Raw genomic sequence first — 576716 nt, 5'->3', positions numbered from 1 at the left:
GTGGAGACTAGGCGTAATGAATGTGAATCTACGTTCATTGACATTGCAAATTTCCCCTCCACGCGAGCTTCCTGTTTTTCTACACAAGTCAATAAGTCATGCAATGTCTCTGACTCAGAAACCGAGACTGTTCCTATTTAATTACTGGCTCCTGCTAGGAAACTCATTAGACGCCCTCTTACCGAAGAAAAAGAGGACGAAAGAGAGACAAAACCATGATGATCAAAATGCATTCCAATTTGGCATTCCGAAATACGGAAATTCTGAGAAAAAGAATTAATAAATAAATGACCGGTCAAGGACACGGAAGAGCCTCCAGGGCTTCAACTCTAAACGTATGCCGTTTGCAAATTGGCCAATTTTCGCATTTCTTTTCGCCGGATAGCGCGCCCCTTTCGCTGCTCGCCTCTGATTAATCGTGGCAATTTATCACGTCCTCGGTTTAACGCACGAAAGCAGATTGCTAGCGGGATCCTTCGGGGGCAAGCAGGAGAAAAGTCAAAAATCTTCGCGTCATTCGATAAGCTCAACCCGCGAGCCAAGCGAGTAAACTTCTTTTCCTTAAAACGAGGCGTTGAAATAAGGCGGCGACAATATTAATTACTGACTACTGCTTGACCCGAGACACTGAGTTGCCAAATAAACAGTTTTACGAATGAACCGACAGCTGTGAGGTCGAAGTTTCTGCGGATCCCCTTAAAAAGAGACGCCTGGTCACTAAGAGGATACGACTATTCTGACGTGGTGGAGCTGCTTTTGCCTAGTCGTTGAAATGAAGGCGGACAGCCACCGAGAGCGAAAAATCGTGATTCCAAGTTTTTTTAAAAAAAAACACAGCTTAAGTCTGCCTTCGTTTGAAGCACTGCGGCCAAACATGCACAACCTCTACGCATTGAAATAATTACCCCCCTAAACTGCGCACGAGACTATATTTGAATCCGATAATGCTTTCATAGAACATCCCTATCGAGTTTGTACAAACATATCGCACATGTTGTCGAGGATCGAGACAATTGTTGACAATGTTTCTAATTTACTGGCTTAAAGACAGTAGTTCCGTGGTATTAAACATCTGGTCCCTCGGGATGAGAAGTCGGCTCCACTCACTTCGAGGACAATTTCTACAGAAGTTGGGGTTTTTGCTCTCTTAACGGATGGGTAATATGTGTGTCAAGATGACAGTTTTATGCAGAGTTAAAATAGACACAGTTACATACAGATAGGGTTACATACAGTATTCGGGCCACTTCTTATAGTGTTAAAATAGATAGGTTGCAAAAAAAAAAAAATCTACATGCGGAATTTTTAAGGAGAACGGTAGCGCTAGAGCATGTATCGATGGCCAAAGTGCGAAACTACGTATCTCCGTTTGCAACGTTGTACGTTTCTTGTCACAGGGCCGGATTTACCTACTTGCCGCCCATGGGCCGCCTGTATTTTGCCGCCTCCTCTCATTTGTTTTGAAGCTTCAATAAAATCCATCAAGTGGACGTGCCGGACGGAGAGCGGAAAAATTATGGAAGAACAAACATACATGTGGTTTAATAATTTTAACTTCCGCCGACCGCTGCTCTGGCCGTACTGTGTTTGACGCAATGCGTGAAGTATTCGTGCAGTCTTGTAGGCGCTGTGCGTTTCTCGCCGACCGCTGCTCTGGCCGCACTGTGTTTGACGCAATGCGTGAAGTATTCATGCAGTCTTGTAGGCGCTAAGATGTATTACACGCTGACCGCCGCGCCGAGGGCTTCTCCTTTCTCTTTTGGTCTTGGTTTCTCTCTTAACTCGTCTAATTAAAGGTACTGCCTCTTGTATCACCGAAAGACGGCAAAATTAGAAATTACTATACTCTCAGGAAATGAGAGATTTTGTCGCCTTTTCTCGTTTTTAAATTTTTCTTATACCTACATTTAAAAAATTGCAAAATTTGCCGCCGTGGGCCAGGGCCCATGTGACCACCCCTAAATCCGGCCCTGTCTTGTCATACTTTGTTTTTCTATTCGAAAACAAGCAAACCTAATTTCTTGAAAACTTTCTTGATTATTCTTCTTTACTAACAGAATGTTCCGTAGAAATTACAAGTTATATAGTTGACTTGTTTCTCTTCGAAAAAATAAAATAGGAGCAGAGATTTTAAAACACCACATTGGAGTTACGTGGTTATGCTCTCTAGGCATCGATAGTTATGTGACTTGTCAATGCTGACTAAAACGACTCAGAATGTCACTCCGCGCTCTTGTTAGATTCGCTGTATAATTAGTTTGATTTACATTAAACTGCGCAAAAAAATAAGTAGCCACTCAGAAAACTGAAGGAAAACTGTTTAGCTCCGGAAGACACACGATCGTCATGGTAATACACAAGATTGCACTTACTTAATTAGACATTTTCCTGATATCTTAAAGCATAAGGAAAAAATAGAAAGAAAAGAGAGAGAACTAGAGAACAAATATATTGGAAGACGGAACTCATAAGTTTAAGATGCGATTCTGAGTACATTAAGGACTAGTCCTGGACCATTCCAGACCTCCTTTAGAATAATCCTTTTAAATAGAATAAGGAAAACTGAATCTATACAGTAATCTGAGCCCTTTTCATTAAGAGTACCTACTTACCTACCTATGATAGTGCAGCCGGTAATACAGTATTTTAAACTCTGAAGTAAGTATGATCTGGGGTGATCATGGCCCAGAGTGTTAGGGTGCTGCAGCGCCCCAGAAATTTGGCTCAAGGGGCCCAAGCAGAATTCATTTGAGGGCTCCCTAGCTTCAAAAACCCACCTAAAGGAGGACTATAGGTCGGGTATAGAGGGGGCCCCGCCCGAGAGGAGGGGCCCCCAAGAAATTTTGAACCACACCGACACCAGTAAGCGCACAAGCACGACCAGTGACCAGTGGCGTGCTTTGCGATGTATCGATTGATCTGACATTAAATCTATGGTAAAGGATCGATTATCAGGGTGCGTTCGCAGCGAACACCTTAGTGATCGATTCTTTACCATAGCTTCAAATGGAGGAATATCGGTAATCGATCATTCATGCCTCACCACTGACCGATACTGAGTACGATTCTGTGTCAGCCTAAAGGAAGACGCTATTTTTCTTTGCATTTTCACTTGCTTAGTTGCAAAATCGATAAAACAAAAGGGAAAGGATAAAAGATCCAAAGAAAGAATGCACGGACGCTATTAGGGGAAGGAGGCCGCAGTGGCTTTTGCCCCTCTAAGTTTTGCAGAATGTTATTTTGGTCATTTCATTAAATTAAATATAAGTAAAGAAACAAAATCCATCACAGACAACGTTTTGGAAAAAGAATTGCCTCGCCAATGCGGCAACGCTTGAACATAAATAATATCATCCAAATACGGCGTCTAACGCTTCGTATTAAGATATTCCGCTCGGCTATAACTCACGATTTAATGCGCTTTCTGGGTTTCGCGAAAAACACGAACATGTCACTGGTCAATTCTAAAACTCAAGCTTAGATACGAGAGGTCCTCTCAAGTTTAGCGGTGGGTAACGGCACTTTCAATACTTTATAAGGATACTTACATTCTTCATAGGTACTTACTTCATACTTTCGTAGGGAGTTGAAGACAGGTAGAGACTCTTCAAGAGGGTCTCATAGCCTACACTGAAAAAAAAATCCGGCCGTGAAAGCCGTATTTACGCGCTATATAGACATACCCCACGATTTCGGGGCTCAGAGACCGAAAGTTTCGGACGCAGCACCAGGAGCAATCGAAGCTTCGGCTCTTCCACCCGGAACTTTCGGCCTCTGAGCCCGGAACGGACGGTATATGTCTGCACAGTCCGTAACTTTTTTATCAGTGTAGTTGGGGAAGGAAGAAACTTCTAGACTCCACCATTCAACCTTTGAAATTACATTCATGTTAGGCTGTTAGGAAAAATCTTACTGGGGCAAACCTGCTGATGCTCAGTATATTTATCGAGGCATAGAGCATATACAATTTCTGCTTGTTCGAGACTCATCCCAACCCAGAAACTGTGTCTGAATTGTCGCTAAAAAGGCGGCAACATGTCACGGTGTTCGAAGGTCAACTCTCCACCAGGAAAGTCTCGGGGCTGCTCTAAAGACTTAACTAACTTTAAAGGCATTTTGTTGGTTCCAGAGATAATGCCTGAATAATCTCCCCTGGTAAAATTCTCGTGTTTTCCACGAAATTCAAATGGTCTGCAGTGATAATGAATTTTGGCCATGTGCGACGGTTCCAATCTTGGAAGAGGGAAATGAAGACATACTACCCACCACGTAATTCTCCACAAGTTCAACTAATTAGACTCGTCACAAAAAATATTCTCAGAGCTCAGAAACGTCGGTTGTTGGACGTCATCTGACTTTCACAACTTGATGAATCACAGGTCAATCCCTGCTCCTCCCCTCCCGTCGTTATGATGTAGGATCCCATGATTGAAGGCTAATTTTGTAAATAAACAACATAAGTACCGTAAGGTTTCAATCGCGCTTGGGATTTTTTTCACATCAGTGCGCAAACGATGCTGAGGCAAGGACTCATATTTGTAATCATACTTGAACCCTCCATCTCATTAGAACACTCGGACTTCAGTGTCCCACCGTCATTCTTCTGCTTGTTGCGGGCCATTTAATTGGGGATCCAGGCCAAGAGTAAACATCTCTCGCCTCAAACGCCTCGGTGACCCTAGTATTGTCATATTGTGGGAGAGAAGAATAATGTTTCCATATACTTCCGATCCGACCTGAATCTTGAGAGTTGCTAATTGATGAGGAATATTACGATCCTCGTACGACAAAAACTGGTGTTTTTCGCTCGAGGCGACAACAGCGCTCTCTCGCGGCCCGCCCGGAGAGCGGAGCAAGTCGCCCTCGCGCTGGGATGGGACCATCAGCGCCAATTTGAGGTGAGTGACCGCCGCACTGGATCTGCCAGAGTAAATCAATACATGTCTTGATTATTCATTGTCAGCGTTTTAACATTTTTTTCGGGCAGAAAGAAAAATTGCGAGCCTCGCAGCGTGTGAGTGGCCGATCGAGTCCTGGTAAACCTCTCGAGGAACTAGGTGAACTTGATTGGGGTGATCCGCCGGGCTAAGGAAAAACGCCGTAAGAACATTCAAGAGTTGCCAAATTTCTCCGGATAAAACAAGCATTTTTTAGGACATTTACGCTCGTTTTTCCTTGAAATATTCAGTTATTTTAGATTAAATTGCGTAAAAAATTGTCGGAAATTTTTGGAGGAAAATGTTCATAATTTTCTCGGTAAATTCAGTTGTTATCGAAGGAGTTTTGGCAACGTCTGATGGCTTATACGACGTTCTTCCTAAGCACGGCATTGATGGAGGAGGACGGACGGTTTGGATATCAAATTCAGGGCACAAGGATTTGACTTTAAAGTACCACGGGCTAAAATCTACCGCCGGATATTCCGGATGATGGGCGATTTGTGGGAATATACCTACTATCGCCAGAAAATCACGTAACCTTTTGTTGCGATAGTATTAACTTATTAACAACACGTCATATAAACCATGCATTAATCGCACGTTTATAAAAGTTTGATTGAAATGTTTCAATTGGTCATGGAAGAGAAATCTACGCTTATTTTTTAGGGTGGCCCTCCTGGAAAGAGCTTGATGCAAAAACGGCTTTTTTCGCCCCCCCTCTGGAAGTTCTTCAGACTTTGTCTATTGATTACTCATACTTGAGCGCTTCAATTCCCAAATTTTCAGACCCCCAAAAAATTTTGGGGGGGAGCTACGGGGGGTGGAAGTCAAAACCTGTGAACCTCGATATCTCTTGAACAAAGAAAGATATCGAGGTCCGGTTTGGACGAAAAATCGTCTAAAATTGCATACTTTGAGATTCTAAAGGTCAAAATCCCGATATCACATTTTTAAGTTAACATATGTGCTTTTTTCCAGTTTTTAGGTCTAGAAAATTTCTTTTAAACGAAAAATTTACAAAGATCTCAATTTTTTATTTGAACCAAAACCAGTTTTTTATATTGTTCGTCTTTTTTCGCATCCAACGAGTGGTCGTGTAAGCTGGGGAACCAAACAGTTCCGGAGTTATGATCGATTGAAGTTTCCGCTCAACGCGCGCCGACCGATTTTCGCGCGCAAAAAAGTCGGATTTGACTGTTCTTAGATCAGATTGACTGTTCAAACTGAGCAAAATGCTTTATTAGGGACTCTCGAGGGTAGCTGAGTTCAGAAATTACAGATACTTCCAGAAAATTCACGTTTTTAAAATTGCAGCTTCGGACAGGACCACTGAGCGGCCGGTCGGCGCTCAGTGGGCCTCTAAAATAGCGCTGCGGAGCTGTAATTTTAAAAACGTAAATTATTTGGAAGTATCTGTAATTTCTGAACTCAGCTACCCTCAAGAGTCCCTAATAAAGCATTTTGCTCAGTTTGAACATTCAATCTGATCTAAGAACAGTCAAATCCGACTTTTTTGCGCGCGAAAATCGGTCGGCGCGCGTTGAGCGGAAACTTTAATCGATCATAACTCCGAAACCGTTCGGTTCCCCAGCTTACACGACCACTCGTTGGATGCGGAAAAAGACGAACAATTTAAAAAACTGGTTTTGGTTCAAATAAAAAATTGAAATCTTTGTAAATTTTTCGTTTAAAAGAAATTTTCTAGACCTAAAAACTGGAAAAAAGCACATATGTTAACTTAAAAATGTGATATCGGGATTTTGACCTTTAGAATCTCAAAGTATGCAATTTTAGACGATTTTTCGTCCAAACCGGACCTCGATATCTTTCTTTGTTCAAGAGATATCGAGGTTCACAGGTTTTGACTTCCACCCCCCGTAGCTCCCCCCCAAAATTTTTTGGGGGTCTGAAAATTTGGGAATTGAATCGCTCAAGTATGAGTAATCAATAGACAAAGTCTGAAGAACTTCCAGAGGGGGGGGCGAAAAAAGCCGTTTTTGCATCAAGCTCTTTTAGTTCTATTTTTGTCGGAATGGAAAAGACTGCACTTTCTGGTTCATCCGTCAAGGCGCCTATCTGCACAAGGAAACTAATAACACTAAGGGTTATTAAAAAGAGCTAGAAATATCGGTTCTTTATTACAAATTTAGACCAAAAAAACACAACCCTTTGTCAAAAATGATGCTCTTAGGTGCTTTAACAGCCTTTAAACCGCTCCCATTTTGACTAAATTTTGCAATGTGCATGGAACTGCCAATACTGGATCATTTTGAAAACAACACATGTAATAAATTCCCGTAAGTTTTCTATGCGGATAGTACTTTTAAGGATGAGCCAGAAAAAGTTGTTTTTTAGGGTAAAAGTCCAAAACGTTCTAAACTGTGCACTCCTCCTATTTTATAAATGTCCCTTCACCGCTACAAAATTTTGCAGGATCCAAAAATATGTTCTCGCGATTAAAAATACGAAAATAAATCTAATCAGATTTAAATTCGATTGAAGCACAGCAGAAGTGCGTAAGAAATTTCAGATTTTGCTAAGTTTATTTACAAAATATATTGTTGCTGTCCACATTTCGTCGCGAAAACAGTTGTTGCCATTGGCACCTAAGTGTAAAAATACGTTCATATCATCTGGTACACACCCAACGTTCGAGGCTTACTTCCAAACTGGGTCGTGAATGTATGTGGGTCCTATAAGCATGAAGAAAGGCGAACTGAGGTCAAGGGAAAATTGGTTTCACTCTCCACTTCGGTGGATGAAAGTCGCAGCCATGGGCGGAACTATAGGAACAAAAGTTCCTATAGTTCGTGGGGGTGGGCAGAAGGGCACCTCATCAAAGGGATCCGGGGGACACTAAAAACGCTCCTCTGAAAAGGCTCTGCGGGACTCTTCCATAGCTCCAAAGAAGGGTTAGGGGGACTTTCCTATCATTAGAGGGGGGTCAGTGGGGCTTCCGTCGGAAAATATTGGAAAATTGAGTCATCTCAGGAACAATTTTGGGCTGTTCCTACCAAAAAAGTTGATCCAATTATTACTAGGGAAGAAGCATGTCACGCCCTTGCGAAACGAAATCCATCGTATCTCTTGGGAAAGACAGCGCAAATTTCTGGAGGGGGGGGGGGGGGCAGCCCCTATTTTTGCCCATACTTGCAGCGCTCTCGCAAATAAGTAGATACAGGTAGAAAATGCGTCGTACTATCAACTATCAAAGGTTTCTGTTTCAGAAGAATAGATCACTTTGAGCGATTACTGCCGTGTTAAAGAAAAACACCGCATGAACATTCGAATGTTGCCAAATTTTCTCTTAGACAATATGTATTTTAAAAGAAAGTTATAGGTATTTTTCTTTGGAATTTCAGCCACTTTCGATGAAATTACGTGCAAAATTCTGACAAATCGGAAGAAAGATATTCACAAACTTTCCCGAAAGTTCGTGACTTTCCATAGAAAATTTGGTAGCATCTGAAGGCGCATGCGGTGTTCCTCCTTAGCATAGCAAATTATAAGAAGGTATTTACGATTCTCGTCGACGGCCCAATAGGTACTTGTAGAAAATGTAGAAAGAGATTTTTCTACAAAATTGAAACAGGTTTGCCCTGCGCTCACGAAAATCATTACACATCTGAGTGCCTCTGTTTTTGTCGACGCGCGACAGTCATTTTATCTATTTTCATGATACTTTAAACATAATTTTGAAATGAACATTTTAAAAATTAGGGAGGTTATTTTTACCATTCCCTGCTAAAAGTCGTTAAAAATGGTCCCTTCAAAAAGTGATTGCACGCAACTTTACTAATATCCTCTTGCAGCTGATCCTTCATTTAAGTACCTTCCTATATGCGTTTGTTGATGAAAAGGGATTCTCATCAAATCACAAGGAAATTGATTAAAATTTTTACAACACATTTTGCGACCATTAGGTAAATTGTATACCGTCCATAAACCGCCCGGTAAATTTTGCAACGTTGTAAGCTCCTATGGCTCCGACTTCTTCAAATTACAGATCATTCAGAACATTGATAGATGCCCGGATTTGTTGCTTTTTTGGCCACCCAGGGGGCCGTTAATATACCTAATCGTCGCTCATCGCAGACACGGCAGCAAAGCCAAAGCAACTTAATTGACGGAAGATCCATTCGCGGCAAAATTTGAGGGGCGATAGTATTTATACTTTCCACGCGACATTTTAAAGGCCAAATACTTGACTGCCTTCGAAAATGACGCACAAAACTGTGACAAATTATATGTCTCTTCGAACGCCTGCGTGTAAAATAAAAATCGCGAGTTATGTGTCTTGAAACAGGGAGCAAGTCAAAAGTATGGATGCCGAGGAACGCTAACTGACGAGTTTTGTTTCCTCTGAATTTTTTTCCTTTCTCAGAAAATGAAGGGTCGGGTAGAGTACTGTGATAGTTATGGGAACTAAAATTTTCCGAGAAAGTCCATTTCTAGTGCATTGGGATTTAGAATATTCTTGAGAGCGTTACCCAATATTGCTCCTGAAAGTAGGTCCACAGTTGGGGTGTGTGTGTGGGCCTCTCTATCAAAATTCCCCAAGAAAGTGGGTTGTGACCTACTTTTTTTACTATTATCATTATAACTTATAAATACACACGGGAAAAAAATCGCACGAAAAAATATATTTTTACATACAGTAATTCCTGGAAATTGCGAAGTTTTCATCACCTCAATCCGTGGGTGGCTAATAATCCAAAGACTGATTATAAAAAAAATGTGTGACTTAATAATGCACTAGGAAAAAAAACACATTGGATCTAGAGTCCAGGCTCTTAAAAACATCGACGAGAAAAAGTACTCTTGATTCAATCAGAATCTAGCTTAAATCAAGAACCAAGCCTCTTAATTTAAGCGGATCTCGTTTTGATTCAAGCAAAAATCCGATTGAATCAAGAGTATTTTTTCTTGTCAATGTTTTCAAGAGTCTGGACTCAAGCTACAATGTGTTTTTTTTCCCCAGTGTGTTGTATTTTCAAAAGGAAAATACATGGAAACATGATGAATCCAATTCATTCTTCCAATTTTATTTTATTTATATTAGGTCCCAATTTTATTACTTGCAACTCTTGAACTCTAGCTATCTACAACTATTTCTTAAATTTTTGATGCTTCACGTTTAAACTCGTAAAAATTGTAGGTTATTCTCAAAGCTGCGCTATGCTGTAGCTAGATAGAATTGATTTTCCTCTCATTTATTTTCCTCCCGTCGTCGTGGCTACTGAGAGTTCCTTTTGTTGTTTTTTTTTCAATAATAAAAAAAAATAGACAATTGTTTATTAGAAATTATCACGGAAAACGTAATTAAAATAGAATGATCATTTTATTACTATGCATTATTCACGAAAGGAAACGGAGCAAGACATCAAGCGTCATTACTTCGACCGATTGATAAAACGACAACGCGACGCAACGATGATGATAACGCCTTCATGCAACTTTACCTGCTCCATGGATGTCAAAGTTGCATACAGCAAAACTGAAGGCGCTCCAGCTACTCTAGACCTTTCACGCATCGAACTCCGAGATGTGACAGACGGCACCGATGAGGCCCGTCACAAGTGTTAGCCAGTTGGTCAGTTGTTAAATCTATATTTAATCTTTGCTCTTCTATGAAATCGGTGAGACTTTACTGACAGAAATCAATAGTAGGTGCATTGATATCTATGTGCTAAATGGTCACATTGATTGATCTTGTTCTCACCATCTGCATATAAAAGTCATTTTAAAACAGTTAGCTACTACTGCGAGCGTGACAGATTAACGGTTTGTAACCAAAACAGGTATAATTATTTGCTGGCGTGTTATAATTAATAACGAGAACGGAATATTTGCGTAATGGCATGAAAAAACTTCAATTCAGCAAGCAAGGAGGGTTTTTTTTCTTCAAAACTTAGCTCACTTGAAGCGTTTTTTGAAGTTCCAAAATTGCTTAGAATATTTGAGTAGTTAATTTGCTGAAAATTGCAAGCTTTCAGGAACAATTGATTTTCTCAATCGGTTTCGGTTTCTAAAAGAAAGAGAAACGACTAAATCTTCAGATGTGGTTTAAGCCTCTGAAAAAGCTCGACACATAATTTTGATTTCCTGAGGTTCCGAAATCCGCATATCGACTTAAACTTAAATAAGCGTTTTCGGCGATTAGGAAGGTCCCGTAAGGTATGAACGCGTGCGACTGAAAGTCTGAAAATTCGTTTAAATGCACAACATTTAGCAAAATTTCACATGGTTAGCACAGTTTTTCCCAAAAATTGTACGAATTCTATACTTCAATGTAGCCACATCCGCAAGTGTAGGTAATTAGTCGTGTTCATTGCGAATCGCGTTTCCCACCAATCGAGGTTACATAGGTAAATAACAAATATGTGCTACTAAAGATCTAAAAATATCTGGTGTGGTTCAGAATGAGCAGATTCTAAGATAATAAGGTCTCCATGCGTCAAGCAACTAGCATTTGTCGGTGCGTCTACGTTTCTTCCCTTGCGTTAAAGTCTCTGAAGTGATTCCCTTGGCGATCCCTCGTGTGGTTCAGAATGATCAAATTTGTAAGGTGCCTTAGGACCTAAACCTTAAGACCGCCATTCAGCGGCGTCTAACGCAAGACAGTAGATCGAGCCAATCATTTTGTCGTCTATCGGTGATAAGAGACAGCTCCTTCAATAAATCGAGTTAAGTGAGAAACCAAACCCACAATTTGGCCTGGGGCAGCGCGACGCAGAGAGCAATGATGACGAGGACTTGAGACGGAAAGGAGAAGCCCTCGGCGCGGTGGTCGCATGTAAAACATATTAGCGCCTACAGGACTGCATGAATACTTCACGCATTGCGTCAAACACAGTGCGGTCAGCAGTGATCGGCGTGAAATGCATAGCGCCTATAAGACTGCGTTAATACTTCACGCATTGCGTCAAACACAGTGCGGTCAGCTCGGCGCGGCGCGGCGGTGGAAGTTAAAATTGAGGAGCACATTACACAAATTTACACAATTGAGGGGCACATACGCGTATATGCCCTTTTTCCGGAAATGGCAGAAACGGATTCCTCACATCTTAATGTACCAATGTCCCGAGTTTCAGCTTCATTGACCGATTTTTGGAGCTAAGAGACCAAGTTTTGTGAGGCTAAGTCAGGCGTATTTCATTTATTTGCCCCTGGGTACGGTCGCCGCGACGCGATATTGAGGAGGTAGCGCGCAGGGCGCAGGCAGGCAGGCAGGTGATGGGTACTCGGTACTGATATAATTAAGGATCCCACACTACAGATGCATCGCACTGATTCTACTAATGAATGCAATATCATCGGGTTGCAGTGATTGTCTACGCGTTGCACCGGTCACACGTGAAATTTTGTAATTATTAATCATTCAATTTTTATTGGTCTCTTGTGGGTTTGAATTTTTCGACTTTTTCGCGTGTTTTTCTGTCTTTTTTACTAACGATGATCGAAAATGATCAACCCGCACGATCGCGATCGAATTTATGATTTATATTTGTTTAGAAACTATCGTTGAAGTCTTGAAAATCTAGCTTTGAAAGCCAAAACCTACAACCACCGGTCCATTTCCGGAAAAAGGGCACATAACGGAAAATTTTAAAAAAATTCCTCCCACAACACGGAAAGAAGTGTAAGTTTCCTCAATTGTATTTAGCAAATGGGTGGTTTTTATACGAGGATTAAAAATTAACAGTTGGTACTGAATATAACAAAATAATATGAACTATACAAAACGATAATCCGGGTATCGGAACTTGGCTGTTTTGAAAACGCCTTCAAATGCGCCGTGATACCTCACGCATTCCGGGGAGTTCAAATAGTTGTATCATTGCGCCGTAAGAATGTGACGGAAGATTACAATTCAAAAAGCCTTCATGCACGCTGGCCTTATAGATTTCTGTTCACATTTTTGCGGTGGTGAATGCATAGCTGGATTGCGCTCCAGCTAGAATTGTATGTAGCAAATGGGTGGTTTTCATACGAGGATTAAAAATTAACAAGTGGTACGGAATATAACAAAATAATATGAACTATACAAAACGATAATCCGGGTATCGGAACTTGGCTGTTTTGAAAACGCCTTCAAATGCGCCGTGATACCTCACGCATTCTGGAGAGTTCAAATAGTTGTATTATTGCGCCGTAAGAATGTGACGGAAGATTACAATTCAAAAAGCCTTCATGCACGCTGGCCTTATAGATTTCTGTTCGCATTTTTGCGGTGGTGAATGCATAGCTGGATTGCGCTCCAGCTAGAATTGTATGTAGCAAATGGGTGGTTTTCATACGAGGATTAAAAATTAACAAGTGGTACGGAATATAACAAAATAATATGAACTATACAAAACGATAATCCGGGTATCGGAACTTGGCTGTTTTGAAAACGCCTTCAAATGCGCCGTGATACCTCACGCATTCTGGAGAGTTCAAATAGTTGTATTATTGCGCCGTAAGAATGTGACGGAAGATTAGAATTGAAATAGCCTTCAGGCACGCTGGCCATTTCGATTTCCTTTGACACTTTTGCAGTCGTGAATGCATAGCTGAATTGCGCTCCAGCTAGAATTATTGTATTTAGCAAGTGGGTGGTTTTTATACGAGAATTAACAAAAAACATGTGGTTAGAAATGAAAACAAAATAATATGAACTATGCAAAACGATAATCCGGGTATCGGAACTTGGCTGTTTTTGAAAACGCCTCCAAATGCGGCGTGATACCTTACGCATTCTGGAGAGTTCAAATAGTTGTATTATTGCGCCGTAAGAATGTGACGGAAGATTAGAATTGAAATAGCCCCATGCACGCTGGGTCTTCGATTTCCTTCGACATTTTTGCAGTGGTGAATGCATAGCTGAATTGCGCTCCAGCTAGAATTATTAAACCACATTTATGTTTGGCCATTTATGTGCCTTTTATGTTCTTTCATAATTTTTCTGTTAATTTCTTATTTTTAGAAGGCCTTGTCCACACAGAGATAGGTTTACAGAACTTAATTTTTGCTAGTAGTGTTGACAAGGCTTTCGCAAAAAATGTGTCCAACACGAGTAACCCGTCTTATGCACCCCTCCCCCTCCGGCACGTTCACTTGATGGTTTTCATTGATGTCTCAAAACGAATGAGAAGGGGCGGCAAAATACAGGCGGCCCATGAGCGGCAAGTAGGTACACCCAGCCCTGCTTTGCGGGCTCTTGATTTCGGATCCGCTTTTGTTCGTTCGCAAGTTCCTAATCATACTTCATTTTTCCTTTTTTTACGAAAGCACACAAATTGACTCGATTGAAACATTAAAATAACATTTTTCATCATGGCTCGAAAAAAAATCAGCAGATTTTAAAGTGTTCATATTGGTTTATGCACTTAAAATTGAAAAAGAAAAACTTGCAACGTCGCAAATTGAGGTATGGATGATTTTTAGCTCGCCGGCGGTGATGAGGAAATATGTCACTGCGCACGCGCTAGAGTGTAATTTCACCGGAAATTGTGACCCCCTGCCATCAAGCCGAAGCGACACTCTTGAAGGCGCTCTGAGCAACTATTCCGCCACAGAAGTATTGCACGGTATCAGACAAAAATGAAGGCGCACGAACGCATGCAAATTGACAAGTATCATTTATCGCGTGTAGAGAGTAGAATGCCACTAATCCTACCATATGCGGCTCCTGCTAGATCGATTTTTGTGAAACTTGATAACAGGGGGTATTTTTTTACTTAAAAGTCGCATTTTCGTCAAAGTTTCAAAATTCAAAAATCCAAGATGGCGGAAGTGGCCCAAAGTGATACCCTGGCGCCTTTGTTATCATTCAACTTTACAATGGATATTTCTATTATTTTTCTGTTCTAATGCTTTTCAGAAAACTTTTTGAAAACTGGAACTGATAAAATGGCTACTAGCCCCCATTAGAATATTTGAAGAACTAAAAAGGCTGAAAGGTGTACAACAGCCAGAGAAACTTTATAGAATTTGGTAGAGGTATCTTACGAATCTTGGAGGTAGAACATTCCATGTTTGATACCTACACTGCATCTTAAAATACTCTCAAGACCATGCGTCTATTATTCTTTAAAGCAAGCAAAAGTATCATTATTACTTTCCTTCATTGAGACTCTAATTTACTTTTGGAAGTCTTGTCTTCATCCAAAGGAACTGATATGAAAAAATAAGATAATCGAATAACAAAAACAATGTATTTTATTACAGAAAAGGTGCAAAATAAAACAACTTCTCTCTGCAAGCAAAACATGGTAATTAACTTTTGACTTATTCACATACAGGTATAAAAATGATATTGAAAATTATAAACGGTCCTTTAAAACTAATCTTACACTTACAAAAGTAAAAAAAGAAAGAAAGAAAAAAAATCAAAACACAAATGAAAACAGAAGAAATCGTTCTGTTGGTAGATCAGAATGGGTTGACCCATGTACTTAGTACGATTATCCATCACTAGAGTCATCTGAGTCACTGAGGTCACATAAATATTCGTAAAACGCCTTGGCCGCATCGAGTTGGTCCTTCTTTGTTAATAATACTTCATACACTTGCTTCAGGTTGTTTATTAAAAATCTGTCATTGCTTGCAATAATAGAGGAAAAAAATTCTGATTCTGAAAGCAAAAAATAGAGTTATGTACTACTTAATTGAACCCACTTGAATTGTCAAGTAAAAACATGAACATCACAATTGACATGATCCCCCAAGCCACTTTTGTCGAATAATTTTATCATTTAATTTGCACGAATATATGAACGCCATATAGGAATTGATATACATACAAGCATAATTTCACCTCTATTGTTCCCTTCTGTTGAGAGGTCTAACAACTGAAAAAACCTCTAACATTCATTTGCTGTGTTCTTAATTTCGGCTCAAAGTGTTTCAGAGGGACTTCATTTGAGAGGTACACGGTTAGAATTTGTACTAATTTATGAGACTTTTTTGGAAAAGAACGGCGACATGATTTTACAAATCCTCAAATCATTAAAAAAAAATCCTGTGTCCTAAAACATATTCTTACCATTTGAGTGTAAGCATTGTGCACTTACAAGAGGGTTCTTAAGGAGCTCCATCCAGGATATTAAAAATGTGCGCAACAACTCTGGAATGTTGAAATGAACGCTCCAGCTACTAATCTAACATCATCGCCATGATGCCTTTGCAGCTGGAAAGTTCATGTCTCCATTCCATAGTTGTGCAAATGTTTAACATTCCAAATGCATTCAGCAATTTTGAGCTTCCGGTACTTTTTTCACATATTGCTGGAACTGATCATTAAATGTTGAAACAAGTAAATTCACAAGGCAAATAAATAAATTTGCATCATATATTTGAATGAGTGCACTGAATCTACCATCAACATTCGGAGACTTACCTAAAAGATAAGATACTGGAAGAAGAGAAACTATGTTCTTGACTGACTTAGACTTTAAGCTCATTAAATAATCACAAATCTCTTGTTTCGGTTCATAGTCCTGAAAGTATACTGCAAAACAGTCCCAGTGTGGAGGGAGGATCTCGACCTTAATGGTAAAAGAAAATCAAATCATTTGATAGTTGTAGTAAAATGTCTGAGCATTGATAAGCAAATATTGATGGTGAGACTGCAAAAATGGGTATCTTGGTTTCCTACATTGCAAACTTCCTGCCAAACTTCATTTTCTGAACAGAAAACTTCTAGACATCATTTATCTTCGTGAAGAATGTTCACATGTTCATGTTCGTAAAAATTTCAAGCCATGATGTGATTTTGGTCTCTTTTTAAAAATAAAATAAGAGCAGGAATTCTGAAACACCACAACCAGGATACACGTTTCTACAGTTCCCCCATCCATACGTATGAAGAAATCACAGGCATCACTGAAATTAGACAGCTAGTAAAACGCATAATTGGACAATAAGATTTTGAAGGCTTCCAGAATGAGTGTTCTTGACTCTTAGTACTTAATTTTCTTATCTACTAGTATCATGGAACCTCGATTTTTTGGTGACAGATCTTAAACAGGGAGGAAGATTGTGAGTGGTGCATATCTCTCACTGTAAAAAAAAGTCTCCAGCCCACCTGGTTGGAGACAGTTGGAATGACAAACTGCTTTATGACCAAAATCACTCTGATCACAGTGCGGTTGAATGAGGTGAACAATCAACTGCTAATCGGTTCGAAATGTCGATGGACACTCCACCCCAGAAAAATTTCAAATTTAGGTTGTCAAGAATAAATTCTCATGTAGCTCCTTGTGACATTGCAATGATAATGTGAATAATTTTTTGAGACCTATCATTTAGATTCAGAAACTCTGCTCAAGGGGTAGGACCACAGTGAGATCAGGGGGCATAACGTCCTAATTTCATTCATTAAAAATATAGTCATTCATTGATTATGTTTGACAAAAATTTTGTTTCTTCTCCCCTTCGCCCTTTCTCCCATTCCTTTTTGCGAAGCACATACCTATTAGAGGGGGATTCCTTCGACTGAGCATTTCAGAGACGTAAAGAGAACAACCTCTATGAAAGTAAGGATTAAACAAATGAAGATTTAAAGAATTAAAAGAAAACAAAACAAATTGTAAAAACTCACTTTGGAAAAAATACTGCTCAGTAAATAAAAGATCCCGACATCAAACTGAGTCCATAACCGCATGCCAATAACTAATAATGATTCACCGACTTGCATTGTAGATAATCGTTCCAGTACGAGAGGAATAGCGCATTCCTTGCAAACGGAGTAATTTTTTTCATCTTTATAGCAGTCAGCAATATCAAGAGTCGATGAAATTGGCATGCTTGAGATTAAAGATGAAAAATACCTGAAAAAAAAGGGGGGAAATTATATTACACATCAACTGTTTCATCAATATTAAGAGAGAATGTGATTAACACTGGAGCAAGGAATAAATTTGTCATTCCTGGACCGTTTGAATTTTACTTTTCCTGGGGCTTTCCAAATCTAATGGTACACATTCATACCTACATTGAAATGTAATTTCCAACCTCTTCGCTGTATTCATCATTTTTTAAGAATGTGAAAGTTAAGGAAAAAACAAGGAACACAGAGTTTTAATTTTCACTTTGACTACAAGCACATTACTTTTTTTAGCACTAGTTTTATGCTCTTAAAAGCAACCATCGGAAGGTTGGTTTCAGTATCAGCCAAGGCCACAAAAGTGACTTCGAGCTGACAGGTGAAACTGAAGATAAGAGTCTGAAGATCAAAGGTTGTAGTAAGACTGGGGGATCAAGTTTTTCTAATTTTTTTCTAAGATCTGTTGTTTTCAGAAAAACTTCAGTTATTGAAAACTCGAACTAGAGATAAATATGAGAAAATAAAAAAATCTTGAAAAGACAATACTTATTTTGATACATTTATTTTCATAAGTACTTACTTCAATCTTTCTTCTTGATTTGAGCTCCGAGGAGTAACAAAGTTTTTCAATTTGATTTTATGCTTAAGAATGTTTCCAGTGCAAAATTTAGAACTACCGAGTTCTTTGATAGGTAACCCATTGGTTATTACCAAGTCTTCCGAAGGTACAGGAAAAACCTAGAATTAGAATTGACAAAATTAAAAAGAATCAGAGAAGGGCATTTACTTTGAATGAAATTGGAAAATTTGAGATAGTTTTTCAAAAGAATTGAAAAATTTGAGATTTGAGAGATAGTCTAAAAATCTTGAATGAATTATTTTAAAAAAATTAGTTTTTCAACAAAATTTATCCTTCAGCACAAATGTAAAAAAAATAAATTAAAATTAATCATAGTTGTACACAAGATTGGCTCCAAAGCATAAATAGGCTACAGGTGCTAAGGAATTTTTGACAAAGAATGAGAGATAAAAAGAAAACGGTTTAATATAAATTTTGAGAATGATATAAAATCAAAAGTATCTAAAGTTTGGAAATAACAGGCAATGGGAGCAGACAAGAATTGCTCTGAATATCTTCCACTTTCAGAAAATTCTTAGCTCATGCAAAACTTTTAGCTAAAATCTTTTAAATCTGTATTGAAAAAATGAATAATTCAACTTAGTTTCAAGATATCAAGATGAAACAAATTTGTGTAAAATTTATCGATTTTGTTCATCAGAGAATAATTGAAAATAAAAATTTTAAAAACAACTTACTTGAGGCAACTTTTTTCTCTTTGATTGATAGCAAGAGTTACAACTGAATTTTGAGTTTGAAGTAAAATTGAAATTTTTGGAGTACCTACTATGGAAGTTCAAGTCAAGAAAATTATAACGCTCAGTATTGTTGTACTGAATTTGTAGGCAAATATACTTACTCGAATACTGATTGGATCAAAAGAAACTTTTGAATATCTCTTCAGGCAGTCATTGAGATCGTCGAGGCAGCATTTGAGAGATTTTTCATTTCTGACCTCCCAGTCATTAAAGGTGCAATTTTCTCTTCTTTTAACAGATGATAATGTGCTCATGGTGACCTGAAACCAACATTAATACTGAATTAACTGTTTAATGGTCTTAATTCTAAAGTCTAGTGATAAAATGAGATGGACTTGTACATCCACTGATGATTCATCAGTACACCAAATTAAATTTTTTAAGTATGTGTGTAAACCAAAATAAATTGTGTATGTATCTTGACTGTGTTCAAACAATATCGTTTGAAATGAATCTTTTTTTTTCTATCTTTATAAATGAAATCGTCTTTTTGTAATTAGAACCATGCGGCCATCATGTTTTAAACCATGGAACCATGTTAAGATGTGATCATGTAAGATGTAGATATTTAAGATGTAGTAACCATGGATTTAAGATGTTTCAAACCATGGGTTGTCGACTCATATGACATCATAAGCTTCAGGCCAAAAGTTTCATTTATAACATGCTTTCGCCATGTAACGATTAATTTCCAACGCAGTTTCCAACTGCGAAACACCAACTTCATAGTTGATGCCTAATTACAATAAAATAGATACTCACGCTAGTAGCGGCAGGTGCTATTCTTTTAAAAGTTGGACTTATATTAAATCTGCTGGTAAACTCGACAGCAACTGCATTTTTGGCTTCCAACAGGCTATCAGCTTTTTTCTTGTTCATTCCTGTTTCGTAGTTTGTCAAGTTTTCATCGATGACTGAAATCTGGAACACAAGTCTTCTAGTAATGAGAGACAAATACAAAGGTCTGATGATAGTATGGAAAAGAAAAACTTCTTCAAGAATTTCAGCAGAATGTTTTATACCTCCGCAGTGTTGTTAAAAAAATACAAGCAAAAGCTGAGAGACGATTGCAAATCTCAATGTTAAAATAAACTTCATCAATCACTACTTTTACAATAAACCATACTTTTACACAGACCTTGATGTAATTTCATCTAATTATACAAATTTGCTGCATGTTGACATATTTACGAGTCCTGCTCCGCAAATACTACACATAATGTTTTATTCTCATCCATGAAAAACATGGATGTACATTCATAAATTTTTCTCAGAAAGTAACCAGAGAGTTATAGAGTTAAAAGCAGCAACATAAAATTTAGACAAAAAAAATGAATAAAAATTGAAAACGGAAATGATATCACTCACTTGCATATCAGCAAAAAAATGAGCACAGCTCACGCATTCTTGCAAAAACTTTTCAGGAATCTCAGATAATGGGAACATTACTTTCTTACTTTTCTTCATATCTGCAATGAAGAAATAAAAAAATAAATAATAAGATGAACAATTTGATTCACAAGAAATCTAGCAATACATGGAATGAATTGTCATGAGAATGCTTTTATATAGACGCATATGTCAATTTAACTTTTAGATGATCAAAAGTTATAAATGCAGAAGATGGAAAGGAAACTTAACAGAAAGATCAATAACTACAGGTTGATGAGCAATACTGCATTTGCTCTATTCTTCCAGTGCAGAAAGTTCTTAACCTTCCCATTTGACAAACACCTTCTTCCCAAAATTTTTGGTGCTGTGACCTTTTTACTATCCCTTATCCACAACTTGCCGCAATTTTGCAAAAAACATGCAAACTTCTCTGCGATTCTACATTGGTTTTAGCAAGCCCTGATCCTTTAAGTAGGGATGTCAATATATCTGCGTTTCAACCCTCAAACAAAAGATTAAACTGCTCACATGACTCCACCTCTCAGTTGCCACTTTTTGAGTCACAGACTATAGAACATTGCCAAACAGTAAGATAAAGCTAGACTGACCTAAAAGCACACCTTTTAGAAGAAGATTAAGGACATACTTCCAAATTGCTGGTGTTTGCAAGTTTGAATGAAAATTATTATTTAAAAAAATACATAAGTACCTAGTTTGGATAAAAAAAACCCGAAGAAAAATCTAAAAATTATTGATCACATTTCATTCTTCAGGATCTGATTTTGTGTGCTAGACTTGCTGCCCACAACAAATACTTAGCATCTTCCCTGACTTGCCCCCACGCAACACGAACGTTTTATAATTTTTAAGATAAAGAAAAAAACCCTATCTGTCTGGTGCCCAGTATGCAAATCTAATCCACCAAAACCGTTTTTACATATATGATCGGCTAGAGGTACCAGTACCGATGATCATGTGTGATGGCATCACTCACAATTAAAAAATAGAGGCAAAAGCAAGTAGGTAATGGCAAGAAAAAAACATTGACATCAAAATAAACTGACTGACACATACTATAGCAAGATAAAAGTTGCGGTAGCCACGGTTCAATATACTGATGTCCTTTGTATCCACAACAAACAACATACACCTCTGAATTTCCGCCTTTACTTGAGATTGGTTTGCAAACGTGAAGAGATTCAAAACTGCACCTCAGTAAGTAGAGAGCACACACTGATTCACATTCAAACAGAGTGAACATTTTGATCACCAGACTGCCGCCTGAAAAGAAAAAATCAACCAAACTTTTCAAATCCTAAAATTTTATACACATAAAGAAAATTCTCTCTACCCTCCTAATGTATGGGTATAAAAATTGGTCTGCATGTATGACCGGATCTGTGAAAAGGGGCGCTATTTTGCGGAAGAAACAATTCCTTAACGATTGCAAATATACAAAGAAAGAATATCTGCAAATTTTGGTGCAAGTTGTCAAACTTGGTCACAGGGTCACATTAGAAACTCAAACATTAAAGAGAATATGAGTCCCAAAGTTGAAGCAAAAATTCTTACATTGTAGAAAAACACAATTTCGGCTTCAGCTTTGGAAAAACATTGAGAAAAATGTTCTCCTGGAAGATAAGGTCCTCTTTCACAGATCAGCCGGGTGATTATCAAAAGATTAAAGTAGTCAGATTAACATCGAAATACGATATATTGCATGGTCAAGATAGGGCTATTTCTAGTCTTGTCATGCCAACGTAGTTTCAATGACCTCGCCACCGGTCACATATTGAGAAAATGTTATTTACCATGTAAAGTAACGTCTGATTTAGTTTTCCTGTCCTTACAGTACTATTTTAAAAATGCAGGCAATTATATCAAACTTGAAAAAATTTATTAGCATCATACCTGGTGATAAAACTTGCATCGCTAAAATGATTTCAGCACAGATGAGAGGCGAGATATGCAGCTCTTGTTCTTTGGGATCATTCTGACAATCAATTCCACCATCTGCAGTGATCTGCAAATTGAAAATTTCTCTTAATAGAATCCATTGAAGCCATCTCCTACGAGTATCTTCAGAGGCTTTTACCATTTAATACGTAATTTTAATATGTAATATTAAATATAACTCAGAAAAGAGGTGCTCATTTGAACCGAGGGCACTCTTTTGGTAACACAAAGCTGTGTGAACTCTGCATAAATTCATTAGCTTTTCACTCTGCAACTGAGGAGATTTTTTTCAAAATTTGATGGTGTACAGCAATTTTAATTGGACAATTTTTATTACAAGCCTGTCTTTGCTATGACAAAATTTCTGGGCACCACAAAAATTAACAGACTGATATGTGCCAATCTTAATTCAAGATTACTGAAACCGGCAATGCAACAGCCATTAGCAATTCAGATGATCATTTTAATTGACCTTGGATCAAACATTCAAAGAGTACGTGCTTCAGAGAGGAACCAATTGAGCCAGCATAGTAAAAATTAATGAATTACAGGAACTGGTGACTATTCTAGGAATGAGGAGGGAATTAGCACTCATAATGTAATACGTTATAAGGAAGATTGTTAATAAAACAGAGTTACTGAAAATGTGATGGATTAAACATTTTTTATTTTATAACCCCCACAATATCTCTGTAACGCTTGAAAGTTTCTGTCAATTGACCTGTTCTTCAATGAAATGTGAGTTTTCTTACACATTCTAAATTTTTATTCTTCTTCCGCTTGGCTACCCACACCTTCAATCTACATGATTAAAATATTAAACTCTAGTGATACTAACCAATAGAATAGGATTCTCAGTTTTCTTTTTGAAATCTTCAATAATACTTGCAGCATTTGTTTTACTTAGGATATCACCTGAGTAATCAATGCCAAAACACCAGTTCTCCAGGGCATGTTTCACAAGTCTGTCATCTGAGACCATGGAGAATAATGAATTTCCCTCATAGTACGGATTTAGTGAATTAGCCAACCAATTCCACTGAAACACAGAAAATATGTTGAGCAAAAATAAATTGAAATGAAGTATTTTTGGCGTCGATGTTTAATGACTAGGGGGCTATTCCATTAAATTTTTCATACAATGGTGACTACTATTTGGCAACTGTGGTGACCTAATTTAAAAAATTGGTTTTGTACCTGATGATAAAATTTTAGCGTACTTAATACGGCTTAATTACTTATAGGTCAATTAATACAGACGAGAATAACTCCTGATCAGAATAAATAAGTAAATAGGATACTTCTTCCTCCTTCATCGGTACTTAAAGTGTATAAGCATAAAGCAACCATGTGATACAGCTATTATCCTTCATTTTTTTGGAGGAAGAACAAGGAACTATTTATTTTCTTCATCATTTTAGGCTGCTATGTCATTATATAAATCTTAGAATCGCCAAGACAAAAAATCGTGGATTGTCAGAAGAGCACAGATATGATACAGTTTTCTTTTTTTTTTTCTTGAGAACACGTTTGTGACACTCCCATCAATTAAGAAATAATTATTTGAATTACATTTTAGGGTGAAAGTAGCCAAGAACAAGTTTTAATCTTACAATCAGTGAGTTAATAAAAATAAAACAAGAAGCAATAGAGTTTTTGCCGAGATGCTTAAAAGACACCTCAACTATTTCTCTCCCTTTGGAGAACAATTTGGCATTTAACACGAGGTGTTACCATCAGAATTTTCAAGCCTCACAAGCAATTCAGTAAGTGTGGGGGTTTAAAATTGTAAGAATACAGCAACTGCAGTGAATAGTTATGGTTTAAAATACAGAATGAAACTTCAAAGCCATGAAGATTTACCTTAATGTTGTGATTCGATTGCAGATAGTGATTCAAAGCTGAAATGAATCCACCAGGAGCCTCACAAAGGTGCACTGAGCCTAGTCTACCCCCTTCAACAGCTTTGTCAGGAATGAGAGGATATGATGACAGCAACTCATAAAATTTCATCCAGGCCTAGAAGGACATAAATTGACAGACTTGAGCAGAAACATAACATGAGCAGAATTGATAAAAAATTACAAAAATTTGATGGAAAGAATCATGAACTGACATTTAATTCCTGAGATTATTATTTTATTTTTTCGCAAGTTCTTATTACTATTAAACGTTCTTTATTACTATTATACTTAGCGATGATGAAATTGCAAAGAAACGTGACACACTAAATTTTCAACATGGAGATATATGTACTCAGCATTTCTTAAGAACGTCCCTGATATTTAATTCATTGTGTTGAGAAAATTCTGTGACAATTTCAAGCCATAATGTTCGTTTGGTCTCCTTTTAAAAATAATATAAGAGTGGAGATTTGAAACACCTCAATAGAGATACACATTTTTGCAATTTCACCATCCTTATTTATATTTATTCACTTCACATAGATTACATTCACTTTGAATCATTGATTACATTACTTTGGATCTCTCCAAAGTATGATACTTCTTGACAGATCAGAGGGCCGAATGTGACCTGACTGTCGTATGAAGTTTAATACCTGCAGTGGGGCCTACCTTGTGGTAGAAACAAGGAAATAATTTGGTCCGATCAGACTGAACAGTCCATCATAAAAGCCTTGAAGAATTATCATGTAAATTTTGCACTTCTTCATGGCATATCCCCAAAACAAGGTCCAAGTAGTTTACCCTCCAACCTCCTCTACGCTTAACAATTTTCCGATAAAAAGATAATTTTTTTTTAAAATCGTAGGACATTTTGAGCTCCAGACACCAAGTCCCTCCTCATCCACTTTGGGAAATTCCTGCTTCCCTTTACCTACTTCCAAGACAAGATAAATTGAGTAGCAATGATGCAATATGGGCTTCTTGGTATTACTTGCTGTGAACTTCACTGATCTTTCAAAGATAGAATAAAACTTACTTGACTTAAAAATTCAGGTTGATATTCTTTCTGTACAGTGTAGAAAATTCTTTGTGCAGGATTGCAGAGCTCTGTATGTTGATGCCAACTTTTCAGAAAAACATTGTTCAGCTTACTTCTTACATTATTGAAAGCATCTTTTTTCTTCTGTAGGACTGGCACCTGATGAAATAAAATAAATTTATTATGAAAAGAGGATATAGGTACAAAAAAGGTGAGGGACACAGGAAAAACAAAAATTGAAACACAGTTGACACAAATCAAGAGAAATTCCACATACAGCATGCTATTGGATAAAAGCCCAAATTTTACAATTTGGATTGTACGAAAATGATTCACCACATGAGAAGAAATTAAAAATCGAAAGTAAAATAGAAGTAGAAATTTGATTAGGAAGGTTTTTCTTCGATACAAATTACCTTCAATGAAATTCATTGGACTCATTTCTTTTCTGACTGAGTTATAGCCGATCTAAATTTGGTTCAAACATTCTTATTTGAATAATGGCATGCCAAAATTTCTTCCAATAAACAAATTTAATTTGAAGGGAAATACTTTAAAAGAAAAAGTGTTTTTATTTTCTTTTAATGGATGTTTACTATTAGGTTTAAAAATGAATGATTTAGATACTTACTAGGGGCTCATTGGGCTGCTTCGCAGCCCCTTATTTTTCCTGTACACTTTTCACTTTCACATGTTTTTTTTTTTTTATTTATTTTCATTTAATTTTCTGTTTTGTCTTTGAATCGGGTCTAATTATTTCTTTGAGAGAATAAATATAACAAATGTTTTCAAAAAATGTAATTTTATTTAGTAAACTTTAAACTAAAATTCTGTTTTAATCTTCATACAAAATTATTTTTCAAATATTTTAAAAAATATTTCAATATTTTCAATATTTTTCAATATTTTTATTTATCAATATTTTATTTTCAATATTTTCAATATTTCAATATTTTACAAAATCTTACACCATTAACTAATCCACCACCCAAATTCATATAATTAAAATTAGTAAAAATTATTATTATTTTAACAAAATCATAACTGAAAAGTTCAATTTTTAAATTAAAAAAAATAAATCAGAAGAAAAAGGATGAAATGAAAATGGAAATTAATAATAAACATATTTATACACATTGAAAAGAAACAGCGTGAAAAGTTCTGATCGAAAATGAGAAAAAAAAAACTTGGAGGTTATTGCCTTAATGAGGAAAAATTGGCAATAGGAAAAAGATGGAACCAATCATGAAAAACCGTAAAAAAAAAAAAAAAAAAAAAAACGCGGGAAAAGAAAAATGTAAGTTGATGGCAGTTGAGTGTTGGAAGTAACCTCACTTAATGATGATTGTTGAATGAAAACAGCTGATAAAAAGACAGCAAACAGTAAAGTAAGATGCGTAGCAACAAAACTTTTCCGAAAAACAAAAAACAAAAAACCCCCACTTCCCCTCATCCAATTTATGAGTTTTTAGGGATTTAAAAATCGGGGACGAACCCCAGAAAATAATTTATAGTTTTCCCGAAGCATTGAGAACAACACCTTTCAAATGAACCAACGCCCCTCGCAATTAGTACAGTGGTTGATTCACAATTTCATTCTATTTTTCAAATTAAATATTAAGATTCTTACTTCCCATCTCTCCTCAGTAAATATGACTTGAGGATTGGGCAACTGATGAGAACTGGCGGAAAAAGAAAACTTCTTGTTGAATCCTTTTTCAATTTCAATCAACGATTTTGGACTGTAGATAAAAGCCATTTTTCGAGAGTGAGGAAACCTGTAAACAATAAATCAAATAATGAAACTGAGCAGAAAATTATGCAGATATGAAAAAGGATAGATTTCACCATTGAACTTCAAAAAACCAGCTAAAAATAGTGTACTTAATGTTTTCAAAATGCAACGTGACTGATACACTCCCTCATGATATTCTTTTTGTAGGTTCATGGGCAAGTTATGTCCTCAGCAGTTTCATTGGTATAGCAAACGTTGACCGTACACTCTATGGCTGCTCAGGACATAATTACTATGTTCACTATTGTTCCTAGCTAACTTTCAAAAATTAAATCAGTACTTACTTTTGAAAAAAGCGGAAGTCCAATTTTTCAAACTGGTTTTTCAGAATGTTTGACTCTCTTCTAAGTAACGTGACATTTGCATCCCTGGGTGTCTTGTCACTGTTTTTTCAAATAATATGGTGAGGAAAAGCAGAGAGTTGAAAAAAGCAAAAAAAAAAGCGATGTTGAGAAATGGACTTCCGCCTTTTTTGGAAAGTATCAATTCAATTATGAAAATTCTTCCCTGAAAATACAGTCCAGATCACATTTGGCACTTTAAGGGGGTTTTCCTAGATAGCTATAATCATGAACCTTCCAGTTCTTTATAAAGTTACATTGCGTGATTTTATTGGTAGCCTTGAAGTTCAATTTTACTCGATAGAGACTGGCACTCCATCTTTCTTTACTGATGTTTAAGTGAAACCTACAGTTAAAAGAAAATGAGAAACTAGGAGAAGTAGAAGGACCTAAAGGCTGAAGAGAAAAAAGGGTACTTAGTAGAACGAAAAGTAAACTATAAAATAAACAGTGGCTGAAGATTAAAGGAAACCCAGATGATGGCACTAGGGATGCCCGGTGAAGCTAATTTCAGATCGCGAAAAAAGGTTGAATCTGCCGACTACCATTAGATGCTGAGCTGGATCCTGGATCCAACTTTTACAATCCCTGAAATTACTCTCAAATTGGTTTTTTCGAATTCCTAAAGATGGTCAGTTGGGTTCACTGACTTAAGTTTTGAATGCAGACATGTACTTAAGGAGAACTCCCAAAAAGCTCCACGAAACCAGTTTCTCAGCATGTGCTCTAAGCATCCTGCCTTACTTTCGTTGATTATCAAGTCTTGGCACAATGAGCTGGACACAATGGCATAATTCCTTTAAATGAAATATGAAATTGGAATATGTCCTTAACGAATAGTGCAGAGTAACAAATCGCTTACCTAAACCCTTTTGAAGACACTGAGCCCTCCACAAATCATCCACTGCAGTAGGTACAGGACTAGAATCCCGGAGATTTAGGAAGAGATAACTGTGGAATTTTACAGTGTTAAAAGTTTCAAAGTTATGAAGATAACTGCATCAATGAACGATAATAATCAAACGATAAGTTCACTAATAAATGATAATGTTATCAAAAACCCTTCCGAATTGTTGTGTTTGTTTACGGTCGGCACACGCTACTATAAGCGCAGTTGCCTGTTGCTGTTTCGTATATTCGCTTCCTTGTGACGTAAAATTACTTTAATTTTTAATTACTGGACCCCATTAATTAAATAATTTTTTTTCTTCAATTCTGATTGATTTTTATAGCTCCATAGATAGAATAATCTATGATTGCTGACCATTGCCACTCGCCAGCTACAACGAGGCAACCTTGCATTTACTTTGAGGTTATATCAGTCAAAATTAATTAATGAAGCATGTGCATGTTGATGTGAAATGTGAATGTTGATGATGTGAAATGTGAATTGTGATGTGATTTAGTGAGATCTCAGTTTGTCGGCTTGTGACTAGAGAGATCCAGTGAAGTGGAGTATTGTTGTTCAAATATGTTTCAGCCGTCTTCTGTTGTGATTTTTACAAGCTAAGACTCATTTCTTTCTGAGACGCTTCCAACCACTGCAAACCACAAACTGCCTGTTTTCTCAGGAAATTATCCAACTTCAACATCGTATCGACTACCTTTTCCCAAATAGTAATTACATGAAGATAAAATGTTGTCTGATCAACCACAACTACCTTTTCCTGTGCATGGTAAGAATTCTGAACTGACTTGAATCAGTGGGAACAAAAACACACCAACTCGGTAGCTCAGAAGTGCTCAATTTTCATGTAGGTCATTGAAGTTAAGGGTCATTCCATTGTAACGGGTGTGACAACAATTTACCTTTAAACAAGAATTTGAACTCTTTCTTGGGGTTCAATTAAAAAATGATCTACAGTAGCAGAAAGAACTTTTTTTATAGATCATTTTAGTTTATCAGAAATTGTTTTTACATTGTCCCATTCCTCAGAAAAAAATTAAAAGGCTGCGTAACGGGTGTGACCGATTTTGGAAGTGAGTTTTTCCTCAGTGAGTGTAAAGTGGAAACTCAGCGAATTTTATGAATGTAAAAATCTGATTAAATTATATGATGAAACCAAGGGTTTTTACTTCAACTGCCGATGATCCGTTTTCAATTATCTTTTTTTCTTTCCTTGAAAAATGGGAAAGTTTGCGTAACGGGTGTGACGTAACGGGTGTGACAGATTGTCTCTCTGAGGTCCATCATTTCTGAGAGAGTTTAAAAGTTAAAAAACTTACTTTTTTTCTCGTACTCTTATTGTAGGCAATCCTAAGCAGTAAATCAATCAGCAATTTGACGCATTTTAATGTAGAACATGCCAAAACTACATTTTTCTACAAGGTGGCCCAGACCTACCGTTTGCGTTACGGGTGTGACGCAATGGGTGTGACAGATTGTCTCTCTGAGGTCCATCATTTCTGAGAGAGTTTAAAAGTTAAAAAACTTACTTTTCTTCTCATACTCTTAATGTAGGCAATCCTAAGCAGTAAATTAATCAGCAATTTGACGCATTTCAATGTAGAACATGCCAAAACTACATTTTTCTACAGGGTGGCCCAGAGCTACCGTCCCAGGGCTTTTCTTCGGGTAACCCCGGATTCCCCTTTCGTCCCCGCGGTCCTGGACCTCGCATGACCCAAATTAACAAAAAAAAAACCCCTGGTACGGTAGGTCTGGGCCTATAGTAAAGTGAAAATATTTCAATCAAATCGGAGAGAGTTCAACGAGTTCTTTTTGAAGTCCTTTTGAGATAAGGTGTATTCACTTTAAATACTGAAATATGGCAAAAAAGTTGGTTATCTCTCTCTTATTAGATGTATACATAACATCTAATTGTGCATATGAGTGTATTTCTTGTGATAACCATAGAAAAAATGGTTAGAAAAGAGGCAACATCTGCATAATTGAAGTCTCTTCTCATTGGTCACACCCGTAACGTGTCACACCCGTTACGCATTTTTACCTATCAATTGTTGAAATAAAAATTTTGAAAAAATACTCTAAAGCTGTAATTGACTTGAAGACGTACGGAAAAAATTAGCATCTCAAAATGACATGAATTAAAATAGTTACATTAAAAAACCCATGTTTTGCGTAACGGGTGTGACAGTCAGTACACTAAGTTTTAAAAGTTACATATAATATACAGTAATTATTTTTAAAAATTGAAACTTTGCAGGAGCACATTGAATCAGTTTCTTGACAACTGCAAACATAAACTGAAACTTGGTTTTGACGGGAACACCAGAAAACATTGCTACCAAACTGTCACTCTTTTTACAGTAGGATGAAGCTAAGCAACGGGTTTACAAAACACGTAAAAATTGCGAGAAAAAAAACAAAACGGAGGTAAACCCCATATATTTCCAAAAACTAGGAGTATTAAGGAGTCCAAAAATAAATATCGTTGGGTCATTTGGAGGGGGGGAAAAAAATACCCCCCGGACTACCTAGGCGTGGAATGACCCTTAACGCATCTGTACCAACTCGGACCTTCAAAATGTCTTTAAGTACTTGTCTTTTGGCACCAAAAATCTTATTCCCCGATTAACTTCCTCGCCTGCTGCGCAGTTTTTTGTGTGTCTTAATTATATTGTCATTTTTTAGAGTTGGTGTGTTCTGTGTTTTCGTCCTCACTGATTCCATTGACAATTTTCCATTAGGTACCCGGAGCTTAGGCACATCAAAGTCACTTTATTTTGAAGACAGATTGATTCAATTAATAGAGTCTCTGGCTGGAGGCCACAAAAACTGTATATTAGGAAACTCTAGATGACAGGCGAGATGTCATGAGACAGAATTGTTTTCTTGTTTTTTCTTTTCTTTTTTTTTTTTTTGATGCTGAAAAGGAGCTAGAGTATCATAATATCTTAACATATTTAGTATTGCAGTGAGCAAAAATACAAATTTTCAGAAGATATGTTGAAAAAATTATGATTGTGCATCGACAATATTTTTGATGAATTTTTAAGGTTTTTTCTTCTTTTTTCTCAGATGAACTACTGGCGAAGGAATATTACGCATCATTCTTCTTGTAAATACCTTAAACATCTCAGAATTTGAGTATTACCTCTCTATTCTATGTTATAGAAGTTTCCACTGTGAGGTAAATAATGACAATACCTCTTGAAAAACTGGATGCAGTTCTTCAAAACACTCTCATAAAAGGTAAGTAATTACTTTAGCAAGTATTCAGCCCATCTTTTTTTTTCCTTTTTTGCTTTGAAAATTAAAAGATTTAAAAGTTTGAACTAGGTATGTTTGTGTAAGAAAAAAACACTATCTAGGAAATGTGACTAACATTACGTATGAGAAAAAAGAACTGAAAGTATGTTCCTATTAAATTTTGTACTAAATTTTAAAATTACTTGAATTAAACATTGTCTTCCCCCTCCGAAGAAATTAAGTGTAAAATAATATTTCATGAATTTGGAACTGATGAATGCTGAGCTCAAAATAACATTGGTATGTACTTAGTAAAGTCAAGCTTCTTGCCTACTACTATTATTGACTAGGAGAACTTCAAGCTACCGCCTCACGAACTCTTTGAATGAATCCATTTTTCCAATGTGCCCTGGAAACACCCCCAAAAAATTCCAAAAAGTCTGGTTTTGAGCACGCGTCATAAGTGCGCACCGAACACCCAGTGTGCGCCGGGAGAGCTGAATGCTGGCTGAGCCGAAGGAGCGCTACTTCCCCTTACCCAGCCCTTCCGGTGCACAGTGGGTGTTCGGCGCGCACTGTCGACATGTGCTCAAAACCGTAATTTTCGGGGGGTGTTTCCAGGGTGCATTGGAAAAAAAAAAAAAACATGGTCCCAATGAATTCATCCAAAGAGTTTGTACAAATTTTTTCAGCCCAATCGGAAGCAGCAGCTTGGAAAGTTCCCCTTGTGTGTTCATTGCCCATACAGCAGTACTTTTGGTGTCGAAAATTAAACAAGACACTTTTTGGAACATCCAAATTCACTGAAGAATTTTTAGGTTACCTTCTCTTCAATTTTTTTTAGCTTTTCTGGTAAAGCAAGAAATAACCCAACCCTCAATTCAAAATAAATTTCTCTCAAAAAATTTTTTGACTGAAATTTGGCTTCGTCTGAAAGGATATTTTACCGAAATTACATCAAATTATAAGTCAAAGCACAGTGCTGTGACTACATGCCTTTAATTTTAGTAATTAATTATAAAATTTCAACAAACTTCACAGATATGCCCTCAAACTGGAGATATCTCTGGTGGTTACATCAGCTAATCATTTTAAAAAAATATAAACTTGCAGCCACTCATTTAATTCTTCTTTTATTCCATAGCTAATCTAACCTCAGCTCATAAAATAATTCAGCTGAGTGAATCCAGTATACGACAAGAGGGAAACATAACAAAGGAAGATGCAAAATTAATCCTAGAACTAGCAGCTGAAACACTCTTACCTCAGGAAAACTTATCAGGTTGGCTCTAAAAAAATTGTCTCAAGTCATTTAAGCAGTTAGTGCCTGATTTTTATTAATAATCGATAATACAATAGTTTTAGAACTCAAGCAACTCCTGCCTGCAGTTTAATAGATACTTTTAGACCAGCGCCTAGCAGATTTTTGAGCGGACAATCTCACCTTAGTTTTTATTACCTGTCAACTGTAAGTATTTGGCTGTGCACATCATGTCGAAAGTAAAGCACAAGTAAAGGTTTTTTAGATGGCAATCTTCATATTTTTGTCCCAATCAATGAATATTATTAAAGTGGATGGAATAGTATTTAATCTTAATCCTAATGAACAATCGACTTTTTATCATACTACACATTGAAACTAATCATTCATTTTCTTGTTTTCCGTTTACCAGCCGTGCGAATGCGACTGAAGCAGAATACAACTTTATCCACCGGCTGTGATCAAATAGACTTAATTTTGAATGGAGGAATTCCTCTGCAAGGTATCACAGAACTCTCAGGAGAAAGCAGTTGCGGAAAAACTCAGCTATGCTTGCAATTGTGCCTTACTGTACAGTATCCCACATCAGTTGGTGGACTCAATAAAGGTGAAATGTGCAATTAATGAACCATCCTTTAATTTCAGCTCATTAATAACAATATTCTCAAAGCATGTTCAGCATGAAAGAAATAACATGTAGCTAGTTTTGCTATTGGGGCAAAAGCTTTGTTATTCTGTAATGAGTTGCATGAGATTGTGTATAGTGCTGGAAAAATAATCATCGGCTCACTGGCCTGGATTGAGGTGTAAAAAATGTGCTCTTCAAATTAAAGTGTTCTCTCTTGATATCCTTGTGGGCAGATATTTACTGTATTTGAATAAATTGTATATTCAAATACAACAAACAGGGGCAGTTAGACATGACAGTTAATAGGCCCTAAGCGGTGGTTAGCCAAAGTGACACCATGAATCTGCATTATATGCAGTAACTAGGGGGCCATGTCCCCTGGCTGCTATGTGACCCAACCCCCAGAGGGCGTTTCGTGCTCTCTTAGGCCTGCTTAGACAAAAGAATAACCAAAAATAATGAAAAGATTTTCATACCCAACTCTCATTTGTCCAATCTCCCTCTGGCCAGGAGTGATTGGACCGTAAGAATCGAATCAGAAGATCGGTATATATTTCAAATTTCATGCAGAGACCGAAACCAAATGAAACGAACAGAACAGAGCGTTTTGTCCCTTTTGGACAGTCTGTAGCAAAGAGGCATACCTTAGATTCATTTACCTTACTCTACTAACAGACCATAATTCAATATTTCCCGCTTAGTTCAATTTTCCGCTAAATTTGAAATTCCTGCCTTTTTTCATTGGCGGGAATTTCAAATGCCCCCCTCTCTAAGCTCCCTGGTCTACTCTTATACATGTAAAAAAAGCCTGAGTCCTATTTCAAAAATCTGATTATAGCAGGCTCATCTAGAGACTATCACCTGTTGATAACTGCAACAGTCATGAAAATCGGCCGTTTAGAACGCTCAAACGAACTGTGACAAAAGTTAAAAATTTACGTTATATAAATGGGAGAATTCACAACTTGAGAGACCAATGAGATTGGCACTTGAAGACATGCTACGTAGTCAGACTCATTTTCTGCGAAGCATAACCTCTAGACTTTCTACTTCTACTTTTGGAGAGCTGAAATCTAAAACTAATCTGCAAGTACCTCCCTCATTTGTGGTAATCATTATTAAAGCAAATTTTATTGATATAATTATTATTACGATATTTCTGATTGGTCAAAATTTGCCGGAATAAATGGCATCTGCCTGTAACATCCACATTTACGGGACTTTTTAGCTATCCCTCCCAACTTTGATGGTTCAAGAATGTCTTTATGTCTAGTAATACCACCCTGAACAATATTCTAACGCTTTTCGTGTTCTATATTTGTTTTTCAGGAGCAGTATTCATAAGTACAGAAGACAGTTTTCCATCAAAAAGACTGCAGCAATTAATTCAGAACTTCCCATTAGAATTTTCCAAATCTGTCGTGAGTCAATTAGAAGAAAATCATAATTTCGGCTCAAAAATATTTATTGAGCACATAGGAGATACAGTAAGGCATCTTGCATCTGCTATAACCTTGCTTTTTTCAGAGTTATTGGCTTTCGAAGAATGTCGATTTGAGAGACAATGCTTTCATTTATTATTATAGCATTTCTTTAATTTTTAATTTTGCAATAAGTTGTTTACCCTTCAAAACTTTTATGCTGTAATCTTTTAGGTAATTTATTTGACCTCATAGTTAATTTGAGTTAATTCCATAAAGACAGCTGAGTGGCTGCAAGAAATATTTGTGCCACAATTAATTAAATTAACAAGTACAAACGGACTGCATATATAAAAGATTGTTGCATAGCCTCTAGTATATCACAGCCTTAATTATGCAAGGAATTGCTTTTTCTCTTTGTTTCTATTGAACTGCATTCGTATCTTCCTTTAGTTTTCGTTGCTCTCCTGCTCTCTATTTTCTCTCCTTGAATCTTTTCAGGATGGTCTCAAAAGGTGCCTGTATGGTCAGTTACCACGGCTATTATCAACTCAAGATATTGGCTTACTCATTATTGACAGCATTGCAGGTGTGTTTCGAGCAGATTACGATTTAAAAGATGGCCTAAGACGAGCTAGAGATATGAGATCTGTTGCAAGTCAGCTACAAAAAATCGCTCATGACCATTCTATTGTTATTCTTTGTGTAAATCAGGTAAATAAAATTTCTGTGACAGTTATATTCATTTTTCTCTCAAATTGTTCAAATTCTCTGCAGATTTAACTCAGGGCATTGCATTGTACACAGGTTATTTGGACTTCAATTTGCTATTAGGAACTACAATTTTTGGCTCAATTTAAAAGCAACATACGAATCATTAGTTTCCAAGCAGATAGTTGTTTTTATGTATTAGCCAGAAATTGTAGTTCCTTATCGCAAAATGTCGTTCATTTCTCTTTGGATGGATCTAACCAGAGTCAGTCCAACCACATCAGATGCCTCATAGAAGTCAACCCATGCTTTATTTTCTCATCCAAAAGCCAAGCATTATTTTGACTCGAAATTTTTTGAGTACATTCTTTAAAACCAATGAAAAATTCATCAAAACTTTCAAGGATTTATGTAGGTTAAATTCCTATTAAAAAAGTAAAACCTAATTGGTAATTGAATGGCATCAAATGCAGTTTGGCAGATTCTTGCTAAATCTGTCCATTTCTAAAACAATGAAGTTTAAAGTCTTAATGCTCAAACAATGTCACACAAGAATGTTCAAGTGTAATTTCTTAGCCCTCATGTGGGTGATCAATTAATCAATTTCGTCTATTTTTGTGTCTAACACACAACCCTCTCTGTGAGATGAGTGAAGTACCACGGAATGGGCATCTCATTACCCCTAGTAATGGAGTATTTATAAACACATCATGGCGATTTCTTCGGTCAGGAACCATCTTTCTTTGGACCATCCTCAAATCACATGCAGTACTTTTCCTGATCTTCCAATCACCTTACCCTTGCAATAATTCATAATGCGACTGGAAACCATTTCTTCAAAGTTATGTATGTTTGTGTGCTTGAACAAAATCTCAAATTTTTGATTGATTTTCATCCCAGATTTGGCCACAAAACCTTTAGGTAATTGCCTCTATAACACATTTTTCAGCGCTGTGCAAAGTGCATTACATAATTCCTTTCTTGTACAACCTCTCCACCTTGAACATAGAGATACCTTTTTCCATGATTTGCCTATTGTAGAGTCTGTAATTTCAAGTTCTTTGTTAGTCATAGATCATAAATATGTCAACCATACTTTGCCTTAAACAAAACAGCAAGAACAAAGAAACTAACATTTTTCAAAACATTCTCCCATTTATTGAATTCTTGTTGAATGATTTCTCAGACTTCATATGGATGTGTGTCTGGCACTGTACTTATTTTCAAGGTTTTGCAGCGACAGGAATTGCAGTAAAACCTTGCAGATGGTCATAGTGTCTAAAATGTGTCAATACTAATACTTAAAAATATAAAAACAAGTGCAGTTGTAAATGCTTTCAAAAATTTTCACGTTTTTTTTTTTCAGTTAACAATAACGGTGCAGTGTTTTAAAAGTCTATTTTTAACTCTTATCCGTACCGCAAGCTGAATTAATAGCCAAATAAATACATATCTATTAAAAAAATGTAAAAGCAGACGCACAGACTGCACAAGATACATTAAACGAACATGATCTATCATTGAATTAAAATAGATCTGTCATTAAATTAAAATATATCTATGATCCATCTGTTTGTTTGTGTTTAGGTAACTGCATCTTTAAAACAGAGTGGCTTGTCTTCTAAACCAATTCCAGCATTGGGTCTAGTCTGGGCAAATCTAGTCACGACAAGAATATTTATGTCTCGAAGTACAATTGGAAACTTTAGAACTCTAGAAGTCCTGTTCGCTCCACATCTACCTAAAAAATCCTGTCAGTTCACAATTGGTAATGCTGGCATCAGCTGTTTAGATTAGTATCATTATCATGTTTGGGTCACCTCATGTAAATCAGACCGAAAATTGGCTCATTTTGACTTTATCTCTTAGAATAGGGTGAAGTTTGGTACTAAGTCGCTATTTAACGTCTCGGCGATATGACACCACTAGGCTCATCTTCGCTCGGCTGGACCCTGCTGCCGCTCCATGTCCAGAAGCCACCTGGACTGTCACTGGCTTAGTGCAAAGTTTAGGGACTTCTGGAACAGAGCTGGCTATGCAACGGTCCAGCCGTCTCCGTGGCAGCAGATCCTCGAAACGCTGAACAGCCGAAACTCCGGCAGAATATGCCCGACCCACGGCTGGCCAGTGCAGGTTGGAATTCTGAGAAAACGGAGAGGGTCCTGGCTACCCATGAGTCAAGCCCACTCTTACGGCATCACCGAGCCCCCTGGAAATTTTGCTCTCTTTACCCAAATTCTGTTATAGAATCTTTGTTTTTGTGTCTTTATACCTCTATTCAATTTGATTTTTTTTTTTTACAAAATTGATCAATTTTATTTTTAGCGCTTGTTAAGAATCATACACCAAATGTATTTTCCCGTCTAGAATAATTTTTCAGCTCAGCAGAAAGATTACTAGAATTATCAGTAAGGTGTAACGTTACTTTTTGTATTTCATTTTTTTTATATACATATTTATAACTTTTTTACTTTTTCATTTGGTTAATGTTCTTGTTTTTTCAAAAGTCTATTTTGTTTAAAAAAATGAAATAAAGTAAAATTAATGAATCAAATTCAGTTAAAAAATACAAGTCTATTGTCTTTTGAATTGATCACAAAGCATACCGTATTTCAAGTTCAGACTTTTTTCAATAATGGAGAAGGGTTTGTATGAATCTAAATAATGAAGTCAAGAAAGTAGATATTTATAGCCAATTCAAAATTTATTCAAAGAATATCAGAGTGGTCCAGTTTCTTTCTAAAAAAATGCTCTGTTTCTCATCATCCATTTCTCAAGGGTTTCAGGGAATCAATCAGATCATAAATGAAGATGCTGAAACAAATGCAAGTCAGACGAATCTAAGTGTTTTTTTATCAAAAATATTTTCAATTTCAACGGTCATGAGGGTTTTACATAGGCTGTCCAAAAGTTATCTAGACTGCTACTTTAACTTCAAAATTATTAAAGCTCTAAACCTGATATAGGTATCATTAGAAAGATCTAGTAAATGTCTATCAATTAAGACTAAGATCAGTATATTTGAAAAAAATTCAACCAAATCAAATGAAATTTTGCAAGAATTTCCGTCTTTCATTCCAAAAAACTCACTTAAAATTGCAAGGAAACATTTTAATTAGTTTTAGTGTTTATAAAAATGAAGCATAATTAAAAACTTTTAAATGTTGCAACTGAGACACACCTTTTCGGCACTTAGCCATCAATATGCGCGTACATTGAAATAGAATCGAAATAATGTCTGCTTTATGGAATCACTGAAAAAGCAATGAGTCATAAAAATTCGAACTTAATTTATTATTCAATAGGCTGATTAGTCCTGAGAGGCACTATAATTTATATTTGAAGAAATAATTTTAGTTATCTGTAACGATCCCAGCTGCCAATTAATAGAGTCAGTTTTTAAAAAATGCATTAAGGTACTCACTTTGTCTCAAAAACCAGCTCTCGAATATCATCTATTTTCTTCTCCCTCTGTATTTTACTCTGATCCATGAGTCCTTTCAAGTGTCGCAATTTCTCTTTCATTTTTCCTTTGTTTTGTCTTGGAGTTTTTTCTACTTTTCCAATGTTTCTTCGTAGAGGACTTAGAAGATGGTATTCAGCCTTTGGTACCTCGGCCTCAGATGTGCAGGCATTGGAGTTATTATTTACATATGTTTGATTAGCCTGCAATAGCTCTTGATTGAATTTTGTCCTAGATGTGTCGTTTAAAAGAAAGTTTTGATTATTTAAAAGCTCTCTTTTTTTGTTCGGTAGAGAATAAGAGGAACGCTCAAACAGACACTCATCTTCACATAAATCATTGAAAGTACGAAATATTTTCTCTGTTGTCTTTCCTGTTTGTTTTTGCTGAGGGAAAGCTCTCACTGAATTTGTTAAGTTTTGTTTACCAACAATTGAAACTGGCGTGAGTCGTGGCAAGTTTTTTCTGGATGAATATGGTTTTTCAGCTGTTTCCATATTATTCACCTGTACATGTTCCTTCATGTTTTCTTTCACATTACTATTTAGAGATGACTGATCTATGATTGAATGTTCTTCAGAATTTGTGTCTCTTGTCTGATTACAGCCTTTGTAATTTTCTTCGTCCAACTGGAAACCATTCTTATCAAGCAGATTTGTTTCTTGATCAGTCAAGCAAAATGACTTCTGATTGCCCCTTAGTGTGCTTCCAGATGCTTGATCTAAATTTGCATTAATAAATTTCTCCTTATCAGCATTAGGAGATTTCGACTTTGATGCTTCAAAAGAAAGATTGCTTTCTTCAACTTGTAAAAATAAATCAGCTTCATTGTTATGCTGGAACTCAGAAATGTAATTATGTGTTTTGAAACAGTTTTCCGTTGTATGTTTATCCATAGCTCTGAGACTTGTTTCTTCAAGATAATCATTGGAATTCAAGTATCCTGCTTTACATGATATTTTGTCACTCATCGAAAAATCTTTTTCCGAGTTTTTAACCATTTCATTTCCTCTTTGGAATAAAGTCTCTGTCTTATGCATATGAAAATCGGCGAAGGTGTCTTTTTGGTTCTCCGTATCAATATTTCGTTGCATATTTTCAACTGTAACTCTTTTATCTCTGGGATTGTTTTCTCCTTTTTGAAAGAAACAGTTAAAATTCTGATCTGGAACAGTGGAATTACACGTGATTGGCTCTATTATGATGGTTCCGTCAGAATCATATCCTAATTCGCTGTTGTTCTCAACTGAAACAGCAGTTGCTTTCTCGCTTCTACTTACTGCCTCTGATTCCTCTGTAATATCAATTACCCCGTTAATTTCATCTTTCTTTGATTGGTTGCATGTCTTTGGTTTGTAATTTTCCTGCTGGAAAAAGTGTCCTGGCTGTAGTTTTTTATGTTTATTCTGTTGTGTCTTTTCTTTTGAGTGTTTTGAGTGCTGCTTCTTTGCCACTGATCTCTTAGGTTTCGGCTTTTGTGGAGACCAAATTATTGTCTCTTGTGATGACCCAATTTTTTCTTGTGCCAGAATCTCATCCCGTCCTTTCGCTAATACCTCTTCGTTCATATATTTATCTATAGCTTTTGAAACTATTTCATCCAAGTCATCATCAGAGCTGAGTTCATCTGATGATTTATTTCCATCTGTCTTTGTTGTTTTATCAAAATGTAAATTTCCTTTTCGGTCACGAGTATTTTGCATATCGTCACCCCCTTTCTCCTGATTTACGTTCTTGAGTTCCCCCTTATCCAGGTCTAGTCCTCCAAGCATTGTATCACGACAAAGTTCCTCATTTTTATCGATAGCACTAAAATACTCCTCATTTTTAAATGTCTGTAAGTGATCATCGTCATAGGTTTTTTCAGTAAAGGAGGTTTCAACAAAATCGATCGCTTTTGTTTTCACCATATCTACGCAAGCTTTTCTGGAAAGATTATCAGGTTCTTCAACTGATTCAATTTTCTTATCACTTTGCTCTTGAAACTCCGAGTCTGCCGTAGCTTTTAGATTATTATTGTCTTCGCTGAGCACCTTTTGATCAGTAATTGGTATTAAATCAAATGCTTGATTGCTTATTATTTCTCTCTGACTTTCTCTCATAATTTCTCTGGATTTTTCTTTGTCTTGTAGAGTCAATGGACATTCAATGTTTCCTCCAAAACAATTCAGTGCTTCGTGTTGGTCTCTGCTCTCTGACTGATTTCTGTCGCCTGCATTGCAAACATCCACATGAGTACTTTTCAATGAACTTTCATCGACATACGGGTTTTCAGAATCTTTAAGTTTTGGACTGGTAGGGCAGCAGCTGATTTTCTCTGACACTTGTACATTTTTCAGCTCAATTTTGTTGGTAAATGCTTGACCACTTTGTAAAATTTTTGGATTGTCTGTTTCTTTTGAAGTACCAGTTACTTCCTGATCGAAACTTTTAACAAGTAAGCTCACAGGGGCATTTTTTAGAGGGGGATTCCAAGCTTTCATGCGTCGGAAGGTTTTCTGAGCATAAATGGCAAATTTTTTGTGTGGTTCTTCTGTTGGTTTTGTTTTTTTCAGAGTTTCCTGTGTGTGTGCCCGGGCAGTTATGCCTGTACCTAATTTTCCTGTGAAAAGAAGAGGCAATTTCTTTTAGAAATTTTGTTCATAAAAATGATTAGAGTGAAACTCAATCCAGCACTCATAAGTTATTGTTTATTAGAAGAAAATGTTCTTACCTACCATTAAAAGTTATCTATATCGGAACTTACAACAAAATCATATGAACAATTTCATACCCACTCATGGTGCAACTTTGCACCGTGCAATGTTTACACGTTCACACACAGACATGGATAATACCTAGAAGCAAGTAGTGTGGTGTAAGATATCCATAACAGATCTCACTTGATCGTTCACAATGGAATAGGTAGCTTGTATGATAACAATATTTTAAAAATGCACATCATTAAGTTCTCTTAAAGTGATTACTTCTGAGATTGCTCATCCAAGTAGATTGATTACCATAAGTACCTATTATTTGCACTTCCAAGTTATTGTAGTTTCATTAAAAGTAGCATGAAAAAAATTGCAATAAAGTTACGATAGGTACATCGATGGCCAAAGTGCTAAACTATGTATCACTGTTTGCGATGTTGCAACTTCTTATTATATTATGGTCACTTCTGTGGAGACCTTGTCAACTCAATATTTTTGAAACCTCCTTGAATTTTTCTCTCTGCTGTCAGCAGAAAAAAATACCTTCGACACCTCCTCATTTTCCTCTCTGTCAGAAGAAATAAATTCTTTATAAAGAAGCTATAAAATTGGCTTGTTTCTCTTGAAAAAAAACTAAATTGGAACGGAAATTTCGAAACACAGCAATGGAGATACGTGGTTTCGCTCCTCAGCCATCGATATTACCTATCATGATTTCTAGTCGTGATTGCATGTTGCCTATCCTCTCAATTCAAGGCACTGCAATTATCTTAACTTTTTAAGATAAAGGTTCAATTTCTGAAGAGGCTTTATGCTACCTGTCTTTTTGGATGTGGGGGTGGAAATATTCTCCAGCAGTCACGGTGACTAATTGGACGGATCTCCACTAAAAAATTTAATTTTATTGTTACCCTGCGCATTGAAATAGATTGAGATTTCATTGCATAATTTTCTTCGAAAAATGCCATTTCTGGGCAGAGTAAGTAATGAAATTCTTTCATAGATACCCGCAGTATGTAATGAAAACCTATTTCATTTTTTCCCTGGTTTTTTTTAAATTTGAATAATCTTAAAAAAATAGATAGCATTGTTTCATTTTATGAACCAAACGATATTCATGATTTTAACTTCTAGATTGCAGAATGCAACAATGGACCAGTTGCACGCATCAGAGTATGAGTTTTTCATAGACTGTATTTCTACCATCTACCATCAGAAGAAAATTGAATCTTCTACGCCCGATTGAAATGGAGGTACCTATACTAAAGTCGCCCTTTCGAAAACACAATGATGCTATCCATCATGCTGAAGTGCATGCCAAGATTTTTAGTACAGTGGTCTCTTTTATCAGTGACAAGTAAAGAGAGTTAGAGTTTGTCTCAAGGATTTAGGTTTCAATGCTGCTGTAAGCACATGAATCCTCAAATGTCCATATCAGTTAAATAAGTACGTAATTCTTACTTTTTTTGCTCATTGATATTTTAGGCTTGGTAGTCGAAGTTTTTCCTTGTTGTATAGGTTCAGTAAACGGCATTGCTCCTGTAAATACTAAGTTCGGAGAGAAATAGTCAATCGCACTATTTATGACGATGAGAAAGTTTATTTTATGAAAAAAAATATCACTTTGGCTATAAAGCTACCGACTGATAAAAGAGCGCAATTTTAAAAAAGGTGCCGAAGTTTCGAAAATTCACACCCAGTTTTCCCTTGCCGGAACGATGGAACGATTGAAAAAAGTGAAAAGCGGACTACGGTGTTTATGTTTTTCTCTCTCGGATTTCTTCTTCCTCTCCTTCCTCAAGTGGAGCGAGAATGGAGAATTTAGGTAAACGTAAAGTTTCTATGAAAATAATTTTCATTTCTTTCTGATATAGTGTGTTTATGTAAATCATCCCTCTGAAATATTTTTAAAGTTTGCCCTAATCGTTCAAGTGGTGATCTATGGTGTGTTTTTCTCGTGTTCCCCATAGATAGCAGTTTTATCAGTGTTTTCCTCGCGCGTTGTTCCGAGTGTTTTGATAGTATGTTATAACTTGATGTCTCTCTTAATGAAATCGTCTCTCAACGAGGATAAGTTTTAAATGAAAATCGTTTCTAGAGGTCATCTACTTATGCAGCAAGTCTCACGCATAATGACACGTTTTGACCGTTTCTCTACACTCAGAATTTCTCTTTAGTATCTTCTTCAGGTTATGTAGCCCTCATTTGCACTTCATTCTCAGTGCATCAATTATGGTGTATTTTACCGTAAAAAATGAAAGTTGTGTTCACGTTCAACACAATCTCCAAAGTTGTCATCATTCTATGCTGTTGCATAATATTCACACTCCAGTCTGGCCCTTGCGATAAGACTCGTAAAGTTCTAACGGATAGCAGGGGTTCCATTTCTGATGGACCTCCCGGCACCAATTACACGCAAGATTCTCATTGTGAATGGCTAATTAAAGGTAAGTTTTGACTTATTCATAATTAATCTATAGTAGAAACTGGTTTGGACAGTGTTCCTTCAGCCGGTATAGTGTCACTAGAACTGCAACCCAGCCATATCGAAATTGATTTTGAAAAGCACCTATCGAAGACTTGAATGCATCCAGTATCATATCAGTCATTTGATCATGAGTGTGAGCCTTTGAGATGCCAACTGTCACACATTCAAGTCTCATTCGTTCAAGAACTAGGACATACAGGCAAGAGAGATTCCGGCTGTATAGCATGAACGAAATTTTCTGCGTGTAACTACAGTGGCAAAGTTCCAATGCATTCTATGAAAAACGCAGTGTTTGCTTAGGAGCAAATGGAGCTGAACAATACTGTTTTTATAATTCCATCAAAATCACAAATTCACATCAGAGATAGCATGACCATGCAGCATAATTCGACCATGAATCTTACAGAAAAATATTAGTAAAGTAAAGTGGTTTCTTTCATGTAAATTCGTACTTCTCTAGCTTAGTCCAACTAAATCAACAAAAAAAATCTTCAGGCTTGAATGTAAGAATTATAATTTTTTAGTTTCAAGCCTCAAATTTACCCGTCACGATTAAAACCAGTATGGCAAATCTCCACTACATCGTAATTCACATGCATATTCAAGAGGATGAGAATCTAAAATTTAGGTAGCTACAGGAATCCTTATGTTTGGCAAAGGAAATAGATCAACTGGAAATGGGACTGTCTGTACAAATATGAGGAAACGCTAAAGTACGAGTGAACAAGATGTAATATACTTGCGATGACGTTCTGGAATGGTTTCAATCCTTTCGTCAATCAGGGAACAAAAAATCAAAACCTCAGTTATTGATTAGTTTTTCATTTTACAATTTTTTTTCACTGTTTATTTCCTCGTTGAAAAGAGGGTTGAAACCATCTTGAAATGTCGTGGGCATTTTGATGTGTATCATTATCCTTGTGATCTCAGTTTATGTATTGGTGTGAAGAATTTCAACAATGACAATTAAAATTCTGTGAAAAATTGCTGTGATATTACTGTCATAATAGGATTTGTCTCTTTCACTGATTTGATTTTTGATTTTTATATTTTTGTTCATAGCCAAAGATCCTCAACAGTTCATCACCCTCACATTTTTATCCATGAGCACTGAGTGTTCCTATGATTACATTTACATATATGATGGAGACTCATTCAATTCAACCCTTCTTGGAAGTTTTAGCGGAAAAAATGAGCCAGAAAAAATCACTGCCTCCTCTGGTTATGTAAGTTATTTTTCTGCTCAAATTGTAGACTGTTCCCTAAGCAAGCAACATATATTGACAGTGAAAGTACCAGACCATTTATCTCATTTGCTGTGTTTAAGAATCTCAACATTACTCCTGAGACAACTCAATTAAAGGTAGAGGCGGATTTGATACTGAAAGAATGAGACAAAGTTCCTAAGTCAATAGGTCAATTCAAATGTCTAATAGATTGAAGCTTCTCTCTCTTCGAGCCAAAAATATTTCCTTTTTTCATTAACCTTGAATTCACACACGCAAATATTTTTTTTTAACTATGCAAGAAATAGTAAAATGGAAGAAATGTAAGTTTCAGCACTTCTCGAGTATTAAGTAAATTTTGTAATGTTCAACAGAACACCCTTTATTTTGTGTGCAGTCTACCAATTAACATTACATACTCTCTTCAAATTCGAAGGCTTTTTCTTTTAGAATACGGTTGCTTCATTTGTTGAATACCTATTCATTTTTTTAAGATTTCATTTGTTGGAACTTAATTGTAATGAATTCTTCTTTAACATACCTATGACTTTGATTTCAGATGCTGATCCTTCTGTATAGCGACACAAATTACATGTTGGATGGTTTCACTGCAGAATATATAGTGACTGATTGTCCAAACAATTGCTCTGAGCATGGGAGCTGCCTCCATCATTCTTGCTTCTGTGATTCAAAGTGGACAGGCCCTGATTGTAGCAAGGAAGCTTGTCCAGATAGTTGCGGTAAAGTCTATGGGCATGGAGAGTGTCGCGGCGGACAGTGTCACTGTAATGAAGGTTTCACTGGAATGTCCTGTAGTCTCCACCATCTAAATCCAGTAGAAAATAGGTGAGTCATTTCTTGTGATCATTTTCCACCTCTTTACCATCCCTTTGAAATCTTTTCAGATGAAAGATAAAACTTAACTTTTGTTAATAATGTTTCGAAATGCGGTGGAAGACTATACGCATGCGGTGAGTACAGTCTGTTCACTCTCGCAAATGACATTTTTGGCGTTTTGACTTTTCTTCCTCTTTAATAGTGCCTCCTCAATTCCATTATTTTATTCATTCTCTCATATTTTTTAGGTGGCACAAATTAAGTGATCATGGTTTAAAACCGAGGGCATATCACTCAGCAGTGTATGTCAGTGAAACTGACAGTTTGTACATCTTTGGCGGTTTCAATCTCAATAAAATTTTGGGTGATCTCATGATTTTTCGCCTGGCGAATAATCGATGGGAAGATGAAAATGGCAATGTGATAGGTATGTATCCTATGGTTTCACCTTTTTCTTTGAAACACATAACATTTGTTAAATTGTTTACACCTGTGATGTTTTCATAAATATGTATGGAGATAAAATGGACTGATTACATTGAGGCTTGAACAGTTCCATCTGTTATATCTTAAAAAAAAGGAAACTGTGTTAGCAGCCTTATTTATTACTCCAGTTCAAAGTCAAAGCAAGATCATGGAGCAAAATGTTTAATTATCCTTTAAATAAAATGAAAAACAAATTAATCAGCCAAAATACACATAATAAAAGAAAGATATTCTTCTTTTAATTAAAAATGAAAATCCTCTCCGTTCAAATTTTCAAACCTCTTAGTATTTGGCATTTGATAGTCACTTTTGAATTGACACCATTAATATTAAATCACTGCTCATGAAGATATGGAGATGTGATAGATGAAGATTCAATCACCAATCTCATTTTTGTAGTGTGGCTGAAAACTTGACTTCATGATCTTGTGATAATTTTGGACTGAAATATTTAATCATCAGAGCTTTCAGCATGGTTTAAGGTTGTCCTGTTTTCCTTTGGAATGTATCAAAATTTGACTGGAGGTCTCAAAATTTTCCACATGCATGAGGCTTTACATCCTGTTACGTACCAGCCGTAACATTCACTCTCAATCTGTCAACTAAACACACCTGAATGTCAAGCATTATTTTATTTATTTTAACGTCTTCAATCGTGATTTTCCTAAGTTTGACAGATCTCTAGATAGACAAGGATGTTCACTGTAAGAATCCTCTCAATTTTTGCCCAAATGTATTAAATTTTCTCTTTCTCTCTCGCTTTGAGCATGTAGGTAATACTTTTCATCTGTAACTCTAATTTATGATAATTAATTTTTCCATCTTATCTGAAATTTTTTTTTCCCCCCTAGAAAATGTATCTCCAAAATCACCAACCCTAGATCCTCAAGAATTAACTGCTGTTTTTTCAAAGTACGGACAAGGCAGTGTAAAAAATGGTTTTGGTCTTCACCCTGAGGCCTTTGCACTGAAATTTCTAGCAACATTCAATGATTCCAATACTTTGAACGCGCTTTATTCTAGTGTAAGTATTTTCTGAAGCTTGACTATGAACCTTTGTTGTGTCTATAATTTTAAAGGAACCTTTTCAAGTCCTAAAATAAGTGCCCAAATTCAAAGCACCCTGCAGAATTTGCGGTAAACATCAAGGTTCTGTGAGTACAATAAAATATCGTAAGGATCAGTAAAAAACAGTTACAATCATAGTTGAGTCTTATAATTAGGGCTGTGCGAGCCTGGTTTTTTGGATTCGAGCCGAGTTCGAGTATTTTTTCACTAAGTCGAGCCGAGTTCGAGCTTTTTCGAGCTTTGAAAATGACCCTCGAGCCGAGTCGAGCTCGAGTCGAGTTCGAGTAATTTCGAGTTTTAAAACGTGATTTAATCTATTTTCTACAACAAATAATTTCAAACAAGACTCATAATATGATATTAATAATTATTGGCGATGACACACTAGGAAGGATTTACACTAAACTTACAAAATGTTCGGCAGTAACGCGTTAAAATAACTTCCCGCGGTTTAATTTTGAAAAGAGGACAAAACTTGGCAAGAAGCGGCGTGGCGCGGCGTACATGAAAGGAACTTCGGGCGGCACAAGTAAAGGCTTTAGAGCCCATTTATGCACGCAATTCGTGTCGCCGGCGGCAGTTGTCGCCGCGACGTTTTTTGGAATCGCGCGATTCCTATTTTTGTAGCCGCAGCACCTTTTTTCTGCCGCCGCGACACCGTTTTTCTGGAGCGCAAAAGGTCCAAAACACGTGCTCACTTTCAGTTTTCCAAGCGGCGGTCGCCGCCGCAGGTTGAAATTTGTCGCGCGCATAAATGCGCTCATATGACTCCGTGTAGTTACAAACCGCGCGCGCGGCAGGAAATCGCCGGGCGGTAGCGTGTTGGCGCTGCGGATGGTAGAAATTTGCCGACGAGACTCTGATGTTATTCAATCGTAAAATGATGGCAAAACTAACAATAGTTTAAGTATGATTGAAATGTTTGGAAGTTGGACTCTTTCGGCGTTTCCGGCTCAAAAAAACTCGAAATACTCGAAAAAACTCGTGTTGTTGACACTCGAGCCGAGTTCGAGTACTCGCTCGAACCTAACCTAACTTTCGAGCCGAGTCGAGTACTCGATACTCGGCTCGACTCGACTCGAAATTCGAGTACTCGCACAGCCCTACTTATAATTACATTCTTCATGATGGTCTTTTGTTATGATTTATCAAAAAAACTATTCAAAGCAATATGCTGAAGTATTACAAATGTCTTATCAATACTCTGATCAAAGTAAAGGAGATTTAAACTTGTGTGCTGAAGATTGAATGTAACAGAGTTTCTGTATTCATTAAAACGTGAGACAGGCATTTTAGTTTTTAGTTTTTTTTTTTTTTTTTTTAAATTTTCAATTTTTATCTGTTCTATAGACGCAAAGGAGTGTAATAGCTAGAGTGAACCAAACATCAGATCACTCTGGTATCCCAGTTTTGAAACCATCTCCAAGATATGCCCATGCTGCGGCAAGGTAATGCGATGTCTACCCTTTCTGAACCATAACTTAATTAGTGTTCCTCTTACATACTCTCGGCGAATTTTCATTGATATTATTCTAGTATAAAGCCCGTGCATATTTTCACTGTGTTTTGGCATCCAAATTAGAAGACCCTAGCATGTGCCTAAAAGTTTTGCTAGAAAGAGATTTTCGTTCAATCATGATGAAAATTCACCCTCCAATTTTTGATGAAAAAACTTCTCAGTATTTATCAAAAGCTGTTTAATTCATTTTTGAGTTTCCAAATAGCAACCTAATTGGTGCACTTTAATACAATAATGTTGAATTCCGAACATTTAAAATAATTTTTTTTCTTGTCGTAATACATGTATGTTTATTGATCTTAATCACTATCATAAAACTGTCTAACAAATCAAAATACTCTTGAATAGATATGATAAAAGAAACTGAAGTTGGACAACAAGACCAAAGTTAAAGATTTTCCAAGTGTACAATGTTTTTTTTTTTTTATTTTTCCAGGTACCCTGGAGGTTTTGTTCTTTTCGGAGGTAAATTGAAGTCAGGCTCTGTCTCAAATGAGCTGTGGTTTTATGAAGTATCCGAAGGAAAGTGGTCACACAGAGCTCAAAATTCTTCGTTTCAGCCACCAGGTTTAGCAAGGCATACTTTAACATTAGGTCCTGACAATAACTTATATGTTGTTGGAGGATCCATGCTCCACGGCTATTTTTCGTCTGCTGTTTATCGTATCAAGCTCTCTTCAGGTAAGATAGCGATTAGAAGTTGTGATCTAAAATTTTAAAAATAGCTCATAGATAAAGGGCATATGTTGTGAAAATTCCAATCAGCAAGTTTTGGAAGTATATGTAGGAATTTTTGCCATCCTGAGCAAAATCGTCACAACTGTATTTTACATTGATTAATGAATTTAGAACAAAAACAAAGGTACACAGGCAGCCTAAAACGGAATTAGTAGAAGCAAAACAAGGAGCCAGTGGAAACAAGGCTAAAATACATAAAAATACACGGGACGTTTCGGTGTCTCACAACCTCATTATCAACCACTGCGTTGCGGTTGAAAATGGTATCATGAGACACTGAAACGTCCCGTGTATTTTTATGTATTTTAATGAATTTACAGATATACCTTTTAAATCTACCAAAAAAATAAACCATACTGATACGGACAGCGTCTGTCAGGCATGCTTCTATGTTTGGCCTTGGTGCCATATTTTTACTGAATTTTCCCTGGACTATGATTTGCAGCTTTTTAGCTTTTACTCCTGTTTTAATTTCTTTCATTTTCCTGGCTGAAATAGGATCTGTTAGAACCCTACAACATGTGGCCCTTTGAAAAGAGTATAGAAACTCAAATTAACCTTCTTTTTTTTCTTTTTTTATCGCATTCTTTTGGCTGTTCTTACTCTTTCATTGGATAATGTGAACAAGAAATTTCATTAATGTATTTTAACTTTTTTCAGTTGGCGGAGATGAGCAGTGGGAAGAAATTAAACCTCGAGGTGGAAAAGAATTAGACTACCGGGTTACTGGTCATTCAACCATTTATCATGCACGATCTCAGTCATTAATCATCTATGGTGGCATTGTGACTTATGCCGCTCGATTCAGCAAATTAAGCGACAGAATATATTTGTTCAATTTACTATCTCGCCATTGGACAGAAGTAAAATATCCAAGACTGGAGCTCAAGGATTCTTATGTGCCCAGAGAAAGAGCGTTTCATACTGCGTCTTTAATTGGAAACTACATGGTGATATTTGGCGGTTACACTCATCGACATAATAGAGAAGAAATCTGCTATGACAACTCTTTGTACTTGTATCATCTGGGGTGTCACACTTGGGTCAGTCATGATATTTTTGGAAATCCAGACAGAGATGCCCGCTATCCAAAATCGCAAGGTGTTTTCTCTCACGGAGCTGATGTGAAAAATGGTAACACACTTTTCATAGTCGGTGGTTATCATGGGAATGTCAACTCGGATCTCCTAGCTTTTGTGTTTCCTAATACACTGACTATTCGCTCTCCTGAACACCACAATCCTGAGCATTTGTGCGCTAGGTAATTACTATACATATCTTCTCATTCAATAGATTCCTCCTGCTTTTAATTCCTAAATGAATCTTGGCAGTGAATTTTGAAAGAATTTCTCAAATGAAAGCTCAAGTATTTCATATAATCTACAAAATTCTAGCCATGTCATTAGCTTTTACCACTACCATTGTCTATTAGAGGCAAATTATTTTTATGATTTTTCCCAGATTAATCTAATGATTTACTTTAATTTATAATTCGTTTAATTTTTTAGTGTAGTTCAAAGTTAAACTATTTTGCTAATTTTATAATTTAAAATTGGGCTTCCAATTAATTTTTTCAGACATCACACTCTATCGGAATGCACTGCTGACCCAGAATGTGGATGGTGCTCAGCAGATGAGATTTGCTACGGTCGCACAATTGGAATCAACTGCACAACGAATCTTCAAACGACTCGATGTCCAGGAGTTTGCGCTGGTCTGACAGACTGTTATAGCTGTCTGATTCATGGAGCACCTGCCTCAAGTCAGCCATCCTCAGTTGCCCACAACCTGCAGTTAGACTCGTGCATTTGGTGTGTTCAAAATGCCAAATGTCATCATAGGAATGATAATTTTGGTATCTGTGGTCTACAAGAAGATACACCTTCCCAAATAGCTGGTTGGTGGGGCTCTAAAGGGACAGAAGTTTCCAATCCGAAGATGTGTGCAGGCCTAGATAAACGGCCAGGTTTTACGTTCTTGAAATATCACCACCCTGCCAACTATTCCCAGCCGGACATGGTGATGATCATTAACTCAACTGCAGTTGATATTAGTCAGGTGAGAAATGTCAAGGACTTAGTTTTCGAATCAACTAGAGCAGAAATATGTTGCCATCATGTTTTGAGTAATTATTTTTATGGATGTTGTCGCATAACCTACAGTACAGTTCCTCAAGTAGAAGTACTTATTTTCCGCTTTTTTACTATTCATTTTTATTTCTAATTGTAATTTTCAATACTGCCTGAAACCATGGCGCATTTTGCAAAATTTGAATTATGAAGCAGACTTTATTTGATTCGATCAGGGCAGCCAAAAAATACTCTAAAAAATGTATTGCCGTTTATACTCTGAATAATTATTTCCACGTATCAATGGTCAAAGTGAGTATCTGCATTGCAATGTTTTAAAATTTCCACTCCTTTTTTTTTCCAAGAGATAAGTACAAGCCAACTTTTTGGCTCAAAAATCACTCGGAGTATTCTGATAACAGACAAGAAAAATGAAAAAAAAAAAAAAAAATTCACAAAAATACGTCGACTAATTTTCCAAAGAAAAAATAATGTGTGACAGGAAGTCTGCAATGTTGCAAGCCAAGATACAAGGTTTCGCACTTTGGCCATCGTTATCATTATTATAACCTCTCTGACCCCTTAAATTTTCATTTTTTGTCCCTGTTTGTCATCATTCTATGAGGCCGATTTCTATGATTTTCTATGATGAGCCTGCTCTATTCAGATTTTGGAAACTTAACTCACAGGAACCCGCAAAGTGGCCCTTAAAAAGCATGAGGCATTCTCTAGAGGTTAAGCCCTGTAGTGGCCAGAGGGCGAAGCCTTTTAGTAGTATAATACAAATCCTACAACATTCAGCACGATGTCAAAAATGGTCTCAGATATTTTTTTGTTCTTCATTCATTTTTTTTTACATTTTTTTAGGGAAACCAAATGACTAGGACAGAGCTCTCTCTTGGTGGAGAAATGGTAACTCGCCTTCAAGGATTCCTGAAACTCCCCACCACCTGGAACAGTGCCCATGAACATGTAAAATTGTGCGTTTCACACGCATCTGCAACACTGAAAGTTATTCAACTCAACACAGAACAGGTGTGTCTCAACTGTGATTCAGTGAACCAACAGAAATTAACAAATAAAATATTAAAAGATGCTCCTCGTTTGGCAACATCTTGTACAGCAAGACCTCCAATTATCAGATCGCGATTTAACGGATTCGGCCTCCGGTCCCGTGAAATCCGATAAATCAAGGTCTTACTGTAGTTGCAGAAGTGACCGCTATTGTTGCTCCTCTGACGAAAAGGTGTATCTTGATTTCTGCTTGAGTCCCAGAAAGCATGGATTTCAGTCCATAGTTTTAGTCATTAAAAGGCAAGTCAAATTTGAAAAAAAGTTCAACATTTTTCTGAACCGGACTCAGCGAGTGGTCCTTGTACAAAGCGTGTTCTCCTAAAGAACACTACTTGAAAGAAAAATTGAAATTGTCTTAGATTGAAGTCAAACCCAATTTTTAGTCCTCTAAATTCAGAAATAATCAGCCTCTCTTAATCTCATCAGACGTGTTAATGGTCGTTGATTTTCACATAATGTTTATTGTTGAATTTGATTTCCAGGAAATTTTTGAGCATTTATTGGGAGAAATTCCAAACTGCAATGAAGTCAGATGGTTTGCAGATGCCACTGTAGGTCCGTTTCTCATTGACCTTCAATCACATAATACAGTCGCAGGTCCTTATCTCAGTGATTCAAGAATGGAACTGTTACACAACAAATCACATGACTCACCAAAGGTAATAGCTATTATCCTGCTAGCTGGACAAATGTTTAAGAGTTGCACTTCTATGGATGTGAATTTCATATTATGCCTCGTTGTATCACATGTCTGGCACATGTTATTTTTCATTTACAGTATGACCTCGAATTATCGGAGTCTGCAATTTAACGGATCGATCCTCCGATCCCTTCAGGGGGACCCACTAGCGCGATTTAACGGATTCAGCCTCCGGTCTGGTGAAATCCGATGAATCGAGGTCTTACTGTATTTATCTAGGTCACAAAAGACCTGTCATTTTAAAGTATTAATTCAATCATTCAACTGATTTGGCAGGCTTGCATTGATCTACAAAAAAAAAAAAAATAAAAAATAAAAGAAAGAAAGAAAAAAAATAAAATAATAAATTTACACATAGTGATTCTCATTTGATTTTTGCCCATTATTTCTGTATAAGCTTTTGCCTCTTAGTTTAAATTGAAAGTAGATGATTCAACCTTGTGCTAACGAAAAGTTGAACTTCGGTTTTCTTTCAGGTTTTTACTTTTGAATATCTCGCTCCGTATGAAAAAGGAACCTGCAATGAGTATTCCAACTGTATGCTTTGTTTGAGTGATGCTCTTTGCGCCTGGTGCCCTCACAACAATAAATGCTATGCCAGGAGTACAAATGAAACGTTGGAGTGTGTAAACGAAAATGGAGATTGGCATCACTTCACCTTATTGCCTTCAATGTGTAACAACTGTAGCAACTACATTGATTGCGAGTCGTGCACAAACACTGATCTGTGTGAGTGGTGGTCCGACGATGCCCGGTGTGACCGGAGAGGAAGGTGAGTACAATAAAATTGTCTCTTAGCTTATCTCATGAGGAGTATTGAAAATCGGGTCAAAGAAATACTGGTAAACAATTTGATAACCCTTTCAACACAAAGTTAAGATTCGTCATGCTTGCCCCTTAACCAGATTAGGAAAAAAAATGGCACCTTGCAAGTTTTTTAAGCCCCTTTCCAATGCAGCAAAATGCTAGCATTCTTTTGAAATTAAGCCAGAGTTATAGTTCACATCTTTACTGACAGATAACGCAGATTAAAAGTCTCATTCCATCAATATAGTGGAGCCCCAGAGTCGGCAAGGGTACGAAAAGAGTCAACCTGTCTGTCATTCACAGTGTGCGGAACAGAGGGGATGAGTAAACTTGCCCATGGTGTAATAAAGGTTAAAAGATACTTCCACCTTATTCATTGCAGGTATACCATCACTAAATGCTCGGAAATCCCTATCTCCAGGCTGTACATGCACCTTTTTTGATCCAGCTAGAAAATGTTTATTTTATGCATCATCACCAGACCAAGCAAAAGGTGTAGTGGGCAATAATTCCCCAAAAAATTAGAATTAGGGATATAATTTTATTTCTTATTCATTACATAATATCATTAAATTTCAGACTGTTTGGCGCTGTAATTGCGGCCACTGAATGCCCACCTGCTTGTCATACAAGGAAGAACTGTACTCAATGTCTAACTGGGGGCCGATGTGTCTGGTGCCAAGCTACACAGGTTTGTCATTTGAAGTCCCTTTACAACGAATTATTGATTGATCATTTCAAAGTTCAGAGACTTTTTTGATAGTCTTTGGACCATGTTTCTTAAGTTATAAGGCAGTTCATGCTGACAACATTTTAGTGGAACATTCCAGCACTTATCCTCTCCAATCTTGTTTGATAACAGCGTGTGTCCCTGAACAACCCTCCCATGTCAGTATTCGATGTAACTTTTTTTTTTTTTTTTTTTTTTCTTTAATACTTCTCTAATTTATTACTTTCTGATGTTCCTTCTTACTATTACTGTCATCTTTTTTCCTTTAGGACAAATAAAATTCCCTTTGCAATAAATAAAACTTCCCTTAAAATGATTATGACTCAATCCCTTTGTAAATAAGCTCTGGACTTTATTGCATGTGATTGCTTTTAATTTAAATCTTTAATATTTTCATTTCAGGAGTGTTTCCTCTTTTCACTTTACACATCAGAATATCAGTTTGGACTGTGCCGAGAATGGAAAGATCGAGGTTATCATGGGGCTGTATCTTCAACTTCTATTTCTGGAAATGCATCGATTCATATACCACAGTGTGATGCTTGCTCTCAGTATACCAACTGTTCAACTTGTCTTCGCACTTTGGGATGTGGGTGGTGTTATGACTATGATAATCCAATCCAAGGTGTCTGCATACCGGGTGATTTTAGCCGGCCTCATATACGTAAGTCTTTTTCTTAGATTTCTAAGCAGAAAACTGAGCTTTATAACTTACATTCTGCATCCTTAGTTTATATTCGGAGGTAACTTGAAGCAATTCACCTGTCTGGGCAGGTTTTTTTCTTTGTTTTCCCCTTTTAAGAGACTTTTTGACTACGTCACTCGCAAAAATTTAAATAAATTTAATTTTGAAAATCTGAAAGCCATACGTTGTTGGCTGGTCAGCAGTTAGACATTTCTATGTCAGCTAATTATGATTATTTTTTACTGGAATTTAAGGATTTATTCTCTATTTTGAATTTACCTAGGTTTCTTTTTTTTAAGCAGTACATATTTAAGAAAACTTGATTGTATCCTCAGAGACAAACAAAAAATTTTGTTGCAATCATTTCTGTACAAAAATGAATCAAAATTGAAGAAAAATATTTCTATTTTATTTTTAAAACTTCTGCCGTAGAAATGTAGTCCATTTTAATTGAGCCTTTTTAATCAATTTACTCTTTCCCATCAACGGTGTAAAAATTGGCGTCTCCAAGTTAACTACATAATTTGATTTTTCCACCCTCTCCATATTTTATGAAAATCCGATCTGTTCTGTAAAGATTATTTTTTTTCTTGCAACGTGACTCTGAAGTATCATTGTCATTTTCTGTCAGATTTTCCAGGAACAAAATTGTTCAAAATAATTCTAATTGGTTTAATTATCTTGATTTTCAGAATCATGTGCAGTTGTGGTAAGTGCTGCTCACAATGTGACAGTCTTAGAAGATGAGGCGCGTTGGGCATATGCGACATGTCCTGATGTTGACGAGTGTGCAATTGGTCTTCACGATTGCCATGAAGAAGCAAAATGCACCAACACACATGGCTCTTACACCTGTCAGTGTCGGCGAGGCTTTATTGGTGACGGAAAAACATCTTGCACTAAAACGTAAGTTTTGCCCTAACTACTGCAATGATAATATTCGTATTAGGGCATTGCGCATCATATTCATTTATTTTGTTGATAAAATCCTACAATTTATCAACTCTTAATAATTCAACTGATTTTAGACTGCAGGCACTCTAAAGAAGTACTCTGGCGCAAAGAGAATCCTTTCTACCAAAATTTTGCATACAAGTTTTGCAGTCACTATATCAATCATATTATCAGTGAAATGTGAGTAGGCTAATAACTTACTCCTACCATTGGATTGGTGTCAGTTTCCATCACATTTTGGCACTCTTTTTTTTAAATCCAAGGCAGACTGACCCGGCATTCCTGGGTAAGATAGGAGCACAGAGCTATAGAGACAGTGTTTGGAACTGACAGGCGCCAATTGCGTCTAAGAAATCGGTCATAGCGCCTAAAAAATGAAGGCTCTGTGCCAACGTGGCCCTAAAAATTGCCCTCCCCCCCCCCCCCTCCCAAAAAAGAAAATCCTAATTTTTCTGTTCGGCGATTTTTTTTAAAGTTCGACGCACAACACCGGATTCTGACTTTTCACTAAGTGCGTCATAATATATAGGCAAAAAGTCAATTTGGCCTCTAAAAAATCTTCAATGGCCCCTAAAAATCAAGCATGATGAGTTGGTTCCTGAAACTTGACGGTGAGTTTCAAACACTGTATTGAGATGAGGTCTAAGGGTTCATGATTGTCCAGAAGTGACTTTGCAGATGTGCTTCAACGCAGCATGTGAAATTACATTGCAGAAATACGGGAATTTTGTTCATGTGAGAAACTTCGCCAAGTGAGTACAGAGCTCTAATCTCTATGGGTTATCACTTAGCAGGAGTTGACCATGACTACCTGTGCTTCAACATGAAGTCTTGTTTCTTGTGATTCTCTCCATTTCCAGTTACTATGACTCTCTTACTTTTTACAGGTGTTACAATAAATGCATCAATGGTTATTGCTCTGGTGCCCCAGCTTTTGTTTGCCAGTGTGATCTGGGATGGACTGGGCCAGACTGTGGTACCAATTGCGGTTGTAACAACCATTCAACATGCACGCGGGGAGTTGGTATTTGCGATGAATGCCATGACTGGACCACTGGACAATTTTGCCAACTCTGCAAGTCAGTACCAATTTTTGCATGCTACTTGTAAAAACTGTTTAATTTGACCTCTTACAATTCCGAGTAAAAATTTCATACAGCTATTTAGACAACTTAAAGATTCACTTAAAAGAGCCAAGAAAACATGTAGAAGAAATCAATATTATATTCCTATAAAGCCCATAAAGATGTGTTATAGAGAACCTAAGTGAAAGAACTGCCTCTAGAATTGACATTAATTCATTATTGTTTTTCTCTAGAGCTGGGAGTTATGGGAACGCAACAACTCTGGAAGGATGTCGAGGGTGTAACTGTAATGGGCATGGCGATACATCTCTTGGTGTTTGTGACTCTACCAGTGGAGCTTGTTTCTGTCAAGACAACACTGAAGGTGAAAATTGTGATAGGTGTAAAAAAGGATACTATGGAAATCCCAAGTAAGTCTTTTTCTTCAATATTTTCATTCTCATCATCTACCACCAATCTAAAATTTTAACAATTTAGACTTACCTTCATTTGAATCATTAGATCTCAGAGACATTGTAAATTTATTATTTTTTCCAGAAAATAATCTTTATTTCATTTGTTAAATCATTGCCTTGTCTTTAAATCCTTGCAAGAAATGAATTATCATGCTGCAGTGATTCAGAGGAAATGAGTATAGCAACAACATGACTGGTTTTTATCATGGAGCGTTAGTAGCTTTATTTCTCTCACAATTTTTTCTGCGATAGAAATATTTATTTATTATTATTTATTTAGACGATAAGGTGCCTTATAGCCATCAGATGCTTTATAGCCTAATAAATCTGATATAATACCACTACTTCTACAACTGAATAAGAATAAATGAAAAAAGAACAATAAATAAGAAAAAACAAAATCACTGTCAATGGTCTCAAGGGTATTTTTGTCTCTGTCTTTGTACCTCCTTTCCCTAGCCTTTCAGAAAATGGATCTTACTTTTCTAATTTTAATAATTCATGCGCATTTGTATTTCGCAAAATATAGGCGCGGAGGAACATGCTTTTATCAGTGTATGGCAAGAGGAATGTTAAGTGGGAAAGGCCCTCAAGGTCTCGGAAGTAGATTAGCTGAAATGACAGCCTGGGAAAGTCGTCAAGGACTACCCTCACGAGAATGCTTGTGGATTATCAGCCCTAACAATTCTGCTAATCAGCCGTAAGTATCTTCATTTCTTCTTCTAGTTTTCCTTGGCTGCCTTCATGTTTAAATACTGTTGGTTTTTTCCAACATGTGCTAAAATTTAGTTAAAAACTGAATGTCTTATTAAAGAGGGGGAAAATTCAGTACCATCATGTGTTTAATAAGTTATAACATTACATTGTAAGTTTGGTGATGTTTTTGTAGTACCACAAATAACAAACAAAAATGACCTGTAAAAATGAAAACGCCAATTCAGCCATGTTTTCAGCTATTTCAGTCTCTTGAATTTTGGAATGAATTTCACAAAGGGTAGTTGTCAAAAAAAACAAAGAATTATCTTCTCCTTATTTTCAACAAGGAGAAGTAAAAAAAAAAACACAGATTTTTTTTTTACGCTCAATTCACCCAATATTTAATAATGAAAAACATTGAAGATATTGATCCATTGACTTTTTATATCAGAAAAAAAAATTAAAGAGATGAAAAAAAAATCCTGAAATCTGGTTAAAAAGACAAAATTGCCATTTTTTAGCATTGAGCTCAATGTTTAAAATTCACTTAACATGTGTGTTTGACTGAATTTTTCAACAATGATCAATAAATATTGGTGTTTTGGATCGTTAAATATTATGTTAATTACGAAACTAATATAAATATTTTAACATTATTTATTTTCAGAAATAAATTATTTTTAAAGCTAACAAAGATGCTGCAAGAAGAATGTTGTAGCACCTTTTTTAAAATGTAACTGTAAGACCACATTTATAACAGTGTCACATTTTTGTTATGATATTATTCCCTCGTTTGTTCTCTAGGGCGATTATACAGCTCACGATTGACCCTGATATCACTGTGAGCTGTGGAGAAAATAGTGTCTACATTTACGATGGTATTCCTGATTTTGCATCCACTACAGGCATTCATCAGAGGTCTGATACTCTCGGGGTGTTCTGCACGCAGGATATTAAGTATCCTGTTATTGTTGAAGCTAAATCAGGTTTGTAGTAGCGTTTTTGATGCCTAAAGAAGTAAAATGTATTTTGCCGTGCAACAGCTGCCAGTGCTTTTGCGGCTGCTCCAAGAATATTTTAAATTTGGATGGCAAAATTTTTCTCTTAATCCTCATTATTAGTAATTGAGGTAACGCCAGTGCTAACTTTTTTTGGGCTCAAAGTCAACGTCTCATGACTTGTTCAATGGTAGATTCACAGTTAGCTTGTCTGTGACTGAGAAACATACCAAGCACTTGCTGTTGGCCAGCTAATCACGTACAACTGACCAAGGGCAACAACTAAGTCTGCTGTTGATTACATGTATGTAATCAGTGAGAGGAAGAACAAGTTAAGTGAACGAGAATTTAATGATATATATAATTCTTTACCTATTTGTGGCCATTAATAGAAAAGAAACTGCTGGAGGCAAAATTTTCAGTACAGTGCAAGCTTGCCACATTTAAGTCCTTCAATTCAAAAATTTTGCAAGTACAAAGGAAAATCAGATCTCTTTGGAGAAATCAATTGTCTTGAATAGAAACCCTGTATCCATCTTTCCTCATTAATTTACAATTATTCACCCTGATTAGAAGGTAAATTGACTTTGTAATTCAAAATGACGCAACCACAATGCTTTGTAATTTGATATCAGGATCGCTCTCCATAATATAAACCGGACGATGCAACTGCTTTATAATTCAAAGTAGTTGCAGTGGCTTCTTTTTATTCTGTGTACAGAAGACGCTTATTCTGCTCCATGCCTATTGCTTACTTATTGCTTTAAAGATAACCCCTATTTTTTATATCAATAGGAAACATGACAGTCCATTACAAGCGGGGTGATGGAATCGAAGGGTTCAATGCAACTTACACAGTCCTCAGCTGTCCTGATAATTGTCCGAACAACCGTGAATGTCGACATGGTCAGTGTTTATGCCCTCAAGGAATGACCGGACCTCTCTGCTCCAATAGTATGTGTCCGAACAATTGTAGTGCTCACTTGAAGCAAGGCGTTTGTGATACTGTAAGTATCGACATTTTTCTCAATACAGTTAGATCATCGCAAACTTTAAATAATGCTTAAAAGAGGATTGTAACATTGGTACTGCAAACTATCCGGCTGGGTAATTTACATAACCTGCAAAAATTATTCAAGGCCAGATAATCCATCAAACTAGTTTTGTAGTTGTGGAAAATCTTTTCAAACTCTAAAAAATTAAAATATGTAACTCATTTTTTTTTATATTGAACTCTCCTTAAAAACGTATTGTATTATGCAAGGAATTTTAATGAGGGAATATACATGAAAGTGTCTTAGTTCTTACCCTATCCATAAGTCTACATATTGTAAGGTAATATTAGACTAGCCTATTCGCTTATCCTTGTTCTTCAGCAAGCTTATCAAAATGCCAACCCCCATATTAGCTCTAGCAACAGATTACAAGTTGCTCTCATTTGAAAACAATTTAAATCATAAACTGTTCCATTAAAAACATTCAATTCAATAATTTAAATCATTCATTTTTGTTGTAATAAAATGTTTGTCAAGTAGCTATGTCAACCAAAAGGAACTACCCATTGTAATTGTTTCGCAATTTTCGTAGTACCCTAATTGCCTCCACACAAACAGGAGGGAAATACTTAATACATACAGCTCAGTCAATTTGACTGAGAATAAAACATTTAATATCTGTCAGTAGTTTATAACTCCTATGTACCTCATTTGTTAATCTTCAATTTTCTTAGGTTTATGGAAGATGCATTTGCTCTCCGAATTTTGGTGGGACTGATTGTGGGAGTCCTATCACCAGCTCTCAACTAACATTCACAGAACTATTCAGCTCGGAACATATTGTAGATAGTCTTGAACATTGGCGAAAAATGTTACCAAGATTCGGTCATTCATTAGTAACTTCTCGGGGTCAGCTTTGGTTATTTGGAGGCCTTTCTTTATCCCATGGACCTCTCAATGATATTCGGATGTTTGACACTAGAAATAATACTTGGATGCAGGTAAATCAACTAAAAATTTATCTTTTTCCTCGATTTATTCTCCGAATTTTTATTTTTCTACTATTTCAAAGAAAATGTGTCGAGTTGACCAGCTGGAATTCACTAAACTTCGTACACTAGATAACAATTTACTCTTTTGAATAAAATAAGAACCTCAGGAAATAATACTATCTTCTTTTTAAGAGTGTCTTTAAATAAATTTGGAAGTTTGTTTAGAAATTGGTTGCACTTGGTCTTTGATAAGTTGATGGTCTTTTTTGGTGAATTTATACCTAGTTCATTACCATCAAATGATTTATTAATATTCCTACTTTATACGATGATTCCTCCTTTTGAAAAAGATTATTTTACAAAGCAAAAAATTCTTTTTCGATCCACCTTAAATTCTTTATTTTGCAGAAAAGACTACATAACACAATGCCAGAATTTTTTACACATTGCATTGAAAAGAGCACTGTGTAAATTGAGTTTTCATTCAAGCTGCTACTTATTAGTTGCTGATGATGAGCCTCTGTTGGTGACTCAAAACATGTCTGTATGCACTAGATTGATTCCTATGAGTTACAGCGCAAGCAACAACAATTACAATTTACTAATGGTAATTTTTCATGCAACCGTTGTGAAAAAAAAATTTCCAACGTCCATTCACAATTTTCCTACCTATAACACCAAACAATATTTTAAAGGGGAAGAAAATATCCGCTAATTTTTACAAAATTCAAATAGTCAAAGGACAAAGCATTCTATCCCCCTGTGCTGCTCTTCTGCTCAATCCCTGTATTTTTTCCGTTCTATGTAATACGTAATTGAATAACCATCTGTATCTATTTTGATTAGGTCACCATTGATAGCACAAATGATGCCAACATGCCCCAAGGGCGTTATTTTCATGCGGCAGCAATCGTGCAATCTCAAAGAGAGATTTATGTGTACGGAGGGCTAACTCAAAAAGAAAGCAGGCAGAATCGCACTCTCGGAGATTTCTGGAAATTTGACCTGAAAAACCAGCGTTGGACAATTGAGGTTAGTTGTCAGCTCAGAAACTGCCAGCATCAAAGCCATTCTCTGTATTTGATGCGAATCTACTTTTATTTCATGTTCCCAATACGTCTTTTTTGTAAATTTTCTCTTTATTTGGGGAGAGATAAGAGAGAAAAATTTTATTGTATAATAAACATCTTGCTTAATCAATCTGTTATTATAACAAAGAAATCATTTTTGACAGCAAACTTTTCTTTAGATACTTGACTCTCTTCATTCATCCAATTAAAATAAATGAAGTTGAAAAGTCTCAGCAGGAGACCAAAGAAATCTCAATCTTTTCTTCTCTAGCTTCATTTTCTTATATATCAGAATATATTTAAGGTTCAATTGTTCTTAATTTGTTTTCATTGTAAATCTTTGTCTTTTCAGCCGGAGAAAGATAACTTTTCACCACCTCCTCTTGCTGGGCACACCTTAACTTTGTACAAAGATGGAGAAACCGAATCTTTAATAATCATAGGCGGCTATTCTGCTAAATCTGGTTTTCTGCGGTCTGTTTGGGAATATAGTTTGTCAGAAAATCGATGGCAACGCTTGAATACAACTGGCATTCGATCTCCAGGTATGGAACGATTGTTATCTTTTATGATAAGAACACCTGAAAATCTAAAATTTTATCTGCCAAATTTAATGAAATATTTTGAGTTCAAAATTCTAGCTGTTGTGTCTCAGGTGATATTTTTGTTCAAGTAGGTAGCTTATCTATATTTTTCTTTACTTTTTGATGAAGAACGTTCTACCAGAGTATTGAATAATTTTAGTGATTTTATGAATTTAATTTATGATTAAGCTAAGAAAAATGAAACAAAATATGTATATTTAAGACCAAAACAGTAATTTGAATATGGCACGTTGAGTTAATTTACCAACAGTGTAATTGCAAAAAGGCTTACCCCTCTATTTGCAACATTGCAGACCTCCTGACATGATTTATTTTCTAAATGAAAAAATAATTAATGTCATGACTGGAAAATTTCCTTCATCTCTTTTCTTTGACTGAAAGTACTCTGTGAAAATTTCGAACAACAATAGTTCTTCATTTTCTTTTGATAAAATAAAATAAGAGCGGAGGTTTTGAAATATTGCAAACTACTCAAATTAGACACTAGTTTCTACGATTCCTCCCTGTTATTTCTCTGATTCTAAAAATTCATAATTCTGATTAAATACTACTCATATGGTCATCTGATGAATAAATGTATCACCGGACCATAGAAAGTTGGAATTAAGGTGATGGGCAGATAGATGAGAGGAGGAAAATCCTAATGAATCAAAATTTACTCTCGTTTTTCACCTGAAATTTATTTTTTTGTTTGTCCATAGCTGTTTACGGCCATAGCACAGTTTTCCACTCACCAACATCCAGCTTGTATGTATTCGGAGGGTATTTGTATGATGTAAACAAAACAATAGTTTCTGACAAAATGTTCGTCTTTTATCGACCCACCAACTCATGGTCTGTCCTACCCACCTTTGAAGAATACCCTCTCAAGTCTCATTTGGTAAGTTTCTCATAAAATTTGCTTATTTTCCAAAGGCAAAAATTACTGACTCGCACACTCATTGATTGGCATACTATTAAATGCAGTAATTGTCTGCTTAAGGGGTCCCCATTTTTATCTATTTTTTTTTAAAAGAAAAAAATTATTTTCCTTTCTTTTTTTTATGTACCGAAAAATGCATGACCCAAATAGAAGATGCTTTCCCCTAACCAAGCAATATCTGCCTTTCAGATGCTGCTCTAATCACTACAAGAGGTATTGAATGTCATTGAGAGGTTTTGTAGTCAACCTTTAGATTATGTACTTTGGTACAGATCATGTAATTAGGCACTTGCCATTGTTAACCGCATATAAATCGTTCATGGTCATTTATGTCGAGAAAATTCTATTTGTCCTTGTCATCCAAAGCACTGGCGCCTTGTTATGCTTATTGCTGGTTGAATTTGAAGTCACTATGAATCTCGGCCATAAGTTTCTATCCAGCAGAGATCTAAGCATCCAAATCATTCAACTCATTAGTTGATTTGTTCAGTTTTGTAGTCCCGGGTGTAACAGAGCCAATATTATGTTGGGTATGTGGGAATGTAATTGCCAGTTTTTAATTATTTACAACTCTTCTTTTCTTTATTATAGCCTGGACCAAGATTCTTACATGCAGCGGTCACAACAGATGAATATATGCTGGTCTTTGGAGGTCGTCTTGGTCCATATCAAACATCAGATTCACTTTTGGCTTACTCTTATGCTTGTAACCAGTGGATTCGACTCCTATCTAAGGGTAAGTAAAATTTTATTTTTTAAATAATTTATTATTACCACCTTAACCAACATTAAAGGTACCTTGTATCAGAAGAGGAAGGAATACGTGTGTGAAACGAAACTCTTTTTATTTGCCTGACATATAGGTTGATTTCAATGCTTAATTTTGCCTGCATTGATAGGGGTTTTTTGCAAGCGGAAAGCATAATTGTATTGCCTATAATCCTGCCATGTCAAAATTCCAATGCTATTAATAGTATCAATTTATTTTTTTCTTTTTCGAAAAATTGTTGTTGTAGCTAAAATCCTTCAGTGAGTGAGATCCATCATTCCTCATGAAAGATCAAGAAAAGGTCTTTGAAAAATAAATAAATAAAAGTTTTATCTGACCATAATAACCATCTCTCTGCAAATGATACATTTTTGGATGATCATTTTAAAAGCAAATGAATAGTCTTCATTATCAAAATTGATTAATTTTGAGGAGTTTTTAGGGCTTTTAGTCCTCTAAAAATGAAGTATCTAATTGATTATTAACATGTGCGGCTCATTTTGTTAGTATGTTTATTTTCACGTATGAATTGTTCAAACTTTTCAGATGTTGAAATAATTGGCGCAATCCCTAGAAACACTTATGCACCAGCCATGACTAGAGATGTAGAGTCAGGAGTGATTTACATAATGGATGGCTTCAGTGGGACAGTCAGAAGCACAGTCACTAGAATTACTTTACCAGCGGATCTTTGTCAGCTGTGGAAAAACAAGGAAAAGTGCAGGTTAGTCTTGATGTTTTTGTGTGAATCATACTTTTTCCTTTACGTCCCAAAGCTTTTCATTGGAAGTTATTAATTTATAAACCTACTGAGTTGTAGATGAATTGAATTGTTTTTTAAAATATAAATAATTTTGAGCCTTAATGCCTTTTATCTTATTTCAGATTGTTTCTGGGCTGCTCGTATTGTGCAATTGTTAGCACAGACATCAACTATTGTTACTCAAATATGGGAGTGACAGTGGACCCTTGTCAAAATCATAATGGAACTCTAACCACTAGTAATGGGGTAGTCTGTAATGCAGAATGGTTAACACATCGCACTTGTGCTCAGTACACGACTTGTTCCCAATGTTTGGCTCAGTGGCCTCATGAAAAACGGGTAAGTGTCTTTTAATCACATCCACTGTGAACTAGAAAAAAGGAGAAGTGCAAAATTTGCTAGAAATCATTAAATCAATTATTATGTAAATAAAGCTAACATATCCGCAGTGTATCTGGCATGGAACTTCGTTGAGTGAAGATGTTAGCTTGAAGTTTTTTAAGTTCAGCATAAATTCAAAGTAGTCCTAGAGCAACATACTTGTTCGTTTTCGATTAATCAAAAAATTGACTTTTAGCTAGGTTACGAATTTTGCGGTAAAATCTGATCCAGTTTCCTATGATTGTAATGTACCTCCTCTGTTTCTTAAAATCCAATTCTTTCTTCAATTTACAGCAAGTTTGCAAGTGGTGCTCTAACTGTGGTGGAAAAGGTCATTGTGTAGATGATTCTAGTCTGTGTGAAAAAGACAGTAAGTGTCGCCAAAGAGCGATCTCCAACCCAACTTTTTGTCCTGAGAATTCTTGTGCTGCCTCTGATTGCGATGACTGTATGTCTCTCGGAAATTGTCTTTGGACAAGGTATGTATGTTGAATTAAAATGACTCATTGTCTTCGATTTTTTTATTGCTTTAGTGAATGCAATACCCAATTGTCCACCCAATAAGTCTGATGAAATCATTATGTAATTTCCCAAGGCAAGTCAAAAATTGTAAAAAAATGCAAGATAGAGACAAAATAAACAAGCAAGATAAAAAAAGCAGATTTTTACCTGTGAAATTAAATTGTTTTTTATTCAAAGTTGTGTGATGGAGGATTTTTAGATTTGATCAAAAAAGGTTAAAACACCAATAAACATTGACTGCATTACCATTGATATTTGAGAAAAAAAAACTCTTCAAAATTCTTTCACCTATATTTTTTGTAGCTTTAGTAGCTAAAAAAACAATTACAGGAAGAGAATTGTTTCATGAATAAGTTAAATATATATTTTGAATGTTGATAATTTTATGCCTGGTACCTAATACATTTAGAATTTGTTTGTAAAATATTTAAAATTCGCCGATCTATGTTATCAAATGCAGTGCATGACGGATAATGGTTACTTTCGTTTTCAGACAAATTCTGCTAACAATGGATTCTGGTTCAAAATTATCTGCTGAACCTGTTTTTGACTGGAACTGTGCCAATCAAGATCTCACAGAACGATCTAGTATAAAAATCAAGTCCGGTGGTCAATGCCCTGCAAAATGCTCTGATCACAAATCATGTGATGAATGCTTAAGCTCTCAGGTTTGTAAAAGTCTTCTACCTCGTCGGATAAATTAGGATGGTGGTCACTGTTTTGTCAGAAAAAAGTAAATGGAGATGTGAATTTAATTTTGAATGGATGGGGATTCTGCTGTAATCTTTCTGAAATGCGTTAACTCTCTTTTCTTGATTTCATGATAAAAGCACATACCTTGATGGTAAAATCCAAACCATTGTGGAATGTAAAGTTTATCCACTCATTTTGTAATGCTCTTTTAACAGGCTTTTCACTTCCCCTCATAATGTCCCTTCAATGCAGTCATTAAAGAGAATAAATTCTAACGTATAATTGATTTTTCTCACAATTAGGGAGGAGAAGGAGGATGGCATGAATGTCGCTGGTCAACAGGTCTAAATGAATGTATCTCTCCAACCGTTCAACAAATGTACTGCACTGGGGGAACGTGCGGCCTTGTTCTTAGCGGAGGCAAAAGCGAACATTGCCCTCAAGCTTGCGCAAGTTACACGCAGTGTGCCACCTGTTTACGCCATGCGCACTGTGGTTGGTGCTCTCTCCACCGAGATAACACCACTGGACAGGTGATGACCGACTAACTGAATCTCAACAATAATCCTTATTGCTGCTACCTTATTTGATTCTTAAATTTTTTTCAGTGTGGTAAAATCGTCGCACATGTTGTGGAACCAAATAATGAAGCCTCCTATTTAAGACCAGCTTGCACAAATGCACAACATTGATCAGGCTAAATTTAAAAAAATCTCTTATTGTTATCACAGAGCAATGTAAATAATCGCACACAGGCCTGTAAGTCAGACCTCAAAATTGTTTCCTGACAAATCGTGAAGCCAAAAAAATGTCCGTTGCACAGGTGTAGGAATAGCCCCAGAACGGCTGATCTTTTGAATGGTAGCCGGTAGGGATCTAAAATTTATGGTAATTTTCTTGATCATTAGAAACTGATTTTGTGGGGTTAAAATTTTTAACTCCTCTTAAGAATCGTGTGGAACATAGGTTGACCTAAAAATCACTTTTGTTTATTTAAGCTGTCGTAAATGGTTTCTCAGCATACAGTTTTTTGACATGCCAAACTTCTCTGTCCATTTACAAACGTATGAAAAAAGGAATGTGGAAATGCAATTGAATTCACAGTTTGAAAGGTGAGTAATGCAGAAAATAATAACATTAAGCAGTTCTTGAATGAAGTAAGATTTGAACTTAATGAACACCTTTTTGTCTGCGAAGCTACTGTCCTATACTAATGTTGCATTCCATGATTCTCATTTTGACAAAATGAACAAAAATTCTACTGGGCAGCATAATATTAACAGAATAAAATCGAAAAATTGTGGCCTTTTTGCTTAGTAACAAAATATTAATCATGTATTATTGAGTATTTTTGTGTCTGTTTCTGTTGTCATTAATCAAGTTGACTCTTTCTCTCTCTGATTTTATTCTGCATTTCCTAAATTTCAGGGTGTTTGCACTGATGGGTCTTTGACCAGCCCTGCCTCTGGTCCGGAAAAATCTACTTGTGACCTACTGTACTATCAACAAGTTGAGCCAAAAACAAGTTCAGCCATTAGCGAAAAGGACGTCTTCTCTTGGCACTATGTCAGCTGCCCTCCTGAAAATGAATGCCTGAACAATCATCACACTTGCGATAACGTTAGTGAGGAGTGTGTGGATCAAGAACGTGGATTTCATTGCATTTGTGGCCATGGATACAAGTCTAACGGAGTTGAGTGCGTTCCTGTATGCAGTCAAGGTTGCGTTCGAGGTGTCTGCGTCAAGCCGAACCAATGTCAATGTGATTTTGGATACGTCGGTGCAAACTGCAGCATTCAGTGCCAATGTAACGGTCATTCAAATTGTGCAGGTCCGGATCAGTTGAACAAATGCTTGGAGTGCCATAATAACACTGTCGGTCCTCAGTGTGAGAAGTGCAAATCATATTTTGTCGGTGACCCAACCAATAATGGAGAGTGTGTGCCATGTGTTGATTATTGCAATGGCCACACTCATGTATGTATAAATGATAGTATCACCTCCTTTCCATTTGGTCCTGACGGCCTTGAGGCTCTCCTAGCAGAGGGTCCTACAATGCACGCAAGGTGTGTTGAATGTGCCAACAATACAACTGGTGCCAAATGTGACACTTGTGTGGAAGGATTTTTCCGAGAAACAGATGATCTGCGGGAGCCGTGCAGGCCTTGTGAGTGCCATGGCCATGGTAGTATTTGTGATCCTGTCACTGGTGAGAAGTGCAATTGCCAAAATAATACGGAGTCAGATCCAAGTTGTCAGGCTAACCCAAGATCCAACATGAAGTGTTGGCAGTTGCAGTGTTCCAAATGCCGAGAAAGCTTCATGGGTACTCCGACTAATGGTCACCAGTGCTACAAACAAATGAGTGTCGATCTCAAATTCTGCCTTGACACCAAATTAATAGAAGACTGCAAGATGAAGCCAAAACCTCTGTACCCTGGACATTCTGTAAGTGGACCTCAGTTTTAAGTTACATAGCGTTGGTGTAAGTTGGCAATCACATAACTCGGTTTGCGACGTCGCAGACTTCCTATCATACTTTATTTTTTAAACGGAAAACTACTCAACGACAATTCTTTAGAACTGCCATGATTTTTCTTCTCTGTGCAAAGAAAATTCTGCAGAAACTTCAAGGAATCATGTCAATTCGTTCTCCTTTAAAAAAATAACATAGAGGCGGAGATTTTCAGACACAGCAAACGAGATATGTGATTGCAGACCTATGCCATCGATATTTATTCAAACTTTCTTCACAGATCATTTTCTACTTCATGAAATTTGCCAAGAGGAAATTTTTTTACCCTTCTTTCATCAGGAATTTACAAGTTATCATAAGCCAAATTTCTCAAAGGCAGTCTTGTTTCACAAGTTCAAAAATTTTTTTAGCTGTAAGAAGCTTTCCTAAACCTTTTTGAAGTGTTTCAACAATTTATGCCTGAAAAAAAATGTTTTGCGGAGTACTGAGATCAGAAAATGTCGAAAAATTAATGCTTTTTAGCCCACCAGTATTTATGAACTTTATAAGTCCGGGTTGAAAAAGTAATTAAGTCTCAATTGATTGAGCCTAATTTATTCTTTTTGCCCATGATTCCACCAAGAATTATGTGTAACGAAGAAAAGAGAATCAAAAAATTAAAAAACTCAAACTAAAAAAGTAAATTCAAGTAAATGCCTCGAGTTAGACTTTCTTAATTTTCGGATTCTCTTTTCTTTTTTATTCAACCAGCTCACAGTTTGTTACCCTGCTTCTTCTGCTAGTTTCGCCTTTATTTCTGTTTTTTCTCTTGATTTCATAAGAATTGATTGAATTGATTCTTGATAAGAATTGAAAGTGAATTTTACTAAAATTCACCAATTCACTTCCAGTTATTTCTCTCTATCTATGTTTGAATTGAATTATTCTTGGCCAATATACTGAATCATCAAGTATCATTCATTTTCTTTGTTTAGGTATTCTTTGTTGTACAGCCAAGATTTATGAACGTGGATATCCGACTTACCGTTGATGTAACTCAGGGAAGTGTTGATCTGTACTTGTCTCCTCGAGATGACACTTTCATCGTAGATATTAACGCTACCTCAGGAGCACACTCCATATTATTTGATCCTAGGTAAAGTCCTATAACTTCTATTTGCATTATATATGATATCTATTAATTTTCCTTCTTGCAATCTCTATCAAGTCCAAGATTTTTTTTCATTTTCAGTATTTTGCTCTTTCCTATTTGACTAAGTAATTCCAAGTTCTATAAACATTGTGTAATGGACAGTTGCCTTTCTTATTTGATTTTCATTCTTATAACGTTCTTCCAATAAACTACCTACTTAAAATTTTACCTCACTCTAATTGCCAATTACGAGGTTCACCTTTGCTGAGAGAGCGCAAGAAAACAAGGGAGAAAGACAACCTCCATCTATCAAGTGAAGATTTGGTTTTGTGTAAAATATCCTCAGAGCTTTGTAGATGTTCTACACAGAAGCACGTTTCAGCACCTTTCACTGGTAGAGCGGATAGGCACATGTAGTTAAATCTTAAAATTTTTTTTAACCATACTAATATTTAAAATGTCAATGCCCAATTTTGCATTTTTAAGTATTTTAAAGTTACTTAATTCTAATGATGTTTGTCAGTGAATATTCGAAAAATAATAGTGTGACAGGAAAATATATTAGCACAATTGTTTTTATACTTATCACTTTGAAAAAAAAAACTCTTTTTCCATGCTGCAAAACCTACATTGCTTATTATTTTCTAGAAAAATCCCTCCAAAACTACAGTACAGCTCATAATCTTTTTTGTTCTTCGTTAATTTCAGGTTTCAGCGTCGTGGAGAAGATAAAGATTTTATTGAGTCCGACAGCTCAAACTTGACAAATGGAAATTGGTACCCAAATCAACCCTACAGCATGCTAGAAAGGTCAGCCGATAGTCTGGCAACTTTCATAACTTTGAATCAACGCAACACATTCCTGATCCTGAAGAATCTTAGTGACAGATTGGTCCTGACTTTACCTCATGACAGACACGATCTTGGCTCAACAAGATTCTATCTGGCTCTCGTTGCTACAGGACCTCCCTACCAAGCTGCTTACGGAACAGTTTTCTTCCGACAAGACCAGCTACATATTGATCTGTTTGTATTTTTCTCAGTCTTTTTTTCTTGCTTCTTTTTGTTCCTGGCTGGATGTGTTGTTGGCTGGAAAGCTAAGCAGGCTGCAGATTTACGTAGAGCGCGCCGACGACATGTTGTGGAAATGTTACACATGGCTAAAAGACCGTTTGCTTCAGTTAACCTGTTGCTACAGTCAAGTAGGCATTCCCCCAATCATAGAAGAAGATCACGCTACAGGCATCCTGGAGGCCCAGTGGCTATCGAGCCTACTGAAGATGGACTTGCCGCAGTCAGTACTATCTTCATTCGTCTTCCGGGTGGTAAAAATGCCCCTGTGAGATTAGCCTTAGCATCCTCTTTAATTTTTCTACCTCGCCAAAATCCTGTTAATAGTAGGCCTTTCTTGAGAAGAGGGACTAGTCATTTGTAGTTATCAATGCTATTTTTGTTCCAGTTCTCAGTGACAAGGGTCTCCTAACAGTCTAAAAAATTAGAATTAATAAGAAAATATCAATGGTGGAACTACCAAGACAACAATCTGTATCGCAGAAATTCGAAATTCCCCCTAATTTTTTTAAACATAAAAAAAGAACATTGCTGGACTCAGGCATTAATCATCCTTGAACATCCTTGGTAGGGTAAGAAAAAACAACACTATAACTATGTTGTCCCATAACAATGATCAGTTATCCTTCAAAAAAGTAAATGAACAGTTAGAGATGAGCATATGAAGTGCAGAATAACCCTGGAGGGATGATTCAATATAAATTCAATAGTTTTCAAGAGATGCTGCTAATTCGTAACTGAGACAGACCAAGGCTAATTCCAACACCTCCAAAAAGTCTTGCCTTTGTCAGTGAGGTTTACCCCATACACTTCCTCAGTCAGTTGCTTACTTAATTTCAGTATCATTCTCCTCTTTTTTAGCACCTTGATTGGCCTATCCTTGCTAAAAGTTAAGGTTTCATACCCTTTTTCCCCCTAAAAAGAAGGAAGCAATCCTCACAGAACTAGTTTACCCCAAAATTAAGTTAATCTTCTTCAGCGCTTAACTAAGGCTTTATTAAAGAAATATTATTTTACCCCATAATTTGAAGTTTTATCCATAACCGAGGATGTTCTAGACTTTTGGCAATGAAATTGAATTTTGCTGTAAAATCTCTTTGTAAAAAGAAGAGAAGGAGAAAAATAATCCTTTTAAATACGCGAAGCCACAATTGTTGGCAGAGGTCAGCCTTTGTAATATTTACAACATTATCGTAAAATATTAAGTGAGATGCATCGATGAGCTCTCGGTCCTCAACCTTGGGTGGATCTTCAGTAGCAAAAATAAACATTAAGATATTTCCACAATACTCGTTCATCGGTTTTACGTTTTTTAAGCAAGAAACTAAACTTGCATGTAACAACACGTTTGACCTGTCTTCTACCAAAAAATCCTCTGTGAGAACTGCAAATAACAACCAAAATAAGCTAGACACTTACTATCACCTTTCCATTTGTCATGTGAATAGCGAATCTATAGATCAGGTAATGTTGGCGTTCATTTAAGGTTTTCCAGAGGGATACTTTGAAAAAATACAGCCAAGACGTGCCTCTTCTATGGCCTCACTTTTTTCTGAATATTAAAGGAAAATTATAATTGACGTATGTATTTTATATCTCAATGGTTGTTTATGTCTGCTGGAGATTCACCCTTATGCCATCTTGAGCTTCACTTAATTTGTCTACATAATACGTATGACATTTGTAGTTCCTGTGTTGTGTACCCTTCATTTCAGAATATCAAAATCTCTCCGAAGCCATTTTAGCATCACCCAAAATGTAATTATATACCTAGATTAAAAGGGATTCAAGGTTAATTATTATTTTACGTAGTGGCTTCAGTCATGACTCATTATTCATAAGACTTAAACTCTTTTTTCATTAATGAATGCATGAATGAAAAGCAGTGCACCTGCTTGAAGTTTGTTCCATTAAAAGTGTTGATAATTCATTTTTATTCCTAAAGCAAAAAAAAAAGACTTATCAAAACATTTTTCCTTCTTCTAATCGCTGGCATTTACAGCTTGACAATAAAAGAGATCAAGGAGTTGGATTTTGAATCGGCAAATTTTTGTTCTATTTTTCACTTAGGTTTGTTCATTGTTGAAAAAAAGAAAATCATACCAGATCAAAATAAAAAAGTGGATTTTGGTTATGGCAAAATATGCATGTTTGCTCCAAATCAGAACCCTCAACTGAAAATCGTCAAAAAGAAGGTTTAACTATTATGTATGTTCATTAATTCTGCTTTTAAAGCATGTACAAAAAGACAAAAATGTCATTTTCTTACATTTGTATCCCTCTGTAGTTCATCAGAGGAGGACTGAGCCCTTGAAGGCATGCAATGGAGTCCAAATCAAATTCTGTTCCAGAAAACGAAAAATTAATTTCTGTTTCAGTTTAAATATTTTGCATTTTCAGATCCAACACCTTAGAGTTTGATTTTTACACTCATTCAGTTCCAAAACATAATGAGCTGTAACTTAGTGCAGAAACGTTTTATGTAGAATTTTTTTTAATTTTGTTCCTCTTTTTTTTATGTTGATGAGTATGATATTCCCAGATCTAGGAATTTATTGAATCTTTAATTTTTGCTTGATTTTACTCATTCTTCTTTTTCATGTTTCTTCTTGGAAATATTATCATTACTAATCTCAGAATGAGCCGTCCGTCGCTGGATTATTTTGTATCCATGAGCTAGAGGTTAATCTTTGACTTGTGTAGCTCGTCTTCTTCCTGTGATCACAGGTAGTGCAGCGGTAAAAAATGTAGCAGAGAGGGCTGAGTTACACTGTTAATATCCTGTAATTGTTTTCTCAAAACTTATCTTCTTTGTCGAAAAATTTTGTGAAATTTTAAGTTCAAAAAGTGAAGAGAGGAGATAGCCTCTGAAGCTTCTCACACATTGCAAATGTTTGATGCATCACCTTTCAAAAGAAGTACTCTGATATTAGTTAAAATGGACTCAATAAAAATACTAGAAGTAAATATTAGGTAATCTGTTTTCCTTTTGAGGTGCAACTTGTTTAATTTTGGAAGGGGATGTGCGAGATTGTCAATAGTTGAAGGAAAAAATGTTTTGTTCTCTTGTGATACATTTAATATTTTTATTGATGTAAATAGCTAGAATTTTTGTTTTCATGTTTTTGTTTTTATCATAGATGTTTTATTAAAATTTGTTATGAATATTTCTGTGTATTTTGTATATAAATTTTAAAATATTTTCTTTAAGATCTGAACCTGATTTTTGTCAGTCTGCTATTCATCATATGAAAGTGCAGCTAATCAATGTTTTTGTAAGGAACTGTAAAAACTTACATAGATCATAATTGTAATATGGCCTCCAAATGGTTTCGTAATATTTCTGTTGTCCATTTTTGAAGTGAGAAAGATGTCAGTGGAAATAGAAATGTCCAACCTAAAGTAGCAACCAAGAGTTTTTGCCCCTGCGCTTGGATTCTTTAATCCCGAGGTGTATCATATTTTTCCTTTCAATGAAACCTGGATACCTTTTTATATTTTTTATAGCCATCTAAAGCCATAATAAATTGATGAAGATTGATGAGAGTTGTAAATGAGACAAATTAGCTGGCGGTATCGTACCATTTTCCTTTTCATTCATTTCAGCTTCTCTGATCTTTCATAAACTCATATCATACTCAAACTATTTAAGAACTGAACTTGTAATCCTAAGTCCATCATTATTGATGAAACTTGGTAGGTTGCCTTTTTGAATTTTCAGTGGATGTCTTATTTATAAAAATTCCCAAGCATTCAAATAGGTACGCACTGAGGTTGGGAATCTAGTAGGAAAGTGCACCAATAGATTGGACTTGTACCTATTGTTGTTTGATGATTGTACCATTTTTGCTCGATTTTCCGGCTTTTACTCTGAATCTTATCACTGGTTCACCTAAGGGTTATGATTATTTCTGTGAAGTATCTTTTTTGCCTGTTACCAATAGTTACAAACAGATGAATAAAATCAAGATCATAACCATAACTTAGAGAGAAAAGAATCGTTATAAAATTTTTTTAGGAACATGAAGTTAGGTCTCCTGATCTCTTTTCCCTGATTATTGCTTTCTTCAGCAATATTCTTAGCTGTGTCTAATTCAAGGATCTAGATACTAATTTTTAAAAATTGAGAAGAATTCGCTCTGCATCGGGTTGAACATGTGCATGGTTATTTATTTTTTATCTTAAATTCATAAATATGTATATTTGATCCTTTGGCTCTGAGCTACAATTATCAGCATTGCTAAAGTATATTGAACAATTTTGATTCGATAGTTGCTGTTATCAAATTTGAGCTTTAATCAATATTTAGAGCATTAAAGCAGTTCAGTCATTTGGATGAATATTCAAACAAAAACTTGTTTGCTTAAAATTCTGGAGCATGTCTCTGCAAATCTAACAAACTCATCGTTAATTTTACTTTACTTACTCTTTACTTACTGACACTTATTAAATCCATCTAATTGATCAAACTTGATGAGAACTTAAAACACAACTTCATAGGCATAAGCATTAAATTTTAAACTTATTTTTGGCTGTACTTTTGTACTCAAAACTTTACCTTGCCCATAAAAAAAAGTAAGAAAAGTTCATAACCAACTGCTGCCTCAGTTGAAAAAATATTATTTACTTTAGTTACCATTACCCACATACTCTTTGAGTTGATCAATTATAATCGACGCAATTCTGTTTTTAAATTTCTTTATTCAGTGAAGGTAGTGCTAATGAGGCATCCACCAGGCTCTTCAAATAAACCACGAACACCGACACTATGTCTTTAAATAAAGCTGAGCTTTTTGTTTGTAAAGATATTTTGCTGTTTAAGATTTTAACCTCTGTTCAAACCACTTTTGCAAATGATTTAGTTACAAATTTATTGCGAATACATATGATGTTTATTTTCCTTTAGTAAATCAATTTTGGGTGCGCCAGATCAAGCTTTAAATGTAGAATCCTGAATATAGCAAAATTGACAAAGTCATTCCAGTGGCCAATTTTGACAGCTAATACCTTTAACAGGAACATTGCCCTGAAAATATGACATCATCCTGTGCACTGATAATGAGGCACTATGTTATTCCTACCGCCTCAGTTCTGTCAATTGGTGATGCTTTTTTGTGTCTTGTTAACATCAATAAGAGATGTTTGGTTAGCATTTTATCAGGGTGCACCAATCAACTTACGTGACTTTTTGTCTTCCCAATGATTTGTAATAATACTATTGGGCTATATAAATCGTTGGGAAGACAAGCCACACAAGTAAATATAAGAGAGGTACAACTAGGTCCCGCAGTGGACAACAAAGCCGGTTGTGCTTTTCAAAGGGCAGTTTTTCTGTCAACACCAAAATACAAACTTGGAGCCTGGATAGATCTTATATTTAATGTAAATTTGCCGCAAGATTCAAAGATTTGAAACTTGATTTTGCGATACTTTCTGCTGTTGCATATTTTGTAAAGAAGAGAAATACAAGATTTTTGGTGGCATGCCCAATGATAAGTATCAACACTTTTTTACTGCATTTATTTGCCATTATTCCTATTATTTTGTTGCCATTGACTCCTCTGACCGAAAGTTTAGTGCTTTGTCACTGTTTTCAGTCTTTTTTTTTTGTTGTTAGCAAATCGTTTTTCTTCCCTAATTTGGAAGAGCAAAATGTATAAGATTTCACTTTATTTAAATTCGATCTAATTCCTAAAAAAAAGAATTATTTTTACCCTATGCTGTTATTTTGCTAAAGCTGTTTTTGTGCTGTGACAGGCACAGCATTGCCAGGTTATAAAATAAAATGTGGATATTTTAAATGGGGGAAAATAAACTGATTTATTTTTCATCTTTATCTGGCAATAATGGTTTGGCATAACAGCAGGTAAAATCTGTTCATTGAGAGCAAAAAGTCCAAGCCAACTATTAGAAAAAAATATTTTTTGAGTTGGAGTGCAGCTGCAGCTTTGCTCAGAATTGCTTATTATTTGATGATACATCTCATTAATCGACCTTACCATTTACTGTTACACAGTCCATCTTATTTATTTAAATCTCTTTTTTCCCCCTTTTTTTTTAAATGGTGATAGAGTCTTATTGCTTCAATTGTAAATTTCTTTTGACTCAGAGTTTACATAAATTTATTTATTTATTTATGTACAAAAAATAATTAAACTCAAATTCTCATTCAACAAGAACTATTTTTATTTTTCTGATTAAATATTCCATTCGGTACCTTTGTTCCTTTATCCTGTAATAAGGTGATCAAAAGCAAAATGACTCGATCCTCCTCGGATCGATGATATCAATCCTAAATATAAAAATATTCCTGGAATAATGATGGTTTCTTCAGAATACTTTATCCAACAAAACAATTGACAGCTACCTACAATGAATTCTGAATGAGAAAATTTAAGACAATTTCTTGGGAGTTGACTGGGTGACGTTCAATTTTGAGGGCTTGGATCAACACTTAGACTAGGAACTAACATAAGTAATCGTTGGGTATCCTGACTGAGTTCTTCTTGCCAATAAAATGAAACGGAAAAATTGTGTCTGGGTTTATAGCTACTCAAGGAGTGTCAGTGCTTTTAGAGAATGATACAATAAATTTCTTTAAAAATGTATTGCTTACCTATATTTCAAGCTAACAACTGACAAAATCATATTTAATAAAAGACTCAAAAATTCAGGTAATCAAAGAAAAAAAAAATATTTGGTAGAGAGAGTAAACAAGAGAAGACATCCCAGACATCTTCCTTAAATTATGTAAATTTCCAGTTAAGATACACACATATTTGGACGAAAGGGTGAGAAGAAATGCGTATGAAACAGCAATACAGATGAAAAAATCTCATTTTACAATGGAGGTATAGTATTCTTCCTCTAAATCATATAAATCAGCAGCCATATCGTCCCTGAGATTCATTAATTTCTGATCACACTCATTTTGCTTATTACGGAATAGTTTTGAATTTTGAGTAATTGCATCATTCACAGATGGGAAATCGTTTAAAATTAGGTACTGCTTGATATCTGAAACAAGCTTCATTAATGATTCGCCTGCTCGGACGATGTTTGCAGCGCGCACATGCATCTCAAAGGTGTCTTGTTCGCACTGTGCCATTCTAGAAAGTTGAGTTTCATGTTCACCTTTAGCCAGTCTGATTATTTCTGAAACAATTACAAACAGTTGGATTTTATTGTGCGTACTAAAAAGAGAAACAGTAAAGTATGGAAAAGAGTGTGCTCGTTACCCTGAGATGAATTTCGGAACCTCCTAGTTGCCAGCCGAGTGCAATTGCCACAAAACTGAGAAAGATTGATCATTAGGTACTGCAAGTAAGAGGTCACTCATAGTGGATACAGATTTATTTTGGATTTATTTCACGAGAAAGTTATACGGTTAAAAATTGGCAGAAAAGGATAGCATTTGACTCAAGGCAGCAGTTCTCCCATGAAATAATGTGCTTTAACTGCTGTTCTGTCTGAAATGAAGACAATTTCAGCTTACCAAATTCTTTCTTATAGATATCATTTTTATGTCAATAAGACTAATTTTGCTGTTTTCGTGGTATCAGTCAGTTTGTGCTGCATTGAACGAATTTTGAAGCTCTCTTCAGTAACACGACTCTGTTTCTGATCCACTCTCTTTGGTGGTGTGATGGTTCTTGCATAAAATAAGAATAAGCCACCACTCATGATTCTGTTATTCTAACTGGTGAATTAAATGCTTGAAACACAATCTGGCCTGGTGATTCCATCGCTGCCAGTTTGAACAATCAAAGAATCGGTGCTGAGACCAGTGGAAAAAATTCTGGGAGAGAGGTAAACTGATTCCTCCCACAGAAAGGAAGGACTGCTTTGAGTGTACTACCGGGTTCCTCGTTCTGGAAGTCCATTTAGTGGCAACCACCGCTATGAACATAAAAGAGGGGGAGACCAGTGTAAGTGCAGTATTCCCCTGTTTGATCAGTCACATTTGGACGTATTTCTGTTGAACGGAACTAAGCACCAAATTGAGTTCTGTTTAAGGATTTAAGAATCCCGGGTGGCACGGTCTGTCAAACGGAACTAAGCGCCATGGAAAAATATTGCGATTATAGGACAGAACGAACATCGCATTCTGCAACACCCGCCAATCCAAGCCCCCCTCTCTTCTTTCAGGCTATTTCAAAGGCTGTCCATTCCAGAGCGGATACACACCCGCCCAATACAGGACATCAGTGGCTTTGAAAGGACTTCTAGGTGTGGCGCTAAGGTAACCACCATGTGAGGAATCACACTACCAAGGACCAGGTCTCAGTGAGAAAAACTGGAAAAGTCTGTGGAGAGGCACACCACAGTCCAAAGGGACATGCAAAACCTAAGGCACAAGTTGATCCAAAACCGAGTGAAAAGAGTAGAGGAAAAACTTGGATTTAGAAAATTGTTCTGAGAAGGGCACCTGCTGGCACTAAATTGCAATTTTGATGATAATTGAGACACATTCTTCTACTTTGGCACCGTAAGTGGCACATACAGTGCGTAAGTAAATCTTCCCGCAATAGATGCAACTCAGCAATCCTTAGGGCAACTTAAAGTCTCTCGCTTTCATAAAGATAGACTATAGTCCATTTCACAAAACCTGAGACTTTTTATTCGGCATTAAAATCCATAAATGGCAACCCGTCAGTCCAGCCGCGATGACCGGACCGCTCGCTGAACAACCTCTATTGTACAGCAAAGAGAGGTCCAAAGCCCGTTCATTGTCAGGGTGGAAACAATGGACACCCTTCATCTCTCCACTAATAGCCCTAGTACCCAGACCAAAATTTTTATGCCGTTGAAAAATTCATCTTTTAGCATGAAAATTGAGTTCTATTGCGAAATTAAGATAAAAACGCACTAAAATTCCGATCAATAATCTTAATTTTTTTACCGCTGATATATGGCATTTTGCGGTCATACGCAATAAATGGCATTTCGCAGCAGATCGCAGTCATATGCAAGTGCCGTATATCAGTTCAAAATTAAGATAATTGGACAGAGTTTTAGAGCATTTTCATCATAATTTTGAGCTAGAACTAAATTTTCGCGCTAAAAGATGAATATTTCAACGGCAAAAAAATTTTGGTCCGGGTAATTGGGCTGTTGGAGGAAGGATGAAGGATACCCTTTGTTTCATCCTGATAATGAGCGGGTTGCAGACCTCTCTTTGCTGCACAATAGAGGTAGTCCAGCGAGCGGTCCAGTCATCGCAGTAGGGACTGATGCTTTGCCATTTACAGATTTTAATGCTGAATAAAAAGTCTTAAGTTTCATGAAATGAACTACAGCACAAAGTACCAATGAGGAGAAAATAAATTATATACCTTCGAAGTTCTCTACCATCGTTTTCACGTCATCCTTGAGTCTGGTTGTGTAAGATTTCAGCAGGGTAATCATTGTTACGCGGTAAAATTTAGCATCTGCAAAATACGGGGTGGAGTGATCTGCGACTTTTCACAATGAATTTATGATGAATTTGAGGATCAGCGTGAAAAATTCATGCTGAAAGCACAATAACGATTCAAAAATTTAAACTACACCGGAACCGAAACTTTGGTTCCTCTTCGATTGTTTTGTTTACGTTGTTTGAGGTTAGGTTTTTACATGGGTTAAAAAGTGCATACAGGGTGTTCCCAAAGTAAGTCCAGCCGCCCCCCCCCCCCCCTCCATCTAACTTTTGAACGGTTCGAGATAGAAAAATGAAACTTTGGGAATGTTCCTATCTCAGAACACGTATTACAGGAGAGAACGTAGGATGGGGGGGGGGGGGGGGCAGGAGGGCCTGGCCCTCCCCAGAATTGGAAATAGTATCATCTGCCCCCCCCCCCCCCCCCAGAAATTCTGGATGGTGCAAAAACACCTCCTTCGACGGTAAGTCTCTGTCGCCGTGGCCCGTGAGAGGATGCGTATAAATAGAATAACCTGTTGAATGCAACAATTTCAAAGTATTTTAACCTTAAAATGCATAAAACTGGGTGATGTTTAGGCAGAAATTGATAGTCAAAGTCATAATGAATCCATTGATGTATATTACTCCTGGATAAAATTCATATAGGAATTTAATTTCTGACTTATACCAAGTGTGAACCAACCGGCATTTTTTTACACGGTGGCTTATGGAGAAATCAACGACTGCTTGTGTTTTTTCGACTTTTTTTAATTCCATCGGTATTAATTTGTGCAAATTTTGCTTGAAATAGATATTCAAAGCCATAATGAATCCATTAATGTATGTTACTCCGAGATAATATTCATATATGGACTCAATTTCAGACTTATTACCGGCCTACTTATTTTAGCTGGTTCAGTGTGTGTCTAGCCGACGAACGGAGCCGAGTCGGGACTGTCGGGAGTGGGGAGCGCTGAGCGCGAGTCTCTGCGTATGCGTCATCGCTAGTCGCCGCACACTAGTCTCCGGAGAACTGGACAAAACAGCCTCGAAAAGTGACTTCATCGGCGATCCAGTACTTTGCGACTCTATGTACTCTTGTCGTGTACAGATCCATCGAGGAAGATCATAGCGCCACAAGTGCCTCAAGATGCGCTCTAATAGAGTTAAAATTTCAAAAATTTACCGGGGGAGGCCCCCCGGCACGCTCACTGAGGTGTGGGGTATTCCATACCCCCCAGAACCCCCGGTGGTGGAGGACCAGGCCCCCCTTGCAAAGGGCCTGGCTACGCCTATGGAGAGAACACGTGAAAATAAATATTTTGTGAGAAATACAAGTGGAAAAATGAATGCTGAGGACAAGCCAGTCCTCAAACCAATGCCACGAGGTAGCCTTATTAGTCCTCACTCAAAAAAAAAAAAAAAAACACGGTTGCCATTTTTTGTGTCAGAGCGACGTGCGATATATCACATCAATTCGTTCCATAATTTCAGCTACTTATCATTTTTTTTCAAATTCTGAGATCGCACTTCTGTTGTCATGAAGCAAAATAATTCATGTAGGTACCATTTGACAAAGAAGTTCAACGTATTAAATGCAGGATCTTTTCAAAGGAAATATATTGCATTCGAGTGCAGTTTCGATATCAGTAGGTATCGAATACGATATTTTTCCTCTAAAAAAACCCTGCCTTGACTATATTGAATTTCTTTGTCAAATGGTACATGAATTCTTTGGTCTCATGACTTCAGAAGTGCGATCTCAAAATACGAAAAAAACGATAAGTAGCTAAAATTATGGAACGAATTGATGCGATAAATCGCACGTCGCTCTGACACAAAAAATGGCAACCGTCGAATCACCTTAATTTCTGAAGCATGAAACTGCTGTATTTCCAAACATGCGAATCAAGGTTTTAATTTTCATGAAATATTGCAACCCTGTCTGTATTCACGTTGAAGCATGTTTCTCACCCGCTCCTCTCTCTCCTCTCTTTCCTCCCCGTCCGCAATCCCCCCTCTGGTTCCTTCCTGGCGTCGGCCAATTTCGGTCAGTGCGTCAGTGTTTGTTCGTTTCTGGTCGCGTGCGTGATGCCTACGGATCAACCCTCGAGGCACCATGCTTCAACCTCGGTCACTTCCTCTCATTCGTTACTTCGTTTCTTAAGTGTTTAACATAATATCCGACTTTCAAGTCTCGCGAACGAACTTTCGGTGTGCGTTAACTTTCATTGGATATTGTGTCGCGTTTCGTGGAGAGTAAACAGCCGCTGAGATACTTGTTTCGGGTTTCTTCCCTTTCCGCGCAATTTCGTGAATTTGTTCATTCGTTTTGTGTCGTTGGAATTCAATGCTGCTTTCGAGAGTTTCGTCTGTGTTCTCGCCGTGATATAAGTGTTTAGTGTTCATGTGTTATATCGTACAGTGCATGAATGATTCGCGAGTTAATTGTCGCGATAAGTTGATTCGGTCGGGTTTTGTAGCTGACTTCAATCATGGTAGTCTCCAGCATGTTGGAAAACTTGGCCTCCGCTTTCAACTCTACTTTCAACTTTCCTTCTGAGATCTCTGGTTTGATAGACTCTGGAATCGAGGTTTGAGATACTGTATCTATTTCTGATTTAAATTCTGCCCATTCATGATGTGATTACCTTCTCTATGATGTACTTTCAACGTGTTTGAACGACCAATTTGAAAAATGGCGCATTCCATGTCCACCAAACCAATTTTCTCAAGAGAGACCTTCTCTTACTGTTCAGTTTTGGCGTATGCAAGTAATGCATCGAGATATAAAACGGAAATATTCTTCATCAAATCTTGAGTTTACCCCTTGATCGTCGCAAGAGCTGCTAAAATAAAGTCAGTTTGTATGCTGTAGGAAAGATTTCTAAAATACCTAATTAAGCTGTGCCCTTTTTCAAATTGATCGCTTTTTTCCAGGATTTTTTAGTCTCAACGTTTTATCACTGATAAATTTCCTCTTCTCAACTATTCTTCTCTTCCTGATGTGTGCCTTTTGTCCACTTTTTGATCGAAAATTCATTTTACGCAGTCGTGAGGCAGCCGAAGCACTAGTCATCATTCAAGGTCTCAAAATTGACTCATAGGCACTATGCAAATGCGGCAATGTTATGGGGTATTTTCTTGCTCTACTTCTGTGCAATTTATTGACTTATCATTCTTGGTGTGAGGAAAATTGTACGAAAAATGTTTAAGTAATTTTCATTGATCGGTGCCTAGTTCAAAAATTCCCCCCCCTTCTTTTCTCAGAAGAGGTTTTCTGTCTGAAGAAACTAGTTTTCTCCAGGTCCCTGCAAAATAATTTATTTTTCCAAGGCATAGTTCGAGGTGAAATTCGAAAATTAAAACGTGTCATTCATTTCCAATGATGAAAGTTGCATGTAAATTGTATCAAGTTAATTGTCTTTTGGAACATCCCGCATTTCCAAAATCACCGTTCGTCAAAAAAAAATTTCAGGGAAGCACATTTACCTGTGGCAATACCTCTCACTAAAGTAACGAAGAAAGAATATTCGTCAGTTTTCTCGTTGGTACTTTGAAAAACCATCATCGGATATTTTTGAGCATCGCAAACCCTCTCTTTTCGTATTGTCCAAAGTAAGGTTCCCGCCAGATTCGAATGATATTGTGAGCGGTATCAAAATGTTTTCGATTGATCTGCCGACGTGGACACGAAGGAAACGGCAAGGGATCCGAATTTGTGGCGACTCGGCGTGCGAGACACCCCACCGGATGTCTGACAGTCTGCTGGCGGTCTAGTAGGTAGATAAGGAACCTTTTTCTCGGGATTCAGGCCCAAGCGAGCGATTTCAGCTCATTTCATTCCGATTGTCTCACTCATGTTTTTCGACACTTGGGTTTTTCCCTTTGATAGTCTACCGAATCGCTTCATTATCAATCCATCTCTCAGGTACGCCGTCACCCTTTCCTGTCCAAACGTTTCCTCGAAAAGTGTCTAGGAACTTTTCACTACTCTTGCCTAGGAGCGTTCTTTCTCTCCCCCCCCCCCCCCCCCTGCCGCCGCTCGTCACTCTTTCCGCTCTCTTTAATACGTCTGAAATTAGTGATCCTCCTAGAATCGGCGCAGCTCCCCCCCCCCCCCCCCCCCTCACGTCGCCGAATGATAGATTGGCGACTTCGGATTCAGCTCTCCGGCTGTATGATGAAGTACTACCTACTGAGAGAGTGTCCTTGTTTTAAATATGAGTTTCCGAGATTGGCAGTTTTGAGTACAGTTCCGACTACAAGAAATAAATACCACCTATTGTGAGTTTTTTTTTTTTTTTTTTTTTTTTTTTTTTTTTTTTAATGTTGTTTAGGCTTTATATCTGGGGGATACTGCTGCCTTGGAAGGGATCTGAAGTTGGAAAGAAATTTAGGTTTTAATTAAAGCTGGGATGAAAGGGTAAAGGTAGGCATCATAATAGGTCTAGGGATTTATGTTAGTATTCTGTAGGAGATAAAGGGATAGTAATGAGGTTTTATGAGATGATATAGATTGTCCTGTATTGGGTTTTTTTTTATGGTTAGATGAAGGCCTGGTTATTTTCACGTTCACAGAGGCTCAACTGGAATGACTTATGAAAACACATATCCAGATTCCAGGAAATAGGAGGAGAGAGAAGATGAGAATAGATTTGAGAAAGGGATAGGTTTACAGTTGGATTTTGTTGTGCGAGAGGAAGATTGCTATTTTTTGTAGACTATGGGTTCAGGGTTTTGTAATATTTATAATGAGGGTTGCGGGGAATTTAATGTGGTGGGAGAGTTGATATCTGAGGTTGGTTTTATTTTTGCGGCATTCTAGGAGAATGTGTTCAATTGTTCCAATTTCATTACATTGAGAGTATACTTGTTATAAGTGAATATGAGATTTCGTCATGTCAGGAGAGAACTCTTCGGTGCTGTATACCTATTTGTTAGCAACTATTATAGCTATTCAGTTAATTGATCTCAATCGTTGGGGGGGGGGGGGGGGTGTCTGTCTGGCTCAGCGTTTCATAATTTTGTATGAGGGTCGGCTCAGTATCTGATTTAGTTTCTGGTGATGGTGTCGAGAATCCGCAAATTCAGCGTGTGGAGTCATTTTCCATCGATTTTCATTCAGAAAAAGTGCAACGTTGCCCCTCGGCACCTTGATGTAGAACAACGGCCACTTTTAGATGCCTCTCGTGTGGTCGCAGGGATTCTGGATCTTCGAAGCTTTCGAGTTTCCGAGCGCACGTACTGGCTTTCCACAGAAGTTCCTGCCAATTTCAAAATTGGAGGACCTTTTCCTTCTCGTTTGCCTAGATTTTTTACTTTAGGCCCTTAAAAATCGTCCCTTTGTCCGCATTTTTATGCACCCCATGGATTTATCTCGGGTCAGGTATCTTCAATTAGCGCGGAATCCTCGATGGATTGCAGAGATGTAGGCCGTTCTTCACGCACCTTTTTTTCTTCTCATCCTGATCCTCTGCTTTCTGCTCCCCTCCCCATTTTGCTTTTCTCCTCAAACCCTTGATTTGCCCCCCCCCCCCCAACCGCTCCTATTGTCCGGTTGGTCTCTGTAACTTCCTTTGCATTTCTAACCTCCCTCTAATCAATGTTTTCTCCTCTTTTCTATTTTATTCTTCTTTTTTCATTTCTTCCTCTATTTTATCTTTTGCTTATTTTTCTCCTCTTCTATTTTCTCCTTTTCTTCATTTTTCTCTTTTTCTTCTTTTCCCCCTTGTTCTTCTTTTTCCCGTTTTTCTTCATTTTTCTTTTTTCCCCTTGTTCCTCATTTTTCTCTTCTTCTCCTTGTTCTTCTTTTCCCCCTTGTTCTTCTTTTTCCCCTTGTTCTTCTTTTTCTCTTGTTCTTCTTTTACCTTGTTCATCTTTCTTCTCTTGTTCTTCTCTTTTACCTTGTTCTTCTTTTCTCTCTTCTCTTCTTTTTTCTCTTTTTCTCTTTTTCTTCTCTTTTCTCTTTCTTCTCTTTTCTCTTTCCTCTCTTTCTTTGCTTTTCTCTGTTTTCTCTATGTTTGTGTTGCATGGTGCATGTTGGTGTTGCATGTTGCATGTCGCATGTTGGTGTTGCTGTTAGTGTTGCATGTTGTTGTTGCATGTTGGTGGTGGTGGTGGGAACCGAGCCGAAGGTGCGTCTCCACAGTTCATCCGATTATCGGACGGATGGTCCGCCAAGCAGTCCGCCGGGCGCTTTGTCATCCGACAGAGCGCCTGGGGGGTTGTTTGACGTATACCCTACATCTGACAGTCGGACGAACTGCGTAGACGCACCTTCGACTCCAAGGCCCTCGTTACACGGACGAACAGCGAGCAGACCTCCATCCAAGTGGAAGTCACCAACGTTCATCGATGCTTATCGATGAACATTGATGAGCTCCACTTGGACGGGGATCGGTTTGCGATTTTGTCCCCGCAACGAGGGCCTCGGGTGGCCATGCGTATGGTGATGGGGGTGCAGTAGCCCGGGAGTTTCGGTAGGCACCGTCCATCGGGGCTCAGCGCCAGCAGGTCTGGGCGGATCTGCCGATGGGATCCTCGCCGGAGCTGCACGAGCGGCGGTCGTCGTTGCACGCCTCGGCCGAGAGAGGCAAGTCGCGATGAAAACAACTCGGGTTCCCGGGAACCCGGGTTCAGCGGAACCATTTCGAGGCCTTACAAGATTCACCTCAAGGCCTTACACGCAGGTCCGCCACAAGGGGGGGGGGGGGAGGGATACTGGGTCCTTGGTACCGCGGCCCGGGCCCTGGAGGCAGGACCGGATTTACCTATAGGGCACTGGGGCACTTGCCCATAGCGGCAAATTTTGAGGGGCGGCAAATTTTGGCCCTGGATTAATTGAAAGTTAAAGCGAGAAAAAAAGAAAAAATGGAGACAGAGACGGAGCGAAGTGAAAAGATGAGCGGCAAAATGTATGAAGGAAGGGAGTTGACGCTTGACGGGAGCGGCAAAGCTGCCGCCCCTTAGGTCCGGCCTTGAGCGCTAGGATGATCGTTCGTTGGAGTGATACTAAACAACACGGCAATTTTAAACATCGAGGCAGACTTGATAATCAATTTAGACGTTGATGCTCTCGTTGACAGTTTTGCTAAACTGAAAACCCGGAGAAAAACTTTTTAACCTGATCTTCCGAAAATACATTGCAACTAATACATTGAGCTACACTAGCTTCAACTTTGTCTCCACTTTTTATTTTTGTCTCATCCATCCATTCCATTTTATATATTCGCGGCGCATTTTGAAGCAGCTACGCGCACGCGCCCAGGCGGCGCACGAGGGGGGGGGGGGGGGGGGCAAGATGAGATGGCGTGGGAAGTTGGGAGTGCGGAGAGGGTAGGGGGAGGAGGGGATACTGTTGACAATATAGTGGCGAAATATTGCAGACCCAGGGGCGGCAAAATGTAGCTTGCCCGGGGGCTGCAAAAAGCTAAATCCGGCCCTGCCAAAAATGCGTCCAAATAGATTACAAAATTCAAAAATTTCCCAGGAGAGGCCCCTCGGATCCCCTTCACCCACGGGGGAGGGGGGCGGGCCCGGGCCTTAGAATCGGTACCAGGGCCCGAGATGGGCGAGATTTGGCGGGCCTGCTTAAACGATTCACCTCAAGGCCTGATACCCAGGCACCCACTATGACGATTTAGCCGTACACCTAGTTGTAAGAAAGATGTATAAAATAGTCATACTTTTATGACTACTCAGTTCTAAACTGTGTCAGGAGATGAAATGTGACAGGGCAACTCTACAGAACGTTGCAGCTAGTGCATCATTTTACTTAGTTATCATTTCAATTAATTCACTTTGAAATATTTGTCTAGATCCCTATCTTGTACTTAAGTTTATTTTGTTTTGACATGAACTGAGCATAAAATCTAATATATTTCTTGTTTATTTGCCTAAAAAATTTTCAAGTGGAAGATTGAAAGCATTCTTTCATTAGAAATGATCCGTTGAAGTTTGTGATACCTTTGCCGCATTATATGTATCCTCGTCGTTGACTGTTCTAGAGTACACATATTCATATCCATAATAGTAACGCAACACTTTTTCAGAGCTTGAAAAATCTGCAATTGAATACTGCTATTCTGCTTACCGTGCTTAATGGACTTAAATCTATTGCTGGTCAGGCATCAATGCTTAATTTGAATTTTAAGCTTTGTAATTTCCGGATGATCCTTAAAACCTTCTTGACTTAAAATCTCTTGTGCATCACCCTAAGAGGAATGCACAAAATGACATAGCCCAAAAATATCATCTCGGCAGAATGAAAGCATTGGGAAAAACAAGGCTATTATACATAATTAAAAAAACACTGGAAAAGTAGGTTTTTGAGCCGCTAGCGGCTTATTTTTAGCTGCTCAGAAAACTTTAATAATCGTTTGGTGACCCGATCTCAGCTTCTCGTAAAGCGATTCCCAAAATTTCTAGATAGCCAGATAGCATTCCTAGATGTCAAGTTGGTCTCATGATTAGGCTATCAAGACAGATCTGTAATGATTATTTGTTTAAGTTTGCATTAATGCCAGTATATCAAATCGGATCATAAATTATTAGGCAATGACTCGTTTCGAATGCCTTAAACTATATGCCGTTGTGAAACTACCCCCGTGACATCAACTTTGAAAATGGGTTTTTTTTTAATCAGATAGGAGAAGGTAATCCGAAGATAAAGTATCCAATGTTTCAGGATTCATAGTAGTATATGTATATTTGGATTTTTATGTAAAGATTTGTGACCGTCCGCAAGTAATGGCAAGGATGCATTTTCTTCTTCAGTTTACCCACGCCGTATCATGCGATCCAAAATTTTACGATCGCACCCCTTCTCCCCCCCCCCCATTATTAAAAAACTAACCATTCTCGGTAATTTTCACTTACTTAAAACTCAACTGCAGCAAGTTTCATCATAAGTAATTAGGTCCCCCCCCCCCATATAATTTCTTAGAAACAACGCATTTTTAGTCAGTCAGTTAATTTTATTAGAGACATTCAGCAAGTCAGGCGATTAATTTCTTCACAAAAAAATGGAGGGTGAGTGCATTATATCAAAAAGTTAGGCTCTTAACTTAATGGGATCAAATGAATGCCTTCTTTTTAAGACTATTAATATTATATGTAAATAGAGAGAAGTAAATTAGTTAGATTTCAATACAACACATTTCAAATGACAGTAGCCTCTAATTCGGAGTGTGCGAAAACTCCATCTTAGTGACAAGTTTTTTTTATTTTTTACCCCGTCATGGGGCTTTGGTCTTATTGCATCTGCACAAGCAACCGAAGTAGCGAGTTGAGAGTGAGAAATGCTCCCTCGGCTAATTTTTGAATAATCCCAATCACTGTGCGGTCGCGGTCGGCGTGAAACGCACATTATTAGCGCCTACAAGACTGCACGAATACTTCTCGCATTACGCGTACACAACGGCGCCCGCTTTAACCGATGCCGCTTCGTCATTTCTCGGTGTCAGATCTTCCGCCTGCGTGTTAAACAGGCGTGTCAAACCTAAATAACAAACGTGTTAAATCGAACCAGAGTTATGGCGATTTTAATTTTTTAGCTCAGAAAATTTAGCGTAGTTCTGATGAAAATGTTCTATTCTGTTATGTTCAGGAAATATACAATTTCGGAAGTACGATTGAACTTATGCCCTTCCGTAGCGCGAAAAGTAAACTTTTCTAATACCTAACTTATTTTTCAGTACATCTTTGAGAAGATTCCGCCAAAAGATTAAAATCCGATTTTTCGACCCTTATTTCGACTAATATCGATTAATTGGAAATGCCCCCGTGGATTTTTTTACCCTTGGATGGTCACATATCCGTTTATTGTTAACTTAAAACTCAGATGGGACCAATCAGATAGGATCCAAATGAACTTTAGCAGAAAATAAATGACTTTGCTGAAAGAGTCGGTTCCGTATATTTGAAAGAATAAAATGGAAGCATTCGGATTATGTTGATTGCAGCATGCCACTTACAAAAAAAGAATCTATTCTCCTTTCACGTTTTTATTTTCAATCCAAATCGCGGACGAACACACGGATATAAATTTCGCAATCTTCCTCTCGAAAGATTGAATGTAAAAATATTTTTCAATGGTAACTGATTTTTAATGAATCTTTAAGGGATTGATATCTTAAACATCATGGGGTAACCCCTTACTTTGTCGCTCATTTTTTCGGAAATCAGAGATTTTCTTATGTCTGTCCGGAGTCATTCCGAGAGTGTGCGTAGATTTATGTGCCACACGTAGCTCAAATGTTCGTCAGGATCCTTTCTCAAGTAGTAGCTTCACTAACGCAATTGATTACGTTTTCAAGTGAAGAATCCTCATATATCCGAAGACATATTTTGCAAAAGAAAAGAACAATCTTCATTTACTTGTTCTCGTTACTTACACTTATTGTTACTTACGTAATACACATGAAAATGATTAGCTTACCTTATTCGCAATAAAGTTTTGAATTTCATTTCGATCTGTTAGAGCCAAAAATAAATAGATGCTTAATTCGTAAAATACGTATACTATTCATATGTGGAACTAGGCATTTTTCGTGGGAGAGATACTTAATCTAGGAAGGGCTAGGAGTGCACAGGAAGACATCCCACTAAGGAGCTGTGTAATTGTACGTCAAGGTCTCCCCCAGCTTGTAAGAGGGGTTGATGGGATGCCCCCTATTAAGGCTTGGGGATTGAGATGCCCCAGGAGCCACTTTAAATCTTAAATCAATCAAAATACAGTTTCAATCGTGACAAAAATGTCATGCACTTATTTCGCAAATCCCTCGCATTTTTCAAGAGCGCGTAGTAGAACTCTGAGAGGTCCTAGGTCCCCGACTCCTCTAGTCCCACCCTAGTTTTATACATTTTGTTGACTTTACTGACTTTCGAAATCACCCACGATGTTTTAAGTACAGTTTTTTTTAAATGGAAACTACCTAGAGTGTCTCTTTGAAATGATCTGTGAATATCCGTGAAAGAGCGAAGGAAATTCACAGAAACCTTAAATGGAAAAAATGTTTATTAATTTCTTCAAAAAAAGGAAGGAAGGAAAAGAGTAAAACTTGAGTTGAAACTTCGATTGAATTTCTTCATCGATTCGTTTAGTTTTTTCAGCCCAATTTTCTAACTTTATTGCAAGGATCCTTGGTTGCAATCATTAACGGCTGTTGAATTACGAAAAGTGGGCAGTGGTAGTGAAACACAACTTCGTGTTTATTTCCGTTCAAACTTTTTTGACTCTGGGATATGATTCGTATACTTACTGATAAAAACGAGCCGTATGTTGTTCGTTGGTAGGAGGCGAGCTCGTGGGTCGAAAATTAAACGGCGGTACACTTTGGTCCATCAGTATTTGAACCGGCCTATTTCAGGTGTTTTTTTTTGCAAGATGAAATGAGTTGAGCCGGTCCAAAATGACCCTATATATCGACCAGTCCACCGGAATTTTTCTCGGTTTTCTTGTCTGCCTCTTTACTGCCGTCGTCAATAATACCTTTTGATTGAATTTATTTTATAAATTAGGGACTGAATTGAACACTCCAAAAAAGGCTAGTGCGTTAATTTTTTCTTACTTTTTCTCTTAGTTACTCTAGAAAAAAAAAAAAAAAAAAAAAAACAAAACAAGAAAAAATCAACTGTTATTACGTTCTCCTCGTAACTTCCGTGTTTAAGAACTTAGGGATTGCTCTCACAGCCTGGCCGAAATCACCGCACTGTGTGCGGGTAGAGACGAAACGGGCAGTGAGGGCAATAGTTGAACGGGTTGTTTGAAGAAAGCGTACCCGTCGAATTTTCAGCAATTTCAGTTTTCGACGGAATACTATCCGTTAAAGTTGGACACATTTTACTACCGAGCGCTTCTACCAAAATTTCTCTCTAAGGTTTTTTTTAAAACTTTTGAATATCTGCTTTAACGGAAGAAGGGCTTAAGTTCCGAGCCAATTCTCCCAGCGCTAGGTACTTCTTAAAGATCAAAACCACTCGAGTAAAGGCACACGCTATATGATTATTAACTTTGTCATCAAACATGCATGCTCCTTAATACTTGATATTTTTATGGTGCTGCTAAAAATGGCAGCACTGAGCGGTTTTATGGAAGAAGGACGTATCCACCAAAATTTTAGATGTTTTAATATTTACCCAATCTCTTCGAACCTGCTCGTGTGACCGTGGTCTTATTACAGATGACATTTAGAACATTGATGCATTTTTTTAGGCAGACATAGCACAATTGATGAAAGAAATAAAGTTTTTACATGTTTTCCCGAAACTTGACTTTTGATGGTTAAGCACGTTCCTCTTCTAATAACCCGTTCAATCCACGCATCGTCCACGGAAAATAACCTGGTTGTGAGTCTTCGACTGTCTGGTAATTTCCATCTCCGAAGAAATCTAGTGGCCAGCACCAGACTTCTGGGAGTGTTAACCGTGCGCTTAGATATAATGGTTGTGTGGTTACCGAGATCAGGAATCTGGTACTGGTCAGTGGATTTTCTGGGCAGGATATAATACATGCATTAAATACATAGCCATAAGTAAGCTAATACCCACCACCCACCACTCTACAGACCTTTTCATCTGTTTGTAAGAACTTAGGAATTGCACTCACAGCCTGGCCGAAATCGCCGCACTGCGTGCGGGCAGAGACGAAACAGGCAGTGAGTGCAATAATTAGGTAGTTTGGTTAGGTGGATTGGTTTTCCTACACATCGCGCTACGACTATACTTACTGTATGGATTGCCTACCCGTCAGGGGCTGTCGGCAGAACTTCATGGTAGGTCCCGCCTCCGTCCCTTGCACTCAGCCGTGCTAAGGAAGAATATCGTATGAACAATCGAGAGTTGCCAAATTTCCTTCGATAAAATGCATATTTTTGAGGAAAGCTATATGAATAGTTTTCCTTGAAGTTTTCAGGAACTTCAGGTGAAATTGCGAACAAAATTATCTGAAAAATTGGAAGGTAAATATCCATAAGTTTACCAGGAGAATCGTATTTTATCAAAGGAAATTTAGCAACGCCTGAAGGTCCATACGGCGTTCTTCCTTAGCACGGCAGCATTACTAAGATGTTTTTTTCCAGTTTTCGTTTGCATCTTTTTTGGCGCTGTAAGGCCTCGTCATGCAAACGAACTGTATTTACTCGGGATTTTCATTAATAATAGACCTTATCCCCCTGAATTTTTGCCCAATATTCACCTTCGCCAAGGGGATAACTATTACTGCCTAACCGTCAGGGGCTGTCGGCGGAAAAGTATCTTCATCCCATGCTCTTAAACACCGATTTGTATAAAATATTTTTACGCCCTAATTTTTGATGACTATGATGATTGATAAGGTAACCTGTTGACAAAGACGAATAGAAACCTATAAATAATTCTGATAACAGTTTAATCTACTGATGCGAGCTGAAGCTTTAGTGATATCAGTAGAATTTCTTCACTCGTTTTTGGCCAATTCATAATATAATAAAAGACGACAGATGCCGTATGCCTTGGCCCCCAAAGGGCGGAAATTTCACGGGGATGTTGTATAAATGTTTCATTAAATTTCAAAAAAACTTGGGAAGATTTGGAAAAATTTGCTTTGATTTACACATATTCAACTTCAGTGCTATACAACGATAAGAATGATGTTCGAAATTCACGTTCGTTGTTGAATACTTGCTTTTCCTAACCAGCATATTTCAGGACACAAATTTTTCAGTGTTGTCAACTTGCCTTTCTTATCCTTAATTATCTACAGCTCTAGTTTGGCCATCCACTTTGACATTGTGACGATTATTAGAAATTAATACCTTCTCATTAATAAATAGTCGCTTAACTTTGTTATAAATCTCCTACAAAGCATTTATGCACCTTATAAAAGCATCATTTTTCATCTGCGACGTGTTGCTGGAATTTTTCAAAGACACGCTTGTTTTTCTAACACGCTTCTTTTGTTTTCGCCTGTTTAGAAACATGTTCGATTTTGATTTTGCGGTTCCCCGTTTTTTGTTGAATTTTGACTTTAACTTCATATGGTTAAGCGAGCATGCGAACTTGAACCGAGTTTAATTAACAAGTTAGCCTAGGTTGTGCGGTTTGCATACTCATACTCCCAAAAAATGTTGAATATTTCACGGCGTTGTAAAACTAGGTAAATGAAATATTTCCATGAAAGAGGTTGTTCCAAAAACGCCGATTTTGGCCCCCCCTGGATTCGGCCCAAAATTTGCTCAGATGTTGTACTAAGTGTCCCCGACGCTTGGGCAAAATTTCAGCCCCCTCGGATAATTAGGGGGGAGGGGGCAGGGGGGCAAAGTTGCAATTTTTTCAAAACTTTAAAAATCGATATCTCGCGAACGGTTTGAGTGTAAGTGTTGCGGTTTGCGCTAAAAAACGTTAAAAAATATTCTCTACACGAATATTGATGCTGTTTGCATGGTTGCGTAATTTATCGTAGTCATAAATCGATTTTTTCGATTTTGAAGGTTCGACTTTTTTTCGTTTTTCGTCTCTCCTCTCCAGGCGATCGTTGCTACGTGAATGAAAACCGGTTGAGGCGATTCTCCATGAAATTCTGCATCTGCTACACTTTGTTTGACCTTGGGGAAACGATTCGTTCGTGAGTTATAGCGATTTTTCTGCGCGTTACCGGTTACGCGCGGGCGGCATATCGGCGGCGCTCCATCCCGCACGGGCGAGGCAGAGGTTGTTTCACCGCTAGGGCCTTATATTCATGCTGTAGGCTGTAATTATCGATATTTTCTCCTCCCCCCACCCTTCCCCTCCAATAAATATTGTTTTAATACTTCGTTATACAGGGTGTCCCAGACCATCCGTAACAGGTCTTTTTCTCGGTTGGTTTAGGTAGTACGAAGTGGGGGACCGCGGGGTTATATAGGGAATTGACCCCAAGGAATCCGAATTTCACGGTCCCGAAACCCCCTATGCCCCCGCTTGGGAGGTAGGTGCCCCCCTTGGGGTCATGATCCCAAAAGTCGGGAGACATTGTGCCTCCCCCTTTTACGCCCCGAGGGTGGCTAGGGGGGCCTCGGGACCATAAAAATCGGATTCCCTGGGGTCGATTACCTGGGAAATCATCTTTTTCCGGAGGGTCTACGTCAATTTGCGCCCAAAAATGATCTCTTCAAAACGGGGACGATCGGCCTCCTCGATAATTTCCCTTTGGTCAAAAATTGACGTAGACTCTCCGGAAAAAGATGATTTCCCAGGTAATCGACCCCAGGGAATCCGATTTTTATGGTCCCGAGGCCCCCCTAGCCACCCTCGGGGCGTAAAAGGGGGAGGCACAATGTCTCCCGACTTTTGGGATCATGACCCCAAGGGGGGCACCTACCTCCCAAGCGGGGGCATAGGGGGTTTCGGGACCGTGAAATTCGGATTCCTTGGGGTCAATTCCCTATATAACCCCGCGGTCCCCCACTTCGTACTACCTAAACCAACCGAGAAAAAGACCTGTTACGGATGGTCTGGGACACCCTGTATAACGAAGTATTAAAACAATATTTATTGGAGGGGAAGGGTGGGGGGAGGAGAAAATATCGATAATTACAGCCTACAGCATGAATATAAGGCCCTAGCGGTGAAACAACCTCTGCCTCGCCCGTGCGGGATGGAGCGCCGCCGATATGCCGCCCGCGCGTAACCGGTAACGCGCAGAAAAATCGCTATAACTCACGAACGAATCGTTTCCCCAAGGTCAAACAAAGTGTAGCAGATGCAGAATTTCATGGAGAATCGCCTCAACCGGTTTTCATTCACGTAGCAACGATCGCCTGGAGAGGAGAGACGAAAAACGAAAAAAAGTCGAACCTCCAAAATCGAAAAAATCGATTTATGACTACGATAAATTACGCAACCATGCAAACAGCATCAATATTCGTGTAGAGAATATTTTTTAACGTTTTTTAGCGCAAACCGCAACACTTACACTCAAACCGTTCGCGAGATATCGATTTTTAAAGTTTTGAAAAAATTGCAACTTTGCCCCCCTGCCCCCTCCCCCCTAATTATCCGAGGGGGCTGAAATTTTGCCCAAGCGTCGGGGACACTTAGTACAACATCTGAGCAAAGTTTGGGCCGAATCCAGGGGGGGGCCAAAATCGGCGTTTTTGGAACAACCTCTTTCAAATATTTCCAATCATTCTTTCCCCTGTATTAAACTGCCTATGACCGCAGGGGCTGTCTGCGGCTTTTTCCCAAGTACTGCCATCGTGATCATGAATCCCATTTTCTCGCCTGCACCGATTTACGATTTTCTCTCAAGTTACCGAGTTTGATCCACACGGACCTCTCCAACGTAAACTCTAGATGAAACTCTTGAGTCGTCCCAACGTAGTTTTGAACGGTCGCAGTTGCAGCTCTTCCAAGCGCAAGCGGCCGAGCACGCGCACCATACACAGCGCCTTCAACATGATAGATATACTTCAAACGGAACACCGTCATGCACAAATTGCCTATACTGAGCCTGCGCACGTGTAAAACTGCACACCGTCCACCCGCGATCTACGGATCGGATAATTGAGCACATGCTGCCCGCCTGCAGTCAATGGAAATAATTTTTCATAGTATCCAATTCCTTCAAATTATTGATGATCGTTCGGCTCAAATCCCGAATAATTGAGCAGAACCTCAGAATGCACGCCTCTTACCATGCCATTCAATAATAGTAAGGTTGATCACAGATTGATCTCTTTTACAACGTGATAGCACGATAGAAAGAATGTGAAGTTGTTGCAACGGTCCAACGTTTGTTACCAGGTCAAACCCGATAATCATCGCCCGATAGGGTCGTTACTCCAACAAGACGAAAATCACTCCAGTTATGAAGATCGCAAGAGGAGATTCTCATATCCAGAAATGAATAAGGCGTGGCAAACACTGGAACATTGTGAAGCCTATCAAAAGTCAATTTCAACAGTCATCATTTTGAGGTCAATGATGAGTCCATCATAATATTGCAACATTAACCAGTACATGACGAAAAAGGCCGTATTCTCTTCTCGCGGGTGAATTGAATACACTATCGAGAAAGGCATACTCAGTCTTGAGCGGAGCCGCAACGAAGCATTCTAAGAAGTCAGACTGGAAGTATATCTGCAACATCGCAGGCGCCCTACACAATGCATGCCAGTTTCGGTGTGTTGGTGCAGATTACTCAAACTGCAATATTAGCATTTTCAAATTGTCTCGATATTTGACGACCGGAAGTTACCATTGCCCGGAAGCTGCTGTCTCACAATGAAAATGTCTTCAGATCAATCAACTTGCCATGTATGAATTTTTCACCGCTCTAGAGTCTGGGAACAACTGTGCCAGTAGTCACTCTGATAGGAGGTATGATGCTTTTGACGATTGTGAATGTGTCATTCGCGAGTGAGAACTCATCTGCAACGCATTGGTCCGAGTTGAAATCGGGTTTGATGTACACTGCGTAGGGGCTGCAGTTCTCACACAAAGATTTTTCTCTTTTTTTCTTCTTTTTTTTCTGCTGGTTTAATGGCTTCATGTCAAGCACCTTCAGCCAACTTTAGACAATGTTTAGTGTCCGTCGACATCGTGGGATCTCCATGCTCCAGGCATTTCCAATTGTCAGGAATTAGGGCCGAGGAGAATCTGTTTCAGCAGATCTAATTTTTCTCTTCATTGGTCGAGAACTCGCTCGGAGCTCGCTGGAAATGTTGGCAAGGAGTTTTCACAACACGGCCACACTATTGCTGCAGACTCTGTAACTTATTTTTGATGGACTATGGACCAATAGGTCTCGGGTTCGAGTCCAGTTTTTTTTTTTTTTTTTTTTTGTATTTTTGGCTCATTTTCAAGGAACTGACGAGTGGAGCTGCAGAAACAGACTCCACTCGGCCTTAATCCCTGAAAATTTTTTTTGTGGCGTTTTTAGCACATTTTCAAGGAACTGACGAGTGGAGCTGCAGAAACAGACTCCACTCGGCCTTAATCCCTGAAAATTTTTTTTGGTGGCATTTTTGGCACATTTTCAAGGAACTGACGAGTGGAGCTGCAGAAACAGACTCCACTCGGCCTTAATCCCTGAAAAATTTTTTTTGTGGCATTTTTGGCACATTTTCAAGGAACTGACGAGTGGAGCTGCAGAAACAGACTCCACTCGGCCTTAATCCCTGAGAATTTTTTTTGTGGCATTTTTGGCACATTTTCAAGGAACTGACGAGTGGAGCTGCAGAAACAGACTCCACTCGGCCTTAATCCCTGAAACATTTTTTTAAATGGCATTTTTGGCACATTTTCAAGGAACTGACGAGTGGATCTGCAGAAAAAGACTCCACTCGGCCTTAATCCCTGAAAATTTGAAAGCCTGGAGTATGGATGTGTACTAACCCGAGCCCGATGTTCATTCAAGATTGCAGAGTTCTCAAATGGATCAAAAACCTCAAATAACTTCAAAGAAAAAAGTTCGATGGATGTTTCCTGCAAAAGGAACCAAGCAGCCTTACAGCCTGATTCTCAATTGCCGATTTCGAGGATGCCACTAAGATGAAGAAACGATTTCTTGTGCCGACGCAAAAGACGCTGACACCACCGGACACACGACAAACTTATTTTACCAATCAGATCGCCGAGCTCTGTGTAAGCTGACGGGACGGAATATTCTCACCGTTTATAGTTTCAATAATTACCTAACGGAAGCAGATACATTGGAAGTAATAAGAATTTTCATCGTGGAATTGCTAGCTACCCTTGAGAGTGCACCGTGCAGGCTCAGCTCTCGATGTTACGTCCCTGCGAACGATGAATATATCCGCTGCGTATGGAGGAGCCTGTCGTGGCTTGTGGATTAGAGTTATTGCCCGCAATCATTGACTGGAAAAATGGAACTAAGACTGTCACTTAGTGCGTTAACAGAACAAAACGACAACCATTGGATAAGATCATTCCGGAAATTTTCTCCTCGAAGGAAGAAAGAAGACGAAGACCATGAATATGAAGGATCGTGCAACGTGAACCTGAACAGTGTGTGGATCGGAAATATTGTGGCAACTTGTGGACGAAAGGTAGTAACGGTGGCGTAGATTCTGGGGTTTGATGGCAGAATTTTTTATTCGCAACACAAGTGAATATGAAAAAAATAAAAATGAAAAAAAAAAACGAAAACAATCAATATGAAAAAAAAATTAAAATAAAAAAAACGAAAAAATCAAAATGAAAAAAAAAAAAAATGAGAAGAAGAAGAAAGAAAAAATGAGAGAAAGAAAACAAAAGAAAAAAATAAAACAGATTAAGTGTCTGCTTGATTTTATGTTTAGTTGTAAATGTATGTAGCTCGGAGCCAAAGGGTCGTACCTACGCATCTTGAATTTAAGGGCTTCTTTGCTTATATTCCCCTCTCATCTTGTAATTTACTCTCCATTTTAAATTCATCGTCCATCTTATTCAAGTATGTTAACCAAGTTTTTCACTTGCTAACTTGCAAGTTTGATTCAGCATTCGGTAAATGCCGTTATTTTAACCCTCCGAATACCATTAGTTACGACCCTTTGGCTCTGAATATTGAAATAATGTATCTCAGTCAAAACGCTCGCTGTGAGGCTTTATTTGCCTGTCTTTGTATTTTTTGAGCGTTAATTTTTCACGGAAACTCATGGAGAAAATAGCTCCTAGTTCTCACAGTGCTGGGACACTAGCCTTTTTTGGTAACAGTTATGATCTCATCGTCAGCTTCGGTAACAATGATACTTTATTTCCAGGGGTGGGCAGGCAGGCGGGAAAATCGAGAAAAATCTCGGTGAACCGGTCGATATCTAGCATCAAATCGGATCGCGGTTGACTTCCTCATACGGCAAAAAAACAACTAAACTAGGCCGGTTCAAGCATTGATGGGCGGGGGGATAACCAGGGGAATACTCCTGGTCATTTTTTCGGTCCTATTTCACCCTTGTTTTTTACTGGGACCGAAAAAATGACTACTGCACAGAGGCGCAACTGTGCCGAAGACTTGAATTCAAGGTTTGATCTGAAAATGGAATTAAAAATCATAAGAAATAAGATTCCATTCAGTTTATGTGACGCTCAAACTATACTCACGTTCTAATGTGAACACAGCGCGTGTTGTGTTTCTGTTCCTCACAACTGCACCCCAGATTTTTCAACAGCCGTTTACCCGCTACCCTATATGAACAACCGTGTAGAATCCATTAATATATGAACAACCTAGAATCCATTTATAAATAGTATGATCATTATTTCATCATTATTACTACAAGCTTTGCGAGACCCGTCGTGTCAATTTTATATTACGTGATGAAGTTGTGAGGCCTCCCATTTGAACAATGTAAATGTCCATTTTTTGTCACAGATTGTTTCAAAGATCCGCCGAGCTGGTTTTCATGATTTTTGCGGTTATCAATAGGAGATATACTACTCGAGATGAGCCCGCTCTATCTATGTAGATTAACTCACGGGAGCTCGCAAATCGTTCCCTATGGGTTGGGCCGCACGGTGGACTGGGGGCATACCCTTTTAATAACAAATTAATAAGTCATATTTTTCAATTTGTTTAAAAATTTCTTTTCGTTCCCCTAAAACAACATTTTTTTATGTATTGTTTACCTCTGGGTATTTTAGCATCAAATCAAGAATGGGCACTTCTTTTTTTGGTCAAACGAATTTTCAAAGAATCTTCACAGAGTTAGCAGTTCATTTCGCGCCTTCGGCAAAGTTTGGATCCTAACGAGCATTTTGAGTGCAACATCCCAATAACATTTCATTTACGGTGTAATTACATAATCGGAGAAACAAGGAGAGTGACTTCAGGATAGTTCTTTATCCTCCCGTATTTTTTCCTGTTCAAGTAGTAAGAAACGAATTGTCTTGTGAAGAAGTGTTAACTTGGTGGGATATCCCTTCAAGTTTTGCACCTGCGAAACTCTGAAGCGAATGCAATAAGTAGTATAGATATGAGGATATGGGGCCAAATTTGACCTTTAAGTCGGGAGCTACGTGACCCCGGTGTGAGATCACTGGTTGCGGGTTGCCTACCTATCGTTTCGCCACTTGACCTTTAAGACGGGACCTATGTCACGTGACCCGGGTGTGACGTCACTAGCGACTGTTGCGGGTTGCCTACCTATCGTTACCAGTGTTGTAAAATTGTGCAGAAAAATGTTGATTATTTTAGGATGATTTTGCAACCATGGTGTGACGTCACTAGCGACTGTTGCGGGTTGCCTACCTATCGTTACCAGTGTTGTAAAATTGTGCAGAAAAATGTTGATTTTTCAACCATGGTGTGACGTCACTAGCAACTGTTGCGGGTTGCCTACCCATCACCCGCGTTATCAGTCTGATCAGGAAAATCGTGATTAATTGAGGGGTATTGTTGAAAAATTTTACGGGGAAATCTGGATTATTTTAGGATGTCTGATTTTACAACCACGGTGTGAGGACACTAGCGACTGGTTATCTGTTACGGGTTGTTAGTAAAATCGGGACAGGAGGGGCGTGGGTTACTTGAGAGTTGTGACAACCACTGGTTAATTGATGCGGCTTGCCTACCTATCAGGGCCGAGGGGTAATCTTACTCGTTACCAGTGTTGTAAAATCGTGCTGAAAAATCGGAGTAAATTAACGGTGTTGGTTGGGTGATGGGTGTTTTAGCGGATCATATGTCAACAATGTTTTCATGCTATGACGTCACTAACGTTGTGAAATTGAGCGGGGAAATTTGAATTAGTTACGGGTGATGGGTGTTTTAGTGTATAAAATGACAGCCATCTTTTCATGCTGTGACGACACCAACCAACGTTGAGCGGGAAAATTTGAATTAATGACGGGTGTTGCTACGGAACATGGTAACAATGTTGTAAAATTGAGCGGGAAAATATGATTTAACCGGAGTCGGGTATGGATTAGTGTACGGTGTATGGCATCCGTGTTTACTGTTGCGGGTTGCCTAAACGTGAAGGGGGCTACCATTAGCTTTTTTAAACCACAACCGTTTAATCCTTATGGGCTACCTACCCACCTGAGCGAAGCATGATATGTTAGAGTCAACAATTTGCCTGAGAATTAGGCGGGAAATTTGAAGGAGCAGACGTTGCAAAAAATCTGCAAAAACCTATCTTCACAGGGTTTTTCATGTGCCATGAGTCCTTTACCGTGACGATATCTGCTCTATTAGCAATCATACACAGTACAACCATTCGGGTAAATACGTTTGACCAATGACCTGCATCATTTTACGTGACGTCATGCGAAGCATCCATTATGTGTCGTCACCCCACCCAGCTAGCGACCTTACCGCTCTACTAGGAATTATACACAGGAGGAGGACCGAGGTTCTCCCATAAATTCGTAGCGGGTTGCCTATCCATCCGGGGGAATACGATTGAGTGTCATCACTCTAAGCATCCATTCTATGACGTCACCCTGTTGTATACCACAGTATCAACGTTGTATGATCGTAAAAAACTTATACCACGCTATACGTGAGATGATAGAAAATTCGGGTTTAAGTATCGATAGCGGAGACTAGAGGGGCTAAGGAGTCGAACTCTAGGTGCGACAAGTATAATGCTCTCATCGCGGAGATGTGGATTCGAAGTTGACAATTATTTTGAATACCGCGGTGATGTGCGTATGTCTGCGGTTCGATTGTTGATTCGTTATCGAAAGACCTTGTTCGATAAAAAGCATTGCCGAGATAGGGATTCATCGATCGAGTTCTGTCGATAACGATTCAACAATCGACCCGGTCGCGCGACTGCGCGAGCCATATTCAAGGTCGGCCAGTTCTCGCTACTCGTTTTCCTGTTAGAGTGTCATTCGGAAACCACACATGTTCCACACAAACTACTCATTCACTTAGCTCCTTTCACCATACATATAACTGATGAAAAATCACGAATGACTCTGGAAAGTATCACTACTTATACGGGGTTTTCGCGGTAACTCTCATTCGATAATCTCCAAATATCCGTTCCCAGTGATGCCATCCTTCGACAAGTTTCAACTTGTCTCGATCAACTTCCCTATAATATATTTCTGATTCCCACGGTTTGGCAATAGCCGAGGACCTGCGGTCCGCTCATTTAAACGCGTGGTGCTGGTGCGGGTGTGAAAGCCATCAATAATTTTCGATTATTTAAACGGTGATGTTTCTAGTCAGTTGTCGACCATCATCCTCATCTAAATCGATATGATCCGTTTTGAATTTGGAAAATGAGTCATTTTTCCTTTCTTTTTGAGACAAGTGAAACACTGATGGGGTATGAACCACGACGGGATGTGCAAATTCTCGTTCCCTGATTGCTCCCGCCCGGGGAACACCGGTAGACAAATGATGTTTCAGTATCATGAGCCTTGGCTGCATTGGCTAGAGGAATCGATGGAGCTCGGATGAGGGGGAGAAAAAAAACAAGAAGAGATTCGTTTATCACATACAGCAGCAGATTTATTGATATAAAAAGGAACATGAGTATTGTATATTTGCCACACACACTTTCATACTGTGCTATGAACCGTCGAGATCATGATGGGTCAAATTGAAACCGTGCTTTATACTCATCACTTTCCTAACGATTAAATGACGACACTGGTTTTTCAATTCGCAAAGAGCATAGGGGAAAACCATCATCGGAAAAGTCTTAACATCAAACGAGCCAGGGTCTAAAGCGCTCACAAAATTTGAAATTGAAGCGTTGTCCAAATACTGACATTTTCTTAATACTAAATCACAAGTTTCGGAAAAAAGTTTTTGAAATTTTTGCTGATTGTCAACAGCTTTGATCACTACTGCGCTAATCGATGGAGCGAGTTTCTTCAATTCTTTCCACGCCTTCTCTTGAAGCGCTATTTCTCTCGGACACTTACGATGAGATGAATTTTTCTGACCGAGTACAAGACTTTTCCGTCCCAGAATCCTGGCAAACTTCAAAAATCTTGATACGGTCCCGAGATAGCGCGTCTCCCCAAAGTCGCTGTCCCCCTCAAAATACGCATCGATGTCCTTGTCCCAGCGTGTAAGCTCTCTCCACTCGCTCGGCTTAAGGGCGACCATGTTTTGAACTGTAGCGTAATTGTAAAATTTGATGATCGGAGTAAACTGTTCATTACAACTATAACCGATCACTATCTGCTGTTCACCGTTCGGGGTCAGGAAAAAAGATGAGTTTCCCATCGTTTTCGATACGATAGGGCCTCTGCACACACCACGACCGGGTTTTATCGGAGACATGCTCGAAATTTGATAACAAATCACTTCGAGCGAGCCGAGCTGACAGCAAAAGCGGACCACACCGACGAAAAAACGAACAGAAAATGGTCGCTGGTGTGTAACAATCCACGGTAAGAAGACATCGTGATCCAGGAGGAGGAGGAGGAAGAGAAGGAGGAGGGGTCTGCAACACGCATTTAAAACGTATCAGATCGAGTATCCACTCAAATGAAGGCGCCCTCGTCCCGAGTCGCTGACATTCAAAGCCTCAGTGTCAAGGTATGATAATGGAGTATCCCATTTGAACCTATGATAAAGAATCGATTATGCACATGGTGCTCGTTACGATCGATATTTTTCAAAGGTTTAAACGGGATAGCAATCGATACATCGCAAAGCATGCTACGACACTGGAAACCGTATGTATGTATAACCCGCTTTCACGATGCACTAAGGCGCTCTGCGACGCCCACTCTCCACAGCAATCTGTCATGGAAGAGATCCTCCGGGAGCTGGCATCTCTCCATCTCATGCCCTCTACCCACCGTTTGGCTGGACGCCCTCTCCGTCGCCTACCTGTCAATCGATACATCGCAAAGCCCACCACACACTACTGCAAAGTCCATAGCCGTCTTCATCCCGCAAACAGTGCCATCCAGCAACACCAGATTGCCTATTCGTTCAAATCAAGGCGGTATCATCCCGAGGATAGCTCCGGGCAGGCTTTCACGTTATAAAACCACACTTTTCAGTCCGGGAGAGGGTACCCAACGAGCTAGCTATCACCTCTATTTCGTCCATTCCATACCCTCAAATATGGCGTCACTAGTGAGGTGAGGTGTAATAATCGACTATCGATTATTGCGGTGTTCGATCTCGTGTCATATCAATCGATACATCGCAAAGGGAACCAACGCAAACGGCAACAGATTGCCTATGAAGCTGAGATAAAGAATCGATTATTGGGGTGTTCGATACATTGCAAAGGGAACCAACGCAAACGGTATCAGATTGCCTATGAAGCTGTGATAAAGAATCGATTATTGCGGTGTTCGATCTCGTGTCATATCAATCGATACATCGCAAAGGGAACCAACGCAAACGGTATCAGATTGCCTATGAAGCTGTGATAAAGAATCGATTATTGCGGTGTTCGATCTCGTGTCATATCAATCGATACATCGCAAAGGGAACCAGTCTCATAACGCAATCGGCATCAGATTGCCTATGAAGCTGTGATAAAGAATCGATTATTGCGGTGTTCGATCCCGTCTCATAGGCTTGAATATCATAGCAATCGATACATCGCAAAGGGAACCAGACTTCTAACGCAATCGGTATCAGATTGCCTATTCACTCAAATGAAGGCTGTCTCGTCTCGAGGACACGCCGTAACAGTTTGATCCAATCTCCCGTAGCAGGGGGATTCCCCTCTCCCTATCCTTCCCTATCCTCTCGGTGGAAGGGTTCGCACATGGTCCACGAAAGCAGACATACAAATGGGTGAAAATCGAAGCAAAATCGATCGACTTCGAGTGGGTGAGATGTCATATTCTGCACATTCAAATCGAAGAAAAGTGATGGAAATCGTTACTGATCGAACAACCGATTCGTGATGAGACAACACAAACAACGAGAAAAGAGCAGGCGCTCAAGCATATGATGATGATGTAAATTGCTCATAGTCGATACCAATCGAAGCTATATCGATAGGAATCGGTGAAAAATCTATGAGCCTCTCCACTAATCGGAGGCAAGAGAGCGAAGTTCTTCGCTTAAAATACACAATCAAGCTTGGTTCCCAGCATTCACCATCATCTCATCATCTACCTTCGCGTTGTCAGAACTCAATGAGCATTAGTGAAAATCGATACCGCCCACCAAGCAATCGATTGAATTCGATCCTGGTAAGCTGCTACCAAGAATCGATTTCCATCTTTCTCACCTCTCGCTGCGAGATCCGTGCATGGTTCACGAAGACAGCATCGAGATAAATGCATGAGTATCACCGTAAATCTAGTCCTAATCGATTGAAATCGATAGAAAATCGATAAAACGCTCCCGCAATTCGGGGTGAGAGAGCTATATTATTCGCATGCAAATCGAGTTTATTCGATGAAAAATAATGTGAATCAATACCGATCGAGCAAACATCTATCATGTTCATCGTTAAGACCGGGGTGATCGCACGATTGAACGTTCGATTCTATCGATAGGAGCCGATCAGATGGGGTCAGATCATTCGATTCGCTGACCCGATCACGAAGCGCCCGATCAGTCTTTCCCCTTCGTCTTGAGCGAAGCTCAAACGAAGGGGAAAGACGGGTGATCGGGCGCTTCGTGATCGGGTCAGCGAATCGAATGATCTGACCCCATCTGATCGGCTCCTATCGATAGAATCGAACGTTCAATCGTGCGATCACCCCGGTCTTAACGATGAACATGATAGATGTTTGCTCGATCGGTATTGATTCACATTATTTTTCATCGAATAAACTCGATTTGCATGCGAATAATATAGCTCTCTCACCCCGAATTGCGGGAGCGTTTTATCGATTTTCTATCGATTTCAATCGATTAGGACTAGATTTACGGTGATACTCATGCATTTATCTCGATGCTGTCTTCGTGAACCATGCACGGATCTCGCAGCGAGAGGTGAGAAAGATGGAAATCGATTCTTGGTAGCAGCTTACCAGGATCGAATTCAATCGATTGCTTGGGTGGGCGGTATCGATTTTCACTAATGCTCATTGAGTTCTGACAACGCGAAGGTAGATGATGAGATGATGGTGAATGCTGGCAACCAAGCTTGATTGTGTATTTTAAGCGAAGAACTTCGCTCTCTTGCCTCCGATTAGTGGAGAGGCTCATAGATTTTTCACCGATTCCTATCGATATAGCTTCGATTGGTATCGACTATGAGCAATTTTCATCATCATATGCTTGAGCGCCTGCTCTTTTCTCGTTGTTTGTGTTGTCTCATCACGAATCGGTTGTTCGATCAGTAACGATTTCCATCACTTTTCTTCGATTTGAATGTGCAGAATATGACATCTCACCCACTCGAAGTCGATCGATTTTGCTTCGATTTTCACCCATTTGTATGTCTGCTTTCGTGGACCATGTGCGAACCCTTCCACCGAGAGGATAGGGAGAGGATAGGGAGAGGGGAATCCCCCTGCTACAGGAGATTGGATCAAACTGTTACGGCGTGTCCTCGAGACGAGACAGCCTTCATTTGAGTGAATAGGCAATCTGATACCGATTGCGTTAGAAGTCTGGTTCCCTTTGCGATGTATCGATTGCTATGATATTCAAGCCTATGAGACGGGATCGAACACCGCAATAATCGATTCTTTATCACAGCTTCATAGGCAATCTGATGCCGATTGCGTTATGAGACTGGTTCCCTTTGCGATGTATCGATTGATATGACACGAGATCGAACACCGCAATAATCGATTCTTTATCACAGCTTCATAGGCAATCTGATACCGTTTGCGTTGGTTCCCTTTGCGATGTATCGATTGATATGACACGAGATCGAACACCGCAATAATCGATTCTTTATCACAGCTTCATAGGCAATCTGATACCGTTTGCGTTGGTTCCCTTTGCAATGTATCGAACACCCCAATAATCGATTCTTTATCTCAGCTTCATAGGCAATCTGTTGCCGTTTGCGTTGGTTCCCTTTGCGATGTATCGATTGATATGACACGAGATCGAACACCGCAATAATCGATAGTCGATTATTACACCTCACCTCACTAGTGACGCCATATTTGAGGGTATGGAATGGACGAAATAGAGGTGATAGCTAGCTCGTTGGGTACCCTCTCCCGGACTGAAACGTGTGGTTTTATAACGTGAAAGCCTTGCCCGGAGCTATCCTCGGGATGATACCGCCTTGATTTGAACGAATAGGCAATCTGGTGTTGCTGGATGGCACTGTTTGCGGGATGAAGACGGCTATGGACTTTGCAGTAGTGTGTGGTGGGCTTTGCGATGTATCGATTGACAGGTAGGCGACGGAGAGGGCGTCCAGCCAAACGGTGGGTAGAGGGCATGAGATGGAGAGATGCCAGCTCCCGGAGGATCTCTTCCATGACAGATTGCTGTGGAGAGTGGGTGTCGCAGAGCGCCTTAGTGCATCGTGAAAGCGGGTTATACATACATACGGTTTCCAGTGTCGTAGCATGCTTTGCAATGTATCGATTGCTATGCCGTTTAAACCTTTGAAAAATATCGATCGTAACGAGCACCATGTGCATAATCGATTCTTTATCATAGGTTCAAATGGGATACTCCATTATCATACCTTGACACTGAGGCTTTGAATGTCAGCGACTCGGGACGAGGGCGCCTTCATTTGAGTGGATAGTCGATCTGATACGTTTTAAATGCGTGTTGCAGACCCCTCCTCCTTCTCTTCCTCCTCCTCCTCCTGGATCACGATGTCTTCTTACCGTGGATTGTTACACACCAGCGACCATTTTCTGTTCGTTTTTTCGTCGGTGTGGTCCGCTTTTGCTGTCAGCTCGGCTCGCTCGAAGTGATTTGTTATCAAATTTCGAGCATGTCTCCGATAAAACCCGGTCGTGGTGTGTGCAGAGGCCCTATCGTATCGAAAACGATGGGAAACTCATCTTTTTTCCTGACCCCGAACGGTGAACAGCAGATAGTGATCGGTTATAGTTGTAATGAACAGTTTACTCCGATCATCAAATTTTACAATTACGCTACAGTTCAAAACATGGTCGCCCTTAAGCCGAGCGAGTGGAGAGAGCTTACACGCTGGGACAAGGACATCGATGCGTATTTTGAGGGGGACAGCGACTTTGGGGAGACGCGCTATCTCGGGACCGTATCAAGATTTTTGAAGTTTGCCAGGATTCTGGGACGGAAAAGTCTTGTACTCGGTCAGAAAAATTCATCTCATCGTAAGTGTCCGAGAGAAATAGCGCTTCAAGAGAAGGCGTGGAAAGAATTGAAGAAACTCGCTCCATCGATTAGCGCAGTAGTGATCAAAGCTGTTGACAATCAGCAAAAATTTCAAAAACTTTTTTCCGAAACTTGTGATTTAGTATTAAGAAAATGTCAGTATTTGGACAACGCTTCAATTTCAAATTTTGTGAGCGCTTTAGACCCTGGCTCGTTTGATGTTAAGACTTTTCCGATGATGGTTTTCCCCTATGCTCTTTGCGAATTGAAAAACCAGTGTCGTCATTTAATCGTTAGGAAAGTGATGAGTATAAAGCACGGTTTCAATTTGACCCATCATGATCTCGACGGTTCATAGCACAGTATGAAAGTGTGTGTGGCAAATATACAATACTCATGTTCCTTTTTATATCAATAAATCTGCTGCTGTATGTGATAAACGAATCTCTTCTTGTTTTTTTTCTCCCCCTCATCCGAGCTCCATCGATTCCTCTAGCCAATGCAGCCAAGGCTCATGATACTGAAACATCATTTGTCTACCGGTGTTCCCGGGCGGGAGCAATCAGGGAACGAGAATTTGCACATCCCGTCGTGGTTCATACCCCATCAGTGTTTCACTTGTCTCAAAAAGAAAGGAAAAATGACTCATTTTCCAAATTCAAAACGGATCATATCGATTTAGATGAGGATGATGGTCGACAACTGACTAGAAACATCACCGTTTAAATAATCGAAAATTATTGATGGCTTTCACACCCGCACCAGCACCACGCGTTTAAATGAGCGGGACCGCAGGTCCTCGGCTATTGCCAAACCGTGGGAATCAGAAATATATTATAGGGAAGTTGATCGAGACAAGTTGAAACTTGTCGAAGGATGGCATCACTGGGAACGGATATTTGGAGATTATCGAATGAGAGTTACCGCGAAAACCCCGTATAAGTAGTGATACTTTCCAGAGTCATTCGTGATTTTTCATCAGTTATATGTATGGTGAAAGGAGCTAAGTGAATGAGTAGTTTGTGTGGAACATGTGTGGTTTCCGAATGACACTCTAACAGGAAAACGAGTAGCGAGAACTGGCCGACCTTGAATATGGGCTCGCGCAGTCGCGCGACCGGGTCGATTGTTGAATCGTTATCGACAGAACTCGATCGATGAATCCCTATCTCGACAATGCTTTTTATCGAACAAGGTCTTTCGATAACGAATCAACAATCGAACCGCAGACATACGCACATCACCGCGGTATTCAAAATAATTGTCAACTTCGAATCCACATCTCCGCGATGAGAGCATTATACTTGTCGCACCTAGAGTTCGACTCCTTAGCCCCTCTAGTCTCCGCTATCGATACTTAAACCCGAATTTTCTATCATCTCACGTATAGCGTGGTATAAGTTTTTTACGATCATACAACGTTGATACTGTGGTATACAACAGGGTGACGTCATAGAATGGATGCTTAGAGTGATGACACTCAATCGTATTCCCCCGGATGGATAGGCAACCCGCTACGAATTTATGGGAGAACCTCGGTCCTCCTCCTGTGTATAATTCCTAGTAGAGCGGGTAAGGTCGCTAGCTGGGTGGGGTGACGACACATAATGGATGCTTCGCATGACGTCACGTAAAATGATGCAGGTCATTGGTCAAACGTATTTACCCGAATGGTTGTACTGTGTATGATTGCTAATAGAGCAGATATCGTCACGGTAAAGGACTCATGGCACATGAAAAACCCTGTGAAGATAGGTTTTTGCAGATTTTTTGCAACGTCTGCTCCTTCAAATTTCCCGCCTAATTCTCAGGCAAATTGTTGACTCTAACATATCATGCTTCGCTCAGGTGGGTAGGTAGCCCATAAGGATTAAACGGTTGTGGTTTAAAAAAGCTAATGGTAGCCCCTTCACGTTTAGGCAACCCGCAACAGTAAACACGGATGCCATACACCGTACACTAATCCATACCCGACTCGGGTTAAATCATATTTTCCCGCTCAATTTTACAACATTGTTACCATGTTCCGTAGCAACACCGTCATTAATTCAAATTTTCCCGCTCAACGTTGGTTGGTGTCGTCACAGCATGAAAAGATGGCTGTCATTTTATACACTAAAACACCCATCACCCGTAACTAATTCAAATTTCCCCGCTCAATTTCACAACGTTAGTGACGTCATAGCATGAAAACATTGTTGACATATGATCCGCTAAAACACCCATCACCCAACCAACACCGTTAATTTACTCCGATTTTTCTGCACGATTTTACAACACTGGTAACGAGTAAGATTACCCCTCGGCCCTGATAGGTAGGCAAGCCGCATCAATTAACCAGTGGTTGTCACAACTCTCAAGTAACCCACGCCCCTCCTGTCCCGATTTTACTAACAACCCGTAACAGATAACCAGTCGCTAGTGTCCTCACACCGTGGTTGTAAAATCAGACATCCTAAAATAATCCAGATTTCCCCGTAAAATTTTTCAACAATACCCCTCAATTAATCACGATTTTCCTGATCAGACTGATAACGCGGGTGATGGGTAGGCAACCCGCAACAGTTGCTAGTGACGTCACACCATGGTTGAAAAATCAACATTTTTCTGCACAATTTTACAACACTGGTAACGATAGGTAGGCAACCCGCAACAGTCGCTAGTGACGTCACACCATGGTTGCAAAATCATCCTAAAATAATCAACATTTTTCTGCACAATTTTACAACACTGGTAACGATAGGTAGGCAACCCGCAACAGTCGCTAGTGACGTCACACCCGGGTCACGTGACATAGGTCCCGTCTTAAAGGTCAAGTGGCGAAACGATAGGTAGGCAACCCGCAACCAGTGATCTCACACCGGGGTCACGTAGCTCCCGACTTAAAGGTCAAATTTGGCCCCATATCCTCATATCTATACTACTGCAATAGGAAAAATCGTAAAATCTACGCACTTATTGGATGATGCTATCCTCCGTGCTTCAAAAACGCTAAATGTCCGCAATAATCTGAGACGTAAGTAAATCTGTTCAAAGTTGTTTACGTCGCAACCGCGGTGTTAGGTATCTGTTTTATCAGCTCGAATATTCTAACTCCCTGAAACGTTTAAAAGTCCCCCAATCTCCCCCCAAAGATGTGTTGTTTTGAAGTATCTCTATTTTTTTTAAAAAAAATAATGCAATGTGATGTCTTGCGGGAATAGGTACTTATAGTCCCCGTGATTCAGTCCGGGTTTCTTTCGGGTGGCAATTTTAGATTGAGTGAACAAGGCGTAGGGAATAATATCGTTTGCTGGACATTCTCACTTTTCTGGCAAATCCGAATGCTTCCGTTTTATTGTGTCCAATCGTATACATTGAACCATACTGTAGATCATATAATTTGAATGGCTGCGATGAACCCAATGTCACAACCACACCACTGAAACTTTTTGACTCCCTTAATTTAAAAATCTGAATTTTTGTATATGCACCCATCTTTCATATTCTTTGCAAAGCCGTCAATAGCCTAAGATGCTAAATGCCTCTAAGTAAATTAACTAACTAACCAATTATATAGTGAAATAATTGCATTCATGTCTACCCTATAATTAAATTTTTGCTTTTTTGAATTTTCAACTGTAATTTGAGGCCCCGGTTTTAAGAGCGGTTTAGGGAACTGAGATTTAAGAAGCCAAATAACGCCAAATGCCCACCTGTAGATCAAATCAATTAAATGCAAAATATTTATAGAGATCTTGTTTATGTTGACCTTTCATGACGAAAATGCCGTACGTCATCGGTCATGCTCTTCCTCCTTATTGTTTCCCTGCAGGTATTCACAATGGAAACCAGAGCAATTTAGTATTTCACACTTTCCGTGCGGTTTCTCTTAGGTGAGATGTATCGTCGGCAAAAAAAAAAAAATGAAAGAAAAGTTACTTTGCAGTCGAAGTTTTCACTCATTTTGAAAATGCGAAGCAAACAGAGAAAGCAGTAATCAAAGCAGATGTCGCAAGCATTTAGCAATCGCCGACCAAGGGCAACCAACTTGTGTTGATAATTTTTTTTTTTTTCAATGCAGAAATAAGGAAACTATATAAAAAGTACGGATAATTATACGTGGAATTCAAACAATAATTTCTTTCTCCTTTTATGGGCCAACTAGCAAACTTTCGAGTGCTATACTGAGAACTTCGACTTCAGTTACGTTTGATTCGGATAGGCAACTAAACCAACTGCCTGGTAAAGGGAGAGTATCGCCGGAATTTGAAGGCGCCCTAAGCCGAGGTCGTGCTCTCAAAGTTCTTTGACATTGAAACCTTCACTATGCCGATGCAAGCTATTGCTCAACGAGCCAACACCCAGCTGCTTGCCAATTCTTGGCGATTCCTAACTGCCAGCGACACCCGTAGATTTGAACAGCTCTGAAAATGTATGAATCCGGTTTTAATCATGTCTTCTTCTTCAGCGACAAAAAAAAAAAACGCTGCAATGATCATTCGGTTTTTTAATCCGGACTACTTATTCGACTGCAGGCTTGCGTCAATCCTTTAGTGCTCCTACAATAATGAAATTTTTACACAATTTCTTTGCCATGCTACACTTGAGGATGATTAACAATTGAACAATCAAGCAATGAATAATATTAAATTAAATCTAACTAGTTATTAACTAAAAAGACTTACAAAACAATTATCACTCTTGACTGAAATTATAGTCTATTTTTCATCAATTCACACGCTACAACCACATATTTTTTTACCATCCTTTCCTCATCCGTCCTTCGCAATGTACCCATAATTATTTAAAGTTTAACGTCGATTTCACTGGAATCTCAACGGTGGGTGCCTGGGTTTTTAATCAGGCTTGAAGAGGTGAAAATTTAAAGAATAGTCGCGTTTTAGGGCGCGGCTCAGTGCTGCGCTCTAGAGGAAACGCGGCCAAGAGCCTGAGGGCCGTGTACATTGTCGTTCCTGTTAAAAAACTATATATATTACGAATTTATTAATTACAGAACTCCGTCTAAAATCTCCTTTTAGGTATCTCTATGTAAACCAAGAGTGGGAACCCCCCCCCCCCCCCCCGGGAAGGAGCCACTTTAGGAACGACTATTAAAGACGGCCCTCGAGGTGAATCTTTCAAGGAGGCCTCGTGGGTTCCGCTGCAGGAGCGACTTGCATCTCTCGGCCGCGGCGTTCAATGACGACCGAAACCGCCGTCAGTTCCGGTAAAAGTGCCTCCACACGGTCCGTCTGACGGTCGGGCAGACGGCCCGCCAGACGGTCCATCGGACATTCCGTCATCAAAGGCATTCCAACGAACTAACTTCACTTTCAGCCTGAGTATTTCAACTATGGAACGTCATCTGTGTCAATAATATTGTCCTGGGGGTGTGAAGAAGGGTCACGAAGCGGAGGCAAATCCAAGTTGCGGGGGGGTGCGCCTCCCCGCTCGCCCGGAAAAAACGCTCAATGCATCACAAAGCGGCGCTGCTTGAAAGAAATCTCCCACGCAGCACCGCCGAAAAAGAATCCTTCCGATTGGCGATGTATGATATGTGGCAGAGGCGGACTAGCTCAATTTTTTTTTTTTTGGGGGGGGGGGCATCGGAAGATGATTGGGGGTCTGCCCTGTCAAGTAAGGGCATGTTCTAAAGGGCCCTAAGAGGCTCTGCAATTATTTCTTTCCGCCTCGAAAAATCCCCCCCCTGAACTTTTTCTATACTCATCAGGGACGGACTGGCAAATAATCTTCGCCCAGCCCCAAAAATAGTTTGAGGCCCATGGCCCATCTTCATGAGAGGGTTAATGTGCCTAATGAGCCCCCAAAAGTTTGTTCAAAAGGGCCCCTGTGACGCACATTTGACCTAAGTTTAAGGGGGAGATCATCCCACAAGCCAGCAGCACCGCCGCAAAAGAATCCTTCCGATTGGCGACGTATGATATGCGGCAGGGGCGGACTAGCTCCATTTTTTTTTGGGGGGGGGGGGAGCATCGGAAGATGATTGGAGGTCTGCCCTGTCAAGTAAGGGCATGTTCAAGGGGGCCCTAAGAGGATCTGCAATTATTTCTTTCCGCCTCGAAAAATCCCCCCCCTGAACTTTTTCTATATTCATCAGGGACGGACTGGCAAAAAAATCTTCGCCCAGCCTCAAAAATAGTTTGGGGCCCATGGCCCATCTTCATAAGAGGGTTAATGTGCCTAATGAGCCCCCAAAAGTTTGTCCAAAGGGGCCCCTGTGACGCACATTAGACCTATGTTTAAGGGGGTGATCCCTTAAGCCAGCCGCCCCAGATACTAGAAAGACCCCTCTTCGAGCCCCTAGGAATATACGATTTTCATGTAAAAACCATAAACTGCATTGACACGGATGTAGTTCCATAGTTGAAGTTCCTGCAAGAGGGTGAAAGTGAAGTTACTCCGGAAGAATGCCATTCGACAGAATGTCTGAAGGACCGTCCGGCGAGCCGTCAGCCCGGCTGTCGGACGTCGGACCGTTGGACGCACGAGTAGGGGCCATCCGCAGACCTGCCTCGACTGCTGGCCGGACTCCCGCTGGACAGTAGCCCCTGAAACCCTTGGGCTGATTCATACCGCATTGGTATATTCATCAATGCGGTTTTCACCTGAGCATGGTTACCCGCCACGGAAAAAAAGAGTTTGGGTCTGCAACACGAGAGGGGCGGTAAAAAGGCGTTGCTTCACCATCCCTGTGTCTTGTGACTGCTGGACAGGGCTTTTGCCGGCCTTGGCGCGGCAGTTACGAGAGACAGGGAGGGTGTAATAACGTCATTTTACCTATACCTTGTGTCTCAGACGCAAACTTCTTTTTTTCGGTGGCAGGTTCCTTTTTCCTTCCTTCCCATCCTTCCCTTCCTTCCCATCCCTCACATCCTTCCCTTCCTTCCCATCCTTCCCATCCCTCACATCCTTCCCTTTCTTCCCATCCCTCCCATCCTCCCCTTCCTCCGCCTCCTTCCCTCCTTTTCTGTTGCATGTTGGTGTTGCATCTTCCTGTTGTATGTTGCTGTTGCGTGTTGCATGGTATGTATGTTGGTGTTGCATGGTTCATGTTGCATGGTTCTTCTGTTTCTTTCATCTTCCTCTTTTCCTTTTATTTTCTTTTTTCCCTTCTTTTTTTTCTTTTCCTTTTCTTCTTCTTTTTCTTTTATTTTCTTCTTCTTTTTCATTTTCTTCTTTTTCTGTTGCATGTTGGTGTTGCATGTTGCATGGTGCATGTCGCATGGTGTTGCATGTTTCTTCTTTTTCTTCAATTTTCTTTCTCCTCTTTCATTTTCCTCTATTTCGTTTATTTTCTTCATTTTTCTTTTATTTCTTTTATTTTCTTCTTTTCCTTTAAGTTCCTTCTTTTTTTCCCTTCAATTTCCTTCTTTTTTTGTATTCTCCTCTTCTCTTTTCTCCCTTTTTTCCCCTCTGTTTTTCTTTTTATTTTTTTCTCCTATTTCCCCTCTTTTTTCCCCGCTTTTCCCCCTCTTTTTCCCTTCTTCTTTGCCTCTATTTTCTATCTGTTTTCATCTATTTACCCTCTTTTTGCCCGTGCTTTTTATACCCCCCTAACTCCCCCCTAACCCTAACCCTAACTCTCCCTAACTCTTTTTTCTCGTTTTAATCGAGCGGTACTCAGTAGGATGCCCCATAATTGTCAAGCGGACTACAGAATGAGACGAAAAATCCTTGTATTAAGTATTCCTTAGATTTAAAAGTTGTGATGTTGCCATCCATAAGTATTCATAGTCCTCGCGTTCTATGGGAGATGATCGATGTCCAATCTGTTGATTTTTATTTGAGAAGGTAGGTATAAGAAGCTATCGAGATGTAGAGTAATTTTAACTGAGACTGTAATTTATTAAAAATTGAGATCTGTCTGTCAGCTTGCAGGTAATGAGTTGAGTCCACATTGAGTTTTTTAATCCTTGTATTGAGTATTCCTTAGATGTAAAAGTTGTGATGTTGCCATCCATAATTATTCATAGTCCTCGCGTTCTATGGGAGATGATCGATGTCCAATTTGTTGATTTTTATTTGAGAAGGTATAAGAAGCTACCGAGATATAGAGTAATTTTAACTGAGACTGTATAATTTATTAAAAATTGAGATGTGTCTGTCAGCTTGCAGGTAATGAGTTGATTCCACGTTGACTTTTTTAATTTGCCGATGATGAGAGGATTCGGAGAGGAATTTACTTTTTTTAGGACTAAACTGTACTGACGTTTAGGGACTGAATAGTGCGTTTTCTCAATCCAACCAAGTGTTCATCAGCATGCACTATTGCACATCAACCTATGAGTTGAGTTCAAAATAATTTCCACAATTTTTTTTCTTTTGATAAAATGAGAGCGGAATGATGCAACGGTAGCAAGTATTTTTTACTAAAGTCACTTAAACGTGTATCGTGTTTGTATGTAGGTAGGTATATCAGCAGCGACGAATGTTCTTCGCAAATCTATGAGATGAGTCAAAAGTTCCCTGCAAATACATGAGATGAGTCAAAAGTTCCCTGCAAATACATGAGATGAGTCAAAAGTTCCCTGCAAATACATGAGATGAGTCAAAAGTTCCCTGCAAATATATGAGATGAGTCAAAAGTTCCCTGCAAATATATGAGATGAGTCAAAAATGCCCTGCAAATATATGAGATGAGTCAAAAGTTCCCTGCAAATATATGAGACGAGTCAAAAGTTCTCTGCAAATATATGAGATGAGTCAAAAGTTCCCTGCAAATATATGAGATGAGTCGAAAGTATTTTTACAAGCAGCTTTCTTTGCCTACTATTGAATTTTAAGGAGTACTTGTTACCTCAGCATGAATATGAATTCTGATTCACTATGTAAATTATCATATGAGCATGCCAATTTGTCAGTCAAAGGAAGGGGATGTTTACAATTTTTGTGTTATGTGAGGGAAATTTGATGAGATTATAGGTGCATGTAACGAACTACATATTGACGAAATTCGCGATTCTCTGTCAAAACACTTTCACATCTAAATTACGGGTACAATGAAACTTACTCTTTTGATATTTTTTTCTTAGATGAGCGGAATTTGAGGAGAATTGAAGTTCATAATTGTGAGAAGAAAATTTTATAGTTTACGAGGTGGAATATTTATGAGTTGAGTTGGAAGAGCTTTTACTTCATTAGGTTTTCATAATTTAGTGGCACAGTTTTGGGCTCTGTTCCGTCATCAAGTTTATTTAGTAGAAGAAGTACAACCATTTACTTAAACATGAAGTTTCATGAAATTGGCATAAACACAGAAAAAGTAAAATCTCAATTTTGGAAATTTGACGGAAAAAAATTATAAGCCAACAAAGTTTTTTATGGAATTCTCGGATAATTGTTGCGAGTTGCATACACGCAATCCAATTTCAAATTGGAGAGGCATTGTCAGTTGCTGAAAAAATCGCTCTCCAGCAATAGTGTGAGAAATCTGCGTAAATTTTTCCTAACAGCCGCTTTCACAGCGGTTCAACCATAGTTCAACCTCCAGTCAAATTTAATCAAATTTTGATGCTCCACAACATCTTTTGGATTCCAAACGTCCAGATTTAATAGAGATAAAATTGATCGAAAAACATAGCATGTGCGGTGAGACTATTGAACCTCTAGCGGATATTTTCTCGAATCACTTTCAGGAAGTGAAATGACAGTAAACAAGCCCAAGCTCTGTGTTTGTATGATTTGATGAAATGAGCGCGAAACTGAGAAAGCCTTCATTTTCATTAAAATGAATGGTTTCTGGAATGAATCCAGTCGACTTTTTAAACTATTTATCATTACAGCTACGCCATTTTTTATTTTATTTTAGTGCTGTGTATGACCTAAATATTTTGAAAACTAGTATTTATAATATGGGCAGAATTTAAATCAGTGCAGATGCAAATGTGTCTTTAACCAATATTTAATGTTATTGTAAATCTTTTAATGGCCAAGTTTTTCAGTGAAGTCTCAGTGACATAGTGTTGTGAGTGCTTTCAGCTTGGCGTCGTGCAATTGGATAACCTGCTGCTGGTATGTACCGAAAAACTCTACTTTTTCTTTTATCTCCCTTATTTGTGATCTAATTTTTATCTGCTTGTGAATGAATTGATTGTCGCAGCTGAAACGAACTCTGTATTGTCGTTATAGCAGCAATTGATGTGTATCAGTACAAAAACACGTAACTAATGTCATGTTGGCTCATAAAATTGCGTCTATCGTGAATTCCGAAATAAAAAGGATGTTTTTCGATTTAAATCTAAATCTTTTAAAGTAATTTTAAAATACTTAACTCGTGCGGAAATTCGTCGCTTGGCTGACAAAAGGGCGTAATTACAATTTAAGATGAGCCCTGGAAAGCATTACGTTAAATGGACGAAAGGGCTCATCGCGTATTGCAGTGATGCCCTTATGTCAAGGCGACGAATTGATGCTTGCGATGCAACGCAACGGCGAGCGTTTCACGGGTGAAAGAGGAGCCTTCATTCGTGCGAGATACCTCAACATATGCAAGATATTTCTCGTTGCATCCATCAACGGGGGAATTTGGGAATAGATCATCAATGATTATTCAAGAGTGACGGGGAAAAAAAGGGAATTGACCTTTGAACAGGGCAAGGATGGGCTGTTAGAACGTTTCTTTAATTTGTTTGTGCCTTCGGCATTACAATATTAATGAGGAATTACGTATTATGATATCGCGCAATTTTCGCGATGTTCAGATGAATTTCGCTTGATTCATTACTTTTTGACAGGTGGAAATAAAGTGAGCAACTGTTCGAACTACGGAGTAGGTATGCGGTGACCTGCAAAAATTGCAGGAAAATCTTAGGTTTGGGCTTTCTCAAAACTGACGTTTCTGAACATCTTGCTCGCGTCAATTAAAGAATCGCGTATATTCCGCAATCCGCAATGTTGAGGTGAAAATTGTGTGATATTTAGTGATCTTCATGAACCACTGGAAAATTCCCTCTCAGACCGCGCGAAATGTATAGGTAATTTTAAATGATTTTATGATTTTATCGAAACGCTGGAATAATCGCGTTTATTTCCGGCGATGTTGCGGTGATTATCGTGTAAAATCTCATTTATGTTTATAATATCTTAGCAAAAATCGCGCATTTCCCGCGATACTGACTACTGAGATGGGCAGCGTTTGATTCTTCAGGAGTTACCGAATCCATTGGAAATGCCGCGATTTTGAGATGAAACTCGCGTAATGTATCGATTCTTCACACGTGGAAATCAGGCGAGCAACTATTCGAACTCCGTAGTATGTAGGTATGTGGTATCACGCGAAATTGAAGGAAAAATCTAGGTTATCTTCTTTCTCGGATTACTGACTCTCGTGAAGATTTTGCTCCCATTGATATCCAAATCGCGCATTCTTCGCTGTATCAATTAAAAATTTTGGGATCTTGTGTGATCTATCTGAAACGCTTGAAATAGGCGTGTGTGTCGCGATATTGCTCTCCTATACTCTGGAGTAGGTACGTGGTATCACGCGAAATTGAAGGAAAATTTTAGGTTATCGCCATCCTGAATTACGGATGTTAACGAACATAGATCTAAAAATTGCGTATTTTCCACAATATCGAGGTGAAAATTGTGAGTTCTTAATGTTCTTACTCAATATTGAAAATTTGAGTTTATGCCGCTAATTTGAGATAGGACCGATTATTTTTTAATGATTTCACAAAATTCCTGGAAATTTCGCGCAGTTATCGCAATATTTCGAGGATTACACTATTTATACATATACTATTTTACATTATATTATTTTAACCTATTTTTTGCATTATCTCCAGAAAAATCACGCATTTCCCACGGCTTCGAAATTGAAAGCACGGAAAAGCTTAGGATATAGTGCATATACGCGTAATTCCTCATGGTTTGTTCGAAATCGCAAGAACAATCGTGAATTTCCGGCGATATCGAGATGAGAAATGAGTATTCGTTTAGAATTTCATGCATCCGCTGGAAAAATCACGCATATTAAGCGATGATGAGATGAACTGGACTTAAATTCTTCTGATTTCATGAATCTGCCGGAAATAACGCGTACACCTCGCGATTTTGAGATGAAACTTGCGCGATTTCCCTCTCCTTCACACGCGGAAACGATGCGAGCAACTATTCGAACTCCGGAGTAGGTATGTGGTATCACACGAAATTGAAGGAGAATCATAGCGCTTCTATCTGAAGTTATTGACGCTTATGAATGTAATGCTCGCATCGATATAAAAATCTCGCATTTACGGCGATATCGCGAGATGAAAAGTGGGTTATCGTGTAGGATTTCGTGCGTCTGCTGAAAAACTCACATATTCAGCGATAATGAGATGAACTGGACTTAAATTCTTCTGATTTAGTGAATCCGTCGGAAACAACGCGTACACCTCGCGATTTTGAGATGAAACTCGCGCGATTTCCCTCTCTTACACGTGGAAGCGATGCGAGCAACTATTCGAACTCCGGAGTAGGTATGTGGTATCACACGGTTTTGAAGGAGAATCATAGCGCTTCTATCTCAAGTCATTGTTGGTTATGAATGTGATGCTCGCATCGATATAAAAATCTCGCATTTACGGCGATATCGAGATGGAAAGTGGGTAATCGTGTAGGATTTCGTGCGTCTGCTGAAGTAATCACGCATATTCAGCGATAATGAGATGAAGTGGACTTAAATTCTTCTGATTTAGTGAATCTGTCGGAAACAACGCGTACACCTCGCGATTTTGAGATGAAACTCGCGCGATTTCCCTCTCCTTCACACGCGGAAACGATGCGAGCAACTATTCGAACTCCGGAGTAGGTATGTGGTATCACACGGTTTTGAAGGAGAATCATAGCGCTTCTATCTCAATTCAATGACGCTTATGAATGTGTGGCTCGCATCGATATAAAAATCTCGCATTTACGGCGATATCGAGATGAAAAGCGGGTAATCGTGTAGGATTTCGTGCGTCTGCTGAAGAAATCACGCATATTCAGCGATAATGAGATGAAGTGGACTTAAATTCTACTGATTTAGTGAATCCGTCGGAAACAACGCGTACACCTCGCGATTTTGAGATGAAACTCGCGCGATTTCCCTCTCCTTCACACGCGGAAACGATGCGAGCAACTATTCGAACTCCGGAGTAGGTATGTGGTATCACACGAAATTGAAGGAGAATCATTGCGCTTCTATCTCAAGTCATTGTCGCTTATGAATGTGATGCTCGCATCGATATAATAATCTCGCATTTACGGCGATATCGAGATGAAAAGCGGGTAATCGTGTAGGATTTAATGCGTCTGCTGAAAAAATCATATCACGCATGTTCAGCGATAATGAGATGAAGTGGACTTAAATTCGTCTTTTTTAGTGAATCCGTCGGAAATAACGCGTACACCTCTCGATTTTGAGATGAAACTTGCGCGATTTCCCTCTCCTTCACACGCGGAAACGATGCGAGCGACTATTCGAACTCCGGAGTAGGTGTGTGGTATCACACGAAATTGAAGGAGAATCATAGCGCTTCTATCTGAAGTTATTGACGCTTATGAATGTGATGCTCGCATCGATGTAGAAATCTCGCATTTACGGCGATATCGAGATGAAAAGCGGGTAATCGTGTAGGATTTAATGCGTCTTCTGAAAAAATCACGCATATTCAGCGATAATGAGATGAACTGGACTTAAATTCTTCTGATTTAGTGAATCTGTCGGAAATAACGCGTACACCTCGCGATTTTGAGATGAAACTCCTTCGATTTCCCTCCTTACCGCTTACCGCCTTACCTTGCTCGGCAATATGTGGCTGAGTGTGAGCTTAAATACGCAACTTCGAACCCGTTTTTCTTGGTATGATATAATTTCTAAAAACATGGGTAAATTACTATGTATCAAGTATCATTTCTACTTTTAAAAAATGCAATAATTAAAAATTAATGAAAGTGAACAAGCGCATCGTGTGTTGGTGTCATTTAATGCACCTCATCAGTGAATATTCTACCTCATTTCTTCTATGTGCCTAACGTATAGTAATAATAATATAGTAATCGTTCCATCTTCTGTTTCAGGATTGACAGTTAGGAGCCTCTCATAAGGTACGTAGATTTAATTTTCTAGATTGACACAATCTCTGTTTACTCAACCGTACAATTTTCCATGTCAAATTTTAAATGGATTAATTTCACGAGGACCAATTGGATCTGAAATAATTGTCGTTTAAAATCTTTTCTCGCTATCATCATGAAAACAGGTTGTGAACTCTGAAGTAACTGATTATCAAACTCTCGGCTGTTAGTTATTTCTTTTTCTAAAACTAGGACATCCATGCACACAAACTTATTTGTCGCACTATGATGCCGATGCCCACTGGCACTGTATAGGACTCCGTACCGCCGGCTGATTATTGAAATTGATGAACAAAGATGACATAGACAAACGGGTGGTTGCGATGGACTAGTGAGATAGATAATAGACTAACTAACCTAACCCACGAGAGACCCTCTTTAGTCCATCATTTTCTCCCTGCCCATTTCATTGTCTATCAATTTCAATGATCAGCCCAGCCCGCTGGATCTAACACCAGCAAATGAATGGAGGATTTCCCTGAGCCTGAAGAAGGTACTTTTGACGTTTTGCTTTTGCGAAAAACAGCAAAAAGTAGCGGGCGCCGATAGAAAGTAGCCTTAATAGCAAAATCGTGGAGAGATAGAAGAAGTAGGAGAAAAATGAGGAAGAGAGAGGATGAAGATATTTTATAAAAATATGATATAACGAGGAGTAGAAAAATAATCAATAAAATATAATAAACTAAGATAAAATTATATAAAATCTGACGAATTGAAATAAAAGTAGTAGGCTACGTCCCCTGATAGCTTCGCGGTGCAGCCCCCGAATTCGGGTTTCAGGCGTTAAGCATTACAACGTTACATAATCCGTCGATTTTATAATACAGGTAGAGAAACTAAGTTTAATAGAATTTGAACAAGCAAACTTGTAAGTGCGGATTTAAAATTGATGTTTTCCGCCTTTTACTAAACAACGTCTCATCATAACTAGTGCAATAAAACAAGATACAAGGCTAGGTTTTGGTTTTCCACGCGGGACGCCGTTCTGTGGTAAAAAGTTCCGCGTTTAGCCACCGCAGCAGCACCAGCACGAGCTGCATGCGCAGAGGAGCAAGCGGTTGCCGCTCCGATGCATTTGTCGAATTCTCTTCAGTTGGCGATTTGCTTTGGTGCCGTAGGGACCGTTGCACGTGCCGCCAGGTTCCAGGGTTAGCTTGCTTATCGTGTATTGAGGTTGTTACGGTTTCGTTTCAGAAAAATCTTTGGATATTCGTGTCTCTGTGAATCACTCATTTAACTTTTTAGCAGTGTCTCTTCTCTGAAAGTTAAAACGGTCAAACCTCGCGAGGAAATAGTGCTTCTGCTTTCCTTGGAAAGTCTAGTTTACTTACTTATTTACCTTCTCGATTCGGCTTTTATATTGTGTTAATATTTACCCCCAAGTGTGTGATTGTGTCTCTGGTTTGATATTGTCAACTTTTCTGAAGTGTGTTTTGCATTCTCCCGGACAACTGTGGTCCTTCGTTCTTTTCTCGCGTGTTTTGTTGACTGTATTTTAAATCAATTCTAAGTGTCCTGTGGAAGTGTCAACGATTCTTGTTGTCCTGCCGCACGTTTATCATTGGAATAAGTCTACTTTGGAGAACGATTCATCAATCTGAAGGTACATACCTTATTAACTTCCTATGCTTTAACACTGTGCTTAAGCATTGCGTTCTTGAAGACGCCCAAAACCGTAGTCAAGTTATTCGACCCGAGACAAACTCGAAATGAAAAGTATGTATCGAAACGAAATAAAGCGAGACTTAGAGGCACGGAACATTGAAAGTCTTAGAGAATCATCCGTTGGCTATCAGTTTCGCTATCGTAAAGATGTTATCCAAGTTCAGAATTTTCAGGGATATTAAATTGGATCATGGGATAGTTTGTCAGAGATTAAAAGAGGTTCAAATTGCATCGTTGTTCGTTAAGTTTATGTAGATTTATCTGAACTGTTTTGCCCAATGTTATTAAATGAGCATTAAAGTAGATACCGCACATCTTCCTTAAGAGTCTTCCTAAAACTACCCAAAGTTTACGTCTTGCTCTTAAATATTTTGAATCCTAGTATATCTACTCTGCCAGTTATACCCGAAACAAGAAGGATTTCCTATCTAATTCCCACACCAAAAAAAGTGCGCTGCATCCACCATCCTAAGCTCATTTTACAAGTTCATCTAAAGCTCATTGTTAGTATCACCTCCCTGTCTTTTCAGTAGATCTGCCGCATTATTTCATCCAATTTTATGTCCAGCCATGAAAAATTAGTTTTTAACTCAAAACTAAATACTCTTCTTTATGTGCATTTGATCAATCTTCCAAGCTGCCTCTCTTTTTTGTTGGTCACATCAAGTATAAAAACAGGATATGTCGTGTAAAACACAGGGGTTTTTTCTTCTTCTGCTTGTGTATGTGAGGGCGTGTGTGTGTAGATCTTAGTATGATCACCTTTGTTTTCCGGATCTCTTCTCTCGACAATTGTAAGTAAATGAAGGAGGTTGGAGTAGGAGACAAGTAGATTGAAGGAATGTCCCTTCGATTTAGGTACTCGTTTAATCTCAAACTATTGGTAAAAAAGAGGGGGGGGGGGTATGAATGAAATTGAAAACAATTGGATTTTAATCATCATCGCTAGTACCTATATGTATATGCCTGCTTCTTATTCCATCGATCTATTCCGTAAAAAAAATCGCGTATTGAATAATTTCATCCAAAGGAACTATCAAGCGCGAGAATCCTTTGGATACAGTGACCGTTGATTAAATGCATTCGTAAATATATCCTTATAAACGCTTTAGATACCCCACAATCAGAACATGGGTGAAAGACGTTTTTGTCGCCGCGCCGCACAATGAACCGAATCAATGGGAGAGGTCGGACATTCATTTTTTTTACTAATACTATACAAATTTAGATGTTTATTTCGTCAAAGTTAAGGGGTGATTCTTTTGGAAAATTCACCGAGAAAACCAATGGGACCATTTTTAAGACCTCAAAATTTTGTAAAATCGGAGTTATGAGCTTTTAATGTTTCAAAATTTTGTCCGACCTCTCCCGTTGACTCGATCCACCGTGCGCCGGAAGCCGATTTCGCTTAATTTCGAACAAATGTTCTCGCATGGCTGTATGAACTCGCAGTGCCAGGGAGCAACGATTTCCTGCGCAGGAAGATACGGAGAGAAATTGCAGGGCGTGTTGCTGGCGTTCTCCTTTGGGTCCTTCCTGTGCGCGGCGCGTGTACCTCGGTGACTCACTGCCGGCAATAAATAACAAGCCCGGCTTCTCGTCGGGTGTTTGAACTCGCCAGGGACAGACACGAGGAGCCGGACGAAAAAAGTCGATGCTTGACGAAATCTGACGTTAACATCACCCAACCCATGCCAACGCTCCTGCGGACTTGGCCTCGTATCGCGGCGAAATCTCGAAAACACAACGTGGTTTGCTGCCGTGCTAAGGAAGAACGTCGCATAAGCCATCAGGCATTGCCAAATTTCCCTCGGCAACGTTCATATCGCGGCGAAATCTCGAAAAAACAACGTGGTTTGCTGCCGGGCTAAGTAAGAAAGTCGCTTGAGCCATTGGGCATTGCCAAATTTCTTTCGACAAATCACGAATTTTCACGAAAGTTTGTGAATATTTTTCCTCCGATTTTCCACAGGATTACGTGAATCATTGATCTATAAAGTCTGAAAAGTGCAAGGAAAAATATTCATGAATTTCTTTTGAAGTGAATATTTTCACGGAAGAAATTTGGCAACATTCGAGTGTTTTTACGACGTTTTTACTTAGCACGACAGTTTGGGCCTGAGACGACGTTTTGCGCGGGGCGCCCGTCACCGCGGACGCAGATGTTACAAGATTCGTTTATAAAACGCGGTTATTTATGGTGACGCAAATCGAGATATTTAAGTTGTATGGCAACAACCACTTCGCTACGTTGTCACATTGTACGAGGAAATCCGAATAATACTTGGCGTTGTTAGAGATGTGAATATTAGGGAGGAATCTTGTTCCCGGGGCTTTTTTCGGACTCACCTCTTCTAAAATGCACAGGAAGCTCATAAGATCCTGGGTTTACGCTGGATACTCATCCTGTCGTGTCGCTGGCTTCTTTGTCGGTGGAAGCGCTCAGTGCGTGCTCAACAACCAACAAGAAAGGTAATTTAAAAAGGTTGAGTGGTGGAGTCCCGAAAGTACAAGTTGCCACCTATTGCCGGGTAGCAAGGGAAGAGCCTCTTTTTACTTACTTGTCCTTTGAAAAAAAACAAGCTCTTATTTATGCTGGGGACAGTGTGACGATTGGTGCATACAAAATTTCCTCTCTTAGTAATAACTTTGCTACTTAAGATCCTCAGTCCTCTGGTCCTCTCTAGAGGCTAAATGGAGGCCCTCTAGAGCTCTACGGCTGTACCTGTGCTCTCAGAGCTCTATCTAGGTAACGGTAATAACTTTTCCCTTCGAGGAATTAACATTTCAACGTATTTGCGCTAAAAGAACGCAAATACTATGTACACAGATCTCTATCAATATGGAGGCGTTGTTGAGATTTCTTTGCGCAAAACTAATCGCAAATCTAATAAGTTACCCTATCTATCTGCATGTATACGAAAACCTCTGTTAGGCTCATCCCACGGCGCAAGATTAGGAGGATCCATTCTGGGTTTAAATTTTCAAACATGTAGGTGCGCCTTGCTTTGAAGCGATTCGTCGTTTGAATAAATGAATAAAATTACCGATTTGAAAAAAAAAATGGATGCGCTATACGTTTGAAAACGAGTCGCGAAGAGAAACATGATGACAAGATATTCGGAGAGCACCTTCGCAGAAAAACATAACCCTCGCCTAATCGTCTCGAATAATCGGAACCCCAAATAATGGTGACTCCATCCCAATTTTGTCGTTTCCCCGAGTAAGAACGTTACTTACCTCATGTTCAAAGTTGCGACATTTTTACCAGGACAATGTTGAACTTTTCCCACTGAAATTCTCACAATTTTTTCCCGAAGATCAGACACAAAAGTAAGAAAAGTTTAGGATGGTAGTGCCACTGCCAGATTCATATTTTTGAAAAAATTGCATTAGGTGCGTACGCTTTGCAAAGCCTTGTCTCCACGAGAAGTTTTCATGGGATTTGTTTAGTTGCGTACGCTTTGCAAGGCCTTGTCTCCATGAGACGTTTTCGTGGGATTAGTTTAGTTGCGCACGCTTTGCAAGGCCTCGTCTCCACGAGACGTTTTCATGGGATTTGTCCCAAGTTCTAATCTAATCAAAAAAAAAAAAAAAAAAAAAAAAAAAAAAAAAAAAAAAAAAACATTTTTAGACCTTTCCGGTTGAAATTTTTCGGGCGAGCTCTCGGTCTATAAGTTGGAGGTGAATTTCGTTGCTTTGTCCACGAAACGGCGGCTTGTTTCCCACTACGATATAGTTTGACGCGCATTTCACTCTCTCGGCCTGGCAACGTCGGTGGCGAGTCCCAGTTGGCGCTCCAGCCCATTTCTGAATGGCAATAAAAAACGGACCCGCGGAGACCCGCACGCGCGGGCCGCGAAACATAAACAGCGGCGGCGGCGACGCGTCCGTGGCCGGGGTCGGCGAGCCCGGGGTTCGGGGCCGGCCGGGGGAGCAGGCTGCCTGGCTGGAGGAGGCGCGAAGTTGCCCGAGCCCGCCAGACGAGACGGGCTTTGACGGAATTCCGCGGATTCCGGGCTCGGCATGGTCGCCTCCCAACGTCAAAACAGGACCCGCTCGATTAAGTCATCATATTAAGACGACACAACCTTACGTGAGAGCATCCTCTAATGCGTCCTGCGTTAAATCATTTTACGCTCGAATTTAAATACAGCCCTCGACATGGGTGGAACCATGCCGTGCTAAGTAAAAACGCTGTATATGCATTCAAATGTTGCCAAATTTCTCTCTCGAAAATAGTTATTTTTGAAGAAAGTCATGAATACTTTCCCTTGAGTTTTGCCAGACTTTTTAGATCAAATTACAAACAAAATCCTCTGATAAATCGGAGGAAAAATATTCTCCAATTTTCCTGTAAATTTGTGATTTGTCGAAGAAACTTTGGCAACGCCTGATGGTACATACGGCGTTCTGCCTTAGCATTGCAGCAGAGGCCGTACGTAGTCATAGCCCTTTCTTAAACAGGCCCCTTTGTTAGGATGCACCGTACCAGACCAGGTATATATCTCTTTTGCGATGTCCAAAAATCTTCGCTTCAATTTAATTTATTGAATGAAAACGAATCAATATCATACCTTTTAGTCCTCACAGCGTTTTCTTCGCATAGAGAGGAAGAATCTCGGAAGTTTCTAAGAATTGACGTCGAGTTGTTTTCAAGTAGTCTCGTTAATGTGGTTTCGATTGTGCTTGTGGGAGATTCAAAAGCCCTCAAGATAGCATCGGATAAAAGACACTTTTTGGAGACTGCGAGTAAAATGAAGCAGTCTAACTTCGAAAATGTGTCCTTGAAAGGATTATGCAATGATTTACAATTACTTTAAAATTCAAAATGCGAAAGAAAACAAACCGAAAGTTTTGGATTTAATATAATGTAGGTACGTTTGCACCTACCTCAGTTAAAGACCTTTCCGACCAAACAGCATGTACCCATGTCAACATTGCTAAGATTGTGCATACTCTCAACTGTTTACTTGGTAGAGAGCTGTAATCTCTGTTTCGGAATTTTTCTGAAATTTTCTTTCTAATATTCTAAATATTTAGGCAGAGAAATGTATAATGTGGGTGATTTCGGATACAAACTTGTAAAAAAAGGAAGAGTCGTACAATCCTAGCGACGATGCCACGGGTATACATATGATGAGTGGTCAAAAATGTCCTCATTTGTCAAAATCGTAGTCATAGAATTCAGAGAAAAAATGGTGGTGTCCATGCAAATGAATGCATTGAATAAACTGCATTGTGACTTGATGAGTTTAAACATTAAAATAATCTAGAATCTAAGCATTGCGGTCGGATATTTTTCTCGCGTGTTCCCCCTGACTTTACCGGATCACGAAAGAAGTTATGTATCTTCGTCAACTGCATTGCCGCGACGCGCGCATCAAGGCTTGGGGGAGATAACGAAGCTTTTGATAACTTTTGCACTATTCGGTTCAAAGTAAAAGCTCGGCGAAGTCCATTGCCAAGCGCATGTGATGCAAAAGTCAAAGTTTCAAAACTTTCTGCGAGTGGACGTGTTTCCGTTATAATGTTGATGTGTTTAGGGACATGATCGTGTGGTGGGGGACTCTTGCACTGCCGTGCTAAGGAAAAACGCTGTATGATCCTTCAGACGTTGCCAAATTTACTTTGAAAAATCACGAATTTTTGGAAATGTCTGTAAACATTTTTCTCCCAATTTTTTTAGAGAATTTAGTTCGTTATTTGATCTTAATTGTCCGAAAATTTCAAGGAAATATATTCCTTATTTTCTTTAAGAATAAATATCTTCGGAGAAGAAATTCGGCAACATTCGAATGATCATACGGCGTATTTCCTTAGTGCGGCAGTGTAGACCTTGCGCTCCGGTTCATACCATAAAAGAGACAGATACTGTATTTTTTTGCGATAAGTGTTACAGAAATTCTTAGTCGCAAAACGCCAAAACTCTGAATTTTTTGTGTATGTTCCTTATAATCTTGGGCAAATTCACAAAAAGTTTAAGGGCGTTAAGTAGTTACGTTTTCTCTGTAAAAAATTAAAGTTGAGAGAAAATTCGGCAACGTTCATCGTCGTCAGGTTGATTCCGGTTAAATCGTGGCAACGCAGCAGTGGCGATTCTTGAAAGTTGACAGCAATGTTTTTCATCCATTTAAATCCATAAAAATATATCGATTTTGGTGATTCAAGCTGCCGTCTCAAGAATCGATTATTTTACATTCATTCAAATGGAAGGAAAACAGTGTTGCCAACCTTCAAGATTTGCCTTTAAATGCAGGAATAATGTCTGCTTACCAAGTTTAATTAGGAGGGAGGTATTGAAGTCTGTGACGTGTCCGTGTATGTTTTCATCGTTAAGATTTTACTGTACATACAGTTATTCCTGGGTATGTCTGTAGAATCGTTTCTATGAAAGCGCCTCCGTTCAACCGTTTCTAATTTTATAGAGATCGTCTCATTTTTCCCGCGAGCTGAAATAATTTTTCAGTCGGTGTTGCATTGTTTTGACCCAATTTCAGCGGCGGTTTTAGTCTTCCGAGTGGATGAAGTTGGAGCGCGGCCGATTGAAATCCATCGGTGGCGGTAATTACGGGTTCTTTTTCTTTTTAAGTTGTTAGCGAGGTTTTACTGCAGCGCGGCGCTAGAGCGCAATCAAGAATCCCCCCTTGTTGCCAAGTGGAACGGGCACGAAACAGCGTCAAATAAATAAACCCAACTAGATGTCTACTAGGTAGATGCAGCACTGAGGTTTGAATATTCGTGTAATCTGGGACGGCGGTAATAACTGACGAGCTCCTTCGTGTAATTAGTTATGCAATTTGAGCCATTCGAAGGTAGAAACTATTTTATCGGTCTTGGAAATTATTCGGCGTACCGTTTCTTTATTCTTTAAGAGACGAACTCAATGCAGGCAGCGCTAGAGGGTACGATCGATATTTTGCTTCAGCTATCAAAATCTTCAGCAGTCAAAAAATTGATGTGACTAAATCCAAATTTTAGTTTTTGAAGCACACCGGTGTAACTGAAATTGGCTTATTTAATTTTCTCAAATGAATAACGAGTTGAAACTGCTTTAATTGTATCAGCTGTTCGGACTAAGAGATAACACAACTCCCCCGATCGAGCCAACTTGCGTTTTGAGCAAGCTTTCCTCCAGGATTTCTCAATTTACTGCGTAACCAAAAATTGCTTTTTTAAGACGGATTTTAAAATTCTCGGGCATCTTTACAAATTGTAAGGCAATTTAGGAATTTCCATGTTTACAGTCTTGGAAAGTACAGCATCCTCTTCTTTAGACACTCGGAAATCGTTGAGGAATCAGGGTTCTTCGCTGCCTCGCTAAGGAAAAATGCCGTATGCGCATTCGAGAGTTGCCAAATTGCCCCAAATAAAACATGTATTTTTGAGAAAAGTCTTGCGTATTTTTCCCTCAAAGTTTCAGACGTTTTAGATAAAATCGCGAACAAAATTGTCTGAAAAAATCAAATATAAATATTCACAATTTTCCTAGTAAACTAAGTTTTCTTGGAAGGAAGTATGGCAACGTCTAAGGGCTTATGTCACGTTGTTCCTTAGCACGGCAGTTCGGGTTAGAGTCCCTTTATATCTAGAGTTAAAACAACTCGATTATCAGCTGACTGGCAGCCGGCCTTGGCTGGCAAACGAGTGCACCCAAACGAACGATATTGAGGGATAAGGATAAGGAATCCTGCGAGACGTCTGTCATCCAAAAACAACATCAACAAAATTGATCAATTTCAAAGAAAATGAGATTGGTTTATGAATAATTGCTTAATCTATTTTCATTTCGGACCGATGGTAATAACAATTTAATCTTGATAAACCACAATTAGGTGATATTTTCATTATTTTTGTCCACATTCAAGTTACCGCCGTCTTGGTGCACTCGTTTGTGACTCCATGAGCAAGAACCAATCAGAATTGGATTTTTTTTTTTTGGCCACTCTCAGCCCTACCAAAAGTGAGTTGTCGTAACTCTGGGTATAACGGGACTGTAGTTCGGGTGGGTGAGGAGATGTAGCTTTTGATTTGACAACGGCTGGGCGCGACCGGGAGTCGAGACGGGAGCCGCACAATACATAATTCGGTCGGCAACAATCCCGCCACTCATTAGCGGGATCGGAACGATTGCAGTAGCCGTGTGATGAAGTGAGTCATGCTGCGCCTTGCCGCGCCGCGCGCCGGCCCGTGCCGTAATGGCTGCGGCTAAGCTCGCAAAGTTGGGAAGTGTTGAGGCAAGAGACGAAAAGACGAACGCCGTTGGAGAGAGAAAGAAATAAAACGAAGAGATGAATCGTGTGTTCGCGACTCTGTGAGTCATGACCCTGTTAAATGGGCTGCATTGACTCGCCGTCGCCGCCGATTCGGCGTTGGAGAACCCTCGACGTTGCCGCCGGTCCTCATTCTCGTGTTGTGGCAATACTGCTTTTCGTTCTTTATTCTAATGCATGTAGAATTCATCGATTTTTATTGTAGGAGACTGCCTCCACCGGTGTTAATAGGTCCTCAGCAAATGGCTAACATTTCTTATGCAACAGATCTTACTTAACGCCTTGATGCAACTATTCGTGCTCAATGGATGTCTCTGTTGCATACGCACAAGGATGAAGGAGCTACGTCTCTTCCGAAGAAGGCTTGTGCGTAACGCGCCTGTACGAGTTATTGTCGAGAGTTTCTTTTTCTATCGGGAAGAAATAACTCAGAACGAACTACTGTGAACTTTTGAATAACTTTCGACGGAAAGGTATCTCTTTGGACGGTTGGACACTCCTTTCTCATATATATAGGGAGATTGCGGACATGTCAGTAATTTGGAGCTTAGGTCATGGAGCCTTAGGGCCTAAAAGGGCAGCCAACCCTCTACCATAAAAAATGTCGCTGCCAATCTTTAGATCCCAATATCATACCAAGATTGTCAAGTAGGTCAATGAATAAGCGCTCTTCCGCAAAAACGACTAGAATTTAACTAACCAACTAGAATTCCAAAACTAAGTCCAATGGGTGCTTGACAAACGACGGGTCGTAACAGTAATTGAAATGAATCACTCCAGATAATTTGAATCCATAAGTTGGCTGCCCCCTTGGGCCCGAAGAGTACCTTGACCTAACTTCAAGATTACCAACACGTCCGTACTCTCTGTATATAGGCACTCTATTTTCAACATCTTCTAAAACGAATTTTTTTTAGTGTTCCGAACCTCTTTGGGAAGTTCTGTCCCGGTTTGTGTCATCAATCATCAACACCAGTGGACACCGTTGTTACCAGATTCGACCAATCAGATTCGTTGGTTTTCGATAGGTCGAACCTTTTTAAGAACCACCTCGCGAGGTGGTACCAAAATCATGCACCAACGTTGCGATTCGTTAGTCACTGAATCGGTAGTTCCGAGCTCAAATAGACAGCTCGGACGTTCGGGCACAAAAGTAGTACCGAACCCCTAAATAAAATTCGCTTCTAGGGAGGTCCTCGTGTTCATCAACTTCAGCCCTATCATCTCAAACCATCATTCCCTCCGCCTCTAATACCTTGCTCTACACTGACTACAAGAGACGACACGTGCTGCGCATTACAGTAAAAACGCGAGGCTTTCCATTAAGGCAAAGCAAGAATTCCTGAATTGCGCGGCGATGGTGGAGCAGTGGACAACACTGACATGGCCTCGGACTCATGTCAGACGCGTCGGCCTGTACCCGTGCCCTAACTGCCCCGTGGCCCCCGGCCCATCCTCCGGTTTCGCAATCGCCACCGCGTTTGCATCCTCGTGCACGCTCCACGCGCGGAAATTGCCGTCTCCCCGGAACGCGACGCGTCCGCCACTGCACTACCACCACCGCCGCCGCCCCAAGCCCCGTCATAAGTTCCATTGATGAGACGGACGCGATCGCGATGATGCAGCGAGTGGCAGCCTCCTCCGCTTCTCGCCCAGCCTCAGTGGCCGACGCCTACTGGACCGAGTGAACGTGAAAAATCGGACAAAATTCGAAAACTTACAAAGCTTATGGTTTCAGAAGTACGAAACAAAATAGTTTAAGCGTGGCTCCATTGGTTTTTTCGTGAAATTCCTCTCCTCTGATACACCCCCTGATATTTAAATTATGACGTCATTAACATCAAAATTCGTAATTTTTGCCAAAAATTTTATGTCCTACCTCTCGAATAGCTCGATCCACTACTGTGCGGCGCAAGCGTGCCGCTCCTGCCAGTCAACGCCCGCGACAAGCATCGTCTGCTGTCAGCTCGCTCTTGAATGTTGAGTCACGCAAACGGTAATACCGCGCTATCGAGCAAGCTGAGATTATTTGGACTTCATTTTTGAAATTAGGAACTACAATTTCGGGTTATTTTATGAAGCACATACGAGTGCAAGGAACTCATGGTTCTTTTTAAACTGATCGTGAGCCAGACATTTTATTAGTTTCTAATCGCAAGGTGTAGTTCATTTTAACTTCGCGAATTACCTACACAGTCAAAAACCTCCTTGTCATGGTTACTTTCGGTTACTTTTTTTTTCAACCAAAATCTTCACGTTAGGTACTTCAGATCAACCCAAAGGATTTGTGTGATCGACCAAATTTTTGGTGAAATCGATCGAAACTGTAGGTTACTCTGAGTCTGGAACATCGGGGCATGAAAAAAGTGTCCTGCTGATGTAATGTGCTATTGTTCCTCCCGAAACGAAGCCGACTGGAAGGTGGGCCGACTTGCGAGTGGCTAGCGCGATGCGATAGCCAATGCTATTTAGATTCGATTCTGGCAGCTCCCGTTTGGTTTTTGACAAGGCTCCAAATTGTTAAAACCCAAAGATTTAGTGAACGTAACTCAATCCCTCAATGTGTTAGTAAGAAAAACTAAACAAAATATTAACCGCGCATTTAGGTTACATTCAGTTCTACTTCCCATATTATAGCACAAAATGCCCGTTAATTTTGGCCGTATCTACAATCCATTCAAGCGACATTTCGGAAAGGACAGAGAAATTATGCAAAGTCGGCAAATTTTACTCCACCTTGAATTGTCAGCAACTTTTGCCGTTGATCCTAGAATTTGCTTTTGTTTTGTCGAAGTCTTTGCACGCATTGCTAGTTTTTACCAGGTTCGACGATAAAAAAAGAGAGCAAACCGAAGAATTTGTACTGAGAAGGCGGCTCTCTAAAATTCATCGGTAGGTAGTGAACCAGTGGGAGTCGTACCGAAGATGATATTCAATTTCAAGGGGCTGCTCGGCAACCATGCAGCGATTTGAGTGACTCATGGCTAGAATTACGTGATTGATTTCAAATGACAATTTATTTTTTGCTATTGAATGCTTTCGTCTCAATTTTATTGAGATTGTTTATTTTTAGTGGTCGTATGAGGGAACTGAAGAACCGTCCTTGGACAAGAAACTGACGAACATGCGTGTCCTTTTGCTATAGTCATGTCCGGAAGCATGTCTTCCGATTCCGATTATCAACTGTTTTAATGTCGTCATCGGGGGAGTTATAAGTACTAGATAAAGCAGGAGTTTAGCAATGCACCATTGTAGTTACAAAAAGGAAGATGAATGGAGAACATTTTGCAACTGGGATCTTGTATTTCTGGCTTATCTGAGAAGCTAACGTTTGTACCATTAGATTCTCCATGTAGATAGGTGCTGTCATGGGCGAACCAAAAATAGTAACTCCTTATTGCAAAATATATTCCAATTATAATCTATCTTCAAGCTAAATACATCGTGAAACAGGCACCAAGTTGCATCACAGGGTGTTTAGAATCAGGATTTTCCCGATTTTCCAGATTCCATCAGGATTTGAGGTCAATCAGGATTTAATCCCGATTTCATCAGGATTTGAGAAGAAATCGGTCTTAAAATCAGGATTTGAAAAAAGTCGGCCGTCCGATCGGATTTTTTTATCGAGCTATTTTTCTATGAAGTTAAAGTTTCTCCGCCAAAAATCAGGATTTAGCAGTCAAAAATCAAGATTTCATCAGGACTTCTCCATATGAAACAAAAACTGACACCCTGTCAAAGTTACTCTTTTTGACGATCCCCCCTATCTTCGATATTCCATCGATCTTTTTTGCTCTCTCTAGCTCCCTATAGCTTCAGAGACCGAAGAATAAGTTGGGCTTGGAGCCCTCTCAATAGGTTCTATCACTACGTGAAAAGTAAATGTCACATTGTCTAGGAAAAAATCGCTAAATAAAAGGTTACTCAACTTTGTCAGTTATTAGTTTCTGTTTGTACCCTCTCATAACTTGATTCATGCTGGAATGCCGTTTCGAATTGAGGAATTAATTTGGTTTTTCCATAAACCATGAATCAGCCAACGGGAGTCATTGACTATATCACTGTTTTTTCCTGAGTTCGAGAAATCGCGATATAACATCGGTGTATTCATCTGAAAGTAGTCTTCATCATTCCATTATCTCTTCCGTTTCCAATAAATATTTTCCTCGACCACGCATGATTTTTCACTCGGGAACACCACCCACGGCCTCACGCATACTACCGTACTTTTCTTTCCAATTTGTTAGTTGCTCTAAGCTTATTTGAACAGGCCACAGACTCCTCTCGGATTCACAGATTTGCTCTTGACCTTGACGTTGAATACCCGCGTCCACATTACATAATACACTCCAGCTTTTGGCATCCACTTATTTTGCCACCATATTTGCTTAATGAGCGATGCCCAGCCGTTATGAATTGGCAAAAGAGCACCTCTCACAACTCGTGTGCGAAAGCCAAGACATCCAGCACTAAAAGCAGGCGTCTTGTTTGTTGGCTCTTATTATATACTTGATTTACTGTTTAAAGTTATTTCTAGCGTCATGTACCATTTACGTTTAGAGGTTGCTCATTTAGTACCGGAGCGGTGGCTCTCAGTGACATGAGCTTGGAAGTTGGCGACATTGTTTTCCTCCATTTAAACCCATTATAAATAATCGATTTAGAAGAAGGTAGCCTGTTTTTAAAAATGGTGATTGTTTTGCATTTATCCAAATGAAACGAACCCAGTTATCCCCTAGAAAATTCGGCTCTTCTATACGGAGAAAAAAACTTCGTGCATGGGACCCGAAGTTGAGGTCATATGGATCTCTGAAGTTTTCTGATCACGCATCCGAAAACTTGAGGTGGAGCTGCCGAATTTCGGGTCAGGCATCGAGGCACTTCGATATGTACCGGAGTACTTGTGACTGTACTTGTACTGTGTGGCCCGAACCCTTCGGTATATATCGAAGTACTTTAGATGTCTGACCCGAACTTCGGCAGCTGTACCTCAAGTTTTTAGATACGTGATTCGAAAACTTCTGAGATCCATATGACCTCAAATTCTGGTCCCACGCACGAAGTTTTTTTCTCCGTGTATTGTTGTCCGAACCGAAAATCTCTTTACAACCTGTTCCTTATTTAAGCGGCTTAGAGGACAAAGCGTATAAGTGCAGTTTTTGAACAAATAGAGATGTTAATGATTTCGAGTAAAAGTTGTGTTTACCCGTACTCTGTGAGAAATTCGCTCTTAAATTCCAATTTTTGAGCACCAAAAAGTCAGTTCGAACTTTCTTTCCGCCTAAGGATCCACACATATTCGAAACTTCAAAGATGTATTTCTCGAAACAGCAAAAACTGCACTCATGCGCCTTGTCCTCCAAGCCCCTCATTCAGTGTCTTAAAGGCAAATATATAAGCGACGAGCCTCACAGATGCTAATTCTTATTGCAATTTTAACCCGCGTATGCAAGCAGAAGGCGAAAGCCAAGACAGCTCCCACTCAAGGAATGTTATCCATGCCATGCATTTTTCCTCCTGAGTGATTCTGGAACGCAGGAATTTCAATAAGTAGCTTCCTTTTAAAGCAGGAGTCTGATTAATCGCCATAGTAAGCATGCTTTTATGAGAAAATCACCCATTCACTTAACTGCAATTTGTTAAATTTCTCACTTCTCGTCACTTCTCGCGGGACGAATGGTTAGCTCTATAAGTAGTAATAATAGAAGAAACTTGGAGCCGAAACTTAGCCGCTCACCGTTTTTATGTTAATCCGATTCAAGGAGGACAATTATCGGGTATTGTTGCCGATGCGGCCTGATCCACTTTCATTCAGATCCACCCAGTGTTCGACAGCAGCCAACCAGCCGCAGTCTACCGTCTAAATGCGATAAAATGGCAGCTAGGCATGACCATGGCCACTTGGGCAGTTCTTCTCCTCGCATTAGCATCTAAAATTAGCCTCAATTCGCCACCATCCGAGGCTATTATCATAACCCTTTTAACAATGGTGGCGTTTAAAAATATCGCAGTTTGAACGAGTGTTTTCTGTTTTTCTGTCTCAATTTTTTCGAGCCTGAAATCGGTGTAAAATCGTGTCCAAATAATAAGATGGTCTAAGATGAAAGGCGGCAGCGAAAAAAGATCCCTGTTGTTGCAAAGACGGCAGTGTTCTCGGAGGCGAGGAGAAAAGAAGACCCTCTTGCCCATGACTCCGGGGACTCAGGTAAACTGATCTTTACTGATTCGACAGGCGCTGTTGTCTAATTGTGCCGCGAAATTTGGGACTCTCCAAGTAGGACTGCTCTGGGCGAAAGCTCACAGTTAGAGCTCTCTACATGAAGACTTCCCGCTTTAGAGGGGGTAGTGTTACCCTTTTCAAAAGCTGTTCCTGACTAAACATCGGGAGCTAGAGCCGGCTTCTGATTCCCTTTTTAAGCAATCAGAACCAGGCGCCAATGAAATCGTGACCGGATTTTTAAGATTCACTTGCATCCTTTCCACGATCATCCGGATTGAATCATGGAAATTCTAATTGAGGTGCTGGGTGTAGAAAGGACACTTCTCGGTTGCGATGTTTCAGAATGCCCACTGCTAAATCATATTTTACAAACAAAACCATCGGATGAAATTTCAAGTTTTTAGCGTTGTAAAATTATAAAGAATTTTTAGTAACAGTTTAAACGAATCGCATACCTTTGTTGAACCCTGGAATTAATCATAATCTTGACAACGTCGCTTTATGGCGACTCATACTGCGAGTCTTATTTCAATGTTGATAAGCACCTGCGTATAGCAGCCCCTTCCCCTTGTTAGTTAGTTCGCCAACACATCTCCTCGTCGGACCACGTTCTCTGTTTTCTTTCAATAAAATATGTAATTCATATTCCAATAATGACTACTCCGAAATATACCCAAAACACCTATCCTCATTAGGTTATGGGCCCAGGATTACGCGGAACGCGACGCGGTATTGTCGTCCTGTGGATTAATGTGTTTTGTGGTTCCTGTGGAATAATGTGACTCGATGCTCGGAAAAGGGCAGAAACTGAAAACTACTTTCATCATGTTGTGCACCGAATAATATAAACTAAAACCCCGTTCTTTGTGTCTAAAATTAAAAAAAATTAAAACCATCTTGTGAAGGGATGAAATAAAAATTAAAAATTAAAACCCAATGTGTGAAAAATAAAATTAAAATTAAAAATTAAAACCCAATGTGTGAAAAATAAAATTAAAATTAAAAATTAAAACCCAATGTGTGAAAAATAAAATTAAAATTAAAACATTTAAAAATTTTGTGAAGAACTGAAGTGACGGTAGTTAATTCTGAACTTTGTGAAACCAGAAGTTCAGGAAAATTAAAATAACTTTGAATTTTATACAATTCGGAACTTTTTGAACTTTTGAAAGATAAGAAAAATTAAAATCATTCTGAACTTTGTGAAATCTGAAAGACTAAAGTAAAAATTAAAAATGGATAACATCAAGCGCGATGAACTTAGAGACATTGAAAAACTGAAAGATACCAGCAATTTTCAATTTTGGAAATTCCAAGTTACAATTGTTTTGAAAGCTGGAAATGCGTACGAAATACTGACGGGACAAAGTGTGAAACCTGCAGCGGATGGAGAAGATGGAAAGAAGGACCAAAAACAACTCAAGGAATGGCAGAAAGGAGACGCTCTTGCACAAAAAGTGATCGTCCAAACGGTGGAGAGAAGCGTGATGATTCATCTCATGAACTGTGACAGCGCAAAAGCAATGTGGGATGTACTTTTGAAACTCTACGAACGAGATGACACCGAACAAAGATGCCAACTTCTGGAGGAATTTTTCAACGCTAAATATCAGAAAGGTACTTCCATCATGAGCCATGTGAGTACTCTGGAAAATCTCTACACAAGACTGAATGCTATTAAGGGAAATGTGTCTGAGCAAATGTTAATAACTAAAATTATAACAACCCTACCTAGTCATTACAGCTATTTTTCTGCAGCTTGGGAAGCCACAGCTACTGAGAGTAAAACTTTGGTAACTTTAAAATCACGACTTATGGCTGAGGAAAATCGTCACAAAAGCCAAAAGGCTGAACCTGAAGGCTTAGCTTTCAGAGCACAAGTGCAGAGATGTTACAATTGTAATCGAGTAGGGCACCGTTTGAAAGAATGTAGGGATAAAATTGTCTGTAATCTATGTAACAAACCGAATCATGTTGCCAAATTTTGTAGAAATAAAAATGGCAGTGCGCGTGATAAAACTGATGACAAAAATAAAGGGTCTTATCCTCCTTGTGGATTTTGTAAGAAGACTAATCATCTAGAGGCACAATGTTTTTTTAGAGATAAGAATGAAAGTGATGAGAAAAATAAGAGAAATAAGAATGGTAAACCTGTGCTTATGGCAAACAATTTGTACGATGGTGACGTCAAAACATGGGTCATTGACTCAGGTGCTACGTCACATATCTGTCGTTCTAGAGAATATTTCACTGAATTTGTTAAGTGTAATCACAAAATTGGTGTTGCCAAAGAGGGCGAATTTTTGATCGCCAGAGGAATAGGAGTGATTCATTTTGATCGATTTATTTTACGTGATGTGTATTATATCCCTGAAGCGTCTAGAAATCTAATTTCCATAAGTGTAATAACCAGCAGGATGGTCAGGTATTCTTTGATAAAAATGAAGTAACAATTAAAAAAGATGGTAAGTTTGTATTTAAAGGTACTCAGGATGAATCAGGTCTCTTTATTGCAAATGCAGAGGTTTGTAAACCAAGTGAGATTAAAGATGAGGATATGAAAGGTAACGCTTTCCTCACTAGCCCTGCATTAGATTGGCACGCAAAAATGGGGCATTTGGGTAAAAATAACATGTTAAAACTGGTAAAAATGGCCGAAGGCATTAATTTAACTGAAAAAGACATTCTGAGCATGTGTGACAGAGAAGATAATTGTGATGTTTGTTTGCGAGCAAAACTAACTCGAACCCGATTCGGAAAGGAAAGAGAAAGAGCAAAACGGAAATTAGAAATAATACATACAGACTTGTGTGGCCCTATTGAGCCTGATACATGGGACAATAAGCGTTATATTGCAACTTTTACTGATGGATTTTCAGGATTTCTGATGGTCTCTCTGCTGACATACAAGAATGAACTTTTTGAGAACTTAAGAGACTACGTAACACAAGCTGAGACAAAATTTAATCTAAAAGTAAGTAAAATAAGATGTGACCGTGGTGGAGAATATATGAGTGCAGATTTAAAAGACTGGTGCCGAGAAAAGGGAATAATTTTGGACTATAGCCCCCGGCAACTCCCCAATTGAACTCGACAGCAGAGAGAACAAACAGAGTGCTCCTGGAACGTGCTAGAGCACTCATTTTTGAAGGGAATGTTGATAAGAAATTATGGGGTGAGGCAGTTTACACTGCAACACACCTTCTAAACCGTAGCCCTAAGTCTTGGTTAAATTGTACACCATATGAAAAATGGTATGATAAAACTCCAAATCTTAAGTATCTGCAAATATTTGGTTCTATGGCTTACGCCAAAAATTTAAAACATTTGAAAAAGCTCGACGAAAGGTGTCAAAAGTATACTCTAGTTGGTTACGCAAGTAATGCATATAGACTTTGGGACGCAAAAGACGAAAAAATAATATTATCAAGAGACGTTGCATTTATAAAACCAAGTAACAATAAACTTTTGGATGCAGAAAATGTGTGTGATCCATTTGAGGATCTGTTTAAAAGAGAGGAGAGTGAATCAGAAAAATCAGACGAGAATCTCAGTGAGAATGAGGTGGAAATGCATCAAGATGAGACAGAGGAAGAGATTCATCAAAATAATGCAAACGAGACGGAGGGAGAGCCTCTTCAAAACATTCAAAATGAGACAGAGGAAGAAAATCTTCAAAAAGAACAAAACGAAGTCGCAACGCGTGCTGGACGTGTTACAAAACAAACTCAATTCTATGGAGATCCAGTACCGAGTAGTTGTATCCTTTTGACATTTTCCGACGCAGTAACTGGACCAGATGGTCGCAAATGGAAAACTGCTATCGAAGACGAAATAAATTCGTTGGCAGAAAACGAAGTCTACAAATTAGTGGACGAAAAAGAAGCAAAAGGGGCAAAAGTACTGTCTAATAGATGGGTATTTAGAATTAAAGACAATGGTCAATACAAAGCTCGTTTATGCGTTCGGGGAAATGAGCAAAAAGAAGACGACTTCGACTATGAAGAAATTTTTAGTCCCGTAACGAACGAAAGTTCAATAAAAATTATGTTTGCTTTAGCTCTCCAATACAATTATAAAATACTGAAATTTGATGTAAAATGTGCTTTCTTGTATGGAAATTTAGAGGAGAATGTTTTCATGAAAATACCCGAAGGTTATACTAAGTGTAAGAATAAAATTTTCAAACTTCTGAAAGCACTTTATGGGCTCAAACAGTCGCCTTTACAATGGTTTAAAAGATTGACTGACTTTCTTGTGAAATGTGGATTAAAACAGCTGAAATCTGATAGGTGCGTTTTCAGAAATACCAAGGGCACACTTTGGCTCGCCATTCATGTTGACGATGGTCTGGTTGTGTATAAAAATGTTGATGAGAAAAATCATTTAGTAAAAGCCATGCAGAGAGAATTTAAGCTTACATTGGAGGAGAACCCTACGTGTTACTTAAACATAAAAATTGAGGCCAAGGGCGATACATTAAAATTGTCACAGGAAGCTTATGCGAACTCAATCATAAATTCCTTTAACATGAGTGACTGTAAACCTGTTTCAACGCCGATGGAGCCCGGTCAGATGATAGAGAGAACCGGAAACTCCGCCGACGATTTCCCATACAGGCAAGCCGTTGGAAGTTTGCTTTATCTCAGTAACAAGACGCGTCCTGACATTTCTTTTGCTGTCAGCTACGCAAGTCGTCACATGGAGAAGCCTGAGAAAAATGATATTGATATCATAAAACGAATACTGAGATACTTAAGGGGCACCACTGGGGATGGTGTCATGTTTGAACGGTCAACCGAATCTGAGTTAACTTTATCAGCATTCTGCGACGCCAGCTACGCTGATGATTTAATCACCCGGCGAAGCACCTCGGGATATATGGTACTTTTGAACGACAACCCAGTCAGCTGGGCATCCCGAAGGCAACCAATAGTTGCCACGTCAACCACAGAGAGTGAGTATATTGCGTTGGCGGATACTTTGAAAAATCTATTGTTTTTAAAATCCTTCATAGAAGAATTAACGGACAAACAAGTTCGATGTATCTTGAAAGAAGATAACCAAGGGACTATAAGAGTTGTAAAAAAGGGTCAATTTAATAGACGATCCAAGCACATAGATGTGCGTTACCATTACGTGCATGAGAAATTTTCGGAGGGTTTTTTCAAAATTCAATACTGTCCATCGAGCGAACAACTTGCCGATATGCTCACCAAACCCCTCCCGAAACTAAAATTCACATCACTCAGAGATAGGGTTGTGAAATAATTTCTGAAATAATTCTATTTACTATGCTTTTCATTATTTCCTTTTTTTTTCAGTGTCTTTTTCAAATACTCTCTGAAATCTTAACATAATTCTATGTTTTCTTTTCTATGTTTACATAACACTATTAAAAATTTATTTACTTGTAATAATATTAAGTTTCTTTTTGTAACGATGAGGAGTAGAGTTCTTCCGTAAGAAGGACACATAGGTTTTGATGTATCCCCCATACTATAATAAGCGTTTTTATTAGAGAAATGTCAAGATTAAGGGGGAGTGTTGAACCCTGGAATTAATCATAATCTTGACAACGTCGCTTTATGGCGACTCATACTGCGAGTCTTATTTCAATGTTGATAAGCACCTGCGTATAGCAGCCCCTTCCCCTTGTTAGTTAGTTCGCCAACACATCTCCTCGTCGGACCACGTTCTCTGTTTTCTTTCAATAAAATATGTAATTCATATTCCAATAATGACTACTCCGAAATATACCCAAAACACCTATCCTCATTAACCTTCGCCTCAATGATAGTGGATGGAGAGGAGGATAGCAGCGATTTTAAGCCACCCTAATCAAGAAATGTTCCTTCCAGCGCTTTAATTGTCGACGAGAAAAAACGTATGCGTAGTAATTTTGGCATCATGTCTAAAGCAAATGAACGGACGATTTTGATAGTTCCAGTTTGAAATATCGACTTTCCAGCTCAACTCACTGCCAACTTTTAAGGTTGGATGAAAGGTTATCTGAAACAAGCTCGAATGTATCTTGATAATCGTTCCAGCTTTTAATTTTAAATTCGATGTTGCTTTGTAGGAAGCTCCTCATACGACGACTGAGTTTGTTCGAAATTTTTGCCACGCACGCGGAGTTTTCAGTAAATTTTGTCTTTCACAAAACCAAGCTGGCAGAATATCACGGCAAGCACTAAATTCTCTCGTAAAATTTGTGAAATAACTCCGGAAATTCTTCCAAAGTGACGATCTTATCCGATTTCCACGTTTTTTCAAGTGAATTTTTCTTCAAGTAAAAATTCAGGTACATTCTGCAGAAAGTGATCTACACAAGTATCAGTTTATCAAAACTTTAATAGTAAATCTAACCATAATCTTGAGTTTCTATCTCAATGTTAGGATACCAGTCTTAGCCTCCTGTGTATGGATTTTATGAAATAAAAAAACCCATATTTTTTTCTCCTCCGAAATGAGCTTTTTACTCAATTTGACAGCAATGCGACCATGAAGAGTCTATGCTGCTCTCGTGAAGATACTTCCAGCCGCAGTGTGGGTGTATAGTATGACTACACGGGCATCTGAGCTCACTTCTTGTGAATGGGGAAGGTGAAAGGACCGAAGAAGTGAAGCGGTCGTAGGCGGAGGGAGCCGAAGGTTGACCACCACACGTGTTGTCAAATCAGCTCTTTAATTGGGGAAACACAGACGAAGCTCTCTCAAAAGTAGCGTGGCCTATACTGCCGTGCTAAGGAAGAACGCCGTGTGCGCCTCCAGGCGTTACCAAGTTTCCTTTGACGAGATAGGAATTTATTGGTAAAGTTATGAATATTTTTCCTCTAATTTTTTAGATAATATAATTGGCAATTTAATCTATAATATCTGAAAATTTCAAGGACAAGTCTGCATAACTACCCTCTAAAATAAACAGTTTATCGGTGGAAATTTGGCAACTCTAAAATGTTTGTACAGCTTTTTTCCCTAGCATGGCAGTATAGGATTTACTCAGGAAAAGTATGGAAAGCATAGGCGGATCCAAGGGGGGCGTAGGGGTCGCACGCTCCCTCCGTTCGCCCGCAAAAAAGAAGGAATAAAGATAGAAGGAAGGGATGTGGGAAAGAAGAAGAAATAATGCTTCGATTTGTAATTATTCATGACGAAATTGACTCGAACTGCACATTTAATGCTTTAAAATTTCGGAAGTTTTCGAAGGGAAGGAAGAAAAAAGAAGGAAGAAAGATAGAAGGAAGGCATGGAGGAAAGAGGAAGAAATAATGTTTAGATTTGGTAATTAATTATGACGAAATTGACTCGAACTGCACATTTAGTGCTTTAAAATTTCGGAAATTTTCGAAGGGAAGGAAGTAAAAAGAAGGAAGAAAGATAGAAGGAAGGCATGGAGGAAAGAAGAAGAAATAATGATTAGATTTGGTAATTATTTATGACGAAATCGACTCGAACTGCACATTTAATGCTTTAAAATTTCGGAAATTTTCGAAGGGAAGGAAGTAAAAAGAAGGAAGAAAGATAGAAGGAAGGCATGGAGGAAAGAAGAAGAAATAATGATTAGATTTGGTAATTATTTATGACGAAATCGACTCGAACTGCACATTTAATGCTTTAAAATTTCGGAAATTTTCAAAGGGAAGCCCCCCGGACACCCCCCTCCCTCCAATTTTTGAGCCAAATATCCTACATATTTTATCCATTTATTTCGATGCAGGATTCATTATTTCGTCAGAGATGATGCTATGTACGGAATGCACTTGTTCGGTTATTTTGCCGAAACACACACACACACACACGTCACGTCTCGTCACACACCGACAAGGAGCCTCCCTGAAAACTGAAAGCATGAGATCAACGAGACGTAAAGGCATCTCCTTTCATCTCCTCCCCCCGTCCCTCCCTCCCTTCGCGTCTTTCCCTTCCCGCAAGATCCTTCTGGCGTCTGCAAGTGTGTGGTGTCTTTAAAAGTGGCGTGCCGTACTTACCAGGCACCATTTCTGCTAATGAGTTTTAGCCATTAACTGCAGCTTTCCTATGAAGGCATCCATCTTTTAAACCCATCCTCGCCGCCTAATGCGGCATGCGGTAGTCTTCTCTCCCAGTTTTGATGCTCCATGAGCAGCCTCCCATTAGTTTCAAGGTCTCTTCCCTGATGTCGTCTCAACTTTGATTTTTCCCTCCTCTCTCTCGAGTCGTAATTATGTTGGAATACACGGATACACTAGTCTCAGTATGGTTTATTTATTCATTTATGTAGCACCAGTTTACATTCAACAGGAAAAAATTCCGTGTAGCATCTCAGCTTTAATGTGAAAATCCGCTTCTCACATGGTATTTAAAAGCGGACCAAGTAATGAATGTGGTGTAAAATGTTTCTTAATGTCTTCATGAGCTGTCACGGTGCTCGGTTTCATTTTTGTAGGAGCACCCTCTGACATATTGCACTTCGGAGAATTTGCATGAAGCTATTTTATAGCCTATATGAAAGTGCTAAGTTCACGGTATTTTTTACAGTTTTTTTATGTAGAACATACAAGGATCATGTTTTTAAATTCGAGAAATGGAGGGGTATCGATAAGGGCCGTTTCTGGGTCCGCAACGTTAGCTGAATATCTCCAACTCTACGATTTTGTGCTCTTTTAAGGCCTGTATTTTACGGAATGCATCAAGATTTGATCATTATTGGTCTCTTTTTGGGCCCAAGACTGGCCCAAACATGGGTTTGAAGGAAAATGCTAATTTTCCCGCGTTTAACTGCGAAATCCGCATTTTACGCCAAAATCAGAATTCGACCTTAGGCCAGTATTAAGAGTGGCGGATCCAGCAAATTGGCAATATTATCTTTTCTCCATTTAAACGCATGGAAATTTATCGATTCTTGGAGGGGCTGCAGGTGCTCCGACAGCAATCGATTATTTTGCATAGGTTTAAATGGAGGAAATCCTGTGTTGCCAAATCACTAGATCATCCGCCTCTGAATAATAGCTTCACATAGAGACCAAAAATAACCTAATCATGATGCATCCCAATAATACAGACCTTAAACGAGAAACAAATCGCCGAGTTGAGAAAATGCTGGAGGTGCCCAAAAAGGCCCTTTTCGATACCCCTCCTTTGCCGCCCTTTGATGCAGATTGTCTACAAGTCGGAAATAGTACGGATTTTTTAAGAGCGGTCCGAATGTACTGAAAAAGTGCGGAAAGGTCCGGAATTTTTTGTCATTTTTGTCGCGATTTGACCGAGACATTCAAATTGTTGAAATTTTTCGAATTTCGTCGATTGGAGGTACTGAAAAAGTACTGAATTTTTCTAGTGAGGAGGTACTTAATCCCTTGGGAATGTACTGAAAAGCACTGTTAAAGTACTGATTTTTAGCCAGCCTGTTTGATGTCATATTATGACGGTTCTATGGAACGCCGTTTGTACGAAAACCTATTTTCAGGGGGAGAAGTGATTTTTCTTGGGGGAAGAGCAATTTTCGTCGGGAGAGAAACACTTTTTCAGGGGTGGAGAAACTTTTTTAGGGGTGGAGACACTTTTTCTATGGGTGGAGAAGGAATTTCAAGGAGGCGTGAGAATTCTGTGCTCCACTCTCCCGATGAAAATCTTTCCGTCCCTGATCGTGAATATATCGAATATCTGGAGGAGAAATGAAAAAAATAAAAATTCTTCCCTCCGCCGTGCGTTCGATATCGCGACTCCTCGGTGCGGAGAAGGATCTTGCTGCGCCGCGACTGCTTTCGATATATCGATTGAGCGCGGCGGAGAAACGTTTCTACGCGTGGATCCACTTTTTTTCGCGGCGATCCACTTTTTCGCGGGGAGGAGCCGATCGCGACTGCTCGGCGCACAATGGTCCACAGACTGGATTTAACGGATCTTTATTCGAAAATGCAATGCACCGTTTTGAAAGTTGAAGGAGCTAATCATTTTAGGGTCGCGGATTTTATTGTACATCTTAGTGAGTGAAACAAAATATTACTTAACATCCTGACCGAGAAACTTGACTTTAATTGTGATTTCTGACCCTTCTAAGACTCAAGATTTTTTTCTCCTATTACGACAATAAAGAACATGTATAAACAATTGTTTTTTTAAAAAAAAGTCTCCGGTCGTGATCAGGTGATTTGAATGAATTTTTAGGCGCTGAATTCGAATATGACCTCCGTTTTTGTGCATCGCCCTTCAATCTTGGGCAGAAAATGGGCATTTTGGTGTTTTTGTGACTGCTGACCCCTGCAGCATGTAGGTAAAATTTTTCTCATGTACGAAATTATACTACTCTGATATGTTTTGAGCAGCTGAGTCCGAAAATGACCTTCGTTTTTTCCTTTCATCTTTCACTTTTCCGAAATAGCGACTTTTGCCCGGGAAAATTAGGAAATTTGACGTCTTCTTGTGATGCCTGCAATTCATTTTGGTACATTTTCCTGGACCCACGGTAGAGTTGTTCTTATGTATTTGAAGCTGCTAAATCCGAATATGACCTCGGTTTTTTTTTTTATCACTCTCCAGCACTCCGATAACGCTAAATTTTCCGAGCCTCCCTTGTAAAACCCTTTGCGACCCCAAAGTCTATTAAAAATATATTGTAAAAATGTTTTCGATGTGTGATACATCGATTCTTATGTATTTTGACTTGATGACCTTTGATTTCCACCATCACACCTGTTTTTCCCGGCAAAGTCGATTTTCCTCGGAGAACCAGCTTTTTTAGTACTGTTGCGACGATTTTCCTGTTCTGAGGAGTTTTAGACATTTTCCGAGATCCTCTTTAGGTCTGCTCTGATGTCTTTAGAGCCATCGAACCCGAGATTGACCTCTACTTGCCTCTGACAAAGCCTCGCTATCCTTGGACCTTTATTCCTAAAAGGGTCAGAAATCACAAATAAAGTCAAGTTTCTCGGTCAGGATGTTAAGTAATATTTTGTTTCACTCACTAAGATGTACAATAAAATCCGCGACCCTAAAATGATTAGCTCCTTCAACTTTCAAAACGGTGCATTGCATTTTCGAATAAAGATCCGTTAAATCCAGTCTGTGGACCATTGTGCGCCGAGCAGTCGCGATCGGCTCCTCCCCGCGAAAAAGTGGATCGCCGCGAAAAAAAGTGGATCCACGCGTAGAAACGTTTCTCCGCCGCGCTCAATCGATATATCGAAAGCAGTCGCGGCGCAGCAAGATCCTTCTCCGCACCGAGGAGTCGCGATATCGAACGCACGGCGGAGGGAAGAATTTTTATTTTTTTCATTTCTCCTCCAGATATTCGATATATTCACGATCAGGGACGGAAAGATTTTCATCGGGAGAGTGGAGCACAGAATTCTCACGCCTCCTTGAAATTCCTTCTCCACCCATAGAAAAAGTGTCTCCACCCCTAAAAAAGTTTCTCCACCCCTGAAAAAGTGTTTCTCTCCCGACGAAAATTGCTCTTCCCCCAAGAAAAATCACTTCTCCCCCTGAAAATAGGTTTTCGTACAAACGGCGTTCCATACGGTTCTTCCCATCCAAGCGCACGACTTTCTACAGATTAGTCTATTCCGCCATAACTTCCTGTTTAATCGTTCAATCGAGATTCTCTCATAGGCACGCGTGCCTTTTTCCGTGCGAGCTTTCGGGTATTCCGTCGCGGGCGGCACATGGTGGCGGAAGAGTTGGGACACGGAGAAGAAGTGACTTCACATCTTCCTCGAGGGCCCGTCATCGCCGCGGCTAATATCTCGACTTGTCCGTGTCATGCTCATGCGGTCGCGTCGGGCGTCCCTTTGTTGCCATCCATTGTTCCCCGGCCGGTCGCCACCCACCCCCGCCAACATCTCGAATTCCACGAATGAGTGACTGGTTATTTTGACGCGGCTCTTCCACTGGAGTGCATCGTGCCTTGTTTCGCGCCCTCCGAAGAGCCCCTATAAGTCGATACCACGTTGCCGGTTCGTGCAAAAACATGGGGTTTAGTTTTTTCCAAACCGGGATTTATCAGGGAATGAAAGTTTACCGGGAAAATCAGGGAATCTGTTCCAGAAACCGGGAATCTCTTCTTTAACCACAACAATCGTATTCGATGGTGGTTCGATGTATCGTTTGGCTCAAAACAATAGAAAATAACCTCAAACAAAAATTTTAGGATTTAATTTGGTAAAGCTGAAAATGAGAAAATTGTAACAATTTCACTTTTCATTGCCATTTGATGCTCGAAAGAATAAAAATTCGATCACAAAAGACCCATTACCTCAGATTTCTAAATTGACTTTTGAGGCTATGTTTACATCATATTGAACCAATCGATATCGATTCAATCTGACCTGTTTGATAAATCGAATACGATCCATTACATTTTCGTCCTTGTGTATATTATGGAGCGTGTAGTGAAAAGTTATACTGAATATGTACTCACGTTACAACCGTAACTTTGGAAAGGCAACCGCCGAAAACGGTATGTTTTTTTTTAAAAAAATGAGCTTTCAATTCGTTTATCCTTCAGGTCCTTCAAACTAAAGTAGCACTCATTTTCTTGTATCGAGGAAACGAGAAGAAATCGAAAAATTAGGATCGCTATAATTTCTCAATGGCCTTATTTGGCCCGTATTTTAATCTTTTAGGGGCCATGACCGATTTTTAGGCTTGTAGGCTTATAGCACTGACTTGTGTTCAGTCTAGGATGTTCAGAAGCGTCACGTTTGTTCAATGGTGTCCAATTGAGGGTCTCGCTCCGTGTGCGGATCCAGACTCTGGTTAATGGACGATCAGTCCGGAGTTTTTTCACGTCGGTGTTAATTTCTTCGATTCTCTGTTGATATTTTTTTTTCTTTTTCGCAAAGATTAACTGACCTCAATTTCTTGAGATAATTGAGCGGTCCAGGAAGTCAGTGACAGCGTCAGTTTCGTGGGCGTGATGATTTCTGCCGACCTTCAAGCCTGGAATTCCAACAGTCATCGCGAGTTAAGCGACGCCAACGCCCTGTAATCGTTGTAAGATGTTTGCAGTAAAACTGACACTACATACATCGGTTATTCTCATTGAATCTCCATTTACTCACAGGGTGACTGTGTCATCAGACAGAATTTCAGTTTAAGCACGTTTCAGTGGCATGATGCATATTTCCTCTCCGAGAGCTCGAATTCCTTCACGCTATCAGCGTAACGGATTTTTTGCAATATTTGTCTCGTTTGTTTTTTTTTCCGATGTCACTACTTCTCTGGGGGTTAAATTTATTATTGGCCTTTTCTTAAGATTATCTTCGTTTCAACGAGTTAGTTTTCCCTGTTGTTTGCCTCGTAAGCATCAAATTGAATTCTAAATTTCGTTGCCTCGTTGTTAGAAACCATTTTTGCTATGTTTTATCTTATCAAGTATTTAATGATCGTGTACTATTCTGAGAATGGAGTAACCAATAGTGATGTTTCTTGGGGACCGTTCATAAAATACGTAGCGGTCGAGAAGGACGTCACGTTATCTTGTCTCTACATGTTTCAGGATTAGGGGCCTACGATACAAAAGCGTTACGTATTCTACGGATGTAATTGTAGAGCATGTTCACGAGGAAATTGGATTGAATGAGGGAAGAATTTTATACCCCCAAATTGTGGTTTCTAGTTATGACAATTCTATTAACGTGATTACTTTGAATAATCTTTTATTATTGTCCCACTAACGTTTCTGTTTGTTTTGTTTCAGGTGAGGATTTTACATCGTGATCATTTCTGCATTGTTTTGTGAGTAACCATCGCGAATAAATTATTTGCCATCCATCTAGTGTGCACGTACGCAAATATTCCTCGAATATTTATTTATTCATTATGCGAAAATGCATGTACTCCTAATATCATATCAATATTCTGTTGGCTGTGTAAACCTAATGCATGCTTATTACCAAAAACTTCGAATGATAAAACTGGACGAGCCTAGGTTAAGAAAAACAGTAGATTTTTAGTCAGTTAGATCACTTTTTTATCCTATCTTACGTCACATTCAGACAAGAAAATTTTGAATATTGTCTTGCTGGATAGCTGCCCTCTTCCCTCTTCGTTTCCTAAATAAATCTTGAAGTTGAACTTTACCTGTCCGAGAAAATCTTTCAACCGCATGTGTCACATCGAAAGGTCGTGAAAAAAGGGACATGGATTTGAAAGTTGCACGAAAAAAAGAGGATTTTTGGATATGATACGGGCATTTCAAAGTTATTATGGCAGCACCCCAATAAATCGGGTCACTAACCCAAATTTTGCGGTACCCCCACAATTTATTGAAAATGCCCTTACCATCTACTAAATTGGGGTAGTACCACAATTTCAGGGCATAATTCCAAGCAATTCTTTTCCGTGTGTACTGGAACAGGTATCCCGTAAACTGCGTAGAAAATTTTGGAAATTTTTTACATATGTGTACATAAACGTTGAAAATATATTTTTCAAAAGTTGTATACATTTTTGCTCATACTTTAATTGTTGGAACGTAGGCGAACTTTCAAAAGATTCCCTCAAAACTTGGAAGACAAAATGTGCCTCACTGGAAAAAAAAAAAAACACTTTGGATCTAGAGTCCAGACTCTTAAAAACATCAACAAGAAAAAATTCTCTCGATTCAATCGGATTTTTGCTTGAATCAAGAACCAAGCCTCTTAATTTGAGCGGATTTCCTTTTGATTTAAGCAAAAATCTGATTCAATCAAGAGTATTTTATCTAGCAATGTTTTCAAGAGTCATGGACTCCAGATCCAAAGTGTTTTTTTTTTCCAGTGCTGCAGTATCGTAAGACTCATTGCCCGCATTTTCAGTCATTTCAATTTTTTCGTGAAGCTCTACCACACTCACAATCGGAATCCATTGGCAGTATGCCTGACTGTTAACGAGCTTCCAAGTCGACGGAATGGAGCTGCAAGACAAACGGCCGTAATTGAAGGAGCGAACGGAAGTCAGAGGTCACACGACTCGTTGGAAGCCCGGGCCAGCCGGAAAGATCCCGAACCAAACCCCCAACCGAAAAGAACCGCATAACCCCACATCGAAACCCTACGGAGGTACGCGGGTTCGGCCGGGCACGTCGACGAAATCGTCTCAACTGAATCGCGGCAAATTAAGAGCGGCGTTGCAGCATCCATTTCCTCTAATTCGGCGACCGGATTTATTTCTGGTCGCACTCGCTCCTCAACCTTCTCCGGCGATGCTTAAGCCGGCTCCGAGCCTTTTCGCGAGAGGCTCTTAATTAGGTTAGTTTATTTGTCGACCGGGTTCCAGGCGCGGCTACTTAAATTTATAAATGATCCGCCACAGCGCTACCGTCTCTCCGCAGAGCCGGCACCGAGCGGCGGGGGCCTGTTCCCGCCAGCCCCACCCCCGTTTTACCCCCGTGCCCCATTCTTTCGAGCGGGTCAATAAAGCTTGTCTACGCTTTCGCTATTTATTTGATCCGATCCTATTTACCTCGCGAAAAGAAAACTTGTTTGTCGAGCAATTCGAGCATTCGCACCATACCGATGAAAAATTTCGTCAAATTTTTCAGCGGGTGAGCTTCTTCGGGGTTTTTTTTTTTTTTTTCATCCCTCGCCTGTGTACTTTGTACACTCTTCGTCTTGTCGGATTTGAACCGCTTGGTTTGGACGCGGAAAAATGTGCGCTAATAGGTTCGGGTTTAGGTGTACACAACTTGAATGAATTTCAGCCCTTTCGAATCAGGAAAACTTTGTCACCGGCAAAATTGATGCATTTTATCCTCCTGTAACACTGCAAAATTTTAGTTTGCTCTTTAGATCGATTCTAGCGTGTTTCAAATTTTGGCTGGTCGTTACCCCAATTTCCTAATTTCAATTTGTCAAAATGTTAGAGATTCAGTTTTTTTCATCGTGGTTGATTTTCCCGGCACTCTGTTTAAATTTCTAATGTGACATTTCCGATGTATCGAAAATTGTTGCACGACTTATCTGTAAATAATGATTGAATAATATTGTTTGCTTTCTGGGCGTTGCCATACAAGTCTCAGCAGTTTTAAGGAAATTCGAGTTGTTTTTCAAAGAAACTAAGTTCCTGGGGGATTCTTTATTTTTAAAAACTCTTCTTCGAAGTCTGCAGATTATTTTGTGAATTATTGTGCGGATAGAAAACCAGAAATGGTAGTTGAACAGATCTTAAATGTATCTGAAGAGATTACTTGCAACTTGCAGTTAGGTAGGTACTTAACATTCAATGCAGTTACCTCAAGGTCGAATTTTAGTGGATTTAGTCCAATTGCTTCAGATTTTTTCTATGACACTCGGAATGTTGACTAAATTTTGTGGAAAGTGAAAGGTCACAATTATTGGCGTAGCTAAAATTCAAAAATTGCATTTTTTTAATTCTTTTTTGGCCGATTTCGGGAAAACGGGTTTTTTTTAATTCTCTCCTCGTAATAAGAATACGGAAAGAATACGGAAAAAGTATTGGGAGTTATCCACTAAAATTGTGGTATTTCCCCAATTTGTTGGATGAAATTGACATTTCCAATTAATTGTGGCAGTACTAGAACTTAAGTTGGGGCAGTAACGCTACATTTAGGTTAACCTAATTCATTGAGGTCCTACAGCAGTTAATTGAAAATGTCCATCATCCTTCAACCCTGTGCTCTTTTTTTCGTGGAGCATTTCAATTAACAGAGAGCTCATATTGAATCTGCTACTTACTTAGTACTCCCGCAAGGAAGAAAATCGAGGCAACGTTATTACGGTGATCGTGAACATGAAAGGAAACGACAACCTGTTTATTCACGGTAAATGAGATGATCGACCAAAGGCGTTAGGTCTGAAAAAGAAGGAAGTCAAGCCGGAGAAAAAATGAAATATCATCAAGACCACTGCCACTTTCGTTTTATACTAACTTGTGCTCAAAGGGTTTTAACGCTACAAGCCGGATTTCTTTTGAGCGGGAGAACCCTTGATGGGACGCTGGAATAAACGAGGGAGAGAAAGTTCAAGCTGAAATACGGTGCAGCTAAAAATAAATCTCCCGGCACCGAGAACTGGGGCAGGTAAAGGCGCCGAAACAGAATGAATTTGTCCACGTGTCGGAGGGAACCCGGGGGCTCAAAACCTCAATATATCTCAGCCTTTTTGCCCCGAAAGAAAATCATCCTGTTTCCCCCTTTCTCTCATCCCCAATCTCATCTAAAGGTGGCTTGTATTAGAAGAAACCTTAGAAAATTATGAACTTTAAGGAAAAAGCTATATGCTTTTAGATGAAAAGTATGTAACAGTCAAAAATTTTACTGAACAAGCTCATTAAGAAAGTAGACATTTCCATTTTCAGAGTCTCAAAACTCAAGTTTTCTCACCGAGCCCAGGGTGTATCTCCAAATGGGCATGTCTTCTTTTAGAAATATAACTTATTTTTACCCCTGGTTTTTATTTGATAGAGCAAAGGGTTAAAGGACCGTTATTTGTCCTGACTGAAAACAATCTCATTTTCACTTATCTTACTTTTATCCTCTCTTTCATCTAAAGGAAATCGAAGGCTGTAAGGAGGCAAAAAGTAAATAATTTTGTTCTCACAAAACATATTCAAAGAAATTTATTGCCGAGTCAATATTAACGCAAAGATCGTATGTGTCCTAAGAAAATGTCCCCGCAGATTCGCAGTATAATTATTTTCCCAGTGAGAAGTTAAGTCGCATAAAAGTGACATTTCCATTCTCTAACAGTTCCTGTTGTTGACATTTCTTTGAAATCCCTCGGTTCAGCAAACCTAACCTAATCCGTAAAAACTCGCCTTGCAAAGTGCTTGCCCCGACTTTTATCATTATCGTCGAGCGAATTTTAGGCTTACACAGTTGCCCATCAATCGTCAGTAGGTTGAAAGCAGATTTGACCTCTAAACTTAATCCCAATTTTATTGTGTACATATTAAGGGTGCAGCGGTTAAATACCGGGAAAACTGGGAAATGTCAGGGAATTTCAAAAAGTCAGGGATAACAGGGAAATGTCAGGGAAAGTGACGAAAATGTTAGGTAAAAATCGTCAAATCACCTTTATTTGGTTTCCAGAATGGGTTTGACGTTTCGGACAACATATTTTGCCTAAAAACTATTTCTCATTATGTCTTCCTAACCATCTGGCATATCTGTTATAGTCACTGAATTTTATCAAAATGTGTCAGGGAAATCAGAGAAGTGTCAGGGAATTTCATGTTCCAGATTCGGTGGCAACCCTTTATATATTTTCTCCGAATGCGTGGAAATGAGTGCTAAAGTCTGACGAAAAGCAGAAAAAATAAAGTACCCAAACTCTCAAACTTTCCGTGTACGAAGATTGGAATAGCTCAATGCGAATGGGAGAATGGGAAGTCGACGAGGAAATGGGCCTGTGTGAATAAAAACGAACGTAGATTTAGCGGTCGGCTCCGTAATCAGCCTCGTATCGTCGCGTCGAGTTGTTTTATTTCGTCTTGCCTGGCCCCTGGCAAGTTGGGGTTCACCAGGTCATCTATGATTTGAGCTTTGCCAGTGCACAGCGTAGATAACGGCTCTACTACGTTGCCACTGAATTTTTATAAGCGCCACGCGCTACTCATTCTCAGTCGATTCTTCTCCACTTTCTAGAATATCTTGAACACCCTCAAAGTCACCGTAGTTTCAAGATTTAAGATTATTTATTCAAGAAATGTACATATCGTGCACACGGTAGATGTACATAGTAGATGTACAATGTACATAGTAGATGTACAATGTGCATAGTAGAATGTACATTGAAAATATATGCAACCTATCCACCCACTGTGGGTAAATCTTGTGCCAGGTGGGGTCTGCCGTAGACTTACATTTCTACCTGTGACGGATAATAATTTTCATGACACTTATACTTAACTCCAAAAAGAAATATAAAAGTTAGAGGAAGAGAGAGAAAGAGAAAAACTTAGAGAAAAAAATGGAGAACGTTTTCTACCCCTTTCCAACCCCTATTAGGTCCTCTAGTTGACATTGGGGAAGCAAGTGACTTGATTTAAAAATAAATATTCCTCAATATACTAAAGTTATTTGAACTACTGAAGAGGAGGCAATTATCGTTTTCAGATCAATTTGAATAAAACATGAGGGCTCTTATGGTGAATGCTGCTTATATTCTAAAGCAGGAACGTGCTTGACCTAAGTGATTTTAGTTTTAACTTAAAAGATATTCGTTATAACGGCAAATTCGAGAGTATTACAGCTTGTATCAAGCCACTTTTTTCCAGCGGATAGCATCCTGTTTAAAGTTGCGCAAGAGAGCTTTCTCAAGTACTATATGTAACATCGTAGAGAGGGGGGATTTGGGTCTGCGTTTCAGGGGAGAGAGCACAATAACGGGAGCAGTTTTGAAAAGAAGTTTGTCAAACTGATTCTGGATTAGTAAACAGGTTGCTCAACCCGTCTCTTATCATAAAATATTGGTAAGCTCCGGAGATAACTCCAACTTGCGAAGCCCGCAGTTATCGATGTTTGGTCTGCCTTGCACCATTGCTTCAGCCCTCTATTTCTCTTAGAGTAAAAGTTACAACCTAGAACGATTATCACGACCTAGTAATGACGGTTTGGCTCTATTTTACATTACAACCTAGGAAGCAATTCCTATCTTTGCTGAACAATAACTATTGATTGATGCGTTGAAATATCTATTCAGCCATTACTATTTACAGGTTTGACAACTTTCTTGGTAACCATTAGTCATCAAGGGACAAATATAAGAGGCGCTATCGAACAAAACGCGTTGTAGTCCTAAAAGTAACTTTAGTCCCATTAAGTTTTTGTTACAAGATCAAATTACGAAGAAACTGAGGGGTCCCTCTTCCTGTCTTCTCATCTGTTTGAGGTGCAATTTCAAGTGGTGGATGACCCTTCAGTTTGCTTGTAATTTGATCACGTAACAAAAACTTTGCTTGGGGCTAATAGGGACCCCTCCAATATTTTGCCCCGGGCAACTCATCGCAGTGTCGAGAATTCTTCATGGATCTCTGGAAAATAATACCACCCCCTCAACTGCATCCAAGTCCTGGAAGAAATTCCAGATCCTTTTTATGTTTATGAAAATAACTGTTTGGTGGTCACGATTTTTATTCTTTAAGCCACGCGTCTGATTTAGAAACATGTCATCTTCAAAAATTCAAACTACTTACTCTAATGGATGGATTTATCTCAACGAGACATTTCTGTCATCATGTCACCCGACTTATCCAGCAAAGACATATTTATAGTCAGTTTTTCCCTGTCTGCATTTCTTGAATTTTTATCAATGTTCTCAAGGGAGTTAAGCGTTTGTACATTCTCGGTACCTATACCCAAGTTCTTGCTTGATCTTAGTAGTGTCGCCTAAAATAAGCGATTTTATTGCAGGAAAATTGATGATATGAAGTTCTGAGAATCTATTTGACTTTTTCGCGCAGACGTTATTTGTTTTTTCATTTACTTATCACTTTGAGCTAGGAGTAATTAAAATTTTATCCGCATGAAATAAGCTAATATGCGCGTAATGTAGCGAAGCACAGATAAATTGCTCATTAGAAATAAACGTAATAATGAAAGAAAAAAATACTTTTTTTAAATGAACGACAACGCTGTCATGCTTGCTCCTCGAAACCTGTTATTTTTCGAGTGGAATCGGTGAAGTGATCATCGGTGACTCAACGAAATCCCGGTGATATTCAAATCTTATTTTAAGCCACTGTATTAATATCGCGGCTGGCTCCGGAAACTGCGTCCCGAAGTTGTGCCCCACGCCGCGACCCGACCCCTTCCTGGACCCCCACACACCCCCTCCCCCGGCGGCGCGGCTGCTTACGGCTCGTCCTCAACCCTTCACCTTCAGCCTTCAGCGTCGCAAACTCTCATATTGATCAAAGCTCTTATTTTCAGTCCTGCGACCCCCTCCCCTTTTGCCCCCACGCCCCACCTCGCCCCATTTCGCCGTCATGGACCGCTCACCCTCACCTCCACATATGAATGTCGTCTCCAGACACAAGTGGCTCCGGCTAAGTGAGTCGGGTGATCGCGGTACCCGATTAGAAGATGTGCTCGGCCGGGTTCTGCGAATTTTGGGAAATTTTAATCAATTTCTTTGATGCTGTTATTATGTGTTGGCGTAGGACCCTGTAAGAGGGTCACAGTTACTGTCACACGGAAAGAAATTAAATGTTGATTTAGCATTTTATACTGTTCAAAAGATGTCCGCCAAGTTTCAAATGCTGATTTTAAATTTTAACAAATGCTAACGTAACTACGCCCACTGCGAAACGTACAAATTAAAATGTTATGTTAGCATTATTGTATTGTAAAATCAGCATTTGAAACTTGTCCGACATCTTTTTAACAGTATAAATACTAAATCAACATTTAATTTTTTCCGTGCAGAGCGTTTTTAAATTCTAAGATGCACTAGCTTGTTCCTAGCATACTCATTGCTGCATGTAGCCGTTTTTTTCTATGTAATGATTCGAATTACGGATAAAAATCATACTCTGTCTCCAAAACGAATCAATTCTCGATATGCACGAAATTTTCTGCCAAGAGTTTCCTCTTTTTCTCTGCAATTCTCTAATGTTACACGACTCTATCTGTGGAACCAAATCCTTCCTTGAACGAGTCCATTCTCGATATGCACGAAATTTTACTTCAAGAGTTTCCTATTTTTCTCCAAAATTCTCCTACGTTACCTGACTCTGTCTCTGGAACCTAATCATTACTTGTTTCTGAAATGCCTACCCATATATCGATTGTTAAAGTCAGAAAGAGCTGATATCTGACCGCAACAATACAAATCTCCGCTCACATTTGATTTTCCTAAAAGATAACTAACCAACAGTTTTCCTTGAAATTTTCCACGAATTTTCTTCTTTTATCAAATTTCTTAATTTTTTATGAAATTTTAAGGATTTATTCCAAAGATTCCTCTTATTAATGTCTATGATGATACTGATCAGAACTAAATAATTCCAATTTCCAATCATTTTCTTTCGACAGAAAGCCTTTTTGTTGGTTTTGAACAGCCTAATTTTGTTTGTAGCCTGATGGCCAAAATGATTCTCATCAATTTTATTAGAAAATTCCTCCAAATACCGTCTCATACTCGTTTAAAGATTTTATTGTGAGAAGAAATACAGGTTATTTTAGTGCGTTTTATTCTTGTCGGTGTTGAGGAGCTTAAAGTTAAACGATCAATTTTTTTTTTTTTTAATAAAAAGCACCAAGAAGGTTTTTTCTCTTTGACTTTCCATAACAATCTCTTCCGCATCTCTTTCTCTAAGAGTTGAAACGCAGAGATAAAAGCAAAACCCCAGAATATTTTGATGCAACTCGGCTGCGGTTGAACCCCGGCTTTCTTCAGAGTATACCAACAACTTGCGATGCCTTCCCGAAAGTCAAATCCTGTTTTCTTAAGAATCTCGCTTTTTCCAGATTAACAGGAAAGTTGGAAGCATTCATTTATTTTTCCGTTCAAACCCTCGTTCTCCCCGCACCAAGTCGTATATTTTGTTGTCTTTGTTTTATTCGGTCTCCGTTTTGTGTTTATTCTGGCACATGCATTCTAATCCTTTTACATCCATCGCACTAAGAAGTCGCAGTAGGACTCTATATTATGAGGGCCCTCAAGTTCAACTCTCCGCAGTTCGGAGCGTCTTTCTGCTTCTTTTAAGCCCCCACTTCTACCCTCATTCAGCTTTGATAAATCCTTTTCAGGGCGCTGCCGTGAGAGCTTTTCGGAACTGTATAAAATCCCTTTTCTATCAGTGAATATCATCCTCGCTGGTCTCCCTCAATTGATACGTCGTGCTCCAATTTTGCGACACCCCTGGAAGAGCTAAGACTGAGTTAATTATGAGCTCAAGCTGAAACTTAGAAAATATACGATTTTAGGGCAGGTGCTTATACTATCCTAAGGCATGCATGTCTTAAATTTTTCTTATGTTCTCTTTACGTTTTTGTTTATTCGTAATCAGGGTGTCTACAAGTCCGGAAATTGGAAATAGTACCGATTTTTTGAGGGGTATCCGGAAGTACTGAAAAAGTGCAGAAATTCCGCAAAAGGTCTGAAATTTTAACATTTTTGGTCATTTTTGTCTCAATTTGAGCGAGAAATTCAAATTTTTGAAATTTTTCGAATTTCGTCGAATGGAGGTACTGAAAAAGTACTGAATTTTCCCATTGAGGAGGTACTGAATTTTGGGAATGTACTGAAAAAGTACTGTAAAAGTACTGCTTTTTGGCCCGCCTGTTTAAGTAGACACCCCTAATTTTTTTCTCACGAAGTCCATTCGTGAATTTTAAAACTCAAAGTGGACCGATCCCTTCCCTCATTGCCTGCGTCAAAACTGAGACTCCACTTCAAGCATATTTTGGCAAGTATTCTCATCAATTTTCTTTTTTTCCTCTCTCAAAAAGCAACTTACACTGGAAAAAAAAAAACACATTGGATTTAGAGTCCAGACTCTTAAGAACATCGACAAGGAAAAATACTCTTGATTCAATCAGATTTCAGCCTAAATAAAAAACCAAGCCTCTTAATTTGAGCGGATTTTCTTTTGATTTAAGCATAAATCTGCTTGAATCAAGAGTCCTCTTTCTTGTCAGTGTTTTCAAGAGTCTGGACTCCAGATCCAATGTGTTTTTTTTTTTCCAGTGTACGAAAGCGATATTGAAACGCGGGTATGGCAGTTTCAGAGAACAGTTCCGGAAGGAATTTCAAGGGATTCGGGAAATAACGATGAAATATGATACCCCCTACAAAATCAGAGCAGCCCGCGTTACATTTTAAAGTAGTCCCATAGTCCCTCCTTAGACAGCATTTGCACCTGTCCCTGGCTGCTAATAATGACTCTGTTGCGCGGGTGAGCAATTGATCAAGCTACAAATTTAACCCAAAACGTAAATTTCTCGGTCGTTCCGGTAATGCGGTTTAATCTTTTACGCACGCAGAGGTTGATATAAATTATAGCGTATACCTTTATATAACTACCGAAGTTGTACGATTATCCAAAATGTACCCGGCTCCAACCACCGCCCATTCTCCTCACACCTCCTCCCCAAATCACGAGCTTTGCAAGTCTAGACGAGAGACAATAAAGTCCGTGTGGTTTATTTCTGCTCTGTAACTCGTTTGTGACTGCACTGTGCTTTCGTAAATCTAACTCGGTACAGTAAACCTTTCGTGTATCCGGCCTTGTAAAGTTCATGGTTACCCTTTAATTTTCGGGGGTTTCTCCTTCTTTTTAGTCCCCTGATGAACGTGATTGCTTTGTGCCCCTAAAGACTACTTATGGCAAAATCGTGGATAACGCACAAAATGATAGAGATGAATAATTCTGTTTTAGGACTAACCGGACTTTCAATGAAGTTCATTGAATATAATTCTGACAAAGCCTTGGTCCTGTCTGTATCTTGGCCGAAAACTGTCGCATGATATTGTCGCAAATTCTATAGTCTGTAGGTAGCAGGGTTGCCACAGTCAGGGAAAACTGGGAAATGCCAGGGAATTTTAAAAAGTCAGGAAAAAATAGAAGAGCACCTTTATTCGTTTTCAAGAATGGGTTTGACGTTTCGAACAACAAATTTTGCCCAAATATGTCTAATTTTGTCTTTTTGACCATTTGGCATACGCCCTCAATAATATTGTCAGAGAATTTAGCCAGGACGTGTCGGGAAAATCAGGGAAATGTCTGGGAATTTCATTCTCTAGATTTGGTTGCAACCCTGAGTTAGAGAAGATTGAATGAAAATTCAGAGAGTGGACTCATAAGTAAAGAAGCCTTAGATTCCAGACACCCACCATCATGACATTCGAGCGAGGAGCTAAGAAAAATCTCTAATTGATTTATTTTACCGTATGTAAATCAGCCTGTCTCGTTGACGCAGTTCATCATCTTAAAGCGATGTAAATTCGTCGCCTACCTGACATAAGGGCGTAACTGCACTTTGCAAAGAACCCTGTCTTCCATACATTTCAATGCTTTTCCGGGCTCTTCTTAGTGTGTAATTAAGCTCATATATTAGCCAAGTAACGAACTGATGAGTCACGGGCTCGGAGCCAGTCGACTCTTGATTTTGACAACTGTTGAAATAATAATGTGGGTGAGATGTAATCCAGTCTCGAAACAGGATTTACAGATTTGTTTTACAAGCGAACCTAATCCGTCGTCAATTTTTTATGCAGCAAGTTCTTGAGGTATTTCATGCGAGGAGTAGCAGACCAGCAGCAGGTGTATGAATTACTGTCCTTTGGCATATGTGGCGCCCAACTCTTTTCCGCCATGCTCAGGGAAAACGCCGTATGACCTTTCAGGAATTGTCAACTTTTTCCTATTAAAGCATTAATTTTTGAAGAATGTTTAGTATGTTTTTCCTTGAAATTTGCTTATACTTAAAATAAATCGTGGATGAAACTCTCTGAAAAATTGGAATAAATACGTCCAAAAGTTCCCTTGAAAATTATTATCTTATAAAAAAATGAAAAATTTGCAACGCCTGAAGGGTTACAAGGCATTCTTTCTTTGCGTTGCAGTTATGCTCACATATCTGACTCATTGTCAACCTAAGAGCTTTTTGAACTTTATAAACGACTCAAGACAATTAGTTTGTAGATGCCGTTTAGCATTAAGTCGAAGCTTTTATTTGATTCTCGCTCTAAAAATTCAATTTTATCGTGCAATGTGCAAGTTTTAAGCATTTATAACCAACTCGACTTCTATAAAATGATCAGAATTCAGCATTGCTTACAGTGAAATTCTGATCTTATAGCATTGTTCAGCATCTCTTTCAAGAAAATGTGTAAAAAAGTGAACAAAAACACCTATGCAGGACAAGTTTTTGTAATTTTGGCGATGAAGAGAAACCCCAGCAAAATTATTTCCTAATTCATCAGAAAGTACGTTCTTATTATCGTTTCACCCGCTGAGGTTTTGCACAAAATCCAGAAAAGGCCCCCGCTAGCTCGTTTGCAATAAATTAGGAAATTAATAATATTTTAAAGTATGATGCATCAGTAAAATTAAGGAAAACAATAGAAATCACGAGTGTAGCGATTTTAAATTCTTGTCTACAGGCCCGTATTTCTTTCGAATCGCGGTCTTTGAATCCTTTCTATCTAGCCGAACGGTAAATCCGTGCATAATACGTGAAGTTGCAAATGCGGCGGTATTTCAGCCCCCCCCCCCCCTTCCTAGGCCCCACCCGCAACCGAATTTGCGACGCTCAGCGGTGAGTAAGGTGGAGAGTGAGTAATTATTTTGCGTTGCGCTCACAGCTCGAAGGGTGGCGCTGCGCATTCATTTTTAATTTTCCCGCCTCGGTCCGGGTCTCGGCGGCCGACGCACAGTGGAGCGAACTAATACAAGAGGTCGGACATGAAACTTTTGGCTGAAATTTCAACTTTTTATGTTAATTTTGTCACAAATTCAATTTCAAAGGGTGTCTGTGAAAGGAAATTTCTCGAAAAAACCAATGGAACCCCTCTTAAACTTTTTTTGTATTGTATTTTCGATAGCATAAGCTTTCAAAGTTTCTAGATTTCGTCCGAATCTCCCTATCGACTTGGCCCAGTGTGCGACGCGACGCATCGGGGCCCAGATTGCGCCCAGGAATAAATTTCGCCGACACAAATAATTCGCGAGCCGCGTTGCAAATTAAACAAGCTGAGCCGGAGAGTCAGGCCGCTCGTCGATTATTTATTCGGCCGATAAATTGGATTTGACAGTGAAGGAGTGGGTGAAGACTGAAGGAGCTTCCTCCCAGTGCTTCGCGGAGCGTATCACCCCGGCCTCTCGAATCCAATGAACTTGGAAACCGGAGATGTAAAATTTCGTTAAATTTATTTCTCGGAATTTTGCGTCTGCAAGTTCGTGGAATTGTTGGTGTTTTCATGTTACCGCGGCTATATTTCTTACTTCTCAATCCGTAGGACCAGGGGGGCCAAAACTGCTCCACCACTTCTCGCACTTTCGTGTGGACCTGGGGAGGTTCTGAAAACTGTGTTTTCAGATCGAAAAGCTGGCAAAATTGCGTTTTTCATTATTGAAACTGCGGTATAAATCACTTGTTTCTTAGAAAATCCCATTTGAAGCAGAATTGCGGCAATTTATACGCACAGAGCCATCCAAATGTGATCTTTTTACAATATCTGGGGAAAGTAGGGTTTTTAAAACGAGGAGGTCAGTTTGAAAAGTGAGAACGCTAAGAATTTTCCGTATCATTGCGTAAGACCCTGCCCGTAAATCCATTTCGTCCAAATGGCAGGACATCAGTCCAGATGGTGGCCAGAACTTGTGACCCATTTCTAGAGTTTTGAAGAAGGTTGATGTAACGTAATACGTAAATACGTAATACCGTAAATATTGTCGTTTCACCAGTTGGCTCTTGTCATCCGTTCATGTACCTACTTTGGTTAAAAATATTAAATCAAATCTATTAGCGCGTATTCTTATTCAGGACAGTTCTCTTATAGTCGCAGTGTACTGGAAAAATAAAACACATTGGATCTAAAGTCCAGACTCTTAAGAACATCGATAAGAAAAAATACTCTTGATTCAATGAGATTCAAGCCTAAATCAAGAACCGAGATTCTTAATTTGAGCGGATTTCCTTTTGATTTAACCTTAAATCTGATTGAATCGAGAGTATTTTTTCTTGTCAATGTTTTCAAGAGTCTGGAATCTAGATCCAATGTGTTGCTTTTTTTTTTTTTTTTTTCCCAGTGTGATTCTTTTTCGGCGTTTCTGAATGGACATCTCGCTCCACTCGGAAATCCTCCATTCGGACAACACGGTTTCGAAGGAAGTTGAAGTTTGACGTTTCACTCTCTGAGCTTCCAAGCCCCCGAAATTTGACTAATCCTCTTCCCCACCCTCGCCCCGTCACGGCTCAGTTTTTCCGAGCCTGGTAATCTTGTTAGCAAGTTCCCGAAACATTCGGCCGGGTTCAAAGTTCAAATATCGTCGGGAATTGTGCACTCGCCCGATGGGAGGCAGAGGGGGAGCATTCTTTTGTTTCCCTGGAGTTCCTCTTGAATTCCGAGGCAGTTATGTGAAGTAAAACTTTTGTTGTTCCGGAAGAGAGGCACGAAAGCGTGTAACATTAGATCTCTGCAGCGTGGAAAAGGCGTCGGAGCTTTGGCTTTGAACGAACGCGATGTGACTCGCATAATTAAAAGTATTTAGGGGAAAGGTAAAAAGTTGGCGCCCGGTTGAAGAGCTCCCTTTTTGCCGTTTAAGTGCCTGCCGAAGCTCTTAGCTCATTGTGAAATTGAAGTATTCGTCAATTTATGAAGATTCGAATGCAGTCACCCGTTCGTTTCCAAGATCAAGAAATTGCAATCTTTGATTAAACTCAGTTCCCGGAGCTTTCTGATAGTGAGTTTATTGATATCAAGAATGTAGCATACTGGCTTCTGACTAATGATATTCTTTATCAGAAACTTCATGATTGCCTATGTTTTGGCATCAAATTATTTTTTGTAGCCTCGTGACTCACGAACCCATAGAAACTGAGTCTGTCGATTTGAGAAAGATACGGTGGTCATCCATGCGATGTGTAATAATTTGAATCTCCTTTCATATTTAAAATTGAACGTGACCTCACTTTGTAACTTTGCCAAGGGAAGCCGGAGTAATTAGGAACACCTAGAGTACCTTTATAGGGAAAGTATGGACAACTCGATTTATGTAGCTCCTAGGGCCCAAAAGGGCGATGACGTGATAAACGAAAATCACTAGAAAAGTGCCGCTGCCAACCTATATCTTTGAAATATTGATCAAAAGGCCGACAGCGCATCGTGAACAAGCGTTTTTAAGGATTAAGACTATGAAACTGAGAAAATTCATGCGAAATCAATGTTTTACGTGCTTCTACAATTTTTAATCAGTGTCTACTCTCGCAGTTTAAATTAGTACCACTGGATAATTCGAGTTCATAGGTTGGCTACCCTTCTGGGCCCCAAGAGCTACATTACCTGATCAAACCTAACCTCCAATATTTTCGAGGAACACCCAGATTCTCCGCGGAAATTGCAATTTGCGAGAAGAAATTTGGCAACATTGAAGTGTAGTTAGGTTCTTTGGTGAAGAAATGTCGATGTATCCCACCAATCTAATCAGTCTACTCGGTATTTAAACCCGTTATGCTTTAAAGATTTCGAGCTCGGGAAAGACTGACCGATGCGTAGAATGTCGAAAAGTCGTATTGTTTCCAAGCCTGGGAAAGCGGACGTGAAGTTAATCGACTGTTTAATTACGGGAGCGAAACGAAAATAAAAGCACGTAATCTTTTAATCAAGCCATCTATTTGGGGGTTGTGTGGGGCTGCGAACAGGTGCCTTCATAGTGAGTGGAATCCTTTCTGGTTCTAATGAAATGCCGAGCCCCGACCGCATCAGAATAGTTCCGACTCGCTTTGAAAGCCACTTTTAAAAGTAAGGGTCATTGCGCGTTTGTGAATACGTGAGGCGACTGGTCAAGTTTCACGCGATGCCAACTCTTCGAGAAAACTACTCAGGGCCGTATTTATCTTAGCTCCATACTGCCTCCTCCCTATACTACCCAAGTAGCATTTTTCAACGTAAAAATTGCGATATTTTGAAATCAATTTGCGATTTTTTTACGATTTTTTGGCGATTAAATTGCTAGGATCATCAACATCGGAGCGATTATGCTCAATCTTGTCGCAATTTTATCTCTATGAAATCGAAATTTATCTTAGCTCGTTACTGCCTGTTTTCTTTCTTTCCCTAATGGCACTTTTCAACGGAAATATCGCCGTTTCGAAATCAAGTTGCGATTTTTTAGGATTTTTGGCGATTGAATTGCTAGGATCATCAACATCGGAGCAATTATGCTTAATCTTGTCGTAATTTTATCTCTATGAAATCGAACTTTTATCGCAATTTATCAGGATTTTTGATTCGATAATATTACGATCGATCGACGAAATCGCGATTTCATTGACACGAAGGCCAGTCTCAGCGAGACTTGAGTGCAAGTCAATTCGTAAATGGATCCTTCAAGGAGAGCAGAACGCGAAATTACATGACAGAAACTCAAATACGAAAAAAAAAAGTTTCACGATTATGGTATAAAGCATTAAGTGCTAGCTCCAGACCACCGCCCGTAAACCGTATCATTGCAATGCTTTGAGCGGATCTGTTTACGAAATAATTCCGTCGAATCTCTTCCATGGTTTTTCAAAATGTTCCTCTTTCCAATATTTTGTCAGGTGCGGTGTTAAACCTCTCACAATCAGAATGTAAACCATATGAGCCATTTTCAAGATAAGAAGTAGAGTAAAAGCCTTAGTTTCACACGGTCCCGTCATATTTCTCTTTACTTTGTCCATGATATGGACCGAAATCAGCCGGGAAGTTAAGCCACATCTAAATTGAGAAAAAGGGGTTCGGAGTTTCTCCTCCTTTGAAGATTTAGTATAAATAAGTAAATTCTAACCCCGGGGTTTTCAAGCAAAATATCATTCCTCAACTTTGAATCGTTGACAGAAAATATTAAAATGCCATGCGACTATTTTTGAACTAAAAATTTCTCTCAACTCAATTTCCTTCAGATTTTTGTTTTATCCATTTCTGCTGATCTCGCAGTCAATCCATGTACTAGGTTCCCTCAAGTTGCTCTACGATTTGTTCACTTTTAAATCCATCTGTTCTAAAACTTATCTACTGTCGCATTCAAAAGTCTAACACTATGCAAAATCCTCAACTTGAAAATTGAAACCCTTAATTTCCGATGATGAAAGCCAATTCACTGACCGTCGTATAATCTGTGAGAAAAATACGAGCATTCAACTTTTTAAAATGTTTCACAACTTAAACGTATACCAAGACTCAACATTCCGAGGACCTTGCACTATCAACTTTCCATTGTGTGGTTGTTACTCTCGAGGACGAACGTTTATCTTCCTTTATCTAATGATGATTGATGAGTGACGTGCTGAGCAATCCGTAGCATACGAGACCAGTTTGAAAAAACTTTCTCAGTAGGCTGTTCGAGACTTCGTGGTTTTCTATGATGAACATTTATGGAAAAACAGAAAAATGCGCTGATTTTGAAAGTTTGTTGAGAAACTCAAGCTCGTACTTTGATACTTTTGCAGAGTGAGGAAATTTTAGGGCTGATATTGCAACTTTTGCTAGAATAATTGTTGCACCCTTATGCCTCACCCCTCTCTGTTTTCTCAAAGCAGTATTGCAGGGTCTCTGACAAACCGATGCCTAAAATCGCAAAATTCTAATCTTAATTGCGACGGATCAACATTTTTCATCAATTTTTTATAACGGGTGGGGTAAAAAAGTCGGAAAAAGTGTCTAACGTCATTTGAAGAGTGGACGCTCAGTAGGTACCTGTTTTGAGCGCAATCAGGAGTTTTTTTTTTTTTTTTTTTTTTTTTTTTTTTTAAAGCGTGCCAAAAGATAGGGGCCTCCGTCAAAAATGCGTCACGAGGGGGAAGTAGGTTCCCAAAATTCGAAATTCAGCGTTACATTTTACTGGTACCTTTAAACGGTCCCTGTAATGATCTCGTCTCTTAGATTCGATCGGGAAATTTTCTAAATTTTCTTATTTTGGTTTCTTTCTTAAGACAAGAAACTTTATTTTTAGACCTTAACGGAGTAATCGATGGCACAAATCTAGCAGCGTCCGAGGGCTCTCCCCGAGTGTTGCTATCCATTCTTCATCAATGGACGACCCCTTAGCCTTGGATCAGTGGCGTGGCGTGTATTGCGATGTATCGATTGTTCTGCCATTTAAACATATGGTAAAGAATCGATTACTAAGGTGTTCGCTGCGAACACCCTGTTTATCGATCCTTTTCCACGGGCTTAAATGGCATAACAATCGATTTATCGCAAAGCACGCCACGCCACTGCCTTGGATGTTACGTTTGTGGTCGGGGATCTTTACACGAGCTATGTGGCAAGATAGAGAAGTGGCGGCGGCGGCGCTTAGCTTTTCTGACGTGCTAAGGGAAAACGCCGTATGAGAACTTTCAGGCGTTGCCAAGTTTCCTTTGATAAAACACGAATTTCCCAGAAAAGTTATGAATATTTCCTTCCCATGTTCCAGGCAATTTTGTCCGCAGTTTCATTTAGAGTTCCCGAAAATTTCAAGGAAAATTTTTTATAACTTTCCTCACGATTAAACATTTTATTAAGGGGAAATTGGCAACATCGAAAGTTCATACGGCGTTCTTCGTTAGCGCGGCAGTTTTGCAACCCGGAGCGTCCCTATCGCCTCGCGCCCGTTCCATAAACCAACGTCGCTTTGATTCGCTGTTAGAGAGCCAACTCTGAAGATGGGCACTTAGAACAATGCTGTAACTCGCCGGGCGCAATGGAGTCGGATCGTTTGAAAAGTCAAAGAGACTGGCCGTGATACGTGCCCGCGATTACGGACGACAAGAGACCACGAGAGTGACCATCATTCCCGCCCTCCTCCGTCATTCTGTCTAACGAAAAACGCCACATGAACATTTCAGAGTTGCCAAATTTCCTCCGATAAAATGCTAACCCTTGAGGAGAGTTATGAATATTTTTCCTTGAGATTTTCAGATATTGTAGATCGAATTATGAGCAAAATTCTGTGGAAAATTGGTAGAAAAATTAACTCAATTTTTCTGGTAAAGTCTGTTTTTATTGAAGGAGATACGGCAACGTCTGAAGGTGCATACGGCGTTCTTCCTTAGCACGGTAGAATTGTCCTTGCGGTCGCCGTTCGGGCGCAGTTAAACTGGATTACGGAGGATGTTCATTACTCTCCATTAGAACTTTCCTTAAGTAATTCTCTAAGCTAACGATCCATTGTCCTCGGGGGTGTCAATTTTGTTGAGTCCGAAACGGTTTATCTCTGTACTTCAGGGCGCCTTTTAACTATATGTCATTTTGGATGACTGATAGGCGTTTCAATTTAAACGTTTCGATTTAATAGATACGTTACATGCATAGCTTCTCCCGGTGCATACCTTTTTTTCAATCAGATTTTAGCTGTCGAAAATGAAGTGTTTGAAAGAAATTGTACGTGCAGATTGAGCCCATCTCTGCTGTACAGTACTAATGGTATACGTATCGCTTTTTTTTTTTTATTTCTTTAGAAATCAAGTGTGCAGCGTGATACTTAAACTTTTCTGTCTGTACTTTTATTAGAAAAAGATGTCTCCGTTTCAAGGAATCATAGATTCGCAAAAAAATTAACTTCAAAATATCAAAAATTACTCTATTAAGGACACCAAATCTCAAAAATCTCAAAATTTTTAAAAGTTGATCGCAGAAAAAAGTAGGGCCAGGAAAAACAATCTTAATGTGACCAATTCTTAATTAATCTCTTTCAGCAGTGACACATATCCCTATATAGCCCACCCGTAAACTATCTGCATCGCACTTCCAGGTATCCTAAGCGAAACGGAGATTAAGTTCTAGCCTTTGAACTTTTGAAGTTTATTTTTGAATTTAAACGTTCTATACATACACACATGCTGCTGGAACTTATGAGTCTAAGAATTTATCATTCCTGTCGTATTATTGAAATAATCACTGGTTTCGGATCCTAAATCTATCAGCGCGACTTGGTGTTTTTTCGGATTTAAAGCTGAAGATCCCCCTGAAGAAGGAAATACTGCCCATAAGTTCTGAAGGGGAAACTCCGCTCCGGTCTCCGCGGGTTTTGAAAGTATAACTTTCATGAAAGCATCACTAAAATACGTTCCATGTTTTCCGGTTGAAAATAAGTGTAACACTGAGAGTGCAGCAGGACAGTGTCCAGTCACATGAGCTCAAGAAGCGAGCACTATTAAACTTTTATCGGAAGGTTGATGGTCGGCCGTGGTCGGAGCCTCATGGCTGTCGGCAGGTGAATCGCCGGGTACAGCCTTTCTGAAACCTTCAATTCTTCCTCGTAGTACTCGGCCATGCACCTGAAGCCTTGAGAGCCTGAGATCGCGATCGCGGATCGTCATTTTGATCGCCGTCCTGGAATTCGATCAGACTCTCCACCGTCAAACCGGTTTGGTGCTCGATTCATCCCGGGCACTCGATGTTAAAGTTCGGTCGTAATTCGTTGTTTGTTCAATTCAATGCAGCCGCTTATCGTCCACATCTTGGAACAGAACAAACATGTGAGCGTTCACGGAGGCAAAATTTAGAGTTGAAAGAATTGTGTCAAGTCGGGTTGGAAAATCGGATTTTGAGATTTCGATACGGAAAAATCATCCCAGTGTCCTGAATAATATTTCGTGGGTGGTCTGCTTCATTCATCTGAGAATAGAGGGTGTACAGATACTTCTTTGACAGACAATACCTGAAAATAGCTGGATCTGAGAGTGTGTTTAAGCATTGCGTCATGACTTTACACAGATCCTAGTGGGAATTTGCGAAAAGTGAATTTTGAAGTGAAAATTCTGAAAAACTGAAAATCCTGCATTCAGGGCTTTTCGATTTGAAGTTTTTAAGAAACATTCCGCCTTTTGTCAAATTTATTTTTAAGTGTCAAAAATAGCTCTTTCCAGGTCCTCCCTACAAGCGCCCGTGTATTCTTTTATAACCTGATGTTTTACAACCTTAAAACCACTATTTAGATATTCCCTGTTTACCTAGGATGTATTGGGTGTACACAGTTTAGGCCCATGATAATTCAGCAAAATCGTGTCTTCAACGCGGCAGATAACAATTTCAAGTTAATAGATTTCTTCGGAACTACGTCTTAATAACTACAAACTTCAAGTCGCCGTGAAACTTTAGCTCGGTTTGGCATTCTTAGAAGTTTTCTCCTCAATGTTTTTTTAATTACTCCTTAATGCCAAGGCATCAATAGCTCAATTTTGAGTTTTTTTTAAGACTGACTCTTTTTTTTCTGTGAACGGCCACCACTAAAAGATAAGTAAATTGATCAACAAATTTAAATTCAAACAAAATGAAAGAAAAAAAAAACCAATTTTATGGGTATCCGGTTTCGTTAATTTTCTCGTACCGGTCAAATGGTCAAATAGCAGTCCTGATCCAATTTTATCTATTATCATGAAATAAATCAGTCCAAAACCATTTCTGTTAGTATGACACTGAAGCGCATCTCTTATTCCTCCAAATCACCTTCTTCAAAGCCGTCGAGCATTCTTTTGAGCAATCAATTTCCCGGACAAGACGTTCACGTGTTTGACTATTTTATTAACCCAACCGCTCAACTCGATATCGAAGCGTCAATAAGAAGGTAATTCGCAGGCCTCATGGGAAAAAACGGTCTGGCGCTCATGCCGAAGTAGGTAGGTCAAATGTCATTTCTTACATTTTGGGTGCGTCCCAGTCCTACTCGGATTAGTGTCAAGTCCGGGCAAGGAAGAGGTACCTACCCAAAATCTAAGTAACTAACAACATTTGGACTGCATTTTGCAATTTGGAACTATAAATTCTGGCTCGGTTTAAAAACAACATATGTGCCATTGGTTTCCCTATGCACATAAATGTTTTTTCAGATGAGCCAGAATCTATTTAGTTCCAAATTGCTAAATGCAGTCCATTTGATCTATCCAATGAGGCATGAGCTTTAGACCGTTCTTTTCGTGTTGAGCTGTAGAAACTATGCATAAAGGTCCACAATGGAGAATTAGCAAGAAAGTTTTTTATCGCTTCTGCTAAGAGTTCTCAAAACGCCGATTTCGCAGTATTTTTTTTATTTCTTCTGATTTGGGAACGCCGATTTCCCAGTATTTTTTTTTTTATTTCTTCTGATTTGGGAAATAGTATAAAAATAGATTTAAAAGTGAGAAAATGTACCGCTTAGTGACGTCATCTGGCGGCACTTTTCATTAAAATGTATGTATTTTAGAAGAGTAGGTTATTTTGTCATATTTCCTCCAAAAACTGCTCATTTTAGAAATCAAGGATATCCTCGCGCTCGGTTCTCTGATTGTTAGTACCTAATTTCATTTAAACATGCAATTTACAACATCTCAGACGCCTGCAAATCCTCCATTGCCACAATCCGAGGAAAGGGTCTGTGCCCCTATTAAAAACAAGATGGAAACGAGGTATTCTCGAGTGATAACGAGGTCACCTCCACCTAAATGTCACACGAACGTCAAAGAAAATTAATGTGACGTAAACCGGGTAGAAGCCGTGTTGGAAACGACGCACAGTGGATAGAGTCAATAGGAGAGGTCGGACATAATTTGGAAACTTTAAAAGCTTATAACTCCGTTTATACAAAACTTTGAGGTTTTAAAAGTAGTTCCATTGGTTTTCTCGTGAAATTTTCTTCTCGAAGCACCCCTAAACATTTAAAATATGACGAAAAAAACGTCAAAATTTTCAGTTTTAGTCAAAAATTTCATGTCCGACCTCTCTAATTGACTCGATCCACCGTGCGACGGCGGGCAACTTTCAAACTGCCGCGGGTCTCAAGCCCGGGGATACCGTCCTGGAGGTGAGGATTTAATTCCGCCGTAAATTATAAAAGCCGGTGATGAAAGCGGCGCGGCGGCAGACTCCCACGACCTAATTACGAGTTACATGCAAATAGAACGAACGGGCGCGATCGCCCGTAGGACGGTGGCGAGTGCTCGCTACTCGAACGCGGCAATTCCAGCAAATTGAAAATATACCGCGGGTCAACAGTCTGGCCGTCGCGGACCTGGACTGGTCCGAGCAAAGCTCTCCTGCACTTTCGCCTTTGCACTTTCCCCGGGCGCGGTTGCCTGCCCTGATTCTGGGCCGTTTTCCTCTCGTTTGTTCGCCGAGTGCCTAATCGAATTCAAGAAACTTTTGAATTTGTTTTTGTTTTTTTTTAAATCGCCGATAGAGGTTGATTGGTTGACTACATAATGGCACGGTTGGGAAATGGCATGATTAAGCAACGCTCTAGTAGATGAATAACACAACTGCCTATTAAAAAAACAATACAGAACCTGGAGTATCGGATAAGGTTTGCGAACTAACCGATCATTTCCTTCCGAAATTCCGTCTGGAGAAAAGTAGATGCCACTGATTTTGTGAGCACACTGGAAAAAAAAAAATAACACATTGGATCTAGAGTACAGACTCTAGAAAACATTGACAAGAAAAAATACGCTTGATTCAATCAGATTTTTGCTTAAATCAAAAGGAAATCCGCTCAAATTAAGAGGCTTGGCTCTTGATATAAGCTAAAATCCGATTGAATCAAGAGTATTTTTTCTTGCGTCGATGTTTTAAGAGTCCGGACTCTAGATCCATGTGTTTTTTTTCCAGTGTACTCTAAAATCTATAAAGCTCAAGTCTTCATGCAGCAGAATCCCTTCAGCGCCTTATCTCCAGAAAAGCCTGCTGGCTTCAAATTTTTGAACTGCTCCCCATATTTTCTATTGCGGCACGAAGTTGACTAAAATGTTTCTGGGCGCCGGAGTGTTCTTTAGTGGTGGGGCCAAATTGTGGCCCTTGGGATCCCTTACGAAGTCAGAATAAGTAACCGACATTTTGTGGTACTTTGATGATGAGTAAAACACAAAGTATAACTTAAAGGTGCAGTTTATAGTTTTCGGTTCGTTTTTCTCCGGGTTACTTTAACCAAATCTTTGGGTTACTTCGACCAAACTTTCGGGTTACTTCGACCAAATCTTTGAGTTACTTCGACCAATTCTTTGGGTTAACAATGTGCAGCAATCCCGCTTAAAATCAGAATCACTAGGATCGAACCAACATCTCAATGGTGATGGTCCACTGCGCTAGCCATTTACGGTTTCAGTCGATTTAACCAAAAATCTTGTCGATCAACCAAGTTTTTTTGGTCGATCTGACTGAAAAGAAAGTAACTTAAAGTAACCGAATGTAACCATAAACACGGGAATTATTAACCGCGTGGAAGTTACTGATAATGACTATAATGTTTTATGCCCAGAGCGCATTTTCTGATCTCGCGGCAACGAGCATGATCATTTTCTCGGGAAAGCCAAGGGCCCAGACCGCAAGCGCATGGGGCATGGAGCCCCACACGGATAAATGCGTGGAGACCGGCGATCGGGTCTTGGATCTGGCAAGGAGGAGCATGATTAATAATTGAGGACAGAAAGACGTAGCATTGAGGCAGCCTGCGGTTAAGCGGGCGATTAAACAGCGAGGCGAAATCGCCATGGTCATTAGGACTTAGGAGGACCATCTTCAAGTCGGGCTCGGACACATGGCATGAGCCCATCTCCGGCCCAAATGGACGTATTTCTGACAAACGGAACTGTGTGCATTAAGACATGAGACCCGAGACCCATAAGAATATATGCGTAACAGGGCTCACGTCATAATGCACATAGTTCCATTTGGCAGAAATACGTCCAAATGACGCGCGTTTGCCGTCTTATTCGTTGCTCTGACGATGATCGATGATTCCCAGTAATCGCGTTCTACGAGTGTATTTGAAGTATTCCTAATTGCGCAACGAAATACACTTTTAGATCAAGCAAAAATCAAATGGACCACGTTTTGAAGTGCAGACCATAATTCGCAAAATGAGCCAATTTTAGACCGTTTTTCCGAAATTTGGCAATTTTCCTATCTGAATTTTTCGGCTGAAAGTTGAAATTTTATCTTCGCAAAATATTACATAGGAATCGCACCGCAAACATAACTACCCGGGATTTTTGTAAGTTCTTTTTCCTTTTTGCCTGAACTAGTAAGAAACGACTAATTTGGCCTCACCAATGAAAAGACCTATCAACATAAATTAAGAGAATATGATGTTCCCTGAATTATACAAAGGAGAAGGCAAGTTTTTTTAAAAAAACAAACGAAGAAAAAAAGACATTAAACAACAACACCACGAAGACACGGGCACATTTTCGGCCGCAAAAACAATAAAAAGAAGCAACGAACTGATTGGCGATTTAATCCCAACTCAAGTATATTGTGAAACTTTGAGTCGTTGCGTAGTGACACCTGAGACCAGGTCAGCACTCATTTTTTTACCAATTTTTATCGTTTTTGGACTTAAAAGTGAGCCTATGAAAGCTCTAAAAGTACTACCTTTTTAATGTGTGTGCTCGCGCTTTTGTTTCTTTAAATGAAAGATTAAAAAAATAGCCTCGTTTTCTCATGTTATATTTTTTTTATATTGCTCGCTCGTGCTCATGTTCCAGGCCCTATAATTTTTACATCTCCGTCATTGTTAATTTATCAAAATTCCCAGCCGTAAAGAAAGAAACGTGCAGAGGCTACACCGTAAGCGAAAGCACATTATACTCTCGATACGAAGATGTAGCCGTACCCTCGCACCTAAGGGTCAAACTCCTCGACACTACCTCGCTTATTTTGACCTGTTTCCAGCTACAAGCTGCTGTACCGCGAATGCGGGTAATGCTCTCCGCACATTATTGTCTTAATTATGCCGTAGTCGGTTGCCAGACCAAACAGCGGTGCTTACCTCTCGCAGTTCCGCCTGTTTATTTCCTCGGAACGTATACGAAACCGTCTCCCGGATTACCCGCTAACCGTTTCGCGGCTTCGCCAAGGTGCCCAATTTTCGCGTTTCCCGTATTATAATCAACTCCGGAATCGGCCGGAGTTTGTCTATGAAGATCCGCGAATCGCGGAACGGCAGCCGCGGAGAAGTGGATTGAGATTGCAAGCGCGAGAACAGCTTAACTTTATTAGAAAACTACCTCTTTAGTTTGTCGAGGATAAAGGATGAAAAATTGTCCTCCCTTTTATCGTCGAGTTGAAGTGTAAACAAAGTCTCCTTCGCCCCTCGACGGTGTTGCCGTGATTTTGTCGCGGCTTTATCGGTTCGCTCCGTCCGAACGTTACGTTTCGGTGGTGAAAGCTGTAAAACTTGTTTCGGTTGCGACGTTTCTAAAACTCCCCTGTCGTTTTATTTGGGGAAAAAAATCTGCTTAGAGCCGCCTCTAATTTACACTAGAAAAAAAACACAATGTATCTACAGTCCAGACTCTTAAAAACATCGACAAGAAAAAATACTTTTGATTCAATCAGTTTAAGCTTAAATCAAGAACCAAGCCTCTTAATTTGAGCGGATTTCCTTTTGATTTAAGCTTAAATCTGATTGAATCAAGAGCCCTTTTTCTTGTTAATGTTTTCAAGAGTCAGGACTCTACACCGGTAAAAAAAACCTCTTGGACCAATGCCGCGGTGCATATGACTTAAGCGTGCAGTTTCTTGTCGCCGGATTTAAAAGTTTTGAACTCTTGTTTCAAGCGGATTTTGCATTGATTCAATTCAAAATCCGCTTGAAACAAGAGTCCAGACTCTTAAATCCGCCGATAAGAAACTGCACTCTTTAACCAAGAGGTTTTTTTTACCAGTGTAGATCCAAAGTGTTTTTTTTCCAGTGTACGTAACCCTCCAAGGGGAGGGGGATACAGAGCGAAGCGTTACGCAACAAGTTTCAGTGATTTTTTTCGAGTCTCTTTAGAAATTTTCGTCGATCTCCTTCAGAAGTTTTGCAATACTTTCTCTTTTCCTCACTAAATACAAAACGCGAATCCATTCAGTAAAAGTGAGGTGATATTTAGATTATTTTTTACCGAAAGGGGAAAGTCCGGGTAAGCGTTACGTAATTTTTGAATGGTCTTGCACATGCAGCGTTACGGAGCGTTACAGGGGGCCGGGAGTGTCAAAAAAGCGCAAATTTAACGCTAAGTATGTACTTGAGAGACGGCCCATCACTTACCTACTTGAAGATCCATCCGTCCTCGTCGAAAGTACCCAACTTTCCGAGTTCCCCAATTTCTCGGTAAGCTCGTTCGAATATGAGAACATGTACTAGAATGTCTTAATCTAGAGTTAAATTTTGAAGAATAACGCATAGCGATTGAGGCACGCACACTGGAAAAAAAAAAACACATTGGATCTAGAGTTCAGACTCTTGAATACATTGACAAGTAAAAGGACTCTTGATTCAATCAGATTTAAGCTTAAATCAAAAGGAAATCCGCTCAAATTAAGAGGCTTGGTTCTTGATTTAAGCTTAAATCTGATTGAATCAAGAGTATTTTTTCTTGTCGATGTTTTTAAGAGTCTGGACTCTAGATCCAATGTGTTTTTTTTTCCAGTGCAGCGTAACAGGGGGGCGTTGAACCTCGTGCCGGTCAAGGGTTGCTGACCCTTGGTTTTAAGTTAAAAAAGACAGATTTTCAAACTGCAATCTTTCTTGTAAAAACAGGGTAAAACCGAGAAGGAAGTGAGATCTAGTATCTTATACCAGGAAATGAAAGTCGTTCCAGCGGAGCGGAGAAAACCATTATAAAAATCAAAGTTCAAAGGAAACGCGAAAGCCGTGTAGGGCTTTACTGAATAGCGCATCAAAAAGCCTCACGAGCTTTTTTTTTTCCTAAATTGCTTTCGCTCCGTTTCCCGTAACAACTGGACCAGATTTCGAACGCCTGAATGTAAACGATCCATTTCCTCCTGATTTTACCCGTCCGTAATTTTGCTCGATTAATTCCTCGATCAAGGTCGTTTCGCCCGGGTACCGGAGTGCAGCGCCGAAATTGAACGGCGCACAGTGGATCGAGACGATCAGAGTGGTCGGACATGAAATTTTTGGCTAAAACTACAAACGTTGTTGTCTAATTCGTCGCATTTTAAATTTTGAGGGTTGCTAATGGAAGAAAATGTCACGTGGAAACCAATGAAACCATTTTAAAAATCTGCACTGGAAAAAAAACATATTAAATCTAGAGTCCAGACTCTTGAAAACATTGACAAGAAAAAATACTCTTGATTCTCAATCGGATTTTTGCTTAAATCAAAACGAAATCCGCTTAAATTAAGAGGCTTGGTTCTTGATTTAAGCTAGATTCTGATTGAATCAACAGTACTTTTTCTTGTCGATGTTTTTAAGAGTCTGGACTCTAGATCCATTGAGTTTTTTTTCCAGTGTACGTTTTGATTCAACGGAGTTATAAGCTTTTAAAGTTTCCAAATTTCGTCCGACCCCTCCCATTGACTCGATGCTCTGTGTGGCGTCGCTATTAGAGATCCTGCCAAGAGGGGTAAAAATGAAATGCTTGGAGTGAGAATCGATACAAATGTTGAAAGTGGAAAGTTCCGGGTCCAGCACCGAGAGAGAAGCCCTGAAGCTCATGAGCTTTCGTTGCTTCCATCGTTATTTCCGTGTGCCCCTCGTGTGAGGAATAGCGTCATCAGTGACGGAAGGAAAATATTATCGCCTACAATAATACCGTAGTTAACAATCAAAAGAATGAGTTACGCATCATCCAGTTGGACGCAACCCCTCGCGCCCTCTTGATCCCTTCTATTTACTTCGGTTACTGGGAGAAAATTGGTACTAGATAGATAACTCAGCCGGATTTATCCGTGGGGTGAATCTCTAAGATTCCAGTGGTGTGGCGTGCTTTGTGATACATCGATCGATCAGTCATTATTTTAAACCTATGGAAAAGGGTTGATCGACAGGGTTCTCGCTACGAATACCTTAATAATCGATTCTTTGCCATGGCTTTCAATGGGAAAATATCGATAATAAATCTATCACGCTTCCCCACTGAAAGATTCGTATTGGATGAAGCGCAACACAGTCTTAGAATGAAAAGTGGGGTTGTTAATTTTGTTAAGCCGTCAGAAAATGTGAATCTAATGGAGTACTTTAAAGGATGAAAATTGGATTCCATCCCTATAACTTTGAGATCGCGGAGAAGATAGTTTTTGACACCTTTTTTCCTGACGTTCTATTTAAACGGTGCGAAATGCGGAGGTATTATATTTGTATTCTTGGAGAATTTTTTAAAATACCTGAATAAAGTTTTTCAAATGATATTTTTCGGTGTTTTCAATTTACGTTAGATGCAAAGTTCAGTGAACTTTTTTTTTTTTTAGATCTTTGTACTTTTTTGACGCTATTAGTATGAAAATCGTTCTGAAAGCCATCTACCTTCAACGTCCTCAAATTTCATTAGGTATGCACTCAAATAAAGAAGAGGCTGATTAAAAATTATTTTGGCCTTCTGTAGTGATTGTTTAAAATTTCCTTCGTCGTTAACCGATCATAAATTTTTGACATTGAATTAAAATCCTTATTTTGGTGTGTGTTTCAGGTTGGTGTGCCCCTGAATAATTTATCCTCCCGAGTTGTTGAATGAAGTCAGCTTTCGAATTCAAATTCTAATCTGCATATGGTAAAGTCAACAAACTAGATTGCACTTGCATGAAAAAATTTCCATAAAATCAAATGTCTAAAGTGAGCTCTTCACATATTTTAAAGTCAGTTCAGTGATTTCTGGACCTCTTTCAACAAATTCAGCGAATCGGGAAATGGAAATCAAAGCACGATGAGATGTTCTCTGAAATGCGACTCTGATACGGCTTTCAAATCATACCCATCAGCATACATATTTTCATATTTAAATCGTAATAGGGAGTTTTACTCAGCAAAATATGACTTAGACGGATGCTGGGTTCCTCAACTTGAAACAAGTCTCTCCATTTGAAATGTTCTCTCTTGGAGAACCTTGACTCAAATTGAGATGTATCATGGGTCGCTTTTATTTCCCCCAGAATTGCTCATTACATCGTCCAATGACATTAAATTGTAATTTCCTGGCAACCGGCACATTTCGCAGCGTAGAGTAAATGATAAGAGTGATGTCAAGTTTATGAATAGCGGAAGGTTGTTGTTTTGTTGATATCGCGCCTGATTTATTTCTCTCTATTTTCTGTCTCGCTCGCTCCCTCTCCTTCCTTCATTTTCTCCATTTTTCTTGCCTCTATACTACCTTCCTTTCATAGAGAAAAAGAATGTTCTAGCTTCGACTCAATAGCATTTGGCTTGCGCTTGTTAGTGCGTTTTTTACGCTACGTCTCAACGTATCGTGCCATTCAAAGGCTCCCACGTAGCCTGTTCCTGTAGTTTCCCCTTAAAGTGTGACACTTTTATAGCTCTGCATAAAAATTATGGCCCATTCTTCCTCAGAATGGACTGAGACAAATAATATGGAAGAATTTAAAGAAAACGTCACGCTTTATGCAAATTTCAACCTAACGCGGACCAGTAAACATTACTTTTTGTTATCGTATTAGCCTTTTGGTCTTTTAGCGGCTCTGGTGCTTGCACTAGAGCTGCTATTCCGGACGCTCCCAGCTGGGGAGTATCAAGGGACCATGTTACATTGGAGAGACCGCGTGTTGGTTGATGGGAATCGGCGCCATTTTCCGCTGTTTAGGGGGGACTGATTTTATTTTAATTGATATATTTTTCCTGTGAGCGAATGCTATGTTGTGTAGTGTATTTTTGGAATCATGGTGATACGGTCAATAATTCAAAACGGGTCTGTGCTTTAATCTCGCACTGGAAAAAATATACTTTACGTTTAAAATTTGAAAATTCAAATCTATAAGTTTTCGCGCTTTTTTCGAAGAATGCCGTGGTTGGAGCTTCCTAGTCATACTACTCGACATCAGCTGATAGCAAACAAAGGTTACCAAGGAAACCGTAAACGCGTAACAACTACCTACCGTCGCCAGAGCCGCTTTCCGACGCGAATGCGTTGGAGCTTCCTGCTTGTTTTAATTGGAGAATTCGGCTTGTTGACTTGTAATCGAATGAAGTTCTCAAAGAGGGTTTTTTGTGCCAAACGCAAGTTCGATTAAAAGTTTTTCTGAGTCTAAGATGTGTGGTGAAAGTCAACAGAGCGTGCTCAGTCAACGAAAGCACTCAAGGATATAAAAATTAATGTTAATCGGAGTTTGGGACACACTTGTTGGAAGCTTTTAATTTTCTATAATTTGAGACCCACGTCCGCTATAGATTCGTGACTTTAAACCCGGAGCCGAGGACTTTCGTTAAATATTACTTTGATATCAAGCAGGAGAAAATCGAAAAACTCCAATCATGCATGTTCCGAAATATCCAATGAAAATTGATTTTTATTTTGTTATTTATTTATTTTTATCGCCGAGCACTTTCTTCGACTGATTTATACCATCAATTTTCCTCTTCGTTGTGTCTCATATCCAAAATTCTAAACTGCATATGTTGTATGCTTCAATATTTTTGAAGTATTAAACGTTACCAACTCCTTTATTTTGAGCATTATCATTTAGTCAAGGTAGTATAAGCAAGGTCCTGCCTTGCCTTCCCCCTGAAATTTTAGGAGCCACCTTGGCCGGAAAGCCTAATTTTTAGGAGCCAAGTGAACTTTTTGCATACGCATCATGCCGCAAATTCACCGCCGCGAACAGTGCGTTGAGAGCGTTACCACTTACGATCGCGAGTTAGAAAAAATTGACGGGGCGCGTCAACATTTTTAGACGCCATATTGACGTAACTCCTTTTTTCATCACCAAATTTTAGGCTTCAAAGCTCGATTTTTAGGTGCATTTTGCGCATGGCGCCAGAGAAAGGCAGATCATTGGTTCTAAGCAAATGGACTCCATCTATCATGCATAAAGCGGATAGTAACGGTCTTGTCCTTCATTGAGTGCTGAAGTCGAAACACAGGTACACGTATTTTGCTTAGAGCTGTCCAATTAGACGTCAGAGCAAGTCAACGTGTGTAGTTAACGATGTGTACAATAACGACATGGCCGATCAATTACGCGTCGAGTTGAGCTTGTAATGATGCAAAAGAAAAGACAGATGTACAATGGTATCTTGTGTTTGTTCGGGGAAAGAACTTACAATTAGCCGGGACAAGGAAAGTTGATACGGGAGAACGCCTAGGATGGAGCCGTGGTTGCCATTTCGGAGCGAACCTTTTTGATATCGGTTTACGCGTGTGTATGCTCGGTTAAATCCTCAGAGGTATCATTTGCATACCTTGGAAAAAAAAACACATTGGATCTAGAGTCCAGAATCTTAAAAAATCGACAAAAAAAAATACTCTTGATTCAATCAGATTTAAGCTTAAATCAAGAACCATAAGCCTCTTAATTTGAGCGGATTTCCTTTTGATTTAAGCTGAAATCTGATTGAATCAAGAGTATTTTTTCTTGTCAGTGTTTTCAAGAGTCTGGACTCTAGATCCAATGTGTTTTTCTCAGTGCACTTTGTGATAAATTGAGCTCTTATTTTTTAATTTATTATAAAGTCTCGGTTTCATGACAAAATGATCAATCTGTACAATATGTCCTTTGAAGCGCGGAAGAACTAAACATTGAGTGGCATACGTTCAGAATTCTTCCTCATTACTGATCGAATAAATATATCAATACTTTATAAAGACTATTCGTAAAAATACCCAAGTCACTCGCAAAATAGCATTGTCATGCGAACACGGCGGTTTTTTTTGAAATCACATCGCTTCTTTTAGCATAAATACGTCCAATTGAGATAATATGCTCGGCATGGTTACACACCTAGGTTATCGTGGTCACTGACCCACGTAGCAGTATGGCTGTAGGGAGATCTACAACAGCGAGTGACACAGGTCAGGTAGCGTGACAAGTGACATCTGTAAACTAACTGTAACTCGTTGATCATATTACATGCCTCATTGTAAAAATTCACCGCGTGATGCGCGAGAAACATGCATCCTCATGCACTTCACAAGTAGGATCTGAAAACTTGGAAAGGAAGAAACCCTTATCGAGTAATGTTAGCAGCTATATACGCGGTTTATTTCCCACGGAACTGCCCAAAATTAGTATTTGCACTTTTTCGGTAACATTATTGTCGAGAAACATGCAATTTTATCGCTACAATCATGACTATTAGCTCCCACTGATTCCTCGAATTTTCTTGTTATGAAAAGGTTTTGGTTTTATCGGATTTTATTCTTATTTACTATGTAACTGTTTCTTCTATGTTACCACATGTACATTCTACGAAACTTCATGAAATCGGAAAAAAGTTACATAGATAGGAAGCAAGTCCTCAAATTTTCATTTTTCGTCATATTTTGTTCTGAAAATTTCCTGGGCTAATGTTCATATATTGCAGGGCCGTCAGCCAAAGACCCTCAATCTCTTAACCAGGGGTGTAGAATCTTCCAAGCTCCCACATTTTCACGAGCCCGCCAGCCAGCTTCCCACATTTTTCACATCAGTTTTCCACAAAATTTCCCAACAAACTAAAAAAATGACGTTTTTCTACTATTTTCCTTTGAATTTCGACTTATAGTCCCTCAAAATGTTCCCCCCTTCCAAATTTTTGGGGCTTTTCCTTATTTTCGGGTGATCGGGCATTTTCTGCACCCCTGCTGCTATCAACCTATGGATGAGCCCGATTTCTATAATTTTTTAAGGGCGTCCTTTGGGGTTTGGACCGCATATCCCTCACTTCTCCGCCTATATTGCCTTACAATTATTTCTGAAATTCACGTCGAATTGGCAACCCTGGGCGTGGAGACGAGATGATTATCCGGGCACGGATGCTGGCTGGAGCCGCGAGGATGCGCAAAGGACGACGGCGACGCGACGCGAGTAGACGCGGGGGAACAAGGAGGATCGCGGATGGCGCGAACGTGCCTCTGCTACTCCACAAGTCGAGATGGCTTCCACCCTCCCCTCCCTCCCCCGAGTATTACCAACTCTCTTTCCTGCCCGCATTTGCGAAAACTGATCAAATATCATTTGAAATTATTCAAAATCATTCCAGATATCGAATATCATGCATTTCGCGCATGTGCCGTGGGTGCGTCCGCGTTTGATGTAGGTCACACTGGAATTCAATCGCTGCTTTTCTAAATGATTTGACACCAGTCATTTTTTGCGGGTATGAATTGAAGCTCGATGGCCCGGTCAAAATTACATAGGAATCGACATCCGTGACGACATAACATGCCTCATCCTAAATTTTTGTAAAAAATGGGCCAAAAGTCAGAAGAAGCCTTACCTGAGCTCAGAAAGCCTCGGGACTCCTCTCAATAGATTTCTTGTCAAAATATAACTAGAAATTGGTATGCTTATCGTATTTTCCCCCTACATTTTGCTATGAAAAACTCCTGATTTTGGCTTATCCGTAAAAGTGAAACCAACACATAAACACGAATACGGCATTAAAAACTAAAATCAAGCAAGTTGTTTCTAAAATAAGCTAGAAATAGTATTCTATTTGGTAGGAGTCGAAGTTTTCTCGCATCACGTGATCTTTTTCGCTGACAGATGTAGTCAGAGTATGTTGATTGGTTCTTAGAAGTTGATGGCGGTCAGATCTTGAGGAAGGGCATGGATATGATTTGAAAATGAGCTCATGCAATGATCCAGTAACAACTGAGGAGTCATCCTCGCGGAGTAGATGCCGTCATCTCGACCCCAAATGTAAACAAACAGACGCTAATGAAATGCATTTATGCTTGAGAATCTAAGACTGTTTCTGTTTCAGTTTACATCAACTTAAGAGATGATTGACGATAGGACAGGAGATCCTCTGTTGAGAGATAGGAATGATAAAGAAACTCTAGAGTAATATTTCCTCCATGTTTCGGACAGACATTATACTCGGGGTTATAGCTGCAATCGCTTGCATTCTGTCATTTTCTAGGCCGGCCATCACTCACCAAAACCCTCAAAACTCATCAATACCAGGAATTTTGGTTATATAAAAAAAAATATCAGGACATGCTACAAATTTTGACTAAATAGTTTGGACGCGTTTGTCTTCAACCACTCATCCTAAATATTCTTCGGTTGAACTTTTAACCTAAGTGTAAGATAATCTTACACTTGAAAATCAAACACTTTCACATTGAATCAGCAAGTAAAGCAAGTACGAAATCTGAAATGAAGTAGGTTAGTCTATTTAAAAAAATTGAAAATATTATTTAATTTAAGGGAGTATTAAGATTAGAGTCTGCCTAAATGGCTGTGATTGTACTGCACGTCGACAGTGAAAATCGCACGGTTTGCTTCGTCACGGAGTTCCTGTCATACTCTCAACTAAAAACTACTTTCAGAAAATTCTTTGAAAACTCCGAAGAAGGATAAGATGTTCTCATTGAAAATAAAATGAAATGCAAGGGGTAATTTTTAGAACATTGCAGACGATATACGCAGTTTGGGAGTTCCCCCGTCGATGTGGCTGTACTGCATATTACGACGGCCGCTACCTGCGTGAAAAGTGTATAGATACACATTTTAAATGCATCTGCGGTTCTGCCGAAAGTTATATCTCTTCGCGTGTACCTCATACTGAAGAGTAAGTTCATGCCTCGGGCGAGGATCCCCGAACCTCGAAGCTTTCGAAGACGCCCCTAATTAGCGGAATCCTTTCATCCCTTGAGCCTCCGACGCTCCCGGTCGCCGATGAAGAGCGTCGCGTCGCGGCGCACGTCGTCGGTCGGACACCGACGCGGCATCCGTCTCTCTCGATCCTCCTCACTCTCGCTCTTCCGCTCCCGGCGTCGTCATTTTTCACGTTTGATTAAAAATGATTACGTCGCGAGCCGCGGTTTCGGATGACGCTCGCGGAAAGTGAAGGTGCCGCCGCGGCCAGATCGCGCCGGATTTCCCGATTTTCCCCCGCGCGAGACCCGGTTTTCGCGATCGGTTTGGCCGGCCCGGTTGGCTCCGCCTTCGCGCGTGGGGCGTCTCGAATTTCCGCGGCGCATGATTTATGTCCTCTCGAGTAATTAATTACGTCTCGTACGTAATTGCAGGTGTAACGCGGGATTTTTGATGTGTGTGTATGGGTGCGCCTTCACTCCTCGGTTCAGGCTCCCCGCGCTGCAAGAGGACGAATTTCAACCGTGTATTGTGTGTGCAAGGGCGCGTTTTTGTTGCTGACTAAAGAATTTCAGAGTGCAGTTGTTGATTTCTTTTCACTAAGCATGTCTAGGGAGTAAAATGTCACCCAAAAGTTTTTTAAGGTGTGGAATATTAAAGCTTATTTGCAGATTAATGTCTACGGAAGTGGTGTCGACAAGAGTGATATTGTAAATAAGTGTCGCATTGTCCTAGGTGAACGTTACCTATGTGTTTGGAAACTACCCCTTTTCAGTTAAGCCCCCCTTATAAAACCATTTCTCTCGTATCTGCATTATTGTAACTATGTTTATCTGCAAGTCGAAATTTGTTCCATTTATACTTGCAGCACGAAGAAAGACGTAAGGGCGTTGTTGAATGATATGGGCATTTCCAATTAATTGTGGTAGTACCTCAATTCATTTTGGTGGTATACCCCAATTTATCGTGGTTGTACCCCAACAAATTAGATTACTAACCCAAATTTTGTAGTACTACCGTAATTAATTGGAATTGCCCAGATCATCCAACAAAGCGGAGTATAGTATACCAAAATTTTATGGGATAACCCCTAACACTTTTTCTTCCGTTAGAGCATTTTTATATTAGTCGAAGCTTTCTGGAAGATATATATTTGTTTGCTAAACAAAAGAAGCTGGAAAATTCTCACCGGAATAGGATTTTTCGCTATAAGGACCGAAGAAAAACAGTCGCAGAAACGTGCAGATTTAATGTTAATGCACCCTTAATGTTAACGTTCTTAGCAGTGGCGCGGCGTGGATTGCGATCTCGAGTCTTGGGAGATGTGAAAAATTATACCTTTCTTTTTCTTTTTGTTCACTTGATCCGTTAATTTATCGCGGTGTCGAACAAAATGGATCGAGATCACTTTGAACGAGAAGTGAACTCTTTATTTACGAACTTAGACCGTGCGTTTTGTACCATGCATTCAAGTGAAGCTATTGCTGATTCGATTTACATGAACATGGCCCAGTATCGGAATGATAACTTTTTAGTGGCCTCAGGGCACCGTTTGCAAACCGAGATAAGTTTGTCGACTTGTTCGCGTTTGCAATTCCGCATGCACATACACGCGTGCTCGTATAAATCACGCTTTTTATGGGGGGTTCGCACGTTCTCAGAGTTGTTGCCAAATTTCATATCCGCCAAAGTCTTCAGTTTTTTTGTTGTGTTTTTCGTTGTAGGCATTATTTTTACGAAAAAGTACCCACTGTACTATCACATTAATTTATGTTTTGTTTACCGGTAACTTTTCAGACGCCGTGTTTGAACACGGTATTCCACGGTTATAAGCGAGGTATATCAGCTAATTTTATTTTGTTGCTAGAGACTTATCACTGGCGAACGGGGTGAACTCAGGGCAGTCCATTTTCCTGGTTAAATTTGAGGTATAGCTCGATTAATATTTTTAGTTCTTTTCCTCGTAAATCTTGCGGTGCCACAAGTTTTAAGGCCTTTTTAATAACTATAAAAAATCATTTTTTTCTGAGTCCAAGTGGCAATTTTCGAGCTGAATGTAGGGTTTAAGAATTTTCAAATTGGCTCAAGATTGCAACATCAATTTTTTCATTCTAAAATTATATTTGTCGCAAATTGAGCGGGAAATTCAAATTTTTGAAGTTTTTCGCATTTCGTCAACTGGAGGCACTGAAAAAGTACTGAATTTTCCCGCTGAGAGGTACTGAATTTCTCGGGAATGTACTGGAAAAGTACTATAAAAGTACTGATTTTTGGCCAGCCTGTTTTAGTAGACACCCTGAGTTAGAGTCCCTTTATACTGAGAGTCAAGACAATGTGAATCCATCTCTGATTGGTTCCCGTATTTTAGGCCTTCACAGTGTCACAAACGGGAATAAAGATTACAGTTTCACCGATTGCAAAGATTATAATCTGGAATGGACCGGGAATTACGGGTTCGACAAGGAACAAACGGAATGAGGGAAGGAACGAATGAAGAAATTCGAGAATGGGTCGATCAAAGATTACGAAAAACGTTCAATTTCTGTAATCTTTATTCCCGTTTGTGACTCCATGAGGGGTGTTGTCTTGACTCTCAGTATAAAGGGATTCTACCCTGAGTATCGAATGATGTAGTTACTTTAGCAGTCTATTATCAGTCCAACACAATACTGCAGGGTGTAGGAGACTTGTTCGGTTTTCAGCCTACGCAAGGGTCATTCCAGGTTTTTGGTGTAGGAGGAGTTAACGAGGTTAAAACGAACGGAATAAATGTTCAAATCGTGTTAAATCAATCGCCACATCATGCTACCTGTGCGCGTTACGCACACTCCCCCGGCTCCCCGGTCCCGCCGCCAGTTTACTTCCACTTGTCGGTGGCCACTGCAAAACCAACTTTTCATCGGGTTTCGCCAACAAATGCGTCGCTATTGAAATAATTGTGGGGAACACGGTCGGTTAGAACGCTTCATGACGTCCCATTAGTTAAGCTACAGCGTGACGTCATTATTTTATCTGTGCCCGGCTTCGGTTCCCCCAAACTCCCCCCCGGCCCCGGCGCGTGGAGCGTTTGTTATCGTCGAAGCGGAAATTGTTTCTAGCTTAATAATTCATTGAAAAGAGAGAAATGTGATTGTTACCCTTTCCGCGTTGCCCGTGAGCAGATGAAAACGTGGAAAGGGAAAGTATGGACGAAAATAAAAAAGATGGGAATGATACATGTGCGTAGGGGATTTTTTCCGCCGCGAGATTTTTATCCAACAGTATGAGCAACTTTGTCGTGCGAGATCATGGCATGTTTTAATAATTCCTGTTGTGATACTCGACGGCTATCGTATGTTTTAATCCCAAATTTCTCCCTAATTTATCTAGTGAGTCGTGTTGTGAGTCCATTAATAACGAATCTGGTAAATAATGATTCAAACGTATTTTATCTATTAAAATGATAATCAAATCTACTGTGAGTGTAGATCGAAGTGAATGTCGAAGGTATGCAGTCAAACTCATTCGATACTCTGAAGTTTTTTTCTTAAACACCTTCACTAATTAGAATAATTCTTTTTGTATAACTTAATCATCAAGAATATAATCCAAAGTACATGCATATTTACAGTGAAGAAACAACACAAATGTTGCATTTCTTTCACACTGAAAATGAAGGAAGAGAAATAAAAGAGTGTTTGTCGGTGATGAACAACATGCAAAGTGGTGTCGTGCATTTCATAAGTAATGATTTTAACGAGATTCATAAATGTAAGTTGCTAGGTTACTAGAAACTTGGTTTTCGCCGAAATCAGGTGAAATTATCATACCTTTTCCCGAGTTACAGAGGAATGAGCCTTTAACCCCATTTTCCTTAAAAGTTCCCACTTCATGTCGTTTGGTACCTACTCTTTCGTTGGACACCACCCACAATACGCATATTTTAATAAATTTTGTGTGCGAGAAGCATTCAGGTTCTTTTTTACGTATGTATAGATATACTCGGAAGGAACCTGGTCTAAATTGTAGTGATTTTGACGAATTTTCAGTGACATTTAATAGATTTTGCAAAGTTTTACGAGCTGGATGGAAAAGAGACAGGCAGTGAGATCTCCCTGGAGACAGGCCGAAGGCGGCAACAAGGTGGGTTAGGTGGGGGTGTATTGACGACGGCGCTTACGAAGTACGGACGACGACACAACATAAACCCGGCGACTTAGCTTCACTCGGAATCGTGAACTCGTAAAGTTTAATTGCCTGGATAAGCCGCGCCGAGAAAAAAGCTTTTTTTCGGTCCATCGGCCAGGTTATCGGTGTTCGCACGGCATCGCATCGGCCGCCTCCACCTTAGCCTCCTCCGCCGCCTCCGCCCACACCCTCCCCCCCCCCCGCCCCGGCAAAAAGAAAGCGTCGTCGACCGTATTGAGATGTCGCATTGCGATTTAATTTGAGATTTCCACCGTAAACCATAGCTGCCACTCTGTGCATCATTTACACCTGGAGCACTATCAAGTGTCTGAATTTCTACCACAAATTTTGCAAGCATGGTCTTCCTGGTGATATTCGCCTATTTCGAATAGCTCCTCTTCAAATTTATTGGGATTTCCATCGCTACGTTGTGCATTTACACCTGAAGCACTATTAAGTATCTGAATTTCTACCTAAAATTTTGCAAACGTGGTTTTCCACGATAGGTGATATTCGCCTATTTCCAATATCTCCTCTTCAGATTTATTTCCATCGGCACGTAGTGCTGATAAGATCGTTTGAAATATTCACAAATGTAAAAACGACAGTATTTTCATGGTATTTGCAAAAGTAAGTTTTCAGGCACAATTTTTCGTAATTCTTTCTTCAATCTTCATAGATGGTCGTTTTCCTGAAGAAAGAAAGCAACCTAATTTCAAGGTTGCAAAATTGACTCGAGCAATTCGATTTTTTACAAGGATTTTTTTGCAGAGGTGCAGAAAATGGCCGGTCACACGCCCGTCCGGGCGCGTGAAAATGTGGAAAAGCCCCAAAAATTTTGAACATTTTGAGGGGCCTTAAGTCGAAAATCAAAGGAAAACAGTCGAAAAACGGTATTTTTTTAGATTGGTGGGAAATTTTGTGGAAAACTGATGAGAAAATGTGGAAAGTCGGCTGGCGGGAGTGTACATTAGCAGGGTTGCCATTTTTTAGTTTTAGATTCCCCAAATAAAGTAGCAGCCCTGTCAATGTATGTGTATTTGCATCCTATCTTTGCATGGAGAGTTTGTCTTGATGTAGAGGTGGACTCTCAGGATAGCGTGGGATATCCCCTCCATTTTGCCTCAACTTTGAGAGCTTTTTTTGAGCTTGGGAGATGTTTTCAGAGAAAACCAGTGGCACCATCGTGTTTCTCGCCAACTTTTACATGAGAAGCCATCGTCAAATCGCAAATTCCTCACATATAAAACATCTCCATTGTCAGTCAGAAGTACCCAAAATTCTCGCGGTGAAAGTGTAATTTGCAAGGGGAAAGATGCGGCGCGGTGGCGTTTGGCAAAGCCGGGCGAGTTTTTCGAGTCCGGGGCGACACGGAGTGAAAACCCCGCGGGTCGTTAACGCGTCGTCTTCGGTTGATGCGCCGATCAAATCCCGATGCTCGTTACGTTTATCGGCGCCGCAGATTGGGAGATAAATTTTCGGAAAACGCCCGCGCCTGGCTGCCGGCTTCGACGCAACCTGTGCCGCGCGACGCCGCCGCCGACCCGGGCACGATCCAGCAACCGTGGGTCGGAGTCGAACGCCTCTCTGATTTCCAGTTCGTTTTCGCGTCTTCGAAAATCAATCGCTTTGTGACTGGATTGAGTAATGGGTCGAGGGGGTTTTTTGGAGCTCCTTAATAAGCCGCAGTCAGCCGGCGACACTTCCGCATGTAGCGATCGATAGACTACTTTTAACAGGTAGAAAGTATGCGTTTTGAGGATTCTTCTCTGATTTGCTCAACTTTCTCTACATGGGGAAAAAAAGTTAGCAATGAAAGCACATGCTTTGTGATTGATGAAGAATCACGTGCAGTGCCGTGAATTTTACTCGCCATTTACAGACACAGGAATAAATGCTCCAATTTTGAACGCTGATAGTTCAGTCGATTTTAAGAATGTAGGTGTCGCAGACATTAGTCAAATCAGGCTCTTTACCAAATGCCTAGGCCGATTATTTAGTCAATTTTCAGCTGGCGTCTATGGCGGACATTTAACAAAGCAGGGCATCAGTGGTGTGGATCAGTCGGACCACATTTTGCAATTCGGAACCACAATTTCTGGCTCAGTTTAGAAATAACATAAGTGCAGCTAGTTTCCATATGCAGATATGTACTTCTCTGGATGAGACGGAAAGGCTAGTTCCGAATCGCTCTATATGGAGTCCAGTTGATCCTCACCTGTCGTGACTTACAGGTATCGTGACCAGATCCGCTTCGTTTCCTTCGTTTTTTGCTCATTCCTTCCCGATTCCATGTGATTAAGGACCGTCTAACGTGCAAATCCACCTGATTTAGGATGCTAAAAGCTAAAGCTATCTCTTTTCTTTCCGATGTGCAATTTCGGTTATTTTACTTCACATGTATAGAATAATCTTGGGAGAGGTACCTTACGTCAAAATATTGAATTTCGATTCCTTGATCTGTCCGTCGACTCGGCTGAGTAATGGAAATAAAACATCAGCTGATAGCAAACAGGAACAAGGAAACCGTAAACGCGTTTTTTCGTTTCCCGAAAATGATAGTCACCGTTGAGCTCATCAGGCGCGTTTTTTTAGGCTTCATTTGAGTTCAACGATCAATATCGATAAGAATTACTCTACTGCTAAGAAATTTTCTTATAGACAAACGATCGAAACTACCTGCGCATTACGTTAAAAGCGTAAAATACGGTTTTCACAGCTTTATTTATTTTAAAACTGGACCCCCCCAAAAAGCCTACACATCGATGAGCTGGTGCGCCATTTAAACGAATTAGCACTAGTATACTAGTACTCTAGAGGCAAGTCGAAATCAAAAAGCGCTGCCTATCGGCTGAGCGCTTAAAAACATGGACGTAAGAATAAAAGAGGAAGGATCCAACCAAAGAAAAATCAGCAAATTAGGAAATCCTCTATACAGCTAATTGTAAGCCCATCTTATTGCAAGACTCCTACAGTGAAACTTTTAATAGGTATCATTTTGTAATTGACGATCTCTTTGACATCCTGCTCAAAAGTTGAACCAATTTAAATGATGTAAACTTTCTGTAGTGACCGTGGTTTCTCCGAAAGAGTTTTTCCCATGCTCATACCGGTGCTTTAAACTCAGTGCCTTTTGTTACAATTTTTCGATCGTTAAAATTCCTGGCCCAGCCGGCTAGTTCTCCGAGACACGAAAGAAGCGGCACCGCTCGGCCGCCCGCGCCCGCATGCGAGCACAATTTTCTCAGCGGAGCAACTTGGTCCCGATCGCGGGAAGTTTCCGAATGAATGTTTGTTTTTTTTCGAAGTGCACGCTGCGTCGCACAGTGGATCGAGTCAATGGGAGAGGTCGGACAAAATTTGAAAACTTTAAACGCTTATAACTCTGTTTTTACAAAACTTTGAGGTTCTGAAAGTGGTCATATTGGTTTCCTAGTGAAATTTCCCTCCAGAATCACCCCTTGAACTTGAAAATGTGGCGAAATAACCATCGAAATTCGTAGCTTTTGTCAAAAATTTCATGTCCGACCTCCCTAATTGACTCGATCCACTGTGCGTCGCTGCAGCGTGTGCGTTACCCTTAGCAACTTGTCCTTGTTAAGAGAGGACGCTCTAATTGATCGGATTCCCGGAAGAAAGACGCAAGTGTCGCAGGGATTCCCGGGCGGTTGCGTCGTTTTAGAACCGAGGGCCGGCCCGCGGGCCGTGGGATATTGGAAAGTAGGAGGGCCGGCCGCCGGTCGGGTCTCGACGAATTAGGTCCGTAAATAAAGCGGTCCTGTAAATCTGGTCGCCGAGCTCGGATGAAAGGATGAGTGAAATGCATACAAAAGTGAATAAATGAATAAAGTGCGAGTAAGTAGTAAATGGCGCGGCACGGACAAAACATGAAAGAATCGTAAATAAAGTGAAACAATGGAAGAGAAGCCGGCCGGCGAAAAACGAGTCCAACTCTGGCTGTTATCATTATTTTCTTATATGTGCCGTTCCTGTTCAATCCTTTCCCCGCGGTTGTCGGATTTTCGATTAAATGGGACAATGAAACAAATGTTATTCTTGAATCCTGGGACGACTCGATGCCTATAGGGTTTTCTATCCACGCTTTGTGTTCTACGACATCTGAGTATTAAGATTTACACAAACCGTCGGACACAGTGTGATTTACCGATAACGTGTTCAAAAATGAAGGATAAGTGTCGGGGTGAGCCCTTTGCCAGACGAATATTTGCATTTTGCAAATTAGGTTAAGGTTGCTTAACCAAATGCTCTAGTATCCGGTGATCAGTAGAGCACCTGTACAAGGAAAGTACAGAGATGACAAAATATGGAGGTATTAAGGCCCAAATGGGCAGCCAAGCTTCCAATACGAAAAATGTCACTGCCAATCTTCAGATTCCTTTATCAAACCAAGATGGCCAAGAATGTTCCCAAATGAGCTTCCTTCCACGAAAATGAGTAAGTTTATGAAGAAGCAAGTCAAATACGTGCTTTTCAAATGACAAGTCGTAACAATTGCAATAATAAATCACTCTGAATAATTTGAATTTACATGTTGGCTGCCTTTTGGGCCCTAAAAGCTTCACGATCGATCCTCAATATTACCGACATGTCCGTACTTTCCCTATGTAGGTACTCTAATTTTAGGTGGCCGGTTTTTGCCATTTTCACATGGTGTATGGCGCCTAACGCTCTGTTTTTGGGACACTATGTTCCAAATGGAATGTACCGTTTCCCGAATGTTTCATCATGAGGCTGCTTGGTATAACTGCGAAGTTTTCTTGGTCTTGAAATTGGCAGCTTTCTACCAAATCTGGCAGCATGATAGATTCTCCGTTTATGCCGAGTGCATTGCGGCAGGAGCAGCGGCAGCAGCGACGCATGAGGCTTGACGCCCGCCATTCCGCCAATCCCGACGTCCCGACGACGTTGACGTGACGACGCGGACGCGACGAAAGCCGCCGCCGCACTCCTTTCTTCCTCTGAATTTTCACATTTTAATGAAACACAAACATTTACATTTCATTACTGTTCCTTGGCGCCGCGCTCTTTTGCCCCCGTACGGTGTCACCGGCGCCGCGTATTCCTGCAAGGAGGCTTGTGCGGGGGTCGTTATGTGACGAACCCCTCGCCCCCTCTCCCGCCCATCCTCTTGCAGGTAACTCTCTTCCCCCTCCGTTAAACGATTGTCATTTAAAATGATTTTTAGCCCCCTTCGACTTAAAAGGTCTCACGATTGAACACCCAATTTTGGAAAAGTCAGTTAGGCGCTGCAGTTGGCGCAGCCCCCCTTATTCTTAGGTATATTTAGCATATGGTACCAGGCCCCGGCAGAACTCCTCTATGGGCTCAAAAAACTTGAAAGTCCCTCTTAAAAGAAGACTTAAGGCAGTAGCGTGGCGTGATTTGCGATGTATCGATTGTTATGTCATTTGAACCTATGGTAAAGAATCGATTATTAAGGTATTTTCTGCGAACACCCTGTTTATCGATCTTTTTCCATATTTTCAAATGGCATAACAATCGATATATCGCAAAGCACGCCACGCCACTGACCTAAGGTTAGTTAGGGGGACTCCCGCCCGAGAGGAGGGGCCCCGAAAACGTATCAGCACCATAAAAATTTTCTAGCCGGCAAAGTCCTCAATATTTAGACCACATTTTGCAATAAGGAACTGCAATTTCTGGCTTTTTATAAAAACAACGTATGTACTATTAGTTTCCCTATGCCCATAGGTATTTTTACGGTTTAGCCAGAAATCGTAGTTCCTAATTGCAAAATTTGGTCCTTTTAATCTAGGTCAGGGGTTTTCATTTTATTCGCATACCTACCTAGAAAATAAAGAAAGGTGCACACTGAGAAAAAACTATGGTTTATAAACCTATTAGAGGTAAATATGGAACACCTATAATAGTCGTAAATAAACTAATGATTCTCGGTCTGTGAACCATACTAAGGTCTCTGTACCTAATTAAGGTACCCCGTACCATAACTAAGGTATATGTGCTATTATTATATGTAGAGGTACTACTATTAGTGGTGTTCCATATTTACCTCTAATAGGTTTATAAGCCATAGTTTTTTTCTCAGTGCAGATGATTGAAAACATTGCCTTCAAGTTCATCTTTAGGTAATTAAAACCTCCGTTAAAGATGAATGGTTGATCCACTCGGGTTTTCTCCTTGCTCTCCTATTGAATAACTTCTGCATAGCTAGTGTCCTGGAACGACCTTTAATTGAAATCAATTTAAATTTATGGTTAAGCACTGTTAAATTATCGTCAAGTTTTCTGATACTCTATCAGATTGTAAACGCGTCGTAAGAAACGCAGAAAAGAGCGAGTCCCTTTATTTTCTCCCGTAACTTTTCTAATTAATGTCCCGCTGCAACGTTGTCATCGTGCATGAGACAACAGCTTGCTGTTTGTTCATCGTGTTCCGCACCGAACATTGTACCCCGATCCGAAGTCGTTGTCAATGATTGTTTGTGTCCGCGTATCTGCAGCCATCTACAAGCTCGCCGCTTTCGAATGCATTGACTGCCAATTCGTTTTGATGGCTCATCGTCAAATGTTCCCGATTTTATTGTCAAAGTTTTAATTAAAATACTTTCGAGCATTTTCGTTCCCAAGGATGAAGTTCAAGTTTAAGCATATCGCTAGCGCTGAGTCCGGTTTTATTTATGGACGCTACAGTCTGCAGTATGCGATATCCACAGTTATCAAATCAACTCTACGGCTTTATCATTCCACACTTTTCTCCTCTTTCGTCGGATAAAGTTGAATATTGTTGCGTATTCGTTTCAGAATGTGCCTTCATCAGTTCAAGCCCTGCCAAAAACTACTTATTATAATTAGACCTTCTCTTGGATAAGTCAAACACTTGTTGACTTCCGAAAGTAACTTTTAATCATGTAGGGGGTAGGGTGGGAGTGGGATGGAGTACCTTTATAGGGTGAGTACAGACATGTTGAAATATAGAACTCTTAGGGCCCAAAAGAGTAGCCAACCTTCTCACACGAAAAACACCAGAAAAATGTGGCTGCCAATCAGATTTCAATATCAAACCCAGATTGCCAAGAATATTCATAAATGAGCGTCTTTCCGCTAATATGAGTAAATTAATGCAAAAACTTATAAAGTCTAATAAGTGCCTTTGAAACAACTGGTTGTAGCAATTGTAATTTTAACAAGATATCACCGTGGCTAAATCAAAATTCATAGATTGGCTGCCCTGTTTGGCCCCTAAAAGCAGATAGACAAGAGCCCCTCCACTAGTATATCATGGCCATTGTGGAAGCTTTAACTTTCGGGACTTCAGCATTCTACTGTTGACTTACCTACATGGTTGATGTTCAACAGCGTGTTGGCAGTTTCGTTTCGCATACAAGCCGAAAATGGCCAACGTTTGGGAAACTTGTTAGGCTCATGACGTCACCCGAAGCTCATCATCGACCATGTAGGTAGGTCAACAGCCGAAATTAGGGTGATGACTGTTTCTCCCTAATGACTGTCCATTAGGGATTGTTGAAACCCCGAAAGTAAAAGCTTCCACCTGTCGCTAGGAGGCCAGTCGAGGGTCTCTTATCTTTGCCTAAAAGTTCCATGACCTAATCTCAAAATTACCGATATGTCCGTACTCTCCATATAGAGGTAGTCTAATAATTGTAGGTTCTTCAGTTTTTGCCATTAGCCCTCCAGTGCGGGGTTCGTAAAATACTGTAAATACTGTCTTCGCACGAACTTATTGCGTTATTTGACAAAACGTCAATTATCACGCACGTCACGGTTTGTTTGAAACTTTTCCCGAGGCCGAGAACAATTAAACTGGAGTAAAATTCGCATGAAGCACAAGCGGCGTCCGTGAGTTTTCGGGACGTCTTTTCGGTGGCGAAGTGGCGGAGCGGAAATAATGGAGGGCCGGAAACGGGTACAAGTGCCAGCCCAGCGGGGGCCTGCGGGCGGGTATCAAAGCCCGAATCCGAGCCGCGGAACACGTGTAGGTGCTTGAGGCAAGCGCACGTGGTGCCTCAGCGTCATCCCGCATGGCCGATCCAGGCCTCGAGTGAAGTTCGTGGGAGGTTCGGAACCCTAAATATAAATTGATGTGATAGCTTCCTTTAGGCTCTACGAATGGAAACCACACGCTCGTTTAGCTGCGGGGTGTATCTTTGTTTCCAGCCGAGAATGCTCGGTACCTTTGTTTAGAGAAATACTCGCGAATTATTTTGGCAGTCGCGTATTCGTGAATCTTGCGTAATTTTAATAACGAATGGACAAAAAGCAAAGAGAGAAAACAGGTCTAGATTCATGAGGGAACTATTATTATTGTGGCAATGGGTCAGTTGTGCTGGTCCCAGAATCGTGTTTTGATGATGGATCCTTGCAGATTAGCTATAAATAACAAAAGCTGTCTAAACAGCAACTTTATAAGTTCAATAATAACCAAGATATATAATTTGGTTTATGACGTCATCTACCGCGGTAGTGACACCCTTGGTTTGTTCCATCTTTATTTTATTAGTCGGGAAACACACATTTGCTCTAGTTACTCAACCTGAAACTTGGATAAAAGCAGGTTGCAAGAAACACATTTAACAGCAATCGGAATATTTAGAACAGTATCTGTGAGCTAGCTCCAAAATTCCATGCGACAACTATTCTGACACGGATGTAGTGGGGTTGCATTACTACGAATTTGAAGGCGTTTTTGCGCCGTCCAACGATTTGTTTGGAACAATGTAGAAAGCATGGGCGGATTTTGAAGTAGCCGTAAGTTTTTAAGCGATTGAAGATCCTAACGAAGAACCGTCATAGGAAGGCTCAGGTCAATGTCCCTCAATTTTGAAAGGTGAACTAATTGAATCGGTTTCTGTTAGACCGACGTAAGTCAGAAAACCCATAAGCCCTGGCTTCCGTTGATCACGCAGGACTCTAGGGCTCATGAGTTTTTGGACTTGCTCCTGTCTTACAGAAACCGATTCAATCATGGGGCGAAACCCCTCTCTTGTTTCACGTAAGCGTGCAAACGAAGCCAATTCATACGAATGTAAGTCAGCCTATAAATACTCCTTTGCGGCGGTACTGGGTACAGAGAGGGGGCGCCGGGGGACCCTTTGTGTGCAGCTCGATCGCCGGGCTGCGTGGTCTTATTACTTACACGTCACGAAAAATGTCGGACCGATTTGTTCTTGTAATTAAAAGTGTTATCTCAGACCTCATGTGCGCGTGCAGAGCCCTCCCGGATGATAAATCCTCGCGAGAAAACGTGAGACAGGCCGAGACAAATTAGCTTGACCTATATTTTAGGGGATACTTGTGAGTAATCAACGATATTGTCTGTGTGGTTGAATCCACCATGCATTTTTTACATTAATAGTTAGGATTTTTGAAATTTCAAGCCCTTTACTAGTAGCAAATTATATCTTGGGCCTAAAAGAAAAATGAAAAATCAGGATTCACAAAGGATTGAAAAATATCCAGGAAAACACGGGGGTGTCTCTTCAAGGAATTTTCTTGAATATGTAATGAAAAAAAAATTGCAGTTCGACGGCATCAAGAAAATGCCTGTGCCGGACAATTCGTCGTTTTCTTGACGGAGAAACGTAACTCAATTCCAAGGTTGTCAAAGTGACTCAAATAATTCAATTTTTTTACAAGAATATACCCGTACAATTTTTGTCCAAAATTTGTCTCATTTTTGCATGAGACGAGAGGAAAGATCATTGAAATTTTCAATTAGAAATGCCCCAGATTCTCCTGGTAAAAATGCAATCCGCAGGTAAATTTGACAACACTGAAATGAAGTTACGTTCTCTCGTGAGGTAAAAGACGCATTATTCTAGCCTAAAGCTCATTCGGACCAGAATGATCTGTATAATTTTCGACCTCAAAATCATCATTTCTCAAGATGAAGTGCAGCAGTTTAAGCACGCTGCTTTCCACGAGTCTGATCCGATTACCTGTAAACTTAAAATTCATTTAGCACTCTTAAGCGGTTACTCGCAGCAAACGGATGTTGTTGTTCTCCTCTAAGAATTTATTCCTGGAACCTTGTTTCTTCCATTGCATATTTATTTTATTGCATCGCAAGGATTTTATACTGTATTTTGAAAAGGTGCAAACTTTTCCGATGGCTACGAATTGGAGGGCTTTCAACACCCCCCCCCCCCCCCTCCTTTCTCTGCAGTCTTAGAAAGCGAATCCACAACTCGGCGTAACTTTACTTATTGTCTTTTTTGGAAAGCCATACTCCGGGAGTAAAGGCTCGACTCTTTCAACTTGCCTACTCCGCAGGATTTGCCGAGCTTTTAATCTTGCAAACTTTCCGGAGCCTTGATTAAAACTCCCCGCAAAAGTCTCCTTCCCGCGGGAGGTGTATTCACATTTAACTGCGTAAATTAATTTATTTGTTTGGCGTAATCCTTACGCCCCCAGTCCGGGAGAAGGAGGAGGGAGTTTAAGACCAATAGGGCGCAGAAGATTTACTGAATATCCTCTTTCCTTCGACCGTCTGTAGTGCAGTGTACTTGAAGGCGAATCGCAGCAAGACGCAAAACCACGGTTTCATTGAATTATAGAAAGAATTTACAATGAACAATTTATTATACGCACGAAGTATTCGGAAGACTAGAAAAACGCCGAAATGATAGCCAAAAATGTGTCCATCGTTTCGGTGACGCAGCCCTTTGTTTAACTTCCGATCCTGCATGTCTTATGGTTCTGAAATCATCAAAAATCAAGACCGAGCAGTGCCTTTGAGAAAAAAAATCATTTTAATGCATGAAATCAAGTACCTAGATAGTAAGGTTTGTCGCCGAAATGACGAGAAGCCCACATTTTCGCACGAAAATCCTTCTGAAACCATCGTAAATTTTGAAAATAGCTCGCTGCACTTGTCAGCATTGAACTCGACATGGTCTATCTGTTTAGAAATTGTTTCGGTCAACCTTCTTAGTCAGGGTGTCTAGCATCAGGATTTTCTCGATTCTATCAGGATTTGAGGTAACGTCGGTCGTAAAATCAGGATTTGAGAAAAGTCGGCTGTCCGCGAAATTCTATAGTTCTGTTTTCGCATGGGCTTTTGCAGAAATGTTCATTTGCCTCCGCAAAAAATCAGGATTAGTAAAAATTATGAAATTGAGATTTAGCAGGTAAAAATCAGGATTTTTTAAACGGAAAAAAATTAGACCCCCTGTTAGTGGACCCTCGGAAGGAAAAAAAATAAATAAATTTGATAAAAAAATAAAAGTGGCGACATAACTTTTAGCCCTTAGCTGAAAACAGTCCATACGGTGTTTTTCCCTAGCGCGGCCATGTTAGGCACCTATGAACCGTAACGAGGAACTGGGAGAGTGTGAGAATCGAGGCTCTCAGGAAATATCGTTGCACGAACTGACCGGAGTTCCATTGTGTCGAGGCCGCGATTCGTGCTGTGTTGCAAGTGCACTACACGATATTGGACGGAGCTGAGGCCTGGACACAATGGATCGAGTCAGTGGGGGAAGTCGGACAAACTTTGGAAAATCAAAAAGCTCATAACTCCGTTCATACAAAACTTCGAGGTTCTACAAGTGGTTCCATTGGTTTCCTCGTGAAATTTTCTTCACCAAGCGCCCCTAAAAATTTCAAATTTGACGAATTAAACATCAAACTTTGCAGTTTTAGTTAGAAATGTCATTTCTGACCTCCCTGATTGACCCGATCCACTGTGCGGGAGTCCGGGACACCATGGTTGCGATTCACAGTATATCACTTAAAGTTTCCGTCATGGTTCAATGACTTTTTCCTTCGTGTGAAATTCTTTTGGCATTTGTCATTATCATGGAGTACGCTGGAAAAAAAAAAACACATTGGATCTAGAGCCCAGACTCTCAAAAAAATTGACAAGAAGAAGTACTCTTGATTCAATCAGAGTCCAGCTTAAATCAAGAACCAAGCCTCTTAATTTTAGCGGATTTCCTTTTGATTCAAGCAAAAATCCGATTGAATTAAGAGTATTTTTTCTTGTCAATGTTTTCAAGAGTCTAGACTCTAGATCCAGTGTGTTTTTTTCCCAGTGACTTAGATTATAGGTATTCGTGAAATTTCATGCAAACTCTAACTTGAAATTTTATCTATCACCATGATCTTGCAACCATGCGGTTGAAAGAAGGATGGGCGACGAGAGATGTGTATTGCCGTACTAAGGGAGAACGCCGCATAAACTTTAGAATGTTGCCAAATTTCTTCCCATAAAATACTTATTCTTGATTATAGTTTTGAATATTTTTCCTTGAAATTTTTTAATACTTTCGATCAAGTTATGAATAAAATTCTCCGAGAATTCGAAATAATGAATCTACAAAAGTGTTCCAGAAATTTGTATTTTATCAACAGAAATTAGGCAACGTCCGAAAGCTTATACTGCGTTCTTCTACGTGAATGTATGAGTAGCGCGGATGCCCAACCTCTGGGGGTCATCGGAAGATCACTGCACGTTCTTACATCACCGCGATCCGGTCCCCTCCGTTGCCGAATTTGGTTAGCAGGATTGCCGTTTTTACAAGGAAAATTCGCCTTTCTTTCTAAACAAGAACGAGGGTATCCTTATAAATGGCAACGCTGTCGGTAACGGCGTCGCGTATGGAGCTTTCACGATGCGCGGGCTTGAGATCTGCGGAGTAATTAAGTAATCTATCTTGTGTTGGATTCCTCGGGAAACATGTCGGTGTCGGTGCCACTGTTGGAATTCCACCGGGCATAGAGAAGCCTCGTCGAAGAAGGAAAAGAGGCAGCATCAGCAGCATCATAAAGCCACTGGCAAGAGAAATATGCACATGAACCAATGGAGAGGTGATGGGATCAAGAAACGATGAATTCATTCTAAATATAAACTAAGAAATACAAGAAAAATGGGTAATCAAAGCTAGAATACAATATAATATAAAGCGAACGGTTTGGGGTGGTTTCGATCCCTTTCTCGATCAGGAAACAAAAATATATTAAAAAGTTTTAATTTTTATTTAAAAAGTTTCTATAATTTTTTTATAATTTTATTTTTGTTTCCTTGTTGAGGAGGGGTTGAAACCAACCTGAAACGTCCCAGGCTCTAGGTTTTCTCATGTTTTAGCCTTGGTTTTCAGTTTTTGTGTGTCTTTTAGTCGAATTATTCGAGCTATTCTCTAAATACGATTTTAATGAAATAGCTCTGTTATTTTTGAGAAGCCAACTTCTCCTTGAAAATGCCTCCCATTCATAATAAAGTAATTAGTGTCGTAGAATTCGCAGGGTATGCATAAACTTAAAATTTCTATATATTTAACAACTCTAGTAGTCCGTGTGTATATGATTTGATATGCATAAAGTAAAACTCAAGTAGTCCGTATTAAACTCTGCATAATGTGTATGTGACGACATCAGATCTCTTCTCGTAAACTTTTGAGCTTGTAAATATGCGGCTCGGACTGAACTTCAACATATCACAGTGGACTTTTGATTAAAAGCGGTATTATCATCGTTGCTCCTCTGACGGAAGGGCATATCTCAAGTTCTACGTGAGCCTTGTTTTACATATAAATCCATGTTTTCTGGGGCTCATGTGGGCATCGAGATCCGCCCTTACGTTAGTGAAGCGGCGTCATTAGAGCTGCTCAGACAGCGACGACGGTCTCCGGCTTGCGCGGTTTGTCTCGCGAGCGTTTAATTGAAGTTCTGCATGTGGCTTCGCTTTGGTCAGCCTTTAATTAAAAATACTGATCAGCCGTAATCTGGACAATGGTCGAGCTTGTTACGTCAGTAGCGCTTTTTGTGCGGCAGGAGTTCCTTTTCAGGTTGCCAGGTTCATACTGTCGTGCACTAAGGAAAAGCGCCGTATGAACCTTCAAGCGTTGCCAAATTTCCTTTAAATCACGAACTTTCGGGGAAATTTGTAAATATTTTTCCTCTAATTTTTTAGATCATTTTGTTCGCAATTTTAACTAAAATTCCCGAAAATTTCGAGGAAAAATATTCTTGCTTCCTCAAAAATAAACATTTAATCGGTGAAAATTTGGCAACTCTCGAATGTTAATACGGCGTTTTTCCTCACCAACGAGGTTTCTGCAAGTGGAGATTGATGGGTACATATTTCGTCGAAAGTAAACACATGGAAGGTGTGGAAAGCGAGGTCAGAGCGATGATATAGTCACCTCACCAGAGATAAACCATCGTAGCGTCCCCGCGTCAGAGTTTTGAAAGTTTAGATTTTTTTTACCAGAATTAATCCTCTAATGATGACGGATGAGAGACGTGAAGAGGAAACCTCGACGGAAGCTCCAACTGAAAGCTCCCGAGACAACCTTCTCAACTTTAAACTGATTAAAATAGTTTTGTTGAGATACTTTTAAACATGTTTTAACTCTCGCCAAATTCTTTTGAATGATGGGACTCGATAAAAAATGAAAAGGAAAGGGGTTGTATGTTTATTCAACATGTGGAGTGTGGACGCTATCGATAGGTAAATCTAGCTATTAATTCACTCACTTCCCTTAAGATGGGCTCAATTAAACATGTCATAGGATTCAGTGCAAGTGAGAAGTTTAGAAGGAAAAAGTATTTCCTGTCCAGAAAGCTAATGAGGATCTTCTAAGTTTTCATAATATAAAAAAAGACAAAAATCTCTTTGTAATGTAATTCATCCACACCAAATTGGTCGGTAGCATGAAAAATCCACTCGCTATCATGAAAAATCCACTTGTTATCATGAAAACTCCACTCTCTATCATGGAAACTCCACTCGTTATCGTCCACGTAATTTTTTCTTTCAAGCTTTATCTAAGCTCCCTTAAAAAAGTTCACGCAATGTCTAGTAAGGTGAGCCTATAGTTTTTAACCCCCTCCCCACTGCTTACGTGGCGCTATGCATCATTCTGCTTAACCCCTCCCCCCACACCCATCATCATTTTGCTGATTTCTCGTTACTCTCGTTCTCATCCCTCGCTCCTCCGCACCCCTCGGTTGAAGCACGCTCATTTTTTCAGTGGCTCGCACAGTACGTACATCAAAGCCAGGTTTTTTTGCACCATCACTTGACTTCTTTCGCTGTTTGAGTAGCTCCTTTGTCGAGGGTGGCATTTCGTAAGTGTTAGACGGAGACGGGGCGGGGGTGTTGGCTGCGGTGCAAACTTCCTGACAAGGTCGGCTAATGAGACTCGGCTCGCAGTAAAACCCTACACCCCTCCCCCCTTCCCCCTCCTCCTAAAACTCCAACTTAAATGCGTTTTGTCTATGTCCTCTCGAGCTTTTTCGCCGTCTTGTTCTGTCTCGCGCCCTGATTATTTCCACCCTCTCCTCGGCTAATTTTGAATTCTCTTTTCGTCTCTGCTTTGACTCGAGCTTTGTGTCATCAGGTGACTGAAGTCGCTGCGTTCGGAGGCTGTATCTGTACAACCATCGATTGAAAAAGTCTCGTACTTCCTATTATTCATTTCGAAAATAGTTGAAGGCTGATTTGCGTTACCCTTACTGGATCGCCGGTAGGAAAATCTTGAAGAAAAGTTGAAATCATTTCCCAAAATTTTGAATGGAACGCATCTTTGAGTTTTCTTCGCGCGTTCTCCCTAAAAGGAAAAACAAATGTAGAAAATACAATGCATTCAGGCGTTATTGATCATCAAATTATGAGCACGGTATGATTACCGAATGGATGATATCAGGAATATCTAATTACCCATGGATAAAAACGTTTAATCGGAATAATCGCCATATTACGTTAATCCGTCGTTCTCCCGACAAAAATATTTGTAGGGTGCAGAATTGACTCAAATGATTCAATTTTTTTTAAAAGAATATAACTGCGCAATAAGTATTTGCTGATAGATTTGTTGATCTCCTTGAAATTGTCCGTTAGCATTTGAAATTCCCAGTAAAAGTATATTAACGATTTGAGAGTGGAAGTTTTGCAGCGCTGAAATGCAGTTACGTTGTTTTGTCAGGGAGATAATAAACTGGACTTCATTTCGCAATAATTTAGAACTACAATTTCCGGCTCATCCTTAAAAACACTTATGCAAGTTAAAGTAATGGTGTATACGCTGTTTTTCAACCGAGTCAGGAAATTTTAGTTGCGAACTGCAAAATGTACATAGTCCAACTGTGACAAAACTTCTGAGCCATCACGAACTAACGTTCTTTAATACAACTGAAAAGTTTTGTCACAACGAACGAATCGAATACAGTGTGCGCATTTTTCCGGATAGATTCGGCCCGTGTAAACTTTACTCTCTTCGCAAACGCTGTGTTCTCGAAATTCAGACTCGTGTACTGAAATCAGAAGGCCTTTGGCATAAAAGGATACATGCAAGAACCATGCGGGCTTGTGTGCAGAATATTTTTAGGTACAAGGATTTTTCAAACTGAGGGAGACCTCTTGAAACTTTTTGAACGATAAGTCAGCATTACGCGATAACATGGAGTTATGGGTCTATGAATTGGCGAAGGAGACCGATTGCAAGCGGCTCTTTCAATCACACTAAAAGTATACGCTGCTCGTTCCCTCGATGAAAAGAGCAACACTGCAGTACATATTTCAGTCCCAGGAAGATTTGGTTCCGTGAATTTGGTTGCCCTTCGTTCGTGCTGATATTTTTCTAGCACGAAGAGAGGGTAGTTATTCAAAGTTGTTTTCCTCTGAGCCGGCATCAGCGCTCCTAGGAACGGAAACAACACTTCCACCGAGGAAATAAAAAAGAAGAACGATCTGTTTTCGCTTGATAAATGCGCCCCGATTGGCGCTGCAAAGCAAGAACCAGAGTGAACAGAGAAAATCGCAGACGAGACCGAGATCGAACAATGTTCTGTGTACAGGGTGCCCTCGAGGCACTTTGGAAGAATGGATTTTTGATGTTCGACGAAAGTTCTCCTCGAATCTAGCGTCGGATTTTTTCGTATACTTTAAAACAGAGAGAATGGTAGATAGTGTTATTTAAGTTTCTCAGAGTTGAACTAACTGCATACTAATTTGATCATAATTTTCTTTTTGGGAGGGAGTGGAGGGGGAAATCAGGCGGTGTAATCTGCCCGATGGTTTGTGGGAGGATCGATTCCGATGGCGATTTGGAGTCGCAGAGCGCTCTAGTGCGCTGAGGTAGCGGCTTGATATGTATGTATTTTCTTTTTTCCCAAGAATTGTATCAAAAATAGGCCGCCAGGAAAACCACTAAAAATTTTGAATCCCAGCTCGATGAAGTTTTGGTCCGAAGTTGTGAAAACGCCAGGATACCCAAAATTATGACCAAAATAAACATTTACCTCTGCACTCTTGTTAGGTGCCAATAAGAAGCTGTTGAGGCTGTCTTATTTCATGGTTTTTGCAACTCAGCACAGACTGAAAAGAAAATAATATCCATAATACTAAGACTGTGAATTAGAAATCTCTTTTCTGAATTAGAAAACCAAAAAATTCTATGTATATTATTTTTTAAGTTGTGATGCATCGCGTCTTGCCATTTAACTAAAATATAAATATCCGTGAGAAATTTTAAGGATTCGTGATCTTACTTTTACACTTTAGCACAAATATAAGGTGGACAGAATCTAAGAGCTTTGCATGAGAACTTCCAAAATTCCATCCCTAACAATGTTCCTTACAATACCACACAAGTTGCCGTAAACACTCTCAACCTGCTCCAATTTTTAATTTCCCGCTTATATTTTAGTGTATTTTTTTGGAGAGCGGTGGCCATTTTAGAGAATGAATCGTGCAATGTATTTATGATGTTCTGAGCCTTTGCGGTCTTTTTTCCTCGAAAGATCGAGTACACGACTCATTCTTGTTGCTTGATCTATCCCAGCTTTTTCCTTTTTCAATGGAAAACGTAACTTTTTTCCGGATTCCCAGTCACATACAGAAACTCGCAAAAGTCAGTCGGATTCTCATCATGAGCCCTGCTTCTTTGTTACCCGAAGACAGGTGAACGAGTTCATTTAAAGTTGTTATTGTTATTGTAGCTCCGCATGGAACATCGCGTGAAATTCACCCGGTTCACTCGAGTCTCTCGCGGAGGAATCCCAGAACTTTCGCCTCCTCATAATTTGTCTGGTTCGTGATTGTCGAAATAATCGTGAGAGTGACGAGCTCTCGTCCCTCTCGGAAAATCGATGCCAAAATGTGCCGGAAATTCGTATTTTCTTCCTATCGAGCCGTATAGCGTAACTTGCAACATTTGCAACAAGTTCTTTTTTTGACGTCATGGAATAGAATCGCCCGGCCAATAAAAAGTACACAAATTAAATGATCTCCGTAATGAGAGTAACCTGCCTACGAAATAGATTTAGGGCTCATTCAAGGACTATCATTATGGAAATCGGCCTAGTAGAACGCTCAGATGAATTGTAACCAAAATTGAAAACTTACATAGTTTAAATGGACCGCGTTTAACAGAAAGGAACCAAGCCACATCAGTTATTGCCAAATTTAAGGGGGCAATTTAATTTTTTACGAGAGAACATTTGTGCGGATTCCTTTGAAAATTATGAGGAATTTGCCTCGTACTATGGAGAAAATTCACTGAAATTTGCACTAAAATCCGCACAACAGTTTTTATGAAAAAAATGAAATTGCCTGATTAAATTCAGCAATAGCTAATGTGGCTTGGTTCCTTTCTGTTTAACGAGGTCCAAATGGGAGAGTCCCCAACTTTACCACGTTATGTATAAATACCTGGGCCATATTTCCAAAATCTGAGTGGAGCGAGCTTATTTATAGACAAATTACCTATCGATAACCGCAAGATCTTAAGAATCGGCCCGGTAGAACGCTAGAACTAAGCGTTACCAGAAATGGAAAGTTAGGATGCTTGAGAGCTTATAATGTAAATCTCACCTTCTTCTCGGTGCAAGAACTTTACTTTGGGATGTAGTCAAGTCGAAGCAAGTGCTGGCGAGTTATCACCAGGACAAGGTCATGCCAGGTTTATTAGTCATCTTTTATGAACCTGACTTGTCATGACTCATCGTTGCAGAACACAACAAAATAGATTCAAAATTGAGTGTCTTGAAAAGTCAACTTCGTTGCTTCCTCCTTCGCTAGAATTTTCTTCGCGAAGATAATAATGTATGGTTTGGGGAATCCATCCTCAAAAGAATTATATTTTTCCCCCTTTTTTATCGTCCTGTGCCTTTTTTTTCGTCAATAAATCAACGTATTAACCAATTATTCTTCTCTTTTGTTACAGGTAAAAATCCGTCTATTCATCTTAAATTGTTTCATTGTGCTCTTTTATCAGTATCAAGCCTCGTAAGTAATTTTGAACTTTAATTCTTTGAATTAAATCTTGGATTTTTAATTTTTACGGACATAATGTGTTGATAACATTTGACGAGGCTTGACGAGAGAAATTGATCAAATGTATCAAAAGTTTGAATCTTGTTTCTTGTAAACTAGAAAATCCAGTTTTTCTCACAGCTATCATTTTTACACCCCTAAGCACCAGTGGCGAGGTGTGAATGATCGACTATCGATATTTTGCCTTTTGAAGCTATGGTAGAGTCGATTATTTAGGTGTTTGTTGCGAGCACCCTGTATATCGATCCTTTTCCATAGGCAGACCAATTGATTTATCGCCAAGCACGCCATACCACTCCTAAGCACACTTCTCAAAAAAGTTGGATTTGTTCACTACCGTGCCAAGGAAGAACGCCGTATGAACATTCGAGAGTTGCCAAACTTCCATTAATAAAACGTGTATTTTTGAGTAAAGGTATGTATATTTCCCCCTGAAATTTTCAGATATTTTAGATCAAATTGCGCACAAAATAGTCTGAAAATTTTGGAAAATAATTTTCACAATTTTCCTTAGGAAATTCGGTTTTTATCGGAGGAAACTTGGCAACGTCTGAAGGCTCATACGGCGTTCTTCCTTAGCACGGCAGTTCAGTGGTCAAGTCATCGTTATTTGAAGGGACACGATGGCAGGGATTAATTTTAGTCTCTCCAACTCTCAGCCGAGGGATAGAAATTCTTGCGTATACGTTTTAACCGAGTCCGGAATCCGATCAATCCAAAAGAGTCGAACTTCCCCTGAGGTGACACTTGCCACCCTTGATATTAATCATCATCCCGATGGAACCGAGACCTGCGTTCTACTACCAAGCAGACCTTGACGGGGTGGGTGCCCATCTATTCGTGCACCCCTCGCTTCTCCCCTGTCTGCAGAATCGTGTAACTTGTTCCGCGAAGACATCTCGGAGAAAATTGAATTTATATGAGCGCTTCAAGTCGCCCGTTCCTCGCGGTGTCGCGGATCGCAGACTCCGCGAAAATCCCCGAAACTGATGGAGTTGTAACGACCGGGAAAACGGAATTTCCTCATCCGCGAGGCTCCTAGTAAGTTACGCCAGGATGTGATTAAGACGAATAAGGATTTGAATGTAACTTTGATTTGGTTCGAGCCACGGGGAGAGAAAATATTGCACATTGAAAGTGACGTTCACTGACTGATATTTACAGGATGCAGACATATCGTCGCTCCTCTGACGTAAGAGCGTTTCCCTATTTTCAACGCGAGCTCTGTTATCCATGTAACTCCCCGCTGCTTGGGGCTCATGTGGAAATAGTGATACGCCCTGACGTCAGATGAGCGACAGTATCATGAAGAGAGTTGGGAGTGACATGCACTTCACCATATCTCCTTCAATTTTCGAAGTAGCCTACAGTTCATCTTTGATGCACCAATAGTTAGGTCTATCCATAAATTAGGTAATGCCCTAGAGAGTGGATGGGTGGGTCCTTTAATTCTTGTGAACGAGGAGTGGAGCGAGGGTGTCAAGCCCAACTTTGCATAACACTACATACATACTAGATTTTAACTTTTTCTCCTTTTGTAGGTTTCACAGCCGTACGAAAATTTCACTGAATTTTCATTTTTCCACTGGAAAAAAAAAAACACATTGGATCTTGAGTCCAGACTCTTGAAAACATCGACAAGAAAAAGTACTCTTGATTCAATAAGAATCTAGCTTAAATCAAGAACCAAGCCTCTTAATTTAAGCGGATTTCCTTTTGATTGAAGCAAAAATCTGATTGAATCTTAGTATTTTTTCTTGTCAATGTTTTCAAGAGTCTGGACTCCAGATCCAATGTGTTTTTTTTTTCCCAGTGCATTTATTGCACCGTGAGCGGCACGAGGCAAATATCCAGCTGTTGCTGGCGGCTCGAGAGTTGGGGCACGTGTGAGGATATTTAAAAGAAGCAAGTTTCAAGTTCTCCCGGAGAATATTTTCGCAGGTCGCGCTTAGCGGTGCGGTGCCAAGGTGTGAAGCGAGCCCGAGCGGCTCCATCCCGCGGGAGGAATACTAATGGCCGAGCGAGGCCCAATCAGCGCGGCTTGTTTCAGCGCCCGGCTCCGAGTCTGTTTACACTCTGCACTTGGCAGTCAGGTGGGCAGCCGTGAGTCACCGGCCCCGGGCTACGTTTTCCGGCCCGCGCCGCGTTCACGTCCACGTCCACGTCGTCCTCATCCCTGACCCGCGCGCCCGCTCTGGAAAGCGCAGTCGGAGGGAGACGTTGTCAAAGATCGGGAGGAGCTCGTAACTTATAAAACAGGATGTCGATTGTCGCTTGATCCTGGGCACCGGTCCCCGGCTCCTGTGCTCCTGGGCGCGAGGCGTTGAACCCGGCCCGTTCAAGGACTTGCCGTGGGCGGAACGAGGGAGGTGAGGGGCATGGGTGTGCCCTGTGCTCCTTGCTGGAGCCCTCTCCCCAGCTGTCAGAAAATAGGGTGTACAGCATCAGGATTTTCCCGATTCCATCAGGATTTAAGGTCAATCAGGATTTAATCCCGATTTAATCAGGAATTGAGGTCAATCAGGATTTAATCCCGATTTCATCAGGAATTGAGCCCTGTGCTCCTCAATGGTGCCCTCTCCCTAGCTTTCAGAAAACAGGGTGTATAGCATCAGGATTTTCCAGATTTTACTGATTCTATCAGGAATTGAGGTTCATCAGGATTTAATCCCGATTCTATCAGGAATTAAGGTCAATCAGGATTTAATCCCGATTTCATCAGGATTTGAGGTCAATCGGGATTTAATCCCGATTTCATCAGGATTTGAGGAAAAATCGGTCGTAACATCAGGATTTGAGAAAAGTCGGCCGGCTGATCGGATTTTTTTATCGAGCTATTTTTGTGAAGTTACGTTCGCCTCTTTCTCTCCGCCAAAATTCTGGATTTGATCAGGATTGGGACAAATTATAAATTCAAGATTTAGCAGTCAAAAATCAGGATAAATCAGGATTTCATCAGGAATTGAGGTCAATCAGGATTTAATCTCGATTTCATCAGGATTTGAGGAAAAATCGGTCGTAACATCAGGATTTGAGAAAAGTCGGCCGTCTGATCGGATTTTTTTATCGAGCTATTTTTGTGAAGTTACGTTCGCCTCTTTTTCTCCGCCAAAATTCAGGATTTGATCAGGATTGGGAAAAATTATGGAATCAAGATTTAGCAGTCAAAAATCAGGATTTCATCAGGATTTCCCAAAATGAAGAAAAACTAGACATCCTGGAAAAGTTTTTTGGGGGCAACCTCTCTCCTCAACTTGTCGTTACCAGGACCAAAAAACAACCTCTCTCCTCAACTTGTCGTTACCAGGACCGAAGAACATACCTCGATTCTAAGCTTGCCATATCGACCCAGATATTTTAATTTCTTACGGGAATTTGGCTGTACAATTTGTGTCTAAAATGTCACTGATCTCGGCGTACTGCATAGACCTTTTTCAGGAAACTCACGATGATTTTTTAAGGACTCAAGCGTGTTGTAAGTCTCATTTCCCAAGATGGTCGGATCGAACATGTTGGTCGTGGCGCAAGATTAACGACTCGGTTCGGTGCGGTGCTTGGTGCCGGTGTGGCGTGGCGTGCTTTACGATATATCGATTAGTCTCCCATTTAAACCTATGGAAAAGTATCGATAAACAGGGTGTTTGCAACGAACACCGCAACAATCGATTCTTTACCATTGCTTCAAGTGGGAAATATCGAGACTCGATCATTCACGCCTCACCACTGCCCTGGTATCTCGTGGAAGTTAAACAGCGGAACCAGGCTACAAATAACACCTGCAAGATAATATTGTAGTTAGCGTTCGAGCGCTACGAGCATGCTCCTCTTGGGCTTAACAAGTTTAAAGCGATGTCTGCATCTTCGTCGCGCAATTCGTTCCACAAGTGCACCGGATATTAGCACGAACTGTTGAAACCGGTGAATTATCAGTCTGGTGGGACGGGGAAGCAGGCAAGTTGGGAACTTCTAGATCTCATTAGCCCGTGTAGAGTGCTGGTGCTTGAGCATGTTCGATGGTTATAACCTCACATTTTGCGTTGGAAACATACATACAGAGTTTTTTATGTAATATTTTTTTTTACACAAATACAGTGTGCAGAAGCACATAAGGTTCACTTTCGTGTTTGTGAGGAGGTTTTGGATATATAGACCTTTCAGTTTAAAAACGAACTCATCCCACGTCAGATGAAAATTTTGAACTTAACCGTGAAATTCGTCTATTAGTAAGAAGAAACCCACGGTTAGTCAAATTTGCGATCTAATTTGGGAAAAGTGAGTTGCAGGGTGTCTACCATTAGTAAAAATCGGAAAATATCTGAAAAGTTTATGTCACAGGAAAACCGGTCATAGATCAGGAAATTCCTAGTGCGTCAAGCATTTTTTAATCACACGCAAAAGTAAAACATTTTGACTCATTAACTCACAAGAGGTGTTGGTTTTCAAAGTCAAACGAGTGTCGCTGTCGATTTATCGCCGCAGATAATCGTTTCATTTGAAATTCCAGGAATATGTCAGAAAAATCCGAAGTGAAATTTTAGTAGACACCGTGGTTCGTCAATCTCATTTTCTTTACCGAGCACTGGAAAAAAACCACATTGGATCCAGAGACGAGACTCTTGAAAACATTGACAAGAAAAAACACTCTTGATTCAATCGGATTTTTGCTTGAATCAAAACGAAATCCGCTTAAATTAAGAGGCTTGGTTCTTGATTTAAGCTAGATTCTGATTGAATCAAGAGTACTTTTTCTTGTCGATGTTTTTAAGAGTCTGGACTCTAGATCCAATGTGTTTTTTTTCCAGTGAGGGAGCGTCCATAAATAACGTAACGCATCGCTAGGGAGAGTAGAATAAGCCTACGTTATGCTGCGTTACAAGTACATCAGCCTCAGGTAGATATCCGCGAGTTCACTCAATGATGCACGCATTCCAAGGATGAGAAATTGCCAATACGTTGCGTCGAACGAATACGTTGGATCGAAAGAAAATTGCAGGGGATCGAAGGCGTTGAGCGGGCTGGGATTGATGGGATCACGGTCCAAAAGCGGAATTTAACCGCCCTCGTAACGCTCAAAACGCGAACCGTCGTAAAACTTTTAATCCACCAAGTGGGTGTGCGCAGGATGAACTTAATGCTTGCAAGGAGGAATGGCAAGCACAAGACTGAAAAGGAACGACAAGATACGATATATTCTTAATCGGAGTTTAAAATGAAGGAATATGTACAAAACTACTAATCCATCAAGTCGTGTTCATGGTCGCTCCTTGAACTGCGTTTCTTTCTGTACGAAGCCCCATATGGTTTACATATTGATTGAGGAAGGGTCAACAAGGTCCTTAGCCTAGCATCATAAAAAGGACAATTTTTGGAACCCCGAGTTTAATTCAGTATTATACCCCGGGCCGGATTTACCTTCTTGTCGCCCATGGGCCGCCTGTATTTTGCCGCCCCATCTCATTCGTTTTGAAATATCCGTAGAAACCATCAGGTGAACGTGCCGGAGGAGGAGGGGTACATAAGACGCGTTTGGCACATTTTTTGTGAAAGCCCTGTCAACACTAGCAAAAGTTCACGGAACTTTACTCGAAAATTAAGTTCCGTAGACCTATCTCTGTGTGGACGATACTTTTCATTTATAAGAAAAGAACGAATAAATTATGAATAAGAATAAACATGAATGTGGTGTAATGATCTCAATTTCCGCCACCGAGCCAACTGGAACCGCACCGTGTTTGGCGCAATGCGTGAAGTATCCCTACAGTCTTGTAGGCGCTATGCGTTTCACGCTGACCGCTGCTGACCAAGTGACCGCACTGTTTTTGACGCAATGCGTGAAGTATTCATGCAGTCTTGTAGGCACTATGAGTTTCACGCCAACCGCTGATGACCGCACTTCGTTTGACGCAAAGCGTGAAGTATTCATAGTGTCTTGTAGGCGCTAATATGTTTTTCATGCTGACCGGTGCGCCGATAGGGCTTCTCCTTTCCATCTCAAGTTCTCAGTTCGAGTCTAACTAAATGCGCTTTTTCTTCCTTTTAATACTGCGTTTCTCTTTCCTCCTTTTATGACACCCCCAAAGTACATTCGATAATCCCATCCCCCTAAGAAATGCGTAACGCTGCAACCCCCCTTCGGCCTCCACCCTAACTCCAATGTTTAATGAGTTTTCCACGAAATGTAGTTCGAGACTAACCAATGGCATCCTCCCTTCACGTTACAACTCCAGCAAATGAATAATCGTAATGAAATGTGCAAACCACGGTTGCTAGGTGCGAGTACCTTCACACGCACTTCCATAAACGTAGATCTTAACTCTATTGACAGACACCTAGAACTCGGGCAGTAAAGACTTTGTGCGGGGGGTACGCAGCACTGCTGGGACAGGCAGGAGGCCTAGTTGGCAAAGCGTTGATACAATATTCTTCAGTGATTACGTAACTGTTTCGTCACGCCGGTGCGGAGCGGCGGTGTGCCCCGTGCCTCCGACGTCTTTGACAATAAGCCCCCAACGAACTCCTTTCGAGAACCGTGACGATCACGGCACGTGCCATTCGCCGGTCGTCAAAATCTAGCAGTCTTGGATTCGTACGCACCGAACGGTCTCGCAAAACCTGTCTGAATTACTTTCTTCGCTCGCAGTTTCAAAATCTCCAGAGTCCCTGACTTTTACATGTGTTAAAAAGGGGTCATAAAACACGTAAAGCTATTTTTTGGCAAACCTCCCCCTCCCCCCGTATCGCTTTTGTGACGTAGTTCTCAGTTCTTTAACCCGTAAAAACAAAATGGCGTAACGCTGTCCTCAACCCGGAGTAAAAAACGAGGGATGGTCTATTTACCGCCGCTTCCCTCACGGAAGACCTTAACTACATGAATTTAAGTTTTTAATTAAAATATTGTAACATTCCTCCTCAAAAATTGCATTTTTACCGGGAGAATCTTGGGCATTTCCAACTAAAAATTCCGCCGATTTTTCTTTTGATCTCGTATAAAAATCAGAACATCTTTTTGAGAACAAATTGCACATTCTTGTAAAAAATTGAACTTTTTAGATTCAATGTTGCAATCGTAGAATTTAGTCGCATTCCTTCGTCGGGGAAACAACGTTCTTTTAGGAATTAAGCGTCGACAATTTTTACTTTAAAAACTTCCAACTCTTGTACTCCCGAAAAATACTCTTAATAATGAAGGGAGGTACTGAGGAATAATGAAAATAGTCACTCCTCAGTTTTTTGCACAATTTTCTTCGTTTGTTGAACGGACGGGTAAACAATACAAGAGGACTCTGTAACATTGATTAAAATGAGAAAAGAATGAGCTCAGATATGCGCAGGAAGAGCGAGAGAGACTCGGGCTTCAAGTCGCAGGCGGTAGGTGTCACGCGTGTTGCGGAACAAGACGAAACACAAAAGAAAACAAGACAAAAAATAAAAATAGAACAGGAATGAAAGGAGGCGAGACAAAAGAAAGCGCTTGAACCGTCGGTAAATTTGATGAGGGCGCGTAAAGAAACTGTTCTGATAAAAAAGAGCAAGGAACTTTGAAGTGTCCTCGCCTTTTGTGTCGGTTCCGTATATTCGCAGCCTTTAAACTGGTCCCTTTCACTTTCGTCCCGCTTTGAATGAAATTTGAATTAATGTAACTTCGAAGCTTAAAAATTTATGAAAGAGGCGAGGAAAAAAAGGAAACTCGTCTTCGGGAAAGATAAACATAAATTCAGCTCCGACCCTCGGCACCTCGTGCCTCGGCATTTTATGTCTTCATAAAGCGAGCTTCATAATCGATCGCTCACCTCTCTGCTCTTCCCGCCGCTGCCAGGAGCGGGTAGGGTGAGCGTCAGCTGTGGAGGTGGAATTTTAGAGCTCGGTCCTCGCTCCAGAAAGTTTGTTCCCGTCCGGGGAAGAGACGACATCTACTACGGTGGGAAGAAGTAGTAAGTTCGGGAGGCAACCGCGTAATGGGCGAGCACTTGTTGGTTTCTTCTAAGTTTCAAGTATGGCACTCCAGTGCGATGACGACATGAACCACTTTGGAGATGAGAAAATGTAACTTGGAGAAAAATTCCTGGATCTTACGTGAAGTGAGAATCGAATACTTATCCGGATGAGCAAAAGAAACGCTCGATACGCCATAACCAGGGGCGGATCCAGCAATTTCAATTTGGCAACAACGGATTCCCTCCATTTAAACCTATGTTAAATAATCGATTCTTGTCGGGGCACCTGGCCCCTCTAAGAATCGATACATTTCCATTGGCTTAAATGGAGAAAAACAGTGTTGCCAAATTGCTGGATCCGCCTATGGCCATAACTCGATGTGTCACAAGGTGGGGGGGGGGGTTTCCATTTGAAAATGCTAATAATATTTTAGGGAGTTCTACCCTCCCTGGCCACCTTGGGGGGTCGGGGAGTCGTGACCCATCAAAACGTTTCCCCTCGATGATTAGGACAACAGTCCAAACCGGAACATTTTAACTCGATAATTAACTGAAAAAGTTATCAAGCGCGTCTTTTTTCCATCCCGGCATACGATTACATTAACTTAAAATTCGGACCTACATCGCGTTCTGCCGTTCTGCGACACCCAAACGCCATACATGTGTCTATCCTCTCAGAGGTTATCGGGCAATTGACACCGCCGGTATACGAATGCCGCATGAAAGCAAAGTCTAGTTTTTACATTTACAGAAATCCCTATGAGTCTAATGCGCACACCTCATTTTTTTGTTGCTATTTCTGCACTGGAAAAAAAATACATTGGATCTAGAGTCCAGACTCTTAAAAACATTCACAAGAAAAAATACTCTTGATTATATCGGATTTTTGCTGAAATCAAGAACCAAGCCTCTTAATCTGAGCGGATTTCCTTTTGATTTAAGCTTGAATCAAGAGTCCTTTTTCTTGTCAATGTTTTCACGAGTCTGGACTCTAGATCCCATGTGTTTTTTTTTTTTTTTTTTTTTTTTTTTTTTTTTACAGTGTGGTTGGAAGAACAGTACTGGGTTTTGAAAATTGCATTTCTTTCCTGGAATGAATTCTCGCAAGTCTCCGAAGGCTGACTGCTGGATGTCCCTATTGCTGTTAGAGCTACCTTCTTCAACTCCTATAATAACGCGATATTTTGGCGTTTCCCAAATACCTCCGAATCGCAACTAGTGCCTTTTTCTAGGGCGATTTCGGAAGAGGCAGAGCAATCTCCCAGGAATGTAGATCATAGCTGGTAACGTTCCTATCAAAGGAAAAGTAGATTGTAGCCTAAGTCGAAAGGGGAGTAAATTACAGCCGGTAACGTCTCCGGGAACGAGAAAATAGTAGACTGCAAATGTCGGGGAGGTCGGAAACCCCACATGACGGCAGCTTTTACCGTAGATCCGCAGGCTCCGCCGCTGATCAAGCGCCTATCGGATCCGCCCGTGGGAAACGCAGCCAGGAAAATCCTGAGAGATCAGGTAGGGACGCAAATGCTTCGGGAGTCGAGCAGAAACCGCAGCTGCGCTCGTCGGGAAACGCATAGCGCGATAACAAAAAGTTGGGAAAGCGACAGCTTAGTGGAGATTAAAGCGATCATAAAAGAGGAAACGGAAAATGGGAGGGATCATACGTCTGCGGAGCAGTGGCGACTCGTAAATAATCGACTATCGATAGCTCTCCATTTGAAGCTGTGGTAAAGGATCGATTGTTAAGGTATACTCTTTCTATCGATCCTTTTCCATAGGTTTAAATGAAAGACCAATCGATATATCGCGAAGTACGCAACGCCACCGGCGGAGGAAGCATCAGTTTGGCGAGACTGTTCGGAAACGAGGAAAAAATGAAAGAGATACGAATGCTGGTTCCAAGACTGGATGCGTGTAACCCTGCATTCGATAATGTATCTCTGCCGGCGCAAAAAACTTAGCGCAAAATGTAAATGCGTCTGGAATACGCAGCGCTATTTATCATAACCAACTCTCGAGGAAAACGGTTCCTCCGTGACAGCTATTACAGATAACAGAGGGAAAGAAACCCGCCTTTAATTGCACGAATACTTAGAACTTAAGCTCCTTCCAGGTCTCGGAGAGAGCCGGGCTTTCCTCTCACCAGACAATTTTTCCATCGCCGCACCGGGCTCATGGATGAAAACTTTTATATTTATGCATTGTAAATCATCGACGAAGTGGACGCAAAGGCTATTTTGAAACATGCTTCCTTTTATTCGATCTCCGCTTATGGGTTCTTAAGAATGCAAACGTACTTTGACAAGGCAGTTATTTGAATAGACCTGTTATCCAAATACATTTGAACAGAACTCACGCACCTGAGTTGGTTTAAAAAAGTTGAAAATTTGATGAAATTTGGGAGGATCAAAAATAATCTTGGATGTTTTAAAGACTATGAACTTGGATATTAAAAGACATAATGAATCTTTGGATATTTTAAGAGACATAATGAATCTTTGGATATTTTAAAAGACATGATGATAAAGAGGATTAATTGTACAACCCCGATTTGCAATTTGGAACAAAATTTGAATGGCTTGGAGGACAAGGCGCATAAGTGCAGTTTTAGAAAAAAATTGAAGTATTCATGAACTTGACTAGAACTAGTTTAAAAGTATATTCTGCGAAAAATTCACAACTAAAATCCAACTTTAAAGCTTCAAAAAGTGAGTTTAACCCTCCTTTCCGCCATAAGGCTCCATGTAATTTTTTGAAACTTATTTCTTGAATTTTTTCACGTATTATTTCTGTAAGTGGCCAACATTGCTCTAAAGCGCCTTTTCCTCCAAGTCCCTCGTTTCAAATGATAAAAAATGTCGTCATCTGCATTTGTTATTACTCCACTCATTTCATTCAGCGAGTTGAGTCGTCCTAAGTTCAATACATAAAAATTGTCTTGCATTGCTGTCATCGCACACTCCCTGTCATTTCCGGAATCGCACTTTCTTCAAATGATGCGAAACCTTAGTGTCGTGACGTATTGATCTATTTGCCAAACTGAAGAGAGGCCGGCAGAAAATTGATAGAATGGTTTATTCTACTTCAAAATGAAGAGAAAGGTAAAACCTCGCAGTAATTAGAAAATTGACACTCCTCGACCGTTTTAAGCTTCCGGCTGGTAAAGTTTTTACGGGGTAAATTGAGAAGTTTTGTTCCAACGCCGTTCATGCGGTAACTTCTGTCGGCGCGCATCGTGCATGTTTTCGGGAGGAAATTCATTTATCAACAGCCAAACTAGTTTGCTCGGGTTCATCAGTTCACCTCTCCAAATCCATATTAAGATTTGAAGATGCCTTCTTTGCTCCCCTCTATCCGTAAAAAATTGATGTCTTTATTTACTGCGAAAATACTATCGCGTCCTTACGTTTAAATTTACTAATTTTCATCGATATAAAATCATGATGCCTTGATTTGTGCTGGTGCTTTGAATGTACAAGAATTGTTCATGGCCGAGACGGAGAATTTTTTTGTTTTAAAATGACTTTGCTCCCGCAGTGAGTCAGATGTCCTTTACGCTGGTTTGTATTCTTCTACTGGCGTCAGTTTGCTATGTCCATATATAGGTCAGTATAAATAAATGACTAGTTCAACTCAGTTCTCGGAAAAACGTGGGTGCGGCTGAGTAATTTCAACAGTCAAGCTGCTTAAATTGCACGATCATCAAAACGAAGAATATACTAGTAGCGCCTCCTTTTTCACTGCATTTGAAACCTTTGTGGTTTCTGCATTTTTTGGTTGTTGTGCTTGTTCATTTGTTTGTTTTGTGGTACTCAAAATACACAAAAAGTGAAAAAAAAAAAACACACTTCTGACTACCAAGCGCTTGCTTAGGGATCCATTGATTCTTATTTTCAAACACTTCCTCTAATCCTCATGATTCTGTTCCATTATAAACTACAAAAACCCTCAAAAACATTTTCGGGCAAAAAATCCGGTCGAGGAAATTGACGTGTTACATCTTATTAACCAAAAACATTCCCTTTCACCCCTCCAAGAAGGTTGATAAAACTAAGTAAGTAACTATGAGATGACAAAAACCTCTCTTAAATTCTCAGGGTCCACCAAGGCCACATATGTCCAAAAACTTACTCCTTATGGTTTAAAAAAAAGAAACAAAAAATAATCCCTCAACAATAAGAAAATTTTAAAAAAACCGATTTTGTGGTTCACAGATATGTACATAAATCCTTCGAATGAACTTGAAATCAAAAAATCGGTCGAGAAAATTTAAATGAATTTTCTCCTTCAATTATGAGTTCCGCAACAAGCACGACTCGCTTGAAGCTTTCCATACACGAGCCGCAAGAAACTAATTTCTTCTTTCTTACCTACTGAATGTGAGGAGAGCGGGAACATTTACTTTTTCCTTCATTTATACAGGATGCAACAAGCATGACTCTTGCGTTTGCAGAAACCCTTTCATTAAGGAGATCGCGAGAGCCTTTACCGCGTTCATTTCCAAAAGGGATTACTCCAGAATTTCACATTTTAATAATTTAAACGATTCATCTGTTCTTCTCTTCTCTCCTTCTGTCCATTGACAGAAATACAAAATTTTTCCGACTCACTGACGCGACCGGCTCGATGCTCTCAGTGAAACGGTGCCTTTTTATCCCTGACGCCAGCTTCAGTTTTACCAGTGGACCCATTTTACCACATAGGTACATTTCAGACTCTTTCGATTAACTTCGCTGAATCTAAATCATGGTTGCTTTTACTGTAAGCTTACCATATGATTTGGATGGTGAGAAGGCTAAAAGTTTTCGTTTACTTTTCCTTTTTTTCATTTTCACGAAATGGGTCCCATTTGACAAGAGGAGTTATTTAAAAAAATTGAATTAAGTTTCGATATAAGAAAACTCACACCCATGCTGTGATTTAAGTGTTATTCTTTTTTTTTTTTTTTTTTTTTTTTTTTTTTTTTATATATACTTTAGAGGTAATCCACACTTGTTTACGCATCGAGCCGGTCGCGTCAGTGAGTCGGAAAAATTTTGTATTTCTGTCAATGGACAGAAGGAGAGAAGAGAAGAACAGATGAATCGTTTAAATTATTAAAATGTGAAATTCTGGAGTAATCCCTTTTGGAAATGAACGCGGTAAAGGCTCTCGCGATCTCCTTAATGAAAGGGTTTCTGCAAACGCAAGAGTCATGCTTGTTGCATCCTGTATAAATGAAGGAAAAAGTAAATGTTCCCGCTCTCCTCACATTCAGTAGGTAAGAAAGAAGAAATTAGTTTCTTGCGGCTCGTGTATGGAAAGCTTCAAGCGAGTCGTGCTTGTTGCGGAACTCATAATTGAAGGAGAAAATTCATTTAAATTTTCTCGACCGATTTTTTGATTTCAAGTTCATTCGAAGGATTTATGTACATATCTGTGAACCACAAAATCGGTTTTTTTAAAATTTTCTTATTGTTGAGGGATTATTTTTTGTTTCTTTTTTTTAAACCATAAGGAGTAAGTTTTTGGACATATGTGGCCTTGGTGGACCCTGAGAATTTAAGAGAGGTTTTTGTCATCTCATAGTTACTTACTTAGTTTTATCAACCTTCTTGGAGGGGTGAAAGGGAATGTTTTTGGTTAATAAGATGTAACACGTCAATTTCCTCGACCGGATTTTTTGCCCGAAAATGTTTTTGAGGGTTTTTGTAGTTTATATCAGCTCGTTTTTGAATGGAGAAAGGTGTGGCCATAAAATATTAAGTAGGTACTATTGGCTATTTGAAAATCCTGAATGAATGGAAAGTAAACAACAACATCTGCTAAAGCACTAACACATTCAGCGGAAATTTTAATAGCACCCACCGACTTGTGATCAGTCTGGAAATAGGTAGTTGAAAGTAGTGGGGCTACCTAAGGTAGTCAAATGTATCTGTACCTATTGGAAAGGCTCACAGGAAAAGGGTGACAGGGGAGGGGGAGGGGTTAAATAGCTATAGAGTTGTCATTTACCTGCGTGAGAAAATTAATGGAAAAAGAGTATAACTTATTGTCATAGGCATTACACTGTAAGCTTATTCCAAGTTATAAAATAATTTTGCTCATTTGTTTCAACTACGCACATCATCCCTCTTAAGCGCACCTATGTTTGTATTAATGCTAGCGGCAAGTTTTTCGATACTGAATTTCATCACTCAGCAACCTATCAGATGATTATGGAAATTCATGAGAGCGTTGCCTTATAAATCATAGGTACTCCGTATGGAATGATGAATTATTCATGAAACAACCAGTGAATGAAGTAGTAGAGCACAAATTTTACCAAAATGAGGCTATTTGGTGTGGCATGACTTTAAACTAGCTAGGTATTTTCATGACTTTTGGGATTATTATTCTTTAGAGCATCCAAACATCCAAACTTTGTTCCTACAAACTCTAGGTGCACCATACTCTAAGGAGCATTGTAAAAGAAAAATTGTCGATGATTGCAATGAAATGAGAAATATTTTCATCTCCCCCGAATACTTAATTTCTCTTTGAAAATTTGGCAACAGGCATACTTATCGCATAAGATGATCTTCCTAACTTGAGGGTGCCAGCAGCCTGATTGTTGAAAATTTGTGTTTGAAAGGTAGCGACACAGATGACATTGGTTAAAAGGTGGAGCGTTATTGATCAACTATGTCTTATCGCAGCTTTATTGTGCCTTTGTCTGGTGGAATGGACAACATACTGTCAGAAACTTAAGAGATGCCTTTAGCTTGTCTAGGGTTCCACCCATCAGAGGCACGACAAAACAGCGACAAGACATAGCGCCGACCAATCACGTACTGCCTTTTGACCTATGTCATCTATGTCTACCCGAGAAACACACAATTTCGACAATCAGGCTGCAGGTTCTGACAATGAATACCTATTAAGAGAATTTCTCACTGACCTTATTAAGTATCGGCCATTGCAAAAAAATACCTGCGCATGCAATGAAATAGCTTACCTTTCTCTTGGATTAATTTCGAATAATATCGCTTCACCATAAAATTTGTCAAATCATATACTTGCCCACATAGGTAGTGCCTTAAGTTATTTTAAAAAATGCAAAAGCCACGGAGAAAGTATTTGGTCGTAATACAGGCATTTTAAGGATAAAATATTGAAAAATTTACCTCTTAGTTTCCTTGAGTTTTCAAGGTTCACTGACAGACATAAACCGAAACGGCAATCTCTTGATAAGAGCATTTAGTTAATATATGTAAGGTGATATGCGAGCTTTCCATTTCTTCTCATAAATGATACCAATTGATCTAATCACATTCAGCCTTGGACGATTAGCGGTGCAGAAACTAGGTAGGTCAATACTGAACTCCGCACACCTGATATTTTACGTGCACTGTTTCACTGGAGTAATTACATGCTGGGAGCTGAGCTTAGAAAGCACTCGCTAGGTCAAAATGGAATAATACTTCAGTAACACATCTATCTAGCAATAAGTATAAATAGCAATAAGTGGGTGCAAACATAACCTTATGACTCGATGTAAACAAACACTCAATACGTGAATGACACAGAGCGTGCACAGAGGCTCCCTCTAGCAAACTGGTCCTCATTTAAAACAGAGAACTGAGATTAAATATCCATTAAAAGGGTGGAGATTATCCCCTTACATAAGCAGCAAGAAAGAGGGGCGGCGATTTAAACAAAGCTTTCCATTCCGATTTAGGTGGGTATATCCTCTCACTTACTGGGGCTGATGCGATCAGGCAAGGCTCATAGACAAAGTAAGGATCATGAAGACATACTTCTGGCTGGATAAAAAGATAATTGTTAATATAATTGTACTCAGCCTTGATTGACACAATCGCACTTATTCCAATGGAACTGGGTAGGAACTGGCACCTACGTATATTACTACTGTAGTCCTCTTGACAGATAAGCAATTTATTCTGTTACGCTTTTGTATGGAGGAAGAATGGGCGCACCCATTTCACACGGTAATCGATGCAAGAAAATGAAGCCTTCATTGTGTTTTCATCATCAACTTATGAAATTATGAGAATAATACGAGTACATACCTTTCATTAAAGACCTTGTTACTATTGTTGGGCAAAATGATGTTTCTAACAACTCCTGACGCAAAATCAAAGAGACTCGGAAGAAACCAATTTGAGCAAATGCTCACAGTCAAAGATCTTTGATTGTGTGACATTAAGTTGATCTATGATTGAACTGTTCCGAAAAGGGATGGAATTGTGCCTCACATACTCAGGTTCGCAAGCCACGCGTAACAAGAACGGTAGAAGAGATAGGAGGATTCCAAGATAAATCATGAAGGAAACATGTTCTTAATGTAAATAACATACACTTCAGAGAAACATAATCACTCCAGAGCACATAGGTTGATGGCAAGATGTAGAGCGAATAAATTTCGGTCGAAGTTCAGTGACAGTCGCATGTGAAGGCCGAGGCTCATATTCCAGTAATTTTTAGACTTTAGTCACGAGCATGCATTCTGTGATGTAAATGCTGCTTCCTCTTTAGAGTTTGGCACAATTTCGGTGTAATTTCGTTAACGTAATTTACCTGAATTACATCTATCGCTTAGGTCAGGTACTGACATAAACATGACGACATAACCTCACTTAAAAATTTGTCACATATCGTTCAATAAAATAAAGATATCTTTTGAACATTTTAAGAGAAATTAAGGTATATCGGGCTCCAGTAGAACACGTGAGACGTAATAATAAGAGTACGTACATATAGTAGTTAGCATCTACAAAGAATTAAACTCTTATCCAAATAAGGTAAATCTATTCACAACTAGTTAAAGAGGTTGGTAACGACCGACCAGAAATCACTTGAGATTTTTAAGAAACCAATGAAGTAGTGTATCGGGATAAAAGTGGGCGTAATAATATAAGTGTGTAATATTAGTTAGGATCTAAAATGAATTGAACTTTTAAATTAAATCTGTTCATTATTCACAAATGGCTCCAGTTAAAGTAAATATACCTAATCCTAGTGTATCAAATGCATCTAGTGTTAAGAAAATTTTACCCACTCCTCCCATTAAAGTTATAGGTGTAGACAATTATGTTAATCTTGTAGAAATAATTACAAAAAAATCAGTTAAAAAGGAAGATGTCAGAACTAAAATTATTAATAATGAAGTCTGGCAACTAAATCCGAAAGACGACGCTACGGCGAAAATAATTTTAGAATCCCTCAGAGAAACACATGAGACTAATAATAAAGTGCAGTACTACACTCACTGCAATAAAAATCTGCGTGATATTAAAGTTATTGTAAGAGGGCTTCACCCTTCAATCGAAGAGCAAGATATTCTTGACGACTTAAAAAATAAAGGTTTTAAACCTAAAAAAGCGACTTGCCTTATGAAACGGGTCCCACTATCGGACGCGGAACTTAAAGCTTTGAAAAAATCAGTATCACCTGTGGATTCAGCTCCACAGACCCCTGATCCTAAGTCAGTGCCTGAGCAAAATTCAGTCTCGGCTATGGAAACAAACTCCACCGTCAATGAGACAACCTCAGGCGAAACCTACCCCTCAGAAACAATTGTAGATAAAGATAATGTGCCTCTTTTTATTGCTGACTCTGCTTATGTAAGTAAAACTAAACTGATAAAAATACCAGTCCATCAGGTCGACTTCGACTATACTGATGATATAGAAAAAATCTATAAGATTGTTGGAATCTGTTCTATGGTTGTAAAAGTAGAACCCATTAAAGTTAGTACTACTAAGATAATACAGTGTCGAAAATGTCAGAATTTCGGACATTCCCAAGCATATTGTGGTAAGCAAGCACGTTGTGTAAAGTGCGCAGCTAAACATTTATCCACAGAATGCCCTTGGGCGAAGCGCATTATCAACCCTAAGTGTGCAAATTGTGGGGTAACAGGTCACCCAGCTAGCTATAGAGGCTGCCCCTTCGCGAAAGCGATGCAAAAAGACAGAGAAAAATCTATTAAAATGAGAAAGGGAAAGATCGATGGGTCTAATTTTCCTAACTTCCCAGATAAACCAAATAAAAAGAAAAAAGGGGGAAAAAATCCTCCTAGTGCTATTAAACAAGGAGTTAGCTTCGCCGACGCAGTATCCGGCCCGAAACCCTCTAATCAACAGGAAGAGCTCATAAGTCAACTCTTAATGACCATTGAATCATTAAGGAAGCAACTAGAGGAGATGAGTAAGAGACAGGAAAAATACGAACAGGCTCTTATGAGCCGAGTGTTGAGTTCTCGATAAAATGAACAACAAAAATGAAAGCATTCTTAATCTTATCGCATGGAATGCGAATGGATTAAAACCTGCTAAACTCTTAGAATTTAGTGAAAAAATGGCAAAATTACGCGTAGATATAGCATTGTTCTCTGAAACCCATTTTGCTAGGGAATCGAGAGGATACTTGAAAGGATATAGATTTTATAATTCACGACATCCTTCTAATAACGCTAGGGGGGGAGCCTCTATTGCTATCAGGGAAAACATTAAACACTCTGTTCTCGAAATTGTAGAAGAAGAACGTTTCCAAGCGGTGATTATTCAAATTGAGTCATCGCTAGGGCCATTTAATGTCAGCGCGTTATACGCTCCACCACGTCATCGATGCTCAGTTGACGACTATTCTGGTCTACTTGATAAATTGGGTCCTCGCTTTCTTATCGGGGGGGACTTCAACTGTAAAAACGTCAGATGGGGTTCGAGATTAACTAACCCGAAAGGTGATAATCTTGAAACTGCAGTCAATCTTATCGGAGGTGATTTTATCTCTCCGGGTAAACCCACCTTCTATCCAGGTAATCCATTGAAAGAGCCAGACGTAATTGATTTTTTCATCTTCAATAATCTCAATCTCAATAACAAAACTTCTTGCAATGTGTTAGAGGGAAAAAAAGATCATGTGCCGGTTTTCTTATCTATATTTGCTACTCCAGTATTAGTTAAACGCCCACCCTGTCTAATTTCTACTCAAACAGACTGGAAAAAATTTCGAGAATTATTAACTTCCCGTATTAATAACTCAACTTCAATAAACGACTGCTCCACACTTGATAAGGAGGCAGAGTCATTAATTTCGAGCATCCAAGAGGCTGCAAAAGCAAGCACGCCGGTTGCTAGAACTTTTAATAATTTTCATCATAAATGCACTCTTCCAAAGGAAATACTCAGCCTTATTGACCGTAAAAACAAAGCGGGAAGGAGGAGAAGGATTACTCACCATGAATCTGATAAAAATCTCTACAATAGACTAAACAAGGCAGTGGAGAAACGTATTAATGAATTTCGTAATGAAAAATTTGAAAAATTTGTAGCTAATCTCAGCCCAAGCGAAGCTAATAATTACACCCTTTGGAAAGCGACAAAATCCCTAAAACGTCCTTTCCTAGCTAGCTTCCCAATTAGAAAACCGGACGGTGAATGGGCAAATAATAGCCAGGAAAAAGCCCATACTATTGCCGATCACCTTGAAAAAGTATTTCAACCTAACCCCTGCGAATCTCCAGAGAAGGAATGCGAACTAGAGGAAGAAGTTGGTAATATTAATTTTCTCCCTGCAGAAAAAATCAACAAAATTACATATGACGAAATTTTCAAGGAAATTAAATATAAAACAAAAATCAAGAAAAGTCCAGGTTTTGATCTTATCTCAGCAATTATCCTCAAGCAACTTCCTCCTGCGGCAATCAAAAAATTAGAAGCACTCTTTAATGCAGCATTGTCATTGAAATACATCCCTAGTCAATGGAAATTGGCTGAGGTGATTGTTATTTTAAAATCCGGAAAACCTCCTTCAGCCCCTAGTTCGTACCGCCCTATCTCCTTACTTCCCCTGATATGCAAACTTTTCGAGAAGTTATATATTAAACGTTTACTGACAATTGTAAATAAGAAAAAGTTACTTCCTAATGAGCAGTTTGGTTTCAGGGCTAAACATAGCACAATAGAACAATTACACCGGATCTCTTCTTATATTGAAAAGGCGCTAGAGGAGAAACAGTTTTGTAATGTAGTTTTCTTGGATGTCGCCCAGGCATTTGACAAAGTCTGGCATTCTAAAGTGGCATTTAAACTTTCTAAATTCTTGCCTGGGAACCACGTGCAATTAATAATGTCCTACTTAGCAGATAGATCTTTTAGGGTTCGATTTGAAGACTCTTACTCTGAATTTAGGAAAATAAGAGCAGGGGTACCTCAAGGTTCAGTACTCTCCCCCCTAATCTTTAGTCTCTTTACAGCTGACGTACCAAAACCTAAAAAAGGGAAAATTGGGATCTTTGCGGACGACACGGCCGTTGCGTCCTCCGCGCCCACATATGAGGAGACAGTCACTAACATCCAAGAGTGCCTGGACGACATCCAGGATTGGACTGAGCGCGATCGCACGGCGCTTAACGCCACCAAATCAGTTAACGTGGTCTTTACCTTAAGACCATATGTTTATGTCCCTGTGATCCTAAATAAAATTGCTATTCCCCATGCGCAAAAGGCTCCTTACCTCGGCCTTACCATGGACTGTAAGTTAAAATGGAAGGAGCATATTCTAAATAAGAAAAAGCAAATTGACTTAAAGCACAGACAGATGCTATGGCTTCTCGGAAAGCGATCTAAATTAAAGCTAAAAAATAAAGTTTTACTTTATAAATCAATGTTAAGGCCAATCTGGGTATACGGCTGCCAGATTTGGGCGTGTGCCGCCAGTTCCAATCTCAAAATTATTGAGACAATTCAAAATAAAATACTCAGACAAATGGCAGGGGCCAGGTGGTACGAGCGTAACATCGATATTAGAGATGAGCTCGGGATCGAAGAGATGGACATGTACATCTCACGTATGTACAATAGATATGAAGAGAGACTGGGCGGTCACCCCAATCCCGAAGCAATAGCGCTTTTGGATTGGGGCTCCGAGACCCGGAGGTTAAAAAGACGCAAACCACATGAGTTGAGCACAGCTCATTTCCGTCGGTGTTAGGCTCGTGCCTCTGGCCCTTACCAGTCTTAGTCGACTGACAGGGCGAAAGCATAGTTAGTAGAAAAATTCTCTAGAATCTAGTTCTAGGAATAATTATAGTTAATATCAGTTAGTTTTTCTCCCGCTTTTTACAGGATTTTACTTCTATCTCATTTGTTCATCCTTCATTTTCATTCTCATTAATTTAATCCATAAAGCGGTGTTTATTTCTTTTTTATTATATTAGGCTTAAAGGAAAATTTGTAAAGACTCGTAAGGTCTAGTAATATAAGTTGTAATTCAATATGTGTAATTACAAAATTAAATAAAAAAAATAAAAAAAAAAAAAAAAAATTATTCACAAATAAATACAGGTAGATGGAGGTTGATAACGACGACAGGAATTTCGTTCCCGAAACTCGGACGAACCTGAACAGAATGAACCAATGGCGTTGAACCATTATGTTACTGGTTTTTTTCTAAATTCAAAAATTATAGCTAAAATTTTGAAGGATGTAAGCGGATGCTGGATTATCCGTGAGATAAAGCGCTTTTTTATGTGGCAAAATGAAATCCTCACATCTTCACGGAGTGCCCTTTATATAGGCTCCATTACGATCTGCGGCCGGGTAAGCGAGAAATCTGTTGTTAAAGATGGTCATGACGGGCAGTTTAGTCGTATTTTCCGTAATTTCTCTTTAAGATCACTAGGAATGTTACAAAACTGTAAAAACCCATGGACGCGGTAACATGACGATTCTTTAGGTACCCACTTTTATGGGTCTAAGGTTTACCGTTATCGCGGAGTTTGAGTGACTTTCTCAGGACCCTGGATTCTTGAAATTCAAATTTCCCGGCAAAGTAAAAAGTAAAATTTTCCTTGTTTTGGGTCATTAAGTGCTTATAAGTTTTTGAAAACTCAATGGATCTTAATGAAACCCTTAAACGCCATCCGGCTAACTTAGCTGCGTCCATAGACACCAAGATCGTTGGAATCCGTGCCGCCGTTTGCTCTGAATTCCATTCTAAATCGAATCAATTTTCAGATTAAGGGAGTTGCCTGTGACTAAGAGTGTCGGCCACCCGTTTGTTATCGGGACTTTAGTAGGACGTCATTTTCCTCGACCGGGGGTGGCTACCGCCACTCTTGATGAGAGCAGCAAGAAACCAGAGAAATCCAAATTCTCTCTTTTTTGTTTTGTTTGCGGAGTGAATTCAAATGCGGATTATGCAAACACTCCGGTATTCATTTCATGGAGCAAAATCACTTAATCAACGTTTCAGAGGGTGTTCAAATGACATACGTGAGTAGTAAATGTGCGCGAAAGGGTAAAAAAGGGAAAATGTCGAGAGAAAATTAAACACTTTACAACTTGAGCCGCTGCTCGTATCCCGGTCACCTGAGGGTCATCACTCTTCCAACGTTGACCAGCGGTCTGAAAAAAGGAAGAAAAAAAGTTATAAAAACAAATCGAATAAAACCAATGCCCCCGGCAGACAGTTACATCTCCTCTGGAAAGTACCCGGGGAAAAGGGGGCGGGAAAAATCCTACATCGAACTGCAGAGCGATCGCCAAACCCCTATTGGATTAAAAGCTCAAGTATGACGAATTATTTGAACGCAATTATCGAGGGGCCTGCCGACAAAACATGCTATCTCCATTTAACTGCTTTACTATGCTTAAATTATTCCTAAAATCGAATTATTACACAAGACTACTTGCGTATATTTTTGGCACATTTTTGTAGCGTAAAATTGTTTTAAAATCGTGTTTTGGTTATAGGATTTATGGAGAAAAATACTCGACAAAATAAGAGAGCTGAAACAATGTATTGTATGGACCTAATTTTGCAATGAGGAACCACTATCTTTGGCTCATTTTAGAAACAACATATATGCCATTTGTTTCCCTATGTAGAAAGGTGCTTTTATGGAGGAGTCAGAGATAGTGGTTCCTTATTGCAAAATGTAATCCATTTATCCTTTGTTCTCGATGTACCCGTGTTAAGAGCTCGTGTATATGAATTGGCTGAAATGACCAGTTTATGAATCAGCAGCACATTTTTAGTCATCATGCATAAATCCCCTTCCTTGCTGAATCCCATTGCTTCTGCGAATTGAATGACTAAATAAACTTTGATGGCTAGCTTTCGATTATACTTTTTCTCGCACCACGCTGGACACATAGAACTTCACTTCTCACAGCCAAATCGGCGTAGTCCGCGTATGTATATTCTCAAAGTCACCGCTTCCATGGTTTCTTGCACATGGTGTCAACCGATTTTAAGTTGCTGCTTTTGTCATTTTCTGTAAATATGGAGGTATTAAATGCTTGATAGTACGTTTAAACCGCAAAAAGAGAAGGCTCTGCTCTGTGCTCGTTCTGTTTTTGCTCATATTGCGCGCTAGTTTTCGGGAGCAACATACCCTCCGGAGAGAAAGGAGGTGTTGTATGTGTAAGGAATTTGCGATTTGACTATTGATTCTTATGTAAAAGTTCGCGAGAAACACGATGGTGCCACTGGTTTTCTCTGAAATCAACTCCCAAACTCAAAAAAAGCTCTCAAGTTGAGGCCAAAATGGAGGGGATATCCCACGCTATCCTGAGATTCCACCGCTACATCAAGACAAACTCTCCATGCAAAGATAGGGAGCAAAGCAAGTACATTAGCAGTGATGCTGTGTTTTCAAGTTTTGAGTCCCCAAATAAAGTGGCAGCCCTGTCAATGTATTTGCTCCCTATCTTTGCATGGAGAGTTTGTCTTAATGTAGAGGTGAACTCTCAGGATAGCGTTGGATATCCCCTCCATTTTGGCCTCAACTTGAGAGCTTTTTTTGAGCTTGGGAGTTGATTTCATAGAAAACAGTGACACGAACTTTTAATACCATTCTCGCGAACTTTTATACAAAAATCAACAGTCAGATCGCAAATTCCTCACACATGCAACATCGCCAGTGCACTTCGGATTTCACCTCGATATTCCTAACAGCGTGTGTCCAACAGACCTGTTATTAAAACGACTATTATTCGCAGTTCTGCCTCCATGAACCGGACTGCGGGGTGCAAAGTGGCAACTTGGGTTCAGACTCGGAATCGGGCGGATTGTTTAGGGGGGGGGGGGGGGGGGTAAAAAGAGCAAAGCCCATTGGCAGTGACGCTAAACAGGTCACAAGAGCGAGGAATATTCCATTTACGGATGCTCCGGGCCGACGCAACGCCACGCCGCGCCGCGCCGCTCTCTCCTGGAGGTAATAATATCTGCAATATCAGGAGATCATACCCGGTCGCGCGTCGGAACCCGACTTCCCGCCCGTGACAGGAGCTCCTATCCCAATCATGACAATCCCATTATACTGATGTCCAGATATTTCCTGTCAAATATCGCGAATAGCTTTTATTCAATTACCCGGTTTTGCTCGCCGTTCGCTCCCGCGCCGCGCCGTCGCTGCGAACCCCCGCCACCCACCCCCGATTCTTTTCTACCCCTTCGTTTTCCGGTTCCCCGCGACCCTCTCGAGGGAGCGTTATCCGGGAAGCACTCACCCACTTTCATATTTTAAACGTTCGGATGCTGTGTTTGCCCTGCATTTCGCGTTCCGGTTTTTCCTCCGCGCGGCGGACACCGACGGTGAGCTCACTTCATCCGGCGTCGAGCAAAAAATGCGCCTGGAAATCGGGTTGTGCTGTGGTGCAGGGAACTTTGACCACAAGGACTCGAGTTCGGTTCATCAGGGTGTCTACAAGTCCAGAAATAGTACTGTTTTTTTAAGGGCGGTCCGGAAATATTGAAAAAGTGCGGAAAACTCCTCAAAAAGATCTGGAATTTTTTAAATTTTTTGTGATTTTTGTAGCAATTTCGAATTTTTGAAAATTTTCGAATTGTGTCAAATGGAGGTAATAGAAAAGTACGGAATTTTTCTGTTGGAGGAGGTACTGAATTTCCTGAGAATGTACTAAAAAAGTTCTGTAAAAGTACTTATTTTTGACCAGCCTGCTTTAGTGGACACCCTGGTTCATATAGTACACTGAAGTTTTTGATCCTAGTAACTGAAATTTTTAGTCGAAGAAACCGAACATCGGTCCGGTAATCGGAGTCCTTGAGTCGAAAGTACGAGCCTTACAATTCGCCGTTCCCTGGACGAAGAAATGTAACTCCATTCCAAGGTTGCAGAATTGATCAGAAAATTAATCAATTTTTTTTTTTTTCGAAAATTTACTAATTCTTGCTCGCGATCAGAGGAGAAGTCGGTAAAATTTTTAGTTAGAAATGCCCAAAATTCTCTTGGTAAAAATACAATTTGCGAGAAGACATTTGGAAACAGTGACATGTCGGTACGTTTCTTCGTGAGAGGAACGAACAACTTTTTGTCGTAATCATAGATAGAAGCACTCCCCCAAAATAAAGACATTTGCAAATGGGGACCAACCCCCCTCCCACCTACACCCCTTCCACTTGAGATACATCAAGTTACGGCGTATTGAGCGTTCTTCTTGCTCATTTCGGTAAAAAATTAGATTCTCACTTCTTTGACTGACTGGAATGTGTAGAATTTTCCTATTTTATTGATACTGGAATAAAAGAAGGGGGAGATGCATGAATGAGATAAAAACGAGTGGAATCATGAGAAGGGAAAGTGACACTTCCGATGTCAGGGTCTCAAATGGCTACAGTGACTTTGAAAAAAAGATGCGTGGATCAGGGTACGAGAAACCCCCTTTTTTCAGCCGCCGAATTCGTTTCAAACTCAAGCAATATTGACACACAGAAATCAGAATTCTTGGCGAAGACCGCGGGTATATATTTCATTTTCAACAGAACTGGGTCACAGCAGCTTACGAGCTCAAGGCATTCAGCGGAGCAGGTAGTGTTCCCGAAAATGAAAATGCGCTCCTTCATCCTTCGCTGTAAATCCACGTGAATGTGAACTTGTTCGACACCGAAAGTCGATCGATATGCCGAGGCGAATGATAGACCGTCAGAGTATGTCTAAGTAGCGACAACACATCATTGCATTCCTGTATACCTCATCGATATTACACGTAGGAGGTTATTTACTGAACCGAGTGATCAGAGTCTATCTCCTGAGGGAGCTTTGAAGTTGGAAAATCTCAGCAATTAAATCGACATGACAAAATCTACTTGTTTCAGCCATAAGAGAGGTTTGCATTTTACCAAAGTTTTCAAATGAAGATATGTCTAGTTCCGTCATGTAACTCAGTATTGAACAAATTTTGTTAAAGGACCAATGGCTAGTTTTGCAGCCTACGTAAGTACAATATATTTTTGAAAAATTACTGGAATTTTGTAGAATAACAATTGCAATTTTGCATGAACATACTTACTGCCGAATCGGATAATGTAACAACGGTGCAATGTGCATGTCTTATTTCTCATTTTAAAGACGCATTACCTGAAAGGCTTTGTGTCTAAATTTCAAAAACAGATTCCGGCTCCTAACTTAAAACAGGAAATCTCGATCATCCGAATACTTTTTATCCAGGAACTGAGAGCCCTTTTCTCAAAGTCTGTGATAAATAATAATTGGACCGCGTTAAACAGAAAAGAACCAAACCACGTCAGCTATTGCCAAATTAAATCGGGGAAACTAATTTTTGACATGAAAACGGTTGTACGAATTCTTGTGCAAATTTCAGTGAATATTGTGAATAGCACGAAGTATATTCCCTAAAATTTTTTAATGAATCCGCTTAAACGTTTTCTTGTAAAAAATTAAATTGTCCCGTAAAATTGGCAATAGCTGATGTGGCTTGGTTCCTTTCTGCCGAACGCGGTCCAATTCACGGGAAGCGACAAAATAAATTTCGAGTTTTATCAAGTTAAGCGCGCTTCACAGCGTCAGAGTCAGAGCCCGCCAACGCTCATCTCCGAAACAAGCGTAAGTTAATAAAACTTGAAGTTATTATATTAGCAAGATACTTAAGCGTATCTCCAGTCGTGATTCGCACAGACCGCAGTGGCACAGAACATAAAATTTGGATAATGCAAGTCGAATCTTAACTTAGTGCCGAATTTATCTTCATTTTATCGTTTAATAAATGCGCAGTAAACTTTTGATTGCCGAAGTGCGGAAGTGGAACTTGGCGAGCTTTTTATGGAGAACTCCCGGGTCACTTTTCTTTCATTATTCGACAAGCTCTTTTATCTCCGCCGGATAGAAAAGTGGGTGAAAGAGGAGAGGGAGGCTGATTGTGAGTGGGAAAGAGCCGCTCTTCCGTATGAAAGTGAAGAGGATTTTTCAGTGACGCGGCGTGCTTTGCGATATATCGATTGATCCGCCATTAAAACCTATGGAAAAGGATCGATAAACAGGGTGTTCGCAAAGAGCACCTTTATAATCGATTCTTCAGCATAGATTTAAATGGGGAAATGTCGATAATCGAGCATGCACGCCTCGCTGGAATTCTTCGAGAATCGTCAGCTCGGAACAATCCAGTTTGTATTATTCAGATCCAAATTGCCGAGTGAGTAAGTTGGAGTCATCTTAATTTCGCGGCCGTCAAAAGCATTCTCCAAGTCGAGGAATCTTCGGCAATAATTCGTCGCATGGCTGACAAAAGGAACGTAACTACATTTCAATGTTGCCAAATTTCCTTGCACAAATTACTGTTTTACCAGGAGGTTAATGGGAAGTTTTATCTGAAAATTTCACGGATTTTCCTCACGATCGCGTGCAAAAATCCAACACATTTTCAATGAAAGTGGCGCAAGTATACTCTTGTGAAAATTTAATTTGTTTGATTCAACTTTGCAACCTTGAAATGGATTTCCGTTACTTCGTCCGGAAGACGATGAATTGGACTGCAATTTGCAATTTGGAACTATACATCCTGGCTCTTCTGGAAAAGCATTTATGCGCATAGGGAAACTGATGGCACATACGTTGTTTTTAAACCGGGCTAGAATTTATAGTTCCAAATCGCAAAATGCAGTCCAATTGAGGTAGCGCTTTTCTCGAACAATCTGCCAGAAATTTATGCGAAGTTTCTTTTCATGGATTATTTGTCGAACTGCATACCCAAAAATACAGAGCACCGTGCGATCGATCGGGCCCACCGTACCGATTCAACGTTTAACTGTGAAAAAATTGCAGGATGTACTGCAAACTGCAGTTTATACTTGCTGCCGCGTAAATTAATCATCCATTATCGTCAATTCGTTTGATACCGGCACCAAACATTTTCTTGTGTATTTAATGCAACGCACATTCTAGGCGGAGGTTTTAGGAAGAGGACAGAACCATGGTCGGAATGAATTCGATGCGGGTTCTCGTTATTTTAGGGAAGGTGCATGTCGATGGTGAAACTACCAAATCATATATCTCGGCTTTTGACGCTGCAAAGTTCCAGTAAGATACAACTTGTTTCAAGGATCACATTGGAAAAAAAACACATTGGATCTAGAGTCCAGACTCTTAAAAACATCGACAAGAAAAAATACTTTTGATTTAATCGGATTTTTGCTTAAATCAACAACCAAGCCTCTTAATTTGAGCAGATTTCCTTTTGATTTAAGCAAAAATCTGATTGAATCAAGAGTATTTTTTCTTGTCCATGTTTTCAAGAGTCTGGACTCTAGATCCAATGTGGGTTTTTTTTTTTTTTTTTTTCCCCCTTTCTTTTTTCCAGTGTATTTTTGTCATTATACTATCAATTTACGTACGTGAAGACGGGACGATGCAATTTCACGTGAAACGTCGCTGTTAGCGAAAACGTGCCGGAAGTGTACTTTACAATAATTAATGAATTTGCATGAGAGAGAAAAAGTAACGACCTATGCAGATGCATTCACTCTTATCATCAAAAATAATGAATCTACTCCGTTATCACGTAACAGCGCGATTAGCTATTGAATGTTCAACGTTTAAAACGTCTAGCGTGTGTTTGAAATCATCACTTTTAACAGCTTTCAGTTTGAGGTTTCACACCTTCATAAAACTGCACGCGTTGCAATGGAGTCTTCCACTTTCACGTTATTTCCTAAGAATGTGCTCCTGTAATATTCCAGGAACGGATCGTATTTATGACCGAAGAAAACTCACAGAGCTTGGCAAGCGCGAGAATATTCTACATTCTTCTCACATAGGGTGATCCATAATCTTTGTATGGCGCTAGAAGAGTCTATCGTGTTTTGAACTTTCGTGGAAATAGGTCAGTTTCCCGTAGGATACGTCTCAAGTTCGGAGCAATCCTAGGATTGCGAGATCGAGCTTTCTTTGCACCCTTGTTTAGATCTATCAAACATCGTGTACTCGTTTCGTCGTTTCCCGGACGAAGAAACGTAACTGCATTCCAAGGTTACAAAATTGACCCCATATAACAATTCAATTTTTTAAGAAAAAATTGCTCTTTCCATTTTGTGTACTAACAAGATTTTTCTAATTTTTGCATAAAGTCAGAGAAAGATCCATGAAATATCTAAGATTCTCCGTCCGAGACCCATCGTAAAAACGAAATTTGGCAACATTGAGCTATAGTTACATTCTCCCGTGAAGAAAACGACGATTTTTTTACACTTTTAAACAAACTTAATAGAGGAAAAATTATTTTTCCGACCCATTATATTCTTGGAATCCAGCGGTTTCACTCTAAGACGCCCTTTAGATAGTTACCGACTTCCCCTCAAAATATAGATGGAGGCCACATTGTTAAGAAAAATCGCTCATTGTCAGACCCAGTACTAATTTAGAGCTAACATTTCCTTGAGTCGCTCAGATTTCTGAGAGGTTCGCCCCGAGTACCTACTTTCCAGCAGCGGAGAAAATTCCATACTCACGAATGCGAACGGCACGGATTCTTAAAGGACTCCTTTCCCGGTTATTACGCAGCTTGTATCGTCTCCTAAAAAATTTCGTTCCTCCGAGATGGGTCGTTTTCGAATTAAGAGATTCAAGTTTTCGGATACATTATGCACTTTAAGGTTTTTAGTGTTTGGAAGTAGAAACAGCTAAAATATATTTTAGCATAAATGGAAGCGTTTTTTTTGCAAAATTTCCAATAAAGAGTGTTTCCAAACATTTAATTTTGGATTTTCCTAGTACTTCTTAATATTTTAAACGAGATTTCTTCATTTTTGGCTCGAATACTTGACACTCGTTTGATTTGAAAAATCAACATATCTCATGAAGTCAATAAATAATGTTTGAAAAATGCTTGGAGCACTTAGAAATTTATGCGATCAAAGATATCTTTTCATGATACCATCCTATTTCCTGATATTTTACAGTATTTACTAACAGTAGCCACGCTGTAAACCTGTACCTGAGCACAATTTTAACCCTAACTTGATGTTAGTTTACTTGTCGTTCAGATTCACCAGAAAATCACGCATCCGTGGACCGCGATCTCCTTTTCCGTGGTCGTCCATAACACAGGTAAGGCGTGAATGATCGATTATCGATGTTCCTCCATTATCATCCGTGATGAAGAATCGATTATTATGGCGTTCGATCCTCTCTCATAGATTTAAATGACAGATCAATCGATCTATCGCAAAGCACGCCACGCCACTGGTCCATGAGCATCTAAAAACAAAATTCTCCCGCCTCGAAATGGCAGCCGCAAGGCTCCATCGTTTTTCACGACATATTGCCAGCTTGCAAGATTCGAAATGCGAGTGTGTATGTTAGGAAGGGGGGTTTCAAATAAATCTTGGGCGTGCTTTTATTCTCAACGAGGGATTCCGCGGACGCTCCGTCGTTTATCCTTGGGCTAACAAGTGGCGGTCGTTGCGTTGCGGGGACGACCGATCTCGCAGAAAGTGTAACGAATGACCGCCACCGTTGGCGGGACCAGGACCAGGGCGAAGAAAGTGCATTGGCACTGCGGGCCGTTCTGCCCTGCCCGGCGAGAACAACGTATCTCCCCTGTAAACCTCCATGGAGATAGGCGGTTTCTGTTTTCGCCGACCGAACAGACGACAACCGGCCCGCCCAACGTTGGATTTATCCGCTCATCTCGTCCCACTCCCGACTGCGACCGTTGCCACGGTGCCGGACCCGCAGGCATCAGTGGCGTGGCGTGCTTTGCGATATATCGATTGATTTGCCATTTAAACCTATGGTAAAGAATCGATTATTGAGGTGTTCGCTGCGAACACCCTGTTTATCGATCCTTTTTCATAAGTTTCAATGGCATAAAAATCGATAGATCGCAATTCACGCCTCGTCACTGGCAGGCATACTCTGCTTATCCCGATATCGACCACCGATTGGGTGGATGTGTTTTTCCCTGATCAATACTGCACTGTTGAAAATAATGTAGACTCTCAGTGAATTTTGAAATGTTCTATATTGACACATCTAAAATCTGGGTTGACATAACTTCGGAATCGGGGAAAATGGTAATTTTAGGGCTTATTTCCCTCAGAATCCGCGTAAATTATTTGTGAAAATAAAAAATTAACATCTTAAAATACCTGAACGGGGTCGTTTTCGAACTTAGAGATTCAATTTATCGTAAAGTACAAAGAAACATCCTCTCCAAAACGATTATTTTACTGGGCGCAATAAGACGCTCCTTGACGCATCCACTGAGTACTTCAAAGTAAGAGCAGCCCTCAATGCATCAATATGATTTTTCTTTTTCGCTTTTTTGCGATGCGCATTGCGCAAAGAGCGCGTACGCGTTCGCTCTAGAACGTAACATCACTCATCATTGACAGGACGGCATTCTTTCTGGTTCTTGCTCAGTTCATAGAGTTCGTGAAAATATGGAAGTTATTGAATAAGACCCACAGAGTGTACATGAAGTAACATCTTTCGCAAACGGAATGATACGTATTCATTGCTGTTTTGGACGAGCAATCCAACTCAATCTGTAGTTTTTTTGCTTTCTCCTCATCATTCTAGTTGTTTTTCAATAGGATTATGATAAATTACGGTGTGAAAACTGCTACGAATAAAAAAAGGGGGCGTTACCGTACGCAGCAAAATTGAAAAATTGTAATCGACTCACATTTTTCTTGCCTTGATGGTAGAATAGATCTTCGTCTAAGAAACTGGTATGAAGCGTGCCGATGGAAACTTTCGACTTAAATAATGTTCATCGTAAATACACTTTACATCATCAAAAGGCATCCAATATTTCTATCTTTTTTCCTATTTTTCAAGTATTTGAAATGATGAATATTCTTTTTTTGGATTTTAAAATTCCATTCCGGTGTGCAACAGTCCGAAATAAACGATTTTGCCGAAAGCAATAGCCCTCTGCATTTTTAATCCATACTGATGTGAGGTATGAAAGTGCATTCTTTTATTTTATTTTAAATACATTAAAATTTGTATGTTAATTGATTTTATTTACATATGTTTCAGGTATGTAGAAGTCGAGAGTCTTTCAGTTTTTCCTCTTGAATCTGCTATGCTATAATGTTATATAAACTTTAGCCAGTGAGTAAGTTCAAAACAGCCATTTATATTTTCTCTTCTCTTTTAAGATGCCTATTTTTAGATCCATAACGACACAAAAACTCGTCGCTGCATGTTTAAACCCTCTATCTCCTTTTGATATGTTCTGCCTTTTCTATCATAACCATAGTGTTTCTGATCTTTGACATCGATGCCCTCTCCCTTGCGAGATAAGTTATTCACATAATAACTTATCTTCAAGACCACTCCCTAGGTCATTACTTTTTTGTCGGTTCTGCAAAAACATCTGTGACTTTGCCAACTTAAAGGTAAAGCTATTGCAGAAAGGTAAAATAACCTCACAGAGGCTTGTGTAGTAAGAGATCCTCATGCAAAAAACGCAAGGTAGCACTAGCTTTTAGAATACTTCGAAAAAGTCTGGAGATTCAATTCCGAGAAAAATATAGATTTCATACCAGGACAGGTTGTCTATTCACTGATACTTACGTTAAGAAGAAGAGTGGCAAATTCTACCATAAGCTTACTTGATCTATGACACACTGACACAGTGATACTATTGAGTGAGAATATCTAGACTCCTGGGAGTATTCACCATAAGTATAATAAATGCTACCAGAATTCTGGTGTATGCTATCACAAAGTCTGTTGTGGATTTTCATACTCATGGTATTGTATCAAAATCGACCCTTTTTTTGTAACATGCCAGCTACTCCATAAACGTACCCTAACCAATGAAAATGATACGAGTTCCCCTTAAGTTGAAACGATTGTGAATATTGTCCCTTGTCCACTTCGAATGGGACCAACTTATCAGGGGCATCACATTAAACCGGTTGTCCCGTGTTCGTGAAACTGCAATCGTGGTAGATAGGTGTGAATTTATTTTAACGCTGCACCGCAACCGGACAATATGGAATAAATTTCGTTTTCAACTGGACCCCACCCCTCCCCAACCCATTCCTCCCCTGCTCCCTCCTTCTCCTCAACGGGACATGTACCGAGGTTTACAGCGAAAGTGTTATTCGTGGGTGTGCTTGTATTTTTTCCGTCTGGCGTGGTGACAAAGCAGTGTCCCCTCACTTTTCTTTATGTTGCAGAGTGGGCGAGAATCCTTAGTCTCAACTCCATCCTTACTTCGGTTGATTATTACCCCGTGTCCTCCCTTGCTCTTGACTTATAATTAACGCTCTAACCGCTCTTTCTGTCCGCCGCACAGTGAATCGCGAGTCAGTAGGAGAGGTCGGGCAAAATTTAGAAACTTTAAAAGCTTATAACTCCGTTTGTACAAAACTCAGAGGTTCTAAAAGTGGTTCCATTAGTTTCCTCTTGAAATTTCCATTAAAAGTTCAATTATAATTGAAAATGTGACGAAATATACATCGAAATTTGCACTTTCAGACAAAAATTTCATATCCGCCCTCCCTGATTGACTCGATCCACTGTGCGCCGTTCGTTTGTCTCCCCTGCACCTTGCTTGAGTTCGATTACCTCATGGACCGTTCTATTTTGCCTACCAAGAACCTTCATAGAAAGAGCAAGGTCTGTAGGTTAGTCAGTGTAGATAAGTATAGAGACAATTGTTTGTCGCTCCTGCTTTTTAATCCTGCTTAAATTACTATTGAAAATGGCTACTATTTGGATGATGAACTTTGCGTGACAAAACGAGCCAAACAAGTTTCCCAAACTTCGGTATGTTTATAAAAGACATATCCGGCACGTTGTCCGACATCCATCTGGTAGGTAGGTCAACAGTTGAATGTTTGAGTCGCGAAAGAAAAAGTTTCCACCATTGCCAAGATAGCAGTGAAGGATCTCATCTCTGCTTTTGTCTCTGAAAAGAACTGAATCTGGGCCTATTCATTTTGAAGAACTACTTTTTGATCTGTTAGGTCTCAACACGCTCGACCCGAGAGCGGAACGGAACAAGAGCCAAGTATTCCTACACCCTGTCAACCAGAACCGCTTGATTGCTATAAAACCTCTTTTTACACGGGCAGTATTTGCGGAGGCCGGAATAACAGTTTTGAAAGAGTACCCGGTGTGAATCCGAGAGTGTTGTCAAAAGCGCAAAAGCAAAGTCCGCCCTTCACGCTCGGTTTCAGCGGCAACCGCAAGCCTCCATACCTGCTCGTCCTCTCTGCCGCGCCACTCGCCGCCTCCTGCTCCTCGATTGTTGAATCGTTATCGAATGACCTTGATCGATATGTAGCATTGTTAAGATAGGGATTTATCGATCAGAAACATTCGATAACGATTCAACAATCGACCCGCTGTCCCGGATTCCCAGATCGAGCCAAAAGCGTCCCGCTCGTCACCCGACCGCGACCATTTCGTCGCCTTCCTGACACAAGGGCGTAACGACACTCGACGATGAACCCTGTTGTCCATATAACTCAGCACTTTCTCGGGCTCATCTCAAATTGTAGTTACGCCCTTATGTCAGCCGAGCGACGATTTTCCCCGACAACCGACAGCCCGGCTCGCCAGCTATTTTGTTTGATCAAACTTTCTGTTATCGTTGGAGCCCTCATCGGTCGAGCGTTGTGTCTCTTTCGGGACACGGTGTAGTACAAGGCGCTTAATTGTGTCAAGAGAGTGTGCTCACCTCGCTAACTCGCTTTGCTTTAATCTTCCGCGCGATTGAATTACACGCCGCGCCGTCCGCCGGGAGAGATTATCGCCATGACGTGGATTCATTGAATGATGAAAGTGTTGAAAGGTGCCCGGGCTCTGGCCTCCGAGGAGATGTTTCGCCGGCAGGTGGACGAAAGTGGCTCTGTTCTCGGGGCGCGCGGTGCATCGAGGAAACGTGTGATGATGTCATTAACCTAGACTGGTCGCAGGTGAAAAAATCGGAAAATCTGAGACATAATGTTCTCCGTAAAGTATCCGTAAAGGTCAAGTGGTTGGTTGGTTGTGCTCGTCGTCAAGGAATGGCGCTCTTGCGTATGTGGGAGATTTGCAATTTAAGTATTTTTTCTTGCGTAAAATTTTCCATGAAATACAATGGTGCTACAGGTTTTCTCTGAAATCAACTCCAAAGCTCAGAAAAGCTCTCAAAGTTAAGGCCATAATGGAGGGTGTATCCCACGCTACCCTCAGAGTCCATCTCTATATGTAGTCAAACCCTCTGTACAAAGACAGGGAGTAAATACATTAACAGGGTTGCCGCTTTGTTTAGGGACTCCAAAACTTAAAACTTGGCAACCATGCTAATGTATTTATCTCTTATCTTCGCATGAAGAGTTCGACTTGATATAGAGGTGGACTCTCAGGGTACTGTGGGACATCTCCTCCATCACGACTTCAACTTTGAGAGTTTTTTGAGCTTAGGAGTTCGTTTAAAAAAGAAACTCTAGTGATATCTTTATTTAGAATTTCAGAAAAACTGGTTTGACTAAAATTTTTGAACTGGCAACGGATTTACCGCACGACATCAACGCAGTGACCCCGAAACGTGAGGAAACTATCGTTTTATTTTCCAATTTCCAATATCGGTCAACATTCAGGCAACTGCGCTATCATCGACTCGAAAGTCGAGAAAAGTTGGGGGAGCCCCGCGAAAGTACATCGTGCAAGACGTTTTGTTTCACCAAGACCTATTTTTGGCGGAGGTTTAATTAATAGCGTTTCCGGGTGAATTATTGCTCTTTGCCGAGTCGACGATCTCCAAAATCTGGAGCACGGAACCAGGGATCCGGAGAGGGGGGGTTCGGGGTCGTTACTCGGCCAGGAAAAGAGGGGGGGGGGTACACAGGACGTCCGGAAGAACTAGTATTGTTTATTGCTGCACTCGGTGTTTTGCATGGACGACCAACGCTAAGTTCGCCCGTTTCGCTCCCTTGGTCGCCCGACACTTTCTAACTTCTATTGATTCTGCTAACTCCAATTAAGCCAGTTTATGGCAACTTTAACTTTACGAAAGTTTTGCTCCGATTGGTATTATTCTTAATTTACTCGAAATCCGCGGCCGCTCTGTACTCCGCCGTGTTGTCACGTTGGGTTTTTTCTCAATAACAAGAAAAATGCATAACGGTTGAACCGCGTAGGAGTGCACACTCATCCCACGAGTGCGAAGCATACGTGAACTCGCCCAGTGCAGCTAAATTGCAACGCATCATTGATTGAGGAATTCATGAAAATTTTTCAAAAAGTAGAGGATTCATAATTGGACTTAAACTACTTGTGCTTTAACGAACTTGTGCTAAAAGGAACCAGAAACAGGTTGAGATTGAAGAAGTGCGCTCGTTAGTTCCGGGCCGTAAGAATGAATGGAAATTACAAAGCGCCGGTGACGTCAGCTTCGATGACTAGGACGAGGATCTCGACGTCTGGGGTCCTTAACTCATGAGCCCTGTCTACAACGCTCTTGTCACATGCCCACGGTTCATGAATTAGTATATTTTAGTGCTTAGTTCCTTTTGATGTAATGTTAATTCCCACTTTTCTGTTTTCCCAAAAGGAATCACGCCCACTTTACATTTTTTCTTATGCAGCTTGCACGAGCACACCTCATCATTCCCATTCATCTCTAGTTCTTTTTAGCCCAAATACGTCCAATTTCATCCTTTTCTTCTTTTTATCTCGAACTTTGCGAGAAATAAGATGGTGTCTTTGGTCTGGTCTAGAATCAGCTCTCAATCTCAGAAAAATCTGTAGGCACTATAATATTAGACACATTTTCTTGGAAACGGACCCAAATTTTGCGCATGGTTACTGTGAAGAGAGTGTTAATGTATCTTCCCCTCTTCCTCGCTTGCTCTATTTAATAATCCCTTTCTCTCAGTGCACTGATTGTGAGATGAAAGGAGAACTTGCTAACGGTCAGTCGGTCCAATGGTGAAACTCGATCACTGGATCGGTTCTCTCGGTCCGCTTTTGCCGGGAATTAGGTGAAAGAATCGATCCAAAGGGGAATTGAGTAACTTCTTCCGAAGTTGTCCACCCATCTTGGGCGACGAAGAACTCTCGCGTAAATGAAAGATGGCGATACCGGTCACTCGTCGCAATTTTAAGCGGTGTCACTGCACAATGTTGCACTTGCCTGGAATTGTTCAACGGTAACTTGAAAGGCTTCTAAGAACCCTTGATAAGCTTAGATTTCTTTATAATGCTCTGCTATGAAATAATGAAAAAAATCATTACTCGTAATACAAACCTCCTTTCCCAGAGCTCTAGACATTTTGCTATCGTACTAAAACTTAGGTAATATTTGCACCAAGTCTATCAAAAACACAGGAAGTACAGAACTTTGTCCACAATTTCTGAGCAACCAAAACGAAAAATATTTGAAAAAATGTTATAAGTTCTGGAAGAAAATTAGTGGTTTTACGGTTGGTTTGGAAAGTGCTAAGTGGTCCACGCGCTTATAGTCATGCTGTATAATAAAGTGTTAAAACGGATCAAATATGTATTCTAAGTACATCGTTCGAAAATGTGGCATCCACAGTTCTGTGGCGGGCAAATTTTATGCTCCCATGCAAAAAAAAACACAAGTAAACAGAACAAAACAAAATTGGTATTTTGCGATTAACATTTGGTGCCAGTCGGTGTCTCTCCGGCAAATTCACTTGTTTTTTTGTAGTACAAGAAAGTTCGCCCACTGGTATTTTGGCTTCATGGTCTTGTCCGTTTTGATCTAATTCCTTATTCACAAAAAAGGCTGAATCAACACGTTGCATCAAGTTTAGCGTTTTAATATAGGCAACTTTTTCTTCCAGCGGAATGCATAGCTTAGTTTCAAACTTTGTCTTCTACTTCGTCGGCTTGGGAGACCAGAAGAATGGCACTAATGCACCGTTAGGCCCATTATCTTGACCGTATTGGTCCCATTAGCGCAAAGTTGCAGCAGTTTTGAGTAATGCCCTAAAATGTATAACACAGGCTTACGACACCAGAAAGCTCTGCCTCGTCGGTGAGTTGACGGATATCAACGTTGACGGCATCCAAACAGAGCCGCACCTTGTTTGATCAACGGTTATCGCTTATGCTCATATCCAGCCATCCACAGCTCCATGCCGGAGCGTGAAACAGCCTATCGAAAATGATCGATTTAAGCAAAGCACCCAAAAGAGCAAACATCATCCTCCCGCAGGAAAGCAACCTGAATTTTCTACGGCAAATATTTATTTGTAATTTAACTTCAGTGGAGATTGAACGCCATGAGCGCCGAAGGATGTTCTGTCCGCATTGTGCCTCGTTGGTGTAAAAATGCGTAAAATACGCATGAAAAAAGAGAATGCTTAGAGCTGATAATTATTCTAACGAGGGAATATTTTTCTAAGGCAACACTGGAAAAAAAACACATTGGCTAGAGTCCAGACTCTAGAAAACATAGACAAGAAAAAATACTCTTGATTAAATCGGATTTTTGCTCGAATCAAAACGAAATCCGCTTAAATTAAGAGGCTTGGTTCTTGATTTAAGCTAGATTCTAATTGAATCAAGAGTACTTTTTCTTGTCGATGTTTTTAAGAGTCTGGACTCTAAATCCAATGTGGTTTTTTTCCAGTGAACTGTAGACGCTCCGTAGCACTGCTCTGTATTGAGATTTCCAGTTTTCTGGATTTTTAACGCATACGTTGGCTAAAAAATTCCAACTTACCGTCTTGCGACTCGTGCTTCTACCGCAATCACTTTGTGAAAGTTACTATGTTTTACCTTCCTTAGTTCGCTAACGACTCCCATTCATCTCCCAAGGCTCGGGGAGAAGGTTAGAGGTTCAAACCTCAAAATCCTTACACGAATACGCCACGGATAAGGGATGAGGTATTTCCCGGGAACGCGTCGCTGAAACTATCAGGAGCTCGGGAGACCGCGCCGACTGACTCCGGAGGATAGCATTCATTCCGTCGAATTTCCCCGGGAACTCATCGGAGCGCCCAACTAAAAAGTGGTCGTGACAAGTTTCAATTTCACGCTCGAGATTGACTTACAACTCGCCCGCACCCGCGACGCGGCGCGACGCAGCGGGAGCGACGACGTCGTTAAGACGCTCGCCGAGTTATCCGTCGTCGTTGACGTCGGCGCTGTTTGATTAAGTGCAGCGTCGGAAAGCGCGAGTTGTCGGACAAGTTCGGCTGTCGAGCTCGTTTTCAAAAGTTTGCGCTTTCCCGCGGCTCCCTCTCCGGCCCCTTTTCAAAATCGCCGCTCGGGACCACCGACCGGTTGCCGCCTGAAACCGAAAAGTTTCTTTTTCTACCTGGGGACAAGATATGCATGGTGTCCAGCATCAGGATTTTCCCGATTCTATTAGGATTTGAGGTCAATCAGGATTTAATCCCGATTTCATTAGGATTTGAGGGAAAATCGGTCCTAAAATCACACTGGAGAAAAAATTCATTGGATCTAGAGTCCACACTCTTGAAAACATTGACAAGAAAAAGGTCTCTTGATTCAATCAGATTTAAGCTTAAATCAAAAGAAAATCCGCTCAAATTAAGAGGCTTGGTTCTTGATTTAAGCTTAAATCTGATTGAATCAAGAGTATTTTTGCTTGTCGATGTTTTTAAGAGTCTGGACTCTAGATTCAATGTGTTTTTTTCCAGTGTGGGAAGAAGATATTTGGGGTGTCTAGTATCAGAATTTTCCCGATTCTATCAGGATTTGAGGTCAATATTCAGGATTTAATCCCGATTTCATCAGGGTTTGAGGAGAAATCGGTTCTAAAATCAGGATTTGAGAAAAGTTGGCTGTCCGATCGGATTTTTTTATGCTTTCGCATATGCATAGGCCTGTGCAGAAATTTCAATTTTTCTCCGCAAAAAATTAGGATTTGATCAGGATATGGAAAAATCATGAAATCAAGATTTAGCAGTCAAAAATCAGGATTTCCCAAAATGAAAACAACTGGACACCCGGATATTGTACCGACATTTTCTATCGTGTAACAATTTCTTCTTGTGGAAGAACGTATTTTTTACAATCTGAAAGTATTTATGCTGAAACCGTACAATTCTAGTAGCCAGCTATAGATTTCTGTCTTTGTTGATCGTGCATCTGCGGTTAAGCTCATCATCCGCGTCATTAATGCTGTCAAAAATGGACCGAACTGAACAGAAATATACGAAGACGCATCTTAGGCAGGAGAAATCGGCCTGCAGTACTTTTAAATTCAACTGGGCGTAACTTTTCTACCAACAAAAATATTTTGAACGGAATATAACCGAAATGGACCACTAGACAAGGTACGAATTTCAGCATGCTGATTCATGTTTTTTAGCTAAAATTTCACGTAAAACACGATGCGCACAACGAAAATTATCGGAATCAGCTCCTTACGAAGATATTTAATGATTCTTGATGCGTAAATTCAAACCACCCGCTCATGAAAACTCAATGCTCTACGTGATTCACATCGTGCGCTAAAAGTTATCATGACAGTATCTGCGATTTAAAAATCTGGCAGCCTCGATTTAGACGCTTTGGCTCAGCTATAGCAAATTGCTCATAGTTTGAACACACATGGTAGGAAATGAACATTGCTCGATTGAGAAGCTTGCTGAAACCGTTGTAGTGCGCGATTTGACTCGCGTAGAGCTTTGAGTTTCTTGTGAGCGGGCAGTTCAAATTCCTCGTAACCAATGTGAAATAAAAACGTTGGAATCTTCGTTAGGAGTTAGTTTCAGTGATATTCGTTGCGCTAACCGTGTTCTCCGTGAAATTCTGGTTCAGAAACATGTATAAGATTGCTTAAATTCGTACCTTGTCTAGTGGTCCATTGTCAAAATTTACTGCGAAGATGAGACATCGGGTGCAGAAGTCGTATTTCTCGGTTGCAGTGTCTCAGAATCTATTAACTATTATATGTAGGTGAATTTCCTGAAATTGTATATTTTCAGCATTGTAAAATCTGGAAGAATATTCAGTGAAAGTCACAACAAATCACATGCATTTGCTTCGATCGTCACCAATGAAACGTTAGCGAAGATTTTGAGACACCGCAACCAAGAAATGCCCTTTCTGTGCCCAGCACTCCATTAGACAAAAGATAAGACACGAATTCTTGAGTAGATAACTATTGTTGACCTGGAGATATTTTCTGGCCTACCTCGAGAATTGAAGGCGAAATGGCAATGTGCGTAACCCACGTACTCTCTATGCGTCGAATCTGCTTCCTCTAAATTCTCAGTTAGAAAGTGCGATTTTGGAAATATGGTGCAATCTTAAGGGAGACTCATACCACACTTGAATGCATTACTGGGGCTTGGGCACCTTGTAAGGCAAAAGTTGCAGGTGTAAGGTCTTTAACATGGTTCGTGTATCACTATTGCCACGGACTGTTAACTCTGTCAGGCTTTTCCAGGTGGTTGACTCGTCAAACTTTTACGACGAACTTTACATAATGTGAGAAAAAGAAGAAGAGAAACATCAAAGAAATTCCGAAAGAAGTTGTTCAACATAAATTTTAATTAAAGAGGTGTTGCAAGTCTGTGGCCATTGCAGCACCTCATTAATTGTGAGAGAGAAAAAAAAAACCTGTTATCATGGTGGCTCTTCACTTTGGAGGAGGTAATTCACCGGTAAGTTACGACTTCGCCACTTCTTTGATTCAAGTTTTAATCACACTCTTGACCCCGGGGTCTCAAATCTCATCGAGTTATTCACTTCATGTCGGCACGAAAAAATGGAATTGAAGAGTGCATCGTCAAGAGCTCTGCTCGCGCACCTTTTTACTGCCGTTCGAGAGAGAAAAGTCGGCACTGCAATAAGGTGCACATCTTGAGTCGATTCTAAAGATATAGATGAAAATCGCAAGATGAAATTCATGTTTGATTTTCTGTGATTTTTTCCCTCGATGCTTACATCAAAACCTCGTGTGGTTTACGACGTACTTAATCGCGATGTTCTTCTTTTTCTACTTCTGGAGCTATTGAATCAAGAGTTTCGTAGATCACAAAAAAATTGGCCTCAACACTAAAGGCCTAGATACACCGACAAGTTACACGCGCTTGTTGAAAGTGAAAGACCAATAGGCAAGGAGGACTTCAATATAATAGCTCGACGTCGGGCAATTGAAACCCTGGTTTCGTATTGGTGTTTCAGTTTCAAAAAGCGCTTGTAACTCGCGCTTGTATCTGCCGCTTAAGCGAGGAAGGTGGATTGCGTATTTCTAGTGTGTATTCAAAGCGATCGCCATGACTTGCGATGCAATTTTAAATAATCAGAAATTCCATCACTGAAAAGCTTGCCTTTATAAATCCTCGAATCGGGACAGTGCTCCCGCCTCAAATTCTTCTTTTCTAAATGCAGCATTTCATTGATACAATAATGAGGGCAACTCAAACTCGAAAAGTCACCCAAAATAGATTGATATTTCTATACCACAACTCAGTAAGCACGCACCACTTCATTAATTTCAGCATTTGAGTCAAAATGAGAAAAAAGTCAAAATTCTAGGGAGAGAAGTGAAAATTCTAGGGGGCAAAGTCAAAATTCTAGGGAGGAGGTCAAAACTCTAGGGGAATTCATGATTCTAGGGGGGAAGTCACAATTCTGGGGGGAAAAAACCAGAGCCCCCCCCCCCCCTATTTCAAAAGTGAATCGTTGCTCGTACGGAAAACCCGGGTTGCGGGCACCACTGTTTCCTTTACTACGTTGAACATTATAATTTTCCCCCTCTTTTTTGCCTTTGGAGTGCGTATGAGTTCTATTTCAGTTTTTTTTCCAGCATAATTTTTTTTTCTGTTTGTTCAATCCGACAACCCTGATTCGTCGGTTAGTGCCTTTCTGTCGAAGCGCGAAAACTCTTTCGGCCTGTTAAGGTGTCACAAATTGGAGTTTACACTTGCAGGCTCTCGACAACTTTTCTAGGAGTTCCGCGTCCAACTTCGAAATCTTCGGGTCTCTTCCACCCTTCGGTCAGAATTCCGTTCGGTTTTTACATTCCATTTCTGTACTCACCATGTGCAGGGTTTCTCCCCGTCGTATGGGAATGCAAGTAGAGCAGAACAATGTGCACCACTGATTGATGAAATCATAAATGAAGTGACCGCGACGTGCATTAACAGAGGGAATGATGTCATTCACTCGTCCTCAATATTCAACATCTTCTTGAGGCTGAAATTCGTGCTCAAGCCCGCCCCAGCTTCTCCGTTTAGTGGCAGTGCAGTTTGGACGCATTGATCGATCCTGGTATCCATTGGTATCCTGTTTCTTCAGTGATTTGTGATATAAATGGAAAATTAGTGAAAATAAAATTCGTAACAAAGAAAAGCTTCTATTCAAACTTTTAACTTGTGTTCAAAACTGTTTTTGACGATATACAATTTTATTTTTTTTTTTAGCGCATACAATAGTACAGACGTTTATTTATTTTGTATGCTACGTAATAATTTAAAATGTTCAAAGCTGTTTCATCAAAACCATCACCAAACTAACTATTAAAAACTATTTATACAATACCAAATATCTATTACCGAAGACTTGCGACATTAAGAGATGCTTTAATAGCCACATGTTGATGAAACCACGATTCCCGGAAAAGAGGGCATATCCTGTCATGACCCTCGTCTAGGGAGGCTCTTTGACCTAAATCCCCATACGGCTGTTTCCATGGATCACTTCGAGTGACGTCATTAGGGAAGCATCAAATTTTAGGTCCACTCCTCCACCGCCGCACAGTGGATCGTGTCAATCAGAGAGGTCGGACATGAAATTTTTGACTGAAACTGCAAATTTTTATGTTTATTTCGTCACATTTTAAATTCTAAGGGGCGATTCTTGTAGAAAATTCCACGAGAAAACTAATGGGACCATATTTAATACCTCAAAATTTTGTAAAAACGGAGTTATGAGCTTTTAGAGTTTTTAAATTTTGTCGGACCTCTCCTATTGACTTGATCCACTGTGCGCCGCCAACATCCTGCCTGCTAATTCTTCTTGAGAATGCTCAGGCGCAGGTGCCAAAACAGGTGCACCAGTGCGTGCATGTTCAGTGGTTCAGTGTGACCAAGGTTGCGTAACCCCTCGCGGCGCTAAGCAGGACAGCGGCGCATTCCCTTCCTGGATTCTTTTATCGCCGCTCCACCGCTCGCCATTATTCCCATTCATCGGCCCGAGTTTGCTCACTGGGAGACATACCTCCGCGAATCGGAACACTGCTAGTGGGAGTGCTAACTGTTTCATGATGTTCCGCGAAATCACATACTCAGGTCATTAAGCATTCACTTGCATACCATGGGAGTAACGTGTACAATTTTTCCTAGTTCGGTTAAGTGTATTTCCAGGTTAACACTGGCAGGTTGTGCCCGTGGGAAACAAATAGATGATAAATTCGTCGCGATTCGCAGGGTTGCCAACCTCAAATTAGGGACTTTGCGGACATTTTAAAAATAACGCGCAATAATTTCAAAAACCGTGGATCTTCCCGCTGCTAAGATGGAAGAATAATAACGAAGCAGCGAATTCTCGCATAAGCATACATGTTCACTCATATCCAACTATTTGTCTGAAGCGCTTTGAGAAAGAAAATTAATAAATCGGGAAATTTACAAGAAATGTCGTATCTTATTCGCTGGAAACCTTGGTTTAGTAGTATCTATAGCGCAGTGTTATACCCAGAATCTAGTCAAAAACCTGTGATGATTATACTATAATATTTATTTTTTTCTGGTAATCATGAGTAACTTTTTGACCAATTGAGCACTGGAAAAAAAACACATTGGATCTAGAGTCCAGACTCTTAAAAACATCGACAAGACAAAATACTCTCGATTCAATCAGAATCTAGCTTAAATCAAGAACCAAGCCTCTTAATTTAAGCGGATTGCGTTTTGATTCAAGCAAAAATCCGGTTGAATCAAGAGTATTTTTTCTTGTCAATGTTTTCAAGAGTCCTGACTCTAGATCTAATGTGTTTTTTCCAGTGTTTACATTAATAAATCGGGAAATTTACAAGAAACGTCGTATCTCATTTGCAGGAAACCTTGGTTTAGTAGTATCCATGCAGTGTTATACCCAGAATCTGGTCAAAAGCCTGAGATGATTATACTATAATATTTATTTTTTTCCGGTAATCATAAGTAACCGTTTGACCCATTGAGCATTTATCTTAGGTGCCTCATATTTTTGTCAGGAATGAAAATCTCATCTTGTATGAAGCACTGAGTTTACAATTGAAGCTAACTATTTTTCATTAGTGAGCAAGGTCTTAAGCATCCGGGTAATGTAAACTTCAAGTGATTCTTTGCTATCGGTACTGTAATACCCCAGGTATCTATAACCAGTGATTTTGTTTTAACTTTTAAAGATAATAAACACTCAAAATTAAATTCATACCCTCAGGAAGTTTTCAATTTCAAACTTTAATCACAACATGTATTGCGAATGACCTCGACCTTCCTTTCCTACCCTCTTATTCGTCCTTCTATTCAATATGAACTTTCCTCAATTGAAGTATTTGTCCTATCCCTAAACTCTGAAATTCCTCACCCCTCTGTTCTGTCTAATAATGTTTTCCCCCTCGCACTTAAACGAATCGGAACTTGACTTTACAGTTGATAGCAAATGCGCGAAATTAATTTAAGCTGCGCACTTTGTTTAGTGTTAAGCTGTGAATCATTCGCTTCTAGCTTCAGTGTCTGCCTTTGCTCGTCCGTTTGACGTCACGGAAACTTTATTGCGCTTTTCCTCCCTAAATTTCTTTTTCTTCAACCCCCCTCCCCCGTCCAAGCTTTCAAAGCGGACGTTTACTCCTCTTACAGAAACAAAAACTTTGTTTTTCTATCTCAAAACTGAGAAAAGTTCTACGTCTGATGAATGAGCTCCACGCGAAGAAAAACTAATCAGTTGGCTCTCCCCATGATACGCTCATTCGACTCTGACACATAAAACTTGCAACGTGTTGCAGGACGGCAAATATCCAGATAACGCAGAAATGGTAAAATTATTCGTTAGATTCGGGTAATTAAGGCCATTTCATTATTCTAGCCAATTCTTAAAAACTATGTTTCCAATCCGACAGCCTGATCGTTGAAATTGTGTGTTTGTCGGATGGACATGGACGACATAGGTTAAATGGCGAAGCGTGATTGGTCAGTGTCTTATCCCTGCTTTGTCGAGCTTTGTCGATTGGAATGGACGACAAACTAAAGGCACCTATTGAGTTTCCGACAGTATGTCGTCCATTCCAATTGACAAAGCGGCGATAAGACATAGCCATAAAACCTGTTACCATATCCATCTGACAAACACAATTTCAACCATCAGGCTGCTGTTCAGTTCGCCTTCAATGACCGTGGTGGAAATTTGAGCGGCTCGTAAGCATGAATAGTTGCGCGTAGCGGTTTGTAACTTTCGCTCACTCCGGCAAAGATGAGGGAACATGGTAAAATATCCTCTATTTTTCCCTCTGGCGTAACCTCAATGTGTTATTATCTCACCGTATTTCCAAAAATCATGAAAAGTGTGTTTTTTTTACATTTTTCTGAAGTAGTCAACGTCCCAGAGCGAGGTTGGTCAAAAAAAGCATTACGCCGTTCTGTTTTAACTTGTTGAAAATAGGAACCTACGTTCAGTGGCAATTCTTGAAATGTATGTAAAACAATCGATTATTTAAAAATATGCCTCTAAAATGCGATACTTTAAATGGAGGAAAACAGTTTTGCCAATTTGCAAAATCGCCGCTTCCTACGTCAACGTCATTACAGCATTTATAGCTTTGGGGGAGGGGGGCCAAAATACAAATTTTGGCGTTTGGGATTTCATGAACGGCCTTACAAACGTTACGTCCTCGTCAGTAATTTCAGTGTAGAGAATTTTGCTTCACTAAAATTTGATAATAAAATGGAGGTTAACAGTTTGCCAATTTGCAAAATCCCCCCTGCCTTCGCCATGAAAGATCTACAAGGGGGGGGGGGGGGCCAAAAATACAAAGTTTGGCGTTTGGTATTTCATGAACGGCCTCACAAACTAAACGTTGCGTCCTCGTCAGTAATTTCAGTGCAGAGGATTCACGTCGACGTCGAAGACCCTATTTCCGCGCAAACCCTGGCTTATTCCGCGAGTTTTCTGTTTCCGGAACGAGCGTGAGCGTCTTGTGCACGACTCCCTAAGCGTTACGCGCAGAAACCCGGGCCTCCGTTCATTGTTTTAATTCGTCTAATTTATTTTATTCCGTGCTCTTTCCTATTCCAGTTCCTCTAATGAAATTATACCCGTCTTGGCTCGACTTGACGACTCTCCCGGGGTTCGAGCCCTCGGGATTATGAAGTAATTAATTGACTCATTTGTATCGCGCTCTTCTGTTAACTCCAGAAACTATAACTTCGTGTCTTTCTCAGCTGTGTGTTTTCTCCCTCAAGTTTTTTTCCTCGTAATTTGTAAGTTCTTACTCGGATTTACTTGTCGAGGATTTGAAGTCCTGTCGACTCTCGACCCCTCGCGGTCACTGGGGCTGTAAGTAAAACAGAATGGTTGAACAACTTTTAATTTATGAATTCACTATACGGGACTCGGAAAATCTGCCAAAGAGACTATATCTCTCAAGAAATGATGGAAATACGTAATCAAATTTGCTAATACGCGTATTTTTTACATAAAACGAAGGAAAACTTTAACTATTATAATATTTCATTGTATGAGACCGTGTCATGGATAGAAACATTATTTTGGAAAATAATTATAAAGAACCAAGGGAATATACTTGCCGCGCACGGTTCTGAATAATGAAGTCTGTTTTAATACAATATGTTGTAAACACAGATACTAAAAAATTGGCCTCCGGCCAATTTATGCGCGGCGCTTCGCGCCGCGTACCGGCGCTACGCGCCGGCATTTGGGGGGCTTCGCCCCCCATCCGCTTAGCGGATTGGTGCGGGGACCGCACGGGACTTTCTCGCTCGAGCCGGCGCTTCGCGCCGGCATAGACACTTTTACTGGAATATTTAGAAAAATACTGCCAATTTTACAAAATCATAAAGTTTGATTGGAATTTTGATCACAGGATAATAGTTATGAAATTTTTATTCAAACCATTGAACTTCATTGTAAATGTCTTCGCGATATGTGGTGAATTCATATATTCGGACTCGACTTGTTGATTTTATGAGGCATCTTCAATTAAATATGTAATTGATTAACTAAGTCTCCTGTCAAAGATGGCGATCCGTAAAAATCTTAGCTTTTCTACGATTCATTAGGATCCATTAGATTCATTGACATCATACTTCAGATACGATTTTATATTATAATCTCTCCTTAAGCACGGTCAAAAGCCATCAAATATCTACTTGAATGGGTAGAATGAATATTCGATGTTCAAATAGTCTTAAAACTAAACGGTTTTCGCTTAGCATCTCCCAAATTTTAAATTTGGCGGGCGAATCTACCTGCTGGAAGGTTCACGACACGCCCGCCAGGAGCGCCATCTCCTTACCGCGTATCCCCGTAACTCAAAGCGAAAACAATAGAGAGCGCCATCGACAAACGTCAACGAGAGACAAGTCAACAAACGTCACGTTATAACAATTATAACCTCCTTCATTAACAAGCATTAAATCAGTCATATTTGTGCCGAATTATTACATTATATTTGTGCTTAGTACCTCGTAAAAAGGAACCGCAAAAGATGGAATCTGCCGGGATTCTAAATTCATTAACAACAAACATATTAGTTTTTAATAAAGATCTAAGTGTCAGTTCTTGGCGTTAGCTTGATGATTCATAGTACCTTTGTAATGTGAGTATGTATCTAATTAGTTGTCTAATTTTGCTTTGTGATTACCTACGGAGTAATTTTGGAAATAGTATATGATGCATTATATAATGCATTTGAATTCCTAGGTTTCACCTGACTCAAAGCGTTTGCTGCTATTATCTAGAAGCGCTCCGACTCATTTATCAGAGAATTGAGCGTTTCCTATCGGCCCCTCTGCAATTATGAGATTAGTCCATGAATCCTTTAGGAACTTAAATTAATGACTCAGATGGTGCTTTTGAGCCAACTTTCAAAGAATTAAAGGCATTTTTTCAAAATCTACAGTCCATGAGCTCTCCGTGTGACCGAAGTGCTCTCCTCGCTATATGACGCGTAACCCTTCAATTTTTAGTTTAGTCCAAAGACCTCGTAGGAACTTAAATTAATGAACCAGGTGGTGCTCTGATGCCAACTTTCGAAGAATTGAAGGCATTTTATTTTATTTTTTTTCAAATTTACAGTCCTTGAAAATGAGCTGTTTCGCGGAGCAAAGTGCCCTACTTTTGGGCCTCGTATCTCTTGAATTTTGAGTTTAGTCCAAAGATCTTTTTGGAACTTAAATTAATGACCCAGGTGATGTGCTTGATGCCCATTGTTAAAGAATTAAAGACATTTTTCAAAATTTACAGTCTTTCAAAATGAGCTTTCCGTGTGATTTTGCTAAAAATGGACAATTGAGCGTAGCCCCCCCAAATTTTAGCGTACCTCAAAATCGTTGAACGTGCATAAGGAGACCATAGATATGGTGTCCTGTGCCAATTTTGAATGAAATCGAACAGATAGATTCTGAGATATCGCTGTAGACAGATTTGGGGGACGCCACACGGACGGACACACATTTTTTCAAGTATGGTTATTTTTACTCCTGGGACCTTAAAACGTCTAGAAATGATGAAATTTCAACTTTTTTTTTTTTTTTTTTTTGGAGGATGACAATACTTCCTCTCTACCCTATGGGAGCGAGAAAGTAAAAAAATAGTCCCATAGACCCCAAGTTTGGGGAGATTTTTATCAGCGAAACTGGAATTGGAAAGAGCATAGAATGAAATAAATTAGACCATTACTAGGCATTATAATTATCGACGGAATTTATTTTCTATAAATAAATCGGGCTTTCCGGTAATTTTTCCAGTCCAAGAATACCTTTAAATTAACTTTAATCTCCAGGAGTTTGACAGAATTGTTTTCCTTTTGGCTATAGTGGCTCGGTAGATAGACACTCTACTTCAAAAATATGAAAAGTTTCTGCTTTTAACTCATCAAAAAATATTGCTCGTTCAGCCGCATCGTGAAAGACGATGGTTAACTCTATCGGTAAGACCAATTCAGTGAGAACATGTCCAAGCATAACAGTATTTTGTCATCGATTTTCGGGAAATGAAGGTTTTCCAGGACCAAGGTTTCGATTGAAACGTTTTTTCGTCACTTCGTTGAAGTTACGAAAGAACAACTGCTGTGTCGTGGTCGTAAACTTTTCCGAGGCAACGTATGCTCTAATGGTAAGTTTGTATCTTGGATACCCTGTCAGCAAGTAGCACTGTAATCAACGAATCAGTCTTTTCTAATGAAAACGTGTTCAGTTTCCCATGCGGCACGTAACCGTATCCTTTGGGGCTCATTTCAAGTTGAATATGTTTCTGTTTAGAAAGGACTGATTTTTATGCTGCCGTACCAAAGAAAAATGCTGGTAGAGCATTCGGATGATGCCAAATCTTCTTATAAAATATTCATTTTTGAAGAAAGATTTGAATATTTTTCCTTGACATTTTCAGCACTTATCGGTCAAATGGAGATATTGCGTCTGTGAGGGATTTGCGATTTGACCGTTGATTCTAATGTAAAAGTTCGCGAGAAACACGATGGCGCCACTGGTTTTCTCTGAAATCATCTCCAAAGCTCAAAAAAAGCTCTCAAAGTGAGGCCAAAATGGAAAGGATATCCCACCCTACCCTGAGAGTCCACCTCTACATGAAAACAAACTCTCCATGCAGAGATAGGGAGCAAATACATTAGCAGGGTTGCCGTGTTTTCAGTTTTGGAGTCCCCAAATAAAGTGGCAGCCCTGTCAATGTATTTGCTCCCTATCTTTGCATGGAGAGTTTGTCTTGACGTAGATGTGGACTCTCAGGATAGCGTGGGATATCCCCTCCATTTTGGCCTCAACTTGAGAGCTTTTTTTGAGCTTGGGAGTTGATTTCAGAGAAAACCAGTGGCACCATCGTGTTTCTCGCGAACTTTTACATACGAATCGATAGTCAAATCGTCAATTTCTCACACATGTATCATCTCCATTAAGAACTTAATTTTCTGAAAAATTGAAGGGAAAATATTTGGCAACGTCTGGAGGCTCATACGGCGTTTTCCCTTACCGCGGCACCGCGGCAGGATTTAGGTGCGTTATCCGGCTCTCTTCGGTGTTTACTGTCGAATCTTAAAGAAAACGCCCCTCACATCCTTCTGCCCTACGATTATCCTGTTACTTTCCCGGCTATTTTTGGAGTCAATGAAGGGTCCTGGACGTCCCCGCGCTGGGAGCTTTCAACGATGTAGGTGGGCCTCGTCAGCCCTCTTCAGCCTTAACTCGACCGAATTTATTTCTCGCTGCTGAGTACAGATCTTATCCTTAATTGGAGGTCAAGACGTCAATCCTAATCGTTGCGGGGTCGGCGGTAATCCGTTTATTTATTGTTTGTGATTTGATTCTCACTTTCTTATCGAGCACCGGACACTCATTCAAGCTCGGCTCCCCATCCCTCCTCTAAACGAAGCACCGTTGTCCAATTTCCACTGAAAATACACGGGGTCGAGGAGGTTCACAGATTGACGGATGGGTAGGACCCGTCTCTTTCCGTGTCTTTCAATTGAGAATATCATCAAATTCCCAAATCCTTTTCGATAAATCTTGAGGTATTCCATGAAAATGCGATGAAGATTGATTTAATCCTTTAAAAATTGGATAACATCAAATTCTAGAAAATTTCGACGAAACGAAGTATCCAGATCATAATAACTACGCATATTATACGTACAATAATTCATTGGCGGATCCAGCAAATTGACAACATTGTCTTGTCTCCATTTAAACCTATGAAAATGTATCGATTCTTGGAGGGGTCAGGTGCTCCTACAAGGATCTCTTGACACACTACATTTGACTCACTGTCCCCTATGTGTTTATTAGCCACCAACGTCTATGTTAGAAAAAAATAAGCTGTACAGATTTTTCTTCAAATTGTCTACATTGCCCATTGACTCACAGTATCCTCCATTTTTTCTGTTACAGGTATGCTTTCATTATATTATTCTGGAATTTCCTCATCGAAACACAACAGCGTAAGCTTTATAAATTTAAAATTAATTCTTTTTTCGTTTCATCCTCTCTCATCTCCTGATTTTTGCTTGAATACATTATACCGTCGTCTATTAGCTGTCGTGCAGTGCAGAGGTCGTGTTTGTTTATTGCATGTCGTAATGCATTAAATTTATCCTGGTGTTGCTCCGTTTGCATTATCGATAAGTTTGAAGTGAAAAACCATTGCACTCAAGCAGAGTAAATTGCATAGTTCGTTTGTTTTTAATACCACCTCATTTGTATCATTGACGAGACTAAAGTTTAAACCAAGATATTCACGTTTACCGCATCTGACGTCATTTATTGAATTTGTTAAAACTGCGATATTTCCATCAATACCAGAGTGTCCAGCATCAGGATTTGCCCGACTCTATCAGGATTTGATTTGAGGTCAATCAGGATTCAATCCCGATGTCATCAGGATTTGAGGAAATAGGTATCAGTCGTAAAATCAGCATTTGAGAAAAGTCGGATGTCCAATCGGATTGTTTTATCCCTTCACACACGCTTAAGCAGAAATCATAATTTTTCTTCGTAAGAAATCAGGTTTTGGAAAAATTATGAAATCAGGATTTCTTAAAATGAAGAAAAAAAAACTAGACACCCTGAATACCTACTGAACGTAGAAACATGTACTTTTTGAATAATCCAAGTATCTAAAATCGATTTAAAAAAAAAAAAAAAAAAAAAAAAAAAAAAAAAAAAATTATTATTATTTGCCTCATCCAAATACGTTCTGGTATACTTACGATAGACTCGAACCAACTGGTTCGAAAGTGAATGTAAGTGCAAGGAATGGCCCACGCCCTTTTAGCTTCCTATTTTTCAAACGACGTAGCAACGTTCCTTCTACCGAGATTTAGGTTTGATCGGAGCCCGAGGCAGGGAGCTGCATGGTGCATCTATCGACGTTGAGTGTGAACACGACCTTGAAGCCGTAAGCTCCACTCCAGCCTCCTCCCGACTTTCATTGAACCAATCTAACGGTACGGCATCCGAATTGAAAAGCCCACGTCTCGACCTATTATTCGACACGCCTTCTCGTTTGGACGTCCTTCGGAAAAGAGAGTTATGGGTCAGGAATCACTGGCACAGTTGACCAGAACTAATTCCTCAAACTGGAAAAGATGTCTCATGATACGTGCACTATAAAAAACTCGGATAATGTAAAAATAGGAAGACGTCCAAAATATTCTTCAAGATGTGGCTCACAAATATTATGCGGAATTCCTTCCAATCTAACTACATCTTGATCAGTGTTTGAAACTCACAGGCACCAACGCGCCAAATGCGCCTAAAAATCGGCCACGGCGCACAGTGGGACGAAATGGGTAAAACCTCGGACATGGGGTGTTCTCATGTTTTGTATTAAGATATGATGGAATGTGTTCCTAAGGATCCATATTAGATGAATCTAGTGTTGGTTTGATGATTTTGTCAAATGCTTTTGCCCCCTGGAGTTCTGAAGTTGGCATTTTCTGTAACGGCCGATTTTACTCTGTTTTCTAAGGTCGGTTTCCATACCTGCCTCTTCGAGTGGCAATAATTGACACAAATATGAATGCTTGGATCTCATTCTAGAGCGTATGAAGAACATATTTCACTATTAAAAAGTTAAATTTACTCAATTTTATACGTTGTAATGTCTGATCAAAGATGACCCTTCCGAAAATAAGAAAATAAAAGTTTGAATAGACTTTTAAAAATTTCGCCGCATTTCGCCGTCCAATCATGCATAAGGCGTGTTCCAGTGATCCCTCAGGATGAGGAATCCGTCGTATTTGGCTGCCACCAGCTGCCACTTTGAGAGTTACATCGATTTTTGTCCGAAAAAGTGAGGACGGAATTCGCTGTTTCTCGACATCTTGCTGGATTATCTTGGCGTCTTAATACACCTAGTCGGATTTTCATTTTAAAACTTGATGAACTTACAGTATTTTCATCGTAGAATTCAATTTTGACCTTACTTTTGCCCATTTTTGGGCCAAAATTCATCATTCGGGAGGTTCGCGATCTTGCGATCGAGGCGGGGAAAGAGAGCTGTTTTTGTTTATATCTTATATGATTGTTTGGCATTTTAAGGAGAAAATAAAAATGTTGAATGTTCTATCAATACCTTTGAGTGAATTATTCATCATAATAGGGTACCTCCTGACCACTTCGCAGCCCAACCTCCCGAAGCGCTTGGCGCTGCAGGCGTGGTATAGATAAAATCTTATACGAAGCGTTGGAAGTGTCCCAACTGATTCTGAGATATCGTGATTCGTGATATGATATGGACCGATTTACCGTGCAATTTAATCTCGTTGACAGTGTTGATCGTTTAATTTTAAGTTTCGTTAATAGGTTTTGTGCCCTGCAATGGCTATGTATAAACTTAAATTCGTATATAAAGTCTTTAAGAAAAAAAAAAAAAAAAAAAAAAAAAAAAAAACCTTGTACATTGATATCTTTCTCTAAATATTTTAAATCATAGGTTCGAAATTGTTTCTTGGAATAATATAAAACTGGAATTTTTCATTGGTCTCAGAAGGTAACGGTAATATGATATTTTTTTCATAATGGATATAGAAATATGAGCATTCGTTACATTGAGAGATCATATACTATCGATAAAAATAGCTTTATTTTGTCTTTCGATCGAGCAATTGAAACATAAATCTCATCAAATTTGTATTCCTCGATGAAAATATCACATGAAATCAATAGTTGCAACATGAAATGTCAATCGGAACAGATAAAATCTCTGCGTAAATTTTCTTTGGGCATTCCGATCGATTTTTGAATAAAATCCTTCGAAAGCATGTATGCATGTGAAAAAAATAACAAAAGTAAGCTCAAAAATTGGTTCTAAGATGAAAATATGATCGTGCATCAACGATTCAACAAGTATTTTTTACCAGAACGAGTTAATTCTATCTTCGAGTAACTTTTCTTTTCTACCAGAAGTTTAAAAAAAACCAAAGTAGTGTAATTACGTCGACATACAAACAAATTCAATGTGAAAAATGAATTCTACGTTGAAAATACCATGATTGCACCAAGTTTCAACACGAAATTCCGTCAAGTATGAGTAAAATTTATCTTTGAGCAACTTATCTTTATATGTTTTCACCGAAAGTTTGAAAACCCCCAAAAATCGTGCATTTGCGTCAACATATCAAGAAAAGTGAGGTCAGAAATGAATTCTACGATCACAATGCCACAAACCTGTGAAGTTTCAACACGATATGCCCACAGGAACGAGTAAAATTAATCTTTGAGTAACCTATCTTTTCACGTTTCTACTGAAAGTTAGAAAGAACCCCCAAAATTACGTATTTCCGTCAATAAATCAAGAAAAGTAAGGTCAAAAATGAATTCTGCGATTGAAATACCATAAGACGCCCAAGTTTCATCACGAAATGCCCATTGCAACGAGTGGAATAGTCGAAACAAGTTGGGGAGCAAGGCGATGACCGGGCATTCCTATGCTTCGCTCCACCGTGCGGCGCCTAAAAAATGAAGGCTCTGCGCCAACGTGGCCCCTATAAATTGCCCCCTAAAAATCTGAATTTTCATATTCGGTGATGATTCGAAATTTTCAGCACTACAATTGAAAGCTTTTTCTATTTTTCCCGATTTCGTCCTTAGTGCTTTTGTCTTCCCCAAGTTACAGTTTCTTACTACTTCTGTTACGAAAACATCTTGCGTCTAACTTTTCATTAAATGCGCCGTAATATGTAGGCAAAAAGTCAATTTGACCCCTAAAAAATCTTCAATGGCGCCTAAAAATCGGGCTTGATGCGCCACATGACTCCTAAAACTCAAACGTGAGTTTCGAACACTGATCTTGATAGATGTGTCCTTCATTTTTGTTAGGAGACCAAAACACGTGTTACTTATGGGAAAGCTCGAAAATTAAAATTTATGGCACGCATCACAGGTTTAAAACAACAATAAGACGAGCTGAGATTATTTACGTGAAACTTAGCGCAATTTTCCGAGATTTGTCTTCTTATGATAAATTCAAGCAGTTCCGGTATACAGCTCATTAGTACTCGATATAATAATGCCTTCTAAGGGAGTGCCGCTTGAGCCTTCAGACGTGCCCAAATTTCCGTAGGTACATCACGAATTTTTTTTAGGAAATTTGTAAATATGTCCTGCAATTTTTTTAAGAGACTTTTCTCCGTAATTGGACCTGGAAATGTTTGGAAATTTCAAGGTAAATTATTCACAACTTTCATCAAAAATAAATATTTCCTGAGAGGAAAGGCGATATTTGAATGCTTATAGGGCGTTTTTTCTCAGCACGGTAGAATAGTTTTCCAGGTCCATGAATCGCTTGACCCCATCAGCGTGGCGCTGTTCAATCATTTTCCGGAAATAAAATGTACGGCCCTCTCCTTTAAATTAGAAAAAAAAACCTTTGGAGTCGGAACCCCTGAAGATTAGGAGGTTAGACTCGGATGATCTCCCATTCGACGAAGGATCGAATTCGGAACTTTCGTCTCCCGGGAAACCGGCACGCACCGACGCACACGGCCCCACACGTGCACAATTATCACTCACGCTCCGAAGAGTAACAAAAAACCTTCCCGCGGAAGTTCCCGGGAATTTCCGCTCCCGTCGCCGGCTTTCAACTTTTCCGGGAAACTTTGATCCCTGCACCCTACACCCGCCCATTGAAAGCTCCGCTTACACACGCCGTTACTCTTCATCAATATATATTTTAACATCCTTGAAAAGGCTTTCACCAACCGTCATCCACTCTGCCAGGCCGAGGAAGAACGCCGTATGAACCTTCGTGCGTTGCCAAATTTCTTTTGGTAAAATACAAATTTTTCGGAAAACTTGCGAAAATTTTCCGTTCACGTTTCCAGAGAATTTTCCTGTGAGTGCGATATCAGAAAATTTCAAGTAGAAATATTCATCATTTGTGTTAAAAATTAATATTTTAGGAGGGGGAATTCGGCAACCCTCGGATGCTCATACGGCGTTTTTCCATAGCAGGTTAGCACTCCGATGCATACTCTATCGTCGTTCTCCTCGCGAAAGAACGTAACAACAATTCAATGTTGCCAAATTTTTCCTCACAATTTGCATTTTTACCAGGAAAATCTTAGGCACTTTTAACTGAAAATTTCACTGACTTTTCTACTGATCTCGTTCAAAAATCAGACAAATTTTGGACGAGGATTGTTGCAGTCAGTTCTGCAACCTTGGAATGGTTACGTTTCTTCGTCCGGAAAACAACGTTTTTTGAACAGATAACCCTTGCTCCCAACCCTTTTTTTGCTTTCGGTGTACGAAAGTTCCCGCGACAGGTTCGCGTCTCACGCCTCTCGTACTTTGGATTGATCGAACCAACGTTGCCGTATTGTCCTATAAAATGCTCTTTTTTCGCTGATGAAAAATCCTTTCCGGGTGGGACGCGGCAACCTCACCCGGACGTCAGCGTGGATATCGTGACTTGGCCTCGTTGCCAAGTCCTCGCTGTAAATGGCATTTTCTTCATCCAGATTCCAATATTTCCGGCAAGATACGGCAACGTTGTCGTGGCTGTTCCCGGTTTGCAGCGACGCGACGGTGGGTGTGGACGCGGATTCAAATCCTTTCTTAAAGGTCAAAGTCAGTCAATGATCTGCGTCGATCCAACGTGGGACTAACAGCCAACCCTCCTGCTCTCTTCGTGTCTTCCCGGGTTATCTACTCGTCTCTCCTCGGCTCGCTTGGAGCCCACTCCTTGTTGACCTTGCCTCACTCCCTCCGAGGCATCGTTACCGAAAGTGTGCTAATTGGTGGTTATGAAAGTGAAATGTAAATGAAACGTATAGGGACGTCGTAGATAAATTTCAGTAAATAGATTTTAAATCGGAGATTTAGGAGTTAATAATGACTCCAGTACTAAGGAAACCATTGTCGACAGAGATTTGGACAATACAGAAAGGAGGACAAATAAAACAATCTGGAAGCTTTTCTATATTCGTTGTTTTGCTCACGAAAGAACGTAACTCCATTTCAATGTTGCCAACTCTTCCCTCGCACATTGCATATTAACCTTACAAGAATATTCAGGGATGATGTTTAAAAGTATGCAATCTGCATTTTTTCATCTCAAGATGTGAACTTCATTTGGAATCAAATGAGCGTACTGCCATGCTACCTAGAAACGCTGTATAAACTTTTGAAAGTTTCCAAATTTCATCTGTTTTTTTTTTTTTTTTTTTTTTTTTTTTCTTCAATTACTTGTAGTTTATGTAAAAATGCCACACTGGAAAAAAAAACCAAATTGGATCTAGAGTCCAGACTCTTAAAAATATCGACAAGAAAAAGTACTCTTGATTTAATCAGATTTAAGCTTAAATCAAGAACCAAGCCTCTTAATTTGAGCGGATTTCCTTTTGATTTAAGTTTAAATCTGCTTGAATCAAGAGTCCTTTTTCTTGTCAATGTTTTCAAGAGTCTGGACTCTAGATCCAATGTGTTTTTTTTCCAGTGTATGTAAGTATGCCAATTGAAAATATCGATGATTCTTCACCCAGATAAAAATTTTATTCGGGACATTATGTCAGCTTCTAAATACTCATGCGTCGTTCTTCCTCATCACGGCAGCTTCGGATACGATCGGTCCGGGACCGAAATAATAATTATTCGGGAACCATTCCATTGGCTCCCATGATCGCGTTACTAGTTTCGCTACTTAATGGAACGGCGGAGCGTGTAAACGCGCCAGAATCCATTTAACTCGGGAGTTTGAGAGCCGACCGAGTTGCTCAGCTGTTGCGGCCGGCCAGATTTTCCGGCTCGATGGATGGGCAGCCGCAGGCGATCCGCGGTGAGTCGGACGATGAGTGCGTACGCCGAAACGGGATCGGTCGTCGATAGGGATACTCGATATTCGTGGAAAATGGGCGGATTTTCCAACGTCCCGCTCTGCAGGGCTCCATGCTCAGGAAAAACACCGTATGAGCATTTGAATTTTGCCATATCGCCCATCCCTCCCGCTGTAAATATTTATCAGTGCTCCCATTCCATGTCCGTCAAAGAAAGTTCCTAGGTTCTTTTTAGATTTTTTCGAGGGTTACAGAAAAGTTCCGGAAAATGCAAATGATACGGAACATTTCGGGAATTTCATAAGTTCCGGGAAAAATTCAGGAAAATCTCAAAAGTTCCGGAATTTGGTATACTTGTTCCGAGAAATGATATTTATCATTTTCATTGCTAAAAAATCACGACTAAGCCCCTCGAAATTTTCGGTACGGTAATCTAAACTGCAGTTAAATTGCTTTGAAGATTTGCAAGAAAGTAAAATATTCAGTTGTCCAGAAATTGTCTACTTTCTAATATTACAAATACATTTTGGCAACGTCCAAACGTTTTACGGTGTTTTTCCTTATCATAAGAAGTCGCTCTCCTGACGTAAGGGCTTATCTTAATTTTCACGTGAGCCCTGTTTTGCATACAAATCCATGCTTTCTAAAAGTTCCGGAATTTGGTATACTTGTTCCGGGAAATGATATTTATCATTGCTAAAAAATCACGACTATGCCCCTCGAAATTTTCATTACTCCATGACCGTCAAAAGCTCCTAGGTTCTTTTTAGATCTTTTTAAAAGTTCTGAGAAAGCTCCGGAAAATGCAAAAGATCCGGAACATTTCAGAAATTTCGTAAGTTTTCTAGCTTTCGTAAGCTTTCTAGGGCTCATGCGGAATTCTAGATACGACTTATATCGGAGAAGCGACGATAAGAAGGGAATGTCAGGGATTTTTTTAATGCAGAGGCAACCCTGGATGTGAGGGTCCTAGCTATTTCAAAACCGCTTCCGGCTCCTCATGGGCGAGTGCGGCTGCGGCATCGCTTGATGCCCAATTTCAGTTGCCGCTTTTAGTATTTTATCCAGCTGAAACCCAAAAAGATAGAACGACTGTCATTAGAATACCCTCGGATGTTGAGAAATTAAATATATTTTACTCATAGTTTCGCCGAGGTTTCAGGACATTTTGTCAACGATTTTTTGTCCGCGCAACTTTTTTGACCAGTAGTTTACGCTCACACGTAAAATAAGCAACAGTGACTTGGTCCAAGCGTTATATTTTAGCCGGTAAAATTATATTGACAATATGGAAATGAGAAATTGAGAGAGAAAGAGGTGTTGTTATGGTTGCTCATTTTCTAAATGAAATGTTATTACTTTTTCCTTTTGAATCATCTTTTTAAATTGTCATTGGTGAATATTTGGTTTTATTTCTATCCTTAAAATATTCGATGTACAATTTACCTCATATATGTTTAAGTACTTTTTTTATATTTTTGTAATTTTTTCTTCACGAAATTATTACTTCATTTTGAAAACATTTATATTTTTAAAACGTGGCAAATATTTGTAAAACCTTTTCCAAGCGACATTAATCTCAATGAGCCGCAGTTGTGCCGACAGAAACTGCAAAAATAAATAAAAGAGGGGAAAAAACCAAGAAGCACGCAATCTTTAGCTTTAACCCACACTGAGAAAAAAACTATGGTTTATAAACCTATTAGTGGTAAATATGGAACACCACTAATAGTAGTACCTCTACATATAATAATAGCACATATACCTTAGTTATGGTCTCTGTACCTTAATTAGGTACAGAGACCTTAGTATGGTTCACAGACCGAGAATCAGTAGTTTATTTACGACTATTATAGGTGTTCCATATTTACCTCTAATAGGTTTATAAACCATAGTTTTTTCTCAGTGCATTTATACATCGATCTTTTAGATTCGAATACGTCAAATTTTGAGCGTTTGGTTGCGCGTACACCTCGCTGCAGCCCAATAAAAGCACAAAATGTAAAAGAAAAAATTAAAGTGCTTCGGAAATCATTAAATTTGACACGGAACCACCAATATTTAAAAAAACACACATTCTATTATCATTCTCCTTTGATAAATTGATAAATTTTTCCCCCCATCAATTTAAATGAGAATAATCAATGTAGAGTGTGCCAACATTTCAAAATCATGAGTTAAAAAAACGCTGACTATGCGAGTATACATATTAAAGCCTAACAGAGCGGAGCGGCGTGCTGCCAGCGCCAGAGGCTCACTGGCGCCTACAAACCTAAGCGGATACTTCACGTATTGCACAATGCTTGAAGTATCCACTTAGGTTTGTAGGCGCCAATGCGCGTTCCGCGCTGGCCGCCCGCCCGCCGTGCGGCGGCGCCTGAAGCAACTATTTCTCAACACAGGGCAAAAGGTAGCCGTGACTTATAATTTTGAGTCTCTCGTCAAAATTTTGAAATAATTCCATCAAATACAATACAGTACGGAAACTTTTACCTCAAATCGATACCAAGAAATCCACAATCGTCCCATTCCTTTCGGCGTTTATCATGTTGTACCATCAGTAAAATACAGTCACGAAAACACAGCGTAAGTACTTTTTCGCGGGACCTTTTATTCACCCTCCCCCCCCCCCTTTTTTCACGATAAAAAGAAATCCCTCTCGATAAATAGGAGGTCATAATATCGAGAAGAGCTACCTCGTGCGATTATGTTGCACGTTTTAACTGCATCGTGTAAATAGAAGCTCTGCCTCGGTTTTGAGGTGCTTGATACATATTTCCCTCCAGTGGCGTGGCGTGCTTTGCGATATATCGATTGTTCTGCTATTTAAACTTATGGAAAAAGGATCGATAATCAGGGTGATCGCAGCGAACACCTTGGTAATCGATTCTTTACCGTAGGTTTAAATGGCAGAACAGCGATATATCGCAAAGCACGCCACGCCACTGTGATACATATTTCCCTCGTCGCGTCGGTTCGGCAACCTGTTGTGCCCCATCATTTCCCCGCGCGATCGTTTCATATTCATCAAATATGTATTCCTCATCATGAGTGCCGCGGTTTTCCCCTTTATGTCTCTCATCCCCTCAACCCTCAACAGCGCGGAGCTTGGCGGGTGGCGCCGAAATTTAGATTGAGCTTTTAATTGTCAAAATTTATATCTCCTGGCAAAGTTCATTTCGGAAAGGGAGTTGAGATTCGGAAGGACCGGTGTTTGGTTCATCTAATACCGCCACTAGTTTTACACTAAACTACAAAAACCCTCAAAAACATTTTCGGGCAAAAAATCCGGTCGAGGAAATTGACGTGTTACATCTTATTAACCAAAAACATTCCCTTTCACCCCTCCAAGAAGGTTGATAAAACTAAGTAAGTAACTATGAGATGACAAAAACCTCTCTTAAATTCTCAGGGTCCACCAAGGCCACATATGTCCAAAAACTTACTCCTTATGGTTTAAAAAAAAGAAACAAAAAATAATCCCTCAACAATAAGAAAATCAGTCAGTGAGTCGGAAAAATTTTGTATTTCTGTCAATGGACAGAAGGAGAGAAGAGAAGAACAGATGAATCGTTTAAATTATTAAAATGTGAAATTCTGGAGTAATCCCTTTTGGAAATGAACGCGGTAAAGGCTCTCGCGATCTCCTTAATGAAAGGGTTTCTGCAAACGCAAGAGTCATGCTTGTTGCATCCTGTATAAATGAAGGAAAAAGTAAATGTTCCCGCTCTCCTCACATTCAGTAGGTAAGAAAGAAGAAATTAGTTTCTTGCGGCTCGTGTATGGAAAGCTTCAAGCGAGTCGTGCTTGTTGCGGAACTCATAATTGAAGGAGAAAATTCATTTAAATTTTCTCGACCGATTTTTTGATTTCAAGTTCATTCGAAGGATTTATGTACATATCTGTGAACCACAAAATCGGTTTTTTTAAAATTTTCTTATTGTTGAGGGATTATTTTTTGTTTCTTTTTTTTAAACCATAAGGAGTAAGTTTTTGGACATATGTGGCCTTGGTGGACCCTGAGAATTTAAGAGAGGTTTTTGTCATCTCATAGTTACTTACTTAGTTTTATCAACCTTCTTGGAGGGGTGAAAGGGAATGTTTTTGGTTAATAAGATGTAACACGTCAATTTCCTCGACCGGATTTTTTGCCCGAAAATGTTTTTGAGGGTTTTTGTAGTTTATATCAGCTCGTTTTTGAATGGAGAAAGGTGTGGCCATAAAATATTAAGTAGGTACTATTGGCTATTTGAAAATCCTGAATGAATGGAAAGTAAACAACAACATCTGCTAAAGCACTAACACATTCAGCGGAAATTTTAATAGCACCCACTGACTTGTGATCAGTCTGGAAATAGGTAGTTGAAAGTAGTGGGGCTACCTAAGGTAGTCAAATGTATCTGTACCTATTGGAAAGGCTCACAGGAAAAGGGTGACAGGGGAGGGGGAGGGGTTAAATAGCTATAGAGTTGTCATTTACCTGCGTGAGAAAATTAATGGAAAAAGAGTATAACTTATTGTCATAGGCATTACACTGTAAGCTTATTCCAAGTTATAAAATAATTTTGCTCATTTGTTTCAACTACGCACATCATCCCTCTTAAGCGCACCTATGTTTGTATTAATGCTAGCGGCAAGTTTTTCGATACTGAATTTCATCACTCAGCAACCTATCAGATGATTATGGAAATTCATGAGAGCGTTGCCTTATAAATCATAGGTACTCCGTATGGAATGATGAATTATTCATGAAACAACCAGTGAATGAAGTAGTAGAGCACAAATTTTACCAAAATGAGGCTATTTGGTGTGGCATGACTTTAAACTAGCTAGGTATTTTCATGACTTTTGGGATTATTATTCTTTAGAGCATCCAAACATCCAAACTTTGTTCCTACAAACTCTAGGTGCACCATACTCTAAGGAGCATTGTAAAAGAAAAATTGTCGATGATTGCAATGAAATGAGAAATATTTTCATCTCCCCCGAATACTTAATTTCTCTTTGAAAATTTGGCAACAGGCATACTTATCGCATAAGATGATCTTCCTAACTTGAGGGTGCCAGCAGCCTGATTGTTGAAAATTTGTGTTTGAAAGGTAGCGACACAGATGACATTGGTTAAAAGGTGGAGCGTTATTGATCAACTATGTCTTATCGCAGCTTTATTGTGCCTTTGTCTGGTGGAATGGACAACATACTGTCAGAAACTTAAGAGATGCCTTTAGCTTGTCTAGGGTTCCACCCATCAGAGGCACGACAAAACAGCGACAAGACATAGCGCCGACCAATCACGTACTGCCTTTTGACCTATGTCATCTATGTCTACCCGAGAAACACACAATTTCGACAATCAGGCTGCAGGTTCTGACAATGAATACCTATTAAGAGAATTTCTCACTGACCTTATTAAGTATCGGCCATTGCAAAAAAATACCTGCGCATGCAATGAAATAGCTTACCTTTCTCTTGGATTAATTTCGAATAATATCGCTTCACCATAAAATTTGTCAAATCATATACTTGCCCACATAGGTAGTGCCTTAAGTTATTTTAAAAAATGCAAAAGCCACGGAGAAAGTATTTGGTCGTAATACAGGCATTTTAAGGATAAAATATTGAAAAATTTACCTCTTAGTTTCCTTGAGTTTTCAAGGTTCACTGACAGACATAAACCGAAACGGCAATCTCTTGATAAGAGCATTTAGTTAATATATGTAAGGTGATATGCGAGCTTTCCATTTCTTCTCATAAATGATACCAATTGATCTAATCACATTCAGCCTTGGACGATTAGCGGTGCAGAAACTAGGTAGGTCAATACTGAACTCCGCACACCTGATATTTTACGTGCACTGTTTCACTGGAGTAATTACATGCTGGGAGCTGAGCTTAGAAAGCACTCGCTAGGTCAAAATGGAATAATACTTCAGTAACACATCTATCTAGCAATAAGTATAAATAGCAATAAGTGGGTGCAAACATAACCTTATGACTCGATGTAAACAAACACTCAATACGTGAATGACACAGAGCGTGCACAGAGGCTCCCTCTAGCAAACTGGTCCTCATTTAAAACAGAGAACTGAGATTAAATATCCATTAAAAGGGTGGAGATTATCCCCTTACATAAGCAGCAAGAAAGAGGGGCGGCGATTTAAACAAAGCTTTCCATTCCGATTTAGGTGGGTATATCCTCTCACTTACTGGGGCTGATGCGATCAGGCAAGGCTCATAGACAAAGTAAGGATCATGAAGACATACTTCTGGCTGGATAAAAAGATAATTGTTAATATAATTGTACTCAGCCTTGATTGACACAATCGCACTTATTCCAATGGAACTGGGTAGGAACTGGCACCTACGTATATTACTACTGTAGTCCTCTTGACAGATAAGCAATTTATTCTGTTACGCTTTTGTATGGAGGAAGAATGGGCGCACCCATTTCACACGGTAATCGATGCAAGAAAATGAAGCCTTCATTGTGTTTTCATCATCAACTTATGAAATTATGAGAATAATACGAGTACATACCTTTCATTAAAGACCTTGTTACTATTGTTGGGCAAAATGATGTTTCTAACAACTCCTGACGCAAAATCAAAGAGACTCGGAAGAAACCAATTTGAGCAAATGCTCACAGTCAAAGATCTTTGATTGTGTGACATTAAGTTGATCTATGATTGAACTGTTCCGAAAAGGGATGGAATTGTGCCTCACATACTCAGGTTCGCAAGCCACGCGTAACAAGAACGGTAGAAGAGATAGGAGGATTCCAAGATAAATCATGAAGGAAACATGTTCTTAATGTAAATAACATACACTTCAGAGAAACATAATCACTCCAGAGCACATAGGTTGATGGCAAGATGTAGAGCGAATAAATTTCGGTCGAAGTTCAGTGACAGTCGCATGTGAAGGCCGAGGCTCATATTCCAGTAATTTTTAGACTTTAGTCACGAGCATGCATTCTGTGATGTAAATGCTGCTTCCTCTTTAGAGTTTGGCACAATTTCGGTGTAATTTCGTTAACGTAATTTACCTGAATTACATCTATCGCTTAGGTCAGGTACTGACATAAACATGACGACATAACCTCACTTAAAAATTTGTCACATATCGTTCAATAAAATAAAGATATCTTTTGAACATTTTAAGAGAAATTAAGGTATATCGGGCTCCAGTAGAACACGTGAGACGTAATAATAAGAGTACGTACATATAGTAGTTAGCATCTACAAAGAATTAAACTCTTATCCAAATAAGGTAAATCTATTCACAACTAGTTAAAGAGGTTGGTAACGACCGACCAGAAATCACTTGAGATTTTTAAGAAACCAATGAAGTAGTGTATCGGGATAAAAGTGGGCGTAATAATATAAGTGTGTAATATTAGTTAGGATCTAAAATGAATTGAACTTTTAAATTAAATCTGTTCATTATTCACAAATAAATACAGTAGATGGAGGTTGATAACGACGACAGGAATTTCGTTCCCGAAACTCGGACGAACCTGAACAGAATGAACCAATGGCGTTGAACCATTATGTTACTGGTTTTTTTCTAAATTCAAAAATTATAGCTAAAATTTTGAAGGATGTAAGCGGATGCTGGATTATCCGTGAGATAAAGCGCTTTTTTATGTGGCAAAATGAAATCCTCACATCTTCACGGAGTGCCCTTTATATAGGCTCCATTACGATCTGCGGCCGGGTAAGCGAGAAATCTGTTGTTAAAGATGGTCATGACGGGCAGTTTAGTCGTATTTTCCGTAATTTCTCTTTAAGATCACTAGGAATGTTACAAAACTGTAAAAACCCATGGACGCGGTAACATGACGATTCTTTAGGTACCCACTTTTATGGGTCTAAGGTTTACCGTTATCGCGGAGTTTGAGTGACTTTCTCAGGACCCTGGATTCTTGAAATTCAAATTTCCCGGCAAAGTAAAAAGTAAAATTTTCCTTGTTTTGGGTCATTAAGTGCTTATAAGTTTTTGAAAACTCAATGGATCTTAATGAAACCCTTAAACGCCATCCGGCTAACTTAGCTGCGTCCATAGACACCAAGATCGTTGGAATCCGTGCCGCCGTTTGCTCTGAATTCCATTCTAAATCGAATCAATTTTCAGATTAAGGGAGTTGCCTGTGACTAAGAGTGTCGGCCACCCGTTTGTTATCGGGACTTTAGTAGGACGTCATTTTCCTCGACCGGGGGTGGCTACCGCCACTCTTGACTATCTATTGGCTACCAGTGGCGTGGCGTGCTTTGCGATTTATCGATTGATCGGTCATTTAAACCTATGGAAAAGTATCGATAATCAGGGTGTTCGCAGTGAACACCTTAATAATCGATTATTTACCATGGCTTCCAATGGGGAAATATCGATAGATCAAAAAGCACGCCACGACACTGCTGGCTACTGTGCTCTCGTTTGAACATTTAACAGGGTGTCTAGCATCAGGATTTTCCCGATGTTTCCGATTCTATCAGGATTTGGGGTCAATTAGAATTTAATCCCAATTTCATCAGGATTTGAGGAAAAATCGGTCGTAAAATGAGAATTTGAGAAGAGTCGGCTGTCCCATCGGATTTTTTTATGCTTTCGCATACGCATATGCAGAAATTTAAATTTTTCTCCGCAAGAAAACAGGACTTAATCAGGATTTTGGAAAAATTATGAAATTACGAATTAGCAGTCAAAAATCAGGAAACATCAGGATTTTATCATGATTTCCCAAAATTAAAAAAACCTAGACACTCTGTTTAAAATTAGTCCTTTGAAAAAAAGCATTTGGTGTCAGGTTTTGCTGCGCTCACCCAAAAATTAAATTATTCGGTTTTTGAATTATGTTATAATTCATTTTCTCCTTTTTTTTAATTTTGGCACTTCCTCTTTACAGATCAATTAATCCAATGAGCCAGTTCGGCTGAATTTTTTTATTACATATTATGAAAGTCCTTGGTGAAATGAGTATACAGAATTTTTTTCAGATTTTTTTTGAGCCCTCTGGCCTGAGAAATCTTACTTCAAAAATGCCAAAAATTGAAGGTCTCTGAAACGCTGTTTGAATTGCGCGGGCTGAGAACTGACGTCACACTATAGGTGGTGACGACCCTTGGTTTATTCCGAGTTAGTCCGAACAATATGGCTGCTGCCCGGTTTGTTTATTTAGCGAAAGTTTCTAGCTGTATATTGTGATTTAGTGGTAAAATTTGACGAGAAATTTGTTGAAACATTTGGTTTCGTCCGAAATTAACTCTTTCTTGATGAAAAAAGGCGTTAAAGTTCGCGAAATTTATTCACCGGGCGACCGCGAGTGAGCATCGGCTATCGGAAACGATGGGCTCGTAAACAAACGAAGATTGATAACAGGAAGGATCCAAACAACTCGGAATCTTTTAATTTTCTTTACCTTTAAACCATTTCTGACTTCTACAAAGCATCTGAAAATCAGTTTAATCGTATTTTACAATCTGGAGCTAGAGTCTATCGGCTCATTGTGATGTGTATTCAGAGTATTCTGAAACAGAAAGTCAGTTGTCATAAGTTCACACCCAGACATTCTTTTCTTGGATCATTCGCTTTTCATTTTCGCCTCAAATCAAGTGTTTTGTAGTTTCCTTATCTGAAGTATGTGGTTTTGAATTCATACAAGAGTTTGAAGTTCATCTGTTTTAGCATTAAAGCCTATTGAGCCCTCAAACTTTACCGATATGATTACAGTTCAAGGTTCCTCTGGTCCGTACCAAGTGATTAGGTACACATCAAAGATGTGTCCTATGGTTCTTCAAATTAACAGTTCAGAAGTAAATTAGAGACTACAGTAACTTAATCCACTCCTGCCCTTTCCTTCAGTGTTTGTTGGTGTCTGTTCTTTATGCGTTACCACTCTAGTGCATACACCGGTAATGTAGGTTAGATAGGTATTATCGCATATTTTCTACTAGCAGTACCTTCTCTTAAGCGTTCTAATTTAGCAAAGAAATTCCACCAGTTGCAGAAAATTGTGTGCGTAATGAATAAGTGAATATGAATACCTCCTTTTGGTGACTCAAAGTTTCTCAGATCCGTCTTAAGGAGGTTTCGCATGTAGGTGCATGATCAGTTTTGCCAGATGAAATTACTGCTCTAGCAGCTTCAAATTTATACTTTGATCTCTGATTCACTAATAAATGACACTTTATGGTGTCATTTATATTTAATCAGTTCAAAGCTAATGCGACAATAAATCATCAAAGGTCCGATTGAGGAAGAAATTTTCCGGTGAGTGCCACGGCTGAATCAACATTCCAACTAGACTTGCGAAGGTATCAACCCAAACAGACTCATGAGGAAGTGATACCTATATGGTAAGTGATAATTCTATTAAGGCTCTTTCATTTCTTAGATGCGGAGTGCATTAAAAATTTCTAAATCTGCTCATCTGCAGTCATATACTTGAAGAGGAGTACAACATGAAATGTAGGTGAAGTAATGAAATCGTGGGAATGAGTTAATCCTACAGCTTCTCTCCACTGAGACACGGATGAAGTAATCTGAAAGCCTTAAGCTGGAAGTTGGCAATGATGGAGGTTCCATGGTGTTTTTCCTGCCTTGAAAGATAAGGTTGTGCTGCAGGCCTTAAGCACTATGGAAAATTTGAAATATTGTGATTTTAAACGCAGGCTTCATCTAAGAATATGGAAATCGATCTCAAGTGCTTTCTCAGATAACTTTCAGAGTTTTTATTTTCATATATAAGAGACAAGTATGAGATGATTATCCTACTATTCATGGTATTTCTGATTGAGAGTCAACTAGTTCACTTGATGCATTCACTTTCCTTTCAAAGAATGAAATATTAGAGGTGACTCTCAAACACTGCAACCGAGAAAGGGCCTTTTTGCATCCAGTGCCTCAATTACGTATTGACTACGGTGTTCAAAACTTCTACTTTCAGAGCCTTAATAGAATTATCACTTACCATATAGGTATCACTTCCTCATGAGTCTGTTTGGGTTGATACCTTCGCAAGTCTAGTTGGAATGTTGATTCAGCCGTGGCACTCACCGGAAAATTTCTTCCTCAATCGGACCTTTGATGATTTATTGTCGCATTAGCTTTGAACTGATTAAATATAAATGACACCATAAAGTGTCATTTATTAGTGAATCAGAGATCAAAGTATAAATTTGAAGCTGCTAGAGCAGTAATTTCATCTGGCAAAACTGATCATGCACCTACATGCGAAACCTCCTTAAGACGGATCTGAGAAACTTTGAGTCACCAAAAGGAGGTATTCATATTCACTTATTCATTACGCACACAATTTTCTGCAACTGGTGGAATTTCTTTGCTAAATTAGAACGCTTAAGAGAAGGTACTGCTAGTAGAAAATATGCGATAATACCTATCTAACCTACATTACCGGTGTATGCACTAGAGTGGTAACGCATAAAGAACAGACACGAACAAACACTGAAGGAAAGGGCAGGAGTGGATTAAGTTACTGTAGTCTCTAATTTACTTCTGAACTGTTAATTTGAAGAACCATAGGACACATCTTTGATGTGTACCTAATCACTTGGTACGGACCAGAGGAACCTTGAACTGTAATCATATCGGTAAAGTTTGAGGGCTCAATAGGCTTTAATGCTAAAACAGATGAACTTCAAACTCTTGTATGAATTCAAAACCACATACTTCAGATAAGGAAACTACAAAACACTTGATTTGAGGCGAAAATGAAAAGCGAATGATCCAAGAAAAGAATGTCTGGGTGTGAACTTATGACAACTGACTTTCTGTTTCAGAATACTCTGAATACACATCACAATGAGCCGATAGACTCTAGCTCCAGATTGTAAAATACGATTAAACTGATTTTCAGATGCTTTGTAGAAGTCAGAAATGGTTTAAAGGTAAAGAAAATTAAAAGATTCCGAGTTGTTTGGATCCTTCCTGTTATCAATCTTCGTTTGTTTACGAGCCCATCGTTTCCGATAGCCGATGCTCACTCGCGGTCGCCCGGTGAATAAATTTCGCGAACTTTAACGCCTTTTTTCATCAAGAAAGAGTTAATTTCGGACGAAACCAAATGTTTCAACAAATTTCTCGTCAAATTTTACCACTAAATCACAATATACAGATAGAAACTTTCGCTAAATAAGCAAACCGGGCAGCAGCCATATTGTTCGGACTAACTCGGAATAAACCAAGGGTGGTCACCTGAGGTGTGACGTCAAAAATCGGCGTTCGCGGCACGGCCCGGATTCAAATAACGTTTTTGAGGGGCACGATTTTAAAATCGCATTTTCTCCCCTTAGCAATTTTTTTCAAAACTTTTTATTGTGCTCATCGTTTTTCTGGTGAAATTTTACATATAGTGCAATAGCTTTTAAGCCAATCCCTCACCAGCCGAACTGCCTCATTAGTTAAATTAAGAGCCTGTATTAACACGCACGAGTGCGTTATTTACGCTGGAAGTTGAAAATCACGAGTGTTTTATATTATCTCAAGTTTAAAGATAGCAAAAATAAATAATGGCGATGGTTTAAACAAAACAAAAATCTGTTTAATAATTTTGAAATTGTCTCTATCTTTGGGAGGCGATGAATCAAGGAATGGTCGGATGTTTACGAAGAATCGAAGTACAGTAATAAGACTATTTTCGTTGCGAATGGCAACGTCCTCCGAGTAAAATCATTGTTTGCACTGGTGGATTTCTTCACAGCTACTTCAAATTGTTGGGCTTGGTGTGCTGTGTTTGCTTCCAACTTTATGGAATTTTTGCCACTACGCGTTATCATCGAAAAGTTATCTATCAGCCCATGGAGTTGAGGAAGCTTGTGTGAGAGTATATTTTGTAAGAATGAGAAATTTATAGGCAGTCGAACTTGCGCAGGAGAAACGTAGAGTAGAAAATTTTACGTCATCCTACCGGCTGATGCCATTCACTATCTAATGAATAAATAAAGCACAGTTTTCCCGTCAATTCAAATTGAATCAACAGTATCTCTAAATCATCACTCGATTGCTTTGTCCACCGTGTGCCAAACTTAGCACCGATAGAAAAACCCATGAAACTATTATTTCAACTCCTTAGTATCTGAAATTCCTTAATTTGTCAATTTGAAGGAAAACAAAGTTTTTTAAGCGCAATCTAGAACAGAGCGCATAATCATATGCGATAATTAATAGTGTAAAAGCATGTTATTCATTTCACTCACTTATACTGCCGTGCCAAGGAAAAACGCCGTATGAAAATTCGAGAGTTGCCTTATTTCTCCGGATAAAACATGTATTTTTAAGGAAAGTTATGCTTATTTTTCCTCGAAATTTACAGATATATTACATTAAATTTCGGGCAAAATCGTCAGAGAAATTTGGAAAAATGTTACATATTTTCCTGATAAATTCGTTATTTATGAAAGGAGATATAGCAATGTCTAAAGGCTCATACGGCGTTCTTCCTTACATGACAGTGTACTCGCTACATATTAGCCTCGCAAGATAGAAGGAAATACCAAGTGTATATCCCTAACTGATGGGACACTCTGTATTTTAAATGGACGCTCGAGTTTTTCAGCGTCCGCGGACCAATTGTACCATCCATACTGCCGTGCTAAGGAAGAACGCCGTATGACCATTCGGGAGTCGCCAATTTTCCTTTGATAAAACAAGTATTTTTGACGACTATCGTGTATGTTTTTCCTTGAAATTTTCAGATATTTTATATTATATTGCGCACAAAATTGCGTGAAAATTTTGGGGGAAAATATTCACAATTTTCCCCGTAAATTCGGTTTTCGTCGAAGGAAACCTGGCAACGCCTGAAGGCTCATACGACGTTTTTCCTTAGCACGGCAGAATTGTACTATCCATAGGTGGACAGTGTCCACCGAGGCGGAGGGCTCCGTCACGGGCACATCCGCGACGCGCGCTGCTCGAGCACCCAATCAGCTGTGACCAAGCACGGCGCGGCCCTCGCGAGAACTCGGCATAATCTGTTCCGCCTCCGCATTTACTTTTCGTAATCGCACCATAAACATCATCCTCCGATTCCTGGGTCCGCGGGCGCAAAGGGCTCCGACCCCGGACCCCCCCCCCCCCCCGACACTCACGCTCAGCGCCGCGCAGCACAGTGGAAAGAATCATTGGGTCAGGTCAGATTTGCAATCTTTAACATTGCAAATTTTGACGTTTATTTCGTGGTATTATGCATTTTAAGGGGTTTTTTCTTGTTCAAGACAATTAAACGAGAAAACTTATGGAGACCCCCTTCAAATTTCTACCTTTCATACTAACGAAATTGTAAACTTTTCAAGTTCCACGTCATGTTCAGTGGCGAGGTTTGGTTGATCTTTTATCGACGTCACCCCCATTTGAAGCTGTGGTCAAGAATCGATCAATAATCCTCAGTGGCATGAATCAATTTTGGATCTCAGATTCTGGATGGCACTAATCTATTTTGTAGCTCGCATAAGAAACATAGAGTACCAAATTTGTTTTCAATATTTTGAAATTTTGGAAATCAGTTTTTCAAAAAAAGAAGACAATAAACTAAGTTTGCGAACACCGAGGAAATTCAATTTTTAAAATTCAAAAAATACGGTTTACGAGTTTGTAACGCTATGCCATAGCGGGTTAAGGTGTTCAGCGGACACCCTGTCAAACGATCATTTTCCATACAAGGGCGGATCCAGCAATTGGGCAACACAGGATTTTCACACGTTTAAACTTATGCTAAAAATCGATTCTTGTCGGAGCGCCTGGCTCCCTTAAGAGTCGGTACATTTTCACAGGTTTACACTAAGCAAATACAATGTTGCCAATTGAAAATTTGCATGCACATTTTTTATTGCTTCACCTGAAAGTGCTTAAGAAGCTGATTTCACAGTATTTTTTCCGATTTGGGAAATAGTATAAAAATATATTTAAAAGTGAGAAAACGCACCGCCTTGTGACATCATCTGGCGGCATTTCCCATTTAAACACATGTATTTTAGCAGATTAGATCATTTTGTCACATCTTCTCCAATAATTGTTCAATTCAGGAACCAAGGGTATCCCCGTGTTCAGTTCCCTCAGTAGTTTCCACTTAAACACAAAATTCACCAAATTTCAGACACCTGCAAATTCTCTCACTGGAAAAAAACCGCTTGGATCTAGAGTCCAGACTCTTAAAAACATTGACAAGAAGAAATACTCTTGATTCCATCAGATTTTTGCTTAAATCAAGAACCAAGCCTCCTAATTTAAGCGGATTTCCTTTTGATTCCAGTGAAAATCCGATTGAATCAAGAGTACTTTTTCTTGTCATTGTTTTCAAGAGTTTGGTCTTCAGATCCAAGCTCCTTCTTTTCCAGTGCTGTTTCCTGGATCCGCCAATATTTTCATTGGTTCAAAAGGTAGACCAATCGATCTATCGCAAAGCACTGGGTCATGTCCGACTTCTCCTATCAACTTAGCTCCACTGTGCGGCAGGGGGGGGGGGGGGGGGGGGTTCTCCCCGCTCGATCGTCGCTTATTCGATAAGTGTGGAGCGTGAAATTGGAGCCGGGGTTTTTTCGCCGCGATGCAATCTGCAGTGCAGATTAAGCCGAACAATTGGAAGTGGTCTCGAGGAGGATTGCATTCGAAAAAGGTGGCGACCGACGACGACGACGTGCTACGTGTTCGGGATCGATACCCCCCAGGGGCGGGGGTGGGGGACGGGATGGGGGGTGTTGGGGTACGGGGTGGGGGGCTGGGATGAGCGCGGTCGCGGCCCCGGTCGCGCAAATACCGCTCGGGATCCCCCGAACTATTTCCAGTTTCCTTGGATTCCGGGGCTCGAACCCCGCTCCCCCGCGGAAAATTGAAAAATGATCATGTTTACGCAACCGGACCGCACAGCTTGCCCTCAATGTTTATTTGCACGGTTATTCATGCTCCGACGCTCGCAATTTTTACCCTTAATGATCTTGAGTGGAGTCAATATGGTACTCGTGAAATAGCGTTTCCCGTCGTCCGGCCATTGGCCATCCAGTGAGACCGTAGCTGAAAAACTTTCAGCCGTCTAGGTTGCAATCATTTTTCTTGAAGGACTGCACTTCAGAGACGGAAAAAATATGCATTATCACTAGCCAAATTTTGCGAGGGAGCTACCAGACAAGTATATCAAAAGAGCAAGGGGCATGGTATCTCATCAAAATTTCAAATCGAGCACTAAGCAGTTTCACTTATTGAGAACTTCTTCAAAACAAACCTGCACCAGAAGATTATCTAAAATCTTAGGCAACCTTTAAATTTTTGGAACGAATTGAGATGGAAACCTTCAATCTTGACAGAGTTTCTAGGTCAACGATGTATCTCATTTTCAATTTTTACCCTTAGTGTTCTTTTTAATATCAAATGTGGCCCAATCAGAACATTCATACACAAGAGTCACTTTTACTAATACTTACGAGTTAATACTTGACTACTTTACTATTAACTCATTAACTATTTGTACTTAGGAATAACTATGTATGCATTGTCTCTTGTTATCTATTGAATAAATAATTTCTCTTCACAAAAAAAAGAGTCACTTTTGAAATGCTCTCTGGCGCTCTGCGACGCCGAACCGCCACCATACCCGGTCCTTCTACAACTCCTCTGAGAGTTAGCACTCCCACATTTCATTTAAAAGCCTCCTATCGCCACCCTTTCACTGGGTGTCCCCTCTGTTTCCTACCAGGAGGGATCAACATGGAAACAAGAAAACAATAACACTCACGAACCAGGACATGTCGTGTGCTGATCGTCTTTAGGGAATTTGCGTGTAAGCCGCGCTAGTAAACACGGTGTTATTCATACCCTCAATGAGCTGAACGTATGTGATAACACGTAGGGATGTGAGAGGATGTTTGGATGAGGCTTGCCTCTTTAAAGTGAGATTTAAAGCCACTTTCCACGTGGCAGGAGAAAATAAGCGGGTGATAAAGTCTTGAAATAGTTTCATTTTGGAAGATTTATCCCCTTTGTCCTCGCGGTGAGCACAGGGAGATAGAAGTCGGTTTCCACTCCACCACCTCACATTATGATATCAGATGTATTCCGCGCGCTGAATGCTCGGATATTTTTGTAGCCAGCAAATTAGTTTTCACGCGAGGCCGAAATAACTCATGGGTACGTCATCAGAGTAATGTCATTATTTATGTGCTAATTAGGCTCCGGAATGCGACCAGCTATCCTCCCTCAGCGGACCCTTTCGGGTAATGCGATGTTAACGCTGCCGCGCTAAGTAAAAACGCCGTGTAAACATTCAAATGTTGCCACATTTCTCCTTTGAAAATATTTATTTTTGAAGAAAGTTATGAGTATTTACCTTGAAATTTTCAGACTTTTTAGATCAAATTACGTACAAAATCCTGTGAAAAATCGGAGTAGAAATATCCACAATTTTTTCTGAAACCTATTGTTTGTCAAAGTAAATTTGGCAACGCCTGGTGGCTCATACGGCGTTCTTACTCAGCGCGGCAGAACGAAGGTGCCTGCTTACGATTTGTTTAGCAGTTAAGGCTGAATTTCAGTCGACCCTCCACGGGACTAATTTCACTGAAGTCACTCGACGAGCAAGTCTCTGAAGTTAACGTCACAAAGCTCGTCTTTTGAACTTAATTTTGGTCTGTGATGGTATCAGCCCACTCGGATACATTAAATTAACAGCTTTGGCGTTTCGGAAAGCTCTGGGCCATTCATCAACATTTCATTTAGCTTGCCCTACTTCCTAGAGTGTAAGAGGTTATGTATCGGTACGCTCTTCGTCGATATAATGATACGAAGAATGAGCTCTACTCTATGTCTAGTAGTCAGGAAATTGAAAAGTGTGTTCTTCTCAGAACGCCGAAACCCCTAATTTTTTCTGCAGATTAAAGAAAATTTGTTTTCCTTAAGTATTTACCTTTGGAATTCTTTCTCTTGAATGTGTGGCATACTAATTTTTTTGTTTTATATTAGTGAATCATGTTCATATTAATGTAGAAATATGCGCTTCAAAAACTTTAGAACGTTTGCTAATCTCCCTGTGAAATTTTATTTTGATCGAGGAAAACCAACCATAATTTTGCGAATTATTTTCCTTTGCCTAAAAATAAATTCTGAACCCTTCAATTTACTTAGATATTGTCCTAGTTTTGCCTTCAATATTCTCGTTTATATCTTTAGTTCGATGGGATATTTTAATGTTTTGCATAGATTACTTTTAAAATACATAGAATTTCGTTGAATTTTAGTTTAGGTTCGTTAGGGATCAGGCTCTCGTGCATGTTTCACTGGAAAAAAAACACATTGGATCTAGAGTCCAAACTCTTAAAAACATCGACAAGAAAAAATACTCTTGATTCAATCAGATTTAAGCTTAAATCAAGAACCAAGCGTCTTAATTTGAGCGGATTTCCTTTTGATTTAAGCTTAAATCTGATTCAATCAAGAGTCATTTTTCTTGTCAATGTTTTCAAGAGTCTGGACTCTAGATCCAATGTGTTTTTTTTCCCAGTGTTCATTTGTCCCCCTCACTAAAAATGACGAACTACAAATATACCCACTTTTTTTCCTATTTTGCAATATCTTCATCTATAATAGTACTCGCTTTGTAAACAATATGGTATAAATTGCATGGAAATTCCCTACTTAAATACACGTAATTTGCTGAAATCTGATGAACTCCTCCCTTAGTCAGAATTTGTCTCTGGTCCGAATCCTCGCGTTTTCCCAGCAGAAGTCGTCGCGAGGGGTCGACAAGGACAAAACACAAATCACGACGCAACCGTTGATGAAAACACATCCTTCGAGATGCGATTACCGTGAAACCCCACATCAAAGGGTCCTGCGACCGAACTAGCCGCGAGCCAACTCGCGCAAAATCCCGCGTATTTTGAGTCTGAACCCTGGCGGATCGAGGAGTTTCTTCCGGATTCCGACAACCTCGCACGGTAGTTGAGGGATCACCCGCTGATAGAATGAAAGGACTCCTGCGGAACGCGGAAATCCCAAGTAAATTGGCATCGACAAAGGTGGAACTTGGAACTTATATTGAATCAAAATCCTGCATGAGTATCATCCTCGGTGCTTCGTTATCTTTATCGTCTTTGAGGCGAACCAAAGCATTTGATAAGTCGCGGATCTTCAGTAGCCTTCGTGGAAAGCTCGGTGAGAGTAAATCCTTATCGGGAAATTGTTGCCATTTTGATTTCCGGCGCTGATTGGGGTGAGATTCTCGTTCTCATGAACGTCTCATTCTTACTCTACATTTAGAATGACTACTATCCACTTTTTCCATATAATATGAAAGGTGGTGTCTTGCAAAATGGAACTATTTAACATTTTAAAGACATTAGGTCAAGGGCAGTTTTGAGCGTGTCTATCCGTAAAATAATTTCTCCTATCAAAAAGCAACGTCCGCAAAAAGTTGATTTATTCTTCGTTTTTTCATCGTGCTCATTGGAAGGATGAAACTTTAAATTCGTTTTGCCCTGTTCCAACCCTGTTAATACGGTTTATTGCTTATGCCTGCGTAAGAAAGGAAAAAAAATGGCATCAACTAAATTTTGAGCGGATATCAGCCATGTTCAGATTAAAGGATAGTCCTGCGACTCCATAGCGAGCATCTACCAAAAATCTAGGTAATGCCATTCTAGAACCCAGCAGTAGCGCCATTTTTCCGTAATGTCCATGCCTCTTGGTTCTTTTTCATGTCAAAATCATGTGCTTACTTTTATATAGATATAATTGTATACATATAATATTAAAGCCTCTTTCACAGCACCCTCTTGTGCTCTGCGACGCCTAACCTATAAAAGCGTGTTTTTCCCTACCTATTATTCTTTACAATCCATTATGTTTCATAAGATTTAATAATATGATTGATGAATTCCTCTAAGTCTTGAATGTCTTAATTTGGACGCCTTGTCAGTTGAGGCGCCAATCCCAAAAAAGCCTAGAAAGCTTCGTGAGAGCAACGGCAAATAACTTAATAATCTCACGGGCCAAAAAATAGGTCAAACGCAGTCAAGTGCAATGCAGGACGTATAATGAGAATATTGAAGGCGCCGAAAGAGCCTTACGACCGGTCAGAACTGCCTCCGTTCGCTCCCCCTTCCACGCGCTCAATCATTTCCCGTGCTTATTGAAGAGCGCCGTGAGGGCATAAATTCGAGCGGAAGCCCCACGCCACGAGAAAATGAGGCCGTTGAAAAGGAACATAACAAGTGGTCGCCTCCTGGAAATAAAGAGGGGTCGCCCTCAAAATCGGGTTTTAATGAAGGCACACAGCGCAGGGACTCCGGGGAGCTAGGTAGGGAAATTAGAACGAGGAGGAAATCACCAAATATATTTCCGTTTTATTGGAGAGGTAAAAAACCCCGGGCCGTGCTCAAATATATTTTTTGCGTGACTGCTTTCCCCGATCGCGGTGGAAATTGAAAACGAGCACCGTGGGCCCTCGGGAACTCGCCGCGCTCGAAAACAGCCCGCTTCGCTCGTAGCGTGATCCTTGGTCACCCGATTTTGCATTCGATTACACAATAGACCACCAGACAGGGTGCGAATTCGAGCTCTCCGTTTTATGCTTCCTCCTCAAAAGAGCTTGATGCAAAAACGGCTTTTTTCGCCCCCCCTCTGGAAGTTCTGCAGACTTTGTCTATTGATTACTCATACTTGAGCGCTTCTTTTCCCAAATTTTCAGACCCCCAAAAAATTTTGGGGGGGAGCTAGGGGGGGGTGGAAGTCAAAACCTGTGAACCTCGATATCTCTTGAACAAAGAAAGATATCGAGGTCCGGTTTGGACGAAAAATCGTCTAAAATTGCATACTTTAAGATTCTAAAGGTCGAAATCCCGATATCACATTTTTAAGTCAACATGTGTGCTTTTTTCCAGTTTTTAGGTCTAGAAAATTTCTTTTAAACGAAAAATTTACGAAGATCTCAATTTTTTATTTGAACCAAAACCAGTTTTTTAAATTGTTCGTCTTTTTCCGCATCCAACGAGTGGTCCATTAAGCTGGGGAACCAAACGGTTCCGGAGTTATGATCGATTGAGGTTTCCGCTCAACGCGCGCCGACCGATTTTCGCCCGCAAAAAAGTCGGATTTGACTGTTATTAGATCAGATTGAATGTTCAAACTGAGCGAAATGCTGTATCAGGGACTCTTGAGGGTCGCTGAGTTCAGAAATTACAGATACTTCCAAAAAATTCACGTTTTTAAAATTACAGCTTCGGACAGGACCACTGAGCGGCCGGTCGGCGCTCAGTGGGCCTCTAAAATAGCGTTGCGGAGCTGTAATTTTAAAAACGTGAATTTTTTGGAAGTATCTGTAATTTCTGAACTCAGCGACCCTCAAGAGTCCCTGATACAGCATTTCGCTCAGTTTGAACATTCAATCTGATCTAATAACAGTCAAATCCGACTTTTTTGCGGGCGAAAATCGGTCGGCGCGCGTTGAGCGGAAACCTCAATCGATCATAACTCCGGAACCGTTTGGTTCCCCAGCTTAATGGACCACTCGTTGGATGCGGAAAAAGACGAACAATTTAAAAAACTGGTTTTGGTTCAAATAAAAAATTGAGATCTTCGTAAATTTTTCGTTTAAAAGAAATTTTCTAGACCTAAAAACTGGAAAAAAGCACACATGTTGACTTAAAAATGTGATATCGGGATTTCGACCTTTAGAATTTTAAAGTATGCAATTTTAGACGATTTTTCGTCCAAACCGGACCTCGATATCTTTCTTTGTTCAAGAGATATCGAGGTTCACAGGTTTTGACTTCCACCCCCCCTAGCTCCCCCCCAAAATTTTTTGGGGGTCTGAAAATTTGGGAAAAGAAGCGCTCAAGTATGAGTAATCAATAGACAAAGTCTGCAGAACTTCCAGAGGGGGGGGCGAAAAAAGCCGTTTTTGCATCAAGCTCTTTTACGGAAAGCACAATTCGCGCTACGAAAATTAGGAAAATAACTCCAAACCAAGACTTCAACGTTTCTATTTCGCACTGGTTACAAAAAAATTTCAATGACTTTGGCAGGCTCCTTAATTTATTGAGCAGTGTTCCTTACCACGTGTATACTGCCGTGCTGAGGAAAAACGCCGTATGAACCTTCATGCGTTGCCAAATTTCCTTTTATAAAACCCAAATTTTCTGGTAAACTTATGAATATTTTCTTCCCAATTTTTCAGATACTTTTGTTCACAATTTCACCTAAAGATTCTGAAAATTTCAAGGAAAAATATTCATAACTTTCCTCAAAAATAAACATTTTATCGAAATAAATTTGGCAATTCTCGAATGTTCATACGGCGTTCTTCCTTAGCACTGCAGAGTAGCCAATCTATGTATTTGTATTAAAGTTCTATTTTGATATTGTTACAGATCCCGCGCATGGCGTCCTGATTGTCATTCCGCACCTTCTCGGTAAGATTCTCATTTTTTTCAAATTTGAAAGATGAAGTTATTTTCTCTCGAATATTCTCGTAAATTTCACTCGTTCTACTCAAATAACTAGTACTCAAGTAATAAGTGTGGGAAATTAAGACAATCTATCGTACAATTACAGCACTCATCCCCTTGTACCATTCTGGATTAGTGTTATGTGTGTGTACTTTTTTTCTCAAGGAAAAAAAATGTCAGGGGTCATCTTCTAAAATTGTGGTACTACCCAAGTTTGTCGGACAATGTAGACAATTCTAATTAACTATGGTAGTATAGCAACAGTGTAACATTTGTGTCGAGTTAGTAACCTACTTTATTGAGGTACTTCCACAATCAATCGTGGTACTACAACAATCAATTGGGGCATTACCACAATTAATTGGACTGCATTTTGCAATTTGGAACCATAAATTCTGGCCCGGTTTAAAAAAAAACGTTTGTGCCATTAGTTTTCCGTATTCACATATGTTTTTTTTTTTCTCAGATGAGCCAGAATCCATAGTTCCAAATTGCAAAATGCAGTCCCATTAAGGTACTACCCTTAATTAATTGGAAACGTCCGTACTATCCAACAACCCCTTGATCTTTTTTCCGTGTAACTTTAAGAGCATCAAACAGCAAAAAAAGGATATCATCAACAATTTTCGGTAGAGGACTCCCGGACCCCCTTAATCTGAGGAGGCAGACCCCCCCCCCCCCCCCCCTCAGCCAATCAAGCCCCCCCCCCCTCCCCCGAAACAAAATCTTGGCTACGTGCCTGGTCGCTGGAGTGCTGGACCGACCATATTGATCCATAACCGGCGCATCGGCAGACTGTGAGATCAAGACGTTAATTACGCGGTGCCGCCCGAGATGAGAACGGGCAACGGGGGTCGCGCAGACGTGGGCGATGATTCGAAATGAGATAAGATTTATGCCAGCAACTTATCGGTGGCACATCTCCGCAACAAAAGAAAAAATTAAGGTAGTTACCGGGCGGGCGCCGCACTATGGTCCGAATAGCCGGTTTAAGCGGCAATAAATCGAAAAAGTGAAGTTCGGAAAAAGTTAGATTTTAAGAAGTAGATCGATAGTACATACTGTAGAGAAGACTCCTGTAAAATTTCACTTCGATTAAAGCACTAATAAAGATGTGACAAGCCTGGGAAGTGCGGCGCGCGGAGCACTTTATGAGTGCGATTCCAGTTACCGAGCGGCAGTGCTGTGTTTAAGGGCTTGTTTTCGTCGTTTCACCGTACCTGAAAGTGTTTGGGCACTTGATTCACAAAATATAAGATAAGTTTAAGATGTTTCATGCTGAAACTGTTCTTTTTCATCATATCTAATGTTCTAGATTAACCCTTAGACATAGTCACTTTTTTCAATAAAATCGCAAAAGTAGGACCCAAAAAATATCCTTTGCACCTCTGAGCACCTCGTAATTTTACTCGGAAGTTATTGTCATGACTCTAGACTACCATTTAGTCTGAGTGGCAGATCAATCAAACACAATCGCCTCAAGTTATTTCTTATGAAAAATGAGTTTTCGCGTTTCTTATCACTTGCTACAATTAGCTATTATATGCCATTGACGATGACTTTTATCATGTTCCATTGTCATATTCTAGCAAATCGAATGCATTAGAGCTTAAATCTGCCCAGGCAGAATAATACGAGTTGATGGGGTTGATGGGGACCAATTGAAACTTGTGCTCAAGAACAGCAAAGAATCGCCTCGAGAGGCTACTTTGAGGCCCCGTAAAAGTTTTTTTTTTTGACGTTTTAAGTGTTTCAAACATATAATCTATCAGTGTAGATATATGTTAGCATAAGTTTAGCTTGGCAGACGAAAACAAGTCTAAACGGTTGATCGGTGGGACTTGAAAGTAAGGCTCCCGAGCAATGAAATTGTCTTAGGAAGCTACTTTGAGGTCCCGTAAACGTTTTTTTTTTTACGTTTACCCATGTTTCAAACAAATAATCTATCAAAATGGATATATTTAAGCTTAAGTTTAGCTTGGCAGACGAAAACAAGTTCAAACGGCTGATCGGTGGGACTTGAAAGTAGGCCTCTGGAGCCATGAAACGTAGAAGTATTATCCTGAGCTATCTTTTTCAAGTTCCCTTGATAGTAGTGTTTGACGAGGCTCTACTTTTAGCTTCTTATAGTCCATCCAATGTAAAATTAATTTTTAAACTTATAAAAAAAAAAAAAAAAATTCTATCGAGAATCGAACCCGGGACATCAAGAAGATAAGAGAGACGCGATGTCCACTGCTCCACCGAGCCAGTGCAGTCCGTACTCCTCAATTTATGGTTTCTGAACAAAATATTACCACAGTTATATAAAGTATAAAAATGTTAAAAATGGATTTTTCCTGAAGAATATTAGCATTTTTGCACTCAGCGACCCTAAAAATCCCTGAAAACTCATGTTGCGAGGTTTAAACATACATATCTGATTTAATGCCGCTTAAACCGGCTATTCGGACCATAGTGCGCCGCGGCGCGGTGGTCGGAGAAGGCTTCAGAAACAAGTTGTTGGGTCGGTATTAAATTGCAACTTTCTCCGATGCCTTTCGCCCCCACCCCATCTGGCCGCTAGGGGTCGAAAAAGTTGATTTAGTGTTACTCGCGCCGTGGATGTGCGTGACCGTGGAGCGATAGCCTCCACCTCCAACCAACGCCGCCTTTTCGAAGCTACTTTTGACTTATTTTTTTTTCTCGCAAGGTTTTCAGCCCTTTGCAGCGTTGCTAGCAACATAGAAAAGATGCAAGCATAGGGAAATATAGTACAATTTTTTAAGGTCTGGGAAGATCCCACACTGGAAAAAAAAACACATTGGATGTAGAGTCCATATTCTTAAAAACATCGACAAGAAAAAGTACTCTTGATTCAATCAGAATCTAGCTTAAATCAAGAACCAAGCCTCTTAATTTAAGCGGATTTCGTTTTAATTCAAGCAAAAATCCGATTGAATCAGGAGTATTTTTTCTTGTCAATGTTTTCAAGAATCTGGACTCTAGATCCAATGTGTTTTTTTTTTCCAGTGTATGAAAAATCTGGGAATTTATCTTGTTGGGAAAATGTAGATCTTCTTGCTGCCTTGAATGGAATAATAAAAAAGGGTATGGACTGATTTCTGAGCTCAATTTTACCCGATCTGTGTCATCGAGTTTGATCTGCAATGATCAGAAAAAAATGAACAACAGGAAAAGAAACAATGTGCCATGTTTAATGAGCCTCCTCACACATACGCGTCAAGAGAAACCTGTGAATGAAATCGCCGAATTAGTGGCTTTCCATATTATCTCCTAATTAATATTATTCGTGACTGATAATACTGGCATTTTCATTTTAGGGTGGTAGTTTTATCCCCAATGTTGGTAATTTTACCACTTCGTTAGAAAAATAATCACTCAATAGTTGAAAAATATGCATCATTCCTACTGGTTACGGTTACTATATATCAAGAGTTCATAAGGAACACCAGTAATTTGGTTATGTAAACATAGTTTTTTCCCCCTCGGTATATATGATTTTTTTCTTTTTCCATTTCCCTTTTAAACTGTCAATCTTAGTGACAAATTAGACTTTAAGCCGCTTTGGTTTTTTTTATTCTATGTTTTGAGGAGAAATCCACTTCTGCGTGACGAAGGATGAAACGACGGCCCAAAAACTTGATTTTTTCACTCATCTTATTGAGAAACATCCCCTATTGTTTTTACAATCGAAACGACGTGTAAGTCTGGCAACAGCGCTTGGACGGAGGCTCGGACAAGGAAGGCAAAGGCCCCTAGTTTGGGGCTCGGAGGGGGACTTTCGGTGTGAGTGCGTACGTCAGGGGCAGTAACCATCGCCATTTGATAAAAATGATATTAATGGCGCAAGCCGAGGATATTTTTCCTCCGTATATAAAATTGAGTTTTCGCAGGAACGCACCGGATTCCTGGCGGGCCCGCGTCGTCGCCGAGACTAATGGCGGCCGAGCACGTGAAATTGCCGTGGGTCAGCTTTCATTACGGGGCCCATAAACATAAGTTATCGCGACGAATTGTAATCGAGACCACGAAAATCTTAGCCCTCCAGGGACGACAGCAATTCAATCTGCGAGGCTTTTTTTTTTCTGGCCCCTGTCTCTGCGAAGTTAGTCGCGAAATTGTTGTAAGAGGGCTCCTATAGAGTTTTGCTCACGCTCATAGACAGGGTTGCCACAGTCTGGCGAAACGGGAAATTTCAGGGGATTTTGAAAAGTCAGGGAAAAATTGTCCAGTCACCTATATTTTCTTTCTAGAATGGGTTTGACGTTTTGAACTACAAATTTTGCCTGAAAACTATTTTGAATCATGTCTTTTGAAGCATCTGGCATATCGTCAATTGTCGGGAATTTAACCGAAATGTGACCGAGAAATCAGTGAAATGTCAGAAAGTTCCATTTTCTATAATCTGTGGCAACTCTGAATAGAGGGAAAGATTAGGGGGACAGATTTGGGCCTGCGACCTGGGATGAAGTCAGATTTGCCATCCCGTGTATTTAGTTTTCGTAGCAGCTTCGCGATATTTCGTCCTTTCTTTCACGAAAGAACGTAACTGCATATCAATGTCATCGAATTTTCCCTCGGAAATTGCATCTTTACTAAGATAAACTTGGGCATTTCAAGCAGAACATTTCACTGTTTGTTCTTCCAACCCCCTGCAAAAGCCACAAACATTTTGAGCAGAAATGTCCCGGGGACGTTCCTGTAAAAAATTGAATTGTTCGACCCAATTTCGTTACTTGTCGAGTAATTCGAGTAACTGTCCTTCGTCCAGAAAACGACCATCTCCTTGCGTAATTTCGCTCGTGAAAACTTGGGATACAGGTTTTCTCAACCACCCCTAACCTTCCTAACGTGACTCGCAATCCCGCATCTGCATGTTTAACGGACGATACCTTATTTTAGCAGCAGAGCAATTTCTTTTTAAAAAAATCTTGCATTAGTTCTGTCTGGAAACGAACAGGAATAAAATTGATTGCTCAGAAAAGTCTGGCTTGCAAGCTTGCGTCCAACTTTATCATTCAACTACTGCAACTGCAGACATAAATCGACTGATTAGTAGGGGGTTTAAGGGAGCAATTCGTAAGACGCCGAAGCTGCTCCCTATGAAAGGGACCGTGTTCGTAACTCCAGAACGCATAGAATTCGAAACCGTCGGATCCCTCCATGGGGCTACTAGATGTTTGCAACTTCGGCGAATCGAGGCGGTTATTTTGATTTCGTCCGGCGGCACAAAGTGCAAGTTAAGTCCAACTATCAGACTTCAACTTAAACTTCATTAGAGGCAGAGCACGACACCTTGAGCACTTGAAACCGGCCATCGCGGCGGCTTCCGAGAGGGTGGAGGACCATAGAGCAAGGTTGCCGAATTTCAATGCAAAATGAAATTTGCAGGTTTCTCGCGGCGTTGTTTATGTTTCATAATATCGTTAAAATTGAAAGAGAGCATCAACACTTTGTGACTGAATGATGTATGAGAAGGAAAAAGTCAACGATGATCGATTATTGAAAGCTTTAAAGTACTCGAGGTAGCAAAGCCTATATTTTCTGACGGAGGAGAATTTTACAGTATGAAACAATATTTACTTTACCGGAAGGTTAACGACAGTCGGTTTTTGAATGAGACCAAAAATATCAATACTGCAATACTGCCGTGCTAAGAATAAACGCCGTATAAACATTCGAGATTTACCAAATTTCCCCGAATAAAACACGTATTTTTGAGGAAAGTTATGCATATTTTTCCGTGAAATTTTCAGATATTTTAGATTTAATCGTGAACAAAATTGACTGAAGAATTTGAGGAAAAACATTCACAATTTTCTCAGTAAATCAGGTTTTTCTTGAAGGAAACATGGCAACGTCTGAAGGCTCATATGGCGTTCTTCCTTAGCACGGCAGAATACGTTTTAGTGTTACTTTTTAGTCAGTGGCGTGGCGTGCTTTGCGATATATCGATTGTTGTGCCATTTAAACCTATAGAAAAGGATCGATAGTCAGGGTGTTCGCAGCGAACACCTTAGTAAACGATTCTTTACCATAGGTTCAAATGGCAGAACAATCAATATATCACAAAGCACGCCACGCCACTGGTTGTAGTGTTGAGAATATAATAGCATTCCTCCGCACATTATTAGGTAGCAGAGGTGATGGAAGGATCAGAAACAGTTAGATGCCTCCAGAAACGTCATTTCAGACGTGTCTTCGTGGTTGGGGGGGGGGGGGGGGTGTCAGGAGTCAAAACTTTGAAAAGTCTCGCATAATTCCCTAAAATTGATCATGATTCCTTTGTCCCGTGGTCCATTCTCAGACTTGCGAGACGTTCAAATTATCATTTTGCAACCCTGTCAGAAAGAACAGAGACCCGAAAGTTGGTGCCACGTTCGAAAAGGGACGAAGTTAAACCCGGAGTTGAAACCGTGGAAACTGGCCGTTGCGTTCTTCGTTCCGCCGTCAGCTTGGACGACTTTCAAGAGGACGACTCGTCGCGAATTGAAGTTAATTAGTCTCAATTGATTTTATCCATCAGCCTCTCCGATCGCCTGCCGTCGAGGCGAGGACTCTTAAATCCTTGAATTATTTAACAACCTGGGGAAAGAAGATAATGCTCCCTCTTAACGAGGAGGTGTTAAAATCAAAGCTCTTCATATTTCGCGGCTTACGCTGCGATTCGCCCTTATCAAATCCTTTTCAGCACGCCCAGTCAGTTGCTGCTGAGACGGTCTGAATTTTATTGTCGGTAATTGCTTATTTTTCAGCTATCGGCCATCTATTTCCATCGTTGATTTTATTTCAAGGGTTGACTTTATCAGTCTTGTCTATTCTTTTCTTTTGAAAAAAATCTAAGAAATAGTCGTACCGCTAATTATTTAGACTGCGTTTATAGCAGAAAAGAACCAAGCCACATCAACTATTGCCAAATTTAATTGGGCAATTTAATTTTTTAACAAGAGAACGTTTGTGCGGATCCCTTTGAAAATTTTGATGAATTCGCTTCTTTGTACTGTGCAGAAAATTCACTGACATTTTCACAAAAATGCGCTCAACCGTGTTCATGTAAAATATTAAGTTGCTCAATTAAATTTGGCACTAGCTGATGGGCTCCTCTCTGCTTAACGCGGTCCATGCGGTCTTCTTTACTTTCCACAATGCCTCGCGAAGAATATCGAGGTTTCGAGCTTGATTCATACGGGCATCTTACTCAATTTGCCCTTGAAATTCATCTTTTACCAAAAAATGACCAAAATGATGAGAAAAAATTGTAGAAGGATAGGAGAGCAAGCATACCGTATTTATTGAAAAACCTTTTGAAAAGAAAGATGCTAACTTTCTTTTTCCCTCCCAGTCTTTTCCAAACCACTGGAGTATCTGCGATTATTTTTTTCCGTGGAGAAGTTCTATCTGGTGTTAACTGTAATACCTCAGCTATTCAACAAGGCGAGAGAAAAATTCAACTTGAGAGTCATTGAAGTGCAGTTTTATGTTGAATTGACCTGATGGCCGAGTAGTAGCTGTGTTAGACAAGGACACTTAATGATGGCTTAATGGTGGGTGAAGTGGAATGCAATGAATGATGGTACTTACGTAGCGGGTTCTCACAATTCACACAGGAGTGTGCTTGAATACATTAATGTATTAGTTAGATTGCACGCTGTTGCGTGGGCTGTGAATCCAGGAAATCTTGCATGAAATGCTTTGTATCTTGCGGTTAAGTTAAGACGCGGAGAACTATTCTGCTATACCACATTAAACCGTGAAGTACCATATTTTACTGTAATGGGTCTGTTGCACGCAATGAAATACAGCCGTGTGAATAGATTCTATAGGGGCAAAATGACACGGAAATCACGATGGTTACGTTGAAAAAGTCTGAAAGCTAATTCTTAAAGCACAAAATGCGCAATTTGATACACGCATTTTCAAATTTCCCGCGTATGGGAGCAGTTTCCAGTCCCTTTATTTGGAAACAAGGAACGACAATTAGGTAATTCAGGCAACTCAACAAAAACGGACAATTCTGAACATAATATGAATCAACATAACCTGCATAAGTGCAGAGAAATAGAGGGTGCATGAAATAGAAAGATGGTGTGCATAGACGACTATCAAAGATCACGTTTCGCTTGTAAACAGAACAAATGAACAACAACATTTTTAAAAAAAATTAAGTTTAACAAGGGTAGACAATAAGTTTATCGTCCGAGTATACTTTGTTTTAAAAATCGTACAAAAGTAACATTCATTCGTTTTCCTACAACTGCAAACACTCTGCTCTGCCACCAACTCTGCATTGGAAAAAAAAAACACATTGGATCTAGAGTCCAGACTCTTGAAAACATTGACAAGAAAAAGGACTCTTGATTCAATCAGATTTAAGCTTAAATCAAAAGGAAATCCGCTCAAATTAAGAGGCTGGGTTCTTGATTTAAGCTTAAATCTGATTGAATCAAGAGTATTTTTTCTTGTCGATGTTTTTAAGAGTGTGGACTCTAGATCCAATGTGTTCTTTTTTTCCCCAGTGTGTTACTAGGGAGGAGACATCGTACCCTCTGTGCTGTTTTTGGCAGAGGGCTCACTTCTTCCACCTCTCCTCAAGCTAACTTCAAAACTTAGCCGTGTACTTTGCATTGGGTTATCGGGACTGTTACCCAAGCGCGTCACGACACTTTCAAATATTTTAACTCATGCTATCTTAAACTCTTGGTACTTTGAGAGGGAAAGCCCTTGTCAGGAAAGTGCACCTTATTTAGGCACAAAATTCCCTCCCTGGTAACCTCGTTGTTTACCACGCGTATGATATTGTACTGCATTTTTGTCCCCGTGCGTAGTGAACTTCAAACGATAGCGCACCCCCGCGCGGGGGAGGGGGGGGGGGGCTGACGAAAAGTTTCAATATTCACTCCGACACCATGATTTAGTCACCAACTCGGAGCGGGAAGGATTGAGAGCGATCCATGCATCCGCCTGATGGTTCTCTCGAGTGTGATTCAATAAACGAGCGGATTCAGAGCCGGGCGTTGGTTGTGAACGCACGTTGTGCTCGACAGGTTGCGTTTCTCCGGCCCCGAAGGCGCATTGTTTCCTCGAAAGTTGCATCTCCGTTGCATTTTACATGTTATCGCGCTGCGTTCAGCGTTTGAATGATGGCTCCGCGCCGCGCCTCGGGCCCGATCGCATCCAGAATCTCTGTGCGCTCCTTTCTTCTCCCTCGTACTTGTCTCTGTCATCTGAAAACATTCTTTGATAATTTACGCGCTACTTATTCCCGCAGCCGATGAACAGGCGCAGTTCGCAACCACGCGACGTCTACTCTCCGAAACAGACTCTGCCTTTCTATCGAAGTAGGTGAAGATCCGTTTCAAAGGTAACTTTCATATGACTTCAGAGGAAATAGACAGGATGATCGGGTGGCTTTCATCGCTAAAAAATTAACCCTTTTCTCTGACAAAAATCAAGTTTTCAATTGTTCCAAGCAGATTTAGAGTCAAACGTAACTTCAAACGAAGGTAACTTCATCAAAAGGTATTACTTTGTCGAAGGTAACTTTCATATAACTTCAGAGAACATAGACAGGATGATCGGGTATAGCTTTCATCGTTAAAAAATTAACCCCTTTCTCCGACAAAATCAAGTTTTCAAATGTTCCAAGCAGATTAAGAGTCAAACTTAACTTCAAACAAAGGTAACTTCACCAAAAGGTATTACTTCGTCGAAGGTAACTTTCATATAGCTTCAGAGAAAATAGACAGGGTGATCGGGTGGCTCTTATCGCTAAAAAATTAACCCTTTTCTCCGACAAAAATGAAGTTTTTATAGAATCGGGACGTGCGAGAACCGCTAATGACCATTTTTCAGTCTTCGGTTTTTTTTAGTTGATAATACTTTTAAAGAGTTGATACAATCTTAATATTGATGAAAGACGCGCTTTGGGATTAAGGTAACCCGAAGACGAGTATTAACGCCTTTTTCGTGGTTGCGTCCAACTTCGTAAAGTATTATCAACTCAAAAGAACTGACAGGGTGTCTAGCATCAGGATTTTCCCGATTCTATCAGGTTTTGAGGTTAGTCAGGATTTAATCCCAATTCCATCAGGATTTGAGGAAAAATCGGTCGTGCAATCAGGATTTGAGAAAAGTCGGCTGTCCGATCGGATTTTTTTATGCTTTCGCATACGCTTGTGCAGACATTTTAATTTTTCTCCGCCAAAAATTAGGATTTGATCAGGATTTAGAAAACTTCTGAAATCAGGATTTAGCAGTCAAAAATGAGTTTTTCATCAGGATTTTCCAATTTTGAAAAAAAACTAGATACCCTGAACTGAAGACTGGAAAAATGGATATTAGCGGTTTTCGCACGTCCCGATTCAATTGTTCCAAGCAGATTTTGAGTCGAACGTCATTTAAACCTGTTTCTGAGAAATAGATGGAAAAAAATGTATCCTGTCAGTTTTGCAGTTCTGTCGCTTGATTTCAATCATCCGCGTATTTCTTGGACATGCAGCCTCATTTTATCAAAATCCTGACTGTTATTTTGAGCGCACGGCTGTTGTAAAACCAGCTTCGATAGACCTGTATCATACCAAAGCAACAATTTTTCGAATAACCGCAAACCCTAAATTAGGATCACCAAGCAAACATGAATAAAAAATATGTCTGCAAACCGGGAGAGGAATGAAAAATACGATGCATGATATAATTTACGAGCGGGACTTGGGCCTTAGCTCGGCGGCCGATAAGTCGACAGCGTCTAACCGACGAAACGCGTCCTTTAAAACTGCAATACACGCGGGCGGAAAAAAATGAGGTGGACTCTCTCATTGCCATCCCTCCATGTGAGACGGGGGAGGGGGAGCGGGTATAAAAGCCGGTCAAGACCCAGTCGGAAAGTTGGAAAGGCAAGTAAAGTTGTAATAGTGGACGATTCGGCGGGAGAACTTTGAATGCGGGGGCGCTATTAAGGTTCCCGCAGTGGACGACGACGCCTTCAACCGCGATGCTATGCAACCTGCTATGTCACCGCACGCCCGCACAGAGGGTGTGCGTCCATTCGAATAGGAATAGTTTCAGTTCATATGTGAGGAAAAACGCCGTGTTCATAGAATTGGACTATATTTTGCAATAAGCAGGGTGTCTAGCATCAGGATTTTCCCGATTCTATCAGGATTTAAGGTCCATCAAGATTTGAGGACAAATCAGTCGTAAAATCAGGATTTGAGAAAAGTTGGCTGTCCGATCGGATTTTTTTATGCTTTCGCATACGCTTATGCAGAGATTTACATTTTTCTCCGCAAAAACTCAGGTTTTGATTAGGAGTCGGAAAAATTATGAAATCAGGATTTAGCAGTCAAAAATCAGGAAAAATCAGGATTTAGCAGTCAAAAATCAGGAAAAATCGGGATTTCCCCATGTGAAGAAAAGCTAGACACCTTGATAAGGAACAACTATAGCTGGCTCATTCTGGAAGCAACATAGATGTCATTCATTTTCGTTTGCAAATATGTACTTCTATGATAATGAGCCAGAAACAGTAGTTTTTATCGCATATTCTGTCCAATTGTTTTACTCTTGTTCTAATTTTAAAAACGTCTACATAGTTGAAAATAATAATAGGTTTTAAGAAATTTGCTCGGTGAATTTTCTAAATTGCATAAAATCCCAAACCAGGCAATTTTGTTAATTTGCTCTGTAGATAAACACGTTAGTTTTTTTATCCGAAAGAAGTCCAAGTAATGTGGAGTTAGGCTGGAAAAACATGGGTTTAAAGTTTCATTCCTTAACGAAGCTAAATGTAACCGACCGACTTTGTGTCAACTACTATTTGCGTATTAAATATTGTTCCTCCGCAAATCTGATTTTTAACAACGAAGAAATATGCTGCTGGTCTGACCGCGAGCTCAAAACCTTCCTCGATCAGGGTGTCTAGCATCAGGATTTTCCCGATTCTATCAGGATTTGAGGTTAATCAGGATTTAATCCCGATTTCATCAGGATTTGAGGAAAAATCGGTCGTAAAATTCGGATTTGAGAAAAGTCGGCTGTTCGATCGGATTTTTTATGCTTTCGCATACGCTTATGCAGAAATTTTAATTTTTCTCCGCAAAAAATCAGGATTTGATAACATTTGGAAATCAGAATATAGCAGTCAAAAATCAGGAAAATCAGGATTCATCAGGATTCCCCGAAATGAAGAAAAACTAGATACCGTGTCGATTTTTTTGTCATTTTTTTATTTTTTTATTTATTTTTCCCCCGTCAAACGCTGTCTAATATGTATTTATTTACTTACACCCGAGTTTAATTGGATTACATTTTGCAATGAGGAACCACTATTTAAGGCCCATTTTAGAGACAACATAAATGCCATTGGTTTCCCTATGCAGATATGTGCTTTTATGGGCGAGCCAGAGATAGTGGTTCCTTATTGCAAAATTCAATCCAATTGATACCATCCAACATAAATTCTTCCTCCGTTTCAACCCTTCGAATCAAGCCCCGAAGTCGACGGCTCAGTGTACGGAGCCCTGCCCCGACTCCCGTCGTTACTGCAGCGGCTCTATAGTTCCCGACCCCCGCCCCTCCTCCCCATTTCCACCACAACTTCTTTTTATGCACTCTCGGCTGGCTCCTAGAAAAAAAGAAGAAAAAAACACGTTCAATCTGTGCAAATGGCGCAGAAGTTGTCGGTCCCTTTTTAGGTTTATTCTCGTGCATAAAATCTAGCTGACTTCTGAATATTAATCTCGTTGCTCACAAGATCGCTGGAAAACCATGTATGTAAGGGACCTAAAATAAGTTTAGGTACAAAAGCTTCCCTTAAACTTGTCAGTGTGCCACACAAAAACGTTGGGTGCTTGTGTGGTATCGTACAAGTAGTGATAGGGTGCTTGAAAAAAATTGTGAGCTACTGAATACTCTGACTTTAAAATTACCATTGAACAGGGACAGAAATTAAGCAGCATCATAGAGTTTTCCTCATAAAATTGTATCGCAGAAAATATTTGTACTCACAGTAAAGATTTTCAATTTCGAACATTAGATTCGCCGATAAACCGAAGTTTACAAGTAAAATCCGATGGTAAGCGACAAGTCAAATGTAATGGTAAGCGAATATAAATTCACTTCACGATGAAAAATTTTCTCTTCATTCTGTGTTTTTTTTACAGTATAAGTAGTGCGTATAAGAGGAGGATAGGACGTTCCGTACAACCAGTCTGATTGTTAACCAAACATATCTACTGATTATAAGCCGTGTAGGCTAATGTCTTACTTGCGCATTAATTTTTAAGTTTTCAAGTATGCTAAGTTTTCATGAAAAATCGTGTCTTGTGGTGTTTACATCCTTATACTCTTGTTAATGGTCCATCGTTCACGCGGGTTTGCTCATGGGTTTGGCACAAATAACTTGAATGATCCGAGGTTGGATTTTTGTTAAAAATTTGAGGGGGTAACACATAAGAAAGTCGGTTCATTCTATCAAAACTTTTCATTGGCCATTAATAGGTGGATGGAATTATTTCTAGAATTTTCATATCCATTGCCTGTAACGATTTTCTATCTTGATTCTGTATTCGTCTGTAAATCTCAATGAAAAATCATACGAAATAATTTCTTACAATAGTAATTTGTGCTCTTTTTCTTTTTTCAGGTAAGTTCCTTTCACCTCAAAAGTTTTTACACTGAAAGAAAGGGTAAGCTGAACTTTTACATTGTGCATTTATTTACCACCGACTCTTGCAAAGATAATGCTCACCTAAAGAGAAAACGAACTTCTCATCTTCGTCCAGTCTCGCAAACTTCCGTTTTTAAGTTTTAGTATTTTTAATAAACGTGGATAAAAATCAATCTGACAATGAGTCAGATTTCGCGGAAGGTTTCTATTGATTCGTACGGAATTGTTCATCAAGAGCCAACCACTCAAGTTTTAAATGAAGGTGGAGTCCGATCGAATTATTATCAGCATCATTATTAAAATTTATATTCGTCAGTAAATTGGTGCGCGTTCGATTATCGTTCAGCATTATTATCGGATCATCATTAGACTCTAGAGCTCCTTCAACCTTTTTGTGCTTTCCCATTCCTTGATGATTTTTCCGTCCAGTTTAAGTCAATTATCCAGTTCGCACTTAGAAGATATCAAATTCATTTAAAAGTGAAAGTATCTCTACTTTGTAATTGGTTATCATACAATCACCCTTCAAAAAAATAAATAAAGTAATAAATAAAATAAAATATCTTTGTGAACAGCTCACCATCAGAATGAGATGGTGTATAAAAGGAAGTATGTCGCACACAAACCTTACGCACATACTTTCTTCTGGTTTAAATTCGTTCGTTTGCATTTATCAAAGTTTTTTCACAATCTAATTTAGAGGAAGATTGCATTATCGAAACAACAGGGTGTCTGGTATCAGGATTTTCCAAATGTTTTCGATTCAATCAGGATTTGCGATTAATCAGGATTTAATCCCGATTTCATCAGGATTTGAGGAAAAATCGGCCGTGTAATCAGGATTTGAGAAAAGTCGGCTGTCCGATCGGATTTTTTTATGCTTTCGCATGCGCTTGTGCAGAAATTATAATTTTTATCCGCAAAAATCAGGATTGGAAAAATCTGAAAGCAGGATTTAGCAGTCAAAATTAGGAAAATCAGTATTCAATAAAAAAAAAAACTAGACACCCTGAACAATTTCCGTTGAATGATTATAATTTTGAACATTTAGTGCGTACTTTGCATCCCAAGATGCCTACATGTTTTATGTATAGCTTAGGTTTGATACGAAATATGCCAAAATTAGGATTTGACTATGACTGTAATTCAACTTAAACTTTAAAAAATCACGGTGATACAAATCTTGCCTCCAACGTATCTTGCGTACTAATAATTTTAGTGCCGCTTGGCAAGCTTCGTCCGAAATATCTACTATCACATGTGTGATCTGCGTCACATGTTTAAAATTCGTTTTCTTTTTTTCGAACGATTCGTCGCTTATTTTGTGATCCGAATATTTCTTCAAGTTAAGTGATAAGCGATGGGGTATCAAATTTTTCGTGAGCTTTCAATTGTACGGGTGTTCACCATTACCCCGGCTCTCGGCGAATTGCAAATGGGTTCTTTGCCTGATGTCGTTCGTGTGTCGCAGAAGGACACGAACGTGACGGGGAAACTCCTCGGGAAGCGGGAGGCAAAGCGTGGTGGCCATTACGCTTAAAGGATCGTCACAGGTGCTCCGAATGTTATGTATTTTCTTTCAGTTTATTCTCGTCCCATATCGCATCCACAGTTCATTTAAAATCCGAGTAACGGAATCCAATCGGGCAGATGTGACTTATGCGAGTCCTGTGTCACCCCCCTCCTTGCCAAATTTAGGGGTAAGTGGAGCACAGCCATGATTCTGATAGGAGGTGGGAATCTCCGCCAAAATCGGGGAAAACTTAAAAACGTCCGTAAATTTACTGAATCAATGGAAAAATTCGGAAATTTTTTAACTAAACCTTGAATTTTCTGATTTTATGAGAACTTTTGATTTAAAAAACAAAAATAGTTTTTTGGATAGTCATGGAGATGTTGCATGTGTAAGGAATTTGCGATTTGACTGTTAATTCTTACGTAAAAGTTCGCGAGAAACATGATGGTGCCACTGGTTTTCTCTGAAATCAACTCCTAAGCTCAAAAAAAGCTCTAAAGTTGAGGCCAAAATGGAGGGGATATCCCACGCTATCCTGAGAGTACACCTCTACATCAATACGAACTCTCCATGCAAAGATAGAAAATACACATAGAAAATACATTGACAGGGCTGCCACTTTATTTGAGGACTCCAAAACTGAAAACACGGCAACCCTGCTAATGTATTTGCTCCCTATCTTTGCATGGAGAGTTTATCTTGACGTACAGGTGGACTCTCAGGATAGCGTGGGATATCCCCTCCATTTTGGCCTCAACTTAAGAGCTTTTTTTGAGCTTGGGAGTTGATTTCAAAGAAAACCAGAGGCACCATCGTGTTTCTCGCAAACTTTGACATAAGAATCAATAGTCAAATTGCAAATTCCTCGCACATGCAACATCTCCATTGCTTTACCAAAGAATGAATTAGAAAACGATTTGAAACTTATTTTATCCGTCAGAAAGTTCGTGGACTCCGAACGGAAGCTTTGTGGAATTGTTCAAATTGACAACACCGTCCTTCCGTCATCCCGTTCACCCCCCCCCCCCCTCCTCCCCGTATGCACTCGGGTCCTGCAAGAATAATTCGGAAATGTTTCATAAAACTCTTTCGTAGTGACGTCTTGACGGCGCTGCGCGCTCTCTCGCTCCGCGCGTGGTCGCGCCTCGCCCCGTCCGTTTATTCAGAGCGTTTTCCATCGCTTTATTTTTTTATTCTTCCCCCGTCACATTTTTGTCATGTCCGCAGTTTGGAAAGTCTAGAGGGCGCTCGACCTTTTAGAACTCCCCGCGTGTTGGCGTTGTTGGTTTCTCGTTTTTAAGAGTCGTCAATCAAGTAGGACCTAACGATTCATCCTATCAGATTTTATCATCCCCTGATGTTCATTTGTTTTTATCATCTTGCGTCTTGTTTTTATCAATATGCAAAATCTTGGTTACTTTTCAAGAAGAGCCTTTCCATTTTTTCAAAAAATTTTCGGTTTATGTCGTTTGGAGGGTGGCTTGGGTTAACTTTATACTAATATTCGGTTGACTAATTTTTGCTGTTGAAAAAGAAGGGGGGGTGGTGGTTATGAATTCTGAACGGCTTTCTCCGAGCATATACGAAAGCTTATTAAAAATCCTCACACTAATATGTCAGAAACTTCAACTGAGCTTGAGCGGCTAGTGCCACGAACGAGACGTAGAAAATGCGGGCATGACACAGTGTTGCAGGGGTTATTATTACACACAGACAATTTCTACGACGCTAAGAGCGTCGAGAGAAACCTACATCATTCATCGATCGATTATGATCATTGCCCCCTCTGATTTAGAAGCAGGAAAAATACGCGGAGGCTGGCAAGATGCTCCGTGCAGTAATGAGAGCGTTGCGCTTCAGCAGTTGAGCTCCTTTGCGCCTCCGAGTTGGAATTTAATGCATCTCGAGGAATCTCTGGGCAGAGAAACTGCTCTACTGCTCTTCCATCCCTAAGCCGGTGGCAATACCTTCACATTCCTTCAATTATGAATCGAAATCGGTCTGCATAATTAACCGCACTTGAAGCGCTCCGATACCATTTTTATGCAAAAAGGAAGGCGGTCCATTCTTTTCAAAATCGACTGGGTTTCAGTTTCTGTGCCTTTTTGTTGTATGAGAGGAGAGCACAGGTCTGTTGGTCCAGGCTTCAAACATTAATAAGTATTTAAGAAGAACTGTTTTCTGAAAAAAACCGTTTACTCTCTGTATTATCTAAAAAGTAGAAGGCATTCATGTTTGGAATCGTTATCGAATGATACTAAAATATCGATTAATCCTAATCTTAGCAATACTATTTATCGATCAAAGTCATTCGATATCCATTCAACAGTCGACCCGCAGGCGGGATGAATTACGATGAGGCCGATTTACGCGAGGAGGCGAGGAGCACTCACAAAAATCCTGACGGTATTCAGCGGCGACTCTGCAAGTTGACAACACTGGTTTTCCTCCGTTTGAATCCATTAAAATGATCGATTTTAGGTGAGGAAAGCTGCCTCACCAAACATCGATTGTTTTACATACATCTGAATGGAAGAAAACCAGTGTTGCCAACTTTCATGAATCGCCACTGACGGTATTGATGCCGAAATGACCAAATCACTGGCTTTATTTTGATTTCTAAGGAAAATAAATAGCTTTTCTCATATTAAGGTAAAGACAATCATGGTTGGAGGAAGAAAAAGACACTCGAAATAGGTAACCAAAGCTTAAATTTTAGGCCTTAATGTTTCATTTTCTTGTGTTTTTTCACAATGGTCAATATTGTACTTAGAATCTGTTAAACTCATGCAGAGAATTATGTTTTTGTCAATTTACTTTTTGAACTTTTTTATCATCTCCTCTGCCAACGTAATAGTATTCAGAGAGGCGCATCTACGGATTTTTCATTTTTGATGATTCAGACGCTGTCTCTAATTCCGTAAATCGGACAGCTCCAACATGTTGCATTGATCGGAGGAGAACGTAAATACACAGCCTGTCGTTTGCGCCCTACTGCGGGTGAATGCACAATGCAATACGTGTATGTCTGGTTGCCTCGTCGAGGGAAAGCCCGGAAAAAGCTAGGAAAAGTTTATCCTGCTCCGAGATCGTTCCGATCCATTTTATACTTTCGAACCGCCGTGATTTATTCCCGGTAATGATATGCTGAATAATTGCCACTGTCAGGTTGGATTTCCCTGCGACGTAGACAAGTTTCCTCGTAAACATGTATTTCTCATTTCTGTTTACGCCCCATTATGGTTTACTTGTGCCAGTCTTAGAATCGTTCTTTTTTGGATGAAAAGTCCATCTAAAGCCTTTCTATTCGTAATACTGTTGTAGGTAATGTCTCATGTCTTTTCACGAGACAAGGCAAATGAAAATTCATTATGAATGCTTCACAATTTTGATCAAGGGAGGTTCAAGGAGACCTTTCACATTTATCATCATAAATAAGACGATTTTTACGAAGTTTGATTAAAATTCAAGAGTTGAACATTGAAAACAGATCATCGAAAGGGATTAAAATGATTTACTTCTGCAAAAAAACATATAATACCAAGAAAAACTCCATGAGTTCAGCAGATTTGTAAACAGGTACACCTACCTCAGACTTCTTTAAACCCGTATACTATTCTGTCTCATACTTTGTATTTTTTGCCGTAGTAAATCGTTATAAAATCATTAGCTTTTGGGCTACTCATAATCGAATGAAAATAAAGCATTGAGCTTTTAGTCGATTCAGTGGATTCTCTTGCACACTGTTCTATTGTCAAATATGACCGGAACTTACATAGTTGTATTTCCACTGAATCGGCTAAAAGCTCAATACTTTTTTTTATTTCGTAAATCATCATGATTACTTACAAGGATCTGTTCCTGAAGTTATATTCAATAAATTCCACCAGAGTCTTAAAAATTTGGTCTTTTTCTATGAATCTATGTTAAAAGCCTTCTTGAACTTTTCACGATCACAAAGAAAACTTAATGGGACCTGCTGAAGGAAAGAAGCTGCCCGAGAAACAAATACAAGTTCGTCTTTTAAACCTAATTGATTTGTCAACAGTGCCCATATCGTGCCGAGTCACCCCTATAGGTTCGGCAACCTTCGATACCTCCACATAGAGCCCGTACCCATCCGTACATGAAACGCCGATATCACGCCGGATTTTCTGCCATGCGGGCGATCCCTCTGTCGCTGTTCAGACAATATTATCCATGATATGAGATTGTTTTTGACTCCCCCGCATTTTTTGAAACTCAGCGCACTTTAAAAGTGTCATCCTAGCCAAGCATCATTTAATGAAAACATGATTTATTTTATTTTCCAATTTTGACGAGCACGATTCTACAAATAGTTATTAATGTGCGATAGCTACTGAAACGGTACAAGCTAATTGTTAGCCAGGCTGCTGCCAGCAACTATTACTGCTCAGGAGTCGCTCAAAGTGCCTAACTGCTTACTTTAGTTTTTGTGCTCCTATACAACTTCAATTAAACAAACCTAACTGAACCACCCACTGGAAAAAAAAACACACATTGGATCTAGAGTCCAGACTCTTAAAAACATCGACAAGCAACAATACTCTTGATTCAATCAGATTTAAGCTTAAATCAAGAACCAAGCCCCTTAATTTGAGCGGATTTCCTTTTGAGTTAAGCCTAAATCTGATTGAATCAAGAGTCCTTTTTCTTGTCAATGTTTTCAAGAGTCTGGACTCTAGATCCAATGGTTTTTTTTTTTTTTTTTTTTTTTTTTTTTTTTCCAGTGCCGCAATCAACTATTACCGCTCTTCAGCCCCCGATTTTTCCTAAGTTGATTTTCGAAGGCGAATCAGTCGGAATGAGAAGGAAAGATCATAATTAATATTTTCAGTGCTCTAAAGCGAGTTAGTAAACCTTAGCTGTCAGTGTTATTAGACTAATTCCGTAGTCTGGGAGATAGTCGTGACCAAATACTGAGAAAGTCTAATGGACAATAAAAAATTATTTGACAAAAATCAACTGAAATAACGTTCTTAGAGACCTACTAACATTATGATACTTTTGTCAGAAGCTTAGCGTTCCCGGAATGCATATCCTCGGGAAAACCAACCTGTTTTTTTCTTCTACTTTTTTTCTTTCTCTGAATGAGAAATGAAATTACATTTAGCTCAGGAGGTGTGAAACTCTTTTAGCAAGAATAGCTTTAAATCGCGTCAAGTAGCCTCTTCGATTGCACACCATTCATTTCCAGCTTGCGGCACTTTCAAACTAGGTTCTCCCACATCACATGATGGAAAACATCGGAACCGTCGTTGTTAAACTTCATAACGTTGTAACGTCCAATTAACGTTTTATCTCGCCCCAATGCGGAATAAAGTTGTCTTTGGAAACTGGGTCCAACGAGCACCTAACACTATCAATGCCTTTGAGGCTGAAAACATCCCCTAGTTTCAGTGACCCCTTAAAATCCGAGATATGGTAGCCACGTGCAGTATATTCAAATAACAGATTTCCAGCTCAGACCCACATCTTCAGTACAGGGTCCCGTCGCTGGTGCTGGAGGCTTTCCAGGGGATGCCCAAGTTAGCTTATCGTATTTCCTTCGGTTGTATCCGTAGAAGTGTAAAATAGAGATAGCTGGCTTCGACTTCAGACCTTAGGGTGAGCGGGTAGGGGAGTGGTTAACTCAAACCTACACGTCGGAAGATTGTATGCCCGACATCGTTGGCAGATCTTACAACCAGCCGTGGTCCAACTATAAAAACCCATTTTGGATTCAGAGTGTTTCAATTATCGCGTCTAATTTAATTTTCACGAAGACGGATCAGTTATGAGGGAAAAATATAAGGCACTCTCTAAGAAAATTGCCTAACATATTATTTAACAGATTACTATCCTGAATATTTAGACAATTTTTTAATTAAAATTTGAAATGGTAAGAGGAAACTGGTCAGTATGCACAAAGGCTTAGAGACGTGTAAATTTTTTTTACTGTAATTTTAATTTTCATTGAATCTATCTTAAATTAAAGTTTACCTTAAATTAAAACAAGGTGGAGAAACGGTGCTAGGCCCACACTATTTGGGAGCAAACATACAGTTCGGGCCATTTTTTAGTGTTTTTTCTCGCTAAAATTAAAATTCCTGTCCAAAGCAAGTCATACGCCTTTTAACCATTAATGCAATGGGTTCATAATAAACTGTAAGCTATCACCATGCAGTTACCGTCGACGAAAAGTTTTTCCTTCACCATACAGTTCGACTATATTTTGCAATTGAAACTGCAATTTCTGGCTCAGTTTAGAAACAACGATTGTACATTAGTATCACTATGCATAGTAGTGTTTCTACAGATAGGCCAAAAATTTAGTTCCGAATTACAAAATGTAGTCCAGTTAAGGTTGGCGTAAAGTTTTTATGCTTTATCAATTTATTTTCCTTTTGTTTTTCTCGGTCTTGCAGTTGATAATGGTCCCTTAAGACGCCGAAATCCCCTGAGTTATCATCTATTTTTTATAAGCTCTAGCCTCGTTTCCGCACCATGTTTTCCTCATCGCGAATGGTCGATACCTACCTAGAACCGGCTTGACGTCAAATCCGAAACAGTCTGTAGGCAGGTAGGCTTGAAAAGGGATGCTCTCAGGGCCGACGACTCTCCAGAATCCTGCCGTGCTAAGGAATAACACCGCATGAACTTTCAAATGTTGCCAAGTCTCTCACGATTAATCGTGTATTTTTGAGGGTAGTAGTAAATATTCTTTCTTGAAATCCTCAGATATTTTAGTTACAATTGCGAATAAAATTCTCTAAAAAATCGAGAGAGGTGTATTCACAAATTCTACTGAAAATCCATGATTTGTCTGAATAAATTTAGCAACGTTGGAAGGCTCCTACGGCGTTCTTCCTTAGCGCGGCAGAATCTCGAGCCCTCTTTCTTCTTACGTTTTCGTGGAAAGTAATTACTTTCCCTCTCGGCGGCGTATCTTTTCCTCTTTTGGCTCTCTAGCGGCGTGGCGTGCTTTGCGATATATCGATTGATCTGCCATTTAAACCTTTGGAAAAGGATCGATAAACATCGAACACCTCTAATCGATTCTTTACCACGGTTTCAAATGGGGAAATATCGATAATCGATCATTCGCGGCTCGCCACCGGCTCTGGCTCCTTGGAGATGACAGGAGGAGTTGGATAGGATCCCTTCAGCGGCTCATCTGTAACTCGGCGAGCGAACACCGGCCCGTTGAAGGAGAAAATTGACTTATTTTCGGAGGGAATATAAAGAAAGCGAGAAACTTAGGCCCGCGAGTCTGCGTGTTTATGGATCGATGTGTAGGCAACCTCCCGCGTTTATTCAAATACCTTGGTTTTTTTTTACCTATGTTGTTACGCTCCTCTGAGCCTCGCCGCTCTCTTTTTCTTTGAGATTAAATTGCTGTCGTTACGCACCGCCTGTGAGCACCTCTATTCTTCCCGGTGAATATTTTTGTCACAAGCATTCGCTTCGTGTACTTATGAGTTCAAACATGCGGTCCGCTTGGACCGTACACTGGAAAAAAAACACATTGGATCTAGAGTCCAGACTCTTGAAAACATTGACAAGAAAAAATACTCTTGATTCAATCAGACTTAAGCTTGAATCAAGAACCAAGCTTCTTAATTTGAGCGGATTGCCTTTTGATTTAAGCTTTAATCTGATTGAATCAAGAGTATTTTTTCTTGTCGATGTTTTCAAGAGTCTTGACTCTAGATTCAATGTTTTTTTCCAGTGTAGTGTCTTAGCGATCAGAAGAATGAGGTTAACGTACATATTCAGGGTGTCTAGTATCAGGATTTTCCCGATTCTATCAGGATTTGAGGCCAATCAGGATCTAATCTCGATTTCATCAGGATTTGAGGAAAAATCTTGAAACTATTGAAACTGAGAAAATGTCAGCGAAATCAAAGTTTTATACGTGCTTTTATAATTTTTGATCAGTGTAAATAGTTGAAATTTGAAAATTAGTACCACTGGATAATTCGAGTTCATAGGTTGGCTGCACTTTTGGGTCCCAAGAGCTACATGACCTGATCAAACTTAACCTCCAAATTTTCGAGTTGCCATACTCTCCCTATTTAGGCACTCCAGGTTCTCCCATCACTGTCACTAGAATAACAATAGAGGCGACCAGAAAGTTGAGGCCATTAAAAGATTTTCCTTTTACCGCTAGCATCAATTCCTTATTACCAAGATTAGACGCTGAGTAGCCTGCATCCATTATTGAACACCAGTTTTTGTTTTACTGTAAGTCGAGCAAATATAGGAGTGATGCCGATGTTTCCTCTCGGAGTCACAGGAAAGCCCCGATCGAATTCGGAGTCGATTGGATTGTTCCCGTACAATCAACAAACTAATTCTTCTGAGTGGAATTATCCGGCAGCTCCGCAACGGAGCAGGGTTTGGAATTTTCGCGACCGCTGTCCGCAAGCCGATTCGGAACTAAAATCCAACTCAGCGGGAGCCGAATCCGCCGAGCGTTTAATGGAAACAGGGGTTAGCCCGCCGTTTTATGGAAGAGAGCCGTAAGTGCAGCTCGGGATGAGCTTCGGGACACATAAGATCATGTGATAGCCACGGTTCATACGGAAATGCACTTACGGCTCTATTCCGCGACGCGGCAGTAGTGGGATAGCAAAACGTTCTGGGAGTGATCGACATGGGGTCCAGGCATGAGGATTGGAAAACAGCGGTGATTGGAATGATCGGCGTATTGACTTGCCCCTGATTGGATTTTAATCAAAATTAGTTTACGTGTGAGTGCTGGACGCGTGGGCGAGGCGAAATATTAATACAGTCGCGTTCCGCGCTGCCAAATGGTTTCGCCATTAATTATGATACTGCTGGCGGAAAGCGAAGAATTATTCAATTGGAATGCCTGCGATTCCTTCAAATGTACGCTGAGGTGTTGCTCTCTAAAGTTTATATCGATGATTAAGGTGCGAGCCCACGTATCTCCAGTTGCGAAGTTGCAGACGCTATGTCTTACTTTATTCTTCCCTTGGAAAACTAGTCAACGTACACTGAAAAAAAAACACATTGGATCTAGAGTCCAGACTCTTGAAAACATTGACAAGAAAAAATACTCATGACTCAATCAAATTTAAGCTGAAATCAAAAGGAAATCCGCTTAAATTAAGAGGCTTGGTTCTTGAGTTAAGCAAAAATCCGATTGAATCAAGAGTATTTTTTCTTGTCGCTGTTTTTAAGAGTCTGGACTCTAGATCCAATGTGTTTTTTTTCCAGTGTAATATCTTGAAAAGTTCCTCGATTTTTCTCCTCTATCAGTAGAATACTCTTCATTTTCAAGCTCTAAAGCTGACTTGTCTCTATTCGAAAAAATGAAATAAGAGCGGAGAGTTTGAAACACCGCAATGAAGATACGTGGTTTCGCACTTCAGCCATCGACGAATCGCTCAATTTTTCTTACATTGTGGCTGATGTCAATTCTAGAGTGTCTGAAGCATCAGTGAACAACTATGTGCGTTTTCTGGGATAGATTTGAGGTATGAATTACACCACGGCTTTTGAGTTTTTCGTAATATATCTGGTAAAGTATTGCTACACAGAGAGAAAAACTTCGTGCACGGGACCCGAAGTTGAGGTCATATGGATCCCTGAATTTTTCGGATCACGCATCCAAAAACTTGAGATGCAACTGCCGAAGTTCGGGTCAGACATCTGAAGTACTTCGGTATGTACCGGATACTTTAGATGCGTGTGACCCGAACCCTTCGGCACATACCGAAGTACTTCAGATGCCTAACCGGAACTTCGGCAGCTGGACCTCAAATTTTCAGATGCGTGATCCGAAAACTTCAGATATCCATATGACCTCAACTTCGGGTCCCATGCACGAAGTTCTTTTCCGTGTATATACCAATCAGGCAAATCTGAGCGTTTATTTCCGAAAGTATCTCGTAAGTGTCATAGAGAAAATAGCAACGGTGGATTACCAAAGTACATCATCTCTGAATTTCAACGAGTCCATGTATTTTCGAATAGATTTGCGCTGATCTCCTCTCGACGATTTATGGTTGATGGCCAGACGGCAACAAGGGTGGACCATGACCATGCCGCCCCTCGGCTCGGCCCCAGGACTGCTCATCCGAGGCGCGCGCGGATTGAAACGAAGCAGAGCCGCTTATTCCACTCGATCGGGATGTTGACACAGTCCATGCAAGCACAGTCGATTATGATTCAATTCCATGGTCCCCCCGAACCCGGACACGAGGACAACGTTTACTCTCGATCACTTCACTCCCCCGCTCAACAAGAGAGATCCCTATCGATTCCGCATCGCGCCCCCATCCATCACGCCCGCGCCGCGAGGGTGGCTCGCTTTCCCGGTCTAAATAGGTCTGTTGTACAAAACAGATCAGTCGCGTGACGTGCTTTGCGATACATCGATTGATCTGCCATTTAAACCCGTGGAAAAGGATCGATAAACGAACACCGTATTAATCGATCTTTTACCATAGATTCAAATGAGGAATACAGATAATCGATCAATAATACCTTGCCACTGCAGCAGATGTACACTATAGGCCATGTCTTCACGGGGCGTTTAATGGGAAAAATCTCACTTGCGAGTTTGAGAAAAATATTGAGTTAGTCAATACCAATTTCACTACCTACCAAGTAGAGTCCTTGTGAAGTGCCAAGAGCGGTTCGGAGAGAAGAAGAAATTTTGTTGTTTTATCTACCCAAAAGATGCCTTTATTATACGACGCAAAATAATTTTATGTTTGAACCGTGGATGTTCATTTTTACACGGAGAAAAAAACCTCGTGCGTGGGACCTTCGGTTTTCACATCCAAAAAACTTCGGTTCTCACATTTGAAGTACTTCAGATGTAAGAACTGAAGTTTCAGATGTCTGACCTGAACTTCGGCAGCTAGACCTTAAGTGTTCAGATGCTCAATCCGAAAACTTCAGAGATCCACATGACCTAAACTTTGGGTGCCACGCACGAAGTTTTTTTTATCCGTGTACTAACTCTGAAACGCACGTCTTTTTCTTTTTTTAAAATTCTGTGACTTTGACGCAAAAAACAATCCAATGATATACATGCAACTAACTACCTGCTTGCTACTCATGCTGATGCGAGTGGTAGGGAACGTCAGCTAATTCAAAGCCGCTGTAAATACAGCCACTCTCACGATACAATGACACTGAGCTTCCGCACCGCAGGACCATTGTACCATACTGCCCGGCTAAGGAAGAACGCTGTATGAGCCTTCAGACGTTGCCAAGTTTCCTCCGATAAAAACCGAATTTTCTGGGAAAATTGCGTATATTATTTTCTAAAATTTTCAAACAACTTTGTGCGCAATTTAATCAAAAATATCTGAAAATGTCGAGGAAAAATATGCATGAATGTTGCCAGAAATACATGTTTTATCAAGGGATATTTGGCAACTCTCGAATGTTCATACGGCGTTCTTCCTCAGCACGACAGCACGGTGCAAGAAAATGAATCCATCCATCCATTCATCCGCGGGTGCTAGAGCGTTTTTAAGTGCTATCGACGCAGTGCCCGTTGAGATCGAGCTGCGAATCCTCTTTCTTTCCTTTCACCTTGCATTGTACCCCAGTTACCTACTCATTACGCCGGTTCAAAGAAAGTGTCCACTTTAGCTCCTCTCATAACGATTGTATCTTGTGAAGCCGAGAGTCTTAGGAAAGCCAACAGTGCGGCAGTCGTTCTAGCAACTTGGGGCCACTCGTAGTGCAGATCGCGCTTGAAAGTGGCAGGGGATACTGCCGTGCTAAGGAAGAACGTCGTATGATCATTCGAGAGTTGCCAAATTTCCCTCGATAAATTATCTATTTTTGACGACATTCATGCACATTTTTCTTTGAAATTTTCAGACATTTTAGATTAAATTGCGTACCAAATAGTCTGAAAATTTTAGAAAAAAATATTCACAATTTACCCAGTAAATTCGGTTTCGTCGAAGGAAACTTGGCAACGCCTGAAGGCTCATACGGCGTTTTTCCTTAGCACGGCGGAGTCGGAGTATTTGCATGCGGTTTCTCAACCGATCAGAGGAAAAGTGAGAAAGGATGGTGTGAAGTTTCATTTCATTGAAGGAAAGGGGCTGCGCTGCACCTTCTCGCGGCAATATTCATTCACAAACAATAGCCTAGTTTTTCTGTTGGGGGGGGGAGGGGGGTAGTGATAACGTTGACAAAAGCGAAATTACGCTTAACTCGGGGAAACTTGTTTGGCATTTAAAACTGAATCGATTATTATTTTCCTGCTTATTCCAGATTTTCGAGGAACCATTCCATCAGGTAACCTGCGATTCCTTCTCATACTGCTCAGATTCTTTTTGGAAAATTTAGATTTTTCTTCATAAAACGGAGGAAAACTGTCAATTTTTTTCATTAATCCAAGGCCACGCTCGGACCACCAATTTTAATAATAATTTGATCTTAGAACGGAAAGAGAAACTAGTGTCCGGTTTTTAGAGTCTGTTCCGGAACAAATTTCCGAACTTGAAACTTGGGCAAATTCCGGTCATTTGCAGTTTTCAAGGCCCTAGACACCACGGCTAAGTCTCATTTTCGAGATGATTTCCATGGGATGATTTTCAAAGCTTTAATACATCGATAGTTAGCCATGTTCCTGATGCCGGTATTATTGATCCATTGCCTTGAAATTTTTCAAATAGTTGCCGTTGCCCAGATTTGAAAATTTATTAATAAGAATTTCGAGCATTTATCAGAAATTGTTCAGCGACAACTATTCGGGTTACTCCTATTTCTCCTTCTAAAAGCAATTTATGTTGGTTCTTGAGAGTGAACTGCTAAAAATATTTGTTCTCAACTGAATGAAAGAGAAAGGATGGAAAGTTGAAATCCTCTAGATGAGAAGCTCCGCAGTCTAATTCCTAACATTTTCAAGGTCCTCTTTACTGTTCCAATAAACAACCTCTCTCGCTTTTAAATAGATGAACTTGAGTAAAGCCCTACTGAAGTCCATAAGCACTCACCATTAAGTTTGAAGTCGGAGTATGCTCTGCAAGCTAACGAAAGTGCGCTGCTTTTAAGGACGTATTTTCCGCAGCTGTAAACTTTTATCGACCGCAATTTCATCAGCGACAACTTTTCCGCTCTTGAATACTGCACTTTTAGTCGTTTCGCCTACCCTAGCTTCTCCTTTTATTTATTAACATCGATTTATTGTATGCGCATAGATCGTCTGGCCAGTACATGCTCTTTTCGATTAGAGCTTTTAAGAGCTTGTTTTGAGATCTGGAAATTGGCAAAGGAAAAAAGGGCGGAAAAGGAACGGCCCGAAGTTGCAAAAGATCACACAGCCAGTGCCACGATAGGCTTTCCATTAGCTTTTTTTCTGCGGTGCTTTCATGGCACTATAGAAAACCCCGTTGATTCAAGCAAAAACCTTCTTCTTTCTCTCTCACCAAATTAAGTATGGACCAAAACCCCTTGTTTTTTCAGCCTCTCTCTTCAAGGAATTAGTGATCTTTAGGAGATGAACTGCAGATTTATGCCCATCTCTCAGGTGGATTACATTTTGCAATAAGGAATAACCACTATCCACTATCTCTGGCTCTCCTATTAAAACACATATCTCCATAAAGAAACTAATTGCATGTATGTTGTTTCAAAAATGGGCCAGAAATAGTGGTTCCTTATTACAAAATGTATTCCAGGTGGTCCCCTTCGCCGAAAAAAAGTTAGGGGCTATATAGACATACCGTCTACTCTGGACTCAGAGGCCGAAAGTTCCGGGTGCTGGAGCCGTGACTTCAGCTGCTCTAGGTGCTACACCCGGAACTTTCAGCCTCTGAGCCCAGAACGCAGACAGTATGTCTGTATAGCCCATAAGTAAGACTTCCACGGCCGAAGTTTTTTTTCAGGGCCTGTGGCCTTAAGGTCGTCCAATCATCAGCAAAACCTCGACCAGATAAATTTAGTTGCCTTTCATGCAAAATTCTAGCATGTAGCTGAACCGATCGGAGAATGTGGAGTGAAGAAGGAAAAAATAATTTGATTGGATTGATTGAACAAAGTGACGATTGAAGCTCACAAAGAAACGTATCACATTTTTGCGCAACACTGGAAAAAAAAACGCACGGTGGATCTAGAGTCCAGACTCTTGAAAACATTGACAAGAAAAAGGACTCTTGATTCAATCAGATTTATGCCTAAATCAAAAGGGAATCCGCTCAAATTAAGAGGCTTGGTTCTTGATTTAAGCTTAAATCTGATTGAATCAAGAGTATTTTTTCTTGTCGATGTTCTTAAGAGTCTGGACTCTAGATCCAATGTGTTTTTTTCCAGTGAACAACGTCCACTCCTTCGCCAAAAGCCCTTAGCAAGTCCGTGTAAGCAAGTTTTATACTTCAGAAATATCACTAAATTTCAAGTTTAGTTTAATTTTAGGCTTTGTTGTGTTAGAGAACCACGCGAGCCCCTGAGAATAATTTATCTCCTAAGTCCGAACTGCACTTATGTGCACCGATGGGAACCTGTATCCTAAAGTTCCTAGGAAGCTTTTCCTGCGAACTTTTTCTTCCTCGGTACAAGCGCATCTTTATCTTGTTTTCTTGCTCAGTCAGGCGTTATCATTTAATGCCAGTTTTTAGACTCTGTCGTAAAAGATAATAGTTTTCCTTTGAGGGAGGAAACTTTCAGATCAGGAGAAAGAGGAAAGAAAATAGGAACTAAGGAATTTAGGTCTCCCATTCTTTCTCGCTGAGTTTTCATTTCATCACTGATAGCCTTCTGATATGATTTTCTACCTAATTCATTTTAATTTTCGTTTCTTTTCCTCGTAATAGGCTGCCACGTTTTGTTTTTTTTCATTCTATTCTGTGTCTTAATTTCATAGGCTGGTCTAATAGTTTTAATTTTGCTGCACAATTATTATGCTACCACCCCGGAGATTTCTTTCAATTTCACGATGAATTAAATATGTATACGGATCGTGGTTTTTTTTTAAAAAAAATCTTATTCTGTGCCTACAAAATCTTACGTATTGTTAGCTCGTCTGCTGCCCTGTTTCTGAAATTGGGCTTAATTTCATCCGTTAGTCCGCGGACTGGGCAGGCAATTATCGAGTCGGCCGATATCCCGGTCGATGCGCGGAATGATCGATGTGACCGGTCATTCCATGAAAAAGGCGCACAACTGTCCATTCCGCGAAAAGGCCGTGTCCGTTATCAGGGTTAACATCGATACAGAGTTTTTGAAAAAAGTTATAAATTGGGCGTATTCAAATCAAAAGGAACTGTGTGAAAATGCACTAAACACTGGAAAAAAAACACATTGGATCTAGAGTCTAGACCAGGCATTTGAGGCGCCTCATGAGGTTATGCTGTACAGCATCAACTCGTAGCTTCAGCATCAATGCCGTATGCCCAGGTAGCGGCCGTTCGGGCATACGGCTCCGAGCCTGATGCGCTCAACCTGCCGGCCGCCGGCTTCGGGCATTGAAGCCCGATGCTGGAGAGCCGACCGAGCCCGCCTCAAGCGCTGATGCTGAGGTTTGATGCTGGCTCATGGGCCTCAGCGGGCCTCAGCCTCTGCGGCCGGACCGTCGGCTTGCGGCCCGATACGGCCTTAATTTTCGGACCCGCCACCCAGCTTAATTACCGACGGGGCTGTCCCAGAAGACCGCGACCCTCGGACTCGGCGATGAATTCGCGGAACACCCCTTTGTTTACGTTTCCCATCGGCGCGGGTGGCCCACGCCGGGGCGCTGGCGTCCGACGCGTCTGCTAATTGAGGCCGCTAATTTTGATGCTGGACTCAGCATCAAAACTGATGCAGCATCAGAAAAGGAGCCGGGAGTCGGCTTCACCAGGTGAAGCCGCCTCAACGGCATATGCGCTCCCCCGGCGCACTGATCGAAGCGGCATGAAAGTCCGCGCCGGGCCTCCGCCTCGCGCGCCGATGCGGCTCCGTTTATGATGCTCCCTCAAACCTCAGCTCTAAATCCCTGGTCTAGACTCTTGAAAACATAGACAAGAACAAATACACTTGATTCAATCAGATGGTTGCTTAAATCAAAAGGAAATCCGCTCAAATTAAGAGGCTTGGCTCTTGATTTAAGCAAAAATCCGATTGAATCTAGAGTATTTTTTTTGTCGATGTTTTTAAGAGTCTGGACTCTAGAACCATTGTGTTTTTTCCAGTGAATGTAAAGAACCTATGTTGCGCACTAACCCTACACACAAAGTTCGTTTTGATGCAATTCGTTTTCACGTAGCTCTTCATAACAGAAATAAGTCCACTTGACTCTCTTACCTTCATTTTCTCCTAAATGTACCTTACAACCTGCAATGACATGTGTGAGTCTAGAGTGTTTATTTTCGAAGGAGAGAACGTCCGAGAGAAGCCTAGGCCGGTGTTTCTGTCGGAGGAAAACGTTGGCGACTTGAACGTAGCGTAGAATAATGTCGCAACATCCGCAGTAAATTATACTCGGCGACGCTATCGAAATCCGGTATCAGCCCATCCTCGCAGAAATACGAAAATTACTCGAGGCTCCCGGCTCCGATGGGGGGCTTAGTGTCGGGGAAAAATCGAAGTTTGAAAACTGGAAACTCGTAATTTATTGAAGGGTAATCTGTTTACTTTGATACAATAGTTTATTTTTGCAGCTCCTCTCCGGATGCCCCTGTTGTCGCTCCGTCTAAAGAATTGCTCTTGAAACAAGATTCAAAAAAATATTTTCAATTTTTCCCCCAATGGTGCAGGAGGAACTTATCTAGTTTTGGGTCGCATTTTCAAGCTAATTGCTCTGTTTAGGTCGATGGTGTCGATTTGTTGCCTACCTGACATGAGGGGCGTAACTACACTCTCCAATAAGTGGCGTGGCGTACTTTGCGATGTATCGATTGATCTGCCATTTAAACCTATGGAAAAGTATCGATAAACAGGGTGTTCGCACCGAAAATCTTAATAATCGATTCTTCACCATTCTTTCAAATGGGGAAATATCGTTAATCGATCATTTACGCCTCGCCACTTTCAGCAATAAACACTGTCGTCCATACAATTTAATGATTTTCCGGGCTTAGCTCAGTGTGTAGTTAACTAGTTACGCCACTATGAAAGCCGGGCGACGAATTGGCCCAAATCAATTTTTTATTGTAAAAAATAAAAATAGGTAAGTTTATCATGCGCAAGAGAAAATACTTTTTGAATGAACCAAAAAGAATGGGTATAAGACCTCAAGGTCATGAAGTCAATATGAAACCCACACTAAACGCTCTCCCTTCAGTTTGGCACCAAAACTGATTTAAAGTTCATTTTGCAACTTTGACTTTAATTTTTGGGTTTGTGGGTTTGATCTCCTCGCAGAATAGTGTGGACTCAGACTGTTCTATCATATCGTCATTTACAGCATTCGGGCCTCATTTCTAGTGTTTATTCCCCCTTCTCTTCTCAAAATATGACCCAGTTCCTCTCTGTTACACAGAAAAAAAATGGTGAGGGGTTATCCCCCAAAATTGTGGCACTACCTCAATTTTTTGGATGATATTGGCATTTCCAATCAACACAAAAGTTTAGTCAATACGGGAAGTTAAACACAAAAAAATCCTTAGTCTTTTGTGAACAATGTCAAGAGAAAATGCCAGCTAGTTTTCTGGAAGAAATTTAATAAAAAAACGAGTGGTGAATACCAACGTCGCAATCGGAGAAATGCATTTTCCCCAATTTCATCATTGTGTCTGCGCTAAATTCACCGCAAGCTGCACCAAAATCAACACAAAATTGTGTACGTTTGTGTTTCACTTCCTGTATGAACCAAAAGTAACACAAGAACACAAATATTTTTATCGATGTAACCTAAATTATGGGGGGGGGGGGGGGCACTGCTATAATTAATTGGGAATGTCATTTATGTATACGTATTATCCAACAACCCTTTCCTCTTTTTCTGTGTAATTTCAGTCGGGAGTTGTATGTAAGTATATGCTCTTAGTAGAAGAGAATTTGTTTACAATTTCTGATTCGTAATGCGAAGGCACTCGTAATATTTTTTATTCAGTCCAGCAACTTAGCAATGAGAGCCGCAGTTCTCTGTCCCTTTGCAGGCCGGAGAGCGGGAGGAGGCGGAAAAGGGAAGGGAGCAGCTTCCTCCATAGCTCGCGCCGACATGATTGAACATTAATCTTCAAGCCGTGTTTAAAATAGTTCGAAGTGTGGATATTACTCCCACTCAGTCTCTTCGTTTACCATTGTTTTGCTTTCCGGCTGTAGCGTGCGGAATTGAGTAATGTGCGGTTCTTCGCCGTGTTCACGCTTAAATGCGCGCAATGCTCCGGCTAATTATCGTCAAGAGTGGCTTTACTAGTCCTCTAATGCGCGCGCGCCAATATAGTCGTAGTCAACGAATAAACTTTTGGATACGCTTCCTCGTCTAGTATTTTGTCGCGAATTCGCTCGTAAATAGCTTTTTTGATCCCGTCTCCAGGGTGTCTACAAGTCCTGAAAGTCCGGAAAGAGTATACGGATTTTTTAAGGGCGGTCCGGAAGTACTGAAAAAGTGCGGAAATTCTGCAAGAAGGTCCGGATTTTTTTTGTATTTTTGTCGCAATTTAAGCGAGAAATTCAAATTTTTGAAGTTTTTCGAATTTCGTCAATTGGAGGTACTAAATAAGTACTGAAATTTTCTGTCGAGGAGGTACTGAATTTCTTGGGAATGTACTGAAAAAGCACCGTTAAAGTACTGATGATTAGCCAGCGTGTTTTAGTAGACACCCTGGTCTCTTGAGGTTTCAGGAAGTCTGGAACATCTGGAAAATCAGGGAATTTATGGCGACCTGGAAAAATCAGGGAATTTTTAGGAAAAGTCAGAAAATTTCAGCAGCATTTAGCAGAAATCGGTGTAATTAATAGGAAAATAATCAAAGCGGAAGTTTTGTTCGAAAGCCAGGGAAAGTTAGGGAGTTCGAAAATTGTTATAGTCAGGGGAAGACATAGAAAGTCAAGGAATCGGGAAATCAAGTAATCATAGTAACCTTGGTCTTTCTATCAAGATTACAACAGTCAGGGAAAGATGGTAAATTGACAGCAGAATCAGCATAAAACAGAGAAAAATTGCGTAAATGGAAAATGCAAATTTTTACGTGTCTCGTAATATACTTAGTTGTAGTCTGCTTCGTGAGCTGTTTTTAGCTCGATCGACGAATCTTAAAATTATTATTCATCATCCCGTTTTGTCTTAAAACTCGGGAAATTTTCTTAAAATGGGTCAGAAAAACCTGGAAAAATCAGAGAATTTTAATTCTAAATGTCTATAGCCATCTTGTCTATGGGTGTTAAAAAGACTTAGCCCTCTTTTATTTGTCCTTTCGTGCCGTTTCTTCAAGAAGTTAGGAGTTTTAATTCCAACAAAGCTGGGTTGCTATTTTTGAACGGAACGAAATGACATTTTTCACAATTTGGAACTTCGTGCTGTTCAGTATGAAGTCATGCGCCTTTCCACAAGTGTTAATTTTAGGTTTCATCCAATTAGAATCCCTCAATAAACATTCAGAATATCCGTTCAAGCTGTAAGCGTGCCTTATTCACTAGATAGGTGCCTTACATTTACTAGGATCGCTTGGAAAACTTGTCTCAGAAAGCCTTTTTATACAGGGTGTCCCAAAAGTCCGTACCCCCCCTCGTAACTTTTGAACGGTTAGAGATAGAAAAACGAAACTTTGGGAATGTTTCTATCTTAAAGGGGTCCATCTTCTAGGGGGGTCAAAATTTTTGTCCCCCCCTCAGGGGGGGCGCGGGGGCCCCCAACTTTTTTTTTTCAAATGGTAACCCCTATCTTGTGATACATCATTAGAAAGAGCATAAAAAACTAAGAATTTTGGCGCAAACCGCAAATCAATATCTTAATTTTTGACCGAGTTATGATAGGTCAAAGGTCAAATTTGACCTATTTTCAAAAAATCATATCTCCGGTTCAAATTATCGTAAAGAAAAAAATAAAACGGGAAAATTTACCAAATTGTAAGCACTTTCAAGTAAAAATCACAGAAATTACTTCAAACTAATTTTAAGGGGGGTTTCGGATCCCCAAATACGTCATTTTAAAGGTCATACGATACTCTCGCGAAATGAGCCAATTTCTCCTTACTTTTCCTCAACATTATCTTAGTAAGTTCAAAATTAGTTCAAAATTGCGTTTTCAAGTCCCCAAATTTCGAGCAAAGTTCAAAAAACGAAATTTAAGGTAATTCAATTCAACCATTTAAATTTCATTTTTTTTAAAACTTTGTTCGAAATTTGGGGACTTGAAAACGCAATTTTGAACTAATTTTGAACTTACTAAGATAATGTTGAGGAAAAGTAAGGAGAAATTGGCTCATTTCGCGAGAGTATCGTATGACCTTTAAAATGACGTATTTGGGGATCCGAAACCCCCCTTAAAATTAGTTTGAAGTAATTTCTGTGATTTTTACTTGAAAGTGCTTACAATTTGGTAAATTTTCCCGTTTTATTTTTTTCTTTACGATAATTTGAACCGGAGATATGATTTTTTGAAAATAGGTCAAATTTGACCTTTGACCTATCATAACTCGGTCAAAAATTAAGATATTGATTTGCGGTTTGCGCCAAAATTCTTAGTTTTTTATGCTCTTTCTAATGATGTATCACAAGATAGGGGTTACCATTTGAAAAAAAAAAGTTGGGGGCCCCCGCGCCCCCCCTGAGGGGGGGACAAAAATTTTGACCCCCCTAGAAGATGGACCCCTTTAAGATAGAAACATTCCCAAAGTTTCGTTTTTCTATCTCTAACCGTTCAAAAGTTACGAGGGGGGGTACGGACTTTTGGGACACCCTGTATAGCTGTGCACCCTGTGAAAATGGCCTTTTCTCTGATGCTGCCATTCCGGGGCGGAAGGCCCCACCATTTCCGTTCCCTATCTCTCGTGATGTATTGCCTTCTAAAGAATAATTTGCTCATGCATTTAAGGAAACCGCCCTCTATCATTTAAGGGGATCCGAGCCCCAAAAAATGGGAAATTTATCGTCTTTTCCCACAGACCCTTCCTCGCCTGAAGGACGCTCAGCTTTTATTTTAAAATTAATTACCTCACGCCTTATTCAATTTGACTTCAAAGATTCCCCACAAGTTGCGCGCACAAGTGCATACCTCGCCCAGCAGACGATCCTCCGGCTGATAACGAAACGAAACGTCTCACGCGCCAACAATTTATCAATGTTGAAGCTAAGCTCTTTGTAGCCCTGTTCGCAGCTTCTTTTCATCTAAATTAAAGTTCTCTCTCACTCGACCGTTTTGAACGCATTGAAAATCCCCGACTTTTAAGAAGTCTTATTTTCCTTTCAAGAGGGTGGCGTCGCACGGAAGAAAAAATTGATGTACTTAAACCTCGCTGTGGAGAAGAAAAGAAAACGAGGGTGAAATTAGTGATAATTAAGTTCACATCTAGTACAAAATTTATCGCCTTGAATGAAATTAGAAAAAAAAAATCGGGCAATTTCAATGGAGGTCTTATGATTACGCAACTGACATGCTACTGTTTAGCGTTTTAACAAAGAGCATCGCTTATTGTTATAGATGTTTTTACCCACTGATAAATTTGTCGTTTTGATGATGATTCAAATAAATTCTATATTTTACAACGCCTTTTTTTTCGTAGTTCAACTCTCAACCAAATCTGGAAGATTATTGGATAAAGGATACTTGTACAAAACATCGGAAAGCTCATTGTTTAGAAAATGTGGGGACAGGAATCCCCAAATTTTTACGTATGAGAGCAAATGACATATTAGACATCTTACTTAAAACTCCTATGACGCCATCGAAGAGATATGGCTGATTTTAGTTTCTCCATCGGCCCTATGCCTATCGTCGAAATCATGTCGCTACAGCGGGACAAGACATAGCCCTATCTTAACCATGAGATATATCGTGTTGACGTGTCTTACAGCTGTTTCAAACTTCCAATCCTCGGCCTGCCCTGCCTTGCTAAGCAAAAGCGCCGTATGAACATTTGAGAGTTGCCAAATTTCCTCCGAGAAAATGTTTATTTTAAAGGAAAGTAATGAACTTTGAATTTTAAGGAGCGTTAGAGAAAATTGCGAAATAAATTATCTGAGAAATGTGAGGGGAAAATGTTCATAAGTTTACCCCAAAACTCTTGCTTTATTGAAGGAAATTTGGCTACGTCTGAAGGCTCATACAGCGTTCTTCCTTATGGCAGTGCTGTGGCACTACAGTTTATCTGGATTTAAGTTAATTTGGTCAGCACTTTGGACATGCCAACCAAATCTCTTCGTTGACGCGAAACCATCTAAAATCTGGTCAATTTTGCTCGCGTGTTCCTTGAGGATCCTCCAAAATTAATACAGTGGACCGGCGGTTGAACCATTCCAGAGTTTGAGACAGTTTTCATTATTCCAAACATGTTGAATCCCTTCCCTTATTGTTTTATCTATCCCCGGGTCTTCCTTGTTCGAGTTTTCAATTTTGCAGCAACATTAGCAATGCAGATTTGAAACGCCGAATCCTCCTGCACACGATTTCGTCTCCCGTTCAAAAGCCACCCCTTAAGTCAACCTCTAAGTCAGGGCTAAGCAGAGGTTTACTATTTCCTAATTGTTCGGTTTATCTTAATTGTCACGGCTGGAGATGTAATTGCAAACTTAATAGTATTCTCTTTATTAAAAAACATAAGATGCTTTGAAGGGTGCTCCTCCTTCAAATTCTCGGAGGTTGGAAGAATTTAATTCTGAATGTATCAACGAGTAACGGTACATCAAATTGATTATTCGTATCAAGTACTCAAATGGACTATACTCACACAGAAAAAGTCTATCTGCAATGGATTTCCAATTTAAGCAAACATAAAGCTTTTTTACGAATGTGATTATATGATTGATTTATACGCTGTTCCTGGTTGCCTCAATTTTTGTTGAAAGGAAACCTCTGATCTGTAACTGTTATAGCGCGAAACATTTCTTTCAATAATTTTTTATCCAATCGCTACTGAATTACGTCTGACAAACAAACTAATCCTATTATTTGTCTCTTTTGTTGCAGGTAAGCCACTGCTCCATCAATATCAATATTCCCTGTGATCTCAAGAGGTGAGTGTCTACAAACACTGGGGGAAAAAGTGTCTGGATCCTGAGTCCAGATTCTTAAAAACTTCGGCAAGAAAAAACACTCGCGATTCAATCGGATTTTTGCTTGAATCGAGAGCAACATCGGCAGTTTTCCTTTTAATTCAAGCAACATATCCGATTAGATCTAGAACATTTTTTCTTGCAATTTTTTTAATGAGTCTAGGCTCTACATCCATGAGACTTTTTTCCAACTATTGACGATAGTGTATATGCTGCCTCTGTTCCAAATAATTAGTTCATTTAGAATCGTAACCGGTATCCAACCGCAGTCCGGAAGCCCTGTATTTCATCTAATACATTTCGAGAGATCGATCGAACAACAAACCCAGGCCGAAAGCAGCGCGGCCCGGGGTGTTGTTTGAGGACTAATTGGGTGCTAATTATTTTTACTGCTCCCGAATCAACGTAATGAATGAGCCGGTGGCGGTGCCCTGTGCCCTGTGCTCTCTGTCGTGTGTGAATGACCCATATACATGACTCGGTCCCGACAATCCGACTGTACACACATGTGCCTATTCATCAGTGTCGAGCTACGGCCGCACCGCGCTGGCGGGCCCGTTCGTCAACCGCCCCAGCTCGCCGCCCCCCCCCCCCCCCCCCCGCCCTAACCATGTGCAGCTCCCGCATCGGCACCCGCGGCTCCTCGTAGAAAGTCTCCCATTTTTTATCGTGAAAGTTTAAAAACATGATCCGCGCTTGCATAGTTTCAAATCGAGCTTTACTATCAAAAGTCTAATGGGCCTATTGCAAACTTCAGCTACACACGGAGAAAAAAACCTCGTGCGTGGGACCCGAAGTTTAGGTCATATGGATCTCTGAAGTTTTCGGATGGGGAATCTGACCACTTTAGGTCTAGCTGTCGAGGTTTGGATCACACATCTGAAACTTCAGTTCTTACATCTGAAGTACTTCAGATGTAAGGACTGAAGTTTCAAATGTGTGATCCAAACCTCAGCAGCTGGACCTAAAGTGTTCAGATGCTCAATCCGAAAACTTCAGAGATCCATATGCTTATGCATATGAGCTTAAAAAACGCATATTTTTATGCATACTGCGAAGTTAGGGGTGTATATCAGACTTTTCCAATGCGTTCGTTGCGATTTTTCAGCCGTTTTCCAAGAGCAACTACTCTTCGTTTTGCTCCGGCTGAAGTCTGCAACAGGCCCATTGTCCACAGGAAATGAGCCTCAAGTAGCAAGAAACTTAATATTGAGTCGAGGTGTCACTGCTAGTCGGATTTTGTCCAAACATTTTGGTACAAAATCCACCCAAAAATATGAAACCAAACTGAAGCAATGACAAGCTGAAGTTCGCAGTTGAAAGAATTGGGTTTATCGTGTCCTAGCTGTGAACCTTGCTCAGTAACCAATATAGGATCGCTATTTGTCCCCGAGAGTCAGCCGAGAGCCCGAAAGGTCTCCTCGCAGCGAGAGACTTTCTTATTCGGGCCCCGATAATTAAATCTCTGTCGCATGTGACCCGACTTTCATAACTTCCGATGGATCACAGCGGAAGCAATAAGTTATCCCGTTCGGGGGGGAAGACAAATATTGGAGCAGCGCAGCGAAGCGGCCGAGGGCGTGGTTGTGCGTTCAACTCTCCGCGAGAGACAGAGAGAGAGAGATGGAGCAGGTAAACAATGCGGGACAAACAAAAAAAACTCTAACGCAATTACGGCCCGAAAAGCTTGATTAATTTCACAGAGGCGCACGCGCCGCCGACTAATCACAGAGCCGATTTCGGGGCCCGTAATCAGGCGAACGATCCGGGCTTTTATTTTGATTTGAATCGCCACCTGATTAAATGGTCGAGTCGCCTAATGCTGCGGGCAAACAACGGACGCCGACCCGGAAAGCGCCGACGAGTGGCCGGCCTAGCGCCACCCCCGCTGAGTCCACTTCCGAGAGTGGATTTCGGCTCGAGCTGGTATCCGGTTCGGCTGATTGGAGCTCTGACCGGCGGCGGCCTGGTTCAAAAGAACCGGCACATGTGCCAACAACGCACTTCGGTCCAGAACCTAGATTCTGCTTGACTATGATCTGTTTTGGGGGATCCGTTTTACATTGGGAAAAAAACACATTGGATCTAGAGCCCAGACTTTTAAAAACATCGACAAGAAAAAGTTCTCTTGATTCAATCAGAATCTATAGCTTAAATCAAGAACCAAGCCTCTTAATTTAAGCGGAATTCGTTTTGATTCAAGCAAAAATCCGATGGAATCAAGAGTATTTTTTCTTGTCAATGTTTTCAAGAGTCTGGACTCTAGATCCAATGTGTTTTTTTCCGGTGTAGGTAGAAATAAGATCGTTGCACGTGTGACAGAATTCTAGTCTTACAGGGTGTCCACCGTTAGGTAAAATGAAAAAATATCAGAAAAAATCGGGAAATCGGTAACGGATAAGGAAATTCTGAGTGCTTCGAGCATTTTTCAAATATTTTGATTAATTTCATTAAACATGTTATTTTCCCAAATCAAACGAGTCACTTTGTTAGCGCGAAAAATCTAAACATCTCGTCTAAAATACCAGGAAAATGTAAGAAAAATCCAGAATTCCATTGTAGTAGACACCCTGTTTTACTGTGCGAGGCTCTCGTGGATTTGTTTCACCAATTATTTCCCAATTTTTCTTAATTCGCCCGTAAAGGTGTGCGATACTTCAAGCCTAGTTGGGAGCACCAATAGTTGCATGTCGAAACATGTCCTTCAATGTTGTTTTCAAGGTTTCAACCTTTTTTGCCTGTTTACAGGAACCTAGCAGCAATTCTGCCGTGCTGAGTAAAACCGCCGTATAAGCTCTTGAAAGTTTCCAAATTTCTTAGGACTATTAGGACTGCGTTAAACAGAAAGGAACCAAGCCACATCAACTATTGCCAAATTTAACCGGGCAATTTAATTTCTTACATGACAACGGTGAAGCGGATTTTTTTGAAAATTTCAGTGAATTTTTTGCATATCACAATTTAGATCCCCTAAAATTTGCAAAACAATTCGCACAAACGTTCCCTGGTAGAAAATTAAATACCTCAGTTAAAGTAATGTGGCAACAGCCGATGTGACTTGTTTCCTTTCTGTTTAACGCGGTCCATTTTTCTTTGAAATTTTCAAACTTTTTAGATCCAATAACAAACTAAACCCCCTGAATAATCGAAAGAGAAATATTCACAAATTTTCTTGAAAATTTGTGATTTGTCGGGATAAATTTCACAACGTTTGATGGCTTATACGGCGTTTTTACTAAGCATATCAGCATTACTAAGGGCTCTCAGAGTCGGCAACTGCGGGCAAAAATTTTCTCGCTTAGCGGTGGTTAAAAGGCGAGGGAAACGCGCGCGCAGTCCCCCGGGATCGGCTCGAGCAGAGAGCACTCCGGCAACTAGAAAACCGATAAAGTTATTTAACTCAAAAGAAAGACGAATTTCTCCGGTGGCTCAGTCTCTGAAGGAAGTCAAAGAGCGGGAAATGGAGCAAGCACGCTCCTCCTTACGAGATCGAATCCTCAAATGGCTGAGATCTGTAGGCGTCCTGGTGTAAAATTCACGAGCATTAAATATTTATAATTAAATTTACCAAGCGCTTAGTCAGATCCCGCTCACTGATGTATTACAGTAAACAGACCGTGTTTGAGTGCGGAGGTGCCAAAATCGAGTGTCAGGGTTTTTTGTTTTTTGGATAACTATCCATAGAAATCCCAAACCGGGTCAAATTAGTCCGACCATCTCTTCCGTAGGAGTTACGGTGCCGACACATACGAGCTTTTTTATATCGGCCTACTATACATCAGTAAAGAATCAGAAATCAGATTGAAAAAGAGAAAATAATCAATTCTCAGCCTGGCCGAAAACTAGGATAGACGTATTAGGGCCTCGTTTTTTACTTTTCGCACAAATTTGAGCGACTCCTCATTGCTAACATATAGAGCTAAGCATTGCGAGTTCATGCCTCGCGCGATCGCGCCTTCAATTTGCCGGATACAACATGGACGTCCGTTAAGTTCGAATAGTTGTATCTCCGCGCCGTCATCAAAGTGCGTTCGTTCCTTCGCTGTATTTCCATGTTGTGGTGGTTCCGTTTGTCTTATTTGCTCTGGTGCTTTAAGGGCCACGTGAGCAACACAGCCATAAATAGGAGAGACGTATTGGGCTCTCGCTTTTCAAACTTATTTTGCGAATCTGAGCCACACCTCAATGGCAGCATAGAGCGGAGCATTGCGCATTCACGCCTCGCTACATCGCGCCCTCAATTTTGCAGACGCAACACGGATATCCATCAAGCACGAATAGTTGTATCTCTGCGCCGTCATTAACTCTCAAAGTCCTATGATGCCGCAATCACACGCTGCATTTAGTAGCTGAATGTGGAGTCAACAGTCATCGCCCAACGGCTGAAATTTCGCAAATCTAGATGTATGTCAAATCTATCCGAATAGCTCAGACAAATCCAACATTAGTCCGATAGTTGCTGAGAATCGTCACTGAATTTTGCCGATGACTTCCACATTCAAGCCACACCCAGCTCCCACATTCAGCGTGTGATTGCGGCATGAGCTTGGGATTTGACTTCATCTATCAGAAAACATTGATCTCTTAAAGAACTAGTATTAGTTTAATTTGTGTCGCTCAAATTGTGAGCTACGTGAAATTTTGAGAGGTGGAACCTATATCAGATTGTTCAAGTTTGGACCCTGTGTAGGAACCCATTTTGGTCTGAACAGGCATACCGAGTGCGTTCCAGGTTTGCTAAGGAGCTTTAAGCTCCGGATTTAGGAGCTATGACTCCCGTCTTGGAGCGAGAAATACAAGCGCTTTGTCGATACAGCTTGCAATCACGGCTTTCCAATCGTGCGTGTATTGAGTGCTCTGCTGAGGCTTAAGATTTGTGTGTCCCCGTGGTTGCATTGTTATTGCATTGATTAACGCCTTTTAATTTGAAGCAAGAACCTCCCGCGGCATAGTTGTATCCGAATGAGCTAGGAGGACGTAACAGTTTTAGTGCTCATGCACGACTGCCACGTAAGCGCCACTCACAATCAATTCAACGTGAACTCCCTCGGAGTTCGATGCTGTAAACAGGTCTTAATCTGCTGTGCTAAGGATAAATGGCGTATGAGCTTTCAGACGTTGCCATATTTCTTTCCATAAAATCCTAATTTACCAGGATAATTTTGAATATTCCTCTTCAACTTTTTCGGACAATTTTGTTGACAATTTTATCTAAAACGTCTGAAAATTTCAAGAAAAAATAAGCATATTTACCGTCAAAAATACACGTTTTATCCGGGACAATTTGGCAACCCTCGAACGTTCATACGACGTTCTTCCTTAGCGCGGCCCTAATCGAATCCGACAGAACCGCCACCGCGTCAAACCAATCAACGTCTCCCGGAGGTGTCAAACCTATCGATCGCTCCAAGCTCGGCTCAAACCAGAGTCAAATGACGCACGAACGATTAATCCGCCAGCGCTAATTCGAGCGGACGGATTAGCCCGGGGGAGGGGGGACGGTTTGATGGTTTTGAGGGGTGGGGGGTTGCTGAGAGGGACGCAACGTCGCGTCGGGGATGGGGATGCGAGACCGCGGGAGGAGGAAAGGTGATAATGGTGTTATCATTTGGGCAATTTGGGGCGCTCGCATGAATAAGTGAGCGGGCGGTAATCCGGATATTTCGAATTGCGGAGAGCGATGAGCGAGTCCTCGCTACTTCTGCCCGGGCGAATTCGCCGTCGCGTCGCACACGTACTGCCGATGCCGTCGCCGCGCCGGAAGGACGGGCAACTTCACGTCGCGCTGTCGTCATCGGTGTGATGAGTCGGGAGTGCGGTCTTTTTGTCCCTGAAAAGTCTCCTGCATCGGAACTAGCTGCGTCAGAGTTGTCGTATCTTAAATTTCTCCTGAACAAAAATTTTGCCGCAAGTATCGAATTCGGTGTTCAATGTGCACTGGTAAAAAAACCTTTTTGACCAATGCCGCATTGCATTGACTTAAGAGTGCAGTTTCTTGTCGCCGGATTTAAGAGTCTTGAACTCTTGTTTCAAGCGGATTTTGCATTGATTCAAGCGGATTTTGCATTAAATCCGGCGACAAGAAACTGCACTCTTGAACCAAGAGGTTTTTTTTACCAGTGTGACCCGAACCTCTCGGTTCTCACTAAGAAAAGTAACCAAAATCTTGTCCTAATATGGGAAATGAAACACAAAGTTACACAAGCTATTGGTTCATTTTCTGTGTATTAGTTTCCCCTGTATCAAATCGACCAAATCATCGGGTTGAAAGGACCAAAATTTCATTTGAAATTCTGCAGCCTTGGCAACTGCCCACCGTTAATGTTCGACAAAAATGTATAGTACGAGCTCAACAATGTGTTGAATGCCCAGAGAAACTCGTTTGCATTATCCCTTCATATCGTTCAAGTACAGAGTCAAAACAGAGTATTTTAAATATTCTATCTCTGCTCGGAACGGCCCGGGAAGCAAAAATATCAGAGAAATCTGAGACTTCTGCAATTCATTTTCTCCGGCGACCCATATCTACGTAAATTTACAGTCCTTCCTGTTGCCGAAGTAAAGTCTGTTCGCTCGTCGTAAGACCCCTTTCAGATCGATGAGCGAACCCTGAAAATGCGTTTTTCTCAATTCTGAGCGTCGTAAATTTTCTTTCCAGGCCAAACCAAGCTAGAAAGAGCAACTCGTTACGATATTCTGGTTTTCCGAAATGAAAGGAAAATATCGCCGACAGCGAGAGAACGAATTAAAAAAGCATGGTCCCCGAGTTACGAACTATACTTGTTTTGTCAAACTCGGGAAAGTGCAAATTCTAAAAACGAATATTTCACTGTTTACTTTGCCTCTCCGTCCTCCCCTCCCCCCCGCCGCCGCCTTCGGTTTTAATTTGGACGCGTTGTCTTGCGCTCACATCATAATTAATTCTGGCTGATCTTGAAAGAATGTCTTCTTTTACGAAGTGAAGGATGAATAGATTTAGTTACTTATTTCTCTCCTCGGGAGATGAGTAATTCGTTTTTTTCCCGTCTACCTCGGTCGCAGCTTTGTTATACATCAAGCTGGATGGTGTGGGTGACTAAACAGTGACAGACTGGATTTAATTGCTGCCCGATTACTAATTAAGCTAATAACTCAAAGACACCAGTCTGAAATTGGCCCAATTAATCAAGGATGTTTTTACCGGTTTACTTTAATAAAGGAGATCTCTCTCTCTTTCTCCCCCTCTCGGAAGCATCTAATTTTACGAAACTGTCTCCTTTTTTTGCAGAATCAAATTATTATACGTGGTTGACATCTTGGGTTCTAGAGCAATTTTATATTATTACAAGGAACTGCACGAAATAAACTTATTTGTAAAAAAGAAATTTATCTGATGTTAAATCCCCGAGGAGATGTTTTTGTTCTTTCTAAAATAGCATCAAAATAAGCAGCATTTTTTTCCATTAGTAAATAGAACAACCCACGAAAATTCACCACAATTAGGCTAGGAAACATTATGAGAGCAAACCAAGATCCTTCGAACCCAAAATAGCCCGGTTTTATCTTTTTGATGTTGTTTTTTTATTTCATAAATCATTTTTTACACCTATTCTCAGTGGTTTTACCCTTTCATCCTAAATTTAATTTGATTCCTGACTTGTTTTGATATGAATTGTTCCCAAGTATCGTCACCTCTAATGTCACAATTTTTTAGGGATGTACATAATTTCAAAATTTTAGCCAAATCTTAAGGGAGGTAGACACCATTTTTCCGAGGGAGGCAAGATTGATTGGATGGAAGAGACCTACAATTTTTGATGTCCTATAATTGACTAAAATTCACCATAATTGGTCCAAGGAGGTCAAATTTCAAATGATATCCCTCCCGAATGACACTCTCGGGAAATCGTTGGCCACCAATCATTTTATTTCACTTTTTTCACTTTATAATTCATCAATAAAATTTAAAAAAAAGTCATCGAAAATTGATTGCGGACAGCTCGGTACATTCTGGCCAGGAAGCGAGCAGCGAGCCGTGCATCACGCACACAACAGGCTCGCATCCACGCCATTTCTGCGACTCCCAGGAGCTTTAAAAAAGTCGTATCAACCCTTCTCCCCGCAGAGTTGAGCTTATTTAATGACCGGAACGGCGCGGCGCAAAATCGGATGAATTTATGACACCGCAGGTTCATGAAGGCCCCACAATGCGATCCCACCCTCCACCCCCCAGATATGTCCAAAATCTCCACTGTCAATTCACCCTCCGATCCCTGCGGCCCGTGACCCCATCTTTTTGACCCTCATCATCGTGCCCATGAACCCCTGTAATTAAGGCCTCCGACTCCATGTTTTATTTCAGTTTTAGATTGTGGCCCAACGCTGTCGGATTTGGCCCAAAATTTCCAAATTTTGTAACAACTTTGATGACATATTTTTCCCCCGAAGGAAATTAGGAGGGCAAAAAAAACCCGTTTTTTTAAGTACACTGTCAAAAAAGTATCGTGTTTCTCGCTGAAATTTTGCCCATCGTATTTTTCAATTGGTCTCTCAGCTTTCAAGCGTAGATACTTTCCGAATTCTGTAAACGGTACTTAGGAAAATTGTTTGGAAAAAATTTAATGGTGTTTTCAAATTTTTTCAAGAAACGCAATTGAACTGATACGACACAGAAATATCTGTAAAATTAACAGTTTCTTATCCAAATATTTTATTATACTAATCACCAATCTCAGGTTCAATCATTGTAAGCCTTTCCTCACAATCGTGTGTGTGCTATTTTTCTCTCTAATGTCTACATTCTTCTATGCTATTACGAAAAATTCCTAATGTAAAATAACTATCCCAAATTAAACAGCTAATGTGTTCTAGCATGATCGTGTAAAAGCTCCTAGTAACTACAGGGCGTAAAAACAACGAAAATATTCACCAAACAAGTATTTGATATAAGTTTGATTAGAAACATTTTTTCTTAACATATTGAGAAAAATGTCTAGTATTGGGCATTAAGTTACAATGAAAATAACTCCGAAGTATAACTTAGAAAAATACGACAAAAATTCCCGAGACTGTCAATATCTATGAAACGATATCGCAATTTTTCGTTTTGACAAAGACATTTTCTCGGATCCGGCAATACCGCCGCTCTGTTCATCATGTGACAATGTACGCAAATTTAATTTCTGGCGATAGAGACTTCTATTTCCCTGACATTCACCGCATTTCGTATCGTTTTTTGCGTCAAGCCGTGTTTTATTTCCGTGCGAGGCTGTCGTTAAAATGATTCCGGTCAGCATTTTATATACATCCTTATGCGCGTGAACGATTACGGTGACGTGACGCAAAAACGGAATTCGGTTAGGAAAAACAGGTTCGCAAGTCGTTATAACACGTCAAATTGCGCTGGACTTTAAGAGCTTTTGAGAAGATAATTTTTGCCGTGTTTTTGATAAAAATAAATATGATGGATTTTTTCTGTAATTTTTACCATAGGGTACCTAAATAATAGGAAAACTGATTTTGGCAGCTATCGGGATACTTTGATTCTTCTTTAGGTACTGAACGAAATGTTCATGAGTGTTCCTGTGGTTTGTGAATGAAAATTTTTTCTATCAAAATGTCACTATCAACATAACATGAGAACGCACTCTCAGAATCGCTATCAGGAAACAGACGAAAGTACACAGAAAAAAATAGATGGTGTTGACTACAAAACCTTCTGTTCACAGGGCTCTTTCTTTGTTACACTTACATAGTTTTTCTGTTGTGAGTTCTGTGTGTTTCTGTTGTTCTGTCATGGGAACAGAGTACTCTGTTCCCACGACCAAAGTTCTTTTCTCACAACAGAAAAATTCTGTAAGTGTAACAAAAAAACTGCATGAGCCCTGTGAACAGAGGGTTTTGTCGTCAGTACCATCTATTTTTGTCTACGATAACAGCACGAACAATGGAAGGAAAGAACCAGTCGGAATGAAATAAAGGGAACACTTCTTCAGGTCAGAGAGACTGCAATGAGTTTCACACTTTCTTTTGAGCAGCAGCGTTTAGTAATAAACTAGTGGAATTTACGGTGGCATATACGTCAATTCCCTATCGGTATTTTAAGCTGTTCCCGCGACTTGTGGCCAGTTGCCGGGGAGAGTGTGCCAGGGAATGTGAATATGTTGAATGTTGAGTGCCGAGCGGAGTTGAGTGCAAGTGTCCGTGTCTCACCGATTGGAGGGGGGGGGGGGGGGCTGAAAGGTACTAATCCAGGCATAGATTTTAAAGGTAGTGTGAATGAAGCGTCTGCTGCCCTCCTCATCATCCTACGAGTGGGCGAACATTGTCCAGCGGTGTTGCCAACATTTTTAAATTGTATCTCGATTGCAGTGTCTGCGCGCAGCAGGTAGGATTTGCGGTTTTTTTTTATATTAAGCGGACAAAATCCAAACTTTTCTGCGCCTGTGTCTGCAGCACACTCCTGACAAGGTTGCTACAGTCAAGGAATACCGGGAAAACTGGGGAATGTCAGGGAAAATGACGAAAATGTTAGGGGAAAAACGTTAAGTCACCTATATTTGCTGTCCAGAATGGGTTTGACGACACTAAACAACACATTTTGGCCGGAAAACTATTTCTAATTGTGTCTTGTCAATCGTCTGGCGTATCTTCGTCTGTGGCAACCCTGTCCTGAAGTCCCTAGCTCTAAGAAGCCTATGAAAGTCTTAAGTTTTCTGTTTCTCGTTCGTGTTAGCTTTCGCACTGATTCAACAATTTTTTATGGATGACTTTATAAATCTGGGATTTTTGATGATTCAGAATAATATGTTCCTTTTCAGTGTGGATTTATTCAATTTTTCGGGGAGCTTGACCCCCCCCCCCCCCCTCCTTCACCAGGAATGAAAGTTGTTTTCCCTGTGGAAGACTTTCCCTGCGAAAAGCTAACATTTCTTCCTTTTTAGCTTCAAAATGACTAATCAGCTGCATTATCGACTGAGAAATCGGCAATATTGCCGAAGCTATTTACGAACTGGCGACTAACTCCCACATCAAGCGATTGGCGGAAGGCAAATAAAGTCAACTTTCAAAAAGAACGTAAATTTCGTTGCTGCCGTCAAAGTTGAGCTCATTAAACCTTTTTAAGCTTCGAGGTTCATTATGCAATGCAACCTTGAAACTTGCATATTTTCGCGAACAGAAGCAGCGAGCTCATTGTAGCAAATTAAACCTGCGAGTCCTATCCGCTTGTTAGAGCTCTGTTCAGGCACTCAGAGCTTAACCGTTTCAAAAGCATTGAAACGAGACTCTTTTCATCCGCTTTTTCGTAGTATGATAATTCATATTGCCTACTTACGCACTCTGATTCCATGTAGTGTCGTTAAAGAATGTAAATACATTTCACCATCCAGGTTTATTTGGGAAATATGCGGTTTCACGTCACAAGCACGCTCTTTTACGAGATTAACCTCCAACAATTACGTAATTCGCAGTCACTCTATTATTTTACGATGCGTGAAATGAATGAACATTGAATTGTTCAGTCACCTTGAATTTCAGTTTCAGCTGGAAAATAACATGTTTCAGAACCGCGTGCAATACAGCCTTGTTCTCAGTTTAGCTTTTCATGTCTCCACTGTTGCAATAAAGTGTGTAATACCATTCAACCATGTGAAAACTATACTGATATCCTTCGCATAATTTTTTAGGGTTTTATTTTCTACAGGTATTTTTCCCTTCGCCAGTTTTTGAGTGAGTGGTTTGTAATTTTATTTAGTTACGCCCTAAATTAGAACATACTTGGCAAAGTTCCAATTGAATAAATATCATACTACTTTTCAGTGTTGCCTCTCTGCTTTTTGGCGTTGTCCTCAGTTTCTTTCTAATGTGAAAAAAATGTAATCTACTAAAAAGTTCAACCGTGATACGAAAGTATGTACCTCAAAATCTTTATTAATTCTATGGAACTGCTCACGCCTAATTATGTCATTTTTATTTTGGTGGAGTTTTCATATATCAGGATGTATTATGATATTCATATCCACCAAAGTTTTCTTTAACTAATATTGCAACAAAATAACTACCCAACCCGGACCACGAAAACTAACAAAAAAGTTTTATGGCTACTTTAATTTAAAATATCATGTCGAGACAAAGCGCATCCTCATGATCCCCCTGCAGAGGGTATGATAATCTCAAAACAGGAGCAATGCCGCAACGTTTTACGGCATTTAAGTAAAGGATGCTTTTAGTCGCGACCGTGAACTCTCGGGAGGTAACTCGGACAACTTTCAGAAGCAGTGGCGACTTTTGAAAGTTGGCAACATTTTTATGCCTCCATTTAAATGTATGCAAAACTATCGATTCCTCGCTGAGGCAGCCTGCCTCACCTAATATCGACATTTTAATGCCTTTAAATGGAGGCAAAACTGTCTTGCCAACTCGCAAAATCGCCACTGTACAGAAATTATAAAAGATTTGTCATATATCCGCATGATCTCCCGGTCATACGAGCTATATGATTACTTATGCTTACTCATGCTTATCTCGGAATTCATCTTAATTTCGAGAATACATTCTTATTCTACCGTCTAATTATTTTGGGGTTGAAAACTCTTTCAAATACCACATCATTAGGAAAGGGATAAGTGGGAGTGACTGTCCCCCCGAACAATTAGGGAAGAAAAGTCACCAGATTTTTTCAAAGAAAGAAAGAAAAACATTTTGAGAAGGCAATTTTTTTTTTTAGAAAACAATCATCGCATTTAGCAGAAAAGAATGAAGGCACATCAGCTATTGCAAAATTAAACTGGGCAAATTCATGTTTTACGTGAAAACGGTTGTGCGGATTTTTGTGCAATTTTCAGTGAATTTTCTGCATAGTACGAATCAAAATCATCACAATTTTCTAAGGAATCCGCACAAACTTTCGCTTGTCAAAAGTTGAATAGCCCAGTTAAATTTGGCAATAGCTGATTAGACATTGTTCCTGCTTTCTGTTAAACGAGGTTCAATTGAAAAAATTCTATCCGTTTGATCCTGCGATTCATTGATCCATTCGTCATTATTATAATTTTTTTCTCTATTTTTTTGGAAGGCGGGGTGAGGGAGGTATTATTTCATTTCTATTTTCGTTGATATTTATTTCGATGGGATTCTTGAAAAGAGCGACGGCGAGAGAATTTTTCAAGCAGACAACCTCGCATCTCCCGTTGCTTATTATTCTGAGCATTACTGCGTTACCAATCCCAAGCTGATAGCGCATACAAACACGTAGCAGTCTCATAGCTCGCGGGTTTTGAGTCAGTGTCGGTCCTTCCGGGCCTAAAATATTGTGAAATTTTTCCGCACTGTGCTAACGGTTCGAGTAGTTTTTTCCTCAACATCCGGGATATTAGTTGACAATGCTGCCACTTTTAAGTAGCTCCCTCATTAATTATTGAACTTATAGATGAAAGTTGATAATCTTTGTCCTCTTACCGTCCTCTCTCTCTCCAATAACGGATTCTCATCACTTACTCTCAGTTAACCCTAAGGCTCCTAGATTCTGTTTCTTAACATCAGTGAGTCGTGGAAAGAAGAAGGAAAAACTTCGTATCATACAATATTTAGCCCAGGACTACTAGCTCCTGCAGCTATCTAGAACTGGCAAACAGAGGCTCTGGATAATCTGTAACCGTCTTCGGGAAATCGAACCTTAATGTCGAAAAAATGGAAGTTGAGAAATCGGCAGCGTTACTGTAAAGAGTTAGGGAATTCCGCCCAATCCCGAAAAGCCATGAACTAGTAAGGGCATTTCACTACGAAACCTGATTGCAACCTCAAGATGGCTTCAAGGAAACATTGAAGAGGCATGGAAAAGTCAAGGAATGTTTCGTCCGAAAACCTTGAAAAGTAATAAGAAAATTGGGGGATTTTGACATTCAAAAAAACTTTTCACACCTACGAAGCTTTCACGATATAAAGAGGTAGGAGTTAGGTCCCAATTTGATTAGGCAGCTTAAAGTTGTGGTAGCACCTCACTAAATTAGGTTATTGACCTAAATGACGCGGTACTACCACAATTACATAATTGGAAAGGCTCATATCATCCAATAAAATGAGGTACTCCCTTAATTTTAGGGGATTAAACCTAACATTTGTTCCATTTACCAACCACTGACTTTTTCCCCACTTTCTCCCGTTCTCGCTCTCCGATCCTCGATAATCAAGATCAGATTAGCAGGATTTTGAGGATCTATCATCAGGGTATACCCTAATAATCAATTCTTTTCCTCAGCTTTAAGCTGTATACTATCGATAGTTCTCCTGTTCTCTTTTTCGAAAAATTTTTATGGAGACGAAGATTTGGGATTCACTTGAGCTGTACAGGGGATTGCGGCTGAGCGCGACGCGACGGAGTCCCGCAACCGGCCACATTTCGTTGCCGCTGGATCCTGAGCAGGGAGCGCGGTTTCGAATAGTAATGAATAATTAACGCGACGCGGAGCAAGAGCAAGACGCAAGAGCCCCGGTGATATTAGCGAAGAGCAAGTTCGATAGCTCCGACCCGAGGACCGAGGTCCCTACCCGAGGATCGAGAGCTCAAGATGAAGAGGGTACCGAGAGCGCACTCAGTCAACCTGTCTGACTCCTCTCCTCGCCCGCACGCTTCGCGATTAATCGATCGACCGCCATTTAAACCTATGAAAAATATCGATCATCAGGGTATGGTTTATTAATCGATTTTTTTAGCGTAGATTCAAAGGGTCTGTCTCGATGGTCGATGATTCGCGCCGGAGAGAAGGGCACTCGGCGAGGGTGCTATGCTGAAACTGCAAAATTCACAATCTCCATGCAAATTCATCTTGAGCGTAGACAGTTTCGAGTGGTTTACTCATGGGCGCCCGGGACCGGGGTGAGGTGGGGTGGGGTGGGAGTTCGCCGAGCTAACATTCTTCCAGCCGCTTTAAATCTATCAAAATAAAATCACAGACTCAATTCCGGCTCTCTTTGCCCTCGCCTCATAGATCGTACTTATTAAATTCTAACGCTTGGGAAGGGAGATTGGAGTGGATCTCCGAATATCCGCGGTGTTTGAGAGTGGAGGCTTCGCGGATAATCGAAAACCGCGGAAATTCCCAGAAAAGTGAAAAAAAAGAAAAGAAAAGAAAAAGAAAGAATTAAAACATAACCTCCTTTGAGTCACCTGGATAACAGGGTGTCTATAAGTCAGGAATTACCAGAAATAGTACTGATTCTTTCAGGGCGGTCCGGAAGCACTGAAAAAATGCGGAAATTTCGCAAGAAAATTCGGATTTTTTTTCATCTTTGTCGCAATTTGAGCGGGAAATTCAAATTTTTGAAATTTTTCGAATTTTGTCGGTTGAAGGTACTGAACAAGTACTGAATTTTTCTATTGAGGGGGCACTGAATTTCTTGGGAATGTACCGAAAAAGTACTGTAAAAGTACTGATTTGCGGCCAGCCTGTTCTAGCAGACTCCCTGTGGATGGTCGAAAACTGCGGACATTCCCAGGAAAATTGAGAAAAAGAATTAATACAAATTCCTCCTTGGTGTCATCTGGCTAATCGAACCGCGGATCGTGGAGATACTACTGTCTTTTAGATTTCGGAAATGTTTCTATTGTTGTCGAGTTCAAAGAAATAGAGTGAAAATGTACACCAAGAACGTAGTGACACTTTTTGTCGTTCCTCCCATGCAAGAACGTAACTACAGTTCAGGGTTGCCAAATTTCCCCTCGCAAATGGCATTTTTACCAGGAGAGTCTTGGTCTCTCCTAACTAAACATTTCGCTGATTTTTCTTCTGATCGCTGAAAAAATCAGAAAACTTTTGGTAAAAAATTGCTCGGGTACATTTTTGCGAAGAACTGAAACACAGGCGATTGAGGTGGTTCTAGAAGCGCCTCAAGCCACAGCGAGAACAAGTTGTTTCACGGAAGACGATGCGCCTTCTTTTGATCGGATATGCAGAAAAGCCTATTCCTAAGTTGAAATAGTTGCATTCAAAGTATGGGTATTAGAGCGCACTGCATCTATCCATATTAATGTGACACCTACCTAACTACTTACTTTCAATCACTACATCCTACGGAAATGGATAATTTATTTCCATTTATAGCTTTCCGTCCTGTTCCTGTCGAATTTTAAGTCTTCATAACTGTGCAGTTCGTCGCACTGAATACCGTCCTCTCATTTGTGAAAATTGCTTTCCTGTGTTTTGCCTCGCGATACGGCAGATGTCTGTAATATTTTGTCATTTCATGCAAATAAGTCTTCCTTGACAAAGTTTCATAAGAATTTTCGCGATAAAAATGCTCTCAAAAGCGAAGCTTCAGATGCCAGATTCCTCACGACTCCCAGCAAGAGTTGAATTAATTTTTCCATCTTGTTAAAAGGGGAACCGGGAAATCATATTTTCGTATCGAGTTCTACTGTCTTCAAGCTGATATTTTCATTTTCCTCCTGTGAACTTCCTCCGGGAAATGTTTTACAAAGGGAGGCATCTTACTATCAAATTTTATGCAGACACACGCAGTAACGCCCTACATTAATGAGAATACTTAAAATTCGCTTGAAGTATCAATTAATAGTGGAAAGTTCAATTATTCATTCCATTCCATCTCTAGAAAACTTGATCAAAAATTTGGAGTTAGATATGATGGCTTCTTTTGATCACGCACGAAAAATGAAAATAAAGGGAAATATTTTATGAGAGGTAATTTTCACCTTTCACCTCTCTCGTGCGGCTGTACTCTTTGTGGATATATTTGAACAGAAGGAGAAATAATTTAACTCATGTTCCATATCTGATATTATTTCTTCTCCTTTTCACCCTTAAAATCTCAAAAGCTGGTTTTTCAGAGCTCCAAGATCACGCTTTGAGTTCTCCCCTTTCTTTGAGAATGAAAATTGGCTGTTTTAATTCGCTTGTATCGGTAAGATATTTCGCTCCGCCCCTAATGCACATTTAGTGCCTCCATGATTCTATTAAAGCCAACAGATAATAATAGATGTCTGCTTGATAATATTAATTATCATAGAATTTCAAGTGTTCCAAAGTTTGCTATGAAACTGGAATGGAGGATATGGATTTGATCGAAAAATCAAAACGTGAACCGACCGACACTGATTTGATCGCCGAAATTCCATTGAGCCCCGGATTCGTCGATCGATTCACGGGTTTGTCGATTGATTCATGAGTTTGTCGATTGATTCATGTATTCGTCGATCAATTCACACGTTTGTCGATCGAATCCATACTTTCCGACCAAAATCGCGTAAAACGGCTCAGAAAAACACAAGCAAGAGGATAGAAATCGATCCTTTTAATTTGATGTTCAGGGGGGAAAAATGTTGATGCAGTTTGATGCAGATTTGAAGGTCAGCGGAAGCAATTATTTTCAGAGTTGCATCGCTGAAAGAAAAACAACCTCTCTTACCTATCCTGCCTTGTTTCAACGGCGAGCGCAAGGCCACTATAGTGAAAGTTTCCAAGTTTAATATGTGTGCCTTAGATGTAGCGATTTCAGCCTATCAGATGGTCTACCCTCTCGCCAAGCTGCAAGGAATAGGGGGAGGCATTTTTTTTTCCACTTAAAAGCGCCTCCTCCGGAAGGTAGAAGCACGGAGGATAGAGTCGGGGGATGGGTTATATTATTTGCTCATATCTAAAAACTCATCTCAGATTCCTTCTACAAGGGCCTAATGTTTACTTTAAAACTTCCTTTTTCCTCTCCTCAAACAGCTCAGTTTAACTTAGGCATATTATTTTATCGTGTTATTCTTTTTGGCCCCAGCTCTGTTGATTCCTTTTTTCTTTTCAAAATTGTCACGCATTCTCAAAAGTTTCTACGTGTCCTCGCTCGTTTTCGGATGGATAAAAGATGACGACGTGGTTGATAACTGCATCGTTGGTCCATAGCAACGAAGTCATTTCGTGCAAAATTTTAATTAAATTATTCATGTAATTTTAATCTCACGTTCATGATTTTTGAATAAAACTTCTGCATCAAATTTTTATCATAATTTGATGTACCGTCAAGATTTTGTTAGCAAAATCCTCTTTTTTAAATTGTCGAAAAGCGCGCCGCTTTTTAGTAACATGACCCCCCAAACAGATGGGTACGAATATAGACCATAGACCCAGTATCCAGCTCGTTTTGGAAATTGCGAAAATGTCCGACGTGTTTCGCATGAACTTAAAATAAGCCAAAAAAAAGTATGTCGTCCGGTTCTTCAAATGAACCATGTTTTGCACTAACTTAAAATAAGTCAAAAGAAAGTATGTCCTTCGATGCTTTAAAAATGAACCATGTTTTGCAACAAGGAATCACAATCTCTGGCTCACTACGAAAGCACCTATTTGCGTAGCGCAACCAGTTACAGATTCTGCAATGAGCCGGTAATAGTAGCTCCATCGTTAAACTGTCCATCTTGGTGACGCGGAAAATTCTTGAATCGTCTCTCCGAGATACCAGCGAGTTAATTTCAGACCTACACCAATGATGAAGATGGTAAATAAGCATCCATGTTGAACCAGTGCAGTGGCGATTCATGAAAGATGGCAACGATTGTTTTTCCTCCGTTTACATGTCTGTAAACATTCGATTTTGATGAGACAGCTTGTTTCACCTAAATACAGGGTGTCTAGCATCAGGATTTTTCCAATTGTATCAGGATTTGAGGTCTATCAGGATTTAATCCCGATTTCATCAGGAATTGAGAAAAGTCAGCCGACTGCTTATTTCCCGTTATTTATCCGCTATCCGTCCGTTAATTTTTCTCCGCAAAAAGTCAGGAATTGATCAGGATTTGGAACAAATATGAGATCAGGATTCAGCTATCAAAAATCAGGATATCATGAGGATTTCCCAAAATGAAAAAAAAAAACACTAGACACCCTGTAAACTAGATATTTTTAATGGATTGAAATGGTGGAAAAATAGCGCACTGGAAAAAAAAACACGTTGCATCTTGAGCCAGACTCTTAAAAACATTGACAAGAAAAAATGCTCTTGATTCAATCGGATTTTTGCTTGAATCAAAAGGAAATTCGCTTAATTTAAGAGGCTTGGTTCTTGATTTAAGCTAGATTCTACTTGAATCAAGATTACTTTTTCTTGTCGATGTTTTTAAGAGTTTGCACTCTAGATCCAATGTGTTTTTTTTTCCAGTGTGTTTTTTTTTTTTCCAGTGTGTTGTCAACTTGCAAAATTGTGTCGAACCCAAGAAAGTCAGTGGAAACATAACGTTCAAGCCTTATAAATTTAGTCTATTGAAAGCTTCCGCCTCCTTTAAAAAAAATAAGAGTAGACGTGGCAGTGACAAGTTCGAAGCGGTCTCGTCGATGACGTAGACTTTACTTTTCGCGCGCGCGTGAAAAGCGAAAGCCATCTCGACGGTGGAAGGCGGGTGCTCGGTGCCGAGATTGATTGAAAGTTTGTCACCTGGCTGGAGGAAAGCTTTTTAGCCGAGGCTGGCGACGACCGCAGCTGAGTCGGAGCCAGGGCCGCTCGGGCTCGCCACTCGAGTTAGCGCTCAATGGGCCTGGAAATTAACTCACGAATATTTCATAAGCCTTTATGAGCTCTATTTGAAAACTCGTCCGCGTCCGCCTAGGCACTGCCCTCCGAAAGCATGCATTCTGAGTCCTTCGTCCGCTGTGTTTGTACCTCAGAGTGTAGACAAGTCCGGAAATAGTACACTGGAAAAAAAAAAAACACATTGAATCTAGAGTCCAGGCTCTTAAAAACATCGACAGGTATCGCGGATAATCGAAAACCGTGGAAACTCCCTGGAAAATGAAAAAAAAAAAAAAAAAAGAATAAAAACACTGGAAAAAACACATTGAATCTAGAGTCCAGACTCCTAAAAACATCGACAAGAAAAAATACTCTTGATTCAATCAGATTTAAGCTTAAATCAAGAACCAAGCCTCTTAATTTGAGCGGATTTCCTTTTGATTTAAGCTTGTATCTGATTGAATCAAGAGTATTTTTTCTTGTCAATGTTTTCAAGAGTCTGGACTTCAGATCCAATATGTTTTTTTCTTTCCAGTGTAGTGGTTTTTTCAGGAGAGTCTGGAAGTACTGGAAAAGAGCGGAATTCCGCATAAAGGTCCGGAATTTTTTTCATTTTTCGTCATTTTTGTCCCAATTTGAGCGGGATTTTCATATTTTTGAAATTTGCTTAATTTCGTCAATTGGAGGTGCTGAAAAAGTATTGACTTTTTCTGTTGAAGAGGTACTGAATTTCTTGAGAATATACTGAAAAAGTATTGTAAAAGTACTGATTTTTGGCCAGCCTGTTTTAGTAGACACCCTGGCTGTGTTTGTACTTTTAAATCCACCATCCCTGTTAGCCACCAACCTACTCTTCGACGTTCGTGGGGTTGTCGATTAGGTGTGTGCATTGCGTAATTACAAATGGATCGAATTCGATAATGGTTCGATGTATCGTTTGGTTCAAAACAAGAAAATATAACCTCAAACAAAAATTTTTGGATTTAAGTTGGAATAGCTAGAAATGAGAAACTTCCTAACGATTTCACTTTTCATTGCCATTTGGTACTCAAATGCGTAAAAGTCTACAACATAAGGTTTTTAGGTTGTTTTAAAAAAATTTTCACAACTTGCTTTATGTTTACTAATTTTTTTTTCATTTTTTTTTGCAGGTGAGTGATTCTTGCTTTGCCCATTCGTATTCATGTTGCCGTCATTTATTCACGTGAGTCCTTGGAAACTTTATCCTCAATTTAAATCTGAAGACATTATTTTCTTCTCACATAGTTTGATTATTAGCACGGTTTTTGCCACCTCTTTTAATGTTTATCACTAGACATCGCCAGAGTTAAAGAACCGCTGAATAGCTCAAAATTAACTGATGAGTAAGAAATTAGTGTTTAAAAGATTACATCATAATCAACTTATTATTGACAAATAACTAATCTTGGATTTTACTAAAATTTTCTTCGCGCTTTATGTATTGTTATACTTTTCGACTATGACGAAATTGTACTTAATCGTAAAAAGCACTGAAATTAATTTAGTGAATCTGACACACGTAGACTTGGCGTTTCGGCAAACGATAATTTTGTAATTTGGAAATTTTTTATGTGTGCACCGTGTTCTACGTGGTTTTTTAAGGAGGAAAAATCTGTTACCGTGCTAAATTTCTTTCTTTGTCTAGTGGTCTATCGCTCTATCAAGTTGCCTTTCGGAGAATTACTCCTTGTCATTATTGCAAGCTCTCTGATTCCCCAGATTGTGATTGTTTGTCATAGTTCCGTGGCATTCATGAGGTTACGTTATTTCAACGTTCGCGGTTTTCGACGCCCGACGAGGGAGACCGCGAACCCTTAGTCGACGTCTAAAGTCTGGAAATGCACCGTGCAATTCCGCCGTCGAAAAGAGAAACGCCGTATGAACATTTTAATGTTGCCCAATTTCCCCCGATAAAGAAGTTACTATGAACGAAAATTATGCCTATTTGTCCTTAACATTTTCAGATATTTTAAATTAAATTGAGACCAAAATTGTCAAAAAATTTGAAAGGGATATATTTACAACTTTCCCGATGAATCCGAGCTTTATGTACGAATATTCGCAACGGCTGAAGGTTCTTAAGGCGATTTGCCTCCGGACGGTAGAATTCGGCGACGGAGTCAAGGTGCGCGCGTAACAATGTAACATCAAAGGCTTCTCGGTCCCGGGTCCCCTTTGACCCTTTGGGCGGCCGTGGCGACCCGGCACGCTATGGTCTTCGTGGCGTCGCGACGCCGACGACCTGCGGCCGCACCGTGATTAGCCGGAACAAAGCCCCGCGGATTTGGCGTTGTTGATCTCTGTGTCCGGCTTCGGTTCCCCGCTCCTCGCTGCTTTCGCCGTGATTGGCCCGTCTTTTGCTCGGCGTCGTCGATGCGATGCTTGGCCTCCGGTTAAAATGAACTTGCGGGCAGTGCACAGTAGTGGGCGATTTCCGGAAATGGACACGGCTCAATGGAGATGTTGCGTTTGTGAGGAATTTGCGATTTGACCATTGATTCATTTGTAAAAGTTCGCGAGAAACACGATGGTGCCATACTGGTTTTCTCTGAAATCAACTCCCAAGCTCAAAAAAAGCTCTCAAGTTGAGTTTCAAAATCTCCAATACTTCAACCTTAATTAAAACCGAAAAATGGTTTACCAACAGTTGTATGATGGTTTTTATAGCCTTACAAATAATGAAAAGAGAACCAATCCAAATAGAGCGAGGAAAAGGACGCGCGCTGATGACGGCGCAGATATATAACTATTCGTGCTTGATGGATGTCCGTGTTGCATGTGCAAAATTGAAGGCGCGATGGCGCAAGGCGCAGGCATGAACTCGCAAGTCGCAATGCTCCGTTTTATGCTGCTGATGAGGTTTCCCTCAGATTCGGAAGAAAAAAATTAAAAATTAAGCGACGAGGCCCAATTACATCTCCTCCATCTCGACTGTCATTGACACTCGATTTTTTTTTCAATTTGATGTCCGATTCCTTTTTTAAGGATGGATTTTTAGACCTATTTCTGAAGCTTGTATGTGCCGGCTCCGTACAAACCGCGGCGAAGGGCCACGTGTTTTTAGCAAGCCCTCGATCAGTTTGACCCGGCTGGGGCATCTTAAGGTTGAGAAAGTCAGAAATCTCATTTCGTTACTTCCGTGTGAATAGTTCCGTCGGACCAGCTGAAAGTCCTCTCATAAATGGCAAAAATTTAAATGTAAACCTGTAAATTCTACAAGTCTAGTTCATTGTGCCACTTATAGTCGGTTTGTAGTGAGCGCCGTAAAAATCCCTCTTTGTTTGTATTGGACACCCTTTTGTGATAATTTGACCCGGGAAACTCCTCCTCCCCCAATGAGACAAAGGGGTGCTCGGGGCTTGATTCCGAAAATGATGGATGATGGGCGCGAAAACAATAGGAAGTCCGCGTGTTGACAGCAAGTCATCACGTTGTCGCGACCACGCCTGCTAGGAGATTCCCAAACTGCCGTGCTGAGGAAAAACAGCGCATGAGCATTCGCATGTTGCCAAATTTCCTGCCAAGGATTATTTATTTTTAAAGGAAGTTATGAATATTTTTCCTTGAAATTTTCATAACTTTTAGATCAAACTACCAGCGAAATCCTCTGAAAAATTGGATGAGAAATATTCTCAAATTTTTCTAAAAATTCGTGATTTGTCGAGGGAAAGTCGGCAATGCCTAGTGGCTCATACGGCGTTTTTACATAGCACGGCGGCATAGTCAGAATTCAATTTTCAGACTGGTCGTGTCGACTAGATGAGGCAACGGTCGGTTAGCCGCAGTATCTGTTGCTGGTCCAGGATGATGAATTGAGGGACGTTCTGTTTGGTTTCCCGGTCTGACCGTTAAAAATTGCGGTTTCTGTATGCAACCGCGGACCGCGGCCGCCCTCAGAACTTCAGGATGTTAAATTATCGGCCGGTGATAGAATCCTCTGATTTGTGGTATTTTCCGCAGGTTTTTCATTTTTGTGAGTGGTTAGTCCTCTCGGTGACCCGACTCTCCTCATATGGACGTATTTCTGCCAAACGGAACTATTTGCACTATGACGTGAGCCCTGTTATGCATATATTCTTAAGGGTCTCAGGGCTCATGTCTCAATGCACATTGTTCCATTTGGCAGAAATACGTTCACATGTCTTTCTTGTGATTGATGTGTTTGGAATGTACATAAAGGAGCTTTTGCATTTGTCAGTAATTTGCGATTTAAGTACTGATCCAATGAAAAATTTCGCGAGAAATGGGATGCGATGGTGCCACTGGTTTTCTTTGAAACCAACACCGAAACTTAAGAAAAGCTGTCCAAGTGGAGGCCGTAATGGAGGGGATATCCCACGCTATCCTGAGTGCCGTCCTTCATATCAAGACAAACTCTCAATGCAAAGATAGGGAGCAAAAACATTAACAGGGTTACCACTTTATTTGGGGACTCCAAAGCTGGAAAACCTCAACCCTGCTAATGTTTTCGCTCCCTGTCTTTGAATGGAGAGTTTGATTAGGTATGGAGGTGCACTTTTAGGACAGCACGGGATATCCTCCACATTACGGCCTCAACTTTGAGAGCTTTTTTTGAGTTTTGGGATTTGTTTCAGAGAAAACCAGTGGCACCATCGTGTTTCTTGAGAATTTGGACGCAGAAAATGTAATACAATCGCAATTAATCTCCCACACATGCAAGAGCTTTTTTGTCAATAAGACTGATGTATGGTACCGTATGGGGGACTGTTGTCACAGGTTTAGCAATCCTGCGGACCCCAGCTGGTAGCCCCTGCCTCAAAGGGGCAGTGGAGATGGTCACCGGCCTCTGGGCGTATGAACCACCTGCTAGAAGGGCAGACAGGGCTCTGAGCTGAAGTGAAAGCAACCTGTCTAGGAGAGGCAACTCCGAAATCAAACCCTGGTCCTCCAGGTTGGGGGTTGAGTCATCGGGCTAACTCCCCGGTACTTGTAAAAAGTTTTACTGTTAAACGACCTAACAATACAAGCCTCGGTACCACTAGAACTAAACGGACACGTCGACAAAAATTGAGAAAACGGACAATGGTATTTGGGACGTGGAATGTCCAAGGCATTTCAAATAAGTTACCGGAAGTGATATCGGAGATTCAGAAACTTGGAGTGGATGTCGCTGTTCTTACTGAGACCAAGAAAAAAGGGCACGGGTCAGAGAATTACGGTGACTATGATCTATTCTACAGCGGCGTAGCCAAAGATCAGCGTGCTCAGCAAGGAGTAGCAATACTTTTGCGGAGAAGCCTACGTAAGTTCGTGGGCACTTGGGAGGCCGTCAACCAGCGCATTATCAAAATGAACCTTAACCTGTACGGACATAAGATCACGCTGCTCGGAGTATACGGTGTAAATGATGATGCCACTGTCGCATGTAAGGACCAATTCTTCGAAGATCTGAATGATGAAATACTGAACGTTGGTGCTGGCAGGGAAGCCATTCTTATGGGTGATTTGAACAGCAGAACGGGACGACGAGTAAACTGTAAAGTTGTTGGACCGTTTGGGGAGGATGCTGTTAATGATAACGGTGATCGGCTCATCTCAATTTGTTCTCAAACTGAGATGAAAATTTTGAATGGCTTTTTTCAACACAAAGACATCCATAAGTATACCTGGGTCCAGCCAACGCGAGGATTGAAATCCATCATCGATTATGTAATTGTAAAGCACACTACTAAGTTGAAATTGCAGCAAGTTAGAGTGTGCAGGGGACTCTCTTGCGGCAGTGATCATCATTTCCTCCGAGCAGATATAGCGTTTCCCGTTAAAGGGATTAAAGATAAAGAGCCAATGCCTGAGCAACAGCAGAGTCAGGGAACGCAAAATCATGAAGTATGGTATAACATCGAAAGTTTGGAGCACCCTAGTGTCAAGGCTCTGTATCGGAAACGCTTAGATGAGAAGCTGGGGGATGGACTCTCGGGTACCACGGAAGAGCAATATCAGTTCATCAAAGATTGTATCCACTCTGCAGCGAAAGAAGCCCTAGGTGTTCACAAAACCAGTAATAAATACCAGCATCCTTACTGGTGGGATGAAGAAATTGAAGACGAGATAAATCTTAAGAGGCAAAAACACCTTATATTTCTGTCGTCTAAAAAGACTGAAGATAAAGTTGCTTACAGGAAAGCTCAGTCTAAAGTTAGGAGCCTCATAACACGGAAGAAGAATGAAGCTTGGGAAAGCAACTGTTCTAGAATTAACACCTACCTAGGGGGGAGAAAAAGTGCTGAGAGCTGGAAGTTAATTAAAGGTTTACGTAGAGACATGAAGCGCGACATCGTTTCTCCGATATCACTTAAAAAACTGGAGGATCATTTTAAAGATCTTTTGACGGAAAGGCGCCCAGAGTTTCGAGACAACAGCACGGACAACGGAAGAATGAACAACTTGGAGATCCACACTTGTGACATAATTAAAGCGGTTAAAGAGCTAATTAATGACAAAGCACCGGGTCCTGGTGGGATTCCTGTCGAGTTGGTCAAGTACGGGACTGCCAAGCTCTTTGAGTGCCTCAGAAAACTGATGCAACAATGCATCAGGGGTGACGAGGTACCAAGGGAGTGGAAGGAGTCTTGGATCAAGGCCATCTACAAAAAGAAGGGAAGGAAGGACGACTGTAACAACTACCGGGGGCTCTCAGTGACCGGGACAATAAGCAAAGTGTACGGGAAGATACTGAAAGCGAAGATCGAGGACGAATGGCAGGATCACGAAGCAGAGGAGCAGGCTGGTTTTAGAGCTGGCAGGTCTACGATAGATCACCTCTTTGTTATTGTCCAGGTCATTGAGAAGAAAATGGCCGTAGCTCAGGAACTGCATTTAATTTTTGTGGATCTCCAGAAGGCGTATGACAGCGTGCCGTTGGTGAAACTTTGGGAGGCCTTGGAAAAATCGAATTTTAACGGGGGGTTGATTGACGCTGTTAAGCGATTTTATAAAGGGAGTTTTACCAAAGTTAAGTGCCATGGGGGGTTGTCAGCGGGATTTTATGTGACTAAGGGTTTAAAACAGGGATGTTGTTTGTCGCCAACATTATTTAAAATTTATCTCGAGTGCGTGCTAAAAGAATGGAAAAAGAAATGCTCTGGTATGGGTGTCCCCTTGGGTGATCTCGAAACTCTGTTTACTCTGTGCTTTGCTGATGACCAGGTGGTGGTTGCTCAAGATCAAGATGACGCGGAATACATGATGCGCAAGCTAGTAGAAGAGTATCGGAAGTGGGGTCTGGAAGTCAGCATATCCAAATCTGAGAAGATGACTTTTGGCGGTGATCAGCAAAGCATTGAGTTGGAGGATGGGCAGCAGATCAAAGGCTGCGAGCACTTTAAGTACTTGGGAGTGCGGTTGACCCAGGATGGAAGGACGGATCAAGCTATCAGGGAAAGGAACACCTTAGCAAGGAAGGCTATAGCGATGTTAAATGGAATCCTCTGGGATCAGCGGATTTCCAAAGATAACAAGAGGAGGATATACAACGCTGTAGTCAAAAGTATATTAACATACGGATGTGAAGTTTGGCAGCTGAAGAAACGGACACAGGATATGCTAAGAGCAACGGAGATGGATTTCTGGAGAAGGTCAGCAGGAATTTCTAGGAGAGATCGGGTCCGTAATGATAGAGTGCGTCAGATAATGGAAGTCGAAAATGACATCGTGTTCGACGTCATGACCAAACAACTTGTTTGGTATGGTCATGTCAATAGGATGACGGAAGAGAGGCTGCCAAAAAAGATGCTTGATTGGGTTCCTCCTGGGAGGAGACGTAGGGGACGCCCAGTGAGAGGTTGGCGACAGGGGGTGTTAAATGAGATAAGAGATTGTCAACTCCCTGATGACCTGTGGGAAGACCGAGCTTTGTGGCGATTAGGTGTCGCAAAGCGCCAAAGAGCGCTATAACAGCGACTCGTATGTATGTATGTAGACTGATGTATGGAACTTTCAAAACTTTCTTAATCGTCATCAAACTTGACCCAACACTCACACCACACCAAAAAATGATCTGTTTTCATTTTCGATCTGTTGAAAGTTGACGGATAATCGATACCAGACGAAATTGATGAGGAGATGTTGCGTTGTCAGTTGCCTGACAACCCACCCGACGATAGACACATGTGGCGTTTTTGTGTTGCAGAACGCCAGAGCGCGTTGTAGGAGCGACTTTTATGTTTGTATGTGTATTTGTATGCGTATGTAATTGATTCCAAAGGGTATACATTAGTGTTACCAACGCATTCCCTCTCTGAATACTACGGACCCGTTTCAGAACTGACATGAGCAGTCGAGATCCCTCCCTGAAAGCTTTAATGAGGAGACGCAAGGACATTCGGCGCTAATGGCCGTTCGGACGGATAATCCGGCGGGAGCATCTCATCATCCCTCCCGATGATCAAATTTCGCATCTCCGAGTCGGAATATCTAATAATGAATGTAGGAAGGGGTGAAACGGCGTGTAGCTCCCTATTAACGCACTGGTCCAGTTGCAGCCAACTCGGAGCGGAGGGTGAAAAATTAGCCCATCCGGCGTCTTGTTTGTTTTAATAAATTTGATTCCAAGATCAGGGAAGAGGGAAGTGCTTGATGAGCTTCCGTGGAATCCGCTCAAGGGAGCAGGGACGGGGCAGGGACTTTTCATTTCGTCTGTTCATGCCGCGGTCCCTTCCTTCGCTCCGCGCTCCGCTCAACCGTGCTGCAAGGCGGGCAGCCTCGGTTCGCTCGACTGACACCTGACAGCGCCGCCACCCGCAACTCACGGGAGTCGGGCGGGTTGCGTCGGCGGAGAATCCAGGCGCGCATTCTCACATTAACCAAATTTTCGACTGTTAATATTGCCTCTGGAGTTTGCCCGGCGAGTTACTTAATGTTGCCGCCTCCCGCCCGGATGAAGAGTGCTTAATTAATAATGGGATGCCCTTTATTGACTCGGCATTCATCTGGCTCCTCGCTCGGTATCGAATTTCACCTTTGTGTCCCTCTAGTTTGTTTTTCTCTCGTGTCCCTTTGAATTTTATTTTTTTCTCTTTTTAATCCATATTCGGTATTTTCACCGACGGTATATTCCCGATCGTGTTTCAAAAGTCCATGAATTTCAGCCAGTTTTCATTCGGTGAAATTATCTCAGCTTTAGAAAATAAAATCTAACCAGCTATGAAATATTAGATTCAGTGCATGGGCAAGATTAGGGACTGAAGGTTTTTTTTTTTTTTTTTTTTTTTTTTTGAATAATCAATTATTTTGAGTATACTTATCCTCGAAGAAGGACATGAAAAAAATTTACTTCAGTGTAGAACCGGGAATGGTTTTGAATGGAACTACATCAAAATTTTCTCGTACCAAAAACCGACAAGAAAGACATGATTGCTATTAAACTTGATAGGTGCGCCTAATTCAAACAACGATCAAAATTAGAAAAGTGCGAAAAAATGAATCAGCGAATCTGCTGACAATCTTCAAGTTGTGGTCAACGCGCACTGTTTCAAAGTCATACCCTCAATCAGCGCAACATTGAGTTGAAACCCAAAACTTTCCTTTGCAACTTACGAAGACTCAAAATTTGATTTCCCTCTCCCCTCTCCAAAGCCAGTAAAAGATCGCTAATTTCCTGTAGTAAATAGACACAGCAATGAATATTTAGTTACTTAATCCCCGCTATCAGCTTGGGTCTTTTTTTTGCGTAATTCGAATAAATTCGAAGTCCAGAGAGACCTTTCTTTTTGGTGATTCGTCCGTAATTCTCTCACACGAAAAATCCAGTCGGAGCGTCTGTGTGTTAACTTCTAATCAGATCAATCCTGTTCCGGCAGGGATACGCTTTTCAGTAATCCAAGCTTCCCGTCGGTTTATTTTTATTTTCAGTTTTTACTCGTCCAATATTTGTCTTCATTTGATCGTCGATAAAAGTAGTCTGCGCAATAAAAAAGGGCGCTGTGAGGACGAGGCGCCACCGTGGTACCTGGAGTAAACAGCGGATCAAAGGTCAGCCTCCGTAAGTCCCGTGCCCTTTAATAAAGCTGCCAATCGAGGGCGTTTTGCGATAAAACCGACCTTGGCGCCCCTCCCTCACTCCGTTCCGACCGCGCGTCGCCTAACGCCGGCAACGGGGAAAATTGAAAGTCGATTCCGTCAACGCGTTATTGAGTTTACGATGCATTCTCGTAGATTTCTTTGCGCGCCACTGCTTCCCTATCTATTATACTAACAACTTGTTATTTCCTCTTTATCCTGGAGACAATAATCGGAAACGGACTTGCTTGGCTCGAAACAAGCGAGATAACCTCAATCATGTCTGAGACGAGAGATTGAGGGGAACTTCACGCACGTTCCAGTCAAACTTTTTCAGACGTACCGATGAAAACTTACGAAACAAAGGGGGGAGATCATTTAAGAAAGCGAGACGTCTCAACGATCGACCAAGTTGTCCTCGGGTTCAACGTGTCCCAAAAAACTTGCCAAATCGAAACCCTATCAATGGCTACATTTTGATAGCAAAATTAATGCACGACAAAAAAACCCTGTACTTTCAACTAGTTCCGAAGCTCCATTCCTCAATAAGTTTTTTGCCACGCAATTTGGAATGTTTGTAATTTCAATGGCCTTTCCGCTTGTCTTGTGTTATAAAAAAACTGGATTACGGCTCAATACTGAGAGACGAAAGAGCGTCTCGACAGATGACTCTTGAAGATGGCTTGTACAATTAGCTGAACTGCATTGATATGTTAAACTGATCAACTGTATGTAGTGAAGTATTTTAAGTTTTGTAGCATCTACGCCAATAACTGTAAAAATTCAATTAAAAAATGGATTCAATAATGCAAAAATACAATAAATGATTCAAAAATAGTATTTCTGATGATTGTCGCTGTGCAATAGGGGTTGAGATCAATAAGATATCGGCGTTCGCCTCATAGAAGTTGTGTCTCATAAAGTAATTAAGTTTTTCTTAACAATAAGTCTGAATTCCAATTCAAGCTGTCAGAGAGCTGGCCTCAACGACCGTTTGCTTTTCCTCCTCCCTTTCTCCATTTGTTTCATGTTTTTATGTATCTTCATATTCCTTCATTCATTCTTTTAGCCCCCTTAAGGTTTTTTATGTTCTCTTCTGCTAATTATTATCTTCTTTTTACTTGACGTAAAGAGACCATTTCGGCCTGTCGAAGTAACCATCCCTTTTTTCTCGGCGTAAGCTGGATAATTTAAAACATTTGGAAGAGCCCTCAACGGTTGTTTCTAGCTGCGGAAACAGCCCATTTAATTTATGCCCGGTGCGTGCGTCGCTATTTGGAAAACTTAAACGAGGGAGCCCCGTTCTCAAATTCAGCTGACCTGGAAATATCAGATGACTTGCATAATTATACGAGCTTATCCTCTGCTTAAGCATTTTAATCTTTTCCCCGTTTTTAAAGTGCGTATAAATAAGGAAGGAGGGTGAAATAGGAATTAACTGGATGGGTAAATTTCGTAATCAGTCCCCGTGCCCCTCGCCCCCTACCCCGCTGTGCCCCCTCATTTTCTCCCGGGCCCCCCTCCTCGGTTAGACGAGGGTTTTCTGAAAAAGGGGGAAGACCGAGCAGCGGAACCGGAAAAGCCCGTCGCAGGAAACGAGCCCTTGACGGTTTCCGAAGCGAGGGTGGCGCGTCGCGAAACAGGGCGGTGATTGGATGCTCATAACCTCAGTCGCTACTTTTGCGGGAAAATGCTCGAACCGCGGATCGATTATCGAATGATCCTTATCGATACATCCCTATCCTAGCAATGCTTTCGTATCGATCAAGGTCGTTCGATATCGATTCGACAATCGAGCCGGGAGTTTTTGCGATTATTTCCCGCGGCGGGCAACGCCGGACACAAAGTGCGTGCGTCGGCAGCGGTGACAGTGAAGTGTCGCGGTAAATTTGCAGAGTAATTAACGCGCGAGGGGTGGAATGTACCAGCGATATCGGGGTGGGCCGGATTCTGCAAAGGGAAGGCACGTGAAATTGCCGTGAAAACGCTTGATGGAATCATACATCAATTTCAAAGTTCACCGGCTCTGATTTCTATTTCGAACTCGTCTCTTTCCCTCCCCCGGCTCGAATTTAACCCTCCTTCGTGCGAAAAAATGTCGCCCCGCCTAGATTTACATTTATATCACGTTTTGTGTATTTCACTCAAGGATTCTGAAAGATCCCACCTCCTTTGATATTTACTGTCCGTCGTGTGCGATGTCTGGTACCCTGCTGCTCCCATTCCGTGTTGATCATTGACTAATTATTGACTTTTTTTAAGGAAAAGCTCAGCGATCTGTATTTATAAAATTTACGAATAATTGATATTTGGCGTCGAATGACATGGTCAAAGCTGTTTCCAACATTTCATTAAAACTAATCGGGGTGCATCACTTTCATGGTTTTCTGGTTTTTGCCCATGTCCATAGCTAAATCAAAGCAAATTTATTTGTGAATTATCCCTCAATCGGAATTTATGTGGAAATATGTCAAAAATGTCTAGTTTTTAAAATAATTCATCTAATTGGGTCGGCCGCTCGAATAATGTAATTTTTGAGGTATGCTGAACATGAATATAGCGATCGGATTTTATTTAATTGTGTACTTGCTTATTTATTTGTGCGTTTTTTTTTCTTTTTTAAGCTTTACCTCTTTTTACAAACAAAACGAAACCAATTGATTACTTGCGATGAAGTTTCGCATATTGTAAGTTTCAGCGAGTTTACACGGTGCACTACCATTCCAAGTGTGACAATGTGGCGTGCTTTACTTAGTGCATGAACTTCAAAGCCATCGACGAAATTGCAGGTCTTTTATCCCTGAACGACGGCGACCGTACAAAGTAACGAAAAATATAAGTCCGGCTCTAAGAAAAGGATTCGCGCCGTTGAGGCAGCAGTCCAAAAATCAGTTCCTGGTTCCAAAATGAAACAAAGTTTCATTCCTGAAATAAGCTGCATTTAATTTTGAGGGAGAGGAAGCTGATATCGGCGTGTCCCTCAAAGAAAAGGGAGGGATTCCTAACCTCTTCAAAGTAGTTGACTTCGCCGCACTATTAGCATAACAGGTGAATGAAACCTTTGAGCCTCATCTTACGTTAAAGCTCCACGAAGCCTTCTCATTAAATTCTTGTCATTTGTCGGGAAATTCGCCCTCAGAGGGAGGCGCAATTTCGCCAGAAGTTACGCTGTCATAGTTGCCAGATAGTGCTGAAAATCAGAACTTTTTCCCCCATATAATTCCATATAAACTATAAACATTTTATTGCACAACCTAGCAACTTTAGCTGTGCGCTTCCTGGTCCCCTTTTGTTCTCTTTTCACACAGTGGGAGATGCCCAAGTATCCGTGGCCTGCAACTCTGTTCCTTCGATTTGCCCTGTGTTTTTCGCTTTCCTTCCTTTCCGGTGTTCTATCATCATAAGTCATTTTATTTGCTGTTTATTTTTGAAAATAACTGTGCGTTGTGTTCTGGAAGAAATCTCGGGCATTTACCTCTAATGGTAATTTTTCCTAATAAACATTAGCTTGCTGATTATAGAATAACACGGGGGACTGGTAATACGAAATTGAAGGATCTACCTTGAGAGGATTCCAACCATTCTGAAAAACTCGAAAAACTAAGAAAAGGTGGGATATGTCGACCTAGAGAAAACTTGTGATTGCAGAAAAATCTTGGCTACTGGCTGGATTTTTTTCCCCTTACCAAGAAAATGTGCTTTACTTACGCTGAATTGCATTGCAATAGACTGTGCGAGTAGCAGGATCCTCCGCTAAACTATCATGCTGAGAAAAATTGTCCGTATGAACATTCGAGAGTTACCGAATTTCCTCCGATAAATGTAATTTTTTGATAAGAGTTATGAATATATGTTTGTTTTCCCAGTGTGGACACAGCACCATATTTTCACCTTGTTATGAATATACTTCCTTTAAATTTGTATATACTGTAGATCAAATTGTGGATGATACTCTAGTGAAAAAATGGGTGAAAAATATCCACAAATTTTTGAAAAAAAATGCGCACATTATCGAAAGGAAATTCGGCAACGTCTGAAGGATTATACGGCGTTTTTCTTTAGTACGGCAGTATGCGGCAGGCTCAGAATCGCATAAGACGAAGTGGTAAATTTTACAGTGTCGGTCTTCTAGTGTCCTCGGTTTTTTTTAAATTTTCCCAAAGAAACTTAAACCCATGAAACTTTTTTTGTGATGTATGCGACAAACAAGTCTAATTATCATTCCCTTTTGTGCCGAGTGTTGGTAGTAGCAGTCTAAAGAGCGCACTTAACGAAACTTGCCGTTAATACTCGGGAAATAAATTAATATTACCGTTCTGGGGAGCTTTGATAAAAAGTTATCGCATCATCGTTGAGCCGGTGGATTGAATATTAAAATGAATTCCACCGCTCCTACCTATTACTTGCACGTTCAAACGAGAATGGGTTCGACGTCAAATGAACTCTTTGAAAATACTTGATGTTTTGCGGCGCGGCTCGGCGCATTGAAAACGCGCGGATCGAACTATGCATGAGACTGTATGCGAGTTCAAAATGGTATTAACTCTTTGTGTGCAGTGAAGAATAACTGAATTTGCCCCGACTGAATATCGATTTTGTCTTCATTGCGTAGTTACCACATCGTAGCGGCAGTTTTACTCGTTTTTCACCGTGGTCGTCGAATTTCCGTCTTTTAATTTCCCTCCCCAGAGTGACAACTCCGCCTCGCAGCTCATTGCGCTTGGTTTTAGCTTCGGTTTAGCGCTCAACTTTTCTCGTTCGATGGCATGATTTTAAAATTACTGGAGAAACAGGAAGGAGCGGCCGCTACTTTCCACAGATATTTTAATTGAAAAACGTCCCGTTTGAACTGCTCGCTGTTTGTCGCTCGTCAATGCAAGCCCCCGATAACTTTTACTTTTTACGAGGCTGTCATTATGCGTGCGGTTCACTCTTCAAACGTAACGACGAGGTTTGGATCGTTACTGTAAGCATAACTTGTTTGCCTCTCAATTTCGAGAAAAACGCGACACTCACAAGAAATCGTTAGAAAATCAATTCTCATTCAGGGAGGTAATTGCATTACTCGCATGTAAATAATTAACATCCATTGTGTAAGCCATGCTTTGAAGTAAAATTGTGTTATTAGACAATTTCAACTACTTTTTACTTCAATATGCTACCATTATAATTAAGGGATGCTCATCTCTCCGGCATGTTTTCATTTCGTAATACACAGAAATGATTCAAAAATCGTCCGACGCAAAAATTCGGTATTTTGCAAACAATCTATGCCCCGGAATCAGTGGCAAGTTTGCTTGGAACCAGTTTTTTCCCACTTAAATCCATAAAAATATCGATATTAGATCAAACAAGCCGTTCCACTGAGAATTTCCCTTTTTTTGGGGGAGGGGGGGGGGGTAACATTTTATTTGTTTTTTAATTATTATTTTCAAGAAAAAAATTCGATCGCGCAGCCCGCACTTAAGAATGAGAAATCGTTCACATTAGGTGCTTGAAAATAGAAGAAATATCTTATTCTAACATGCTATATGAATGATTCTGATACAGCCGCAACCACTTGAAATAACAAGAATCGTTATTCTAATGGGGCTTGCAATCTAAGCGCCAGTGAATGAAATGCATCATCCTAACTTTAACATATATTTTTGAATTGAATACTAGTCATGAAGCAAAGAAAACACTGGATTCAATTATTACAAGTAGAAATTGTGCATCACATTAAATGGAGGAAAACAGCAGTTCCAACTTCAATAGGCATTTGAACAAAACATAGATGTCACTCCAATATTTTCAACGATATAATTTGTTTTGAAAAATTGGAAGATAAATATTTAAATTAAGGTTTCCCGGGTAATTCCTCTTTACCCGAGGAAATTTGGCAATGTCCAAATTTCCACCGGGCGTTTACTTAAGCACGGCCGAGTATCCAAGGGGTGAAAGTTTCGAGGGGCGCCACGTCATGGCGAGGACGTCATCGGGTGGTTGGGCACGGTCGACGGTCGGGAGTTCTGCCGTGCTAAGGAAGAACGCCGTATGAACATTCGAGAGTTGCCAAATTTCCTCCGATAAAATGTTTATTTATGAGGAAAATTGTGAATATTTTTCCTTGAAATTTTCAGGAACTTTAGATCAAAATACAAACAACATTCTCTGAAAAATTGGAAGAAAAATATCCGTAAGTTTACCAGGAAATGTGTGTTTTACAGAAGAAAATTTGGCAACGTCTGAAGGCTCATACGGCATTTTCCTCGGCACGGCAGCGTTTGGGTATCCACACCGCGGTCGCGTCCCCGGCCGAGCCGCGCGGAGACAATAGCCTCAAGGACGGGGACATCGGGGGACTCGAAGGAGGGATTAAGAGCCTGGGGCTCCCGACTCGGGCAGGGGCAGGGGCTAATTACCAGAGACAAGGGATGCGCCCGCTAATGGCTCAGCTGATACTGCACGCCAGACACCGCACCGCGACCCTGACGGCAAAGCGAGGGTCTTGCATCCCTGCTCCCCTGGAAAAATTAACATTGAACTCGCGGTGGGCGAGTTCATAACGCAACCCTTCCGTACCACTGCCGTTGCTGCTCTGAGAAGTTTTTCTCACGGGGGTTTCCTTTTTTTCAAGGTCAAATAGAATGCTAACAGTTGAAATAGAGCTTTCGCGTTCTATGGTTTTCAATTTAACCGTTTAGTCATTGCGATAGAAAGGGTGACATCACCGAGAGACAGTTTATTTAAGAGATCCCGTACTGATATCATTCACATAATGCAAAAGTTATGATGCTTCCCAATTTTTTCGTTTTTTTGGGAGAATCTGCAGAGCACGTATTTGGTTGACGTTGGACAAGACGCTTCAGAATTATGATCACTAGAATACGAAAACTTCATTGGAAAAAAAAACACTTTGGATCTCGAGTCCAGACTCTTAAAAACATCGACAAGAAAAAATACTCTTGATTCAATCGGATTTTTGCTTAAATCAAGAACCAAGCCTCTTAATTTGAGCGGATTTCCTTTTGATTTCAGCTTAAATCTGATTGAATCAAGAGTATTTTTTCTTGTCGATGTTTTCAAGAGTGTGGACTCTAGATGCAATGTATTTTTTTTTTTCCAGTGTTCTGCGAAATAACTCGGTATTCTGAGTTCTCCTGCAGAGAGCGCTAGCGGTGGTTCAATGAACAGCCATAACGGCAATCGGGATGATAATTGGACGGAGTTAAACAGAAAGGAACCAAGCCAAATCGGGATCAAACCGAGAAAAAGAGGTTTAAAGTTTGGCTCCTGCATCAGACTCAATGTAAAAGATAAACTTCAAGTTCAATGTCTGCAAAATTTGCTCCAACAAAAACTTTGAATTGTTGGCGATAGATAGTAGAGCAGTGGTTGAGTTCAAAACCACTCATAACTCAATTTTTTCAAAATGTGGGTTGGTTCCTATCTGCTTAACTCAGTCCAATTAAACGTACAGATTTGCTCGATGATAACCAAAGAGTTGATTTGTTTATCAATCCCAACTTAATTTCCAAAACTTCGCCTAGGAGATCGTTCACCCCGACTTTCATCAGTCACCAAAAATGATTTTAGTTTAATTTGTTGTTCTTCAAGTTGCTCATCAACCATCTCTGGACGAAGAATATGTGCTTAAGTTAAGTTGCCCCGCTCGCTACCCAAAATCTTTAACAATGTATTGAACATTGGTCAGGTTTGCTCGAGCCGCTTCAATGAAGCAAGAGGTAGATTCAAGGTATTTTTTTTTATCTTATTATTCTTGATCTAAGTTGGTGACAGGTTGGCGTTAGCTATAGATGGCGGATCAAGGAAATAAATTAGAGATCATCCGTCGAAGAAAAGCACCAAACCCAACAAGAACGGCCGCAAAAGCATGAAGGGTACATCGATACGAGTCTGACCAGCCGTGGAAATAAAATCAAAGTCTTTTCAATGAGCCTGCGTTTATCGATCCCCGCTCACTTGAAATTCACTGCAACGCGTCAGAGGCGGGGGAGGAAGAAAATCCCCGAAGAATCCGACAGCATAATTATATTCAAAGCTTCCTCGTAAGTTTGAATTTTCGAAATCAAACTTGTGTATTCGAGGGTGAAAAGGGAAAATCGAAGATTATTTTCAGGGGGAGCCGGGGAAACGCGCTGAGCCTCGCCGCCGTAGCCGGGAAAGTGAGAACAAATACGCGCCGCGCCGCACGCCGGAGCAAAGAACTTGTCGAAGAAGCTAACAGTTCAACTTTTTTATGATGCCGAGGATATCCTCGTAACTTAGACGTGTTGTTGCTCGCTGGCAACTCAAAGTTTGTTTATTTTTTTAATCGATGTAAAGATATACTCAGCTTCGCCCGCTCCCGCCGCACAAACTTGGAGCCCCAAAGTTTCCTCCAGTGACGCTACCGTTACTTTTATTCTTCTCTCATTTTTTTCCAGAAACTTGTGTCTGCCTGCTTTTTATTTTTATCCTTTTTTATTTTTTCTTTTTCAAATCTCGTCACTCTACGCGCGAATTTCCGTTGCTAATTCGCGGCTTGCATTTCCGCTGAAGTTTCACTAGCTGAGGGGAAATTTGCATTTTGAGTGCTATTTTTTCAGTCAAGCGCGCTCGGGTTTTGCATTTCCTCTGTGTTCGCCCTCTTTTGTTGTTTTTATCCACCTCAGTAGCGAATTGCCCGACATAGAACCCGCTGCGACAGTTGACCTGGCGATTCTTACGGATGAAATTGCACTAGGCGGAAAAATCCACTTATGATGTTTGGTGCGTGACGGCGAACCGCGAACCCTCTAAAAAATTTAACTGTATATGGGTGAAGTATAAACTCTTTTGCCGGAGAGTGGATTTTTCAGGTTCATTTTGTTTAACCAGGAACCGAGTGCGTCGGGGTTAAGGAGTTGGAACCTAAATTAGTACTCAATCACTGAAAGAGATTGTTTTAGTGTCCCAGCAGAACTAGATTTTACATGAATATGAAACTGGTTCCATTGCCTTCGTATAATCCCACGCGTTGTGATCACTATCACGGTAATCTTTATTGCAACTTTTAAAATTAATTACTATGAATTTTATTTCATTTTTAAATTAAAACTATGAAGTATAACACGTTATGATTAATGGCCGTGATGGAACACGGCGATGACAAAAACAATCTCTGTCCAATTTCTTGGTCAGGCCTTTTTTTTAAATTCTTTATTATTACATAAAAAGATAATATATTATTACAAAATAATTAAATAATAATAATATATTATCAGAAACTAATTAAAAAATAATATATTATTACAAAATAATTAAAATAAATAATAGTAATCTTAGTATCCTACGTCCATCCATCTTGGTGTCCATTCCTTTATCCTTTCTTTCCTTCACGGAAAAATAGCCAAAATCGTTGCAAGTATAGTTCAAATAATCCTCATAATGGATTCCATTCTAACCCAAATTGTAATCTCAACAGTGTTCCTTTTTGGTAAAATCTCAACTGAGACCAGAACTCCAGGTTGAAACTGAATTCCAAGGAGGGGTCGTCATAATAACAACGGTTCCTTTTTACTATTTTCTTGCACTTAAAAAACATCAGAGCTCCTAGAAAAACCCTGAGCCTTAGAATATCTCAGTACACGTATTCACAGCCGAACAACCACATACACACAGACGAATACTTTCATATTTTCAAAAGCTCGAAGGTTGTTACCACGAACGAGAAGGATAAGAAAGAGTTATCACACCATAGAAGAGCTCAGAAGGACTTTCGCATACGCGAAATTGATATGAGACCGAGATGATTGCGTACAGCAACCTCACTACCGACGCGACGGTTCTCTCTTTCGGCGGAGCTATGCAGGGATATTATTTCTCCGCGTCGATATTCCGTATCACTTATTTCGCTAAGGCACCTCAAACGCGAATTAAAAGTACGCGGCTCCTCATTAAATTATTTTTGCAGAAAATTTTAATGATGAATCAGCGTTCTTAGAATACTTGACCTAGATTAATCTCCAGAGGCTCTTACATTTACTTACGAGACTTGGCTTGGGTTCCGCCTCGCACCCACATATTTCGTACGTATTTTAATTTCAATCTACGTTCATTACCATCGATCTGGTATAAAATTCTGTTGGTTTGTTTGATGCAAGAATTTTTGTCGCTAAGTTTTCGTTTCATTTATAAATCAGTAATTATTGGACTACATTTTGCAGTTTGGAACTACAGTTTCTGGCTCAGTTTAAAAACAACGTATATGCCATTATTTTCCGTAAGCGTACACGCGTTTTTACGGATGAGCAAGAAATGGTAGGTCCTAATTGCTTAATGTAGTCTAATTGGTTTGGTTTCACCGAGGAACTATCGACTTTGAGGAGCTCTCTTTCATCACGTATTTAGTTTTCCTAAACGCAAATTAATCGCTCAGTTTTGTTGCACATGCGTATTGCTTCTTTCTTATCAGTGTTTCTTCAATCTAAAATTTGAGTGTGAAAAATTAAATCGCTCGTAGCTCAGGATAACTTTAGTTTCAGAAGTTTCGCCAGGGCTTTCCAAGGCTTTGTCGCGTTCAAAACCACCGGAGGCCTCAGTTGGGATACCTATCAGTATCACCTCCGTATTTTTCATAGCTGCGTTTTTAAGACAAATAAAACAAGTATGAAAATGATGAAATTGTGTAGCAGCGCATTAATGAAACATTGATTTTGATGCTGATGACCAGTTACCCGTGGTCCTTGCACTCACCGCTTCTTTTCCTAACCTCTTTTCCGTACACCTATGATTCAGGAGCGTAATGAGGTATTCAACTGACTGAATGGAGCTCCACCTTACGGGAGATCCACTGAAAAGTGGCGGGAAAGATAAGCGTAGAGAGGCAGGGGATTTAGGACCAGAGAGGGGGCCGGGGGGGGGGGGGATGAAGAGACTTGAACGATAGGAGAACAGCTCATTGCAGACAACGCACTCGGCTACGATTTACGATTCATGTAATTCAGGAGGATACGACCACCACCACGGTGAGTAGAGGTGCATAATACTCCCTTTAATTGGGTTCAGGAGAGCAGCCGCAGGATCCGAGGCAAGCAAAGGGAAAATTCCTCACATCTAGGCAAAACGCTGAGCTTCCTCGACTAATAATAAGTGTCAGTCTCTAAGTGTGAGTGCAATTAATAATGCGTCGGTCCTCGGTTGTGAGATTTCGCTGAGATAAATGGACGGATTTCTGCTTTAAGGAAGTAGAGACGGGTAGAGTACCTTTTTAGACAGAGTATGGCCATTTCTGTGCCGGTTTTTCATTGGTCGCGTGAATTGTAGGTGGACACGATTTTTCTTACGGCCGTAAATAACAAGAAGATGCGTTGTTATCAGCAAGCCAAGTTTGAGGTCATGCATATCTTACATCCTCCTGTGATTAAGGCGAAAAGCGATTTATCAGTGTTTTCATTTGTTTTTGCAAGTGTTATTCGAAGTTTAAATTTTTACTGCCACACGATTGAACTTTTTGTCAAATTTTAGCTTCTTATCGATGTTACGGTGAGCCGCCATCTTGTTTGTTTATTTAGGCGTAAGAGCATCATGAAGCCTAAAAACTCGTTGACCAATCAAAAAGCGGCACAGTTTTCCTGTAATAAAAGATACGATTGGCCATACTCTGTCATAAAGGTACTCTGGAGACGGGTAGGGATGAAGAAGTCTGCCGTGCAAAGGAAGAACGTCGTATGAACAGTCGAGAGTTTCCAAATTTCCCTTGATAAAACATGTATTTTTGACAACATTCATGCATATTTTTCCTTTAAATTTTCAGATATTTTAGATTAAATTTCGTAAGCAATTTTCTGAAAATTTTGGAAAAATAGATATCGCATTTTTCCAGTTAATTCGGTTTTTATCGAAGAAATCTTAGCACGTAGTGATGGTCTTACGGCGTTTCTCGAGCCGGTAGAAGTGTACTTGTTAGTTGAGGGCCGCAAGAATAAATGGGAATTAAAAAGCGCCAGTGACGTCAGTGGCGACGACCAGGACGAGGAGATCGGGATCGTGGCTCTTTAACTCATGAGCCCTGTTCACAACGCTCTTGGCACATGCCCACGGCTCATGAGTTCCTCATATTTTGGCGCTTAGTTCCGTTTGATTTGATGTAAAATCCCGCTTCTCCATTTCCCTTAAGAGAATCACGTCTACTTCATTTATAGAATATAGTGGACTTGGAACTTGAACAGATTTACAAATCCGTAAGATTTTAATTTGAAAACATGATTTTATATACTCACCCATTTTATCAGTTGATGCTCGCCCGTTCTACAAATGATCGAAAAAGGGTGATTTTTTGGTGAACTGGCAGCGTGAAGTAGGATCTTGTGTTCGAGTTGAACGAAACAGCAAGAATCTACTTACGGTTAATTGGCTTTTCGCTTCTCTGATGGGGCTTATCTTTTATTTATTCCGTTCAAATAATTTTCTTGGAGAGCTTGAATTCGAGCCTTCATTGATTTTTAATTTCTTCCACCTCGGGCTGAACCTGAAAATTTCATAAGAAATTATTAATTTCCTTTTCCCTTGCATCTTTAAAAAGTTTCCAATGGAATAATTGAAACGTTTTAAAACAGGGCCTTGAAGAACAACGAAGAATGTTCTTTTTTAAAATTTGAGAATAAAACAGATTGCAAGCGGTCGTCTGTAGAAAAAATAACGTCCACGTGTATATTTTGCAATGACCTGAGAACAATTTGAAAGCTCCGCCGATAAATCAAACTTTTCAAAGTTCATAAGAAATAATTTATTTCCTTTTCCCTTGCATCTTTAAAAAGTTTCCAATGGAATAATTGAAACATTTTAGAACAGGGCCTCGAAGAACAACGAAGAATGTTCTTTTTTAAAATTTGAGAATAAAACAGGTTGCAAGCGGTCGTCTGTGTAGAAAAAATAACGTCCGCGTGTATATTTTGCCATGGCCTAAAAAGAATTTGAAAGCTCCGTCGATAAGTAAAACTTTTCAGGATTTATTTTTCTCACATATAATTCTTGTATTGTAATGTTCAGTAAAAATGCGCGATGCCTACACATCTCAGTCGAGCACCCTCAGAAAAATACCCCGTTTGATTAAAAAGGTATATCCGATGTATATACCACGACAGAAATCACTTATTCAAACAGAAAGTAATCTCCTTGATCAAGCAGTATATCTCTATTATTTTAAATAGACGTCAAGTCTTTTATGGTTTTTCCGGCAGAGAACACGAGAATTCCTGTCGCGGCGTATTGGACAGGTAAAGTCTCAGTGCCCCCATGAAACAAAAGTTACTTGTCAGCTTGGGACTGTCGGTAATTGGTAAGTTGGTCGGATATCTCTATAGGTTTCTCTTTGGAACTCATCATTTCAGAAAATCGATAGTTGACGGTTACTCGCTTCCAACGGGAGCTAAGAGGATGAGAAGGCTGGTTTCGATTTGAGACTGGAGAGGAAGTTCTACTGAATTAACCTCTCCGTTTGACCTATCACGTTTGCCATTACTTCTCTCCCCATATCTCCCATGGGATTAATCCATCGCGAGAAAAGTTCCTTTTTAATTTTGAGCGCTCGGAAACACGTGACTGGTTTCAGTTTGTATTTTTGTTATCAGTCAACAACGCTATCAATGTGAATTGGTGCTCCTTTTTCTTCATATTTAACCGTCCGGCAGTTCGGAACTTTCTTCTTGTATATCTCTTGTATCTTCTTTAGCCGGAGATACTGGTGTATGCGTGATTTGCTTCACAGCTTCAGTCTTGTCTCGGTTTCCTAATAATTCACGATTGCATTTATTGAATAAACCTTGTCACATTTATTCCTGTGTTCGGTCTTTTGTGTTCCTTTCCCTTGTAGACCCAACTACCATTAGTATTGAAAAAATCATTTTTATCACCAAAATTTCAGCTAATTAGGACGTACGAAATTAAGACATAACACATTTTGAGACGAGCCTTCGAAAATTGTCATTAGTTTTTCCAGTATTGCCGATCACTTTAAAAATGAGGATATTCAATTTGGTTGTGAATATAATAGATATTTTTTTAAACGTCAATATATTGACTGCGTGGATCTGGATGTTTTGTTCCCTCACAAAATTGTAATTTTAATTTCTTTGTTTGTTTTTTTCCAGGTGAGTTTCAACCTGAATCGCTGTTCGTGCATTTGCTACATGTAGTTGCTTCCTATAATGTGAATCAAATCGGTGAGTTTAAGTTTTTTGCAACCCTTTTTATGTCCTCCCATGCCTCGTTTAATTGAAAACAGCGATGGCAGAGAGGGGATGAAGTAAAACATCAGAAAAAATAGTTGGAGGTAGTTAGAATGGAAAAAGGGACTCATGGAATCCTCCCTTTGAGAAGTCGCCAAAATGTCCTAATTACTTGAAATATATTCTAGAACATTTAAAGTTGTTGTCCTAACAGATATGAATTGAAAACATACCAAATCCGAACTAGCAGAAAATCCGCTATTAAATACCCACCCACATCTCTTCAATTTCTCACGTCTTCTTTGCATGATGGCTCTCTTCCTACTCCTTCATTCACTCTTTTTCCTCTTCTTATTCTCAAGAAACAGCGAACAAAAACTGGAATGTCTTGAAGCTTAACTGATGTGACGTTATAATTCCAGATTCTGTGAATAATTCTAAGTATTCACGATAGTTTTTATTCATCGGAAGTTACAATTTGCCTTTCCTCTGAGTGTAAATTTATTTGATTTTTGTCTTACAAAACCCTCTTAAACCAACTTTTATAGGGAAGTTTTTATTGATGTATAACAATCAATAAAATATTAGATTTAGCTGGGTTGTAACTCTGTATTTAATTAAAAATTTGATTACCATTTGCTTTCTGAAACTCGTAAAGTTTCGAGTTGATTTACTATTGTATATTTCAAAAGAGAGACGTCAGCGAGGCCTTTTAACCGACCGAGCAGTAAGTAAGTTTTCGTGAGGCCACCTCCACCCACTACTGCGAAGCGGTAAAATTTTGGAAACTCCCAAAGTTTTTATGGTGTCGAAAGCCCCGCGTCTCCGTGAGAACTAACTTTACTTTTGCTGTTCGTATCCATTATTTCTCGAATAAGTTCCGCGTTTATTCTTCATTAAAAACAAGATGGAGTAATTTCCCCTCCCTCGAATTTCATTCGAACCGAGGCTAGTGACCACCCCCTAACGTTTGATGGGAGAAAAATAACTTAATTTTGGCTTGTATCAGAGAATTATTTATGTAAGAGAACACTAACTTGATGGTCCCTTTTCTTCCTCGCTCTGCATTTGCCGTGGATTCAAATCTCGAAAATATTGACCCAAAGAGCTTAGTGCCCTTTTTTACCTTTTACACAAGACTGCCGTGATATCGGAGAGAGCAGTAAGTGTAAAAATGAAGTTTTGAGAAAACGGGCTCAGAAGCTTCTGACTGGAAAATGCTATTGAAAGAAGCCTCCGTTCTTTGTCAAATTGCCACTAATCGTGTAGAAGACTCCTAGAAATCGTGTGAAGGATTAAAGATCGACTGATTTTATTTCAATTATATAAAAAGGGTATTTTTAATTTTCATGTTAGTTTATTGTCAGGCAAAACAGCCGTAAGTGCCATATTCTGCATGCTTTCGTAGTTGCGTTTTGGACACACAATAGACACATTTTCAGGTTAGAATTCAGGTTTGCATCGGCTCTCTGGAGGAATATTGTCACGCACTGCTGTCTTGCCTAAAACTACGTCATTTTTTGCGCACTTACGGCTTTCTCATGTGTCTCGTTTTGATACACTAAAGATTAATTTCGCTGTCTTAGCAATTTCAGTGATTTCATGTTATAGAGTTTGAACGAATTTTGAAAGAAACTCGATTTTCAAAATTTGACAGTTACTGCTCTCTTCTCTATCACGGCAGAGAAAGTAATGCATATCCGTTCAAATATACGATGCGCGAGTTGAAGAAGTATTGCTGTCATACCTCCAGGACTTCCGTCAAAGACTGAATTCGCTTAAAATTTTGTGAATAATCTGACTCTTTATGAGATACTCATTATTCCACCCCCAATCGCAAGAAACCCAGTGCTGCTCTTTTCTAAATTCCAAGCTCGTAGTCGTGATCCTGTTCCGTAGCCGATTAGGCTGAAAAATTGGTAGAATGCCGTGCGTTAGAACAGTAACATAATTCTCAAAACGGGAGGGAATAAATAAGTACGAGAAAATGAAATATTACGTGAAATCACTGGCTAGATTATGTTAGTTTTCACGGGCGGCGGAGGGGCGGCCGGTAAGGGGTGCGGCGCGGGTTGATGGATGGAAAATGTGACAGCGATTCTCGATAAATTTTTCCCTCGCCCTTACCATCCCCGAGGACTCCTGGTTCCTTGAGCCTTATTTTCAGCCGCGTTCCTGCACACCGACAGGCCTCTCCGCGCGGAGCAGTGCCTCCCCAATTTTGTAGATTAAACGAATATTTATCATCTCAGCGATGCATCAAGCGGAAGCGCACCAGATGGAATACTCCCGGCTCGGCGCACGCGGATTTTGCAAGTCGTCCGGATCGGCTTTTCATTTGAGGAATATCATTGCCGCACCATATCTGTGACACTGCAGTATATAAGAACTCCTCAGTATATTGGCGGTGAAACTACTAGACCACGTATTTCGTTTGCGACGTTTAAAAATCTCCGCTTCCGTTTTATTTTTTTGAAGGAGAACGAATAAATATCATTCCTTAAAGTTTTCAAAGAATTTTCTTCGCACAGAGGAGAAAAAAATCGGAAGTTTTTATTAATTGGCGTCGAGCAGTCAACCTTTCAAAAAATGAAGGAAGATGGGAAGTATGTACTCTGGGAAAAAAAAACACATTGGATCTAGAGTCCAGACTCTGAAAACATTGACAAGAGAAAATACTCTTGATTCAATCGGATTTTGCTGAATCAAAACGAAATCGCTTAAATTAAGAGACTTGTTCTTGATTTAAGCTAGATTCTGATTGAATCAAGAGTAGTTTTTCTTGTCGATGTTTTAAGAGTCGGACTCTAGATTCAATGTGTTTTTTTTCCAGTGTAACGTCACAAACCGGGATACGTGGTCAACTAGTTTCACCGGCGATATGAGAATCATCAGGTGTTGATGGATGTACCTACTTGTGAGTTTGAAGGGGTAGGATATGCAACTCAAGTGAGGCAGTGGTCGCGTATATGAGATTTTGCAAAAACAAACTAGACGACACCACTATATAAAAGTAGAAATTGATGGGAACGTAATACTTCAGCAAGTCATTGTTTTTGTTGGGGATTAAAAATTAAACGGTTCAATTCGGTTTTTTTAGTTAGCCTAGGAACTGTTGTTGGCCCGCATTTTCAAATATTCATTTACATGAGTAAGTATGCTGCAAATAATAATCCTCTCAAATCAGTACCAAACGTGCCTAAATTGTTGGCCCGTCACGGAGTAAGAGAACAAGAGACAAAATGTGTATGAAGAGAAGAAACGAATTAATATTCGGAGATCAGGGAATGTTCGGTAATATTATTCTTTCTTATTCGAAAAATTGAAGAGTTGAGGGTAAAGCTCATTTAACTGCCGTTTAAACCCGCGCCTGAGGTTGAAAAATCTTCGACAGACAAAAATAATCGTTTGAAGAATATTTTTCCCGATGAAAAGGGGGAGCTAAAAGCTGAAAAAGTTGATAGAAGCACGGAGATTCGACGCACTTTTTCCGAGGCAGAAAATGGTCTATATGTTACGATTATTGTATCAATCTTCTAAGTACTTTGTTTTCAGGCGCTTTATGGAGGGACCGTTAAAGTGAGTGTGCCGAGACACTCCGAAGGTAGAAATGAACAATGTTTCAAACGCTGAGAAACAAATGGACTCTCGTGTCCGTAGGTCAGTGAAGAATCGAGGACCCACGAGTTCCGTGGGCTTACGTCATTATCCATCTCGGCACCCTTCACTCCGTTTTTGGACAACCTGTTCCGAGGCGCGACGCCAGAATATCCTATGATCCGTCTAAATGGTCATTCGGCGATTCCGCCTCGCACCTAAATCGTCGCTCCTCTCGCGTAAGGGCGTATATCGATTTCCCCCTGAGCCCTGATACACATATAAACCAATGCTCTCTAGAGCTCATGCGGACATAGAGCTACGCCCTTACGTCGGAAGAGCGACGAAACGGGACGGAAGAGAGAGTTATTGGTCCATTCTTCACCTCTCATACTTTTCCACGGGAGGAAAATCTGGCGTGTAATGGGCCCATCGTCTTGGGGGATGAAGTTTTCCTCTCCAAGAGCGACCATCCTACTTTTTACGGGCGTTATATTATAATTTTAACAGCTCCGAATTTTCCGTTTCGCCCGGTGCTTGCTTTTCTTAACTTTCTCCTAACATTTTTTTATCTCACTATCTCCGATCGAAAAGTGTTAGTTGTGCCCGGTGAATTTCAATGGTTGGTTACGTAGTTGCCGATGACCGCGAAAATTAAAGGAATGGAGGGGGAAAATCAGGATTCACTGGAAAAAAATCTTGAATCTTGAGTCTCTTGAATCCGGATTCCAGACTCTTCAAAAATGTGGCAGGAAAACTCAGAAACTCAATGATTCAATCAGATTTTTTACTTGAATCGGGAGGGGAAAATTTTAGGATTGACCGGAAAAACCTGTCTTGGAGCCCGAGACCAGAAAAAGCTTGACAGAAAAAGATGGTCTTGATTCAATCGGATTTATGCTTGAATCGAGAGCCAAACCTCGTAATCTGAGCGGATTTCTCTGTAATTTAAGCAAAAATCCAAATATTGCAATCCAAGATTTTCGATCAAGAGTATTTTTTCTTGTTAAATTTTTTAAGAGTCTAGACTCTTGGATCTTTCTCCGGTGTTTCCTAAAGAAAATACACTGTCAGAAGAAGATAGGGCGGGGTGTTAAACTGATTCCGGCGCTAAGATTTTCATCCCCAGGTTTTCTTCGGAACAGTGAGGGAAAACGTCGGAAATGTCGGGGAAAAGTCAGGGAATTTTTTTATTGCGTTTCGGTGGCGACCCTGTGATCGCGAGGAAAAGTTATGAGATACTTTGAGATTGAACTTGATACGCCGCGCCGTCACAATACCTCAGCCTGCACGAAAAATATAATATTGAAATCGTTTTTGAAATATCCTCCCAGATTGTATCATCGTTGTCATCGAAAACCCTCGTTCCTCTATCGTCACGCTGCGCTCCCTCGTCGCAAAACTTTTGATGGTAAAATTTAAATTCAGTCATTGAAGCCTTTCCGAAATATCGTGAAGTGGAGATACTTTATAATTACATTCATTCAAATTTTAGGAATTAATGAACGTGGGTAAATAGTTCATCACGCGGAAGTCCCCCCCCCCTTCATGACTAGGATACATTTCTGTACTGTCAATTTCCTCTCAGGCTGGGAACTCACATGATATCTTTACCGATTGTCATAAAATCGGCTTTCTAATAGAGGTATACTCAAAAAAATTTGCAGTGCCTCTACCCTTTCCACATGTGACATCACGTGGTGAGATCTCCAGAAAATGCAGACAAACACTCAAAGATAGAGGAAACTTTTTTCCTATCCTTTTTTCCTAAATACTCATGGTTGTAGTTGCTCTCATTATTATAGAAAACACATTATCATACAATTTTGGAACTCAAATAAATTAATCTGGAGATGACTTATTTTCACTGAAAGGCACCAGGCACCATCTTATGTTCATAATTTTTTCAAAACATTATCCGCATTTACGGTGATAAAAAATCTGCCAACACATGAAGTACACTGCGGGACCTCACACACAAAGTAATGCAAATGACATCATCGTCGAACTAAATTGTTTTCTGTCACGGAAACCTGTGAAGCTAAGCTGTGACAGGTAATTTAAATGGTTGCAACCTCCAAGTCCATCAACTATTCCACACACAAAAGGGGGTCAACGAGAAAACCGGCGAGTTTTTAAAATACATGGTGGATAAATTTAAAGCACTCAAGTGAGGAAACAAATTTGAATTTTGAATCACTATTCATCCACAACCCAGTCGGGCTAGAGCTAGCTTTGGTCGCCGGGAGCCGTTGCGTTCCTAGTGTGCAGTTTTCTCCAGCTCAACAATTAGTTTCCACTTCCTTCGCCGGAAGTTTTTCAATCCTGCCCCTACGTAATTAATGTCACCATGGCAGCGCCTCGGAGCGCAAATTACATTTCCTAATTAATTCACGGCTAAAAAAAGCCCCATTGATTTCTGTTGAAAACCTCTCCGAGCATCGAACTCTATTCGGAGATTGAAAGCAAATAAAAAGTCAAACTCGAAATGACGTTGCATTTATTCTGAACTTTTTGTATCGAATGTGTCTACCGTTTGACAATGACGAGGACGGCTTTTGGGGAGGTTATTTTGTTTTTTTAATTGACAGAAAACGTGACCAAAAAATGTATATTAAAGACGCAGTTTCTCCTGCAAGGATGTCTTTAATTTGACTGACAGTCTCTGCTAGTGATTCTGCCTCTGAGAGTAGGTAGGGTTGGATTTTGAACGCAGCTTGGACACTTTAGGTCCAGCTGTTGAGGTTTGGATCACACAGCTGAAACTTCAGTTCTTGCATCTGAAGTACTTCGGTTTTCGCATCCGAAAAACTTCGGTTCTCACATCTGAGAAACTTCGGTTCCCACATCTGAAGTACTTCAGTTGTAAGAACTGAAGTTTCAGATGTGTGATCCGAACCTCGACAGCTAGACCTAAAGTGTTCAGATGCTCAATCCGAAAACTTCTGAGATCCATATGACCTAAACTTCGGGTTCGAGGTTTTTTTCTCCGTGTGTAGGTACTGAAAAAGTACTGAATTTTTCTGTTGAGGAGGTACTGAATTCCTTGGGAAAGTACTGATTTCTGGTCAGTCTGTTTTCGTAGACACCCTGATTTTCCTGAAAATCTTTCTATCTTGCATCAAAAAATTTCCATAATAAATAGCGATTCCATCGGCGTGGACCCGGCAACGGCGGCAACATGACTCCAAGGGACTCGATAGACGAAAAGTTGGCTCCTCCATTGTCCACAAGCGTTTATTAATATTTGTCCGCCAATGCGGAACCACCCCTCGGGGAACTTCGCGACCGGATTCCGAAATATCCCGCCCTAATTTGCATGTTTTTGCATACTTTACGGGGCGCTCCCAACCCGTCGAGATGACAGCCCGGAACAAAAACAAACGGAGCGGATCGAGATTTATAAATAAAAAAAATCGCGCGCTTTCAATGAGAGCCAACCCTCACACCCTCCCAAGTTCCGTTTTGATGTAGGCGAAACTCCGGGCTCCTCCGTTCGCGCCAATGAAAAAGGAACGTGTCGAAATATATCCCCGTACGACTTTAATTACTTTGCGAAAAAAGGAGCGCCGTGCGAGGTTCGTTTCATTTAAATGTCCGCCTTTTTTTAAACCGATGCGCTGCGAATATCAAAAATCGTGGGACTTTTTCCCTTGAGAATCTCCTCCGATTCGAGAGGGCCCAAAGTAAACCTCAGCGCACAAATACACAAGCATATAATTTAGCACGAACGTAATAGAACGCACTTCAGATTTTATGTTTTTATGAAAGAATTGCTTAAAATTTAGTCTGAATTGATGAAAGATTGCGCTGTTAGGAAATTAATGAAAAAATTAATGACTGAGCTGGTCACGTGTCTACTCGTCGGCTTCGAAGATGTGCTTTTTTTTACCATTCTATACATACAGTTTTTAAATCATATTGTATTCCTTCAAAATTTTCTACTTTTAATGAGACTTTGACTTAATTGTAGACAAAGATAATGTTACTATCGTCTTTTTCATAAATTTTTTCATGGCATAAAAAGCAGATAGTGTTCAAGCATAAACCTCCCCCTCCCCCTCCTCCATCTTGCAATGCGAGAATTCCATTGCAATTTTACGTACCGTCCTCGATCTATGTATGTGCAGTCGTGAATGTCTGGTTCTACATTCAAGTGATAGAAAAGAAAGTTTGAATTGCTCGTCGAGTTTTAAGTGTCAGTGCGTCTTGCCGCTTTTACAACTATTTTAGGGAGGAAAAAAGTTTAAAGTTTGTTTTAATTCAGTTTCATAATTTGAAATCTCGGACAACTTGTCTAAGAAAAATCACTGTTGTTTTAGAAAATACTTTCAACGTTCGCGTAACGATATGGATAGGGCAGGGCAGGTTATGATACACGTTGCACGTATTGTACAAACGGACCCCGGAGAGAAAGGAGCGGACAGCGAAAGATATCGACCATTTGTATTTGAATACAACAGAGGTAAAGCGTGTGAAATTGCGGCGCTTAAGTGCTTCATAAATTCCGCTCTTCACGCTTGCAGCTCCATTCAGGCAACAGTCCTCTCGTGAATGCGTTCAATGGGTGTGGGTCTGTGGGAGCATCAGCCTCTCCAGGGTAACTGCTTGCTCTTGCAGTTCAAAATATTGTCGGGAATTTTTCGCCCCCGCTGTGAGTGCGCTGTACCCGGTACCCTCACAATCAGCCACACGAGTCGCCGTGTAAGGTGTCTACAAGTCCGAAATGTCTGGAAATAGTACTGATTTTTTAAGACCGGTTTGGAAGTATTGAAAAAGTACGAAAATTCCGTAAGAAGGTCCGGAATTGTTTAATTTGTTCGTCTTTTTTGTCGCAGTTTAAGCGGGAAATTCAAATGTTTAAAATGTTGCTAATTTCCTTAAATGGAGGTACTGATAAAGTACTGAATTTTGGCCAGCCTGTTTTAGTAGACAGTGATACCCTGCCGTGGACATTGCAACCATGGATCTTGAGTCTAAGAAAAGCGGTTGGACCTGAAATCCTAGTATTCCACTTTTGTTTGTATCTCTCCATTAATTCCGACAAAAATGCAAAAAGATGAAGGAAATTATTAACGCAAGAAAGATGCAATGTAGGTCTACACGGGAGTCCTCTCTTTATTATTACATGTCCTCTCGTTGTTCCTAGGGAAATATTAATAAATTATTAAATATTTCTTTAAGATTTGAGCTTCCCTATTCGCTACATTTCGACTCCAAATAAATCGTCACCAACAATATTCCAAGTTCTTTCTCGAGCTTAAAATGTGAAAATTGGATATAATATGGATGTAAATTATAGCAGTTTTTTCCTTTTCGTTGCGGCAAGACAATTTTCCTAGTAATTTTTATCTAATTTCTTCTTTTTCCCTCCCTTCAACCCTTATTGTAATTCACTTTCTCCCGCTGTCTTGTTCTATGGATGCAGTTTTTGCAATGTCTGCATTTTACTTTCAAATCAAGCAAATATCTAGTAAAAAAAAATGAAAAACCAAAAGTAGCGTAAAAAGTGCCATTATTGTACGATTTAGACATTTTCTTGCTAAAAGCGTAACGCGGAGTGCGCATGCAGAGACGGTACCAAAATTGCAAATCGAAAGCTTAATGGGAATAGCTCTTGAGTTTTACTCGTCATTTTTTGCGGTCCTAGCATTGGTTAGCTTGGAGTTACTTTAAATTTTCTTCTTCCAGGAACAGAGAGACTTTAGTTGTCGTACGGCAGTAAAAAGCTCGGAGATACACTCATAAAAATGAGTTAACCATACCGTTTATGAGGCAATAATTTTGTCGAGGCTGACGTAATTATTTCAATGAATAAATAAAACAAATTTCAGAGCAGATCCACTTCTGTAGTGCAAATATGAAGAGCTGAGCTTCATTAATACAAATGATAATTAGTTTTTGCAGTGCCGCTTTAAAGCTGTCTTTTATAGCCTGTTCTAATTGGATGTAGCACGAAGGAGATTGCCCCAAGAATAGGAGGCTATTTATAAGCGCCAAAAATTCAATGGAAGGAATTAAATTAAATTCATGGTTAATTTGCTACGTTGACTCTGCAATTGTCTGTGGTTGGAGAGTACCAATTAGCGCCTCTGAGCCAATTTTAGTACCTAGTTGACCTGTAGTAATCGTGATATTTGTTTCAAAACAAGATGTTGAGGAAATGACGGAAAGTTCTCATCCAAATTCGTCAGGATAAGTGTCAATTATTAAACTACCTATTTGCCTAATTTCATTTAAAAAAAAGAAATGAAAAAAACCTGAGTAACTATTAAACGGCCTAACTGCTATCCTGTATTGAAAGTCTAGGAAAAGAAAGAAGAAAAAAATTTAAAATCAGTATTTTCCAGAACCAACTAACTTTTAATTGTCATTCTACACGTTTAATAAATTGTTTAAAAGGGCTTGATGCAAAGACGACTTTTTTCGCTCCCCTCTGGAATTTCTTCAAACTTTGTTTTTTGGTTACTTATACTTGAGCGCTTCGTTTTCTAAATTTTCAGACCCCCAAAAGATTTTTGGGGAGCGCTAGGGGGGGCGGAGTGAGGGAGTCAAAAACTGTGAACTTCGATATCTCTCGAACGACAAAAGATATTGAGGTCCGGTTTGGACGAAAAATCGTCTAAAATTGCATACTTTAAGATTCAATAGCCCAAAATTGCAAAATGAAAGCCGTTAAAAAAGCCGTTTTTATATCGAGCTCTTTACTTATGTTGAATCTAATGAACCATCAGAAAAATCCAACCGCTATCTCTCAATGATGAGCTTCGGACACATAAACCCACTGAGGTCAGCCCCACGTGACGACTTAAGATGGTGGCAAATTGCCAAAATTTAGCAGGTGCAGATCTGTCGAGACAAACCTCCTTTCCTCATCACCTTTCCGCCCCATCCCCATCCCCCGGGTAAAAATCTGGACTTTCAGCGGGTAGTGAAAGTCACCGTCGCTTTTGACTTGGAACGGAGCGCATTGTATGCCACCCTCGGAGAACAACTGAGCAAACTCTCAACAAGCAATACTCAACGGGGAGTTGTCAATTACCCGCGACAAGTCATCCTGGCACTCTCCTGCAGGGACGAGAATCCCTCATTTCGCGTAGCTGCATTGCGCCAAACATCGAGTCAAACGAAAAATCATCAGTATTCCTCGATAAAATTGCCAGGAAGTTTGTGAGCGCTAAAGATGTTCAACTGTTTCGTCGTTTTTCGCAACTCGAAAGGCAATCTCATGCAACTAAACGGCTTTGGTTTTTGGAACACGCATTCAAATTGAAAAATAATAAAATGATAAAAAGTAAGATTTAAATCTTAAGAAAAGATCTTAATTAAAACTAGGCAATGGTTTTCGGTTGTGAGTAGTGATGCTAACAAAGAATAATAAAAGAATAAGAAGGAAAAGTATGAGAATCTGAATTCAAGCTGAATGTAACTTGTAAGATAACTTACAAGTCAACGGCTCAGCTGTGCCTTCATTCCAAGATGCAACTGAAAAATATCCTGCGTGCAGCAGTATTCTCCTTTTCCAAGAAATATACGTTGCATATTGAATTTTACTTTTCTTACGACGACGCAAAACTTTAAGCAGCCGGGCCCGTTCTCGTGACTTTTTTTAATGTTAGAATTTTTAGTCTATCATTCTTTCCTCCATTCCATTTTCCTACGGAAGCATTGCTATCCAAAAGCCTCCTACACGGGGATAAAGAGGAGCCCGACTTTGACATTTCCAAATAATTGTGGTAGTATCCCGATGAATTAGGTCACTGACCCAAATTCTGCGGCACTGTCCCTACTTGAGTTGCAGTACTACCAAAATTGATCAGAAATGTCAATATTATTCAACAAATTAGGACAATACCACAATTTTAGATAATAAGCCCTAACAAATTTTCCCCTTAAGGAATGAACCCCACCACGGGTAGATGCGGTCTCATGAATTTCTTTCTACACTGGAAAAAAAGCACATTTGATCTAGATTCCAGACTCTTAAAAACATCGACAAGAATAAATACTCTCGATTCAATCAGATTTTTGCTTAAGTCAAGAACGAAGCCTCTTAATTTCAGCGGATTTCCTTTTGATTTAAGCAAAAATCTGATTGAATCAAGAGTATTTTTTCTTGTCAATGTTTTCAAGAGTCTGGAATCTAGATCTAATGTGCTTTTTTTTCAGTGCCTGAATATGAAACAGAAACTTATGGAACAGTCACGCATTAAATGATTTCACGGAAAAAAAGCATCACAATCCCAACTATACTCCTAGCTGATTTAGGCGCCAGATATTCGAGTAGTTGCACAAGCCAGAGATATGGTTAAGTCAGCTGAAAGTGTGGTTGGATCAACCATACATCTAGCTGGTGCCATCGCATCACAGTGAGCATAAGTGTGGTTGGATTGACTAGAGTCCCTTTATACTGAGAGTCAAGACATCACCCCCTCATGGAGTCACAAACGGGACTAAAGATTACAAAAATTGAACGTTTTTCGTAATCTATGATCGGCCCATTCTCAAATTCCTTTTTCCGTTTCTTCTCTCATTCCGTTTGTTCCTTGCCGAACCCGTAATTCCCTGGTCCACTCCAGATCATAATATTTGCAATCGGTGAAAATGTAATCTTTATTCCCGTTTGTGACACTGTGAAGGCCTAAAATACGGGAACTAATTAGAAATGGATTCACATTGTCTTGACTCTCAGTATAAAGGGACTCTAGGATAAATTATACAGCCCGTTGCCGTTGCTGCCATTGTTAGTGCTTGTAGGTAGTGCAACTACTCTTATGGCTGGCACCAAAATCAACTGGAGGTATAGTTGAGATTGTAATACTTTTTAATTTCGGTGTTCACACAAACTCAAAACCTCAATTTATTATTGGGAAATCCACCTCACGAGGTCAGAAAAACTGTATTACTCCAACTTTACCGATCGGTTATCGAAAGGAAAAGTCAAGCAAGGCGGAAAATCGGCAAGAGGATAAAGTGGAACAAGGAGATAAAGAAGTTACTCGGACGGCCAAAACAGGAGGAAAGTGCGCGAAAACTCGGGAGTAAATATTGGAAAACTACCGGTCGTAAATCCTGGAGTATCCCTATCGATTCGCTTCGAAATATTATTTAAAGATAAAGAACTTTCGGTGACGGTGAAGAATCTTCAGGTGTAGGGAAGGGCCCGCAAGGGCGCCATCGAACCACGTTTTCGTTTCGACAAGATTGCCGTCGCCACTTGATGGTTACGCCACACAGTGACTCGAGTCAATTGAAGATATCGGACAAAATTTGGGAATTTTAAACGCTTATAACTCCGTTTATACGAAACCTTGAGGTTCACGAAGTGATACCATTGGTTTCCCTGTAAAATTTTCTTCCACTGGCACCCTTTAAATTTTAAAATGTGACGAAATTAACTTCAAATTTGCAGTTTCGATCAAAAATTTCATGTCTAACCTCTCCCATGGAGATGTTGTATATGTGAGGGATTTGCGATTTGACTGTTGATTCTTATGGAAAAGTTCGCAAGGAACACGATGGTGCCGCTGGTTTTCTCTAAAATCAACTCCCGAGCTCGAATAAAGCTCTCAAGTTGAGGCCAAAATGGAGGGGATATCCCACGCTATCCTGAGAGTCCCTTTCTACATCAAAACAAACTCTCCATGCAAAGATAGGGAGCAAATACTTTGACAGGGCTGCCACTTTATTTGAGGACTCCAAAACTGAGAACACGGTAACCCTGCTAATGTATTTGCTCCCTATCTTTGCATGGAGAGTTTGTCTTGATGTAGAGGTGGACTCTCAGGATAGCGTGGGATATCCCCTCCATTTTTGGCCTCATCCTGAGAGCTTTTTTTGAGCTTGGGAGATGATTTCAGCGAAAACCAGTGGCACCATCGTGTTTCTCGCGAACTTTTACATAAGTATCAACAGTCAAACCGCAAATCCCTCAACATGCAACATCTCCATTGACTCGATCCACTGTGCGCCACTCGCGAAGGAATACGGCCTGAATGGAGATTTGAGAGTTACAGGGACAGAAACACACTTTGACAAGGCTCTCCGTGCCTTTTTCCAACTCCCACGTGACCCCTCGTGACACGGGACACCTGACACCAAGTGGAAGATATAACTCGTTTCAGGGGGGAGCTGGAGCATTTGAGAAGTGGATGAGGTGTTGAGTTAACGCGCGTGCACGTGCCTACTCATGAGGCGAAGAAAAAATGAGCCTTTTAGAGCTTTTTCAGTCCATGCATTACTAAGGTGGGACTAGGGATCCAGCGGACTGCGGGCCGATTTTTGAAATTTATAGACAAAGCTATAGACAAAGAAGACATAGGGAGTATGGAGCGATCCCATTGGTTGAAACTGGTGGTCTTTACAGACTAAGAGGGAAAATGATAGACTAACTGTCGGGTCTCTTGTCGGTTGCCGTTAGTTAGTCTATTACCTACCTCCTTTGTCCATTGCAACCACCCGCTTCCACCAATAGCATCCCTCCATATCCGTTTTGTCTTCTTTGTCTATTGCTTTGTCTATCAATTTCAATAATCTTGTGTCAAGCTATAGACAAAGAAGACACACCTAACCTAACCTAACAGGAGTATGGGGCGATCCTATTGGTTGAAGCGAGTGTTTATTATAGACTATAAAGGGGTAACTGATGGACTAACTGTAGGGACTCTTGTGGGTTGCCGTTAGTCAGTGTATTACTTATCTCCTTTGTCCATTGCAACATCCAACTTCCACCAATAGGATTGCTTCATTCGCCCTATGTCTTCTCTATCTACAGCTTTGTCTATCAATTTTAATAATCAGCCTGTAGGTGAGAACCTCTCGTTCCCGGAATTTTCAGCAAAAATCTACCCAGTACCTCGTTTTGACCCATATCAGAAAAGCGCGTTGTAAATGATTACATCAAGAAAATGAAGGCAAGCAGCTGAATCGTGAAAAGCGTCTTGGGCGCTAATTGCTCGGGTGATTTGTTACGTGAAAGTTTCGAGACCTCTCTGCCTCATCGCATCGCCCGTCAACCGTCAACACGTCGTGAACACTCGAACCGAAGTTCAACTTCCCGACGCGCTTATGTTAACATGCTTCGCCGAAAATTTTGACAGGATCGATTTCACGCCATTCCGACAGCCCTATATAATTCGAAACCCCACTTCAGCCCGAAGCGGGTTTTTTGATACGTATATTTATCGGGTCGGTATTACAGAACTTTCACTCCTATCAGGCAGGATTCCGTGAGGGGATTGAGAAAGGAACGGCCGGAACCAGCGCGCGCATGAAAATTTAATATTTTTGATGCGGTCTTCGAGCAGAGCGATGAATGCGGGTGTTTTAGCCGGGGGCTCCGTGAAAATAAATACACTCGGTATATCGGATCGCGTATATGGGGTGTCCCGGCCCCTATGTCGGAATTTAGGGTTGATTTTCGAGGACGGAATAAAATGTTTTGGTACGAGTCGGTACAAGACATGGGTCTGAGAATCAAGCCTTTTATGAGTTACAGTGTTTCCAAGTTGTGAACCAATATCTGGGGTTTTTTTTCGAATTTGAACGCACTTTTTTTTAATGATATTCGTGACATTTTTGACACGTCGGACTAATTTTAGTGCATTACGTGTTCGTGTGTCATGAGAAGTAAAGTCGATTGACCATTCTGTAGTGTCATTATTCCTTAGAAATTTCAGTTTTCTGACCCTCTCCCTCAATTTCGTATGATTCTGTGCAACACCTCTGTTGTGAAATGGTTGCTTGAGGCGCCGTGGCTCGCTGCGGCCCAGCACGAAACTCGCGATGGCGCCTACAAACCTAAATAGATACTTCAAGCATTGCGCGATGCGTGAAGTATCCACTTAGGTTTGTAGGCGCCAGTCCGCGTTTTGCGCTGGCAGCACGCTGCTCCGCTCCGTGTTAGGCCCTAATATTTGCAAAAGGACTTGATCATAGAATGTTTCCGATTGCAGCCTTTGTGTGACTTGTCAGCCAAAATCCGCTTAAAAAGTAGTCTTTATCTGGAAAGGCCCATATGGAATATCGATTGCTAAGGAAAAATACCACCTCCTGTCTACAAACTGACGATTTTTCACGACGAAGAAGAAACTTCGCCATTTTGTAATTTTGTGGTCAGATTTGAATTTTCTATCATACGTTACAGCGTCCTTACAGCGTTCCCATGTGGAATTGAAAAAATAACTAAAAAAATCAGCTTGCATATTCAATACTGAAGAATGCGGCAAGGTTGCTAACTTATTTTCGCCAAAATTGTCAGTTAGAAGGCATTCTTTTTTAAGGGTCATTCAAGTATTACGTAACGTACTTACGGGGGAGGGGGGTCGAGCCAGCGTTACGGTACGGTACATGGGGGAGGGGGGGTGTCAAGCCTAGTGGTACGTTTAAAAAAGGGAAAATCCCGTCCTTCCCGAATGAGAATTGGGGGGAGGGGGGGTCAGGCCATCGTTACGTAATTCAAAAGGAGGGTGTATGGCTGCGTTACGGGTGCGTTAGGAGGGGGAAGGGGCGTCGAAAAATTGGAAAAGTGCGTTATGTAATACTTGAACGCCCCCTTAGCCCTCAATCTGCCGTTTTCTTACTGGCGCACAGTGGAGCGAGTCAATTAGAGAGGTCGGACATGAAATTTGTGACAAAAACTGAAAATTTGGATGTTTAATTCGTCACATTTTAAATTTTAAGGGTTGTCCCTAGAAGGAAATTTTACGAGGAAACCAAACGGAGCCACTTTTATGATCTCAAGTTGCTGTATGAACGGAGTTATGAGCTTTTCAAGTTTCCAAATCTTGCCCGATCTCTCCTGTTGACTCGATCCACTGTGTGGCTTGCAATTTTTTGCCGTCGAAGTTGGAACACCCCGTATTTTCCGTACCATGCGTAAGTGTCGGAGGCAACGAACGGAGTGCGCGGCGAAAAAAAGTAAAAATCAAATCGAATCAAATCAGGAATCGGTAAAACGTCCGGCCGGGTTCGCGTTCGTTCCCTTCATCGCGCGAGCCCGTTTTTCCTCGGGCCGAGACCGAGAGGTTCTTATCGGTCGCGTTGTAAATGCATGTTGTGTTTGGGGGTGATGGACGAGATTTCACCACTACCCGCTTTCCCGTGTCCCCACTTTCCCTTTTCCTTTATTTATTTACTCGCTCCTCTCTCGATTCCCGGCGCTCTTTCCTTCCTGCGTGGCGTTATTGCTCTAATCAAGTTCTCTGTCCCGCTCGCGCCCGGATGCCGGCCGTTTTTCCGTCTCTCTCAGCTTTTTTGTTGTTGGCCTTTTGGATCCGATCCAAGAACGCGCCGAAAGAGCCGAAATCCTCCGCGATCCCTCCGCTATCATTAGATAAACGAATCTGTTCCTTAGCGGTGAGCCAGATTAAAAGTAATGGAGCGAATTTCGGGACTCGGGGGTAAATTGATTCCTTCTTTTAGCCTCTCTCAGAGTGCAGTTCTCATTTATGCTTCGTAACAATTAAGCGCCTTTTTTATTGGTCGTTTTTCCAGGCGACTGGCAAGCTTGTACAATGGACAAGGTACGAATTTTTTTGGAGGGAAACCATCTCATACCCGATTTCTGTTTAGCTCACTTCCTTTATTTGCACCTTAAAAATTGTATCTGTGATTGTTAGACCGACGTGCTTCGTTGCACTCCCAATCAGTGCATCATTTGACTACGCTCAAAACATTTGAAAACTTGCGAAATCCATTTCGATAGCCGAAGTGCGAAATCACGCATCTTTATTGCGGTGTTTCAAAAATTCCACTCCTATTCTATTTTTTCAAAGAGGAACCAGCCAACTGTATAGTTTGAAATGTATGCAGGGTATGCAGCTAACAGATAAGAAGAATCAACAAAGTTTTCATCAAATTGAATCAACTAGTTTTCAAAAGAAAAAATTAAGAATGACAGAAAATTACAACGTCGCAAACGGAGGTACGTGCGGTTTTTGCTCTTTGCTGCGCAAAATCCCCCACTGGAAAAAAAGAAAAAAAAAAAACACATTGGATCTAGAGTCCAGACTCTTAAAAACATAGACAAGAAAAAATACTCTTGATTCAATCAGATTGAAGCTTAAATCAAGAACCAAGCCTCTTAATTTGAGGGGCTTTCCTTTCGATTTTAGCTTAAATCTGATTGAATCAAGAGTATTTTTTCTTGTCAATGTTCTCAAGAGTCTGGACTCTAGATCCAATGTATTTTTTTTCCAGTGCCTGAATATGAAGCAGAAACTTATGGAACAGTCAGGGTATACTTTCTCATCTTATGTCTAGCAACCCGGGAATATTGAGGAGAGCACCTGGAAAATATATGACGAACGAGAGACGACTCATTTTTAAAGGGTTTTACAGCGCTGCATCATTAGTGCTCGTAAGAGCGGTAACTGGTCATGCATGCTCGTGGATATTGCTCCAGTTATGACCATGTCACGCGTGTTTTTTTTTCCAGTGAAAACCCTTTCGCCTCGGGCATCCGAGCGTTCGCTCTCGCCTTCAACGAGGAGAACGCAAATTGCGCGCTTCTGAGTAACGCCAAAATCCATGATGTAGTATGCGCTCTCAAAGAGTGTAGTTGTTTATGGAGCTTACATTTTTACGAGTCTCACTTTTCTGCTAGATTGATCCTTTTGAATGCGCGGTTCGTTCCGAAACGTTCGCAGTTCTACATTGTTGCCGTTTGATGGAAAATACGGGCGGAGACCGTTTGTAACCCGATTGTCAGTCTGAGGGAAGCACACTACTTTACTGATCGGTAAATTGTACTGTCAACCGTTCGAAACAAATCTCTAATCACTAACTGAACTTGCTATTACATACAGTTTTTCCATTTCCCCAACTTTCGCATTGTTCCTTTCCATTCGAGAAATGGTTCTTTGCGACATTAAAGGAAAGTAAATCAAGAAAACCACTGATTTTTCGCCGTTTTGTAAGAATTGTTGAATTATGTTTGCAGGTCGCAGAACGGGATGGCCCGGGCTGGGATGACAAGATGGAGGAGCAGAAATACAACAGCCGGCAATGAGGGGTAAGTTTCAATTATTTTTCGGGTAGTTTTTAATTTAAAGTTTAGTTTACACAACAGGAATTTTAGCAATTGCTAAGGATTTTTTTTTGTTAACTTTTATGCGTGCGTATAAGAAGAAGACTTACTGGCAACGAGGAAGCCGGAAGAGACATTCTGCTCTCCTGCCGTGCTAAGGAAGTACGCCGTATGAACATTCGAGAGTTTCCAAATATCCTCTAATAAAATAGTTATTTTTGAAGAAAGTTATGAATATTTTTTCTTGAAAGTTTCAGGAACTTTTGGTGAAATTGCGAACAAAATTATCTGAAAAATTGGAGGGAAAATATTTAAAAATTACCTCGAAAATTCGTTACCAAATGCAATTTGGCAACGCTTGAAGGTTCCTACGGCGTTTTTTCTTAGCACGGCAGTCGACCGAAATCAGTTTAAATGAATGGTATGAAAAACAAAGTCAAGAACCAGACGAAAACCAAAACCTTTTGAAAAGAGGAGAAAGTTGTAAATCATGAGACAATATAATCCTTCTAAATAGGATCAGCGGTAAAATTTTTTGCTTAAGTTTTGCACAAAATATGATGCGCTTACTTTTCTAAGCCCACGGCGATGTTCAAAAAAAGTGTATGCCCGTACTCTTTCCCACAAAGCTATCAGCTGTCTAAAAGCATGCAATGAATATCTGAATAAATGCGTACAAATGCTCCATGCATTTCAGCTTATTAAAAAAGGTGCAAAGAGCAAAAGTGAGAACTTTCTGAAAACGATTCGCCCCTACTCTTTTGTCGAGTTCTATTTAATGGTTCTTATAGTTTCAATGTATAATTCAGTCACCGAAAGTACGCCGATCATTTTCGAATAGCGGCGGATATTTCCTTTTATAAGAGAAGCGGCCTGCTCTCAACTCTTTCAATTAACCAGTATACGCATCCGTATTTTGCTTGAGCTATTCTTCATCAAAACGGCGTATTGATTGGAAAGCAGTGGCGTGGCATGCTTTGCGATGTATCGATTATCATGCCATTTAAACCTATGGAAAAGGATCGATAAACAGGGTGTTCGCAGCGAGCACCCTAATGAACAATTCTGAACCATAGGTTTAAATGGCACAACAATCGATACATCGCAATTCACGCCACGCCACTGTTGGAAAGGTGAAAAAAATAGAACTTTCATTTGTGTCGGATGGAAGCAGTGTAAGTTTACGGAGGTCTGAGTCGAAGTAATAGGAGCTTCGATCAAACTTTTCCCGAACTGAGTTTAAGAGCTCTTTCTATCGTTTACATTTATTCCGAATGTTGTCTGGCGTTTCTAAACATATCGGTGTTTGCTCTCCTATTCCGCTTATTCGCTGCACGCATCATTGCGAAACCAATGAGATGAAATAATCGGAATACCTTTTATTGACTCTCGAGCTTATGTTGTTTTATTTCGTGCCGTGAATGGCTCCCATTTGCCCCGCTCCAAGGATCATAGAGAAGGCGTCAAGAGCCGTAATTATCATCGGATACAATGAGTGGAGGTTTATGAAAGAGTGCAATTGGTATTGATTGCTCGGCGCTTGTTGCATACCTCTTCATTGAAGGGACTTTTAACTTTTTAACACGTCCACGGTCGCGATCAACGATCGGAATTACCATAGGTGCACGCATTTTCATCATGGGATTGCCAAACTCGGCATCAAGAGCTTTTCATTTCTGTTGTGTAAATGATAATGCCACTTTCAAAATAATGTCACGCTCTTTATTGCATATTGGCTACATTCCTAACCCTGCCCCCCCCCCCCTCATCTCTTTTCAAACTTAATTAGTCAACTTAGGTGTACGCATGTGCAGTTTTGAACTCACTGCTATTACTGTTGCCTTCACTACTATTAGTGGTGTTGCATATGCACCACATTAATTAATTAAATTCAATTAAAATCGGATTCGTGTACATTAAATTCTAATATGCAGCTTAAAGTAACTCCAAGCAATATCATTAATCTCCAACAAATACCAAAATATAATTTTACTTGTGAGCCTTTATGTTACTATTGTCGCAAAGCATCAGTTTCAGTATTCTAAAGAAACCAAATTTAGGATGCTATTCGACGCAACCTACGTGAGCTTTCAAAGGTTTAAATGTTCCATCTACGGTGGACGAAGGGTACGGAGCAACACTATATCGACTGTGAAATTGGTCAGGTCCCTCCAAGTTTTCCAAGTCAAGCTCAGGACGAAAGCACGATTAATCACAACCACATGCACCCGACCACATTTCCTTTGAGGCCCTCTATTTAATTAAAGTCGCTGAGTCAAGCTTCATTTAGAAACCTTTCCTTTCGGAATGCACACCTCTCTCAACTCTCAGCCCCGCAGTTCACAATGATTCGTGAAAAGCAAAGACTCTGCAGGAACATGTGTTCGAATGCGATCGGATCCCATAACTTTACTTTTTTGTCTCGGTTTTCAGCGCGAGGCGCTCCGAAAGGTTTCAGAGTAAACCTGCGGGTCTCAGCAGCAAAGCGGACGAAAACAAAAATACGCTTCCGCAGAAACCTGAATGAAAGTTGTCGGCGTTGCGATGTAGAGTGAAAAATCAGAACTTTGAACTTTGAACTTGGGGATGATCGGGCACGGTTCGGCGTCGGACACATTGTTGGAATTAATGATGATGATGGAGCGGAACACAGAAAACGGGTGCACTCTCCTCCAACCCCTTTCAATAGCTACCGTCCTACCGGTGCATGTTTGATTATGTACGTACGGATATTTTCCTCCGCGTATGTTGTCATTAGCGCCACCAGCGTTTTGAAAAATAGAGGCAACTTCCGGCAAAAGTCGTTTTGTTGTGGTCACATTATTTGGACGCGTTAAACAGAAAGGAACCAAGCCACATCAGTTATTGCCAAATTTAACAGGAAATTTCATTTTTTAACGAGAGAACGTCTGTGCAGATTCCTTTGAAAATGTTAAGCAATTTTGCCTTGTATTATGGAGAAAATTCATTGAAATTAGCACAAAAATCCGCACAACCGTTTTCATGTAAAAAATTAAATTGCCCGATTAAATTTGGCAATAGCTGATGTGGCTTGGTTCCTTTCTGTTTAACGCGGTCCATTTTTAAAAAATATACTTTTGGTCTTTACAGTCTTGCGCGGTTGATGTCCCATTTTTCTTTGCTTTCGTTTTTTTAGTTTCGAATGTTAAGTCGACTTTTGACTTGGGATGTGAGGTTTATAATTTCTATGGGTGTACATAATTCTTCAAAGCAAAAATTAGTCGTCACATCAGCCTCAAAATGTCCTTATTCTTGCAAAATGCCATCTTTGCGCTAAAAAGTCAAAAGAGCGTCTCAAAGCAAAGAAATTAAAAAATTAGCTCGCTTTACTTTATCGACGATGTAAGTCGGCAATCACATAACTCGGTTTGCGACGTCGCAGACTTCTTGTCATACTTTATTTTTTAAACGGGAAACTACTCTACGGCAATTCTTTAAAACTTCCGTGATTTTTCCTCTGTGTGCGGAGAAAATTCTGCATAAACCTTAAGGAATGATGTCAATTTGTTCTATTTTAAAAAATAGCATAGAGGCGGAGAATTTCAGACACAGCAAACGAGATATGTGATTGCGGACTTACGCCGTCGATATATGGTTGTCGCCTACATAAGTAAATAAATAAATAAATAAATAAATAAATTATATAATAATAATTCCCAAAATTTTCCTCCCGCTAATCTGGAGCCAGGGTTTGCGTATTCTCTACACTCTTGAGTTTGCTCTTCGAAACGATCTCAAAGTCTTTGGCGTGACTCAAGACGAGTAGCCTTGCCAAAAGTTAGAATATAGCGCTGCTCTCGTGCTCATGTCTGAATAACCGAAAACGGGAGTGAGAAATCAAGTTCGCCTTCAACCCGATGAGCAGCTCAGGAGTTGAAATAGTTGTATCACGCATTTTGGCGTACCGCGATGTTCGAAAGGCGAGTGACTTCAATTTGTAATCTTCGTGTATTTATGACCATCATAGCGAAACTTCTAACAACTTTTGCTCGATACCGCGATATTGACATTGAGGTAAGATGCAAATGTTCAAATTTATAGCCCCTCTTTCGAGCTCACGTCTGGAAACGGGATCTGAAATCTGGAAACAGGATTCTGTGCGAAATCAAGTTCGCCTTCAACTCGATGGATGCAATTTGAGTGGCCCAGGAGTTTGTATAGTTGTATCACACATTTTGGTTTAGCGCGTTGTTTGAGAAGCGAGGGATCTCAATTGTAATCTTTGTGTTCTCAATGAGTATCCCATCAAAGCTTCTAGTAACTTTTCCTCAATTCTTTCCGAAAAAAAAAAAAATTAATATTGTCATTGAGATAAGTTGCAAAAGTTAAAAATTTTGTAGAAAGCCAGTGAGAAAAATGTAGGAGCGTGGAAGATTCCGCAACTCGTCTTTGAATTAACCATACTTTCCGTTTTAGAGTGTATTTTATTTTACCCGTTTTTAATATGCTCAGCGTAATTACCCTACGATTTCCCAAAGAGATAGTCGTCTCAGGTGTCTGTATCGCTTTTGTGCATCATATGTTTCAGTGTTTCTCCTTTGAGCAATAAGTTTTCCTCAGCGCAACGCAAAATTGCCAAAGAAACAGTTTATTTTATCGTAATGAAACCAACTTTTCAGTGCGTGGACAGCAATATTTCAAAAATATCACAGGATGTTCACGTGCAGAGTGAGTCGCATCCAGGCAGCAGCAGGGGCACCAGATGCGAAAGGAGATTCGCTGATAATGAATCCCTAGCGCGGTAATCTCAGGTCCTCTGTCCGAAACGCTTTTCCTTCGAACGAGGCTTGATCCTTCTCAAAGAACTTATTTGCGGACTTAATCCTGTCCGTCTCGCGCCCCAACCCCCTCCCCACCACCACCCCAGACGAGGATCTTCGTCGAACGGCAAATTTTCCCGCCGCCTGGAGCGAAAACAGCCTAACTCTATAGGATATTATACGGAGATCCGCGGTTTTCTCAGTGCCGAGCGATGCAGAACCGCGAAAAGGATGTGGTCGATCAATCATTCAAAAAACAATTCACTGTCCGAATGCTGACGGACATGGAGTGGATTAATTACTCCGTCCGATGATCGGAGCTAAGCCAGTTAAATTAACGGAGAGAATTGTTGATTCATTCGCGCGTTTTTTTAAATTATCGAGGAAGTATCTGAAGTAGTTATGGAATTATGGATGGTCAAGTTAATGCAGGGTGTCTACAAGTCCGGAAATAGTGCTGATTTTTTTAGGGCAGTCCGGAAGTACTGACAAAGTTCGTATGTTCCACAAGAAGGTCCGGAATTTTTTTTTTTAATTTGTTGTCATTTTTGTCGCAATTAGAGCAGGAAACTCAGATTTTTGAAATTTTTCGAATTTCGTCAATGGGAGGTACTGAAAAAGTATTGAATTTTTACTGTTGAGGAGGCACTGAAAATCTTGGGAATGCACTGGAAAAATACTGTAAAAGTACTGATTTTTGGCCAGCTTGTTTCAGTAGACACCCTGTTAATGTGATCAAGTTGAATTCGAAACAAGGTGGAGAAATGGTGCTGTGTCCACACCATTTCGCGGGGAAACAAAGCCAAGAAATTCCAAAAATTAAAATTAGAGTCAAAATTGCTGGATCCACCTCTGCTAGCGTAAAGTGGCGACGGAGCTCGTCCCTCACATAGAATTATCGTAAAGCATACGCTCTGTTTTGAAAACAAGAGGTCAAGACCCGCGTTAAACAGGGGTTCAATTTGGCAATGCCATCATTGAAGCATGATCAAGCAAAGCGTTAATGCTGTATGATGGATGAGTTCGGGTGCCGCCTAAAGTTTTTGAGTGGAGCATCTCATTAGGCCTCGACCATAATCTACCTATAAGTTCACACCTCGCGTGCTAAAATCCTCCGGGAGCCCGTGCCAGCAGGCAGATCTCGCTCCAGCCGCGAAGGAGCAAGTCTCCTCATCCATGAGTTCACTCGAGTTTGATCAACCATGCCAAGACTGCGGTTTTGCCCCCTAAATGGTGAACGCTGTAACCGAACTGTTGGTCTACGAATAATGCAACGAAATGAACAACAAGGTGTCAGGTTATATCATTCACGTAGACATTCTGCCCCGTCAAAATCACTTTGGCTCAGTCTGATAATGTCACTAGATATAGTATTCAGGAACTTTCGAATGCCACTCCAAAAGTTTCTCAATTTTCTCCTCGTCAAAAAGGAAACAAGATCTATTTAATTCCTTTTAAAAAACTGGTGGTATTTGTTAATGCCCACAAGACCAACTGTAAAGTGCTTTATTCCAAGAATGCTTCCAAATCTTTAATAACTAATTAGGGCATTGATTTCTTTGTAAGAAAATTTGAGGCATTACTATTGCGAGTATAATTATAAGTTTCGAGATCACTGTAACATCAAATAAATTCCAAATTTCTCATAAACTAACCCGGTAGTTGATGTAACTACCGGATTAGTTGTGACCTCCACCGCGGAAGTTATCGTAACTACCGCACGGTAGCTGGCGCATTTTAAACCAGCCGCTGGTTGTGTCGACTACCCTATTTTTTTTCCGTGATAAATCATAGCTCAGGAGCTCTTTACAATGCAGAAAACTTGAGCAGGTATTTTTGTTCTCAAACTCACAAAAAAATCCATTTTTTTTTTTAAAGCGTTGTAGTAGATGGAATGCAAGTTTTACTTGTTGGTTACAGTCCTGAGAGCTTAAAATTTTAATATTCTACCTCTAGTACCATCCCCCAAAGCACGCCCCCTCCCTTTCAAGACTCATTTTAGTTGATCATCGTAAGGACCATTCATATGTTTAAACGGAGGATCTCCGTTCTAAATGTGATTTTGATCACTTATAAGGTCACTCACAGACACAGTACTTTGAAATATTTGGCCAAAATCTATTTTTTAACTTCTATAAATGACGTATTGTGAATTTGAATGCATTCCTATTCCTCTCTTCGCCCAAATTTTAAACTTATTCAAAAGAATTTGATTTCCTCCTTTTACCCAAATTTTAAACTTGTTCAAAAGAATTTGATATGCTTTGTAGTGACTGAGACTTCTGTTCCCTCATCCATACGGCCTGTTCCCTGATTCATATTGATCCCAAAGGGAGCATGACAATTCCTACACGGGCTCCAAAATTTGCAGAATTCTTAAGTATTTCGGAGCTCATTCGCAGGGTTCTTCTCTTTTAAGGATGACCGGCTCAAATTAGAACGAAGCGAGACCACATTCTGCCGAAAACCCCTCGCTCGAATATTCGGGGGTCGAATGAAATAACCCCGGAGATTCCATGAAAGCGCTCTGTAACTGTTTTTCGCGGCGGCCCCGGCAAACAATGCGAACAACGGCGTCCGAGTGTAATTTGCAAACGCCAAGGTAAACCCATCGGACCTGCGCCGTTTCCGAGTCGAGTTCACGGCGGGCCGCAAAAATCCACCCCTCGCCACCCTCCCCCCGACCCCCCGCCGCCGCTCGAGCGCAGATTTGAAAGCTGAAATTAAAAATTCTTGTCACGTTCAGCATACCCTTGTCACAGGAGCCCCGGCACCGGCCCCGGGAAAGCGTGGAGCCCGACTTTTAACGAAATTCACGGTCCTGTGATTTCTCCCGTGCTTAGTAGAAACGCCGTATGAGCATTCGAATGTTGCCAAATTGCCTCTGAAAAAGATTTATTTTTAAGGGATGTTACGAATGTTTTTCCTTGAGATTATCAGGCTTTTAAGATCAAATTACGAATGAAATCTTTAGAAAAATTGGAAGAGGAATATTATCAAATTTTCCTGAAAAATCGTGATTTGTCGAGGGAAATTTGGCAACACCTGATGGCTCATACGGCGTTTTTTCCTAGCGAGGCAGATTTCGAGGGTGGCTGTGGCGGCAACAGGCTCGCGTTTCGCCCGCGGGCGCTGGGCCGGAGCGCGCAGTGGATCGAGTCGACTAGAAACGTCGGACATGAAATTTTTGACTGAAACTGCAAATTTTTATGTTTATTTCACCGCACTTCAAACGTTAAGAGGCGCTTTTAGAAGAAAATTTTACGAGGAAACCAATGGAACCTTTTTTAGAATATCAAAGTTTTCTACAAACAGAGTTATAGGCGCACTGGAAAGAAAACACACTGAATCTAGAGTCCAGACTCTTGAACACATTGACAAGAAAAAATACTCTTTATTTAATCGGATTTTTGCTTGAATCAAAACGAAATCCGCTTAAATTAAGAGGCTTGGTTCTTGATTTAAGCTAGATTCTGATTGAATGAGGAGTAATTTTTCTTGTCGATGTTTTTAAGAGTCTGGACTCTAGATCCAATGTGTTTTTCTTCCAGGGTAGGCGTTCATAGTTTCATTTTGTCCGACCTCTCCTTTTGACTCGATCCATTGTGGGCCGGGCGGGCTTTTCGCGTTTGGCTTCGGCCGAATTCACCGGGGAACTGAGCAGAGCGGAGGAGCTGTCATTGAACTTCCAGATTCAGCGCTTACCGCGCGGGCAGTGCGTAATTTATCGCGTTAGCAGGCCTAATCGGGTTACTCACGCGGCGCGGCGGGCCAAAGTACTGCGTAATCAAGTGGTGGCGAAGCGCAAGATATTTGACAATTTCTAATTTGTTTGCTTCTCATTTCCGCTCGAATTTCTTTGTTATTTGGCGAATTTTTTGAAAAATCTTGTTCGAAATTGAACGCGAAGGAACGGTACCTCCTATTTGCAAACTGACGCTTTTACAAGGCGAAGGGAAAAAAATTCGCCGTTATTGTAATTTTGAGGTTAGGTTTGCAATTTTTTGTTAACATTATAATGGCCTCGTTATACGCTCAAAGTTCCGTCAATACAAATTCCGATCAAAATGATGACCAAAATGTCGGTCGAGAGTTATCTAGATTGATGAGTAAAATCAATTAAAACAGCGTGTTGATTGAAATAAGCATGAAATAAGCACGGTTGTGTGGAAATCAGATGAAGGATGAGCCCTACAGCTCCATCATCTACCATCAAATTTTTGCAGGCCGCAGAAAATTGATGGTAGATGGTGCGCACCAGTCACCATTTGATCGGAAATTGATGGAAATTTGAGCGTGTAACCAGCACATAACGTGTGATACACACACCGTACGTTACTACATAACGTTTTACGTAATGTTTTATCACACAACGGTATCTATTAAAGTGCGGACAAGTGATTAAGATTCCCTAAGTACTAACGAGCATTTGAGCCTTCATTTTCCAAGGTAGGCAAATTTGGCTCCCCGAAGCCCGTAAAGTGGTATCCAATCATTATCCAACATAACGGGTCACGAGATCATCGCCCATTTATATTGCCTAGCCCAGTGCTTCCGAAACTTTTCTGCCACCGGATAACTAGTAGAGCGTTTTTATCAGTCCTCCTCTTGATCACCCCCCGAAAAATTGCATCCGCCGAAGTTTTCATTTCGACTTTTCAACATTGCGCAGTTAAGCAGACAGATTGCTCTAGGTCAATCGTTTTATCAGTCATCCGAAGACACCAGATCCGTCTCAGCATTTCAAAAAAGCTCCATCCGCGACTCGAAAACGCGGTGCAGTTTTTGATCCGGTAATCTTCAAAACCGAGAGTCGTCCGGGGAGTTTGCATAACTCGGCTCCCGGCTCCCGTCCTGAAATTTAACCCGCGGAAAGTTTATGCAAAGGAAGTATTTTCGCAGCTTCTGCACCAGATCGTAAAAAAAGAATTGTTTAGCATTTTCCGGCCATAAATCTTTCGTTTAGTGCTCTTTTCAGGTCGGGCATGCCGCGCGGATGGAGTGCAATATCACCGCCGGCAAAAAGTCACAAATCCACTGGAGATCGGCCTTGTCGTGTATCAAGCTCCATGTTTTTTCGGGGCCCATGCGTGGATCTCGTTACGCCTTTACGCGTTCCGAGCCATGATATCTTCCGCGGTGCTCTAAATGAAAATCTTGCTCTTAGAGTTCCCGCAGCTTAAATCGCGGGGACAAAAGGGATGCGTATGTTGTCGCCGTCTCCCAGTGACGGAACGTGCTTTGCGATATATCGAACGATCTGCAATTTAAACCTATGGAAAGGGATCGATAAACAGAGTATACCTAAATAATCGATTCTTTACCATAGCCTCAAGTAGGGAAGTATCGAAAACCGATTATTACGCGCCTCACCATTTCCGTCTACGTCTGTGGATCTTCATTCCGTCCTTTCGATTTCCTCTCGAACACCCGCTGCGCCCCCCCCCCCCCCTTCACCACCGCCGCCGCCATCGCTTTCAAGGGCTTCCAAATAAAAAGTTATTGAGCGTTAACGAATAAATTAAATGCTCCGTCTGGAAAAATGCTACGGCTCAGACGCGACGCACTAACATCGAAGTAGTTTCCCCGGATTATCTTCTTCGAATACTGCCTCTGGCGCGGCGTCGCGGTAGTAAAATCAGACACGCATCACTATTTGCAGTCTCGCAAATGCTGGTATCCGGTTTAATTTGAATGAGATGAAGTCGATCGGTTTAATGTCTTTAAACTCGGTGGCCGGAAGGGAAAATTCCAAAATAACGCGTTTTTGTGCAGTAAAAAGCGGATCCGCAGCAAAACCCTCCTTGAGAAAAAATCTCGAAAATGGCTAAAATGAGCAGACTCACCAGCTGAACTCGATCGAACGCAAAGGTCACTGAAGATTTTGATTCGGGGCCCCTGAAAGTGCTGCTAAGTTTACTTTGGAGGGACGCACAATAGAGTCAGTAGGAGATGTTGGACAAATTTGGAATCTTTAAAAGCTCATAACTCCGTTTCTACAAAACTTTGAGGTTCTGAAAGAGGTTCCATTGCAGGGTGTCTACAAGTCCGGAATTTTCGGAAAGTACGGAAAGAACACTGTTTTTTTAAGGGCGGTCCGGAAGTACTGACAAAGTTCGGAATTCCGCAAGGAGGTCCGGAATTTTTTCAATTTTTGTTGCAATTTGAGCGGGAAATTCTAATTTTTGAAATTTGCTGAATTTCGTCAATTGGAGGCACTGAAAAAGTACTTAATTTTTCTGTTTGGGAAGTACTGAATTTGTCGGGAATGTACTGAAAAAGTACTGTAAAAGTACTGATTTTTGACCAGCCAGTTTAAGTAGACACTCTGCATTGGTTTCCTCGTAAAATTTCTTCTCGAAGCACCCCTTCAAATTTAAAGTGTGGCGGAATAAACATCAATATTGGCAGTTTTGGTCAAAAATTTCATGTCCGACCTCTCGGATTGACTCAATCCTTTGTGGGACGGACCCTTTGACAGAACGCGAACAATGGTTTTTTCACTTGTTTGTTTGTTTCTCGTTTTTTTTTGACCGCATATTATATGTTTTGTCGCGCGGTTGCCCCGAAGACAGCCTTGCGTCGGTGAAAGCTTAATCAATGAAGAAAACCGACACCGAAGTCAGTCGCGGACATCAGATGAAAAAAAGTCGAAGGGATTTTATTAGACCGAAGTTCGGATTAGGCAGGGTGTATCGTTTGTCCTTGCGTAACGCGTGGCACATGTTGTCACATCGTGGTAGAATTGATGGTGGGAAAATGGAATACATCCAAATATTGGAGGAATTCACTGAGAACTTTACTGTCGCCAAGTCGCAAATTCCTCCTCGAGTTTTTGTTCAATATGTTGTGCGACCGACCGAAACGCCGGAAGCAATGTTTATGGTATTTTAGAAAACTGATGTTTTGATCGATAAAACTTTGAAAGAAATGTTTCTATTATCAAAGAAAAACCTTTGCATATGGAAACTTAATACCTTACAAACTGTACCTTTCGAAGTTAACGTGACTACGTTAAAGCTAACGTTAAACTGAACTTGGTTCGAGTAAGTAAACTTTTTGGTTACTGTGGCTCGTGTCTTGTACCACAGACTTGAATAACCCAAACCAAAAACTTTCGTGTGCCACATGGGCCTATAGTGTATTTTATCGATGTTTTATTTTTTCTTCTTTTTTTCTCAAAGTAGGACAAAAAAATGTGGTAATTGGTTTGATGTGATCCCTAAAACAGGGTGTCTAGCATAAGGATTTTCCCGATTTTCTCGATTCCATCAGGATTTGAGGAAAAATCGGTCGTAAAATCAGGATTTGAGAAAAGTCGGCCGTCCGATCGGATTTTTTTCTGCTTTCGCATGCGCTTATGGAGAAATTTTAATTTTTCTCCGCAAAAAATCAGGATTTGACCAGGATTTGGAAAAATTATGAAATCAGGATTTAGCAGTCAGAAATCAGGATTTCATCAGGATTTCCCAAAATGGAAAAAACTAGACACCCTGTTAAACCACCTTTATCAGTAGACGAGACTGTTAATAACGAATTCCATAAGCTTCTTATCCGCGGTTTTGGGCATTGTTAGCCAAACTTGGCAACGTGCACCTGGCGTTTTTTCCGTCTTTATTTTCAGCCCCTTTTTGACTCCCAGTTCTCCACCCTCGTGTCGCACAGTTTTCACTGCCGTCAAAGCCGCGGTAGATTATCCAACAAGGCTGTTTGACGAGCAGATCTGATATCAAGACTCCGGCGACTGGACCAATTACGGGGGTGAAGCAAGCAGCAAGCGCCAAGACTCTTTATTACCCCAGCGGTGAGCTATACGGTTGTTGTGAATAATGGTAACGCCGCTGCCGCCCCCTCCCCTCCCCTCGCCCCTCCTGTTTTATGGCGTTTATCATTAAGCGCGTCTATTGTTCGTCTCGTTTCCCCGACTCTTTTCAATTTGTTATTGTTCCTTTATTTATTTATTTATCTATTCGGTTTATTTTGTCTCTCTTAATCCGCCTTCAGTGGTGCGACCGTTCGCCGCGGATTTTTTGAGCCTTGATATTTTTTTATTCGGCAAGTTTTTTTTATGTTTTGCGAGCTCCCCATCCTAAATGGCTCCATTATTCGGACCCCTCGCGATAGCCTTGAGCACAATATTTGGAGGCAGCGGGGTAAGTGAGATAGCTTGTAACTTTTGAACAATTTCGATGATTATACGGGCGCCGGAATTTGAACCAAGATTTTATATTTTGTGGTGTAATAACCCGGAAATTAATTTAATTTGGAGCAGTTTACCCGTCCTCCAGATTCTGTCCCTCGTTGAAGCAACGGTCTGCACTTTCTATTAATTTTGCTGCTTTCTTCCCGAACGAATATTTCACCCTCTCGTGCCGGAAAAAAAAATTCGATATTGTGAGCATAAAATTGCTGCATTCGATTGTAGAATTCTGAAATGTGGTCTGCGTCATTTCTTATATTAGAAAGTGCTGCTAATATGGAAGGAAAAATTCAGAACTTCAAGTCGTTCGGGAAAGTGATTTTCCGTGTGAATAAGGAAGGCAAAGTGTATGTTCCGAGTCCATGACGTTTTAACTACCTTCATACTTCCTTTTTTGTTTTTCATTCACGATTTCTCTTACCACCAAATATTAACCGAGATTTTAATCAATTCGAGGACAAGCTCTTAAAAATCAGAAAAATCTGAAAAATTTGATTGAAAACTTAAACTCAACTAGAAATTCACCGTCAAATATTGAGATTTTTTCATCTAAGACAATCCCACCGCATCTTATTTTTGTGTTTAAAAGTTCTCACTGTTAAAAAAAAAAGAGGAAAAAGATAGGAACATTTTCGAGCTTTGAATCCTTTAAAATTCAGACATATCCTTCGAAATGTTTCGTTTAAACAAATAAAGAAAAGAAAAGAAAAACCAAGTGATTTCGAAGCCCAGACACATCAATCATCTTGAGGTCAATCAGATTTTTTTTATTCTCGGCCATTTATTTTCGCCAGTTGTTTTGTGTCATGATCCTGCTAGAATCTGCGGTTCCGGCCTTTGGATGGGACTTCGCTCCATCCGGGAGTTAATCTCGGAATAAATTAAACTTCTCAGGCTGCACAGGTGGGCGTCGCGTCGTGGCGCGGAGCAGCAGTGACATCCATCCCGCGTGAAACTCGGCCAACTGACGGCGAGATCGGCCAGGATCCCTATCTTGCTAAGGAAAAACGATGCATAAACATTCAAATGTTGTCATATTCCTCTCAATAAAACGTTTATTTTTCGGAGAAATGTAAAATTTTCAGACCCGTTTCAGGGTTGCCACAGTCAGGGAATACCGGGAAACCGGGGGAATATCAGGGAATTTTAAAAAGTCAGGAAAAACCTGGAGATGTCGGGGAAAATGACGAAAATGTCAAGGCAAAATTTTCAAACAACCTTTATTTGCTTTCTATAGAGTGGGTCTGACGTTTCGAACGACAAATTTTACCTGGAGAATTTCTAATTATGTGTTTTTAACCATCTGGCATTGTTTCAGTCGTCAGGGAATTTCACCTAAATGTGTCAGGGAAATCAGGGAAATGTCGGGGAATTTCATTTGCGAAATTCTGTGGCAACCCTGACGTCAGATAAAATCATCGGAAAAATTCAAGTCCAAATAATTTTCAAGCTTTTTTTTTAGAAAATGTATATGTTATCAGGAGAAATTTGGCAACATCGAGATGCTCTTACGCTGTTTTTCGGAAGCACGGCGGATCTGCCAACGCGTCCAGATGTCGCCGGGCGGCGTCGCGCGTCGGGCAAAAAATCGACGGAGGCGTCGGGACGCATCGGGTGGAGAGATCAATGGCGGCGTCATTTTTTTTCTCCTCGTCCGAGTGTCAATGTCAGCGGTCAGCTATTGTTCCGATCGGGAGCAGATGGGCCTGATAGAAATCACTTCGAAACCAACGGCTGCCCTTTGATTGACTATTTCATGAGCGGCCTACATCCAGCCCCCTCTCTCTTCTCCGTTCAGAGGTAGATGCCGCTGAAAGGTATGAACTTGCTCCGTCAGTATGAAAGTCCATCTCAGTGTTTATTTACAAGAAAGTCGAATCTCGAGTATGTTGATTTTTTTGAACTCGTCAAAACCTCCCATAAAATGTACGGAAAAAACAATGATAAATTTATCGATTTTAATGAAATGTATGTACGTGCTGTCAGTGTGTGAGTTTCTCTTTGCATTTAGGAGAAAGTCGTATCTCGGGTACGTTGATTTTTTTCAACCCGTCAAAACCTCCCATATAATGTACGGAAAATACAATGATAAATTTATCGATTTTAATGAAATGTATGTACGTGCTGTCAGTGTGTGAGTTTCTCTTTGCATTTAGGAGAAAGTCGTATCTCGGGTACGTTGATTTTTTTCAACCCGTCAAAACCTCCCATATAATGTACGGAAAATACAATAATAAATCTATCAATTTTAATGAAATGTATATGCTTGCTCCGTCAGTATGTAAGTTTCTCTTTGTATTTACGAGAAAGTCGTATCTCGAGTATGTTGATTTTTTCAACCCTTAATTCAAATCCTCCCATAAAATGTACGGACTGTACAACAGTAAATTTATCATGTTTAGTGTGGGAAAATTTATATTTTTTACAGTTTACTAATCTTTATTTTTATTTGATTTAAATTGTAAATTAAAAGCAACACTAATAATTTTCAAATCTGGGTACATGACATGCATAGCTGGAAAATAGGGAAAAGCCGCGGAAAAAGTGCCCCTGAATATGTTAAGGTTGCCAGGCGTATATGCGACAGGTTTTTGTGGAAAAGACCGGAATTTCTTCATTTTTCATTGGTTTTGTCAATTTTCTAAGTTTGCATAACTTTTGGAATGCAGATCAACCTCCTGGATGTAGTGATCGCAGCGCTGACCCTTAAGAAAATGTATGTTTCATCCGCAATTTTAAATGGGCCGACAAATTGACGATCCCTTTCTTTTTTTCAGAAATAAATAAAAACACGTTTAAACAAGTAATATTAGCCGTCCCTGAAAAGAATGTCCATCAATTTTTTTCAATTCATTGAAACTATTTTTTTCTGCTCACTGACCCATTCACTCTAATAAAACCGAAAGAATCTCTGAAAGAACTTGTTTGCATGAACGTATCTGTGATTGAAATTAATCGAATCCGCCGGTCTGCAAATTTTAATCGGTTAGAAGCAATCGCTTGACGTCCTGATACTGATTAATAGCGAAATGGATTGTTTGAGTTCATTAATTACTTTTTTCTGGCACTGTTCTTTTTCTCTCGTGCGCAGCACACAGAACGCTCCCCATTACAGTCACTCTGAACTTCAATCTGATTCCTTTGTTGATTTGTTTTACTCCACCTCCAGCCCTCTTGGTTTTTACCTAGCTCTATTTCCTCGTTTTGTATTCTCTTGAGCTTAGATGTCACTGGTGGTTTTTAATAGTTTCGATTATACTTGGAGGGTGATTATTCTTTCAATCTGTGGTTGAATTAATGAGTGCCAGGATTTTTTCCATGAAGACAAGGTGCTTATGGATACCATCAAAAATATTCTCAGTACTCATCATTACTTCTTCAAAATGATTCAGGTCGATTGATTTCATGTTTCAAGTATTTTTTCCCCCCTCATTCAACTGAGGATTGTGTTAGGTTAAAACGGTCGTATATTGAATAGTTGAATTTCATCATCGTGTATGTAAACATCGAAAAAAAAAAAAATTACAGCGACTGGAAATGTGGGTTCCTGGCTCCCTCGGCGTTATTTCGAGAGGTGCTTGTTTTTTTTCCCTTCTAACTGATCCAAATAAAGCGAGGAAGGTACTCAACAATCATTCGTTCATTAATATTTTTTTGGACCAGCCGGCAACTCAGCACGGCCTTTTCTTTCTGAGATTAATAATTTGAAAAGTTCCCAAACCTATCATTTTCTTAGTTTGGAATATTTTTCAGAAAATTTGAGAACGGTATATGTTTTTCCCCGTTCAATACTATGTATAACACTTTTTTTGCATGATCTTAATACGCGTTTTTTCGTAAAGCCCCTGTTTAACAGAAAATCTTCAGCTTGTTTATAATACGCTTGTATCGAATAAACCTAACTTTTCTCAAATTTTGAAGCTGGAAGAACTTTTTGCCAGTTAAAAGTTCTGAAGCTCAGCTACAAATTGGAACAAATAGCACAATGGAGAGTGTTGTAAAACCCGGCACATTTTTATTGGCGTCCGAAGTCAGCCTCTTAAGTTATCATCAGTGCTGTAACTCAGTTGACTTGAGAGTTCGAGATTCGAAGTCGTGAACTTCAAGAGGCCAATAAAAGTTCTTTTGATTGTGTCGATAATGTACTTCGCCCTTACGGAACTCTCTACTAGACGGCTTTCTCAACATCGAAAATTTTTAGCATAAAAAATCTAATCATGTTTTTACAACCCTTCACGATTTCTGCTGCCCTCGTGATTTCTCCTCCTGGGTAACCAATTAAAGCTGTTCATGCACACTTTATGTAGCCACTCTTTATAACTCCGATTCTTCTCCTAATATTTAAGTAGAGTAATAATGCTGGTTTTTCTCTTAGAAATTGAGTGCCAAGTGAACGGCATGTAATACCAAAGTTGAGGTTGGTAGTGCTCCCTTTTGGCTAACGAAGAGTCTCACCAAAGCCCTTCAGTAGTAATACGGATTAAATGGACCGCGTTATGTAGAAAAGAACCAAACACACCACCAACTTTTTGGCAACTATTGGCAATTTTTTTTTTACATGATTACGGTTGCGCGGATTTTTTTGCGAACAGTAAATTTTCTACGTAGTACGAAGCAATTTCCTTAGTATTTAAAAAAAAAGAAAAAAAAAAAAAAAAAAAAAAAAAAACCATACAAAGGTTCTCTTGTACAAAATAAAATTTTTCAGTCGGCAATAGCTGATGTGGCTCGGTTCCTTTTTGTTAAACGCGGTCTGAATTTATGTCTACGGGCGAGCCAATTATTTATCTCCGAATCGTCATAAAACCGTTGAACGTGATATTTACCAAAGAAACTGAAAGAATCGAGAGGTTACTGCTCTGGACATTTTCAATAGCCTACTTCGGTTGATTTACATCAATCTATTTTATACATTGACATGTCGTTTCTTTTATCTTACAAACTTGCCTGTACTGTCACAGGTTTAGCAATCCTGCGGACCCCAGCTGGTAGCCCCTGCCTCAAAGGGGGTGGGTAGACAGGGCTCTTAGCTGTAGTGAAAGCAACCTGTCTAGGAGAGGTAACTCCGAAATCAAACCCTGGTCCTCCAGGTTGGGGGTTGGGGCATCGGGCTGACTCCCCGATCCTCGGAAAAAATGTACAATGTCAAAAAACCCAATAACATATGCCTCGGTAACCATGGAAACAAACGGACTCTTCGACTTAGATTACGGAAAACGACCCTCGCTTTTGGTACTTGGAATGTGCAAGGCATTTCCAAGAAACTGACGGAAGTGGTATCGGAGATAAAGAACAACGGGATCGACGTGGCGGTAATAACGGAAACGAAGAAAAAAGGCCACGGATCAGAGAGCCTTGGGGACTATGATTTATTCTACAGTGGAGTGCCAAAACATCAGCGTGCACAGCAGGGTGTCGCAATTCTGATCCGCAAAAAATTTCGAAAAAATATTAAGAACTGGGAAGCCATCAACGCTCGCATGATTAAGATGAACCTAACTATGCACGGTCACAGAGTCACTGTTTTGGGGGTATACGGGGTCAATGATGATGCTACCATCGCACTTAAGGATCAGTTTTTTGAAGAACTGGACGAGGAGGTAGTGAAGGTAGGACCTGGGAGAGAAGTCCTTGTGTTGGGAGATCTAAATGGAAGAACGGGATCCCGGGTTAACAGTAAAATCGTTGGCCCGTTCGGTGAAGTTACAGTGAACGACAACGGAAGCCGCATTATCGACGTTTGCGAGCAGAGGGAATTAAAAGTATTGAACGGGTTCTACCAACACAAGGATATTCACAAATATACTTGGGTCCAACCTACCCGCGGCTTAAGATCCATCATTGACTACGTGCTCGTTAAACAGGTAACAAACCTGAAGATCCAGCAGGTGAGGGTATGTAGAGGACTCTCCTGGAAAAAAATGAGTTAGCGTCAGATGACTAAAAATGGTTTCTATACACTAACTCAAATTGTGTGATTTGGACACACATGATTTTTGGTTTCTGTACACTAACCACTATTAGTGCTGGAAACGAATTCCGCTACTCTAATTCGCATTCGGTAGGGTTGGGTCAACCTAACCTCAAAACTGAGAGAGGAGAAAACGGCTTAGCGAATGATAACTGGACAATACTTTCAGGAAAATAAGATTTCTTAAAAGATGAGAGGTAAAAATAAACTGACCGGTTCCAAATGAACGACAGAGGAAAGGAATATCCCATAGGTACGTGCAAGTAGACAGAATTATCCTTTAGAGAGACACACACTCACACATGAAACGGTAGCGAATGTTCACACTGAATAAACATATCTCGTCCGAACACTTGAGATATTCTTTTGAAATTACGGGAGAACACGAACTATAGAAGTAAGCAGTAAGTTCACAGATTTTCGTAAAATATAAACTGAACGCGGAACGCTTTAATCGCAATTTAATACAGAAGATTGACGACTCCAACGAATATCATGCTTGTTTACTTTTTGAATCGAACAGACGATTTCTAACCTTAACAGGTTTATTTATGTTGCTTTCGAGCGTTTTCAAGAAAGAGAGGACACTATAAATCATACCGGGAGTATTTACATTGTCAAACGAGCCCGAAATTTCACATTTTAATTGATTTTCACGAGCTGACGCGATTGAGGCTGTTGTACCGACGCCACTTTTTCGAAACTAAATAAATGTAACGGACAATGTGGCAGTTAGCGTTGAGGGCGAATTAGTTTGACCCGAAGGTGAATTTGTCTTACCACAGCGCTAATTTTACAGCTAGTGCTGTTTTCCAATTCTGGTTCGCGCTCTAGTAAAGTGAAGTCAGCGTATGAAGCGAATTGATTGGTGCTTCAGTACAATAAATTAGTTCTGAAGCCTAATTTTGATTCTACTTGGCGAGAACTTACCAAATTAGTTCTCAACGCTAACTACTTTTTTTTCAGGTTTCTCTCTTCCCAAAAGTTGGATGATAAAATCATGTACAGACAGGCTCAAGCAAGAGTCCGTCGGGTAATCACTCGGAAGAAAAATGAGGCTTGGGAAGAAAGCTGCATGAAGATAAATACCTACCTTGGAGGCCGGAAAAGTACGGAAGGCTGGAAAGTGATCAAAGGGTTGCGACGGAATAAAATGCGCGACATCATATCTCCGATACCAATTGACAAGATGGAGGACTATTTTAAAGATTTATTAACGGAGAGGCGACCCGAGTTTCAAGGCGGAGTCATAAGCACTAAAGAAGATTCCAACGTGGAGATCCAGCTCCAAGATGTAGTGAAGGCTGTGAGGGAGTTGAAAACTCGCAGAGCTCCTGGACCTGGGGGTATACCGGCGGAGTTGATAAAATGTGGTACCGGTAAACTATTTGAACATCTGAGGAAACTTATGCAAGACTGTTTGCATGGTTCCGAAATACCAAAGGATTGGAAGGAATCTTGGATTACTCCCAGTCATAAGAAAGGTAGTAAGCAAGATTGCGACAACTACAGAGGTATATCGGTCACAGGAACCTTGAGCAAGGTCTACGGTAAAATTCTCAAGGCAAAGGTCGAAGAGGTTTGGAGCGGCCAGGAAGCCGAAGAACAGGCTGGTTTTAGAGCCGGTAGGTCTACCGTCGACCATTTGTTCACCATTACCCAGGTCATCGAGAAGAAAAGGGCGGTCAGCCAGGAGCTGCACTTGGTGTTTGTGGATCTTCAGAAAGCTTATGACAGCGTGCCGTTAGTGAAGCTTTGGGAAGCCTTGGAAAAAAGGGGTTTTAGCAAAGGACTTGTGGGGGCAATTAAATCATTTTATAACGGGACGATAGCAAAAATTAAATGTCGTGGAGAGTTGTCCGGAGGTTTTTTCGTCACAAAAGGGCTAAAACAAGGCTGTTGTTTGTCACCAACACTATTTAAGGTATACCTAGAGCACGTTTTAGAGGAATGGAAAAAGAAGGTTGCAGGAATGGGCGTTCCACTCCTTGATGGGCAGACCCTTTATACTCTATGCTTTGCCGATGACCAGATCGTTGTAGCTCAAGATGAGGAAGATGCAGATTACATGACGCGGAAGTTGGTCGAAGAATATCGGAAATGGGGCATGGACGTTAGTGTGTCCAAGACAGAGAAGCTGGTCGTGGGAGCAGCGCATCAACGGCAAAGCATAGAGCTTGAGGATGGACGGCGCATCGAAGAGTGTGACGAGTATAAGTATCTCGGTGTTTGGCTCGATCAGGATGGAAGGATGGATAGAGCAATTAAGGACAGGATCATCCAGGGCAGGAGAGCCATCGCGATGCTGAACGGGGTGCTCTGGGATCAGAGCATCTCAAAGGCAAACAAGCACCGGATATATGACGCCATCGTTAAAAGTATCGTGCTCTATGGTAGTGAAGTGTGGCCTTTGACGAAAAGAACGCAAGAAATGTTGAGGGCAACTGAAATGGATTTTTGGCGGCGATCTGCCGGCATTTCGAGACGGGACCGTGTCCGTAATGAGAGAATTCGCCAGGTGATGAAGGTTGAGAAAGATATCGTGCACGACGTCATGTCCAGGCAGTTATGCTGGTATGGACATGTGCAAAGAATGTCGGAGGAGAGGTTGCCCAAACAAGTTTTGGATTGGGTACCACCTGGGAAGAGGCGACGGGGACGTCCCGTAAAGGGTTGGCGGCAGGGCGTTGACAAAGAGATGTTGCGGTGTCAGTTGCCCGATAACCTCTGGGAAGACAGGCATATGTGGCGCTTGGGTGTCGTAGAACGCCAGAGTGCGTTATAAAGCGAGCCTGTCAGCCCAGTTGCCTGCGAATGGTAGATGTTACAACCCTCTTGCAGTTGACTACGCCGGAGTCCTAGCCATACTACCGTGCTGAGGAAAAACGCCGTATGAGCCTTCAGGCGTTGCTAAATTTCCTGGCATATCACTAATGTTCAGGAACATTTTTGAATATTTGCCTACCAATTTCTCAGATAATTTTGTTTGTAATTCGATCTAAAAATTCTGAAAATTTCAATGAAAAATGTTCATAGTTTTCCTAAAAAATAAACATTTTATCGAAAGAAATTTGACAACTCTCGAATGTTCATACGGCGTTCTTCCTTAGCAAGGCAGCATAGTGGGTGCCTCAGGCGGCAAAGATTGAGAATGTGCATTTTATTGATTGAGAATCCTGTATTTTTTGTCGTTTGACTGTGTACGTATACCTTTCCCAAGGCACAAATAATGACGTAGTAGCAAGAAAATATATGACCCCTGGGACTGTTTACCCCGATAAGAAACCAGGGCTCAAGGATGTTCTGCGCATACGTCAAACTCGACTTCCTGATCTCGCCTCCCGTTCCCTGAACGCACACTAGAGACGGTGCTCGGCTCGGTTCGGTTCGGCAAAGCTCACCTCTGTTTTGTAATATCGGTAAAAGCAATTTTGATTCTCTTTTCGTTGTCTCGTGCGTTAATTTCCTGCCTTTTCTTGGCATTGCATCTCCCGCCCGCGGTTCCGCTGCAGCGTTGCCGTTTTTCGATTTAAATTAGCCTAATATGGATATTTTCCCGCGAGGAAGTCTGTTGATTTTTCGCCCGAACGGAAACTCTGCTCCGCAGATCGCGGCGCTGGAAACAGTCGCTTTCGTTTCCGATTTGAACTGACTTTCGTCGGCAATATGAAGTTGTTTCGTATATTGTGTGCGCAAGCGTTCAGCATGTATGTAAACTGCACTGGAAAAAAAAACACATTGGATCTAGAAGAGTCCAGACTCTTGAAAACATTGACAAGAAAAAATACTCTTGATTCCATCAGATTTAAGCTTAAATCAAAAGAAAACCCGCTCAAATTAAGAGGCGTCGTTCTTGATTTAAGCTTAAATCTGATTGAATCATGATTATTTTTTCTTGTCGATGTTTTTAAGAGTCTGGACTCTCTAGATCCAATGTATTTTTTTTTCCAGTGTGTGTTGTGGAATCTTGGAACACCCTGTACATCGTGCCACCATCGTTTCAATCGTTTATTTGTTTATCTAACATGCTGTACCCGAAGGTATAGGATCTCCTATGTACTTGAGGAAGGCGCTACCTCCTCTGTTGTTTGAAAGAAGAGAAAAAATGAACTCCACAAATCAAAAAGCGCATCATTGGTCATAACTTCCATAATCGAGATCTTTAATCTACCAACTGTAATTTGGATGCTTTAAAATTCGATTTTTTATTCCGGACTCCTGTTCCTGACACCATGAAATGCGGCTAACATTTGCATTCTTAGGTCAAAATTTCGTGTCAGACACAATTTTAGTGAAAACATACTGTATTTTAGAACGCGTCAATAAAATATCTGGAGCATATTTCTTCTGTGCCTGAAAGAATGTGATTAACTTTGATTGTATTCCCTTCAAATTGATTATTTAAATTATATTTTATAAGAGTTTGTATCGTTAGAAACTGATTGAATACTTTTCTAGCCTCACAGTCGACGCAGGTTAACCATTTCTCGCCATAGTACTGTTACCAAACTTAAAAAATAAAAAAATTAAAAACTAAAAAACGACTAAAGTCAAAATTCTCCCTATGGCAACCTCATTGGAACGTGTCCTTTTTCCCGCGAACAAAGCTTGATTTATGGCAAGTTCCGCTTAATGAAGCGCTTAGTCAGACGGAGTGTGTCTAAGCAGTCGCAACTCATCTTCCGCAAACATCCATCCCCTTCATTATATTCTTCGAACGTTTAGTTCATCCAACAATTAATCTGAATGGTCGGGAGAGGGGGAAAGGTTGTGACAAATAACACCCATACAACCCACGCATGCTACGGTAAGCCGTGCGCACCGCACCCTACTCAGTTTGAATATCCTTCAGCACGGAGGTGTTAAATTAGTGATTGCAAGCTCTAATATGACTGAGAACCCACGTTTAAAATTTTCATATGAGCCTATAATAACACCTCGGACCGTAATCGGATTACTTAAGTGCGTACTTACACGAGCTGAAGATCTCCGCTTAAACGTCGTTTTTCCTGGATTTTGCCAGCAGATTTTTTGCGACTTTGACCTTGTCGCTGCAGAGGTAATTTTTGAATTGTTGCCTACGGCGCAACTTGTTCGCGATGTTGTGTTTGAAAAGGATGTTCGTAATCCTCTTTGCAACATAATTTAACAAATCCTAAGACGCATAACAATTTACTGCCGCTTTAGTGCACTTAGCAGCGCTAAGCACTATAAAATTTAACCGGGAAAAGTCTGGCACAATAGAATTGGGGGAAAACAAACTAGACTGATGATACAGCTATCACGTGGTGACTTATGGTTTCCACAAACGTGTCGATTACGTTGCCTCAATTTTTGTGTTCAACCACCATGTTTATTGTATACCGCCTTTGCGATCGTTTCGAACCCTGCTCGATACAATAACCGAGTCCCTTAGTTCCTTACCGAAAAGTGACTACCGCGAACTTCTGAGATTTTCCAAAGCGTGTAAAAAGTTTATTTATCCGTCAATAATTATGATTTAAAGTTGTTTCTCATTCTGGGGCTCTCTAGTTTATGTGCAGTGAATACCAAGAGTCTACGTTACTTGGTTTTCTTAAAAAAAGCCTAAGAGTACGACGCGCTGATTTAAAATATGCATATATAAGCAGAATCAAGCGAACTGATTCGAGGATGGCTAAGCAGGTCGGCACTCTCGGAATGAGAATTTAACTCCTCCGTTTTGTTCAAAACGTTGCTTTGACAGATCTCCAAACCTCTGTTATACTTTTCAAAAGTTGGTACCCGTGCTCTGATAGTGCTGTTCATCTGACAACAATGTCAGTGTCAGCTGATAATAATATTTTTATCATATGAGGTTAATAAAAAGTTTTCAGTCAGTCTTTGACAACCTGAATAATTGTCTTGGTATTTATTTACTAATTTTACAGAATTATATTTTATTTCTTATTAAAACTAAGAAATACAGTGCAATCTGTGTAAGTGCAATCTGTGATGAGCCTCGAGACTCATTAGACAATTAGCTAAACGTGGCTCATACAGGAATCCACTTACCCCTCTCTTCCCCACGCTCCTGATCACTGCGTCGGCGTCTCGACGAACAATAGCTAATGACGGTCGCCAAGCTAGGCCGGGATCCTCAGCCCCTCGCCCAATTACTTACGCTTCATTAACCATTTCACCGTCACGCTAGGATTCGCCCAATTTTCAAAAAAAATTGTTTCGCGAGTTTTTAGCAATTTTTTCCTTACTCTCCGTTGAAACACGAATTAAAAGAGGTCTCATTCATAAAAATCGGCCAAATAGAAGAGAAGTTACAGTATTCGAAATCCAAAGAAATCAACAAAACTTCTCCAAACAAAAAATAAAATGAAGGGGGGAAAAAAAGAAATGTATAAATTACAATTTAATATGATTGACCTCAGAATGTGACAATCAATTCAATTATAAAAAGGAGAAAAAATTGAGTGAAATTACAAAAAATTAGCCTCTTGCAAGGGGCTTCCTTGTATGAGCTTTGACCTGAAGACAAGTAAATCCCGTTACATTATTAAAACGAAATTGACTCCATAGTTTAATGCCTTAGTTTCTTGAATACGATTATTTTAAGCTCTCGAAAATTTATACCAGCAATTTTACCCATGGGGTGATTTCCTGAGAGCTGATAATATCACGAATTTCTCATAGAGCCCTTCAAAAATGGCTTGCTTTTTGGGCAGCCGATTTGGCCATCAAACCGGGGTTTAAATGGAAGCTGATAATAACACAAAGCTCTGAGAAAAATTTTGAGATGAGTATAGGAACGGTTTGTAAATTACGAGGAGAGGCGGGCATTCTGTTCAGCATATCGATACTTTTAGGAGTTCGACAGAATTTTTCCTTTCTTCGCTTAAATTTTTCCGTAGCACTTTTCTTCAAGAATCTGATAAGATTTTGCTTGAGGCAGATCAAAAAACTTAAATTTGTTCGAATAGCTTTCTAGATTCACAGTACACGGTCTCGTCAAGGTGCGTCGTTGACCTTGCACTGTTGGATCGTGAATTCTCTTGTTGTGCTGCTTGCCTTTTTTGAAATCTCTGTAAATGAAAACTAAAGGGGTTGATATGTGCGAGTTAATGTTTTTAATGAAAATGAAAGATAACTATTTTCTTTCAAGAAAATAAATTTCCAAGAAGCTTATCTTTCTTCAGCATTTTCTTTTTATCCCCCCAAAAAATTTTCGGTCTGAAATTTAATATGAGCGTCATCAAAATGTTTTCCCACCGGATAAATGTTTCGTCGATTTAGTGGTAGTTCCTACCATTGATTTCTCGATGTTTCAGCCTTGTTTGGTCGCTCTAAAAAGTGGAAAATCTGACTTGATAATTTTACTGAACGAGGCCCTCGTTCTTTGTTGAATGGTCTCCAATTGAAATTTTTGCGATTAGGAACCATATTTTCAGGCTATTTTTCGGTAAATACACCAATGTGCATTGGGAGACTATTGGTGCATACGTTGTTTCTAATCAGTGCCAGAAATTCTAATTTGTAATAGTAAAATGTGCGGTGCAGTCGTCCCACACTTTCATTTGCACCCCTCATGGCTATTTCTCTAATGAGGCAACGTTAAATTGTGTGCTTACGGCTCTCACAAAGGTCTCAGTTTAATGCACTGAAAAAAACAGTTTCAGGCTATATAGACGTACCGTCCGTTCCGGGCTCAAAGACTGGAAGTTCCGGATGCTGGAGCCGTAGCTTAGATTTCTCCGGGTGCTACGCCCGGAACTTTCGGCCGCCGAGCCCTTAACATGGCCGGTATGTCTATATAGCCCGTAAGTACGGCTTCCACGGCCGTAGTTTTCTTTTATCAGTGTATAATTAAGACGAATTTTGGTGTTTGAGCTGAATCAGTGATTTAATCTAAATTTGATCGAACGAATTTTGAAGGAAACTAGATTTCGAAAATTCGAGCGTTACGACGTTACGCCCCTTCGGTAACGCGGCAAAGCGGAGGTAATAAACCCGGTTTAAAGTTTAATTTTTTTTCCGTGTATAATTATGACAAATTTTGCTGTTTCAACTGAATCAGTAAATTAATCTAAATTGGATCAGACTTTTAACGAAAATTCGATTTTGAACATTTCAGCGTTACGGCGTTACGGCGTTCTTCGGTAACGCGGCAGAGCGGAGGTAATAAACCCGGGGCGTCACGTGCTCGCCGTCTGCGTCTGTGTGCAAAGCGCGCGAGCGTGCGGTCGGATTTCGGTCAGAGTAAGATACGAGGTTCGTGTCCCGGCATGAGTAAGATCCGAGCAATTAGCTCTCGAGCAATGAGGGCCCTCGAATCCCCGGCAGCTGGAAGGAGGGGGTTATCCGGATGAATGGCGCGGAGGAGCTGCGCGGATCGCGTATTTGTTTTTCGCGATAATTACACTGTTTGCGAAGCTGCTACTTGAGTTGCATCCGCCACTTCTTCCAGTAGCGTGGCGTGCTTTGCGATATATCGATTGCTCTGTCATTTAAACCTATGGAAAAGGATCGATGAACAGGGTGTTCGCAGCGAACACCCTAACAATCGATTCTTTACCATATGGTTAAATGGCATAACAATCGATATATCGCAAAGCACGCCACGCTACTGACTTCTTCCCTGGATCCCGGATCTGGCCCGAAAGTGCAGTGCCTCGTGCGAGCTCCAAGGAACGCATTGTTCCAGTGGCGTGGCGTGCTCTGCGATACATCGATTGATCCGTCATCCGAACCTATGGAAAAAGATCGATTCACAGCATGTTCGCAACGAACACCTTAATAATCGATTCTTTACCACAGCTTCAAATGGGGGAAAATCGATAATCGATCCTTCGCGCCACTCCACTGCATCGTTCCCGCGTAAGATGATCGCCCAAGTGTGCGCCCTGTCGATAGTGTTAGTTGCAAGACACGTATCGCCTAGTAGTCGCGAGGTTGCGAGATTCGAAGCATGCGCAGTTTGCATGAATATTGAAACTCATGGTACCTAGTTTTTTAAAAACCGGGATTCATCAGGGAATGAAAATTTACCGGGAAAATTAGGGAATTCGTTCCAGAAACCGGTAATCTCTTCTCGAACCACCCAGGGATCATTTCGTTTTCACATTTGGCGGTCTAATCTGACGTGCGCCAAAGAAATGGCTGTAAGATGAATTAAACTCGATATGCATATCTAAAACTCTGGAAAATTATATTCTTTTCCCCAAGAAAATCCCTGGAAAGTGGGAGAAAACTTCGGTTTCTCATCAAGGAATGAGCTCCTGAAAATCAGGGAAAAATCAGGGAATGAGCTTTGCCAAGAAAACTAGACACCATGTTGAAACTATTTTGCACGTTATGAAGGGTTGAGGTCTAATTACGAAGGCCCTCTCGGTGAAATTGGTCCGATGAGCGGATTGGGTTGAGCCCGATGGGGTCAACGATGGCGTACCGCCGAACGGCATAGTTACCAACCTCAAGACGGACGGAGGCGACATGTTTCGGGAGGGGGGTACAGGGGAGCAAGCAAATAATTGCACCTCATCTATCACTTGACCGGAGAGAAGCTTCAAATAACCTCCACAGTCGTCAGCTTGCTCAGCAAAATCATAAAAATCTGACTTCTCACGGAAAATTGGATTGCTAGGCCCCAACAGTCAAAATTGATCGTTAGATTCTCCTGTTAAAATACTATTTTGCTAATATAAAAGCGCCCAATGATATCAGTTCAAAGCGAAATGATTTTGAATCGAAGATCGATGGTAGGTTAACCTGAATTAGAGGACTTAACTAGAGTCTTGTTTTACCCCGCTCAGATCTCAAGTTATGGTGTTGAACTGTAAAGGGTTTGCACGCTCGCTGAGATTGAATTAAGCCCAAAAATCATTCTTCACTCTTATTTGTACTAAATACTCAGCTCTTGCAGCCAAGAAAATGCAAACTTTAACACCGAAAAGAAGATCGACACCATTTATTTGCTTCAGTTTTGACGTCGTGATATATACTCATTCAAATATTCTTACAGAAACGTGATTTTTTTCGAAACAGCTAAACCAGTCTTGTAACACAAATTTTGGTTGGGGTAGTTTTTAATGAAAGTATGTGTCCGCTAGAATTTCATGACGTAAGATCAACAGAAAGGTATGTTGAGAATACTTTGGTCAATAAAATCGACGAAAAGGGTGGGTCAGATAGCTAATGGACTTGGATTCATGGTCATAATTTCGAAGAAAACCTCGCAGTAGAGTATAGGCAAATGTTTCAAGTTACTGAGTACTTTTTAAAGTGGGATTTTCAAGTACAATTTGGCGATCGTGTCAATGAAGTTGAACTGAGTAACCGATACATTAGTGGTTAGGTGGCGTCGCATCATTTGTCCTCTGGAATGACCATCACGGCTACTCGTGCTTGATCTGAAATTTCGTCCCAACGGCGCCGCCGACTTGTGCTTTGCCCCTCTAAAGCTCTGAACATTAAAAGCTTATGCTGTAAGTAAACAAATCAATGAAAAAAGAGGAAGGAAAATCAATTTTCCTTTTGGTATAATAATGGCACTTGTTAGAAAGCATCAACGTGATGTCATTTTTTCATTTATTTTTTCCTATTTTTAGTGTATTTTCCGAAGAAAATGCACTATTGTCATATTCTTTCTTTCAACCTTTTACCAATCAATCTTTTTGTAATTTAATGTTTTGAAATTTTCTACAGAAAAAAGAAAAATTGATAAAATTATAGTCTCGATGACAAAAGTTTTTACCGATTACCGTGATGAATTACCAAATGATTGATACTACCAGAAAAATCTCATCACGTTAAGGAAACATTCGTTTTTTAAAATAAAATTGTAACCACTGTAATGAATTGTTTCCTCCATACGTTGTATCACAAGAACCTGGCGAGGATGCTGTTTTTTTCCTCGTAATAAACCCTACTTTTCATACACTGGAAAAAAAACACATTGGATCTAGAGTCCAGACTCTTAAAAACATCGACAAGAAAAAATACTCTTGATTCAATCAGATTTAAGCTTAAATCAAGAACCAAGCCTCTTAATTTGAGCGGATTTCCTTTCGACTTAAGCTTAAATCCGATTGAATCAAGAGTATTTTTTCTTGTCAATGTTTTCAAGAGTCTGGACTCTAGATCCAATGTGTTTTTTTCCGCTGTTCGAGGGTACACAAAAAATTACTTATTCCACCCTCTCCCAAACGACAGTGGAACGTCCGATTGGGAACATTTCGGATATGGAATACGAAGTTGAAATGCGCCGCGACTCATACACGCGTTATGTCACATATCTCACCACCCCCTTCGACACATCCGAAATTTCTTATCGGGGAACTTGGGAGCCGGCGAAACGCAAGGTGTAAGCTGGATGATAATAACAGCGGCGAAGCGTGATTCGATATGTTTACCCTTGAAGCTACGCTAAAGAATCGATTATGAAGATGTTCGTTGCGCACACTCCGATAATCGATCCTTTTTCGTAGGTTTAAATGGCAGATCAATCGACTCATCGCAAAGCACGCTACGCTACCGGATAATAGAGCGAGGAGACGCTCTGAGCCGACTTTTGAATATGGCGAGCTCATTAAACCGAACCGAGACACCATTACGGAGGCACCACCACCGAGCCGCTACAACCCTCCACCTAAATGAATACGGCGACGTATTCCGCCCTGCTAAGGAGAAGCATCGTACGAACATTTCGACGTTGCCAACTTTTGCCCCCATAAAACATGTACTTTTGAGAAAGTTATGGACATTTTTCCTTGAAAGTTTCAGATACGTTGATTAAATTGAATCAGTGAGTTCGAAAACACATCAACTCGGGTTTTTTTCGATTTTCACTTTTTTACAGTTTAGTAACACCTATGGTTAGAAGCATCTGCACGCAAAAGGAAATTTCGAAATTGCAATCGGAAGTGCTCGAAACAGCGGCAAGAAAAGGGAAAAATCGAAGTATTCTATTGGAAATACAGATTTTTGGCCGTTTCAAAGGAAACGGGTGACCATCCGATTTTGCGGTTTTCTTTTTTCGGTTCAGTATACCTTGTACCAACAAGTTATATAAATATTCAAGCGTTATTCAGGTCGAAAAATATAAATTTTTTTGAGCAGTTTATGAAAAATCAGTATATGAAAGTCGGTGAGAACGAAAACACACCAACTCGGAAATTTTTAAACGCTTAATTCTGTCATCAAACATGGAGTTTCGATTTCAACTTGGTGCTTTACAAAATCTTTAAGTAATTGTCTTTTGGCACCCACAAGGTTTTTCTTAAACTAACTTCTTCGCCCGCTGCGCAGTTTTAGGTGTTCCCTGAACAATTTGTTCTTCCGAGTTGGTGTGTTTTCGAACACTCTGAATCAATTGTGTTTAAATTTTGTAGAAAAATTCGAAGGAAGATATTCACAAGTTTCTATGAAAATTTGTATTTTATCAAAGAGAATTTGGCAACGTCTGAAGGTGTATACGGCGTTCTTATTTAGCTCGGCAGTATTTGCATTCGCGAGTCTAGGCGGGGGTGGATGTGCTCCGGGTGGCGTTATCTCCGCCAAGAAGCGTCGATCCTGACATTTTAATCCGGCCACCGGTGTAAGTCGCCGGATTAGTTGACAATATTGTTGCCGCTCGCGCCGGGAAACTGTTAGTTTCTTCGTGGAAAGCGAAGACAATTAAAGCGATTTCACGTGATCTGAGGCAACGCTACTTGACACGTGTCGTTCCATTTAAGGACCTTTTATTAACAACGCTGGGGGCCTGAGATAGTTGCTCCTAAGCGCAAATGTCTAATTGCCACCACGCATGACAGAATAACTTTAAAGTACGGCCTTTGTCTTCTTGTTTTTCGTAGAAAATGTTAAGGACTACTTTGCGACTTTTTCATCTCTCCCAGATAAGACAGGAATATTTAGCCAATATTTAAACAATATTGTTTTGGTATTTATGCAAACATTGGGCCAATATTGGTTAAATATTGAGCCAATGTTAAAATCGTACACCATCTTTCCTTTTGGCATAAATACTGTGTCAACACTTTGGCTGAGAATACTGTGCCAGTACTTCAAAGGGAAAGTATTTGGATATCAATATTGAGACAATACTACACCAATATTGAATCAATTTAGGGGTTCGCAGCTAGGGGATGGTGGAAAAGGGTTAATTGTGGAAATAATTTTAGAAACCATGAAAAATAAAAATAATGAAACCACTGGGATGTTATTTAATCGATTTTGCAGATTAGAAATTTTTCATCCACTTGGGGATTGAACCCGGGACCTACCTAACACTAACCGACGACCCTACCGATTGAACTTTACTGGGCGATGTATTTTAGTGACTTAAAACCGGTATTTAACGTCGAGTTGGACGGGCAACTAGGATATTTTCCATCTGCCTGGATTTGTCCGTGTATTTATTTTACTTTTTACTTTACTATATTTTTTAAATTTATTTTATCGTTTTACTTTGTTTTATTTCCTTGCTGACTCTATTTTTTTCTTCACTCTATTTTTTTCTTTTTTTTCAAGCACTTCATTTTTTCTTTAATTATTTACTTCTTATTCCTTTACTTTGTTTTGTTTTACTGTAATTTATTTTAATACTTCATCATAATTTTTTTGACTTCAGTTAATTCTTTAAATTCATTCTATTCTTTAACCTCATTTAGTTTTTTCCCTTATACTTTATTTTTTTCTTCATCTCAGTTTTTTTACTTCATCTCCTTGCTCCCTCTAATGTTTTATTTCAGTTTAGTCTTTGACTTCATTTTATCATTAATTTGATTTACTTCATTTTATTTCTCTTCTTTTGTCTCTGTTATTCTATTATTTCCACCATTCTATATTTTATTTATTTTTTTCTCTTTAAATTTTTCATCGACATTCTGAGATGCATTTTGCATTTGATTATGCAGTTTGATGTCTTCCTCATAAAGACTATGCAGGTGCGATTGCCATAATCTCACAGCTGCACAGCTACTAAGTGCAAGTTCTACAGGAGACCAATAAGCACACGAGATCAAGAATTTCTTCTTCAGTTGAATTTAAATGTTTCATTTGAAATTTGAAAAATAAAAAATAAACAACCAGATGTGAATGAATGATAACATTCTCATTCAATGATAATATTCACAACAGTACATGAACTACAAACGAAACAAAAAAGAAATAAACTGAGATCACGCGCAAATACATTGAAAATGACCTCAAGGAGGTGGAAATTCAACAATTTCTTGGGAGGCAAAAAAATATATATATATGGACGTATTTCTGTCAAACGGAACTATGTGCATTAAGACATGAGCCCTGACACCCATAAGCATATGTGCATAACAGGGCTCACGGCATAATGCACTTAGTTCCGTTTGATAGAAATACGTCCATATTATATTATATTAAATTTGACAACAACTGCAATAACCTTTATGAATAATAAGGTTGAAAATAATGGATAATTGTTCAGAAAGAACACATTTGAGCTACGTCTTAAATCTAAGCCTTATTATGTTTAATACTTTTCGTTATGGGCAGGCATTTAGTATGATGACTTATACCGATTAGGATATCGAAAATATTTTAAAAATATTTTGAATAGCAGTATTATTGTTTAAAATATTTTCAAAATATTTTGAAAATACTTACTAATGCATTACTGTCTTTTAAAATGTTTTTAAAATATATAATAAATATTTTGAATATAAATATTATATGTACTGATATTTTAAAAATACTCTCACGATATAAATTTTTACAGTATTGAAATACAAATATTTTGAAAATATTTTTATGATGTTTTGGGTAAACATATTATTTTTAAAAATACTAAATGATGATTCTTTAAATATTTTCTAAAAAAATAATTTTGATTATAATATTATCAAATTAAATCAATGGTTTGCTAACCGCCCTTCTTTTTCTTCTTCTTTTTTTTTTGGATGAAGATTTTAATTGAAAAGTGCGTTTATTTTGATGTGCCTGCGCTGGTCGAAGATTAAGATGAAACAAAATTTCCTTGAGTCTGAGGGTTTCAAACTGCACCTCTAACTCAGGTTCTCCATAAACAAATTGCAGTAATGAGCTATTATCGACACATTGTAAGATCTCCAAGTTTTTCTTCTTTCCGCAACTACTCATTTTTTTTCAAATTAAACCGGTAGGTACATAGTCAATATAAAATTCTTTAATAATTATGTACATCATTTTAGACACTTGAACATATAGTTTGTCCGCAGACCAATAAATGAGTTGAATTAAAGAATCGTGGGACAGCTTCCTAAGTTTTACCGCTTACCATTATCACAGATTCGGCTTTCCTCTTCAAAACACTCTAGCATTTTGATGAATTCAATATCATGCCTCATGCGAACTTCCCTGTGACTTCACGTAAAAAAACCCGATAAATTATCAAATGACTCATTTTGTTAAATCTTCGTCTCGTAGTTTCAAATCCTTAGTTTCATCCAATGACGCAACATGGTGTCCATTCGGATTGGAGCCCCTCGTCCTTGAGCCCTAGTCACCGAAGCCGACGTATTTTTCAGACGTTTAGGGGTGTGTGGCTGAAAGGAGAACAGAAGTCGAAAATCAATGGAAGTGTGGGGTTGCTAACTAATAGCCGCTGTTTTTGCCACCAGTGCGGAATAATCCCCGTTGCGAGATGTAGCCAGAAATGTTCATTTTAGTTTTATCGAAGGGTGAATCTCATCTTCCTATCCTAATGAATGAAAAATGATTTTCTTTCCTACCTTTGACTTTGTGGATACCCTCTGTAATTCGTCACCTCCCGGTAAAAGAATCACAAGCGCCATGCGACGTTTAAAAATGTCTGCCGCCATTCCATTTCTTTACAGAGAAATTGTTGGCAGAATAAAATTTCACTAAATTTTATCGGCAGCACAAAAAAATTCAGTGACATTTTCGGACAGCTTCGTTGAACAATTTCTCATGTGAAAAAAGAAAACGGTGGTGGAAAGTAAACGTTGTAATATGGCGCTTGTGATACTTTGGCCGGCAGGCGACGAATTTATGTTACAGTACTTATTTTTTTCAACCTACGCAGCATTGTTATTTTTGTATGTACTTGTTTTTCTTTTACTATTTCTAGCTTTAACATTTTCAAATGATTAAGAACTGTGAATTCAATTGCAAAACTGCAAAATCACGTATCTTCATTGCGGTATTCCAAAATCTCCGACGCTATTTCATTTTTCGACGAGGAACAAGTCAATTTTATAGCTTGCACCATTTGTTATCCATCGAACGTTGCAGGAGCACCAAAAAACGAAAGCTGCAACTATTTTAACTTCCGTGCAGCTAATATTGCATATCAATGGAATTGAAGGCGATTATTATTTCTCACTCTTATTTCATCTTTTCGATGAGAAACAAGTTAAATTTATAGCTTGAAATTTATACAGAACACTCCGCCAAGAAGGAAAAAAATCAAAGAAGTTTTAGTTTTAGACCGTTCAGGAATATAATGTCCGCCAGGGAATTTAATACTGGCTTTGAATTTTTCGAAAGAGCATTTTTAACCAGATCGTCTAATACTCACTATCATTTTTTTTATGTGCATGATTCATAAACGCTGTCAACCGGTCGGCAAATATCGTCAACCTTTTACCAGCTCTCGAAAGTAATTTATGTCGGAGCAGAGCGTATAGGAAGAGGAGCAGTGTAACGAATGCCCGATAAAAATACGCTCGGTACCCATCTCGACTGCCCCTCCCCAATTTATGGTTGACGGGGTGTCAAGATCAGGGCCTGACACCCTTGCGAAGGGATGAAGAAATCAGCGAAGGAACACTCGCAGCTGCCGCGCCGTTTCCGACAAGAGCGCGTCAATTTGAGTAGTTCGGCTTACTTTTTTATTCTCAATTAATGGTGTTCGCTCTTTCATTCGGGTCTGATTTTATGGATTTGCATAATTCTCTCATTTATCTCCAGTCATAAAATTATCATAACTACAGCCTGTAAGGGTTGTGACGGAGTACGCATCTTGCGCAGGGTTGTCGGATGAAGAACGGTTTTTCAAACATGTCTGAAATATATTTCTCGAAAATAATATACGTATATAATTAATTTTACGACAGAGCATGGCAACAGATGGACCTCGGAAGAAACTTTTTCGAATTTGTGGAATTTTGTCATTGTTCGTCGCAGAAATAAAATAAACAGCCCATAATTTTAAATGATTCAAATGTTCTAAAATTTGATTGAGTAAATTGAATTCAAAAATTCAATTATACTGCTAATCATAAAATACGAGCATTTTCGTTTTTTTAATTCCTTTGTATTCAAATTAATTGAATCAGTATTGACTACCAATAATCGACTGACATTTTAATCAGCCCACTGAAAGGCAAATCTTACTGTCCGCAGTGCACCAGAGAAAGCTTGTCATTTTGCTTATGGACTGTTTCTAATTATTTAAAACTTTGGTTTCAATAGACTAATACATTAATATGCCTGCAATGTATACTACTTAATAATGAAATTTGGCAACCTTGATCAGAGTATGTGTTTCGTTATGCTCGGAGGCCACTTAAATTCTGAAGGGAGTCTCAATGTTTTCCCCTCGAAGTTGACTGTCTCCGTACTTACTTGGTAGTTATTTTTATTGGTATGTTGTATAATATGTCATAATTATTGTGTCCACAAAATTCTGTTGTCGGCCGAATTTTCAACTTTACACTTTTCCTCTCCTCTTGAACAAAGTGATTGTTTTTTGGAAGCTTAAGCACTCTCTCTGGATACTACTACAAGCTTGATCCTTTTTATTTTGTCCTGATAAATTCCTGTGGAACAGTTAAAGCAGAATTTTTTTATGAAAATCATCAGTTTGATCGAATGCGTGGAAATTATCGAAGACTTCTTAGAATATTATGGGATAAGGCAAAAAGAAACAATATTCATCGCAAGGTCTTATTGGATGAGCTATACACTCTAAAAAAAACTCGAGCGTATTAGCCGAACGCACGGTATTCCATATAGATAGATTTAACTATTTCTTGCGTCAAAGTGAAATTTCTATCTGTGTGACCGAACCTCTTTCATAAGTTTGGCCGTCTAAAATCGGCTCTCACGCTTGGGAAAAGACCCCCTTAGGTTTAAATCACAACGGGGACATATTTCGGAAAACTCCAAACAGATACTCTTTCCATACCGTCACTCACTTAGCATTCCATTGAACGTTGCAGGAGCACCAAAATAAAAGATACAACTATTTTAACTTCCGAGTAGCTAATATTGCATATCAATCGAATTGAAGGCGAAATGTATTTCTCGCGCTTATACCAATTCGTTCAGGCTTAATACGTGAAAGTGAGTGACTCAAATGCATAATACAATTGTTTCATCCCCCGAGTGGCTCTATTTGTATTGCTATCGGAGTAATTAAGCACGCTAATATTAGCACGTGCGATTGAGTCCCGTGCGGAACACAAGCGAATTGGATCTCGTCAAATAGAACGGAGCCAAGCCATATTATTTTTTACGTGGAAACGGTTGTGCGGATTTCCGTGCAAATTTCAGTGAATTTTTTGCATGGTACGAAGCAAATTCCTTAAAATTTTTAAAGGAATCCGCTTAAACGCTCTCTCGTAAGATATTAAATTGCCCAGTTTTTGGCAATTTAACTGATGTGGCTTGGTTCATTTCTGTCAAACGCGGTCCAATTGCTACTTTGCCGTGCTAAGGAAGGACGCCGTATTAAGGTTCAGGCGTTGCCAAATTTCCTTTGATAAAACACGAATTTTCTGGTAAACTTATGAATAGTTTCCTTCCAATTTTTCAGATAATTTTGTTCGCAATTTTACCTGAAGTTCCTGAAAATTTCAAGGAAAAATGTTCATAACCTTCCGCAAAAATAAACATTTTATCGAAGGAAATTTGACGACTCTCGAATGTTCATACGGCGTTCTCTCTTAGCATGGCAGTACAGAAGATATATTCTTGAATCAGCATTATTTAAATGGCAACAACAAAAATGACGTCATTTGTATGCTTTGTGAACCTAACGCAAGAGTATAATGACGTCATCCATCAGATCGGTGAGGAAGGAATAAAGGAAATAAGAACTCGAGTTGATTTACGTTGAATCTCCGGTGTTGGCTTATATTTTCTCAGTTTCATTCAACCTTTATAGGTGTGAATCTATTTCTCTTTTTTTATCTCTCCGACTGGTACTTGTGTACAATGGGCCACTTGCCGGGCTCAAATGGATTCGATGGTAAGTCCTCCGTAATGCAGTGCAGACGCACTTAACCGCTAAACGCCAATTACGGGCCGGGCGGCGGCGGCGCGCGGAGCCCGAAATGAATTTGCAATCCGGCCAGTGTATAGTATTTTCCTTTCGTTTGAACGCAATCAAGGGTGGAAAATTGGATTCGCGGTTCAACGCTGTTGATTTTTCACGGGGGCAAATTTCAGTTTGGAAATTGCTTCGGTGGGGAAATGAAATTTATAGCGGGGTCCGACTCGTCTGCTCAGCAGCTGGAAACGCTCCGCGCTCGACCAATTAACTTGCGGCTCCCCGTTCTCCACCCTGCTGCCGCGTTCATCCCCAACTATCCATTTCATACTCGTGCACGACTGTATCGCCGTCGTACCGAAGAGAGCAGTAATGCCTTTTCGTAAATCGAGTTTCCTTCTAAATTTGTCGAATCTAGTTCGAATGAACCGACCGATTCAGCAAAAATAGCCAAATTCATCATATTCATTGGAGAATGATCTATAAGAAATGCGTAAGTGCGCGGCAGGGTGTCTACAAGTCTGGAAATAGTACTGATTTTGTAAGGGCGGTCCGGAAGTACTGAAAAACAGCGGAAATTCCGCCAAAAGGGCCGAAATTTTTTAATTTTTTTTTTTTGTCATTTTTGTCGCAATTTCAAATTTTTGAAATTTATTTTATTTCGTCAAATGGAGGTACTGAAAAAGTACGGAATTTTTCCGTTGGAGGAGGTACTGAATTTCTCGAGAATGTACTGAAAAAGCACAGTAAAAGTACTTATTTTTGACCAGCCTGTTTTAATAGACACCCTGGTGCGCGGAAATTAACGTCAATTCCTATCCTGACACTCCATAACAGCAGGAAGTGCATATTTTCCCGCAAGATGGCGTAAATTAAAATGATATGCTTTTCTCATAGCCGGACCCTAACACTTCGAGGGGGAGGGGGATCCGAGGGGTTTTCCCCAGAACATTTAAGACATTTTAAAGCATCTAATTTGCAGTTCAAGTCAATTTCATCTTGACTAATTACCAAGTATGAGCGTTCTTCCTTCTTCTTTCCTCCGTTCTTTCCTTCCGCCTTTCTGCCCTTTTTCCCTCTCTTTTTTCCTCCCTTTTTTCAGGCGAACGGAGAGATGGGGCGCCCCTCTGGATCCGCCTATGGCCTTTCTGTCACACTCTTACCTTCATAAAAAAAAATTGTTGTAATATTAATATGATTGTTTGGCCTGCCCATGAGAAAGTGTTAAATGTCTAAGAGTAAATAGTAGTATTAGTCGAACTCAGTTTTTTTTTGACATGACGTCATTTTCAAAGTATTCACTAAGGGATGACGTATCCGCAGTCGGGTTTATTACTCTCTTTTCCTTAACTTATATCTAGAACATTCATCCGCTAACACATGTTTTATAACCTAGGGCGATGATAAATAAATCATTGGACCATTTTCAACGTTTCTAAAAGCAATTCGAAAATGTACTCTAAGCACGAAAGCTCCAAAACTGTCTGGTGGTTTGTTGAAATCACCAAAAACGCGCGTAGTTCAGGCAACGCAGTCCGTCTCATCGTTATCGTTCAGTTGAGCTCTCCGCCGCTTTTTTCGCTGTCCGTAATTTACGCACCGAAATTCGCGAGGAAATTAACCGGCTTTTTTTCCAGCACGTCGGGAATGGCTAGGCTACCTACCCTCATACCCATCGCATACCTTGCTTAATAGCAACATTTTCGATTTAGATCCATTGTGTACTTTTCTGCAGCTCTTAATGGTTACTGATGAAATTTAAAATATTCGGCACTCAAAACAAAATTTTGCGGTTATGTAAGGACTCGTAGCTATTGGGTAAAGTCAGTTCGTCGCGGAAATCCAAAGAATACGAGGAATTTTGGTAGTTCAAGGCCATGGCGGGTCAAAATTACAAGCTTTGGTTGATTTCTTTGAATGGTTATTGAATTTTTTCATTTTTATCTTTGCGCAGTCTAATAGAAAATTGGGGGAAAAACTCAGGAGATATGAAACCCTGAAAATCTTATGAGCTCGGAATTTAAGATTCGAAAAATCCTTGTGTCTTTTTCAAGACTCAGCTATTCTCGAAATTTATTATATTTTAGAATGGGTCTAATCTACGTACCCTAAACCTTAAACGCGATTTTAGGCTAAAATCGCGTTTTAAACTGGTCAAAGTTAACCTAATTAATTGTGACCGCATGAAGGAAACGACTGTTCTTCAAAAATGTTAAATGAATTCATTGCCCTTGATACTGTGCACCATTATTTTAACTTTATACAGTCCTACAAAAGCAAACTAGTGGAAGATTCAGGTGGAGCAAACTAGTGCAACATGTATTTATGATTGATGAGACTTAGTGATTTTATGATCGAGAGATTAGTGATGATGTATTTTGATCAGTTGATGACGTTATCGGCCCTGATTTTAAACTGCAATGACTTCTTGAATAAAAAGACTTTCGGACCAATCTTCTTCTCTTTAGCTAATGAATAAGATTTAACTTTCAAAATACAGCTCTAGGGTACGTGCAACGGGCCATTTTTCCACTCATAAAGCGCTTTTCCCACACTGACACGAGAAAAAGTTGCAGCAACTTTCAAACCGCTTTATTACATCACGTAATTCCCAATAGTCAACTCCGTCATTTAATTACAATAATAACCGACAAGACCGAAATTTGGGCGTTAAAAAGTGGCGGCTTAGGGAAGGATGGAACGGAACAGCTTTACTGCTGTTTGATGAGTTTAACATACTAAATGAGTTTCAAACTCCGCAACACCACAAGTGTTGTGTGGGCATGTATAAGGCTGAAATTCTCAACACGCATTTCGCGTTTGAATTTATTAGAGTTTCTTAAGTCGCGGGGGTGTGAAGTTTGAACAAACAGGCCGTAATTGCTGGAGTTCAAATTCAATGTTGCATACTCAGCGAAGTTGGGAGGAAAAAAAGTGTCAGAAAAAAAAATAATAATAAGATTGAGAACAGTAAGAAAGTCGTTGAAATATGTAAAAAAAAATCTGCAAAAATATTTTACAGATCACAAAATTCAGATCTCGTAATTGCACCTAGAAAAATGAATCGCAGCTTTTGTAATGCTTATGACGAATTTCAGACCCACATCAAAATCCTATTCTCATTCACAAGGAGTAACAGTTTTTTTTAAACATTATTGCATCACTATTAGGACCGGAAAAATTGTCTCTACCGAAGTATGATTTTAAACTGAGATAAGAATTTTTTTCTCTCATTTGCACGTTTTTTTGTATTCCAGTTTCTTGTAATTGCTTTCGTTACTGATCATGTTATTTTTATCTTTGTTTCAGGTAAGTGTTGGTCAAACACATCACGCTTATTTCACCCCTCTTCAAAACATGTAAGAGAATTTTATCATATTTCTTAAGAGGTGGGCTACTCAAGTTACTTTAAATTCGATAAATTACCCGACCGCGAGACACAGCCAATTTTTTTTCATAAATCTAAAAATCTTTCATCAGAAATTTTTTTCAATCTAAGAAATTTGTTTATCTTTGCAAGTATTCATTGCAACTAAAATTTTCCTTGGCGTAAACAAACGCTTTTTAGGTGCAAGTAGGTACAGTCAAAGAGAGATATTTTTCTGTGATCATGAACCCGATTGTCCCTAGCCCTTTTTCTCAATGGCCGTATGACGAGTTCGTTTCTGTTCCCTCAGGAAATGACGCTTAAACGGGTCCGTGTAGTCCTTGAGTTTTCACTCACTCTCGTAACAGAACCCTTGAGAGGCACAATTTTCCGCAGCAGTCGTGTATCTTTATTCAGTTCCTGTTTTCCGTTGACAGCGAATGAAAGACATCGGACTTTTTTGACGGCTTCAAAATACTATCCTCAATTCACGGAGCAATGGAGAGACGCGAATCATCGATTATCGATATTTTCCCATTCGAAATTACGGTAAAGAATCGATTATTAAAGTGCTCGTCGTGAACACCCTGTTTATCGATCCTTTTCCACAGGTTTAGATGGCAGGTCAACCGATATGAGCACGCCACTGTCACAGAGCGGAAGATAAACTAAAGGAGATTTGCCCAAAAAATGGGCGTGTTGGAACCCACGATATCCTTTACTTCGCCTTTGAAGAAGTCCCTCTCAAGTTCATCGCCGAGTGGATTTGAATAGCCCTCGAACTTTGAAAGTGCGGGTGAAAATCCGAATAAGTTCGGCGGAGCTTGGCAAAATTGATGTGGATGTAGGGTTATCCGGCGAACGTCTAAAGGCGCGTGGCAGTGGCGTGGCGTGAATGATCGATTATCGATATATCTCCGTTTGAAGCTATGGTAAAGAATCGATTACTGAGGTGTTCGCTGCGAACACCCTGATAATCGATCTTTTTTCATAGGTTTGAGTGGCGAATCAATCGATATATCGCAAAGCACGCCACGCCACTGGCGCGTGGATCCTACGCCACGAACATAGATCTTGGGGTTTAAAAGACGGACGGAAGGAGCGCGAAGCCCCACAAAAGGGGCAGTGGCAGCGGCGTGCTTTGCGATGTATCGATTGAGCTGCCATTTAAACCTGTGGAAAAGTATCGATGAACAGGGTGTTCGCAACGAACGCCTTGAATAATCGATTCTTTAACATGGCTTCAAATGTGGAAATATCGATAATCGATCATTGACGCCTCGACACTGAGAAGGGGCAAAGTTCGAAGACGGCTCGGTTCAAGGAGGAAGTTCTTTTAAGAGAGGAGTAATACGTTACTGTCAAACACACGCTCATTTCAGCCGCCGAGGATCCGTTCGGGAGCTATCTTTGATTTTAAGCCATTATTTAGCAGTGAGAACTTTTTCGCACACGCCCCGTGACTGATTCGCGATGCTCCAGGTCTGCCATTAATGGTTTTGACACAGTTGGAAGATTATCGGAGGAAATAATACGGGGAAAGTTGTTTAATGTTTAGCTACCCTAGTCTGCCGCACTAAGAAAAGCGCCGTATGAACTTTCACGTATTGCCGAACTGCTGGTAAAACCGAATTTTTCTGAGAATGTCAGGGTTGCCACAGTCAGGGAAAACCGGGAAATGTGAGGGAATTTTAAAAGTCAAGGGAAACCTGGAAATGTCATATCAAATGACGAAACTGTCTGGGAAAAAGCACCAGTGACGTCAGCGGCGAGGACGGGCGCTACGAGGTACGACACGAGCGACGACGTCTACACTGGAAAAAAAAAACACATTGTATCTAGAGTCCAGACTCTTAAAAACATCGACAAGAAAAAATACTCTTGATTCAATCGGATTTTTGCTTAAATCAAGAACCAAGCCTCTTAATTTGAGCGGATTTCCTTTTGATTTAAGCAAAAATCCGATTGAATCAAGAGTATTTTTTCTTGTCAATGTTTTCAAGAGTCTGGACTCTAGATCCAATGTTTTTTTTCCAGTATAGGTCGTCAGTCTTTAACTCATGAGCCCCGTGCACAACGCTTTTGTTACATGCCCACGACTCACGGGTTTGCGCTCAGTTCCTTTTGATTTAATGTCAAATCCCGCTTTTCCATTTTCTAAAAGGAACTATATCCCCTGACCACATTGTTTCTTATCCAACTTCCACGAGCACACCCCATCTTTCCACTTCCACATCGTTCCTTTTAGCATAAATACGTCCAATTTTGGGAATTTTGTGGCATGTAATAATTGTTTCAAGGAAATTCAACCATCATTTCTCCTGGAACTCGCCTGCAATTATTTTTCTCCTATCTTGAAAATTCTCTGAACTGATTATCTATAGAAGCATTTATCGATCAGTTTCTATTGCAACGCACAATTTACAAGCTGAAATATAAAGCTATTCAATGGAAACTAATTTTAATTTTGATTTAATCATTGACCACCGAATTTCCAATTTAATAACCTGCCCCTGCGCGGTTATTCCAAACTTTTCAGATCTCAAGTCGGGAAAATATGCAGAACTTTCTCGCCCAGAAAGCTCTCAAGAAAACTTTATCCGTATTCATATCCACGGGCCTTACATCAAGGCCCTCTCGGTTACAATATTGCGAACTCGAAAAATCCCGCGAGAAACTCGTAAATCATCGACGGAGAACATAAAGCGGGGGTGTAGCGATGGAACATGACATTAGCGCGGGCATAACACAGAGATAGAAAGAATGCCGGTATATGTTAAAACGAGAACTTAATTGAACATTAACAGGGTACGGAATAGGAAGGTGGAAATTTTCAGAGTCACCCCAGGGGCATAAAGACCCCTCGCGTATAAGAATGGGACCGTAATTTACGAGCGAGTTGGAGGTATGAAGGGTGCCGCATCGCCGTCGCCTTGTTACAAGTAAATTCGCCCCAGCCAGGGCTTAAAGCTTCATCCGCCCATATTCGGATAAATAATTGATTTTATGACTCCCATTACGTCGCCGAGTTTCCATATTTTTACAGTCCGATAACGTCCGTCGTTGGCGAACGGGATGGTTTTAATTATAATGATCACGTTCAGCTTAGCTAATTTTCGTTAATACCAGCAGTAAACTCTGCTCCGGCGGTAGTCGAGGTAAGTTGCGGTTATTTTCCAAGGCTCCATGCACCTTAAAACCTATGTGTTGGTGTAGTTTGGGTTGCATATCCTTCACGGCGCTGCCACCATAGAACGCGTAGCAGGATTGCATAAAAATAGTAAATGAAAGGAAGGTACGCCTCTGATGAACTATAGCCCTTTAGTCATTCAGATGATGACTTTTAATTCATTTTATATCATGTAATAATAATTGGATGGATTTAATCGGAATCAGTCTAACTACATTGAGGTTCCTTAATTGGACTACACCTTGCAATTCTGGACCACATTTTTGGACTCAGTTTAGAAACAACGTATGTACCATTACTTCCCGTATGCACGTAATTAATTATCTAAGCCAAAAGTGTTAGTCCCCAATTGCAACATACATTCATTTTCTCCAACATTTTATGTTTTAAACAGAAAACTAAACAACACTAAAACTCAAAATTGTGTGAGTATATTCTTCATAATCTAAGGTGAATTTTCAGTAATGTTCGGACTAAGTAGTCTGGGTCTTTGTTAATAAGATTAAACCTGAGAGAAAATTAGGTAACGTAAAGGCTGATTCCAGTTACATCCGTTCAATGATAACAGGAATATTTTTCCTTGTGAAGGATGATGATAACCTGCATTCCCTCAAGCAAGGATCTGACAACAAGACAATCTAAGCTCCGTTTCTGATTGTACTGCTCATTTCATTTAAGAACTGAGGATAGCAATTGATACTAAGTAACTCACATAACCATTCTTGGAAATAAAACTTCATGATGTTCCTCTCTAGACCCTCTCAGAGAGGAGCAAAGGGCGAAAAACCGAGACTCAGCGAGTATACATGATTGTGTGCTAAAATACGCTCTTTGATTAGAGGCTGATCCGCCTACGTATCTATGTAATCCTATTTCGTCTCCTTTTTTTTTCTCCCTCCAGCGGTTACGGTGTAATGCTTTTTGATCCTCTCAAACGCAATTCTTTGTCTTTCACCGGTGCGGTAGATGTATCGTCAAAGAAGTTCGATATTTCTCGTACGAATCTCTTCGAAGGTATATCTCTTCAGTCTATTTCTAGGGATGTGGGGTCCCTTTCATCGAGAACAAGGGACGACGCCGCTGCGAAAGGGATCGGACGGTGGAGGGGCGAGGGTCGGAGAGGGATTTTTAAGAAGCTTCGAGTTTCCATCATAAATCATACTTTTCCAGAGATTTGAATTGGTTCAGAAGCACATGCTTCTTCTCCTCTGTCCGTTTGAGGAATAAACGCATTATTTGTAACTTCATTACACTTCCACTTGTCACGCGCCGGCCGCTCAGCCGCCATCTAGTAGCCCATCGTTGCCGTATTTATAGAATTTTCTCCAAATTAAAGGAGTTCCCGCAATCCATCCGTTTTTCATCAACTCCGTAACTAGAAACAGATGTATGCGATACGATTATTTCTACGTCTGAGTAGATCAAGTCGCATACTCACAAAAATCAAGGGGCATCTTGTTCCTCATTCACGTCGATTTTCCGAACTCAAACGCTGTCGCTGAAGGGGTAAATTCTCGGAGATAACTCTCTTAACTTAAATATAGTCATATTTTTGGACTATATGCACATCAATATAGCACGTCAAGTCGACTGATTTTTGAGAATTTCCAAAAACTTTAACGTTCACGTCGACTTTTTTCTTCTTTAAACTTATACGAATGTTTAAAAGACCATTTATCAAACGAGAAAAATACCGATGCTGGAATTTGTGTATTTTCTCTATTTGACTAGTGCATAGTCAGATCCAATCCTGACCATTACACTTGTATTTGAAGTTTTTTGTCTTTTACGTCCAGATTTAGAAAAACTGTTTACGCATTTTTCTCTTAAATTTTTTCACCATGAACGCACTTCTTATTGTTAGATCAAATATTGCGTAGAGCTGCGCATGCTCATTTTCGAACCAAAAGTTACGTCGCTTAAAATGAGGTACAATATTTTCGGGTAATACACGAAAAAAGAACTTCCGAGAAGGTTATACGAATAATGTACTTTTAAGTCATTCACGGATAATTTGATCACTGTATCATTTTCATTTTCTTTATAATTCGTCGTCGATTCTAATTTTTGTCTCTGAGAATAAAAGTCATGATTCGAAGTATACTATCGATGTATTTTCAAGAGGGATTTAATAAGGGAAATGAACGTAATAATGCACATTAATGAGACGTGTTTGCGTATACCACAGGTGGCACAACACAAGGAATAACCGTCTCTACGTGACATCTATGGTTGCAGCGCTTTGAGCAGGGAATTTACGATCAGCAGCTTTTACACGAGTCGCAAGATCGCCCCGAAACTCATCCGAATATCCCCCGGGAACATGGCAAACCCGGCTGGAAATTCCAGCTTTTCCAAGACGTGACAAGCAGCGCGCTGGCTCGCCACTTGCGATTATTGCCAATACGGCGTCGCATCCCGTCGCGTCGTGTCTGATTCATGTTTCTCCGAAGCGTCCCTGCAGAATGAGTCCAGTAGCTTGGTGTGCTTTGCGATAAATCGTTTGCTGTGTCATTTAAACGCATGGAAAAGGATCGATAAACAGGGTTTTCGATAATAATCGATTCTTTAGCATAGCGTCAAACGAGGAAATATCCATAGTCGATCGATCGAATGAGTAGTCGCGTCGGCACGAGGGACAACTTATCGGAGCGTCCCGAGCCCCGACGCATCCCCTTGACGTGATTTATAAAATAAAAAAATGGGGGCTTCGACCACTCCGCAGTTCAACAGACTGTAACTCTGAAAATATCCGATCAAGTCATTCTACTGAAAGGGTTCCGGCGTAATAGACCGATGGAAAATTCTCCTCGTGACGTTTCATCCGAGAAAATTGAATTAATGAAAATTGCTTTCAGGCAAAGAGCCTGTCTATAAAAAGAGTTTTTAAGATGAGTCTATCTGCTTTAGCGTTTCACTCGAAGATTTAACTGCTGATGCAACGTATATTAAAAATAGTTATAAAAAATTCACAGAACCTACACTTGAAAAAAATTCTCAGAGTCTAGACTCTTGAAAAAGTTGATAAGAGAAAATACTCGTGACTCAATCGAATCATTTATTGATTAAAAAACAAATCCATTTAAATTATGAAGCTTAGCTCCGACCGAATCAAGACTATTCTTTCTGCATGGTCAATTTTTTTAGAGGCTGGACTCTGGATCGAAGAGACTTTTTTTAGGGTAGATTGAAAATTTGCCTAGAAAATAGAGAACAGAATGTGTTAAATCAACACGAATTTTAGAGGAACGGAATAGCCAAAGGACCCCTCACTAACGGTTACCGAAATTTTAAAACTTGTTCCGTGGAACTATACAATAATTTGCGACTGTTGATGACAAGTTGAAGAATCTCTTCGATTGAAAGCGCCATTTGAATGACTTTGCTGGGCAATTTCCACTCGAAGTTCAGCGGTGATTTCTTAACTCTTGAGCGGGGCTTTTAACGCTTTTCTGAAGAAAGGCAGATTTACTGTGACAGCAATAATAAATTTCGAATGAAATTCTTCCGAAAGGCCATATTGCTACCCGCAGCGGTTTTCCACCCACACCCGCAAATGACAGGTCCTAAGATATTAAAATTTTGGCATTAAGTGGGGGAAATATTTGTAAGTAGGGAAAGACATTAACCAAAAGAATCCATTTGAACTAATGACTTTCACTTACATCCAGACCGTTTCGGGTCGCCCCCTCATCAGCGAAAACCGACTTAAGGTCTACCGTCCGACTAACCGAGTCGGATATCACTTGTGAGGGGGCGCGACCCGAATCCCGCCGGAATAAGTTATTCATGTAAGTGAAAGTTATGAGTTGAAACAATTTTTTTCTTTGTTCATAACGGCTATTCTCGCTGTTATAAATTTAGTCGTTTAAATCTCGCAATGAAGAAAGCGACAGTTCCCAAGACGTGCTCTGATCGATGGTTCAGAATTTTGACTTAAACCTAAATGTGTAAATTCCGTTCCTCTTATTGGGGAATGGGAATCCGCCGATGAAGAAAGTCCTGAGTCGCCCGCGTTAATGTCTCGCCGCGGGGAACACTTGTAACAATAATAAATCGCGCTAATTTAATGGTTCCGGTATAAGTTTATTAGTCCTTTTATGTCTTAATAACCAGTGCATCCAGCCTGATAATGTATAATCTTTGCTCTTCACAAATTGGCAAGTAACATAATAAAAATTGGAACGTTACGTGAAGAAAAGGCATTTCTTGGTTGCGGTGTCTCAGGGTCTCCGTTAATGGTTTAATGACGATAATTAAAGCAAATGCATGGAATTCTTTAAAAGTTTCACTGAATTTTCTTTATGTTTTTACATCGCTGTAAACTAAATATTTCAGAAAATTCACCGAATAAGTCCCTCCGTAGTATATAAAATAGCAGTAGAGATTCTGAAACACCGCAACCAAGAAATACCCTCTCTGCACCACGCCTCAGTACCCAATCAGCGTGCGTATTATCGAGAAACGCACTTTCTTTCCAAGTGGTGAATACTGCCATGCTAAGAGAGAACACCGTATGAACATTCGAGAGTTGCCATTTCCCCGGGTCCAACATGTATTCTGGAGAAAAGTTATGGCTATTTTCGTTGAAACTTTTCAAACATTTTAGGTTGAATTGCAGATATAATTTTCTGCAAAATTTGAAGGAAAATATTCGCAATTTTCCCAGTAAACCTTTTTTCATTGAAGGAAACATGACAACGTCTGAAGGCTCATACATCGTTCTTCCTCAACACGGTAGAATACTGAATACGGTTTTGAACTTGGAAGACGAGAACTTTCAACACCTCGTGTATGCCTACTTATCTGATCTCGGTGAGGTTTCCAGTCCCTTCGTCTCCGGTGCGGTATCGCCCGCCGTACTTGCTCAACTGTTAAACGCGCAAAGGCGGTAAATACCAAATGCTCGTTTATTATCAACCCGGGGTATTGTTTAGTCGCGGGTACCGCATCGCGCTTGCCCCTTCGTGCCGGGAAATTTCTCAATTTGAATCCCTCCTATACTCCCGTGCGAAGAAAAAACGCCATATGGACATAAGGGCTTTGCCAAATTTCCTCTGATAAAACGTTTATTTTGGAAGAAAGTTATGCATATTTTTCCTTGATATTGTTAGATATTTTAGATCAAAGTGCGAACAATATTGTCTGAAAAATTGGAAGATAAATATTCACATCTTTCTCAGTAAATTAGTATTTTATCAAAGGAAATTTGGCAACATTCGAAGGTTCATACGGCGTTCTTTCTCAGCATGGCCGTATAGCGGCCCCTCGGATTTGCCGGGAAGAATCCGTTGCTTGGCTGACGAAAGGACGTAACTACAATTTGAGATGAGCCCGGGAGAGCATCGAGTTGTATGAACGATAGGGGTCATCCCGGAGTGTAGTTACGCCCTTTATCAATCGACTGTTTAGACTCGGACGTCGCCGCCACCGCCGGAGGGAGACGATTTTCCTGCGGGGTCGAGCCTAAGCAGCGCGCGGGGAATGTTTGTGGAGTGTAGAGAAGGAATCCAGGAGCAGGAGCAGGAGCGAGACATCATTTATCTACCCGCGTCCTGGGCCCCGGCCCGGGACTCGGGGGGAAAACGAAAGGGAAAAAGGGAAAGTGGAAAAGCTCTGCCGAGGGGTTTCATGAATAAACCCTGTCGTTTTGTTTTCCGAAAGTAATAGCCACCTATACACCGCACCGTGCCTCGCCGAGCCCCTGCATTCTGTATCCGATGCCGTTTTGCCATATCGGGCTCGCAGTGGTATAACAATCCTACAGCTCCAAGTAAAAGTGCGGTTCTTGCGGACGAGGGACCGTCTTTGAATAAATTTTGTCAGGCATTTTTTAAATTTTTGACCCCTTCTCCCTTCATGTCAGGGCCCCTTTCGACCCCTACTACCCTTTTTATAAAGGGTTTGTCATGCTGATGCTCTTCTTTTTTTTAAAGTATCTGTTCTGATTTATGGGTGACGACTCCTAACTTGTTGGTTTTGCATATCGCAGAAACATTCTATTTTTTTACACGGAGAAAAAAAGCTCGTGCATGGGACCCGAAGTTGAGGTCATATAGATCTCTGAAGTTTTCGGATGCGTGATCCGAAAACTTCAGAGATCCATTTGACCTCAACTTCGGGGCCCATGCACGAAGTTTTTTTCTCCGCGTACAAGGAAGTTCGACTTGTGCAGTCGAGCGATCATTTGTGCTTTTAGTGGGTCACAAACACCCTACAGCACATCCTTTAGTACATATTTAAATTCTCGAAGGTGACAATGGTTTTGAATCTTATCGTTAGTTTTGAAGTCTCTTCGTTCCGCGGAAAATTAACTTTCAAAATTCTAGTGTGCTGGCCAGATGGATAATCAGTAGTACTCCTTTGTTCAATTTTACAGTTTGGATATGGATGTTCGGTTATTATTTTGACAGTTTTAGAAAGATTTGACGTCGAAATTGTTTCACAACAAGACGATCGTCTCAAAAATACAGCACCTGGTAATTTAGCACCAATTTTCAATTTTAAATGCCTTCACACTATGATCCCTTTTTTACAAGACAGTCACAAATTTTGAATTTTTACACGCATAAAAGCTGTTAATCTCTCCACAAAACGTCACGCGATGCATTTTCAACGTAGGACTTAATGCAAAAATGCGTAATCTCTGGGAAATGTTGTTCCTGCGAATGAAATTCTGACAACACGGTGCCATTGCTCGCATTGAGCATTCATAGATCCCCGAACGGAATCATGAGAATTATTTTCCGATTTATCATCATTTGATTCGGATGCTCCTGAGCTCCGCACGACGCAGCGCGAAGTCTCGTCGTATCGTAAAAATTTAGCGGCTCTTCAGCAGACACGCATCAGATTGAGAACGTCTCCAGTCTAAGCGAAAAACGACGGCGACGACTGTCGGAAAGACACTGCAGAGGGGCGAAAAAAAGCGCCAAGGTCGACGAAATGCGTTCTTGCCAAATGAAGGCGAAATGATTTTCAACATTCAATGAAGTGTTGGTTGAAAATATACTTTTATCGGATAACTCAAGCAATTACAATCCCTGGTCTGAACGCATTCTCTGTTTTACGTACAGTTAGTTATTTTACGTACAGTTAGTTATATGCCTTGAGGAAGTAACATTGATCAAACCAGAATAACTTGTAACCTCAATTTTTTAGAACACTGGAAAAAAACACAATGTATCTAGAGTCCAGACTCTTAAAAACATCGACAAGAAAAAGTGATCTTGATTCAATAAGAATCTAGCTTAAATCAAGAACCAAGCCTTTTAATTATTCAAGCAAAAATCCGACTGAATCAAGAGTATTTTTTCTTGTCAATGTTTTCAAGAGTCTGGAGTCTAGATACAATGTGTTTTTTTTTTCCAGTGAACAATTGTTTTAAATGTCACGTAATTTTGTGGCACGGAATTATCTAAGCCACTCTTTGAACGTTTTTAAATAATATGGTGGATAAGAGATAAAGTTATGAACCATTCGACCCATAACAATTTGAAATTAAGATGCTTGACACACCAGTCAAGGAAACAGTGGAGGGCACTAAAAACTTAACAAACTTGAGAAATGAGACAATTTCAGAATATGTCTTGAGAAAAAGGACTGAACAACTCCACCTAGGAAAAAAATGAAATTTAGGAATTTATTTATAGTTTTAGTCTTAATTAGACGCATTGAAATAAGAAAGTACTTTCTCAATCGTTACATAAGTCCTGCCATGCATGCATTTATTCTCCTGGGTTTCAATTCTCAAATCATGGCGTGGTTCTTTTTTATTTAATTGCGTCAAACATTGTTCTTTCACCGAGACGGAAAGCTACTTCTGGTTTGGGAAAAATTTGGATAAGTACTTATGGGACTTCTGCTGATTTTTGCTTAGTACCTTGCGTGTAATTTGCAACTGAAAAAGTTATATTTTTCAAACAATTGGGCAACGACTGAGGGAGGTGACGACAGAAATTTACGGCAGGTTGCCTATTAGAACCGAACACGCCCCTAAATATACGTCTATCCCGATGTCGACAATTTCAAGAGAATTTGGCAACGTTGCTCTCCGCCATCGTCGCGTCGTCCTAGGAAAGCAGAGCGAGGAGGCGAACAGTTGCGAGCTTTTATGGTTTATGGTCTATGGTCTATGGTTCACGGTTCAGCCCGCCTGCCCCCTCCCCCGCCTCATTTCCCTCCCCTGACCTTGAAACTTTCCCCCGCCGATTTCCATTTCCTCTCTCGTTTCGCCCCTTCGGCTTGGCTTTCCCGCAGTCTTCCCTCTCCTCAGCCCTCCGACTCCACAACTTCTGATGCTCCAAATACGAGCTTGAATTCACAGTATCGAGTATTTTCTCTGTGAATATCCCTAGCGTTCTTGGCATTCGCGGATCCAGCGAATTGGCATCACTGTTTTTCTTAATTTAAATGTATAGAATTGTATCGATTTTTGGAGGGTGCACGTGCTTCGACAAGAATCGATTATTCAGCATAGTTTTAAATAGAGGATTATCATTGATATTAATCAGCTGGATCCGCCTCCAGTGCTTGGGTTTTTATATCCATGAGAGTTTAAAAAATCCTGCAGATATTCCATTGCTCTGTTGATTAGATTAAATGTAAGATAATCCAAAACATATCATCTGTTTTTTTGTTTTTTTTTTTTCTTTAAAAAAAAGAAATAACATTTGATAATTAATCTGCAACATTGTCTAACCCATTGCTCATTTTTCACTATCAGCGTGTAATTGGACGGATTGAATTAGAATTATTTATTAAGAACACGGTGTATGAATGATGTCATCCTTTGCAGCAGTACCTACCATGGTTTCTTCCGCCTCGAAGATATTTGCATTAGTTGCTCGACTTAAAACAGAGTCGGTGAAACCGAGGTGAAGGAACCATATTGTATTTACCTCTACGGTGGATGACGCCATACACCGCATTTTTGAAGAGAGAATACAAATTACTGTCTTGACCAAAAACGTGGTCAGACAGATGAAACTGAATCATTTGAATACTAAAAATTGTATTCTTTTTCATTGAAAATAAATAAGAAATCAAGAAAATACGGTTTGATGAAAAGGCGGGGAATTTGAATTGGGTTTAGTACTTCTCAGTGCAAAATGTTTTTTCAAAAGTACGAGAACGATTCTGTGACGAACTCACTCATCATGGTGTTGAAGGCGAAGTTGGAATGTTTTTACGAATGTTACTCCTTGCCGCAACATCCGTCGTGTTCTGCCACAATCCACTAATAAGGCTAAGCAGCTTTACTTGTAAGTTTACACTCGCCCCAAACGAGGTGCTCAGCTCCTTTCGGATCGTATTTTCTATCTGAGCTTAGAGGTATTCGGCTTTGCCCTTTCAGAGAATGAAAAGCGCACCTAATTCCCCGCCAAGTCACCTCTCCAGTGAAGAATCTCATTCCTATTTCTTCTTCCCTACGAAAAAAATTGCAGCGAATTTACTGCACGCGGCGTGCTCGTCTTTCAAAAATATTAAAACTGTATGGTTCGAACTGTCATGAGGAAAAACGACGTTATTATTATGGTAGTTCATGTGTTACCATATTGTGCACCGCCTGTACTAGAAAGAGAGATTTGGATTATTTTAACTCCGCTAACCCGAATTGAATTAGTGAGAACGAAAACACACCAACTCGGTAACTCAAAAATGCTCAAAATTCATTAAAGAGAGTCAGTTTTCATAAAAGTAAGTGAAGTTAACGCATCTGTTCCAACTTGGACCTTTAAAAGTGTCCTTGGGTATACTTGTCTTTCGCACCAAAAATCTTTTTCTTGCACTAACTTCTTCAACTAGTGTGCAGTTTTGCGTGTGTCTTGGTTATTTTCATTTTTTCGAGTTGGAGTGTTTTCGTTCTCACTGATTTTGTTGGTGTTGTACACAAACTTACTTGCAAGACTTACTTGCTGGTGGTGCTGTACAGCAGACTTATTGGTGTACAACTCTAACTTATTGGAGTAGCACACGTATTAGTAAGAGTACAACTCCAATAAGTTTGCTGTTCAGTATCAATAAATTTGGAAAACATCTATTTTGTTTAGTCGAGTCGAAGTAGTCAAAATATTTTTTTAGTGACAACGGAAGTTTTAAGTTTATCATGAAGCTTATCGTCTTCGAGAGGTAATGCATTGCTGTTGAATGCGCGTATATGTTATAAGGCCAAAGACGGAAATCGGCCAATCATATCAATGGCCGGTCATTGTCGACATTGGCCGCATTACCGTCACCGGCCGTAACATACACAGTGATTAAATGCCGTATATCTAAATAAAATAAATGGCATCTGTTTTTTCGATGTCTAGCTTTCTTTACAATCAATTTTTTCAGAATTTTCAATTGGAATATTTACATTCAAAATATCTCTTTTTCTGAGCAGCAGTCGATATTTTCAACGAAGAGAATTCACCGACAGATAGTGCCCGGCTACTGTTTAATTAACTTGAGCTGCGTAAGGTTTCATTGCTCTGTAAGGGTTTCCCCTTTTTTTCTTTCTTTTCTCTGAAGTTTATTCCTCTCTAGTTACAAAAAACGGCAGCCGTAGCCGCAAAAGTTACTCCAGGTGCAAGAATTCACGTCAGCATATTTTTCCGTCTGATTCTTCTTTACGGGCCAAATGCCCGGTCTCAATTCAACGCTCGACGTGAAAAAATTAATGCCGCGGAAATTATTAATTTATTGTTACGTTGGAAATAAACTTTTTTTAATTAGTTCAGACCCTTCTCAAATTGAAAACAAGCTAGCCACCCGCTGCGCCGCGCTTGGAGAATGCACCGTAAAGTATATCGCGTCGGAAACAATCCTCTTTTTTTAGCCACTTATCCCTGTCTGCGCTCAAGCCTATAATTACCTCCACCACGGCACAAAATGCTGTCTTGTGAGCTTGGCAAAATATCATAACCTCTCTATTGACAGCTATCTGAGAGCGTGAACAGTCCAAAGAACGCGGAAAAAGTTTGAGAAAATTGGTAAAATCTTAATGAAAGTGAACGAGAAGAGAGGGAAAATCAATAGGGTCTGTGAAAAGGCTAATATTACCGTGCCAGAGACAAACGCGTATGAACATTCGAGAGTTGCCAGATTTCCTCCGGTAAAATTTTAAAATTTGAGGAGAGTTAGGAATATTTTCTCTTGAAATTTTCAGATAATTTAGATCTGATTGTGGATCAAATTCTCTGAAAAATTGGATGAAAAATATTCACAGGTTTTCCTAAAAATTGATATGTTATGAAAGAAAATTTGGCAACGTCAAAGACTCATACGGCGACCTTCCTCAGCACGGCAGAATTCCCCTTCCTATGGCGGGAGGGATTTAATGGCTTTCGTTAATTTGTGTCACTTCAAAATTTTTGAAGCCATCAATTTTTGTGTATTAATTGACGCTGTATCTGAAGATAATCGTTTTTCTTCTTCCGCGTCATTGCAGCGTCATTCTTTGATGAATTATTACGTTGTCTCCTTCTTTTCGAGTTTTTTAATCGATAACATTGTCTCCTGACTATAGGCATTGGTTACTTTTACTGACTGAAACCTAGAAAACTTTCCCTCTAAATCTTTCAAGGTTTTATGGGAACACAAGTAACCTCATCCATCGCGTCAGTTAATATTCCGAAGCTCCCATTTAAATTTTTTAATCGCATATTTAATGGCCTCTTTTATGTAAACAAGGCGTCGTTGTGAATCATTTCTCGGGAACTTTTAACTACAGCATGCTCGTGCAATTTAGTTAAAATATTCCTCTCGGTTCAGACACAAACGATATTGCGATATTCGACACTGAAAATTCAATTTTTTATCTCTGATAGGATAAACAATACGCCCGGAATTTATCGATGTATCTCGTATCGTGGCAACTTTCTTTACGAAGAGCTTAGAAAGTTTTTGGGGCTTCCTTACGAACGGCGCTCAAGTTAAGGGAGGAAGGGGCGTCTAATATTTTAATTTTCTTGGCTCATTGAGCCCTGAAAGTTTGATTGTAATTCGTGAAACATCAAAGGAGCTTCCCGTAATGAACGCCATGAATAAGAAACAAGGGTGAGAAACGGCAAGACGGACCCAACCCCCCGTTCAACGCACCCTTTTTCCTGCTCCAGCTCTGTTTTTCCTCTCATGGGCATCTTTTCGTCGTTCTCTTATTTTTTCATGTTTATTAACCAGCTTGTTTGGATGTACTTTCTCCCTTTCGCCCGCAAACGCTCTACTATTACTAATGCTTTGTCCGTTTCGATTAGATAGAGATTATCCAACTTAGATTCTCAACTTTCTGAAGTTGTAACCAGTTGTAACAGCCTCTAACTTGTTCCAGACCGAAATTCTCATTGTTTTTACACACTGGAAAAAAAACACATTGGATCTAGAGTCCAGACTTTTGAAAACATTGACAAGAAAAAATACTCTTGATTCAATCAGATTTAAGCTTAAATCAAAAGGAAATCCGCTCAAATTAAGAGGCTTGGTTCTTGATTTAAGCTTAAATCTGATTGAATTAAGAGTATTTTTTCTTGCATGTTTTTAAGAGTCTGGACTCTAGATCCAATGTGTTTTTTTTTCCAGTGCAGATAATTTCCCCACTCATTTCAAAATGGCACTTATAAAACATATGGCTTAGGTCGGAAAATACGTATGTATTTGATGCAGACGTTTTAAATCTCCGTCTGTGTTTTACTTTTTATAAAGAAACCGAACAAACAGTTTTTCTTGAAATCGTCCGTGAAATTGTGTGTATTAATTTAGTAATGTCCAAATGAGAAAGCAAGGAGATATTTTAATAAGCTTTTTTCGGAAAAAGTTAAACATAGCCTGAGAGGTTTAAAGTTTGCAATGGAGGTACGCATTTTTCGACCATGACCATCGATGCTGTAAGTTTGAGCGCTTTGCAACAAGAAAAAAAAAAGACTGAGAAAAATAACAAAAGTCAATAATTTGACCAACTGATAGACTTACTTTGAAATTGTTTGTTCGGCTCAAGCTCTCAAGTTGCTCATGCCTCAGCCGCCCAGGAACTGAGGACTCAGCGTGGATCAAAAATCGCCTTCAACTGCGCGTGATACCGCACGCTTTCCTAAGAGTACGAATAGTTGTATCATCTGAAGTGGTCTTAAAATCATGACTCCGTGCGTGAGGCGTGACAAACGATTTAGCTCATACGATGTGCAAGTCCTGTTTTAAGTTAACGCGATTGTCTGATACTTATCTGTTTTTGCATTAAAATTTTCGGTACCCTCTTCAAATTAAATTTTTATGAGCTAACTGAATTAGTGATAGCCGCTGCTGTCTCAAGCAAAATATCAATCGAAGAGGTGTAAAATATTTCTTGATCTTTTTAAATGGAAGTCTTTGATCCATGAAATCATGGCATGGATCAAAAACTGTCAGTTTTCCCGATTCATAATCAAATGAAACCCAACATTTGCATCGTCGCCCAACAAGGCCGTCTTTTGGAACATGCAATTAATATTAAATTTATATGAATCCTAAATCTTTACTGTTCAAACTCGACTCAATTCAGAATTCAAAGAGTCAAGACTTGATTTGTTTCCGAGTTACAAATCCACGTCATTGTGACCATTTCTCATGTTTCAAACATATCTTATTATTTATTTCTTATTTTGAATTTCTTTGTTGTAGGTGAGTCTGCCATCAAATCTTCCACGCTCAATGAATTTATCCGTAGAGTAAGTAAAATTGATTCCATTGTTGTTTTCAACTGTCTTGAAATTGAGAAAGTATTCCACCTTTCAGAGTCTTCATAACCTCAATTTATCACCAGTTATAAGCTTGACTTCGCATTTTGCAAAAAGGAAGTAATGTAAATTAGAGGACCTGATATAAAGTTCAATCGTAACATCCTGGTTAAGTACCTTTTACGAAGAGAGGGCCACAATGCTGAAACATTAAACTTTATTATTTAAAGCGTTTCGTTTTATATTATTTTAACGTCAACATCAATTACGTTACCCCTTGATCCACTTTTAAGCTGTCCGAGATACTTCTCTCCACAATACAGGGTGATCCAGAGGTGAACGGTCAGACTGCAGGAGCCGAAACACCCCCAAACCCCCTCTTTAAATTAAGATTTCGATTTTTTTAAAGATCATTTATGAATTCAAGGCATGAAAGTACAAGCGATTACAAATTTTCATGAGGTTTGGTTCACAACCGTCGCCAAAATTCAGGAAGAACAGTTTATTTTCCGAAATTTTTGGGGGGCCGTAGCTCCAACTGGGGGCACTTTTGGAAAAAAAAAACTTTATAAAAGGAAAAAAATCTTATTTTGAACCTGTTTGGAAAAAAACTTTATAAAAGGAAAAAACCTTATTTTGAACCATAGAACACGGCCCTGCAGTCTTACCGTTTAACCGTGGATCACCCTGTATATGTTCCTCAAGACGTTCGGAGAAATCGATGATTTTTCCAAGAAGGTGACTTTCTTTCACCAGGCTGTCATTAACAGCATTTTTATGGAAAGAGGACGTGCCGGTGTATCCCACTTGACTCGGAAATTGAATTCTAATGTATATTCTGATAATTCTTTTTGGGTTATTTATATTTCCTCGAAATCCCCCTTCACCTTTATCGAGAGAATTCTCGGTATTAAAATAAAATAACGTCATCGCCTCCGATCAAATTATAATGCCGTAATAAGTGCGCATAAAATATTTTCAGGAGAACGCCTTGTTTAATTCAATCTTTGGATAGGGCGGCATTTTTCCGCGGGAATTTGGGGAAAGCGCCGCGGTTATTCAGTTAAGCTCGTCCGGAGACTTCGTCGTTCCTCTGACGTAAGGGCGTATCCCTATCTCCGGATGAGCTCTAGAAAACATGGATTTATTTGTGAATTAGGGCTCACGTTAAAATTGAGATACGCCTTTACGTCCAAGGGACGACGACTTGAACGAGCCCTTAGCGGCGTTTATGGCGTCCGACCAAATTGTTTAGCCGAGCATCGGTGATGCCGTTACAATGGCGGGCGCGCGATGATATTCATTAGCATGAAACGACAATAGACTCAAGTCTGCCTTTGGAATAACAACGCCGTACTTTCGTGTATGAAGCGTCAAAAGCCCTTCTCGGCTACCAGAATCCCAAGTTGTTCGGATGTAAAGGCGGTGAATGTGTATGCCGTCTGAATGCATTAAGTGTGAATATTATTTGTGTTGCCACGTTGGCTGGAATAACAGGGCTGTTGATTTTTGCGATGGGTCTCTGTGGTCCAATCAGTTATCCAATAGGAAATGAGGAAAAAAAGTAGGAGCTTAGAACCGTCCGGGGAAACTCTTCTTATGGCCTGCTAGCCTGCATGAATATAAGCTTGGAAATTACTGATGAAAACAAGTGGACAGCAACTTTCTATTTCCAGTGTTTTCCCCCAAAAATATCAGGCTAACGCGAACAATTTATAAATGGAGTAAACTAGGAGGCTTTTTCTACATATCTTGGGAAAGTTCGAAAGCGAAATGATTCTCGATCGATATTATCTTCTCTTGCTCAATTTTGCGGATCATATTAATTATAAAGCTTTTTACACCTTATGAGAGAAAAGGATGCTCCAGAAAAAAATAAATTTATCATCTCTGTCATCTTCGAACGAAGGTTGTCGTTTTTCTTTTGCCTGTTCCTGAAACAAGCTTCAATGCGTCAAAGCGACTCAAAGCGTCTATCGTTTCTTAATTTTCAATCAAAGAACGATTTTCATTCTTGAGAAATTGCATTTTGGACCGAAGTTTGAAACTTCTGACTTTTATTTTCGTCGGTGGAGCATGGTTTCACCATTATTCATATTTTTCAGCTTTAAGGGCCATGAGCAATCAGAATCGGTTTTACTTTTCAATCCTTCAAAAATTCATGGATCGCATTTAATTTCGGTTTTCAAGGACATTTTGAAGAAACTGCTCAAATAAGACAACAATGGTGACTATTTCCTTGAATAGCCCGTCATCTTTTCAATCTTAGACATCTAACGAGATGATTTCATTTTGTTCTACTCCATTTTCCTCACACACATTTCTCGCGTTATGTATTGTCTTTCGGGGCTTTCTTACGCTAGCGAGGTTTTTATTTGGATCTCATTGTTTTCGCTGTCGGCGATAAATTATTTTATTTTTGGCATTAAATTATTTTACGGAGCAGTTCCTCAAATGAAGATCCTATCCTTTTCCAGCAATCTGTATCTCGAATAATAGAAGCTAGGGAAAGGAGGCGCGTTGCTGACGGCGCAGAGATACAACTATTCGTACTTGATGGATGTCCGTGTTGCGTCTGCGAAATTGAAGGCGCGAGGCTTGAGTTCAAATGCCCCGCTCTATGCTGCCCATGGGGGTTCGCTCAGATTCGGGAAAAAGGTTGTACAACGGGCTCGATCATGTCTCTCATCGTATCTATCGCTGCGTTTACACTCGATTTTTTTCCAGTTTTATGTCTGATTCTTTATTAAGGATGACTTATATCTAAAGTTTGTACGTACCGGCCCCATACAACCCGTGGGGCACGTGTTTTTAGCAAGTCTCGGGTCAATTTGACCCAAGTCGAGCATCTAAGGGTTAGTTGATCTTCTTCTTCTTCTAACATTTTACTAGGGCCGAGACCCTGTTTGTCTAGCCTCTAAATTAGTAAAATACGATGGTGATGAGAGAGATCACTAAAGTTAATTGATGATACGCAATAACAGCGTTTTACATACTCTTTTTATGAGTATGACACTGGTTGTTCGGCGTGACATAACCTTGCACAATTAATGCCCAAGTTTCTTTTAATTTCTGAAGCAGCAAGCGTAACTAAAAGTCGGGAGGGGGGGGGGGGGCAAGATATGAAAGAAAATAGAGATACTAATAAATAAACCCTTCAAAGTGAGGTACAATGGAAGGGCCTTTCGAAATCTTTTTATGAGAAGTAGCTCAGTATTCCCTTTGACCCTTTCTCCCTTGTATCACCCACTCCCTTGTACGTATTAAGATGCATTGCATCTCTCTTTTTATTTCAGCGTCGACACCTAAATTTTGTATCCCATCTTGATAAAAAAAAAAATCCAAAAGATTTTTTAGCAATTCTTTCCTATTGTTTATTCGTTTTTTACTTGATGGAAAATTACGTATCTTCTGCCATAATATGTTGCACAGGAAGTTACTAATCAAAGGATTTCTTTTTGCAGAAAGTTATCCCGCCGACCTGTCTTTTTTCGCGACTTTTGCCCGCTTGCAATGTCAAGTCGGAGAATCACCTAGACCGCGGCGCAGCAAACTCTCTTTAACATCAATCTTCGTAGATAATGGCACCTGTAGGTATCGGCCATTAACGTTTGAAAGGATTCCAATAAATCATTTTCATCATGCCAAATTTTTTGAACGTCTCGAAGAATGCTCCAAATGACTCGTTCGCCTGGCTCTCGTCGCTTTATTTTCCCGCTCATTGTGTGCAAAATACCGTGATTTATGGTCGCCATTTCTCATGATGGACGCCCCATTATTTTTCATCTAAATTTCAGGACTCGGAGGGCGCAAAAGTCTTAATTTTAGCATACGATGGAATCATCGGTATGAAGGGATCTGATTTTGTGTGATTCCGCTGGATTCGATGTCACCAATTCACCCAGTGGCGTATTTTGCTGGGCGATGTATGAAGTAATCTACGACAGGGTGTCTACAAGTCCGGAAATAGTACTGATTTTTTAAGGGCGGTACGGAAGTCCTGAAAAAGTGCGGAAATTCCGCTAGAAGGCCCGGATTTTTTTTAATTTTTGTCGCAATTTGAGCGAGAAATTTAAAATTTTAAAATTTTTCGAATTTTGTCAAATGAAGGCACTGGAAAAGTACTGAATTTTAATGTTGAGGAGGTTCTGAGTTCATCGGGAATGTGCCGAAAAAGTACTGTAAAAGTACTGATTTTTGACCAGCCTGTTTTAGTAGGCACCCTGGCCGTTTAAACCCACGTAAAAGAAGAGATTATCAGGGCGCGCGCGATGAACGCACTAATAATAGATAGTTCAGCATAGCTTCAAGTAGAAAAATATCTATAATTTGTGATTCATGCCTCATCACTCGGTTCATCACATCCGTTATTCGTGTGATTGATATCATCATTTTCCAAGAATCCTCTTCTTTTCAAACAATATTTCTCGCATGCTGTGATAAAAGATCGCAGAAGTGCAGAAAATGAGTTCTTCCCAGTACAGTTTGAAAAAATTGAAATACTTTCGTGTCCGTTGATGCAAGCGAATGCGAGTTGCAGCTGCAGTTGGTGAAAAAGTTACTTCCAACATAGCTCGCACTCTCTCCATGCGAGGATAATCGATTCCAGCATTCTCCGCGGGAGTGAAGTAAATAAATATTTACCTGGACAAATCAAGCAGAGAATGAGGAAGTCGGAAAATAACTGTAGGACGCTTGGAAAATACCTCTTGAAGTTCTGTTTCGTTCCTTCTCTCGTAAATTATCTTTATGAAGGGACTCATATTTTTCCGATTTGGAGATTTTTCTCTCTGTCAAAGCATCATTCTTTTCTCCTTGGCTTTATCTAAGCTCATAAGGCCCAAGATAAAATCTTACTGTGAAGCATATTTCCTTTGTCTCTAATCTGTTAATGATATACTGTACGTTTTAGGGTAAGATTTTAAAAAAATGTACTCTTGCTTTCGTCTGTAAATCTAAACACTACTATCGGCATCGACTATCATTTCATTCAATTCGAAGATTTTCCTCCAAAAATATTATAAACAACCCAATCTTAGGTAAGTCGGGTAGTAACAAGTCTTTTCGAGGCCCCAACCAGAAAAATAACAATATTTTGAACTGAATTCCATCGAAAATATTTTTGGTTGCAGCTTTAGACAGGGTGTCTAGTATCAGGATTTTCCCGATATTCCCGATTCTATCGAGTTTTGCGGTTGATCAGGATTTGAGGAAAAATCGGTCGTAAAATCAGGATTCGAGAAAAATCGGACGTCCAATCGGATTGTTGTATCGAGATATTTTTGTGAAGTTACATTCGGCTCTTCTTCTCTGCAAAAAATCAGGATTTGGAAAAATTATGAAATCAGGATTTAGCAGTCAAATATCAGGAAAAATCGGGACTTCCCAACATTAAAAAAAAACCAGACACCCTGTTTGAGGAAGATTGAGTTTGAGAAAGCCCTCACCAAGTGTCTAGAAGTAATCATGAATGGTTTCCTACCGGTACACTGGATAAAAAACACATTGGTTTTAGAGTCCAGACTCTAAAACATCGACAAGAAAAAATACTCTTGACTCAATCAGATTTAAGCTTAAATCAAGAACCGAGCCTCTTAATTTGAGCAGATTTCCTTTTGATTTAGGCTTAAATCTGATTGAATCAAGAGTCCTTTTTCTTGTCAATGTTTTCAGGAGTCTGGACTCTAGATCCAATGTGTTGTTTTTCCAGTGTAGGGAAGAAATAATGTTGCTAAAATGTCAAACTTAAAATTAATACACGATTTCGTCGCTTCACAATCTGCACAGGCATTAGAATTGCGACTTCAGCGAATCCAGCGTTTAACCCCTCATCTACGAAGTTGAATGCACGCTCGTGGAATTCAATTTTGAATTCGGGACCTGAAATTTTCCGGGCAACCCTTCTGCGTAGAACGAGTTGGCCGGTGGGGACGGACACCTCGATTCGCGAGGAGGTAAAATATGTAAATCGTATTCGTCTCGCATTGCGCTCATATTGGCCGAGACTGTCCGATGTCCGAAACTAAATCTGCTGTCTGGAGACAGTAGGAGTCGCCTAGGAGGAGGGACAGCTTCAAGCGAAAGAATGCTTCCCACATCCATGTTTATGAGCCCCCGACTGGACGAGGAAACACTGTCGGAAAAGCTCACGGAGGAATTTAGATGGAGGTATTTTACCCTGTCGCTTGTCCCGTGTCTCAAATCGGAGCTCATGAATATCGCCCACATGACGTCATATGACGTGACCGTCTCATCGCGTCGCGACCCCCGACTCATGAAACACGCACATCCGACGTCGGGCAGTCGTGGCTCTCGGTTTTGCAGTCATCCGTGCGTTGAAATTGAAATCAACTCGTCGGAGCGGACTGCTTCGGATTACGTCTTCATCCGAGGGTTTAGCGCCTCAATTATTGGAATTTTATTCCGATGCGTGTCCGTCGGCCATCGTTTGCGGTCACATCACGAGCGATTTCCTGCCGATGAAATGCGGGCATTTAAATTTCTCGTCGATGTATTAATGTGGTCCGTTTGCAGGGTGTCCGCCATCCGTAAAACCGGAAATATCAGGAAATTCGATGTTTCAGGAGGATTGGTCATGGATCCGGAAATTTTGAATGCTTCTAACATTTTTCTGATAAGCATTCGATTCAGCTCATCAAATATTGAATTGTTAAATTATAAGAATGTCAATTTCTTTGCGTGAAAAATCAGAAAATATCGTCGTAAAAATCGGGAAAAATCAGGAAAATCGGCCATGGATCAGGAAATTCTGAGTGCTTCAAGCATATTGCTGATGAACATTCGATTTAATCCATCAAATATTATGATTAAGCGAGTGGCAATTTATTCGCGCAAAAAATCAGGAAATCTTGTCTAAAATATCAGGAAAAATCAAGAAAATCCAACATTAAATTTTAGTAAACATCCTGATTTGGAGCTGAGTCCAAAAACCAAAATCAGCGAACACGAGATAATAAATTGACCGTGTTAAGATTTGTTAGTTTTCTTCTTTTTTTTCGTAATTTCTTTTTTTTTTTCAAAATCAAATAAAGTGTAAAATGCTTGCGATGTATTGAATGCGGGCCGGGCTTCTCGGTGGAAAATGGTCGGTCCCTCGGAGTAACCACCGGAGCTGAAACTTAAAAATAGTTTGAAGATCTTCGGGTCGCCCGTCAGAGCGTGCATCCAGGAGAGATAACACGTTCTCATCTTTCAGGGATCAGTTGCTAGGCAACTGGCGGAGCATGCCTTTCATCTTCTTATCGGCAACAGGAAAACTCTTAGTGGCCGGAGGGATTCTTAAGACTTGGGGTTTCCTTTTCGCTCTCGTTCCTACCCACCACGCCGCGCCGCGCCGCTATGGCCGTGATGTGAGGAATCTCCCACAAGCTCAAAGGAACCGCTTCTATCTAATTTCTTTTCCCATCACTTTCATCTCACATTAAATCGACAAGATGTCTTGGGATCCCGAAACTCAGGTATTTCCTAGGTAGCGTGAAATGGGAATGTGAGTTAAGTAGTTAAGGTTCATCGAAGATTTTTCTCCTCGGTTTTTCTGCGTAGCTGTCCTCGGGGATTTAGAACAGCCTAGGATGTTGGATCGATTAGAATTGGGTTTCTTTGTCTCTTTCCTATATTTCTGAGCCTTTCAATTCAATCGGATTTTTCCTTGAATCGAAGAGCCAAGCCTCTTGATTTAAGCGGATTTCTATTTGAATCAAGAGTATTTTTTCGTGTCAATGTTTTTAAGCGTCTGGACTTTAGATCTAAGCTACTTTTTTACCAGTGTTTGGCAGAAATACGTCAATTTAATCATTAGTTTGAACTTTTCCACGCAGCTTGGGCACCGGGCACCTGCTACCGAGGAATAATGTTGAACTGTCGAATAATGGCGCCCAGCGCTTTTATATTCCGTTCGTAGCAGATTTTTCTCGATTCACCCTCGTTTTGTAGAATAAAGAGTTTGATGTTAGCAAGTAGGTCGTTATTTCTATCACAATAATCAAAAGTTGTAAGTTGCGCCGGAAAAAAACACACAGGACCCATGCACGGGCTATTGTCTGCACAGGGAGGTTTTGCTTTAAAAAATTGTCTACGAGGGATGTTATCATCTAATGGAAAATAGTTTGCAGCCTCACGCTGTACTTGGCGCTCGCTACTTTTATTCCAGTTGCCATTGAGTGAACAATCATTTCGAAACAATGTAGCCCTGCGAGAATGGGCTCGGGAGAGGTTACTCAATATCCAATCATAAAAGAGGAAAATAGAGGATGGACAAAACAATGATTTAAGCGTCATTAGCTTTTTACCCTGGCTTTACAATTAATATCCTTGCAGCCGGAGTGTGCATAAAATCACCATTTTATCAAATTACTCGTCAATGAACACATTAAATGTATTGGTCAAAATTACCCTTGAAATGAGAATAATTAAAGCGTATTGTTAGATATTTTGCCAAAGTTCAATTTAAACCCCGTTCGAGGCATTTTACGAACGGAACCTCCAACCTACCAACAAACTGGTATTTTCAAATAAGCTAAATTCAACACTGACTCCTTACCCTTAATTTCTCATATAAATAATGGCTTTCAGTGCTCGTGATGTTTGGCCGATCGATTTGAGCCTTTCCAAAATAAGTGGCTAAATTGATTCAGTATCGCAAATGCGTCAGCCTCAGAGGGGTCAAGCTGAAGAAAAAGGAACCAAGTTGGTGTCGATTCATGAATACTGGCAGCACTGGTTTTCTTCCAGTTAAACGTATGTAAAACAATCGATTCTTGGTGAGGCAGCTTTCCTCACTAAAAATCGATATTTTCAATGGATTTAAATAGAGAAAAAAAAGTGTTGCCAACTTGAAAACTTTTCACTGCACCAAGTTAAATCGAATTAAAAGCGAAAAGGAGTGTTTGATGGCTCTATCCTCTTCCACAAAACCCAAATTCAGGGATTGTAGTTCTATGCCTGCATAATTCTTCCCCGCATGGAATGTTTTACAGGAAAAAATGATCAGCTTATGAAGCTTAAAATCACCATTAACTAATTACCCCCTTCAAAATGCGTCTTGGCTACATTCTGTTTAGCTCAGTCCAAAAAAATCTTTAACATTTTATGTAATTCTATGCCTGCATAATTGAGACACTGTATGCGAAAAGGGCACTCTCGATTGCGGTGTTTCAGAATGTCTGTTGCTAATTAATCCCGTGGAGAATACTTTAATGGGTGATTTTTCCAGAATTCTTTCCATAGACAATTGTAGAAGCATAAGCAGTATTTAGTATTTCTAGTGAAATGGATGCACTCACTTTCTTTACAGTGAATGAAATATTAGAGGAGACTCCGAAACACTGCAACCGAGAGGTACCCTTTTCGCATCCAGTGCCTCAATTCTTCCCCGCATTGAATGTTTCACAAGAGAAAATGATCAGCTTATAAAGCTTGAAACTACCCTTTACTCACCCCCTCCCCCTCCAAAAATGCGTCTTGGCTACTTTCTGTTTAGTTCAGTCCAAACAAGCCATTAAAATTCATGTCATCCTCAGCTAAATTTTGGTGCTCACGCTTATTAGGTCTAACAGTTTGAATTATCTTTTCATCGAGAAGGATAACAAACGGGGAATGTATACTGTATCGAGTGTGGTACACATGAATAGGAGAACATTATTAAATCGGATAGCTGAGCATAGTATCAAGTGTAATCCTCGCACGCTTTAATGATATGCGAATGGGTTAGAGTGAAACCGTTTCAACGCCTCTGAACAGAGTTATCGGATCGGTATCTATTAGATGCTTTGTAAGGGAAGGTGCGCTATTGCTTTCATTGCACCGTAGTGCATGCTGTGTTGCCTGGTCTATTCAACGATACGAAACTAGATTTAAACGAAGAAAGTGGCATAGGTTCCGCAAGTTCCGTAAACCTATCACAAGGCGTGACAAGGTGGACAAGGCGTTTCATTTATAAGAAATGAACGAAAAAAATATGAAAGAATAAACATGAATGTGGCTTCATATTTTCAATTTCCGGCACCGCGCCAACATCACTGTGTTCGGCGCAATGCGTGAAGTATCCCTACAGTCTTGTAGGCGCTATGAGTCTCACGCTGTCCGCTGCTGACCAAGTGACCGCACTGTTTTTGACGCAATGCGTGAAGTATTCATGGAGTCTTGTAGGCGCTAATATGCTGACCGGCGCGCCGAGGGCTTCTCCTTTCCATCTCAAGTCCTCGTCATCATTGCTCTCTGCGCCGTGCCGCACCAGGCCATATTGTGTGTTTGGTTTCTCTCCCAACTAGACTAATGACTGACTCTTGTATCACCAAAAGACGAACGAATTAGAAATTACTGTACTTTAACTCTCATGAAATGAGAGATTTTGTCGCCTTTTCTCGTTAATAATTTTAGCGGCTCTGGTGCTTGCACTAGAGCTGCTATTCCGGACGGTCCCAGCTGGGGAGTATCAATGCAGCATGTTACATTGTAGAGACCGCGCGTTGGTTGATGGGAATCGGCGCCATTTTCGGCTATGTTCCTTGTCATGACTTTATTTTATTGTATACTGTTTTATTGTTAGTCAATGCTATGTTGTGTATTGTATTTTTGGAATCATGGTGATACAGTCAACAATTCAAAACTTGTTTGTGCTTTTATCTCGTGATGGAAAAAAATGTACTTTACGTTCAAAATTTGAAAATTTGAATTTTAAAGTTTTCGCGGTTAAGGAAGCTTTAACCACTGGGTTGGAGCTTCCTAGTCATTTACTCGATATCAGCTGATAGCAAACAAAGGTTACCAGGGAAACCGTAAACGTCTAACAACTATCGTGGCCATTGGGGCGATTATTGAAATGATATCGACTTTATGTCGCCGCTTACGACAGGACATAGCCCTATCTTAACTGTGTAATATATCGCAATTCGATATTGTTTTGATTTTTAAAAGGAGCAATTCATTCATACAGTTCCGATTAGTTTTGGCGAACGGGCCCTTAGCCTGCTTAGTACGTATAATCCCAAAACGCAGGAAAATAGATTGTAGGAAAATATTTGCATCGGAAAATCGTAACAATTTTCCCCTAGATGTCTTCCATTCCGAGTACATATTTATTGAAAACGGCGACTTTTTCAACAGTCCTATTTTTATCTACAACATCTAAGTGGCCCTTCATAATCATTTAATTTTGGCCCCTGGCCAGAAAAAGGTTCGGAAATTGCAGTGATTTTGCCGAAAATGCTGAAGTAAGTAAATTTGGGCATTTTTTTTCCTTCTTCAAACTCTGTGGAGAAGCACTTCTCCTCCAGTACATCTATTTTTTTACTTATCTCTCGCAAGGTACATTTACAGAAGGTGTGTTCCAGTATTAACAGTTCAGATTCGTTGTTTTTTTATTATAACGCTTATTTCGGAAAGCAATTATTACATTGTTCAATTCTACTGACTTTCAACACTCGATTATACTCCCGGCAAATTCTGCAGCAGCGTTTCAAATGTTGACTCTAATGCTTCCAACAGCCATCCGATGCCTAAGGGTTTATTCCTAGATTTAGGGATTTTCCGGAATTTCCAGGGATTTAGGGATTTTTCAGGAAATCTAGGGATTTTTTTTTGATGAGGTAAAGTTACCAAAAATCAACTTTTTAACCTCAATTATAGCTTCGACAATCGAAAACATTTTTTCATCTATATTTTGTAGGCCTTTTTGGCAACACTATTTTCCCCGCAAATAAGCCGGAAATTAAAACGATTGCGTCCTTCGATGTACTTGACATTCAACTGCATTCAACCTGTTAATAATAAGAAATCAACTAATATTCTTTCATTTTATTGGTCTGGATTAGCACTGCTTTCAGAGAGCGCCAAAATTCAAACGAGCCAATCAGATTTAAATATTGCAAATCGCTACATCGAATGACATCATGATTCTTCATAAAAAAATGGCGCTTTTTGCAAAATCTAGGGATTTTTTAAGTATATTTGAGCAAATCTGGGGATTTAGGGATTTTTAGCGAAATCTAGGCATTTTTTTTCTTCCCCGCTAGGGATTTAATATCGGATGACTGGCTTCCAGTATCGTAGCGTTGATCGTCGCTGATGTCGAAATGGAACCTAATGCCGGACTTACTGTAACACCTCCATTCCTCAATTCCGGTGAGGAATACGTCTCTACCCTTAACTCAATATAAATATACAAATTGATAAGTGAGTGCTTTAGTCTCCTGAAAACAGAATTGCGAAACTTAAAATTGGAGAAAAATGATGAGTAAATGAAAAAATGGAACCAATTGATGGGATATGTCGCATGCCATTCTGACACAAAATATGGCGTCTATCGAATCACCTTAACTAAATAAAATAACCAAATTTTCAACTCTCAAACTATCAACTATCAACTATCAAAATTCAAACTATCAAAATTTCCAACAATGACAAAAATGATTGTAATATACCTATAATGTAATGAAATATACACGCTCTAATCATTTAATTTGTATTACCTTTATGTTATGTACCTACATGTTATACTATTTTTATAATAAATTTTGCCAACATGCTTTTCAATTCAGTCTACAACATTTCATTCCGACGTGGCAATAATGATTTATAATGCCCCTAAACATTAAAATGAATTACAATAGTAATGCCGCATTATAATGTCGTATTATACATCGCAACGATTCATGTCCTACTGATTATTGATTATTGTAAGATGAATTCTGTTTTCTCTGATTGTATGTTTCATACGTGCGAAGCAAGTACGGGTCACTAGAAACGTGGTTCGTACGGGTGGCTGATGAAATTGATCTTCGAATACCTTTTGATGAGCTAGGGAAATGGAACCATCTGCATCTCATGGACAATAAATAGTTGCCGTAATTAAGGTCATCCCGTGATTAAAGTGCCGTGATTTAAGTCATAAATTCTTCATCTAATTCTTGATTCATCTCCAAAATGTCTGCTAAAGCTTTCATGCGCTTCTCCTTGTATGCATGAATGAGCAAATTGGGTATCGAACAAGCGGACACTTTTTGAAAATTTAGATGATTCTGGACAATATCGTACAGAAGTCCACGAGCTGCAGATAGAACCATTACCTCTAGCTCATCAAAAGTTATTCGAAGATCATTCAACAACCTCTTTGACAAGTTGCAAAAACTTTTCGTTAACAATAGTGTCACACGGTACTAGGAATATTTACTATTTAACGAACCTTATATTTCCCTGACTCAGTCCTAAATTATAGAAGTATGCGTTACTTTTCCAGCAATCCAAAAAACAATTATACAAAAAACCAATACCTACACTTTCAGTTATAAAAATGCAAATTTTTTGCAGCCTCGCTAAACGACTTATCAACCAGAGATTTTTAGGAAGCGGACCTCCAAAGAGCTTTCAAAATTAAAAGTATACAACAAGTGATAATGCCATGTATTCGCCATATCAAAGCCCAATACACATTTATACACCGGCTACGTAAATCTGCTAAGTTACAAAACATGAATCGACAGTTGTCGGATTGTACATCAATGACAAAATGTGTCTAGGCCCTCATTCTTGACTACAACTACTGCCCCCAGAGCCGCTCTCCGACGCCAATGCGTTGGAGCTTCCTGCTTGTTTTATCTGAATCCGATTTTTTTTTGATACCTACATTTGAAAAATTGCAACATTTGCCGCTCCCTAAATTTGCCGCCATGGGCCGCCCCCAAATTCGGCCCTGGTGAAAGCTGGAATTCGACCTCATGACTAAACAGCTTGTGTTGCATGGTCATATAAAGAGAATGACGGAAGACAGGTTGCCAAAGAAAATGTTATATTGGGTTCTTTCTGGGAGGACGCGAAGGAGACGCGCATTGAGGGGATGGCAACAGGGAATTTTACAAGAAATGAGTGAGTGCCAACTCCCAGAAAGACTTTAGGAGGATAGGATACTGAGGCGGTTAGACGCCGCTGTCGCAGAGCGTCAGAGCGCGCTGTGATAGCCGCTCTTTCGTATGTAAATTCAGTGAATCAGATAGTTCATGCATATGATTTCGACTTCCCAAAACCCCAAGCGTTATCAATAGAACCAACCCAGCAATGTGATTTTGTTATTAAATCTCTTGATTTTCCTGTGATGCGTTTCTTAGATGTTGGAGGTGACAAGATTGTTACCACTTCTGGGTACTGATTTTATTGTCTTCATATTTTGGGCCCCGTGGCCTCTCCAAGGATAATGAGCAAAGTTTTTTTTATTTCCAAGTCTCTAGACATCCGAGTAAAATCAAGAGCCAGATAAATAACTTTTCGACGCTTAGTTAGGTAGGCTCTGTCTGATTGTTCTGTCTAACTGCCCAAGTTGGGCGAAAGTTCCCTCGTGTAAAAGAAACTACGAAATAGCTCGTCTATCAAGCAGATCATACCTCGGCGGTACTCGTTACAACCCCAGTCCTGCCGTGCCGAGGAAAAACGCCGTATGAACCTTCAGGCGTTGCCAAATCTCTTCAGATAAAGTACGAATTTTCAAGCTAATATGTCGATATTTTTCCTCCACGCTGGAAATAAAAGTAGCTTGGATCTAGAGTCCGGACTCTTGAAAACAATGACAAGAAAAAATACTCTTGATTCAATCGGATTTTTGCTTAAATCGAGAACCAATCCTCTTAATTTAAGCGGATTTCCTGTTGATCCAAGCAAAAATCCGATTGAATCAAGAGTATTTTTTCTTGTCATCGTTTTCAAGAGTCTGGAATCTAGATCCAAGCGACTTTTTTTTCCAGTGCAAATTTCGGACCATTTTGTCTACAATTCAATCTAAATTATCTGGAAATTTCAAGGAGAAATACGCTTAAATTTCCTCAAACATGAATGTTTTGCGCGGGGAAATTTGGCAACTCTCGAATGTTCACACGGCATTTTTCCTAGCACGGCGGAGTTTGGCGAAGCTCAACCGCGATTCAACCCCAGAGGTTTGCTCGGGGTTGGAGGTGGGAACGAGAACGCTCCATTCCCGAGCCAAAGTTCGGGCACCTCCTCCGTAACTCGTTGCTCTTTATTACGGAGATCCCACCTCCGGCCTCAATCACAGTCGAGTCGAGGATCCGGAGTTGAACGGCCAGCGAGTCTTCAGCGACACTGCGAGCGTAACAACTGATGATGGAGCGCCAAGTTTGATGGGGTGCGATTAGCATGACGCCGGTGAGACAAACGATATTGCGCGCAATCACGGGACGGGATCCTGCTTCCTTTGCCGTGTTAAGGAAGAACGCCGTATGAACTTTCGGGAGTTGCCAAATTTCCCTCGATAAAACCTGTATTTTTTACTAAATGTACGCATATTCTTCCTAGAGTCCCTTTATACTGAGAGTCAAGACAACACCCCCTCGTGGAGTCACAAACGGGAATAAAGATTATAGAAATTGAACGTTTTTTGTAATCTTTGATGCCCACTCTCAAATTCCTTTTTCCGTTCCTTCTCTCATTCCGTTTGTTCCTTGCCGAACCCGAAATTCCCTGATCCATTCCGGATCATAATCTTTGCAATCGGTGAAAATGTAATCTTTGTTCCCGTTTGTGACACTGTGAAGCCTAAAATACGGGAACCAATCAGAAATGGATTCACTTTGTCTTGACTCTCAGTATAAAGGGGCTCTAATTTTTCCTTGAAATGTTCAGATATTTTAGATTAAATTAAATTGTGTACAAAATTGTCTGAAAATTTGAGAAAATAATATTCACAATCTTCCCAGTATTTTTGGTTCTTATTGGAGGAAACTCGGCAACGTCTGAAGGCTCATACGGCGTTCTTCCTTAGCACGGCAGTTCAGGTTTATCCGTCGGCTTCAGCCAGCCCTCCACCCCCAGCCCCTGTCTGCTGAACCCCGCTCCTCCGCCCACCGCCATCCCATCTCACCTTGCCGCCCCCGCCCACCGCCTTCATTAGGGCGCAAGTTATGCTCAGCCGTTGATGTCTGATGTCCGGAGTGCTAGGATATTAGTCTAGCGCCCGAATTGCCACGAAGGAGCTCACCAACCGATTTCGTCGAGATTAACTTTCGCAGCGAAAACTTACTTTTTATGCCGTGTGAAGCTTCCTCGAGGCGCACAGTAAAGAGATGTACTCGTTACCCTGGCGAGAAGTCAATGTCTTCGGTGATAAGTGCAGGAGAAGTCAGTGAATTGATTTCAAACTAGGGACGATTTCAGCAGTTAGTAACAGTTAGTCGTTTAAATTTTCCTTGCTGAGAAAATAGGAGTTTTGTATCGCCACTCGCTCTAGTGTTCATTTTTTTTCTCTGAACTAAATTGACAGTTCTAGTAGGAAAAAATTCTCTGAAACGGCGGTTGATGAGGAAAAAAGAGTGGCAATTTTGAAAATATTGCTTGCCACTCGCGCGATTCACTTAAAATTGGACGTAGTTTCGGATGATTTCTTTGAAATGTACCGAATTCGATTGAAACCGGGAAATTGCTTCGAAAAACGTTTTGAGAAGTATGGTATATAAAGATCGAAAAATTTATATTTTAGTATGTTTTACACCCAATTGTGACAATCGTAAAACTACATTATGAATAAATTAAGTGTAGAATTTTTTCGATTTTCTATCGAGTTTTGATGTATTCCGTGGTCACAAAACGTAATTACATTCAATTTCCACTGAGACTGATTTTTCCTCGTAACTTTTCATCCGCTGTCAACGCCTTGCGGCGATTTTACACTTTCCTTCAGAAACAGTATATATTTTTGCTGTTTCTTAGCCTCACTTAAATCATTTTTTTCTTAATAAATTTCTCGGCGATTTCATTATATTTACGTCTCGGCAGCCTTTAATGAAATCTGTCTTCATTTAAATATCTTGCAGTGAACGGCGTTCTCTTATTGAGGTGGGGGTAGAGGTAGGAGCTCGAACGACTGCGGCGTGTCTGGAAAATTGCGGGGAACGGGGCTGGTGCGTTCAGAGGGGAAACCTGGTGTTTAAAGTGAATTATCTACGTTAGTTCTCAACATAGCCGCCAGATTTCTCCGCTTCAGTGCATCCCTCCATAGGTTTGAAACCGATAAATTACGAGAGGGTGATTTGACGCAATCGATCTATTATCGGAAGAATTTGGCGCTGAAGTTTGTGTACCAACATACATTATTAACTTTGAGTTAGCAATTGATGTAGACGTATTATGGCTACAATATTCAAATGAAGAGAATGTTGCCAACCCTTAAATGTTTGTTTAGTCGTTTCCGAATTTCTCAGTTAAAATGGAGAATTTGAAGGTGTCTGAAATTTGGTAGCGGCACGATGGCGCTGAGCGTGAACCCTCAAAGCTCTGCTATTTGCTGCCATTGAGGTGTCGCTCAATTTCAGGAGGAAAGTTGAAAAAGGAGGCCCGAATACGTCTCTTTCATCTGCGACTGTGTTGCTCCCGTAACCTTTGAAGTACCACCACAAATGAGACAATCAAAACCACCACAACGTGGAAGTAGAGCAAGAGAAATTATGAGAGCTGATCACGGCGCAGAGATACAACTATTCGTGCTTGATGGATGTCCGAGTTGCGTCTGTCAAATTGAAGGCGCCCTGGCGCGAGATGTGCAAACTCGCAATGCTCCGTTCTCTGCTTTGGGCAGCCTCTCCTCCGACATTCTTTGCACACGTCCATACCACACTAACTGGGAAAATTTCCTAATTTTGTAATAAAATACTCCTTAATTTCCCTTTCCAGGTAAATTTGTAATAAATACTGTGAAATTAGCTTATGAAACACTTTCAATTCTTAACTACTGAGAAGCGATGCGTGAGGATTTCGCGAGAAGAAGCGAAAAATGTCTTCCATCTGTAGAATCCTGATGTCTGGATCATAAAAGAATGAAACTGAATTCCTGATTTTTTGCAAGATATTTTTGCTACTTCATGTTTTTCGCTTGAACAACAATGCCGGAGATTTGATTTAAACAAGAAATTCTGACATCGTCGGGAAGAATTTCTTATTTATACAGATTAAAGCATAAACTAAATTAGGGAATCAACTGCTTATTCCATCGCTGTTAATAAATTGCGCAGTTCGCGGGGTAAATTGTTGATTTTGTTCTTATTTTTAATTTAGCCAAGATAAGTGGTGCCTGGAAGCCTAACAGATTTTCATTTCCTTCTTCCTGCTGCGTGTCCTCTTATTCCGCGTTTCCCCTTTCTTCTCCCCCACCTGTTACCACTGCACCGCCCCTCCACAAATATTTTCCCACCCTCAAGTAGCTAATTACTCGCTACAGCGTTGCCACGTTGCAGATCAAATAATCGAGAGGACACATCGACATTGTTTTACTTCTTTTCAATGAGAAAAACGCGTCTATTTTTGGACGGATTCCAGACCAAGTGCGTCAGACGTTGCCTAATTTTCTGAAATGGTTTATTTTTTCAAGAGAAAATTAAAGGACACTGGAACAACTTGAACTTTTTTGAGTGCATTTTTCATAATCTTGGGTAAATTCACAGAATGTTTAAAGGCGTTAAGTCTCGCGGCTACACTGAAAAAAATATGGTAGATTTTACCATACTCTGACACATAGTGATATGGGTACGGTAATAAACACCAGAACTCTAAGAGTTCTGGTGAATACTACCACAATTCTGGTCATTTTCACTAATTAGTATCACCGTGTAAAAAATCAAGCAGAATTACAGGAGATGTTACCATACTTTTTTTCAGTGTAATATTTGAAAGATCGCAGGTTCGGAAACCCTTTCGTATTCGGTAGCTTTGGCTGGTGTGCTCACTTATAATCCTGTAAAAGAACTTCTGAAACATTTTCGCGATTTATTTCAGGAGATGCACTCTTCATTTTATTTCCTTTTGTCATTACAGCCCTCCACCGCCCGCCATATTTTGTCCCGTCTGCACTCGTGTTCGTGAGACTCGTTCATGACTCTGTCTCGAGCCCCCACTCGGCGAAAGATGAAGTACGCTCAACAGTATGAGTCGTTTTCACGACGGCAATCCGCCCTCGTTTCGTTTTTCAGCTCTTTTTACCTTTTTCTGAATCTCCAACTTCTGGAGCTTCGTCCTACCTGACGCGGATCAATTCTGCCGTGCTGAGGAAAAACACCGTATGAACCTTTAGGCGTCGCCAAATTTCCTTTAATAAACCCCGACTTTCTTAGTAAACTTATGAACATTTTTCTTCCAATTTTTCAAATAATTTTGTTCGCAATTTCGCCTAAAGTTCCTGAAAATTTCAAGGAAAAATATTCTTAACTTTCCGCAAAAGTAAACGTTTCATCGGAAGAAATTTGGCAACTTTCGAATGCTCATACGGCGTTCTTCCTGAGCACGGATCAATCCGTGTCGCAAACACGCTCCGCAGGGTTCCCAGTTCCGCTACAACGTTTTTAATCATCATTCGATGGGTACATCCTGCAGATCGTCGCGTTTTTTGGAGCCTTTCAAGTTTCAACCGAGGGACAAAGACTCGTAAAAATTCTAAGGCAGCAGAGGCAACCTGTAGGTCGTTACGGATCCCTGTTTTTCCCTTTGAGTCGTTATTTTCTTGTTATGCTCTATTGTTTTCATGCTTTCGAGTCATTTTGGAAGATATCCGTGAGACCCCTTCAACCAAAGAAATCCTCTCGAAGTAAATAAGATTACACTTGGCTAAATCAAATACATTTCAAACGTTTTATTATGTGACCCTCTAGTCGACAGTATACCGAATTTGTGACTTTATTGATGTACTTTGCATGTACTTCATAAGGATCAGTGCGCGCTGTGTCGCTTCAAAAATTGACGCTGTCCGATGAAAAATTAAATTTAGCGTGTAAGTATAGTCGGACCGCGTTTAGGAGAAAGGAACCAAGCCACATCAGCTATTGCCGGAATGTAACCGGGCAATTTAATTTTTCCCAGGAGAATGTTTGTGCGGATTCATGTGAAAATTTTAAGATATTTGCTTTTGACTGTATTGCAACCGACATACTGTCACAACTTGGTAGATACAGGGTTATTCAAAAGTCACGCACCACTGGCCTTAACTTTAGTTCTAATTATGATATCGATTTGCGGTTTAAGACGTTTTTCCTCCTATCGAGAGTGAAATTTTTTTAGGTACTTTCCAGTTTTTGATCCCCTCGGGGGGCAGGGGGCGGGGGGCAACTCCAAAATTTCAAATGGCCACCCCCCTCATGGCCAGTGGTGCGTGACTTGTGAATAACCCTGTATGAGTGAAAGCTATACGGAGCGCCTTCATCTTTCCGCCATACAATTTTAACTACACCGAAGCGCTATAAGTGGAAGTCATCTTTTTTTTCAACAAATTGTTTTTTCCAATTTCCTAAAACTTGTGGATCGTATTCGATGTATCAAACAGGCGTTCTATCGCTGAGATTGTATTGGTATAAATTGGTTCAACAGTTAAACGTAGCCTCTGAAGTCAATCGAGTAATCTGTGGGAACGGGTTTTTATGATTGATTTTAAATTCTTATGAGTACCACATGACAATGAGAAGTGGAATTATTTGGAATTTCCTTTTTCTCAGCTTCTCTACCTTAAATCCTAAACTTTTTGTTTGAGATTATGTTCAATGAAGAATTTGCATACAAAAATTTTAGTTCTTCATCTGAAAGCGCGCTTAATTAGCTGAGTTCGGAGTATTTTTCATAATTTTTTTCTGACATGGGAAATTGGAGAAAAATTGATTTAAAAGTGAGAAAATGTGCCGCCTTATGACGTCATCTGGCGGAATTTCCCATTTAAACACATGTATTTTAGCAAAATCGGTTATTTTGTCATATCTCCTCTAATAACTGCTCAGTTTGTGAATCAAAGGTACCTTCGTGTTCAGTTTAACTCAGTAGATTCCACTTAATTACGAAATTCATCGAATTTCAGACCCTTCCAAGTTCTTAATTGCTCTGAACTAAAAGATTCATCAAACCACCATCAAGTACGATCCATTTAATCCTCGCCACTGAAAAAAATACTTGTGTTCACAGGGCTCCTGCACTTCTTTGGTAACAGTCACAGAAGCTTCCGTTATGAAGACAGAATACTCTGTTCCCACGACCGAAGTTCTGCTCTCACAACAGAAAAATTCTGTATGTGTAACAAAGGAACTGCAGGAGCCCTGTGAACAGAAGGTTCCGTCGTCAGCACCATCTATTTTTTCCTGTGTACTTAGTAAAGAACCTACTTTTTTGAGCGGATCTTTGACTACACTGGGAAAAAAACACATTGTATCTAGAGTCCAGACTCTTAAAAACATCGACAAGAAAAAATACTCGTGATTCAATAAGATTTAAGCTTAAATCAAGAACCAAGCCTCTTAATTTGAGCGAATTTCCTTTTGATTTTAGCTTAAATCTGATTGAATCAAGTGTATTTTTTTCTTGTCAATGTTTTCAAGAGTCTGGACTTAGGATCCAATGTGTTTTTTTTCCAGTGAAGGAACTGCAGGAGCCCTGTGAACAGAAGGTTCTGTCGTCAGCACCATCTATTTTTTCCTGTGTACTTAGTAAAGAACCTAGTTTTTCGAGCGGATCTCTGACTAATGACGGCATTCGTTTTGTTTGTTTTCAGGAACGATGAGGTGCAGAGGTCTCTGGAGCTGCTGGACCGCGTTTTATCGGAATTCGACGACTTGGAGAACGGGAACTCGAACAGCCCGGTGGGCGTCACGACGGCGGTCAGATCCCAGTCGGCCCCGGCGACAACGACGACAAGAACGAGCGGGAGCAGCGAGACAGAGACCCCCTGGGGGGCGGCTCCCCGGAGGACGAGAGCCCCTCGCTCGGGCACCAGTCCGAGGACGACGGCTACATGAGCATGAACGGGAAGCGAACCAAATTGCTCCTCAACTTCCGCGAGAACGGCCCCGTCATCCTGCCCCGGGCCCCCCGCCGCCCCCCGCGCCCGACCCCGACCCGGAGCCACCGCCGCCCCCGCCCCACGCCCACAACGCCTACCACGCCGCCGATCAGCCCGATTTCCCGCCGCCCCCCGAGGAGGCGGAGCGCATCATCTCCACCCTCCTTCCAAGGTCAGTATTCTTCTCCTTATCACAAATAAACAACCAGATATGTTTTCAAAAATGATGGAGGTCTTGCGTGTGTCAGGCATTTGCGATTTTAATATTTGCCCTTGTGTAAAATTTTGCGAGAGATAGGCTGGTGCAATTAGATTTATCTGCAACAAACTCAAAAACTCAAAAGAAAAGGTCTCAAAGTTGAGGCCGTAATGGAGGGGATACCCATGCTATCCGAGAGTCCACCTCCTTATCGAGTCAAACTCTCCTTGCAAAATGTAGGGAGCAAATACATTAACATGGTTGTAACTTTGTTCGGGGATTCTAAAACTGAAAACTCGGCAACCCTGGTCATGTATTTGCACCCTATCTTTGCATGATGAGTTTGACTATATAGATATAAGGGTAAACTCATTCTCTTAACTCATTTTTCTTGAAAATGTGATCGTATGGGCCTTATTTTTTCTGTGCACCCCAGTCTAATTTTGGGGGCTACTGCATGAGTGCATGTGACGGTCTATGCGAAAAGAGAACACAATTTATTTAAAAAAGCCGATATTATTTGATGGAGGCCATTGGATTGGTCGGATCGAAAATAAGAGGTTTAACTCAAGTTCTTTTAAGTTCAATTCATTTTCCTCTCCTCGATCACCTGAAAAGAAAATTAATTTTTTTGTAAACCTCGATTAATTATCAATAAAAGAGCAAACGTTCAGTCGTACCGTAATCAAAGCTTGAAGCAACGTGAAAGAAATGAATTGTCGTAAATGAATTTCATGCTCCGTAATGAAAAACTAGGTGCTGTAAAAATATTAGAAGAAATTCGTATTTCCTCGTTAGTAATTTTATTGCTGACTTATTTCTCATCTACCATGTGCTATTACAAAATCATCTTTCAAAGTTTTGAAGTGGTTCTCTTATCGTCATTGAAAGGAAGGAGAAAAATGCCAAAGCAGCATTGAAAGGGATGAAGAGGTTTCAAAGTTCATTAAGCTTCACTAACCAGGAAAGAGAAGAGGAGGCAAAAAAGTCAATCGCAATGAAAGGCAAGAATTATGTTGTAGGTCTGTCATGATTTTGACCCAAATAAATTTGACCGCGCTTAGCTGAAAGGAACCAAGTCACATCAGCTATTGCCAAACATAAATGAGAAATTTAAAATTTTACATAAAAACGGTTGTGCGGATTTTGTGCAAATTTCAGTGAATTTTCTGCATAGCGCATTTAAAACTTTTCATGTTATCCTCACAAACGCTCTCTTGTAAAAAATTAAATTTTCCAGTTACATTTGGCAATAACTGATGTGGCTTGGTCTCTTTCTGCCGAACGCGGTCCAATTCAGGTCGAAAAAACAATGTCTCCAACTTACGAAGTTCCTCATAATTGAATCAGTGAGTTCGAAAACACACCAACTCGGTAACTCGAAATCACTCAATTTTCATAAGAGACGGTTCATTTTTATGAAAGTCATTATTGAACTTAGCGCATCTGTTCCAACTTGGACCTTTAGAATGTCCTTAAGTGCTTTTATTACGGCACCAAAAATCTCTTTCTTAGACTAATTTCTTCATTTACTGTTCGGTTTCGTGTGTGTCTTGATTCTTTTCATTTTTCCGAGTTGATGTGTTTTCGTTCTCACTGATTCAATTTATTTTGGCATTTTATCAAATTTTAAGGTCATTATTGACCGCGCTCTTTCGTTTCCAGCCATACAATCCCTCCGAAACTGAATAAAATTTTGAAGCCTCGAAAAGCGCGTCATTAGATTTGTCATGGCGAATCTGAAAATATTCCAACATCCATCTAAAATTTAGGCACTGGGATGATGATCACTTTAGGCGTTATATTTTATGCAAATATCTCGGTGACAGCCAGCAACGATGGGTCATTTCATCCGACTCCGCGGTGCGGGGTGCGGTGTCGCGCGGAACGTCCAAAGAGACGGATGAACGTCGGGAAAGGGAGTCGTCACACGGACGAACGCGAGGTCAAAATGAGCTGCGAATTCATTTTTAATGGAATGAAAAATTGATGCGGTGCCTCGCTATTTATTCAAGAATTTGAAAGCGGTGTTTACTCCCAACTTTCCGCTCTCAGCACTGCAAATTGGTGTCCATTAAAAAGTTACCGCCTGGAAGTTGCTGAAAGTCGAGTAGAAATGTGACTCAGACGCCTGTCTTATTTATGCCGGGCAAATATTTCGCCTCCTCGAGCTTCGCTAACGAGTGCCGACGAGAATCCCCCGTATCAGTCGCTTATCACTTAACCTCGTCAAATTAATGAGCTTGTCTGTGTTTCTTATCCTGCCAGCCCAAACTGCCTGTTATGTTTAAAATAATCGAATTAAGTAAGGTGTCAGCCCTGAAAGGGTCATCGTTGCCCCGCATTTTTGCCTTAAGAAAAAAAAGAAGAAGAAAGAGGTAAAGTAAGAAAACAGTGATCTTATTAGCCTAAATGAAGATAAAAAGATCTGATCAAACGGGCCTATAGTTCGGCGGTCAATGTTGAACACAGCAATTTCCGTGCACCAGTTTTTTTTTTTTCGGGGGGGAGCGGGGTTATATGTATCTGCCACCCTTGTATCACCAATCACCGATTTTTACTGTATCCCCCAATTTTAATCACTCCTAACAAGACCACGCTTATACATTGCTCAAAACGATAGATTACATTTTGCAATAAGGAACCACTATTTCTGGCCCATTTTAGGAACAACATACATGCCATTGGTTTCCCTATGCAGATATGTACTTTTATCGGAGAGCCATATATAGAGGTCCCTTTTGTAATCCAGATGTTTGCCGTCATTTTGCCTGTCATTTGAAAATTCATATCTGTATTAATAATGGACCCAATAACTTGTGATCTGAAATGTAGATACGGATCAAGATTTTCGGCCAATGATTAAGGCCTAGTATTACCATTATACGATTTTGTGAAACGCACCTGCACAGCCGACCGAGCTTGTACTTGTTTCAGACGGGCGACATTACATATTCAGGGTGTCTACAAGTCCGGTATTTTAGGAAAGTTCGGAAATAATACTGATTTTTTAAGGGCGGTCCGGAAATACTAAAAAAGTGCGGAAATTCTGTCAGAAGGTCCGGAATTTTCCATTTTTGTTGCAATTTAAGAGGGAAATTCAAATTTTTGAAATTTTTCCAATTTTGTCAAATGGAGGTACTGAAAATGAACTGAATTTTTCCGTTGAGGAGGTACTAAATTCCTTGGGAATGTACTGAAAAAGTACTGTAAAAGTACTGATTTTTGGCCAGCCTGTTTTAGTAGACACCCTGATATTTATTTATTTTGTAAATTATGTATACGTATATATCAAATGAATTGTTATATCTCTTGTGTTTGACTGTTTTCAGAGTTTCACCCGGAAATTCTATTCAGAGAAGTAACTGGAGGCGAAAAGAGGAGATCCTAAAAAAAGTGAGCCACAGCTTTCAGGGACCGATTTCGGACGAATGCAGAGTTAGTTCAGCGACTCAAACAACCCTGGTAGGCCTTATTTTTCATTTTGTCTCATTCCTTGAATCCTTAAACATATTATGTCAACGCCAAGTTTTTAAAACATCACCCCCAACCGAGGGTTGACTGGTGTTACCGGAAAAGTTGGATCAAGAGTCGTCCGCCTACACTCCCAAAAGTTCAAAGGGGAGGAACGCACCAGAGCAACTCTGTGTTTTTTCCTTGTTCATGGATTAACATCTCGTCACACTGTTTCCAAATGTGCTTAAACCATCACAACGCTGTTGAGATTATCCGGTTGAAGATTATTTCAAATCCAATACAAAGGGTGGCAACGTTTTTAAGCTGTCATATTTTTACTTCTCTCGTTTACCCCACCACTTCAAAATGTACTCCGCATCCCTCGTGAGTTTTCCTTTCCGCAATTTTTGTTTCTTCTTTATTTTTCTCTCCGTGATAAAACGGGGTAAATGCTTTCCAAGTTTTTCTTAGGGGTTTTCTCGTGCCATCAAAATTCTACACATGTAGTCTTGAATATTCGCTCGTGCCTTAAAAGAATTAATATTCACCCGAGCTTTCTACTGTCACTGTTCAGAACTTCAACTTAAGACATTAAATTCCTAACAGACGGTTACATATGAGAGTTTGATTCTGGACGCATCTTCGAGCAGTTCGCTTTTCCCTCAAGCTCTTTCTTTATTTCTCTCTTTCTTTAGCCCTTGAGGGCTAGAGTACCTTTATAGGGAGAGTATGGACAACTCGAAAATTTGGAGGTTAAGTTTGATCAGGTCATGTAGCTCTTGGGGCCCAAAATGGCAGCCAACCTTTGAACTCGAATTATCCAGTGGCACTAATTTTAATTGCGAGAGAAGGTAAAGTGATCAATAATTATGTAAGCAGGTATAAAACTTTGATTTCACATACATTTTCTCAGTTTCAAAGTGTCAATCCTTAAAAACGCTTGTTTACAATACGCTGTCGGCCCTATTGATCAATATTTCAAATGCGTAGGTTGGCAGCGGCACTTTTCTTGTGATTTTCGTTTTTCACGTTGTCGCCCTTTTGGGCCCTAAGAGCTGCATAAATCGAGTTGTCCATACTCTCCCTATAAAGGTACTCTAATGAGGACCTCATACCTCTGAAAGTAACATTATTGTTAGATAAATGTAATCTGGGGATTAGAATGTAGGACCTCTTCAAAATGGCACTTTTGGAACATGCAGCATCGCGGCTTGGACAATAAATTACCGACAGTCCGTCCTAGAACATTTTACCGTCTGAAGAGTTTTAATTAGAATTTTTCTTCCAAGTTCCTAAACAACAATTAACGCTGACAAGGGACCCACAGCTCAAAGCACCCCTATTTATGTGACATTCGTGAAGTTTTCTACCTTTACCCTGCCGCCTTGTAAAAAATAAAGGAACAAGCGGAAATATTTTCGTGGAATAATTCAGCTGTATAACGAGTATAAGCGTATAAGAGGCTCTCCTAATTTGCCTCTTTTTTCACCTTGAGCAGAACATCACCTCTAATTTATGTGTTTAAAAAACCAATTTCCCCTCAAATTTTTCTCCCGGCGCACGTGTCTCTGTTTTTAAGTGTTTTCACTCTTATTTTTCCGTGGAGTCTGATATGGCACTGTCGGCGAAGTCTACGTTCGTAGGAGTAATGTATTAAAAGTTTGAACATTTACAACTTTGCTATGCCTTGAAGCCTTAAGAATAAAATGACTTGAAACTGTTTTTAAGTTGTTAGCTTATGAATTTTGAACTTTGGTACTCTCATGACTCTTACGCAGTCTTAACTCTCCAGAGTCCAAGAAAAAAAAAGCTCGATAAAACAGGTCTTTTAATGCGCTGGATATTATTTTTTAGAAGCACATCATGATTAGAAAAAACTTTATCAGTTTTAAGAATATGTCTATGTAAACGAATTGAATTAATTAATAATTCATTTCAGGGATTTCAGTATTAATGTAGTGTTTTCGGGTTGGCGATATTTAAAAGAAAAAAAAGAAAAAAAAATCATCTCAATTGAAGTAACCATAACGTAAATCACGCACTTCGGACTCATCGTCCACAATTGACTGGTTCCCTTTTTTTCTTCTTCTTTTGCAAGATCTTGAGGTATATTCTGCTTTGCTAAGAAAGAACGCTGTATAATTCTTCAGACGTTACCAAATTTTATTTCATAAAACCCAAATTTTCTAGGAATTTTATCCGTAGATTTTTCTCTAAATTTTTAATGGAATCCTGTTCGCAATTTGATCCTAAAAATTTGAAAATTCACAAGTAAACCACTCATAACTATCCTCAGAAATTAATATTTTTCAAAAGAAATATGGCAACTGTCGAATGATCATACATCGTTCCTCCTTAGCACGACAGTATTACAGCCAAAACAATCACGCACAGCTTTACATACGGATGAAGATCTCTTCGTTTAAAAACATTGCGATTTGGCAATGACGCTTCTTGCGTTCAATAGAACCCTCCTCCGTAACACCCAACGCTACCTCTCGGCTCATCGCTGAACTTTCAGCATCATGAGCAGACCCCCGTCACAACCCTCTTATATTTGCACTGTTGAGATAGGTAGTAGCAAATAAGATTAATAATACTTTCAACTTTTCGACTTAAGTCTCGAGGGGCTGTAAGGTCAAGTGCAAGTGCACCCTTCAACAGTATTCTCCCTTTCTCATTGTCTACCATCTGACGCAAAATACCGAACAAATTATTGCGATGTCTCACAGCTCCTTCATTCCGTTGTACAATTTGAACTCTGAAGTGCCTGCCACAGCCCCGAAAAATTAATAATTTTGGAACGTAACCTGCGAGCGAGGTGAATTAGAGTTTTTTCAATTACAGCTAACTTGTCAAACTATTTCAGTTTTGTGACTTAATATAGACGAAGTTTTTCAATATTTTTTCCTTTCTTTTTTTCATCCTTAAAATTATTTATGAATAAAAGTCAGCAAGATGATTTTTTTGCTGCTGAACGCACTGTTTGACGCAATGCGTGAAGTATTCATGCAGCCTCGTAGGTGCTATGCGTTTCACGCTGACCGCACTGTATACCGAAACGCATAGCGCCTACAAGACTGTAGGAATACTTCAAGCATTGCGCCAAACCCAATGCGGTCAGCGCGGCGTGGCGGCGGAAGTTAAATTTATTAAACCACATTTATATTTGTTCTTCCATCATTTTTTCGTTCATTTCTTATAACTGGAAGGCTTTGACCACACGGAGATAGGATTATGGAACTTAACTTTCGCGCAAAGTTTCCCGAACTTTTGCTCGTAGTTTTGACAGGTCTTTCGCAAAAAATATGACGAGTACGTATCACGAGTAAACGCGTCTTATGCACCCCTCCCTCTCCGGCACGTTCACTTGATGGTTTTTATTGATGTTTCAAAACGAATGTGAAGGGGGCGGCAAAATACAGGCGGCCCATGGACGGCAAGTAGGTAAATCCGGCCATGTAATTCATTTCCTCCTGAAACTTTGGAGAGGGAATAAGTTCCTTAGTGTTTTAATTCATACCTTGTCTCGTGGCCCACACTGGGGGAAAAAACACATTTGATTTAGAGTCCAGACTCTTTAAAAATTGACAAGAAAAATTACTCTTGATTTAATTAGAATCTAGCTTAAATCAAGAACCAAGCCTCTTAATTTAAGCGGATTTCGTTTTGATTCAAGCTAACATCCGATTGAATCAAGAGTATTTTTTCTTGTGAATGTTTTCAAGAGTCTGGACTCTAGATCGAATGTGTTTTTTTTTCCAGTTCATTCATTATCATGATTATTACATTCGTATGATGATAGCGTTACACTATCTTTTTACTGGATTGATCTCATGTTTCTCTTCTTATTTCCAGCCCAAAACGCGGCACCAGAGGCCGTACGGCTGGGAGACGGACAACGCTTCGACGCCGAAAGCGAAGCGGGAGCGCTACGCCCACGGAGGGAAGAAGTTCGGGAGCCTGCCGTACGACGGGGTGGTGCACTTCCCGCCGTGCGTCCCGGGGTGGCTCGTGCGCCAGGGACCGGGGCCGCTCCCGCCGCGGACGATCCCGGCCGCGGTCGGGCGACACCGGGAGGTGCGGAGGTGCGACTCGGCCGACTGCGACATGGACCAGTCCTACGGCAACGGGCTCAAGCCCCTGTCCGAGCTGACCGACGACGAGCTGGCCGCCTTCTCCGACGACTCCTTGGAGGATATGGCGGCGCCCCTTCAGAACGCCCCGAGTAAGAGGAGCAGCATCGCCTGGGAGGTCCCGCTCAACGACCCGGAGGAGGAGGCCCTCTACACACCTGGTAGTACAAAAGTCATCGGCAGGAGGAGGAGGAAGTCGACGGATCAGTCCAGTAACTATAGTAAGTTGACGCTTGTCTTGCGCCGGAGGAAAAAAAGAGACTGTAGATATGGTCTTCTCTGCAAATTTTGAGTGAAATCGAACATATAGATTCTGAGATGTAGACGGATTTGGGGGACGCCCGTCGGACGGATACACATTTTTTCAAGTATGGTTATTTTGACTCCTGGGACCTTAAAACGTCTAGAAATGATGAAATTTCAACAACCCCCCCCCCCCCCCCCTGGCAGGACGACAATACTTCTTCTACCCTATGGTAGTGAGAAAGTAAAAAAAAAACACTGATAGTGGCTCAGCAGGGTGTCCATTAGTCCGGAAAGTCTGGAAATAGTACTGATTTTTTAAGGGTGGTCCAGAATTACTGAAAAAGAGCGAAAATTCCGCAAGGAGGTCCGGAATTTTTGTCATTTTTTTCGCAATTTGAGTGAGAAATTCAAATTTTTGAAATTTTTCGTATTTGGTCAATTGGATGTACTGAAAAAGTACTGAATTTTCTCGCTGAGGCAACACTGAATTTCTTGGGAATTCACTGAAAAAGTATTGTAAAAGTACTGATTTTTGGCCAGCCTACTTTTAGTAGATACCCCGGTGGCTCCTAAACGTCCTGCCGTCGTATCCTCTCCACGATTTCCATTAGCCAATATCAGAACATGAACCAGGAGGGGGAGAGAGGGGACCGCAGATATGTACTTGGCCTCTCCCAAGAAATGTGAGGGATGTTGCTGAGTGCTGGCGGTCTAAGGAAAAACGCCTCATGAGTCTTCAGGCGTCGCCTAATTTCCTTCGATAACATATGAAGTTTCCAGGAAACTTGTAGATATTTTCCTCACAGCTTAGGGAATTTCATTCGAAATTTGATCAACAGAATGTAAAAATTTCAAAGGAAAATACCCCGGTAAAAATTGGCAGTAGAATCTGTGTTCCAAAATACCATAGACCTACGGTCGGCTGTAAGATTTCCAATAGCTTCTATAGCCGGCTACACAATTTCTTATAGCCTTTTATAGCCGATCGCGATTAAGCAACTCACAGCCAGGCGATAAAGTGTATGCTAAACGTCACTAATTATGGATGCTAGGACTCAGTGAGTTTTTGGACCACTGCTCTCTTTTTGGGCCGTAGTATCTTAATTTATTTTGCTAGGAGAGCTCCGTACTTTTGATGGATGCCTGCCATTCCTAATATATTAGAGCGCCTTCAGTTTCGTATGATACCGTGCAATACCTCTGGTGTGAAATAGTTGCTTCAAGCGCCGTGGCACGCTGCGGTGAGGCAGGCGAGCAGCCAGCGCGAAACGCGCATTGGCGCCTACAAACCTAACAGGGATACTTCACGCGTTGCGCAATGCGTGAAGTATCCCTGTTAGGTTTGTAGGCGCCAGTGCGTCGCCGCTCCGCTTTGTGTTAGGCTCTAATATTTAATCTGGCGGAGTCAGCGTTATTCAACTCATGACATGATTTTGAAATGTTTGCACATCCTGTATGGATTATTCTCGTTTTAATTGATGAAAAAAAATATGTATTAAATGAAAATATAACGTGTGTTTTGTAAATATTAAGGTGGTTCCATATCAAACTTATTGATTTCCAAAGCACTCGAATTTCTACACAATTTCTTATAGCCTTTTATAATCGATGGCGAAAAAGCAACAGCCAGGCAATAACGTGTAAAGCCCGGCGATAGGAACTATAGCCCGGCTGCATAATTTCATATCGCTTCGCACAGCCCGGCCGTACCTATGATTTGCTCCGCATTCTACAGCCAGCTATATGATTGTCTGTAGCCTTCTTTAGCCGGCTATAAGAATTCCTATGGTATTTTGAAACGCAGCTCTTATCGCCAATTTTTACCAGGGTACTCATGGTTTTTCTTAAAAATTAATGCTATATTAGGGGAAATTTGGCAACTCCTGAAGGCCCATACGGCGTTTTACTAAGCACGGCAGAGTACGCAACACATCATTCATCTTGGGTTTTATAATTGGATCAATTTTTCACCGAGAACAGCTCAAAGTTCCTCATTAGACAACTTAATAATGTTTCGAAATTTGCCAGAGAAGGCCCACTGGACCCTCTTTTGAAGGTAAAAAAATCCCTTGAAGCTTCTTTTGCAATTATAACAGTTCTACAGACTCGCCCGAGAAGGGTATCTTTTTGCACCTCCCCAGATCTTCTTGGTTTGGTGCCCTTTTAGTCCCCCTTGAAAAGTTCCTACATTACCTCCACCTGTGCAACAGAGGTCCAGCACTGACGAGTAGATTTCCTGGAGGTTTACTAGAAATAAAATTAAGTCCACCGGAAAACGTGTAGCACCGGCTGCCAGATTTTTTGAGGAGCGTACTCATAGACTATAGAGCAAGACCATCTTACAGCCATTATCAGGCTTTTTTTTTTCAATCTATGTTCCAAGTTGTTCAATGATAAAGGCAGCTGAAGCAGACAAGAGGGCCATTTCAGCTGAAATCTAGGCAGAGAAATCTTAAAAATGTCCTCTTTTTTGCCAAAATTTCATGAGAGGGTTAAATATCTGCAAAAATCTTTCTTTTTAGTGTTTCAGAGTAAATTATAGCTTAAATTGGAGTTGAGTATGATCACTAAAACTTTCTAAAGAAGCTCTGAACTTCCTAAGCTTTTTAAAATTTAATTTTTTTTCTCAAAGAAAAAATAAAAGCACACTCTTAAGCAAGAAGTGAAAATTCCATGGCCTTTGATTAATTCTGTGGTATATTGCTTTTATTTCAGGTTCAGGATCTATGTCAAGAATGCGAGAACTTGATGATTGGCCGGATCCTCCTTTCTCTCCATCACCTCGCCCAGACAGTCGGCGAGAGGACATTTACTCTCATCCAATGGAATTTTCACCATCGGATCTGACACCAAGTGGGACGTATGTGATACGCCGCGGTCGGAAAAAAGAAAGAAAAGCCGTACTAAGTGTAATACACAGAGATGAACTACCCAAGCCAAACGCAAATACTGGAGACTTAAAAAGATGTAGCTCCACTTTTGATAATATAAAATCGCTACTTAAAGAAGGCTTAATAGACGGACTGGATGAAACTCCACCAGATTTCCTTCCTCCATCACCGCCTAACATGGCCAGAGTAGTATCTTTACCTACCCTCACCATCGATGAGAAAGATGAAGACAAATTAGAAACAGACTCGGACAATAAAAATCAAAATAGAACTTTAGGATTAAGTTTATCTTCATCTAGTATCTCAGCCGACAAATTTAATGATGAATTAGATGAGAGCATGGATTTAGAATCATTAGAACCAGATATAAATCCTGCACCATCAGAGCATAACTCGTCTGATGAAAATAAGAAGCTTTCTAAATCGTGCCATGCCAGCGGGAACCTAGTTTATCATGTAAATGGTGACATTTATGAAGATACTGAAACAGATAAATCTGAAAGTGAAGTGCCTAATGAGGAAACATCAAAATTTAAGGCCCAAGTAGATGATAGTAAATTCGAAAATGCAGTCAATAATGTGTTAGATGATCCATGGTGCAAAGCAACAGAAGTCAGTCAAGTCCAAGTGATACCGGTGAATGGGAAGTCTTCATTGCAACGCCAAGAAATAAGACGGGAAGGGAGCGAGAAATCATCATTACAGCGTCAAGAATCAAGGAGGGAAGAGTGCGAAAAATCCTCATTACAGCGTCAAGAACTTAGAAGGGAAGAGTTCAAGAAAGTAAATGTCAAAGAGAAGAAGGAATCCAGGAAGTCAGAAAAACCACCTTGTGATTTCAAAGTCAACGTTGAAGTTGTACAGCATGAGTTCGGCCCTCTGCCGCCATCTCCTGTAGAAGAGGAAGATGATGAGTACTCAGATATCCTACACTCGACAGCCAACATGAGCTTAAATAAAAGGAAAAAAGCTGATACTTTACCAGAGCCATTTTATAGGTGTGTTGATTCCCCAAGTAGTACTCGTATAAGCTCAAGATTTGCTGAGAGACCTCCTGAACCACCCCCTCACCGTGATATCTCGATGAATAGCTTGAAGACACGGTCAGTGGATGCCGGCTTTACCAGGAATCATAGGAATCAATTTTCTGGGCATAGGAGAGATGTAAGTATTAGCAGTTTTCAATATTCTCATCTACTGTTAGGTATCAAAGCAGTCCATCCTATTCTTTAAAATTTAATTTTTAAGAAAGCAAAACATAGTTATCATTTGGTGAGTCCAGTCAGAATGAATGGGTCCATCCCACTGCCAAAAAAGATTTGTAAACCGATCGAAGGCCAAAAGTAAACTTACACGGAAAAAATTAAATTGCTGATTTAATAATGCAATTGTTACAAAAAGTGACTGGCATGTTTCAATGTAGATTTTACAATAAAAAAATGCTAAATTAACCACCTCAGTGGTTAAATTAGCATGTCAGTCACTTCTTTTAACAATTGACTTGTTCAATTAGCAATCCATTTTTTACCAAGTTCACCAATAAAAGGATAACTCACTTGGTTCTGGAAGCTCCTATAGTAAATATATACAAATTCACAGGTCCAAGACTCAAGTGATGTAAACTTTAAATTGTGGAATCCCAATATCAGGTGTTCTTGGAACCTACAAACCAAGTTTTCACAAATTGTTCAAAACTGTGCTTACCCATTATTTTTAATGAGGGCCAGCAACTATTGAGTAAGAATTTCAGCTTTCAAACTTGAACTTTTGAAAATTTCAAAGTTTGGTTGATTCATAATGTTTTGAATGGATGCTTCTGAAATCAAGTGATTCATCTTTTTAATGGCGTGAATTATTTTTGAGCTTATTTTTGGGCTATGGTCAGTTCACTCAACTTTTTGGGATAACATATAATGGACCCATCTATTTTTAATTGGGCTAGCCATTTGTTGAATGAATCTTTTTTGAGCTTAATTCATTAGATGTTTGTGGAATCCACAAACACTTATGGGTGCTCGTAGAGTCCACAAAAGACTCAAATCAGTATACCTAAGGTGCTCGTGGAATGTTTCTACCAAGTTTTTACAAGCTATTGAAAGATGTGCTTACTCATGACTTCTGACAAGGGCCCACATTTTTTGAGATAAGGTTTTTACTTTCAAACTTGAACTTATAAAAACTTCAGTGACAGCACTGAACTTTATTAAGAGCTATACTCAAAGTACTTGTTTTCGTGGAGCCCGCAAATTAGGAACCCGCAAAATATTGGACATGCTAATTTCAAATACTAGTTCGAGTGGATAAAATTCAGTGTTGCTCTTGGGCCGTGTATACCTGATAGAGGCAAACACCTAAAAATGTTTTTAAAGAACACAATAGTTTTAATACAAACCACATGAGCCTCTGAGAGGAAAGGAACTGCTTTAGAAACAATCATGACAATGAGTCTCTTTTAATCTTTTTCTTGACGGAAAGCTCAGCATAATGTAGATGAGCCAGGAAATCCAATTCAGATTTAGAATAATAAAGATTATGCCACAAGGAGTACCAGACATTCTTTGCTAGCCTTAGATCTCCAGTTCCTTTCTGAGGCACTACCTACACATCCAGTTCTAATCATTAATCATATCTCTTTTCACGAATAAAATATTTGCTCTTATGTTTAAATGCTTGCAATTGTACACTATAAAAATGGTATTTCAGTTTTATAGAAATTTATTATGCTTTAAAATCATGCTTTTCAGTGGGAGGAAGGAAAATGTGCGAAAGAAATCACTAAAATTTTAAATTACTCCAAACTTTAGAGGAATACCTAGAGCACAATTAGGATGTATGTAAGTGGAACCTTGAAATTTGAAACAAAATTAATCTTGTTTCAGATACCCTCAGAACGGCAAACTCTACCCAATGACATGCCTGGTCCATCGCAGAGGAAAATGTTTCAGAAAAGGAATGGACACTGTTCTCGAGAAGAGAGTCACATGCAGAACTCGTGTTCTTTACCAGAGACTCCTATTTTCTCTCGTGGCTGTGATATACCACGCACTCCGCACAGGAGAGCCCCAGAAGTTCCTGGGGTTGTCAGAACAACGCCAAGGCTGGGGATGCAGACGACAGGGTATCTGCAAAGAGGAATGGGAACAGCAACTGGCCATGGCAATGGGGTCATGGGCAATAGTTTGGGTCAAGCAATGACTGGTGCTGAACTTTTAAGACTAGCTGGTGGTCCTGGAAGAGGCTGGTATCCAAGGCATAGACAGCCGCGACCAGCATCTGTCGAACATCTCGATAGATTAGCCCATTCACCTCATCCCGGTGCACCTTGGGAAGCTAACTCAGCAAGAAAGCCACTCACTCTACCTCCTAATCTTACCCCTAAATTTTTCAATCGTTCTCCCAGAGAAGCGCTTCGCAGGGTTACAAGTTTACTAATTAGGAATAAAGGTAAGAATCTTATATTTTTTTATTATAATCTATTTTTTTCTGTTTCCTGTTTGTCCTCATCTTATATCATCTGATAATCAGAAGAAAACTAATTTGTGTGTAAAATATTACGAATGAATGCATCCGGGAAAGATATTTGACGTTATTAAGGATGAGAAGTGAAATCTATCCGCCCCAGAAAGTGTTCAAGTGTTATCCTAGTGGAGAGCAAGATTTTTATTGATATGTAGTTAATTGCATAGATAGACAGGCAAGTGAGAACATGGGGCAAATTCGGATAGGCTGGTCAATATTTAGAGTGATTTTGAACAAGTTTTCATTGAAGTGGCAAAAATTCAACAAAAATTTTCCGGTTGACGTATCAGGTGGCTTAGTTACTTTTTTGGTATCAGTCGGCCCTTGGTTCATTGAGTAAATTGTAGAATATTCTGGGATGACAACAGTTCACCTATTGATTTAAATTGATCCCTCAAGTACACACATTTATCTCATTGAGGGTCTATGTCTTGTCTTAGTTTGAAGTACCAGAGAACAAACAGTTTTTCAGAAAACAATTTTCCTTTTATTTTTTAAAGAAGGGCCAACTTTAACTCAATTGATGTAATGTAACACCATTGAAGCCTATCAACAGCATTGTGAAAAGACTGTAATTCTTACATAACTATGCACCCAATTCAAATTCCTTTTGACTGGGAATCAATCTAATTTTCTCCAATTCCTTTTTTGATTTTTTTTAAAGTCCTCACAAATGCAAAGGCATATTGTAGGCTTGATGTTCGCAAAATTGAATATGATGCATATGAATTAAATTATCTTCAATTATACCCTTTTTTTTCATGAGGGTTGTGAAAGGTTTTTGTGAAAACTGTTTTCTCGCTTGCCTTAACGTAGTCCGTGGATTTGAAACTTGGCGGGACGATTCAAATTTAGCGCGTTAACAGACGTGCGCATGACTCTCCAACTCTCCTGTTAGTTGCGTCATTACCCGATAGATAGCAGCACACCATTAAGCGCAGCTTTCGTTCGACTTCCAGTGGCCGAGTGACGGTAAAATCGAACCATCCTGTTATCCGCATGACGTCAAGTTGGTACAAAATCAAATGAGCCGCGAGTACTGCACTCTTTCTTAGGCTATTTGTGACGTCAGCGCGATATATACAGGGCTACCTACGCCGCCGTTTTACTTCCAGAAGCCATGTCGTCTGACAGTTTTGCCTTTCGTCAGTCGTATGTCCGTACGTTGAAATCAGCGCTAGTCACTTTTTGTTCGTTTGGATAACTGCTTTTTCACGGGGAAATTCAGGCTAAAATATTTAAAATTTTCACGTAATCGTGACGCAACCTCCTCCTCAAAATACGAGAACACACGAATCTGCAATGATGTAATAATAATACGTTCCAACGTCTCTCTCATTTTATCCAAAAGTTGTTAGGAACGGTAAAAAAATCGTGAAAATCAGTGAGGTAGGCTTGCATCCAATCACATTTCACCTCGCTCACCTCGATAAGGTGGAATATAGATGAGTTTATGCTTAAGTGAGTATTATATAATATCGATGGCTGAAGTGTGACACCACGTATCTTCATTGCGGTGTCTCAAAGTCTCTGTTTCTAGGGCCTTGTTTCGAAGAGGAAAAAGTCAGCTTTATATCTTGAAATTATTACAGAATAATCTATCAACAGAGAAGAAAAATCAAGAAAGTTTTCAAGAAATTTCGTTGACTAGTTTTCCAATGAAAAAATAATTATGACTGGAAGTCCGTATCACGAGACACGTGGTCTCGCAATTTGGTCACACTGGAAAAGAAGTCGCTTGGATCTAGAGTCCAGACTCTTAAAAACATTGACAAGAAAAAGTACTCTTGATCCAATCAGATTTTTCCTTGAATCGAAGAGCCAAGCCTCTTGATTCAAGCGGATGTCCTTTTGATTCAAGAAAAAATCCGATTGAATCAAGAGTATTTTTTCTCGTCAATGTTTTTATGAGTCTGGACTCTAGATCCGAGCGACTTTTTTTCCAGTGCATCGATATCTTTGTGAAGCGCTTTTGTTTGGGCATCGAAACGCCTCTGCGTTTACGAGACATCTTCCTCCTCCAATTTGACCGAGAGTGGACACCAGACCTGCACGCTCAATATGACCATCTCCCAAGTTCATCGACCCGACCTTATTCATGGCGAATCCTCCTCGCAAAATGTAAAAAAACCGCAGTTTTTGTCGGGCATTTCTTCGCCCTCGAAAAAGCTGATCGAGTGCCAAATAATGGGAGTCTGCTGCACAGGCTGGAAACCAGTTGGAGAAGTGGTCGCATCCCACACCTCCCGGAGCGGGGACCGGACACGGTAGTCGCACCGTGCGGGGAGCCCCCAAACGCGGCGGCCAAACCCGCGACGTTTCTGGATTCGTCGTCATCCGTGGCAACCGGCTGTATTTGGAGTCGGTCGCCGCCGCTCGTCGTGTTGTCACAAGACGTGCGTGTGTTTTGACGTTTTGACCGCTCGGCTCGACTCGGAAGAATTTCCTGTCTGGCGCCCATCGCCCGGTGCGCATGCGCACAATGTGCCAAATCGCGAAAAAAATGACCATCGTCTTTAAGGAAGGGGTCAGCGTTCCGTTGATTATGGAAGCTTTGGCTCAATCTGCCGTGCTAAGGAAAAACGGCGTATGAGCCATCATACATTGCCAAATTTTGTTCAAAAAACGACCAATTTTCCGGAAATGTGAATATTTCTCCTCCCATTTTTAAGAGGATTTTACTCGCGATTTGATCTTAAAAGTCTGAACTTTTAAAGGAAAAATATTCATACTTTTTTTCAACAATGAACATTTTCTGAGAGGAAATTTAACAACATTCTAATGCTCATACAGCGCTCTTCCTTTAGCATGGCAGCATTGGCGTAGCTCTCAAGGGGCAAATTAACACACAGAGCGATGTCAAAGTGATAAGCAGTAAAATATCTCGCAAAACAAGAAGAAAAAGAAAAAAAATTCGAGGTCCAATCACCGCTCCACGCGAAAATACCTAGTCGGACGTTTGGTGAATTTTCTTCCTCTCTTCATCGAGCAATCGTGATGTCTGAAAGTGATACCACTATTCGGCCACTTGAGAGCTCGGGTTGCCTACCCTGAAAACTGAAGGCAAACTAATAGTGGGGGGAAGTGTTCCGCACACAACGCTCTATGAATTATTCCCTCCTCGAGGAATCGTGACATCTGAGAGTGATACCACTATTCGACCACGTGGGAGCTCGGGTTGCCTACACTGAAAACTGAAGGCAATCTGACGTTGAAGGTAAAGTCCCCGCTCCGCACGCCTCGCTCAGTGAGTTATTCCTGCTTTCTTCTTTGAGCAATCGTGACATCTGACAGTGATAATACTACTTGGCCACTTGGAAGCTCGTTTTTATCACTTTTCAAATTGAGAGCAAAGTAACAAAGAGCTAGGGTCAAATCTATACGCCGTTTTTCAAGGTTTTCCTTGTTTCCAAAAAGTTCCGTGATAATTCTCAATTTTTCATGCTTCTAGATGCTTTGGTATTTCTCGTCAAAGTTTACGTCTAATAGGTAAAGCCTTTTGAAAATTAGCGGAAAGGGCCCCCGAACTCTGACATCCTTAATACTTCTCGTCCCCCCGTGTGGGGCTCGGGCTCCCTAAAAGTGCACACCATCCGTGCCTTTCCCATCAGTCCGGCCCTGGTTGTAATATTACTTTTAAATGAGAGTGCGGTAATTATATCATTAATTTTTTGCCCGATCCTGCAATGTTGTAATAGCGACTCTCCATCCTCCATCAGATTTGCGAATCAGTTTCCTATGCATCTTTGCTCGAGGCGTTTTCTATCCGTCCTCCAGGAAATTTGGTATTTTCCCAAACACTCTCCTCGCTAACTTCATGCGCCTGATCATTTCATAACTATTTTCGGCGTAGTCTTGGTCTGGACTCCCTCAGTGACAAGTTTAGACCAGATATCCGTCTTTGACGCATCGAAAATCTCGATGGAAGTGATTGAGTTTGGTAGTTTTTTATTTATACTCAAACGCACTTCATAAATTTTAGAATCCCAGGTTGCCACAGATGCTTTCCGAAAAATGCCGGAAGGAGGACGTTTGCAAAAAGTTTTCTGCGTGTTTCCTCCCAATAGCGCAAAAATGAACATTCAATTAAGTTTTGCGTCACTTTATTTTGTCTCTTCGCTCAATTTTTGGGAATTACGAACGTATTTAGCGATAAAATCAAATTTAGTTTGAATGATTGTGCCTCTCATACTGAGGTCAGTGCACTGCGCGCTTCATTCAAAAAACAGAGTGAGTCAATAACGAGGTTTTGAGGTCTTCATTTGATCAGACAGTCGGGAGGCAGTCTAGTATTACCTTGCGGAGGAAGAACGCCGTAAAAATATTCGGAAGTTGCCAAATTTCCTCCTATAAAAAACCAATTTTCAGGAAGCTTGCAAGTGTATTTTCGATTATATTTATCAGATAATTTTATACGCATTTTGATGGACTGTTTAAAAATTTCAAAGAAGAATATTCTTATCTTTCATGGAAAATAAATATTTTATCCAGAGGAAATTTTGCAACATTCAAACGCTCATACGGCGTTCTTCCGTTACACCGCTGAGTAGTTGTCCATACAGCTGTCAGATCGACCGCACGCACTATTTTGCATTCTCGCTCTGGGGCGGGACGGGTTGTTGTAGACTAAGAAGAGCTGAAGCAAGAATGTTAATTTCATGAAATCTCCGGCAAGGGTTGTACACTGTACGTCACAATTTTGAAAACCTCCCCCCCCCCCCCTCTACAAGAGTACATCGTGCTGCCGTGCTAAAGAAGAGCGCCGTATGAAAATTCGAGAGTTGCCAAATTTCCTTCGATAACATTTTTATTTTAGAGGAAAGTTATGGTTATTTTTTCGAGACATTTTCGAGAACTTCAGGTAAAATTGTAAACAAAATTATCTGAAAAATTGGAAGAAATATTTACAAATTTCCCCGAAAATTCGTAATTTACCGAAGGAAATTTGGCAACGCCTGAGGCTCATACGGCGTTCATCCTCAGCACGGCAATGTAGTAGTTACCATGAGCCCAAGTTTCTTAATTGCTCAGTGTCGGGGGGGGGGGGGGGGGTGTGTCTAAAGTAGCATAGCTTTCAAAAAGTTATACAAGTAGAGAAAGTCTGCTAAAAAACACGTTGATTTTAACGAGTATCTTTTTAAATAGAAAAATCAATGTCATCGCCAGTAAATCTCTGATAGTGGTTGTTTCTTTAACAGCTAAGGCCAAAGTTAAACCAGAAAGTGTTAGCTCTTCAAAAATAAAATGTGTGACTCCTCGTCCCCGGAAAATTTTGAAGAGGAAACATGTGACTCTTCTTCTAAAGTAGACCTTGTTTAGTGGCCCTCTGCTTACACGTTATGCAGTTTTCATGACTTACTATTAGTTTGTTCAAAATTTTTTAAGGATTCCTCCTTGAGTACGATTTAAGTTACTGAGAGAGGGCTTGGCTGCTCCAATCTTGACGTTAGGTCAGTCATCATGAATGCCCCTGGTTTACGTGCGCGACAGTTCTTGGACTTTTTTCACACAATAGTTTTGATTTGGACCGCCTGCGAGTTTTATCTCAATCGCGGGCTGCATTGTCGACAGCGTCGAAAACGTGCTCGCATTGTTATTCTTATCACTCGGTGACGTCCTCCATCTTCGAAATCCCACTTCGGAATAGGAATGCTCTAAATTTTCCTTAAACACGTTATCTTTCAAAACCGGAAAACGAGGAAATATGCGGTTCATTTGTTTAGAGGAAACCAAAGCAATGTTGACGCACGCTTCAAGCGAAACAAAAATGCAGTTGACTCCTTTTTTCGGCCGTGGACGAAGAAATGCATGGATCATTGGGTTCTGCTATCGGTGGCAGAGAGTGAAACAGCAATTTCTGAACTGTAGAGGTGAACGGCAAGCTAAAATGCGCCGATGCTTCCTATATAGTTATAAATTTCCAATAGTCACGGATAAAATTCCACAGTAAAATACGGAAAAAAAAACTTCGTGCATGAGACCAAAATTCAGACTAAATGGATCTCTGAAATTTTGGATCATTCATCAAAAACCTTGAGTTCCAACTGCCGCACTTCGCTTCAGAAATCTGAAGTATACTTTCGTCCTTCGATTGACTCTTGAAAAATTTCAACTCAAGTACCGAAGTACATACATATTTCAGATGTGTGACCCGAACTTCGGCAACTGGACCTCAAGTTTTTGGATGTGCCATCCGAAAACTTCGGAGATCCGTATGGCCTGAAATTCGTATCTCATGAATGCACGAAGTTCTTTCTTCGTGAAATATTAAATAGAAATTTCTTGAACTTTCAGATACATTTCACAATGGGTCAATTTCGGCTGTCGCAAAATTGTGATTAAATAGCCTTAGCTTGTAGATCAGAAAAAAATAGTATGTTCTGACCTAACGCCGTGTTTATATCTTCAAAATTGTCGTTCGAAAAACTAGCATGATGACGTCATCTGCTACTAGAGTGCGCACTGTGGTTTCTTTCATGTCGGATTTCCAGTGATATCCTCCTTGCAAGGCAACCAGATCATATGCATGGTGCATCATCGATGGATAAATCCAAGGTGAAAGAAACCATAATATTCACGAGCATGCACTACCACGGCGCATGACGTTATAAACCGTGTTTTTCGGAGAGCGATATCTCTGTTTTTATTGAGCGTATAGAAACACAGGGTTTGGCCTGTTAGAGTGTATTATTATCATGTAAACTATTACTGGTCGGTAATCAACAAGCTGCAACCATTTAATTGCAATTCTGTGTTGCGCGTCGTTGACTTTCTTGGGAGATGCACTTTTGTGATGTGAGAAAGCGAGCTGTAAGATTCCCTCCTCTTCCGCAAAGAAGGACCCGTATTTTCAACTTCCCAGGACTTCTCTGAAAAATTAGCAGTCACCCATGCTCCGATCATGGGTAAAGGGACTATGGTCCAAAATTACTCAAAATTGAGTTATTTATACCTCCAGATGATAAGCGAGTGTTATAGGAAGATATGTTAAGACTTAAAATGCCCTAAAATGTCGATCTTAAACGAAGGAATGACGAAAGCTTGACGCTCAAAGTTGTAGAGTTGAGTCACTATGAAGTTCTGAGAAAAGGCCGTTTAAAATTCCAATCTGCCATATTTACGCCATTTAAACGAACTGAATTTCGCGTAACTTATCCCTTGGAGGAAGCTTTCCGTGGAAAAGTCAAAATTCGATTGGTCCACTCAACTCGGTAAAAAAATCACCCTGCTGAAAATTTTTCCTCCATGAACTAATGCCCTTCTATCCGGTAGTCAAATTTTAGGTTTGGAATGGTTCACCAAAGGCCTCAATTTTTCTAAGAATTATTTTCAGGTCCCGGTAACTTATTCCTTGGAGGAAACTCTCCGTGGAAATGTCAAAATTCGATTATTCTATTCAACTTGATAAAAAACCACCCCGCTGAAAATCTTGCCTCCATGAACTAACGCCCCTCTATCCTAAATTCTAGGTTTGAAATGGCCCACCCCAAAGGCCTCAATTTTTATAAGAATTAATTTCAGGTCCTCGTAATTTATTATTTGGAGGAAACTTTCCAAGAAAATGTCGAAATTTGATTATTCTACTCAACTGGATAAAAAACCACCCCGCTGAAAATTTTGCCTCCATGTACTAATGTCCCTCTATCCGGTAGTCAAACTTTAGGTTTCGAACCGTCCACCAAAGGCCTATTATTAATATTTCTAAGAATTAATTTCTAGAAGATGCATATCCGTGCTATTTAACGAAAACTCGTACGGAGGAGTGTATTTCTCGACGTCATAAATCAATGCACCCCGCAAACGGCAGTGATGTTGCATATCTGCGTTCAAGCGAAATCGACTGTGATCGTCGAGGGAGGAGAGGGGTGGTTTTTCATTGCTCATGGAGAAAACCCAGATGACGCATTCCTCGGGTTGGCGCGCCGCTTCTCCTTCATTCATGACTCACGGGCCCCTCGAAATTCGCGGCGGGAGGGGGTTGGAGTTAGGGGACAGGGAGCGTGTGTATTTGCGTTCGGGGGGGAGGGGGAGGCTGTGAGGGGGTCGCGGGTCGCGGCCCTCAAGTGCGCCGGAACTCCGCCGCGCCGTAGCTTTTGCTCACCGCTCTTTGACTCGGAATCTCCTCTGGCCCGTGATCATCTCACAGTTATTGTCACAGTTAGTCTCACGGACTATTCTTCATTAAAACCCTTTGACCCCGCGGGAGTTTCCAGGAAATCTAAAAAGCACGCACTGAAAAAATAATCTCGGTGTATTTACTAGGAAAAGGGTAAAATTATCAAGAATTCAGGGTTCTATTTGATCCCAGTTTTTTCTTGGTAAAATTACTATTTATGGAATTGGTAATTTTAGCGAGAAATCTCGGTAAAATTATTGAACTTTCTCGGTAATTTTACTGGACCTTGGTAAAAACGCCAATATTTTTTATCGACTGTGGTAGAATTACTGAGATAAAATGGCAATGTTACCGGGAATTGATTACCAATAAAAGTGGTATTCTTACCTGAAAAAAAAAAAAACAGTAAAAATACCGGTTTTTAGGTAAGCTTACCAGTCTGTCTTGGTAAAATTACCAATAATTGGTAAAAAAGTGAGATGGTAAAGGTACCAATGGACCTTGGTAAAAACGCCGAGAATTTTTTTTTCCGTGCGAATAAAAGCCAAAGCATCAAAAAGTGAATAGCTCTATGCGTATCTAAATACTAACGTATTATAAAAAATCTCATAATATTCTCATGACTCATACATAAATGTTTCTAACTAGGCGGTGGAAAGTATTTTTCCAAGGACGACGGCGGTCACGGGGTGCCTGAAAAATTCGGGGAATTTTAGAAGTTTAAAAAGTCAGAAGACTGTTGGGTGTCAAAAAAGTATGTAATTTGGAGTAGAAGACCAAGCGGTAGCGGTTAGCCGATGATTTTTCTTTTTTTCAAAGTCAAAGCATTTTTCAAATTTGAAGGGACGAATTGTTTTCAGAGAAGTCAGGAATAGTCTAGTAATAAGCAGGGAATTCTGTTTTTCCATCCTTTTTGCACCCTCAGTCATTATTCGCTCGCAACAATGCGGGAGCTTTGGTGTTGGCGTTAGCTACAAAGTCGGATGCAACTATTCGAGCGTGAGAGTAAGGTGGTGTGGTATTCATCGAAAATGAAGGCGTTTTTTCTGGCAATATTTTTTCAGTATGTTGTAATACTTTTCTCTGTTACTTTACGCTTTCCGCCGTGGAAGTTGTTGTTGCCATTTCTAAAAAAAAGCTGTATGTTTAAAAAAACTTAGCAAAAAGAGCGTCTAATTGGTACATTTATGTGGACGAAGAAAATTGACCCCTCAGCCCCTGAATTCTAAGCGCCTTCGGTCTCCTTGTTGTGATATGGACCTGCTATTAGCGTTAGTTGCTTCTCTTGCATTAATGCAATTATATAGATTTCCTATATCCTTTGCTGAATTTAGAGCGGCTTTTCAAGAAGAGTCGGGAAATTTAGGACGCCTCCCTCTTTCCCTCAAATTATGACATCTGCAATACTTTTTCTAGACAAGTGGAGTTTTTTGAGTTTTTTTTCGACGTGCTATAAAATGACGGATTCGCCAGATCGTCGCATTGAAAATTTCAGCACGCTTTTAAAGAGAGACATACACTGCGTTTGTGTCTCAGCAAGTCTACTTCGAACACACAAACAACGATGACAGTTTCTTTGTCGCGGTCTGAAAGTTGACAGGCCAATTTGACTCGAGAGCTGTTGAGCGGCACTCGACCAACAGTCAGTAGCTCCTCATTATTGATCGGAGCAAAACTGGAGATTGGTTTTATGGAGGTCTGAAACGACTCGCATGAGTAAGTATCGATGTTCATCTTTCAATTTGCGACGGGAGCGGAGCGACGTGACGGCCAGTACGCTACTGATTTGAACGGCTGATCAGAAGAAAGGCCTCACAGCCACCGGGACTCCGACGGCACTTGGGTCTTTCTTCGTTTTATTTCCTTCATTTAGCAACGGCAGCGCGGAAAACTAACATCCAGTTATTCAACGCCACCGATGATGACACAGTGGGCAATCGGTAATCGGCACGCGCCGCGTCACACGTTGCCAAATTTCGCCGATTCTGTTTTTGAGATAGGAGGGTGAACGACTCGAACCGACAACGGCGCCGACCAGTCGTCCGTGCTTTTCGTATTTTAACGCTTTTTCTTCCGGCTGCATTTCCGGCGGGGCCCACGGTGGCAGAATAAAGAAGGAAAATTACATCCTCTCGAAGTAGGCTGGAGCAGGAACGCTGCAACAAAACAGAGTCAATGAACAGTATTGCGAAACTTAACCTAAGTACGTTGGCAAGGTGGAGAGTTTGACAAGGACTCTGGTGACCAGCAAGACGTGGGAAGGTACTACCAGGGTGTCCACAAGTCCGGAAATAGTACTGATTTTTTCAGGGCGGTCCGGATATACTGAAAAAAAGCGGAAATTCCGCTTGAAGGTCCGGAATTTTCATTTTTGTCGCAATTTGAGAGAAAAATTCACATTTTTGAAATTTTTCGAATTTCGTGAAATGGAAATACTGAAAAAGTACTGAATTTCTCGGAAATGTACTAAAAAATTACTGTAAAAGAACTGATTTTCGGCCATCCTGTTTTATTAGATACTCCGATACTACAATATTTTGAAACTTGGAAAAATTAAAGGAAAAATTAGGGTCTTGTTCAAAAAAAGGATCTGTCCCAAGTAGTGATCGCGATAAGTTGCGGTTTGATTGGAGGATGTATCGCAATTTTTATTGACGGCGATGTATTGCAATATTATGGAGCAAAAAATTGTGATAAATTGAGATAAAATTTCGATTTTATCGAACGTTATTTTATAGAGATAAAATTACGAAAAGATTGAGAATGATCTCTATGATGTTGATGATCCTGGTGATTCTATCGCCAAAAAATCGTATGTAATCGCAACTTAATTTCTAAATATAGTGATTTTCCGTTGAATTATTCCACATGGGGTCTTAAAGAATAGCTCTGTTGCACGCAAGAGGTGTGAATCGACCGTGATGTTGATTTGATCTAAGATTTGTCGATGGTGAAACGAGAGAATCGTGTAGCTTAATTGTTGACGTTGCTAATCAGCATCGTTAGACCTCGAGTTATGGTTTGATTATTCTTTGCCTATCAAAAATGATCTCTGAAAATCGAATGCTATAGAATACTCGGAAAGTGGGATGTTACATTTTCGCAATTGCCGCGTTTTTTCTCTCAGTTTCGTCATGCACAGCGAAGTAACGATTTATGGGCAATTATGTACTAGTGTTCTGCAAAATCTGATACATACTCCTTGCATATGTGTATAAACAATTAAACACTCTCCTTGTCAGCTGATCGGTTGGATTTTGTGATCGCCTACTGCGTAGGTTAATTAGGTTCGTTTGCCCTAGGTTCGTGTTTAATCCTCATCGATAAAAAGATTCGATGACATAAAATGCAAATCGTCACGTTTTATTGTTACGGCATTAGGACAATCACTGTGACCTGCATAAATTCTTAATCAGATGACGACCGTCCGATTGTCTTACAGAGACCAGTCTCTCAGTTCCTTAGTCCTTTTCATGTTTCCATTGTTTGCTCAATAGTATGTGCTTACTGCAAGAACTGGAGGTCATTATTTCAACTTATCTGTACACAAGTCGATATTGGCCGGCCAACATTTTAAGTTGCAGTAACTGACATTTGCAGTCATGCACCTTATCCGAAGGTCGGTTTCAAACATCGAATCTATAGCCGCCAAAATTTAATTACATAAGACTTCAAATCTAGCTCTTTCTGTAACGCCAATTTCCGTTCATTCGGCAACAAACACTGTACAAAATCAATTAATTTATCTTTCGCCCAATCGATGCGATCAAAATAAACGGGTATTAGGTATGACTTTTTTTCCCGCCAGTAGTAATGTTCATGCGTCCGTTATTTCGACTTTATCGAATCTATTTTCAACTTGCGATAACTATTCATCATCTCCTTAAATGATGTTCAGTTGCATCTTTACTTTTTCCTTTCCAACTCATGAGACCGATTCCGATAAATAGGGACTCATTAAAGGCCCGTAATTCCCTCTCTTCAAGTGCTCACCCTCGATGAATGCCCCGTCTATGCCAATAAACTTTTTTATCAGCTAGAACTCTTTTTTTAAAAGAAATTAGTTTCGCTTCCGCGGAAATCTTATTCTACGACTCGTTACGCAACAAGTGTGCCGTATGTTGTAACTTTAAGGGAAGTCGTCGCCACTTTTGATGTTCACGGTAAAACTGAACTCTTGATTTAAGCATTTTGTAGCATTGATTTAAACAGAATATCTCTTGTAATAATTGAATTATTTTGAGCGTCATTAAAAAAAAGTAGACAATTTATTTGGGATTTTTTCCTCTTCACCAAGATAGTTGTATCTAAATGTCTACAATTTGAATTTCGCGGGGTTTAAAGAGTCTGTGAAGTCACATAAAATTAAGATGTACGATGTTTGAGACAGTAGAATGTCATTTAAATCAAGTTTCTACTATTTTCAGAGGGGATGTTTTTATCCAAATCTGTACCTTAGACCTTATTTAAATCGGCTTAGCCGTAAGAAATAGGTTAAATGGCGCACTGTACGCCATTTAAAGTTTCAAAGTCTCGTCGTTGTCTTGACGTGTCTATGTCACGTTATGGCTGTTGGGTTGAAATTAACGCTAAGCTAAAGGCATCGCTTGAGTACCCAATAGCATGTCGTCAATTCTACCAGGCTTAGGTACAAGGCAACGATCAGACTTAGCCGACCAATCACAATACGCCATTTCACCAATGTCATCTAACAATAAGTCCGCCCGCTAAACACAAAATTTCAATAGGTCTGTAATTAAGGCGTTGGATGCAGAGCATTTCTGAGTTGCGGTGTCTCAAAATCTTCCATACTAATTTATATTGTAGAAAGCAAACTATTCAGTGAATTTTCTGAAATTTCTCATTTTCAGAGTCGTAAAATCGCGAAGGAAATTGAGTAAAAGTTTCAATTAATTCCATTCGTTTGCTTTAATCACAATGAGGGAACCGTTAGCGGGCATTCTGAGACACCGTAATCAAGAAATGCCCTTTTTGCGTCCAGCGCTTCAATTGCACTAAATTTTGCAATTAAGAACTATAAATTTCGGCCCGGTTAAAAAACAATGTATTTGCCATTAGTTTCCCTATGCACATACGTGTTTCTTCAGATGAGTTAGAATTTATAGCTCCAAATTTCAAAATACAGTCCGATTGGTCTGCAGTTGAAGATGGGGGATGACATGTGTAATTATGAGGTTTAACAAATCGGGAGAGTTAAATGAATCCGCGTATCTTATTACTCGTGAAACTGCGGTCGGCTCTGAGGACGAGACGACCCTCATTTTCCAGACTATCGAAGCCTCTGAAAAAATATTCATGACTCAAGAGCAGGGATGTCGAATTCAACAGATGAGTCGATGAAGCCCCGTGGTCCCTCGGACGGAAAGCACGGAAACATGCAACGCACGACGGGAGGACAGATCCCGACGCACAGTGGATCGAGTCAATATGAGACGTCGGACAAAATTCGGAAACTTTAAACGCTTGTAACTCCGTTTATACGAAACTTCAAGGTTCTAAAAGTAGTTTCAATGGTTTCCTCGTGAAATTGTCTTCCCAAAACACCCCTTGAAATTTAAAATATGACGAAATAAACTTCAAAATTTGCAAAAAATTTCTTGTCCAACCTGTCCGATCGGCTCGATCCACTGTGCGACGGCGGTGGTGGCGGGAGGCGCTCTACGTCGAGGGGCGGGGGGAGGGGGGTGTTGGGGAGCGCGACCCCACTTGGAGCGTCGGGCGGGTGACAGCTCTCACATTTCCTATGACTAACAGGCGGTAGAAATTTCGGCTTCCCCAAAATACGAGCCCATCCGAGACTATATCCCGTCTAAATTTGTATGTTTATGCGGTCGCTTACAATGTTGACATAGTCCGCACGCATGGGGTCCGGAGCTTCCTCCCGGCTCGTGTGCAAGGAGGCCTCGATTTCAAGCTCGCTGGAGTCCCTTTACCAGGAGAGTAAGGCGTTCGGGCGTTCTCGTGCCGCTAGGCGTCTTAGATTACACTCTGTAGATTACACGGTTCGTGATTTTTTTGTAATCTTTGATCTTTGATCAGCCCGCTCCCTAATGGGCCCGCTGCAAAATTCAGCGAGAGCAAAAGGAGGATTTGTTTCTGACAGAAAATTGCTCAAAAATTACGATATGTGCATTAGGATAGTCTAACATACACCTACTAGTAAGTTCTGTAAACCTATCTTTGTGTGGACAAGGCCTCCTATTTATATGAAATAAACGAAAAAATTATAAAAGAACAAACATAAATGTGGTGTCATGATCTTAACTTCCGCCGCCGCAGCGCCGCGTCGCGCTGACCGCACTGTGTGTTTGGCGCAATGCATGATGTATTCCCACAGTCTTGTAGGCGCTATGCGTTTCACGTCGACCGCTGCTGATCGCACTGTTGTGTTCGACGCAATGCATGATGTATTCCCACAGTCTTGTAGGCGCTATGCGTTTCACGCCGACAGCTGATAACCGCACTGTGTTTGACGCAATGCGTGAAGTATTCATGCAGTTATGAAGGCGCTAATGTGTTACATGCCGACCGCTGCGCCGAGGGCTTCTCCTTTTCATCTCAAGTCCTTTGTCATCATTGCTCTCTGCGCTGCGCCGTTCCAGGCCAAATTGCGTGTTTTCGGTGTTTGATTTCTCTCTTAACTCGACTAATTAAAGGTGCTGTCTCTCGTATCACCAAAAGACGACAAAATTGAGAAATTACTATACTCTCAGGAAATGAGAGATTTTGTCGCCTTTCCTCGTTAGTACTTTTTTTTCTTCATCCGATTTTTTTTATACCTACATTTAAAAAAATTTGTAAAATTTACCGCCAAATGGGCCGCGGCCCATGCGGCCACCCCCTAAATCCGGCCCTGCACGGAGTGCTATAAAGAGACTTTTACAAATGGATTGCATTTTGGAAAAAGGAATCACTAGCATTGCAATGATGCTAAGATTGTACAACTTCATCCTTTGCAATAAAATTGCGGAAATTGTGAAAAACTTTGAAATTTAGATGGTAAATTTTGTCTTAAATTTACAGTTTTTAGCGAGTAAAATAGAAACTATTAAGGGATAATCGGGTTTTCCTGCAAAACAAAAGGAAGTTGCACAATCTTAGCAACATTGCAATGCTAGTGGTTCCTTTTTGCAAAATGCAATCCATATATAGTTTATTATGATTGCCCTAAAACGTCCAATGCCCTCCGAATCATTCATGGAACCTCCTATAATCTTCGACGCCTCCTCGATCGACAAACCGCTATTGTTTCCCACCATCCGTGGCAGGGCCCCGTTCACCCAGGGGCGCGCGTGCGGTTCCTGGTTCCTGATTCCTGATTCCTCGGAGGAGCGAGGATTTCGCGATGATGATGTACGATTTCCACGGAGGAGTAAAGCGAGGAGGTAATTTGCCCTCACGTCGATGAGGATGAGCTACGAGGGTAAGCGGTGGAGTTACGAGGCGATGCCGGAGCGGAGCGGTGCCCGGCGCGTTTTAAATCAGTCTGAGAATGAATCTCACGTGTTCCCGGTTGTAAATACTAGATAGTCGGTGCCATTGCTCCCGTTTTGAGCCCTGACCGAGTAAACTGGTTAGTGGCGGGTTCGCGGCCGACGCCGCCGCCGTCGCATCCGTCATCGGCGCCGGCCTTGTCAGATCGGCGAGAAAAGGATCGGCTGTCGAGGCGTAAGTGGAAAATGACTTCGGTTTCCGCTCGTGTTAGGGTGTCTACCCTCAAAAGAACCGATAAATATCAAGAAATTCGACGTCATCAGGAAATTCTCAGTTACAGGGTGTCTACAAGTCCGGGATTTCCGGAAAGTCCGGAAATAGTACTGATTTTTTAAGGGCGGTCCGGAACTGTTGAAAAAAAGCGGAAACTCCGTAAAAAGGTTCGGAATTTTTTTTAATTTTTTGTCATTTTTGTCGCTATTTTAGATGTTTGACATTTTTCTAATTTCGTTATATGGAGGTACTGAAAAAAAACCGGAATTTTTCTGTCGGAGGAGGTACTGAATTTCTTGAGAATGTTCTGGAACGTGCTGTAAAAGTACTTATTTTTGACCAGCCTGTAGTAGTTGCCTTAGTAGACACCCTGCAAGCATTTTTCAAACATTTGATTCAATTTATTAAATTCGTTGGTTTATAAATCAAACTAGTGTCAATTCATTTAAACAAAAAATCAGGAAATTGCATTTAAAATATCGGGTAAAATCAGGAAAATATGAAGAAAATTCTTAATGAAACGTCGTTAGTTGACACCCTGATCCCTGGTGTAGCTCACAAAATGGTACGCGCCACGAAACATTTTCAAATAAACCATTTGAGTTGACAATATTTCAGGACGTGCACTGGTCTGGAAACCACGAAGAGCTTGGATTATAGCACTGATTTTTTTTGAGGACTGTCCGGAAGTACTAAAAAAGTAATAAATTTCCATAAGAAGGTCCGGTTTTCGCTTCATGCCACGCGTGCTTTATGAAACAGCCTGAAAAGTGTGCAATCTGTTGTGCATTGATTCTCACAATTAGTGCAGTATTTGCCCGGTTGATTGTGATTGTGTAGGTGTAGCCAGTTGATCTTCATCAGACTACTGAGGAGCTACGCATTTCGTGATTTATGTCGCGATTTGCGACTGAATTTCACACTGTCGAAATGTTTCGAATAAGTTACCGGAAAAGTAATGAATTTCTCTGTTGAGGAAATACTGAATTTTTTGGGGGAAAAACTGGAAAAAGTACTATCAAGGTACCGATTTTTGTGCCAGCCAGCTTTGCTAGACACCTTGTTTGGAATGAAATAGGAAGAAACTAGACCGTTACTCGGAAAAATGAGTTATGTGTAGTTATGACTTCAATTGGTCGCACATTTTCTTCTATCAAAAATTTAAAGTTGAGAAAACTAGTTTGACATGACTTTGATGATTACCTTTAATATTGAGTCTCATGGAGGAGTAAAGTTTCAGTCTCTTTCTCGGAATTCGATCTTGTCGTGACTTGGTTCCTTTCTGATAATTGCAGCCCATTTATCAAAATGTATCAACATAATTAACCTGTGTTATTATATAATAATCAACCACTCTAATAACAAAGAAAAAATTCGGATCGGATGTTTTTCTGCGTGTGTATTGACGAAATTAAATTAAGTTGGAAAACCGCTGTCCATCTACCACTTACTGTTAGCTTGCGGAAATTGCGGGGATAATATTATAACGTAGAAAGATGGCATGTGTGGTTTTATTATAATTTGCACTGAATCTTAAGGACTTGTGTCTTGTATTCTATTTCCTAACCGTTTTTTGTTAATTGCTATTCTGAATTCCTGAGAGAGCAAAAACTGTATCGCAAAGGTCCGTGCTCAAGTAGCGCTAATTGCATAATCGCTAAAACGAAGGCGTTTGTTCGACACATTTTCCCTGTAAACTTTCATTTCAATTCAGCACCTTCTTTCACTCACTTTACAAGACTTTATACTATCCAATTTCAGCAGACACAATAATGATGAATTTTGGCACATCTACCTTCCGATAACCAAAAAAGCAGCTCATGGAAACTTCTCTTTTAATTTTTCATCTTAATTTCCATTTCTTCAATTCAATCGAATACAGAGACCATAAATGGTGTACGTTTCAGTCAGGACAAGTTGGCTTCCTCCCATTTCATATTCTGTCTGTAATGCGTCGTTCGAATATTTGCGTATCAATCTCTTCCCATGCATGCGCTTTTTCACGTCCAAATGGCAACCAGCAGTGTATGTGATGAGTAATGATGCCTAACACCGTGGGGTTACGGAGTCTTGACCCAGTCTGCCAACTTAGCTTCCACTGTTAAAAACATTCCCAGCCTCAGTTAACCATGTTACTTTAGTCAAGGTCAAATCCATCGTATAGTAACCGCATCTCGCTCTGTATGGAATTGTACATCGATAGAGTTTCTAGCACAGGTGAGATCGAGGCATTAAATTTGAACATGATGAAATATTAAATGCACAGAGAGAGAAAAAAATGCGGTAGAATAATTTCTGCGTGTCTTGCGATAAAATCAAACAACGCGTGTCAAAACCTTCTTAATTTTGGAAACGTAACCATCGAACTCTCTCGTACCTCTTTTATATCAAATCATGGTTCTATACTCGGTATTTGAAAGTGAATTAAATGAAAAAAGGGAGAAAACTTTACCAATGTTTCATTTTGAAGCTCTGCGTCTATTTTGTCACTGCTTACGAAAAGGAAACCTTTACTAGTCAAGCCCGAAATCAATGTTTTTTTTTTCAAATTAATGAAAGTCTCCAAAAATTCGAAGGTGAACTTTGATTTTATCTTCAAGAAAAACAGTTTTGTGAAAGGCTCGTTTATGGTTTTAAAGACAGATATTTCATAAATGACGGGGGTAAAACTTTCCAACGCTAAGTTGCTGTTTTCAAAGCAACTTTTGAACTTGGGTATCAACTCGTAGAATGAATTGAGAGATACGATCAAAGTTGTACAGAAGAATGGCCCCTTTAATTATAATTATTTTGTGAAGAATTCGTTTTAAAGAGATTATGTTGTATGAGCAAGAACACTGGAAAAAAAAACACATCGGATCTAGATTCCAGACTCTAAAAGACATCGACAAGAACAAATACTCTTGATTCAATCAGATTTAAGCTTAAATCAAGAACCAAGCCTCTTAATTTGAGCGGATTTCCTTTTGATTTAAGCTTGAATCTGATTGAATCAAGAGTCCTTTTTCTTGTCAATGTTTTCAAGAGTTCGGACTCTAGATCCTGATCCAATGTGTTTTTTTTTTTTTTCAGTGAATTATTTTTCCAATCAGTTTCCGCATTTCTCTACATTTTAGACAAGGAATCTTCAAATTTTATTCTCCATGACTTATCCGCATTATAATGAAAAGGGTTCTGCCCGTTCTTAAATCTGTGCTCAAAGTGAGAGTGATATGGTAGCGAAAGGTTAGCGAGGGTGACAGTTGATGGCGGAAGGATGTATCCTGTTGAATGTTGACAAATTAAGTCGAGTTTTCGGGGAGGGAGGAGCGTCGTAGGTCACGAACTCAACTGGTGCAGTGGGTTGTCCGCCGCGACGCGGCGCGTCCGGGGAATCGATACGCGCTTTTCACCAGGTTTGCCAAGTGAAAGACGCCGAATTTCCCAAGGATTTCCCTCGAAAAATTAAATCCCTCATTGTTCCCAGGCAATATTTGGGGGTGTTTGGGGTTACCGACTGCGTGGCTGTGATATCACCAATCGTTCTTTCAATCGCGCATAAGATACGAGGCTATGTCGCTGTATAGAGATCGGAAAAGTTTAGATGAAAACGGAGCAATGACTTCCTTGAAAGCATTTGGACACAAAGGATTTTATCATGCATAGTCCTTCGGTTACATATATTTTAAACTGCAGAGATGAGCAAGGTTACCTAAGTTGCTAAGAGTTGCTTCTGTTAAGAGCATACGAGATGCGTATCGAAATTTTTAAATAGCAATGGTTTCTTTTTCAAGTTATTGATTTTTGCAGAGTTGGTCACTGCTTTATTAGTTTATCGAGCTAAAATTCCAGTTTTTCCGCCTTTTTTCAAGCTCTAGCTAGTTATTTTCATTTGCGATTTCGACTTCATCATTTCCTGTTTCTTCCCGCTTTTTGGTATGTTTTTTGCGTTCGAAATTCAGTATTGAATGAAAAACAACCCCACCACACCGCTCGTTTTGTTTTATCGCAAGTGATTTCTACCGATCAGTCAAAATTAGTAGGAGGATTATAACATTACAATGACAATTAGGTATTGTTAAATTTTTAGAGGATTATATGTGTGTGAATAATTCGCAGAAATCCTGAAAAATTCCTTCAAATTTCTTGATTGTTTGACTCTGATTTCCCAAGTAATGCAGCTAAAGTACTACTGTGCCGGTTTGTCCAAACTCTCATTTTAAATGATTTTTTTCCGTGTGTTAGACTATGTGAAGGGATTTTTGAAATGTTGGCAACACTGAGAATGCGTGCGTCTCGACGCGATGTGTACGTATTCGCACGCCGAGCCATGACGACGAGACGTCTAACTCCTCATGTCTCGGGCATTTTTTTCCGTTTCCAAAATCACCTCAGCTCCGCGTCCATAAAAAATAAGCAGCATCCCGTCATTCTCCTCCGCTAAGCGCTCTTTCTCACGCTCGGCCTCTGTATCAGATCCGTAGCCCTCTTGTTTTACAATTACGTAGCAAATAGCCTCGTCTCACAACAATCCCAAAGCGCATGATAACGGACAGGTGAAGATTCCACTATAAAGCGATTATTCTGTTACAATGTATAGCAATCAGTTTCTGCTGATAATGTATTTGAATATTTGTGAAGTGTCACCCTGCTCACCCTTCTTGAAATTGTACGAGAAACACAGTTGAGGAGCTTAGAAGACAAGGCGCATAAGTGCATTTTTTGCTATTTCGAGAAATACGCTTTTGAAGTTTCGAAATTACATGGATCTTTATGGCTGAAAGAAAGTATTAACTGACTTTTTGATGCTTAAAAACTGAACTTTGGGAGCGAATTTTTTACAGAATATGCATTAAAACAAATTTTACTTGAGTACTCTAATGTCTCATTTTTTCCCCCAAAACTGTACTTATACGCACTGTCCTTCAAGCCCCTCAATACACCTCTACTTTTGTTTAAAATCCTATCCCGAGTTCATAAAAATGTCACAACGCTCCCGAAGGAGAATGATCAGTCTTGTTTTTTTCCCCCAGAAAACAATACTGAAAACATGAGTAAGCATGTCGTGACTGAAGTCAAAAAATTCCCTCGTGACCCTCACAATCAGTAGCAGCAGCCACAACCTTTCATGCTCATATGTTTTGCTCCATCATTGACTCAATTTGCAGGAAAGATCGAAAAAATGAACGCAGACCAGAAAATCAGAATTAGTCTGATTCGATAAAATCTGCCAATCTAAGACTTCGACTAATATTTTCTCGTCTCTTTTAGACTTACAGATTCTCTTCTGAAGTGAGACAAATAGGAAATGCGAACTCAGTGCACCCATACCTAGATTTGAACCATTAAGCAAAACTAGACATTGTTTTACAATCATATTGAAAGATGCCTACTGAAAGAATGAATTTTCCACCGTCCGAGGGTGTCACTCCTGTAAACTCCGGTTTTCTATTTTTTCCCCTCGAAAAATTTAAGTTTTCTAATTGTGTCGATCTCCGGAGCAAATACGCAAATACACAGATCCTGAAGAACTTAAGATTTACCCACTAGAAATCTCGCTTTTATGATAACTCATATACAAATATCCAACAAATAACACTCCATTCCTGTATGCCGGCCTTTTACAGATGAGCCAATGGACCACTAGACAAGGTACGAATTTAAGCAATCTGATACATGTTTCTTAACCAAAATTTCACGTAGAACACGATTCGCGCAACGAAAATTACTGAAACCAACTCTTAGCGAAGATATTAACCTTTTTACTTCACATTGGTTACGAGGAATTTGAACTGCCCGCTCACATGAAACTCAAAGCTCTACGTGAGTCAAATCGCGCACTACAACGGTTTCAGCAAGCTTCTCAATCGAGCAATGTTCATTTTCCACCATGTGTTGTTCAAACTATTAGTAATTTGCTATAGCTGAGCCAAATAGTCAAGATTGAAGTTGAGGATTTTTACATCGCAGAGACTGTCATGATAAACATTTAGCGCGCGATGTGAATCACGTAGAGCATTGAGTTTTCATGAGCGGGGTGGTTTGAATTCACGCATCAAAAATTATTAAAAATCTTCGTCAGGAGTTGATTTTGGTAATTTTCGTTGTGCGTATCGTGTTCTACGTGCAATTTTGATAAAGAAACATGTATCAGAATGCTGAAATTCGTACCTTGTCTAGTGGTCCATTCCCATCTCTTGCACCCCTCCCTTTTACCTTCGTCGAGTTTAGAAGGGTTTATGAAATAAAAAGAGGCAGGGGTTGAGACACAACCTGAGTATTTCCAATTAATTTTGATAGTACCCCAATAAAATAGGTTACTAACCCAAATGTTGCGGTACTCCCTGGTAAAAATTGGCAGTAGAATGTGTGTTCCAAAATACTATAGACCTAAAGCCGGCTGTAAGATTTCCAATAGCCTTTGTAGCCGGCTATACGATTTCTTATAGCCTTTCATAGCCGATGGCGATTAAGGGCAGAGAGCGCGGAACGCGCATTGGTGCCTACAAACCTAACAGGGATACTTCTCGCATTGCGCAATGCGTGAAGTATCCCTGTTAGGTTTGTAGGCGTCAATGCGCGTTTGCGCAATGCGTGAAGTATCCCTGTTAGGTTTGTAGGCACCAGTGCGTCGCCGCTCCGTTTGTGTTAGGCTCTAATATTTAATCTCGCGGAGTCAGCGGTTTTCAACTCATGATTTTGAAATGTTTGCACACTCTGTATGGATTATTCTTATTTTAGTCGATGAAAAAAAATACGTTTTAAAGGAAAATATAATGTGTGTTTTGTAAATGTTAAGGTAGTTCCGTATCAAACTTAATGATTTCCAAAGCACCCGAATCTCTACACGATTTCCTATAACCTTTTATAGCCAATGGCGATAAAGTGTAAAGCCCGGTGATAGGAACTATAGCCCGACTGTATACTTTTTTATAGCTTCGTATAGCCCGGCTATATGATTTGCTCCGCTTTCTACAGCCAGCTGTATGATTTTCAATAGCCTTCTTTAGTCGGCTATAAGAAATCCTATGGCATTTTGAAACGCAGCTCCTATTGCCAATTTTTACCAGGGATTTCCAATTATTTTTTATAGTACCCCAAAGAATTAAGGTTACTAGCCCAAATGTTGCGGTACTACCACAATCAATTGGAAATACCCATATCATCCAACAAATTGGCGTAGCACGACAATTCTAGTTAATTACCCCCAACACCTCTTTTTCCGTGTTACCGATGGGTCATTCTTGACGACCAAGGAGAGAGCAGGGGACTCATTTAAAAAAAAAAAAAATCAAGTTTTCCATCTTTTTTTTTCAATTTTGAAAAAGCCTCCGAGGGGTCAACCCTCACGATTGCGGTAGAGAGCAAGGGACTTGCCCGACATCACTATTGGACAGATGATAAGTAACTGTAGATTGACAAGCGGTGGTTGTAACCACGTTGGTCGGCGGCTGGGGGGGAAGTCGGGGGGGGGGGGGGGGGGGGCTGCAAGAGCAAGACGAGCGACCTTGATTAAATGATTCCATAGGTTCCTGAGCGGAGTTGCGGTCGGAGGCATTGGGCAGCCGGCGAGGGATGGCGGGGCGGGGGGCAGAGGGCCCGGGCTTGTGCCTGGGCATGAGCAACCTGTTGGACGAGTCCTTGTCACTAGGTATGTAGGACAGAGAGTTTCCTGCAGCGACCGCATCTGGCCCGAGCTTGGGCTCTGCTCCTCATCTCCTCGGAGCTAACTTTTGCTCTCATGTCCCCTGCCAAGCATCCCGCCCCGGCCGCCACACCGCGCCGCACAGCCGCACTGCCAGCAGCGCAGAGGTCTCTTCATCCTCACTTGAGACACCCGCACACACACGGTATGATCAGAGTCCCTTTATACTGAGAGTAAAGACAATGCGAATTATAGGAATTAGGGAATCGGTTGATCAAAGATTACAAAAAACGTCCGATTTGTGTAATCTTTATTCCCGTTTGTGACATCCATAAGCCGCGTGGTCTCATCTCTCTCTTTACAAAGAGGCTCTAGGTACAATCTGTGACAATACATTTCCAGTCACCGCACCGTTTACGCTATCTTTCAGTGCACCACAATGGAAAAATTTTAGTTGTCTGAAATTTGTATTTTCGAGTGTGAACCACGGGATGCAACATATAGGGTGATCCATAAGTCCCGCACCTCCATCAGACATCGCCCCTGTAACTTTTTAACAAATTGGGATAAAGACTTGACGTTTTTTGAATACTCCTAGGTTAAAGGAAACGACTCGTGGGAACCCCTAAAATTTTAAAGGGAATAGGGACCACTTTGAAAAAGAGGTAAGAAGCGGAAGGGCTATATAAGGGCAGTGCTGAATTTTGAAATCACCCTGTATAAGCAACCAAGGGTTTTGAGCGTAAGAAAAGTTTAAAAAATCGTTATGGGGGTGAAATTACAAAAACGGACGGTCACGGAATAAATAGGTGGCTCAAAATCCTGGATTAGAATCGGAGATGACATTCAGCAAACTAATCATATTTCCTTTGAAAAATTCGAAAAAAAACCCATGTGCAGTCTGGTAACACATTTGAGATAGGGCCGTGCCCGAAAAAGGGCGCAAGGGGCGATACGTCGGGCCCGAAAACAGGGGGCAATCGCTAAAACCGCACTGAAGGCTCATGCAACTTTATAGCCTCTTACGCGGTTTCAGTTATCCTATTGATTAGGATCCATTTGCTCATTGTAATTGCCGCTTGAACACAGTTTACCAGTGAGATCACATCTGCAAACTTGTAAAACGCTCTATCTACTCAAGGTCACCATCGAGGTCACCTCAAAAATCAGCCATCGTTAAAGGCTTTCTGGATGGTAATATCCCAAATCCAGCCTCCTTACGATTATGTTTCACCCGAATTCCTCCGCTGAAGAGATATACTCTTCTTGAAACGGCATCATGTAGGTATGACTGGCATTGTGCAACGAGAGCAGTATCGAGAGCATTTATGCAACCTTGATTCAAATGAACCACAAGATTTACACTTTTCCCATTGTCCTTTCCCTCCACGCATTTCCGTGGGTGCTTAACAGTTCCGCGCACGAGGCTCGTTTCCGATTTTGATTTCCGTCGTTCAAAAACTGCGTCAATAAGGTCAGAAACTCCATAAGGCGCCTCTTCCAGCACAGCTGCGATCGAAGTAGTCGTGGCTCGGTTCGAGAAAAAGTATTTGCGACATCGGGCACAATTACAATCGGATATGATGACATTGTGTTATAAAGAAGGCATTAAGGTAGTCAAAGAAATTAAAGCCATATTTGGCGAGTATTATTCGCGTCCAGGTATGGAGGCCCCGCCATCTATCCCACAGATAAATCTCTCACCTTGCAGCTGCATACCTAATCAGCTCGCCACAATGCCGCCAGTTCGTTTATTAATTCCAGTTTTCTTCGTTTCTCGCCGTGCGAACTTCGGGATTTATTTTAATATTAGGCAATTGTTTGCGACTTCTCGCTCTTTTATTTTTGCTCACAGTTGTCAAATTAATTGAATAGTGTTGAAAATCTTCCTCGTCTCTCGTACCGTTGAGAAAAGTGGCAATGTAGAAAGAAAATGTCAGTAGGTATGACTCCTTGTCATTGAAAAAGAGAGAAAAAATGGGGTATCATTGTTTTACCATGCATACCATCACGAAGTACAAACTTGTTTCTTCACAAAAAATTGCGGCACGTCACGAATCTCATACTTCTACCATGAATTTTGGCAGAACTCTGAAAAGTGCTCTTGGCTAATCCGTCGATCCCCGGACGATGAATCGTAACTTAATTGCTAGGTTGAAAAATTGACTCAGACAATTCATTTTTCTCTGTAGAATGTAGCATCGCAATTTTTCTTAAAAATTTGTCTGAATTTTGCATAGGTCCGAGGAAATATCAGTGAAATTTACACTTAAATATTCCCAGAATTCTCCTGATAAAAATGCGATTTGCGCGGGAAAATTTAGCAATATTGAAATGGAGTTACTTTCTTTCATGAAAGAAACACGAATCGTGTTCGTTCTTCTGCTCGAATTTATGTTATATCATTGTTTTTGTGAGTGCCGTTACTTTTTCTTTAATTAGAATCTTCACAAACCCTTCACCGAAAGCGAAGTTGCCACAAATGGTCCTCTCGCGCTCAAACATATTGAATTTTTGAAAAACTTGTCTCCAGTCTGCCCGAAAAATGAATGTGAGCATACGGTGGCAAGATAGCTGATGCCGATGACGTCAGAAATTTTGCTGGTTTGCAAAATCTGTCCAAATTAGGCTGAAAGTAAATGGCTCCAACTAAGCCACCCGTCACTAATCACCTTCATATTTCCAGCTGTCATTCATTGTGCATGATTCACCGGGATGTTATGGTTATGGAGCTCATTATATCGAAGGTACTTTAAATACTCGTGCTCCTGTGTTTTTGAGCTGTTATTAGTTTCAGCAGGAGTTCGAACCTCCGTCGTTAGAAACATGATCCAATAGTATTTTGTAAAATGTAAAGTGGCAAGAAATCGTTCCTGTGTCAGCATACCATTGACACAATAATCTTCAAAAATCTAAATGAATAAGTGGATTAAAATTCTTCAAGAGCTCCAAAAAATTAGACTTTCTGGAGCCAGTCGGGCAGTGGGGCACTTATTGCTTGCGTTCTTCTTGTATCAGCGGGAAATTGTTTTTTCTTCAGGACTCTGATCTTTCTCAGATCTTAATTTTTGGTCTTTTCATTTATTTCTGCAAAGGTACCCACAACATACCAACTTTTTATCGTCACGTGCTCACGTGTGTATGCCAAGTCGTAGTAAAGAAGCGTCACAATTCATCTTTTGAAGCTTCACTCGAAACTTTTAGGAGGTTTGGAATGTTTCATAGGGACCAAAAGATCGCAATTTCTCCTCTCTGTATTTTTTTTTTTTTTTTTTTTTTTTGGAAGAATACTCATAATAAAATCGGGTTTTTGCTTGAATCAAGAGCCAAGCCTCATAATTCCAGCGGTTTTCCTCTTGATTCAAGCAAAAATTCGGTTTAATCTATAGTATTTTTTCTTGTCAAATTTTTCAAGCGTCTTTAATCTGGATCCAAGAGACTTTTTTTTCCAGCGTTGCCGTTTATTTGTTTGTGCATATCTTTCCTAATTTCGACTTTTTAATTGAACGTTTTTTAAATCGGAGGCATCGTGCAGGAAGCTTTAGCCTTGGCAGAAGCCTTGTGGGCAGATACGAACGTTATGGTCGCCAAACGCTCGGCTCGAAATTTAAAGAGCCCGACGATAATAGAGATTAGATCGACATAATTACTTGTTACGGAGACGTTACTTTCTTCTGGCGCTCATAAAATATTTAATGACCAAATGAAATAATTATTTTGTGAAAGTGAAAACGTCGAGCACAGAGGTCTGGGCGATCCTCCGACAAATTAACCTTCTTCAACGCTTCGGAGTGCACTCGCTTTTTCAGGCGCCTCCACTCGGATCGTCGCGGCCTTTCCTTTCTCCGTTTTCATTTATTGCCCCCTCTGCCCGCGGCTCTGTTACATATTTCACTCTCCTGTTACGTTGTTGCGCTCATTGTCTGCCTCTACTTGCACCAACTTATCTGCATCTGAACGATTTAAACTCGTCTGCGATACCTGTCCTTTTCTCCTGCGACTTTCCATTCGTCCGTTTGGCTCGTGTGTAGCAGCTTTTTCTCGAACCATAGTGAGGTGTTCAAGCTATTTACCGGTAGAGAAAATGCCATAGTGCTCACGAGATTCTTGATTGATCATGATCCATAGGAACTCCAAAATCATACTAACTTAGTAACTTACTAACTTTAGTTGAAAAACTTATCCGGGGACTTGAAAAGTCAAATTCTTTACAAGTGCAAAATGTTTTTAAAGAATTCATTCGTTTTAACCACGTACTAGATTTCAGTCATGTGCTTATCACGCGTTTATGAAACAGAATCAGGTGCATGAATACTTTAGGCAGAAATCTTGGTTACTAGACTTTCTAGGGAGCAGAGACGTAGCAACTGCTAACATTTTCGTAATCCGTGTATATGAGGGGCCGTCCCTAACAGGGTTTGTACCGCCTTGGAAAGTCCTCGAAAGTTACTCGAGTTCTCATCAATTTTTTAAGGCCCTTATAACCATTGACTTTCGAAAAGTAGTCCAAAAAAAACGCGAAAAAGCTTGAATTTCACATCTTAGCAGAAATTCAAAACTAGGTCATCACCATCAGGTGTTGCGCTGATCGTGCAAATTTTCCACTCATTTAGCAGGAATCTAGTGCCTGAAAATAAAATTTCTCATTATCGGAAATGACCCAGAGTCCAGAGAAAATTTCTCAATATGAAGGCCATGAACCGAAGGCATTGAGGGTTCCTTTACCGTGAGAAGCTCTGTATTAAAGATAGGTTTTCAGCAACAGATCAAAGATGAAAAAATTGGGAGTGAATCCAATTTTTTGTGTTGCACGTTTCGTCACGTCTTACCTGCCGTGAAAACTCGTGAAAATTATCCCAAGAATTAGTCATCATTAATTTTCGTCTGTTTTAAAAATAGAAAGCGTTTCTTCGGACGTCGGGTTAGAATGTGTGAAAATTCATAGATTTCACTCTCTCGAATAATTTCGAGTCAGCTGTTGCCGTCAATTACGCCTTATTTTCTGTGGGTCTTGGTCGCCTGTCGGGGGCTGTCCTTGATGCGTTCTCGCGGGGCCGGGATGATAATATTAAAATGCGGGAATCAGAATTTGTTTTTTTCGTCGAGATCTCGAAATAGACGGCCCATTTGGGCGCCAGAGTGAGAGTGACACAGTGCAAATGAATTGGAACGGGGGATATTCAAATAGCCCTCCTCGACTCTCCTTCCCTACGACTCGGCTGAAACCCTGTCAGTAATCCAATTGATTAGCCGTCTTATTTCAGGAGATTTGCTCCAGGTCTCCTGGAAGAGAGAATATTTTTTCTTTGTTTCAATTTGTGGCCGTTCAGGCCGAACAAGAAAAGGAACTTCAGTCCATGGAGGCAAATTTTTCTATCGAGTGATTTTTATTGAGTTAGCTCGAGTAATCGGATTTCGAGATTTTGACGGAAATCTCTCATTAGTCTATTTTTGTGTGCCACCTAAAGGCGTAAACTTGTTTTTCAAATCAATCATTTTTATCCACAAACATGGTGGTTTAAAACTTAGCACAGGCATTTTTCGAACTAGGTACGTTGTTTGAACTGCAAGCTTGAAATACTCAAAACTTCGGTTTGGATTTTCATTTTCCGGCGTTTTTTGCCCGAAAATGTTTACAGGACACTCATCTCTGTTCTGAAGTCTCTACAGTATAAGATACTTCAAGTTCGATCAGCTAAAACAAGGTTTTGGTTGACCTGTAACTTGTTTTTTCCAGTGTGAGGCATGGAAATGTTTGGCCCCTTGCCTTTACTTTCTCACATGTGAAGTGATCCAGACGCTGATTTATTTACTTTTTTTCTGAAAGTAGATATCCATTGATATTTCACATTTTGCTTAGCACTGCAAGGACAAATATAATGTTACTTGAAAACGGGAAGATAGAAACGTCTATCTTCTGAAACGAGGTCAAGCTATGCAGTTTTTTTCACTTACTAAGACTTTATCTATGCTTACCGACTAGTTTCAAAAGTGAAGATAAAAACCCCCGTTGTAAGCACAATAGAATGAGTTTTCGTATCTTGTTGTCCATTGTTTTTATAGTATCCTTGGAAGAGATTACTTACGAGACCAGCAAAACTTAAGTACACACACAGTTTTTACCCATTCAATGATTTCCGCAAACTGGTAATCAATAAGTGTTGGAACAAAATGTCTAAACCAACTAATTTTTTCTTCATAAAAAATCAATCGCTTTACAGATTTTTTTTTTTTTTAAAAGAAATTTTATTTAAATATATCGTAACTACTACAAGTGTTTCTTGTATCTATCTACGTGGCTTAAAACTAAAACTTAACAAACTGCATTAATTTTATATGTTAACGTTAGATAATACTATGATTATCTAAAAGAACAGAATTGTAAATTCTCTGCCTTCTTTCTTAAATGTATTATAACATAAAGGTTTTTAGTTTAATGGTTTTGCATTCTTCCTTTCACCCTCATTCACACTCCATTCACACTCTCACTCATACCTTACAGACTACTTAAATCTTGATGGGAGTTCAAAGGTCTCCCACCTTTTTAACCTTTTCACGGGTATTGTACTATCTAAAAGGTTTAAAGCCTCTACATTGATATGCTTTTCAATACGACATTCATATCTCTTCGTTGTCTCAGCAATTACTTGTCTAACCGTGGGTACCTCTAATTCTCTCCTTATGTCTTCGTTCCTTACGAACCATGGTACTCCAATAATTTCTCGTAGAACCTTCGACTGGATCTTTCTACCTTATTTATATTAGATTTGCTTGCAAAAACCCCATAGTTGTGAAGCATACTGCCATATAGGTTTTAATATTTGATTATACAGCAAAATTTTGTTTTTCTTTGACAATTTTGATCTTTTGCCTAACAACCAATACTTTTTTTATACTTTTTATTTAATTCTTTCACCTTGATTCTGATGTGATCTTTAAAAGTAAGTCTAGAGTCTAAATAAACTCCTAAATATCTAGCGCTTGTAACGTAAGGAACTTGTTCATCTTCTATGTTACGTTTACAGATTTCTTGCACATAATTAAGAATCTTCTAAGTGTTTTTTTACTATGTTTTAAAAAACGACACGATTGGTCAAAGTTTCTGCTAGAAGTGTACGCGTCACCAGATTCATGCGTCGTCAAACGCCACAATTGAAATCCGCGACTTCAGACATTTTCACCATTTCGATTCGCGTTACCCGACGAAATTTTACAACTTGAAAACTTTATTTTTTGGTCAGATTGATTTAAGTCGACTCCCACCTCTCCAAACACGATTTTTGTATAGTTTTCCCATACACTTACATCCGGACCCCCGAGGTATTCAATCGGCCGCACCGTGAATTTAAAGTAAATTGCGGGAAGCTCCTCTACGTTGAATACATTGTTGAGGTTATGGGCAACGGGGTCCATAGCGCTCTGCCATGCCAAGGAAGAACGCCGTATGAACGTCCGAGAGTTGCCTAATTTCCCTCAATAAAATGCTCAGTTTTGAGGAAAGTTATGAATATTTTCCCTTGTAATTTTCAGAATTTTTCGGTAAAATTGCGAGCAAAATTATTTGAAAAATTGGAAGAAAAATATTCATAAGTTCACCAGGAAATTTGTGTTTTATCGGAGCAAATTTGGCAACGCCTGAAGGCTCATGCGGCCTTTTTCCTTAGTACGGTAGCGCTGAAGATGCGGGACCTACCACCTACCACCGCACTAAACCTAGACACCAGAACGATCGTTCGTATTTCCTTCACGTTCCAGTATCGTCATAACCATATTATGTATGCTCAAAGCGAGCCGGGCTTTTCGTCTACCATGAGGTGGAAGTATACTTTCTCCTCTCTATGAACATGGTGGCTGGTGGCGGGCACTGTTCACTCGCCCTTTCAGTGGATTAGGATCCAAAAAGCTATTGTTCTCATTAGATTTATCCACTTTTTGTTAGAGGACTCGGGGCTAAAATTATTATAATTTGGATAGTCATTTGGGTAGGTAATCATTAAGGCATGATCAGGCAATCATCATACCAGTGCAAATTTATCAATCTCTGATTGATGAAACCACGGTGGAAAAAACCATGGTATGCACTACCACGATGGATGACGTCGTACGATGTGTCTGTTCATGAGCGATACCTTTATCGTGTTATCTGATTTTTGAAATTGATAGGTAAAGCTTTAGACGGTATAGCCTAAGAAACTAGCTAAAGAAGGTATGTAGGTGATAGACTAATAATTAACGGCGACCCACAACAAACCCTATAGTGAGTCAATCCTTTCCCCCCTTACTCCATAACAAATATCCGCTTCCACTAATAGGTATGCTCCATTTTTCCTCTATCTTCTTTGTCTATAGCTTTGTCTATCAATCTCAATAATCAGCCCACTGTATCGGACGCAGAAACTTAGCGGTTGAGCAGATCTCACTGTTTATCGCTAATCTCTAAGCATAAGCCGTCGTTTCCCTTCCAAGAACGCGTAACTACATTTCAATGATGCCAAATTTCCTCTCACAAATAACATTATTACCAGGAGAATTTTGAGCATTTCTGAATGAGAATTTTACTGATTTTTCTTCTGATCTATGGCAAAAATCAGACAAATTTTGGACAAAAGTTGCTCAGGTACATTCTTGTAAAATATTGAATTGTTGGAGTCAATTTTGCAGCCTTGAAATTTAGTTGCGTTTCTTCGTTGGGGAAGCGACGGATTCCGTGACCAGCGCAAACTGGCTTATTTCTTAAAAATTGTTTAATGTCTGAAACTAAATGTCTAAATTGAACGATTTGTTGTTGCAGGAAGCAGTAGTAAAGAAACGAGGAAGGACGATATGCTCTCCTCATCGATAATTGGCCCGCATGGTGAGTTGAGTGACAAATTACATTGGCTCGAATTCATCCTATCGCATGGCTCGGGCTCGGAGGCACTTGGCCCCCGAGTAGTGGAACTTGAACTTGGAATAGAAAACATTTGATTTTGAGCCGCGAGGAATCCTATTAAAATGACATTAACTCGATTACTCCCAACAGATTACACGAGTCGGTCCCGCTCTAAACGCTCACGACACGCAATTGACGGCGTGTGAGGGACCGCCGCCGCGGTGGCGCTCTCTACCTTGTTCTCACTCACGTTTCTAGTGTTCAGTACTATACCATCGTGCTAAGGAAAAACACTATTTGAGCCATCAGTCGTTGCCAAATTTCCTTCGACAAAACACGCATTTTTAGAAAAATTGGTGAATATTTCTCCTCTGATTTTTTGCAAGATTTTGTTCGTAATTTGATCTAAAAATTCTGAAAATTTCAAGGAAAAATATTCTTAATTCTCCTCAAAAATTAATATTTTCAAAGAAGAAATTCGGCAATATTCGAATGCTTTTGCGGCGTTTTTACTCATCATGGTAGTATACAATAGACAAGAGCCGATGGTTGCATGCGTTTGCCGGATTGGGCTAGACCAAGGTTGCTCAAATGTAAGCATGATTTTTCGAGGGCAACTAAACAAATCGGATGGCAACTGAGAGTCGCCGTAATCGAAACCACGCATGCGTGATTTCAAAATTGTTTAAAAGATTCATGAGAGGGCATCAATTAATCGGAAACATTTTGCAATCAGAAATTACAATTTCTAGCTGATCCATGAAAATACTTACGTGCATAGGGAAAATAATGGTATGTACGTTGTTTCTAAAAAGATCCAGAAATTTCCTGGTAAAAAATGGCGACGGGAGCTGCGTTTCAAAATACCATGGGAGTTCCCAAAGCCGACTAAAGAAGGCTATTGAAAATCATCTAGCTGGCTGTAGAAAGCGGAGCAAATCATATAGCCGGGCTATACGGAGCTATAAAAAGTATACAGTCGGGCTATAGTTCCTATCGCCGGGCTTTACACTTTATCGCCATTGGCTATAAAAGGTTATAGGAAATCGTGTAGAGATTCGTGTGCTTTGGAAATCATTAAGTTTGATACGGAACTACCTTAACATTTACAAAACACACATTATATTTTCCTTTAAAACATATTTTTTTTCATCAATTAAAATAAGAATAATCCATACAGAGTGTGCAAACATTTCAAAATCATGAGTTGAAAACAGCTGACTCCGCGAGATTAAATATTAGAGCCCAACACAAAGCGGAGCGGCGACGCACTGGCGCCTACAAAACCTAACAGGGATACTTCACGCATTGCGCAATGCGTGAAGTATCCCTGTTAGGTTTGTAGGCGCCAGTGCGCGTTTCGCGCTCTCTGCCCGCCCGCCCCGCCGCGCCGCAGCGTGCCACGGCGTCTGAAGCAACTATTTCACACCAGAGGTATTGCACAGTATCATGAGAAAGTGAAGGCGCCCCAACATATTAAGAATGACACACATCCTTCAAAAGTACGGAGCATTCCTCGCAAAATAAATCAAGATACTACGGCACAAAAAGAGAGCGGTAGTCCAAAAACTAACTAAGGCCTAGTATCCGTATTTAGTGACGTTTAGCATAAACTTTATTGTCCGACTGTTGCTTAATCGCCATCGTCTATAAAAGGCTATAAAAAATTGTACAGCCGGCTACAGAAGCTATTGGAAATCTTACAGCCGGCTTTAGGTCTATAGTATTTTGGAACACACATTCTACTGCCAATTTTTACCAGGGTTGTAGTTCCTATTTGCAAAATGTAGCCCATTGTGGTGTGTCTTTTTGATACAAAAATGTATTATGTCGTTTCGAGATTAGTACGGTTTCTCTTAGTCGCCCCAAAAAATTCACACGTTACTTTTTACTTAGAATTCCCGAGAAAGTTTACGGAAATGCGCCTCGCCGCCTCATAGATCCCTAAATTGTGAATGTGTGTGTAGTGGTGTGCACATGCGCACCTCTGTCTGCTTCTCCTCCAAAGTCTCCATTTGAGGCTCCAACTTGCCTGGAAGTTTAGGTTACCGAAAATTGCATTTCGTTAGCTAAATTCCACGATGCACAATTTCTCTCCCGTGTTGATTACCACACTGGAAAAAAAAAAACACATTGGATCTAGAGTCCAAACTCTTGAAAACATTTACAAGAAAAAGGACTCCTGATTCAATCAGATTTAAGCTTAAATCAAAAGGAAATCCGCTTAATTTAAGAGGCTGGGTTCTTGATTTACGCCTAAAATCCGATTGAATCAAGAGTATTTTTTCTTGTCGATGTTTTTAAGAGTCTGAACTCTAGATCCAATGTGTTTTTTTCCCCAGTGGTATATCGCGGTCCAGTCGTCAAATTGACGAAGATGGTGGTTGTAAATAGTAACTAATGGATGACCAAATTCGTCCGTACTTAGCCCTCTTTAATTGCTCAACTTTAGTCGCATTAATCCCTCGCCCATAAACTTTCACAAGTTACTTTAACACCATTTAGTATTTATTGAGCCCGTCCCTAGCTCACCCCTAAAAACACCTATCATCATAGAGAAACCAATGACACGAATGTTGTCTCTATGTATAATGATCCGGAAAACAGTAGTTCCTCATTGCAAAATGTAGCTCACTTGACTTTAATTACAATAATGATTAGGAAAACCATGCTATGCACGAATGCAGTAATATTTTCGTCTGTCAGTTTCTCAGGACGAATATTTTTAAGCTTACGGTTAAAAAGTCGCATGGATCTTGAAAGAAATAGAAAAAGGAGCTGTCGTTGTTTCATTTGCAATTATTGATGATCGGGGACCGTTTGACAGCCACAGTGAAAGCTTCTAATTTGCATTCTGTCAACGATTAACTGAAAACGCGGGGAGCTTTTTATCAGAGAAGTGATCAGGGACCATCTAAAGATCAGTTCGCCTATTTACGGTGTGCATTCAAATGCGATCTACTTTCTCGAAACGAATCAGAAATAAAAAGGTTACTTTTCCGACCTGGTTGTCGCTTTCTCCGGTTATTCGCATTTACTTATTTTCCAAGCTTCGGTTTTTATTTTAAGTTCACGAAAGAGAATGTTGTTTCATTGGCATAAAGTGAAACCAGGCCTTGATGAGCTATTCCTGACAGTTCGGTTGACTTAGAAGGATAAATTCATGAAAATTCAATGGTTCATTTTACAACGATCATTATCAGGCACCCTGCTCCGATATATTTAGGAGATTTCCGGTAGATTTCAGATGAAGGGTTCTTCCTGTTTTATGAAACAGCTGAAATGCCACAGAAGTTTAAGAATTCTGCTATTACCACCCGCAATAGTAGGGATGACGAACTCAAAATTAACTACAAAACGGAAAGAGTATATTTACTTTGATGGAATCCTTGGAATCCTGGAACTTTGTAAAGGGTGCACCTGGGAACAGTATAAATGTCTTTACGTTAGAGGAAGAACAAAATGAGTCAACGCATTCGAGCATACTAAATTTTTTTATTTTATTTTATTTTTTTAACCGTAAAGAACAGGAAAACTTTGAAGCTAGCGTCTGTCGAATCTTTAAATGTCAGTAAATTTTGTTGAAATTAAAAATTGGGCATCCTGAGAGGCTCTGGTTCTTCCCCGTTCCTTGCCGAGGAGGCAATGCCCTCCACACTCCGGAGGCCGGGCAATCAATGGTGCTCCAAAGAGACGGACGATAGATTATTGAGACTTGACTCCGCGCGGCGTGCGCATTGTTGCAGATGTGGTCGGCGATCGGCGTGTAATCGGCGGTCCTGGTCGGATGTCTGTGCCAATGGCAATGGGTGCCTTTCATGGGCTCAGACCTCTGGAGTTTCAGCCTTTATGTCCGTCACGACAACGTCCGTCATCGGTCGCCGCGGTGCGGCGCGGCGCTGCATGCATCATTGTAGAATAGAACGCGCTTGGAATATTAGTCATCATTTGCTCTTACCTTCTACCTTCCACTTCAAACTAATGTCTGCCGTTGCCCATTCTACCCGCTAAACATCGCATTTTTGCCCTAGCACACTCGATCTCATGTCTATGTCGCTTCGTTTGATCTGCCGCGTGTGTCCTAGGATTCTAGGACATACACGGTTGGTGCTTAGAGTTGGTGCGTATAATGAGATCAATGTAGGATAAACTGTGATACACAACAATATGACAGAATATGACTTCATGCACCCAGACTATTTATACGCAGCGTCGTATTATAAGATCGGTTCGGACAAATATTCTATTCACTTTAAGTTCTCGTTGATCGTAGCGATTGCCGTTGTTCTTTAAATTACTCTAAGTCGGAGACAAATGAAGACTCTCCAGATGGTCAAAAAGCCTTCTGGAGGCCATAGCCTAGCTGTCGCTGTGTGTGCTCCATAGGAAATTCAGCAGCCAAAATAAGACGACTTCTTCCTCCTCTTCTTCTTCTTCTTCTTCTTCTTCTTCGTCTTCTTTTTCGTCTTCTTCGTCTTCTTCTTCCTCTTTCTCTTATTCTTCCTCTAACTTTTCACAAGGGTCGAGACCGTGTTTGTCTAGCCTCTGACTTAAGAAAATACTGGTGACGAAACTTAAGGGTCCTGCGGGGATGAAAGACAGCTCTGTGCCCATCTCTGTTGCGGTCATTCGGGTTGCCTCCGTTTATGAGGTCGTCCTACGATAAAAATCTTTGCAAGCCTTCCCCAGTCCATTTTCTTCAGCCAAAGAGGTCGGTTCGGACGGTTCGAACCTTTGAACCGAAAAGTGCCCACTAAACTTTTCGGTTCGTACAGCCGGTGTTTTTTCCTCCGTGCAGTTATTGAAAGTACACGGTCCCTAGATCGTCGGATCATTACTTCGCAACGCCTTTATCGATGGAGGTCGTGCTGTACCCCATCGATGGAGGATCAATGATGAATAACGAGTCGCCCTGTCGACTAATCAGGTGGCGTCCCACGCGGCAACTGAGTGGCAAGGCAATGGAATACATTGGGAGTGAAGTCACCGAGTCACCTCTTTGACACTTGGCCGCTGGAATTAAAAATCCTCGCTCGACGAAGACGACGGGACCGATGCGGACGCGACACCGCGTTGCATCGCTCATCGCCGCGACGCGACGCGCTTGACCTGTTGATTGGTTCCCGGTATAATTATTATCGTCGTCATTTCGCCCAAACGCAGTCACAGACGCCTGCCTATCCGCTGCTTCTCTTCCTGGCGTCTGTTTCTTGCGGATAGAAGCGGGCTCCTACGTCATAGTCCTTCAAATAAGGTAATAGTGAAGTCTCAGTGGAAGTAAATAAACATCGGAACTAATTTTTACCCAATATACTCGACTCAAAATGTTTTATCCTAGGATGGGTTTACTCCTGAACAACAAACATACGATACGTCGCGTCGCCAGTGTAGGGGCTTTTATTTCATCTAACGCAAAAATCTGACCTATTTGCGTGTTGAGACACAAAATTACTTCGGGTGGCTCACACCACTGTTCGGGAACTCATATAGGAAACCGGCCCGAAGGAATCTGACATAGGTGGATCCAAACACTTAGAACGGGGAGGGGGGTCCGGGGGTTCCCCAGAAAATTTTCGAAATTTTTAAAACATTAATATGCAGTTGGATTCAATTGCGTCATAAATAATTACCGAATATGAGCGTTCTTCCATCTTCTTTTCTTCGCTCCTTCCTTTTCTGTTTCTTCCTTTTTTCTTCCTCCTCTTTTTCGGGGCATATGCCCCCCCTCCCCTGGATCCGCTAATCTGAATTTCATTATTCCGAAGCCCGCCCTCCGGGCTTACTTGGGGGCTGAAAGGGGGTCCTACCTTCGAAAATCGGGATTTCTCGTCACAATAAATCAAAATAATCTCGAAAAAATAAATCATTTGCAAAAAGAACATAGACAAGTCCACACCACGTTTTCTATATTAACAAAAAGAAAGGAAGAAAAATCTGAATATTTTAAGGAAAAGTTCGATTTCTCATTATTGTCAGCCAAAGATGTTTAGGTCTCTCTATCATAAAATTCTGCATGTGCTCGCAAGCTCGATACTCAAAGCTCTATTTTGACAGGCCGTCTGACAAACTTTTTGCTCAGTCGTGTAACAACAGTATCAGAGTGAGTCTTTTCATTCTAACATCACTTTCGCTGTTGTTGCATCACTTAACTGAGATAGGTATCCACCAGTCTCCCATGCCATATTTTAAAATATATATCTGTCCTGGATTCGAAACCCCCACGCACCGCCCGCGCATCCGAACTTCCGTCACGCCGAAGAACATCCGAGGATCCATTAGCACGGCGTAATATTTTCGGCAGGAATTTGGTGATTAATATTTTCCTCCTTCCCGTTAACGGCGGTAGTTAAACCGAAAAATTTATACTGCTCCTCAGGCAGATCAATCGAACCTTTCTCTGCGAAAAGATTGCTTGCGTGTATCCTTGTGTCCTTTCTTTTTAGATCCATTAAAGCGATTGCTGAGCTCTCAGAGTCCGAACAAATCTTAATTTATAGTCATAAAAAAGTGTCAATAGTGTAGAAAGTTCTGAGTGTATTTTTTGTTCAACCGCCAGACGAAGCAAGTGGAATCATTAACACTCTTGACGTTGTGCTAAACATGCGCGCAATTCGTTCTCATGAATCAGCCTGATAAGAGTGAAAAGTAGCATTTGGGGATTATTGATCTTTATAAGTTCGGATTTGTTGTTAAGTAGAATTATTGTTGTTGAAAGAGACGAGTAAAAAGGCATGTTTTATCGCTCCTCAGGTAAAAGTTCGATACATTACCGTCTTGAAGTGTATCCTCGTTCGGAGAACAGTTTTAAGATAAATCCATGTCAATTTAACTTTGTCAACTTAATCCAGAACAATAAAGCACAAATCCAGAACTCATTATAGACTCAGATTGTCGTTAATATTCAGCATCAGTCGTATACTGCGGTGGAAGGAGAGAACGCCGTATGAACATTCGAGGGTTGCCAAATTTCTTCGATAAAATGTTTATTTTTGAGGAAGGCTATAATTATTTTTCTTTTAAAATTTTCAGAAGCTTTAGGTAAAATTGTGAGCTTAATTATCTGAAAAATTGGGAGGAAAATATTCATAAATTTACCAGGAAATTCGTCTTTTATGAAAGAAAATTTGGCAACTCCGGAAGGTTCATACGGCGTTTTCCCTTAGCATGACAGTATAGGCTCCATAATTTAGGTAAATATTCACTATTATCATGACATACGTTTAGCGGGAAGAATTTTTCCGGAAGGAAATGACGGTAAGCGCATTTTTCTTACAATGTTCGATGACTGATGACTTCAAATTGAGTAGTGCGCTAAATGAGTTCGTCGAACCAACTCTTGTTTGCTGAGCAAATTGCTCCACGCATCACTCATCAAAAATGATTAGATAAACACTGGAGTAGTATGTTCCCCTCCAGAAATTACGTAGCGCTAAATTCACCGCGTTTTTGTTTTTACTCCCACTGCCATTCTGCGTAACGTAGCATTGTGCCGGTTTTAAGAGGTAACGCTAGTTTCAACACTTCCATCCACCCCCATCCCCACCCCCATGAAAAAGCGCTTAAGTTTCGTAAACCATCTCTGTGTGGAAAGAAAAAATAAAGAAATGAACGAAAAAATTGTGAAAGAACAAACATAAATGTGGATTAATGATTTTAACTTCCGCCGCGCCTCGCAGACCGCACTGTTTGACGCAATGCGTGAAGTATTCACGCAGTCTTGTTGGCGCTATGCGTTTCACGCCGACCGCTGCTGATCGCGTTTGCCGCAATGCGTGAAGTATTCCGACAGTCTTGTAGGCGCTATCCGTTTCACGCTGACCGCAATGACCGCACTGTGTTTGATGCAATGCGTGAAGTATTCGTGCAGTCTTGTGGGCGCTAATATGTGTTACATATGCCGATCGTCGCGCCGAGGGCTTCTCCTTTTTCACCTCAAGTCCTCGTCATCATTTCTCTTTAAGTAGTCTAAGTCGCGCCGTTCCAGGCAAAATTGCGTGTTCTTACTGAACTCGACCAAATTACTATACTCTCAGGAAATGAGAGATTTTTTCGCCTTTTCTCGTTTCTAAATCCGATTTTTTTTATACCTACATTTAAAAAAATTGCAAAATTTGCCGCCCAACTTGGATGCGCGTTTAGGTCTACCCTTTAAAGTGAAGGTAAATAATGTAACGCTGCTTCTTACGCGATTTCCGTATTTCTCGCTAGTTTTGACTAACGTACGTATGGAGTATCAACTGGGGGCTAATAGCGGGAAATTGCACATAGATATTTTTCCAAAACACTGAAAATATTTCTTCTTGAGATATTATTTTGATTTAAAACGTCGTTTCTTGTTGACAATTTTTTTTTTTTTTTTTTTTTTTAAGTCCAATTCTTGTGGATTCAACTTGAAGTCAGTTTCTTTGAGTTAAAGAAACGTTTTTTCGTTTTGTATTTTTAACTCTAATTTAACGATAGCAAATCGACGCTTCTTCAACTGAGAAAAAACTGATGTTGAGTCGAATCCGCACTGATGTAACTCAAAAAAACTAAATTTTGTCGACAAGAAACGACGGTTTAGTCAAAATAACATCCCAAGAAAAAATTTTTTCAATGAACCCCAAGTGTCGAAGTCGATGAGTCTTTCGGGCTCCATCCCGTTGGCTAAGCCGAAGATGGCGAGTGTTTTGACGGCGACCAACAGCGCCACGAGACAACAGCGGTAGCGTTCCGGGGGTCGCGGGTCGGGGGGCGGTGGCTGGTGAGCAAGTTGCCGTTGAGTGTTGCTGAACCGGAACAGTGCGGGTCCTCGACTGAAGCGCGAGCGTGAGGCTGCAGCAGGGCACTCCAGCCAGGAGCCGCAGCCGTAGTCGGAGTCGCGGAAGATGAGGAGCTCGATTACGGAAAACGAGTGAGTCCGGCTGTCGGGCTCTTGCTGCTTGCTGCTTGCTGCACTGCCCTCAAAACAAACAACTCCGCCGCTGCGCTGGTCGCCGCCGCGGTCGGGTTTGGCAACGCAGCTCCGAGATTAGGGCAGTAAGTCCTCGATCCAATCGGACGCAATCCCAATCGGCCGTGGCTTCCTCCACTCCGCCGCCGTCGGTCGCTCCAACACATGATTCCAACCCGTATGCTCACCGCACTTCCTCCTGTCTTCCCGGTTGGTGCCCAGGGATAGCGGGAACGCTCCCTTTTCTAGAAATCTACATCGAAAAAAAGTGCAGTTGATTCAAGATTCTGGATGTAAAGAAAGAATGTGCGAGAACTTGAAAAATGCTGAATTACCAGCTACAGCAGTTACTTTAGCAATGCTAGGGTGTAAAACTAACTGCTGTGGCCGGTAATTCAGCAAGTTCTCGCACACTTAAATCGACTTCACTTTTTTTTCGGTGTATAACCTTGGGTAGTTATAGAGGAGCTGGCCTCCTGGAAATCTACTTGGTCCCTCGCAAGAAATATGAGGGATTTTGCTAAATAAGTGCATAACATATACTGTGATCTTGGAAATTGGAATTGAACCAATTTTTTGGTGAGAACAGCTCAAAATTGCTCCTACGACGACTCGATTTTTCCAAATTTTCCGACCCTGGGATCTCCCTCCGATGCTAGGAAAATCCTCCAAAACTGATTTAAGCTGAAGGAGTCTTGCAGATCAGCCATAGAGGAGTGTCTTTTTGTGCTCTTAGACCCCTTTTGATGAGGTGCCTTTCAGTCCTTTTCCCACGAAATGCTTCTAGTTCCGCCCATGTCTAAAGTTGACGTCCTCTCTCTCGGCCGATAAACGTATGGTACAAACGTTGTCATTTTCACACAATTTACATTATAATTAAAAGTGTGCCATAGTGTAACATGAATAGGGTGCCAGTTTAGCTTTGCGGAAAATGCCGTCGAAGGGGTGAAGTTTCATGCACGCAAGCAGCAAAGTACTGCACAAGGAGTACAAAGAAATTCGGTGCCGGCTAAATTTCGAGATTAGCTCCTTACGATTTCGACAGTTAGATGAGCTTGCTTCATTAACTTTTGAAAGGTGGAGCGATGGCAAAAGTGATGGAAAACAGCTGTTGGAACCCTGTTCAACGCACCGTGAAGAATCCCTGGCATGCCACGTTGCTCGAATCACCCCGACAATGTCATTAACATCATTACAATCTCGTTTTATTTTTCAGATGAAGCGGCTCGATTAGTGCGTGTAATTGTCGGTGCCATTGGCGCGATTAACGGGTCGTTAATTCGCGCGGTAAACAAAAGGCGGGGGCCAATCGGCGCGGCGCGTGTGCGACGGAGCCCGAGTCGGGCGCACAGTACCGTACGCATCACCGTGCGAGTGGCAGCCCTGCTGCGGTCGGCCGAGGCGGGAACCGGCCGCACCGAGGCAGGAGCGAGGGGGCGCCGCGGAGACTTCGGTGGAAAGTATGTGCCCCATTTAATGAATGCGGATAAAGAGGAAAGGGGCAAAGAGAGAAAAATGTCGCGAATTCGCGGTCGCCGCTTTTCTATTTATACTGATAGTCGGAATCACCGCTGTTGCCAATTGAGGGAATGGGGGATTTAGATTTCCCAGGCTCGATGGGGGGGGGAGGGGGGGAGTAGGGTTGCCACAGTCAGGGAAAACCGGGAAATGTCAGGGAAAACCGGGAAATGTCAGGAAAAACCTGGAAATGTCTGGGAAAATGACGAAAGTGTCAGGGAAAGACAGTGAAGCCACCCTTATTTGCTCTCCAGAATGGGTTTAACGTTTCGAATAACCAATTTTGCCTGAAAACTATTTAAAATTATGTTATTTATCACCACTGTTGCCAATTGAGGGAATGCTGGAACTAGATTTCCCAGGCTCGATGGGAGGGGGGGGGGGGGTAGGTTTGCCACAGTCAGGGGAAACCGGGAAATGTCAGGGAAAATGACGAAAGTGTCAGGGAAAGACAGTGAAGCCACCTTTATTTGCTCTGCAGAATGGGTTTAACGTTTCGAACAAAAAAAATTGCCCGAAAACTATTTAAAATTATGTCATTTTAACCATCTGCCATATTCTCAATTGTCAGGGAATTATACCACAGAGAAATCATGGAAATTCCGTGGATTGCCTGTGGGGAGGGGTGTCCTATGAGATCGGGTGATAGCAATTTATGATGTGGTCCTTTAGAATATCTGAAACCGTTGTGAACTTTATTAAAAATTTAATGGTCCAACAAACTGGAAGACCGCCTAGAGTGTATCGATGAACCCTCATTATAGGTGCTTGATGTTATTCATGGTTTCTGCCAAAAAATCTGCAGGAAATTTTTTCCATTACAATCCATTTTTTGTAATGTTGCCTCCATTTTTTCAAATCACTTCCTCTGTAGAATTATGTTCACTCATGATCGGATCCTTTTCATGCAGGTCAATCAGACTTTGATTATGGCCCTATCAGAGTTTCGGTGTTGATTTAATTTGGAAATCTACATTTTGTTCCCAAATTCTACTTAAGATTAGCTAAATTCTTCGAATATTTAACTGCTCTATAACCATAGTCGTATGCATTGCCTACAGTAATGAAGTCAAGTGTGTGAGAAAGTCGTGCAGGATTAGAGTAAACAGTCCCCTCGACAAGACGCCTCATGCTGAGTAATTGCATGGCATATGAATTCTCATCTCCACTCGATAAATGAAGAGTTCTTCAGAAGCATGCATCACAGGAATTACGATAGCTCTATCGCTGTAGGGCAGGAGACTCATATCCCTAGTAAAGAAAAAACAATCAACACATGACAGAAATATGCGTGATCTACGCCAACTTTCCATTACATCATGCGACTCACAGGTGCTTCTTCGCGCCATCTATTATTTGCAGGGACTCTGTATCGCTTACCCGCTCCATTGAAAATCCTTGAGAAAAATGCATCTGAAGTTTCCATTATTATTCTATGGCCACTGACTGTGACGTACGTTCGAAATCGGGAGTCCAAGCTGCGATGTAAGTTATCATCAGTGACCGGGAAGTAATAATGGAAACTTAAGATGCATTTTTTTCACACGCTATTTTTTACTATGTGCCCTTTTTCCGGAAAGCTCATGAATTTAGGGGATAACCCCTAACTTTTTTTCCATGAATGTATCTCCGGTTTGACTTATACCAATCCCTCGTTTTTCTAGTTTTTGTGCACTAGGATTCCTCTTCCGTAGACTTTCAAATCACGCATAATTATTTCAAAAGGTGGGGGGGGGGGGGTGAAAATCACAGGTTAATTCCTCTCCAGCAGGTCGCGAATAGTCCGGCAGAGCACACACCCGTTCACTTTCCGAAGCGTTTTTCGGGGCGCCCCCACAACGCTTGGCAACGGGGGGTCCAGAGACTGCTTGCCGGAGTGTAATCGTATCCCCACCTGAAAGTTCTGCCAAATTCCGAATAATGTTGTCACCGCCGGGCGGTCAGATATCCGCGCCGGGAAATAGGGCAACATTAATTGGCTCGTTTGTTTGGTAGCCCTGAGTGACTATTTATAGTATTGGTTACGCATGTAATGTCAAGGCACCACATTGACACAATTCCTCGCCACCGCCCCCCCCCCCCCCCCCCCGGTCCCCCTGCGTAGCCGCGCCCAGCCACCGCGCTCCGCTCCGCCCGAAAAGCTGGAGAAAGCGAGAGTGACGCCGGTGAATTATCGTCGTTGCACCGACCGGGACCGGCAGCGACGACAAGGTGCGCTTCCACAGACGGTACGCGACGCGGAGGTCAACCGCGCGGCGAAGCTGCGCTACTCGGTGTCATCATTTTAAATCGTGGACAAGTCCATCCGCGTCGCCCATCTCCGTGGGCTTTGATTGGTTGAAAATTCTCGCACCAAATCGTGGGGCTACTGCCGCTAGCGCGGCAAACTCGGCGTCGCGCATCGTCTGTGTGAGCGCGGCTTCAACTTGCAACTCGACTCGCTCCCAGGAGCAGCAGCCCGATGCACTTCCAACTTTGCGCGTCCCCGCTCCGCGCTTTGCGTCACGCTCGTTTTCGCGGTCACACGATCGCGCTCGCCTTTGTCTTCGGCGGCCGCGTCATCGCTCTCCTTACCTAATTCGTCGCGCGTGACGTCATTGGCGTATCGCTCCGGAAGCGTGACGGCCATTTCAGTTGTGACGTCATGCTGGCCATTTGCGGGATACTAATTTTGGGGCTACGTCACGGGCTCCCAGCGAGGACGTTTTTTATGGCGACGCGTCATGGGTTAAAATTAATGGAGAGTATAGAGATGGATTGGGGGAGAGTGGAGGTATCTCGAATTACAGAGCCACAAATTGGCTCAAAGATGACACAGCTTTTACAGTTTTAGTTGTCTTTGATGAGTCCATTCCCGTATTCATTTCATTCGATTTGTTCCTTGTTTGTTCCATGCACCCCTAATGCCCTAATTCAACCCTTTGTATAATCTTTGCGACCGTTGAAAACGTCCTCTTTGCGATGGTTTATTGGTCTAGGTGGGGGGGGGGGGGGGGCAACCACAATCGGAGAAACGGGAGCCGATGGGTTTCAATTGTCTTAACTTCCACTGTAAAGGAACTTTACTAGCCTCCTGGAGGCAATAAGTTCCAGACTTTCATACGTAATGTACTTAAAGTACTAGACCAGAAGTACTTCCAAGTACCTCATTCCTGGCCACCACGCTGTAAAATTCTGGTCAGCAATTTATCTCTTCGCGGGAAAAAATTGAGGAATTCGAAGCGTTGATTTGAACTGTGTAGAATGTATGAGTAAGAATGTAATGTCTGAACAATGACGAAGGATAGAAATCACAAAAAAGATAATATTCGAAGTGTTTCGAAGTCATTAAACTATGTTTCCCTCAAACTTGAAATATCTAGAGTGGCCCATCCGTGAGCACATTAACGCACACAACTATAGGAAGGTCATTAGTAAATTGTTTTTCGGCGATGCGTTTACGGGCTCTCAGCGTTGACACAAATTCGTTGCCTAGCGATAAAAAATAGTTGAACGGAAAATTACCTCACAGGAATTTTACGTAGATTATATTGCTTCGGACTGTCGGTTAGCTTAGTTTTATTTTCTGACGAAACATGTAGATAGTAATTTGAAAAACTTTTAGAATGTTTATCTATTCCAAAATTTTACACAAAGAGTCTCATTGTTTCCCTTTCGCTTTTCCTCTCTTGCTGTTGTACCTTATCACTAAAGTTGCAGAACTTAAAATCCCCAAACTCGAAACAAAAACTTTAATATATCAAGCATACAAGAAAACAGGCTTATCATGAGTAAGCTTATCGAGGCGGCAAAACGCTTTATCCGTCTGTTATCATAAAAAGAAAACCTCTGAAACTGTCCTCTTATTAAAAGTGCGTCGGGATTCTATTTTATATTCATTCTAAATATCAAGTAATTATTCGGTTTCCGGAAACCGATCTAGGTGGATCGACAGGTTTTTATTCAATCCCCACCAACTGCAAACACTTTTTTAGGCGGTAACTTGATTTTAAATAATTACGAAAATTAAAAAATGGCCAAAACGTGGCAACAATGGAGTAAAATTAAAATTTCTTTTGCAAAAGTTGTTAGAGCGTAATTTTTTGCGTTTTTTGGTATAAATACGAGCTTTGTAACTGCATTTTTGCGACAGTTATGAATGTTTGAAGGTTACGACTTTAAAAAATGGCAACGCTGTTTCCCTGGGGTTCCTGCAAAAACGGAGTAGGGATAAGCCTCTCTCAATTAGTACTATCAGCCCACAAAGTTTCGCACATTCTGGGCTGGGCACATTTTTTGCCTATATGAATAACCATCTTCCCTTTCAGGAAATGAAATTTCATAATACTTTCGTACGACTGAGGATGTCCGCATCGGAGGCAGTAGGTAAGCGGACATCTAACCCAACCGAATGTACATGGTAGGGTAAGTTTTTGTGGGTTTAGGCTGGTAACAAAATAAAGATATCGGGCTGGTGGTTTAGAGTCGTTTTTCCAGCCAGAGATAAAAGTCGGATGCTGTGATACGAAGGGACTGATTTGGTGTGTCAGTGATAACAAGTCGCTTCCGTCACATTGGCATTGCTTTGCCGCCATGACACCGTGAGGTACTCTCAATAGGTCTGGGATGTCGTTTCTCTAGGGCACGGGCGCACTCACATCGTCAGAGCCACACTGCCCCGCTATGGAAAAACGCATCGCGAACATTTGTTTAGTCAAATTCCTTTCTATGGAATCATTATTTTCGAGGAAAGTTACGAGTGTGCGGGCTCGGTGCCCGAAGGGTTGTAATTTGACAGAAGGCAGTGGAGGTTTAGGGGTCGTAGAGCGTGAGGGAGCGCTATAAAGCGACTTATATGTGCGTACAGCTTAAAAATGTTTCCTCGATACTTTTAAATACTTTACGTCAAAATGCACATAAAATACGTTCAAAAATAAAACGGGTGATAATGAGTCTCTTCCGGAAAGAGATCAGTGTATAACTTGCAAGAAAAATCATTACTTCCGCATGACGATCATGGGTAACCTTTAACAGAGGAACCTAGAGACAAGCGCCTTCATTTCGACTGACGTGCAAATTGAGCTACGCTGAAGTTAAAATAGTCGTATCTTGCTTTGTGCTTACCCTTTGTGAGTTAGATCTAGGATTTTTAAGTCAATTCCCCAAAAGAGCAGTCGAATCAGTCTAATTTGATTTAACACCGATAAAGAGCGAAATTTTTCCTATGCAGGGTTGTAAATGAAATTAATATGAATATCTCGTATTGACGGAAGGACACTTAAATAACACATGTCGGTCAGTCAAAAAATTACTGTAACCTAGAGGTTTAAGTGAGCTTCAAACTATATGATTGTGTTGAAACTCTTCCGCAAAGAGCAATGAAATCTATTTTTATCCGTTTTCGCACTCGGTTCAAATACTTGTCTTGAATCAATGTGTCAGTAGTGGATCAGGTTGATTTAAAAATAGCCGATATGCCACTGACAGTCGTGTGAATGAATTTTGGCAGTTCATCGACCTCTACGAAAGTGGGACTGCCAAATTTTCATTTCATGATCCCTATATGAGTGCTCAACGCTAAGTTTGCAACTGCCAAAATAGTACTTCACCAAAGGGATGTTGAAACTTCTCAATCATTCCGCAGCAGAAAACTTTAGAAAAAAAGGCTGCCGAATGTTATTGTTCGACAACTGTATCAGAATGTTCATACGGCGTTTTTTCTGCGCACGGCGCTATCGGTTTCCTCTCATTTCGTCTCTTTCCAGCAAGAGTATCACAAGAATAATTGTTGAAAATTCGGAGTTTAAAACAAATTTCTGGGGATCGGGACTTATCTGCTTAAAAAATAATAATTCAGCTATAAAAAATTATAGTATTTAAGCTTTTGGAAAACTCACATTGTTGTTGGGCCATTATAGACAATGTAAGAGTTAAAGCACTACGTAACATGTTTCCTCTTCAAAATCTCATGAGGAAAACAAATCACACAACCGGAAGTGTGGAAATCAACTTATAAACATGATATAGGTATTTAAAATTAACATTGTTTAAAATCAAAGGTACAAATGACGTCATTTGTATAATCTAACTTTTATTTGATCTTTATTAAAAGTATTCGCATAATCTCGTTCAGTAGTTGGTTTCCGAACTTCCCGTTTTGTAAATATTTTTCGAGGTAAGATTTTGAAGACAAAACATGTTATGGTTTCCTCAAGTTAAGTCCTACTCTAGTCGCACATTCTTTGATTTTCTGTTGAAGAAATAAAAATCACGGTTATAACAAGCGCCATGAGGTCTCAAAACAGAGACAAGCGTCAACATGGACACTTAACTTGACTTTCCTCCTAAAATTTGACTTATATCAGATGATCAGTGTGATTTTGAATGTTTATTCAATATTAATTTCAAGTTTAGATATCGTGTTTAAGGCAGCCGTACAAACCTAAGGATTTACAAAGCACACAAATTTCTACACAATTTCTTAAAGCCTTTTATAGCCGATGGCGAAAAAGCAACAGCCAGGCGATAAAGTGTAAAGCCCGGCGATAGGAACTATAGCCCGGTTGTATAATTTTTTATCGCTTTGTGTAGCCCGGCCGTATGATTTTTTCCACTTTCTAAAGCCAGCTATATAATTTTCTATTGCCTTCTTCAGTCGGCTATAAGAACTCCTATGGTGTTATGAAACGTAGCTCCTATCGCTAATTTTTACCAGGGCTCAATTCGTCGTTTCCTCGCATAAAAACATAATTACATCTAAACATTGTAAAAATTCCACTCGCAAATTATGTTTTTACTACAAAACTATCGAGAGTTGCCGACTGAAAATTTCCCTAATTTTTCCTCTGATTACACCCAAAAATCACTCAAATTTTGAACCAAAATTGCACAGTTATCTTCTCGTGAAAAATTTAATAGTTTAAGGCAATTTTGCAACTTTTGAATGGAATTACGTCTCTTCGTCTGGAAATCGACGAATCGGAGCTTCAATGAAAAAAAGTATGGTAAAATCTACTATAAATCCACTTGATTTATCACACAGTGATACTATTTAGTGAAAATAACCAAAATTATGGTAGTGTTCACCAGAAATCTGGTGATACTTATCATAATATGGTGCACGCTATCATAGAGTCTGGTGTTTATTACCATACTTGTATCACTGAGACAGAGAATGGTAAAATCTACCATATTTTTTTCAGTGTGTGATACCTTGGCCGGAAGGTGACGATTTCAGTATATCACGAAGGGTCTCTTCAATATGATTCGAATCCGGTGCGAATGATAACACATAGAGACCAGAGAAGGAAATGATCTGGAAGACGGCTCACCGACTCCGAGTACAGAGTCGCGGCTTTTACGTATTATTGATCAACAAAGGTAGATTCGGGGGGGGGGGTATTATGTAGCGGGCGGCGGGGGCGGGGGACGGGGGCAGGAAGGGGGAGCGTCTCGCCTTTATAATACAACTCAATACCCGCTGGAGCGGTGCGGCATCGTGTCGACGACCCGCGGCCCTGTCCACTTGTTGACACCCTTAAGCTAAAATTGCGTAATTGATTCCAAGTTCAAGGCTCCGTCTATGATGCCGTCCTGCCCCCGGAGCCGGAACACCGGCCCATCAAGAACCTTGGACATTCCTCACCCGCATTTTGTGAACACCACGGGGGCCTATGGTCCCCCTGGCCGCTACGCGGCCCAACTGCCGGTGAGCGCTTCGCGCTCACTTTGCAGGGGTAGTAAAAATCAGTCATTTTTCGGGAAGTTGTAGCAGGCTCAACTAAAGATTATTACGATTTTACGATGTATTATTATTACACCAGAAGAAAATCCTTCAAACCGACCTTGTATCTAGATCCATAAATGTAACTGTGGCGAAGAAATGCAACTTTGAGTTTGAACTTTGAAAGAGCTAAAAATGATAGTGACGTGAGATTGAGAGGGAGACGCCACCACTCGCGCCAATTTTTCACGAGATCATAATCATCGAAAAATGCTTGACAAAACTTTTTGAAAATTATCAGAACTTGGAGAGAAGACAGGAAAATTTGTCAGGGACTCTTCCTCTTTTCCCCTTGTGCTCAAGTACTCAACTACAATGGTGTAAAACATACCTCTCAAGAAAACTTGAAATTTTGTCAGCGTCACGTCCATTTCGACTCATCGGAATTTTTCTCTGATCGCTGTCCCTTCGTCCGCGGTTTACTAATTAGTAAAAAAAAAAAATAAAGGAAAATCCTGCAAATTTCCTCAGGATTTTATCTCACAGTCAGTAGAATAGTTGGTATACAAACCTCTAACTTATTGTTAGTCTTCTCAGTGTATGCAACCATTTTTTGTTTTCTAAATGCACTCAATATCACACTTTTCTGATTTTATCTAAAAACTGAGGCACCGTCCTAAGAAAGTTAGCTAAAATAATATTGAAACATCCATGTCCCCACGTGTGCATTTAAATGTGGTGCCCACCAGACGTGTTCGTTGCATCACCATCGCAACGTTGCAACGCGAAAGGCTGTATGGAGGGCACCTCCAGTGAAAAATCTTCCGGTTGGATCGAGCAATTTTCCTCTTCTCATTTTCTTTCCACCCCTCCTCCTCTCCCACTCCCAGCTGTGTGCTTCTTTGACTCATTGAATTTGTGATCTCGTTCGTCTCCTTCTCCTCCCCGCCATTCTCCGGTTGGAATGAATTATTTGGCGCATCGCTTCTTTTTTGCGATGGTAATTTAATTTATATTTTTTCCGACAGTCGAGATAGTGATAGAACGGTAAACACGCAAGAACATGTATTTGAGATTCCGCACTGGTTCTATGAACTATATCTCTCCTGTGGCGCAAAGGCGTATTTCGATTTCCGTATAAGCCCCAGAAAACATGGATCCATATGTAAAATAGGGCTCACGTAGAAATTGAGATACGCTCTTCTGTCAGAGGGGCGACAAAATGAGCGAGTAAGGCTAAAACCGCTCGAGTGGGTACATCATTCGGAGTGCAAGAAACAAAACCGACTGAGTTACAGTGCTTTCAAAATCATATTATGTCCTCTTTGATTTGAAATTTACTTGATATTTGCACGAAAAAAAAAATGTATACGATCGTTTTCCTTTAAATTGAACAATTTTTAGGTATAAAATCAGAAAGTGTTTGTTTTTCTGGCCATTTTTGTTTAGAGAAGGATGAAAATGCACGATTTTTGCAACACTAATCAAGCTTGTTCCCTTCTGTTGGATGCGTTCCATTTTCCAATACGTAGAAACACCAACGCAAATCCTCGACAGTTGACGTTGACTGATAAATGTCGCGCAAATGAATTTGAGGAGGAAGTTTGTCCAACTGAATCTGATTTCCTTACATGCCACTCGTCTTTAAGCGAGGATGGGTGTCAATCCTCGAAATTCTTCTGTGAAAAGTCTTTAGTGACAAGATACTTGGGCGAATTTATGCATGGGAAATATATCCGTCATGGGAACCCCTCGTGCGTAGACTTTTTTAAAAAAAAATATATTCTTTATTCATGGACATCAATTAATTCATTATTTTTCATCTCCGTATGAGCATCAAGAAAAGCCGGAAATTCGGACGATTTCCTAGGCTTGCAGTGTCGCGAATTCCCATCGATTTTCCTGACACACTTCTCCAGCGCCTTCGACATTAATAAATGAACGACCAAACTTGGCAGACGAGGTAGGGTCCTTAGTTGCGTTAATCTTACGACAATGAAGCCACGTAAAACTTCAACCGGCTTCGCTCTAATTAACTCGGACATTAAATCTAGCCTTGGCGGAATAATTGCGGAATGCATTTCTTCGGCTAGGCATTGATTGGGAGCATCCTTCGATTCTGCCTCGCTCTTTTTTCGTATTTTGTCTCCTCCACTCTAAAACCACAATAACCGATTTGAAATGTACTATGAAATATCTAAATGTAATTTATATTTTGCAACTTCCGTGCAAAGTTTATCAATAGATTAACCATTCGGTAATTTTTCTTGACATTTCCAAAAGTATGAAAATGCATGCACACAATGCACTATTTTAAAAATTCGTTTTTTGTAAAAACATGTATGGGCAGATCAGCGTGGAGCCATTTTTGCATAAATATTTTCACTTCTTATAATTATCTTTGTGAAGATGTTTCGCAAAAATCGATAAAGCCCAACCGGGATTGGTAGTTTCATTGTGAGATATAGCGGTGTGAATAAAACATTTTCCGCGTTGTCTCTGTCTGACAAGCTACAATGTAGGAAATATTGAACCCCAAAAGTTTGAACGGTCGAAAAATGTGGGTAATCTTTTATTTGAAGCATGAAGTGTTCGGGAGAACATTCTGAAGTGAGTCTACGTACGAGTATTATGTGGAAGTAGGGAAACTCCCAGTAATAATATTCTGGAATTTCTGATGGCTAAATTGGTCCAATTTTAACGTTTATTTTGAATTAGTGGCTCTCAAACACTTTTCTACCATTAAATTCCCTGTAAGTTGCTCTTTTCACACCCAATTAAGTGATAACCACTCGAGCTAATGAGTCACTGAGAGCAAACAGTAGAATATCCTCTTAATTTTAGACACGTGTACGTGTGACTGATAATTCTTATCACCAGTTTGTTTTTGTCATTAGGTGTTTTCGGCGTTTTGAAATTTTTAATGTTTTTCTTTTTTTCTTTCCTGAAGGGAACTTATTTTTGGGTCAAGGATTGAAATCCACAGTGTTTGAAGAAGAAAAAATATAGTATGAAGACAGAAAAAGTTTCAAAAGTCGTTAGAATGTAGCTATATTAGAATCCTTGCGCTTTGCAAGGAATGACAATCAGGCTCCACGGAACACATTTTCCTCCTCTCTGAAAAGTCGAAATGTTAATCACAGACTTCTATGGCCTTTGAAAATGAGTGTTTTTTGATACGAAGAAGTATATTTCTAGAGAGAAAAAGTGAAAGTTTCTGAGAAAAGGACTCAACACAACCCACGACGTACTTACTGGTAGTCTACTGCAAGCTCATACATATTAATTTTAAACGTCTCTATAATTATTAATACCCTTAAGCACTTGATTCTTAAGAGAGTTTACTACTTAAAATCGTTTTGTGATATACTAGGAACAGTATTTTGGGTGTCATTCCGAAAAATTGAATTCGCAAATTCCTGGATTTACTTTCCCGCCACCAATAATAAAAATGATTATAAGATATTATAGGTGCGTCGGATACCACGGAATAATTTGTTTAAAAAATGTAAATTTGAGCACACGTGTACGTCGTGTTGGATATATACACGTATACACGTGTTGGAGTACCGAAAGTAAAGGCTTCCACCATTGCCAAGATAGCAACGGAGGGTCTGTTGTCTCTAGTATATGAATTGTCTTTAAAATATTTATCTTTGCTCATTTGTATTTGAATGTTGATGGTTTTTGTTGCAGGAGAAACAATCGGCGAGCCAAATCCTCGGCTGAAGAGGGGATTCTTCCGGAGTTTTTGGAAAAGGTCCCGCCACTATTCTTTGGAGCAACAATAGCCTTCGCTTAAAGCTGCTCCTCGATGCTGGCATAGCATCATTTTCTGCCGCTGTAAATAAAGGAGCAGCTTTGAGCTCAGCTTGCGTCAGCGCGTGCATTCTTCGCGCCATACTTCTCGGTAAACCCAATCAAGTCATCTCAACCCCGTCTTGGAATCTTCAATTTTGAGCCGTTGAATTTGTACAGGACACTCGTGTGTCTATCTGTAGACTACAATTAATATTATTTTTATTCTGTCCTCCCGCTCCAGCCTTTGCATAATGTGTAATCCAGAATCCTTTCCACGATGTCGCGCAAGATTATGCAAATGTTAACCTTTCGACTCTATTTAATGAATAGTTACTCAAATCGGTGCACTATCAATTTTTCTATTTTCTTCTTTTCTAGTCGCTTTATTTAATTTAACGGAATTTCTATAAAGTGAATAAAACTCACACCCGTGCGTATCATAGTTCTCCCTCCTTTTTTACGAGTAATATTTTGATTTACTTTTCTTTTATTCGAATAAATTATGTGTTTCTAACTACCATGCACGCCAATAGTAAGTTGAGCGAGAATTTTTACGGTCAGTGATTAGGTATGAACCAAGATTTAAAGGTTGTAAACCCTGAGCTAAATGTCGAGTTTATGCATATTTCCATTCAATTTGATTTGTCATTGTTTTTATACCGTACATTTCATTGCATGAAAAGAGGATGGTGTTGAAAGTTTAAGATCGATACACTTATCCCGTTATTTTTTTATTAATCCCATTTTAATTCTTGGTATTTTCTTTCACTTTTGAAATTCAGTACTTAACTTTTCAATGATGCCTTTTAATACTGTCATCTTATCGTTATTGACGCATGCAATTACATTTGCAGACTAACTGAACTCAGGAATCACGGTGAAATCTTTTGCTCTCTCTCTCTCTCTCTCTCTCCCCTTCTCCGTCTCCCCCACTTTTCCTTCCCCCGTCTTCAACCTCTCTCCTGTGCTCTTTACCCTTCCCCCTTTTTCCATGAAAGGATGATGAAACTGCTTGAAAAAAATACATAAAAAAAACACTTACCCTGTCCGGAACTAAAACTTAGGTATTATTGTAACTGAAAATGAATAAATGAATTTCGTAATTTTTTTAAATATTTAATGACTGATTTTGATGTGCCATTTCTTTACTCTTCTATATTAACTTTCACTCGCTACTTAAAGAATCACAGGGTACCTACTTCATCTTATTCAATTTTTGAACTCGCACGATCACTACTTAACTGCACATCTTGACAATATTAATCCTTAGGGGAACAAATATTGTGTGATTTACTCGAAAAGTTGTCTTAGGAAACACTGCATGTTTTTCCCCTCTTATTCTCAAAATTGAAGTAGAGCGAAGGTGTAAAACAACGCCATCTAGGCAATGTTTTTAAATACCACGTATATCCTTGAGACACTTGAGTCCTCTCTTTACCAGTCTTTGCACCAATATTGTTGGTCTTTTATAATCATCAAACTAATTTCCATGCTCTCACCATGCCACTTTGCACTTTTCACTCCGTCTATTAGTCAATGACCCCAGGAAAGTTAAGAATATTATTACTATGCATTTTCCTCGTTACGACTTCTATGAGACTTTGCATATCTGAATGTTTTTGTAAGTAAAAGCGTATTTCACAGCCTCAACCCGAATAGATAAAAGTTGCAAGAAAGACAATATCAACAATTTTCCCACTAGCCTAGATTTTAAAGACCCGCAAGATTTTCAGCAACTGAAAGATCAAAATCTGTATACTCGGGAATTATGTCTGTCTAAAGTCATCGCCAGTGTAAACCGGAAATAATTTTCTACTTTGAAGCATGTTATAGCTGATTTTTTATTCGAATACTGTTTCGTATTGTCACGTAATCATGAAAATTTACTATACTCAGTTACTTTATTATATTACCATAATTTTAATTAGGTCCCTATAAGCATTAAAAAGGCAGCATCTTAATGCAATGCAATGAAATGGAGAATATAGGCGTAGCAGAAGGTGTAACTAGGAATTTTCACTGACTCAAGAAAGTCTCTACTTATAGGTATATCTGTCAAAGGCGTAAAATGCGAATTTTTTTTAACTAACCTTACTTCGTAGGCACATTTCAACTGTAGGAATAGTCCCCCTTCCCCCATTCACATCAAAGTGAGATGTTCCTCTTTGTCGCTCTTTGTTGAAACCTGTGTACTATTCCTGCAAGATTTAATCACATAGGTCTGTCTTTTTTCAAAAATGACTTCATTTTTTAATTAATTTCAATCAGTTTTTTATTACTTACGGCATTGTATGCTTTTTATTGTTATTGTTATTTTGTAATTTAGATCTGATTTTATGTAATTTATAATTATTTGATATTATTTGAAATTTGTTTTTATTCCCCATTCCTCATTAGCTTTATTTTGCTCCGACGTTTGACAAGTATTCTATAAATTTCAACCTAATTTTTTGCTTGGTTTATTACTGAAAGTAAGAAAATACCTCCCCACAAGGGAATTTTGGAATTAAGCAGAAAAAAATCATGTTTGATCCGTCACTATAAACTAAAGATCAAAATCCAAGATATAAAAAATTTGCCACTAGACGCATTTACCTTTTTTATATTTCAAATTGAAGGTAGATTGCGAACCTGAGGAACAGGATTACTATAAACTTTTGAGACACCTTTACGGTGCATTGAAGGTCGCTATTTTTAAGGATAATATTTCCTTTTTGATAAATTAATTTATCTTTAAATTGAGGAAAGTTTTGAAAGATTTAGTTCGTGAAGTACCAAATGTCCAGGTTGTTTCAAATATCCACCTCGCAGTCGATTTTAGATCCGTAAAAAATTAAGTTCCCGTCGGATCATTGCAGAAGAGCGAACAGCTTTCTATCCGGGGGGATCAGAATCACTATATGTGCTCCAATTTTTGACACTTGAGAGGGAACTAGCTATTGGCTGGTTACCGATCAAAATACCGATCAGTACTTGGCGTAGGAATTGGGATTGAGGGTGAGGCCACTTATCTTTTGAAATTGGAAGAAAGAACTAGGTATCTGTTGCGTCTTCATAGTGGAAAATAGAATCTTTTAACGATGAAATTTCCGGAAAACTAAGCATGAAAGACAGATCAATTTTGAGATGATTAACGAGTATCAATAACGCCTCCCTTGTGTACTTTTTAGGCCCAACAACCTTATTTGTCGTAATAAGTCACAGCAGAATGTTAAGTACACATTGACGTCCCAACCCTCAAGGAATGGGCGAAATCAATCTTGAGTTGAGCCGTTCATCGTCGGTATATCTCTATCGATCACCAACGAAAGGGTAGTTCCACCTTATCTTGATATTTCATCTCATGGTCGCTTCTGTCAATACTGCTACAAATACAAAGGAACTGCTAAATAACGCAAGTAGACATACACTTCTCGGCAATCTGATGGGAATTGCAAGCAATACTGCCATGCTAAGGAAGAACGCTGTGTGAACCTTCTGGCGTTGCCAAATTTCCTTTGATAAAGCACGAATTTCCTGGTAAACTTATGAATATTTTCCTTCCAATTTTTCAGATAATTTTCTTCGCAATTGAACATAAAGTTCCCGAAAATTTCAAGGAAAAATATTCATAACTTTTCTTAATAATGAACATTTTACCGAAGAAGGAAATTTGGCAACTCTCGAATGTCCATACGGCGTTCTTCGTTAGCACGGCAGAATAGAATGAGAGAGGAAGAGCGTGAAGATAGTGCCATAAGGAACGCTCAAGCTCTTCGAGAATTTCTCGACTTCCAAAGCAAACTAGTGAAGTTGTCAGTGATTAAAATCCCAACTCTGTTACCTGATAATGTATTTATCTCCATGCTATACATTCTATCCAAGTTCAGATGAGCGCATCTCGCATTGTGTTCAGTGACCCCAGTCAGTCTGGATCCCGCCGCGTGGAGCGTCGCGGTAGCCGACAAGCCGTAATCATTTGTTAATTGTTGCTGTAATTATTCTTCTGCTCATCTTCCCCTCCTTACCTGTTAGTCCATGGTCCTTAGGCTCTGAATAAGTTACCATTCCAAATCAAGTGTTTACCAGGAGGAACCGAAATGAAGCCTCTGCGCTCTTGAAACAGACGACGCACAGTGGATCGAGCAGGGTGTCCACAAGTCCGGAAAGTCCGGGAAAAGTACTGATTTTTTGAGGGCGGTCCGGAAGTACTGAAAAATCGTGGAAATTCCACAAGAAGGTCCGGAATTTTTTCATTTTGTCGTCATTTTTGTCGAACTTTGAGCGAGGAATTCAAATTTTTGAAATTTTTCGAATTTTGTCGAGTGGAGGTGCTGAAAAAGTACTGAATTTTTCTGTCGAGGAGGTACTGAATTTCTTGGAATTGTACTGAAATATCACGGTAAAAGTACTGATATTTGGCCAGCCTGTTTTAGTAGACACCCTGATCGAGTCAATCAGAGAGGTCGGACATGAATTTTTTTACTAAAACCGCTAATTTTGATGTTTATTATGTCACATTCCAAATTACAAGGGGTGTTTTTAGAAGAGGAAACCAATAGAACCACTTTTGAAACCTCAAAGTTTTGTATAAGCGGAGTTAAAAGCGTTTAAAGTTTCTACATGTTGTCCGACCTCTTCTATTGGCTCGATCCACTGTGCAATGGGACCGTCGATCGCTGGTTTCCCTTTTTCTCAGATTTTGCCGAAAAAAAAAGTTCCGGTTCTACCAGCTGGAAATCCATAAGCTCACCGAGGAATGCTTCCCATTGACAGATTTTTAGCGAATATTTCACGAGCTTTTTTACGAAACTTTGAAATATCAAAATAAAAACCACTGCAATTTATACAAATTTAAAGGCTACGTGAATCCAGTTCACGCAATTAATTTTTCCCAATTTATTTTAAGAGTTTTCAATAAAAATATACGTGTTTTTTTTTTTTTTTAAAAAAAAAAAAAAAAAAATCAGATCAATGGAAATTCGTTATATCAAGGAAGATATGAGTACAACTAACTGTACAATAAATTAGTTCAGATATTACCTACTTTAAAAGTTGGGAATCAGAAAATCCATGGAAGCTTGAAATTCCTTGAGCAATCAAAGAGCGGCACTTTTTTTGTAGTAAGAGGATTGAGATGAAATACTTAGTTTTCTACACAGGCACTGTTTTTCGGGTGCTACAACTAACGACAACCGCGAGCATTTCTGAGGAGGTGAGAAAATCTGAAGTGCCTTCAATTCTGAACATGCAACACGCATGTCCGTGGAACACGAATAGTTGCGTGAAAGTGCCACAAGCTACTCACAATCAGTGTCGAGATAATCACCGATTTGAATCGGTCATTCTCATGAAGACTTTAGCGCCAAAAATACGAGAAAAATACAAAAAAAATTTGAAGTTAACACGTTATAAATTTCAGAGCTTTGAAATATTAAAGCGACGAATTTATTAATCGCATTTTTATATAATCTACGCTTTGTCGAGTATCACAATTTCTATTTTTTTTTCGTGTATTTCCACTTCTGGCGCTTAAGTCTTTTTAAGAATGACCGATTCAATTACTTCCCCTATAGATTCTCTGGCCTCGTGTCACGAACTGGTTATTGTAAAGTGGTACAAATGATGAGTCTCGTGCATCTCTGAAGAAGTAAGACAAACGGAAGTGCCTTCAAGTTTTGAGTACGCAACATGCACACCCATGGAACACGAATAGTTGCATCAAGGCGCTACAGTCAACTCACAATCAGTCTAGTCTTTATTTTAAAGCGGACATGCCTCCAATTTTTGATAATGCAACTCGCATATCCAAGATACTGAAAATACATAGTTGACAAACCATGATCCCCCCCCCCCCCCAAATTACTCCGACGATGAAAGTCCACAACCACGTATTTCGGAAAACCCGATTTTTCAGGAGAGCAAGAAAAAACTGTCCACATTCCATATCCTTGAAGGTAAAAGGAAAAGAATAATTGAAGACAGCAAGGACAAGATTCTTTCCAAGACTTAGCATCAGACATCAAATTTGAAAAAAGAAAAAATCTATGTCAGGGATTTTTTTTCTTTTTTCATCAACTCGTCGTTTCCTTCACGAAAGAACGTACCTAAATTCCGATAGTGCCAATATCCTCTCGTAAATAACTTTTTTATCAAGAGAATCTTGGGATTTTCTAGCCGAAAATTTCATTGATTTTTTCTCTATTCTTATGCAAAAAGTAGACAAAGGGCAAAAATCACGTCGGCATATTCCTGTAAAATATTGGATTGTTCGAGTCAATTTTGCAACCATGGAATGGAGTTACAATCCCTCATGAGGGAGGCGACGAACTAATTTCAGAAATCCCGAACCAGGTCAAAGTGACCCGATCATCACTTCTGAGGGATTTATGGTACCGGCACTTACGAGCTTTCGCTAAATATATAACAACCAAGTCCGTTGAGTTGACCCGACACAAAAAAAGTAACACGAAGTGCCACAGAGTAGCACCAAACACGGAACTTTGTATGTAGAGCGGAGCATTGCGAGGTTACGCCCCGCGCCATCGCGCCTTCAATTTTGTAGACGCAACCCGCACATCCATCAAGTACGAATAGTTGTATCTCTGCGCCGTCATCAACAAGCGTTCATTTTACCACTTATACCTTGTGTTGATTTCATTTGTAGTTGTGCTTCAAGTTCTGTATGTGAGCAACACAGCCGAAGATAGGAGAGGCGTACTCGAGCCTCGTCTTTTAACTTTTGCCCGAATCTGAGAGAGCGACTTCTCATTGGCAGCATTAAGCGGAGCATTGCGAGTTCACGCCTCGCGCCATCGCGCCACCGCGCCTTCAATTTCGCAGACGCAACACGGACATCCATCAAGTACGAATAGTTGTATCTCTACGCCGTCATGAACACGCGTCCTTTCTCTCTCTCTATCTCCAGAATGGGTTTGTACCTTTCGTCTCATTTGCAAGGATGCTTCGAGGTCTAAGTGAGCAATACAGGCTAAAATAGGATAGGAGAGACCCAAGTGAGCCTAGTTTGTGAACTTTTTCCCGAATTTAAGCGACATCTCATTGGCAGCATAGAACGGAACATTGAGAGTCCACGGCTCGCACGCAATCGTGCCGTCAACTTTGCATATCGACGGTGAAATTCCCAAACCACGTATCTAGTTTTGCGACGTTGCTTACTTCTAGTCCTACTTAACTTTTTTAATTTTAAAAGGAATCAACGTCAACGCTTCCATGATGTGTCTCCTTTGTGCGATGAAAATTTAAAGAAAAACATAATGGAATAATGATCAGGGCCGGATTTACCTACTTGCCGCCCATGGGCCGCTTGTATTTTGCCGCCCCCTTCTCATTCGTTTTGAAACATCGATAAAAACCATCAAATGAACGTGCCAGCGGGGGAGGGATGCATAAGACGCGTTTACTCGTGTTGAACACATTTTTTGGGAAAGCTCTGTCAACACTACTAGCAAAAGTTCACAGAACTTTGCGCGAAAGTTAAGTTTCGTAAACCTATCGTTGTGTGGACAAGGCCTTCCATTCATAAGAAACTAACGAAAAAATTATGAAAGAACAAACATAAATGTGGATTAATGATTTTAACATCCGCCGCCGCGCCGCACTTGGCGCAATGCGTGAAGTATTCCGACAGTCTTGTAGGCGCTATGCGTTTCACGCCGCCCGCTGCTGAGCGCACTGTCTTTGACGCAATGTTTGACTCTCGTTTGTACTTTTTTTTTCTCTACAAAACCCCTAGAGATCCCAAACCGAGTCAAGTTGACCCGACTATCTCTTTTGAGGGTCATCAAACTGTTTCTCTATTAATTAATTTTATACTTAGCGGATGAGATGGGTAAAAAAGCGCCAGTATGTTACTAAATAGATGCTTTATAAAAAATCGTATTTCTTACTGATAAATGTAGAAAAAAAAATTGATTATACCTAAAAAAACAAAGAATATCAATCTACTTAAACACAGGTCAATTTGACCCGACTGAACTTAGCGCCTAAAAAAAGTCTTGGGCATCTAAGGGTTATTAAGTCTAAGTATCCTTTCACCTTAGGTCTATCCTAAATCGACAGTAAAATCAATTTTCTTAGATTGGACTTTAAGATTTGCCCAAAAGATTCCCCGCCATGGATTGGGGGGGGGGGGGGGGGGCGCTAGTTCCCGGCCTTGGGTTTTTTTACCCATAGGTTGAAGGAAAAGGTCCGCGCACTGTTACGCACTGCCCTGTTTATATTTTTATTCGAATTTTAACAGTAATAATAAGCGCTTCGGTGCTACGCACCTATTTGGCAACACCTTAAAGCTGAAAAGATGAAAAGTTCCGTACGGGTGTAAAAGTTGTACATTGTTGTACATACATACAAATAGACACAAATTAATCGACTCATCCACAAGCACGGTAATTTTTGCTTGTGGAGATTGCATCAACTGGTCGAGGATTACTCCGCGTGAAGGTAGCTGTAACGACGAAAATAGTTCAAGTTTGTCAGTGAGTTTTTCTCCGTACCTGCAATTATAAAATGAGATTAACGTCAACGTCATACAAAAATTGAGTATTTTCTCTATATTACGTGCGAGTAAGGACCTGGGTTGCTTCATTAACAAATTGCTTCCCACATTTATCTCTCTGATTCATACAGCGGAAGAATACGAGAACGCGAGATGACATCATAGGCTGTAGGACTACTTTCCCATCCGGCCTTAGTTGCTGAAGTGATCGGTCGTCCGGTGGTAGTGATTTCAGAGTTTGTGATTTATTTTAATTCTAGAATCTAGATTAAGTTTTCAAAATGAGCTGGCAGGATTACGTGGATAAACAATTGTTAGCTTCAAAATGTGTAACAAAAGCTGCAATTGCAGGACACGACGGAAATGTTTGGGCGAAATCCGACGGTTTTGAAGTAAGTGACTTCAACCTCCATTACCGAGTCTCATGCTCCATGCCGACTCTCTTGTTCATGTTGCTTTTTTCCAAGTTTTAAGTGTTAAATTTTCATCCTTTCAAACGTAAACTTCGTCCTTACCCGTGGTTTGTGCTAATTTTCATAGCTTCATGGCTCCGAATTTCTTTTTGGACAGAGGTTCTCAACCGGCGGTGTCTGTGCGGCCCTAGTTCGTGATAATGATAGTGGTCGTTTCTCGTGGCTATATCAACCCTTTGTCATCCTCCCACGGATTTTTCACGTCTATTACCCCTGGTTTTTTCCTCGTGATTTTGTTTTTTGACGGCTCTACTCGCGAAAATTGAATTTTCCGAAATTTTTTTTCACACCAGTAGGTAGCGGCCTAGGTCCACTTGCTCCTGGCATGAATGTTCATTTTGTTTCCTTTTTGCCTTTAACCAGTCCGGTCTCGCTTTATTTTATTTTTTTTCGTATTATGTCGCGGCTACGTTCTATGAATCGGCGAATTCGCAGCCCACAGGCTTTATCAGGAGAGTTCACAAAGCGAGAGACGTATAACCCTCCTCGGTAGAGTGGAAATAAGTGGATATCGTAGGCATCAGAATTCCCTCTAATAAACTCCAACTCTTTTCCTCTATTTTAAAAAATGTGTGCTTTTTTGTAGTGTTGTATAATTCGCTGCTCTTCGTTGCCCCCTTGACTAACACAGGCTCGTTGAAAGATTGGTTAGAAGTGTAATATTTCTATGAGGAGGTGTCAGTGTTGAATTTATTGCCCTCACTGCGGTTGTTACTCTGAGAGGCCCCAAAAATGCTTATTTTTATCAATTTTTTTGACTGTCTAGTACATGAGAGCAATATGACCCCACAGTAGATACCTTAAAATGTGTGCAAAGACACTGAATGGTGTTTAGGCCCATCAGTCTCCGCTCTTGAAGCCTGCATGGTATTACTTCCAATAAAGCTTTTAAACGGATGTTGATTGCTCCTCTCTCAAAATTTAATGTGTCTCACTCAACTTGACGTACTTTGATGTACATTGATACCACCAATACAAATCTGTCTAGACCCGCTCTGCTGACACTTTTTGAGTACCTACCATGAATAAGTGGGCGCCAGTATTTCGAAAGCAGCAGATACGACTAATTTTTAATGTATCCAGTGAGAATTCAAACTTATCACTCTTAAAATCTAAATTTTGATGTTTTGATGATCAGTGATTTCTCGTAATTGGCTGAGTTCATTCTCCATTAACTTCAACCGGTAATAATGTATCCCCTCAGTATTCAATGCAGCATTATGTGTATAAATACCTTGACATGATAGAAAATGCTACTCAAGATGGGATAAATAAACTGTAGGAATTAATATCATTAGCCCTCCAAAAAATGAAAAAATTAAAGCCATCTGATGTTTGTTGAAACATACACATACATAAACACACACCTGCCTTATCTTTAAATTTTATGCTGCTAAGTAAATTAAGGATTAAAATAATAATGATTATTCAATTTTCTAATAGAATTTTCTTTCAAAATTTTCAATGCCAAGCTGTAGGTATCCTCATTTCTCATTTGAAGCTGAAAGAGGTCTTCTAAGGGGGAATAAACGCGACCCACCTAAAAACTCCAAGAAAGGGCAATATTATCCTCAAGTAACAAGAAAATTGAAGATGCAAAGACACATTGCTCCCGTGCAAGTTTGTGAATGATCTCAAGAACCCTGGACTAGGGCTCTCTCATCTGAAGTGACTCTGTATAAATTAACCCAGCAATGTCCAAGAAATCGCTGTATTTTGATAATTACTAGCTTGAATTCCCTTTGTAAAGTGGTACCTCATTGCTCCCAATCACTTCCAGGCTCAATTTATTTTTTAAAACTAATCAGAGCTAATTCATGAAGCCAAAAAGTATTGCACGTTAGTGTGATTAAAAGAATGAGTACAATATTTCAAGAGTTATTCCCTGCAAAAATTGTCTAGTTCGTAAGGCATATTGTCTGAGAACAAGAGTTTGGTCACAGCATCAGTTCCCTTTCTCTGAATTAGGAATTGTTCTTCTCAGTGTTGTTTTTTTCCCCCAATTGCCTGTGATTAGTCTCTATACCTTTGGCGCAGATGTGCCATCCAAATCATCAGTTGTTGCAATACTCCCAAATTTAATTGAAGTGAAACATCAAATCATTGTCAAAATGTTGGAGTGAACAAGGAAAAGAACCTACAGGTTGCATTACATCCTATCATAGATGAATTATTTACACCCAATTATTTCCACTAATGAAATTATTTCATTGAAGTTGTTTTGCTCAGAAAATATTGGATGAAATTTCACCACTTAATATATACAGTATGTTAGGGCTTAGCTTTAGTGTCTAGGGTGAACAGTCGTTGTCAATCATGTTCACATCAACCCTCACCAATGGTGCCAGAGGTAACACTGTTGCGTATTCTGCTGAAGTAAAATGAAGTTGAAATGGTAGATTTCTCTGCTTTTCTTTGTTAAGTCTCATTGGAAGTTGTTGGTAAAAAAATAGATCTTTTGCTCGCCAATGTGTGAAGGTTAACCGCTGATAAAAGCAGATGTCCCTTGCAATCAAAGCCGTGTGGTCCTTGTTCCAACATTCAACCAGTGATAAGAATTCTCATCTGTCACATCAACTTTTTCTCCTTTTTTTCGGAAACTTTTCTGTGTAACTGAAAATTGAGGCTCTGGGTGCAGGAATAAGACTTTTGACATTTATTGGTTGTGGTATTTAAGAATTTTCATTGTATTATCTTTCGGAGATTAACACCGATGAATGATGGGTGGTTTTTCTGAAATTTTTCACTCTGAACGTAATCAAATCATTGCTTGATGATTAAAGTTCAATGACTTATGTACGCACTTATGCTTACCTCACAAGGGATTAAATAATAGTGAAGATCCCTTGATACTAACAAAAAAGTGCCTGTATTGCGTACCAGAGCTTAAAGTGGACTGGACGGCTTAATCTACTAATTTACTCAAATAGATTAATCTTTCTACTTTTTTCTTCCATTTCAAAATTAGAAACGTTATGAATACTACATTGCAAATAATCAGGAAGAAAGTTGGAAAAAAATAACTCTTTAAATAATAATTTAAAATGTGTATAAATAAATCTTTCAGTTAAATCCCCCCCCCCCCTTTGCTTATTTTCATTTGCATAAAACTGGAGAAAGAAAAGAAGAGCCAAGTGACAAATGTTACATCGACCTGAATTCACCAATAATCAGTTGGCCCAGTGGTTACCGCATAATTTTATGTTGGTGGGGTCATTTTCTTATGTGACTTTTGTCTCTATTTCTTATCCCCAGCTCTATTCGGCTCTAGTCATTAGGGAATTGTTTTGGTTTTTCTTCGTGAGTGTTTCATTCCCTCATATCATGGCCTCGTTTTATAAACCTTTCTTTTTCTATCGCACCTTCAATATCTACTCATGCTATTCTTGCTAAATGTTATCCTACCCGTCAACTTATTTTACATTGCATTAATGAAGAGAGGATCTATTAAAACCTCCTCAGAACTTTCATTTTCTTGTGCCAATACCTGTTCTCCTCATTTCACAGTCATTTGATCTTTCGATTCTTGACTTAGCCTGAATTCTCTTGAAAATGATAAGCACTTGCGAAAATATTACCTTATCACTCAATGAGAGATAAAGCGGGGAGTTTTTTTCTGTATGTTGTGCATTGTATGGTGCTTATCAGAACTCTGTAGAGTCATTGCCAACTTTCCCTGATAAACGTAGTCAGCCCAATTTTATGTCAACCCATTACTCTTGGCTCTATCTTGCGTAGTCAGTTTTGAATGTTGCAAAAAAAAAAAAAAAAACCTTGTGGTACTCTGATTTTTTTTTTCTAGGTATCTTCTAATTATGTTCTAGTATCTTGTCACACTATCAAATTATATATCAATGGCCTTAGCGCAATACCATGTATCTCCATTGCAGTGTTTCAAAATTTCTGTTTTTTTTTTTTTCTTTCATTTTTTGAAAATAAACAAGTCAATTTCATAGTTTAAAATGTGAACAGAATATTCTACCAAACGAGAGGAAAAATCAGGGAAGTTTTCAAGACATCACATTGACTTGACTAGTTTTCCAAAGAAAGAAACAAAGTGTGACGGGAAGTCTGTAATGTCATAAACGGAGATATGTGGTTTTGCACTTATGGCATCGTTATGGAGACATCTCCATCTAATGGTTTTATAGTTAACAGTTAACAGTTTTATTATGCCCATCTGACCGGAGATATTAATTTTGCCATCCTCCCAGGATTATATACACCTCTAAGTAGGATTTCTTCAAGGAGATCAAACGTTTATTATTGCTGTTGGGATTGATTATTCATAATATTATTGGTTGACTATTGATGATATTATTAGTTGATGGTCACAGAACTTGTATTGTCACCTGTTTTAATTTTTCTCGCTGTGATCTCCGTCCTCTGCTATCATATTACTTAACTTGCGAGATCCATCTTGCCCCAAAGGTTGCCAATTTTTGTTTTTGAGAGAAGCTCAAGTTTGCCAACTGTGCCTGAGATTTGTTCTACTTAATTCCATCGTGTTCTTCAAGCTTTCTCTAAATTTTGCCCTTTTCTTTTCCAGATTTCAAAAGAAGAACTTGCAAAATTACTGCAAGGATTCGATAAACAAGATCTGCTCACATCTTCCGGAGTTTTCCTCGGAGGCAACAGATATATTTACCTATCTGGTACAGACAAAGTAATACGGGCTAAACTTGGCAAAGTAGGAGTTCACTGCATGAAAACACACCAAGGTATGTAATTATACTGTGATTCATTAATCACTTAATTATGATAATTTAAGATAATGGTATCGAGTTTAACGATCACCTTCATCTCAAATTACATGTGTAATGCACTTTTCTGTTGCATTCTGGCAACTTCCCCCATCCCCCCAAAGAGATATTGTCAATTTGTCAGCATTTTTCCACTGGTTCCATATCGGTCGAATCACTGAAGTAGAGTACCATGACCTTCACAACCAGTAATATGTCTCTAATTGTAATCAAAAGGGACACAAAATAGTTAACACCCCGAGTTAGCCAACCAGTACAATTCAAGCGATGTGACAGACTAACCATTTTCCCCATTTTTTGAACATAACACCCCCTATATTCCCCCTACTCTCTAGTAGAGCTTCCATTTGTCTCTTATTGAACCTGAAAGTAAAGCTGATAAAAGACTCCCCCCCCCCCATTTGATTTCTGATCTAGCCATTACTTTTTAGCTTTACAAGATTTAATACTTAAGAAAGTAAAAATCCTTCAGACAGTCCAGCAGATGAAGTAGATTTCCCATTTTTTCTGAAAATAAATTGCATTGCTTCAATTTCACATTTTATGTGTGTGGGATTGCATGTGCACAAACTAGCTAGGTTCTCTTATCAATGAGGGTATGTCTTACCTTGTCAGGCATTAGAGAACTGAAAAGAGTAGGTGCAGTAGCCCCAGAGTCTTGACATACTTCCTGACTGATACGCAAACCAGTCTGACTAGTAATAATATATTTAAAGATGATAACATCTCATCTTCAGTGGTAGTTACATGTTCTCTCTTAACCACTCAAGACATCTCAATAATAATGAGTATTTTCCAATTTAATTGCACTTGTCAAATGCATCTTCTATCTTGCTCCAGTATGGAGGCTTTTGTCGAGTTATGAATTTCTCTTGGCTGGAAGGATTTTTTTAAATTTTAATGCTACAACTTTCTACCTAAGTCGCCATTTTGATGGTTAAACCACTTTTAAAAGTTGTACAACTAAGCGAATCTGCCGTGATGCCGTGCTGTGGACATTCCTTGTATGTTAAAATTAAAGATAGTTTCTGCTTTCCAGTGGAGTAGAATTAATACAATCTTGTCTTATGGTGACCCGAGATGCATTTAATTTTCAGTAAGTATTGCACTTTCCCATTGTGAGATCTTTTAAGGCTGAAAAGTAATTGTGGAGATAAAGAAGTCTCCCACTATTATATATACAAAAAAAAAAAAATTATTTGGGTAATTTTATTTTCCACCTGTTAAATTTTGCTCTTGAGCAGAACTTTCATGATTTATAATTTTTACATTATTTTGTTACAGCTGTTGTTGTTTCATTATATGAAGATCCCATTCAACCTCAGCAAGCAGCGTCTGTGGTCGAGAAGTTAGGAGATTACCTTATTTCATGTGGTTTTTAATAGTGTAAGTATTATTATGAGAAGTTAACGATATTAAATTCACTGCCAACCCATCATTTGCCATTAAGTTAGCATAGTTTTTAGAAAGATTGACTTTGGAAAAGCAATTTATCTCAGTTTTAAGACTAAGATGATGATGATTACATTGCCTGTATTGTCGATTGCATTTATTCTAATGAGTTTTGAATGTAAATTGATGAACATGAAGAGATGCAAGAATGGCGTAGTACCATCTTGTGAAGCAGGACTCAGGGTAATTAAGTGAACAATGAGCAAATGTAAAAAATTTCAAGTACAACCCAAAGTGTAGCTTTTTCCTATCTCCCTCCTCTCCCTGTTAAATTATCATTTCAATAAGGAACTGGCCAATTATTTGATGTTTTTTTCTTTCTTCGTGGAACTTGCCATCAGGCACTTTGATTAGTAGGTTACTACTGCAATTTTCAAACTGATGATCGCCGTGATTCTCGCATATTCTATTTATAACCTGAGTTTACTGACTAGTTAAATGATGCGGAGTAAAAGAAAAATTGCTCTAAGTGGCTCACTCTGGTTCCTCTTTCTGAAGGCTCACCTCATTGCTACAATGAGGCTTTAAGTTTTGATACATCATGAAACACATTAAGTTTAACCTTTTCAATGAAGCCAGCTTTGATAGTGTAGTGCTGAAGTCTGTTTGCTGCCAGCACTGAGGTCCCAGGAGTAATGTCCATTGTTCAAGAGTTTTTAAGGACATCTAAAAATCTGTCATTTTTGCTGTGCGTGGCCATGTCGCTCTAATATTTTGTACCACACAACATGGTCTAGCAGTAGCAATCAATTCACACTCTGAGACTGTTTTGTAATTATTTTGTTGATACGTGGCAGTATGCATGATTGCCAGTATCACTGTTGAGTGGGAAAAACAAGAGAACAAACAACAGAGTCCAACTCCGTGAGCGTAGGTTGTGCTGCGCAACTCTGCGCAGGATAACGGCTGTTGATGCCGTTAATATAACCTTCTTTGAATGCTGAACCCTATGGAAAAAAGTGATGTTTATTATAAGATTTCGCTCAGAATACATGATGCAGGGTTTCCGGGGACAAGTGAGGGAAAGTCCAGAAGTTGCTGGAGTAGTGTGTGGGCTCAGCAACTTCAGGCAGTGCCATAAGAGAGAGCACGGACACTTTCCAAGTGCCTTTTTATTTATTTAGGTTAGGTTTTCCCTCAGTCTCTCTCGGCAAATTTGATTGCCAGCCACCAAGAAAAACAGCTTGCAGACTCAATGAATTTGAAAAAGCATGTTAAAGACGATGCAGGTTGAGCGTTTCGCAGTCGATTTCAGACTTTTTTGCTGTAGGAACTCACTGTGACTGGTGATTTTATCTAATGAAAGTCCATTCACTTAGTTGTGTTTCTTGCGTGTAACAGGTCTATTGACTATATTGATGGTGAAATTGTAGGTATGCGTGTATTGGTTTGCGGTGTTGGAGACTTCCTGTCATACTCTATTTTCAACATGGAAAACCACTCAACGTCATTTGTTGAAAACTTCAAAGATTTTTCCTCTCTATGTGAAAAATATTGTGAAAATTTTAAGCTGTTATGTTGGTTTGATGTCCCTTTGAAAAATAAAGTGGGAGCGGAGATTTTCAAACACAGCAACCGAGATACGTATTCTTGCAGTTTCACCCTCGATATTCTTTTTAAATTAAGTTCATTGGTCGAGTTTATTCGATAAATGTTCTCTTCCCCTTTTTTATCAGTTCTCTATTCTATCTTTGCTCACCTCCTAATAAATGTTTCATTTTTTTATTTTTTAGGTGAATTGGCTGTTTGGGTCTGGTGGTGAGAACTCAAAAGCAAAAAAACAAAAAGAAAATCATCGTTATGGAAAACTTAAAGTGTGCTCCCACTCAATAACAAAGAACTATTATTGCATTTTTAAATTTTTTTAAATTTATTTTTAATACTTTGTCAGTGAAATGACTCGTGATAGTGTGAGTTCTTTGCTATACACTTTGTTATATTCATCTGTCTTTTTCTCATTTTGAATTATTATTTATTTTCCCTCCCCTTTAATTTATTTTTCTTTCTCTCCTTGAAATCCCCTAATTTTCTGCTTTCCCCTCCATTTTTTCTTTTTTTTCTGAATAATGATTTTATACATAAATTATAAATAAATGTCCTAGGTTTCAAAATGTAAAATATTTTTTAATATAACTGTATTTTTTATTATTTATTTATTAATTTATTTGTTTTTGTTTCATTTCGTTTTCTCATTTCATTACATCTCTCCGCTCAGATATCTGGGTATACGCTAGTGGAGGTTTACTCAAAGAGTATTTAATTCTTAATCAGCAAATAACTCACAATTTTCTCTTCATTTATTTATTTATTTTTTTTTCAACCATTGTCAGGTATTTTGTATTTCTCTCAGCAACATTTCTCTTCTATCCACAATGCAGATCAACGAGATATTAAAAATATTTCTAAGCTCAAAATCTAGCAACCCCTCACTTTGCCCATCAGTTTTTCTCCTCTGTAGGGATAAATACCATGAGAAGTCAGTGAGGGCGTCTTTCAATTCAAAAAGTTAGAAAGAATAACATGTGTCAAAGCAAAAAATTCAAAACTAAACTCTAGTCCCGTGCACTTAATCTCACCACCCAAAATGCATCAAAATATCTTGCGCCCTTTTTTACTCATATTTTTATCATTATTTATTGTGTAAATTCTTTTGTACTTCATGATCTAAGAACTACTTCAAGGCTGCCTCAGTGTAACCGCATACGATCGTTTTTTATCTTGATGTTTCATGCGTGAATGTGATCCTAAATTTGCCGCACTATCAAATTTCCTTTTTTTCACTCAAGAAATTACCACTCCCTAAATTTTCACAGTATTTCTGCCTAAATTCTATTTATCGGGAGGAAATTGAAAGCAGTTTTATCGTATGACTTGCATTTGTACATTTTTCTTACTATTTTCCATTCTTTTATTTGAATTAAGTGTAACTTTTCATTCAATCATGATCAGAAATTCCAGTATGCAATGCTGTAAACTTTCGCGGTTATCGAAGAATCTACAATAAAAGCCGTGCAAACCATTGTTACTCACTATCAAATATTAACTAATTTTAATTAACCTCTTCCCTTTTCAATAATATTTTGCTGTTATTGTCTAATAAATTTTGAGAAATTGTATGATTGTTACTTATTCGTTTTGAATTCGAATATAAAGTAGAGAAGCTCCGTTTTGTGTTCCGAAATGCTGGACATGCTAAACTCTCAGTTTGCAAGCAGACTTGCTTGTGAATTAGTTTTGAATTCGCTATGTGTGATCATTTATTATTACCCATTTTCTTGAATACTCAATAACTGTAGGGAAAAGTGAGAGAAATAATTAAATCAACTTGCTGTTTCTTCTTTGAAGTATCAACAGAACATGATTTAATATTTTTATAATGTTATTATTTATTTATTTTTTAATGAACTTAATATTTTGATGTCTTTTTTGTGCCAACATCTACATCAAACTACTTTCCCCCTCTCTTTCGTTTATTATTTTTTTTCAATTTATTTATTTATTTTTTTTTTTTTTACCGAATCAGGAGCATCAAACTATCAGCTGAAATTTAAAATCATCAAAAATTTTCATCTTCAACTACATTTTTTAATTTATTTATCAGTTCATTTATTTATTTCTTTATTTTTTCAATTCTAGTGTAAATTGCAGAAGAAGTGAAGTTTCCTTTACAGTTTTTGTACTGATATCTTCATTGGGCACATTTTTTATATTGAATGTACATTTATACTTTTTTTTACAAAAGCGTTATCCTATCCTCTTAATTGTGTCAGAAACTCTGCTTTGTTTGTATTTCTCCTCTTAGGAGCTCAGCTTTACCTGTAATGAAAAAAAAAAGAAAAAAATTAATTATAAGATGCATTTACATAGATAAAGTTGTTACATACACTTCCTTCTCTTTACTTTATTTTTATGTTTATTTTACTTCGGTCCGTCTTAAATCATGAAAAAACAGTGGAGGAAAAAATTATCATCCATGAATCACTGTTCCTCTGTCAGAGGCCTTAAATAGAATACTAAGTACGAATTTCATCAATGCAGCTCAATTCTGCTTTATTTAGTGTCGAGTGAAATTCATTAGACCTCCTTGGAAACATTCTAGTATAAATTAACCTGAGCGTATTTCCCTTGCATTAATTGGTAGAATTTTTCCTTTTCAAGCAGTCCTCATATCCGAACAGGTGCTGTGAGCCAAAAGCGTCTAAATATTGGATAGACCTTGGGGTTAAAGTCAACAAATACCAGTCTTCTGCCTTCCCCCTACTATTTTAGAAGCCACTTTGGCCAGAAAATCCAATTTTTAGGAGCCAAATTATCTTTTTGCGTACAGTCTGCTGTATCTTTTCATAACTGTCCTGTTTTCTAATCTTCTCAGGCTGTGCTGCAATGGTTCAGCCCTCCCACCCCAAATTCTTCGGGCACCATGACGGCTCAGCTCCCATTTTTAAGCACATAGTACCCGGGTAAGGCAGAACACTGATGACTGTAATATATGCATTGTTTGAGTCAATGTCTTAAAAACTTTAAACTTCACTGAACAACTTAAAAATCATTTAACACTCAACTTTAACTTAAAAATTTTCCAGCCTCAAGGGTCCATTTATTATTGTGCTAGACACAGTATCTCTTCTCTGCTAAATGCTTCATTCAAAGCTTTCGTCATTAATTTTCACGTAGGTGTCTAATTTAGTGCATGAATAATGGAACTTGACTTCCAAAGGGGATTGGCCTCTGAAAATTCCCTAATGCAACGTAAAGATTTGATATCCTAACAATAATAGATTTTGAATTTTCCCATGAAGTATGAGCAGTGCTTGCCAACCTAAACTGGTGAACTCCCTTTGAAATTTAATAAAATCAAACGCATGCAATCATCGTGCAACCCAAGGTTAAACCTTGTCATGAGAACAGTTTCTCAGTGGTCAATAAAAATCAATGGATCTTGCGCAATTTCAGCAAAAAATTTTCACCTCTGAAGTTGTAATTTGGTCAAAATTCAGCAAATTTAAATCTATCTGTGATGAATACCCTTTGGGGAGAAAATTTTTTGTCCTATTCATTATGCATTAGAAAATGTACTTCTGATGGTCATTGTATCAGGAACCAAAAAATCATGTTTCCTCACTCAGTGAGGAAAAACATCGAGATTTGTCTCTAAGTCAACAACTTCTCGTGAAGGCTCCAGCAATTTGAGGAGACCATCCCTTGAATTTTCTTTTCGGAGTTTCCATTCTCGTATTTTGATCATCCAACATTAAGAAAAGTAAAAGCATATCTGATGGGTGAATTAGTGACGTTTCATGCCCACAGAGGCATGTTTCATGCGTCAACTCCTCAACTCTCCTTCAATTTACCCAATAGGCAATTTATCTTACGCCGCGCCGTTCTGTAGAAACGGACGCCAGACGCTAAGCTACGCAAGTGCCTGGGCCGAATGAACGAACTAATTCTTTTTGCCACGAAAATTTTGCTCATCTATGGATGAAAAGCAGAAAACGAAGATTAGAAATAGAAGTGTCCATTTTGAAGACCTTTGCAAAGCCTTAAATTTTTTTGGAAGTGTCAAACAGTCCTTGATTTCAGTTTTGACAAGTTGCATGAACTCTACTTGTGGAATTTCTCCCTTCGGAGTGATAGGTAACCCAAAATGGACCCTTTTGAAGGCAGGAAAGAATTTTCCACTTTTCCTGCCCATGGATTACACATCATTTTCAAACACATCGCTGTCTTTGTAACATCAACTAATTCCATTTCCACTGTGTTAATCTACCGAACTAAGTGACTACCTACACTCACTCTGTGAAGAATTTTGGTGTATCAAAATCATTTGCACACTAACGAAGCACGATTCCAAACTTTTCTTTTTTCCAATGAAACGTTGTTCAATTAAAGTGAACCCCCTACATTTTCTGTTAGGTAGGTTGATGTCAAGATGGTTAAGCAAAAATTGCTATAAATTATCATATATACTAAAAATATTTGGCCACAGTTATCCTAGTACAAAGCAGCAGGAAAGGAAAAATTCAATGGCAACATGAAGTGGACTTAAAATTGCAACATCAGAAATCGGAGTTGAGGTAAATAATTTTGAGAACTTTCATTCAAAGTCCCTTTTTCCTGATTTCGTCACATGTGAGTATTGCAAGCGTTGCTTTGAATCGTTAAATGTTTCCTTCCTGCCAGAGAAGAAATACATACGGTGCCTAATATGGAAAGAGAGGCCTCTTAATTATTCGCACAAATGTCATAAGAAAAATTTTTTGTAGCTGAATCGTTACATATTTCTTTTTTTATGAAAGCAAGGGTCTCAAGGGGGGGGGGGGGGGGGGGAGGCTGTACCATTCACAGCACCCTCAGCAATATTCGTCTCTAATTGAATGTGTGATATGCAGTAACATCATGAAACCTCTCAGCTATGACTGATTCTGTGGTCTGTCATTTCTCCTTGGGAGTAAACAGTTACGATGTAGATCTGAAGGTAAGTACCTAAATATTTCTTTAACCACTCCATTCTCTTCATTATCTCTTTTATCTCAAAAAAAGGGTATCACAAGTAGTGCAATCATCAGTTTCATTTCATTCTGACTACAAGGATAAGTAAAAGTATATCTGGTTCGTGATAAATACTAGTGGTCTATGCACCGAAAAGAATAACTTCCTAAATTTCCTTCAATTCTGCTAGTAGGCAACTTATCCTACGCCGCGCCGTTCAGAGACGAAACGCGGCGCTCCAACCGCCGTTGCCCGTCACCCTTATTCTGCGATTAGGAAGAGTTGTAAGTTTAAGGGTTGCTGCCTTGCTATAAAAAAACGCCATGTGAACCTTCCACTGTTGCAAAATTTCCTTTTATAAAACACGGAATTTCGGAAAAATGTGTCTGAACTGTACGGATAGTTTCGATTAAGCGACTTCAACGAAAGAATAGAAAAAACAACTAAAAATGGAAATGAGTAAGCAAGGGATCTAATACAACAATTGATATTTAAATTTTTTTATCAGACCACTTGCCGAGTTGCTTCTCCTCTAATATCCAGTGCAGGTTGTTCGCAATTTCATCTCAAGCATATCTGAAACTTACAATAAAATAATTTATAATTTTACTCAAAATTACGTCCTTTTTCGAGAGGCCTTTTGCGACATTCGAATGTTCATATGGCGCTTTTCCATAGCGTGGCTAAGCGTGTCTCTCAATTTATTGACAATCAATTGAATGTGACAAGTAGGTTTTCAGGCCACGTATAAACTTCCGGAATACAGCCAACAGGGTGATACAACTTAATTAACTCCGGTGTGGGGTCGGGTTGCGTCGCTTAACTTGAAGGCGAACTAGTAGCGGACGACAGAGAGTAAATTGTGCGAATTCGCAGCTCCCTACCCATGAGGTATCGCGGTTTCACATACAGTCCAGTGGCGTGGAGTGCTTTGCGATTTATCAATTGTTATGCCATTTAAACCTATAGAAAAGGATCGATAAACAGGGTGTTCGCAGCGAACACCTTAATAATCGATTCTTTACGACAGGTTTAAATGGCAGAACAATCGATACATCGCAATTCACGCCACGCCACCGATACAGTCTGCACAGGGACGGATCTAAAGGGGGCGGGGGGCGATCGCCCCAGAGTATCCACTACAAGATAATTTTTGTTTTCATCATTTAGTAAGTAAGAGCTGCAAAAGAGTTGCTTACCTTAATAATGGTTTTTTTCTTATTAACCTCTCAAGTTTCATAGAGGAGCCTCGTTTAAAATCTGGCACCAGAGATACAAAAAGTTTGCATCGGGATGGCCTTATAATGCATCTAAAATTAAGTCAATTTCCGGTCCTCGAATCAGGGATGAGTATCATTTTTAATGGCGACCAAGCCCCCCCCCCCCCCCCCCCCCCGGAAATGATACAGCCTCGCATATGCTTGGGAAAAGGGAGACCCCACTTTAGGTTCGCCTTGGGCAAGATCCATCCATATAGGTCAGTCATTCCCGAAACCCAAATGAGAATCTTCTGCGCATGACGTCAGCATTACTGCCGCGAAAACCAGAAATGTCGGAAACAATGCTTTTCTTATGGGAGAGAACAAATTTTTCTTAATGAATCATTTAAATTTCTTACTTTTAAATTCTTTGAAACTTTCTGAGTGTCGAAAGGAACGTTTAGAAATTAGCGTCAAGGGTTTCAATTCAGCTGAATTTGCGTTTTTATATTTTTAAATGATTTTTGAAGTCAGCGATGTAACAAGCCATCTAGTGGTATAGATTCGCGTGTAAAAATGGCTGATGCAGAGTAAACTGTAAAAATGAAAGAACACAAATTCGGCAAAATCGAAACCCTGAATGCTAATGTCTAAACGTTCTTTTCGACACACAGAAAGTTTCAAAGGATTTAAAAGTAAGAAATTTAAATGATTCATTAAGAAAAATTTGCTCTCTCCCATAAGAAAAGCATTGTTTCCGACTTTTCTGGTTTTCGCGGCAGTAATGCTGACGTCACGAGCCAATGGAAAGGGCTTACCCCGAGCGGGGAAATCTGCGCAATGACTGACCTATATGGATGGATCTTGGCCTTGGGTCTCCCCACCACCCTGAACTCAGCGCTGATTCTTCATTTCACAATGAGTGGGTACTAAAATGTAATAAAACTAATGCAAACTTGTACATTAACTTGCACTATCGTCGAGTAGGTATAACTGTTAGCCACTAGTTCTGGCCCATTTCAGAAACGACATACATGACATTGGTTTCCCTATGCAGATATGTGCTTTTATGGGAGAGCAGGATATAGTTATCCCTCATTGCAAAATATAATCCAACTGCTTGAAATTGTACCTTAGAATTCAACTAAAGAGATCTGCTCCATTTCCTTTTCGTGAGTTTAAAACGAAAATAATTCATTACTAGGGCTTATGGGGCTGCTTTGCAGCCCCTCATTTTTCCTGTACACTTTTCACTTTCACATTTTTTTTTTTCTATTTATTTTCATTTAATTTTCTGTTTTGTCTTTGAATCGGGTCTAATTATTTCTTTGAGAGAATAAATATAACAACGCATAACGCCCCTTAACGCATCCGGAATGCAGCTGCATTCCGGATGCAGACTGAGAAACTGAAAAAAGTACGTTACGTAACGGTAAATATTAAATAAACTTACCTATATATGGATCCTTGAACTTTAAAGCAATAAGGTCCACCACCCGGAATATCAATTCGATTTGCAGAGAAAGAGGCAAAAGCAACAGCACTATTATAATTTCTGATATGCTTTATGAAATTTGGAGAATATAAAAATAATGATTTCAAATCGGTATTTGTCCGAATACTCGGTAAAGAAATTAAGCCATTTTGGCAGCAGTTATTAAAATGACCATTGGACATTTCACCCTGAAAATGGCGAGCATCACAATGATGACAAATTATATTCATTGAACCGACTGAAAATTTGGTAACAAAATTTTCATCAAAGTTCTGATCATCAATTTTATACTTCCGAAATGAAGAAATGAAACTTTGATTTTCTATACCAATAACAGAGTTAAGTTCTTGCTTCACTAAACGAACATGCGAAGAATTCTGGAAAACGCGACCACGTTTTGGAGGACGACCGCCTCGGTCATTGAAAATTTCACTCATAACAACTGTTAAATTTAAAATTAAAATTAGTAAAAATTATTATTATTTTAACAAAATCATAACTGAAAAGTTCAATTTTTAAATTAAAAAAATAAATCAGTAGAAAAAGGATGAAATGGAAATTAATAATAAACATATTTATACACATTGAAAAGAAACAGCGTGAAAAGTTCTGATCGGAAATGAGAAAAAAAAATTGGAGGTTATTGACTTAATGAGGAAAAATTGGCAATAGGAAAAAGATGGAACCAATCATGAAAAACCGTAAAAAAAAAAAAAAAAAAAAAAAAAAACGCGGGAAAAGAAAAATGTAAGTTGATGGCAGTTGAGTGTTGGAAGTAACCTCACTTAATGATGATTGTTGAATAAAAACAGCTGATAAAAAGACAGCAAACAGTAAAGTAAGATGCGTAGCAACAAAACTTTTCCGAAAAACAAGAAACAAAAAACCCCCACTTCCCCTCATCCAATTTATGAGTTTTTAGGGATTTAAAAATCGGGGACGAACCCCAGAAAATAATTTATAGTTTTCCCGAAGCATTGAGAACAATACCTTTCAAATGAACCAACGCCCCTCGCAATTAGTACAGTGGTTGATTCACAATTTCATTCTATTTTTCAAATTAGATATTAAGATGTGTGACTGAAGAAGGCCAAGTCTTCGAAAATGTGGGATTAAAGTTTTATGGATTAAGCAGGTTGATTTCTTGTCAATCTTTTAGGTATAATGTGTGTAATTGTTACAGGATGCTCACCAACTCACTTTTTGACTTTAGTAGTCCACGATCCGTCAAGTAAGTAAAGACCTTTGACTTATTAAGCTCACAATCAGTTAAAGTTGACCTACGGCTCGGTAGAGCGCAGACTTAATTAAGTTTCGATACCTAAATTCTGAACGCACGTTTCTCGGAAAAAGACGTCTCAAAGTATCTTGTGTGAGTTATTTTTGAAACACAAATTATCCCTTTCATCTTTAGGAAATATCTTAAATTGTCCTAAATTTTCCTAAAACCTGCCAAGATCATGTATCTCTTAGACGTTGCAAGGCGTAATATTTTCTAATATTTTCTTAGAAAAAGTAAAATATTGATCGAGTTTTTGAAATGCTGCGATTGAATCATATGTTCTCGGAGTTAAGTCATCGATTTGCATTAATACGCGCGTCATTGTGTCAAAAGCTCCTCATGAACTCGAGAGAGCGCCTTCAATATGTGAAGTAGGCAATTTTCGCTATGAGTAGGTTAAGTTGCAAACATCGTTTTTGAAGGAGCTCTGAGTAAGTTTGAGCTTCGAGAACCTGCTGTAGTTGTAGGATGCATGCTACGATTTTGTCTTCTTCAAAAAGTTTATTTCCTGATGCATATACAAAAAGATAAAAGCAAGGGGACTCACTTTGGGGATAATCATGAAAAGCAGCGAAGATAAGAAGAAATTTATATTTTTCTTGGTTATACAAATAAAAAAAAACAGTCCTTGTATGTAATGTGAGATTTCACACTTCACTTCCATAAGTGGCTGGTCACAAAAAAACTGACCGAAATAAATTGGTCATGGACGTCAAAATAAATAAAACATCACAGGGGTGTCATAATACTTTATTTTTGCAAGTATCAGAAGCCCATCTAGACAGAGTTTTTATGTTTACAGGCATTATTCGTGGAAAATTTTAACTCTTCCTCAACTGACTTTCAGTTCTTCTTTAAGAGCAAGCTTAAGGCAAAATAATATTTAACGTGCCAGCAGTTACTTCTTCATAGTTCAATCAAACTTTTGCTCCGATTTCCCTGTTTGATACAAGCTCTTAAACCCCAAAGATGGCTTTCGTGTCGATCTCCTTAGAAAATAAAATATGCAAGAATGAATGATAGGAAAATATACTTAGAGTTGCCAATTGTTTACGAAAGAATTAATTCACGGGTAAGAGAGGCACACGTAAAAGCGCTATTTTTATGGGTGAGCAAAAAAATGGGGGCCAAAGGCGAGGTGAAAATTTATTACTGATTACATTTCACGGAGTATGCGCCTTGTGCCTGTTACCCTATATGGAAAGTAATTACAAGTATTTTTTTTATGGTAGAAACCAGAAACACTTGTAACACTATAACACAAAAACGACATTTTAAATAAGGCGATGAGTGACACAGGTTATCTTGAGGCTCCCTCATCACTAATTATGAGATTTAGGTTCTTAAAAATCGATTTTTTCGTCAGATCCATTTGTCATCCGATGATCTTTTCCATTGACCATTGGCTCATTGTTATTTAATACGATCATTGCCTGTTCAGAAATTTCACTCCAAGCGAATTCAATATCTTTTTTCTCGGTTAATTGACTGTTGATGCAGAATCTTATGATGAGTTTATTTTGAGCAGTTGCGATAACCGTGAATATTTTCCTTCGCGCCATGAGACGATCATACAGCATTTTTGTAACATCATCCTCGCCCTGAAAAAAGGAGAAGAAAATACTTCTGAGTAAGTAAGCAAAAAAAAATAGGTACATATACATTACAAAAATATTTAGAAAACTTTTTGAAAATTACGAATGAAACAGACAATATCGGTACTTAAATGCAAAAATATTGTAAAGCTACTGGTATGCTAAATTCTGCAGTATTCAAATGTTATGAGCTTTTAAGTAATCTTTTGAATATATAAATAGAGGCATTTTTAAAATCCTGTAAAACGAACTGTTATTCAGTTTCCAAAATTGTTTTAAACTATCTTTGTAGTATTATGAGACTCATATTAATATCAGTATCAGTAATAAATCTTTTCTTTAATTGGACGTATTTCTATCAAACGGACCTAAGCGCCATTAGTCCAGGCGCCTGGTAAGTCTACCTGGAATTTTGGGTACACAGCGATTTTTTTGGCCTACTTTATGTTTTTTGGGTCGCTGAATCCGAATCTGAAGTTTCCGCACGCGTATCTGGTGAGCATTTTCCGCTATTTTGAAAAAATGGCCTAAAAAGGCCTTTTTTTGCGGTTTTTTTTATATAGCGGCTACGGATGAGGAAAAGTCCCGGATTTAGCTAATGTTTTGAATAGCTGACAAAATTTGGAAGAAAATGGTATATGAATATGCTAGGTTTGCTCAAAAATTGCGGAACCTCGCATCTCGGAACTTTGGAACGCTTCGGAACTTGGCTGACCGCGGCGAGCCGGATCGCGCGTTGACGGGTGCGCCGCGAAAACGTGAATAGGCGCGATGTTCACGATGCTGTATCTTCCTCAATTTTTAAGCAAACCTAACATATGTATACATCATTTTCTTCCAAATTATGTCAGCTATTCAAAACATTAGCTAAATCCGGGACTTTTCCTCATCCGTAGCCGCTATATTAAAAAAACCCGCAAAAAAAGGCCTTTTTAGGCCATTTTTTCAAAATAGCGGAAAATGCTCACCAGATACGCGTGCGGAAACTTCAGATTCGGATTCAGCGACCCAAAAAACATGAAGTAAGCCAAAAAAATCGCTGTGTACCCAAAATTCAAGGTAGCCTCATTTTTAGCTACCAGGCGCCTGGACTACATAGGATGAGGAAGGTAGAGGGGGGCTTGGATTGGCGGTGGAATCGGGCGTCCCGCTCATTCCGTCCTAATACTTGCAATGCTTTTCCATGGCGCTTAGGTCCGTTTGACAGAACGCGCTATCCGGCATTCTAAATTCCTCAAAAGGAACTCAAATGGGCGCTTAGTTCCGTTTGATAGAAATACGCCCAATTGACGCGCCATTTGAAGAGAAAATCAAACGGAAAGGTATAACTTACGGTCTTTACTTACTTTTAACCTGAAACAGACGAGGCCCATTCTAGGTGGCACGGAGAGCTCGAACCTTGGATCATTCTTCACTTTCTCGCTGAATTGAAGAGCAAGATCGATTTGTTTCCGCAAGAAAGCTTGAAGCCCATCAACACCATACACTCGCAAAGTGATCCAAACTTTGAGAGCGCGGAATCTCCTTCCGAGAGCGATTTGCCAATGCTGCAACAAAATGGTCATTTAGTATTACTTTCGGCTTTTGTTTTACCCACGCGTTGAAGTTCCTTAAACTAGCCGAGTAAAAGTGAGTTCAAAGCTGAAAGTCAGAGGGATTAATTAGCAGCACCCAGGCCCGCCACAAGGGGGGGGGGGGAGGGATACTGGGTCCCTGGTTCCGGGGCCCGTGCCACTAGTGAAAAACTACGACGAATTCACATGTAACCCTTGTCTCGTAAGGAAAAGTGAAAAATTTAGCCTACAAATTTCGCAAAAGGTGAATAAATTTTCAAAAACACATCGGGGCACTGTAGAATTTGTCTTACTTCTGTAAAGATTTCTATCTGTTTTCAAAATGTCTCGTATAGATTGATATTTTTAATAACTGCGTTTCATTTTCTTCCGTCGTCGGATGCCAAGAGTCTCCAGTCTGGGCATCCTCGACTGCAATGGCTCAACTTCCTAGCCATAGACGTACGAAAAGGGAATCCAGGGGGGCTTGAACCCCCCTAGAATTGAAAATAGTATCATCTGCCTCCCCCCCCCCCCGAAAAAATTTCCAGATGTTAGAATGAACAATCCGAAAGTATTTTGTGCTAAAAGTAAAAAAAAGGCGTAATTATTCTGCAGAGACTGATGGAAAATTTCCGTCTTAGGAGCTCCAAAATGCGTCCAAGTAGATTTAAAATTTTAAAAATTTCCCGGAAGAGGCCCTCGGACCCCCACTGTGCTCGGGGCCCGGGCCTTAAAACTGGTACCAGGGCCCGAGATGGGATGTGGCGGGCCTGGCAGCACCCCCCCCCCCCCTACCCCTCTTGAAGGATTTTTGTGGACCCTCCTTCGTGGGTCTTTTCCTCCTTCAAAATCTATTCCCTCCCTCAAAATCTATTATCGAAAGAAACGAGGAGTAATACCGCAAATTAAGATCGAATCTTTTTCCTGAATAGTTTAAAAAGGACAACTAAGTTAGTAACTTTGAACGTATGAAACTCATAAAACTGCTTATCGGTTCCCTGCTGCTGGGTTTGGGTCCGAGCTCCTCAAAAATGAATAGCTCTCTGGTGCTTTATTCGGAGGAAGCTCCTCGAAGGAAATGGATGCATCTGAACGATAGAGCGTGCACTGAACCCACTAAATTGCACTAGAAGTTAGTGCTTTAGAGAGACTGAGAGGAGGAAATGTACTTGCCGTGACATCGATGTAGAGAAAAATCTCAAAGGCTCTACATTGGCAACATGCGAAATTTTAGGTTTAAACATCATTAGTTGAAACATTAAAACATTTCACCATGTGAGCTGTAAGCTACTAATTTGTGAACTTTAATCATTGATATTATAATATAAAACCAGACAACTAATTATGATAATCCCACGTATGTGAGTGTATATTTAGTAAGCCTTTTGTTGAGTAATAATTAATTATTCAAATTACAAATCTAATGGTGTGGAAAAATTTAAAGGCGCGCGCGAAACCTAGCGGATTAGTTTCGAACTACACTCGGTTCTCGCAGTCACCCCCTCCCTCCCCTACTCACCCGCGGACTCCGTCGCCACGCTGTCTAGCGACTGGCGAAGTAAGATTCTTTGAACCACGCCGCGCCGCCAATTCGCAGAATCAGCTGATAGCGCTTAGCGCCTGGCGCCTTCTTTCAGTGTTTTCTCCTTCTTCCTCACTTGACCCACTGCCGCGAGTAAACAAAAGGACCACCCACGCTGAGCTCACGAAATTAGTGCTCATCCATTTGACACTTCCCTTGGTGCAATTAAGACGTATGATATACCATATCCGAGTAGTTTTTAACGGAGAACTCGAATCTGAACTCAGATTTTGAGTTTTGCAAACTTTTAACTCTGTAATTCATATAATCTAAGTTAAGAGACGTTATGGGGAGGTCTGTGATCATATTTTACTTTGTTTTTATTTTTATTGTTGTTCTTTTACTTTTTTAACAAATAAAACCTATTTGTCAGGTAAGTTTTGACTTAATTACTTTTCCAAGCACTAGCTACCTCTAAACATAGTCATACATATTAGTATTACGTCTATGCGATTGGTTTTATTTTCTTTTAATTTTTTGTTAATTTTTTTTTTTTTTTGGCTGCGGTGCTTTCTACATATAGTCTACCAGTCAAAAAACGCAACGCGCCGGGAGGGGTGGCAGGGGAGGAGATCTCCGCTTTTATGCAGTAGTGAAGAAAATAAATACATCTTCTCTGTGCATAAAAAAAGATAAACCAAACAAAAAAGAAAAATTAAACACGATTCCTTTACCATATAGTCGGGAGCTTTAGGGTTTTGTCCTTGCCGCTGATGCTTCAGGTAAATCCTGTCGACACTTAAAGATTGAACTAGATGCGAGGAGTCTTTCACCCTGAAAATGAATTTAAGAGAAAAATTAATTATGCAATCCTACAACTTTTTTTGTTATAACAGCCTTGTTTTTCAGAAATTTCTCACCCAAG

At 40.0% G+C, this 576716-nt stretch overlaps 8 protein-coding genes across 15 annotated transcripts in view; 4 read left to right on the top strand and 4 right to left on the bottom strand.

Annotated features, from left to right (window-relative positions):
* Positions 1-15125: 15125 nt before the first annotated feature.
* aft (cap methyltransferase 2) lies at positions 15126-28610 on the bottom strand. The gene is made up of 14 exons (XM_019050998.2): positions 28421-28610; positions 27053-27200; positions 25420-25581; positions 24340-24495; positions 23315-23515; positions 22432-22543; positions 21595-21801; positions 20497-20597; positions 19891-20049; positions 19230-19388; positions 18332-18489; positions 17527-17755; positions 16324-16471; positions 15126-15558 (listed from the first exon to the last, which is right to left on the bottom strand). The coding sequence occupies exons 2-14, from the start codon at positions 27179-27181 to the stop codon at positions 15389-15391; spliced, it is 2091 nt and encodes a 696-aa protein (XP_018906543.2). The 5' UTR covers positions 27182-27200; positions 28421-28610; the 3' UTR covers positions 15126-15388.
* A 266-nt stretch (positions 28611-28876) lies between these two features.
* LOC109036653 (DNA repair protein XRCC3) lies at positions 28877-38030 on the top strand. Its single transcript, XM_072300439.1, has 7 exons — positions 28877-29234; positions 31541-31714; positions 32856-32993; positions 33385-33579; positions 34930-35087; positions 35523-35735; positions 37320-38030. Exons 2-7 carry the CDS (start codon positions 31660-31662, stop codon positions 37527-37529), a joined length of 969 nt encoding a protein of 322 aa, XP_072156540.1. The 5' UTR covers positions 28877-29234; positions 31541-31659; the 3' UTR covers positions 37530-38030.
* LOC109036650 (uncharacterized) lies at positions 38020-43592 on the bottom strand. 2 transcript variants are annotated; one of them, XM_019050997.2, is made up of 3 exons: positions 43350-43592; positions 39157-41797; positions 38020-38546 (listed from the first exon to the last, which is right to left on the bottom strand). In XM_019050997.2, exons 1-3 carry the CDS (start codon positions 43420-43422, stop codon positions 38495-38497), a joined length of 2766 nt encoding a protein of 921 aa, XP_018906542.2. In that variant the 5' UTR covers positions 43423-43592; the 3' UTR covers positions 38020-38494. The 2 variants fall into 2 exon arrangements, with proteins under 2 accessions (XP_018906542.2, XP_072156538.1); XM_072300437.1 differs by lacking the exon at positions 43350-43592 and adding an exon at positions 41913-43334.
* A 101-nt stretch (positions 43593-43693) lies between these two features.
* On the top strand, positions 43694-78384 carry Megf8 (multiple EGF like domains 8). Its single transcript, XM_019050925.2, has 33 exons — positions 43694-44335; positions 45439-45602; positions 46162-46448; positions 46688-46866; positions 47777-47949; positions 49344-49441; positions 49949-50193; positions 50911-51511; positions 51828-52308; positions 53187-53354; positions 53876-54052; positions 54570-54865; positions 55480-55591; positions 56033-56294; positions 57008-57221; positions 58157-58348; positions 58588-58764; positions 59339-59509; positions 60310-60491; positions 61299-61510; positions 62233-62499; positions 63337-63522; positions 63913-64105; positions 64867-65045; positions 65679-65823; positions 66403-66580; positions 66742-66958; positions 67295-67479; positions 68016-68190; positions 68518-68748; positions 69644-70663; positions 71666-71826; positions 72532-78384. The coding sequence occupies exons 1-33, from the start codon at positions 44143-44145 to the stop codon at positions 73256-73258; spliced, it is 8448 nt and encodes a 2815-aa protein (XP_018906470.2). The 5' UTR covers positions 43694-44142; the 3' UTR covers positions 73259-78384.
* A 672-nt stretch (positions 78385-79056) lies between these two features.
* On the bottom strand, positions 79057-82508 carry MED22 (Mediator complex subunit 22). The gene is made up of 2 exons (XM_019050926.2): positions 82230-82508; positions 79057-80049 (listed from the first exon to the last, which is right to left on the bottom strand). Exons 1-2 carry the CDS (start codon positions 82300-82302, stop codon positions 79730-79732), a joined length of 393 nt encoding a protein of 130 aa, XP_018906471.1. The 5' UTR covers positions 82303-82508; the 3' UTR covers positions 79057-79729.
* A 38880-nt stretch (positions 82509-121388) lies between these two features.
* Positions 121389-547830, top strand: LOC109036555 (uncharacterized). Of its 7 annotated transcripts, XM_072300436.1 has the most exons (14): positions 126616-127140; positions 295751-295792; positions 396400-396471; positions 437970-438019; positions 454853-454899; positions 476441-476528; positions 476669-476700; positions 476835-476900; positions 480260-480392; positions 484242-484740; positions 487481-488820; positions 490536-491100; positions 523435-523497; positions 545364-547830. In XM_072300436.1, exons 3-14 carry the CDS (start codon positions 396465-396467, stop codon positions 545456-545458), a joined length of 2985 nt encoding a protein of 994 aa, XP_072156537.1. In that variant the 5' UTR covers positions 126616-127140; positions 295751-295792; positions 396400-396464; the 3' UTR covers positions 545459-547830. The 7 variants fall into 7 exon arrangements, with proteins under 7 accessions (XP_072156531.1, XP_072156537.1, XP_072156535.1 ...); XM_072300430.1 differs by lacking the exons at positions 126616-127140; positions 437970-438019; positions 454853-454899 and adding exons at positions 121389-121445; positions 125481-125507 and having other exon boundaries at positions 476441-476900; XM_072300434.1 differs by lacking the exon at positions 437970-438019 and having other exon boundaries at positions 126617-127140; positions 476441-476900.
* Positions 547831-554101: 6271 nt separating this feature from the next.
* Positions 554102-564538, top strand: chic (profilin chickadee). The gene is made up of 4 exons (XM_019050947.2): positions 554102-554357; positions 558988-559159; positions 560486-560587; positions 562387-564538. The coding sequence occupies exons 1-3, from the start codon at positions 554247-554249 to the stop codon at positions 560581-560583; spliced, it is 381 nt and encodes a 126-aa protein (XP_018906492.2). The 5' UTR covers positions 554102-554246; the 3' UTR covers positions 560584-560587; positions 562387-564538.
* Positions 564539-571851: 7313 nt separating this feature from the next.
* LOC109036611 (3,4-dihydroxyphenylacetaldehyde synthase 2) overlaps positions 571852-576716 on the bottom strand; it is a 15404-nt gene continuing 10539 nt past the window's right edge. Inside the window, exons 10-12 of the mRNA XM_072300428.1 lie at positions 576526-576625; positions 574060-574260; positions 571852-572719 (exon numbers count right to left, since the gene is read on the bottom strand). Coding sequence (XP_072156529.1) covers positions 572462-572719; positions 574060-574260; positions 576526-576625 — 559 coding nt within the window. The 3' untranslated portion in view covers positions 571852-572461. The remainder of the gene's footprint in view (positions 572720-574059; positions 574261-576525; positions 576626-576716) is intronic.

The sequence above is a fragment of the Bemisia tabaci genome, chromosome 5 (genome assembly GCF_918797505.1).
Source record: "Bemisia tabaci chromosome 5, PGI_BMITA_v3".
Lineage (NCBI taxonomy): Eukaryota > Metazoa > Arthropoda > Insecta > Hemiptera > Aleyrodidae > Bemisia > Bemisia tabaci.
This window is presented reverse-complemented; position numbering and strand designations above follow the sequence as displayed.

Coding starts and splice junctions, on each gene's coding strand:
- aft (XM_019050998.2), bottom strand. CDS start 27,181: ATGGCTTTTATCTACAGTCCAAAATCGTTGATTGAAATTGAAAAAGGA. Junction 20,050..20,496: donor ATTTTTTTGCTGATATGCAA/GTGAGTGATATC, acceptor CTTGTGTTCCAG/ATTTCAGTCATCGATGAAAA. Junction 17,756..18,331: donor AATCAAGAAGAAAGATTGAA/GTAAGTACTTAT, acceptor CTTTTTTTTCAG/GTATTTTTCATCTTTAATCT.
- LOC109036653 (XM_072300439.1), top strand. CDS start 31,660: ATGACAATACCTCTTGAAAAACTGGATGCAGTTCTTCAAAACACTCTC. Junction 33,580..34,929: donor AGTTGGTGGACTCAATAAAG/GTGAAATGTGCA, acceptor TTTGTTTTTCAG/GAGCAGTATTCATAAGTACA. Junction 35,088..35,522: donor TTGAGCACATAGGAGATACA/GTAAGGCATCTT, acceptor GAATCTTTTCAG/GATGGTCTCAAAAGGTGCCT.
- LOC109036650 (XM_019050997.2), bottom strand. CDS start 43,422: ATGCCGTTTACTGAACCTATACAACAAGGAAAAACTTCGACTACCAAG. Junction 41,798..43,349: donor AATATCAATGAGCAAAAAAA/GTAAGAATTACG, acceptor TTCTTTTCACAG/GAAAATTAGGTACAGGCATA. Junction 38,547..39,156: donor GAGCTGGTTTTTGAGACAAA/GTGAGTACCTTA, acceptor CATTTGTTTCAG/CATCTTCATTTATGATCTGA.
- Megf8 (XM_019050925.2), top strand. CDS start 44,143: ATGAAAGTTGTGTTCACGTTCAACACAATCTCCAAAGTTGTCATCATT. Junction 61,511..62,232: donor AGCAAGGCGTTTGTGATACT/GTAAGTATCGAC, acceptor CAATTTTCTTAG/GTTTATGGAAGATGCATTTG. Junction 66,581..66,741: donor AAAAACAAGGAAAAGTGCAG/GTTAGTCTTGAT, acceptor ATCTTATTTCAG/ATTGTTTCTGGGCTGCTCGT.
- MED22 (XM_019050926.2), bottom strand. CDS start 82,302: ATGATTACCCTGCTGAAATCTTACACAACCAGACTCAAGGATGACGTG. Junction 80,050..82,229: donor GATGGTAGAGAACTTCGAAG/GTATATAATTTA, acceptor TAATTGTTTCAG/AAATAATCAGACTGGCTAAA.
- LOC109036555 (XM_072300430.1), top strand. Junction 484,741..487,480: donor GGATCAGTCCAGTAACTATA/GTAAGTTGACGC, acceptor CTTTTATTTCAG/GTTCAGGATCTATGTCAAGA. Junction 488,821..490,535: donor TTTCTGGGCATAGGAGAGAT/GTAAGTATTAGC, acceptor ATCTTGTTTCAG/ATACCCTCAGAACGGCAAAC.
- chic (XM_019050947.2), top strand. CDS start 554,247: ATGAGCTGGCAGGATTACGTGGATAAACAATTGTTAGCTTCAAAATGT. Junction 554,358..558,987: donor CGAAATCCGACGGTTTTGAA/GTAAGTGACTTC, acceptor TTTCTTTTCCAG/ATTTCAAAAGAAGAACTTGC. Junction 559,160..560,485: donor CTGCATGAAAACACACCAAG/GTATGTAATTAT, acceptor ATTTTGTTACAG/CTGTTGTTGTTTCATTATAT.